Raw genomic sequence first — 576,716 nt, 5'->3', positions numbered from 1 at the left:
GAACACCAGCCTTTACCTCTATCTGCTTCCTGACTCCAGATGCAAAGCGAGCAGTCACCTCCTGCTCCTGCTGCCAGACCCCGGCAGTAATGGACCTCACTCTTAGACCACCCTTTCTTCCTTCATTGTGTTTACCAGGTGTATGCTAGAAGCAATGAGAAAAGTAACCAATCCAAGAATGTTTCCAGCAATTTAGAAGGCGATTTGGTACTATTTAGGAAAGTTGAAATATGCATATCCCATGACCAGCTCAGATCACATACCAAGTTGGAGCTGATAAGATGACAAACAGGAAAACAACTGTCTTAGCGTCTTAGCTTGCATTTGTTGCCGTATTAAGACACGAAACCAAACCACCCGTGGGAGGGAAGGGTTTATTTGGCTGATGGTTTCATCCCATCATGGCAGGAAGCCAAAACAGAAAGTAGGAATCTGGGTGTAGGAACTGAAGCAGAAGCATGGAGAAATGCCATGTATTGGTTTGCTCAGCCTGCTTTCTTTTATACCTCCAGGATACCTGCCTAGGGGTGACACCACCTCCAGGGGGCTTGGCCCTCCCATACCAATCATTATTTAAAAAGATGCCCTCTGGACTTACTACATACAGTCAATTTAATAGAGGCTTTTTTTTTTTTTTTTTTTTTTTTTTTGGCAACCGAGGTTCCTCTACCCAGATGACTCTACTTGTAACAAGTTGCTAAAAAGCCAACCAGGACAGCAACTATGCCAGGGTATGATTATATAAAGCATGGTGGCCTTTCACATGGGAATACTAACAAGAATTACCAGGCATGGTTCAGGTCTACAGAAGCCATTTGCATATAAAACCGAATCATAAACATGTAACCTAAACATATACATAACATATATACATGCATATGCTATGTTATGCTGTGTAATATACATTAACATAGAAACATAAACATTTAATTATAAACGTGTAAAGCACAATACTACACACTATCTACAGATATTTGTAGAATAGCTTAATCAGGTAGAATATGTTGATAATTCAGAGTAGCCGGTCCTCCGGGGAGACAGAGAGGAACTGGAAAGAGATTCGTAAAGACTATCAGTACATCTGTAATATTTTACTTTCTTCCACAAAGATCTGAAGCAAACACAGAAGATAAAGTTAACCTTTGTTCACACTCGCAGTGGGCACACGGGTGTTTGTTATACTGTGAACTGCACTTCTTTATGTATTTGAAATGATTCATAGTGACAATGGTAAGTGTGCGAAGGAAAGACAGAAGCCAGAGTCCTGACTCCACAGGAGTTTACGACGGAAACTGAGCAAGAGTCTGTGGAGGCCTCCTGCACATTCCCCCTATGTTATTGTTTATCTTCTGTGGCAGCCTGTGGAATGGGGTGTTGTCTCTGAGGAAGGTTGAGTGTGACTGCAAACACACCCAGCTGTGTGTGCTGACCTGGGATGGTTGGTCAGACATGTCCCTGCCTCCAGCTTGTCAAATGGGTAAAACTGTGGTGGACCATTGAAATGACTTTGTTTATATTAAGTAAGTTATTTGATAAGTATACAAACACATACACACAGGCATGTACTCACTCACTCACTCACACACTTGTTACTTTCTCTACCCACACATTTATTTCCCTCCCACCTCTACCAACCTTCTCTTCTCCCTACCTGCCTTTCCCCCAGATCCTTGACTAACTTTTGTTGTGCCGTCCCTTTAGGTTAACCTAGGCCTTCTAAGGTGAAACAGATTTACATTATCTATTGGAGCTCTATGGGGTGACCATCAGAGGTGCACAGCTGAAAGCAAAGACTCCCTCCTTCTGTGACTCGCTCCATAGGACATGATTCAATAGGACATGGTTCAGCAATAAGAGAGAGATAGGGTCTTAGAGTCTCTCCTCCACCCTTGCCTGGGTGCTAATGGCCCATTCCCATGCAGAACCTGAGAGTTCATCAGAAAGGCTGTGGACTGCCCAGAAGGTGGCATCTTGCAGCCCTTTTCCCAAACCTTCAAGTTCTTAAAATCTCCCTACGTCCCAATGTTTGCTCTGTTTCCCAAGTTTGGAGGAGATGGTATAGTCCTTGGCTGAGTGTGCAACTGTCACTTCTCAGAACCTTGTGCAGTTGTACTTTCTACCTTTCTTGCAGTTTATTGGAAAGAGAGAAGGCATTTTTGAAAAGGATGTCATCTCTGAGTTCTTTCTGTCTCTAAAATCAAGTAATGATAGGAGTGTTATCCTGTGCTGCCCCCCACCCCACCCCTTTGAGGGGCACCTTAGGACAACTCTGGTTCAGGGTAAGCCTTCTCTGGCTGACTAACTGTGGCTGTGAACATTGTTCCCTCTGAGTGACAGGGAACCATTGGTTGTTCAAATCCTATGACAGATACAACTTGAAATTAAGGCCAAGGAGTATGCGGCTGCTAAATTTCAAGTTGTGATAATGTCACCACCTTCCTTGTTAGATCTGTGACGACTTTGGGAGTTGTGCCTTCAATGAAGACGGCAAGACAGACCATCAGAAATTTGGTAAAACATGGCTGTCTACACTGCCAGACCCTTCTTTCTTGAACCATTCTTATTTTGGGAGATCCCAGTCACTGCTTAAGACAATTTTCTTCCTTCTTGGATTAGTTACTTTACATGTTGCTGTGACCAAATACCTGATGAAAGTAATTCAAGAAGGAAGGGTTGACTGTGGCTCACAGTTTGAGGGCACAGACTATCATGGCGCGGGAGGCATAGCAGGAGGGATATGAGGCAGCTGGTTCCATTCTATCCACAGTCAGGAAGCAGAGAGATGAACACTGATGCTCAGCTTGCTTTATCCCTTTTGTTCAGTCACAAACCCCTGCCTTTGGGATGGCACTGACAATACTTAGGGTAGCTCATCCCTCCTCAGTTAAACCCCTCTGTAAATGCCTCCACAGACATGACTATAAGCATGTATTCTGTGTGATTCTAAATCTCATCGTATCGACAGCAATGTTAGCCATGGCATCGCTTTTCCTGGCCTCCTCCTCCTGGACTGGTTCTCAGTGTTCCTCTTGCTGTATCCTTTCCTGTGTTGGCTCCTCACCAGCTCATGCTTTCTGTGGCTGTAGTTTATTCTTTGTTCTGGCCCAAGTCTCCCACTGATCACTGCCAAGGCAATGTAGCAGCTTCCTTCTGAGTGTATTCTCTTAGAAGTGAGGGGTGTTTGAGCAATGCATCTCTAATTTGCCATTCCCTGGCTTATATAGGTCTAGTAGTTTCCCTCTGTTCTGAAGATGATGCTGTAATCCTTGGCATGGCCTTCCAGTGCTCAGATTAAACTCAACTCAGCAAGGCTGATCACATCCCTCCATAACTCTTCAAGTGATGTTTGGGAGTAAGATCTCTGCCTTGTCCATATCTGAAGACTGCAATACTGAGTAATTGTTATTAATATACTATATAATATACTATTTTGTATAGTTGTATATAATATACATATACAATATACAATATATAATATACAACAATATATAATATACAACTGTTAGTTGTAGTGGCTTCCATTTATTCTTCCTTAGTACGGCCTCCCTCTGAGCTCTCCAGCACAATTAAGCATCCACATTTGTCTCCTGATGTCATCCATGCTCCCAGACTTTCCTAAGACTTCTGTTCCTAATGTCCCACCCTTTGTCCTGTCAATCAGCCCCGTGTGACAGCTGCTTCCTGCTGGCTGCAGGGTGTTTCGTGGCCTCTTTGAATGGCTATTTTACTAACTCCCAGGATTCATGAGAAATCCTCTTTCCCCATAAGCAAGTCACCCAGTGCTGCAGCCAGCCTGGGGGACACAGCAAGGCACAGCCCAGACCCCACCTTTGGGTCCAGGTCTTTTTAAGATCACCTCTCTGGAGGCCTTTTGTGTTTATCTACATCTTTTCTTTTCTTTTATGTTCTGCATTTAATGTCCCCCCATTCTCCCTTCAGTGGGTAACCTCACATCCTGACCGTTTGTGTGTCACTCATAGACTTTTGCATGGAGCCAGCTGTCTGTTTCTCCTGTAAGATGTCCCTTCAACTGCTTAGTTTCATTCTGTGGCAGAAACCGATTGCTTTCTGCCACCAACCATCTATCAATCATCATTTTGGGAAACTAAAGCCCTATCTTTTTATTTTCTACGTATGGGGGTGGAGCTTCCACCTCTCACTCTGATCAAGCTTTTATGGGTACTGGTCCTATGCTTAGATCCGGGTCCAAACTAACAAGCAAATCTCACTCTGTTGGCCTTAGTAATTGGTTTATGGTGAGAAACATAACTTATTAGGGTCAATGGGAGTCAGGTTCTGACTTTTGTTGCAATGTTTAAGTGAGGAGTTCTCTCTCACAGGAAAAAATCTTGTTTGCGATAGATCAAGTAGCAAGTCTAGCCTAAAAAACAAACAAACAACCCAAACAACAAAACTGGCTAAATCAGATATTAGCAATATAGGGAAAGGATGACACATCATGACCAAGTGGGATTTGCTGTAGGAATGCAAGGTTAGTTCAATACAAGGAAAGCAACCAGGGTCGCACAGCATACCAGTAAGACAGAGGCCTACCGAGAAAGGACAAAAACTCAAGATGGTCTTGATAGATTAAAAAAGTCCAACATTAAAGAACAAGAAATAATCAGCAGATGAGAAACACAAGGGGGCTTTTCGTGCCTCCATGAGAACATGACAGCTAATGTAAACATGGTGGTTAAAGACGAAAGCTAACCCTAAGGTCTAGACCAGCGGTTCTCAACCTTCCTAGTGATGGGGCCCGTTAAAGAGTTCTTCACATTGTGATGACCCACAACTGTAAAATGATCTTATTGTTAAATCATAACTATAGTTTTGATACTGTTATGAATTGTAATGTAAGTATCTGATATGCAGCATATTTGATAAGCAACCCCCGTGAAAAGCTCATGTGACCCCTGAAGGATCGCAGCTGATAGGTTAAAAACCACTGGTCTAGAACAAGAAAAGACTATTCTTCCCCACTTATCACCACTGTACTGGAAATTGTCTTCATGAAAATTGGCCAAGAAAAGGAATCATCCAGATAAAACAAACAAACAAACAAACAAACAAACAAACAAACAAAATCCCAGTAGAACGATTTGAAGGTGACAGGACCTTAGGTATGCAAAGTCCTAGGTAATACATGGGAAACCATCTTAATCTGATAGATGAGCTAGTAAGGTAACCAGATAACGATCAAAACATAAATGCCAATTGTGTTTCTGGAGCCTTGCAGTGAATGTTCCGAGAATGAAATACAGCAAACGATCCCATCCAGAACAGCATCGAGACGAACAAAATGACTAAGGGGAAGTTTAACAGTGAAGCCCACACACACATTGCAGAAGTCAAAGGCCTTAAAATGGAAAGACACCCTGGATCCATGGGATAGAGGATTTAATATTAAGACCCTCAAGTCATTTTACATATTTAACAAAACTTATATTAAAATTCCAGTTGTCTCTTTTTGAGTAAAAATTGATAACCTAAGCCTGAAATTAGCATAGTAATATAAAATTCTGGGAAACCTAGATAACCTTGAAAAAGCAAGCATGTTGGAGAACTCATACTTTCCAAATTAAAAGCTCACTGCATTGCTGCAGTTATCAACACTGTGGGGTCTGGGATAAAGATAGACACAGTGGTCAGAGGAGAGGAACTGAGTGTCTGGAACCCATACAACTGTGGTCACTTGGCCTTTGACAAGCATCAGGGCAACAAGGTAGGGAAAGAGGTTATTTTCTAAAAATGGCACTGGGCTCACTAAATAACCACATTGAGGGAAAAAAAAAAAGAAGTTTGAGCTCTTGTTTCACAGTGCAAATGAAGCATTAACAAATGGATAAAAAAAATGTGAGAAACCAAACCACAAAGTCCCTAGAGGAAAACACAGATATAATCTCCAGGACCCAGGGTGAACCATTATTTCCCAAACAACGAAGGAAGAGTGTGTAAGCTGGGCTTTTTCAAGATAAAAATACCTGTGCAGCTGAAGATACCATCAAGGATGTGGAAAGACAACTCATGGAGTGAAATAAGGCTTTCCAAATCATCTATTTTATAAGAAATGCTTTGGTAGACTATGTAAAGAACTCATACAACTCAAGAATTAACAGTCAGCTCAAAGAAACCATAGGCAAAGGATTTGAATACCCACGGCTCCCAAAGTGGTATCAATGGCCAATAGTACATTAAAAGTCACCCAGCAATATTGACCACTAGAGGAATGCAAGCCCAAACTATAATTGTGTGTAGTTAGAGCACACAATAACAAATCCTTTCAAGGATGTGAAGAAATTGGAACCCTACTCATAGAGGTGGAATTGGGAAAGGGCAGAGCCATTTGGAGAATAGTTTTTTTTTTTTTTTTTTTTTTTTTTTTTTAATTTCTTTCTTCAAAAAGTAAAACATGTATCTACCAAATGACTCTGCAGTTCCAAATGAATTGTAAATATATCTTTGCATGAAAATCCACACACAAATAGCAGCATTACTCATAGTTGTCTTGGTTACGAATGATTCCCGAATGTCCATCACTTTAGGAGTAAACAGAACTCAGCATCACCATACCATGGATTATCCTTCTGGTAGAACATGGAACAGAGTTCCGGTGCCACAACCTGCACGCACAGTTCGAGCACTGTCTCAGGTGGAAAGAACCCAGTCACAAAACACACTGCATAATCCCCTCTGTAGAAAATATCCAAGATGTGCAGAAGCAAAGAGGTCGTGTTAGATTCGTGCTTGGGGCTAGAGGAATGAGGGCGTGACTTTGTATGCACATGGTTTTTGGAGTGATGATGAAATTATTTTAAATTAGTGAACTAGCAGTGATAGAGAAATGACCTTGGGAAACAGGTTATTTTTTCAACTGTGGAAAAAAAATCAGTAATTAAGATGATAAATACAAAAGGCTTTAAAAATATGGAACACTGCTGAAGCTCTCTGAGAATGAGGTCTCCCCGGGCGGGTCATCAAAACAGGACTTGTGGAATGAGATGAAGCTCTTCCATTACTTCCTGAGCCTCTATACCCAGTTCTTCGGAAATTCAGGCGGCATTAAAAAAAAAAGTTTCAGTTAAGGAACCCAACACCTTATATCAGGGAGGAGAGGAACAAACACTCGGTTGCCCCTGTGGGCAGCACCGTCTCCTCTCCCATTTCCAACCCTATCATTTACTGGCTCCCCTTGTTCTTTCACTTTCCCAAAGAGTGGCCAAGGATGCCTGTCCTTGCCCATTATTTCTGTTTCCACACCATCCCTCTCCTTTCTCCCCCTCCCCTACTGTCCTTGCCCCACATTCCCGGGGCCCTCTATTGCCCCCTAGTGGCTAAATTTAGATTACATCCATGGGCTCCCTGCTCCTGGTCCTCCATGTGGCAGGAGACAGGTTAGGGTTAGGGTTAGCTCCACATGGCTACATCCTTAACGCAACGTGGCTGAGCTCTTCGGGTGTCCCTTGGCTTTCCAGTAGGCCTTGTTTGCTCTATTGACCCACTGACCCTTGTCCTCTGGTCTTGCTCTTCTTTACACAGTGGGTTGGTAGTCTGATTTCTAAGATTGGGGCTTTAGGTTGCTCCCTCTGTCCTCCTTTCTTTTAGAAGTACTCTACCGACACAGTTACTCATGTTTACAATGCCTTTCTCTCCCCGTTTGTTATCTTTCCATATAGTCACGCTAAGACCCCTCTTCAACATCCCCAACATCACCTTCTGCACCTCTTTCACGATTGTCTCCTGTGTTCTCCCCACCCCTGCTTCACCACTGTAATTACACTTGGGCTTGAAACGCCGATTTGAGTGTGTCACTCATGATTACACCAATGAGGGATCCAGCTGAAGTCCTTAGAAGAAACCACTGGGCCACCCGGCGCTCTTTCCCAATTGCTTCTCAGACACATTTCCCATTTCCCTTGCTCATGCATATTCCCCTAAGCCAGGGTGGCTTGCTGGTTGCCATGGAGTCTCAGCTGGCACACATATCTTTCCACCCCAAACAGATCTCTTCTTACTTTAAGACTGAATCAGGTCTTGGTGTTCTTTTCTAGACACCCAATTCTATGTCCATGGTCTCTGTCCAGGTCAGGCCACATGCTAGTCATCTGCTTTCCGTAACTTTTGGGATGCTCTTTGTGACTCTTCTTAAAGGACTCTGCAAGCCGGGTGTTGCTTGGGAGGGAGGGCAAGGCTGTGTGTATGACTGGCATAGAGTTTAGCCCATACCAGCGGATCGGTTCTTGCTCATGAATGAACAGGTGAGCCACAGTGGTTAGCAGCCACAGGTCACTTGCTTTATGCCAGGCCCCACTCTAAGACCTCTTCAAATATTAATCCACATAGGTCCCAACAACAGCATTTATAAAGCATGCATCATAATTTGGCCCCATTTCACAGGTGAGGACAGGGAGGCAGATGTCCTAGTAACTTGTTCAAGTTTATGCAGCTGGATTCAAGCCCAGCTCTAGAAGCCTGGTGCACAGCAACCACACTGCAGTGTGCTTCTGTGGATCTGCCACACCCAAGGCTGGCACATGTTCAAGCATCCTTTTCCAATGGCCAGCTCCAAGTGAGCCCTTTGGAAGTGCCATTCATCAGAAATAAGAGTCTTGTCTTCAAAGCTCATTTCGATCCCAACAAAACAGAGTTATCTACCCTCCACTAATGGGCCACTATGAAATACTACTATTGATATACATGTCTGTGGAAATGATTCGCGTGTGTGTGTGTGTGTGTGTGTGTACATGCATGCATGTTTGTGTTTATGTGTGCATGCATACTTGTGTTTAATTTCGTATATGATATATATGTGCATGCATGTGTGCTTGTATTTGTATGTAGTCTATGCCTGCAGATCGGGGCATATTGTTTAAAGGGAAAGGAGATGTTTTACCATCTTTCATTTATTTGCTGTAATTACTGTATTTGCACAGGACCCCTTCTTTGTCCTATATTCTATTTCCCCTTTTCTATGACGTGTTTGCAACAGATTTCATTTTATAGATGAGAAAACTGAATGTTGACAGCAGGAAGGTACCCCACAGCTCATTAGGATCCAGGCTTGTATGCGGATTACCTGTATTGGCTTGGGGTGTTTAAACACCATGTGGTCACATTCAGCTGAAGGGGTGGTTGGGAAACTGAAGCAGCCTTCTGCTGAGAAGCCTCTGCAGCAGGACTGCTGTCCTTACCATGGTGTGACAGACTGCTGCCACACAGGCGAGCAAAATCGCTCATAGACCATCCTATCATTCTATCTCACCAACACGGTAATGCTTTTTCCTCCTTTATCAATGAATATACGTACTGTTGGGGGCTGAAATGCGTCCCCTTTCAGTTCACATTTTGAAGTCTTAAGCCTCTAGTGTCTTAGAGTATGACTTTCTTTGGAAATAATCTTTATTGTATTAAGTTAATGTGAGGTCGCAAGAGTGGGTCATTTATATTGTCAAGTCCATGCAAGAAACAGCCATTGAGGAACGGATGTGTCATTGTGGAGTGAAGTCACTCCTTGGGCTGTGGACCTGTGTGTACTCATATATGGAGGAGGAAGCACTATGGACAGTCTGAGCATTTTTGTCAAGGGACTGTTTCTCTGAGTCTTTGGGGGTAAGTCAGCTTGGCCTTCACCTCTGCATGGGATCTGGGAAAAGAATTGGACGTTATCAAACCTTACTTTCTTGAGTATCACGCGACTTCAAATCTTCTAGCTTAAAACTGCTATCATCACCCAAGGGGCATCTCTGGCTTCATGACCTGGGGAGGCTAATATATACCTTAAAGGTATATATTAGCCTCCATCACCAATCTTTTCCCATTGAAATGCAGAAGGCTTTGGTGCATTTGTGGGATTCAGAATTCAGAGACAATGATTAAAGAAATCCCAAAAAGCAAGGGACTGCCCATGGATGGAGGAGACGCTGTAATTTTACATGGACGTCCATGGATGGAGGAGACGCTGTAATTTTACATGGACGTCCATGGATGGAGGAGATGCTGTAATTTTACATGGACGTCCATGGATGGAGGAGATGCTGTAATTTCACATGGACGTCCATGGATGGAGGAGACGCTGTAATTTTACATGGACGTCCATGGATGGAGGAGATGCTGTAATTTCACATGGACGTCCATGGATGGAGGAGATGCTGTAATTTTACATGGACGCCCATGGATGGAGGAGATGCTGTAATTTTACATGGACGCCCATGGATGGAGGAGATGCTGTAATTTTACATGGACGCCCATGGATGGAGGAGATGCTGTAATTTTACATGGACGCCCATGGATGGAGGAGATGCTGTAATTTTACATGGACGTCCATGGATGGAGGAGACGCTGTAATTTTACATGGACGTCCATGGATGGAGGAGATGCTGTAATTTTACATGGACGTCCATGGGTGCCTTTGAAACTCTCTGCTATTCAGGTCTGCTTAGTGCTCTCTTCTGAAGTCAGCATCTTTCAACTCTGGTGTCCTAATTCTCCCCTCTTGCCCTGGAGGTTGAGCCCAGAGGAGCTTTACACAAGATAGTGGCACTTGTTAGTGAAGTCACGGGACAGGTGGCACTCAGGACATGTAGGAGCGGGCCTGAAGTAGGACACGTCTCAAGGGCTGGAAAGGACCCAAAGTGGGGGGAGTGGACCCTCGCTCAGACCTCTTGTTCTGTGAGGGGTCAGCAGATTTGAGAGAGCCGAGAAAGCAAGCCTTTTGAGGTAGATGCCCTGAAAGAAAACCAGCGGGAGAACGGAACTGGCCTCCCCTTTTGCTGAAGAGATAGCTTGTCACTTTGCTCTGTGGCACTTTGTAAACTGTGAACTGAGGGACTGATACACTGTACCTTCAGGTGATCCGTGAACATGTGAGCCACAGGAACACTGGCCCGAGGACAGATGGGTTAGCCAGGGACTGTTGAAGGTCAGCTAAGGTAGGGCATCTTAACCAAGGCACACCAGAGAGTCCACCAGCCCCATGAAAAATAGTAAGGAAATGTGTGGCCCCCTCTTACAAAGTTGAGAGACAGAGCCACCATTAGATTCTCAGATAATCTGGCCTCAATAATGTAAAGAAGGCCCAACATGGGGTAAAATGGTCAAAGAGAGATTGTCGAGTTCCCCTAGAGATGGGACCGTGACAAGGCTGTGATGGGAGGCAGCAAAGTCTAGCAGGATAACTCCTTGGAGTATATCCATCCCATTGGAAGGGTGGGGAGAGTAAGGGAACTGGGATTGTTGTGGTTTCTGGACAGTACAACACTTTTTCTCAAGACTAACATGCACTCAAATTGGTATAGCTGTTATGATTTGTCTATGTGGCAAATGCTTCAGACATATGACCTCAGTCCAGTCTCACAGTAACTCCAGGTTTCATGGCCTCACCTTACATTAGAAGAAACTGAGGCTTGAAATAAGAAAAGTGTCTAGAGCCAACCAGCACAGACAGATCTCCCAGGATCTGCCATGCCAGAGGTCACAACTGCCGTAGGCACACTCTTGGAGGAATTTAGAGGCTCACCTGGCCTCTTCCTCCTGTTCTTCAACCAGACAGCATCCTGTGCTCTGAGAACATGGGCCAAATGGCTCAGCCTCTGTGAGCGAGTCCTTCGCATGAGGCCACAGCATGCTCCAGCCCATGACACCTGATAAATGGGCCAGTCAAAGCATCAGCTGCTTTCTCTTAATTGCAGGCCAGAAGGATCTGTTCCCTCGTTCTGCTGCCTTCTGAGCGCCCCTGGAGAATTGAGTTCTGAGTCACCGAATCCTCTCCAAGGGCTTTTCATCGAAAACATAGAGCACCGAGAAATGAACCTGTGGTGGTATTGAGAGCAGTTCAAATTAGATGCCAGGAAGAGCAAATTCACACTAAGAGCTGCAAATCACATTAGCTGGACCTCCCTGCCCTGCTGGCTAACAGCAAAACCTCTCGAAATGAAGAGGTTAGTTTTGGACTTGGAAGTAGCCAGAGACGTAGTAAGGTGAGCTGAGCCTGAAGGTTGTCTCTTCTGACTTTTTAACTTTCTATCAGGAACACTATTGTTGTATACCAATAGAACTTATGTTATACAAAAGTTTACAGGTTTACCATGAGATCGATTAGCAAAGATACACTGAGTGTTTTGCATCACAAGTGGCAGGGGCAGTGGATATTCTCAGCTCCTGGAAGAGAGAAAAGAGCCAGGAGAGATGCTCTACTGTTTAAGGGTGTGCATCTTGCAGAGGACATGAGTTTTGTCCCCAGCACCCACATCAGGTGGACTATAACTGCCTGTAACTCCAGTTCCTGGGAGTCTAATGCCCTCTCTTGGCCTCCATGAGTACCAACCCTTATGTGCAGTCTTACCCATAATTAAGAATAAAATCTTAAAAAGAATAAGAAATTAGAGACGACACATGTGTGCCATGAATGGGGTGTTATCATGTGCCTTGCTAAAGCAAAGACGCCTTCGATGGTTTGCGACTCTGGCACGTAATTAAAGTATTAAAATTACATTTTAATATTTTAAATCCACATACTTGAAGAAAGTCATCTTGCATCTAATTCTGTGAATGTGAAGGTTGCTAAGAGATTATTCATATTTGTACACAATTTCAGAACAGGAAAAAAAAGAAGCCCTGAGAGATTGAACACCCTCATTTGCTGTTGAGAACACTCGGTTGTGACTTGTTCAAGGTCAGGCAGTTATATCCTTTAGGAACAGCCTAGATCTCTTACATAAAAGCCAGAATTGTAAGAGAGGGAATACCAATCTTTTCTAAGTTTGAGAATTGTTATTAACCCAGACTTCATCAGTTCAGTGACAAATGATAGAAAAGCCAACCATAGCAGTTATGTCAAAATTACACACACACACACACACACACACACACACACACACACACACACACACCAATTTATCTAAGTGTAAGATGTAGGGTGCTGGCTTCAGATAAGGGGCTCAAATGATGTAATTGGGATGTAGTTTGTCTCTTGTTCTGCCTGTATCTTTCTAACGTTGCTTCCTTGTCAGAAAAAGGCTCTTCTCAGAAATTACCAACAAAGTCCCAGTGACTACCCAAAGTCTCACGTCTTCCTGGATTTAGCAGATAAAGAATCCAGTTTCCCTCCCAATACCAATTCATTCACTTTGTTAGTGGTTGGGGTTCATCTGCCTATATATAAATCAATGAGGGAGATGCACTGGTTAGACCGAAGCCACATGCTTATCTGTGGATCGTGGGTCCTGTCAACTCCTCCATAGTCCACGTTGCCTCAGGCAAGATGGGTGCTGTTAACAAAAGCTGGAGTAGACTGTGGTAGGCAGATAACAGATGTGTGCTAGAGGTTTCCTGATCACAGATGGGTCTGGCATTTCCCTTTCTCATTTGGATTTTCTCATAGAAGGAGATCTGTGTTAACTGATCCAGGAGGAAGTGTGAAGAACATCTATTGGCTCCAGGGAAGAGTCAGTTGATCTCTGTATTTATCAGAGGTTGGAAAGAAGTTCCTGGGGGAGGAAACAGGCTGCCTACAAGAGTTTTAGCTTCAAAAAGGACACACTTCTAGGGACTCTGAGCAGTTCTTTCACTTGCTAAAGATCTCATGGGATCATAGTCAACTCTCTGTAGTCCCTGGGGCATCTTATCCCCTGTGGCCTACTGTCTTGTCTTGGCCCATTTTGCTTTTGTTCCTAAGCAGTGGGGACCATGATGCCTTGGTCTGAGTATGTGGTTCAGGAGCTAGGAACACTCTCTCAGCTCTTCTTTCTCTGGTGTCCAAACCAGACTTTCCTTTTCATGATTTCTAGGGTTCACTGGTCAGGTCATTTTACATGGGGAAATGACCTGAAGAATTGGCTCTTTCTTTACTCCCTTCTTCTAGTGCCTAGTCAACTGTTTTTGAGATAGGTTTTTCCCATGCAGGTCCATGCTGACCACCAACTTAACCATTCCCCTGCCTCAATTCAGTACTGGGATTATGCACCACAGTGCCTGGCTGCTACCTCAAGAGTCCTTTCTTTTCCAGTCATCTGCAGGCTTAGGTCCGGCCAACGAAATGAATTAATTCCTAGAATGATAGAAAACTCCCTCACATTTAACACATGATTTGTAAAACAGGAAGTCTGGGGGCAAAATGAGCTGAGCGTGGTTCAGTGAAGCCAAGATTGGTTTCCCTGCCCCTTTGATCACTTGCAGTACCTTATCTTCAGGCAGACCTCAGCTGTGCACATAAGACGGCCTCTGGCATCATTAGTGATGGCAGGGACCCCTGTTAATTTTCAGCAAGACATTAAAGAGACTTTTCTTATACTCACAGATGAAGAGATGCTTCTCAGGCTAACTGAACCAACTCAGGTCTCCTGTATTCATGGACCTCAAGAGTTCAGAGGAACACCAGGTGACAACATTATCCCTGAGCATGGTACTGACAAGAGATGTGCCAATCACTATGGACCTACTAATCATGACCTTCCCTGGGTCTAGGGCTGGCCCCTGAGGTCACATGATCTGAGTAGGGGAAAGGAAATCAGATGCTGGGTAGACCTTAGACTATGTTTAATTGGGTTGTACATGTTTTATGTGTTCTAATAGGAATGTTTTTTCCTAAAAGACAGACTTACCAACATCTTGTGGGTTAAGTAGTCCTTTGTGAGTCAAAACCATACTGTAAACATTACGTATAAAATCTCCAGAATGGAGAAAATTCATAGCTTCCTGCCAAACAGCTTATTTATAAATGTGTTTATACCAATTTAAACGATGCCAAGAAACAACAAGTGACATCATTAAGTTTGGGGAACTGTGATCATCAGAACACACTCATAGCCATGAGTAACAACATAGAGAATGATTCACTGTTGAGCAGCCTCTGTGGGGTGTTTTTCATAGCTGTGTGTGTGTGTGTGTGTGTGTGTGTGTGTGTGTGTGTGTGTGTGTGTGTGTGGTGTATTCTCATCTATTTTTAACCTTTACCCTTTATCTCAGAGTCTGGGCATAGACATGTGGTCTCTGGCTCTGAATATTGATTCTGAGCTGTGCTTGGAATAAGATAACACGAGGCTGCATCTCTAGAGGGCTGTCTTTAGTTCTTTAGCTCTTTCTGAAAACTGTTCCTGGGCTGAGGATGCTGCTTAGTTGGTAAAATGTTTGCTGGTTTGATCACAGCACCGTGAAAAACAAGTCTGGTGGTTGGCTCCTGTAATCTCAGCACAGTGGAGGTATGGGATGGAGGGTCAGAAATTCAAGGTCATCCTTGGCTATGTGGTGAGACTTTCCTGGTTTGGTAGAGCCAAGGGGGAAGAGCCTGGCTGATAGGTGCCTTGGCCTTGTCTTAGCCGTGCCTTCCATGTCCTGGCTGGGTCGCTGGAGCAGAGGGTTCCTCTCTGGTTTCTGCCACAGATTTTCCTACAGAGCACATAGGCTCAGAAACCTGCAGCCTAGACATTAGAGAACAGAAGTCAGAAGTCAGAAGTCAGAAAAGGAAATGGATTTATTCAGAGGTTGGCTAAATCGGGCACCATGATATCTAGCTTTCTTTCGGCTTTGTATTTTTTTTTTTTTTTTTTTTTTTTTTTTTTTTTTGTATCAGTGCTATCGTTTTGTAGAATAGACAAAACAAAAGCCAAGGAATGTGCATATGTTAATTTAACTATGAAAGATGCTTCCAGAACAATGTGAAATCTCTTCCTAGGAGGCAAGATTTCACCCTTCTCTCTCTTCCTCCCGGGGGGGGGGGATTCACTCTTTGAGGCACATTGTTTAGAAAGGCTGATGAGCAGAGAGGGACACAAATGTCACACTTTAGGACAGTGGATCTCTACCTGTGGGTTGTGATCCCACAGGTGTCCCTAATCAGATACCTAGACTATCAGATACTGACATTATCATTCACAGCAGTAGTAAAATAACAGTCATGAAGTACCAATGCAATAATTTTATGGCTGGGGGTATCACCACAATATGAGAAAACGTCTTAAGGGGCTCAGCACTAGCAAGTGGTTCTAAACGAACCACCGCCCTGGGGCTTCCACACAGGGGCAGGACAGCAGGGCAGGCTTGTGCTGGTGACTGTGTGATGGGTTAAAGCATGATTTTGGCTGGAGTGGGCTTCTGTGTCCTCATGGGTCAGGGAGGGACAGTGCTCGGTCATGCGCTGAGACTCATTCTGTGCCAAACTCTGGGCTGCTAATGTTACTGTACCACTAACGTCTCAAAAGCCCTAGGTTAGCCAGCTTGCTCAAGGTCAGCGAGCAGCCTGCAGTGGGGCTAAGGCTTCCACCAGGATCCATCTGTTGAAACTATGAGCAGCCATGTGCTCCTGGGTCTGTAAGGGTGGTAAATGACCTGCCTCAGTGGCCATCCAGGAATGGCGGTCCTGCTGCTGCCATGGCCCTCTACTGAAAATACAGGTTCAAGAGTCCCTAAAAGGACAGCCAGCCCTGCTGAGTCTGAAGTTGGCCCCTATCTCCCTGAAAACTTGTTTATTGGTCTTGTGGCTGTCAGAAGAAAGAGCTGTCTGTTCTCTCTCAACTTCTGAAGCCTCCAAAGGTAGGCTCAAGTTACTGAGCACATACACACCTGCTGTCCTGTGCTGGGCAGGCTGGAAAGCTCAAAAGTGGGAACACACTCCTGACCTGGGCTGGGGTCAGCAGTGTCCTTGGCAGGCATGGTCTTAATCTGTCAAGAGCTTCTAGCTGGCAGGGAATTCGGGTCTGTTCTGGGCCTTCAAGGTTCCCTTATCTCACCCTGACTTCGTCAGTACCCACACCAGATTGAGCACAAAGGCTTCACCTAGGGATAGCCTCTAGTCTGAGAAAACAGTAACATTTAGAAACATCTAACTGCAGGGGTTTCTAAAAGTTTTCTCAGGCACAGGAGGGGAGCACCTTTCTGGTCCCCTTCTCCTGTGAGCTTTACCACACTCCTATGAATCGAAGCAATGCCAGAGACACACCATGATGGGAATGGCATGAGAGAAAATGGTTAGTTTGCCTGACCACATGCAGCAAGCACGGTGAGATCAAGTGCGCATGTTCCTTCAGCCATGACACTGCAGGGCCTTCCCCCAGTGCCAGTGATGGAGGGAGGAGCAACTCATCTAATCTCTTTTCAGCAGACTTAAGAGCAACGACACATATCAGCGAAGGGGTCATTGTATTGTTCCTCTGCCTACCTCCAAGCTTCATAACAGTCCTGTTGCCAGCAAAGAGGGGACCCAGCTCTGCACTATTACCCATAGCAGCTTGAAGAGGTCCCCTATATTTTTAGGGAACTTGACTCAGGACAAACTGGGGTTTGTGGCTTGGACACTGAAAAGAATGTTAGAACTGACTGGCATAGTGAACGAGTTGGGGATTTAATTAAAGATAGGCTTTTGAAGGTAGCACTTTTTTATTTTATGAGTACGGATGTTTTGCCTGTGTGTATGCAGGCAAAGAGGCATGCAGAGGCCAGAGGAAGCAATGAGAGGTTCCCTGGGGACTGGAGTCACAGATGGTTGTGCGGTGCCACGTGGATACTGGGAACTGAACCTGGGTCGTCTGCAAATTGTAAATGTTGCTAACCAATGAGCCATCTCTCTACCCCGTTATTAAAGATATGTTAGCATAGATTTAACCTGAGGGTCAAGAGAAGAGGAGGTGCTGAGAAGAAACAAAGGTACAACCTAAGAGAGTAGATACGAGTATGTCCTCCCCAAGGGAGAGCCATGGAAATCGAGATAGATCAGGCCTGGACACTGACTCCTTATAGGAAAGTCACAATAACTGCCTTAGTGTTAGCCATAAATACTTTTTTTGTTTTGGTGGCTTGCATGTCACATCTCAAAAAGTTGCTAAGTTACTTTTCCCTCCCCCTTCTTTCTCTTTCCTTTAATGAGAAAGTTCAGTTATCTTTTGGGTTCAGAAGTACTTAAGATGGAATTAGAATCTGATGAATTGTACCAGGAACTGCCAAAGTTGAACAAGGGGTTCAATACATGCCTTTCCATGTGACCGAGTTTTCTGGTAAGATTATTAGAATATTGCTGGTGTGCGTGGAGAAAGACCTTAAGTGGTTATTGGTTGTATGGATTCTTCCTTCTCTGCTGGCAAAAGGCTCTAACTGATTTCAGGATGAGGGGCTCCCCTCACATTTTCCTTGCCTCCTATCATTCTTCACTGTGAGCTATAGCTCAGAGAGGGTAAGTGATTTACTCTAGGCCACACAGCTAGCTCTTGGCATTTTTGTTGTACAAGTTTAGTGGCCAGGAAAATGCAGCCTGGATCAAAAGGCACAGGGGAACACATTTGCCGACACTCTCTTAACGTGGCTCCTTGTTCCTCAAAATTCTCAAAACCACTTTGTTTGAGCCTCTGGAAAACATGTGGAGTCACTCTAATTTAAACCCAGCAAGCCAAGAGGTGACACCTGCGTGAGTTGATCATGTCACCCCTGCCTGAAGAGCTGCCATCATCTGCCTCGTTGCTCGAGGATTTTTCTCATGCATCTGTCTCTGAAAGAGCACGGTGCTACATGTGTGTCAGCTTCTCTGGCTCAAGAAGGAGTTTGTAATAACAGAGAACCACTGTAACCATAGTGAGCACGGTATGCCAGAAATGTAGATAGACACATTTGTGTCTTTCCACAATGTCACAACTTATTGAATGACAATAAATTTATCAGGTGCTGCATTTTCAGTAGCAACACATTGCCAGGGACCTCGGTAATCTAGTTGAGGCAAAGGTAGAGTCTTGTAACTGAATGTTATTAATATTAACTCTCATATCATGCATTCATTACCTATATCTCTATATACGGATCCATGTAAGTTACAGGGTGATACACAAACTAAGAAGGCTATAGAAGCGGTAAAGAGGTTTTAGAAGTAGGCCAATAGAAATGTAAAGAGAGTGAGTTGATCAGACAATAAACCCCGACCAGCCATAGGGAAGGTGTTACAGATATTGAGAGTAAAGAAATAACAGATATAGTCATTGGTAGAGCCTTAGACATCCCAACCACACGTGTCCTTATTGAGATAGATAAGAGTGAATCCAATCTTCTTTAAGGGCCATGGTTAGATGGCTAGATATTAAGCACCACTAAGTACCCTTGAGAATTCTGTGATAGGCTTTTATTGCAAGCATCTTTAATGTCCATTCCCCAAGTAAGCTAAGCTGCTAGGAATGCCTGTCAGGCTCCTTGAATAATATCTGATAAACCTTTAACTTGTGTCTAACAGCCTTCAGTGGGGGACCTGTTGGACAAGCAAACCTCCTTTGGCACTTTGAACACTCCATACTTAATCTGAAGAAGCTACACTCCAGTTGTGGGTTATTGGAGCTATAGCTGCTGTTGAAGTTATGACTCCCACTTTAGAGAACTTTCTGAAGTCATGACATCTCCATGCAGCTTGCATTTACTTTGGAAGACTCCACTTTGGACAAGACAAGACATATCTCTGTGGACTCAAAATGTCACTGCTTCCCTTGCAGCTATATTTTAAAAAAAACAAAAGAAGTAGAACATCTCTTCTGTGATTCAGCAAAAAGCCTATGATTGGTCCTTAGCTTGTAGTTGTTCCTTATGTAAATAAAGCTTGTAATTGGTGAATTTGGAAGTCATGCATATAAAAGGCTAAGACTGGTGAAATTATAATCTAGCTACAAGCGTACCTCATCCCCCTTCTAGTTATATGAGGTGGCAGGTTGCCACTTTTTTTTTTTTAAGATATATTTCCTGGGTACTATGTTCCAGTGTTATGACAATAAAATAAAAAAAAAAAGCTTTTCTTGAATGAAAGTTTTGTCTGGCTATGTTCTTTGTCATGGGTAGAGAAGGTTGGGCTCATTACACCCAGCAGGCAAGACCCCGAGTCTTTCAGCTTGGCAATGACAGTAGTGGTAGTGAGGTAACTAAGAGTTCTAAAAAGCCACTAAAGCGAAGGGCCCTAATACCCCGAGATCTGGGCTGTAACATTAGTAGGCAGCTGAAGAGTTCCAGAGAGCAACCCAGGGCAGAATCTGAGGTGCTAAGACTATAAAAGATGGCAGAGAAACTGGGGTTGGAGAAGATGAGTGGCTGTCAAGAGCTGGGGGTGGGAGCCCAAACTACAAGGACCGAAAAGCTCTGAGCACAAGAAGAGCTTGAGAGAGCTGCCAAGACTTGGAGAGCTGAGGATCCTGACAACTACAGCTCAGAACAGTAACCCTAGCTGCTGGCCACTAGTACTCTAAGCCCAGTACAATTAGCCTGTCTTGAGCACCTAGAACAATAAATAGCTATGAAATCTTAGAGCCATGTGCCTCTAGTGTTTAGGCATAGAGCCACAAGCTTCTGGGTGTGGAAGCTCGGCTTGTGAATCTCTGAAACTCAGGGTTTCAGATGCTAAGGGAGCTACCTCTGTGACTTTGCTTATTCGTTAATTCTGTCTACATAAATCAGGCAGAACCATAGCCACCCATAGGTAAGAGTAGGCTCAGAGGTAGTGGAGCCATGATCCTGGCTACTGAGCCATGATCTTCTGTAGCTGTTTCAGGCTTCACAACAACCTTTCTGACATCTATAGCTCATGACAAAGGCCTTCTGCCTAGGGGATATTAGCGCTCACTTCCAAGTATTGAGCTGTTGAACTCACAGAGGTGTGGTCTTGCTCAGAAACCAAAACGTTGCTTGGTGATAGTTGTGGACCACAGGGATCTGTAGTTCACATATGATGGCCTTTGTGGGATGATCCCTTGGTTCCCTTGTATTCAATACCAGTACCTCTTCACTTTTTCTCTTTGTATTCTTCTCTATTCCTCCTCCCAACCCTCAAGCATATTTTCTTTGGCTTATTATGACTTCTTTCTTCTATTCTGCAGCCAATATAACATGCGAGAGATGCTAAGATAAAAGAAAAGATGTGTGGGGTGGAATGAATAGACGATAACAGAGGGAGGTGGGAGAAAAAAAGAATTCCAGAGAGCAACTGAGTTACACCAATGGTAGGATCCAAAAAGAGCACTTTATAAACTGTATAACATTTTTTTTTTCAATAAGGAAAAATAAAGTATTGTTTTTAATGAATGCAAATGAATGATTTTAAGTAAAATGCACATTTGTAGGAATTTGTAAGATTTTGTTATTAGGTCCGAAGAGAATTTAAATCATATATATATATCAAGACCAGGAATTTTGACATAATGAACAGATGGAGGCAGAACCTGACATCTCCACAGAGAGGGAGGAAGTTAATTGCTTGATGGAGTTTTTGCATGTGTATGGGCAGAAATTATTTTGTATTTTCTTTAGTTATATATAATCTATAAAATTATAAACCAGCTCAATAAGAGGCTAGGATCAGGTGAAAAGGAGGGGTATGTCATAGACCATTCAGGGTCTTCCCCAAAGCATACATTTTCCATGATATCATTCTGTATCCCTCCTCTTTGTCTGAATAGTTAGTGATTATCCTTTATGGCTCATCTCAAGCATGAAATGACCACATTTCTAAACTTCTCAACGCATCGTGGAATACTTCTGTGAAGAGAAATTTCTAGGAAAAAAATCAGTAAATATAAACAATATATAAGCTTAAAGTCTTGTCTTCAGCTCGGCAGATGTCAAGTTGCTGTAGGAGTTTCTAAATTTGCTCTTATTTCTGTCCTCACATCCACTGTAGCTCATGCTGACGAGTTCCCTGGTGGGAGCTGCATTGCTAGCCACGCTTTGAGTGTTATAGCAATAAGACACTGACATATGCAGAAAACTCACAGGTACTCACATGTGTATCCGTGCTCCCCAACCACCCCCCACCCCACCGCTGCACCAACGCATACATGCTGCTGCAGAGGGTCCTGGAGGTGCTACTTCCTGATGCCTGGATCTGTACATACTCTTGGTCTTTGTTCTATTTTTTAATTTCTCAAAGATCCTATGCTTAAACTCCCTAACGCCCCTCTCTTCCCTAATCTAGTTTAGGACAGTGGATCTCTGTTCTCAGCTTCCTTTTAAATGCCTACAAATTGTTGATAATGCCAAAGGGCTTTAAAACATTCAATCTAAAGGGACTGGAGAAATGGCTCATTGGACTAGAGCAGTGCCCGGGCTTCCAGAGGTTCGATTCCCTCACCCATATATGATGGCCAATGAGTGTCTGCAACTGCAGTCCTAGATCTGGCCCCTACAGGTACTGCGAGCACTTGGTGCATGGATATACATGCAGGCAAACATAAAATGAAAAAATGCTATATCTAGCTTATTAATATTATTATATTAGAGATGAAGGACAAGAAAATACTGTAAAATGACTTATAATTTCATTAAAAATAACATTGTAATAAGTCAATACAAGTTAATGGATTTTAAATGAAAATACCTATTTTCTAAATCGGGATCAAAAAGGAAGAAGAGCAAGATTATTTTACGGATATTAAAAACCTCTCTGGTGTTTGGCGTCTTTCTTTAGGTTATACCGTTCACTTCCTTTTCCTTGAGGAGCTGAAGGCAGCCAGACCCTATTTCTACCTGCAGAGTCTGCCTGCTGAGTGCTCACGGGCCATAGTGTCTCAGGGGAACTCCTTTGTGTAACAGTGCAAGAGATGTGTGAAATGCATGAATAAATCAGGTCATTCGAAAAATAGTCTGACCTTACAGCCTCTAGAATGGGCTTTGGAGACCAGTGGAGGAGGTCTGGGCAATGACAGCTTATTTAATAACTCCTCATGCTGGCCTGTAAACACCTAGAGTGACTACCCCACCCCCAACCCCAGTTTGTTTGGAACTGTCTTGGTTTTCTTCCGGTACTGAGGACTGAACCTGGGGCCTCACACACACTAGGCGCTCTATCACTGAGCTACGTCCCAGCTCCGGTCTGAGTTTTAACACTGGAAGTCCTGCATCCTCAGCAAACTGACTGCTGCTCATCACAAGAGGCACACGGGCTCTCAGCTGAGCTGGGCTTCCTGATGCTCACCTCTCCCTTCTCTACACCTCTCTTCCTCATTCTCCTTTTCCCTTTCAGTCATTTCCCAGACCCTCTGACAAACATGGGTGGAGGCAAGGGCTGTTATGGAGACGCCCGGTAGAGACAGCCAACTGCCCACGGTGTCCTTTCTCTTCATCCAAAGTCACAGGAATCTTATTTTACTTTGTCGATAATGTTACCAGAAAAAAAAAACAACAATATCTCCAGGCCATGTACGGATTAGACGGTCATACGACATAGTTTTGAGCAGTAAGATGTTCGAGAAATTTGTTGAGTGGGGATTTTAAGGACCACTCATTTTTAAAAGAATACGAAGGATCTGAAGAGGAGGCTCAGCGGGTAACAGTGTGTGCTGTACAAGAATGAGCTCTGCTTCTAGCACCCGGGTAAAGAGCTGTGTGTGCCTGAACTCCGGTTCCACGTAGGACATAGACAGAAGGGTCACTGAAGCTTGCTGGCCACCAGATTAACTGTAGTGTCAATGAAACTCTAGTGCCAAAGAAACAAAGATAATGACACAAGATATCCCACATCCTTCTTTGGCCTCCGAGTTTGCTTGGTGTGTGCACTTGAATGAATGGGTGTGTGTATGCATGTGCGCACAACACACACACACACATACATTCCTCCCTCCCACACACAGAAACACCCTACTTGTTCTAATGACATTCTATTTCTGTTGTTAAACATTCTCTCTAAAGAGCACCTGAGGGCAGGAAGGAATGTGTGAGTTACAATCCTAGGCTACAAGTCCATTATTAAGGGAGGTCAAGGTAGAGACTTATCCCACCCACAGTCTGGAGCCGTGAGAAGGACGAGTGCTCCCATGATGCCTGCTCACAGGGTTCCAGCTTTCACCACCTTTTATAGAGTCCAGGGCCCAGTTCTTGCAAATGGTGCCACTCACATTTAGGGTGCGGCCTTCCCACACTAATGCACAACCAAGACACACCCACAGGCCAATATGAGAGCTAGACAATCCCTCATTAAGATCCTATTTTCACATGATTCTAGGTTATGTCAAGTTGGCAGTTAAAACTAACCAGCATAACACACACACACACACACACACACACACACACACACACAGAGAGAGAGAGAGAGAGAGAGAGAGAGAGAGAGAGAGAGATAAAATAACAGTGCATAGGGGTAATGGTTTAGCTCAATGGTCCAGTGCTTGCTGTACACCATGCACAATGCCCAGGGTTCAGTCTCTAGGACCACAACAAATAAACCAGAGCAGGTCTGCAGTACACAGGGTTTTTGCCCTTTGCTTATTTATTTATTTGTTTATTTTATATCTATCTATCTATCTATCTATCTACTTATTTATTTATTTGTCTTGCTCTCTGGAGTTCACCTGGGATAGATGGATTTTCAGAGACATACTGTAGACACATAGACCAGGGCTAGGCCTGGAGGGAAATAAACAAGCCTGAGGGCCAGAAGGGCACTGGCTCCCCACTGGCTTAGCAGGGCTGCCCAAAAAGTCTTCGGTGAATTAATTATTTCTAGATTTCTTCTGTCAGTAAACGGATGGAAATAGATTTTAAAATCTCCACCGCGCGCTGCTTCCCAGGGTTCTGTTGGCAAACTTCATTCGAGATCAATGGAAGATGTGTTTCTTTAGTGCACAGAAAGTTTGTGTAGAGAGGATGACAGGCCGTAAACAAACGTGGCTTCATTTATGGCTGTTGTCTAACTACAATAAGGACTCATATATTCCCAGGAGGCAGGAGCCTCTGCAGCGGAATGATTCTTTCACCATCGGCCGGATTAAATGACCGCCCAGCTCTGCCCGCACTCTTAGAACTGTCATCACGGAAGAACTCAGAGAACCAGCACACGAGGCGTGCAGAGAAAGCTGTCTTCCACGCTTTCTGGGAATTGTTGCTTTATTGCCCAGAATCCTGGACTGACATCGGGGGGTCTGGTGGTGAGGTCAGAATCTATTTTCTCTTAGCGGCATGTCAGAGGTGGTCCCCCATCGATTGCCACTCACTGTGTGGTGTGCCTGTAGTTACACCTCAGGCTGGAGTGTTCGAGTGCTCAGACTCTAGGCTAGAGAGCAAGGGAGTTAGGCTGGAGTGTTGCCGTATCCGTTGGCACATGGGCAGTTGTCTTCACTCAGAAGCTAGCCTTCCCTACTGGTCCCACTGTCTTCTTGAACCACTACAGAAAGTAAATCTTTCAGTGTCCGGGCCTCTGAGAGGACTCTTTGTCATGGCAAGGTTTCATGGTGGAAACTTCACTGCACCGATCACAGTTCTACAGATGGGCAAGGATGTCACCCCTGGACACCATGATACACCCATATGCTGCCCTGCTGCCTCAGGAACCCATTGTGCAGGCACCCTGACCCTGAAGTCCTTAGTCTGCTTTCCTCTTTGCTACAATGAAAATAAATCTTAGGTTTAAAATGACATTAATGTTCAAACAATGAGGTTGGGAACACCGAGAAAGGTAGTACAGGGCTTTCAACTTAGAATGCAATAGCCAATATGACTAGATAAGATTTTAAAGAAAGGGCGCTGGGAAAAACAATAAAACGGGTCTCCACGGGCTCTGAGTGGGCTCCCAGCATCTGCGGGGGAGCATCGCAAAGCACTCTTTAGTACACTGTCGCCGGAAAGCATGCGCAAAGCACTCTTTAGTACACTGTCGCCGGAAAGCATGCGCAAAGCACTCTTTCCCTTTAGTAAATTTGTCAACTCCACAGGCAGCTATAATTTTATACAAATACTTGCACCCATTGTATCTAGTAGTAGCAGAATAACCGAGGGTAAAGAGAACTTTCGAGAAAGTCTCTGCCTATACCTGGAATGGGATGATCCCGCGGGTGGGCAAAGGGAACAGAATGGTAGAGTGACTCCTTTAAATCTAGATGGAAGCAGGTTGGCCAGCCCTCCACTCCGGAGGTGTACTGTCTTCAGTCTCACCTGCTAGAAGAAACCTTGACCACTTGCTTGCTCTGCCTGTGCCTGGTGTGTCCGTTCTCTTCTTCAAGGAACACAAGAATAGAAGTGGCTGCCATGGTGGGGATGGGGGTTATGTGAAAGGGGGCACCTCCTTATCTACAGTATCCTGCCTGTGGGAACTAGTTCTTGGAGATCACAGCCTGCTCAGAAAACTCAATGTTATTCTCTGAACCCTAGTCTTGAGCTAGGGAATCCGCACCCTAGAATCTCTGAACAGGGGCTCTACCCAAACTTCTTGTTTATTCTCTTTGTCTACCAAGAGTCCCAGAGTGCTTGTCCATGCATGGATAATTGCTACAGACAAGGGCCATGGAGAAGTGTGGCTGTCCACCAGTTCTCTGGGCCCAGACAGTCTTGAGTCAGCTCTTATGTGGCTGTTACTTCTTCAGCTCTTTCTTAAAGACTCTTCTTTCAAGAGCTCCTGGAGTGTGGTTTTGTTTTGCTTTCCTTTCAAATATCTAAGCCCCTATCTTTCTTTCTTTCTTTCTTTCTTCCTTTCTTCCTTCTTTCTTTCTTTCTTTCTTTCTTTCTTTCTTTCTTTCTTTCTTTCTTTCTTTTCTTCTACAGGGCCCTACTGGGTTCTGGTACCTTACAATCTTTGTAAGAAAACAAAATTGTTCGTATTATATATGTTAAATCAGTATTTTCTGAGGCTCATCACTTGTAAAAAGCCAAGAATCTGCTGTGTGGGTGTGTATGCAGAAGTGAAAATACATATATGTGTGCTTGTGTGTTCATGGGCACATTTAAGGGAGAGGAGGGAGTTTGGGTGACAGCAGAGACAAGGATACAGGGAAGGATGGTACAGTGGGCTTTTCCAAAGATGCCAGCCAGATGTCACAGGCCCAGATAGAGCAAAAAGCTCTGGGTCAGCCTGCTGGGACCTGCCTGAGCTGTAAGGGGTGGGGGGTAGAAGGCACTGGGCGCTATGCTCCAGGTGTCCCTGCAGAGTCAAAAAGCCACTAATGGAAATAGCCACCAGGGCATGATTTTTCATGCCCTGATTCCAATCACAGACCTGTCATCCAAGAAGAATATCGAAGGGGAAATCCCATTTCGTTTTAAACCAAACACTCCCCCCACAGAAGCCAAAGCCAGTGGAAACAAAGCCGATTGGAAAGATTGATCATGCACTGTTCTGACTCCTCCAGTGAGAGTGGGCAACGCTCATTGTTTACTGAAAGCTGACTTTGCTGAAAGGGGGACCTGGCCATACACAGCAATGACCTTTCATGCTTTCTCGGACCAGACACTTGGCTCATAAGAGAACATGCGGCCCATCTGGTCTTTGTGAGCAGGCAGATGTGGGTCCTGGCTGGTGTTAACTCCATCGTATGAACGACTGTGGTGAGGAAGGCAGTGGAGGCACTGCACAGCAGGGACTTGCAGAAGGTTTCCAGGGAGTGCCAGGGGGAAAGATAGGGCTCTGGATCTCTCTTAGAGATGGGCACAATGCCAGAATATGAGCGCTTCTGTGTCTAAAGGTCATCCACACATGGGAAACTTCTTGAATGGCAGAAAAACAAAGAAGGCTGTGGGGACAACCGTTTGAACACTCTAGGAAGGGAGAGGCAGTATAGGTTTCCTTGTGACCTGTCATATGGCATGTGTCATTTAAGAACACTGGGGGTTGGTAGTCAAGAATTTTAAATGCTTGTGTGCGGTGGTTCTAAGAATCCCCAAAGTGACCCAGAGATATGCGTCTAGTGGAGTCTTCTTTCACTGGTGGAAACCAAAGCTCAGAGATGGTGGGTAAGACATGGCCAGTCGGTGTCCTAAGCTCTTTGTCACCTTTTATGCAAGTCATCCAGACCTTGTCAGACCTTGGCTTCTAGGCTACACATCTCCTAGGATAATTATAAACATGAGTTATGATGCAGTGTCTAAAGGTTGGACACATCTGGTGTAAGACAACCACCTGGATAGGTTTTAGAGACCCAGGAGGTCCTGTGGTATAGGTGAGATTTGTTTGCTTGGACAACCTTAATGATGACTGGGAAAGCCTGTCTCTAAGGTGACATAGGGACTCACTGCTGTGGGCAGTGTCTCATTCACTCTTTCAGTTTTCGTCAGTGTTGGGCACCTTCTGTTGCTTGTGCTTTTCCTGACTGGGGTGAAAGAAATCACAGTCATGGTACCAACAGTACCCAGAGTTGGTGAAGATCAGCCCTTCAGTGTAGAGTCTTGGGGCTCTTGGATAAAAGTCAGTATAATAGGAAACTATAACACCTGTCAGGGCTCGGGACAAGACCAACATCTCGTGCTATTCCAGACTACAGGAGGCACATGGGGGTCCAGTTCCTAGCTGCTTCTTCTTCTTGTTCTTCTTCTTGTTTCTTCTTCTACTTCTTCTTCTTCTTCTTCTTCTTCTTCTTCTTCTTCTTCTTCTTCTTCTTCTTCTTCTTGTTTTTCTTCTTCTTCTTCTTCTACTACTACTACTACTACTACTACTACTACTACTACTACTACTTAAATAGTTTTTGTTTTATTTTGTTTTAAATATCCTTAAATTAAAAAAAAAAGACTGAAAATTTAAGCCTTGGTCTCAAGCTGGCCCCAGACTCTGCAGCAGAAACAGACAGGCCTGATGCTCTTGCCTCTTCCTCTTGAGAACTGGGAGAATTGGCATGCACCACTGTACCAGTTACCTTGATTTTTGTGAATCAGGAGGACTCCATGCCCTGTGTAGAATGTTTGAGAAATGCATACAGAATATAAAAGAGTTATCATCTAATGCCCCAGTGGTGTGCTTCTTTCTTTTATAAAGGTGTATGCATGTGCACATGCATGCACGTGAGTGTGCACACGAGGGCATTGCACGTGGGAAATGGGTAACATTTGTTCTCTAAACAACAGCATTTGGAAGTTGTGCAATGCGCTATTTCTTATGTGCATTTAACATACTTTACCCACTTGCTTTCTATTACACTGGCTCACTGTGTGATGATTTCCTTAAGATGGATGTTGGGAAGTCGAGTTCTAGAAATAAAAGCCAAGGCCACCACTAACCTCATCAACCTGTGTCGTTCAAACACCAGCCTAGCTTCAAGAGGCTTTGCCACAATGGTACACATCCAGCATGAGTGGTAGGTCCATAGAACAGTTTTCCCGAGGAATGCTGAGAGTGGGAACTCTTTCTTCTGAAAAGGAGGACCTGTGAGTGCAGCAGCTGTCTTCCTGTTTAAAGAACTCTCCTATGAGGAAGAAAGTGGAATTTTAACAGAATTCTCCATACGGCAAAAGAGCACTTGGGAGAGTGGGAGAGACTCAAATGCTGATCTGAGTAGGGTCTAACTTAATATAACGAACAGTGTGTGTGTGTGTGTGTGTGTGTGTGTGTGTGTGTGTGTGTGTGTGTGTGAGAGAGAGAGAGAGAGAGAGAGAGAGAGAGAGAGAGAGAGAGAGAGAGAGAATGAAGTTTATCGTGGGACAAAGAACTTGACTCAACATTTCATGATAAAACTCTCAGTTGTTTTGATAGCAAGTCATATATGGTATTTGCAGAACATATTGTTTAAGGCTATGTGCTTTACTGAAAGAGGAATGCAGTTGGGCTGTGTATAGGTTATATTATAGAATCATACATAAGAAGGAGGGCTGAGGAGATGAATCCGTAGATAAAGTATTTACCATGAAGGTGTGATGGCAGGAATTCCTACATTAAGAGACAAAAAAACCTGAGTGGGTGTGGTGAATCCCCTGGGCAAGCTGGCTGTCTCTGGTGAGTGAGAGACCCTTTCTCAATAAATAGAGGAGAGATTGAAGAAGACACTCAAATGCTGGCTTCCATGTGCAGGCACGTTTGTGTGTGCTCCTATATGGGTGAACATGCATTCACACATGCATACACCCCTCCCACACATATATCCACAACAATAGAAAGGCAATCAAGCCAAAGGTCTGGGGAAAGAGGCATATCCTAGAATGCTAACCACACCACATAGTTATTACATACCTGCTTTGAAAGTGTATTTTCTAGTGCTTATGCTCCATAATTGTGCTGTTTTATAATTCACACATGTGTATGCAAACACACAATGCATACATGTCTACATATGGGTGTACATACATGCACACATGGGCACAGTGCATACTCATGAACACACATAAGTATACACCCACACACCCTACTGAAACTAAGTCTAATGAGCCTCTGTTTAAAGACTTCCATTTGCTTCTTTTAATAATGCTTATAGAACCCCCCACTCACACTTCTTGGTTGAGCTTATAAGCGCTCTAATACTTCCCAGTGTGAGTGATCTGATTTTTCTTCTCATATCTTCATTGTTTTTACAAAGCTGTAATAGAACCCTACAACAAACTTAGCTATTCAAACGCTTGAGAGGAGCATTTGATGGAGTTTTTGAGATCGGACTTCCTGAAGGGTGGTGGGTGGGGCCACAGAGCTGATGCAGCCAGAACTTGTCCAGGTACAGGGAATTGTCAGCATGGGTGTGCTGTCCTGTACAGGCTGTGTGCTGAAATTGTGAACACATGGGAAGATGCCCCTCCATTTTGATTTGTCATAGCAGAGATGGCATACTTCCCCATGTTTTTCTCTTTGGTGGCCTTAGCAGGATTTGTTTGAAAGCCATAAAACTGTGCACTTGTGTCCCTATGCCCAGAGATGAGTTTATGGAAGTCAGATTAGGGAACTAACATGTTAAAGTCATCAATACAAAGTTAGCGTGAGGTAGAGGTAATGTTGGGGCTCTTACCACCTCCACTACAAGATCAACGGGTCTTGGAGACCAGCTCTCAACCTTTGGGATAGTTGAATATGGTGGGTGCCTGCAGCTGAGTCCAAAAAGTTCTCCAGGGCCAGAAGGGTTAAGCACCATGTAGCTCTTTCCTCACGGAGTAAGAGTCTGGTAAAGTGCATTCCACTTGCTTCTCTGGCATCTTAGTGAAGGGAGTAAGATTTGAGGGAAAGCCAAGGCTGCCTTTGAGTGTATGGCATCTCCTACTCCCTTAAATACAAGGCCATTTTCTGTGGAGATGGAGTCAGGAGGCCAAGGATGTGACCTTTACTGGGCCTTCTGCAGCTACTGCTAGAAGAAGAGAGCAGGGTTTCTGGGCTGGACTGTGAGGTCCTAGGGAAAAGGATAACTTCCTGCAGAAACAGGAAGTGGCCTGGCCTAGAGTTTGGAATGGGACAGGATTGGGTTGGGCAATATGGAAACTCAGACATACTTCTATGGACTTTCTGGGCTGAGGGGTGAGGATGAAGACTCAGGACAGTATCCTGATGGTGAATGCTTTTGCCATAGCTTCCGAGCCAAGAGCCCCTCCTGTCTTCCCCTTACTGTTCTAGCCTTCCTTCTGTCTTCCTCCCTGTCTGTCTCCCTACTGTCTGCCTTCCTTGTTGGGTCTCCTAACTATCCAGTGTCAGGATGAGCCTAATCCAGCACCTCCTGTCCTCTCTATAATCATTCTCCTGCAGCGAGCCCATCTTCAGCTGTGGCTCTAGGCAAAGCTCTATATTTGAGAGCCATGAGTGTGACTCTGACCTCCATTTTGACTATATCCACGAGCTGCCAATCTGCAAGGCCGGTAGCTTCCTGTGGCTTACCAATAGATGATTCAACTGTGACTAATCCGATAGAAAACACCTCCAGACTGATCCTACCCAGGATGTCTCTGTTTACCCCACTATTATCTATCTCAGGGAAGGACACAAGAATCTGCCAGGTCAAGGCTAGTGATCCAAAGGAGGCCAGGTGCTGTCAAGAACACCATAAATGGAGAGTCATCCTCCAGTGCTGTGGGTAGAAAGAGGGCCTAACCTACAATAGCCCTCACTTGCTGGCACCCTCCCTGCACCTGTGTGACATCAAAAACAATGATCTCCCTAGATTCCATGCCCAGGTGGGTAGTTTATCACTCCCTATGCCCTTTCTGGCTGTTCCAGTAATCTGCCTCAAAAACATTTTTTTCTCCTTTTTTCTCCCCTGCCTGTATACAATTCTTCAGGAAGTCACGTTGAATCTGTCTCCAAAACTTTGCAAACACATCCATTCCTCAGCACTACTGTTCCTCTGTCCCCTGTCTCCAGGACCACTTGATGGGCTGCCCTGATACCATTCTTGCCCATCTCCAACCTATTCTCCACACAGCAGCCAGAGATTCAATTTTTATTTTTATAAAAGGAACACATGGACATAGTTTAAAAAGACAAATGGTTCTATACAGCTTATAATGAAAACAGCAGGCTCCTGTCCCATCTCTCCTCAGTCACAATTCACGCTTCCCGGAGGTGAATGCGTTCAACACTTTGGCAATTCCCACCATCCTTACTTACCCTGCTAACATTTGATTTTTAGGTTCTTAGTTATTTTCTCCTGAATTGAAGCTACAGGGTGAGATTTCTCTTGTCACCATGCCACACCATCCAGACATCTCCCACGAACACCTCTTCAATACAATCATGCTGAAGTCAGATGAAGCCCCCGGTTCTGGGACAGTTGCTTGCTGGTGTGGCAAGGGAGGGGCTCAGAACTGAAAACATTCTTCCTGGAGGGAGGTTTAAGACTCAGGAAGTAAAACTCAGGAGGGTGTGTTTCATGATTTATGAGACTCTTCTTCAAGGTTAGAGACCAGGTAACAACAGTGGGGGCAGGATAACAGTCTAGCTTCCTGGAAGTTGTCCAGGGATGTGGATCCTGTGAGTGGTTTCATCTGCACTTGGTGGGCCTTCTGATGATGCACCTGCCTTTGAACTCATATGTGCTCCTGTAACTAAGCCCTGGCTCATGTCTCTGTTGCTTACCCCAGTATGCTCACTGGGGTGCTAACCTGGTTTTAGGTAGAATCATTTCTCTGGTCTGCCACTGGTGTCTTATCTGGGGTGAGCATATGTTTGTTTAAATCGTTTAAGGAAAACTTATACAACAGGCATAGGGCCAGGAAGGGCATGGACATCTTTACATCTCTTTATCTTTCTGGCACTCCTTCTCCCACCTCACTGTGCCTTGTCCCCTCCGCTACAGTCTCCCATTGATATGGTTCCTGGTTCTGCAGCAGAATCTGGCTTTCTTCCTGGGTCTTCTCCCTTTAGAGATGCATTGGCCATTTTTGGCTGGTCTGCCAGTATGTCTGCTCCTTGTCTACTTTCTATATCACCTTAGTTGCGTCTTATCCAAAGTGGTCTTCTTTGGTTATGTTTTGTGTATGTGATATAGCTTTGAACTCCTGGTCTCCCTGTCCCCACCTTCTGGATATCTCAGATAGGGCAAAATTGACCAGGGGAAATGACAATAATACATTTATCCTGTTCGTGGTTAAGAACAGTTTCTTTCTGTGTGGAACCACTTCCTACCAAAGTACTAATTTACCTATTCTTTAAACTTCACATAGCTCCCAGTAGCCAACCTCTGATGACTCTTTCATCATCAGACATCAGGGCTGAGGATGCTGTGCAGGTCATTTCTCTTGCTCGGCACTGGGAGTACCCAGTGTGGGAGGATTTATTACCGCTCTTTCCCAGTATCAGAGCGTGGCTAAGGGGGCTTTCTGATAGTCCAGACAAGAATGCACAACATATTGTTGTACTCCAGGGCCAGATAGATTATTTGGCAGCCATGACCTTCCAGAACTGAAGGGGAGTTGATCTTCTAACTACTAAAACATGGGGTAGAGATGATGGCTCTTTCTAGAGAGAAAAAAGAGAATGTTGTTTGTATACCTACTAATCAAGAATAGAGATATGAACCAAGCATGTTTCTCAAGTCCACCAACAAGTTGCAGAGACGGGGCTCTTGGTATAAAATGTGGCCTTGGGCATCCTCTTGCTTCCCTTCACAGGGTCTGTATAAATGCTCTTCTGAGTCCTGTCATTTGAGCATTGTTTACTGAGTTTACTAATGAACTTGTTTTTTCTCACCTAGAGTTGCTCCAGAAGGTCATGCAGATGGAATGATGTATACAATGGTGTGGTGTATAGAAGCCACCCTTCCAGCCCTTGACTTTTTTTTTACCAGGGACCCCTCAATGAGCCTCTGAAGGAACTCTGATTTCTGCCTCTCAGTGACACCTCTGTTCAGCCTGAATCAGCCAGAGTGGTTGTCACCCCTGTCCTGATGGTAGTTAGGACTTTTTCCTGAAGTATGGCAATGGTAGTGATGATGGGAACCAGTGAGAGCCTGGGGTGGAATGGGTGTTGTTCCCTGCAGCTAGGAACAAATGCTAAAAATGTGTTGGGTTTTACCCTACTCTTCTGGTTCACTTTTCCAGCTTCTGTTGAAATAACAAAAGAGGGTGCAGGAGGAGCTGGGGCAGAGGGCCTAATTGAGAGTTTGCCCCCATTTGGGCTGACGTTCCATTTATCTACTGCTCGGTCCTTAGTCTTCACTTCATGTGCATACACACAGGCAATCAGAGTTTTCTTGAGTCTATATAAACCTCAGGACACAACCTTTTCTTTAACTCCTTTGGCTGTCAGCCTGAGCCTCACTCTTTCTTGGGGGCCTGCTTCCCAGATGCCTCTGATGTTTAGAAGCAGACTCCACACTGGTATATTCTCTCCAAGTCATCAGTGGAAGGCATGCTCTTTGGGGAAAGAAGATAAAGTATCTGTAGATTGACCTGCTTTTCAATGGAAGACTTTGGAGAGACTCTCGGAAGACTCTTCTGCCTTCAGCAGAAGGTTCTCTTGCCCTTAGAGGACAGACTTTTCAGAAGGCAACTTACTCCTGTTCTTCATTGATGGACCAGCTCTTGGTGGGAATCTCATGGCCAGGAGAACTTAGAATTGTCACTTTCACTTTTGTACCCTCTTGGTTTTCATCCCGTGGCCACCAAGAGCTTAAAGAGATCACATCCATTGTAAATAGACTCCCTGCTTCACTCACCCTTCGGTGGGTGTCATCGTCTTCATTTCTCTAGAGTGCTGAGACCCATCTGACTGACAGAAAAGACAATCCTGCTGTACCACTGTGGCTGCACATACACAGTATCATCCTTATCCTTCTTAATGTGGCGCTGGCACTGAACCTAGAGTTTTGCGCTTGCCAAGTCAGTAGTCTACCAGCCCTGAAACATCCATGGCATATATTTTGAAAAAAAAAAATTCAAAGATCTAAAACTGTTCAAAGATTGAGTACCGACTATATTCTGAATACTTCTTTAGGTGTTTGACGTAAAGAGAACCACGTACACAAAATGCCAACTTTCATGAGGCTCCATCCTGCTTGTTTCATGGTTAACAATGTCCTAGCACGTGCTGAATTATAAAACGAGTTAGAAGGTGATAGTTTTATGAAAGATGAAAAGTAAGGCAGGTTGAGGGAGATCCAGAGTGTCAGGAGATGGGGAAGTTTATGTCATCCAATAGGTAAACAGGGAAGGCCTCGCTGGGAGGTGGTCTGTAAGCAGATAATTTCTGTAAAGCAGTGGCTCTCAACCTTCCTAATGCTGTGACCCTTTAATACAGTTTCTCTTGTTGTGATAGCCCCCTAATTATTTTTGCTGCTACTTCATAACTGTAGTATCGCTACTGTTAAGAATCCTAATGTAAATATCTGGGTTTTCCACAGGTCTTGGGCAACCTCTGTGGAAGGGTCTCTTGCCTTCCAGTAGTGCCATGAGCCACAGGTTGAGAACCACTGCTCTAAAGGATGGAGAAAGAGCTGTGAGCTGCATGGAAGGACAGCATTGTACAAGGAAGGAAGTCAGTCACGCAAGGCCCCAGTGCACCACACTGGTCTTAAAGAGGTCACTGCTGTGGAGATGGAATTGGGAGAGAAGTGTCACATTGGCATGTGTCTCAAGGTCTTATAAACTCTTGTGTGAACTTGAGTGGTGAGCTCAAGGAACTGAGCATCTAGATGACTGATGGAGGCTGACATGGTCAACTGAGAGCTCACTTTAAGTAGCCAACAGTTTGTAGGTGGCATGTGGAGAAGCAGACATTGGTAGTATCACAGGCACGATATGACAGTGGCTCAGCAGACAGGGACAGCAGTGGAGTTGGTGAAAATTGGTTGGATACTGAACATGTATACAAGGCGGACCCCAGAGAATCTCCTCAAGGCTCCCAAGAACAGTGCAAGAGAATAAGAGGAATTCGGGGTGGGTCCAATAGTCTTGGCCTGAGTCTTTTAGTAAAGTCTAGTAATTTTGGATGTTTGGCAAAGTCTGGGAGAAGAATGAGTAGGGTTCATGAGTATCTACAGATTGGATGGTTTAAAAAAAATGGCCTCCATAGGCCCATAGGGAGTGACACTATTAGGAGGTGTGGCTTTGCTGGAGTAGGCATGGCTTCGTTGGAGGAGGTGTGTCACTAGGGTTGCGCTTTGAGATCTTGGAAGCTCAAGCTTGGCCAGTGTGTCACTTCCCCTTTCTGTTGCCTGTGGATCCAGATGTAGAACTCTCATCTTTCCGGCACCACATCTGCCTGCATGTTGCCATGCTTCCTGCCATGGTGATAGTGAACTAAAGCTCTGAAAGCCCATCCAGTTAGATGTTTTCTTCTATAAGAGTTGCTGTGTTCACAGTGTCTCTTCACAACAATAGAATCCTAACTAAGAGAGAAGTCATGAGGGGGCTGGGCAGATGGCTTGGTGGTTAAGAGCACTGACTGCTCTTCCAGAGGTCCTGAGTTCAATTCCCAGCAACCACATGGTGGCTCATAATCACCTGTAATGAGATCTGATGCCCTCTTCTGGTGTGTCTGAAGATAGCTACCGTGTACTCATGTAAATAAAATAAATAAGTAATTTAAAAAAGATAGAAGTCATGAAATCAAGGTCAAAGATAGCAGGAAACAGAGGGATTTTTTTCTGGTTGAAATCTCCAATAGCTATCTGGATGCAGAACATTTCAGGCAAAGGGGAGAGCCAAGCAATTATCCCAAGCAGTGAACAAGCTTAGCAGAAGGTTAGTGTGTCTGGAGCAGTGGATGATGGGAGATTATCAGACAATAGGAAGGAGGGATGGGAATGGGTGGACAGAAACCAGATCATGCAAGTTTTCATTATGATATGGAATTTTGAGTTATTTTATGGACCCCCCTCTATGTGTGTGTGTGTGTGTGTGTGTGTGTGTGTGTGTGTGTGTGTGTAGATCAGAAGTCAACATGTCAACATGGAGATTTTTCTTGATCCCTCTCCACCTTACTTTGAGAGATTGGGTCACTAACAAAATCCAGAGCTCCCCATTATGAGGCCAGCCAGCCTCTGAGCTCTAAGGATCTGCAGGCCTTCCTCTGAGCACAAGAGCTCAGATGTGTGCCCCCACACCCAGGCTTTACATGGTGCTAGGGATCCAAATTCGGATTCTCAAGCTTGTGTGACAGGCACTTGGCCAACTGAGCTGTCTCCCCAGCCAGAGCCCTGGACTCGGAGGGATGAGAACTGGTCCATTGCCAAAGAATGAGAGTGATTCTCCTGTTGAAGAGTCTTCTCCCCAAAGAGGGAGAGTCTGTCACTAGACAGGAGTGAGTTCATAGTGTAATGGAGAAGCTGCACAATCTGGCTTCTGCCCACCCTGCCCACCAGTTGTCTAACAATCTCCCAGCATGCACTGCTCCAGACACACTAGCTAGCCTTCTGCTAAATTTGTTCCCTGATTGGGATATTTGCCCAGCTCTTCCCCATGCCTGAAATATTCTGCCTGCAGCTTCTGCACAGCTACCTCCTTCTTACCCAGGACTTGGTTTAAAGGTTACCAGCTGCAGATGTCTCTATGACAGTGCAGATCTCTAGCTTCTGTCACACCGTCTTGCTTTGATGTCATTACAGTTCTTCCTTCAAAAGGATGTTTTCTTTTATGTGTGTTTGTTATGTATAAACCCGCAGACACATCCGAGCTATTTTAGAGGGCTGTCACACTGTGCAAAGTTCCTTGTCTGTCTTGTTTATTGAGGTGTCCTTGGAACTAGTAGGGTATCTGGCACATGTAGGAGGGTCTAGGCTGCTGAACAAATGACCATCATTACATGGAGCCTTGTCTGTGAATCCAAACCCACCTCTGCCCCAGGTCCCTGTTCATCTTTAAGGTAAACTGTCTAAATAAAGATGAGCTGATGTTAAGAACTTCCTGTGAGCTGGAAACCAGTGACTCCCTGGAAGGTTTTTGAAGGTAGAGCCTTTGCCAAGGCTCTCGGGATCACTCACAGACAAGACATTCAACAGGGTCGCCTGCTTCCTATGCAAGGAAAAGCTAGCCTGGGAGACACTGGACCGTATAAGAGATGCCACTTAATCCCCCGACGTGCAATCTCTAATGAGTCGAAGTTCTAGTAAAACTCCACTCACTTTTAGTTTGTCCTTGTTCATTAGACAAAGTCTTCCTGAGGTTTTGCTTAAGAGCCTCAGATGGTTCTCTTTCCTCAGCTGTGAACATCTTAATCCCTCTTATCAATGGCAGCCCCAATACTCCCCATTGCCTGCCTTTTGTGTGACTCATGGTTAAGAATGGTTTTGACAAATGAATATTCATAATCAATTTCTCGGTAGTAAATACTAACAGAATCCACATAACTCAAAATGTCTTGTTCCCAAATGCTTTCTCTCCTAAGTAGACCTGCATCACAAAAAAAATATATTCAACTAATATTGTATTTTAAATTTAGTACAAAATACCTGTGGGAATTCATTCTATCTTTTGTTAAGCTACTTTATAATATTTTATTTTCCTTGTTTATTTATAGAGACTATAAGAATTATTGTCTTTTCCCGTCACTGTGATAAACTACTCTGAGGTCATGAAAATGGTTCAGCAGGAGCTTCTGACCTGAGTTCGAGTCCTGGGACTCCCATGGAAGGAGAGGGCTAACTCCCATGGCTTTGCCTCTGACCCCCACAGATGTTATGGCAAGCCTGTGCATGCACACACAGGTACATGCACACAATAAACAAATCTAATTAAATTTTTACTTAAATATTTTAAAAGTATCCTGACAAAAGCAACCAAATAGAGGAAGGTGGTATTTTGGGCCCATAGCTCCAGGCGATAGTCCAGCAGGGAGAGGACCTGACCGAGGTAGGAACAGGAGGCAGCTGGTTACATTGTAGCCACAACCAGGAAGCAGAGAATGATGCTAGCGCTCAGCTCCAGGTTTTATGCAGCTCAGCACCCATGACCAGAGAAGGATGCTTCAGGGGTTCAGGATGGGTTTTTCCACTTCAGTTTACCTAACTAGATGACCCCTTCCACAGGCATTCCCAGAGACTAAACAAATTGAGATTAAGCCCTCACAGGTGTAGCTTGGGGTTCATCTCTTTGGTGATTCGAGATCCTATCAAATTGACAATCAAAGAAATCAGCGCGTTTGCCTGCCCCTTTCCATGTGAAGCTTATTGACCTTTGTTGTGTCAGACAAGATCGGACCAGGGGATCAGAACTCCTGATCAAGACTAAGGAAATCTGCTGGAATTAGATCATCTGCATGTGTGGAGAGGACATCTGTGGAAGCCTCTTGTTCTGGTATCTATTGATTAGGCCTGAGGTCCCTATAGATCGATGCAGTAACTGGTGCCTAATTATATTTTCCAAGCCTCATACGAACTTACCTTGTGACCACTCTCAACTAAATAGGGAAGAAGAGTCTAAGAAAGACACCTGCACCTTAGCAACATTAACTGAACGCCATTGTTCTTTTGAATTTAGATTTCAGTTTTCCTCCTGGTTATGGTCCCAAATATGTCAGCTGTGCAGAGCGACACCAGCATGGGTTTGTCACAGCCTCTGTCTGACAGACAGAGATGTTTTCCTTCAGTTCTGATGGTCAGTTTTTGGTGTTGCCCCTTGGGATGAGCCACCATTATCATCCTAGTTTCCTTGGTGTTTCTATTGTGAAGCCAGCCCCCATGAGGCCTTGAAAATCTTTCCTGCTCTCTTTCCCCAGTCAGTGCCCTCTGCCTGGACAAAGCCTGTGTCCTGAACTGGCAGGAGCTCCCAAGGGGGGAGGGGGGTAGGAAAAGCCCAGCGAGCATCTCTCACAGGTGATGTTCCTTCTCTGGACAGCTAGTTTATTCACGAGATGCCATGTTTCCACCAACCCCCTTGATACTTTTGTGTCTCTGTGACCCCAAATTCTTGACAACCACTTAAAGGAGAGCAGGCTTATTAAATAAAGCTCACAGTTTTAGAGGGTGGTCCATTCCTCCCAGCTGGGAAGGTACAGTGCCTGTGGTCATTTGTCACATGGTGTGGGCAGGAATGGAGAATCAGAACCAGGTGCAGGTGTGACCCTAGTGAGCTGCTTTGGCCAGTTAGGTCAAAAGAATCTTAGATCTTCGCCAACTTCAAGATGATGTCATAGGCTTGGGACTAAATACCCCAGACTGAGAGACTTTTCAGAGTCAAACCATGACAACAGATCTACTTTTAAAAATACGATTCCTGTCCTTACCACTAATTTTCATTTTTATGTGTATGGGTATTGTGCACCACTTGCTTTGATGCCTGTGGAGGCCAGAAAAGGGTGTTGGATCCCTTAGAATTGGAGTTATAGTTAGTTGTGAGCCAATCTGTGATTCTATTACCGGGAATCAAACCTGGGTCCTCTAGAAGACTCTAGAAGCCATTCTCTTCAGCCCGCCTCATCCCTAATTTTACCCTTTCATTCCTAGTTGTTGGAGCATGAACACAAGCCTTCCTCAGCCCTCTGTGTTCCTTCCTGGCTACAGAGGTAAATCTTGTCAAAGTTACTCTCTTATTCAAACAGTATTTTCCATCCTGTCTAGACTGGTCTCTCTTTGGCCTCATGACCCACCCATTGTGTTTCAGCACCTGCACCTCAGCCTAGAAGGCAGTCATTGTCAGCTTTCCATAGTCTCATATGGACTCAGCGTATTCTCCCACATCTGTCTGGTTCTTATATCTTAGAAGATTTTCATTAATTAATTCGGTGTGTGTGTGTGTGCGCGCGCGCACGCGCGCGCGCGCGTGTGCGCACTCTCGTGCGTCTTTTTGTTGTTGTTGTTTTCTTTTTTGTGAAGGTTTCTCTGGGTAGCCCTAGCTGTGTTGGAACTCAACCTATAGACCAAGTTGCCCTGGAACACAGAGACCTGCCTATCTCTTCCTCCCTAGTGCTGGGATTAAAAGTATGTGCCACCAGCAACACCCAGCTGTGTCTTGTTTCTCTTGAAGATACAAATGTATGCTCTCCGTCTTTCTTCTCACAGGCCCAGGAGATGGTGGATCTTTTTCATGTCTTCCCAGCACCTGGGATGATTAGCCAGATCCAGCAGAGTACCAGACAGAGGACAAAAGCAAGAAGGGGGAAGACATACAAAATCCCCACACTAGAAAAAGGAAAAGAGAGGGAGAAGATGATGGAAACCCATTTGTAATGCGCATCGAGGTTAAATCCACGACTGAGTATGAGGAGGAATGCTTCCAACCCCAAGCTGGCCGTGAGGAGAAGCTGGAACAGCAATCTCTCTCCTGGAGCCAGGGCCAGCCTGTGCCTGCTGTTTGCAGACCCAGGGCAGTGTCTGTCCTCTGAAAACCAACAAGCCCACATGGCACCCAGGTGCTTTATTTGGACTCTGGGCAAGCGTGGACTTGCTCATGCTCTGGAAACTTCTACAAATAGTGTGCAGGTCCCAGAATGGAAGAGTCAGGCCTTGCTGGAGAGGCGGGGCCTGGCAGAAGTTTATGAGCTCGAGGTGGAATAGGAACGACGACTCTAAGCTTGCCGGACTCCCTGAAGCACAATAGAATTAGCTCATCTTGCCTTTAACACTCTCAGTATCATTTCCAAAATCCAAGTTCCTAAAGCCTCCTGCACTGTCTGCCTTACCATTTAGAACTCTGCATCCAGGATGCTTCAGCAAGCATATCGGCAGCCCTGGGAGAGCCAAGTCAAACCAAAATAGCCAGCAGGAGGAGGCTCAGGGCTGCTCAGACCCTTTTTGTGTCTACTTTGAGCTCTAAATGCGCAGCGACTCAAAACAGCTTCAGCTTATCTTCACGGTTGGGGTTCCCTCTCTTCACTTTGTGGGTACCTGGTTAGATCCTGGTGGCTGCCACCTATACCTGAACCATTGGTAGTTCTTTCTAGCCACATGCCAATGGCTGCCATTGCCCCATGGGGCTTTTAGTGTGGCTGGCCAAGGAAGCGAATGTAAATAGGAGTTCAGAGAACCTTCTAGAAGTCTCCTAGCTTTTCTAAGTCCATTTGTTTCTACCATATCTTAAAAAGCTGGATGTGGTCATGGAGGCCTTTGGCAAGCTCATGTTGGCTTACTAGGGACTAAGGGGAACAATTTGACCTTTGAGGACCTTTCTAGAACTAAAAGTCAACAACAAACTATAGTCTTGGGCACTCAGCTGGTTTTATTTCTTAGGACAAGTCATTTTATGGACATAGGTCTTAGTTTGTCTCCTTACAGAATGGGTAAGTTTGAGCTTAGAGGTCCTTTAGCTTCAACGCTAGAGAGAAGTGGTGTTTCCAAGTGGGCTGTGAGCTCTACTGTAGTTTTGGAGGCATCAGTGGAGCTCTTAAGAGTAGTGCTTAGCACTGAGATACTTGAAGAGCATTTATTTTATGTGCATGGTTTTTGCCTACCGGTATGCTGGTTTCACTAGCCGGCAGTACCCAAAGAGGCCAGAAGAGGGAGCACTTGCGTGCGTGCGTGTGCCTGTGCGTGTGCGTGTGTGTGTGTGTGTGTGTGTGTGTGTGTGTGTGCCTGTTCGTGTGCGTGTGTGTGTGTGTGTGTGTGTGTGTGTGTGTGTGTGTGTGTAAATACAGACACACATGTACCTCAGCATGGGTGTGGAGGTCAGAGGACAGCTTCGGGTGCTGGTCGTCACTTCCTGCCTTGTTTGAGACAGTCTCTTGTTAACTACTCCATGTACCAGGGGAGCGGCCTCCAAGCTGCTGAGGACTCTCCTGTCCCTACACGCTGTCTCACTGCAGGAGTGTTGGGGTCACAGACGCATCCTGTGCAGCAGGTGCTTTAGCTCAGTGGAGAGCCATCTCCCTAGACCTCTGGGAAGTCATTTCTAAGTCGGCCTTATTTCCTGCTATAACAAAGCGCCACAGACTTGGCTTAAAACAATAGAAATTTATTGTCACACAGACCTGCAGGTGAGACCCCAGATATCAGTGTGGTGGAAGTGGATCATTCTAGAATTCTGAGGGAGACTGCTCCCTCCCTCCCTCCCTTTCCCTACGACCCCGGGTATTCCTCGGCTGGAAACACACTAGATCAGTGGGCCCAGCTGCTCTGTTTTAACTCTTTGCTTTCTCTTATAAAACCACTGGATTTAGGGGTCACCTCAGTCTACGATGACCTTGCTCCGAGAACCTTACCTTATACCTACGGAGACCCTATTTCCAAATAAAGCGGTACCTCGATGTGTTCTTTTGGGGGGTTACGGCTCAACATTGTAGTCCAAACTCCACTATTCACACCACAGCCACCACTACAACAACAGAACAACGAATCTGACTTCTTACACCAGGAACTACCGTGGGTCCCGTTTCACTCCGATTCTACACTGATGGTATCCACAGTCTAGCTGCCATGTTGGAGATGTGCAGAGCTTGGCTTGGGAGTTCAAGCTGGCCAAACTCAGGCAAGCAGGGAGGCTCACACAGCCACCAAGAGCCCAAGGGCCTGGGGACCAGAGAGCTGCATACCTCAGACTTAAGCATCTTCTGCCTGTCTTTCTTGGCCTCAAGTGCCCTCTGTGTGCTGAATTCTCCTCCCGTTCAGGTCTACTCTACTGTGATCTCTTGCCCTTCCCTGCACGGGGGAGGATAAAGTCAGTGTGGCCTGAACCTTCTGCTGGAGCTCAGCAGCACATCCTCCTCCCATGTAGCACAGCAGAACAACCGTGGTGTGAAGACATTCCTGTGTTCTTCTGTCTTTTCCCTTCTCTTGAGGAATGATGCGTCTTGTTGCGGCCCGGGACTGATAACTGCTCTGTCCTCCTCTCTGGAGCTCCAAGTGCCCTCTGCTATGCGCTACTGAGGCCAGGGCTTCCTGGCACTAGGAAAGGGCTGCTCTCAAAAGGGTTCCATATGTATCTTTCAGAGCTCAAGGTTTGTTGATTGACATGTGGCCATGCCAAAATGCCACTATGCACCCAGTGATGGAGAGAGGTGAACCTAAGAGCACTTTTAATGCTGCTGTCCCTAAAGTCCCTGGAGTTTAGACATTGCAGATCAATCTTGGTGCTCTTGCTTGCTGATCTAAGCTCTGGCCACAGTCTTTCCTAAATGAGCACTTTAGGCAGCCCCAACCAATAAATCATGGTTGCAAGCCCGAATGAAATCCATTTGGCATCTTTGCATTAATCTTTTATCAGAGATTAATTTGTCCGATTAGTCAAGGATCTCTAACAACAATAAAGCTTTGCCTGGCAGAGACCGGAGTCTCAAGGGACCATCCTGTAGAGTGGGGGGAGTTTCATTATCTTGATGGGTCACTGAGGGAATGAGCAAGGATTTGAAAATTTACAGAACCAGCTATGAAGGGCCAGTCCGCCTGGTCTGTCTGGACTGGGAATGGCTGAACTACTTTCCCGCTGTGCCCATCTAACTGGTTGAAGGGAGATTTTAATAGTTTTAACCTCCCCCCCCCCCATCACGGCACACACACAGCTCTCCATATTTATTCTCTATCCATATCCCATATCCATGTTCTCACAGTTCACATTCTGTTGCACAGTTAGCAGTTCATAGATAGTTATATTTCTCCAAGTTGTAGGGCTTTCCTCTGAGTCACACGAAGCAGTTAGGGAGTGGGGCAGTTGACTTCCTTCCCTGTTTGATCCTCTGGTGAGAAGCTTTGAATGTACTGCATGTTGACCAGGGAAGGCGGGCCAGCAGAATGCTTGGGGGGGGGGGGTGGTAATGGTGCAGATTCTCTCTTTGCACATACACTCAAATCTGTGTTCCAGGCAGCATCAACCATGTCAGTGTGTGTTGGAGAGACTGGCAGGGGTGGGAGAGCATGTTTCATAGTGGGTGTAAGGAGAAGTCACATAGAAGGTTCACGGGTAAAACCCCTGTCTTCATGAGGTTGTCATGAGGATCTGCTCCAGGATTATGTCCCATGGACACATTAAGGGAAAGGAGAATTTTCAGTGCAGACCTTGGCAATCTTGGATATAAGAGGAACCTTGCTTTGACTACAGGTGATCGAGGTCTCATAGGTGGGAGGGGAGCAGATAAGGTTCATAGCAGTGTGACTTCTGTCAAGCAGGGACCCGGGAGCCATTACTCCATTTTGCAGAGCAATGGGCAGGGCTATGGGGCTGAAGGTGGTACATGGTATGGATGGATAAACCGAACAGTGGGGTGTATGGAGAGCCAAGCACACACATCTGGGGTGTATGGAGAGCCAAGCTCGTGGATCTGGGAAGATGGAGCGAAGGAGGCAGCTAATGACTGCTGCTATACAGCTAGTCATGGGAGATGCTCAAAGACACTTGAGAGAAGCCTGAGGACCCTGGGAAATGACTGGAATGGATGCTCAGTTGCGATTTTGAGAGCAATAGTGATTTGCTCTGGTGTCCTCCCCCAACATGCAACCTATACCCTCTTTAAGGATAGAGACTTCTCCCAAAGGAGGTGCTACATCATAAAACCTTGAGTTAACAAGTAAACCCTTGTGTGGTGCCATACTTATTCATAAATATCCTCTCAGTGAAGCTTTGCAGCCTCCTGGGAATAAGATACATCCTTCTACATTTATAGAGATGGTCTGGAAAGAATCCAGGCTTTGGGTCCGCAGGCTGAGTTAGCAGCTATTACCTATGCTGCTAAAATGGAACCACTTAATGTCTTGATTAAGAGAAGGAATCTGGCATTGCCGGACTATGTAGAGATCAAGAGACAGCCGAGAAACTAATCATCTGTGATTATATAGCTGGTGAGCACTGGGCACAGATTGAATGGAAGCCCTTTCTAGTGTTAATACAGGTTTTTTGTTCGGTTGGTTGGTTTGGTTTGGTTTTGCTTTTCATGCTGGCCTCAAACTGCTATGTAGCTGAAGATGACACAGACCCTCTTGGGTCTCCTTCCTGAGTGCTGGGATTACTGACATGTGCCTGCTTTCGTGCCTGATTTATCCAGTGCCGGGGACTGAATCAGGGACTTCATGCACATTAGCCAAGCCCTCTACCAACTAAGTCCCACCCCTAAGCCTTAGAATTCAGTTTTTCTTCCCCATACTCTGCCACTCTCACTATGGTTGTGAGAGATGGGCAAGAAGCAGGGACTCTAGCAAATGTCTGTGGGAGCAGCTGTGAGAGGGCCTGGGGCTGGATCTGGGGCGGGAACCCTTGATTCAGTCCCCCATGAGCCTGGCTCGCACCTGGTCTGGGCTGACATTCTAAAGGCCAGTGTGGTTCCAGGGTCAGGGTGCTGTGTCTAAGTATTATCCCCAGCTTCTCAGAAGAACAGAGAGCCCGGCGTTGTTGGTCTCAGAGGCATAGGGATGTCAAATTGCAGCTTTGAGGCCAGCCAGGATAATGGCTCGCTGGTCTCTCCCAAGGGACCTGTAACCCTCTGGTCATGTTTGTTGAAACGAAGAGTTCGGAAGCAGCTGAGGGGAGACAGGTACTGTTTCCGAGAAGTGGAGCCATGTGCTCACAGTAGAATCTCTCAGGCCAAGTGAGAGTAATTTCCATCTTCAAAAATAAAATGGACTTGGTTTAATAATTCAAACAGTCTCATTTTGTTTGGGCTGATGATGGCCAGGAGTTGCTCCCCCGCCCACTTCATTCCCTCCCACTTCTGGTACCAATCCCTAGGGGGCCTGTCACCTGCTTCTCCTGCTCCATTCCTCAATTACACAATTGTACTTCAATTTCCTAATCTTCTACTTTTAGATATTATCTATTGAAGTTTTATCCCAAGGTTTGGATTTAGCTTTTACATGCGTGCACCCAAGCATGCGTGAACGCGTGCGTGCACGCACACACACACACACACACCCACACACACACACACACACACACACACTCACACTCGACTCCATTTCTACTCTCAGTCTGTTGATCTCACAAGATTTGATTAAACCAACATGCGGCATTCACAGGAGAGGGACTATAAATATAATTGACAACTGAACAACCTATTGTTTTCTGATTATATTTCCTTTCTTTGACATGGTTTTCTGGTGGGTGGGAAATGCGTATGACTACCTTGTTTTTCATTTGTTTTTACTTCCCGTCTCTATCCCTAGCACTCCCAGCTCTTCATGTGCAGGCTACCTGTCACATTCCTGTGCTCCTGGGATGTCACCCTGGACTCTCCCAGGCCTTAGGCGCATCTGCTGTTTCTCCCATCTGTGTGGTCCTAGCATCCCCATCCCCAGAATCCCATGCTTTCCTGTCTCTTCTGTAACTTCTGTTGTTTGCTGACTGGACTTACTGGGGCTTCCCGGGAAAGGGCAGGGAGCTTCGGGGGCTCCAATATTTACAAATGTCTCTGCTGCCACCAGAATTCAAATATCAATTCCAGTTTCTTGTCATTTGGAAGGCACCATGCTGTTCTTTGTCGGGTGCTTCTGATCAGAACCGTCCGGGGCCATCGCTGCTTTCATTTGTATCAATTCCTGGCTGTCATTGCTGTGGTTTGTGTCTCTCCAAACACATCCTGTGTATGTGTACAATACTGCCCCCCCCCCAATGCTTTCTACAAGTTTGTACAGTAAACTTTCTACAGGGCTGATTGACTGATTGGATCTTTGATGACTGTAGAGAGTTCAAATGCTTCAGGCTAAGGCCAAATTATCTGGAGCTGCCTTAAACCTCATTGCCCACCTCTGCACGACACAAAATCCTTTCGGAATGTACAGACTTGTAGATCCCATCAACCCAAAGGACCGAAGGTTGTCACTAGATAATGTCCTAGCCCTTACTGCAGAGACGTCTGGCTCTTCTGTAACTGCCTATCCACCAGTATACTTGCCTTGGTTTACAGCTGGCTTTCTTTATCCTGTTACTATAAAAACTTCAGAAACTGTTAGCTTGTTGGAACATGATATTTGGGGTGACCTGAACGTGTGTCTCTGCAGTCATTTCAGGAAAAAAACTTTCTCTTATTCCCTGGGAGGTGAGATAACCTCAGCTGCAAACGTCATAATCAAGACCTTTAGCTGGATGTGCCTGTTGTTGCTGTTGCTGTTGTTGTTTGATTAGGTTTTGTCCATTTAGTGGGATCTAGATGAATCTTTTCCATCTGAAAACTCACCCTCCATCCTAAAATTTCCTCATATTCTTTCTTTGATGATCATTCCTTTTTTTTCTGTTATACTTTCTCAAGCTGCTGGTGTTCAAACATAGACTCCCCCTGAACTGATAATTTTACATGTCTTGAACTTGCATGCTTTTTCTAAAAAAAAAAATATTTTTATTTTATTTTAAAATTTAGATTTTTATAAATTCCTCAAAACCAATAACCTCTCTTTTTTTTAAAAATGACACTTTATTTGAATATGAAATATTTTTTTATCTAAGGATTTATTTATTTATTTTTGAGACAAGGTTCCATACAGTCCAAGGTGGCCTTGAAATTGCTCTGTAACTGGTCCTTGAACTTCTGATCTCTTCAGAGTCCCAGAGCCAGGATGAGGCCAAGCAGAGGCCAATCAGAAAGAAAACAACATTCTCCCAACAGAAATAGGGAGAGGAATCTTAATAAACTGGAATTCACCACAGGTCTCTGAATGTCACCTCCTTTAGTTAGTGGGTGTGTCACCGTGGCGGGGGCACATAAAACAGAACTTCCTGGGTCCCATCCATCCCCAAATTTCTGTTTCAATAGACCAGGGTGGGCTTGCAAATTTACATTTCTAGAATGTTCCTGGGTGTTGCTGGTCCTCTGTGTCTGATTTTGTGCACATCTGCACGCTCACATGCATACACCACACTGACACAAAGTTAATTAATTAATCAATTAATTAAAAAAGATCCTAAAGTTAAAAAGTTGTTAAACCCCACCTGTAAAGCTTCCTCTTATCTTTTCATAATGAATATGAAGTCCCACCACATTGTCTCACAGTGGTCCTTGATATCCAAGTCACAGTTATGTCTTTGATGTGTGTGTGTGTGTGTGTGTGTGTCCTCTCTCTCTAGCACGGGCACAAAAAGGGACTTCATCCTTCACTAAGGTCCAGCTGTATGGAGAGGTGACCAACAAGGATGTTGTTGACATTCATTGATACTCCTGATGTGTATCTGTCATCCTCACACACTATCCCTGTCACCCTGTAGCCAGTATCTAGCTCCCCATAGCCTACTGCTCAGCTGAACAGCCAGGAGCCACGGTTGTCCATAACCACCATAGTGTCTGTCTCTGAAGGCTGACTCCCCTCCTAGGAAACCATTCTTTTGGTTGGTCACTTATTTAGCCAATTTTATTGTGCTTAGTCCCATGTAGGGAGGTGGCAGTGAACAGGACACACTCCAGTGGGCTCTCATGCTGGTGAAATGGTTATAAGACCACAGGCGAGCCGTCCAGAGAAAGCATAATCTAGGAACACATCCCAGTGCTGTAAACCCAGAAGAAGGAGGAGAGGGACATTCATAGAAGTCCCCACCTGCTTTGCTGCTGGGATCTCCGTCTCTGGCTGTTGGGGTCACCCTGACTCTTCTTAGGTCATGGCTGCTTCTTGTGACTTTCACACACCCCTCTTGTCCGGCTGTCTAGACACAGCTGCCCATCCCCTCTCCATACAGACCCATCATGGTTAGCTGCAGCCTTTTATGAAGGAGCAAACATGGCCGAGGGATAATTGGAAGACCTGTAGGAGCTGTTACTAAGTACCCGCACCGCTCTCTTCTAGCACGTTTGTGTCCAGTGAGCATGGCAGTGCACTCGTTTGTGAGGTTGGAGTTGATCCAGGAGGACTTTGCAGCCAGAGAAAGGGGTTTCTCTTTATTTAGTGAGATGGCAGACCGACAGAGCGGGAGTCTCACATCGTGGAGAGCATCACCACACTGATGCATCCTGTGAGCCTGGGAATGATGCTGGGCCAAGTCTGGAAAGGAGGGATGGAAGTAAGCCCGAAAAAGATGCTCTCCCCTTTTATGAGGATGTTGGTTCTTGAGTTCTCTGATCACACTCGACCCCTTTGTTCAAGAGCTGTCTTCCCGTGACTAGATACGACCCACCAATTTATCAGCATCATTATATTTAATTAAATTGCTGTCTTTCTGTTTAATATTTTCAATTAAGCTCCTAAAACCAGATCTTTCTTATAGATCTAAGTAGTTTCTTTCAAAGGCTTTGTCATGGGAGCCCTTTTTTATTACTGCTAATCCCCCATAATAAATAACATAAACTCGGGCAATGCTACATCGCACGCTTTCTCCCAAATTCCATCTCTTTCCACATTTATTATTGACTCAATTTATGTTCTTTAAATCGGTTTCCAACTGGGTGGCAATTCTCTAATTCACCAAGTGATCAATTTGAATTCGTTTTTATAAGATTCCATTAATTACTGTGTCTGCTTCTTTGCAGTGCCTGGAAGCAGTGGTTCCCTTAGCATGTCCTCCGAGGCTGTGCATGTCCACAGGAGTGCTGTCATTAGGTTAGGCTGGCACTGTGTAAGAAGCTATGTCAGTTTTGCTGTCAAATTTGTGTTTTTCCAGATCCTTGACTTCGTAGGTTTGTTTCCCAGTGAATCCCCTGGGAAGAAGATGTCATGTTTTTAAAGGAGGTATTAGTTTCTGAGAAGGGTCACATGGAGGCTCATATGCCCTTTTAATTATGCAGTTTTGGGGTTCCTATTCTATTCAGACTGAGGGACATCTAGCCCTTCCTGGGTAGCCCATCCTCACAGACATGACTGTCTCCCTCCCACTGGCTTCTGGTCCAACATACTCGTACTCTGGTTCATTTCTTCTATTAACTAAAAACAAGACTCTCTCCTTCCTTTTTTCCTTCCTCCATCCCTTCCTTCTTTCTTTCCTCCCTCCCTTCCTCCCTCCATTTTCTTCTTTCTTTCTTTCTTTCTTTCTTTCTTTCTTTCTTCCTTCCTTCCTTCCTCCTTCCCCCCTCCCTCCTTCCCTTCCTTCCTTCTTTCCATTCTTCTCCTTTTCCCCTTCCCCTCCCAACCCTCCCCTCTTCTCTTCCTATGTCTCCTTTTTCCTCTGTTGTAAGTATAGTTGTCTCAACACTATTTAAAAGGGATCGGGTCCTTTTTACCAATGGACTTGGCACCTCTGCCAAATTTGACTGACCATAAATGTTCTGAACTCTCAATTCTGCCTGACTGAGCTCTGTGGCCTGTCCTTCTCGAATTTCATCAATTCTTATTTTGAAAGACTTTTTTTGGGCCTATTTTAGGTCTCTAAAGTTTTTCACATGAGCATAACTTCAGAAGATTACCTTGGACAAGTAAGGCCACTGGACAACTAAGACATAAGTAATGATTTGCAAGTTCTAGGCAGTGTCACTAACCCAGCTAGTTAATGGCACTGACATGAAGGACACTGCAACAGTCTGGCACTGGTCCCAAGGGCCAACTGAATGTGACAAACCTCGATCTTGTATGTTCTCAGCCTCTTTATTATTCATTTAAGAAAGCCAGGAAGGGCTTTTTTCCACACACAGAGACAACCAAGAGACCATCAGAGCATGAACTTCAGGCCCCTCCATTGCTAGATTATTTTTGAGATGTTAGGGAGGGTCTAGATACTGTGTTTGCTTAACCCCTTTAAATCATGCAAAGATGAGTGGTTAACTAATCACGGGGCCTCGGCCACTGCCTGGTCATGTCCAGCTGCCCTTTGGGCCAATGTTAGAAAACCAAGGGCTTTCCTGGTATCTACCAAAAGGGTCTTAGCTGGGATGTGTATAATTTTCAGTCAGTGGTATATATTTCTGTCATCCATCACTCCCCAGTACAAGCCATTGCTGGTCTTGATGGTGTAGGGATGGTTTCCAGAAAGACTGTTGCTGTTCTTCTTGCAAACTCACAACATGAACACGTTCATGGTACCAGCTTTGGGAAGCTCAGGGGCTGAGGTATTCTGGGAAATAAGCCGTCAGTGATGGATTCTGTTCTCATGAATCCCTCATCAAAACAGAAGTTCAATTACATAGAATGTTCGGGTTTAATTGAGACTTAGCCCCCGCCCCCTTTTGATGGGGTAAATGAACAAGCAGAGTTGACTAGAACACTAACCCTGCAGACATGGCCCCTGTGACACATCAGACCACAGGTACAGCTGCAACTGCTCAGATTTGGAGCAAATCTGCTAATCATGTCCCTAAATCTGACAATAATGCTACAAATAAAATGATATTGCCAATAGCAAGCAGTGAAGCCAAAAGAAACTTTTCTAAACTATCAATAATTTAAAACCAACTCCAACCAGACAATCTAGAGGGAAAAATGATTTTTTTATCTATTTCCCCAGAGAACATATTATAAAATCATTTGCCTGTGGAGACTTAATCAAATATGGCCCCAAATATAGAAAAGAAAAAAAACCCATTAAGAAGCATGTTGTGTAGTGAGGCATTACTTTTCCAAATGATGTTAACATTTTGGACTTGGAGATATGCATAGATTTATCTTATTGTAATTTGTAACGCTATTGATATTTGTCATTCAAATTGTAAATTTGTTTTTAATTTCAGAAATTAAAATATAATTATATCATTTCTCCCTTTCTCTTCCTCTCTCCAAATGTTCCTATGTTTCTCTTCCCTTGTCTACTCTCAAATTTGTGGCCTTTTTTACTTTGTTATCGTGACACACACACACACACACACACACACACACACACACAGCCTGCTCAGTTCATTTGCTGTTCTGTGTATATATCTGGTTTCAGGGCTGACCATTTAGTATCGAATAACCATTGAGGAGCCCTTCACTGAGGAAGACTATTTATCTGTCCTAATCTCTTGGTTGCTGTTGTTCTTTGTTTAGGGGTGTGACTCTGAGAGTTCCCCTATCACATTAGCTTTTCTATTGGTGTGGTAGTTGTTTGGATCCTGTTTAGGTTGACACGTTGTTGAGGTATCATGGAGGAAGCTTCCCCGTCACTTCTCAGAAATAATCTCACAGCAGATTTCCTGGTCCTCTGGCTCCTATGATCTTTCCACCTCCTTCTTCATGATGCTGTAGTTTGCATGAGTTGTGTTGTAGATGGCTCAACAGGGGCAGAGCCTACCGAGATCAGTTCTCTGCATTTTGACCAGCTGTGGTTTTCTGTACTGGTCTCTATCTGCTGCAAAGGGAAGCTTCTTTGATGATGAGCGAGAGCTACACTTAGCTGTGGGTCTAGGATAAGTATTTAGATTTCGGGTAGAAATTGTGCAGGTTTAGTGACAGAATGGGTTCTCTTCCAAAATCCATGACCTAACAGGCTCTTGTCTAGGTTTGCAGGCATCCAGGTATCTTGGTATCTCTCCTGTGGAGTAGACCTTAAGTCCAATTAGACAGCTGTTGGTTATTGACAAGGTATGTGTGCTACTGTTTGTACCCTCAAGATATCCTGCCATGGTGGTCACTATCGTAGCTCACAAATGTCATGGCTGGGTAGTTCTACTGCCTCCCTTCCTTGGGTAATTTGCATATACCTCAGAGAGGAAACTTGCAGATCAGATCCAACTCTAATCCTCTAAGTCCTGTGTGTGAGGTGCATGGTGCCCTTCTCTTGTCCTCTTGAGCCAGGGAGTACTCAAGCACAGTATTGAAGGGGAGCGGACATAGTGGATAGCCATGTCATGGTTCTGATTACAAAGGGGTGGCTTCAAGTTTTCTACATTTAGGATGGTGTTGGATGTGGGCTTGTCATATGTAGCTTTTATTATGCTGAAGTGTGTCCCCTGTAGTCCTACTCTCACTGGTACTCTATCATGAAGGTGTATTGGACAACTGGGCTCAAGTTGTCAGTTTCTAAAGTTTCTTCCAAAAACGTGTTTGATTTTTGTTTGTGTGTGTGCATGCCTGTGCGTGCGCTCTTGTGTGTGTATGTGTGCATGTAGCTTCAACGAGTCAGTTCTTTCTGCCCACTTTGTTGAGTGCACTCTTTCATTGTCTCTGTGGTGATTCTCCTTCCTTTGCCTCCCATCTCCCTGAAAGCGAGGTAAGATTACAGAGGCAACACCACAACACTCAGAGTTTTATGTGGATTCTTGAAGCTGAACCCAGTTCACTAACTAGGCGTGCGTAGCTCTGCCTCACCCTGCTAAGCTATCTCCCCAGCTCCAATTTTTCTGCAGACTTTTTTCCCCTTGTAAATCAATATTTGTCTTGCTCCCAACCTGCTGCTTTGATTTAAATATCTTTGCCAGAGCCTACACTGACATTTCATCGCCATGGTGAAGTAGTAAGGAGTGGGGCCTTTAAGAGACAGTTAGGTCATGGAATTCTTACCTTGATCAATATACTAATCTCCTCATGTATTTCTGGAATCAGAGGTGACTTGATTGTCTGGAAAGGGAGTTTGTTGTACCAGCCAGTTTGGCTCAGATACCTTTTGTAGCCACTTACCCTGTGACATCTTTCAGTGCTTCCAGAAAGAGCATGTTCACTAGATTTGGCCTCTTAGCCTCCAAAAGTATAAAAAGCAATTTTCTTTAAAAACTAAATGGCCTGGACTATAATATTCTGTTATAGCAATAGAAAACAAACTAAGCCAATTTGCACATGTAAGTATTAATCTATATAGAAGTATTCATAAATGTGCCCCTCCCAATTGTATAGATTTTAGAGCTAGTCTGGGGGGCAGGTAGTATCTTCCCCAGAGAACCCCCAGTATCATCCTGAGAGCCCTCTGGATGTTAGGACAGGCTCATCTGGCTCCCGTTGAGAGATAACAGGTGGGTGAGACAGAGACACAGAGAAAGAGGTTGCATGTATGTGTTCATGGGTACACAGATGCATCTGTGAGTGCAGGTGAGCAATCACGTAGAGGTCAGAGGGCAACCTTGGTGAAACCATGGCACATTGGATTTTTCAGTTAAGGTCTTATGCAGTTAAGAAGGCTGGACAGTGAGCCCCTGAAATCTCCCTGTCTCTGCCTGCTGGGTTCTGGGATTGTACATAGCATGTGATCACAAATTTTTGTTTGTTTGTTTTTAAATGAGGGTTCTGAAGATGAGGGTTCTAAAGATGCAATTCAGGTGCTTGCACTTCAAGGCGAGTCACTTTATTCTGAGCCCTTAAGCCAGCCTGGGTTTCTAATTAAAGGGAACTGTTGACTTCTACTCCTAAGCTTTGAATGTTGGTTCATACAGATTCTTTGGGCTCATACTTAGTGTCTTCTCTGGATATAACTTTTTAAAAAACTCTACTTGTGAAGCAGTAAGTAGTCAAGAAGTCCCAGAAATCGTTTCTTTTGCCTTGGCCCACATGGTGACTCTGGTCAGCTGAGACCTTGCAGCAGAAATCCGGATCTGTGAAGCTGCCGGGATCTTGGCAGCTTCACGCTCCAGCATCTCCCTCTTGCAGGATTCCCCCTCCCTGGACATTTGTGCAAATGACCAAAGGCTGAACATATCGTCAGAAGGCTGTTCCAGGCCAAGAGAGTCCTGGAGACTCACAGGGGAAAGAACCTTAGAGGGTGTGGTCACCTGTGCCCAGACTGTGTCCTCTGTGGCCCTAAAGGGCAGTAGTCTGAGGAAGGACAAGGGAAATTGCAAGAGTTAATGTGATAATATCTGTTGATTATTTTAAGATTCGAGAGGGAAAAATATATTATAAATAGCAAGGGCCACACCAGAGTCAAAGGGTAAGTGTGTTGGTGGCCTTTTCCTCTTCCTAAGATTTCTGATGTTTCAAAACAAGATTATTTTGGGAGCGCATCTATTTTAATTCAAAAGATTCTTCTGGAAACACGTTTCGTGGCTAGAGAGCCTGTCTCCTTCTTGTTCTCCCCTGGCTTTTTCCACGGAAAGACAGAGCTCTGGTTTCACTCACCTCGTGCCGGCCTTGAGCCTTTCAAAACCTTTCGGGGCACCATCTGGCTCCAGTGCACATTATCGAAGGCCCAGCTTTGGGTTGGCCTCACCATTTTAATCCCCCAGAATTCTCTGTGTTTACCACCTGACAGCTGGTTTCATTTTGGAACAAGGCTCTCTATAACTTGCAGCTTGACATAGATGAACTTGTGCGCACATGTGTGTATGTATGTACATGCAGTCAGAATATACCCTGATGTTATTGGGTAAAGGCTGCACAATCTCCCCCACCCCTCCCATTTTCCCTGTCCAATTCTCACAAACCCAGGTCAGGATTTACTGAAGCATTGGCAGAAAGTAAAAGTTTGACCTGAATGCAAATGCTGGTTAATAAAGGGTATTGAAACTTTTTTTTTTTTTTTTTGAGAAAGCTTAGGATCAGGACCATAGTTGGTCCTGCTCTTTGACATGATGGTATTTCTTCACCCGCAGGACAGAGAGCTTCTCCACATCCGCAGCCTGGTTACCAAGCCAGATGCTGAAGTCAGGCAGGAGGCTCAGATTCCTGGGGCTCCAATTGCTCTCACTGGGATTAGCACAGAGACCAGCCTGCTGGAGCAGTGGGCTGAAGTGGCCTTCTCCTCTTCCAGCCTGGCTGTGGTTATGTCTTTGCAAGCACTTGCTTTTTAAAAACCACTCTCGCTGTCTTGCAGACATGCCTTGCTCTGGTCTCTCCCTCCCTGCCCCCTTTTTTCCTGCTCTGCCTGCCAGCAGTTTGCATGGGCAAAGCAGCCTTCGACTGAGCTTTGAAGAAATAAAGGCGTTGCCACCATCTTGGTGATTCCAGGCAGCAAAGGGAGGGGAGGATGACAACAGCCCCAGGATGACAAAAGAATCCCAGACTGAGAGAGAGAGGGAGAGAGAGAGAAAGAGAGAGAGAGAGAGAGAGAGAGAGAGAGAGAGAGAGAGAGAGGAAGAGAATAAAAGCTCTTTTCCATTCTCCACAGGAAATTCAAGCTACCTTGTAATGAAGACAAATTAAGATTTAACAGTGTTAATGCTGTTGAATTATGGGTTTGATTAAAGTGCCGGATCATTCAGCAAACACGGGCCTCGGAGACTCATTGTTTATGAGCTCAGCAAACGGACTCTTCTCTCCCTTGGATCTGGGTGACTTTGACAAGGCCTTGGCCACTCAATGTCCCAAGTATATGGCTACAATCTTTTACCAGTCAGCCAGGGAGTGCCGGCTGGTGGTCCGGAAAGAAAAGGGCAAAACCACATTTTAGATCAACAAAGCTGAAATGGTGATGAAGGAGAGAGAGGGCTCTGAGAAGCTGTGAAGAAACCTGCCATTGTAATAACTGGAGTTTCTTACAGATGTGCTTAGGAAACAATTTCGCTGCACCCTGGCTGTTCCTTAAGTGCTGCAGTGTCTAAGAATTTTCTAAACTGTCTTAGCAACAAGGTAAAACAGACCCAAACCCAGAGACAAATCGTATCTGTATGTGTTCGGTAAAGAAAAAAACGGGTAAAACAAGGTTAGAAGCCAGGCCTGGTGGTATAGCTGCTGGTACAGCTGTGTAATCCTAGCTACACAGGGTGCAGGAAGGTAAAGAGGGCTTCTGCCAAGGTCAGGCTGGGCAACTTGGCAAGACTCTGTAACACAGTGAATAGTTTAAAAGGGGTCGGGGGCTATCGCTTAATGGTAACATGCTTGCCTAAGATTTGTGAGGGGGGGGATCTCCACTCTGTGACTGCCACCACCACCACGACAAAACCATCACGACAAAACCATGGTTGGATAGCCAATGGTTAGAACTGTCAAAACTGGGCAACAGAGGTCGGTTCCTTTCTATTGTACGTGTTGGAAAAATTCCACAATATAATTTTATTTTTCTTCACAACTTAAAACAATTCCACAGTGACAACCAGGTAAAGGGAGAGCCCATCATGAAACTCAGAACAAGACAGAAATTCGAAAGAAAAACACCAGGAAACAGACAGATGCATAATTACGTTTCTAGTAAAAAAGAGAAAAAAAAAAAAAAACCCACACATCTCTTAAGACTGGAAAACATCTATAACCCTTTTAAAGTAACTAAGTGAAAGCAATTGGACTTTCCGTCCCCCTAACCTTAAAAAAGAGAACCAGCCATTTATACACGTTTCTCGGGTACCACATGATATTTAATATATGTGTATGTGTCTCCTTAATGTCCGTTATTTCTTTGTGGTAAAAATATTAACAAAACATTCAAAATCCCTTTCCCTTGGCTTTTTAAACATACAGAAGATATTTTCTGTCTAAAGTGACCACAAAACACCAGAACTTTATCTCTTCTATGTAATTACAATTTGCTGCCTGCTGAGGGGCCTCTCCAATTTCCCCCTCTTCTACTAGTCTCGGGTGACTACTCTTCTCTCTTCAGTTGGAATGAGACCAACTGGGTTGGGTGGCCTACATGATCATGTCATACTTGCCTTCCTGTGTTCTGGTTTATTGGGCCCTGCTGTTTTTTACAGTCAAGGAATGAGGACCAGAAGTTTCTATAAGGGGGCTTTGGTCCCAAGGTTCTCTGCTCAGCTGCTAAGAGTGCAGACCAGGACAACATCTTGGAAGGCAAATTAGCAATGCGATTTCAACAAGCCAGGGTTTTTTGTTTTTTCCTATCCAGGGAGCCAGTGATTCCACATCTAGGAATTTTGCCTAAGAAAACCAGTGAAGACGGGCTCAGCAATTGGTGATTTATGCGGACGATGACTTTGCAGACACTGTTTAGAGGACTGAGCCACTGGAGATGACCCAAACTGCCGACTGAAAGCTACTAGTTACATAACATTCAGATAATTGGTGTGTCCATTCCATAGTCATCTGTCAAGATTCCTCCAGGCACAGGGGACATCACGATGCATCAGACATTGTCCCACACTCCAAGGAGTTGGCAGAGTGTGGGGACATGAACAGATCACAGTTGGCAAAAGCTATTTATATGATGGGCTGTAATGCAGAGGTTAAAGACAGCAGCTGTAAGGGGTGGCTTTGCTTTAAGGTGTGTATAGAGTGCAACATTGGACATATTGCCTTCTATAAAATGAATATGCAAAAGCATGAATGATTAATAAACAAAATGAAAAATATGCATAGACATCTCTGGTTGATGGGCTAACAAGTGACCGCAATCTCTTGAGGGTTTCTCTCTTACTCTGAAATTTTCTCTAATCAAAAGACATAATTTCGTAATTAGAAAAGATAACCACAAAAAGAGAATTAGGTTTCATTTAATTAGTGCTTATTATAAATTTTATGGACACTTGTTATTACCGATGCTCAAATCAATATACACAACACACATACTATAAACACAGGCTTCTTATTTACCTCACAACAGTATAAGAAAAACTACAGTGAGTTGATTATTATTATTATTATTATTATTATTATTATTATTATTATTATTATTATTATTATTATTGTGTTTGTGTGTTTTGAGACAGTGTTTTTCTCTGCAGCCCTGGCTGTCCAGACTCGTTTTAAACTCAGAGATTCTACTGCCTCCTATTTTATTTTATTTTTAAATTTTGAGATAGGGTCTCTCTCTCTCTCTCTCTCTCTCTCTCTCTCTGGAGCCTGGCTGGCCTGGAACTCACAGAGAAAGACCAGGATGAGCTCAAATTGATTGATCTGCTTCCCTCTACCTTTGGACTACTGGGAGTAAAGGCATGGTCTACCATGCCTGGCTTCATATTTATTTTGGAAAAAAAAAAATTTCATCTTTTAATTTCTATTTTTACGACAACACGGCTTCAAGTGGTCCTGAAATCCAAACAATCTAAAATTGATAAAAAAATTTTAGATTAAAAAATCTAAAATGATAAAAATCAATCCTGTCTCCACCTCTGCTCTGAACATCTGTGCTTGTCCACCATCTTTCTGCATCCTCACACGAGATTTAGCCCCTGTCACTTTAAGACAAACAAAATATAGTCTCACAATTCTCTTTTGTGTATGGCAAACGCAAGACCTTATGCTTACCCTTTAATACTTTCGTTTCTTACCAAAATATTCTCTACCCCTCAGAGTTGTGTGGATCAAAGCGCCTGCTCATTTTTAATACCCACTTGATATTCTACTCGATACAGGTGCCATGATTTAATTCTGTTGCAGATGAGGTTTGCAAAGGGTTTTGTTTTTTTTTTTTACGTGATCTATTGTGTTCTAAAAAGATAATATCTGCATCAAATATGTACCTGGAAAAACTTCCCACACTGGTTGACTTGACTCTTACTCGACTATACATCCTGTTTTGCAAACTAAGTAAAGAAATCTTAGAGAAATTCTGAGCTGGCCACTGCCGCACAGCTTGTGAAGAATAGATCTAGATCTCAAAGCCCAGCATGACAGGGGCCTGGGATGTTCTTTTTCCATTAGGGTTGTAGGGGAAGATGAGCATCTCAGACTTAATGAAGCACGAACAAAGAACTTAGGATTTGTTCAATGTGGGGGGATTGTTAGCTTGTTATAATTAATCTGAGATTGAAGAGGAAGAAACGGAGAGCCCTGGATAATTGTGAGCAGGAAGATTCATGGCCAAGGATTAGACAGGGGATGGGATGATCAAAGACCCAGGGGACCTCAGCCACGATTCACATCCTTGGGCATCAGGGATTTGAAGCCTTTAGCAGCTTTTTTCTTAGCTCAAGGGAAAGGTAGTGCCTCCCCATGATCCTTCTACGGGAGTTTTTCTAACCTAGTCCAACTTGTGAAGTCTCACCTTGGTAAAGTGTTTGGTAAGGAAGGCAAGGATGAGTTGCACTGGAGTTGCTGGCAAGGGTCTGGGGGGAGTGTTGGGATGTTGGTCTATTAGCCTGCAAGCCATAGTGAAGTGGCATCCTGATTCTCTTCAACAAACTCGAAGGAGTCCTTTAGATGAAGTTGGAGATACGGAGTGTGTGTCCAGGTGAAGCCTGTGTGCCAACATCTCAGGTTCAGGAGAAAGGTCAGGAGCTTAGGAGATCCTATCCCTTCCCACCATAATGGATGTATGAGGCTGACCCACCAGAAAGGGTTAGCAGATGATGTATGGACACTCAGTCACACCTGAGGCGAACATAACCAACACGTGACCTTAGCACATCATGCAATGTTTTAATTTGCTAAACAAGACTACCGGAGGGGCTGGGACCAGGCATCCCTGACAGCATGAATTCTTTTACTGTAACTAGTTATTCTTCACAGGTGGAAATATTTCAGGAAGACAGAGGTGGGTCCTGACAGGCACCTGACCACTCCCCAAGTTGTTTTGGGTCACGATGTTTTATCACAACCATAGAGACTCTAAGACAATCGGCAGCTTGGAGGTTGCGTATCTCATCCCCATGCAGTAAGTGAGAAACTAGACAATAAAAGCAAACTAGCTGCTGCAAAGCTCTGGGCTTGTGGCTAGGAGGAGCTTAAGAAAGTCCGTGAGAGGAGAAATGAACAGAGCAAGAGTAAACCAAGCACAATCACTTTCAGAAAAAGAAGGTCTGATGGGAAATGTCAAAGTGCCCTACGAACAGAGGTTCTGTGTCTCTGTAGCTCATGTCAGCTCCAGCTGCTGGAAAAAATGGCTTTAAGACAATAGGACTCAACTGGCAGCTTCAGAAAGACACATAGACTCCAGGGGACAGTAAGACAGATTGGGATTGTCTCTGTTTGCTCTCTACTGTTGTGATAAAACACTATGAACAAAAGGCAACTTGGGGAGGAAAGAGTTTATTACATTTTATATCTTGTAGGCAGTCCATCTAGAAGGGAATTTAGAACAGGAACTGTAGGCAGGAACCTGGAGGCAGGAACTGAAGCAGAGACCATAGCAGAACACTGCTTACTGGCTTACTCATCTTGATTGAGAATTACCTACCTTGGGATAACACAAACCACACTGAGCTAGACACAACCCCCATCAATCACTATTCAAAATATGTCCCCATGGGTCTCCCTATAGGCCAATCTAAGTTGGGACATGTTCTCCATTGAGGGCCCTTCTTTCAAAATGACCCTGGCTTGCTTAAAGTTGACAAAAGTCTAACCTCAGCAGGAATGAATAATGTCCCTTAGTGATGTGGCAGTAGAGGTAAAGGGGCTAATTAGAGAGGAAAGACACAGACCTAGGGTAAGAAAGGGTTAAGAGAGAACAGTGCTTCCCAGGCCCCTAATTACTATCCACAGAGAAAGCAGGTGATAGCAGAGAGAAGAAGGAAGTCACCAACCACAGTCCCCTGCACATTATCTACAGGGCTAGGGGAAGGGTGTGAGCAAAGCTCAGCTACATCCACATACCACTGTTAGCTGTGGCAATTGTCCTCTAACCAACACTCAAAGGACTGGAAACTTACAATGCAGTGTTCCAATCCACATTAGCAAGTGTCTGGAGTTTAGAAACAAACAAATCAAAAGCAACTAGACCAATGTATTTATTTATATGTATGCTTATTTATATAAGTAAGTAAAACTGAAACCCAGAAATGTACATAAAATAGGAGAACAAATGTAGTGGGAACTAAGCAAACTCAGGAAAAAACAGGAGACAGATTTCAGAAGTGAAGCTGGTATTACAAGAAGCTGAAGAAGAGACACATTGAAATAGAATTTTAAACAGAGGGCCAAAGAAAGCCGGAAAAGGACCACCATTACCACCACCACCTCCACCACTCCTGCAACCATCACCACCAACAGAAACCAAACCAAACCAAATCAAAATGAAACAAAACAAAAACCAGCTAAAATAGTGAAAGCAAAATAAGGAACTGAAATTGTTCTAAGAGAAAACAGTTGACATGAAAGACCAGACAAGAAGTTTCTGCTATGTATAAGTGAAACAGAAGAAAAAAAAATCACAACAATAAATATTTAAAATTCTATCCAAGAAAACATTCTGTATGTATGTAGAAATCAACAATATTAAAAGGGACCATCATGTCAAGAACTGTGATGGGCCTTATGCGTCTTCCAACTTACAGGTCACTTAGCTCACTACAGCTTGACAGGTACCAGTGTAAAAATTGTTAGGTAGAGCAAAAGCCGTGTCCAAAGTCTTGCTATTTTATACTGCTCTTTCAAACCCCAATAATCACAGGGTAATATAAAGAGGTTCAGCTGATATCTATGCACAGAGCATTCCAGAAAACAAATCTGTACTTTGGGACATGGGTCTTTTATAATAGATAGGAATATGCTTCTCTCTCTCTCTCTCTCTCTCTCTCTCTCTCTCTCTCTCTCTCTCTCTCTCTCACACACACACACACACACACACACACCAGGCATCAAGCATGTCTTGCCCTTGCTCTAGAGGGAGATGCTGACTCCCTTAGGAACTGTCTGATGGAAAAGTATTCTGGTGCCTCCTTGTAATATGTAGGGGAACATGAACAGCCCACGGAGGGCTGTCTTCTTACACATGTACTTAGAAGATTGTTCTGGAATGATTAAATCTCAAATATGAAATCTATATTAATAAAACTGCAGGCATTACAGACAAAAAAATCCTCAGAGCTTCCAGGCAGAACTATCAAATTACTTAAATGGTTAAGAAATTAAGCTTTTGCCAATGTCCCGTAGAAAAGACCAAAAGGACAGAAGCCAAGGAATGACTTCATTTGGTAATGAACCGGTGCAGATATGAGGTCACTCTGGAGCTGGCTGAGTCCGTAATCCAATGTGACCAGTGTGCTGAGAGGAAAAAAAGACACAGGAAATGTCCTACTTAGCTTCAGTTGTCACTTGACACACCTGGGAAGAGGAGCCTGAACTGAGAAGTCGCCTCTGGATGAGCCTGCAGGCTTGTCTGTGGGCAGTTTTTGACTGATGGTTGATGTGACAGAGCTCTGCTCACTGTGGGCGGTACCATGCCTGGGCAGGGGTTCTGGGTTGTAGAAGAAAGCAGGTTGAGAGGCCACAGAGAACAGGCTAGTGAGTAGCATTCATCCATGGCTGCTGCTTCAGCTCCCTCAGGTTCCTGCCTTGGGCTCCTGCCCTGTCTTTCTCCATAAGCCCTAATCTGTCAGTGGAAGTAAACCCCTCTCCTCCATAAGTTGGTTTTGATTAGTGTTTTGTCTCAGCATCAGAGAGAGCAAACTAGGCCATGAGACAAGGATATGATGTGACCAAGGATGCTGAAACTGAAAAAATGAAGTAGCTAAGTAAGCAATGTTAAGGTTCACCTACAAGACAGCTGGAGGCAAGGAGAGGTGGAGACTCTCCCCGAAGGCTTCAAGGAGAATGGTTATGCCTACATCTTGGTTTTCTGCTTCCAGCCCTTAGGAACATGCTATTTCTTAAAGTCACAGTTTGTGGTATTTAAGCCAGCCTCAGGAGACTAATCAAGCGAGTTAGATCCTTAGCATGGTCACATTTGTGAACCTCAAACCCAAAGGCCAGAATCTTACTTGGATAGGGAAATGTTGGAGGTCTTCCCACCAAGGCAAAGGTGCCACTGTCTTTAATATGACTAAGCATTATTCTTGATGTCCTGGCCAGTGTAACTAGATATGAATGGCCATTTAGAGCCAGAAGAGTTAAGCAGGGAAAAGAAATCACAAGACTTAAGTAGCTCTGTACACTAAGACTCACAATCCAATAACTGGGCACTTATGTCAGAGAAATGCCAACTTATTCACAAACCTGCAGCCGATGTTAATGGTAGCATTGTTTACAATACCCCAAAGTATTATAAGACATAATTATAATATTTATAATACCCTAAAGTATACCAAGACATATCCCCATAGCTCAGTAGCCACTCTTCACAACAAGAACAGGATATCAGCACATTAAACAACATGAATGGACTGTAACGGTACCTCAAATGGCAATTTTTTTCAATAAGAAAATCAATTTTGAGATTTTAGATACTGTGCAGTTAATGTGTATGTGTGCATTCATTATCTTCCAGATTTATTCATTTATTTTGTGTGTGTGAGTGCTTTGCCTGCAAGCATGTCCCATGTGTGCAGTGCCTGTGGAGCCCACAAGAGGGCGTCAGATCCTCTGGAACTGCAGTTAATGGCTGGTTGGGAGCTGCCCCGTGAATTCTGGGAACCGAGCCCAGGTCCTCTGGAAGCGCACCAAGTGATCAGAACCATTGAGTCGTGTCTCCAGTCCCTGTTTATAATTTGTTTTGAGACAGGGTTCCCTTCTGTTCTATTTACCTAGAATCCCATACGCAGACTAGTCTCATCTTCCATTTCCGGGATGTTCTAGCTGAATGGGATTAACATTCTTCTGTCCTGCGTGAATGAAAATCTCCTTTGGCTTTCTTTCAGCCCCCTACCAATGCTGTCAGCTTTGCCTTTAACCCCCACTACCACCTCATCACCTCACAACTCCACAGGTTCAGTGGCTTTCGTCCTTTTCTGTAGGCTCATCTCTTGTGGTAGACACTCCTCAGCGTTTTCCAGAGGAGTTTCATCTACAGGTCAGCAGTCTCCTCTTCTTTCCTAAAGGTACTGAATTATTGATCCATTAACAGACAACCACAATATAACTCAAGCCTGAAGTAAGTTGAACTGATGGACATGCTTCCTCTAGAAAGCACATGACAACGTGGCTACATTCAGGAATTCTTCGTAGCCTTCTAAGCCCTCTGTGCTTGGGGCATTTTAAGCAGAAAATTCATTAACAGAAGCCCCCAAATGTGAAAGATGTGGCACTCAATAGGTTATGAAAAAGATCACAGTTCCCAGCATGCATCAAAGTGAGAAGGCAGAACACTGCCTCTGTAACATGGGACATATGTGCTGAGCAATACAGGCTTTTCACATTGTATGCATATCCACACATAGCCACATGTAAGTCACAGGTGTTTGACTTGGGGATTTTTCATCTTTTCCATGAGTAGGCAAATCTGCAGAGACAGAATTCATAAATTATGAGGTTCGGTCGTACTTGAATCAGTAATTTGGATTCTGTGGACAAAAAAAAAAAAAAAAAAAAAACCACAGAAATCGAAGAGCTCTTATGTGTCTGTATACGTTGTCAGACTTTTGAATGGTACCAACTGCACCAGAGACCAGCAAGGGCGAGCTCTAACACATTCGACAAGATTGGTATTTCCTTAATACTAGACAAGAGGAGGGGATAATGCAAGGGAAAAAAAAAACCCTGTAAATCAATTTAATAATGTTAACCAAAACCACTAGAGATCTGAATGTAAAACCAGGAAGAAAACAGAACACAACATGATCAAATTAACATTGCCCCTGCCCTGCATGGCTGGCTTTGGAATAACACTGAAGTATTCTGTGGTTACAGATGAAGGGAGGAGCACGTGTTATCGTCATGAATGTATTTTTAAAACCCACAAAGATCAAAGAATTTGTGTGGATGCTCACAGCAAGCTCTGGAGACGCCGTGTCATTTGGTGGGAGTTTTAGAAGCGATGCATTTAAAATTGGGGGAAAGAAAAGAACAAGCCTTCCAGACACCACTTTTATTCAGCATCTTACAGAAGATTTTGGCTCGCACAGCAAGGTCCAGAAAAAGAAACCAAAGATAAAATAATTGTTAAGAAGGAATAAAGCACCATTGCCATTCGGCAGTGATGTGATCATCTACCTAGAAACACTAAAATCAGAATGATGGATGGTTCTTAGATAGAAGGTCAATATACAAAAATGAAATGCATCACTATTAACCATCAGTGAATAGTCAGAAAAAAATACAGTTAAAATGCTATTTGCATTAGCAACAACAAAAATGTAAGGCACAAAAGAATAAATCTAAGACCAAATGCTCATGACCTTTTCAAAGAAATTATTAAACTTCATTCAGAGACATTGAGAGGTTCCTAAACAAATGGAGTAATATATCACATCTATGGACAAGAAAGCTCAGTACTATAAATAGGAATTTTCTCTACAGCATTCTATAAATCAAATGCTTTATAGGGTTTACCCTGGAATTTGCCAACCCAATTCAAAAATTTACATGGAAGAATATTTATCCCAGATAATAAGACTAAGCTGAAGTAGGCAGGATAATTTTTTTTTAAAAGAACAAGCAAAGATGACCCACATTATTGGATAACAGTGTTTCTGGAAACGTTATAATTTTAGAAATGTGTGTCATCTGTATAGGACTGAGGAAAGAGCCCAGAGCCCAGAAAGAGACCCATACATGTGTGTTTAATTTATGTATACAATATATGCATGTATAACTACCATATCTACATATGTATGAAGCTTGCTTTGTGACAGAGGTGAACTTATTATGAATGGAGAAGAGACCATTCAATTATAATCCTGGGCCAACTGCTGTTTACATGGAAACAAAACAAAATTGAATTCCTGCCTGTTAGTATAAGCAAAGACTATTTCAGATGGATTTAAAATAAAAATGAAAAAGCTCAGCATTAAATATTCCAGAAGGAGGCAGAGATAAATGTTTGTGGCCTTAGGATAGGGAAGGATTTCTGAAACAAAACACCAGAAGTACAAATCCACGCAACGGGAAATATTGGTGAATTCATCTGTATCATAATTAAAATCTCACTACTATCACAAGATTATACAAAGTTGAATGGAAAGCCACAGATGATAAATTATGATACATTCAACCAAGAATGGATTCATGTCTGTACTGTATAAATAACTTTGGTTAAGCCAAAAGCAGAAGACAATACCGTAAAAAAAAAGAAATAAAGGATGTAAATGATTTCCCGAAGAGAAAATCGAATAGTCAGTAAGCCTATGGAAGACGTTCAGCCTTACTAATTAAGTCATTCAGCCACCTCATTGCCTAATAAAGTTCATGAAACTTGGTGGCCTCAGAAACAGATGCTAAAATAATAAACTGTTTTCCAATGTTCAAGCTTAGAAAGTTGGAAGGGACCCAGTGAGGACAGCTCATCCTGGTCTCACATGGCACATGTTGGATCTGGAGGTGTGGTACGGTTTCCTTGGTCCCCCCTCTGGCCTTTGGCCTAGCTGTTAGTAGTGGGGTGCCACTGAAGTGACTTGGGGGTTATGTATCTCTCTGGGCTTGAACCCTCTGATCTTAGGGCCACCGTTTCTCTGTGTGACCTCTCGATGTCTGTCTGCATGTGGAAATTGTACACACTGACTCCAGGCTCCCGAGTACATTGAAGGATTTTGAGGTTTCTGGCCAGCTCTGGCCCTGCTTCCCCGTTACTGCACACTGTTGGGCAAATACAGTTCACAGGGACAGTCCGGACTCAGGAGGAGGAGTTGATAGAAAAGCCACAGTGCTGACATGTGTGTCACTGAAGGACACCAAGTTAACAGTGTAACACGTAGTAGAAATGGAGCATAACACTATGATGAAATTTCATACCCCTCAGGCTGGCAAAAATTAAAAAGGACACGAGGAATCACATGGACTCATGGAACTTTAAACAGAGTTTCTGGGAGCGTTCGACAGGCATGTCTGTGTCACAGTGGTATGAACACTGTGACCCGTCTATTAAAAAAAAACACAGAGCATTCCTGAAACCCTCATCATAGTGGGAGGCTAGAAACATTCACAGGAGCATTATTGACAGTGTAAATGCTGTTTATGTCGACATTCACTGAAAAATGATAAGACCAGATGAACTAATCGCACATACCAACAGGAACAAGACTCCAAACGTTAGGTTGTGTAAAGAAAGCAAGTTGCAAGACATAGGTTCCCATCACCCCACCACTATTATTATTACTGTTGTTGTTGTTGTTGTTGTTACAACACTACTCTCATGTTGCTTGACACAGTAGGACTGAACCTATGACCCCACAAATGCTAAGCAAATACTCTATCTCAGAGCTATAGCTCCAGACCTTTACTATTTTCTTTAAAGGTTCCATTAAGTGGCCCAGGCTGGCTTTTAACTCACTCTACAGCCCAGGCAGACCTTGGATTTATGATCTTCCTACCCCAGTCTCCTGAGCAGGATCAAATGTAAAAAGCAGGGCAAAGGGACTGTTTTGTTAATGGATCGTGAGATTGAATTGTGGGAACACTGTATCTAAGATTTAGGTTATGGGTATTGAGTAAGAACTGACAATTAAAGAATTGAGAAAGTAGTAGACAATGGACAGATGGATGGACCGACACACACACACACACACACACATACACACACACACACACACACACTCACACAGGGGAAGTTGCAAGGAACATAGAATAGGATGAAAAAAGAATGAGGCAAGCAGGGATCACCCATCTGGAAGCCAGAGAGAGACACTAAGGACCAGAGCTTCCTGCACCAGTCACTGTGCTGGAGGGAAGGGAGCTCGTGATCGACATAACTGTGGTAAGGTCTGCCATCTTGTGTTACTCATATGTTTCCTACCAGCCCCCATAGAACTTGAGGCTGGTGTTAGAGAGATGGGATGCTTATAAGCCAGAGATGGCTCCCTGAGCTGAACGGCACTTCATCATACCCTGTGCAATCCACAGCCCCCTCGCTGCATCTCACAGTCCCCTAAATGCCACAGCCTCCTACATCCCACAACCCCTGCATCCTACAACAAAACCACACCCCACAGCCTCTTGCATTTCATAGTTCCCTGCAGCCCCCACGTCCCACAGACACCCTGTATCTCCCAGCCCCCCTGTATCTCACAGCTCCCTGCATCTTAAGCCCCCTGCATCCCACCCTAAACCCCAGAGCCTCCTGCATCCCACCTCCCCCACATTCCACAGCATCTAGCACTCTGGTCCGAATCCCCACAAGCATCCCCTCACCAGCACTCTCAGTGTGAACGCTTCAGAAAGCAGCTTTATCTAAGACCGGGACAGATATTAAATGGCGAGATCAGGTATGATGGGGAGAAAGTCTCTCACTGGGCTCATTGCCTGCTGACCAGTGTCCCCGTAGGTATCTTCTGGAGGAGCAGCCCCACAGAGGTCATCCCCAGCTCCTCACCCAGAGCAACTATGGATCAGCAGTTCTCAACCTGCGGGTCGAGACCCCCACAGGGATCGCGTTAGACATCCTTCATATCGGATATTCATATTAAAATTTATGGCAGTAGCAAAATTATAGTTATGAATTGGTGATGGAATAATTTTATGGTTGGGGGGGTCACCACAGCAAAGTAACTGTGCTAAAGGGGTCACAGCATTAGAAAGGTTGAGAACCACTGGTGTGCATAAACCCAGCCTTGCACAGCAACATCCCTGGACTTTCTCTTCCAGCAGGTCACAAGATAGGCCTTTAGCTTTTAGAACTGGCTATGATCACATCTGTTCTGAGTCTCTGGGTAGCTAGTTCCACCGCAGTGCTGGTGCGTAGATGGCATACGGGGACCCAAGCTACGGTAGAGGGACAGAAGCCTCCCCATGGAGGAGGAGGGGGCTGAGGGAGTGAGGGGATCCTACAAACTGTATACCTGCCCTCTCTGGTCCACGAAACTCCCCACTGTGTGTCTCTCTGCTTAGATGTACTGAGTGTTTCAAAGCTGGTAATACAAGGGCTCTGCACTCAAGGTGACAGGTCTCCGAGAATGGGCTCCTCAAATTCAAACACTTGCACATTTATTATGCCCATAAGCCTGTGCCATCACCACCTCTTCTAAATTCTGAAACACTCCCGTCACTGTAAGATAAAGTCCTGCGTCCATTCAAGGTCCCTTCTCATCCTCCCTCTCCCCATTGCATGGCTGGCATCAATGTATTTTCAGAAGCAGCTCCTGACTTTGGATATTTCTTATAAATGCAATACATCATATGTGACAGCTTTGCTCAGATTTCCTTTCAGTGTGACGATTTCAAGCTATAGGGTGTAGCATACATTCTGTTCTTTTTATGGATAAATAATATTCTGACATGTGTATGTGTGTGTATATATGTATGTATGTATGTGGAAGATATTCATTCATCCACTCATGGACATTTAGACACCACCTCTCTGCTAGTGTGACTTGCTGTTAGGAGTATTTGCATGCAAACTTGTTTGAGGACCCATGAGTCATTTGGGTTGTATACCTTTGTGACTTTTCTATTGCCATGACAAAACAAATATGTCTTCCCAGAGTAATATAAGTTAGAACGGATTTATTTTGGGTCACGATTCCATGGCAAAGGACATCATGTCAGGGAAAACACGGCATGTTTTCGGGGGAGGGTGTTGATCACTTTGCATCCGCAGAAGAAAGTTGATAGAGATAAATGCTTCTATCCGGTCTCTTGTCTCTTCTTTCATTCAGTTCACAAACCACCCATGGAATGGTATGTCCTCATTTCAATCCATCTCAATTTGCACAATCAAGGAGATTTCCCTCACAGGCACACCCAGAAGTCCTTTCCCTAGGTTCTGTCCAATGAACCACGTCAACACCCATAAACTGTGAGCACCATGTGCTCATTGGCTGTTTAGCTTTTAAGGGACCCACACGCTTGTAGTTTGCTGGGGGTTTTTATACCTCTGTGTGATCTGCTGGGGTACTCAGGATACCTTAACTGTTTAAGTGTGGGTGAGATATGGCTCTGGGTTACGGCTCAGGCAATGGGGCAAAGGAACAAACCGTAGTACAGTTGCTGTGGTCAGGGGTGCATCTGTTGGATTTGAGGTGCCCATTATATACCCACGTGGCTGGGAAGGATTGGCTCTGATTGCTTGAGACCACAGGAAAAGCCTGGGACATAGACCAAGGGGGGCCTCAAATACCCAGTCATTCGTGTCTTACTACACTGAAGATCTCTCAGGCACTGTTTCCTACAGATTCCACTACTGAACCATTCCAATGACTATACAACCTCACGAAAGAAGGTTTCAGGGGGACAGAGGCCACATCAGATGTGTCGTCACCTCTGCCAGACTGTGCCTGGGGGCAGTGTGCATGCAGAACTTACAAACTGTGTGGGTGAGGTATAATGGCTTCCTGTCCAGCAAAAGGGCTAACTGGGCTGAGCATCTCTTTGCCTGAGTCTGGCTTCATCACATCTCCCTTCCTCCATCCATGTACCACAGTGATGGATGGTAGCCATTTCCTCCTGCAGGTGCAAGGCTCAGGGATGTGCGTGATTATCCATGAAGATGGCACATTCATGTATTTCTCTTAGAAAGAATTAATTACATCTACCTAACGAAGACAGGAAGAATTTCGAGGACCCACCCCACTGGAGCAGAGTGGGCATAACCAGGACCAGAGAGAGGTCCAGGTTCCTTGAGCACAGAAGTTATAGAAGAAAAACACTTTTTCCAGGGAGAAAATGACTTGAGGTCTCATTAATACCATTAAGATTCAGGGCTGACAAGTGAAGGCTGCTTGGTAATTGACTGTGGCCGTGCTGGGGAATCAGCCTTTGAAGCAACCCCGGTTCCTCTTCCTGCCTCTGCCGGTCGCTGACCTGCTTTGCCACTCCGGTCCACTCATCCTCTGCTGCCTGGCAGAAGTGCGGCTGCTTGGAGGGACCGGCCTTTGCAGAGTCCAGGCACGTAGTGGGCACAAAGGTCATAGACAGATGGGCGTTTCTGTCAGCACTCTCTTTCCTCTGTCCTCAGCCAGCTGTGAGTGTCTGTACAGTCAAGACCTCCATCTTGGGAGAATGGTTAGTCTCTGCACGCTGGGCCCGCCTGCCCCGTCCACTGCCTGCCCCGCCCACTGCCTGCCCCGCCCACTGCCTGCCCCGCCCACTGCCTGCCCCGCCCACTGCCTGCCCCGCCCACCTGCCAGCCCTCCAGGCAGGTCTCTGGCGGGTTGGCCCCCCATGGACTTGCAAAGTTGACTATGTACAGACCATCTCTGTGCTTGCTCTCTATCTCTCACCACTTTATTTAGTTTTCTTTCTCCTTGTTAAGCCCAGCTCTCTCCCTCTCATTGCTGATGTGGTCAGTGTCTACCTCTGCTGGAATCAATCTATCATTGGCTCTTGATCCTTCTTGGAGCAGACAGGTTTATAATACCTAAACTGTCCCTCTGAGAGTTCACATGCTTCCATTCCTTGACAGTCAGTGGTGGGCTAAGGATCCTCACTTCACATGGAGCCATGGAGTTGGAAAAGTAACTTAAAGGCAACAGTAGCAGCCAGGGTCAGGGCCAGGGCTAGGGCCTATCACTGAGGGCAGGAGCCAGTGCGCCTGGTTCCTAGCACACCTTGCCACCCAGATCTTCCTGGGATCTACTTTGCAGGGGTGGTCAAGGGTCAGACACAGATCTTGGGCTGGGGCAATATGGGTCTTTCTCAGTCCTCCTCAGAAAGTATCCTGGGTATGAATAGTTTCTGCACACAGACTTTTACAAATGGGCAAATAAAGGCTCAGAGATTGAGAGTAATTTCCCGGGGACACAGGGCTAGGTGGCGAGTGCATGCTTCGCTTGGCATTTCTGACTCCACTGCAGTGCAAGGCTGTCTTAGGGCGCTGTTCTGTGGGACAGGAATATATGCAAGCCACACGTTGGTATTGTGGGTATCTGTGAAGCTTGTGTGTGTGTTGGGGGGGGTGTGGGTATTGGGAGAGGATGTCTAGGTATGTGTTGGTTGCTACAGTATGCTAAGATCTGGATTTCCTTTTTAGGGAATTCCTTTAGGCAAAATGAAGTGCTGCTGTTAAGTCTTCTGAAAACATGACCGAATACAAATAGTATTCTTGAGCTCAAAGGACCAGCTAATTGTAAAACAAGGCCTAGTAAAGCCCATATCTGTGCCTGCCAGGCCTAGCTTGCATGCACACACACACACACACACACCACAACATGAGCTGCCATCCAAACAAAATATACTTGAAACTGCCAACAAAGTGTAAAACATAACTTCACGCTGGGGTTGAGCAAGTTCCCAAAAGCGCTCAGTCAGTGGCTATTCCAAACTCCCCTGCCCACCCTAATTGTCACACTGTCTCATGCTTCCCAGAAAGAGCTAACCCTAGTGCCTTTGTATAAGCATGTGTGTCTGTCTGTCTGTATGTATGTCTCTGTCTCTCCCCGTGTGTGTGTGTGTGTGTATGTGTGTATGTGTGTGTGTGTGTGTGTGTGTGTGTGTATCTGTGCTGTAGAGTATGGAAAGACATGCTGGGGATGTGGGGACAAGGGACCTTAAAATGGTACAAGGAGATCTGCAGCCTAACACATGAGCATGCACAGGGCACAGCCTTAGGGCTCAGTGGAGGTCAATGAGTCTGGTGCCATAGGAGTCACTGGGTCTGTAGAGCACAGAACTGGAGAGAGGCTCGGACGAGTACTAAACCTTCTGTGACCCTCTGTGGAGGTGGGAAGACAAAGAGCAGGGGAGCAGCAAGGAAGAAAGATAGATGGGACTTGGGACAGTGGGACAATTCCTGAAACAAGGTTGGGAAGGGAAGTTTCCTTGCAAAGCGTGTCCCAAAGCCTAACAGGTTCCCAGCCAGGCAGAAGGGCAAGGGTAACCCTAAGCCGTTGTCGCCCTCTTGAGGGGAGGTAGCTCTGCAGGACATCATTAGCAGTCTGTGGTGTGGCATGGGAGGGGGCGGTGCTGACATAAAGATGCTTGCTGTGACAGTGAAGGTTGGAGGGGCCACCATGCAGGACCAAGGAGAACACAATGTAATGGAGGGAACCTCAGGGAGAACGAGAGGGTGGAGTTTGGGGTGAAGAAGCAGCAGGCTAGAGCAGGAGTGTTGGCAGAGACAAAGCAATGAACTCTAGGGCTCTCTTCCAGCCTCTTTTATAAAACTGCACAATCTGCTCAACATTTCTTGGCCTTCGCCACCTCTGCCTCCTCCCCAGCTTACTCCTCTCTCTGCTTTCTTCCCCTTGGTATCTTATTGAGTCTTCTGGGCAGGTTCCCCCTTCCCATGAAGTCATGGCTCCTGCTGACATGTATCAAAAATTTCTTCCAAAAAAGGATAGCATGTTCTACCAGAAGAATTTCACTGAATCAATTTTTCAGCAGTCACTTATTATTCATGCCCTGGGTTAGCTTTATTTTAAGCAGCACTAGAGTTATGCACTGAACTCTGATCACATCCGTCACCTCCTCTACCACTCATGGGCCTGGGTGACTTTGGGTCATACAGTCATGTGATTGTAGTGCCCACACCGGGGCTACAGTAATATGTCTTGTGCAGAGGAAAAGCACTGGACTGGGGAGAAGGAGCAGGTCTGCAGCCATGGATGTCCCTTTGGCCAGCTATACACTGTGGGAGGGATGGGACTTCTTTAAGTTAAGCTTGGTTAGTGAGTCTGGAGAGGCTGGTTCCATGCAGCGGAGTCTGGCTATTGGCATCCCAGGGGCTGAACTAGCCTCAATAACCACTCTGCAGAGGATGCTGAGCCCACTTAACAAGGTCTTACTTATTCCATTTTACCCTCCTGGACAATTCCTCTGCAACTGCATCTTTTTCATACGTATAGCTCTACTGCGGACTTAGGGCATCTTGTCCTCCCGATGTATGCATGAACATTTTCACTTTGTTCTATATCTCTCCAGCCATGGGTCTTCCTAATCAAAGACAGGCAGCCCCATCTCCCTGGCTGAATCACCTACACTGAAGCCCAGAGACCCCTGGGATACATGTTGTCTGGAACATTCAAGAATTGTTCCTTCTGATGAGACTCAGGTTCAGCTGTAGGACTCGGGAGCTCTGGGGCCTTCTAGGTGACAAGGCCAAGACTATATGTTGTGCCTCAGATGCCAAGGAAATACCTATTTACCAACTTCCTTATTCAGCAACTATATACCGAATATCTGTTATCTGGAATGTCTGGGATCAAAAGAGTTACCAATTCCATACTGTTTCATGCTTTGGAATAATTAACTACATTTTATTGCTGGGGCATCCTAGATGAGAGGGCTAAAAGTCTGCAATGTTCCTAAACTTGAACAGTTTTGAGTACTATACCAGCTTTCAGAGCATTTGAATTTTGTATTTTAGCATTAGGAATGCTCAAACTGAACTTCCGTAGTAAGTTGGAAGGTGGCCCCTCCTAAATCTAGATTCTACCCTATGTTACCTATTTATGTTACCTTATTTGATGCAAAGGTTGCTTTATTTTCCAGAAGTATCCATATTAAGGGTATTGATGACTTATAATGTGTATTGTGCACATACACACACATACATGTGTGTCATGCATGCATGTAAGAGTGCGGAGGGGGTGCCTGAGCATATTCATGCACAGAGGCTGGAGAAAGATGCTGGCTCTTTCCATCCATCTTTCTCTGACTTATTTCCTTGGGACAGAGTCTCTTTCTGAGACTGAGGAAGCTGCCAGGATCGATCTAACACTGCATCTCCCCCAATTCTAGGGTCATAGGCACGGGTAGTCGTGCCTGGCTTTTTTTTCATGTGGATGCTGGGAATCCAAACTCTGGTCCTCATGCTTGACCAGCAAGTGCTCTTGCCTCCTGAACAAGAGCCATCTTCCCAGATGTTTACCTCAAGGACTCTGTGACAAGGCAAAGTCCCAAGAAGGAGACAAGAAAGCCACAGGGAGAGGAAGCAGAAGTTGGAGTTCTATTACCACAGGCAAAGACTCACCGCCTTCACAGCCGGAAATGGTAAGGAAGGATTCTCTCTTAGGCTGCGTGGAAGAGGTTTAGCCCTGTTCACACCTCGGGTTCAGACTTAGAGTCTGAAGGACTGTGAAAGAACACTTGCTTTCCCAACTAAGTTTGTGGTAGCTTATTCTGACAGCCACAGAAAATTAGCACAATTCCCCGAGGGCGACCCTTGTGTTAGACATTGTACTGCAGCTGCTGAATCAAGATGTCTCTGCCATGGAGAAGCTCAGAGCTGACAGATTACTCCAAGATGAGTTGTTTCCTCTGTTCAATAAAGATCTCCTGGCACGTTTCCTACATGCCATAGGGACTGAGCATGACACACCAGGCCCCTGGTTTTCTAGTGCTGACAACTAGAGTTGATGTGGTCATGGTAGTTAGATTAGGGGTCTATGATCATGGTGTTTACCAGCCTTGCATCAAGTCTGCTACAAAAGTAACCGAGGCATACGACAGACATGACAATGATTATTAACTCTTCTAGGCACATCGATGTACTGTTCTGATTTCAGAAGCAGCAGCTGGATTTGGGCAAGAGCATTGTCGTTTGCATAGTGCTATCTCTGTGTTCTCCTCACAAGACGGGTCTGAAAACTCAGGAAGGTATATGAGGAGTAGAGGTCTCCAATTCACCCAAGTGAGAACTATGATGGTTAACCATCGGCTTGACCAGATCAGGAAGTTGAGGCACACTGTTGAGTATCTTCATGAGGACGTTTCCAGAGATGATTAACCGAGGGGGTAAGACCCTCAGCACCTTCCTATAACATGAGGGTTAGGACTGAATAGAAGCCAGGAAAAAGCAAGCCACCTGAGCTCTAGCAAGTATCTCTCCCGCTTTCCTATCTACCTGGATGTGAGCAAGCAGCCTCATGCTTCTGTTGCCAAACCTTCCTTGTGTTGATGGACTGTGAGCCTTCAACATGTAAGCCAAAAATAAGTCCCTGCTCCATGAAATTGCTTTCTGTTGGGAATTTCATTATAGCAATGAGAAAACCAACTAATAAAAAACTAAGTAAGACACAGGTGGGGAAGTTCGGTCATTAGTCACGTAAGGTTTTACAATATTTATATATAAGTATACCCTGTTCTGGGGTTTTATAGTATTTACTGAGTATACCCTCTTCTGAGGTTTTTACAGTATTTACTAAGTATATATATACCCTGTTCTGGGGTTTCTGAATCTTGGGTTCAGGGATGTTTTTCAAACTCCCACATGTTGGCTATCATACAAGTAAACAGCATTTCAAAGTGTTGTCTCAGGATCCCACCTTGATGTTCACAGATTGCCCTAGGCAATTTTAGATGAGGTCTGTGAGTATCCAGGATTAGTCCATGTGGAAGACTGACTAATGGCTTCTTTAAGATATTGAATCCTGATGCTTGCACGGATGCCCTAGTTAAATGGGACTTTGCAGGTGTGATAATTATGATCTTGAAATGGGGGAGATTGTATTAGACTATTCTGGATAGTCCACTGTGACAACAGGCATCTTAGGAAAGCAGTGTAAGAAAGTCACATGTTGGCTTTGAAAGTGCAAGAAGAGGTCAAATCCAAGGCAAGACAGAAGGGAGAAGTGTCAAGGACGCAATTCTGTCTTCGAAACTCCATGAGGTGTGTGGACATGTCTTCATGCTGACACTGGGCTTCTGGATTAATTGCTTGCTTTTCTGTTGCTATGATAAAATACCCTGATGAATTAAGGAAGAGGGTTTATCCTGGCTCACTGTCCAGCATGGCAGGGGAGGCAATGGCAGCTGGAGCTCATCCTGACAGCCAGAAAGCAGGCTGATCACATTTCAGCTGCACAAGTAAGTGGAGAGAGCAAAGAGGAAGTGAGTCTAGGCTGTAAATTATTAAAAGTTTTCCCCATTGACATACTTCCTCCATCAAGGTCCCTGTTAGGGTTTTACTGCTGTGAACAGATACCATGACCAAGACAAGTCTTATAGAGAACAACATTTAATCGGAGTTGGCTTATAGGTTCATAGGTTTAGTCCATTATATTCAAGGTGGGAGCATGGCAGCATCCAGGCAGACATAGTACAGGAGGAGCTGAGAGCTCTACATCTTCATCTGAAGGCTGCTGGTAGAAGACTGGCTTCCAGGCAGCTTGGAAGACGGTTTTTAAGCCCACACTCACAGTGACACACCTACTTCAACAAAGCTACACCTACTCCAACAGAGCCACATCATCTAATAGTGGCACTCCCTGGGCCAAGCATATACAAACCTTCACAGCCCTATATCCTAAAGACTCCTTAACCTTCCCAAACAGCACCACTGTCTTAGGATTTTTATTGCTGTAATAAAACACCATAATCAAAAGTAACTTGTAGAGGAAAGAAAAAAGTATGTTTCAGCTTACAGTTTCACATCTCAGTCCATCACCATAAAGTAGGCAGAGCAGGAACTCAGTGCAGGAACCAGAGGCAGGAACTGATGAAGATGCCAAGTTTACTGATTTGCTCAGCCTGCTTTATTAAAGAACTCAGGACCATCAGCCCAAGGATGACTTCACCCACAATGGGTTGGGCTCTTCCCCATCAATCACTAATTAGGAAAATGCACAGCAGACCTGCGTACAGTTCAGTCTTATGGAAGCATTTTCTTAATTGAGAGTCCATATTCTCAATGACTCTTGCTTGTGTCAAGTTGAAATAAAACTAACCAGTACAACCCACCAAGTAGAAACCAAGTATTTGAATAGATGGGGGTGAAAGGGATGGTATTTTTCAAATCAGAACAGCTTCTGGACTCCAGTATGATGATATCGTGTATCTGTATTGTTTTGCTGGCTACATCTATAGCAATCTACTGATACAACAATGGAAAACTAAATCGATCAGGGCTGGAGAGATGGCTCAGTGGTTAAGAGCACTGACTACTCTTCCAGAAGACCTGAGTTCAATTCCCAGCAACCACATGGTGGCTCACAACCATCAGTACACTGGGATCTGATGCCCTATTCTGGTGTGTCTGAAGACAGCAACAGTGTACTCATACAAATAAAATAAGTAAATCTTAAAAAAAAAAAAAAAAAAAGAGTGACTTTAAGGTTGGGACTTGTCTCTTCTTACCAAGTTCTTTATAACAACAAGTCACCAGAGCCACTGCATCAACAAGTCCTGTTCAGGGCTCATGTCTTTTTCTTTAGCACCATCACTCACTGGAATTTTCTGGCAAGAGAAATGATATCTTCCATTTGCTTTACCAATGGAATATACTGGAATACAAAACTCATTGACCAGAAAAGGGGCAGGACCTGAATTTAAGGTTGCCTGGCAGAACAGGGAAGAATCATCATGTGCACTACTGTGGTGGTAATGGCAACAGTGACTGTACTAATTAAGGGAGGACATCGAATAATACCTGTTGTGTTGGCAGTGTGCCTCACGACCTGGCATTTCTGCTCACACGTTTAAGTCTTCACAGGAGCCCGGAAGGGGTCTGCTTTGCTTATACCTGTTATGGAGCATGAGAAGCTAAAGGAATTGTTTCAAATGCAGAAGTAGAACCCTCAGTCAGACAAGGCTGACATGAGGGTGTGCTCTTGACTCAACTATAAGCATTTTGATCCGTGTTATCATAGATACCTCACTCCCACTGCTCGGGTAAGGAAGATAAAATCAGCAGATCCAAGAAAAAGCCAGACATCTCTGTTAAATGCTCCTGCATGATGTAACCACGGGCACAGTTCTAGACTAGCATTATGGGGAAGTGAATGCCATATGAGAGAGGAATGGCTTCTACAGAACAGTGACTCTACACCGTCCAAGGAGGGAGTTAGTGAGTGATCATTGCTTACTCCTCATAACAATGACATGAGGTGACACCACCGGATTGGCTAAGGGACTTGTCTTAGGCTCCACAGCTTATAAGAGTGGACAGCCATGTCAGGGCAAGAGTGGCTCCTACTGTAGGCCTCAGAGGGTTTCAGAGTTTACTGTACACAGCTTCCTTGCCACCTCCCTGCAGATGTTCATGAGGTGGACCTGTAGGACCTCTGGCTTGGAGGGCCTCTCTGCTTAGTCCTCCAGTGTCTGCAGGGTACTTGCTCTGCACTATTGCTGAATTCTCCTGCCAGGAACCACCCCAGACACCTCAGGTATTGGAGGTTTTAATTTTCTAGAATGAACCAACTAAATTCTCAAAGGGCTGTTGATTCATCCTCATCATCGTTGTCATCATCATTGTCATCTCATCGTTATCATCATCATCATTACCACCACCACCATCATCATCACTACCACCACCACCATCATCATCACCACCACCACTACCACCACCATCACCATCATCATCACCATCACCACCACCACCACCACCACCACCACCATCATCATCATTACCACCACCACCATCATCATCACTACCACCAACACCATCATCATCACCACCACAACCATCATCATCACCACCACCACCACCATCATCATCACCACCACCACTACCACCACCATCACCATCATCATCATCATCACCACCACCACCATCATCATCACTACCACCACCATCATCATCATCATCAACAACAACAAAATACTGAGATTTCTTTCTGCAGTTAGAAGACAGATTTTGTGGAAATGAAATGTGCTTCTGCTCTGTCTGTGAAAGACCTGGAACAGCTTCTGTTGTTTCTAGGTGACTCTTCTGAACACGGACGCCCACCATTTCCCTACTCAGACACCTTACTTCCAGCCCACAAACCCCTCTTGGGCAGCTACCAAATTCTGCCCATTGGTTCTTTCAACACTGTTTCCTAATGAAATCTTCAGGACTTTTAGTGATCACAAGCATGGACTGAAACATGAAGAAGCCTGGGAGAGGACCAGCTATAGCTAGAAGGGAAGGTCAGACCTTGGACTTCCTTTGGGGTGAAAGCACACAGCTATAGAGTCCATGTCATTAAATGGCTCTTGGGTTGGGCCATCAGTGAGAATGACCTGAGAAGGGGTTCCTTAGTTGATTTTAAAGTCGAGTTAAGAAAAACTCACTTTATCAAAAGACCAAGTCACACAACAGGCGTGACATTTTGCTTTGATTAAAGCAGGCACCATGGCAGGCATCTTGTCTGCTCTGGGCAATGAATGAGAAGGGAGGATACAGAGGCTCTTTGCTATGACTCCCATGTGGCACTGGTGACCAGCTCCAAAGAGCATGCATAAAGACATTCAGAACAGAATCAACAAAGAGATGCCTCTGTTTGACCTCCATTTGATCTCCGAGAAGGAGAGCCCCTCGCTTTTCTACCTGTCTCCAAGGTAAGGAAGCTGCTGGGAGGACTCTGTAAAGCCCCAGATATTGAGCTCCAAGGCAAGAGGAACCTGGGGGGATTTTCCCTTTGTGATTTTTTTTTCTACTCAAAGTACTAAACTTTGTTTGACTCTCTACCTGCTGATTGTCCTTCCATCCAAAGCAAAGTCTTCCAGCAGTTCTTAGCCTGAAACTGAACAGTTCTGAAATGTTTTGTAGCTTGCTGGGCACAACTGAGAGGTGAGAAACCTAACATTGATCCTGAGGCTATATATAGTGTGCATTGTGAAAGGGGACACACCAGTGTCACTGTCAGCACAGAGAGGAGGACCTTGTCTACTGTTCAGTAGTAAGTTTATGAAGACAGGCCTGCTTGTATGCCCAGATCTCTAAAACACTGGCAACTGAAGAAAAATATAATGAGAGAGGAAACACATACCTTCCTAGGGACCCTCTCTATCCATAGCATGGATACCCTATGAAGGCGGGAAACGTCTTACATCCTAGGTAGAAACAGGCCATTTCTGGCAGAGGTGTGCCAAGTAAATATTACTTTTCTCACCCTAGTTTGCAAGACTGTATGAGAGTGTGAATGAGAGATGCTTGGGTTGAATTCTGCCCACCCCCACAATTCATATGCTAATGTTCTACTTCCCAGCAATCTAGAAATTGACCATACCCTTGCATAGGGTTTTTTGCAAAGGTAGTCAAGTTAAAATGATGTCTTTAGAGAGGACGATAATTCAAGATGGCTGGTGTTTATGTGAGACCAGGGAAATGGCTCAGTCAATAGTGTGCTTGTCTTAAGAGCACCAGGACCTATTTCGAGCCCCAGAATCCACGTGAAAAGCCAGAAATGATAGCACATGCCTATTGTCCTAGCACGAGGTGGTAGAGACAGGAAGACCTTGGGGCCTGCTGGCTAATCTGTCTGGACTAAGTATGTTCCAGGCCATGTAAGCCTTACTCAAAAAACCAATGTAGACAGCACCTGGGGGTAACATTTAAAGTTACCCTGGCCTCCACATGCTCTCTGATGCATGTGCACGTACCTGTTCATGAATTCACACACACACACACACACACACACACACACACACACACACACACACACACACACAGAGAGAGAGAGAGAGAGAGAGAGAGAGAGAGAGAGAGAGAGAGAGAGAGAGAGGTATAAGAAAGCAGGCTGAGTAAGCCAGTAAGCAGCACCCCTCCATAGCTCCTGACTCTGATTGAGTTCCTGCTCTGATTTCCCAGAGTGATAGACTGTAACTGGAAGGATAAGCTGAAATAAGCCCTTTTCTTCCCAAATTGCTTTTGATTATGGTGTTTTATCACAGCAATCGTGACCCTAACTACAACAGATAATTTGAGACCCCATTCTTGCAAATTAATAGGATTTCTTAAGGTGGAATAAAATAATCCTACAAACAACATGAAGTGAACCAAACCAAAACCTGAAACAGAATACCACCCCTGCCCCCACCCTTACTGGCTAGCATACAGAAATGCTGTGGCTAGCTAAAATTCAGGCCCTGGAGAATAAACAAGACTTTCCAAAGAGCACTATGAAGCTGCCTGGGCCCATGCTGGTGACCTTTCTCACTGACCTTTCTTTGCTTGCAGAAAGCAAAGATAGTTTGCCAAACTCAATTAGAAGACAAGAACGGTTTCTTCATTAATTTTTAAAAGTAATCTCCAAGGCTTATTAAAAACTGTGTCATGCCTGTAGTTCAGGGGTATGTTCTGGAGTCCCATGCCTGCCTTCCTGATGGGAGGGAGGATTCAGACAGGCTAAGACTGCATTATCCACAAGGCGTGGAAACCCAGTACCCACATAGCACTTACGTCTATGAAAGATAACTTATTTTCCCTAAGTCTCCAAATCCCGCCTGATAGATGCCTTTCAACTTCATGGGTATTGGTAGTGTTTATGTGGTTATGTGTTCATACATATTTGTATGTCTATACACGTGTATGTGCACATGCATGTGGAGGTCACAGGTGTTGACCTGTTTGTTGGGTGCCTACTCCAATCACTCTCCACTTTATTTTTGGACACATGATTCCTCACTGAACCAGTTGCTGACTGATTCAGTTCTGTGGGCTTGTCGGCAAGTGCCAGGAATCCTCCTATCGCTAAGCCCTTTCTGTTGGAATATTAGTGATAACTCTAAAGTTTAAGTTGGATTTGATCTTTCTAAGAGCCCAGGGGAGCTCTTGCTCTCTCTGACCTGGACACCAGATTCTGCTGCTTTTGTCCCGGCAACATTTAACTTCTTGTCCCACTACCCAACTCTTCCGGTTGCACTCCTGTGTCAGCCCCTCCTCTGCAGAGCTGAGATCCCTGCACTGACTTTTTGCTCTTGCTCTCAGACCATTCTCCCAGAAAGGGGCAGTCCAAGGGATCAGGATGAGCCATGATCCAGTGAGCTTAATCAGAGATCAGAATCTCCCCTGCAACTCAAGTTCGAAAATGGACCTCCAACTAATCTAGTTCCCACTGCTGCTTTTCAACTTAGCCTTCAAATTATTCATCGGGAAGAGTTATTGTCCTCTACTGAAGCAGTAACACCCCCACCCCCAAGGCTACAGCTGTGTCTAATATAATAGTTTGGAGAATCAACTTCGCTGAGCTCCTCTGAGGGCTTAGGTCCCCAGGAAGACCCATCATCCCGAGCATCCAGTCAGCACTCAGTACTCACAGACTGTTGACTCTGCCAACACTGTAGCCCCTCTCATTTCCAGAATACTCTGATATTTTTCCTCTTGCAGGGATGCATTGTTTGACTGTGCAGTGGTTCTCAAACGCCGAAGGACAACAGAACCACCTGGAAGGTTCATTTAAACTAGGCTTCTGGCTCGACTCCTAGAGTTTCCGACTGTATGGTCCCGAGTATGAGACCTTGAATATCTGGGAATGTTGTAGGTAGTGCTTATGCTGCTGGCCCAAGAATCACATTTTTAGAATCAGTGTAACAACATAAGGATATTAACAGTCTGACTAATCTGAATGTAGGCTACCATTACATTAAATTGACAATTATGTTCATGTTGTTTATTCATTCAACAAATAGTCACTGGTCACCTATAGGCCACCAACCCTTGGAGATTGTCCTTTATGCTTTGGCTTGATGTCAGCTTTGTCAGATATCTGTATGGCTACTTATACTTGCTTCTGGGTTCTATTTGCTTAGGACCTGCTTTTCAACTCACTTCACTTTCAGTTTGGGTGTGTCTTTGCCTGAGAGCTGTGTTTCTTGCAGGCAGCAAACTGTTAGATATCGAATTTAAATCAATCAGCCAGTCTGCACCTTTTAACTAGAGAATTAGGCTATTTACATTCAAGGCCACAGTGGAAACATATGGAGGAATTTCTGGCATTTTGTTATACTGATGTTAGCATCTTTATTGATTCTCTTTTGCTTTTCTGTAACAGTGGATTCTTATGATGTATGTTCTCATGGTTTTGCCTACCTTCCTTTGCTACCTACATGCAGGGTCCCTTTATGCAGCATTTGTATTACTGTCTCAATCGTCAGAAAACACTTCTATTCATGCTTTTTTTGGAAGCTCTTTATTTTTCCTTCAGTTCTGCAGGAAAACTGCTATAATTTCAGAAGACTGCTGTTTTCTTCCAGGACTAGAAATGCATCGTTCCTTGACCTCCCTGCTTCCAGAGTGTCTGTTGAAAAATCTATTATTCTAATGGATTTGTCATTAGGAGCAAGTTGGCACTTCTCTTTTGCAGTTCCCAATGGATTTCTTTGTTCTGTCATAATGGCGTTTTAACTTAATTTGATGTGGATTTCTGGACATGTCCGTTTGAGATTTTAAATGCCTCCTATTCTTGGATCTCCAACATTACTTCAGGATTTGGGGGCATCCTATTGTTATTTTACTGAATAGATTTTAATTTGGGCCTTGGTATCTTCTCTGTCAAAAATAGATGTATCTGTCCCAGAGACTCATATATTCTGTATACAATTTCTTATTTTTACTATTTTATGGATGTTTTAATGAATGACCCTTACATTCAAGCCTCAGATGTTTTCAATTGAGCTTTTTTTAAAAAAATTAATTTAACTTATTTTAACTTCCAAGATTTCTGTGATTCTTCAGAAAGTCTACTTCTTCACTAAACTTCTAACTTATGGCCTTTATTATTTGTTTATTTGGTTAGTTTTTGTATTGTCTTGTAATTCATCTCTGAAAGCAATCTCTTGAGCTGTCTGGTGTCTTACCTACTTCCATATGCCCAAGGTTGGTTGTTGAGAACCTCAAACTTTGGGAGAAGCCACGTTGCTTTGTTCTTTCATATTGCCTGTGCTTTTTTATTGTTGTTATAAAAGTGTTTTTTTTTTTTTTATTTGAAATCAAAGTACCAAGCAGATACTTGCTAAAAAGCATACAAACTAGAACTCGAAGAACTCAGACTTGCCCTTCTATGTGCCTCCTGGGCAGGCAAGGAAAGGAACTTGCAACCCTCTCCTCTTTATTCTCAGAAAACCAAACTGAAAGTAGCCACAAGCACCCATGTTTCCATGTGGAGGGGAAAGACCTTCCTTTCTGGGTCCTGAATGGCCCAACAAGCAGGGAACACAGAAATAGGAGTCAGTAGGAACCAGAGGGGCAGGTATAAACACGCGATGGGGCTGTGATCACACTTCCTCTCCCGGAACTGAGGGCTTCATGCTGACGGGACTATTGGACCTTCATTGTCCTGCTAGAAACTGCCTTGGAGAATGGGCTCTGAGGACACTGGGAAGAAGTGGTATGAACTAATTCTGAATCTGATTTGAGAATTATTTTCGTATGCTTCTGAAATAAACTTTACCTTCCAGCACCTCCATGCTCTAAGGGGCAAAGGCCAAAAATGTTTCAACCTTGCTCTTTTGAAGAAAGGAAACTGGCTCACATTCCCCCAAAACAAATGACATCTGGGGCTTGTGCCAGGGAAAGGCTCCTGGTTCCTAGGGCAGGAGGGTTTTATTTGTGACATCAATCTAGTCTGAGCTTGTAGAGGAGGGACTTCAAGGAAGTACCCACCCTGTGGGTCTTCCTAATGTCCCTAGAGTCACGCAGTTGCGTATAACAGAACTAGTAACTCACAAAAAAAAAAAAAGTTTTAAAAACAGGAGTATTTACATAAACATCTGCCAAAACCAGCTGATTCATAGCCACAGTGAACAGTGTTGGAACAGAGGGAAAACAAGAACTTCAGTAGCTTGGCATGGGGTGGGGGGAGGGGATGAGGGTGACAGTTAAGGGCCCGGTCACAGCAGTGGTGTTAAAGGAATGTGGGCACTGAGCGGGGCATGGATGGAAGCACAAGGTGACCTTCAAAGCAGTGAAATGGGACAGTGGCCCCTTCCTGCTGTGGGCCCTTGAAAGGAAAGCCTTCAGCTGACAGAGCAGGAGATCCAGGGGGCACCTTAGGACTATCCCAGGACATCCTTTACCAAGAGACCAAAACTTCTTCCCTGAAATTGTTTGGTTTCAAGAACTTTGGCCTAGGTAGCCCCTAGCATGGGCCCAAACGTAGACCTGTTAAAACTGCCCGAAGACAGTCTACCATGGAACATTCTGGACCCTGTCTTCCAGCTGACCAGCCCATAACTCTAAACAGCTTTACATACCCTGGAGCTCACAGGATAGACCCTGAGTGTTGGCCAGAGATCGCCTGTGTTTCTGTGTTGAGATCTGAGCATCTGTTTGGATGCATAGTTTTCTACTGTTATGCCTGGGCTGTTTTAGGAACCATCTCCTCTTGTCAGTGGGGTTTTTGGCTGTGGGTTGTTTGGAAGTATCGAATACATTCCTGTTGGGTTTTGTCATTAGGTTTTCCTGTTGTTTCATTGATGGTAATTTGTGTATTTGAACAGAGTCACAGTCCATCCTGTGTTGAAGCCTGGGGAGGTCTTTCATTCCCTGTGGGTGTCACAGAGTGGGGTACTTCCAGGCAATCAGGCAGACACATTGTAGGCAGTGGAGTAGATAGAGTACCCTCTGTGCTTACTCATCAATCCTGCTGAGAGTATGTTGTCTTCGAACAGGAGGGCCTGTGCTGCAGTCTCTCCCAGGTATGGTGTCCACGGTACTTTATGGTTTCTCTCTGCTGAGGCTCTGTGGGTGAAAGTGCAGGAATAGGTCTTCACCATCATCCTTCCATAGCTAGACCTTCTGGATCCCTATGGTTGGCTGTTCTCTGAAACTCTCTCCTGTTCTTTGAGTTCAGGTCCCACCGAAGTTTGAGTAAGGTGGTTGTGTGTAGTATCTGCTAATCTTTGTAAGGGCTGAGAGCAAAACTCAGAGCAGAGCATCCACGCAGTGTACTTGAAGCCATCTTTGATCCCCAGCAACAGGTAGAAAGGAGAAAACAGCAGTGGCTATCACACATAGGAATGAACACATAAAGAAGGAGAAGAGAAACCAGGCACAAAGTATAACATCCGTAACTCTGAGTGTAGGGACTCCAGCCAGCAATCATGGCTCTGTCAGGCCTTGCCCTTCTCCTCCATTCCTTCTGCCTAGTTAAAATCCATTAGAATGCATTTCTAGCCACCAAGATTTGTCTCCTTATTTGGCTACTTCCTCCTCCAAGCTGACTACCAAAGGTCCAACTATCAAAGTAGTGAAGTCCAGAAATCAAAATCTCGCTTTAGCTCACCTAACTAACATACCCAGTTAAAATGAAACACCTCATCCTAACACAGGGTTTCCCATTTGCCCTTCGCAAATCATGGCAGTCCTCCATCCTTGAGACAAATGCCCTTAACCCCTCTGCCTGGTTTCCTTTCCCTCCTCCCTCGTCCTCTATCTCCTGTCTTTGTTTCTTATTTCCTGTCCTTGTCCCAATGGGGCAAACACATCTCTTTTGTGTTTAGAACTTGGTCTTGGGATGTCTTGAGCTGATGCTGTCTCTTTCAGGGATGACAGCAGGATAGAGCCCAAACAGTAGAGATCAACACACTTCAACTACCAGCCAAAGACCCAAAGTGTTTGCTGCCAAGCAAGAGGACCCAAGGTTCAAGTCCAAGGCTCATATGGTGGAAAGAGGGAATTGACTCCCACAAGCTGACCTCTGACCTCCTGGCACCAAATAAGGAATATAAGGGGGGAAAAAGAAATTTTAGAGAGAAGAAAATTAGAAATATTAACATAAAAAGGGGGATATTTCAAGAAGAGAAAGAGATATGGGAAGTGAGGTTCATAACAGGATGAGAAAGACTGAGAGAATATAAAATAACCAGATAATTTTAGGGATTTTTGCTTCAGTGGAGTAAAACCAGGGTCATTCTGGGTTACAAGGTAGAGGCTGTCTGGGACAGTATAGGAGACCTCTTATGGATTCTAGGGGAAAGGAAAATGTAGAGACGCAGGTTTCCCAAAGCAGCAAGCCCAGGCTTGACCCTCCCACGAAGGTTCCTTGTCATAGCTCCAGGTTTTTGCACTGAGAAATGCACAGCCCCTTTCAAGCGCAAATGGGTCATATGCTAAGCAGTCCAGGCCACTTTGTTCTGCACATCTCAATGACAACATTCTCAGCTTGTCTCTCCCTCTTCCCCGTTAGTCCACACCCCTGCTACACCATGAAGCTGCTGTTGACTTGGCATCCTTTCTCTGCCTTCCATTCCAATAACCAGCATCTTTGAGTCTCTCCATCTCTGTCTGTCCAATATTGAACTTCAGTACGTTTCTTTAGTTGTGGACTTTCCTGAGAAGATGGTTTCTGGATGTTTTGCTTGGGAGTCCCAGAGAAGCTGGAATGTTCTTTTTGCTTCTAATCCACCCTCTTGCCTAAGAAATTGTTATTTATAAGCCCGTGTTCCAAACATCCATGCTATGAGTTCAGAAGGCTCTTCAGTGAGGAGAGGAGAGACAGGCACAGAACTCATTCCTCACATGTAGAGGCATCCACTCTGGCTTAGCCATGGAGAAGAGCCTTCCAGGAGGGGACCCGAGTGGGGTAGCAAATAATGGCAAAGTAGCCAAGTAAAGTGGAGAGAAAGAATTCTAGGCTAAGGAGAGGTCAGAGCTGAGGTCACTGAGTGTTGTCATGTGTTCAGGGAGCTGCAGACACTTGGGAAGGATGTTAGAGCCTACAGAGTTTGAAGATGAGGCTGGGGGAGTCTGCACCATAGGTTCTTTCTGTATCCAAGAGAAGCAGGATCTTAGGCACCATGATAGTTAATCTTGAATGTTATGTGTTTTAAACTTAGGGCCATCGAGGAGACACGCCTCTGGTCATGACTCTGGGGGGGGGGGGGCGTTCCAGAAAGTTCTTACATTCAGTCCACCCTGGGTGTGGAATGCACCTGACCTGAGATCCTGGACTACATGAAAAGGAGACAGTGAGATGGCCACCAACATTCATTCCTCTCTGCTTACTGATGGCACACGCGATGGGACCACGGTCTCATGCTCCTGCCTCCACACTTGCCATCCCGGTGCCCCGTATCCCTCTTAAATGATGAATCCAAACACCCTTCTCCTTCCTTAAGTTGCACCTGCCAGGCACTTTGTCATAGGAAATAGGAAAGTGTAACTAATACAGGCATCCAATGGGAAGCTCCTGAGGCCTCAGAAATAAGGATGTCAGGAGATTTGCATTTTCTCTGGGCGATGGCTGTAGGCAATGGATTAGGGGCAGGCAGGCAGCACAGTACTTGTAGCAATCAATACCCGTGGTTGCATATTATGGTTAGCTGAGGGGTAGGACTTACCTGCAGCAGTGAAACAGCCTACATATTTTGCTTGCTGTCTTGGATTTATGAAGCCCTGCCTTTGGCCGCCAATCACAGGCTTGTTCAGCCCTCACGAAGTTATTTTATTGACTAACCATCTGAGCTGCCATTCCTTAAAGGGAAAGCAGTCAAGTTTCTCCTCCTCCGCTCTATTCTGTGTCACCCTCCCTGAAGGACTGCATGGGTTTTCAGTGAGTTTGCTTCAGTGTAGTCAAGCCAGGGCCACTCTGGGCTGCAAGTTAGATGTTCTAATTAAGGGTGATTCCTGGAGCTCTAATTAAGACAACAAAAGGCTTTAACGGTGATCAGAGGTGCTTGTTTTCTCCAGGTCCACAGGGCTGAAAGACCCTGAGAACCTTTCTTTCTTCCAGCCAGTATTGGCACCTCTTCCTAATGCTTGGCTGGTCCAGGTGTGGGAAGACCCGAGATCACAGATGTCCAGATGCCTGCGGCTGACATCATCTTGAGTATGTCTCTAAACGGCTACCCCTAGGAGAGTGCTGCTAAGCAGGAGGAGTGTAATGTTAGGTAGATATCTAATGATGTCCCTCAAAGCTCTGCCCCCTAGTTACTCACTCAGAGGTTCACCAAGGCACCACTGAGGGTACTCTGGAAATGCAATTAGAGTTGTTAATTAGCAGGTCCCTAGCTAGGGAGATGAGCCTGGGTTGTCCAGGTAGGGCAAATATAGTTCAGGAAAAGGCAGGGGCTGGAGAACTGCAAGCAGACAGGTTTGATGATGTGCGTCTACTAACCACAAACAAGGACCAAAGAGAAGTTTCTGGAAGTCAAGAGCACCCCAGCTCTGAGTAAGAATCAGAGAACCTCACCCATACAACCCTAAAGGAATTAAGAGTCTGACAACAGCCTGAATTATCTAATTGTAGGTGCAGTTCTTTATTTTGAGTCCCCATAAAAAAAACAAAGCCTTCTGTCTTTCCCCCATCTGTCCCCCTCTCTACCTCAAGTCAAAGCCAGTCAGAGGGCTCAGGGGCCAAAGCTTACAAAGTAGAGTCTTTGTTCCCTATGATTTGGATGAGGTTGATACCCCAATGCCCACTGAGAGATAAGCAAGAACTTCCTTCCATCTGGCAGGAGGTTTCCTGAGAGGCAAACTTCGGTCACTCAGTGGTTCTGACTGTGGTCCTGTGCATCACCTTGGAACGGATAGGATAGCGAAGTGAGTCCTTGAGCTCCCTCTCAGACCTGCTAAATCAGAGAATGACGGGGATAGGCGTCAGAGGAGGCAGAAGCTATGTTTTCATAAGTCCCCTGAGTGATTCCGATGCCCAGTCACCTTTGGAGGCCACTGACGGACCTCTGTCATGATGAGTGTCAACTTTAGGAACCCTGGGAAGCTCTAAAAGTTGTAGCCGTCAGAATCGTACGTGTAACCAATTTACCCAGCGTTTCTAGGCCTGGAATGCGTATGGGTGTTGCTACGAACAAGTCTGCCACTTGATGAGCAGCTCTTAACTGGATGAATGTTCATTATTCCTCCACAAAGCCCCCGGTTTTAGTCATTACCTCCCGTCTCAGTCAGGGTTTCCATTCCTACACAAACATCATGACCAGGAAGCAAGTTGGGGAGGAAAGGGTTTATTCAGCTTACACTTCCACGTTGCTGTTCATCACCAGAGGAAGTCAGGACTGGAACTCAAGCAGGTCAGGAAGCAGGAGCTGATGCAGCGGCCATGGAGGGATGTTACTTACTGGCTTGCTTCCCCTGGCTTGCTCAGCCTGCTTTCTTATAGAACCCAGGTCTACCAGCCCAGGGATGGCACCACCCACAATGGGCTGGGCCAGGGGTGGCACCACCCACAATGGGCTGGGCCAGGGATGGCTCCACCCACAATGGGCTGGGCCCTCCCCACTTGATCTCTAATTGAGAAAATGCCTTACAGCTGGATCTCATGGAGGAATTTCCTCAACGGAGGCTCCTTTCTCTGTGACAACTCCAGCTTGTGTCAAGTTGACCCAAAACCAGCCAGTACACCTCCTATCCCAATAACTCCCAAACCTGGCTCTGGCCCTGTAAGGTTTCAGAGTATTCTTTGTGTTGGGGGGGTAATGGGGGGGGGTTGAGACTGTACCTGGACACAGAATGTTTTCTCATTTGCTTTGCAGCTTTTTTTTTTTTTTTTTTTTTTTTTTTTTTTTTTTTTTGAGACAGGGTCTCTCACAGAGACTTGGAGCTCACCGATAGGGGTGGTGTGCCTAGATGTAAGCTTCAGAGATCTGCTTCTCCCTCCCAAGGACCGAGACATGCGTCATCACACCAGGTTTTTTACGTGGGTGCTCAAATCAGAACTCAGGTCCTGATGCCTGTATGACAAGCAGTTTACCAGCTGGGCCAGCTCCCCAGATGGCTTGCTGACTTTTGAGAGATGTCAGCTTCGGTCCAAGTACGTTTCAAAAAGAAATCTCTAATCTGGCCTATTTATGGTTCTTGGAAAGGGACAGAGGAAATACGAGGATGGGAATGCACAGTAGTAATGGTTGCCGTGTGCGAGAATGTTCCTGCTTTCAGCCCCAGCCTGTGGGAGGGAAGGGAGTCCTTCCTGAGACATGGGAATATCCCACTGCCTAACTTTCTCCCCATCATTCCCGGGCTGGGCAGAGCTGACACATCCATCCAGGCTACTTTTCTTCTCTTAGTGATGCTTCCTGCATTCAGGTAAGCTGCCAGCTGCTGCGTGGTGGGCGGGGTCTCTGCTTTCTTAATAGAAGCAGCCAGGCTTCCTCGGGAGATGAATAACAGACACAGTAGATCACAAACCTTTAGCTGCCCTATCCCCAAATCAGGCCATGTCCCCTCCCTCAGTCTCTCATTAAACAACCAGCAGGCCCCCTTCAGAAGCTTGTCAGAGTACAGGGATCTCAGTGGGGGAAGAAAAGCCAGCAAGCCCGGTGCACCCCCCTTGCAGCTTCAGGAGAGGTTTATGCTCTGTGCCTCTTGGCATTTGGACCGGTCAGATTAAATCACATGGTGTGAACCTTGGCACTACCCTCTGAAATCCTATGTGAGGATGGGATGTCCTTTGTTTCCCAGGGCCTGCCTCTACTTTCAGGATCCGTCTCTCCTGGTCCTCTCCATGTGCATCTGTCATAATGCAACTCCTCTTGTGTTTTGAAAAGGAGTCTTGTGTTTTGAAAGGAAGGTGTTCTCCTTGCACACCCCCCACCCTTTTTCATTCTCCCCTTTCAAGGCCCTCTCCTGCTGCTGTCTCTGGTATGATGTGCTGGCTAATTTTGTGTCAATCTGACACAAGTTAAAGTTATCTGAAAGGAGGGAGCCTCAGTTTGAGAAAATGACTCCATAAGATCAGGTGGTAGGCAAGCCTGTAGGGCATCTTCTTAATTAGTGATTAGTGGGGAGAGCCCAGTCCATTGTGAGTGGTGCCATCCCTGGGGTGGTAATCCTGGGTTCTCTAAGAAAGCAGGCTGAGCAAGCCATGGGGGAGTAAGCTAGTAAGCAGCATCCCTGCCTGGCCTCTGCATCAGCTTCTGCCTCCAGGTTCCTGCCTCTGACATTTGAGTTCCTGTCCTGACTTCCTTCAGTGATGAACAATAATTCGGAAGCATAAGGTAAATAAACCCTTTCCTCCCAACTCTTGGTTTCATCACAGGGACAGTACAGTAACCCTAAGTACGACCGAAGCTGATATCGAGTGTAGCATTACTTTGACAGACCTGATCATGATGTGTTTTTGAGAGGACTGTGGAAGACGTTGAAACTTTGGGCTAGAGGAGTCATGAAGTTTTTAAAGCTTAATGAGCTGTTCTGTGGGAGACTTGGAAGAAAAGAATGTTGGGAGAATTGCTGGGGATAAAGGTCTGGTTTGTGAGTTTCAAAGGGAAGGGAGACTCTACTAGGCCATTTCTGTGAAGAATCTATGGTGTCACACCAGCTGGAGCCACAATTAATAAGAGACCAGCATCACTGAAGTGAATCCTTCCTGTTATTGGGACAATTGATTGATGCTGTTCAGCTGAGAAATTAGCGGTGGTTAATAAGGGACAAGCATCCTTGAGGCAAAACCTATTGGAAAATGTTTTCTCAGAATCGGCATACAGAAGCTGTGTTTCAGAGGCAGCCAAGGTTGTACCCCACACTGGCAGCTGGACATGGCAGTATACCAGTTACCCAGGTGATACTGGTTTTAAAGGCATAAAGGGATCAAGGAGAGTAGCTGAGGGAGGCTTGGTACTGTGAGAGGCCAGGAGAGGCCACTTGGGAAGGTGCAGCCTCAGTGGAACTCAAAGGCCCGGGATTAATGGGCCATGTAGAGAAGTTGACACCTTGGAGAGAGCCCAGTAGAGGCTACTGGTGAAAGTTCAGCCTAGTTGCAATAGAGGGGCCCAGTGTTTAGAGATGCCAGTACCACGGGATAACCACCAAGAACAACAGCCATGGTGAAGTGGTGCTGGCTGAGCTTAGAAAACAGAGGACATAGCAAAGTGACCCAAGCTCCTTGGAGGAGCCCAGAGGATCATGAGTGTGTCCCCAGACACTGGACACAGAGTTATTTACACAGTTGGGGTTTGGTTCTGCTCCAGATTGGTTGGTTCCAACTGTGACTGTGTCCTGGTTATTCCTTCTTGAAGTAAGAAAGTATTTAACTTATTTTTGATTTTATGGAAGCACACAGTTGAGAGACTTTAAACTCTGAAATAAGAGATTTTTGGATTTTAAAAGATGTTTGGGTATTTATAAAGAGATGCATTTTTAAAGTGTTTTAGTTTCTAAGAGTATGGGTTTTTTTTCACAAAATATTTTATATTGTGCTATCTTTATCTTTCCTTTTTTAATTGAAAATAGATTTTATACCCATACAATATATCCTGATTACAGTTTCTCCTTTGTCTACTCCTTCATGTTCCTCCTACCTCCTCTCCCACCATGATCTACACCCAATGATGTCTTTATTAAGATGTGATCTTGGGGATGAACAACAAAGGAAAGGTTGTGGCTTGCCAGTGGTGTGTGTGTGTGTGTGTGTGTGTGTGTGTGTGTGTGTGTGTGTGTGTGTGAAGTTGCCATGGAGTCAGATGGGCTGTCGAGTACTATGTCAAGTTGACACAAGCTAAAGTTATCTGAGAGGAGGAAATTCAATTGAGAAAACGCCTCCATGAGATTGGGCTAAAGGCATCACAGGAAGCATGTTCTTAATTATTGATTAATTAAGAGGGCCCAGCCCATTGTGGGTAGTGTCACCCTTTGGGCCAAGGGTCCTGGATTCTACAATAAAGCAGACGGAGCAAGCCAATAAGCAGCATCCCTCCATGGCCTCTGCATCAGCTCCTGCTTCCAGGTTTCCTCCATGTTTGAATTCCTGTCCTAAATTCCTTCAGTGATGATCAATGCTATGGAAGCATAAGACAAACTTTTCCCTCCCTGATTCCTTCTGGGTGTTTTATCACAGCGATCATAACTTTAAGTAGGACGGATGTGACATCTCCTGTAACTGCTCTCCCACTCCTGATCATGACCCTATTCCCATGCTCAGGGGCCTTTCTCCTAACAAAAGCTCGTCCTAAAGGGTACTTTAGTGCCATCCCCTTTCCAGCAAAACCGCTGTTCTTGCTCGCCTCTTTTCTGACTTATACAAAGACCCAGGAGGCAATTCTCAGATTGAGATACCCACTGAGATGCTCTGGAAGGGACTGGTTACAATTTATTTCACCGGAGTTTCCAAGTAGACCCACTAACTGAATGCTCATAAATGGAGCCAGTCCACAGGTCTGTGGAAGTCACTGTATCCCAACATTCAGTTTTCACAAGGGATGCTATTTCTAGAAGAAAACTTGTCTGGAAGTTGTTAGACTCCAGGGAGCATTACTAAAGGATTGCAGAAAGGCAAACGGTTTGCAACTGTTCCTGTCTCCCTCTTACTAATTTGAGTCCATTCTCAAATTCTGGCTGTTTCTGTTACCTCTGGCCACTGATTTCATAATTCACCTGCTTTCCTCTTGTGGCTTTGAGACATTTCATCTAGCTTGTTACCAAGTGCTATTGGAACTGCTTTTCTTCCTTTCCAGCTCCTAGTTGCAGCCATTAGTTGACTGCACCCCAGTTCATGAGGGGGTGACTCATTGCAAATCTCTGTTTTCCAGGATGTTTTCGATCTCTCCTGTGCTCTCAAGTGGTGGAGGAACCCTAAACAAACTAGAGTAATGTGACTAATGTGACAGTCCCCTTGTGCCTGCTTTGCTTAACTCACCAGTCCATATGCTAATTAGCTTCGAAGTCTCTCAGAGTTACAGCTTGTGTTGATGCTAATTTGGAAAACAATGATAAAATTTACACACCAAATACCCCCTCTCCCCCAATTCCCTTAGCAACCATCTCCAAATCTGATCCCAAATTTCATTCCACTTCGGGCAGAAGGTAAACTTGAAGAATCCATTGGAACAGATGCTAACAAAGCCAGACAACATCCTCTCTTCCATTCCTGGCACTGAGCTGCTCCCTGGGGTAAAGTCCTCAGGGCAGGACAACCTAGCCTTCTGCTCCAGTCAACCAACTAAGAGTCTTTTCTGTCCCTTCTCCAGCACGGAAGAACAGACAGAGGACTAGTAAAAAGAAATCCATGCCCCTCTCTACCCAAAGAAAGCATGAATTCCACCAGGAGCCTTTGGTTTATTGATTCTTGAGAAATGTTAGAATATTCTTGAAGGGGATTTGTAATGCTTCGTGCATTCCAAAGCTTGGACTTAAAGGGCACATTGCCTGGTGTGATGTTACCTGCCAACAGGCTGGTAGGTTCAAGCTGCAGGCAGATCGTCACGATGAACAGTGAATCCAGCTTTGTAGGGTGAAGGGGGTTCAAATTTATACAGGCACCCTAAGCAGGAAGTGTCCCAGCCAGGCCTGTCTGAAACACTGGCCCTGGATGCCCCACCATCTTTTCTCCTGGAGACAGTGTGGGCCTTGTCTCCCCACTTGTTGTTAGGAGAGGTGGTGGATGGGAGAAACCTGACCTTTTAATGCCAGACACCCAGCTCAATGATGTAGGACTGGATTATCCTCCCTGACTTGAATGGTCTCAGGCTCTGATCACAACAGCATCAAGAAGATCTCTTTCTCTTAGCTGGCCATGGTGGGGGTCTAGAATGACTACAAGGGAGAGACTTGGCTTGTGGACCCCTTGTGTGGGTGGCAATGGCTGGGGCAATGCAGGCGAAATTCCAGGCGTCACTTTTTTTTTTTTTTCTCCCTCTTCTTCATCTCCATCCCCCTCCATTTTCTAGTCTCTATTACTTCTCTCTCGATCTAGTATGTTCTGTGCAGAGCCTCCTGATTTTGGATGTAGGAGATTCTCCTGAGATGCTCTCTGCTGACTTGGTCAGTGGCACACAGGAACTGAGCCTCTGCAGCACTAGGGGTAGGGGTGGGGCTTCCAATATTTCTCTAATTACCTCCCAAGATAATTTAAAGAAAGCCATGAGACTTTCCTACAGGAGTTTGTCTACTTACAAGAGAAAGCAGAGAGCGTGGTAAACACAGGAGTGGAAGTGTGGCTCCCAGAAGTTCAGTTTAACTAGGATACCATTTATATACTCCTGTATCCTTTTGGGCAAGGGGATAGAGAATTTGGATTTTTGTAGGTAGGGCAGGCCTCTAGGCTGCTTTTACAAGGGACTTTGTCAGCAAGCCCCTCCTGGGAGGTAATTATTGAATCTAAAGCAGGAAGGCCATAGTACCTTGTATATTTCTACAAGTCTGCTGGCCAGCCCCAGCCCCACATTGTGGGAAGCTGCCACAATGTGGGAAGGCATTATAAACTGGTTGGGCAACGAATAACTATAGCTGTTTCCTGGCTCTTCTAAGGCTGCAAGAGATTGCTTCTGTTTGTTAGCAGGCGTTTGCTTGAACCTGGGGCTTGAGCTCACTTACACATGTACATCCTGTGGGCTCCCATCTTGGAGAAGTCATCCCTCTTGGAAGGTTGAGTTTATTTTAAAAGCATATCTGGGAAGGACCTTGGACAGTCACTGAAGCCAATCCCAGAGCTCAGGCAAAGTGGTACCCAGAGATGTCAAATCTCCTTAGACTAGTAAGTACCAGGCACTGCTGTTGCTTGGCCATAGGAGAAGAATCAAGTACACAGTGCCTTGTAGGTCCATCCTAGGTATATTGCTCAGAGCGGACAGTCTCCATGAACCTGATACTGAGAATCAGAGTTCTGATGAAGGAGAATTGCACATAACTGAGCCCTGTCATTCGTCCAACTCATGTCCAATATTTATCCTTCTCTTCGCCTTCAGTTTCACTGCTCTTCTCTGGCGTTAACACTTACTTCTGCAAGCCCCGAATGGGATGCTAACTTCTCCAAGTGGGTAAGGTTGTGTCCCATCTCACCAACTAGCCATTCTTTTTATCATAGCCTTGGTTGGCCTGGTCTGAAATAATCTAACTGTTGTTGTTGGCTTAGTTCTCTCAGGGACAGGCTGTCTTTTCCACTAGACTCTAACACCGCAAGAACAGAAAACCTGTCTGTTTAGCTTTGACACTATTTCCCCAGTGTCCAGCGTGCGACAGATACTCAATAAACATATGCTGAAGAAGTCCGTGCGAACGGCGGAGACAGCCTTGGCTCACCTGTGAAGGCTTTGCTAAGGATGATAAGCGGGTCTTTCTCAGTGAGAGGCAAGGCAACGGCTTGTATTGACATGCCTCTGGGCATCGTTTAGTTGACCCCCTTCTTGATGAGGATGTTGTCAGTTGGCTCTTGTACCCTCCGCAGCATCCTTCGGAGTTCTGATGGCTTCATTCATGCTCTGTCCCTTGAATGGAGGCACAGCCAAGAAGCAATCTGCTCTCCAGTGTAGCACACGGGCTTAAAACCTTGAGTTTTAAAAAATTCTTCTCTTATATGTTACACACTGATCACAGTTTCAACTCCCTCCGCTCTTCCTAGTTCTCCCCCTCCCCCTCCCCCTTCACTCCTCTGTTTTCCTTCAGAAAAGGGAAGGCCTCCTAGGCATATCAACCAAACAAGGCATATCAAGTTGCAATAAGTCTTAGGCAACCCCCTCACGTTAAGTTTGGACAAGGCAACCCAGTAGGAGGAAAAGGGTCCCAAAAGCAGACAAAAGAGTCAGAGACATCCCCTGGTCTGACTGTTAGGTGTTCCACGAGAACAGGAAGCCATCCACACAACCACAGCACATATGTAGAGGATCAGTCCCAGAGAGGCCCTGAGAGCCCTGGGTAATTGATTCTGTTGGGCTGTGAAACCTGATTCTCAGCTTTAGGCAGACATTTGCAATAGTGTAGGCTATCCATCTCTTCTGGGAGGTTTTGTACCATCATTCAGCAGTGTGGGGCCATAACCCATGCCTAGTTCTTGCTATTCTTTGTCCTCAGCCCATTGTCTTTGTAGCTGATTCCCGTGGCAGTTCCTGTTCATTAGGAATATAAGGCAAAACATATTAGTAATCAATAGGAATATATAGCAAAACATATTAGTAATGAAATGAAATGGTGTGAGAAGGAGGAAGAATCCATTTTCACAATAGACTTTAACTCCATATATCCCAGTGTTATCATTTCGACATAAAAATAACCAGTAACCCCTAGTCAGATGTCACAAAGTGATGCTTTGGTGGAAAGGGAATCATGCATGATGGTGGTCATAAGATTATAGTTTTTTATCAATTCTTTTTTTTATTCATTTTACATCGAAAGATCAGCCTCCCCCCCCAAGTCCCCCTTCTCACACTCTCAGCCCCCTCTACTGCCTCTACTTCTCCTCTGAGAAGGGAGAGCACACCAGGTATTACTTTACCCTGTCACATTGAGTCACATGTTAGTTTGGGTAAGTACACGCTCTGATTTTCTGCAATGATGAAATCTGCTAACTACATGCTTCAGAGTTTTCCATATTGCTAATGCTTGATTGTATTTTATGGTTTTTGGTATTATCAAGTGCTTTATAGCTGGTGTGTGTTCTACACTACTGGTATATGGCATGTTAACTACTTGCATGTTTTGTGGTTGGTAGCCACATGTAGTTGATGACCAACAAACTGGGAAGCTCAGTTCTAGGATCTCTAGTAAACCTGGTTTTGTTGCAATGGTTTGACCATGAAATCAGGTTGTGTTAGGAACCAAGTAAATCCAAGAGTACCTGCTATTCTTGATAGTGTGGGGCAGTTGGGTTGGGGGCTGAGAACAAAGATTTCTGAGGTAGCTGAAGGGAAAGATGGGTAAGGATGTTGGAAGGCATGAAGGTCCTGATGGAGGATTGTTTAATGTCTTTGAAACCATCTTTGATACTGGCAGGGATGGGCAAGCTGTTAGGCTCAGGATAGAGTTCTGTGGGTAGCCATGACCCCTTCCATTGTAGCCAGAGGTGCCCATCTGTGGCTCACTGCTGAATAATTACAGAAGCTAACTAGTTGCAATTCCAACTTTGGAACATTAAGATTTTAAAAGTTAAGAAGTGACAAGCATGACTTCTAGAGTGTGCCTCTTCTCGAGTTACTGAGTCCTCTGCGAAGGTGTGAAGAAAGGCACCCATTTCGCAGCGACCTCTTTGAAGAGTGCTTGTGGATTTTATGTCTTAGCCCCCTTTGCTTCTCACACTCCAATTAGCTATGTGATCACCTAACAGTGTTTTGATCCAGACTGTATTTTCGGTTTTAATGACAAGCATTTCGTACCTTAGACTCTTTGTGAAAAGTGAAATAAATTACCTCCATTTCTTCCTGTTGATCAGTTACACACAGGTCCTGCAGAGGAAACAATCAAAGTTTCCTCTTCCAGACGCCTATTACCTCAATTTTGATCAAAATGTTGTTACTCACTTGCTTCTCAGATAGGTAAACTAAGATCTTGAGCAATTACCGAACTTGTCCAGCTGACTAACTTAAATAAAATGAGGACTTTTTTTAAGTGAAAAATATATGGTTCTACTGAATACTGTGGTTGTTAAAATTCATTTGTGATGGGATTAGGTCTATGAAATGAGCAAATTCTGTAAGGATTTGCTTTGTTGTTAAGTCTCAACTATATCCTGTACACTGATATGTTACATATATTTATAGTTTGAGTTTTGTTACTATGACAAAATGTCCAACATAAACAACAACAAAAAGGAGAATTATTTACCTGGCTTACTAGTTCAGAGGGTTTGCTTCATAGTCTTTGGTTCTGTTGCTTCTGGGCCCACAGTAAGGCAGAGAGGGTATTATGGTGGACGTGTGTGGCTCATTTAATGGTAATCAGGAAACAGAGAGGGGGGAGAGGGAAAGGAGGGAGAGGGAGGGAGGGATGGAGGGAGAGAGAGAGAAGACAGAAGAGTAAGACGGGAAACAGACAGACAGAATGCCCATTCAAGTCCACTCTCTCCTTTTCTTTTTATTCCTCTGGACCCCCAGCCCTCAGAATGGGCTGCCACACTCAGGGCTTGTCTGTCCCCAATTGGTGAGTCTTTGTAGACCTCCCCCACAGACTTACCCATAAATGTGCTTCCTTCCCAGTCTAGTCAAGTTCATTATAAAGAGTGTCACCATGCTACTGTTACTACTGCCACTATCCTTGCTGCCATTGTTTTCCCTCACTGGGGACTAAACCTTGTGCACACAGGCAAGCACTCTACCAGTGAGCAACATCCCTAGACCTAGAACTATTTTCTAATAAATGAATATGCTGTCTCATCTTATCATTTCATTTTATTTAGATGTGAAATTGCTTTGGGAGATTAGAAATGCTTTTAATCTTAATATCAAAAAAATTCTCATTTTAGGCATTCCAAAAACAGCAAGATATTTTGGAGACAATTCAGAACAAATGGGAACCCCTCTCTCTCTACCTCCCTCCCGGCTCTGTGTGTGTGTGTGTCTGTCTGTCTCTCAGTCTCTCTTCCTTACACACAAACACACACACACACACACACACACACACACACACACACTTCTTCTGCCATTGTCCCTGTAAATTTTAGACATTAACTCAGGTTCACATCATCCATCCCACCCTTTTTACCCTTATGTCCTGGTGGTGAGGTTGGGAGCATTCTGGAGCTAGTTGGTACCTTACTGGCATATAGGCCTAGCTGTTCTGGGATGCGCTGTGGAGCTCCCATGCCTGTGGCTGCAAGACCTTCCACTGCTACTTCTCTAGTACGGTGCTGAGCCTTGAATTTTCAGCTCATAGAAATGTCCAATTTAAGTTTTTTCCAACATTGCCAAAAGACTTTAGAGTAAAGCCACAATTCATACTTCGCTACCCATCTGTCCACATCTTGCCTACATCAGATCATCACAAACATTTGCTTTATCAGCCTATCGGGTGAAAATTATTCTTATTTTATTTTGGAGAGGTAAACACAATAAATTATTATTGTAAACATATGCAAAATAATGAATCTTATATGTACCCATGGACATAATTTGAATACTAATGATACGACCTAGCATTCAGTTGCATATGAATAGTCTCCTGTGGACACTGCCTGTGGCCTTTTCCCATTGTGTCTCAGTGTTTGGTCATTTTTTTACTACAGAAGTGAGTATGCTATGATTTATTTTTCTGTTCCAAAGTGATGAGCATTTGGGCAGTTTCTTCTTTCCTCATAACACTATGGTCTGTAATCTCGCTTGCATATGTATGTTTCTTGGTACCCAGGAGAGTTGCAAGGTAAATGCAGCCATGAGTCTTGGGATATAGCAGAAAGTTTCACGTGCCTATGGAGGTGTCATCAGGGTACAGCAGACTCCTAGTCACCCATCAGAATATCTTCCTGCCTCTCCCTACACTTCCCAGGCTCTGTTTTGGCTGGCAACCCCTAACAGCATCCAATCAGAGCCCAAGACAGAGAGGACACTCCATGTTCTCTCCCAAATGCGCTCATAGGTCCACCAGCTTCAGCTTTGCAGAAGAAGCCTCGGAAAGAACTGCATCCCTGAAAGACGCCAAGGACCAGAGTCACCCCAGCAACCCAGACTGTGAGCTTCAGAAGTGAGGTGCGTGAGAAAAACAAACTTCTTTACCTCAGAGCCCCATGTTTTGTTCTTTTTCTTGCTGTGGCAGCCGGAGCTGTAATTAAAGCAGTGGAAAGCACCTTTCCAGAGCTTCAGGGAATGATGGCCTCCTCCTTTCCAAAGCATTTGAACCGCCTAACACTCCCACGGGCACCTTGTGACAGCTCCCCGTTGCTGCTGGTCTCACCAGCTCCCCTTATTCCTCAGTTGGTTATTCCTGCCCTGCGGTAGGTGAGAAGTCTCATAGTGGTGTTGTTTCGTTTACAGACATCTCTCTGGATACTGCTAGGACATTTGTATTTTATCTGGAGTGTCTGTCTGAATCTGTTGCTCCCCCTTTAATATCTTCTTTTGTTGCGGTCACACCTTATAATCGTGCAGACGCTGAATCGGAATCGTTTTAGGTGTAGAATTCATCACCATTAATTACATGCACGGTGTTATGCAGCCGTCAGCACCGCCTTTTTTACAAAAAAATTTTTCCCCACCCCACGTAGACACGATGTACTCACGCTCTAAGCTCTCCAGCCCGGTCGCCCCTCCCCTCAGTCCCTGGCGAGCCCTCATTGGCTCGCAGTGTACTCACGATTGCCAACTTGAAGTATTTCATATCTGTGGAATCATAAAATGTTTTCTTCTTTTGGATGTGGCTTGAAAACATGAAAGGTGTCACAAGTTTGCACGCTATCTTAAGGACAGGAATCATGCTGATTTCTACCTGGTTTGAATTTTAGGGGGCGAGCTGCCAAGCAAACACTTGGACAGTTTTAAACAAATTATTTGTTATTGGTCCATAGATACTCTTCAGATATTGTGGATGATAGTACTTTTTTTTTCTTTTTTTAAATTAGGGTATAAGTATTTTCTTCTGTTTTCCATCCATTTTCCCTTTTTCCTAGCTAAACATAGCTGTACTCTCCTTTTGGTCTCTGCGTTTGGTACCTTTAGGAAATCGGCCCCACCCCATCTTTGCCTCATTAATGTATTCTACATTCAAAAGTATTTTAACATTTTCACATTGTAAACATTTGTCTTCAATATATCTGAAATTGATTACATTTGGTGTGAGAGAAGAAACTCAGTTGTGGTTTCCGACAGCTCTCAGCAACATTTATTGGCAGCTTTATCTGGCCTTGATATATTCGTTTTGGTTCCTTTGATGATGAGTTTTCTACACATGCATTGGTGTTAAATGGCCATGAGAATTCTGTATTTTTTTAATTATGGAATCTGTAACTTTTGAAAACTGGTAGAAGCTTTTCATTTTTGGGTTATTTCTGTTTGTCATGCTTTTGCCTTTGAACTTTCTCATTAAATTGCCAAATTCCTCAAAACTAAAAAAATATATATAGGATGAGTATATTCAACACTTGAACTAAATTTCCAGGTAAAATTATGGAGAATGGCTATGAAATCTCTCTTTTGAGACTAGTCTGGCTCCCCAGTTTATTTAAAACATTTTAATAAAGTTTTTATGGTGTGTCCACATAGGCCTTCTGAAACTTTCTAAAGAAAGCACTGTTCCCCAGTAAAGAACATACATGGGTTGGACCTAGGCCCCACTACACATATGTAGCAGATGTGCAGCTTGGTCTTCATGCAGGTCCCCCAACAACTGGAGTGGGGCCTGTCCCTGGCTCTGTTGTCTGCCTCCAGATCCTATTCCCCTAACTGGGCTACCTTGTCTGGCCTCAGTGGGAGAGGATGTGCCTAATTCTGCAGGGACGTGATGTACCAGGGTAGGTTGGTATCTGTGGGGGCCTCCCCTTCAGAGGAGAAAAGGAGGAGGGATGTGGCAAGGGGTTATGTGAGGGGGGACTGGGAGGAAAGTAGGGGTTGTGATAGGGAAGCAAAGTGAATAAATAAATAAATAGAAGAAATAATAATAATGATAATGATGATGATGATGATGATGATGATGAAAGCATTGTTCCAAAGACACTTGCTTTGGAAATTGACATTAAAATGCTATATTGCTAAAACAATTCAGTTTTGATCCTGAATACAAGCAATTGGTTTTTATATACTGATTTTGCAACCAGCAATACTGCAGATGACTTGTGCGGTCTGATGGTTCATCTGCCCAGCCTGGTGAGTTTATGAATCACCTCACTGCCGCTCAAGGTGGTCCTCCTCCCTCTTCTATGTCATCTGCTTCTCTTCCGAATGATCACGTGACTGGTGAGGACCTAGAGTAGGGTGCTGAGCAGTGCTCAAGACAGGAAGCATCATTCCTTCCTACCCATAGAGGGCACACTGGTGACTTACTGTGTAATGTGATATTTGGTCTGGAGCTTCCCGTGTGTTCTATGCTAAGGAACTTTTTACTTTTCTCCTTTCCTTTATTAAGGTGCTGTGGGTTGAACTCAGGGCCTCATATGTACTAGGCAAACGCCCTACTACTGAGTTCTATTCCCGGCTCTTGGGTTCAATATTTTTAAAGTGCATTCTGCATCTTTAACAAAGTTTGGTCACAAGCTCTTGAGATGGCCATATGTGTTTTGTCTTCTAGTCAGTCAATGAAGTGTATATATATTCCTCTAAACTTGGACCATTCTTTCTGTCCCAGGACAAGCCCAACCTGTGTTACATCCCAGCCTCCTGCAAGGTTTGGGAGTGGAGTGTTTGGAGTGTTCAGTGTTTGGAGTGGGATTCACAAGCAAAAACGCTTAGACTTAATGTTGTTTCCTTTTTGGGAGCCTGGTAGATTTAAATTGCTGATTCAAATTCTTTCACGGTAAACCAGTCTGCTCCACTATTTTCTTTTCTTTTTTCTTTTTCTTTTTTTGGTATGTGAATCAGATTTGATACTCCGTATTTTCTTCTCGGGAAACATTACTATTTCATTCAAGTGCCTCGTAGAATTTTCAAAGTTTTCTTTGCATGTGCATTCCCCTTTCATCCCTAATGTTTATTTTTGTTGTGTCTCATGGCATGCCTTACTCCTGACAAACTAGATCAATCTTGTTGTTAGGAAGCCCCGTCTCAAAAATAAAACAGAATAAAATAAAATAAAACAAGACAAATAAAATAAATAAAGGCTGTGAGAAGCAGAATTTTACTCTGTAACCTGGTATAACTTTGAACCCCATATCTTCCACCCTCTATCCTGAGTTCTGGGATCAAAGCCACACAGTGGTGCACAGCAGGACACAGCTCAAAAGACTTTTAAAAAAAAGGCTTCTCTTCTTTAGGGTGAACTTAGAAATATGAGGATCTTGTTAATTATTCATTTCCTATCCCTGTAATTTTGTGTGCTGACCCTCACGTTCCCTTTGTTTCTATAGAGTTAATAGCCTTCTTGCTTTTACCAGGTTCCCCTAGGGAGCTGCGTACACATCCTGGTTGGTTCCCATGTTCCAGCATACGCATGATGTTGGCCTGTGGTTGCTTCTTTAGATGGATAAAGTTAGTTTGAGATATCTGGGTTCATCACCATCTAACTTTGCGCCATCTTTTCCGTTCCCATCATGACTCCTCTTGACTTTCGTCTGTTACTGATTGCTAATTAGGTGGTTTGGAGGTCATGTGATGTCAGCCATGTAGAGAGTTATTTGGTGTTTGTTGCACTTTGGGATTTCATAGCTTCACAATGTATCAATAATTAAAAAAGCATATTAAAACCTTGAAAACCTGCCTTTGTTTTTTGTTTGTTTGTTTGTTTCTTTTTTTTCATTTGTTCTTTTTGAGGCTATAACTTAGCCACATCAAAATTCAGATTCCTGTGTCTTTCTCAAACAGTTATTTCTTTATCATTATGTAGTGACCTTCATTATTATTCATGATGTCTTTTCCTTGATATTTATTCTGTTTAGTATTAATCTAGTGGCCCAAGCTTTAAAATAATATTTGCCTATTGTATATTTCTCTTATCCATTTACTTTGAATACACGTTGAGTCATTATTGCTTCAGGTGCGATTTCTTTTAAACGGTAGGTAATGGATTTCTTTGGAGACCATCTGATGCTTGTCCTCTAGGATGAGGAGCTCAGTGCACAGTGTTTCTTCACATTGCTAGTGTGTTTGGACTGAATTCTGTTATCTTTTCTTATGCTTTATATCTGCCCACCCCACCTCCACCTTCCTCCTCTCTACACTATTGATTAGCTTTCATCATCTTTTTTTCTCCCACTGTTTATTTGGAAAGGGACACCATTAATACTCAGGCATGGCTGATTTACAACATGCAACACTATTCAATATTTCTGCATGGTCTCGGAATGGTTCTACTGTCTACAAACTCTGGCTCTTTAACTCTTATATCAAATTGGTTTATTTTTCTCCTTGCATTTTTTTAAAGATTTATTTATTTTATGTGTGTGAGTGTACTGTAGCTGTCTTTAGACACACTAGAAGAGGGCATTGGATCCCATTACAGATGGTTGTGAGCCACCATGTGGTGTTGGGAATTGAACTCAGGACCTCTGGAAGAGCAGTCAGTGCTCTTAACTGCTGAGCTCTCCCCCTACCTTTTAATGATGTCTCGCCATTATCAATCCAAATCCTTCATCTACTCAATGGTTCCTGTGCTCATTTTTCTTTTTCTTCTGATTTAGGTATTCTTCATTTACTTTCTCTTACAAAGTCATGATTTATTATTTATGTGTGTGGATATTTTGACTGCATATATGTCTGTGTACCATGTGCATGCAGTTCCCACAGAGGCCAGAAGAAGGCATTGTATCCCTTGAGACTGGAGTGACAGATGGCTGTGAGCCACCATGTGGTTTCTGGTTGTTGAACCTGGGTCCTCTGGAAGAGCAGCCAATGCCCTTAACCACTGAACCATCTCTTCAGCCCTTCACTGCTTTCTTATTCTTTGAATATTAGATTTCTTCCAGACAGTATCCTGGTGGCAAGTTTCTTCAATCTTGCTTGAAAATTCTTCTTTTCACTCTTAGTTGAAAAATCAAAATTCAGATGAATCTAGGATTTTAGGGCATACATATTAAAGTGTAAAATTATATATATATATATATATATATATATGTATGTATGTATATATATATGTAATTTTATTTTCTGTCTGCATTTACATTTTGCTGCCGGAAGCCTGTCATTTCTGCATATCTTCTAGTCAAGATTTGATTCATTCACATTTGTTATTGGAAGTGTTTCTGAATTTCTTATAAAATTTTATTGCTCAAATGGAAACTTTCTCTTGGTTGATTTATGCTTTTGTTCAATTCTTCTTTTAACAGAAGGGTGATGTTTTGATTTTTATCATTTCCAATCTTTTCAAAAGTGTTTCTATATTTCTTTAAGGTATATTTGTAAAAACCTTTCGCAAACCATGTTTAAATTTTAAACAATGTCTTTCTATTTTTTTTAAGAATCTCAGTGTTTGCAGGATACTCAAACAGAAGCATTTGTGTTACTCTGGAGTGTGACAGGGACCTCAGGTTGCTTGCTCCAGCTCTTCCCCTCCACTCTGGTCTTGATTCATGAAAACAAAACACACAGAGTTAGGTATCAGTAATTAGAATTTTAAGAATATGCATTTTTCCCTTTGAGACATTTTATTTCAGCTTAAGAGGACACAAAAATCAACAAAACGATCAGTTGGTGTTTCTTCAGACTGATAGCAACCAACCTGGAAAATAAATCAAGAAAAGACTCCCATTAACAATTCTAAGAAGAATAAAACTTTTGGGAATAAATTCAACTCTAGAGATGAAAGATCTCTACACTAAAGACTATAAAATGCTAATAAAAGAAACTGAAGAAGACACAAATATATGGGAAATAGCCCATATTCACAGATTGAGAGAATGGATAATGTTGCAATATACATAATACCAAAGTAATATATAGCTGCACCATACGCTCTGTCACAATCCCACCCCAGCTCCATCATGGAAACGGGGGGTGGGGGGAGATTCTTAAATGTGCACAGAAGCACAGAAGATTCCAAATATCTGAAGCAGTCTTTAGAAGGAAATCACGAGCACCACATTTCCTGGTTTCAAATTGCCTGGCGGTTTACAGTGATTGAAACAGTGTTCCGTAGAACTAGCTTGTGCTTAGGGTATTAATGCACACACAGAGACCGACAAAACAGAACATGACATCTGTACACAAGTCCCTGGGAGCATGGGCCATTCGGTGTTGACAGGGACACTAAGAAAAGCACCTCTTCTATGTGACAAGCACCTCTTCAATAAGGGGTGCTGGGAAAGTTGGTCCTACCCATGTGTCTCCATGAATGGGGGAACTTTCTTTACACCACATAAAATTCAACTCAAAATGAATTCATGTCCCAAATGTAGCCCTGGAACTCTAAAGAAAACAGGACCAGAGACTCCTCAGCAGTAAGGATCTTGGCAACGCACTCCCCAGTCAACTGAAGCAAAAGCAAATGTCTGGAGTGAGCATGATCAAAAGGGTTTTGCTCAGAAAAGGAAATAATGGAATGAAAAGGTGGCCCAGGAATTGGAAGAAGATATCCACGAACTGAGTGTTAACTAGATGGTTACTATCCAAAATATGTGAGGAGCTTACCTAACTCAGTAGCAAACAGAACAAAAAGAAACACCCCCAACTGAAGAGTGGGGGCATGACTTGAATTGTTGTAACTTCAGAGAAGATGTAAGAATGGCCAGGAAGACCTGGGAAGATGGTTCAATTGGCGAAGTGTTTAAGAGTATGGCGAGTTTGATCTACAGCAACAACAACTCAGCGTCCAGGAGTATGTACCGCTATTGCCAGCACAGGGAGGCAAGCAGAGATCCTTGGGGCTTTCTGGGCAGTCAGCAAAAATAATTCAGAGAGCTCCAGGTTCAATGGGAAAGCCTGTATCTCTCATCTACTCAAAAAGAAAAGATGAAAAAAAAAAAAGATGGAGAGTACCTGTACACAAGTACACACAACTGCACACGCATCCTCACAAACATGACCCCACCCCACAAATGGCCAGTGTGTGTGTGTGTGTGTGTGTGTGTGTGTGTGTGTGTGTGTGTATGTGAAAGGATGCTCACATTACCAGTAGGAAAATGAGAATCAAATTCACAAGAGAAGGCGGTGAGGTCTCACACTGGAATGGGTACCATCCAAAAGAAGGATGAGAGACAGTAACTGACAGCAGGGACAGCACAAAGGAGGCTCCTCAGCTGTCTAGAAAGAAAGCTACCATATCAGCCAGAATCTCTCTTCTGGTTTTATTCTCAGGGGGTGGAGTTATGACAATGACAACTTACAGAGATGTCTGTACTCCAGTGTTCATGCAGCATTCGTCACGATAAAATGTATTAAAACAACTCATGCCCATCACCTGATAAATAATGAAATTATATAATTTCATAAATGTAAGTATATAATGGGTTAGTATTTGGTTTTGAAGAAAGAAGATTTGGTTTTAGAATATACAAACCCAGATCACATTAAGTGTAAAAAGAAAGCAGACAGGAAACTAGGATACTGCATGATCTTGCCTGTATATGGAAGAGAAACTTTAAAAAAATACATAGGAACAGTGAAAACAATGGAGGAGAGGGAAAGAGATTTGGGTCAAAGGGTAGAATATTGCAGTTTTAGGGAAGAAATGAAAATTAAAGTCAGTTTATGAGCCCATTTCTAAACGATTTTAATGTAAAATACAGAAATTTATCTCTTTATCAGCTGAAATAAATCTTCAAACTTTTTTTCTAAGCAGTTATACATTTTCTAACACCTGAAACAAACTAAAAAGTGTTCATTGCTTTAAGCTTGCTGAGTACAATCTTTCTGTAACACCAATTTTCACTCCTAATACTCTACACTAAAACAAAACAACACAACCTCAATCACCCAAATGCTCAATTTTCTTTGAATTTACTAGTTTGAAATTAGTATTTATGCTACTGTAGGTAATGGATATGCTTTTCTACATCTTCTAAACAATCAGTCGGATTGTGGTGTTGTGTGTGTGTGTGTGTGTGTTCTTGGGTAGATGTAAGATTTATTTATAATAGCTATAAATCAGAGAATAAGGTACTGTTTACCAGGGCTGACAACCTGAGTTCTGTCTCCAGAACCTACATTGTGAGAGAAGAGAACAACTGTTCTTTGACCTCCATACACAGGCTATGACGGGTTCTTTCCCCTAAATAAGTAAGTGTGTAAATAAAGAAAAATTTTAATTAAGTACCTACATGTCTCGAAAACCAGTATCTGGATTTGACTGTCATTGTTACTCAGCAACAAAAAGTTGTATTCTTTTATACCTTTGCCATCTTTCATGGCTTTTGCATGGGTGCCTCTTTTAGGGACTCTCAGTTGTTCTGGGAATTGTTCCAGGGTCCTGGATGCTCTTCATCCCCTTGTGAGCAGCTAGTGCAATGTCACCTGTGTTGGCTTTCCATGTTCTGGTCTCTGTGTGTTTTGTATTCTCTCTTAACATTACCCCTTCCCATGTTTTTGTCTGTTCGTCTGTGTTTTGGGGGTATTCTTGGGAAGACACCTCCACATCATCCAGTCAATGCTGAGCAGCGGCTCACCTGCTCTGAATGTCACACCCACGTGGAAGCCAATGTCATCAGCTAAATTCTGTTTCTTTAAAACCTGTCTCCATCTCTTGACCTATTTCTTGATCAGAGGAGCTCCCTTGCTGGCTCTGTTGCCTTTCTGGTTCATGTTCTTCTCTTGCCTTTGGAGCTTACGTCTTCAGACTGTTAAGTTCCCTGGAAGTTTCTCTGGAGTTTATAGAGTGTCTATTTTAGTGGATGTTCCTACTTGGGGTTTAAGGCTCTGTTCCTGTGTTCTCATCCTTTCTGGTGTCATCCTCACCCCTCTTCCTATCTTTCAAGAGAGTGTCACTACTTTGGAATGGATTTTGTGAGTGGGTTGGCCTCTAATCCTTGGTTGGTCTACCTACGCACTTGATATAAGCTTGTGGTTGGAGGGCCGGCAGTGTCCATGTGTCAGCTACTTTGCAGAGAGTATGCTCTACTGAGCTTCCTCCACCCAGCATCCCACCTCTCTGGTAGGTAAAGCCAGTTAATAAGACGAATATTTATTACTACTGTGTCTACTCCAGGCAGATGACTGTTTTTCAGCCCTGAAATGAGCTGTGTTCCTGGGCTAGTCCACCTGCCCAGTTTTCTCCCTTTCTTTTTAGTTTTTTTCTTGGAATAAGAAGATACTGGGTATTCATCTATGGCCATAACAATGCTATAAGGAGTAAGTTTAAATACTATGTCAATTATGAAAATAATGGGAATAGGTTTTGTCCTAGGGCATATGACGTGGCTAGTTATAGGTTCTTCACTGGAGCCAAGTATGGGTTTTATAGAAGGAGAATGGTTAGTAATTCCCACGATGCTTGTGACACCACTACACCAGTGGGTTGGTGGATGACCAGAAGTAAACAATGTCTTCTGGACACAACAAAGCAGCAGCACTCATGGAATCACAGCAGTTATGACAGCATGTTCGAGACCTGCACAAGCCCAAGTTAGACCAAATCCTAGGAAAGGGGAAGGGAGGTGAGCACAAAGTTTCACCTGTAGCTGAGGAGTTACTGACAGTTTAACAGCTGCTGAGAGAAGGGCAACTAGTTCTCTTGGAGCGTGTGGCCCTTGATTGGTTGGCCATACCCTAGTTGAAGGTCACATCTGAGATTCTATGGGCAGCACAAATTGAACTTGATGGGTTAAACAAATATTGGTTGATGTTTTAAAATAAATAAAAATAATGACACAAAGTTGGGTGGATAGGGAAGGAGAGAGGGAAAAGGTATACATGATCAAAACACATTGTATGTAATTCTCAAAGAACACACACACACACACACACACACACACACACACACACACACACACACACACCTTTAAAGCAGCTTGCTTTTGAGGAAGAGGCTTTGGCATATGGCATTCGTGGGCTTGATTGTTTTTTTCCTCAGTCCCACTTCATCTACCTTGAAAGTGTTGTCAGTTCCTTTCATATCCTGGCAATGAGGTTGACTGTCAGTGTTTGCTACCTTGTTATGTAAATCTCCATATGCACCTGCATCTGCTGGGAAATTTGCCCCAAGACAGAAGAAGCAGCTCGTTGAAAGCCCCTGTCCAGAGGCCATCGTGGATAGCAAGTGTGAAGTTGATGGCTGATGGTAGGAATCCTAAAGAAGGAGAGCAGATTACAGACAGCACAGGATCTCTCCAGAACTCTACAAGAAACTGGCGAAGAATTGCTGCTGAGAGAGTGCAGAAAGGACAAATGGGGCAGGGGACGTTTTCCACTGATGGTCATCCACTCAAATGACGTAAGAGTCCGAATGCGTCTCGGAAAAGAATTAATGAGGAATGTGTCTCAAAGCTTAAGAATCTCATTAAAGGTAGCCCCGGAGACAACGTATGTAACAAAAGCATTGTTTTATGAGGCAACTATATTTTAAAAGGAAAAGACAGGATGTGGAGGCAACGCTGTCTTCTCACAGACAAGTGGTCTCTCTCCAGGTTGCTGACGTTGTCCATCTCTAAGCCAACAGGTTGAATGGAGGCATGTGTTGAGTATAACATGAAAAGTGTATAAATTGGGCACAGATCAAGAACTTTCTAGCCAGGTAACTTTGAGATGAAAAAAAATCACCATTTGCTTTCACCAGAAAAACTGTAGAACCACCATGAGACATCAGACTGTTTCGTTGTAGGCAGTGAACCGTTAACTTCTTCCAAGCCAGAAGGGCCTCGGAGTCTCGGGGAAAGGTTCAGTCCCTTCTTGGGTGCCCGAGAGCCCTCAGCTGCAGGCCTTGGCAGTGTACATATGTCACTCTGAAGGAGTGATTTAGTGATATCAAATAGCTCAGAGATTAATTAAGAGAACAACTGAGCATTTGACATCAGAGAAGAAAAAAAATAGCCAAGGAAGGTGTGGCAGTGGGGTAAGCCTGTGTCCCCAGGCTTGTCCCACACCAGCCATGCTGTTTGGGGTATTTGAGGTAAGACTCATTTCATGAGAAAGGTCAATACACTCTACAGGAAAACAAAACAAAACCCTAAAAATTAAAAACCAAAGCAACTTTCACCCCCCCCCCAAAAAAAAACCCACTCCCAAATTCCCCAAGAAAAACCAACAACAGTGATTAACATGTTCAGGAAACGTCCATTTCTGCAGTTATAAGAGAAATTAACAGGCAGCCCCAAGCTGAGGTCCTTCTCACTGAAAGTATAGGCACGTTCTAGAAGTCACAGAGACTGTCACCATGGTCCTTGGATATTGCCATGGATATTGCCAACTGTGGCAATCCAGCCATCAATTAATTGCCTGTCCCGCCTTCCTCCTTCCATGTAGAAATTAGACTCTTTCTTTCTAATAGGAAGACATGTCCAGTGCAGGCACCACATAAAACAGATCACAAGCGATAAGAACCTCGGGCCGTTATGGTGTATCACCTCCAAGCTGTCCCTAGAGGCAGCTCTAGAGCAATTTGAAACAGTTAGACCAAGCTTTCCTAAGTAAAGGGAGGCAGGGCTAGCAGACCACACTGGAGGGTCTGTGGATTTCCCCAAGTTCCCTACTGATTTAAACCCAGCAGGGGTGGGACCTGGAGACCCGTGTTTTCTGGAGAGCTCAGCTGGTGATTCCTCAACAAGATGAAAGACCCAACAGGGCTCTTTCTGGATATCTGTACTTGGTGTGTTCCAAGGAACCTCCGAAGTGTGACATTTTCATGGGTAGATAATGTCCACTTCTATCTGCAGCTGGTTCAGGGAGATTGACAGAGCACACGGAGAAGTGGCTAGGAGAGATGGGCCAGAGGGACAGCACTAAAGGCTCCTTGATGGGGTTAGGTAGAAAGAAAATGCAGGAAATTGGCTTTATTTTGGTTCTGTAAATAAAGCACCCTACATGGCGCTCAACATACCAACGCGCTGTTTCTGTCCTGCCCAGCCCACGGCAGCTTCCCTGTTCAGTTGTCCTCAAGTCCTCTGACAGCCCAGCACACCACCGCCTACTTCCTTATGTCACTCCTCTATCATGTAATAAGTCCCCTGTCCATCATGTCTCCGGTCTGATCCACTGTGTGCCTGGTGCGTCATAAGTACCCGGTGAATGTTTCCCGAATACGTGGGTGAATGGGGGACAGGCCGAGGTGGGGTACGAGGCACTGAGGAGTCAGGTATTGGGTGAGAAAACACTTCTGGGAATCCTGTACTGCAATCTGAAGGCCATGTCAGAATGGCCTGTCTTTCTTCAGGAGACAGCGAGGAGCCACTGGGTTGAAAAGCTATGAAGAGATAAGACCAAGATTAGCTTAGGAAAGGTTAAGTTGGTGCAGCCCTCAGCAGGGTTACAGAGGACAGAAACTTGGTGGCCGGTCACAGGAAGGCGGGGTGACACAGAGCTGAGACAGATGTATGGACCTAAAACAAAGGCATAAGGAAGAGGAAGTGGGAGAGAGCTTTGGCTTGGGTGTGTGCTTGGTGGAGTGGAGGGAGGGAAAGAGCCTGCAAACTGCCTGCTTGTACCCACCATCCATCTGCTATTATATACCCATCCATCCATCCATCCATCCATCCATCCATCCATCCATCCATTCATCTGCCTGTCATCCATTCATTCAACCATCTATTCATCTGCCTGTCATCCATCCATCCATCCATCCATCTGTTTTCCATCCATCATCTACCCATAATCCATGCAGGCTGTAGGTGCTAAGCAGTGCAGGGAGTGCAGGGAGTGGGGCGGCTTCAAGCTAAGTGCTTTGGGGATCCAACTCTTAGGAGCTGGAGGGTTGGAGGAAGAACAAGCCACAGTAAGGCAGGTAGGCAGAGAGATGGGGCTGTGGAGAGTGCCACCAAAGCTGCAGAAGACCCAGTAGTCACTCATGTCAGAGCGGGGCATCTCTTAAGAGACTTTAAAACACGGTTGGTGCTGTGGAGGGGCAGAGGATGCTGAGGGAAGATTAAGTGGAAGTCAGCTATCTTTTTAAGTTCTGAGGCTGGGTGAGTGATGGTAGGAAAGACACAAACAAGGACCTGTCAGAATCTGGGGACATGAGTGTGGCTAGGGTTGAGAAGGACCAGGCGGTGCCTGTGAAAGATATCAATGTATCAATGTAACTAAGTCACAAAAGGAGACTGGCCAGATGCTAACCTCTTTAAAATTCCTGGAAAAGGTTTGGGGGGAGGGCTGAAGCCCCTCCCACATGAGTCATCCAGGAGCATCCCTAACCCTGTGGGAAGTCTGATGAGGGAGGAGGTGAGGACCTTCTGCCACACCAACTTCTGACAAGCCTCAAGGCCAGCGCCTGATCTGAAACAGCCTGACTCCCGCTCACCAGACAGCAAAATGAAGCATTATCATCAGAGCTGATTGTGGGAAACCGCTCCTATTTCTGGAGCCCAGTTTTTCTGTGGTTGCAGAGCTCAGTCCTTCCCACCCACCTCCAGGCCTGGTTCAAAACAATGTTTTCCTGCGGCTCCATATCCAGTTTACCTAAGTTGTCAGCCTTTCTGCCGTTTCTTCATAGCTAGCCCTAAGACTCCGGGTCTTCTGAGGGCAGGCCCTACAGTGGAAGCTCAGAGACACACCTGGGAAGAGACTTTTGGAGATATGCAGCTGAGGATATGATAGAAAGCCCGCCAGGTGTGTCCCAATGACTACTGAGCAGCAGTAGCAGCAGGCCACAAGGCTTGAACCCACACTCACTCCACAGAGGCATGCCAAGAATGAGGCACTGTTAAGGTTCCAGGGATTCTGAGTGAACAAAATCAGACAAATCTCAAAAACAAACAAATTTGATCAGCAAAGTGCTATAGGAAGGAGGCGTAATGCATAGGGATAGTCAGGAGTAGCTGTGGGGTGTCTGTAAGCATAAGGGACCTCAATTGACTTCTTGGCTGAGTCCCTTCCTTTCCACCCTGGGGAAGCGAGCGTGCGAGGCTGCAGTTCTCCGAAATGACCACGAGAGGGAGCGCGATCCCCTCTTAGCGCCTTCTCAACCCTCCCACACAGCCTTGCAAGCAAAAGTTTTTCTTAAACTAACAATGCCAGTGTAAGGAGGTGCTCGCGCCTGATTGGATGAGGGAATTTTGCAGGTTTGATTCCTTGATTGGACAGGAGGTGTTAGGGGTGGAGAGAGAGCTGATGGTGGGGGATCCCGCTCCCTCCCCCGTCAGTCTGGCCCACTCTGTCCTCCCGTAGGCTCCGCTGTAGCTCGCAATGTGACACCAGGACGCACACGCTCTCGCGCGCTCTCCCAGGCTCGCTCTCCCTCACCCTCTCTCACACACGCACGCACACACCCACCTCTCCCATAAACACACACACACACATGCACACCCACATCCACGCGCGCCCGCACCGCCCCACGCGCGCACACTCCCGCCCACGCCCACGCCGCGCTCCGGGGAGTCCGGTCCCGGCCAGAGCGCGAAAGGACACGGAGAAGCCACCCGCCGGGAGCGCAGCGGCGCCCTGGGACGCGGCGCGTCTCCGCTGGGGCTCGGCCTGGGGGCCGCTGGCCGGCGATGGCCCTGGATTGCCTGCTGCTATTCCTCCTGGCATCTGCAGTGGCCGCGATGGAAGGTAACGTACCCTTCGCGGAGCAACTTGGTGGCTGCCGGCTGCCAGTTCCTGGGTGCCACGCGCTTCGCAGGGCTCCTTTGACTGTTCGGCGTAGCGGGGCATCCTGGTACCGGAGGGCGAGGATGTTCCCGAGCCTGGGCAGAGATGGGGCACCGGGTTGGGGCGGTACCCACAGGCATGCCCTGTGCCCTGGGAGCCACAGCAGGTTCGCACGCAGAGTCTCCTGGCTCCTGCGCTCCGGTGCTCCCAGGCAGCACGATCCCCGGACATCTCCCGGCTTAGAGAGCCTGGATCCCGCTGCATTGCGGTGCAAGCTCTTTAGCTCTGGGCGAAGCTGGTCTGGGAAGCGACACCTCGGGCCACTGGGCTCTTAGAGTCGGCACCTCCGGCTCTTTCTATCCCGGGCCTGGATGCGCTGGCTGGCGAGCGGGTAGCTTGCTGTCTCCCTTTCCCAGTCCCGAGGTTTCCAGACTCTGGGCTCGGCAGGAAAAAGCTGCCTGGGAGAATCACAGAAGCTCCTACTGGTATCCCAGCAAGTGGCTGCCTAGCGAGAGGGGCCAAATCCATTGACCGCACCCTGGGGGGGATCAATCCTAGAAGCTGCCAGGTTGCAGTCTTCCAGGGACAGCAAGAGCGAGATGGACGCTCGCTTTTTTAGCTTTGGAACAGGGGTGGGCTCGGGTGAGTGCTGGCAGTGCTTAAACTCGTCCGGCAGTTAAAAGAGACTGCGTGGCTGCGAGCCCACAAGCCAAGACACCTATCCCTGCTGGCTCACCGTGGTTGTGCCTCCCGCTGGTAGCCAGCCAAGCCCGCTCAGCGGACCCCTTACTCGGCGCACCCGGGAGCCCGGGCGCTCAGGGCTCCCGCGAATCCCGTGGGAAATCCCTGCTCGCCTCCCCGCCTCCCGCCCCCTTCCCCGCCCCCAACCTTCCCTGCGGAGCCGCGGCGGCCGCCACCTCCAGGGACGCGTCTCAGTAGAGGAACAGTTGAGAGTTATCTCGAACGGAGCAACTCTGGGGTGAGGCGCCGCCGCCACGCCACCCCTGCTGGAAGCCCCACTTCCGGATGGATGATGTCTCTGGCCAGGTGGACTCCACCCGGACGGACATTCCTCGTGGAAGGGTCTCAGCTCTCGGTTTCCCCCGCTGTGTTCCCATCTGAGAGCTTGCTCGGCTGGATTGCAGGTTCCAGGTGAAACTGACTTGCTTAGTGGAAACTCCAGACCGACATCGGTCCAGCGTCTCCAAGCCTTCCAGAGAGCACTGCCCATTTCCAAGAGAAACTGGCATACCCCCATGCCCCACCCGGTCATAGCAGGGAAGATAGCTTAGCCGTGGCCCAGACCGCCGCTGCCCAGTCTCTGTGGAGATGGTGAAGCGAGGAAGCAGCAATTACTGCACAGAAAGCCCCCGCTTGTTTCTTGAAGGTGGCTTTTTGTTTGCTCTTCACCTCCTGCTGCCTTGCGAGGCTGCTGGTCTTTGTGTGTGTGTGTGTGTGTGTGTGTGTGTGTGTGTGTGTGTGTGTGTGTGTGTGTGTGTGTGTGTGTGTGACTTTTGGAATGTGCAGGGTTTACACTAACATAGTGTGTTCAGCACCCAGCAGAGGCTTGAGGTTGATTCATCCCGAGACACGTGCAGAAGCGGTCGAAATAGAGAAGGATAGGTACCAAACGGCAACAAAGCCGGGTGAGAAAGGTTGCAAGGTGGGGGTGACCTACAGGGCTGTGAGCTGGGGGTGGCTTCAAGTCTTCAGCCTGGGGCTGCGCTGGTCTGGTCTGAAGGGTCAGGGATTCGGTCTCAGGGAGCCCGAATGTCTCTGATGTACACTTTAGGAAGTGCGCTTTTGGCCTCGAGTCTCAGTAGATGACGGCGGTATAGGTGAAATAGTTTTGCAGAGTAATTCGTGGAAACAAATCTGGCACCAGGGCACACTCCTCCTGAAACACTTGGTTTGTTTGTTTGTTTGTTTGTTTGTTCTCTCTGACGTGTCTTTGTGTATGCTCACTCTGGTGTACAGGGCCACGTCGTCACCTAGGCCTGCTGGCGTCTACTTCAGAGCTGTGGCCCTTCTTGGTGTAGGGGTCGCGGGGAGGGGGCGCTTTCTCCCTCGCTTGGCAGCCTTATTCTGGGGATTGGAGGGTCTCTGAAAGGGTTAAAAGAAACATCACATTCAGCAGAATATTAAAGCAGCCTCCTGTCCCCGCTCAGCTCACGCAGAGCACACCATTCCCTCCCTCCTTTTCTCCAATGACAACAGGCAGGTTCATTTTCTCCTCTCCCGGCACGGCACGGAGCCCGCAGCCGCTTCCCGCCTGCCTGGCTGGGTTGGGGCCAGCCTCATTTGGTTGGTGATGAGCACAGAGTAATTCTCAGAGGAGCGGATCAATGAGCCGCCTACACAGACAGCAGGGCCCTCCCCAAACTCAGCTCTGGGGAGGCAGTGTTCTCTGTGGTCCCAGCCACTTGCGTGTCTTGCCTTCTTCCCGGGATCTCTGGGGTGGATTTCAGGCAGGTCCTCGGTGTAAGCTGGGGCAGGTACAAAAGAAGAGTGTCTGTCACTTGTGGTCCAGATGGGGAGATGTGGGTGGAGGAAGACCGGTCCTTATGTGACCTGTGTCTGGATGAAGGAAGGAAGGTAAAAAAGAGAAAAGGGAGGGTGGGTGGGGGAAGGAGGGAGGGAGGAAGGGAAGGAAGGAGGGAGGGAGGGAGGGAGGGAGGGAGGGAGGGGGAAAATAGTGGGTGTGTTCTGGGCTCTACACTAGCTGGTCTAACTGAGGGCAGGGGTGGGGGTAGAGGGACTCAAATTCACGTGCCATCAGACAGGAAGCTGGTTGTGTGGGGAAAGACAGAAAGAGAGCACCTCCTTCCTTCTGCCCTCCTGCCTGTCTCCCTTGAGCAGTCAGCTCTGTGAGGTGTTAGCAGAAGCAGAGCAGGAGAAAGGCTCGCTGGGCCTCCTGGGTTGACTTTCAGAGGGGATCAAGACAGATGGTGAAAGGCGCTGATGTCCTCTGGGCTTTGGGACACAAAGTCTCCCCACTGACACCCTACTTCTCCAAACCTTTGTGTTCTCATTTCAGTCAGGGCCCCCAAACCAGAGCATGGCCTCTGGCTTTTTTATCTCTAACTCTGTCACTTGGAGACTCTCACCCAGACCACCCACCCCCAGTACTTTCACTATCTAGTGGATTTAGGGCCCACCCATTAGATACTGGGACCAGTGGTACGATTCTGAGTATATACTTTGTACTATGTTAAAGGGAGATGGGGCTGCAATTGAACAGACACTTGTATAATTTTTAAGTTGATAAAAAAAATTCTATAGCTAGTCTGAAAGAGCTCTGTGGAACGTGAGGACTCAAAAAAGCCATGCTATTGTAGCATGGGAAAGAGGGAGAAACCCCATAGAGGGGACAACTATAGTGGCCAGGGGTTCTCAGATGTCTGGAAGCCTCTATGTGCCTGGGAAGCTTGCTGTAGGCTCTTGGCTCCAAGTTCAGCAAGTGCACTTTCTGTGGAAGATTCTGATACAGGTGCCCCCTGGAGACACTGTCAAGAGAATGGTTCATGTTAGACTGCAGTCCAAAATTTGGGGAGGTTTCATTTCAGTCAGCTAACTGAGTTGGAATGACTTGGGCATCCACAGTTTTTGCAAAGTGCTGGACGACCGAGAGACAGGCAGCCTAGTACTGGTAGATTTTGAAACTGCTGGGGAGAAGTATTCCGATGTGCACATACACATGCACACAACACACGCACATGCGCATGCATATGAACACACACACACACATGCACACACTCACACATGCACGCACACACATGCACACATAGCCCTCTGTCAGTCTTTACAACATTCTTATTATCAAGCCTGGTCCCATTTTTCAGATGAGAAGCCTGAGATACACTGGTTATACTTAATATTTGACAAAGATAACTTCCTGGAAAGGGGTCGAGCCAGAATTTGAACTCAGGCAGTCAGGATGTAGAGTCTGCGTTCTTAGCCACACCTCCTCATTCCACCTCCAGCTTACACGGAACTGGTTTTGGCCGCCATTAACAGGTGCCAGCTCAGCTAGTGACTGTTGGGGTCTTCACGGACCATTCGGACTTCCAGGTTTCCATGGTCTTGGAGAAGAGAAATGACTCCACATTGACAATAAAAAGACAATTCTCGAAAAGCTCCCCTAGGTTTCTCCCTCCTGCCTCCACCCTGGACACATGAAGAAGTGTCTCATGGAGATGGCCCAGGCCCTTACCTGCCACCATAGGTCTGGAGCATTCCTACCACCTGGATTTCAGGAGCCTGCTCCTTGGAGAAGATCCTTCTATCTCTCCTTCTGCACTAACCACTTAGGGAACCCGAATATTTCTATTAAATTTCCCTGTCTTCTAAGATGGTGGAGAAACAGAGCATTGGATGTCTGCCCTTCTGAGGAAATTACTATAATAATAAAGTAATGCCTTGGGAGAGATTTCATATTTAAAAGAAAAATTTTGCATGCGAAATGCCTCGGCTCTGTCTGCAGATTCCGTTTTGGTTGCAGCTATAGGTGGAGCCCCTGGGCTGGAGTGTTCAACCACACGCACTGAAAGGGGATACTGCCTAAATGCTCAGGACATCAGCACCAGCAAAAAGAAAAAAAAAAATCCCTGATGTTTTAGGACCACCATGCTGGTTTGTTGGCCACATCTCTGCAGGTTAAATTATAAAGAACGAATATTCGAAGGAGACCTAAAGGACAGTGGATGGATGGCTCCTTTGTTTGTGGGAATCTACTTTTCATTGGAACCAAATGCTCAGGAGTCAGTCAGATGCACAGTCACCCTACCGCTTCCCGTGACTCAGTTTCCTCAATGTTGAGTCAGACTGGGAGCGAGGACCATGCAGAGAGAATAGCAGAAACTTGGAGCTGGGCATATTCTCGACTTGAAGTGGCGGGCAGATGAACAATTGCAAATGAAGTCCTGTGAGGGGCAAGGCAACCCCTGGGAGATTGAGACTAGTGCATGGACCCTCACAGCGGGTTCTCACAACTATGTGAAGATTCTTTTGAGGTCCTCTGAGGCATTCAATGTCCAGTTATTCTAGACTAATGAGGAGGAAGGCTTGGTGCACATCAAGAAGGGCCTTGGCCCGGCACTCATATGGGGCAGACTATGCTGTAGGAATGCCTACTGGCTAACAGCACATTTAGGCACATGTGGGCAGTGCAGACAATGTGGTAGCCTGGTCCCCATTGGCACCATGTAGAATTGTGTGCCAGGTGCCTCTCACTGACATTAGATATCTTTGTCTCTGATTCCTTTAGTGAGTTTCATCTCTACCCTAGCCTGGCAAATGGGTCCTGAGTTACCTTCTGTGATGCGGTGACAGAAACAAACAAAACAGCTGTGACAGACAACTTAGAGCAGGGGCCATTTATTTTACCCATGGTTTGGAAGGACTCAGTCACCTTTAGGGGCAGGCTTGCGGAGCAGTCCGAATCATGATGGAGGAAGAGAGCAGAGAGGGAGAACTCTGGCGTTGGGCTAGCCTCCTCCTTTCCCCTCCCTTCTCCTCTCCTCAGCCTATAGTGCCGCCCACATTCAGTGTGGACTCCCCCCTCAGTTAACAGTCTCTGGAGAAACAGACGCTCCCCTGTCTCACAAATCCCATAGCGGCTGTGTGCTTGACTCTGCCATGGCGTTCAGCTCCCAAAGCATCTCCCTCACCTGCCTGCCCTCTTACTTTCGAGCAAGTGTGGATGGAGGGTTAACTCCGGAAAGATCAGGAGACCTTCGCTGCACTCCAATAACCCTGCTGGCAGCTAGTGCCACCTGATGACACACCCGCTAAAGGGAGCGAGGCCTGGAGGAGCAGGCCCTGCCTCTCTCTGTCACCAGTACAGATGTTTCCCTAGGTCAGGTGAAATCTCTGCGGCTGCAGATGACACCATTATCAGCTGCTTAAGGAGGCCGCTCATAGGAGTCTCCCCCAGCATTCTCTGTGGCAGAACTGGGCCAACGTGAAAACATCTAGGAGATTTCCCGAGAATTACCAGGACTCATTTCTGCCCACAGACTGCACCTGAGGCCCCTCATGTCTCTCATCTCTCCCCTTCTGCTTTCTGGCAGCAAGTGACAAAATGACTGATTTGAATTTAACCTCCTTGCTCTTCTTCTCCACCTCCTAGTGGAGGTGATAATGAGCAGAGAAATGGGCAGAGGTGGGTGGTCAGGAGGGGAGTGGGCAAGCCGAGGGGAGAGAAGCCCTGACACTGGCTTGCAGGGTCTCTGCACTTCAGAGCCAGACACTCCATGGTCTGCTTAAGAGGCGGAAGAAGCTCCAGAGAGCACACAGCAGGCCTGTCTCCTCTGCCATCTCAACACATGCAACAGAACAGGAGACAAGATTTAGACAGGCTGTCTAGGAACCACTCAGGTACTGCTAGCGTCAGAACTGGACTGTGCTTCCCACCCACTTGTGGAAGGTTCACCCCATGCATGAATGTCCAGGACTTCAGTGGCATCTGTTCTGGGGTACAGATGAGGGAGCTGAGGCCTGTATGGGCCTTAACTGCCCCACAGCTAAGACCCAAAATAGTTTGCCAGACCCTCAGCTCAGCACTTTTGATACTAATCCTTGCTTATGTGTGTGTTAAAACTGGGAGCTTTTACTTCTAGACCATGATATGAACCTTACCCCTTGTCCTGCCTGATGTCATTCAAGGTCCCAGGTGGCCATTCTTTCTGTGTCTGATCTCGGGTCTCTTCTAGTTGTGTAGAGCTGCCTCAGCTGTTCTGAAAACTGGAGGGAAACCTCAGGGTCTTCCATTTGCACACTCCTTCTAAGCGCCTCCCCTTGCTTCTGGGGTCACGGATTGCTTCCTTTCACCACAAGTCCTCTGGGTCTTGTACTCGTTGGGTTCTGGAGTTCAAATGCTTGCAGAGTGGAATCTGGCTATCCTTGCTGCTGAGGAAGTAGTCAGGTATGGTGTGTGTGTGTGTGTGTGTGTGTGTGTGTATGTAGGGTGTGGTGAAGAGATTAGTGTACTGGGCAGTTCTGGGTCTCTGTCCATAGTCTTACCTGCTAGAAATAGGGCTTGAGGCTGATGGGTAACTCTGTTTCTTCCCTGGGGCCCTGTCCTACCTGTCTCAGCCTGGGCCCTGCTGTTTCCCGATTGACCAACTACTTACTCCCTTTCCTCTGGCCAGCTGCAGACTGAACAGCTTCAGAGGAAAACACTGGGCTGAACCTCAGTGCTGGGCAGTTTCCTAGGCTGGGAACTATTTCAGCTTCTCAGTCTCTGGGCAATGGCTTGCCCTCTGGGGTTCATGACCATGATAGGACCCAGCAGGAAGTTGGCCTTCGGTAGCCAAGAGTTGGCCTTATCTGAGAGCCACAGCTTGGCACTGTGGTCAACTGTCCTCTGCTTTCCCTGTGCTGTGTTTCTATCACAGTAGCATGGAACCCTTGCTTTGTCTATCTCATTAATGCCAGGGACACTCAGAGCTGGGAGGTGAGCTGGAGGAGAGGGAAGGCGTCCCAAGTGTTCTCATACCCATTTCTGCCCCTCAACTCTGCTGCTGCTTCTGAATGTCTGCCGTGGTCTTCACGGGACTGGAAGCCCCTTCCAGGGTGTCTCCACTTCTCTGAGGATGAGCACACTGCAGAAATAGGAATGATCAGAAAGCTTGGAGGGGAACAATGGGGTATCGGTATCACCAGAAAATTCATTGTTTGGGGGAAGAACAGAGAGGCCACTGCTTAGAACACACTTTGGGTGTGAAGCCATGACATGGTACGTGGTATCTTTCTCATGTTCATACCACGTGTCTGAGTCCCTTGCTGGTTCCTTGATGCTTGCAGGACCCAAGAAAGACACTTTGCCATCCCAACTCTTCCTTCCTCACCTCCCTGCTGTGTCCCACTGCTGTCCTCTCCAACTCCATACAGGCAAACGTGGGTACACACGTCTGACAGGCCCTGAATATCTTCACCCCCTGAGAGATCATCTGACCCTGTGCTGTATGTAGTGTTACCTCCCGGATTCCAGATGGATTTGTTGAGTTTCCCTTTGATCTTTTTCAGCTCCAGACAAAGTTTGGGGTTTACCCCAGTGGACACCTCTGCTTGTGAGCATGCCTTGCTCCAGGGTCTGATCACAGAAAGAAAAGGAATGTTTAAAGCTGAATCATGAATATTGTATCCATCTGCTGTGGTCATAAAAGACCATAAAAAGCCAGTTCCTCCCTCCCTCCCCCGCCCCTCTCCCTCCCTCCCTCCCTCCCCTCCCTTCCCCCTTTTTCTTATCTGAGCTGCCATATTGTCAAAGAAACTCGGGTGGCAGAGGGAGGTCACAGGGATATCCCGTGCATGTATGTCCCCAGCTCATGTTCCAGTCCATAATCAGCTTCTGATGCTGGACAGCAATGAGCCTTCAGGGGGCTACCACTCCATTTTTTTCTCACCACTGCTTTCCCTGAGTGGGGAGGGACAGGCCTTCTTCGAGAGCTTTGTCTGAACTGCAGGTTCAAGAACAAAATAGATGCCACCATTACTTAAAGACACTGGGTTTGGAATGAGCATGTAACAGTTGATAACTGGAATTTCCTGGAAATCCTAGAAGAAAAATGGCAGAGAGAATTAGAAAGCCATGCGGGAGAAGGCTGGGGTGGTGGAGGAGATACTGTGTTTCATCCATGTATGTTTTACAAACATCTGCCCACCTCCTACAATGTGTAGAGTCCTGGTGCTCCATCTTCAGGAGTGGGCTGGCTACTGTGGCGTAGTTGGGCACCAGGAAGACAAACAACATAATTTCAGATACAGATGGGATGTGACTTTGAGTGCTGAGAACAGGGTTGGGCAAATTAAGGTTGGAGGCAAGAAGTTTTCTTTCTGTTTGAAGGGGAAGCCGGCATGCTCATCATGGGGGATACGTTTTGATTTGGCCGGAATTCTGTCTGGTCCAACTGAACCGGGATAGAAGATGCCTTACTCAGCAGGTAAAGCAGCCTCGTCTCTGAGTATCACATAAGGGCCGAGCCACTCCCAGATTGGAGAGTCCAGATTCAGTAAGGGGCAACTCGGGTAAGAGATGCAGGGCAAGCATTTGCATGCAGTCTGTGTTCACCTAGAGCACTTTTGTTGAGCATTTGTGTGAGGAAGGCTACACTGAGAACCAGCACTACTAAGATAAAGAACACAGCCTTTCCTTCAAGGAGCTCACTAAATAGCAGACTGGTGGGGGAGACAGAGGCTCGGAAACTACAGGCTACTCTGGAAAGGATGTTGGAAGGATGCAGGTGGGTGTGTGGATGGTTCATCACTGGGAGATGAGGACAGGGCCATGCTTCAAGCCAGAAAGGTTGAGGAAGAAGTGTGTGTGTGTGTGTGTGTGTGTGTGTGTGTAAGAGAGACTGCGTGTATGAGTGTGTGTGAGATAGCCTGCATATGTGTGTGAGATAAAGACCAGCCATGTGTGTTGGGGGAATGGGTTTTCTTGGAGGAGGGACAGGGCCTCGTCAGAGGTGGGGGTGGGTAGAACGAGAGATCCAGGTGGTTCTCATCCTTTTTCTCACGAAGGTGGACACCCAGAGTTTTCCACCAAAGGCTTTAGGCTTTGCCCACCAACCATATGTTTTGTTTGTAGTGACAGATGCTCAACTCAGGCTGGAGAAAAAAACAGAATAGGGACACTCGTTATTGCTAGACCGTTTGAGCCTGAAATTATGACTGTTCTCCAGGACAGCATGCTGTCTCTGGACCCTTTATTCCTTAGTTCCTGTCCGTGTCAGCCAGGGTCCTGAGAGAAAACAGACAGCAGTGTTGAAGGGTTAACTTAGGAAACTCTTTACAGAAATATGCAAAGAGTTAACTGGACCCAGTGAGGATCGGGATGGAGCAAGATCACAGCGGTGCCGGGTCATTATGTACCCTAGGGCTATCAGGACCTGGCCAGAGTGTTCCTTAAAAGGAGCTTCCTGAGAAGGGACAGACACAGGTAGGAATGTAGCCGTTGCCCAGACTGCACAGAATAAGGTTGAGGCTGTCTCCTTTCACGTCTTCCTTTACTCTGTCTCTTGCCAGCAACTCATATTGGATGAACTCAACAAGAAGGCAGGAGCTCTGTGGGGAGACTGCGGCACAGTTGCAAGGCCCTGAGTTCAGATCACCAGTGCTGTGTGAAAGACAGGTCCAGCAGCATGTCTGCACCCTGTGCCGGAGAGGTTAAGACAGAATGACCCATGGGTCTTGCTGGCCTGCTCACCTAGCCAATCAGTGAGCTCCGGGTTCAGTGAGAGATCCTGTCTTAAGGAGAGCTGTTTAGTAAGGTGCCCAGTGTTCTCTGGCACACACAGCACACAGGCATGAATGCATACACTCCCTGAGACAAAGGGCATTGGGGTTGGCTCAATCCATGGAGGTGGCTCCTCTAAGGCATAGAAAACTGTAGAGTAGATATGGTAGACCTAACAGAGAAAAAGATGCAGTCATTCTGTGGACTCCATCCTGTCTTGTGTGCTGGTCACATGGCTGTTGGCAGTGTCAAACTCATGGCCTCTTGAACTATCAATAGAAATATAAATTCTTAACCTTCTGCCCCCCCAAGCACCCTTATTTTTGTCCCCTCCATAAATCCCTAGCCTCTCAGTAAACCAGGCTCTGTCACAGGAGGAACATTATTATTGGCCAGGCCAGGTCACATGATCTGGAGCTAGGTGGGTTGGAGAAATTATCTCTGACCTACCCCAGTTGCTTAGCTTGAGGTGTGAAAGGACAAGTTCCTTACAAAAATGTCAACATACAGTTGCTAGTGGAAGCAGACACAAATGTAAGACTGGTAGTCATTTACCACACCAGTTCTGTGTTCCTAGTTGACTGGATAATGGAGCAAGAACCATCACATGCACAGGAAGGGGAAGGGTGTGCTGTGGAGGCCAGAAAGCGGAGACTAGGACTCAACAGTCTCATTGGAGACATGGTGAAAGCTAGAAATGGACAGGACTGGAAGGCTAGAGGCAGCTGGGCAGGCAGCTTCTGTCCTGGTGAGGATGCTCTCTCTAGAGTAATGGAGTGCACTGGCACTGGGTGAAAGGCCAAGTGGTTTTAAGGCTCTGGTGACTCCCCTTGAGTCAGAAGGAAGAGTTCTTACAGTGGAGCTCTTTGTCAAAGCACAAGAGTATTGGCTTCCTTCATACTGTGACACTCGGGGTCCCTCTGTAGACACCGGTGCGTCTAAACTTAACCTCACATGGAAGCTGAAAGCTCAGTGAAAAGCAAGAATAAAGGAAAGGCACCCAGGAGGGCCAGTGAGGTGCTCCTTCTCCTCTTTCCAGCCATTGCCAGTCCTAGTTTAGCTACACCCTTCTGTTTCCCACCAGCAAAGTACTGATTCATAGTTTCCAACATACATTCTCAATTCTTTTTTTCCTCTAGGTTTTGAAACTTGTTCAAGATGGCAGAATACCCCCCAAACACCATTTATGTGTGTCTGAGTGTCTATGTATGTCTATGTATGTTGTGCATATGTCTCTGTGTGTGTCTGAGTGTGTGTATGTTTATATGTGTGTGTCTGTATATGTCTGTTTATGTTGTGTGTGTCTGAGTGTGTGTGTCTGAGTGTGTGTGTTTATGTATGTCTGTGTTGTGTGTGTGTCTGTCTGTGTATGTTTGTGTGTCTGAGTGTGTGTGTTGTGTGTGTATATGTCTGTGTGTGTCTGAGTGCATGAGTATCTGTGTATGTGTGTATGTGTGTGTGTTGTGTATGTGTGTGTGTGTGTGTGTGTGTGTGTGTGGTAGTGGTGGTAGTGAGGGTGTGCCCCTGTGTGAAGACAGAGGAAGCTAAGGATATTGGCTGTCTTGTCCACATACAGTCCACCATATTCCATTGACACAGGATCCCCAGCTGAATCCATTTCAAGCTCCAGCAGCCCCCCTGTCTGTACACAGGTAGCCAAGCCTTTTTAAAACCTTGGGTGCAAGGGACTGGGGCAGGGCCTCCTGCTTGGACAGAAGGTGCTTGTAGGCACCGCCTCTTTCATACTTGAAGTAACCCTTCTCAATGGAAAGAAAAGTATTTAAAGTCTGCCTAGAGCTCATCAGGGGAGACCTTTGTTCTTCCCAGACTCCCTGCTCTAGGTTCCAACTTTCCTCTACTCCCAGCCAAGTGGAAAAGAGCAGGGTTTTTTGTTTTGTTTTGTTTTTTTAAACTCTATAGCACAGTGTTGCAGCTCCACAGGAAAACCGGTGATTCCTTCCCCAATCAGGAAAAAATACTTTTCCTATTTTCCTTCCACTCACCTGACTAGTTAAAAGCATCCCCTCCCCTCTCTATTCTGGGATCTTGCTGTTAAGTATTTACCAACTTGTTTGCATCTCAATAGTTTCTTAGCAACTATCAAGACCTAGGGATCAGTTACAAAGCTGCTCCCTGACACTGCCTGCCAGGTCTCTCTGTTGCTCTCTTTCACGGTAGGTACAAACGCTCTGCAGACAGATCCCCTGATCAGACTCAAGGAGCATTTTCTCACAGCATCTTTTGGGTTTCACCCCCAGCCTGACCCAAAACGCAAAGTCCTCTACAACTTGTGCATCTAGATATGCGCAGAAAATCTATTGGGTCCCGACGAAGTCTGTTCTGTAAAGTATGTCTACAGGAAGAGAATACTATAGTATTCAGTGAGTAGACAGGAGTTGAGTCCATTGCATAGATTTGTCAGCTGAGGCTCAAGAGATGTGGCATGCCTGAGGAACTCTCCTTGGGTTTTGGACACTAGTACCAAGTTCTTACTTTTCACTCACAGACATGTCACTTGCCACCTATGGAGATCTATCAGAATACATTCAAACTAGCATCTGTGTGGGGGGATAGAGGTTGAGAGGTAATGTGTGTGATGTGTGTGTGTGAGTGTGTGTTTGTAGGTGTATGAATATGCATGCATGAAAGAGGTCAAAGAATGATGTGGGGTCTCCTACTCTATCATTCTCTCCCTTGGGGTCTCTTATGATCCTGCAGCTAGGCTGGCTAGCCTGCCCCTAAGCATTGGGGTTAATGTTGAATAAACAGCTATGCTAAGATATTTACATCTGTGCTGGGGATTTGAACTCAGGTCCTCATCCTTGCACAGCAAGTGCATTGACCGACTAGTTCATCTCCCTTTGTCCCAGAGTCAAGTTTTAGCCTAGGTTTGAAACACTCTTCATGGAAAGTCTTAGAATTTCTTTGTCATTTACCAGATAGGAGTGCTGTTGTCCCCGGGAGAAGACAAAAGCATCTGTTACCTGAGTCTTGTAGACTTGACAGTTGCTGCTGTTTCCATTCATAAGTTTAGAGTGAGTTGCTTGGGAGGAGAGAGAGAAGCAGAGAGGGAGAGGGAGAGGGAGAAACAGGGAGAGAGAATGCACATGCATGTGTATGTGCATGTGTATACGTGTGCCTGTGCTGTGTGTCTGCCTATGCTCTTGTGCATTCCTGTGCGTGTACTCACGAGCTTGCCTATGAGGGTATTGATGCAGTTGATGCGGGTAGACGGTGGTCCAAGACCATTTAGCAAATTAGGACATTCTGCCCTGAGTAGGTGGCACGGCTTCTTTTAAACAGCACCAGGCCTGGCTGCTGAGACGCACGAGCACGGAGCAGCCTGGCAAATGGAAGCCACCATTCAGAAAGGGACAATAAGAACAATGCTTGTTCTACAGTGCGGCTGACCTTTGCGACTCCCACTTCACGTTGTTATGAAATATCGGGGAAAGACTGAAAGAACAATTACGGCTTTGTCATAATGTATCAGGCACAGAGCGGGTGCTCTGAGGAGGCGCTGGCTTGGCTGAGCCTGACAATGCGGGGACTGCGCTCCAGCACTTAATTTCCTCTCATTTGGAAGTTGTCTTCATTACTTTACACCCGCTGGAAACAGCGAACGGATATGCTGTGTGTGCCTCTGCCACAAGGACAGAGACATACGATTGTGGGGAGGAGAGAGGCCATCTTGGGAGGGCTTCCCTTAGTCCCTCTGTGGACACCAGTGTGCTGGCCCTGTTAAAGCCTTCTTTGTACAGATGCAGTTCTGGCTTAGTATCGTAGTAATGTCAGATATCTTAGCCACCCTTCTGTGGCTGGGACAAAATGTTCTTACAAAAGCAACCTAAGGAAGGGAGAGTATATTTCAGCTTACAGATATGGTTCATCAAGAGGTGGAAGTCAGGGCAGGTGGAATCCTGAAACATCTGGTCACAGTGTGTCGTCAGTTCAAAGTAGAGAGCAGTGAATACAAACAGCGGCTCAACTCTCTTTCTTCATTTGTGAAGTCTGCCATTCCAACCAGGAATGGTGCCACACACTGTGGGTGGCTTCCCACTCCAATGTATGTGATCAGGATAGCCCCTCAGGTGATTCTGGGTTCCTCAGGTTGACAGCACTAGCCATCGGACCAGATAAACTCATGTTGGTGCTAAACTGAGGGAGAGTGAAGGGGTGTCTCTGTACTCGAGGGGTACCCTGTGAGGGAAGCTCTCAAGAGCCTGTGCGGCTGTAATTCTTTTACATCATACCGTGTTTCCTGTCCCAGTCTCACCATGTGGACACTGCTGATCGTTGTCTCAGTGGATATCCCATGTGGGAATGCCTACCATCTGGGCTGGGACTGGCGTCATTACTTTCTGTCATATGATTCCTGCACATAAACCAGTGTCTCTCAGCCTCTTTCTGGTTGATATTTATTATTCCCTTCCTTCTGATCCCTTGAAGCTACCTTTCTTAAGTTGCATGCTGGGAAATGTTCTGCCACAGATAGCTAGGATACAGGATCCACACTGAGGCCTTTGGCAGGCCAAGAACCATTCTGTAATTCAAGTTGCTTTGACTTTCCTTCCTGATGGAGAATTAGGCTCCCTCCCTGTGGAGAATGAGCTGTCTAAAGAAGTGGGCCCGGTGGTAGGCTTAGCTCATCTTCAGCTGAGTTAGAGTAGGCTATAAACCATTTCTTTTCCTATCACTTGGTGTGGAGCCAAGTGTAACTGACTTACAAGGTCTCTGCTAGACAGGTATTACTTGGTCCTTTCGCTGTTGGAGAGGTACCAGGGCCCAGAAAAGAGCTGGGACATGGGGATAACTCAGAGGCTCAGGCTGTGGGAACTGATGGTCAGGGCAGAGGTGGTCTTGTGTTCTAACATGCTCAGTCATGCTGGCATGAACATGCAGAACCCCAGCCCTGACTCCAAGCAAGTGAGGGTAGCTTCTTGAGTCCAGGTCTGGTCTTTGTAAACATGAATCTTTCTCGAAATACGATTCCCAGACAGTGGACTTTGGACTGTACCATTTGAGTCCAAGGACTCAACACACAGTGATCGACACGTTGCCGCCACACAAACACTATTTAGAACACACCCACAGCATCCCCTTTTTCCTTTGTTGTAACTTTCCTCTCTTTATCCATGGCCTCTGGCAACCACCGGTCTGGTTTCTCTGTTGTTTTGCTTTTTCCAGGTGCTCATGTAATTGCTACTTTCTTCATCTTCATTTGGCTTTTTTCACTTAGCAAATATACCCGAGAGTCTTCTTTGTTGCTGAATCAGTCCTTTTTATTGCTGAGTACTATTCCATTGCAGAAGTAAATCTAAACTGCCTTATCTACTTATCAGCGGATAGACTAGTGTTTCTAGTTTCTAGTGTTTAGTTGTTTACCAGCAAAGCTACAATAAACAAGCACATGTCTGTGAGATACAGAATGAAAAAAAAAATCCATGTTCATTTCTTTCGGATAAATACTGAAAGGTAGAAGCACTGCTTACTACGGCAAATGTATGCTTACCTTTGTAAGAGACTGTCAGTCTGTGTCCCACAGTGACTGTGCCATTGTGCACACACTGGCATGCATGAGGCACACACTGGCAGTGCGTGAGGCTCCAGGTTGCTTCTTATCCTCCCAAACAATTGGTATTGTCAATCTTTTCAAAGGTAATCATTCCGGTGGGCGTATGATGGCGTGACATTGTTGAGTTCCATTCTCATTTACCTAATAGCTGATGACGGGGTTTCTGTGCACTTCTCACTGTTCACAGACATTGTTGGATGAAATAGATGTTCAGATCGTTTGCCCCTGCTCTTTAGATCACGATACGAGAACCTTTTCAACATGGATGACTGTTTGGAAGCATCAGAATTGAAGTCACCCACCATTTGCCCAACAAGCTACTTTGCCCTGTGTACTTGGGAGACCATATATTGTCTCTAGATAAGACGATATCTTCTGGTCTCATTCCTAGGGGTGAGGATGGACTGGGCTGTCTTCTCTACAAAGACAAGTAAAGAAGCACATAGCTAGATGGGTGGCAGTCAGGACTTAGGAAGCGGGTTTCTATCATGAGACTGGGGGCCCCTCAGCAGGAGTCCACAGTCCAGATTACCTGGTATTGTGTTTCTCTGCTTATACCCATGTGTCATATGTCACTCCTGGTTCTGTCCTTTATTGTGTGCCTCTGTGTGTGAGACAGGCACACTGCAGCAGTTGCCCCACCTACACGGTGATGGATGCAGGAGGCTGGAGAGCTCCACAGACTTCTTCTCTAGGCCTTCTTGCTGCAGCTGAGGGGCCTTCCTTCCTCCCTCCCCTTTTCTTCCCTTTGTGCAGCACAGGAGCACACGTATGTGTGTACGTGTGTGTGTGTGTGTGTGTGTGTGTGTGTGTGTGTGTGTGAGCAGGTATGTGTGGAGGTTGGAAGTTGACATTAGGAATCTCCCACTATCACTCTCTGCCTTACTAAATTCTCCAGCAGGATCTTTCATTGAACCCAGAGTCCACCAGATGCCAAGACTAACTGGTCAGTGAGCCCATGGCTAATTTAACCATCTTCCTATCTCTACTCCCAGTTCAAGAGTTACAGACACATGTGACCACCCCGGGCTCTTCACATGCATGTTGAGGATCTAGACTCAGCTGTTCATGCTTACGCTGCAGACACTTTGTTGACTGAACTGTGATCCCTGCCCCTTGGGGTTTTCTTTGAATGGAGAAAGGTATGATTCCTCTTCACAGAGTGTCCTGCAGAAGGGGGTGAGAAGGTGCACCGGAAGCATCCCCATGCGCACCACAGACTCTCTCACCAGTGGGCCCAATTGATAAGGAGCTCTGTACGCTTCCAGCTGTTCCGGCTTGGAACACATCTGAGCTATGGCCTCATCTATGTCTCGCTTCTGAGCTTTACAAGATGGACCTAGGTTTCTACACTGTCTAGCAGAACAGAGGCTTCACCCATATATATATATGTATGATATATATTATATGTAAACTTGAGATAGAAAAAAATTTGCCCTAGTGCAGACTTGGACAATTGATGATTTGGAATCTTAGCTTCTAAAATTAGAGTATCTACATAGATGAATTAAATATAACAAAAATGTTCAATTCCCCAAATTTGATAATAGCATTATGGTCAGATATGAAGATATCCTTTTTCTTAAGAAAAAAAATATTCAAGAATTAATCGGCAAAAGACCAGAAAGTTCTCAAGCCCTTGGGTGTACTCTTGGAGGAGTCATCAATGAAAACTAATGTGTGTATAATATAATATACTATGCACAATGCCAAAAGCCATACATACATGTTATGATATATTTCTTAAAGTATGTGGAGGGAGGAAGAATGGGCAGACAAATGTAGAATAAAGGTTGGAAATTGGTGGAATAAAGGTGGAAGGTATTTGGAAGAATGAGCCCTTTAACTTTCCTGTGTGATCGATATCATTTCAAAATAGGAAGTTTAAGGGGGAACTTGGCTTGTTTGAAAGTCTGATAGATGTTGCCAGCTGCCCTCCAAAAAGGCTAAACCAATTTATATTCCCCCGACACGATGAGAAGGTTGGCACAGCTGTTTGATGTAGCTATTTTTACTTTGCTATTTTGATGCCAGGGACTTTTTTCTTTCTTTCTTTCTTTCTTTTTTTTTTTTTTTTTTTTTTTTTTTTTCTTTTTGATGGGGTCATACATCATCTTTGACCTCGGGACATTTTTCTGTTTCCCAATTTTTTTTTAATGAATATTTCCCAAAGTTAAAAACCCTGTCTGTGGTGTGGCGGAGGGAGTGGCCTAGCCTCCCACAGGAAGGTCACGGAACTGCAGAAAGTAAACGATGGAGTCCCAGCCTGTGCTCCTGGCTCTGAGTCCTGCTCCTGCCTCCAAGATTTTCCTGTCTTGTTTTCTCAGGATACCTCTTCTCACACACTTCGGCACGGTGTGGGAGTCAGGCAGACTGCTTAGTGCTCTGTTAGTGCCTCAGCTTACCCTCTTGCTGACTGCTATGACTGTCATTTCTTCTATCTATTACTTTTCATGTTGGGCAGAACTCCAGCTGCCTGTTCTAGGAAGGTCCCAGGTCTCCCCTCTGTCTGCCGATTGGGTACCTTGGTAGGAAAGGATTTCTTTTGTGAGATTGGCACTTCCCCATTATTAATTAATTTAGTGCATGTGTATGTGTAACACCCACACCCGTCCCTCCCTCCCTTCTTTTTCTCTTCTTCTCTTTTTCTCTTTCCCTCCTCTCCCTCCTCCTTTTCCTCCCTCCTCCCCTTTCTCTTCCCCTCCCTTCTTTCTTTTCCTTCCAGCATTTAAAGACCTTTGGACCAGAAGCTGAATGCTTTTATACAAAGACTAGGACAAGATGTGTTACAATTCAGGGATGGAAGCTGGGCCCTTTAATCACAGGCAAAAATACATTCAGACAAGCAACCAGAAAACCTGGTGCCCAAGTGATTCTGGAACAGCAAGTTCTCTACTGCAATGGTTTCTTTATTTATGTTTATCTGAGATGCTTGAATATGTCCTCAGCAGCCTCAGCTGCTTCCTCTTTTCCTGGAAAGTTTGGAGCCTCCTCCTGACTCAGAGAATTTACACCTCCATTCCCACTTTGGCTTGACAACAACAACACCAGAAATCAGATGAAAGAGACAATCTGTAGTGGGCAGGTTGTTCCAGAGAGACCTTGGGTTTATTCATTTCCTTGTTGGAAAGTTCACTGGGTGGATCAACTCTGGGGATGACAGTGGCAAGAAAGGTCTCGAGGTCTTCAGGATAGACTGTGGAACTGGAGACTCGGGAGGGCTGAAGATGCATGCGGTACAGGCTGCTCTTGATGGTCTGGGGAGGAGGGCTGGAAGTTCATGCATAACCCTCATCCAGCAGGTTGAAGACCTGGAGAGAATAAGGTAGTGGATCTTTTCCTGTGTAAAGGGGGATTACTTCTGTGCTGTGGGGGTATAGTGTTCTCTGTGGATTCTCGGGTGGGAAAAGTTCCTCTGCCTATGTCAGTGTGCCTGGGAATGGAAACCGGGGAGTCTGGACCAGCTGTTTGCCACAAACCAGGGCCCAGCCTTTCTAAACTTTTATTTTTCTAACCTGGGTTTGGTACAGGGGTAGGCCAAAGCAAGTGGGGAAGTCCGTGCTTGGGCCCACGCACCAAGTAGGTCAGCCACATTGGCTAAATGTGGGAAGTAGAAAGCACTGTTGAAATAGGGGATGGTAGGAGGGAGGGAGGGGGACCCCTTACCTCAGCTTACCTAACCCCACTTTACCCTTCTGCATGGAAGCCAGCTTTTCTGGCCTGTGGCTTTTGATCTTCATCTACCATGCACCATTTACATTGTAGACTCTAGGTTGCCCTCTGTGTTGCTATGAATGAGAGGTAACTCAGCCCAAGTCCCTACAAACCATCTCACTATACTGTAGGCTCCAGGCTCTGTGTGTCTATGCATAAGGAATAGCCCAACACAGTAGGTATAGTACAGACTCCTCACACCCACGATTCCTGTGTCCCTGGTCTCTTCTGGTTTCCATGATCAACTATTGTTGGATGGTGAGTGGACAGAAGTTGGTGGAGTGTGTGGAGCGGTGGTGGGCACTAAGCAATATATACATATTTCTCCTTCATTTCATTTGCAAAGGGGGGGGGTTTACTCCCCAAGGCCAGCACGTTGCCTGCACACTTCCAGGAATGCCCGTGATTTTATTCAATGTGACATTTAAAGAGGCAGAGAATAATCCTGTGCCATTTGTGAGCAGGGCCACTCCAACCTCTCCTTGGAGAGCTTTGCTCTCTCCAAAAATGCTTTCTGTTTCTATCTTGCCTCATTCAGCAGAGACACAGATCTGAGTTATACCAGAGACCTTTCGATTTTAAAATAGCCTGCTTTTGCTCTTAAGGAATTTACGCCCAGCTACCTGGCAGGAGGTTTGTGTCCTTCTCAGAAGTGCTGGGGTGGTTCATGGGAGTTGGAGGAATAGATTGTTGCTGCAGATGGACTGAAACGAGGGACAGCCCTGTGGGGGTCATACCTGATTTCCCATCAACACCTGTACCCTTGCCTCAGATCCAGGAAGCAGCTATAGAACAAGGACTGCTCACCTTCCTCATTCCCTCCCCAGGCACTGGGGTTAAAGCACCCCTGCCCTTACCCCACCTTTTATCTCACCCTACCCCCTGCTTTCCCCTGGACCTGTAGCTTCTCAGACAATTGCCTTAGGTTAAAGGTTGTTTTGAAGAGTGTTTGGATTGGAACAGAGATATACTTGTCTCTTCATGGAAAAGAGTCAGTTCAGAGAGAAGCTCTCCCTATCAGAGCTGCATGGGAGATCTCAGATGTGGACTACGAGAACAGAAATGAATAGAGAGAAGGGGACATCACCTTGTGGCAGGACTGGTACTCTCAAGGTCCCCTTAGAAGCCCGGAATTTCCAGCTCACCTTTCCATCCTGAAATGCCCCTGGGGTTTCTGGCTCTCTGAAATGGGCCACACAATCTCTTTAGGTTCTGGGAGTCCAGGAGAACAGAGGTCTGCCTGTTGAACATGGGTCTTGTCTTAGGTTCTACCACAGAGGAATTATTTGTGTGCTCTCACAAGAACATTAAGAGCTAAACATCATCATCTTCATTTTGCATATGGGAAAGCTAAAGCCCAGCTTGGCCAAGGGTCCTGTCAGGACCCTTCTGGGCCCAAGTCAGTCTCCTATTCCCATGAGACAGTTTATGACAGGCAGCTCAGGAAACAGTCAGGAAACTAGTGTGACTCTCATTGAGCTTCATACACACGAGGATCCATGCTGATGTCCTCTGTTAATACGAGGACATTTCACCACTCAAAGTCAGGTGTCTGCAATAGCACCTTTCCCATGGCAAAAGGCCATGGCATTATAAAGAGATGCCTGCAGTGGCAGAATGACAAGAAGGAGAGACGTGGAGAACCAAGATGGGGGGATTTAAAATGTGATCTAGCTAGTAGATGATTAAAGTCCCCAGCTGCCTTCTCCCCACCCCCTCCCCCCCAGCTTCTTCGGGCTTCAGAGGAAAGCACACCGCCGTCAGAACTATGGGCTTTGTGAGTGAATGCCCTATGCACACTTACAAGACATCAAAAGCAAATACGATTTCCCCGTGAGTTTCCTTTGAATATTTTCAGGAGGGTTCACACTTCTATCTTTTTAAATCTGGGCTCCTGCAAGTGACCTAGGGCTGGGTGGCTTCTTGTGTGTCCAATAAGGCGGGGCTGTCAAAACTCCCGTTGACTCGAACATCAGAATGGAGATGAGAAAGAGGCAGGAATGGTTGAGAGTCAAAAGTTTGGGAGATGTGGGAGTCAGTTCCTGAAAGGGCAGAAGGTAGGTGGGGAAATCGTCTAGGGGTGGTGGCCTTTGCCTACAGAGAGTTTAATGACCTGGGTCTGAAGATTCTGGGAGGTGACACATTGCAGTTGACATCGATGATGGTGTTCTTTCTCATCCTTGTTAGGTGTCATTAAATCTGTGGTCTGTCAGACCCCTCAAAGATAGTTAAAGCAGCATTCCCATGTAGCGTGCTCTCTATAATGCGACCTAGTCAGAGTGGTGTCCAGTTTTCTTCATTTTGCTTCTGGACTGTCCTAATGACTATTGACGGGTGACATGTGGCAAAGCTATCGGTAACTTCTAAAGTTAGGTGTTTATCATGTGGTTTTCATTTTCATCCCTGGAGACTCTAGCTTGAACATGGTCTGGAAACCTGCTTACCACCTGTAAGCCTCCTGTGCCACTTAGAATGACGTCTGTAAGTGCTTCAGTTGACAGCCCCCAGGTGATAGCCTGGCCTAGCTGGAAATCCAGCCATTCCCAGCCACATGAGTGAGCCATATTGGCTTTGAGCTTAGCGGAGGCTTCAAAGAACCACAAGCCCTGCCAACATCTGAATGCCACCTCCTGATTTGCCCAAGTGAGAACTGTCCAGTGGAGTCCGTCCAGCCTTCAGAATTTTCAGAGATAATAAAACGATATTGTTTCAAGCCACCATATTTGGGGGAGGGGGTGCAATTTGTTACAGTCAATAAGCAGAGGTTATGCAAGCGATCAAGTGAATTTGTTGTATAAGACAAGACTAGACAGGTGTGACATCGGCAGCCGTGTGACCGAGGGTCAGCATAACCAGGAAGAGATGTCCAAGACAGGTCTGCCTGTTGGGAGTCTGCCTCAAATGAGGGCTGACTGGTGACGTTGGGAATGTGTGCCCATTGTGCCCAAATGCTTGGCTGCTGGCGTGCAGCTTGGCAGCATTGTTGCCAGTCGACAGATCTACTATCACTCTGGTGGGATGGCTTTGAACCTAAGCGTGCAGAACTGTCCATTTCAGCTGGTTGGTTTTGGCTAAGCATTCAAGTAGTCAAGATTGGATAAGCATTTCTCGCATGTTTTTATTTAAGCCTTGATAACGATGCCAAGAAGGCAAAGCTTGTGATATCCCACGGGAGAAGCTGCTTCTGGTGACCCCTCTTTGGGTACCACTATTCTGCCAGCTATGAATCCATCAATTTGTACTTGTCCTGGCCCACAGATCTCCATCTGGTCTGTCATCCCGTCAAGTGCTTCTCTGCGCTCCAGATGCAACATGATCTAGAGACCCAGGGGAGGGGTTTCAAGAAGCAGAGCCACTGGGTTTGGCCAGGTTTATCCCTCCTCTACTCAAGAGTCTCTGGATCTGCTTCCTCTGTGTGCTAATACTCTCCAGCGTAGAAATCTGCTCTTCCTCTGAGCCCCATGCTCCCAGAAATAAGACTCAGGCTCAAAATACACAAATACTTTGGCCATATAACTAGGTTCTTCTCTGACTGGGTCGTAATTTAAAATAACCCATTTATTTTAATCTATATTCTGCCACATGGCTGATTATCTGTGTTCAGGCATGTGTAACAAGGCATCTGTCATGTTACATCTTCCCATGTGAAGCTTTCGCGCCTCTCACGATTTCCCAGAATCCTCTCTTCCTGCCAGTGTCCCACTTCTTATTTCCTGCCTGAGCTCATTGGCCATAGCAGGTTTTTGTTGTCATTTGTCTTTGTTTTTTGTTTGTTTGTTTTTGACAGGTGATGCTTATAAGAGACTCTTGACACTCCAGTCTCCGGTAGAGAGTGTGTATTATATTAATATGGCTTTCCTTCTGAAAGACCATGTGTGCCCCTTAGTCATCCTTTATCACTCCCGAAGATGTTTTCTTTAACTACTTATGTTATATTAGTGCAGAAAGGATGATATCAGCCCTTAGATGTTGTACTAAGAACCAATATATGCTCAAGTAATGCTTTCTGTCATCTGCCACATGTCCAGCCAAATGGCCTAACTACAGTGTCATCTATCCCATTACTTTAAAAAAAGATGCTTTTTTAGCATACACTAGTTACATGTAACAACAGGTTTCATTTCCATTCCCTGTTCACACACATTTACAGTGTGCTTCCATCATATTCACACTATAATCCCCCATTCTTACTGATTTCTTTCTTTTTCCCAATGAATCCCCATTCTACTTTCATTGGGGGGAGGGGAGCAATGAGTTAATTGGAGTCACTTATAGGATCACAGGGAACGTATCAGTGGGTACACCACTGAAGAAATGCCTCTCAGCATCCTCTCCCAGTTCTTCCTCCCCTGACTGGATGAGGAAAGGACCGCCCCTCCGTGGAGCTGCTCCACACGCACGTAATGGATGGCTTTCCGTGCCCTTCATCTGCCTTCTTTGGCTGTAGATAAATAACCCCAGTTTCTTTAACATCTCTTCACCATGCCTGGTTTTTAAAGTCCTCATCAGTTTTATTTCATTTACTATAAATGATGTGAAAGCCCCCTTGGAAATATGAAGGTTGTCTAAATAATAAATCATCATTTTGACAAATGATATGGAGGCATTTAGAGAGATAAAATTAATCACCCCTCCCCCTTGTAGCTATATAACAACTTTCCCCTGGGGAGTACAAAGTAGCTCACAGAGCCCAGAGTTAATTCTCCTCCCAGGCCTGGAGGGAGAAGGTGGAGTCATTCCGTTTGTGTAACAGGCACCGAAGGCCATGAGGTATAGGTGACTTCCCTTTCTCTCCATCTCCATGAGCACAACTGAGTCTCTGGTGTGAAATCCTGTTTCTACTCTTCTGATGCTGGGCCCATAAGTTTGACATCGCTTTTCCTCCTGGAGAGCACATGGCTGTGGATCCCTGGGCTGGGCAGGGCACTGATTGCTTACACCAGGCCCCGTGGAAGGTCCATTGGTGTGATTGTTCTGCTTGGGATGCTGCCGTCTCCCACTGTGTCCAGTACCATGCAGCAGATCCTGCCAGGGTTGAAAGAGCCTGAACGTCCATAGATTTCAGCCCACGGATTCTTATGTATGTTTGATGGGTGAGGAAATGGAGGTTGTGAAAGATAAGTGGTTTCATCAAGCTCTTAGAGCTGTTAGTGGGTGAGCCAGGAGCTGAGACCGTCTCATTGGGGCTCTTTCTCTTCTCCAACCTGCACTGTTAGTATTGGGTTTTGAGTGATGACAAACAACACACACACACACACACACACACACATGCACATACACACCTACATCATTGGCCTGTGTTAGCCGGAGTATTAATATAACTCTGACTCCATACATGGCTGGCATCAGGATGCTCTTAGGGATTTGGTTTTGTGGACTTGTAATCCTACCCGCTGAATACCATCTAGCCCCCATTGTGTCACCAGGCCCTTTCGTGTGACCACAGCAGAAACAAGGCTGTTCGCTCTGGTAGTTTCTAACAGTCCTGGAGCTCATTCTGATTGGTCAATAGTCCACCTGAACTCATCACCATGCTCAGAGGCTGGGTTCACTGATTGGCCTAGATTTCCCTGGGCTCAGATTTGGTCTCTCTAAAGGCAGAGACAGAGACTGATATTGGGAGTGGGTGAATGAAATATGAGACACAGACCCACATCCTCAGAGTAGTAGGGCTGAGTGGGTTCTGGCCAGTAGAAAGCAAACCATCTTCACAGCCCTTCATCTGTGCCCAGACCAGCATCCTCACGCTGACTTCCCCTCTGATGGGTGGACTTCTGTCCGGGTGTCTCTCTGATGGTGTTTCCTTTGCCTGTGCCTGGTGTTCACACTTTCCATCTGGATCCTCACTCGTACCCTCCGGTCTCCTTCAAAACCAAGGGGATCAAGAAAAAAGAAGCCTTTTTTCCCTCAAGATCCCATGGAATGGATTCCTGTTTTCCCTTCAGTGAGTCCCCCATGGAGAAAAGGCATCTGCTTGGCACACAGGACAGCTCCCAGGAAAAGAGCTTATGTTCACATTGGAATAAATGTGGAAATTACATTTCTGGAGACGTGGGGATTCTGGTGAAGAGTCATTGCAGTGAAGGAGACAAGACCAACCACATATAAGGGAACAGCAAAGATCCTGGGGTCTTAACAGACCAGTGATAAACCTGAATCTGAATATAGTGCTGTGTCCAAGATTAAAATGGAACACTTTAGGCTGAGCTCTGGTTCTGCTCCTTTCTGGATCCTAGTTTTTGGGTCGGGCTGCTGTACTTAAAACCCTGTGTTAATTTCCAGTGTCCATGGAAGTGTAGTCGTTACAGACCAGGAGTGAGAAAGGCTAAGGCTCTGACTTACTCCCCAAAGGGATCTGTGTGGGTTAGAGGTGTAGCCAGCAGCAGACATGACCGTGCATCTAGTCTACAGCTTTTTCTACCTTCTGTGCTTGTCCAGGAGGCCCAGGCTAGATAGAGGATAACTCCATGCAAGATATGAGGGATACAAAGTTGTCTTTGACCCAAGGAAGGCTGAGGGCTATGGAAGGGGTCCGGGAATGTTTTTGGGGGGTTTCTGCACAATCCTGGACCCACATTAGTACTGAGTCAGTATATAGATGCCTGGATTGGCTTTCCTATATGTCCTAAATACAGAAGATTTCTAACTATGAAGATGCTGCCCATATTCCTGTGTCCTTAGGGCCCAACCCCCCAGGCTTCAGAAAGTCAGAGCTGTGTAGAACCAGGACTGGTGGGGCCTTCTGTTTGCTGTCTTTTTGGAGCATCTGCTAACCCCGTGTCCCCTTCTTCCTGTGAATGGAAGAGCTTCTGTTGAAACACACCATTTCTCAACCACGATTCGAATAAAAGGAAGACTCTCATAAGGAGTGTGCTATTTTTAAGAGATACTAGTTAAGAAATAAAATTCTATGAAACACACAATTATTTAGCTGTCTTTGTTTAGCAACATTCTTCTAATTAACCACTGCGAAAATCTATTGAGATGCTGGGCATGTTCGGCCTGCTACAAGCTTGTCTGTGAAGGAAAAATATTCACACCCTCAAGCAAGATCATGAGCATCTTCCCGCTAAGGAAAGTCCCCCTCACCCACCCCCAGAGCAGCAGCACAGGGCTAGTGGGCTCTGTGGGAAGGTTACCTTTCTCAAATACCTACCAAAAGATGCTTGTTGGTGGAACCCTCTTCTCCCCAGCACACCATCCCTCAGTTCTCGAACTTTCATGTTGAAAAACATAAACGTCTTAATTCTAAAATCATTTTAGATTTACAGTGAATTAGAAAGAACAGTACTATGCCCAGATCATGGCTCCTCAGAAAAGAGTTGGAAGTTCTCACATTGGGAACCTCTGCATTTGGCCCTACTTGGAAAGAGAGTCTTTGTGAGTGTAATTCATGAAGTGAAGATGAGATCCTACCAGAATAGGGTGGGCCCTCAATCCTACATGACTAGTGTCCTTATGAAAAGGAACATTTAGGCATAGGCACTTGGAGCATAGCAAGTGGTAAGAAGGCAGAGATCTGTCTCATTCTCTGCCAAAACACATCAAGGATGGCCAGGAAACTACTGGAAACAAGGAGAGTGAGACCCAGAGCAGAATGTCATCCAGCCCCAGAGGAAACCCATGGTCCCAGCACATGATTTTGGGACAGTGTCTACCGTGCATGGCTTCAGTACTACTGCAGCTTCTTATCCAGTCTAGACAACTTCACATTTTCGCTCATTTCCATACTATTCAATTTTATTGTAGAAGGGCATCTTTCCTATCCCTTTCCTCTTTTAAAAATATATCTAAGGGAAATTTTATTTACCCTACCCATCCATCCATCCATCCATCCATCCATCCATCCATCCATCCATCCATCCATCTATCTATCTATCTATCTATCTATCTATCTATCTATCTATCTATCTATCTGACTGTTCTTCCTGTATTCCATGCTGGCTTTGAACTCTGTATGTAGCCATTGGTGATCTTAAACCTCTGTCCCCCCCCCCCCCCGTTTCTACCTCCTGGGTGCTGGATCACAGGTATGGACCTTGGTTTATACAGGGCTGGATACTGAACCCAGGGCTGTTGTACGTGGTAGGCAAGCACTCTACCAACTTTGGTACATCCATAGCCTCAAATTTAAGTTTTTATCAACCTAAGTGCATATTGTCCTGAGGATAGAAGGGCAGTTTTTAGAGAGTTTGGATTTTAGGGAGTTTGGCCTGACTGGAGTGGGTTGGGATTCGGACACTAGGGAAGTGGTAGGTGGGCTACAAGCAGGAATAAAGGTTGCCTGGCTGATACCACTAGAACAGGCAATGTAATGTACCTGTCTGGTTAGGTGCTTTCTGGCCCTGCCTCAAAAAGAAATGTGTAAGGAAGGGTTCTGAGAGCCCTTGGCAGGGATGAGCATGCTTAGGTACTCCTACTCACCTGACTTTGAGCCCTGACACATCTCTTCCCTTTGAACAGGCATCTGGTGAGATACAGAAATCTAGAGAGTCTTTTCCATTAAACCATTGAGAACTTCCTACCATTTTCCTCTCCCCATAAAGGACAAAGGTGTCCTGTTTAGAGCAAGTGCTATAGATCAGTGAAGACAGTATAGATATTTTGGAAGAGTCAGGTCAGGGAAGGCAGCAAGTACTTTAGAAGAACAGACTCTCACCTCACCTTCTTGGCCTCTTCCGCTCTCTTGAAGTAGACAGTGGTTTTCTAGACTTGAGTAAAATAGAGATTGCCTCAGCCCTATAGTTTGAGTCCACTATTTTTCTTAGGAACATGGCTCCCCAGGACTCTAAGAACATTTCCCTCAGATCTTTCTAAGAGGTGACTAGGGTAACAGGACCCTCATCCCCCTGTTATTGGCCTCCTCCTTGACCCCATAGTTAGGTGGACTTGGTGTTTGTACCTTCTTGTCTTTTTCATTCCCACTTTCTCTAACTTCCATTCCCCAAGTTCACCAATGGTTCATGTTCTCTGTCCCCTGTTTAAAAGAAAATGAGCATCAGAAGCTTGCTTGCACTTTGGACATGCCTCTGCTGCCTTTGCCCTCCCGTGTACCATCATCATTGGTGGTTCTCGCCAGCAGCCGGTAGGTACTTCTGTAAAGACTTTCCAAAATACAACCTGGGGCATGCCCTGACAAACTGCATGTGATGTTCAGCACAGACTTATCCTACAGGTATTATGTATTCTTTATCAGGAATTCAGGAATGACTGGATGTCGTTAATTGTCGCTTTGCTGAACTTTACAATCCAACAGCAATGTGTAAGATAGGTTTAGGTTTGTTGCTGAGAGGTTCATCAGAGCTGAACAGAGACAGTGATGAGACTCACTAAATGTTTAAGGGGCCAGCACTTGGCTGGGGGGCAGAACCAAGAAGAAAGCTGTGGCAGACCTTGAGCCAATGCAATGTCCAAGCTTTCATGACCTGTCATGACACTCCTCTAAGATTTGCTGAAAAGGGACCCCCTTCCATGTTCCAGTTTCAGCTATCTGAAAATCATTGCTGTGGTTTGCTGCTTATCCACCCAGCAACTGTGCTATATTACATATAGTGCACACGTAACCTACTTTTCAGCACCATAGCTTGAACCCAGTCTTATGGTTCATACTTAGCTACATACTACAAGCCATTTTGGGGTCTTACTGGACTCTCACACTCCCCCTACCACATGAGTGAGCACAAAGCAAACCAAAGTGGACTCTTCTTTCTTAAACTACCAGGGCTCTTACACTGACCTGGGGAGAAAGCCTGCCTATAAAAGAGCATGTTAGAAGAAATGACTTTCATGTCATTGTGACAGTGACTCAGGTGAGCTGTGTTTCCAGTAGGCTAGGAAGAACTTGGAACATGTTTTTCCCCATGGAAACAGTACACGAAAGGATGGTTAGATTTTTAACTATCATGCTTGGTTCAGGATAGTAAACTTTCATTGAACACCTAATATGTTCAAAGATTGTGCTGGGACTAAGAGATGCATAAAGCACTATTTCAGGCTAAATCAAGTTCATTCTGTGGGAAAGGTGGACAGAGAGGGAATGAGTGCTGTGAAGGGTGGTAGGACAAAAGGAGACAGAATCCTGGGGGGGTCCAGCTAAGGAGCCCAGCCTTATCTCTGGAGCCCCTGCCTAGAAAGTTGAGTGTTGAATTATCAAGAGAGATTTACCAAGAGAATAAGGAAAATCTAGAAGAGTGGTTTTCACCCTTCCTCATGCTGTGACCCTTTAATACAGTTCCTCATGTTGTGGTGACATTACCCCAACCCCAGCAACCATAAATGATTTCTGTTGCTACTTCATAACTGTAACTTTGCCACTGTTATGAATTACAATGTAAATATCTATATTTAAATGTCTGTCTTTTTTGATGATCTTAAGTGACCCGTGTGAAAAGGTCATTTGACCCCAACTAGGATCTCGAACCATAGGTTGAGAACATTTGCTCTAGGCTAGGTATGGCCTATGCATGATCAGTGAGGATGTGGAGTTTTGGCTCTTGAGAAGATTGTGTTGACCATTTTTCTGCTAAAGTATCCTGTGCTCTAAGAGGGGTGCGGGTGGTAGGCCAGGGAAGGGAAAGTACTGGGCTCTCAACTTTTAGCTGGTGTCTGCTGAAGGGTTTTAGTCTAATTTACTTTTAAGAAAATTGTTGGGGTGCTAGGGAGATGGATGGTTCAGTGGCTAAAGTTCCTGTCAGATAGGCAGGAGGACTTGGGCTTAGCTCTTCAGAATGGATTTAACATCTGGGTGTAATAGTTTAATCTGTAAACCCAGGGCTGGGGAAGAAGAGACAGGTAAGTTTTTGAAGTTCATTGGCCAGCCAGCCTAGCCGAATCAGTTAGCATGAAGCTTAGTGAGAATTCCTGTTATAAACCATAAAGATGGAGAGTGATTGAGGAAAGATGCTTGACATTGACATCTGGCCTTCGTGCACATGAGTGTGTTCCTGAATGCATATGTATACAGTATATATGCACATCGTAACAGATATTCCACCACCTTCAACAACAAAAAGCTTCAGTGGCACTTTGTGGGTGGTAACCAGAAGGCTAATATTCTCAGACTGTTTCTAGCTATTGTATACAAATAACTGAGGTTGGGAAATTTACAAAGAGGCTTATATAGTTTTGGAGGTCTGAGAGCATAGTACTGGTATCAGTTTTGCTTTGGGTAGAGGATCTCCTTCCTTGTAGAAGCACAATGTGAACTTCTGGAGAGGAGGGGATACCGATGAGCCTACTTTCTTTCTAACACCAGTCTCAGGCTCACAAGAACTCTGAGTTGCTTTATGATGAGGGCAGGGGAACTTTTATGGCCTGATTGCTTCACAAGTTTGAAGCACCTCCCAGTACCAGAAGTGACATTTCTACATGAGTTTTGACAGAGACAAACTACATCCACATCTTGAGAGTCATGGAGATGGGGCAGAAGACCAAGTAAAGGCCTTCTGGATTATTCTAGAGACATAGGATGAGAAGACCTAGACTAGAAAGCTCATGAAAGTCCCTAGAACACAAGCCCAGTTGACAAAAGGGGTAAGACACACCTCAAATGTTTAGGATAGACCTTGGTAACTGTGAGACATTGTTGACTGTGTAGGAGAGCAGATGGAGGGGTGGAGTTGAACCTTGTAGGGATGAAATGCATATTTGCTTTTTCAGTCCGTCTCCTCTAGTAAACTCCAGAGCAAAGAACCGCCCACCTTCCCCACCCCTTGCCATTGAAAACAAACTCTTGATTCTTTTGGAATGTGACTGTTGACTGTTGATTGTATGGACCTGGGATGCCATCCCTGGGGGTAGGGGTCATTCTCAGGTTTGCTCTAATGCCTTATGTTGGCTAGTTCAACTTCTTGCTTGGTCCTTTGCAAAGACAAGATGGTGCCTTGCCTTTTTATGGGTGTTCAGAACAGGTCACCTAAAACATGCTTCTCAGGAGTGACTCTGTGAGCCTTGTCACTACAGAAGTACCAGGTAGTCACCCCAGACCTTAATTGGAGGTTGCTTTGTGATGTATGAGTTGAGGAGACCCAGGAAGAGGTCTCCTGGCCATCAGAGCATCACTGGATGTCCCTAGTAGAGGAACATGTGCAACTATCCTATCAAATCTGTGATTAATGGACATAATCTCTACCACAGCATTAATTTCAGGCATAATCAAAGTGTGCTGAATTATTTCAGTGTCAAACCTTGACAGAGAAGTCAGCCTGGGATTAGCATTTTGATTTAAAGTTCAACGGGTGGTATTTATCTTTATTTCTGTCACATACAAATGATTGACTGTCTATCCTGGAAAATAAAAACAAATGCTACTTCCCCAGTGAAGTGAACAGGGGGTAATTTGGAGACATGCTATCACGGTTGACTGCCCCGTGGTACCAGGGGTTGGCAGCCTTTCTTTCTTGGAAATCCACAGGGAGTCTAGGATTCAGGTTGCCAGTGCTGTCAGCAGCCAGGGAGGAGAGAGGCAGTGTTAACACTGGAGGAGGTGTGCCATTCCTGATGGCGGTGCCTCAGTTGACCTGTGGCCTGGGATGAGAGTGGCTGCCCTGCCACTCTAGAGGGATGTTCTAGAGGAATGAGGCTCACCCCAGTGTGATTGGGGTGGAGACTTGAGAGAGTCTATCTCTTCTTCAGCAGCACACATTTAGTGGAAATGTGCATTCTGGGCTCTGGCCTGTGTAATAACCACTTTTCATCCCTATAGAGACTTTGGAATAGAGTAATAATCCACCAATACCTCAGTGAGCCTGGCCTTATATTTTAGTTACTCAGCTAGGATCTATGTCTGCACAGCCTACAATCAGAACCATAAACCTACTCACCAGTTTACCCTGAAGCCCAGAGAGGCCAGATGGATTGCCTAAGGTCAGTGGAAATGGCAGAAGCCAAGGTGGTACCCACATCAACCAGGCATCAAAGCCTGTGTTCTTTTTACTCCAGATCCTGCTTCATTAAGCTAGGTAAAAAAAGATAGGGGTTAGTGTGAAGTGGCCACCCTGTTCTGTGACTTGAGGGTTCCTCTGTGAAGGGATGTTTCTGACTAAGGAACAAGGGAAGAGAGGGAGGAAGCATGAAATGGGAATCAAGATTTCCTGGGTTCTCCAGAATACCATAACATCACCTCTGCATTGAAAGTTGGAGGCACCCATTTCTCTCGCCTTGGACTCTTTAGGCTACAAGTTGGAGGCTCCTGTCATGAGTAATGTTTTGGTTCAAACACCAGACACACTATGAGCTCTCAACAGCAAGGCTCTACATAATGAAGTTTTTGTAAAAGACTGTTCCAGTCAGCAGTTTGAACATTCTGTGGATACTTGGTTTGAAGAAACATGTCAACAAAGGACATCTGGACATAGTAAGGATTGAGCCTTCGTCTTGGAGAGCTGTCCTTGGGTACCACAGCCTTCCAGTCTCCTGTGCTCCATGGGATACACTGAGCAGACATCTAAGACACAGAAAGAGTCCTTTCCACTTAGTAGGATTTGACACAATAGAAGATGTGAGGTATGATTTAAACACCCATTACACTGAGCTTTCTCAATTAAAGAGTACATTTTAATAATGGTTTTTTATCACCTTGTTTTTCATAAATCAGATATGCATTGGGTTTTAAAAGGTGCATTTAAAAGAATTATCTCATTTATCTTGTTTTAATTTTACATCTAAAAAATAACAACCCTTTAGGAACTTCAGTTATTAATACAAATTGAAGTAGATACTTGCAAATTAAGAGGCAAACCATCTCCAGCCTAACAGATTTGTGATAGAGATTTTGGCAGAAGTTAAAAAAAAAAAACTGTTCTATTAGGCAAATAAAATATAACAGAAAGAGACATTCAGACTCTTCTTAGAAAAGCTACCTGTTTATGAATTGTGAGTCTTCATGTTCAAGATCCAGTACTGAACTGTTATTATGCTGGTTATAAATATGACTTTTAAAACCAACAAATGTAAAACAGCATGACTTTAGTTAAGATAAGAAACATAAGGTTGTCCACAGTGCAGACTCATAGTTTCCACCTTCTTTAGTTAATTCATTGGCCAGAAACAAAATAGAAGTTCTGTGGCTTTTCCTGGTCTCAGGTAATTAATCTGGAAGGAGTTTGTCAACAAGAAAGAAGACATTGTTTCTCCACCCACAAAAAAGGCCACTATCATTGAGGGTCTGGCTGATCATTGTATCATTCTGATAAGTTTGGATAAGTGACTTTAATTGGCTTGAATGGTATATTGAAAATTATGTGTTAGCAAATACCTGTCTCTAATGTGTTCACCCGAAGCTTTGACAGGCAGAATTGATACTGTAAAGGAATGATGGTTAGGTATTGATATGGCTGGTTCTGAAATGTCTGGTCCCTGCAGTGAAAGACAGGCCCTGGCTGAGCTCTGGGGTGCAATGGAAACAGAACCTTCATTCAAATACCCAATGGACAAGAGGAATAGTCTGTGGCCTTGTCCTTGAACTTTATATTTGGTTAAAAATATCAAAGCGATAGTTCTAAAATGGAGTTAGTTAGGAATGATACTAGTTTTTGATTTACCTATATTTATCTATGTGTTTTTTGTATGTGTTTGGTGCCTTCTGACATGGTACATGTGTGGAGGTCAGAGGATAACCATGGGTATCAATTTTTTCCTTCTACCAGGTGGGTCCTGAAAATCAAACTTAGGTTTTCAGGCTTGGAGGCAAGTGTCTTTACCTGCCGAACCATCAGGCCCTAAGAATTCAATTTTTTTTTTTTTTTTTTTGGAGATTACAATATAATTACATCATTTCCTTTTCCCCCTTTTCTTTCTCCAAACCAAGGGGTAACTTAGTCCCTCCTCTCTTTAGCATTGGTGAATCTGAGTTCTGAAAACTAAGCTGATCTAGTAGAGTTTCCTGTTGTGTCAGGGGCAGGGTCAAGCGGGAATCCTGGCTTCCTAGGTGCCTGTCCCTCCAAGCTGTTGACTTTTGGGGGTGCCTCCCAAATGTCTTCTCTGGAGCCTCTTAGCAGTTTATACTAAAGTTTTGCCAGCCTGTTGGTGAACTCTGTTCTTCCTATTATCTGTCATCCGTGATGCACAAATTTAAACCCTCAGCCCCTTGTGCTGTGCTCAGAAGTCACGGAGAGTAATTGCTCAGCGCCCTCCTCTCAAAGATCCTTCACTTAATAGAACTATAAAATCAATCACATGGAGCCTTTCTTACTCTCTGAAAATTAATATCTGGAAAATTCACGGTTGTAGCTGGATCCAAGACAAATCATGCCTCCCAGTTTGATGATGAGCCCAAAGCAACTACGGCCATGTGAAGGCAGCTCAATGACAGACACATGGAAAGAGCGAGCAGGCTCCTCTCTATGAAACTTGTAGGCTAGAAACAAAGGTGTACTTTCTACTCCTGGGAAAATTCGAATAGAGTCATCAGGAACAAAACATGTACGGGTGATTCAGGGTGTGCCTAACTAAATGACTTCTTTTTCTACTCTGGATTGATATATACATATTTATCAATAACAGTCGGGCAGAAGAACGGTATTATTTTTTGTAGGCCCTACCTTGTGTCAAGCATTGCGAATTAAATCCTTTGTTTGTGTTATTTTAGCAGATTTGCAGTGTACAACTCAATAGTATCATTTCTGTTTACAGAGGCAGGGAGGCTCATAGTCCAACCGAGAGCCAGGATGTAAAACCAACTTGACGCTCTTACCACACTGCTTCCTGTTTCTGGTTGTGGTACCAATGCTTTGCAAACACATCCCTGACTTTATCATGCTTGTCATTGGATAGTGCCTAGCTCTGTAATGCTCATGGCATGTATCACCTGGTTTTTGAGCTGGCCCTTTGTTGTCTTTGATGCTGACTATGCTACCGATAGGAAGAGTGGCTCTTGGATACAAACACAGGGGTTGGAGCTGTCAATAACTTCCTCTGCCCTCAGGCTTCCAGAAGATTCTACTATACCAGGACTCACCCTAAGCCCCAGAGCATCTAACCTGGTCACCACCTTCCACATTGTTTCAGGAAGAAAGAAGGGAATGCCCTGGGAGAGTGGCTGGCACAGGGCAGGGCTGGCAAGCTTTGGGAAACAGAACTCAGCCACACTTGTTGGCTATGTTCCAAGTCCCACCCCCAGGGATTACCCTAAAAGGAGTCAGGTGTGGTGACCTGTTGGATAAGCGGAGGAGGGTAGAAATTAGTGAGATTATGCTGTTAGGTTTGGGATATAACAAGTTATTGGTTCAATGTGCACAGGATGGACAGAGACTGGACCCAGGGGCATCCCACCATCCTGGAACAGGAGCAGGGAAGCAGCTACATCCTTCCCCACCTCTCTGTAAGAAATCTCTTTCTCCACATTCTAACACTGACATCCTCTTTAACGTCAAAATTGCAGCCTTTAATTTTACCAGGAAGCCTGTGTCACTGAGGCACAAGCATCAGACCTCACCCGTCTTCTCTTAGGGCCCAGCACAGAGTCTTGTGTGTAGCAGGCTCTGTTAACATCTGTGGTTGATCTAAAGCAGGTGTCCCAGACCCATTTAGCTACATGGGTACGGGCTGATGTTGTGAATTTTTTTCTGTATTTAAAGCAACAACAACTCAATTTTAAAATATTGATTAAGCTTACAATTACTTCTCTTTTTGCCCCCATACCCTGACCAGATAAAGTGATGCTGGTTCTCGTAGGCAGTAAACACTGGAAATGAAAGCATGCCAAATAGCCTGTCTATGCTCTAATTTTCAAGATGTTTTTCAGTGGGGCTGAGGAGATGAATGTATTGGCAAAGTGTTTTCAGAGGATCTGAGTTTGATGTTCAGCACTCATGCAAAAAGAAAAAAAAAAATCTGGGTGTGGTGGTATAGCCTTGTAATCCCAGTGCTGAGGAGGTAGGCAGGCGAGGATGTACAGGGGCTAACCTTGTAGGCCAGGGAAAGGACCTGTCTTGAGAGGAAGGTTGATGGTTCCTTAGGAAGGGTACTTGAAGTTGATGAAGATAATGAAGCCAAAGGATACTTGGCTTTCATGTACAACCACTACACATATGCATGGGCATGCGTACACACACACACACACACACACACACACACACACACACACCCCACATAAATAGTGTCTCTATGCTCATCCCAAGTTAAATAGACCTTAGCAAGAAGTCCCTGACTTTCCAAGGAGTGGGGAAATATGAACACCCACTTCATAGGACAGAAAATTTTATGAAGTTGTTTGAGTCAGAATCATAACAATACCCATAAAATGTATTTTATGAAGTTGGTGAGGACGCTGCAATCTGGGTGCCGTTTTACAACGTGTGGCAGTGGTGCATGCCATAAATGCAAGGTCCCTGACTGCCACTCGGCCTGTCCTTCAGTGACAGATGTGGCAGCCTTTAAGGGTCCCCATGCAACCTGCAGCATAGGGTAAGATTTAGTGACCCTGACTGGAAATTGCCAGTGACTCACTTCCAGAATGCTTGCTATTCTTGTGGTAAGCAGCTACCCACTGTTCCTCATTTCTCCATAGAAATGCCTATTTGTGGTTTTGTTTATTTTTTTTTTGAGAAAGGGTATCCATCTGTAGATCAGGCTGGCCTTGAACTCATGCCTCTGCTTCTCAGGTGCAGGGAATATAGTCATACCTGAGCCCTCAAAAACTCCCATTAATGCATATGATCTTAAGAAGTGTGACTTTTGCACTGAGAGGTGCTGTCCTATCTTGGGCTCTTTCAAACCATTGACTCCTTCCAGAGCCTGCCCCCCTCTCAATGCTGCCCCTTTTCTGGCTTCATCTCCCTGCATCCTTTAAGAAACCTTGGGGTGACCCTGTAGCTTTGTGGGTGGCAACGTATGTCCTTCCCCTGTCATGGACTTTCATGGTTTCTAGGCGGGGCTCTGATGTGGGCATTCAGACAGTGGCTGAGACATTTTTACATTAGATGCTCTGCCACTTTGGCTATAGAGGAGCCAGACTTCTAGGTACCAAGAACCTGTTCTGCCTGCCCAACTTTGTCTCTGAGGCACGTCATGGCAGGGCAGGAGGTGGTAGATTGTTTACCACTGAGTAGATCTGAGTCCAGGTTCCTTCTAGGGAACCTTTGTGGGTCTGGAACAGTGGGATGGAAGCTCTTGACAGGAGGTGGGGTGGGCTCACACTTCTAAGGTCCTCTGTTTACTTTCCTGTTCTGTTAGTGTCTCCTCCTGTTCTCAATCAGACTGTGAGCTGATGCTACGAGGAGTAGGATGTACAATTGTACAATCCACCTGTGAGCTTGAGAACCTTGCTCTGCACCTTTGGTACTCTTTGTGCTCAAGCTTAAGTTAGAGGTCTTGACATGCCGACCCATCAAAGTAGCTGGTATTGTGTGGCTTGATTCAAATTATATCTCTCTCTCTGTTTCTCTCTGTCTCTCTCCATTTCTCTGTCTGTCTCTGTCTCTGTCTCTCTCTCTCATGTTTATACCTGTGTGAGTTCATCCACAGGGACTTTGAGAGCTGCACAGAAGATAAGACATCTTTATAAACATCACTACAGGACACTGCGGTTGTACTATGAGCTGACTGTGGGTGGGTCATCTGAGTTAATAAATAGAGATATTAACCCCCAAAAGAGATAACATTAGCAGATGGGACCTCTGGCAGGAGACTGGATGCAGAGCCTTTGCAAGAAGGCAGGTGCTGACTAGCAAGACTCTGGACCCGTTGGAATGTTGATCTTGGACTTCCATTGTTACTAAGCCCAGTTCTGTTGCCTGCATACTTTCTTGTTCTCTCTGATTGGACAGAGTGGTCCTGTCTCTTCAGGTCAGTTATCCATGAATTTCTTTGTTTGCTCCTGGCTTCCACTTCTACCCCTAAGCCCACATGCTTACCTCTCACACCTACTTTTCCTCAAGACTTCCCTGTGTCTGCACCTTCAGTGGAATCTTCCTCTCTGCCTGGAGTGCCTTTCTCCCATCTCTATCTCTGAACACATCCTTCATGACCTGGTTAAAGTGGCTTCACTTCTATGAGGTCCCTGGATCCCTTCCTTGTGTTCTATGCAACTCACTGACATGGTTGGGGTTGTTATCATATTTTTTAGCCTTTTAATGAAGTTAAGAGACAATGTTAATTCTCATGAATAAATCCCTATATTTACCATTTCTAAATCTTTAATTTCCTCTTATGCTTTCTAGTTACCTTCTAGTGCTCTTTATTTTCATCCTAAATGCCATCCTCCTACCCCCCAGTATTTTTACGTTAGAAGCAGGCTTGGTCACATAGAGTCTCTTGGTCCTGGGTCATTCAAGAATGTCTTTGTTGTTTTGTCCTCGTGTTTGTAGAATCCTTTGCTGGATGTAGAATTTTCCTTTATACTTAGGATACCACTCTGTTGCCTTTTGTGTCCCTTGCTTCAGAAGCCAGGTGTTCAGCACATCCCATGTTCTTTTGTGTGTGTTCAATGTTTTTCTTGCCTCATTCAAATGTTCTGGCTTGGCTGTGGCATGTGCAGGTGTGACTCTTTTTATGTTTCTCTTGCAGTGTTTGTAGGTTTTCAGTATAGATTGTTGTTTCCCATTAAACTTGAACCTTGATTTTTTTTTTTAATAAAAATTTTCTCTTTTCCTTTCCCCTTTAATAGTTTCTGTCACATTTATATGAATCAGCTTGATGCTAGAAGATGGCTTTCTGAGTCCCTTTCGCATTTTCAACTCCATTCGTCAGCCATAATAATTTTCCTTGCTCTGTCTTCAAGTTAGCTGATTCTCCTTTCTGTTCCTGTGGCAGCCTATCTGTTGAGCTCCTCCAGTGAGGGTTTCCTTCCCACGGTTTATTTTTCAAGTCTAGAATTTTTTTTTTTTTGTTTTAAATGAAGAATAACAACCAGCTCTGAGAAGATGATCTGTTTGTTCATTGCTATATTTTTCTTGATTATTTCTACATGGTTTCCTGCATATTTTCGACATATTCACAGTACCACTTTGAGGAGTGTGGAATCCAGCTGTGGGAGACTCAGCAGTTTCTGCTGACTGTTATCTGTCTTGAGCATGGGTCAGACTTTCCTGTTTCTTTGGCTGTATCATATGTTTTGGTGCTGAAAATGTGATACCTTATGTTATATAGTGTACCATCTCTGGAGTCTTTACTTGCATATATGTTGATGTGTGTGTGTTGTCAGAAAACAACTTTTTGGAACCAGTTGTGGGGAATAGGTGTGTGTCTGTGTGTATGTGTGTGTGTGTGTGTGTGTGTGTGTGTGTGTGTGTGTGTGTGTGTGATGGTTTATTATATGCTTAACCCAGGGAGTGGCACTATTTAGAGGTGTGGCTTTGGTTGTAGTGTGTCATTGTAGGTGTAGGCTTAAGACCCTCACCCAACTGGAAGCCAGTCTTCATCTAGCAGCCTTCAGATGAAGATGTAAAACTCTCAGCTCCTCCTGTACCATGCCTGCCTGGATGCTGCTATGTTCCCATCCTGATGATGATAATGAACTGAGCCTCTGAACCTGTAAGCCAGCCCCAATTAAACGTTTTTCTTATAAGACTTGCCTTAGTCATGGTGTCTGTTCACAGCAGTAAAACCCTAACTAAGACAGTACGTGTGTGTGTGCATGCACAGGCACACATGCCAGTGTGTTGGTGGAAGCCAGATGTTGAGTCTGTGTGTCTTTCTTCATCACCCCACCTTAGCTTTTAGGATAGTGTCTCTAACTAAACCCAGTTCTCACAGATTTGGTAAGGCTGGTGTCCACCAAGCCCCAGGATCCTCCTCTTACTGTGCTCATAAATTGGCTAAGCTAGTGGACTAGATCCACTAATCTTTTTTATGCCAGTGCTGAAGTTACAAATATATGCTGCTTTTAGTCATGGGGATCCAGACTCAGGTCCTCATGCTTGTGGTGTAAGCGCATACCTACTGAACTACCTCCCCAGTGCAAGAGGTTCTTATTTTCCTATCCCCCAAAGAACTTCCCTCCTAATTTATGTAGTGACTTACTTGGGCTAATTAGTGATATACAGCTGCCCAGTGCTTTGTGTTTTCTGATGTTTTCATCAGTGTTTCTACATTTAACTCTGTGTTATCATGGGTATTTGTTGGAATGCTAGCATGTCAATTTATGAAAATAAAAAAAAAAAAAGAAGGGAACATTTTGTTTGTCTCATGGTATTGGAGGTTTCAGCCCATGATGTCTCTATTGGCCTGTAGTGTAGCATATTATGGTAGGTGTATATGGCATAGAAAAAAAGTTCACCCTGTGGCTGGGATTGAGAGAGAGAGAGAAAGAGGAAGGAGATGGCATCTAGCTTTCCCAGTCATCTCCAGTGACTGGAAGTTCTTCCACTAAGCCATCTTTTAATGGTCCATCACCTCCTAATAACACTATGCTGACTGTCTTTAACACATGGGAGGCTTATCCTGTGTCCACACTACAGCAACCTCGCTTCCTCTCTGCAGCCCTTCCAGTGTGTAGGTTGGAGGTCTGCCTACTCATACTTATCAAGTCACTAAGCCTTCTGTCTTCTGTCTGGAGCTTTTTTTAGGGGATGGCAGATAGATACACATCCAGAGAGCAGGCTTCTTCGGGATCTACTCTGGCTGTGAATTTCCAGCGGACCTTGAAGACCTCTTATGAGGAAGTGCAGGCTACAAGCTATGAGGATGAGCTGGGCATCTTGGTCCTCTCTAGCCTTCAATTGTTAGATGAGAAGATGCTTGCTCCGACCGTGCCACAGTCTCCCCTGATGAGATTGACACATCTATCAATGATGCTAGAACATGCATCCCAGTCATTCCTCATCCACTGAGTCACATTTGATGTCAGAGCTCTCATGGCCTCACATTTGTTGCTCTCCCAGAGCTGTGTGTGTGTGTGTGTGTGTGTGTGTGTGTGTGTGTGTGTGTGTGGTTCAGTCCCAGGCAAGTATGCCATGGATGCCCAGTGTTTTCATGCAAAGTTCGGTCTTTGAAACATACATGCTTCTTCTTGTTGAGTGTCTTGGTCTGTTCCCAGGATGCTGAGAAGTGATTCTGTTACTTTTATATGGCTTTGTGGTTGTTGATGTTTAAAAAAGAAAAGAAAAAAAAAAGGGTGTTCTTTCTGCCTCTTCCCTCTGTGCTATTTCTAATCTCTCCCAGCGTGTCTGTGGTTAGATGTAACTAGCTTTTTCCTGTTTGTGGTCACTGAAGAACCCATGATTCTTCCCTAATTACACAGTGAGGAGCTGTGCCATCTAATCTTGCTGCTGCAAGTTTACCTTTGAATCTTCCATGTGTGACATCACTCCTGGCACCTGGCAGGTGCCCAACAAACATTTGCTGTACTCATGACTTGAAGGTATATAGTGTGAGTCTCCTGAGTACTAGATGTGGAGTCCTCCATAGACCCGACCTTGGGGTGAGAACACAAGGCTTTTCCCTTTTCTTAAATTCCCAAGTGAGACTCATTGAAGTAGCTGTGTGAGTTAAATAGAGCACAGGGATATCTAGAACAATACCCAATGTGGAGTAGCCTTTTGTTATGTGTTGTTGATCAAGATAATATACTTTGGGCAAACTTTCCCATCTACCTATCTATCCACCTATCCATCCATCCATCCATCCATCCATCCATCCATCCATCCATCCATCCATCCATCTTGCTAAAGAAACTAAGATAAATGAGATAGCTGGTTGGATGCTCAGGAGAAGTGTGTTTAGTGGGAAAGACACAACCATAAACAATAGCTCATGGAGCTAATTGGCATGAATGAAGAGGTACGGGTGCAGAAAGAGGTTGAAGGATTGTTAGGATTGGAGGTCTGACATCTGTGATTCTCTGCTGTAGCTTTGGGACTCTGTAGTAAGCGTTAGGGGGAGGGTTAGTAGACCATAAACCACAGAGCCATTTTCTCACCTCCCAAAGTCTGGACTTGCTGGTTGAATATGCAGTTGACCTCAGATGCTAGAAGTCATAAGAAGGTCACACTGTCTTCCTAGGACAATTTAATTATTCCCATCAAGACCAGATCACCTTTTATTCTCTGCTTGTCTGCAAGTGCTCACAGGTCAGGTTTTCAGTGCAGTGGGGGGATTACCGTGCAAGATCCCATTGTGTTTTCACAAAGGAAGCAGTCTGTCTGTTGTTGGGTAATTAAATCTATGCCTCTATGCTTAGCTCCCATCGTGCTGATGGTAGAGGAATGTGTGTCCAGGCTAAGAGAAAAGGTCCTTCTGTGGTGATTTCTGTTTTGCAGAGGATCTTCTAATGTGACATTGCACCCTCAAGAAAATGGGGTGTCACCCTGTATAGGCATTACTTGTTACTTTGGGGGTTCTTTCTTTTACCTTTCTCTACCCCTTTTTCATCCTTTCAGCCCCCTAACACTAGAGAGAAGAGAAAAGAGGATAGAAAGGAAAGAGGGTGAGGTTATGTTATCCTTGGATTATTTCCCGTTGATTGGGGTGTTGAGTTCCTTAGGGCAAATTTGATCTTTGCCCATCAGGTATCTAATTGCTAGTTACTTCTTCTTCTTCTCCTCCTCCACGTCCTCCTCCTTTTCCTCTTCCTCCTTTTTCTTCTTCCCCTCCTCCTCCTCATTCTTCTTTCCCTCCTTCTTCTCCTCCTCCTTCTCCTTCTCCTCCTTCTTCCTCCTTTTCCTCCCCTCTTGCTCCTCCTTCCTCTCCTCCTCCCCTTCTTTCTGTTCCTCCCCCCTTCTCCTCTTCCTCCTCACACAGCTGCTTAACAAACCAAGATCAATTAACAACCCACACCAAGCAACCACACTCCTCTTGGGGCCCCAGCATTTACTTACCCTCTGAAAAGTCCCCAGATTCCAAACATCACACAATCTTGGAAACTATCTGCAGCTAGAAAAATCATGCCCCTGATAGAGCACTAGGCAAATCATAGTCGGTTGCTGTATACAATCCGAAACAGCCCATACTCCATACCTGGGATTAAAAGAAAAACACATTCCCATTTCAGTGTTTTTTATGAAAAACAAAATTCTCACAACAACCCTATCCTTTGGAGTTACCTTTTCACTCCATCACAGTAGTGTCCAATTTTTTGGGGGCTGTTACCCCTTCCCAGAGGCCAAGAGACAGAAGAGCATGGGGCAGCCATTGCTACTCCTACTCTAGTTTACCATGTACGAGGCACTGGTTTTGTGTTAAGCCTGGAGCAATTTTTCTTTGCAAATTCAGAAGTTGAGTGCTCTGGGTTGTGGCTGAACAGAAGCTCGTTATGAAGTGGTTCATTGCTTCACATCGACAGCTGCCAGGGCAGGGCCCTGAAGCCCCATTTGGGGGATCGTTAGCTCAGCCCAGTGGAACCCAGGTTGCCCATAATGCTGCCTTCGCCATAGCTCCCAAGCCCCACATTGCTCCCTCCGTGCACATCAACTGAAGCATATCCCTGGTGCTCCTCTGCCAGCCCTGGGAACTTTATAGCTCATATTTACTATTCATTATTGTTTCCAAAGTACATCTTGTGTGACACCTCTTCAGTGGTAAAATGGCTTCTTTCTACCGTTTTCCCGCAGTTACCACAAAACCTCTTAGCTGGGGGTAGAGAGGGGCGCTTTTGATGGAAGTCTGTGAAGAGAGGGCAAGGGGTGGGGGAGCCCACTCACCTTTGCACAGGAAGTTTTTTAGGAAGGAAAGACGAGGGAAAAGATCAGAGCTAAGGTGGGTGCTCAGGAGCTCCAGCCCCACCCCCAGTCAATTTCCCTGGGTTGAAACTGAAACCTCTGGGTATTTATCCCAAAGTCACCTGAATGAGGAAGGAGGGGTCATGTGATGGGAGCCAAGGCAAAAACAAAAGAATCCATTTATTATCCTGGCAGGAAATTTGTTCTTTGGATTCTGTAGCTGCAGATGTAATGATTTCATTTCCTCTGGTGGCGTGAGATGAATGGCCCTCACCCCTGGGCTTGAACTGTTTCCTCCGTTTCCCCAAGTGTGGTCAGCTTCAATGCCAGTTCCTTCCAGTGGGGTCAGAGGGTGGGCTCCGGTTCACACTGACTAACAAAATGTGATCTTCCCTGTGGAGGCTCCAGGATACCTGTGGATAAGTCCAGCTTAAAGCACACATCATGGAAAAAAACATCCCGCACCGACAGGCTGATATGGGGTCCCTGGGGCTGGCAACAGCAGCAGAGAGGCCTGGGTGTGCTTCCTGCTTTAGAAGGAGGCCCTTACTTGTGGCCCAAGCCAGTGCTAGTGTAGAAGGCAGCTGTTATTAGGGCTGCCACCAGGCTCTTGGCCTGGTGACTTACTTGGGGTCCTTACCTGCACTAAACTTCAGTTCCCCAGTCTATGAATGCCGAATCTGCTTAATCCGAGAGACTTTGCACCAAAGACCTTTAAGCCAAGCTTTCTTTAGGAATGGTGGCATTCTTATGGCCTCCTCTAAACTCCTGGTAGTTATAGGGAGGGCAGTTTCTGGTGCCCTGTCAACCTGTTTTTGTGTGCATGCATCACACACATGTATGTGTATATATATGTGTGTGTATATGTGTGTGTGTGTGTGTGTGTGTGTGTGTGTGTGTGTGTGTGTGTGTGTGTGTGTGGAAGTACACATGCACACATGTACGTATGCATGTGGAGGCCAGAGGCAACTTTGGACTTTGCCCCTCAGCTACTGTCTATCTTTGTGAGATCAGATCCCTCACTAGCTGGGAATTCGTCAAGAGACTAGGCTAATGATCCCAGGTATCTGCCAGTTTCTACCTCCCCAGCATAGACACATGACATTAGCCCTGGCTTTTTTTTAGTGCAGGTTCTTGGAACTGGGTTCAGGTCCTCATGCCTGAGGCAGGTCTTTTCTTTATTGACTGAGCTCTTCCAGTCTTACCTCATTTTGGAACCCAGCGACAATGGAGTGCTGGTCTACCCCAAGTTGTGTAGTTCGGGAAGGAAGATAGAAACAGAGACCAGAAGATCTTAGGAGGCTGCTTTGGAACCAGTGAGGGCCCTGTCCACCTGGGTCTAGGCTTCTGTGCACTTCATGGACAAGCATCTCATACGGCGAGTTAGACTCCATGTTTGAATAAGGATTAGTGTTCTGTAAAAAATTTTAAAAAAGCCAGACTCAGACAATTTTCTCACCCTGGCTCAAAACATGCATCTGGTGTCCTGCCTAGAGTCAGCTCCTGGGTGTGTGTGGCACGGTATGTGCCCCAGGCCTGGCATAAACCAGGTCCACGATGGCTGTTTATTCATGGAATAAAATTTTTTATTCCAGAAGGCTGTGAATATGCCTTATGTGAAGACCTTTTTGTGTTTTTCTGTGCCTCAGTTTCCCAACTGTGTCTTTTCTACCCCAACAACTCCTTAGTATGGTGTGAATCTTTTATGCTCAAAGATATTTTTGGTCACATGAAATGCAGTTAAGCAGGACCGAGTCTACAGAACATACAAGCTGGAACCAGGACCAGGGTTGTCTGCTTCCAGGGACTTGGAGCCAGGATGAGTCTCCCAGCAGGGAGGGCTGGATTCATTTGAGAATGTGGAAGCCTTTCTGGAGGCATGGGTGTGTCTTACTGAAGTACCACATCTCTGCAAAAGAAGTTAAATACCGATAACAGAGCAATTTTAATAAACATTTTACTTTTAATATGTTTATAGTGCTGTTAATTATCTCTCTAAGTGGGGAAAATAGAAATTGTAGCACACCGAACAAAGATTGCTGATTACGATAATAAAATGGAAATTTTAATCAAGACGGTAACTTAAGTCAGAGGGGGTTTTCTCCTTGGCTGTTGGAGCCTTCATCTTTATTCAACGCCCCGTTTATCATCACCACCCCATTCATTGCAGGCATTAGATTAATATTGACAATTTAAACCAGAAGTAACTTCTCTTTGCCATTGTGGTGCTGGTACACTAATGGCGTTGCAGAGCTGGAAGAAGCCACTGAGCCAGCAAGCTCGCTCCCTGCTTCGGTGGACCCAGTTCTACTCAATTCTCTCGGGCTTCTCTGTGACACCTCAAACAATAGTACAGTCTCAGGTGTTCTTTGTGTGCCTGCGTATGTCTGTGTTGTATGATATACATGTGTGTGCACATACTCATGGAATAGCCAGAGGCTGGCGTCACCTTGATTTGTTTCCCCTGACCTACGTTTTGACGCACAATCTCTTACTGAACTTGAAGCTCAGTGGTGTGCTGAGACTGGCTAGCCAGGAAGCCCTGGAGATCCATCTGTCTTTACCTCCCCGGCGCCGGGATTACAGGAAAACACTGACATAGTCAGCTTTTTGTGTATGTGCTGGGGATCCAAACACAGTTGCTCATGCTTGCACAGCAAACACTTCCTAAGTCGTCTTCCCAGCCCTCATGCAAAGTGCCTTCGGTGTCTCGAAACCGTTTCTTCAGTGATGGACCAGTGTTCAGGGCTTGTGAGCCTCTATTTCTAGGATATAGACTGACTGTCCACAAGGTACTGTGTGGACGCTGGCAGAGGTGAGATTCACGTGTGCTGGGGAAGCCATATGTGTGCATGAGGTGTGGTGTGTAAATCCCAAAGGAATGGTAGCAATCACAGCATGGTAGCCGTTTAGAGCAGGGTCTCGGAGTGGCATGCCCAGACCCACAGTGCCAGCAGACACAGCATGGGTGGATGAGAGTCTCTGCCCTTCGGAAGTGGTTCTCAAACCACCTGAAGGGCCTGCTGGCACCAGCTGTGGGGCTGTAGCTCTGGGTGCAGCCAGAAGGACAGTGTTTGGAAGAAGTTTCCAGATCCTGCTGCCGACTTTGCAGAGACTCCTGAGAGGAGCAAGATCAGACTTACAGGGAAGAGGCTTCTGGTCCTTCCAGAGAGGATCTCACCTGCGCAGGAGAACGTGGGACCAGGAAGTGGGTGGGGCCTGGATGAGAAAAGGAAGTTGTGCCTTGCTCTGGACAGAGAGGTGTTTGGCTTAAGAGTCGGGCAAAGTTGGGTGTGTGGCTTTTAGTGCCAGCTGCTGATGCGTGGCTACATGGTCTTGGGTCAGAAGCTCATGTGGACTGCCCTAAGATCCAGCCCAGCCTGGACACTGTAATGACCCCTTCTGGGGTCTATCTGTCCATCTTTGCCCTGGGGATTAATCGTCTTTAATGGGGGAGAGAGAGAATAAGCCATGGTAGGGGAGAAGGGGCACAGCATGGATGCCTGTCCTCTGGGTCTGGCTCAAGAAGCCTCTATTTTGAGAGAGGGGGTCGTTATCTCCCACTGTATCACTTCTGCTGGTCCACTTCTGGGCTCACTCAGCAGCAGAGTTCCAATGTCTGCTGGCTGTTCCTTGAAGCCGCTTCCATGCTTGTGACTCTGGGGAGAGCCAAGGCTGCAGACTCCAGCCCTGATCCTCTTTGTCGCAGTTTTACCCTTCATTCTCCCTTCCTCCTCTTCCCCAATCCTCTGGGGCCCCATAAATGTGCCACTTGGTTTCTTAAAAAAGGCCCCTTTCTTCTCTTTGATCATAAAATTGCCAAGGAACAATGGCTGTCATTTAAAACATCAGCGGCAAAGCTCCTTTCCCACCACTCAGTGACGTTGTCATCTGTGCTCCACATCAAAACAAGCTGGGAGCTCCTCCCGGGAGGAGCTGAGCCTCACTGTGAGCTAGCCTGAGGGGCACTGCCACTGTGCCACACCTGGGAACTGAAGTTGACCACCAACTTTGTCCCTGGGGAGATGGGCTCCACTCGTAATTAGAGGAGGGCTCAGGGAAGGGTCTGCACCACTAGGCACACTGAAGTACAGGTAGGGATAGGGAGTGTGATCGGGGACACTTGGGGTCTGACTTAGAAATCTTGGCATAGGCAGTGAGGCCAGCCTCCCTGAACTTTTCCTCCCAGAGCCCTAGAGAGCTTCTATTGGTTCTGTGTTCTCACACTGGCTGCAGTTGTCAACTCTGTCATACCCACTGCATCCTCATTCCCTGGGAACCTGGTGACTCGAGGGCACGAGGGGAGTGCAGTCGGAGCCCCCAAAGAGCAGAGTCAGCTGCAGCGGTTGGTTCTGGGCCAGGACAGTGTTGATCTGCTTTACCCTTGGGGCCAGCACCACAGAGGCAGCTGGAAGGGAAATAGCATCACAATAGGAGGATGGGCTTTGGCCACCAGCCTGGACCAGGAACAGCCTTCCTCCCCCTTCCCTGTTAGGCCATTGCCTTGTTTCCTTCAGGCTTGAAGATCTGACTGTGTTTGGGGTAGCAGGGAATGTAGGTTCTGGATCCTTCCCCTGTCTCAGTCTGTCATGGGAGAGAAAGGATGCTTGGGGTCCCCAAGGCCTGTAGGCCATGTCCAGAGGAGAGAATGAATTCAGGCTTCAGGGAGGCAGAAAACAGCAGGGTGACTATGTTTGCTTCTTGTGATCCTCCTTGGGGACAAGTGTCCCAGGTGCTTAGGTCTCATTCTGTGGATTTCCTCTGGGGTTTCCTCCACTGCCAGGTCCTCCTGTGATTTTCCTCCCATGGTCCCAGGCCCTGTGTTCTGTCCCGCCCCCACCCCCATTCTTCTGTCAGCTCTTCTTTAGCTTCCCTTCCTGTTTCCCTCTCTCCCTGTTTCCCTCCTCTCTCCCTGTTTCCCTCCTCTCTCCCTGTTTTCTTCCTCTCTCCCTGTTTCCCTCCTCTCTCCCTGGCTTCCCCTGCCTGTTCCTTCTTGAAACTCCTCTTTTATATGCAGTGTCCCTGATGTACTTTGGTTAGTTTACGTGGGAGGCACACATAGCTGTCTTGGCTTCTACAGTCTTGGTTCACCTTGGGCTTTTGGTAGTTTACCATGAGGCAAACCTTTGGGCATCCCGACTTCTCCTTGTACAATAAAGAAGAGGATTGTTTTTCTCCCCCTCTTCCTCCTCTTCCTCTTCTTTCTCCTCTTTTCCTTCCTCCCTATCTTCCTCCTCTTCCTCCACTTTCTCTTTCTTCTCCTCCTTCTCTTCCTCCTCCTCCCCATCTTCTTTCTCTTCTTCCTCCTCTTCCTTTTCCTCTTCCTTTTCTTCCTCCTCCTCCTCCTCTTCCTCCTTTCTCCTCCTCTCCCTTCTCCCCCTCTTTCTCCTCCCCCTTTCTCCTCTTCCTCCTCCTCCTCTTCTTCCCCCTTTCTCCTCTTCCTCCTCTTCCTCCTCTTCCCCCTCCTCCTTCCCCTTTCTCCGCCCCCTTTCTCCTCTTCCTCCTCTTCCTCTTCTTCCCCCCTCCTCCTCCTCTTCTTCCTCTTCCCCCTCCTCTTCCCCCCTTTCCTCCTCTTCCTCCTCCTCCTCCTTCTCCTCCCCTTACCCCCTTCTCCTCCTGTTCTTTTGTCAAGTTTTTAAAAGAAGAAAGCATAACTGCCAAATTCCCTGTGTTACATACATATTTACATTAGCTGAAAAGAATAAAGGAAATTGCAAAATCATGATGGTATGGAAAACATATTGTGAGGTGTTTACCTTCCAGTACCCTTGTCCATGCTCAGAGCTGCACTGTGGCCATTTTCTAGACTTTAAAGGCCTAGTGGGCTCCCTTGGACCTTCAAAAGAGCCTTGGATCCCAAACTATCTTTTGCTCCAGGTCTATCTTGAATCTCTACCGCCAAGTAGATTAGCAGCAGGACCCTAGGCCACAAAGTCTGTCCAAGTTCAGATTACCTGTCCCACCTCCCTCTTGGTAGTCACTGTGCACTTGACTACACTGAGAGCATATTCCTCCATGTTTTCAGTGGTCACCACAGGAAAGACAGCACCATTGTGGTGCTAATTTACTGGCGGATCCTCATGCTTCTATCCACCCCAAGGGTACCCTCCTTTCTACTGTTCTCCCTTCTGGCATGGTGCCTCGACCCTCAATCTGTAGCCACAGTGCACCCTGCCACTCCCACCCTGGCAAGCTATGTTCTCACAGACGGCTCTGTTAAATCTGGGCGGGCTCCGAAGATGTTATTGGATTTCTACAGCCCTCTTATGCCAAGACCATATGGGGCTGCAGGAGAGGAGGGCAGAGGGTCAGCCATTCCCTCCTGCCTGCCCCTGTTTCATTTGAGATCTTCTGCGTGGTATTTTGGTGAGTTGCATTGGAGTGAGAAGATAGGACCAAGAAGAGGAGTTTGGTAGCTGTGTTTAGCTAAGGCAGAAACATCTGTCTCACTAGGATGGAGCCCAGGGGCCCCAGAAGTAACATCTGGAGAAAGTGAAGCCCCATGGCCAAGTGTTCCCTGTGCTTTCTGTTTCCTATTGCAGCCCCAGCCATGTTTCCAGGCCCCATCTTCCTCTGTTCAGGTGAGGCTTTCATCCTGGAAGCATCAGAAAGCTTCCTCTTGACAGTTTTGCTTGCTCTAAGACACCGAGGGCAGATGCCAGTGCATGTGGACATTTGTGTATATATGAGGAGGAAAAAAAGGAGAGAGAGAGATGGGGGGGGGCAAAGGCAGAGAAAAGGGAGAGAGGGATAGAAACCTAGTTAGGAAGAGATAGAAACACGATTCACAGAGATAAACAGAGGCAGGAAGAGAGAGAGAGAGAGAGAGAGAGAGAGAGAGAGAGAGAGAGAGAGAGAGAGACCGGGAGAGACTCCTCCAGGCAGATGCATACCCAGCCATTCTATGGGCTTTGCACAAAGAATGACTGTCCCTGTCTTTAGCTAACAGAGGGCCACTGTCATAAGGGTCATTGGGCAAAGAAAAGTAGGGAAACAAAGAGCTGTGAATGGAGCAGGGTGCTGGTCTCGGACCTGGAACCAAGGCCCAGATCCTGCTGTTCTGAGTTGCTTTTAGCATGCTGAGTGTCCATCACACTTTCCATCTGCAGAGGTCAGGTGAGGGCTCTGTGCTGCGAGATGATTGCCTCGGCTGAGGAAGAAGAAAGTGGAGCTGGTCTGGGGAGGGAGAAGAAGAGAGAGATGAGGGAGGAACACATGAGAGAAACAGAGGAAGGAGGGAGGAGGAGTGAGGTGGAGGGGGAGAGAGAGAGAAAGGGAGGAAGAGAGAGAGAGAGAGAACAAGAATGAGCCAAAGAGAAGTTGCTGGCTGGTTTTATGTCAAATTGGTACAAGCTAGAGTCATCTGGGAAACTCAATTTAGAAAAACACCTCCATCAGATTGTGCTGTAGGCAAGTCTGCAGTACGTTTTCTTGGTTAACGATTGATAATGGGAGGGCTCAGCCCTCCGTGGGTGAAGTCACCCCTGGGACAAATGGTCCTGGGTTGTATAAGAAAGCAAATGGAGAAAGTCACGGGGAACAAACTAGTAAGAGATGTTCCTCTGTAGTCTGCGCTTCCGTTCCTGCCTCTAGGTTTCTGCCTTTAGCTCCTGTCCTGGGTTTCCTTAGTGACGGAGTGGAAAGTATAGAAATGCACCCTTTCATCCCCTAGGTTGGTTGCCCTTGACCGTGGTGGTCATGACAGCGACAGAGAGCAAGCTGGGACACAGGACCAAAACAGAACAGACAGGAAAACAGAGGAGAGGAGGGCAGATCGCTTCTCCCTGCACTGCTCCCGGATGCGATGCTCTCGCCTGGGCTGCAGAACTTGGAGAAGAGCAGCCCCACAAGGCTCCCGGGGCTGTTGGCTGTGAGGTGCAGCTGACAGTGTTCACTGCATCACACAGCGAGCTCTCAGTGGGGACCCAGGGGAAGCATTGCATTAGGCTTTGATACTAGCAACAGCCAGGCTTTTCTGAGCAATCATTGTGTTTATATCCTATGCACCCCGTGACCCATGCAACTGATCAGATTTTCTTTATCTATTGACTGCTAGAAAACCGAGCTCCGAGCGTGTGGTTTGGCCATGGAAAATGAGCTCTTTTAGGTTCACCATGGGCTTACAAATTTATGTCTTTACTCTTGGTTGAGCTTTTTCGGTCTCAACTATTTTTCTTTGGAGATATTTTCATTGCTTTCCCCCCTCCCCCTTATTATAAAACATATATAGATTCTCTATAGAAAGGTAACAAAATAGAGAAAAATGTAAAGAAAAAGATGAAGTCAATTATAATTCCTCACCTGTTTCTCGTAACAACCTGTTAAATTTTGTTCAGCTTGTCTCTCCTATAATACACCAGCATTCAACACATGCCCACGGGCACACACGTGTACATGTGAAAATACAGATATTCAGAAAAAAATTGAACACATTATACATAGTGGCCAGCGAGTTTTTCAAATTTAGCAGTATACGATACATATTTTAATCTGTTTACATAATATAGCACATAGTATTTTCATAAACTTTATAAGCCACCTTAAATCTTCTAGAATAGAATGGATTATGAATAAAATGTGAGGTTTAATACAGAGGTTTCCAGCCAACACTGGGAATGTAGATTGGGCGACTCCTGTGGCAGCGTTTAGCATAGACACCAAAGTTCTAGAATGAACATTCCTTAGCATAGCTTCTTCCACATCTGGGAAGAGATTTCAGACACACCGGAAGGTCGGAGATACCCACTGATTTTTCTCAGGCAGCCTGGAAGGGACTTGCCCACTGAGCCTCTAGGAGAATGCTTGCTTAACTATGTGGTGGCAGGACTGTGCGCAGGCATGGTTCCTCAGCCCTCCTCCGCACAGAGGTATCAGAAGTCACCTCGATGCAACTGGATAGTACTAGGTGACAGATGGGGCTGGAGCTTAGGTGAGCACACTAGGTGTCGTAGGAGGAACCTTACAGACTGTCCCCCCACATTTCCTTCTATCTCTGTGCTGGTTTCTTTCCCTGACCCTCCCCCAGGGAAACCTCAATTCCAGAGCTCCACTCTAGTACTAACTATTCCTAAAACAACCCTGTGAGATTTTAATATTAGTGTGCCCATTTCCCAGATGGTGAAATAGAGGAAGAAAACACGTCTACCGAGTTATTCAGGTTATATAGCTACTAATGGCTGAAAAATCAGGCTCCCGAGATGCTGGCCTGTCTGTAGACATCTTCCTAATCTCACAAGGCCCTGAGACCCTCATGAGAACCTCATATGGATGCTCTTCTAGTTCCCGGAGGACAGCCAAAGGCAGGAGGGCAAGGCAAGGGAGGAGCAATGACTGACACATGCTAAAGCTCCAGAAGAGTGATGTGAGGGTCGAGATCCAGGGTGCTCACCTTCTTCCTGTACCCCACTTCCCTGTCTGAGTTCCTGAGGCTTGCATGGTCGTCTTTCCTCCTCTCAGAGTGTTTGCTTCTGTCGGCATGTCCGGGACCTGTCTTGCATGCTTCTTGCAACCCAGATGCTGGCCAGTTTTGTACTTGAGGAAATGGTTCCCACTCAATACAGGCGTTCTGGCTGTGTCCCACTCCTTTGGACGGGGGAAGGGGGGAGGGGTGTGATGTTCTTTGAGAACACTGGACAGGCTGCAAACTTGGATGCTTTGGTGGAAAGTTCAGGTCCAGGGACTGGTCTGGAGGAGAGGCTGTATCAGAGATGGGTGTGGTGTCGAGGGCAGAACTTAGAATCCAACACAGCCCCTCTGGCTGGGACAGACAACCTTCCTTGGGTGGACTCCTAACCCAATATGGGTTAGAATAAGAAAAGACAATCTTGGGACCTCATGTCCCTACCAGCAGGTGGCTCAGTCTTTCTGGCACCTTGACTTCACCTCAAAGCTGGTGATAGGAGCAAATGAGCCTGAGTAAATCTGCCCAAAAAAAAAAAAAAAAAAAAAAAAAAAAAGCTCTCTGTAAACTGGAAGAAATGAAATTGCCTTCAACTCCACAAGTTGTTTCTGTCCGCCATCAATAGACCCAGAGGCTGATGTGAAAGAGATCTAATTTGAGGTCTGCTTTATTGAGTACTTTAACCTCCCACCACACATGGTCATCCTGCACTTGAAACACAGCGAGTGTGCCGAGAGATGCCCCGTAAAATCCACTGGTGATTTACAATGGAGAAGGAATAAAACAGCCTATCAGTGTGATCACGTGGACCATGTGCTCACGCTGTGAGACCATAGCATACTGTGATAAAGGAAATACATCATTTCAATTATTTTCACTTAAAAAAGAAATCATGTTCACCGGGCACATGGTGGGACACACCTTTAGTCTCAGCACTCTGGAGTTAGAGGTAAGTTAAGGCCAGCCTGGTCTGCAGAAGAGAGTTTGAAGCTAGCCTGGTTTAAACAATGAGATCTTGTCTCAGGAAAACAACAACAACAAAAACAAAAACAGAAAGAAAAGGAAACCCAAACCTGTAGTCATGGAGTGGCTAAAGACTTTAATGACTCGCGTGGCTTGCCTGGTGTTGTGTGGGACGGCACTGTTTTCGATGAACAAGAGGGTTGTGAACACTAAGAAAAGCTGTACCTTTCTCACTGAAAGAACAGGATTTCTATACAACACATGCACAGAAGGGGTGTATCCTCTGGAGCCGTCATCCGGCGGCTTCTTTCCATCCTGGGGACTGAGACTCTCTCACATGACTGGGGCAGCGTAGCCATAGCTAGGATCGACTAGCAGGTAGCCAGGGGAATCTGAGTGAGGCATCTCCAGAAGGCAGAGGGTGGTCATTGCTGCCAGCGTGGGCTCGGAAGCATCAGGTTCCAAGCAGGAACCTCCAGGGCCGGCTCTGCTGCCCACATCACGGCAGTTTCCCTCCATGGTCATCTCTCCGAGCCTGCTCCTCCAGCTAGCTCCATTTCTGGTCTCAGTAGCTTTCTCTTCCCTTGGGATCCTGGTTCTTCTCAGTGTGTCTCCCTTGATGCCTAAGGTCCTGTTAGTGGCCACATACGCCTAGGAAGTGAGTCACACAGGTACAGGAGTTCTGGTTGACGTGATTCATCATTTTATCCCAAGTTAGACATGGGCCACTGACTGGCCAAGGACATCAGGCCACGGTAAGTGATTAGTGTCTACCCCCTGGCTACCTTGTGGAGCTTCCTATTTGGTGTGTGTGTAGGGGCAGAAAAGCTGGGCCTGTGAGCACTTGGGCGGATCAGGAGTGAGGTTGGCTAGCCATGGGATGGAAGCAAAGGCTCACAATGTCCCCTCCAGCCCTACCTGGGGAGCCACTGTCTGTACACACACCTATCTGAAAGCTGTTACATCCCCAGAGGGGAGGTGACAACAGGGTTCGAGAGAATCTGATGCTATTCAGTGTTGGAATTCCACCGTTGTCTTGGACCAGTTAGATGGTGGGAGTCTGTGTGCTGCTAGTCTACAAGGATCAGGAGCATGCTCACAGTCCAGCATAATCATAAGCAATGCTGGCCATTAGTTTTATACCTCACCCTTTCTGATGGCTGTTAGTGTGTGTCAAATTGTGGGTCTGACTTGGCCTGAAGTGATTTTATGAAGGGTACTACCGTGGTGCTTTCCTGGAGTATATGACAAACTTTGTGACCCTTTCAGTATTATCAGGTGACTGTCACCTTCAGGATGACCCCAGTCCAGGAATCCATCCTACTGAGATTCTCAGTGTTTCTCTGTTCCTGTCTGGTGAAAGTGGTTCATGGTCCTCGTGTGTGTGTGTGTGTGTGTGTGTGTGTGTGTGTGTGCGCGCGCGCATGTGTGCGAGTCTGTTTGAGAGTTGGAGGTGGCACATGGGAGGGTGTGTGAGGCTGCCATCACTGGGTAATTAAAGTTGGAGAAAGTGTCTGATGTCCAGGTAATTACTGCTGAACATCTGCTAAATATGGCCTTTCATTGATGGCGGACGCTGTTAGGCATGGGAGTGATGGTGTGTTTGCTCTCGACATGGCAAGGGATGATTTAAAATCTGTTTCTATCAGCAGCCCACAGCAAGGGCCTCAAGTAGATGAAAGAGCCTGGAGCAGATGTAGCAGGGACCAGAAGCCACTTCCAGGAAGAGGCACAGAGCTCCTGTCTGCTCTGTAATAGCATCATAGAGTGAGAGTCTGGCAAGAGCCCCGGAGAACTTGCTTCAGAGGAAACTGAGGTGTATCCAGGAAAGGCGGTGGTCACAGAGTGGAACCAGGGTCAGTGGGGCAGATGCTAACAGCCAGGACAGTGGTGTGGCTGTTTCTCAAGGCTTGGATTGCTTTGTCAGAGTCTTCTTGTAAGTCCTTTCCCTTGGGTGACAGGAGCCCCTATGGTGGGACTCCAGTTGCTTCTGTACCACAGCCAGTTAGGAGCGTTCTTCTCAGACAGCGGAGTCGTTTCCCACAGGGTGACTGATGCGAACCGAAAGAGAAGCATGGAGGGCAAGAGGAATTAGTGAGACATCTTCTCTGGTGTGGAAGTCCTTCTGCTTGTCCTACTGCCTTGGAGAAGGTCGAGAAACCCTGACCTTCTTTCTCATTCCTCGTTGCCCCTCTTCTCACCAGCAGTTGGCAGTCCCTAGTAGCTGACTCCTGTGGACTTTGACCTGGGATCGTGTGGTACACTGTCTTCTCTGATTGCTCCCTATTAGATCTCCATCTGTGACAGTCACCAACCAGCAGGGAAGGATTCCTCTATAACACAGCTTTGGAGTGGGGCTAATTTGATGGTTTCAGGGACCTCACCTTTGGAGGGAGTAGCATTTTCCTAACCTGGTCAAAACTGTGTAGCACATCTGGACCTTATTTTGGGTCCAGTGGATTTAGACTTGGGCTGCCTAGGGGGTCTGTCCCAGAGTCTTGCTTTATAGAACCTGCTGTCCCTGGGTTCTGGCTGAGACTCACTGAGCCCTCTGCTGGAGCCTGCCATGGCCAGTCATAGGATGACATAAATAGCATCTTCCCTCAGAGTCTGGAGACCTTGCCTTCTGTCCCAGTGAGCCTGCCAGCTGCACTGTTAAGGCTTAGAATTCCCCCTGCCTAAGGGTGATTATTCATCCAATTAACAAGCGTTTATTTTCTAATTCTTTTCCATTTTTAAAATAATGATTTTGGTTATGCGATCACTATATTCACTCTTTGTGACCTCCCTCCATAACTGCATAAATTCCCCTGTGCCTATAGCTCCTCAAATCTGCCTTCGTAATTTAGGCTCTTGTGGTTTTCCTCTTCATCATTTTACTGTTAATATTTCCTTGCTTTACACAATCTCTATAAATTCCATTTTTGATGGCTCCATAATAGTCCACCAAGTAGCTATATAATATTTAACGATTCTCCTGTTTTTTGAAAACAAGGCAATAGCCATACTGTTAAGAAAGTATACTGTTTTGCTGTTGTAAACTCTGAAGAAATGAAATTTTTAGAAAAACCTTCTTGTAGCTGTTAAAAATAATCATATTTAAGTGACCAGAACTCTCTACCAAAACACACACACACACACACAAACACACACACACACACACACACACACACACACACACACACACACACACACACGGAAAGGGGCCCAGGAGGCTGTCAGCCCCTCAGCCAGCCTTTCTCCCACAGGACTCCCTCCCACATTTTGGAAGCCTTTCACCACATCCAGTGTGATCCACGCTGGTGTTAAAGATACACGGTTTTGTGTTCTCTGGCACCTTGGCATTTACCAACTGCTTCATTGGTCCCCAGCCAAAGAAAGAGGCCATCTGTTCCCTGGCTGGTCGGACACATGGAAGGATGACGTGTTGGTCTTCACTATGGTCCCTCCTTCAAGATTTCAGGGGACATTGTGACTATGTCAACCTTCAGATCCCTCTGTCAGAAGACAAGAGCCCCTTCCTCACACTTTCCAAAAAGGCTGTTTGTCACCATTTTTCTTGTGTGTCCCTGTTCCTCCCAGACACCCAGGCTCACACCCAGATTCCATAGTTGAAAAGTAGCATCTCAAGGCTCCCTGTTTAATTTGAACGTGCTTGATGTATAGCTTACATGGCCACGCGTGTTTCCCCATGAAACCTTTGATAATTGTCTGGCGATGGAAGATCCTTTGAGGGAAGCAGAGCTCAGAGAAGGAGGGGCAGTGGGTGGGGTCAGGTGTGCCAGAGCGCCAGAGAGAGGGTGGGGCTGGGTTTCCGGATGCCAGGAAGTGTAGACAGAAGGAAAGTGGCCCTAAAGGCCTAGAGGGGTAGAGGCAAACCTAGGGTCAGGAAAAATAAAATAGTTGACCAGAAAGATGCTAAAACCACTCTAGATATATTCCAGAGTCAGATCATAATAGGAGACAGCAACCTGGTGCAGCTGCCTTGCCTTAGACAACCAAGGAGAGAAAGGGAAAGGCTGGGTGCTTAGACACAATGTGGCTGGCTACCTTTCCTGCAGATTCAGTGGGGGGTTCGAATTCCCACTTAGACTAAGGGTTGGGTAGAGAGACCCAGAGCCTCTGTGTCAGGACCACTTGGCCCAGGCATTCAGTAACTCCAGTTAGAGCACTTGTCAGCAGAAGCAAATGTGTCTCAGAATGAGAGCAGGGGAGCCTCTAGGAAAGGAGGCTAAGGTGGGGTGGGGGTGGGGTGGGGAAGAATAGGGTGGAGGAGGGGAGAGAGATGGGGTGACAGGGCAGGGCCTGTCTAGCAGAACTGGGATGTAAGCATAGCTCACCTGTTATTTTCTCCTTGGACTTGTGCCTTGAGTCTAACCTAGGTATTCATGTTGGGAGCATGATTTAGCAGCCCCCAGGGAGTCCTGGGTTTGGTTTCTGCTCTGCAGGAACCTCTGTCTTAACCTCACCATGTTCCTGATCTCAGGTACCTTTTAAATCCACCCACCTGCTAAGGCATAGTGGGGAACAGGAGACTGTATATAAGTCAAGAAAACTTAGAACCTGGCCTTAGCCTTCCCTTCTCCTGGGGAGCATGTGGCCCACCCAGCACTGAGGATGGGGGGTCCATGGATGAAACCCTCAGCCTCTAGCACTGGGCAAGAGCGTAGAGAAGCCCACCCTGGCTTCATGGAAACAGAAGTGATCTTGCATGGTTGTAGCCCCAGAAGGGTCCATTTGACTTGTAGCTGAAGAGGTCTGGGGTGCTCCAAAACTGTCCTGAGTCTGTCTTCAGAAGACCCTGGATAAGACTATGCAGTCAGCTTCAACCACATTTTTTCTCTGCACCCCGCTGGGGTTTCCGGTCAGTTTGGTCATAGATTTATTTTTAGACAAAGCTATTATTCTTCCGTTTCTCCAAACGTTGCAAGGAAAAAAAAAAAAAAAAAAAAAAAAAAAAACCCACTCAGAATAAAACTTTAATTAAATCGAAGCACCAATTAAAATATATCATCGATTAAAATAAAGCACTAATTAAAGTGCTCCCAACAAGCTGCAACCAATATGGCCCAGGGGCTAAGGGGCACCAACCTTGGTCCTCGGGTGGCTTGGTGTGCCGGGGATATGCTACCCTAGCTATAAGGACCTGATGATTGAGGCAAAGCTGCCCCCGGCCCTGGGAATGGGGCAAGCGTCTTGCTGTGTCTTTTGCCTTCTTGGCACAGTTGAGGTTCATAATTTTGGAATCAAAAGGAGCCTGTAGTCAGCAGGTGAGTGACAGAGCCTGTCCCTTGTGTGTGTTCTTCACAGAGTCCCTTTGACTCACTCAAAGCCATATAAGTATTTGTGGGTGTTGTTTTCTTTCCCCTTGGCCTGATAAGAGTTTGGGGCTGTTATTGGTGATGTAGTTTATTATTGGACCATTCCAGGTGTGATTTAGCTCCAGGGACCCCTAGCTGGACGCTAAGATTCTCTGGCCTGGCATTCAAAGCCACATGCCACCCTCTTGCCACCCGGGCCACCCACCCATCTTCCCTCATCTTTGTGTACACCACTCTGTTCTGTCCCTCTCTCTCCCAGCTAACTTAAAGTGCAGGAAATTAAAAAAAAAAAAATGTTGCTTTCAATTCTTGTCGTTCCTCTATCCAAGACCCCTTTAGGCCAATTTTTGGTCTCCTCTCTTATCTGTCTGCTGGCTTCAGTTGGCTTGCTTCAAACAAGAATCTATCTACTTACATACCTACACAGCCATCTCAGTTTCTGAGGAGGATTTCAGTTTAATAGGCCGGACTGATTTCCAGCTGTTTCTCTTTATAAACATCCTGTTTTTTAAGGGTAGCAATTGACTTTTACTTCTTTTTACATTGACCTCAAAACATTTCGGAAACTAACCATCAGCTCATCAGCTTTAAAATGATACATTTCAGTTCCCTAGGGATGAGTTCTGTCTTGACCCACAGAAGGGTCAGTGTGTGGAAGAGCCCCTGCGGTGGCCTATTAGCACTTCTCTACCCAGGGAGGCTGGGGCCAGGGCCTCCCTACCTGCTTTGAGCTTACTGTATAAACTGAGTTCTTAGGAGAAAATCACTGGGTCTGTGTGCACCTTTGTGTTCTAAACTTGGTGCTTTTAAGCAGCGGCAAGCGCCAGGAACAGGGTGAAAAGGAAAGGAGGTAAAAGAGAAATTGCTGTGGGGTTTTAGAGACTTAACAGTTTGCTTTGCTGCAAGTTCTGAGGAACAGGCTATTACTGTTGGCTGCCAGAGCAAACCTCTGGGAGGCCTTCTCCCTCCCTCCCTTCCTCCTTCCCAGTCTCCCTCCCTTCCTGTCTGTCTTTCTCCTTACACCTCTACCTCTCTTCCTTCCTCTTTCTTCTTCCTCCTCCTTCTTCCTTCTCCTCCCCCTCTCTCCCCCTCCCCTTCTCCCCCTTCTCCCCCTTCTCTCTCTCTCTCTCTCTCTCTCTCTCTCTCTCTCCCTCCCTCCCTCCCTCCCTCCCTCCCTTCCTCCTTCTCTCTCTCTCTCTCTCTCTCTCTCTCTCTCTCTCTCTCTCTTCCTCTCCTCTTTTTCCTCTTTTAATTTCATTCCTCTGCTAAATCACAGACTTAAAAGAGAGATCAGTGAACTTAAAGGAAGGGATTCTTTTCTCTGTGTAAAACCTTTTCCTGTTCTCTTACCTGCAGCTACAGAAAGCAGGTGACATGTCAAGAGAAAACATGGCCTGCTTCTTATTTATTTATTTATTTGTTTATTTGTTTATTTATTTAACGTATGTGAGCACACTGTCATTGTCTTTAGAAGCACCAGAAGGGGGCATCAGATTTCATTACAGATGGTTGTGAGCCACCATGTGATTGCTGGGAATTGAACTCAGGACCTCTAGAAGAGCAGCCAGTGCTCTTAACTGCTGAGCCATCTCTCCAGCTCCTGCCTGCTTCTTTGTTTGGCACCACGGATGTCTTTTGACTACCAACTGTCTGCCAGTTTCTTGGTCAAGAGAACTGAAAACGAGCCCACAGATCTGTCCCCCAGGGGCTCAGCATTTTCACCTCAAACTAGGAATATCTGCATAAATCTTTGAGAGGTTAGAGATCTAAGATGTGACCCAACTCTGGGGTTTCCATAGCTTTTCTCAGATTCTCCAAGGGGCTTAAGAGCTAAGACTGCGGTACACAATTCTTTGATCACGACTTAATGCATTGCAAGCATTAAGTAACTAAGTTCGATCCTCAGATCCCATATAAAATGCTGGGCATGGATAATCCCAAGCTCATCCGCCAGCCAGCCTAGACTAATGTGTGAACTACCGCAAAACTCAAGGCAGATAATTCCGAAGAATGACAGGTTGTCCCCTGGCCTCTATACACAGACACACTGTGTACTTACGTGCATGCATACACATAAATTATTGACTGGGAGCCTATAGTCAAAGACAGATGCTCTTCCACTTCTGCTGGGCTGTATCGCAGCAAGTTTGCGATTAGCTTGTAAACACTGATAAAAATGCATTTAACCCTTGGCATGGGCACACCTGTCATCTCAGTATGCAGAAGGCTGAGACGGGAGGCTAAGGAATCCTTAGCCTAAACTCCACAATGAATTGGAGTCCAGCCTGAACTCTATCCGGCAAACAAACAACCCAATAAACAATATCAGCCAGGGAACACCTGCCTTTAATACATCTGACCCACTAAGCATACTTGTCTAGCTCAGTCTGCCTTTGGTGGGCTTAAAGCACTGACATTAGCTACACTTGGCAAAATCATCTCACTCTAAAGACATTTCTTAGTTAGTGAATAGTTCATACAATGTGATGCATGGGTGTGCCTCTCTCTCTCTCTCTCTCTCTCTCTCTCTCTCTCTCTCTCTGCGTGTGTGTGTGTGTGTGTGTGTGTGTGTGTATGTATCATATTTTACATTTTCATTCTGCTTTTATTCTCATATAAGTTTTCATTAACTATACTAATTGCAACCCATAACTTTGATGTCATGGCCAGCCATGACTCACTACTTTGGAAATTGTGGGTCTGGAAGAACATGTACAAACCACCATTCTGGGGATTCTCATCTGTCATCAGAAGGAGTGTAAATTAGCCCTGATCTTAAGGAGAGCTTTTTGGCAAAATAAAATCAACCAAATTTACCAAAAAAAAAAAAAAAAAAAAAAAACCCAAAAAAACAAAACAAAACAAAAAAAAACCCAAAAAAACAAACAAAAAAAAAAAAAAACCCAAAAAACAATAAAACCATCTCCCCATTGACCCCTGATGTTCCGTTTGTAGGAATTTATCTTACAAATATTCTAACACCTTTGTAAAATGACACCCAAGATGGTTCATCCCAGCTTTGTTTATAATGGCAAAAGATTGGCAAGAAGACAAATGTCTATTCATATGAATCTGGCTTTAGCAGCCAATGGAACATCAACACAATGAAGAATGCTCCAGGGCTGTTGAAGAAACAAAGGGTGGTCTTAGTGACCTGATAGGGAAAGATTGCCAAGATACAGTAAGTCAAACAAGTAAGATGCAGAACAGTCTTAACTACACCCTCTTTTGGATCCTTCAGGGGAGTAATTAGACTTGGGACTTGTATTTTCTTGTTATGGGTTCAGCCATAAAATGTCGCTTATTTTGAAGGTCAGAATGGTTGACTGTTGACAGTCTCATTGCTGAGTGTGTGAAGGAAGGCATCTTAGCTGCTGTCCTCATTGCTGTAGTGAATGGTTAACACAATGTAAAACCAGGTGGTTTGTTTTGGCTCACAGTTTCAGAGATGCCAGTCCTTCATGGTGTGGGGAGTATACTGATATGTGGTGGCCATGAATGAATCAGGAAAAGGGGACTATAGGAAGGAGCCAAGGAAAGAAATGGCCTCTAAAGAGCATGTCTGCAGAAACCAATTCCTCCAACAAGGCCCCATCTTTTTAGCTTTTCCACCTCCTTATCATATAACCCAATTAGGATTCCGGGCAGAGACTAATTCTTCCATTGGGTCAGAGTCCTTACAACCTGAGCCTCTTTAAAAACAGCACCATAGACACACCCAGAGTTGTGCTTTAATAATCATGAGGACATCTTTCAATTAAATCAAAGCAGTGAGTTACCAGGTTATCTGGAAAAGGGTGAGGAGGTCTTCTTAGGGAGACCTGTCTCTGAGCAGGTAGCATATGGGAGAGGAGTGGGGTGTGGCCTGACTTGACAGACCCAAGGACAGCCTCAAGCCAGCATGCACGATGAGCAGGGAATGTGTGCTGATGCCTTCGTACCCATGTTCCAGGGATGGCTAAAGGCTGGACTATGATGGAGCAGCAACTAGAATCCTGCTTCTGTCTGCTTTGCCTGTCTCTTTCTAGATGCCGTGTAATCACCTGACAGTCTGCTCATTTAACTGTTTTCGGACTGCTAGATTTCATCTGCCATTGCTTATGGCAAACAAAGAAAGCATTGTTGGAGGGGTATTGACTGCTGCAGCTGCTCTAGGTGGTACAATAAATAAATGCCTGGAGTCTCTTAAGGGAATGCGTGGCCCAGAAAAGCTGTCTACAGCCAGGGCACACTTCTTTCTCATCCCATACTTGCTGCTATCTGCTGTCCATATGTGATGGTCAAAGTCTGTGTGGTTCCTAGGGTTCTAGATCCTCTGAGAAAATGTTTCAAGGAGTCACTCGGCAAAGGCGGGTCTTGGGGATGAGTTGGGCATAGAGGTGAGGTCTGATCTGCCTACATTTAATGCATGTGCTAATTTTTTAGTTCCTTAAAGACACAGCTGTTCTAAACAGCTGGCCAGGTGCTCCTTAGAACCTCAAAGGATGGCATTTTCTGGGCACTTTACCAGTGTTAATGGCACGGCCTAGGAGGCTTCTGTGTATTGGTGTATAGAGGACAGACCTATCTGACCCTTCAGACAGGGGATCAGTGATAGACTCAGCCGTATTTGTTCCTACATGAGGAAGAGAATGGCCCAAAGGACCAGAGCTGATTGCAGCTGTCTTTCAGTCCAGCCCATCAGGGTAGAAGGCCTTCAGCAAACAGGATTCTGAGGACTGGTGTGATAGCCACCTCTATCCCTAACCCATCCCCAAGTTTCTACTTCATGCTAGTCAGTCGGTGGCAGCAACCCTCAGCTCCACTGTGTAATTTGTTTCCTAGACTGACTCTCCATGGAGAACGTTGGATGCTTGTTGAATTAGAAGCATTGTGGAGGAGGGACACGGCCACACACCTCTGAGACGCTTCTCATTCTTTAGGTTTGGGTTCCAACACATTCATTCTAAACAAACAACCCTTAATTAGTGACCAGAAATCTTAATTCCTTTCTTCCTGCTGATTAATGTCTGCTGGAGCTATGCATTTATTTATTCCAGCCTGAAATTTTAACCCTTTGGAAGTATGACGGCAGGATTCTCAGCCAACCTGCCTAATGAGTTAGCTCATTCACATCTGATTCATTGACCATCATGGTGACTCTTCTATGTCTCCTTCAGACCTCTGTCCCCGACTCTGCCTCCCCAGAGGTTAGATAGACACAAGCTTGGCTCTAACTTCAAGACTTTGAAATTCAAGATTTAAATTTCATAGGTGAAGCATGAAGAGTCGCTGGCATGGATAATAAGTAGACCCGTTCTACAGAGAATGCTGAGGATGTGGGTACGAAGGTCCAGCTCTTCCGGGGGTGCTCACTGTGCTGAAAGGACATGGATGGGGGAGGGCAGGGTTGTTTGCCTCCCTGGCTTCTGAGTGTTGGAACACTCTCTCTTGGGCTCTGTCACCAAGAGTGACTTTAGCTTGTTCTGGAAAGGGAAATGGGTAAGAATTGCAGCCCGCAGAGAATGTATTTTTCAGACCCCAAGTACAGCCATTGTCTTTGAGGTAGAGATCAGGGGAATTGGGAGGCAGATTGGGCTGCAGTCAGAGCGGGAGACGAGGATTAGATGAGTCATGATGGATGAATTAAGGTTTAATGAAAAGATACCCAATTGTCCTTAAGTTCTTATCTTTCTTTTGCCTCTTGTTCTTAAATTATGTATCAGATTTTTGAATGTGGACATGATTAATTCCACTTAGGATCTCAGTCTTGGCTGCTTTAACAAAGAGTTATGTTTTAACTTAAGAAGTATAGCGGAGAGGGGACTTACCATCTTTCATCAGTTAATTGCCAATGCTCAGGGCTCAGATGTTTGGATCCTAAGGCCAGGGCAGACATGCCTAACAAATGGACAGTGCCCCCTTAGCCACTGATGGAGTAGTTGGGGAAGTTACTGCCTCCTAGTGTGGTAGCTATAACATGAAAGCAAGGCTGTTGGGGCAAAGCTGAAGAAGGTGAGAGATAAGGAAGACATCTAGTGTTTATGCTGAGGCCCCTCATTCTCCAAACACACCAGGAGAGTCTATGAGAAACGGAACATTCTGGGAGGCTGAGCGTGGGTCTGACTTGCTTTGTTCTGCTCCTTAGCTCTTTATTGAGCACGTGCTGTGTGTCGGCTTCTGGGACTACAAATGGCAGCAAAACACATCTCTAGTTTTGTGTTGTTTTCTAAATAGCTCTCCAAACCCAGGCTGGTAAATGCTTGGATGTGTTACACTAGTGGCTTATATAATAGTCGATGTTTGTACAAGGCACAAAAGGGACTTCCTGGTGGGAGAATAATGATTCCACAGAGTATGTCTCGCTGTCATGTGGAGCCCACAGGTGTCTTGTGCTACTGAGAAGCCTTTCTGTGTACTTGGAGCTATGGGTCTGCATGGTGCGATAAATGCTTCCTCCAGGGATCAGAAGCTAGGTTAGAATCCTACTCTGTCTCTTATAAATTGGGTGGCTACCTCTGTTCCTGGTCACAGGGTTTTCTTACAGTGGAACTTGCCTTGAAGGGTTAATGACATGGGTTAGACAGCATATGTTGGCTATGATGGTGGTGGTGGTTATAAAGGGGAACAAAGAAGAGAGGAGCAGGAGGGGTATAGAGGAAGAGGAGGAAGAGGAGCAGGAGGAGGAGATGATCATCTGCAAAGCAAGAGAAAAAGGGGAGCTCTCAGAGGTGAGAAAGCCAGGTGGGTGGTGAAAAGTCAGACCCAGTCTTACTTAAATAAACAGAATTCTTATAGATCAGGAAGACAAGACAGTGCCATGATTCACTCTCCTCCTCTGTTGGCTGAGATTTCTGAGCTGATGCCAGTCTTCAAAGACATTCTTTGTGACCCCCACCAAGATGGCAGCCTGTGGCTCCTGGAACCACAACTTTCTGGTGAGATTGAATAGAAAATAGTAGCAAATTGTGTTTCTGTACACTCAGGGACAACCCTTAGATGGTTCCATGGAGGGCGAAGTTTAGGCCCAAGCCACTGTCTGGAGTCAAATGGATGTGTCACCTTGTTTTTATGAGAGCTTGAAGAGATGGTACTCTGGCACCGAAAACACCCACTATGGCTGCATACAATAGAGCAAGACTTTGAAGACTCTAAAGCTGTCTGAATGAAAAAATATTCTGGCTTTTAATGACATTTGTTCATATTCTTTTAGCTTTGTCTCACCCTTCCCAAAGAGGGGCACTGATTTTTGCTTTTAGCAACTTTCAAATATGGTATCTTTGAGAGCATTCATTTCACTGTAACAGGAACAATAGCTGTTGCTTTTCTCATGCATACTTCCGTGGCTTATTAATATTTAACTAAGCATGTCTAATAAACACAGCTGGCAAACAGGTGTGAGCAAAAACACAGCTCACTCTGGGTGAGCGTTCCTCCTAACCGATAGGGCACGAATGCAAGGGATTCTGGGGCCATGACATAGGTTCTGCATATTTATAGATTGTGTTAGAAGAATTAAGCATATCCACCAGCCACATTCATATAAGAGAACTTCTGCTGCTTCTTAACAGCTGGGAAATTGCAGTAGATGTCGGGAGTGAGCCAGGTCCATATGGACCACCAGAAAATGGGGAACCCTGGCCTCTCTGGGGAGAAACAGGAGTGCAAAGAGGTGTAAGGTGCAGCCCATATCCAGACTAGATGAGCAGAGTCTGTAGACAAGTGGTGTGGGAAAGGAAGATAATCAGGACAGGGTCCATGGGGTCAGTGTAGAGATATGGGAAAACACTGCACCTCACCTGGCCCCAGGTGGTAGGCAACACATGGAATAATCCCTGTGGGGTTAACCAAGGAATATTCTGAAAGGTCCATGCATCCATCAGAAAGCCTAGAAGGGAATCGACCCCTTTCCTCAGGGATCCAGGAAGACACGATGTTGTAACTCCTTCTGGATCTTGGACTGAGTCTGGCATTACTAAATGCTGTCCCATCTGTGGCCATGTATTAGGCCAATATAGCCTCAGAAAGCTCCAGGCACAGGCTGACTAGGAGCCAAAAGGATCGGTCACACCAGGTCAGAGCTATCCAAGACATATGACATTGTAAGCAGAAAACAAAGACTTTGAGTTCAGGAGTAAGTAACCGGGGTCATCACCCTCTTACCCATGTCTTCCCAATGTTCAGCGGTAGCAGGGGAGAGAGACTCCTAGGGATAACATGGCTTGCCTTGTTTATAGAACACAAGAGTGGCAGAGCAGAGACCCCACACTTCCTCTTCTCTTCCCAACTCCAGCTTGGTCCATTACACCAGACAGCCTTGCTGGCTCCTCTAATAGCTTGGGAATCCTGGAATGAGCATCCTGTGAGTTCTTCACCAAGGATTCTCATACGGTGAGAAAGGCCTCTGTTTAATAATGTAACAGAGATTAGAAAAGTGCAGGCCAGAGGGAGGCCATAGAAACACCTAGTTGCTAAAACAATATCAGTTAATGACCTTTTAAACCAGCTGCAACTCAGGGAAAGCTGTTTGGAGCTGGGTAATGATTACAGTTCGGGGCCTAAGGAGGAGGGTATCACTTATTCATAACAGTGCGCGCTGCTGTCTTTCCTGTATTGCCCACGTGCCACTGGGTCTAGGCAGGTGGGTTCTTCCGTAAGATGAGCAGTAAATGAGTCAGTTGAAGTTGATTCTGCAGGCTGAAGGGTGGCTGGGATTAGGGAGTGGGGAGATAGGCAGGTGTGGTCGCAGAAGCTGACAATAGAACTGGGGAAGAGGTAGCCAGCTCCGAGACTCACAGAACCCTTTGTCAGAGTGGATCCGGGTCTGAAGGACACATCAAGTTAAGGCTGGATGCTAACCTTTTACATGCCATTATTATGATGCTTCATATATTGATGAGACCATGGTTGTTACTGTTTGTGATGACTACTGGGGCCTTTATTTCCTTCCCCCTTTTTAATGTGTGTGTGTGTGTGTGTGTGTGTGTGTTTGTATGTGGGTGCACATGTGTGTAGCTGAGTGTGCTTATGCATGCGTATGTTGAGGCAAGAAGCTGGCTGGGTAGGCCGATAATCACTTTATTAAGGTGGTGCCTCTTACTGAACTCGGAGCTTGTCATTTAGTATAACCAGCCAGTTTGCCCTGGAGACCCTGTGTCCCCATCATCTGAGAACTGGGATTTCAAGCAGGCTGCCATTGCCACCTGGATTGGTTTATTGGCAAGGCCCGTTAGCTATCCCTTTAGACAAAGCACGTAGAACTTGGGCCTGTTTCTTTTTCATCCTTCACACTACTCTGCCTAGGAGTACGACCCACCCCATTGTTCTAGCCCCGAAACATAGCTCATCTCTCAGGCCCTGCTCTAGCCCACCTACAGACACAGCTTGCACCTGTTCACTTCTTACTGCATCTCCTGGGTCCCAGACCACGGCATCTTTTGCCAAGAGGCAAAACTAATTGGTATTTCACCTCCAGGCTCCTCTTCACCCATGTTGGGCTGAACTCAGATCCTCCCTTCATTCTTCACTTTCTTGGCACTTTCTCAGTGTGCTAAGAACAAAGTTCAAACTTGTTCCCAATGCCCTCAGGCCCCACGTGCTCTGCCCATTGCTCCCTCCACACCCTCAGCCACCAGAGCCTCTGCTCTCAGTACTCTCCAGGCCCTGGTGGCTCCTTGCTGTGTTCTTCCGTGGCAATCATTACACCCATGCCTAGAGTTGTTCTTTTTAGTTGGTACTCATGGGACATAGTCTTCATCAGTCAGGCCCTGCGACCAGCTGAACAGAGATGTCTCTACTGTCCTATAGTTGGGGTGAGACCCCTTGCTGCTCTCCCTCTTTTTGTCTTGCTTTGTTTTTTTAATAGATCACATTTGTGATAAAACCTTTTGGCTGTCTCCCCCCCCCCCCCCCCCAATCTACTGTCTGCATGCACTGAGGGTAGGGTCACTGGCTTCTGCTCTAACTAGATCCAAAAGCTATGTCTGGGACACAGTATGCATTCAGCAAATACTCACTGCATGACTGCATGGTCACATTTACCCCCTCACCTAACAGGAAGGGAACAGGAGGAGTCATCTGCCTTTTATTCGGGGCTGAGGTTTAAAAACCTCAGGATCTTCCCTTAGGTCATCCAAGCTTAGGATGGTGAAGTTGAAGTTCAAGTTCACTATTGTCTTGTTCTAACACTCCTTGGTCTCTACTTATGCTGCTCTCTCAAGACAGACTCACTGGATGCTCCCCGTAAAAGCTGAGTTAAGAGGATCCTTTGAGGAAGTCCACTTTATTGGCTCAGGATCATTCTTCCCTAAAGTCATTGTATATAGACTGGGAAGAGGGGTGCAGTAATCATGATTGTCACCATATCAGGGGTTGCGGGTGGGTGGAGGGGAGTGTTGTTGGGGGTGGGGAGTGGGGTTGTGGTCATCCAGAGAAGGCTGACCTGGAGCCTCGCTTATCTTCACAGAGACCACGGCATGTTGGTGTGACCGTGGTGATGAGCAGCTGACTCAGTTAGGGGAGTTAATTCATCAGTATTAAATGCATCCAAGGGCAACGTTAGCAGAAAATTCTGGAGGGATTGAGTGATGTGTTTTCACATAACAGGGTGGCCAAATTGCCTTCTGTGTCCTGTTTCCTACATGTGTTCTGTGGAGGTGACTCCTTTTCCCTTAAAATCTATGATTTCCTGGTCTTATTACACTTCTCTATTTTTGCTTTGGTCCACTCTGTTTAGAGCCTCCCCTGATGCCTGTGACTGAAAGTTGGTCTATCACAAGTCAGTGGGGTCAGCAGTGGGTTCAGTAAAGCAGACCTGCCTATCTATTAGTGAACTAGTGATCCCACACTCAGGAGTTCCTGGGATATATTCATAGTTACTAGGAATAGAACTCCTGACTTTCCTAAGAACCTCGGAAAGTGAATTTCCAAGTGAGGGAAAAGCCTTTGACTAGCAGTGTCTTAGTCCTTTCTTCCATGGCTGCCTCTATTTCTTATAATTTGGCTCTGGTACAATTAATCAGACTGCACAAGAGTCTGGGAACATTAAGCAGAATTTGCCATTTTCATGCAAAGCTGAAAGACATGGCCATTTCACATGTAGTCATTAGACATTTTTATGGCCAACCTATCACATTACACACCACAGATTCCCAATAAATAAAGCAAAGCTAGACTGGGTGCTGCCAGCCGCGTGACAACCCAAGTAACAATATCGTGGCCAGAACAGTGCTTTCTTGACATCTAATTTACCCAATTACATGAGTAATCATGGCATTCTGTGCTTAAGCTCCTCCAACACCTTTCCATAAATTAAATAAAGAGTGAGTGCTTGAAACCTCACCCGCCATCATCTCCTCATCATAGGGCACCGGCAAAGAACATCATTTCTGTACTCTACTGGGCATCTTGGGTGGCAGGGACCACACCCACTTATCCCTTGTTCAGCACAGGGTGTGGTACCCCGAGAGTTTGCAGCAGAGTGAGAATGAGTGAGACACTGTGGTAAGATAGGATGAGCTGGCTGGAGAGAGCTCATAAATCTCACACAATCCCCCCCCTTCCTTTTGGCCACAACTCACTAGAGGACATTTCTAAATACTTAGCACACAACCTGGAACTTTCTTCTCAGCACAGACTCTTAAAAGAAAGGCAGCCACTAATTTACAACTGTGCTGCTTTCCTTGTCTGCTGTGTAACACTGCTCCCGGGGAGCTGGGAAGAAAGGCTTGTTCACCCCAGGTAGGGAACTGACAACAGGTCAGGGCAAGGATTCCATCTGTCTCAATTAGAGTTTTATTGCTGTGAAGAGACCCCATGACCACAGCAACTCTTATAAGCAAAATATTTCATTGGGCTGGCTTACAAGTACGGAGATTTAGTTCATTATTGTCATGGTGGGAAGCGAGAAAGCACCCAGGCAGATATAATGTTGGAGAGGGAGCTCAGGTTGGCAGGCAGCAGGAAGAGAGAGTGACACAGGGCCTGGCTTGAGCTTCTGAAACTTTAAAGCCCACCTCCAGTGATATGTCTCTTCCAACAAGGGCACACTTCCTAATAGTGTCACCCCTTATGAGCTTATGGGAGCCATTTTCATCCAACCAACACAGCAGCAAATGCAAACTTGGTGAATCAGAGATTAATTAGGGTTATTTGTAGGAATATGGGTGAGTGGTTATGTACAGGAGTAGATGACTTAGACTCAGCTGCATCTCCAGAAGCCTATGTCAGCATAGGAGACAGCTCATGAAAATTGGAACCTAGAGCTCACTGCAAAGCCCTCAGGTAGTTCAATAGGCTGGAGAGTATCTCTTCCAGGCAGCCCAGTTGAGCCTCTTTTAGGCAGCTGGGCTGGTCTCTGCTTCTTTCAGGCAGCTTTTCTGGTCAGCTTGGCTGATCTGCCTCTCTCAGGGAAGTTCAGCTGTTCCTAGAATGTGTCTCTCAATAGGCCTTACTACTAATACAAGCTTGGGGAAAGGGAAAGTCTAGCGTATCTGGTCAGTTTCAGGGACTTCCTGAAGTTGTTGTGTTGTCTAATTCCTTTTTTTAACAAGCGTTTCGCCTCCCCTTAGAACATTCTGCATCTAAAGGAGCTTGCAACCATGTTGGAATGCTTGTCTTTGAGGATATTGCTACACAATGCTGTCCATGCTGTGATAGATATTGAGAAGATTGTGCACCAAGTATAAGGACAGGGAAAAGGAAAAAGAGGAGGAAGAGGAAGGGAAAGGAAGTGGGAGAGAAAGCATGTTCCAGGGTGGGATGAGTACCAAATTCTTTTATTGATTTCTCTGTGGTCTTCCACAACCCCAAACTCTTTGTTTTCCTAATACAATTGTAATTTAGACAGGCTTAGGAGCAAATTTACATCCTTACCTCAAGCAAAATAAGACTCTTCTAGAGTATAATGGACACATTCGAGGCACCCAGAAGGTTTGGAGATTCATCCAGAATTGATTTGATTTCTAATACCTGGCAACAATCTTCTTAGGGAGTCCACATCTCAGCAATAATGGTGTAGGTATTTATTGAAGAAATACGGCTGTGGGAACTTGATGCATGCTGCTGTTCATTTATGAACTGCTGCTCTGAGCTGTGTTTTGTTCCTCAGAGATGATCTTCCCTTTAATTTGATTTATCCCCAAACCCCAGTTGCTGTCCTTCTGGAGAAGCCAGACTTGCACAGTGGTACAATTAACTGGATGGCCCTAGCTATGTGTTCTGAGCCAGCAAGTATATGTCTTCTGTCAGTGTGGATTGAAGAACAAAACTCAATATGAACAAGGAGACAGTCTCCAGTAATTGGTAGAATAAGTCTCAGGAGGAGGTCATGCCATCCAGGCTAGTCCGAGGAGGCAGAGAGGAGCATGGGGAACTGCACTCAGCTGCAGAACCTTGATAGGAGAGGCCCCCTTGGGTTGGCCCTTGGGTAGAACCCAGGTATTAGCTTGGTTGTTCAGGGTTCTTTGACCAGGGAGTATGGGACTTTAGAAGCAAGTATATTCAGATAATAATCACTCTTTAATATGATCTGGAGATCTTTGACTTTCCCGTGAAAGTCTGAATAAACAATAAATAATTAAAATATTAGCAATGCATTAAAAAAAAAGAAGTATAGAATTTTTGCTGTTAAGACTATGGGAAGCATTAGAACCATGGGTAGCTTGGGTCCAGGAGGCAGCAGGCTGGTGTGGGTAACGTGAGGGAGACTCTCGCGTGGCCTGCCTCATGGATATACTGTCTCCCCACTATTCATCCAAAGGTGTGCGAATCACTTTCATTTGTTTCTCATGAGAATTTTCAGAAAGACCAATTTTAGGCTGGGGACTAGGTTCATGACAGTAGCTGCCTAGTGGCTTACATATAATGTGGGTTTCATTGTGGAGCTTCTCCCCCTGTCTGTGTGGTAGGCTCTTACACTGATGCCTGCAGCCTTCTTCCATGCCCCCTGGGGGTGCTTGTCCCCTGTACTGTCTGAGGCCAGACTGTACATCTTCGTGGTTGTTGATGTGGGTAGTCAATAGGCAAAAGCCTTTTCACATGTCTGGGGCACTGCCCAGAGCTGGGCTCTTGGCACCCTTAGGAAGTCATCTCCAGTATGTGAAGTGTGGTTCTGATCTCTTTCCATTTGAATCAGCCAAGAACAGCTGACCAGCCTGCCTGTCTCTCACCGGGGCTTTGTGTTGGCGAGTAGCGGGAGCAAAAGACCAGCTGGGAGGGAGAGTTCAGGCAGATGGAGGCACTGTTGGCAATGGAGACAGGTGCATGCGGGCACTGTGGAGAAGATGAAGCCAGGGTCTCCTGTCGACTGCAGGAGCATCTACGGAACTGCAGAGAAAGAGGGAGAGAGAGGCAGGTAGCTTTTGGGACTCAGGGATCTGGAACAGCAAAGACGCTTCCTCTAGCCTCTGCGTTAGTGGCCAGAGTCGCTCAGTGTCTCTAGTGTAGTCTCCACATCTATGAAATGTGAGTAATAACTGCCTCTCAAGGCAGCAATTAGCTAATGCTTATGGGTAGGCTGGAAACAGGGTAGATCTCTACCTGAGTGAGGTGATTATGTTTAACCCATTCTTACTCCGCCTCTCAAGCAGCTGTTTTCTTCCCAGTTCTTTTTAAGGGCCAATTTTAAAAAGATAGGCCAAATGGGCCAAGCTAGGGAAGTAGTCGCCAGGTCTCCGTTGAGCCTCTGATATCTCGGATAGGACTCCTGCACAATCCTACTCCCAAACATTCTCTACACACTCTCCAGAGGGAGTTTCCTAAACTTCACTACCTCCTCATGGTCTGGTTTCGAACCTTGATCCTGGTTCAGCTTTTGCCCAGGAGATGGACCTTCAGCTCTGAGAGAATTCTGAGAAAATGCTGGCGGCATGGTCCTGTTCTCAGGCATGTGGCTCTAGCTGGCATTCTTGGGTCCCACAGGTGTAGAGTCTCCAGTCTCCTGATCTGTCTCTGTCTGGCCTTCCTTTGCCCTCTCTGCCTGCACTGCTCCTGGATAATCAATGGCCTTTCCTCTGCCAGCATCCCTAATGCCAACCTAATGCACAGCCATTATGATTCAGCCATTGTAAAGTTGTGAGTAATTGAAAAACCAGCTCAAAGTACCTTTTAGGAAAGAGGAATTTGGGCAGGCGCGATGGCTTAGCAGGTAAGACACTTGGCACCTAGTCTGACTACCTGAGCTTGATCTTTGGCACCCACATGGTGGGGGGTGAGAACCAACTAACTTATGGTTTCTTTGGGCATGTAGACACACATGCACACACATACATGCACACATGCATGCACACACATGCACACACATACATATACACATACATGCACACAAATGCACACACACATAAAGAAAGAAAGAAAGAAAGTGTTTTTTTAAAAGAAAGGTAGGGGGATTTATTGATTCACAAAGCTGAAAAAAGACATGTTTTCTGATAGTACTTTATCTGGCATCTCGGGCAGCATAGGACCCTAGACACTCTTATTTCTTGCTTCTGTACTCTTTTCAGTAAGTTTCCTTCTTAGACATGGTGTTGGCTCAGATACCCACTGAAAGGTTCAGACATGACAGGCAGACCACTAATGTGCCCTGTAACAGGACTGAATAACCTGCAGGCTTAAGCTCGGTAGATTGTCTATGTTACAGCCCGTGGTTGTGGCTGGGGGTCACGGAGTAGTAAGGAACCAAGTACTTGGAGCAGGATGGGAAGATTATGACCCTGACCACTGATGCAGGCTCAATGCCAGGTGGTATTTTACTAGAACAGAATCAAGGTGTTCTTACTAAAGAGAAGGGCCACCAATTCCCAGCTGGAAGACATTGCACATTCCAGACTAGCTTCCGAGTCTCCCTGCCATCCCAAGGAGGTCGCATGCTTCCCTTATGCCTTGGTGTTTGTACTGATAGAATGAATTTTCACTAGTGCACTTGCATCTAAATCCCTACCTACCTTGGCTTCCCATGGCTTCTCTGGAGCTGGTGGGGTGGGAAGAGTTGGTCTGCTTGTTATAGCTTAAATTATACTGAAAGTCAGAATAATTTAGACTTTGGCTACAACTCAGTAACCTGAGTTCTTCCCATTTTGAACACCTCGCCCTGACCTCCTGTGACCTTCAGGCTCCACCCTGAACTAGCATCCCATCACCCCTAGGGATCTGTTTAGCATGCATACCCTTAACACCAACTATTTATTACAAAGTCAGACTGCAGAAACAAGGTCCCCATTCGCTGGGAGACTGATTCTGAGATTACTATTGCATAGAACACGGGCTGTGGATAAGCTGACTGTTTTGGCAAATGATAAAGTTTCAAAGTTACTCTTTGCAACAATGTCTCCTTCTGCCTGTTTCCTGTGATTTTTCTCGGTGGGAAAGATGAGGGCGGCTTCAGGTAGCAAGCTGCAGGCTGTGCTGTAACAAGTACCTTTTTGTGTCCATGGTGTAGCTTTGTTGCTTGGAGAGGCTGGGCCAGTCTTATCTGCATCTTTTTTTACCCAGGCAGGGTCAGATGAGACATGCTGCTGTGTTTGACCTTCAGCCGTAGGAGTCTCTCTGAACCTTCAACGTCAACAGTGCTGTCCATCCGGCTTCCAGGGGGAAGTTGGGATGAATCTTCTGCAGCCCCAGGACAGGGGCTTGAGAAGTGGGGACGGCTCCCTCTTTGAGACTGCCCTTCGCCAGACAGTGGCAGGTGCTCCGTGCACAAGTTCATCCAGGATGAATCCTATTTCAGTTTTGGGTGGTCAGTCTGGAACTTCCTTGGAGAACTCCTTGGTCCCAGTCTTCACTGAGATTTCAATAGAATATATAGATCTATCAAGAAAGACTTCTGGCTATTTAAAAAAAAAATTTCTTATGAAATTGGCTCATTATTTAGAAAAAGAGCTCATCTAAACCATCCAATTGCCTTTTTTCAACTTAAAAATTTCCTCTCCCTTAATAAAGGAGCAGACTGTGGGGCAGGGGTATATGGCAAAGGTGCGCTAAAGCTTTTAAAGAGCAAGATGAGGCTGTAAACCCTAGGAATAAATGGTGCCTCTTCTTCACTATGTGGCTTAGGAGAACTGGACACAGAGGCTGGCTGGCTGCCTGGTTCCCTGCTGGAGGGAGGCAAGCTCTATACTGAGTATGGGGTGAGTCTGCCTGCTTCCTCCTGGGAGGAAGTCCTTCTACTGTGGCTTCCCATGGCTTCTCTGGAGCTGGTGGGGTGGGAAGAGTTGGTCTGTTTGTTACAGCTTAAATTGGAGTGACAAGCAGTTTTCTCATCAAGAATCCAGATGCTTAGAAGCAAAGGGGCCTTTGTTAGGAAAAAGATAAAGTGAGTGTGTGTGGTGGGGTATGCTCCGTGGAGCTGCAGTGAGGCATGGGGGCAAGGAGGATGCTTCTGAGGGACCCATGTTGGGGATCCCTTCCCCCTTGGGGACTAGCCACATGACAGAATAGTATAGAATAGAGTTTATTCAAGGACATGGGGAGGGGAGTTAAGAGGGTAGTAAGAACAGAGAGAGAGAGAGAGAGAGAGAGAGAGAGAGAGAGAGAGAGAGACAGAGACAGAGACAGAGACAGAGACAGAGACAGAGAGAAGAGGAGTAGAGAAGTAGAGGCCAGCCATGAACACATGGAGAGAGGCAGGGTGGGGGCAGGAAATGAGGAGAGCAGGAACAAAGGAGGTAAGAGAGGAGGAAGAGTGCAAGAGGAGGGAGCAAGCAGCCCCCTTTATAGTGTCAGGTAACTGGGGCAGAGCATGCCTGGCTGTTGCCAGGTAACTGTGGGGTGGGATATACCTGGCTGTTTCCAGGTAACTGGGGTGGAGTATAGCATGGCTGTTGCCAGGTAACTGTGGGGTGGAGTGTACCTGGCTGTTGCCAGGTAACTGTGGGTGGGGCTTACAGAATCCCAACAGCCTTCAGATCACAGAACCCAGTGTTTTCTGAACTTCCATGGTTTGCATGTCAACCACTTGGATGAATATTTTTGCCACTTGTCTTTGTCATCTGTACTAGCGTTTGTTTATTTTGATCTTTAAAAATGTGCTTCGTTGTAAAAGCAAAGTTTGTCACAGCAGTTTAGAGAAGGCCGGGAGTATGTGATAGAGGAGAATTCTTGAGCTAAGTCAATGATGTAAATGGTAAGTTTCAGCTAAACCTAAAATCAGCTAAATCTTCTTTGGAGATGTTAGAGAAACTCCTCACCCAAATCCAAGCCTCTCTACCTTGAGGTAACCAGAGCATAAAAAAGGAGTTGTTACAGACATGTGCTTCTCCCCAGCACTTTCTTGTGGCATGGTGTTCCTCCAATCTTGATACTTCTGATGCCCCAAGAGCATCTGGGAACTTCGGTAGGGTGGCATCAGGACTGGCATGCATCCCCCCACTCCCAGCAGACGGCACCCGCCAGATGCTATCCACAGGAGGGGCTTTCTGTATGCAAGGCCCCTTGTTACTGAACTGAGGTGTTCTGTAGGTGATGGTGGTGGCCTGTGTTCTTTCCACGAAGAGCTCCTTCCTTGAAATGGTTATTAGGCCCATAGAACCCGGAGATAGCTTCAGCTGGTTCTAAAAGGCATGGTACTAAAGCCAGAGACATGACGGAGATAGACAGGTGTCTGTCACTACAGGGCCAAGATCCATCTTGAAGGCTCCTCTTAGAGCAGCCAGCCAAGGCTCAGGCTGACTGAGGCTTCTATGGATGGCCACCTTGGCTGCAGAGAGCTGGGCTGAGGGTCTGTAACCTGTCTAGGTTTGGCTAGATGGATGCTGATAAGAATTGCAGCACTGTGCTTACAGGAAGCTAGATAGCCTGGAGTTGGCTTCTGGATCCTTCTTTCAAGAGGGAGGAACTGATGGTGAGCTGTGAGAGAAAGGTGTGGTGTGCAAATTACGTGGCCAAGCATTCTGTGACCTGAATGCAGTCAAAGTGAACTATGGTTCTTCTCAGGGGAAGCAGTGACCCTTTTACTCATCCTGGCAGATCAAGGATAACGGAGGACCTTTGGTCAAGATCACTGAGCCTCTGTCCTAGTGAGTGATTCTGGGTAGCCAAGCCTTCCTAGCTGTGGTAAAACCTTCTGTAAGGAATGACCCCCCTCCCCCAGATTTAGTATTGATGTTGCAAAACCAGGAAGGCTCATCTCCCAGCATGGCAGTGGAGCCAAAGGCTCAACAGGAGAGGAAGAGATGTGTGATTATACCACCTAGTGTATAGGATATATGGAGCACAATGCTATAGGAGGTATATGCTTGGCGAGATGGGTATGAAACATGTATGCACACTGAGTCAGGAGACTAGCCAAAATGAGAATTTACCCAGAAGTCATCCCTGGAGTCACTTGATCCGAAGGTACTGTGATGCTTAACTTTACTGTCATGAGGCTGGATTTGCAATCCCTGAGGAGACCACACTTTGGGTGATTTATATGTTCAGGGCTATTTACAGAGAAGTCTAGTTGAATGTGGGAAGAACATCCAGTGGATTGTGGTGGACTGCTTGCATCAGAAACCTTTGTCATAGCCACGAGAAAAGTAACCATTACAGGCATTTAAGCTGATGCCAGAGGAGGTGAACCTTATTAAAGGAGGAGCTTTACTGGCACCCCACCTGGACTCAGGCTGACCCAGGAGCAAAGATCAATGCTCAGTTATATATGGAGCTGGGTCAGGAAAGTCTCTGTCCTGAAGGGATCTTTGTTATAAAAAGGTAAAACCTATGACAGCAAAGGTCCTGGCCAGAGAGCTCTTCAGTGGCTGTCCATCTTGCTTCAGCTGACATCCTCACCAATGTGGCGAACAAGTGTATCCTTGAAATTAGGAAGTAAGTTGCAAAGACAGCCAGTCTCTCAGCACAACGCGGCTCTTGCTTGCAGTTCGTTGAATTCCGACTTTGTAAAGAGAGTTTGGCTTGGCAGGCAGCAGGAGAAGATGTGCGAGCGACCGCTGCCACATTGGACCATGGGTTGGCGTGGTTTCCAGTCAGAGATGGCTGAGAAAATGGAAGTGAGGGTTCACGGAGGGTTAATAAAGCTTTATTGCAAAAACCAAACAAAGAATCTGTGGAATGAGATGATAACGGGGAGATGTCCAACAATATTCTTTGGGATGTATCCAAGGCTGCAATCAGTGTCAAGCTAATTCAGTCCTGATTCCAGGAGAAAAAAAATGGAGAGAAATGGGCAATTAGCAAAGAAAATGGGAACACTAGAGGAATCGTGCAAACATAAATTAGATCCCCGAATACTGACACAGTTAATCACAGCCAGGGGTGAATCAGACCTCATCCCACCAAGAGCTATTTCTCAAAGTATACAGAAGAAGGAGGGACCCAGAGGCAATAACCAGCTATGGCTAACAAAGCCAAAACACTTGTCAGAAATTAACACCCAGAATGTAAGATAGAAATAACATTTTCATTAACCAGTGGGGATGAAAGATACACTCGGAAAACATAACAAACAACACACAAAGCCTTATCGCTTCCTGTTGAAATTACAGTCATAATTTTCAAAACAAAATTTTATATTTTCTTCTCTCAGGACCAGAATGATTCATTGTATATATAAAAAAAGAAAGAAAGAAAGAAAAGAGAGACAAGACCATAGGAAATAACTAAAGCTATAAAAAAAAAATCCCAATTATAAAACACCAGAGTTCAGATGGCTATACCACAGATTTACCCTGGAGAATCAACTTGGGATGGGGGTGGGGTATACTGTGAAATTACAGCGACACAGCTGTAAGGACCCTCATCTTCCCTCCTGCAGCTCAGGCTCTAGAGATGGGAAGGGCCATGCCATCTTCCCTATTTCACTTGGCACAGTGGTACCGTTCCTTCAGATAGAGGAGATGAACCATACTCTTACCACAGGAACGTAGCTGAAGAAATGAAGACAGACAATAGACCTGATACCTTAGAGTAGAGACTTTCAACCGTCCTCATGGTGCTACCCTTTAATACAGTTCTTCATCCTGTGGTGATCCTCAACCTTAAAACTATTTTTGTTGCTCCTTCATAAGTGTGATTTTGCTACTGTTATGAATTGCAGTGTAAATACCTGATATGCAGGTCATCTGGTATGTGACCCCTGTGAAAAGATCATTCGATCCCCCAAACCACAGATTGAGAAACATTGTCTTGAGGCAGCTGTGACTCACATTTAAAAGGGGAGGAGGTTGCTTCCTAGTTCAGAGGAGTTTGGACTGGGTCTCAGCTTTTCGATTCAGGCTATGTGGAAATGCAACATTCTATCATGGTGGGTGGTGCATGCCCAGGGCCCACGTTATGTGAATGCATGCAGGTCTAATCATTCGAAAGCTGGTCATACTGCTTTGGCCAATCCCACATCCCACCCACCATCCTTCAGGCAGACTGCCAGGTGGAGATGCTAACACTTCAGGGCCTAATTCTACTCTGGGTTGTGGCACCAACCACTTGGCAGTATGTTCAGAGAGCAGCCATGTTGTGGAGAGAGGTGGGGATTGCCAAGTTCCCTGTTGGGTAACAAACAGCTGGAAGAATTCTGAGCCCATGAAGGATCACATCCATCACTTCATTAAGCCTCCAAGAAGCCTTTTTATATGCATATGCTTATTATACACAAAATGAGCTCAAATGTTCTTCTAACTCTTTGAAAATATCTGCTTGAAGCCAAAGCTACCTGACTACCATTCCCCGGATTGAGGAGTTCATTTGATCAGAAGGTAGTCTGCTCCTGTTGGAGAGTACGCTGGGCTCTAATTAGTTGAGGTTCAAAGACTGAGGAGCATTAGGCCCAGTTTTGTTAGTTCAACAAAATATCAAAAGTAAGCGTAAACAAGCAACAGAATATGATTTAATAATTCCTTTTCCTTTCAAGAGCTCTTAATGGTCCAGGTCATATTTCCTTGGGCTAATCTGAATGCTTGCATTTTAAAAGGCTAAGGTTCACCGGCACAGTGACCAGGCTGCAGGGAAACTTCTGTTTGCTCTATTGTATGGGTTGAGCCTCTCTCTGCTCACACAGGGAGGCTCCCGACTAATCAGCCGAAATTGAGCATTTCAGCCCGTGAGACCCAGTCTGAACGCCTATGGCCAGCCAATCAGAAAGCAATTATGGAAACCTTATGGGAACTTAGGCATGATGGGGCCAACATCAGCCCCCTCGAGAGGGAACAGAAGGCAGCACACGGTGACCCCATGTTCTTCTGTGGGTCCCAGAGGGTGGCATTGCTTAGAGTTCTTAGGTCATTGGAACATAAAGTTTTGGATTCTGATGGTGTCAAGAGATTTTTTTCTGCAGAAGGGGAAACAGCAGATCCACAGTGTCTAAACAGAAGATCTAGACAGAGACATGAGAAACATCCTAGTCAGGCTCAACAAAGTGTCAGTGCAAAGCTGATGGCACTTGAAGACAGGACACAGAAAGCAGAGCTCCAGGTAAGGTGGCAGGACATCAAAACAACCCCCAAAGAAAACAGAGGTGCCGTGAAGGTGTCAGAACTGTGGACAGATTATTAGTGAACCTGAACCCTGGACACCAAAAATAGCAATAGACCCGTCTGAGTGTGATAAGACATTCAAACAGCAGACATGTTGACATTAGAAAGTAGCACTGTGCAGTTGGAGAATATCGGGGATTCCAGATGAGAGCGGTGCAGTAGAGTCATCTTTCTGGGTCTGTGTTCACATGCCCCTCCCACTCCCAGCATGCCCCCTCCCAGGTTCTACCTTTTTCTGGTTCAGTTAAAAAGACTAATAACTCCCCTGTGAGAGACAGCCTCCACCTCAGGCATGGCTCCACGGGTGGCAGCTTATAATCTTCTGTAGTTTTCACACTCTGGGGACTGGGTCCCATGGCCCCAGAAGTGTGAGAAATCTTGAGGACAGGGAAAGCAGGTGGGCTTTGTTATTGCTGTTACTGTAGGATCTCATTCTGGTGCTGAAAAGCCAGGGAGACTGAGTCCCCAAGGGTGTGTCCCTCCCTGTGGCTGCTGGCGAACCTTTGGGAGATGTTACCTAAGTTTACGGGGTGGGGTCCGGGAGGTTGAGGAAACCTGCTGATCAGGGGGCTAAGAAAGACCCTCGCCTGGGTAATGCTGGGAGGTTAAGTAGGCTCAGTAGGGGAAGTGCCTGGGGCCTCAGCTTAAAGAGTTAGTTAATTAAAACTAAAGGATCCCTGGGGGAGGAGGTGACTCAGCAGCAGTTAACTTAGAGAAAAATCAAGAATGAATCCTGAAGGAGTTAGATCTGCCCCTGGGGTTCAGGAGAAGCAGGAGGACTTGGGGTCCATTCCCTGGAGTGCAGAAGATGTTGGGTTAGAAAGCTCCTTGGTTTATTTATTACCTGTGTGGTCCTGTTCAAATTCCAAGCAGCAGCATCTGACCCAGGGGACTAGACCCTGTTACCAACATTTATTGATGTTGCTCTGCATTTATTATGTAGCTCCGTATGCTTGAGAGGAATTAACTAATTTACATCTCCAAACAATCACTGAAAATAAGTATACATTTTGTCTTCATACTTCACACTTGACGAAAGGGAAAGCACAGAGAGGCGAAGTCATTTACCCCAGGCCGCACAGCCCGTAAATGGTAAAATAAGAGTAAAAAAGCTATTTTGCCATGCTCACTTGACATATTGAAAAGATTTTTTTTTAAAAAAACGTCCAAGGGGACCAATTAAAGTGTTAAGTGTTTTTCCTTCCTCTAAATAATAATAGAGATATTTCTCGAATAAACATTTTACAGTCTTAATAGCATCCATTTCCTTTAGCATTTTATATGTACTGGGAGATATGCCAAACACTTGTTCTTCTTTGTGTGTACATGTAAGGGTGTGTGCTCACACCTCTGTATGTGAGTGAGCCTGTAAGCATATGTGTGCACGTGTGGAGCCCGGAAGTCAGTGTCAAATGGTGTTTCTCGTCCGCTGACACTGGCTCTCTCTGGCTGGGTACTCACCAGTTGCATTAGGTTGTCTGGCCAGGGGATCTCCTGGGCTCTCCTGCCTCTGCCTCCTCAGCTCTGAGCTGAGATACTTTTTCTGTGGTGCTAGGGCTTGAACCCAGGTCCTCAGGTTTGCAAAGGAAACACTTCACTGTTGGAGTCATCTTCCCAGCCCCACACTTAACACATTTTGTCACTACAATTTTGGGGTGTCACTGTGATGATCTGTTTTTTTTTTCTTCAGGTGAGCTATGTACCCAAAGTCACACAGTTACAAGTTGGAGGAGCCCAAGGTGAAACTTAATGTATTAGTTCTTTTTTCTCACCACTGCCTCAAAATACCTTGAAGAAAGCGACTCAAGGCGGGAAGGTTTTATCCTTTCCAAACAGTGAGGTTCCCTGGCCACGGGGAAGGGACTGGGAAGAGCACTGATACGGAGAGGCTAACTAGTGCTGTGCGGCAGCCGTCCCCACAGTGTGGCAGTGTACGGCCTTTAATCCCAGCATGTAGCAGGCAGAGGCAGGAGGGTCTTTGTAAACTCGAGGCCAGCCTGCTCTACACAGTGAGTCCCAGGACAGCCAGAGCTATATATTGAGACCCTTTCCCTAAAAAACACAGATACCACCGCAGTACACTCTTTTGTACCATTTGAAACCATAAATCGGCCAGGGAGCTCATTTGCTGACTCCGCCTGGGCCATGTTCATGTTGTATGTCACTGGAGGATTGGAGGCTCTGCTGACCTGCTTCCCGAGAGTTGTTCTGGGGGGGTGGGGAGAGGGTCTTCGCTCTTCTCCATGTGGCTTCTCGTGCCCTAGTAAAGGCTTGCTGGGCTTCACATGGAGAATTCCCTGAGAATCAGAATGCAGTTCTTACAGATGGGGCGAGCACATGACCTGGTTTTTGTTTTTGTTTTTTTTTTTTTTGTTTTTTTTGTTGTTGTTGTTTTTCCTTAAAGGCATTTGAGTTTCTGTCTGGTGAAGACTCTAATATTGCCAGCATTCTTTCCTCTGGAGGAGCTTTAAATACTTCATGGCTTTGGGCTCCTTAATCTTCAGCTTCTTATGAATTTACCAAAGGCTTCACCCTGCAGAGTTAAAACCACAAAAGCTGGAGTTCCCATCATCACCACTCCCCAGACTACATCTTTCCATTATGCAAGTTCGCAACAAGCTGCCTTTGGTTATGCACCCCACTTTCTTTGGTTATGCACCCCACTTTCTTTGGTTATGCACCCCACTTTCTTTGGTTATGCACCCCACTTTCTACTGTACAGATGCTGTGGTCTTTCCAGTTGCCCTCCATCCCAAACACAGCAAGTGGAAGATGGTTTTCAGAATGGCTCTAGTGACACAATGTCACTGCTGCCCTCAGGACACTATGTCACTGCTGCCCTCAGGACACTTTCTTAAAGTGACACTCGTGCAGGGGTCATGAGCTCATTCTCCCTCACCATTGGGACTATAGGCAGGCTCCCACGTGCACCCAGCTTTTGTGTGGGTTCTGGAGATCTGAACGCCAGTCTTCATGTTACATGGTGACAGTTTTACCCCCTGAGCAATCTCCCCAGCCCATAATCTGTGGAATGACAAGATGCTTTTTTTTTTTAACCTTTCTGCTTACTTTTGCTTGATTTTTTTTGCTCCAATGATTTAGCTTTATCTTAGACCTTTAAAAAAAATACAAGTAACAGCATTTGAAAAAAAATAAAAATGAGTTACAAATACTGATCTATCAGCACCCCTCCCCCACCAGCCCCCCAAACATCCCCAGTGTGAAAAGGGGAGCTCTGACAGCTTTGTTTAGCCCTGTTCTTCCACAGGGATAGCCACAGGATCTCACACTTTGTGTTTCCACAGATTTTAGCCCCATCTAAGGCTTTTGTATGTGGATCAAACAAAGCCAAGGGTTGCTAAATGTCCCTGAAAGTAGTATCACATTTTGCGTGTTCTTCTGATTTGTGTTTAGCCCTCTCAGCTCCCCGCCCCAGTGTTATTCATGAGAGACTCATACAGGTTGAGATACGCTCCTCTCGTCCATGAATGCCACAGCTGTGTTGCATTTGTTGAATAAAAACATCGCAATTTGTTAATTCTCCTGTCGATAAGCATTTAGCTTGTACCCAAATTCCCACCACTATGAGGAACACTTCCAGTGACATTCTTATGTGTCCCCTTTAGAGCAGAGCTGTCTGGGGTCCCTCTGGGTCTCTTGGGCTGGTTCGTAGAGACAGAATTACCAGCTCATCAGCTATGTGCTGGCACAGACCCCTGGCCAGAGCCCATCAAGGCTGCAAAGTGCCCACAAGCTTTTCTGTTTAAACTTCACTTTCCTATTTTTGGTGAGTTCAGTCTGTAGAATCACTAAGAAAGAATTACCGTGTTTGTGGAGCTCTGGGTTCTTTGCTGAGACCCTGGATCTCATTCTTCTCTTTTGACGAACACCTTCAAGTGTCCTGCCTTTTGTTGTGTTGTTACGAAGGACACTTTCCCACTTCCGCATCTTCTCATCCTTCATCTGTTTTGTAATTATAGAAAGTATTGTTTGCTATGTGTTGTTTTAATAACCCGTCCTTTCACTGTTTAGAGCAGATTGCCAGTTGATTATCTTGGGTTTGCCAGGTGTATGATTATATTAGCTACCGATGCTGACTGAGTTTGTTTCCTCCTTTCCAACCCATACACCTAATTTCCGAGGCTAATTGCTTTGCCTGCTGCCCCTCCACGATGTTCAGGAATGGAGGGAAATGTGATGGGTCTGTTCCTGATTCTTATGGGATCTGTTCTAGTGTCTTCCCCGTTATACATTTTTTTTTTTTTTTTTTGGATAGAAAAAGGTGTATTTCACCAAGGCAGAATGTGTGCAACCATTTTTCTTTTATTGTACATTCTTTTCATAAAGCAGAAATTTTAATGTTATTAGTAGCCTTCTCTATTTTAAAAATGTGTGCAAGTTCTATGTGTGTGCATGTGTGCTCATGTATGTTCAGATATCCAAATAATAATGCTAGAGGACAGCTTAGTTGAGTTGGCTTTCTCCCTCCACTTTTATGTGAGTTCCAAGGATTGGCTTCAGCTTACAATATGTGTCCAGTAAGTTACCTGCTGAGACCTATCACAAGCCCACTGATTGCCTTTCAGCATCTATACAACTATAATAGTTTGCATTTGTTAGTACGGATGACGGCTCATGAATATTGAACCATCCTTGCCTTAAAACAAACCCCATTTTATCTCTCAGAGTGTTGTTGAATTATTATTATTATACTACACTTAATATGTAATGTGTTAATAATATATTATCAATATTATATATCACTATATTGATTTTATTGATATATTGAAATATATTATTATATATAATATAAATAATTATATTTTTAAATTATTATTTTGCCGTTGGTAGTTTAGGTCTTTTGTGTTCATGCTCAAAAAACATTGAACTGGGTCCAAGTTCATCTGGAGTCCTTGAGCTTCATCCTATGCATTGAGACACATTACGTCACAGTCTTGTCACTGTGTATTAAGGCGCCTCCGGTAGTCTGTCCAGAGTTGAAAATGAGTGTGAACACAGCCTCCTTTCGTAGCTCATTTCATCTTCTCTTTAGCCAGGCTTTCGTGAGTGGCACAAGTGTGTCTTGACAAGCCATGGTGTGACTTTTCAGTGTCTAACCAGTTCCCTTCTCTGCAGTTCCCGGCTGGCTCCTTTTGCTACGTTTCTTCTTTCTGAGCAGGTTCTTTTTCAGAGTTGATTTTGTAAAGGAGATATTTGAATCTCTGAACAAGCTTTTCCAGACAAAGGGAAACTTCAGAGGTAGCTGAACTATTATTCCTCACCACGTCCTTGAAAGCTAAGTGTGGCTTAGTGTCCTTATCAGAGCTGTGGATGTGTCAGAACTCATCACAGCCACCACCAGCTGCCTTCACTCCTGAGTTCCTTCCCAGAAACCCTCTCGGCTGACCTTGGCTCAGCAAAAGGGCAGCTGCTCCTGGGATCCCTTAGCAGGCCACATATTTGTACAAGGGGTGCCAATAACAGGTTAACTTTGTGTTAGGAAGAGGTCCCACATCTATTTGCATGAAAAAAGAGCGTTTGCGCTGGAGAAAGGACCTGCCCATCAATCACTCCCTAGGTGACCTCTCTGGAGAACAAAGAGGAGTTGGTTTTTTTTAAGTCCAGGGTTTGTAAGTTCCTGATTTTTCAGTACCCGGGATCTCTCTTGGTAGGAGGCTTTTCATTTTTTTTTCTTCCTGATGGACAAATTAGGCTCCCCCCTCCACCCCTTTCTGGCTCTTGGCATCTCTGTGAGTCTCTATTCTTTGCCTTTTCTGTCCCCTTCTTCTTCTCTCCCCTCTCTCCCCCTCCCTCCCTCTGTGCTATCTCTTGGTGTGTAATTTGTTTGCAGTCAGGTTGTCTTTTTGATTTACTGGACCTCTTCTCTGCAGAATTATAATAGATGGATTGCTTTGCTGAGCCCTCGCTAGTTCAACACCATTTGCTCAGACTGGGTCAGGCCCCCTTGCAAACAGAAGATGTGAATAGCCCGTACAGAGGCACACGCTCACGCACACACCATCAGCCTCCTGCATCTTCCGGCCAGAAATAATGAAAAATCTCATGTCATCCATCTGAGAACCAATTAAGTTGTAAGAACAGCATAGGAAGAGCTGACCACCTCCCCACAGTGCAGGCCCGGGGGCTGATGGTCTCAGGGGGATAGAGATTGCCTTGATTACAGACTTAATTAGTTGTATATAATTATCGAACGTAGACCATTGAAACCTTGTTTTGTGTTTGCATCCAGGATATGCAGGATGAATGTAAACCTAGGCTGTGTTAACTGCATGAACAGGTCTGGTTTCTGTCCCCTTTCTGCCTCAGACACATTTTCGCACTGAGATAAAAGTAGGAAGACAAGCCAATATACCAGTGGCCCAAAGATTCACCTGAAGTGGCCTTAAAGGCCCTGCATGTTAGTCTCAGTGCAAGCAGAGACTCTGTACCTCCATCTCCCTCAAGTACCTACCCCCAGAGCATCACTCTTGTTGGGAAGCGTCCAGTCCCTCGGGCCACATGGAGTTTCGAAGCTACACTTTACATCTTCCCAGCACCAGCTCACTTTCCTACATCAGCACCTTTCTAAGCCCCCTTCCAGTTCCAGCCTTAGAGCTATTCTCTTAGAGCCTTCTCTGTGCTAGCAATATCTCTTGATGCCTCCCTCCCATCACCCACATGCCGATGGAGTTCTCTGTGTCTGGGGATGAGTCTGGACCCCTCTTAGTGGGGAATGCCTGCCCGGCTGCCCCTCCAGATTCCGAACTGGATGAGTGAGGTGTGAACTGGTGCCTACTAGATTCTAGATTTCTGTCTGTGGTCCTGATATGAAACCTCACGGACAAGCGCACACTTTGGAGTGCAAGAGAGGGAAGGAAGGAATGCAGAAGGCAGCAGCCTCTCATCCATAAGGTGTGGAGAGGAGTGTTCCTTCTTTTGCTTCCTCTCTCCCATCTTTGTTGCGTCTCTCCCTCATTCCTGCACACGTGATTCACACCCCCCCTCCCTCGTTCTTTCTCTTTGATTAGCTAGTTAAGCAGGAACTGGTGGTTTCTTCCCACCCAAGCAGGAGGCAAGGGGACAAGGGCTGTACTTCTTTCAGATTGGGATTTCCTGGACATTCAATGCACTGAGTGGGCGGCTTCATCCTGAAGTGCCTTGGCATCCAGAGAACCCTGCCTGGGGTCCCCATGTCTGCGCTGCAGTGTTCCCAAAAGGCACAGCTTTGGAAAGCGGAGTTGGACCAACCCTGAAGCTTTAGAATCTTGAGATTTCTATTCTCTTGGGCCTCCCTTTCTTCATTTGGAGCCCCTTCTAATAATATGATTCGAAGGCGCTACAACTGAAGAACAAAGACTGGAACTTCCTAGCTTAGAGACCTTCCAAAAGGTCACCTCCTCTGCCCCATGAGACACGCACCGCTGTGCACACGTCCCTGGGTGCACGTGTTCTTTGCCTTATTGTTTTCTGTCACCAATGGCTGCTTATAATGCCTGGATATAGGGTTGGTTCTTTCCCTGGGTTCTTGCACATGAAAAGAGTGTTCTGGGAGGACAATTGAGATCTCTGCTTGGAGCATGGCCTCTGGTGTGGAACACCAGCTGTTGACTGTTCCCAAAGTCTCTGCAGTAGGCTTTTCAATCCTCAGTCCTTAGTCCAGTGTGTCATGACTACCACAGTGACACAGAGTGGGGTTTTCTCTGCATCCCAGGGTGGTCACCTCTGATCTGTAGAAGTACAGTGAAGAGCTGGCTGCTTTTGTTCCTGGAAAATGTCTCCTTTCGATGGCTTTCTTCTCTCGGCTGTTATTTCTCTCTCTAGTTTCTCATTTTCTTTTCTTCCCTGGGAAGGAAGGAATGATGCCTATTACACTGGCGCCTCATCCCTTCTACTCTGAGGTCACTAAATCTTTGGCATCTGAAGGTAGGTGGCTGGGTCTAGCCTCCAGTTTGTGCAGGAAAAAGGCTCTTGTCTCTCTGTGCTCAGCCAAGTCTTCCCCGTTGATTATCATCCCCAATCTCTTTGGGAGGCTGTAGTCTAATGGCTGCTGGGGGAGGGGAGACATTTTCTTAGCAGTGTAGCCAGTGCTCATGTAAGCAACTGTAATATTGAGCCCTGACAACGGAACGGAGAATAAGGACTCACTGGAAGGAGGGGGGCACAGACACAGGATAAGAATAAGAATATCAGGAAGGAAATATGATACAATTCATTATGTCCATATATAAACATGTCCCAGTGAGGCTGGAAAGATGGCTCAGCAAGTAAGGACACTTGCTATGCAAGCACCAGGTTCTGAGTTCCAATCTTTGGAACCCATATAAAACTCCTGGCAAGGCTGTGTATACTTGTAACCCCGACACTGTGGGAACAGAGACAGGAGGATTGCTGGGGTCTGCTGGCTTGCCAGCCTGGCTCCAGGTTTAGTGAGAAATTGTTATCAAAGGAATAAGGTAGAGAGTGGTTAGAGTATGAAAGCCGATGTCCTCCACTGGTCAACCACAGGTACACATATGTGCTCATACATGTGTACATATAACACTCACGCATACACACACACAGGTTTACATACACAGAATAAAATTGTCAAAATGAAGCCTGTTATGTATAATGAACATACCAGTGGTGTAATTTGAATGAAACTAATGCAAAACTGGGTATGATAGTGCATAACTTTAATCCCAGCACTAGGGAGGCAGAAGCAGGTGAATCTGTGAGTTCAAGGCTCGAGTGGTCTACATAGCAAGTTCCAGGCTAGCCAGCCAGGGCTACACAGAGAGACTCTGTCTCTGTCCTGGGAGAGTACCAGCCCTCCCCTTCACCCATCCTGTTGCACCAGAGGTTGGTGATTATGGCTTTTCCCAATCCAACTTGCCGTGTTTCCTCCCCATTTCCTGGCCCACAGTGCGCCCTGTGAGTGGAAAATATTTCCCAGGCTCAGAGAATCTTAGCGTACAGAGGCACATAAGGGTTCTCAGTACATGAGAGTGTAGGAGAGCCTGTGCCTGTCCCTCTGACATTACTGGAGAGAACCTTGCTTAGGGGAGAATAGGCTCAAACTGTAACCAATGCATTTTTCCACAATGAAAATGAGAATGCTTCAGCTTTGAAGTGGAAATCTTCCAGGCTTGGATGGAGCTGAGAGGTAAAACGTGGTGCTAGGACCTTTTGTGCAGAGACACAAGACCTGGAAACATGTACTTTCTTCATTAAACATGCTCAAAGGTCTCTCTGGTACTCATGTAAGCAAGAGTGAAGCCTCCCTTCATAAGCTCCAAGAGGAAAAGCCATGAATGTTAAACAGGGCAGCCCGAGTTTCCATTCAAGTTAGAATTGCCCGAGAAGGTGGGCTGCTAAAAAGAAGCGTGCAGGGTGTCGGCACTTACAAGGGATGGAGGATTCGGTCCAATTCAAACCGAAGAAAAGAGCATGAGTCCTATTGTAAGACCTCTTGTAGTCCTAAAATCATATCCCCAGGGTTGGGAGAGACAGCTCAGCGGTTAAGAGCACATAGCACTTTTGCGAAGGACCCGAGTTCTGTTTCCAGCACCCAAGTTGAGCAGAACACAACCTATTGTAAGTCCTGCTCCAGGGAATCTAACAGCTTTTCCGGCTTCTGTAGGCACATGTATGTGCTCATGTGTGCTTAGATACCCATTACACCCACCTGGACATACAAGCTACACACACACACACACACACACACACACATATACACACACACACACGTGTGTGTGTATATGTGTGTGTGTGTATGTGTGTGTGTGTGTGCCAACATATACTGCTTTGGCCAATCATCTTTGCAGCTCATAAGAAGGTTTGAGCCTCAGGTAGGGTTTGGGAACAATCAAGAAGCTGGGATAGTCTCTGACTTCAGCATTTTTCCTGAGTCTGATAGCAGAGAATTGTTTCAAGAATTGCTGATAGAGGAGATTCAAGCCTCCTCAGTAGAGTTGCAGGACAGGTTCTTCAGGATGCCTAGGTAAACAGGATGTGCTAAGAGATGCCATCCACATGGCCTTCTCCCCTTGAGCATCTCCACTGGGGACTAAAACTTTAGTTATTCCTTCACTAACTTCAGCTCTGGGAGTCTATGACTGAGCAGAATTTTGTAGGGGTCCCCAGGGCTTGGTCCTGAACACTACTATGCCTAAAACTAGGCCTTCACATTGCTACCTCTGGTATCATCAAACTTTCCGTAGTTTCTAGCAAGTATGCCCAGAGGAGCTAAGGGCCTGCGGCAGCATAGGGGTGAGGCACTGTGTGGTGTCCATATCCTTAGCAGCAGGGCTATGCCAGAGTAGAAGCCTGAGGGTGAAGGAAGAAAGGCATTGGCCCTTCCATGAGACAACTGCACCTTGGACAGTTTTCTTGTTTGTTTTGTTTTGTTTCCCAGAAGCAGGGTCTCACAGGTCACTTGAAGGGGACAGGATCTCCAAGCCTGGGATGCTTTCTCCGCAGCTCATGCAGAGGTTAGAGTGGCTTTTCCTGTGGGCAGCCTCCCCTGACCAACCCTGCTGTAAAGTAGCCGGTCCCCATTATTTCTCTTGCAGTGCTGATTGACACCTTGAACGGATAAATGTTCTTCTTCCTTTGGGAGACTTTGTTCCTCATCACGGGCCCTCCTTTGTCTAGGCTTGGGGACTCTGGGGTAGGCTACAAAGGGAACGTGGGGGCTGATTTGGGGTATTAGTTCTAATTACTGTGACTGTAGTCCCTTACTGGGGAGAAATATTTTTTCTGCTTAGGTAGCTGGAGCTATTTATGCCATGATCAATGGAAGGTCTCCAAAGCTGCGCCAATAGAAGTTTCTTTTCCCACCATCTGCCAAGACAGCATGGACTGAACAAGACAGCCAAGGCTGGACACACTTTGTGCTTTGCCATTAGTCACTAACCCTCCCTTGAGTAGTTATGACTTAGGGACGCAGGTGGATCCTGAAAAGGCAGATTTCTGTTTCTCTTCTGCCAGATGGGATGGTCTGAAGTTGAAGACTATCATAACAGGGTGGCTGGATGTACCCAAGAGTGAACAGAGTAGCTAGATGTGTGCGGAATGGTATGCAGTTCCAGCTAATGAACCTTGTGTTCTTAGCATCCCATCGTTCCAGGTGCTATCCTAGAAACGGGCTTTGTGAACAGGCACAGTTTCAGATGAGAAGAACCACTTGATCACAAAGGCACCGTGTGCTGATAGGGCTGCACTGGACTGGGCTGTGGATACTCTCAGCTGGTTTCCACGGATCCTCTTCCGACTGACCCTGTCATTGAAAATCTGAGCCCCATTTAATGACAGCATTCAGAATCTCTCTCTGCTTGGTGGATGGCCAGTCCTGAATACCACTCCCTTCCCCAGCAAACAACTACAGGGTCTGCCCATGAGCAGGTGATGTGGGCCTTGGCAGGATCTGTAGTTTTGGAATCAGGCTTGTGTTTTCTAGGCACCCATCTGCGAGGGGAGAGAGATGTCTGTGCAGGCTCCATTGCTTATGGAGAAAAACACAGTGGCTTGAGTGTAGATGCCATCTTGGGGTTGTCAGTCTTTTTTCAAAAGTTTCAGGGCTTCTTGGGATGTGAAGCCAACCCTTAGGGTTTCAGAAACTCCTTGATGTCCTTCCTCTTTGTTGGGAGGATGCTCTGTGGTTCCAGTGTGCCGTGTGTGAACATACTACTGCTTGGGACTAGGGGGCATAGTCCTGGATGCTCCTGGTCCTGGCAGCACATGGGCAGGGAGTAAGGGGAAATATGGACAACACGATCTTGACAAGGCCAAGAACCAACTCTAGGATGCCTAACAGTTAAGGAAGATACTCTCATTCGCCAGTCCAGCGAATCTAAAACTTTCCCGTGTGTTAGTCTATAAGACGGAGGGATTGAGGGGGCTCAGAACCTCTTCACAGTACCAAATGGGCTCACAGGGCACTTCCCAGGGTTGGGAGGAGGAATGTATTATCTAAAATTTGAGACACATGAGGTTCATCTTTACCTTTCTTAGCCAGAGGCCCAGGTATCATGGAAATGATTTTTTCTGAGTATTCTAGGCCGTGTGAGGCTGGTCCAGCTGTGGCCACCTTGATATGTTCCTCCATCTGTTGGTCTTTCCAAGTCCTTCCCTGGGTAGCTTGTTCACCATCAAGCTTTGGATCATTTGCTGTTACTATCCCCTGTTCCAGGAATGTCCTTCCCTGTTTATTTGACTGGCACATGTGTTAAGCCCTAGTTAAGCTACTCTGTCTCTTCTCTCCTTTCCACATGGTGGAATAAATACCTTCTGAAGGATAGTATTTGCTACACCCTAAGGGTGATTTCATCCCCATTAAAAGATGCATATGCACATGGTACACATGCCATGATGACCATGTAGAGGTCAGAGCACAGCCTGCGTGGATCACTTCTACCTCAGGGATTCCTGAGAATCAAACTCAGGATGTCAAGCTTGGCAGAAAAGCCTCTTTGCCAGCTGAATCATCTCACTGGCCCCTTCCTTATTCCTAACCACACAGATCATGCCTTTCATGTAGAACTTGGGGAAATGGCCCCTCCATGTGGGAGGCAGCAGAGAATGTTTCAGAATCATGTCTGTGCTAGTTGAGTTTCTGAGGTGATGGTAGACTGATGGACCCGGGTCTTTGTTCTAGACCAAGGAGGACATAGGCTGAGTGGGTCATGGAGGCTGTTGGTATCTAGGAGAATGAACTTTGACTGTAGGCAGGACCATGGCTGGAATTGGGATCTGGTTGTGATAAATTCTGTGGGCTTATTTTCTTGGGCCTCCGTTTTCCCTTCTGTAGAAACCCTCGCAGTGTTCTCTGGTGAAGGTAAAGCCTACAGACCTCCTGGCATCTGGAGTGTTTGGGGAGTTCAGAATGTGGGTCTGGCTTACTTATACACGGCTTTTAGACACGGTGGCCAGAAGGGATGTCATCCTCCTTGAGAAGTTGAGGGAGGCAGCTGTGAGTCTCCCACAGGGTCTAGCCCAGCTCAGGTGCTTACAAGCTTCTCAATGATTACAAGTTGAAGAGAGAGGACATCTTAGGATGGACACGGAGTCAAAAGGAGGCGGGATGAAAGTAGTGGTTAAGGGAGATGTCCCTGCTGGTGGCGTGTCTGCAGGGTGGCCTGAGAGGTGGATGTCTTGCCCATGGTGAATTAGACTTGGAGGCCTGAACAGGTTTGGCTTGGTTCATTTTCCCCGAGGCTGCTAGATTGGCAGCCATCAGGAGCCTGTATGACAGTCACCTTGTATTGATTGAGACACCCTAAGCTAAAGCCACTCAGGAGGAGGAAAGGGCATAGGACAAAGGGCAAAGGGGGAGGGAAAAAAGGTGATACCTCAGGTAAAGGGAGCCATGCTCCAAGGTGAAATTTAGATGTGTGAAGGGATGGGTAGGAGCTGAGGACAGCTTGGGGAAGCTGACCACTTCAGTCAGCAAAGGCTTCTGGGAAGCTGAGGCAGAGATGAGACAGCATGGTGAGAACATGGACAGGACACAGATTCTATCTGTAAAGTGACACGGCCTCTGTTACTTCCTCTTCAGGGGATCAAGGAGATGGAAAGAGTGGGTGTGACACATGTAGTAGTAAAGTGTCCAATATGAGTGGAGCAGTAGATGTCACTAGTAATGTTGACACTGGTGAGGACCGGAAGGGACCAGAAGGGAGCTCCCCTCCCCCAGCCCCCAGCCCCAGACCCATGGGAAGCTTTCAAAAGCCTTTGTGTGAGAGACGGATCTGATCCGATTTTCCTCTTAGGAAGCCTGGCTTATTTATAAGATGGAGAACGGCTTTGGAAGGTATGAGAATGGGGGAGGGGCAACAGGTAGAGGCTGCAGAAGGTATGTGTCAGGAAAGAGCATGGAGTGAGCACACAGATTTAAAGGACGGACAAGGAGAATCAGAGAGGCCAAAAGAGGGGAGCCTGGAGTGCAGGAGTGTACATAGGGTTTTGGGGGGGAGGGGGAGGTCAGCATGAGAATGGTGTTACTCATGGTGGCAGGGACAAGTCTCTGCCTCCAGGACCTCAAAGCAAGCATGAGCTTCAATACCGGTGTACTACTCATGTACTTAGTGAATATTTGCATGTGCTAAGTTTTATAATCTGTCATGTGCATTTTCATATGTGCAGTAAAACAAAATTAAAAATCAGATAAAGATGAAATAAACAATATTTTTAAATATCTTGCTGTGATTAAAATGGCTTCTTAATTTCATTAGCTGGCACGGCGGAGCAAAATACTTGCTTAGGGAGAGGCTCCTCATTAAGGACAGTGTATGTATACCCATATTTCAAATAATCTTCTTGATTATTTGATATATTTTTTTTTTGCCAGCTTCCTGTCACATATGATTAGGCTCTCCCAGCTTTAGCTCTTCGTGTGGCTGATGAAGAGCTATTACCCGAGGCAGGGCAAGTGTCAGCAGCCCTGGGCTTATGAGTTTTACTTAATGCTTTTGGTATCTGAGTCATTTAACTCTCAACTCGATAATCTTTTCTGGGAGTATCTGAAAGTTGCTTATTCCATTAAAACTATGTGTGTTGTGTGTGTGTGGGGGGGGTTGCTGAAGACTGAGTCCAGGGACTGTGCATGCCAGGGAGGGGCTCTGTTGAGCTACAGCCCCAGTCCCTTTACTCCAGACATGTGTTCTTGACTAGGTATTTGCAGTCTTCCGTATGTCACTCTGACAATGAGCTCCTTAGGTCTTCCTGTCACTGCTCACAGGCTTCTCTCAGCACACCTTGTTCACAGGCTGAGGTTAGGGCACAGGGACCATTTATAGATTCAGTATATTCAGTACTGCTAAAAGCTTAATTTTTTTTCTTTCATAATTCTGATGAAGTAAGAAGACGAGGGGGAGCTGGCGAGATGGCTCTGTGGGTAAGAGTGCTTGTGCAGAAGCCTGGCATTCAGTTCTCACCGTCTACACAGTGTGGCTCATGAACATCTGTAACTCCAGGGGATCTGACACTCTCTTCTGGCCTCTACAGGCACCTGTGTGCACACGTGCACACACATGTGCACATAAATAAAAATTTTAGAAAATATGATTCTTTAAAAAAGAAGTAGTGGCACTATCAATAGGGGTGGAGTAGGCATTCCACAGAGAGCTTTGGCCAGAGTCAAGCTGGAGCTGACACGCGCATTGTGGTGGTGATGGTAGGGTGCTAAGATGGGCTGTGAGAAGCTAGCAGGCTCCTGACTCTAGATATTTCTGTAATTCAACGTGTGTGTGTGTGTGTGTGTGTGTGTGTGTGTGTGTGTAAGGATGAGGGATAGGGAAGAGCCGACACTTTCCATTAACCATACAGGACACCCTGACTTCAGAAAGAAGCCCCAGCCTTCCCCAATACTTGAGCACCCATGGACACATTTAGCTGCTTTCTAAGTTATTAAAGACGAATTGGCATGAGGTGAGAAGGGGATCGTTCAGCTGGTAAAGCTCTTGTTCCTGAGTTTGATCCCCGGCACCTGTGTAAGAACTAGATGTGACTGCTACGTTTATAATCTCTGTCCAGGGGACTCAGAAGTCCTGGGGCTTGTTGGTCAGCTAAGTCTAGCAGAATTGATGAGCTCAGGCTCAGTGGGAGATCCTGTCTTAAGTGTGCACATTTGTATAAAATGAAATTGTGTAATGTGTGTTGGTAATACCCCCTTCACAACCCCCAAGAAACCATAGATTATCTAACACATACCATAGCGAGAATCATAGGAAACCTTCCTTTGAAGTTTTGGTCAGGGGGTTCAACAGACCACCAAAATAATATAGGTTATTGCCATTGCGTTGGTTGCCCTACCCCCAGACTCAAGGGTAAGACCCTTCTTCTGAAGACACTGCACACATTAAACACAAGACTTGAGGGAATGAACTAAAATGGACCTGGAAGCCATCTTCCTGAAGACTAACTTTCATAATATCCTAAGAGAGAAAAGCAGCCAATAGTCCTACCCAGCTGGTAAACCTATGGACCACAACAATGACTGGCTTAGCAAGACATCCCCAAGGGCATCATTGCACCACTTATATCTTGGGTGTGATTGACAGCTGTCTAATAGGACCTCAGGCCCAGGCACTATGAGGGAACTCATGCCAGGTACTGTAAACCCAGGTAACTACCCATCGCTCTTAAGCAAAGGCTATGACCACCATTTTCCTGACACCTATTCTTACAGCCACAGGTATGTAGCTCTTTCTTCATTAAAGAAACTCCTTTTTGTAGCATACGGAAGCTACTGTGGAGATCCATAATTGTCTAAATGCTGACAAGAAGGGACAGTGGGTGTCCTGCCCTAATTGACACATTTGCAACACAACTTCTGAACTCAAGGTCCTAGAAACATCATGGAACAATGGGTAGAAAGATTATAAGACATGGCAGGGGTGATGCTTCTGCTAAGTCTCAACAGTATGGTGCCTAAACAACACCTACACAAGGACCACCCGAGTTCACATGCCAACTTAGATGGAGGAAATTCCACAAGGCCCCATCCCTAGATGAAGAACTGCAGGCAGCCAGTGGCTCCTGAGGGTGGGAGGAGGATTACTTTTCTCCAGGGATAATCACCCTGACTGGTATCCAATCTTAGGTGGTCAGACCTAAGCACATGTTCTTGCAAGCAAGACTAAAGAGATTCAGGAGGTTGTAGTTATATATAATTCCAATAAATATGGAAGGAGAGGTCACGAATCTGAGGAGTTTGGGAGAAGGAACATTTGAAGTAGGAGAGGAAGAGATGGAGAGGATATAGATGGGAATGTATTTACATATGAAATCCCCAAAGAAATATAAATAATGTAAGGAAAACACCAGACATTGATCCATGTCTTCCACACGCACACGTGTGTGGGTGCATTGCCACATGTCTATTTGCACACACCTGCACATGGACACACACACACACACACACACATGAATTAGCATGGGAGCCTTCCTGCCTTTTGCAACAAACAGCTTCTCAGAAAGTCCAGGGGTTAGAGTCCCCTCCCATCCAGTTAGCTTGTGTTCTGCAGCACTAGGTGCCCAAATACCCTGCAGAGATGGGAATCAGCTAATAAATGAAGCTGGTAGAGCTGGAAGCGAAGAGGCTCCTGAACTTCTTACAAGTTGCTCGATGCCTTAATCCAAGTATTATTCTCTGGCTGCTAAGCCCAGGATCTGATGATGGACACTCTCCCACCTCTTGGGCTGGACAGTTTTCATGGAGATCCCTGACTGTGCCAGGGAAGGGAAAGACCTACGAGGGTTGTGGATCTCCTTGGTTGTTGCTCTAATGGTCTTGACGGAACATGCTGAGGCCATGCACAGCTATTCCTGAACACAGCGGCAGTTTTTACAGTAGGTAATAGCCCTGTCCCTTTGCACCATCCAGCCCAGCAAGGATGCTGGCTTTGGGTGGGCAAGAGGGGAATGCTCTTGACACACTGAGAGCCCGGTCCATGCAGTGCTTTCTTCCTCTGAGGGATCATTTTCTTTTGGGAACTGGATTCTGCCCTCTGATTATCGCAACTCATGGTCTGTTTGGTTTTTCTCCATTTAACTCCCACACTCATTTTGCGCATGAATGAGCACAATGAAACCAGTTTAATTTGCTGTTAATTCCCTGTTTAAAATATTCTCTTCTGTTTAAGGGACATAGCCCCTTTCATCTCGCTGAGGCAGCTCGTGAAAGAGAGCTGCTGCTAGCGCAGTGCCAGTATTGGGGGATGCTGTAGGTGGGGGTCAGCCTGGGCCAGAGTCGCAGTGGCCCACGGGATGGGAGGGCCTGTGGCAGGTGAACCAGGGCCAGAGGAGGAGGAAGGGCTGCAGTTATTGGGCCTTTGTACCTGCTGAGCCAGGGCTGGATGTCTCTGAGTGGAGAAGGTTCACAAGTGAGGGAGATAGTCTATGAGGATGTTGCCAAAGAGACTTTGCAACCATACCAAGGGTAGCGTCTTATGATTCAAAGGGAGGAAGTCAATTCTGCAGCTGACTCCAGAGTTAGGGAAGAAAAGTCTGACTGCGATTTAGGCAAAGCAAACTTTTAAGGTTGCTTCAAAGCATCCAACTACAGGGTTTATGCAATCTGTTCAAGTTCCTTGGGCGAAAGAGACTTGGGTTGGACAAATAGGTTTGCTTGTTTGGGCCAGTCTTGCCTAGCTCTTTCTCTTAATCAGAGACCAATGGGGGTTGTTGTCCTTGCACCAGATGACAGAGTGCTGGGTCCCAGGTGGGGCTGCATCTTGAGAAACTAATGATCTCTTTGGAAGGAGAGTCTGAAAAATATAAGTAGGGGGCATATCTGCCACCCCCAGCATTGTTTACCACAGCCTCAAGGAGAGAGCAGCCAGATGGGAGGTACTTAGCTCTTACAAGGGTCTGCCTCCCTTTAGTGGCTGAGTCAGTACCTTCCTCTGTTGTAGTGATTTTTTTTTTTCTCCTGTTTTCATAAGTTGGGGTGGAAGAAGGTTGACAGCCATCAGGAGCCTCAGTGTGCCCTAACTTTCCTGCTTGAGCCAGAAAGAGTACTGGATAAAGGAGCCCCAGGAGATTCCACAAAGCTGACACCTCATGCCCCTGAGGGCACAGGCCACCCAGCTTCCTGACTGATGGTGGATTCTGACCACCAGTTGCCTCTCACCTCCACACTTCCCCGCCCCCAGGTATATTAGAGGATGGACAAGATTCATCCATCAGTCGGGAACTTCTTTGGAGAATGCCTGCTGGATAAAGTTGTGTGTGTAGTGACTGAGGTGTGGTGGGCTAATGAATCGGGAGGATCAAAGGCTGGAGGTGCTCCAGTGGCTTCACTGCTGATGGCCGAGTGGCCCAAGGACTTACCACGCTTTTCTTTCCTAGCCATTTTCTGAGCAACATGGGGACAAATCAGAATGGTCTGAGGCTGGCTTCTGGGTCCTACTAGCCCACAGCAGCCTGGCCATGCTGTGACCACACTCAACACAGCCTGCAGCCTGACCCTTTCCTTGGCAGCTAGGACATTTGGCTGGTGAAAGTTCCTGAAGATCGTTCTTGTTCTCAGAAACCCCACATCTCCTCTTCTCTGCCCCCCCCCCAAAACTGTGCATTAAAAACACTGGTTTACTTGTGTTAATTAGCTCTTAACTAATTGGACCACACAAATGATATTCCCTTAAACACATTCATTTCACTGTTTGGGAGACGTGTCTTCAGGCCTCCCATTCCTCTTCTCCCCTCCCCACCCTCACCACTCCCAAGTCCTTCCAATAATTTAAGGCATTGTAGGCCTCCCTTCTGTGGCCATCCCAGGCTTTCCCATTCTCTGCAAGGTCTTGGTGGGTTATACTAGTTAGCTCCAGAGTCCTGTGAAGTCTAAGGCGATGAAAGACTTTCTCAAGGCTCTAGAAAGCCTGGGGTTATAGTTTTCCCAGAGCCTTGATATCTAGACTTGGTCCTCACTGAACTTCCTCAGTCCACTGCCTTGGTGCCCCTGAAATCAGAATGTGGTATGCCCTGCCAGCAAACACTGGAACCCTCAGACCCAATGGCTTAGACATTCCCCTGCCTGCCCTGAGTACATTACCACACCCAGACACCACCTCAGAGGCTTCAAACCATTTGTGCCAGTTCAGCCACTGAGCAAGTCGAGAATAATCATGGTTTGTTTAGGGGTAGGGAATGCAGTGGTTGATCTGTGACCATGACAAGGGAGTGTCCCGAGAGATGCTGTTTAAATGAATAAATGACCACAGATCTGTGAGCTTAAACAGCACAATTTTGTTGTGTCACTATACTATTCTGGAAGCCAAAAGTAAAAAATGAAGGTGTTCCAGGGTAGGCTTTTTTTTTTTTTTTTGGACCTTGGGAGAATAAGTAACTCTAATTCTGGGTATATTTGTTTTAGTTCATCTACGACAAAACACCTGAAAAACCAACTTTAAGAAGGATGGGTTGGGGGCTGGAGAGATGGCTCAGGGGTTAAAAGCATTGGTGGTTTTTCCAGAAGTTCAACCCCCAGTGTCACATTGCAGTTAATACGTGTCCTTCGTAACTCCAGGCCAAGAGGAACCTATGCCCTCTTCTGGTCCCCATGAGGATTACACACATATGGTACACAGACAAGCAGGCAAAACACGCATACACATAAAGAAAATAGACAAAAAACCTTAAAAAAAAGGTTTTACTTACTTTAAAAAATTTTTTTAAGGAGGAGGGGTTTGTTTTGAGTGCTGTTTGAGAGTATAGCCTGTCATGGTGGGGAAGGAACAGTGGCATCCACAGTCAGTAAGCAGAGAGTGATCTATGGTGGTGGTCAGTTTGCATTCTCCTTATTTTTTTCCAGTCTGATTAAACTTTCCCAGACACACTCAGAGTTGTGTTTCCACGATAATGCTACGTATGACCAGGTTAACAATGACTATTTACCGTCATTTCTGCCCTCTTCACTCATGTCTTCCCACTGTATCAAAGCTCTTTCTCCAGGTATTGAAATGTTGGGCCTACCCTGCATCTCAAGATGATCTCTCAAAATCATTCATTATATCTCTCAAGGCTACTAATTAGGTATCAAAAACCTGTTTCTGAATAAAGTCACACTCGTAAGTACGGGAAATGAGATCTTGGAAGTGTTCTTTTGTAGGCACCATTCAACTCATTTCATTGGTCCTTGCTCTCCATCACTGGAGATGTACTTTTAGTCTCATTCAGAAGTTCTGGCCGTCCCCCTCATAACTGCCTTCCATCTTGGCCACGCTTTAGCATGTGTGATATGTGCTGATGATTCAGGCTCTTCCCAACCCCCACCCTAGTGTTTTCTAGTCTTTCTGAACTACACCAGCCAGTCAGATCCTTGCCATTTTCCCCGGTGACTCCCAGGCAGTCCTTGATGTGTCTTGACTAAGCATCTTGTCACCTGCTTCCCTTCTGAAGACTGTGTTGCCGTTCACTGGTCCCTCTTTTGTCACCTGGTTTTTCTATGTTGCGTTTTCTCTTCACAGATCTCCTTCATCATGCATCTGATTGGTGGTTCCCATCACATCAGAGCCCAGGGCTCCTGGCCCTTCTGAGCTCCCCTACAGTGATGCGTTTCCATTGATGTGTGGAGTCTACAGACCCCCAGCTGATCCCCCACGCTAATTACACACATTTCTCTGCAAGTTCATTAGTGGCAAATGAGGCTTGTATTTGGCATGTTTCTCTTGTTGTCCTTTACCCGTCAGGAAGGACTCAAACTCCTTTTGAACCTAGCTGAGATCAGTTAGCCCAAGAGGCTAACATTATAGGCCAAAATTAGGCCAGTCATCTTCTGTGGGCACACTTTGCTCAGATGGCTTACGAATGTGAAATGTATTTAATTCTGTTTTTGTTCATTGAGTATCCCTAGGGTCCTGGTTGGGGACTTTCTGGAGGTCACAAAGACTTCTGTGAAAGTTTATGAGTACAGTGATAGCTGTAAGGGTATTAGATTATCGTACAACAAAATAATGAATTAGTTAATCAAAATTTACAAGGAGAAAACATGAAGTATCATCCATCATATTCTTTCAGCACATTTATCTAGGCCAGAGCCATAGGCTTCCCCGTGTCCTGGCTGCGACAGCAGTAGCAGAGTTCAGCCAGTTATGAGGGAGATGTTACAATTCGTAGAGCCCAAGATACAAAGCTTGTCAGCCACTAGTATAGACCTTATAAGCATGCTTTATAGCACCCGGTGGTTCAGTGGGGCTGCGTGTGTGTGTGTGTGTGTGTGTGTGTGTGTGTGTGTGTTTCTGGTCTGGGATGATGGACTCATCTGGAACTGCCACTATTTCCCTAGCAGTCTAGATGAGCCCCCGTCCAATACATAATATTCTGTCTCATTTGTATGGTGGGATCTCTCATAGTAAGGCCAATAGTCATCTGATGAAAAAAGAAAAAAAGAAAGCACACCTTAATTTTTATTCAACTACATACAGATAAAAGACAGCATTGGCAAACGGTTAATACAGAGGTGGGATGTACGAGAAACGCTTCCCCTAAAGTGTCTCCTTCCCTCGGTGCAGAGCCTCAGGAATCACTCTATTGTATCCATGTAACAGAGGAGAAGCATGGGCTTTAGGGGGGTTGTTTAGGTAGTCCGGGATCTCCAGCAGACGTGAGGACTTGTCCCACCCCGGAGCTGTGTCTTAGCTGTACCATGACTGGCTAAGCAGGGGGTGCCTCTATGAGACGCAGGTGTGTGTGTCTTCTTCTTCTTCCTCGGGTACAGAAAGCTTTTTATCTTTCTTTTTTTCCTTAAAGGAAAGCCAGGCAGGCAGAAGGTGCCTGGTGAAGCATAAAGAAAACATAACTCAGTCGTCGCTGGCAATTCCGAGATGTGGCACCAAAGCTTTGTGTGTTGTGTAGTGAAAGTACATGTCATTTTGCTGAGGTGTGAACTTAACTCACAGCCACATGCCACGGGGGTCAGGCTGGGAGACAGTCACTTTGCCATTTTTTTTCTGCCATGTCAGATGCATACTGCCAAGTGGTTCTCTGGAAAGTGTGGGGAAGGTGAGCCCTCCCAGGCAGGCCTTGCTGGTTCTGCTGATAGAAATTAAGTCAAAGAAAAGAGACCAGACATCTTACAAGACAGGGGAGGGCTTGTTTGTCTAAACCAATTTTTAAAAATTCATGCAAATCCCAGGACATGTTTGTGGTAGACATCACCAGTTGACTCGGCCAGGAAAGAGGCCTAATTGAACAGGTCTTTTCCTTGTCTGCACAGTGCCCTCCAGCCTGCTAGAATGTGGCCTGTCTTCTCCAAACTTCTGACATGTCACTGCTGCCTTTACACCCCAGGTCTCTTGGTAACTAGCAGTCAGCAGCTTTCCAAGGAAGTAGTGGTAATGGGATGCTAGTGGTTGAGAAGCCGTGGCCAGGTGAGAGGCCTCTTCTTTGCTTTCTTAACCCCATCTCTGACTTAGTCACCTAGAAACAGACTCTTGTTTGGGTCAAGTGTGTGGACTTGGAAAGCCTGTGCAGCAGTAAGCTGCAGGTCTCACCCTCCTGTCAGTAAACCTGTTCCCTCAGACTCTTAGTGTGGGGGTCTTCTGTATATGGAGTCATGATCTTGGCCATGATGGCCCTACCATCAATGGTGAGTGCCCAGGGTGGGCTTCTCCAAGCTTCTGTTGCTCCACTCTGTGTCCACCCCGTACCCCTCACCCCCATCCACACACACACATCCTGGAGCTTCGGCTGACAGAAGGGTTGCCTCTTTCTCTTGGCTGCCTTGGGCTCAGTGCCCAGGGCTCCAGCCTTGCTGCCTAGAGGCCCCATGGCTCTGTAAGATCCCACGCAGGCGGTCTGACAGGAAGGGGATTTGTTCCCCATGCCTGTCACTCTGAGCTGCTCAGGGGGCAATGGGGCTTTTGTGAGTTCTGAAGTGAAGCCATTGGCCCATTGTCTGGTCAGGCTTTCCACAGACCGCCCCCAGTTCGGTGAGGGTATGGGTGGGACTGGGAAAGGCCGGATGTATTTCTGGCCAGGCCTGAAAACGCCATTCATCCCAGAAGCACCCTGTTATGCAGCAAAGGGGGAATAAAGAGAAAAAAGGGAGGAGTGGGAAAAAGGAGTGAGGAAGAAAAAGGAGGAGGAGAGAAAGGGGCCAAGGGAAGATACTGGGACCAACAGCAGGGAAAGAACAGATTTGGAGAGACTTCCAGGTCCTGTGGAACCAGTTCTGGGGATGTAAGTTCCACCTGGAGAGAGAGTGGGACACACATTGAGATTTGTAAGGCACCATACAGGGAGGTAAAGAGCAATCATGCCATGGGCATCCCTAGGTACTTAGTTTCCCCGGGATTCATCAGCAGAAGTAGAATGTGCCCATCAGGAAAGTGACAGGCCCCCTCCTCCAGCTGCTAGGATCACAAACTGTTGAGCTCTACAGAGGGTTCTGCCCCATCAGAAGACAGTAGTGGGGACCACAAGGGTAGAGAATAGCAGGAAGAGATTTCAAGAGCTACCTGCCCCTCTGACCCAAGGGTTGTCATGGAATAAATGGTATTTGATTCCAAGTGGGCCCTCTCTTGGGTACAAGGAAAGGGAATTCCATGAAAGCAGACTTTTGGCATCTGGGACCAATTAGCCAGATAGTGTTTGCTGAGATGGTCTTTTTATACAAGAAAGGGTGGAGAGATGAGCTATTGAAGGTGCTATTCGGGGCTTCAAGCTTAGGGCAGAGGCCACTGGAGGCCTCTATACTATGAGATGTTCTGAAGTAAGTAAGCTAGGGCCTGAATGGGCAGACAGAAAGGGAGCAGAAATGGCAGATGAGCTGTCCCCTCTGGAAGACACACAGATTCCAAAGCCACTGAACTTCATGGGTTTTTGTATTGTTTTGTCTTTTCTGTTTAGGACAAATGGGTTTGTAGATGTTTTTTTTCCCAAAGCCTGGCCTTTGAGAAGCTAAGCATTTCTCTTGAGTCTGTAGTTTGAAAGAGTCAGAAGCAAACCTGGTGCCCTTCTCATATACTGTTGGGAGACCTTTTAAGGTATAAATTGCAGACCCCAGTGTAGAAGGACAGCCCCACCTGTCAGCCCTTGGGGATACTGGGCAGAGGGATGTCCAGCGTGGTCAACTGATTTCTCATTCCATTTTTCTGACAAATCAAGATGCAGAAACCCTTATCTCCCCAAGTCTTCTTTATCTACTTGCTCAATGACAACGAGTTCACAAGATATCTAGCAGACTCAAGAGTGCGATACTAACTCCAGGGCATCCTGATTGTGACATGGATATTAGACTTCTTTGTCCCCAACCTGAAGTCACTGCAGGACTATTTAAAAGCTACGTTCACCAGGAGGCTCTGGGCTGGGACTTCGCCCAACCCTCTCTTGCTCCTCCAGGGGACACACCTGATGTCTCCAGCTAGACTAGAGCAAGTGGGCAAGAGGATTCTGTGGCCTGCCTGTGCCCAGCTGTAGAAATCTGTAGGACACCCTAAGGCCAGTTAGTGAGTTTTCCCGGGACCTTTAAATTCCTCTGGGGACATTTCTGTACAAAGGTGAGCGCTGTTAAAGATGTGTGAGCCTCATGGGAAGGACATTTATGGCACTGTGACCGTGTGGGAAGCTCAGCAAATGCTGGATGCCAGGAGCCGGTCAATGACATCAATCAGAAAACACAAACAGAAGCCTTTCCAGGCCTTTTTTTTTTTTTTTTTTTTTTTTTTGCCTGAGATCTTGGTGATAATAGAGAGGCTTTGGGAGTGTGATTGACAGGAAGGACTAGACGTGCTTTCCCTGACAAGGAGGGGTGAATTGGCCAAAGGTCTCTTCCTGAGACTGGGGGCACTGCAGAATCAGAAATGATACTTGTGGGAACCCCTGGGAACCTGCGCTCATGAGCCCCTAGAATGCACAGCAATCCAGGACCATAATCTCATAGCCAAAGTTGGGCCCCACTCCATTGGTTTTGCTCATGAATCTGCTAACAGCAGCCCATTAATCCCATCACTCCTTCCCCTCAAGCTCCTGTACTGATGACAGTGATCGTGTGGAATATGCAAGGGACAGGGCTAGAACTCAGACAGGTAGGTCATTACAAGCCTTTCAGATCTAACCCCATGGACCAGGGAACTGTGAAAAACAGCAAGGCAATGGGCACCTAGACAGCGCAGTGACACTATAGAGACCGAAATGGGATGCCTTAGTGATGACCTCCAGAAACCCTGGGATGTTTGAGCCCTTGGGTGTGGTTCCTGCATCAGGGATCTACTGCTAGACTGGTCATTACTGGAGGGTACAGCGCTGTGAATATATAGAGGGCCATTGTATGTGTGTGGGAGAGGTGATTACAGATCCTAACATCATTGTCTTCAAGTCTTTCTGCAACCTGAGCAGGAGACCACGCAGAACGAGATGTGGGGCACAGTTATAGTAGTGTGGGCTATATCTCCAGAGCACAGAAGGCCAAGGCTGGGTATTCAGGCAAACTTCCCAGAGGAAGAAAGAGGCAATCACTGGGCCTGAGGGGGATTGGTTGGACCAGCCTGGGGGGTCTGAAGATAGGGTGGTTGAGACTTTGAAGTGCAGGGGACAGTGAAACAGGTCACAAACACCGTCTTCAAGGAGAGCTGTGCTGTGGGATAACGGGTGGAGTGGCAGTGCTGGTAGCAGTAAACACTAAGGGAGGATCAAGGGCCAGTGTGGGCTCCTTGGCAAGAGCAGCTCTGAGTGGCTCTCTCTCCACTCCGATGGCCCCTGGGATCTCCACAGTGGCGTGTGGGATGTGTCCAGCCTGTGTTTCCTCTGGCTGAGTTGGCATTCAGATACCACATCCACAACACTCCAGCTCAAGGCTTGCCCTGCTACTACTGCTGCTGCTAGTACACGCAGGGGCTCTAGGATGCAGCCAGGAGTCAGTCCCACATGAGGGCTACCGAACCACACGGATCACTCAGGGTTGAGGGCAGGGAGAGACCGAAGGCAGCAGTGCTGTTGATTAACGGGCCCAGGACACCATCCGCTGCCACCTTCATTAGGGCCCCGAAGAATTATTTTGCATGTGCACACGGACTCTCCTTCTCAGTCCCCCCCCCCCCATCCCCCGAGGTGATGGATTCTCACTGGGTGACTGCATCCTGAGAGGAGTGAGAGCCTTTCCCCTACTGAAGACCTGGAGGGGCAGGAGCAGCAAGCTGATTGTGCATAGTCTTCTGGCACAAACTCACGGGTCTGGCAGGGTGGCTAGGGTAGACGGATTTCATCTCTCTTAGAACTCATGGGACCAGAAGCCTGGAAAATACCAGGCTCCTATGTTTTAATGGGTTTTTGACACTCCTCACAAAAATGTCAGTGGGTAAACAAATAGCAGTGGGCTTTGGGCCAGGTCTCTTCAACTTGCTGGATATTCATCTGGATAGTCCCCTGGCCTAGAATCCCTGGGGTCCTGTTTCCTCTTTATACCCATGGTGACTGGATTGGCAGAGAGATAGGACTTGAAGTAACTTGAGGGGCGTAAATATGGTTCAATGCACCTAATGTCTGGGACTGTATGTGGGTATCCAGGCTTCTGAGGCCTACCAGCCTCTGCCTATTGACATGCTATGGCCAGATGTTTGATGCTAGAAAGGCCTAAAGACCCACTGTGTGGTTCTTGGGCTGTGACATGCCTTCAGACATTAGAAAGATGTGTCTAAATTTGAGAGGCTGTCTTATCCTCTTAGAGAAGAGAATACAGAGAACAAATTGGAAAGGGAGCTAAGATAGAAATGAAAAAGGACCAGTGGACCATGGGCCTTTGGGAGATTTGTGCCCCAAACAGCTTTTTTTTTTTTTTTTTTTTTTTTTTTTTTTTTTTTGAGCTTGCTCTGATATTTTTGTAGGAGAGAAGCTATTGATTCTTGAATTGACAGGGCTGTCCCTCCTGTATCTACAAATCTCATGGAGGTGGGAAGTTATGCTATGCGTGGGCAGGTCACAGGAGGGAGAGTCAGGCACCTTCTGTGGAGGGGAGCACACCAGATGAGCAGGCTCTGCCTGGGAGGGGAGGCTGGGTCCCAGTCTATTGAGAGAACAGTCTTCTATGGCTGGATGCTGCACTGGGGTTCTATCTAAGAGGATTGATTTCCTTGTGAGGATAGCATTGCCAGGGAAGATTGGCAGTTCGTATCTAGGAAGACACCAGAGAAGGCAAGGAATGCCTCTGCCTTAATAGGTTTAGAGGAAGTGTGGCCCTCCGTACAGCTTACTTCAAGAATTCTGACCTCCAAAACTGGGAGACGATACCTTTCTGTTGTTTTAAATCAGTTGTGTTGTGTTGTTATAGGATCTCTAGCAAACCTTTCCTAGTTAGCTCCATAACTTCCTAGTGAAGCTCCTGTACCAATACTAGTTAACACATTCTCATACCACCAGGGGTATGTGACTGTGGATACAGAGGTCACCCCGGGACAGTGGCCCCCTTTCATTGTCTGCTATGTTTCTTATATATCAGAGCTTGGAGCTATGAGAGACCCTCTGAGCCAGAGAGAAAGCAATCCTTGTAAGTCATACACCTGTCCAAGGCTGGGTTGGGCAGAGAACTGAGTCCTTTTAAGGTACGTTAGTACTTCCTAGTATCCCACCTGTGCCCTGGCTGGGAGGGCTTCTGGTGGGAGGAGCATCAGAACTACACCAAGACCTTCCTATCCCTGAGCCTCTGTGTGAACCAGTGCTAGGTCTGGAGCTTACCCCAACCCTTGAGTCGCTGCACTGTGACCCAGTAAGCTGTGGTTTCTTTTATTTACCATAATTAATTGTACCTTGGAACATGAAAGAGACAGAAGGAGAAAGGCGTTGTGGGGAGGACTGTGCAGATCTGTATGTCCTTTAAAAGAGCAAATTTCACAGTTTGTATTTCCAATTTGAATGCCCATTCAGACTCATTCAGTACGTCAGTCAGTCAACAGATGGGTTGGATTGGCTCATTCAGTTTACTCAAACTTGTTTCTCTTCCTTGCTGGCCATTACCACCCATCAATCAGTGGGGACGAACATAATAATAGCTTCCATTTACCTAAGGTTTGCACTTGGCAAAGCTAGCAAATAAGTGTTAGTCAAATGAGTGTACTTGATGCAGAGCTTCCTTCTGGATGAGATCCTATTGGCTGGGGGGCGGGGCAGGGGTGGGGCTCTGTGCTCTGTCAGAGATGAGGCCTTTGACACCTAGCTGGGTTGTGGTTTGCTCACTGCTGGGAATGGAACCTGTATCTGTAGGGTTTATTGACTTCTTATGGTGGAGGAAGCAGTCATGACATGAGTCTCAGAACCAAAGTCACAGCCCTACCCTCCTCTCTTGGTGCTCAAACACAATAGCTTAGACCAGCCATTGAGGAAGTGAGAGTTACTCAGAGCAAAGTGGGCCTCCATGGGCAGACCCAAGGCAAACCTACCATTTCAGTGGATGACAAGAACCAAGAGACTACCCCAGGGAGGTAGTATGGCAGGAGTGACAGGAATTGGGACAAGGGTTTGTTTGGGGAGATCCATTTGGAGGAGGTATTTCTGGATCAGAGGGATCTTAGAAGGGCAGACATTAGTAACGTTAGTTCTGTCAGCCGAGAATCTTAAAATCAGAAAGGAGGGAGGGAGGGAGGGTGTGGTGAAAGAGGTGTTTCTAGAAGGCAATGTGAAATGCCTGCTTCTGAATTTTGGTATTGTCAAACAACATAATGACACAGGAGTCCTAAGTGTGGGGAGTGCTCCTAGCCAGCAGAGTGAACTTCTTGTCACTCTGTCCTGCATCAGTACGCCTCCCGGTTGAAGCAGCCTTTCAATTGCATCCTCGAGGCATGCCAGCTATTTTCTGATATGTGTTTGGGGACCTACATTCGCATGTAAAACACTGTGCTGGTGTATGTATGAGGACAGGTTACTGTCCTTGTTGGCATTTTGTCTAGGCTCTGCCCCACAGTTACCTGGCAAAAGCCAGGTGTGCCTGACTCACCATAATAGGGGCTGCTTCCCCCTTTCACTCTCTTCCTCTGCCCTCTTGCTTCTGCTCCCCCTCCCTCCTCATTCCCTTCCCCCCTCTTTCCATGTGCTCATGGCATGCCTCTCTACTCCTCTACTTCCTCCCTCCCACCCTCCCTTCTCCCCCCCCCCCCCCCCCGCATTTCTCTGTCTCTATTCCCTCAACTCCTCTCCTCATGCCCTAAACAAACTCTACTCTATTCTATATCATGGCGTGGCTGGTCCCTCAGGGGGAAGGGATGCCTCAGCATGGGCCAGCAGAGGCACCCCCTTCCCCCACACCTGACTACACAGCTACCAAACATATTCCTTCTCTTCCTTATCTTTTCAATAAAACAACAACTGTAGTCTCAACTGTAGACAATGACAAACATATTCTTTGGTAGTTATTTCCTCTGAATAAACCCTTCACCATAGGGTCTGATGTTGGATAAAACATGGATGGAGATGCATGGAGGCCCATACAAATGCAGAGCGACTTAGAAGGGGTGGTCCCATAGGTGGAGGTGTTACATGGAAATGTATGTGTGGAGAATGTTCTTACTCCAGCCTTCTGCAGCTGTACTGGGCCCAGGCTCCAGACCAGCCAGAATACAGCCCCTATTAAGTGCCTGGTTGGTGCGGTACACTTAATGGTTGACAGTCACCCAACCCTATCCCCAAACTCAGATCTAACAAAGCCTCTTCCTGGATTCATTTTGAGCCAATACAGAGAAACGGGGACCAGATCACGGCTGGCCAGTCAGTACTGCTGCAGGGAGGCTTGAACGTGCTAGGAAATTAGGCTTGGTTATCTTTGGTGATGAGACTCTGTTTCGGGAGCTGAGGATCCAGGGGACCATGGAACATCTGAAGGGGTAGGCAGATGCCATTCAGGAGCTAACAAGTCTGGCTTGCCCAGTGTGTAGGGTTGAGACTGACATGCCCAGTGTTCAGGCCTGGGTCTTGGGTAGCATGGAGGGCCCCAGAAAAGGCAGAAAGCTCACTTGTGACTCCTGGCACACAGTGGGGTTGCAGATCCACCTTATTAAACCTGCTAGCTCAGGCTAGTCTTAGGGCTGTGTGTGTGAGTATGCACACATGTGCAGGCACCATGTGTGTATGTGTGCATGTGTGTGTGTCTGTGCATGTCTCTGTGCCTTCTTTTGTTCTGTGTGTGTGTCTGTCTCTGTCTCTCTCTTGCTCTCTCTTCCTCCCTGTGTGTGTGTGTGTGTGTGTGTGTGTGTGTGTGTATGTGTAAGGGGGTGGAGGGAGGGAAGGAGGGAGGGAGGGAGGGAGGGAGGGAGAGAGAGAGAGAGAGAGAGAGAGAGAGAGAGAGAGAGAGAGAGACACTAGAGTAGTCATTGTTGTCCTTGTCATCATCTGTGTCCCTGTGCTTTCAAGAGCCAAGAGCTGGGAATGGAAGGAAACAAATGGCGGCTGCCTGCCAGGGCGTCGATGTGCTTACCATGACCCCACCCTTTCTAAACCCATTGTTCACACGTGTCCCTGAGTGTGACCACCTTCCTGTCATTCACTGAGGAGAGAATTAAAGATTTACTTGCATGAACATTGGGTTAGCTTGTTTCCCGATTGGCTGCAAGCCCCAGAAGGACTGCCGCGTATGGCAGCTCTCATTTTATTTCTGGAGTCTGCACTGGGCTCCACCCCCACATACTCCTCAGAAACTTTTGCACAAGGATACTTGACCCCCGGCCCCCTTGCCACCATTTCCTAGTCTCCTTCTGTGATTCCACGCAAAGGCAAGTTAAGGCTGCTTAAGCCATGTCTGCCACAGGACAAGACTTTCAGGTTCTCGTGTCCAGGGGACAGGAGCCTGGTTTGGGAAGCACTCGGTGCTGTGGCTCCCAGATTCCAGACTCTCGTGGGCTGACGTGGGGCACCATTCTGTGCTCGGTGAGCTTGTCTTGTCAAATGCACATCTCCTCAGAAACAACCGGAAGCTGCTGTTCCCCCATCCTTCTATGCCTGTGTGTATTGTTACCACCATGGAAAGGACATTGTAAATCAACCGAATGTCTAATCTATGTCTCTCTAAAAAAGAATGGCTGGCCCGAACAAAGAGAGCTTATTTATCTCTCTTTTATCACGACAGGTATCTAATTCCCCCTCAAATATCAATATATCCACAGATGCCAATGGAGACAGAAAGAGAAACTGCTGGCAGAGCCGGGCGGCAGCTGCCTTTTCCTTCCCACAGAGACAGCCTAGATGTGGCCTCGTCACCTAGACTCCTAGCTGTGTCTTCAGTCTCTCTTTCTGCCTTAGTTTCCTTCAACCTGCCTTTGCCTCTCCCAGGGTTGGTCTGAAAGTCACTCCCCAGTTCCCGTTGAAAGGGCTGGTGGATTGGTAAATGGTCACTATTGTTCCCTTCTCCCAAGCTGCCTTCACCTAATCAAGATCAGCCGTGCTCACGGAGACAGACACACTCGTGCCCCTGTGCAGAGAACCCTTGCACAAGGCCTTGCGCTCTCTAGCGTGCAGCTGGGACGGGGAGCCGGTATCACTGCTTCCTGTCCGTAAGCTCATCCGGCACACGCATCCTCATCTAGCACTGTATCCTCAGTGCAGATCACCGACTCCTCCTCCTCTTCTTTCAGTAATGCAAGGAAGAGGGCAGTGAGGGGTGGGGGGTCAGGATGGAAATGTGTCATTCCCTTTCTAGAAATACCTTCTGAGCACCTTGTATGTACCAGCGCTTCCAACTGTCACCATAGACCGGAAGCATAAGCTGGGATAACACTTGCTTTGTCTCCCCTTTACCCACCATCTTACCTATGACACCCCATCCTTCGGAGAAGGTGGTGGTGGGTGAGATCTGGTCCTGGACCAATCTTCCCAAACCCAGTATGTGCTGTTCCCCCCCCCACACACACACATTCTACATGAGCTCCCAGAGGGGCGGAGCCTGGGAGGTGATGGGCATGGGTCCCAGAGCCCTGTCCCTTGCAGGCATCTTTGGATCTGACAGTAACACATGCCCTTCCAGCTGGTCTGGTCCCCGTGCCACTGTTTGAGAGCAGAAGTGACGGTAAATATTTAATTGTGCTTCCACCATAACTTTCTGCCAGAACTCTCAATATGCTTTATAAATGCAAATGAGCACTCGCTTCCTCTCCAGGGAGATGTAAACCTCCCCAAATCACTTTTATTCAGCGCCCCCCCCACCAGAGCAGAAAGCTGTAATCAGGAGCACCCCATTCCAGAAGAGCCACTAACCTTCATCACACAGAGGGGGTGTCTTCTTTTTCCACACTGGACAGGACATAAGGAGATGAATGTCACTTGCTGCAACTTCTGTCCAGTAGGCTGCAGGGAAAATACTATTTATAAGCAGATTCAATTACAGCCCAAGCGGGTGCCTCTGACTGTTATGGAGGTGGGGGCTATATTTATGGAATTAACAGAACAAAGGCGTCCCTGGAAGGTTTGGAAATGAAATCCCCTTCTTAGTTTTGATTCTGGACTCCATTTCCTCCGTCACCATTATTCCCAGACAACTCAGCACTTTTCCAGTGAAATTCTATAGTTGGCAGCAATGTGCATTCTGTGGGTTGTGTGTGTGTGTGTGGGGGGGGGGCTTTGTGGCCCAAAGAGAAAGCAGCACTGGACTCTTTCCTCAGTCCCAAAGCTGCTCAATCAGGAAGCTTCCAGATCTGCCTGGTGGGAGGACTTGAGCTGGGATTGGAGGCTACCCATGTCAGGGTGGGAAGCTGTGTGACTTTTCAGAGAGTAGCATCCCTCTCTGCGCTATGGTTTCCTGTTCGGTTACATAGGTACTTTTGTTCCTGCTTCAGACCCACCTGGCAGAGATATTTTAATGATCACGGAGATGAGCTTCTACAGGGGCTCCTGGAGTACCTTCTGAGCAGTGTATTATGTAAATGTGGTATGTCATTATGAGCCTTATTAGGCCTGTGAAGTGGAGATGGGGAGAGAAGGGAAGCTTGCTCTTCGCAAGGACTCCAGCTGTCGGGAGTCGGCAGGGAAAACAAACTCAAGATGCTCTGGTGGTGTTGCTTGTGATAGCACCAGGCTCAACCCTAACTGAGGCCCAAAGAGGGTGAGAGCATGTAGCCTTTCCCTCTCCCAGGCAGAGCCATCAATTCCACTATGGGCAGAGAGGATAGCTGTTCTCCAGGCATAGTACCCACAGTAACCAAGCTGCAGGGGGAGGCTCTCTGTGGGCCTGTTGGTCCTGGCCCTAAAGATATCCACATGGTATGCATTCTGTGCAGGCTCCTAGGAGCTGCTTGGCCCTTGTTTGTGGTCCATGAAGATCCTTCTTGGTAGTCCTTCATCAGACTTGCCCAGGCCTTCATTCAGGCTTCTTGAAGGATCCTCTAGTGGCCATTAGCAGTCAAGGCCACTTGCTGACTGTGGTTTTACTTGCTGGGATGAAAGATGCCCAGGGCCCTGTGTCTGAAACTCTGTCTTGGGCTCTGGTGTAGGCAGATTTCTGGAGTAGCACTGTCCAAAGAGTGTGTTAAGAACTTCTCCTCCTCCTCCTTCCCCTTCCTCCTTCTCCTCCTCTCTCTTTCTCTGTCTGTCTGTCTCTGTGTGCAGCAGTGTGTGCACATGCACACATGTGTGTAGTTGAACATTACACATGTGTGAAGGTCAGAGGTCTATGTTGTGTGACTTCTGCTATTCACCTTATTGAGACATCGTTTCTTACTGGTCATGGAGTTTACCCCTTTGGCCAGGCAGGCTGGCCATCAAGTCACCAGGATCCTCCAGTTGAAGTTCTGAGATGATAGACCTGCTTTTACGTAGCTGCTGAGAATCTGAACTGTGTCATCTTGCTTGTGTAGTAAGCCCTTTGCGCACCGAAGTGTCCCAGTGCTGACACAGTCATCAGTGTGTCTCTCCGCTCCATTTCCACGCTCCACCTCCAGTGTCTCTTTAAACCTTTAGTTTCTGCCACAAGTCTTGGTTCCCTTAAATACAAAGATTTTGTAACTCACCTTTCTGTCTTCATATCTTTTCCCCGAAGCAGCCAGTATGGAATGGCTGTTCACATGGGGTAGGGGAGGCAGTGGGAGGCCAGCAGGAACCAAAGTTCCATCTTTATCACCCCCGTGAGCTCTGCATCTCTGCAGCTGGGTTGTGGTGTGCTGTTCTGTTGCTATGTATGTACCCTGGGAATGTGGATGCAGAAGACACCTCCACCAGCATGTGTGGATTGTCACATTACTCAAGTGGGGGAGGGGCTGGGCCACACACCTGTCATCTCAGCTGCTCAGAAGGCTGAGGCAGGAGACTCACTTGAGCTCAGGAATTCTGGACAGCCCGGGCAACAGAGCAAGCTTGTGTAATAGGGGAAACTTACCCCTTCGGAACAATTTGATGAGCATATAGAAAAAGAATATATTGGCCTATCATTTCTATGATATCCTAAAAACTTCAACTCAAAAGGAATCATAAAAGTATTTGGTGAAAAATCATTGAACCTTTGGGCCGGGTATTGAACTCTCAGATAGGGTAGTGGAGTATGAAAGAGAAACTTGATGAGCTGGGCTTTGTCAAAACCAAAGCCTTGTGCTCTTGAGAAGAAAAAGGCAAGCACCCAAATAGAGGTAAATATTTACAAGGTGTATCTCTGTAAAAGCACCCAGTTCTGGGACATTAAAAGAAACCCTCTGAGGAGACCCCAGAGTGTCTGAATATGAGTAGAGAGTGCTTGCCCCTCCCCTACCAGGAACCCCAGAGAAGTGGAAACCCAGGGGACTGAAAAAGCCCTGTGAGAGGGAGAGAGCTGGGATGACTGTCCAGAGAGGTTGAAGAACAGCAGGAACCAGCACCCTGGATCCCTGTTAGGGAGATGATTATTGGGAGTCAGGGGAATGGTCAATAGAACAGCCCCAGCAGTGCTCCATTTCCAGAGATAGCTGAAGCCCAGTGGCAAGGGAGTTCCATGGTCATGGCAGGCTGGGCCAAGTAGAGATTGCTGCCTGGAGTGTGCATCACAGTGTTGCTCAGAGAAGGAGTCTACACTGTCTTCCTTCTTCTCCCACCTCCTCTACCTCCCTCTTCCATCGACTATCAGAGGGATGGAAGCCGCACCCTCTTAAGGGTTGAGGAATTCATCTGCCTTTCCCCACTGAGGATGCAAACTTCTGCCTATGCCCATCCTGGGTGCCTCGCAGACATCCTCCCAAAGTCACACAAAACATGAGAGCTTCATGGCCCCAACTAGACCCAGCAGTACAACTGTGTCTCCAGCACCGAAACCCATGCATGTCCCTTTACAACAGGGACACGTGCTTCAACACAGCATGTGGTGCTAGCTCTAAGGCCCCAGGAAACAAAGCCTTTGCCTTATGGGACCTGGGTCTGCCTCATGCCTCCCTCCCTGCCATTTGCTACTGTTACCAGCATACACCACTACTGCCTCTTATGGTTTCCCAAAGATGTGCCTTTCAGTGGATCTCAGCTATCAACAATGTTCATGACCAAACAGCGTGTAGGGACACATTTCCCCATAGTTTCCATGTCCCTAGTGCTACCAGTGCTATTATAGGAGACTACCAGTGACAGAGGTGCTTGTCCCAGCAGGACCTAAGGAATCAATCACTCCGTTTTGCATGCCTGGGATTGCCATTGTCATCACCAGAGTGTCTATGTAGTTCTTGGCTGCTCTATGCACCAATCACTGCATCCACGTGGCTGCTAGACTGTCCCTGCTCCCACACCATCTGAAATCAGATGGGCCCTACTGTCACATGCACCATTTTAAAAGCTATTGATTCCAGCCAAAGAATCTATATAGAGACTGTATTGCGGCACTTACCTGGAAGTAAATCCAACTTAGTCTACCAGACAACTACACTAAGAAACATCTTCAGCTGAAAGATGTTCATATGAAGGTTGCCCTTCAATTGAAGGAGACACATAATCTTTGGGATGTGCAAACATCGATGGAGAGATGCAGTAAATATCAAGAAGCACAGAGACACAATGCCTCCCAAGGAGTTCACTACTCTCTAGCAAAAGACCCTGAAGAAAAGGAAAGCAATAAGAAGCCGACATGTGATTCAGAATAATGATTCCAGGGACCCTCGCTGAGATAAAAGAGAATACTAACAGATGAGTCAGTGAAATTTTAAGAGATCAACTCACAATATGAATGAGGAATACATACAGTGGAGGGACAGAGATGGTGGGGAAGAGTCAAACAAAGGCTAGAGCTGAAGAACTTGGCAAATCAAATGTAAAACTGAGTTAAGAGCCCCACCGATAGACTACATCAGTAAGAAGAAAGGAGTTCTGAACTGGAAGCCGAGTCTTTTGAAACATTTCAGGTCAGAAAAGGGGGGAGAGGGGTGCTTTGAGAGTTAGGTGTTTTGGAGGCCCATTGTCCAAATTATATTTGGAATTATCAGTGTTCAAGAAAGTGAAGGGATGGAAAAGACACAGGAAAGTGTTCAAGGATAATAGAGATATGGACATCCAGATCCAGGAAGCCCAAAAGACCTCAAGTAGATTTGATCTACAAAGGTCTTCTCCATGGTGCTCAGACTCGAACTGTGAAAATTACAAGACAGAATTCTAAAAACAGTGAGAAGTGTCAGGTCACATTTAAGAGGATCTGTCCCCACCCCTTGTGGCAGACGAACAACAGCGTTTCCTTTGCAGAAACCTTACAGGCTAAGAGGGAATGATATGGTACATTCAAAGTTCAGAAAGACAAAAACAGTCTGCCAGACAAGAATATTATACCCAGCGATATTTACCCTTGGAAGTGAAGGAAAGAAAAAAAAGATGTCGCCAGCCAAGCAAAACCGGTGATATTCACAGCCTCACTAGACTGCCCCTTCCAAAAGCATTGTGGAAATCTCTGCATCATAAGAAACAGGAAGACAACTCCTGCTCAGAAATTAGGAGAATATAACACTTTTGTCAAAACGCCCATTCTACTCTATGTAATTCACAAACTCAGTGTAGTTGGTTTTCCTCAAATGTCAATGACATTCTTTACAGAGTTAGAAAAGACACAAGATTTGCATGGAAAAACACAAGGTTGAGGATACCTAAAAGTAATGCTGTGCAGAAAGAGCAAAGTGATTATTATCATAATGCATCTAATGAGCATGGTTTTAAAGAAAAGCCTTTTAGACATGTGAAAATAGCTTAGTCAGGATCCCCAGTACACCCAAGGCCATGCCCGACAACCAGAACTCATGGACACCACTCGTTCTGACTAACCAGGCACAGTCCTAGAACCTCACGGTGCCCACTGGACAGTATATAAGTAGAAACCAAGAACAGTGCTGAACTATGCAGAGAACTGGAGAGTAGTGTATTCCTTGGGAGGCATTGTGTCTCTGTGCCGAACTGGAGAGAGACTACCTTGATCTGCCCTGTGGCTGGACACTCTCAAAGATGTCTGTGAAAGACTGGACCTCACCTTCAGTTAAGACACATTGAACAAGTGAGAAACTTTGAGGAGACAGGCTTAGGACAGTAGTTAGGAATTTAGAGTGGGAACCTTGTGTGATGACCCTCAGCATAATAAAACGTAACTTTCATCATAATAACTATATGTATCTACTTTTTTGTCCTCAACAATGATTGCCTTTAAAACACACCACAAAGCTATAGTGATCAAAACAGCACAGTATATGACAGATGCAGACAAATGGAATAGAAAGAAAATCCCTGAAAGAGTAAACTCTTTATTACAGCCAGCTAACCTTTGACAAATGCCTCAAGAGCATTTGTTGAAGAAAGAACAGTCTCTTCAATAAATGGATGAGCAAAGTTGGGCATACATCTGCATAAGAATGAAGCTAAATTCCAACTTCTCAGAATATACAAAAACCAACTAAAATTAATATATAAGGCCCTGAAACCATGAAGCTCCTGGAGGAACTATTTCAATGACTTGACATAGGTAAAGATATTTTATATATGAGAGGAAAGCACCAAAAGCAGAGGAAACAAAAGCAAAAATAGACAAATGGAATTCTGTCCAACGAAGAAGTCTCCACACAGTAAGGGAGCAATCAATAGAGTGGAGGAAGAGAAAGAGATTACAGAGTGGGGAAAACAATCACAAATTATTCTTCTATGAATGTTTAATATCTAGAATGTCTAAGGAACTCAACCAACTCACCCCAGCAAAGTCTAGTTAATAATATGCAGACATAATGAATAAACATATCTCATGTCAAGATACAAAAATTAACAGCAGCACATATAAAAAGCATGATGATTGGGGAGATGGCTCAGTGGGTAAGTCATTTACCACACAAGCACGAGGAATTGGAATCCCACATAGACACACATGCACACGTGCACACACATGTGCACACACACACACACACAGGCACACACATGCACATGTGCATCCACACACGTGTAGAGACTCATAATTCACACACACACATGTGCTCAGCCTCATTGATCCTCAGGAAAATGCAGATGAAAACCACATGGCAGACACTGGTGAAAAGGAAAGACAAGCAGTATTATTTATTTCTGCTATCGAGAATCTAATTGAGTAAGATCACTATGAAAAATAGAAGGGATGGCTCTCAAAACAAGCAAGCGATGGCTGCCATATTGTTCAGCCACCCCGTGTCTGAGTATGTTTTAAAGGAGGAGTGGGATCATTGCATTAAAGAGAATCATGCAGCTGTTTATTCCAGCATTGTTTACAATAGCCAAAAATGTGGGAACCACCAACACACCCACTGATAGATTAGAGGAGTAGAGAAGTGTGACTTGGGGGTTGGAGGGAGGGAGGGAGAGAGAGAGAGGGAGAGGTAAATGGAGGGAACACAATCGCACCATGAAGACACAGTCCGAAAAGTCTGCAGTGTTGAAGGTTTGGAATGAGTAGAATTCTCCTGCTCTCACCAACATCCCTGATTTGGAAGAGAATAATCACATGTAAAAGTTGAAGTGCATTCATAAAACAGGATTGCACTCAGCAATGAGAAAGAGTGAAGCTGGCTTTGGTGATACAAGCATGTTCTTCAAGAGCAGGAGTGGGGAAGATTGTGAGCTCAAGGACAACTTGGACAACAACACAAGACCCCAGCTCAAAAAAGTGTCTTCTCCCAAATACCAGCAGGAACAATAACACAGGGAAAACTATAATAGTCTCAAAATATGAGTTTTTCTTAAAACTATTATCTTGAAAACAGCCAGAAAAAAGCAGTACTATATAATTAAAGACAATGGCTTTTACTTTTAATAACAGTGGATCAGCCAGTTCCTGGGAGGCAAGGATAGCAAGCCAGGAGCTGGAGGCCAAGACCAAAGGGAGATAAAGAAATGTTTATGTGTATTGGTACTGGGTTGAAGCTGCATTCATGTTTTGGATCTGCCCTTTGTCAAATTTTCTAAGCCTCTGTCAGGTTACTGGGGGAGAGGGTGGGTCTGACCCAGGGGCAAAGAGACTTGTGGGAATGTCAATATTTAGGGAAGCAGTTGGTATTTGAGAACTTTTAAGGACTTCAACAGGGACACCTTGGTGGAGGCAGGGGAATTTGTGAGAAAAGAAAGAAGTGAGGCTGGAGAAGCAGGTGCTGAGGGAGAGGACACACAGAGCTCAGTAAGGCTAGAGAAAGGCTTATAATTTGGTTACCAGGTCGGCATGGCCCTGAGAAAGCCCTTGGTAGAGTAATACAATGTGGGTAAATGCTGGATACGGGAGATAAAGATGTGAGTGCCAAGATAGGTCAAGTCATAGGTAAGTCCTGGAGAGAAGAACATGAGGTCTGCAAGGGGTCTCAGCAGACTCTGCCCCCTCACTGCGTCTTGGTCATCACAAAGGAGCCTGCATGTGAAGTTATCCAAGTCTGTTTCTGCTACCAGCTACTATACATAGCTTCATGCTCCATTCTCTTTCTGATTTGCAGAAACATTGATGGACACAAGGACTGCCACTGCAGAGTTGGGATGGACAGCCAACCCTGCCTCTGGGGTAAGTATCACACCAGCATCCTTCAGTCCTGCAGGAGAGGTCCTGCTTCCATAAGGTGGATGGGAGGTGCAGGGCTTTCCTAGTGTCATACGTGTGGGTAGCAGTGCATAGAGCAAATGTGGGGGTACACTATCTAGAAAGCAGCACCATAGGGTCTCAGACCCGAGATGCTCCTTTATGTGTGGTGTAGAACATCTCTTGACCCAGTCCTTCCAGACAGCAAGCTCCAAGGCAACACAAATCAGAAAGGGGATGTTAGAACTAATGCCTTCCTAGCATATCAGAGATCAGCAGTGCCCACAGGCTGCAGAGATGTCAATGGCATGAGAAAGAGGCCGTCTTTTACCTGGAGCTCTCCTTAGAAACACATTTCTTCATTTGGTCAGTGTACGTACCTGGCTAGACCCTGTAGCTATGATGAACTTTACTATGATGTAGCTTTACAATGCTCATGGTCTCCTGTGAGAACCAACCACATCCATGGATGAGTTAGGGCACATCTCTTCTCTGTGATACTGGAGATATCAGTAGACTCATGTGACACAGAGCTGGCAGTGAGGTACTGGAGGGGACAAAAAGTCTAAATGAAGAATGTTCATGTGAGTGGCCTTTAGGGGAGCGAATAGAAGTTTGATAGGTATGGCATGGGGGCTTGGGGAGATGCTCCAGGTAAGAGGGATATCTGGTCAAAGGGTTGGTCATGAAAAGACAGGAGGCACAGTCTATGCTTAGAACACGGCAGGGTGGAGAGTGTCAGGATGATCTGGGGCATATTAGAACACAGCTCAGTCAGATGGTCCTTAGTTATTTAATCTTCCAGGAGATGGAGAGATCTGGGCAACAGTAAAACGGTCACCCTGTTGCTAGGAGAACTGCTGGGAGAAAGGGATGGAAGAGGCTCCTTCAGCTACCTTGGGTGTATCCAAAGAATCAGATTAAAATGCTCTTCTCACAGAGCCCTTTGAGAGGCGTGAAGGAGGGTGGTCAGAAATGCTGGACCACAGTGGGATGGAGGGGATAGAGAGGATGCTCACATGTCCTGCACAGTGATTGGCTGGCTCTGGTCTTAATGATAAAGGGAGAGAGAGAGAGAGTACAGAGGGATGCATAGGTTTTTCTTTCCATGCAAGGAGAGAATTCATGTAGTGGAAGGTGATCCTAGGCTTCTTTACCTCCCCTTGACTTTCTGTGCTTGGTTAAGTAGCATCCACAGGGGACTTTCAGCACAACAGGGCTTACCTTATCCTAAGAGTTCCTCAGGTGGTATATCCATGGTACCCTCGGTTTGTACTCTTCAGAGCTCTCATTTCCAGATCTGAGCCCCAACTCCTGTGCTTGCAAGTTGCACTACCAGGCGTAGTGCCATGCCTTGAGCCGTGATGAAACTAGCAGTCCCCAGAACAGTGAGTTAGGACCTAGCAAAGGCTTTTTTCTTCCTGGGTAGGTCCAAATACTGCTAGAAACACTGTGGGCAACCAGGGGAAAACAGCCTGCTTGAACTGGGACTTCATGTAAAGCTGATGAGATGACCGGTCTATGATCCCTGCATATACAAAGCCTGTTCCCCTTTACAAATCACATTGTTGGCTTGCTTATATATCTTGTCATACACACACACACACACACACACACACACACAAACACACACACACACACATATACATGTATATATATACACACACATATATATACACACACATATATGTATACATACACACACACACATATATACATATATATATACACACACATATATACATACACACACACATATATATACACACACACATATATGTATATACACACACACACACATATATACACATACACATATATATATATATACACACACACACATACACACACACACACACACACACAAACACATACATAATTTGTAGACTTACTTTCCTTTTTGCACATAACGCCTATTTCCTTAAACGTTCAGGCTTTCCCAAGGAAGGTTTTCCTTGAGGGAGTTATTCAAGTGTTATCCTCTCAGGAGGGCAGCTGCCTAGGCTGTTCACATTCTTACTCCCCTCCCCTCTTTTTCTTAGCATGACACAACTATCTCCAGTGCATTTCTTACAATCAGAGAAGTCATCATCAGCTCATGCTCCAAGAACCTCTTGAGTCTGTCCCTCTTACAGCGGCCAGTGGGATGGTCGGGCTGGTACTTGACCTGGGTTGTGCGGGATAGCTTCCACCCTGTGTTCATTTCCCTACTCTCTGTTGTTATCCTGAGTGGAGGCTGCATATGCTAGAAACACACCCGTGGTACCTGTATCCAACTTCACAACTTGCTTCGGATGCTCAGGGGCTTGTCTGTCTCAGTACAGCACAAGGAAAACTTGCCCTTTCTCCCTTTCTCGCCATGAACTTAGGTTTACGACCACCTTAGTCCACAGCACAGGCTGAGATTAGGAGCAATTTCTGAATCTTTTACCATCTCCAGACCTTTCTGTTCACTTGGCCCATGCTCAGGGACAGCTTCTTTGCATCCCATCTCGGTTGGGCCCTTCCCTGTTCCGTCACAGGTCTTGTGGGTGTCAGGGAAATTCTGCAGCAGTGCCCTACACTGTTGCGGTGTTTACACCTCCCTGTGTTAGCATTTGATTCCCTGATACCTCATCATTTGCTTCTAGCCATATCATGGTCTCCAGGCTACAGAACCTGTGTATCTGCCACCATCAAGAACTGCATCTGCTTCACAAGCTGATCTAATGTACGTTTGTTTGTAGTTTTCTGATTACACACACATTGATGGAGGAGGCAAGAGTGGCAAAGGATGCTGGGTATGGACTTACCACAATGTTGAACCCCAAGGACCCTGTTGGTAACCTACATGGGTGCTTTCAGAGGGCTCCAGGGTAGGGGCTGGGAGCAGTACTCGGTAGTGCCAGTCAGTAGGAAGTAAAGTGAGGGAGACTGTGGAAATGAAGAAAGGTAGAGACAGTGCAGAACATGGGGGACTGTGGGAATGGGGACACATCTGCTGAGGACAGAGATCAAGGTGTCTGGAAAGATCAGTGTGATCTAGGTCAGCAAAGGGTGCCATGAAATGGGATCTATCCTAACTCAGACCTTCTCTCTGAGATAGGGATTGAAGTTTTAGACAGTGAAGTTGGGGAGTCTTGAGGCATCCAACTTTAGGAGGTGGAAGACATTTATCCCAACTATTACTGACTATGAGAGGCCAGATAAGATCAGAAGGAATGTGGCTGAGCTACGGCCACGTTGTAAGTGAAGGCTGCCCATGCATATTCGTTGGGCCTGTCTACATACAAAAGTCTTTCACCTGCTTGAGTCCAGTAGGAGTTGTGGCAGCGGGTGTACCCAGAGTTACAGATGTAGTGGTGGGATTGAATATGGAGGTGCCAAGGGCAGCAAGAGTCTGTTGACATCTTATAGATTGACTGTTGTAACCAAGGGAGCTTGAGTGAGGCGGTAGAACAGGTATATAGGCACACCTAAGACCAGAGTAGAGCAGGAAGCTGTGGCCTTATGTCAGGGGTAAGATTTGAGATGCAGCCTGTCTAGGTGAAGAGAAGCCCAGTTTATGGCTGGGGCAGAAGATAAACTTTAGACCCAGAGCAGCTTACGCCATTTGAGAAGTTAAAAAGCTATATATGAGGTGGTTCATATCTACTTAGGACCCAGCGGAAAAGTTAGCGGACATAGGCCACTTGAATTATCTCTCTATAGTTAGTAAGCCGTTAGTGAATTAGGCTGGAGAAGACCAACTGGGCGGTGTCATTATATGATCCTGGAGGGAACTTTTGGTGAGGTATGTCTTGCCCTGAGAAGGGATCACTCTGTCTTTCCCAAGAGGGGAGGCAGCTGCACTGCGGTGAATGCTGTTCATACTACATGGCAGCCCTTTGGGCTGGATAGAGAGGGATCCTAAGAGACCTTTGGTTTGTGTGGCTGTCTGTGTCTCTCTGCTTCTTGAGAACTGCCTGATCTGGGCTTGGCTCACCACCCACACCTAGCTCCTAAGCCAGCTTAGTTCTGTTGTTAGAAAGCTAACTGTGATATCACATGTCAAAATCAGAGCATATTTATACCTGAATTCAAAGTACTGCTTGGTAATGAAGCAGCCCACCTTGAATATAAGTCTCTTGGCTTAATCAAAATCACATGCTACCTGGTTAACAGAGGGAAAAAGCAAAATTCCTATTATAAGTAGATAATGCCAGGGGGTATTGGGTTCCGTCTAAAGGACAGTGGTTATTTGAAGACACCCCAATGAGGTTCTCCAGAACCCCCTTTCTTGTCTGGATAGACCCTTGTTCTCTTAGCTCTCCACAGTATGAGACCTCTGGGTAGTGGTGAGTTCAGAGAATTTAAAGTAATCACTACCTTGTGATTAAATAGTAAATGGTGACTTTTATGATACATGGTTCTCCATAGTCAGTCCTGTTTTTAGATGCTGACTGTCCTCTTCCACTTTTCCCTTCATCCATGACCTTGTGCCCTAAATGTGTCAGCTCTGTTCTGTCCCCTTTGAGATCCTCCTGGGTGTTCCTCCATCTAGATGCTCCTCCATCTGTGCCTCAGTGGTCACAGCACTGGCCTCTCACAGACTACCACATAGAAAGGATGTGGCCATGTTTTCAAGACCCAGAGGGTGAATCTGTTTTAGGTCTGTGTCCCTGGTGCCAACCTAGCAGGGTACGGTCACCAGGAATGTTTGTCAGCTGAATAAGTGATACTTCTTTGCATCTATAAGCCAGGGCTTCACACTAAGAGATGCCCAGGCCAGGTTCATTGTAGTCCAACAAAGAGTTAGTTATAGGCCTTGCAATATCCAACTGGCAATAAAGGGCTAGTTAGCAATGCAAATATCACTACCTGTGACGTTTTTAAGCCCTGACTCTAATGGGTTAGAGGCATGTCCATGTGTCCCCTGAGAATCAGGCGTATGCAATTTCCTTGTTGGAAACCCAAGCCCCAAGTCCCTTTACTCTCAAAGAGCTTGGGCAGAACTCAGCTACTATTGTACCTGAGCCATAGATGGCCTTCTTTTGTGTCAGTTCCTGTGTCTGTGATGTGAGTCTGGAGAGTGAATATCTATTTAAGCTCTCATCTTCAAAGACTTCTCTGTGGGCTTCCAGACTCGATGTGTATCTGTGTTGCCTCTTGGAAATCACCTTCACAGCCAGTGGCATGTGGGTTTGACTATTTTAATGCTAGCCATTCTTCACCAAGGCTTGATAGAGGAAAATTGGAAAGGGATCCAGATTCAAGCCTGGCAAGCCCAGTTTGAGTAAACTGGGCTCTTGTGCACTCTCTGTGTCTAAGCAGTATATGTATATGTACATGTATATGATGTATATGTATGTGTATGCATATGTTCATATACGCATATATTTATATATGTGTGTGTTTGTATATGTCTATGTACCTATATGTGTCTATGTTTAGGCATATATTTATACATGTATAAGTGTGTTTTGTATGTTTATATATGTGCGTATATGTGAATATATCTATGCATGTATATTTATGTATATGTGCATATTTATGTGTATGTGTAATGTTATATACATTGGTATACCTTTACATTTCTGCATATGTATCAGTGTATATATGTGGTGTGTGTGCATGTATCTGAATACACAAACATATTTATGTATATATGTATATGCCTGTATATATGTGCATGTGTGTTTACGTGTCTGTGTATGGACAGATAAAGGAGTTTTACCAAGGCCTCTCTAGGAAGTTCTGGGTTGTGGTGGGAGGATTATTGAACTGACCATGCTGCTGAGGGAAAGACTCTCATTTGAAAGTCTATGCTTAGCCATTAACTCCCCACACAAGCTTCAGGCTCCTGCCGGGCTTTCCCCTGTCCCCACTATATGGCTCTCCAGGTGTGTGGACTGTCTGGGCCACTTGGCATCCTGGCTCTGTCCTCCATCCTCAAGTGTTCGAGGCGCTCTTGCCAGCTGCCTCTCATGGGAATGAGGAAATTACACTCAGGAGAGAAAGCCACTCTAGTAACTGCCTGTCTCTCCCAAGGCCAACAAAATCAATTCCGATTTTTCTGGGCTGGAAAATGACACAGGTATCGAGCAGCAGCCTAGGCCCCAGCTCGTGACATCAAATCTCTGCTCACATTCCCCATTGGCTGATCCCTGCCTACATAACCAGGGCCTGCCGTTTAAACTCCCTCACCTCCTCTTTTCCGTTGGGTAACAGCCTCACACAGGACAAGGGTAGGTAAAGTTTTCTTTGGCACATACTTTGGGAACACTATCCTATTATCAGCCCTCTGGAGGGCTGATTTTCTCCTTTTCTTCCTTTGATGACTCAATCCTGCTAATTAGGATAGAAACCGTCTGAGCTGAGTTAGGGGCAGATCCAAGTGAAATTTAGCTGTGGGTGAGAGAGAGGGTTTTGTGAATGGAACGGCCCCTGTTTGATTTTGGAGGTATGCCAGGAGCAGGAGGGCAGAGGGTGTGGCCGGCTGTGCTTTTTCCATACTGTGTGTTGGTCTGAGAGCATGTGGCCTGGTGACTAAGTCACATCATCTCCCGTCAACACTCACATGTCCTCAGTCAGGGCTTTTGGCGACCAGTGACAGAAAAGTGCAAAGCGGCCTTTGAGGACAGAGCTGAGCTCACAACACAGATGCTCCAGATATGGGCTGTGACTTGGGCCAGTCTAGACCACGGTGGTGAGCTGACTCCCCTTCGATACCCCATCCCACACCTGTTTCTTATTCTTTTCGGTCTCGGTCTCTTCTCACTCCTTCTTGCTCGTCTCCCACAGTATAGGGTATTGGTCAGATGTGACAGTTCCTCTGTCTCACGTCTGCAGCAGCTCTTGCCCTTGAGCCTCTTCCATCTTTATGCTGGGAAAAAAAAAACAAAAAACAAAAAACTGCTGTCAGCCCCTCCCTCGAGCAGAAGCCTTGGCATCTGGGCCTAACTGGCTTGTCTTGGATTCTGTACCCACCCTCAAATAGAGGACTTGTTGCTCATGTTTGGAGTTGAGCTAGGCCCAGTGAAACCTTAGGGACCCTAGGGAAGGGGGGCACACTGTAACTCTCTCAGGGTATGACTTCCAGAAAGTTCTTAGATAGCAAATAAGACAGATTAAAAATAACAACAGACCTAACACAACCGAAGAGGCCTGCGTGAACCAACGACGGGGCTTTCCCAGGCTCCATCTTACTTCGAAGGAAACAAGAAAAACGAGGAACAGCCAGCAGATGAGTCACCTTAGATCCCCTGGTTCAACAGTGTCTCTGTTGCCCTTTAACCCCTGGTAGGCGGATCCTCTACTAGGGCACAACGAATGAGTTGCGTGCTTATGACAAACCACAGCTGTGAATTGTGGAAGACTCAAGCCGTGAGATCCAGGAATTCAGGCCCACTGTATCAAAGGTTGTCTTTTTCTCACAGTACCAGCTGTGAATTGAATCCTTTCCTTAGCTGTTACCCAGGAATTAGTTTAGCTTTCTCAGCCAAGAGAGGCCAGGCCCCTGCTGCTGACCTCTGCCCCCCTGATCTCTCCCTCCTCCTCTCTCCTCCCCTTCCCTCCTCAGGTAAACCACTGAGCTAAGTCAGGCCTCTCCACCCTGTGTCTCCCACCCACTCTTTATCTTTTTCTCTCTCTACCAAAAGGCCTGTAATTAGGAAACATTAGCAGGCTCAAAACAGCTTTCATACCTGAAACATCCTCCCTAATTGCACTCCGCCGAGCTCTTCCCTGGCTATTAATGTCACTTTTATGAAGCAATGAGGAGCAAAACACCCGAGGCACTTAAAACATTTTTTATATAATATGCGTCTTTTAGGAATGGAAGTTTAAAATCACCTGCCTGACAGAGACAGTGATAGACAAAGGCAAGGGGGGGGGGCGCTCAGGACTAGAGCTGGGAGGTGGGGCCTCCTCCAGGAGATGGAGGGTGGTCCAGAAGATTCAGAATCTATTCTCAGAAGGAAGAGGCCAAAAGGTCTGCCTGGTGAGGTAGGAGGATGGGTGGGCACAAGACGGAGCCTCAGGGGAGGAGAGTTGTGCTAGGAACTCATGTACATATGTGTGTGCATGCGTGCAAGTTAAAAAATATGGGGTGAAGGTGTTCTTATTTCTAGTTTACTGGATTAAGGGACGTTGGAAATTGTGGTTTTCCAGAATCTTGATGTCACACTAATTTTCTTTCTTGCCCTTGGAAGTGCCTGACATGATTCATCAGCTTATTTGGTCTATCCAGACCCACTTCTCCCCTTTTGGAGATGTGGCCCCAGAAAGCAGCAATTGTCTTAGTGGCTCACCCATGACAGTCAGGTTCCAACTCAGCTTGGAGTACACAGGCAGGTGGGGATGTATGGGCCCTTTTCCTAGGCCAGACCTGGCTTGTTTGCACCCTAACAGGCTTAACTCAGGTTGACTGGAACAGATAGAGAGGTGCCCTTTCCCATCTCTCAAGCCCTCTATGGGACAGTTGTTTCAGCACTGAAACTCTCCTCAAAAGGGGAGTTAGTCTGAGGAACAATTGATGGCTCTTCCTGACTTGAAAGACAAGGGGCTTTTAGGACCTCAAGAGAGCAGGGTTCTTGAATGAAGGAGAGCGGATCTGCTCTTCCAGTCTGAACTCAGCTCTACTCAGATAAGAAACCCAAGGGCAGAGCATTAGAAGCAAGGTTATGCTGAATTAGGAATTCAGAAGGGGTCGACGAGATGGCTCAGTTTACAGTTCCAGATGCACAAGCATGAAGATATGAGTTTGGATATCTAACACCCATGCAGAAAGTTAGACTTGACATACACCTGTAATCCCAGAGCACGAAGGTAGAGACAAGAGGTACCCACAGGGCTTGCTGGCCAACTAATCCAGCCAATTAGTGAGCTCTGTACTCTGAGAGGGATCCTGTCTCAATAGATAAGATGGAGAACAATTGAGTAAGACAGGTAGTAGTATCAACCTCTGGCTTCTACACGTATGTACATACATTGACATATGCATATATACACACAAGCATGTATATATACATAAACCACACACACAGAGACACACATACAAGAGAAAAATGATTAATGGAATGACAAAGAAAAATAAAGACTCTGCCTGATTCTAGGAAGGATGAACTCCTGCAGAAACAGGGCAGCTCTCTGATGAAGCTTTAATTTCATTATCACTCACTGTATTTCTAAAGGAGCAAGCCTATGATATGGAAGCTGATGTTCTGGGATTATATCCATTTCCTGCTAAGGTCTTTAACTACCTGTGGCTCATATTCTGCATTTATAACATGAGCAATGTAAACGTTTATTTGAGGAGTGACAGGGAGGATTTAATTTTGTTTACTTTTTTTTTTTTTTAACCATCAAGTTCAGGGTGATGCTGCTTGCTTTGACTAGTACCTGTATCAGCACTGAGTACCGTCTCTTGTTAGAGGAGCTTAGATCTGGTAGTGGGAACAAGACAAACATTTTAGCATTTCCATTAGGTTGTTTTTCTCAAATGAAGGCCATGGAATACAGCCTGTTTTGATAGCAGAATTTTTCATTAACTGCAGCCACTACTGGTCACCATCAGTTAAATACTGGCCGGTGTACCAGGTTCCAGATGGCATGTATCACCTCACTGACTCACCCAGGACACCCAATGCAGGTGACAGCTCTTCCATTTTTCAATGGTGTCCTTAAATCTCAGAGTCGTTAACGCTACTCAAAGTCACAGCACCGAGACTGACCCCAGGCCTGTCTGACCACAGAGTTCATTCTTGATCCACGGGCTGTGGAGGAGTGTGAAGAGGGGACCAAGGGGTCATAGGTGCTTGAGGAACCAGAGGGCAGGTAGACAATGAGCAGAGGCCAGTGTTTCCCAATACTCTACAATAGGAAACATGAGAGTTGCACCCATAGCCCAGAGTGGTGCTTGTAAGGAGTGCCTAAAGAGTCAGTCTTTTCTTATTTAAAATCATATCTGAAAGGGACAACAGGAGCAGGTGATCTGTGATCACCTAGGGGCAGAAGACATTAAGTCGAAGTAGGCATGAAGCATGCGAAGCCCTACCCACAGGTCCCATGAACACTGGCCAGAAATCCAGAAGAGACAGTGGTATCTGACGATGGTAGGGCCAGTTCTCATCCCCAAAGCCTTGGTCATCACTCAGAAGTGAGGACACTTCAAAGGGGAGAGTTGTGAGGGGACCTTAGTGAGCTGCGTTGTTCTGTCTGGTGGCCTCAGAGTTAGTTCTGTTGAGTTAGTTCCTCTTGCAATTGAATTGTGTGTATATGTGCATGCTTGCCTGCATGTATGCATTTGTGTGTGTGTATGTGTGTGACACACTGCATCTTCACCTCAATGCACTTGGCTCTGATTCATCATGATTGTAGAACAAGTCTAAGCTATGTCCCAGTGTCACAGAGGACAGAGCAGTCAGTGTGATGTCAGAGTAAGGGTTCAGACTTATCTTGCTGACTGAGATCTCTGCTTTGAATATTGCATGCCCGCTGATAATGGATTGTGTTTGCATGTAGATACAGACAATTAATTCATTATGCAACGGTGAGCCAGAGGTGACACACTGGGCCATCTTGGAGGTTTCTGGGACCAGTTTGTGGCTAGCCACATCTGCACAGAGCTGCAAGTGGAGAAAAGGCCAGGCTGGTGGTAGATATTTAGAGGGGGCTAAGTGCAAGCCGCTGATGAAGATACTGGTGTCTCACTGCCATCTCAGGTAATGGGCTCAACTCCAGAACTGAATTTTCAAAGAGACGCTGGAAAAGGTAGAGTGTGGTTAGTGGGTACTGATGGCTGACTAATCTTGTCATTTAAGGAATGCTCATTGATCAAGGCACCTCAGTGTAGAAATAATCCAAGAAGCAAAGGAATGAGATGATTTTTTTCAGTGGGCATCAGACTCCTCCACAGGTATCCTAGCAGCAGTTCCAGGCAAAAGGTAGTCCCCCAAAGCTGGTTATATGCTGTGGCCACATTTTCATCCAGTTGTAGGAGGGGAACAGCAGACTGGAGGAGAGGCATCCATCTTCCCAGGCCAGATTTAGTTCACTTGTACTCTGAGGATGGTAAGGAAGCCAAGATTCCCTCCTTCCTCCCAGGGCCAGCTGACTCTGGCCCCATGAGCTATGAGCTCACAGAATGAGAAGCCCATTTTTGCAGCCTGTGAGCCAGTGGGATGGACCAGCTTCAGACTGGCCTCTGCTAGGCATTTAGAGCAGCAATCCCTCCAAACCAAAGGAAAATGCCACTGGTCTCTCGGGGGCTAACTCTGTGCCCTCCATTGGTAGCATTAGGGGCTAAGCCAAGTTCTATTAGGCAGCTGGGGCCTGCGGCTCCCGCCCCTGCCTTGTCGAACAAGGCCTTGTTGGGCAGCAGTGCAAACCACATTCAATAGACAGCTTAAGATAATCACATGTGTGAGGTACTGGGATAATAGTAGCTGAATACCCTGCCACCGTTGCCATAGTGACCAGCCAAGCACTGGCTCCCCTCCCCCCCTTCTTTCTTGTTTCCTGGACCTTCTCGTTATCGGGCTGGATGGTGGCGTGGGGGGTGAGTTTGGGAAATGGGAAAGAGGAGGGAAGGGGGAGGGTAGACCCTGGAGGGCCAGGCCATTATATTCTCTTTAAATCCCTCAGCTGGAGGTATTTTAAATCTCAACAGAGACAGAGAGAAACAGTGTCTTAATCCCCAGCTCCCTGTGAATTATTTAAAAGGATCCTGTCAGAAGGATGAATTTGTCACTGTTGCAGTGTCAACAGCAGCAGCAGCTGTCATAATGGCTAGGGACCCCACTCCAGGCAGGGCCTGGTACTCCATGTTGTTGCCTGGTGGAGCTGCCAGTGGCATGGGGGTGTGTGGACCAGATGCTTGTCTCCAAGGCACTGGCCTGCCCTGTCCCAGTTCTTCCTGATGTGCTGGTGGATCCTGGGGTCTGAAATGTGTCAGGATACATAAAGATGCCTGTCTGCTAGACCTCAAGCCTTCCAGTAACGGCACTCCCAACTGTATGTGCACCTAAGGTTCACACACACACACACACACACACACACACACACACAAACACACACAGAGTGATGAAGAAGCTGATGAGAGAAAGCTTCAGATTGTTGAGAGAGCACCAAGCCCACCAAACCTGTCTCACCAGAGGGCTTGTATCTATCTCTCCATCTATTCTGAAACTCCCCAAAGACTATGTCTTGAGTTTTTAGGTACATATTTCAGGTATACATTCTGTCTAATCCTCACATCCATCACGAATACTGCATACTTTCAGCATATCTGTGTTGCAAAGGAGAAAACTAATTTGGACAGGTTTAAAGAGGTACTTCTGGTCAACCAGCTGGGTCTGGCTGAGCCCAGAGCTGGTGAGTTTTCCCCCTGTGCTAACACCATGATCTGGGTTGGCCAGGACTGCAGAAGAAGGTCTCACTTGGCCCTGGCCATTGCCCAGCTTCATCTCCTTTCAGCCTTTCTGAGTCTTTGATCTTGTAGCCATGCTGGTATCCTGGTTTCCTCGGTACCACAAAGTACTTGCTGTGGGGGATTTGCTGTTGTTCCCTTTTGGGCAGAACCTCTTAACTCTTAAGCTTGTTTATGAAGCACAGATGCCCCTCTTAGTATCAGGTGTACTCATCTGGGACCTTCTTTCTCACTTGCTCATATCTATATCATCCAGCAGTGGGGTGACACAGATACCTTCGAGCCCCCCACATTTCTTCTACACCTGTAAGTCCACTCATTGGTCCACCGAGCTGGCCTTGGATAAAATCGATTATTTGATCCATGGTTAGTGATCCAACTGTGGTAAAGAGACATTTGTTCGTATCTCCCTCAGGGAAAGTCATAAGGCAAGGTCACACAGCATTGTTATTAGAGAGCTCATGAGGAGACAGAGGTAGGGGCAGCTGGGAGTGGAGGCAGGGCAGCTACTTCAAATGGATCCTGTGGAGTTCTGCTTTTAGAGGCTGTAGTGGGTGTCCTGATGTACATGTACTTTCTCCATACTCTAATTAGGGCTCTTCACTCCTTTGCTCTTATGCACTCCAAAGAGCGTATTCATGCTACGACTCTGGAGTTTGGAGAATTCTGTTTTGTGCCATACAGCGGGCAACATGAAGTCCTTTCAAGATGCTAGCCATAAAGAAACAACGTTCTGTGAGCTACCTGTCTCTTCAGTATGCTGTGTGGACTTCGTGATGCATGATGGGGGCCATTCATAGTCTCCCAGCCCAGCACATCTGGGAGGTAAATTAAGCATATTGGGAGGTGATCTGGAAGCTCAGGCCCTCTTGGGAGCCATTGAGGAAATGTTGTCTTGGTTGGTTGGTGTCCTAAATGATAGGTCCCTCTGGACATGTAGGAGTTTATGCCCCAAGGACCACATTTTACGTTCTCATTAGCCCTCTAGCTTGTCTAATCTCCTAGCTCTTTCAGGCTTAACCTACTGTTTATACCGGAGCTTCTTTCTCGGAGTCCGCGCTGATTGGTGAGAGGCTAGAAGGTTGTGTCTCTGACCTATCTGCTGCCCTAATGAATCTGTGGGTTCCTCTGTGCTTGATGAAGTTGAATACTGCTGGCAGCATGCTCAGAGAGGCAACCATCTCCCCTGAATGGGCAAGACCATCGTATTTCCATTATTGTCCTACAGAGCACAGGGGTAACCATTTCTACTGACATAGCAGCTTCCCTTGACAGCAGGTGATGTCCAATTACAGACTGCAGCCCCAGGGCCTCTAAGCTGGGTTGGGTTTTGTTTCCTGTGATCTGAGCTGGTGGAAGACTGGGTCCTACTGAAAGCTGTACGGAAAGAAGATGGTCTACACTGAAGTCGGAAGGAAGGAAAGAAGAAGGAAGCCTGGGAACTTGCGGGCAAAGAGAAGGGCTGCTGGTTGTTTCCCTGGGTCTGTACAGAGAGGAAATTCAGATCTTAAGTCCTTACATTCTGCTGAGCACAGGGCAGGATAACTTATCTAGGATCAAGATGGCTTCCACACCCCGTTGACTCAGCTAGGGGCAGGTCTTGAGGTTAACACAGTAATGATGGCTGTCACACTGGTGACTGTAATTGCTGGTAGTCAGCAAGTGGTAGTTGCCGAGGACTCTACAGGAGTTACTTCCACAACCTTTGAGGCCTCACCACACCCTGCAAGGAAAATAGTATTTTGCGTGTGGAGAGACTGAAACTCAAAAGTTGTCTGTGGTCACCAGACTACAGCTAGCAGAGGTGAGAGGCTTCTTGCCATTGGCCACTTCCCAGTCAGTCTTATGGCCACACTGGTGTCCTGGTTATCTTGACATATGCCAGGCTACTTGTTCAGGGGATTTGTTCTTGTGTCTGGAATGGACTCCCAGCCTGGCTGGTAGGTAGCATTCAAATTTCAGAAGCCCTTCCCAGCCACCCGATTCACTGGCAGCCATTGGCTTGTTTTTCCAGGTGCTCTCTCACACTGTGTAACATTGTGTTACTTTGTTGAGTAACTTCCCACAAACAAACAAACAAACCCAAACTATTCATCCCAGGTAGGACACCAATAACAGACCTAAAACACAATTTCACTTCACACATTTACAGAGATCACTTATAAGAAAAGGAACATGAAGTTCTAGGAGAATTAGTAGCAGGTGTGTCATTAAAAGCGCCTTTCACCATGGATGGTGACTCACCAAAGCTATACCTCTGGAGCTCCATCCAGCCTGTAGGCAGTTCCACTTGAGTCTCTTCTCCCCTGCAGTCTGTTATCACTTATATAACACTGGGAAGGGGCCTCATGAGTCTTGTAACTTTCTGAGCTTCCTGAGTTCTAAACTTCCTTAGCATCCTGGGTCTTATGAGCCTTTCTCCTCCCTCCAGGAGGGAGTGTTTCAATTTAGAAGTAGCTACACAGGTACCTTCACATTTGTCTTGTTTGTTTACTGACTGGTTTGCTGTGAATATTAGGTCCACAGAGGCTGCAGATTTGTATGTTTTCTGCTGGGTCACCAACACACAAGCACTGTTTAGAGAATGAGTGGATTCTTCCGTCTTATCCAATCTTGATTTAAGAAATGAGTTCATGGAGCTGGGCGTGGTAGTGGTTAGAACAGCTAGAATCTTGTCAGGTTAACAGGCAGAAAAGCTGATCTAAGAATTGGGTGTGCATGTGTTTACGTGAGTAAGTGGTCATATGAATGTATAAGCATGTAGGTGTCCGTGTGTGTGTGTGTGTGTGTGTGTGTGTGCAGGTATGTGGAAGCCCGTGGCGAATATCAGGTGTTTTGAGACAGGGTCTTTTGTCAAAGCTGGGAATTCATGTTTTCAGCTAGACTGGCTGGCCAATGAGCTCCAGGTATCTTCCTATCCCTGCCTCCCCAGCTCTGGATTAGACATAACTGACTTTTTTTCCTATGAATGGTAAGGATGCAAACTCAGATACATAGGCTGTGCAGCAAGCACTTTACAAAACTGAGCCTTCTCCCAAGCCCAAATTTCAATTGTTTCTTGACCAACCCTATCTTAAGTAAAAGTGTTTAGAGGAGGTGAGCCTTCCCTGCAAGCCTAGTCAACGTGGTTTGTGAAGGTTGCTAGCTTGTGGCATCCTGGTGGTTAGTGAGAATTCTGGGAGTGAAGAAAGGCATTATAATACTTAAAAGAAGGGCTAATTATCAAGTTCTAGAACTCCCCATGCATTCTGCTTGGGGAGTGGAAATGGTCCAGGTCTCTTAAATTCATGTCTGACTAAAAAATAATACCTGCTTAGTCTGGTTATCAACCTCAATAGTTAAAATCAACTACATTCTAGAAGGAAATATAGGAAGAATGGCGGGAATAACTCATGACAGTGGCTTTGAAAGGGGAGAGGTTCATATACATGAATGAGTGCACCACACACACACACACACACACACACACACACACACACACACACACACCCCGGCCTAATAGCAAATAGTTAATATTCATAGTTCAAGTGTCTGTAGATACCTGGGAGCCCCTCCAGAGCAATAGACTAGCTCTGAGTTCCAGTAAGCAAGTCCAGGGAACACTGAGCTTGCTGGTAGCTAAGGGTGTCATTCCCATTCATCAAAGTCCTAGTCTGAAAGCCTGAGCAAGTATTTTCTAATGGGTGTCATTGTTTTCTTTATTATGCTTATCTCAAGGACAGATGGGCCATTTGCATCAATAATAGTGCCCTTTGAAAGACAATTACTAGTCTCTGTGATGTGCAAGGTGGATTGTTTCTTCTCCAAGTTTAGCTCTGTGGTCTTTCACAGTAAGGAAAAGTGGCCTAGAACTGTAGGGCCTCACTCTTTGCCTCTGGCTTCCAGAAGTTTTTAAAATAATTCTTCAATTGTTTGAGATTATAATAAGATGACCTCATTTCCTTCTCAGAACCCTCTTGTGCACTTACCCTCTTGTTCTCTTTCAAATGCACGCCCTCTTTTCTTGAATTGTTCATCTGTTCAGTAGCTCAGATATCCAATGTTACTACATAAGTAGGTGTTTTTTCAGGGCTGACCATTAGATATTGTGTAACCAGTTGCTGTGCTCTTCCATGGGGTTGACTATTTCTCTGGCTTTCAGCTTTCCTTAGTTGACTGTAGTTCTTTGTGTAGGGCTGAGATCTTCCCTCTTCTACATTAGTGGGTCTTCCTTGTTCAAACGTGTATAGGCAGATACGTTGGTGAGATTTATGTAATTTCTGACATTTCTAGGAGACACAGTATCCAAAGAAACTCCCTATTGTTCTGGCTCTTGCAGCCTTTCTGCCTTGTCTTCCACAGTGATCAGAGTGTTGGGTGCTGGAGTAGTAAATATGCCACTTGGGACTGGGCTCCACAACTCTGCCTTTTGATTGGTTGTAGTTTTCTGTCGTGGTCTCCCTCTGTGGTAAAAGAAGTTTTCTTAATGAAGGGTGAGGACTACACTTATCTCTGGGTATAAAGTAGATATTTAGAGAGTAGTTAGGGATTATGCTGGTATAGTAAAGTAGTAGTTGCAGGCTCTCCTTCAAGATCCATGACTTTATTTACCCTGGGTAGTTGGCTAGGTTTCTAGTACCAGGCATATTTCCCTCTTGCTGAGCTGAGCTATTAGTTCAATTAGAAAGCTCTTGGTTCTTGCCAAGGTGTGAATACCACTACTGAACCTTTAGGGTCATCATGCCAGGCTGGTCATTGCTGTGATTCCTAGGTTCTACACATGCATAAGACTGTTGGTTGCTTCCTTCCTTTGGTAACTCTTATAGCACCTCCTGATACCAGGAAATCTAGTATTTTCTGAGAGCGAGGCACTAGTAGTACAGTGAGGCCCTCAACACTGTTCCTACCCTTCATAGGTATGATCACGGAGAAGATGGATTTACAGGATCATAGGGTTAGAAGAGTTAAAAGAGTGGCTGGGATGTCATTGGGAGGGGAGAGAAGAGTCAGCGGCCTGCCGAGAGGGGAAAGGAAGAGAACACAGGATAGAGGCATCACAAAGGAGAGGATGGAAGAAAGATTTGGTAGCTAGTTCACTGTGGTTAGCAGGAATGACGTCCATGGAGAAAGAAGAGCACGGAGTTCTTCCTAGGCATATAGGATTCGTCACTGTGTGGACACGGTGTTGCAAAGAGCAAGGCGAATTCCAGGTATCTGTAGGTAATATCCAGCAAACAGCCTCTTATGAAAGTCTGAGCACCAGGGAGCTGTAAAATTGGTGATGTACTCTATGGTAACCAATCCTTGCATGTGGGTGAGGTCTTGTAGGATACAAAATGAGTGTCCTAGACATTCCCGGATAAAATTCTGTTGCGTGGCAGCAGTGGCGTGATGCTTCTTGCATAGAACGATGTTACTTGTCGAAATGAACTAACCAATTAGGCAAAACATAATCTCCTGTTCTCAAGGAGCCCACGGCTTAGTAGTCACATATGCAAAGCAATTAAAGAGTAGTTGTGAAGAATGTATTACCAAATGTTAAATTGTTTGGAATAAACTTACCCATGCGGGAAGCATTCTAAAAACTGATCACCATCCCGGCTTAAGCTGGGGACATCATCATGGAGTCAGTGAGGCCTGAGACTCCCTGCTCAGTACCAGCATGACTTTCGAGCAACTGTTACAGAATCTCCTTAGTCCTTAGTTTGTCCACTTGTTAAAAGATCTTGTTCCTCTTGAATGGTGTCCAGCCAGGTCTGCCATTTTTTGGCTTTGTGTGGTAGAGATCAGATGATTTTAAAGAAAGCAGAAGAGGTGAAGGCCTTAGGGTCTGTCAGAACTTCAGCAACACTTGCAGCCTCTCTAGGTGCTGCCTTTGCTTCTGTTTTACTGTCGTTTGTCCATCGGGAAACAAGACAGACTGAAGGAACAGTTACCACTTGGATCAGAATAGAGTTTTGTGGACTTCTGCTTACAACACTGTTTGCCCTAGAAAAGTTTATGTAATCTTGCGTACAAAGGCCTAAAAATTAGGTTTGCAGACCAAACTTGCTGAGAGTTAATCTCTCTCTCTCTCTCTCTCTCTCTCTCTCTCTCTCTCTCACACACACACACACACACACTATTTAAAGTAACTCTCATTTATACCATCTTAGCATTTATTCAAGACAAATATATACTATTTATTAGGAAGAAATTCACATACTAATGAGGTGGGTATCCTTGCATATTTTATAGATGAAGAATTAACTTTTGACTAAATACTGGATACTGCAGGTCATGCAGCATCTTCAATATTTCAAGGTTATCAATATTTTGCCTTTTATGGGTTGTATCAATGCTGAGAACACTGGTTTGCTTAAATTCAGAGTACCAAGTTGTAGATATATGTTTAGGGACATTTCAGAAGTTGTAGTAAATTCTGCCCCAATCACAAGTCCAAGTTTACCTAGTGACTATTAAAAAATGAAACTCAAGTCAGCAACTCAAATAAATAGTGATTTTAAAAATTAAACATCCTAACACAATAGAATCCGAAGATATACTGAAGCATGCTGAGGAGAGGCGGTAGGAAAATATTAAGTCCCTGTTTTCTGTAACTAAACCATCTGCTTTAATTAATACAGTGCATAACACTAGCATGTACAATAAAAACAGTGTTCAGAGAATGGGATTGGCTCAAATCTCAGCTGAGGTGTTTCAATTCATTAGCCTCGGGTGGTGTGACATGTGCCGAACGAAGTGTGCATATTGTGTGTACAAAATCAAAGCAGCTGAGAAGCCATGTGCCACAGTATGTTGAGCACTGCCAGAGACAATTTGGATTCATTACATGTTAATTTTGTGTTAATTTTTGGTCCCTGTATACCTAGAAACTTTAACTACAATTTGTGTGTGTGTGTGTGTTTGTGTAGAGAGAGAAAGACAGACAGAGAGAGAGACAGACAGAGAGAGACAGAGAGAGAGACAGAGAGGCAGAGAGGCAGAGACACAGAGAGAGACAGACAGAGAGAGACAGACACACACACACACACACACAGAGGTAGAGGAAGAGAGAGAGAGTCATTCTGGGTATGGCGAGAACAGACATGGGCTGCTATGAGTGTGGATGGTATTTGTAACTCTCAGCCCAACCCGAGTCCATATTGTTGAGCTAAGGTATCAGTTGCACAAGAGAATAAAGTTTGTTTTTTGCAGTAGTGATGTATTTATTCATATCCTATAGATGTGCTCATGTGAGGCATATAATTGCATTACTTTAGCAAATTTTCTAAGTTTTTGATCATTTTAACCCCATCTCAGAACATTCCCATCAACCCAGTAAAGAAGATTTATTTTTAGTTTATGTGTTTGCCCAAATATATGTATGTGCACCAGTGTGCCAGTGCACAGGGGGGGGGGGTAGCAGAAGAGAGCATTAAATTTCCTAGAACCAGAGTTATGGATGGTTTGTGAGTTGCCATGTTGGTTCTGGGAATTGAGTCCTGATTTTCAGAGTAGAGTAAGGGCTCTCAACTGTTGATCAATTCCTCCTACCTAAGGATCATAATTTTTATTTCCAATATCATTGCAAATATAATATCTTCAAACTTTTATTCTTTAACCACCACCAACAAAAGGGTCAATACATGACCCAAACCATTTTTACGATGTTGACCAGCAGGGCCATATCCTGTCATATGATATGATCCTCTCTCCGCATCTCAGTGAGCTGCTTGTTTATACTCTTTGCCTGTATATGTAGTTTTTGTTCTTTTTTCTATGTTTTTATACATTAGGGGGAATTAATGTATTACTATGACATATTAATATTTTTGAGGGTTTTTCATCAAGTTTGCTCTATTTCTTTTCTATTTGCTTATAACGGTTTCTACATTGCCCATTTAACCAAGTGAGAACATTGAAAAAGTGAGAAAACTGATGAAATTGAATTTACCTGGCCTCGTGAGTTTTGTGTCATGATCAGTGTAGAAAAATTGCCTCTGTGTTCTTTTTTTCATATCTTATGGTTTTGCTTTTAATGTTTAACTCTGACTTATTGGGAATTTTATTCTGGAGTAACAATGGAGGATGGGTGAGCTAGGTTTTTTTCCAGACGGTTACATAGTTATCTGAAATTTTGAAAAAAAAAATTAATGTAGCCTCTTTCCACTGATTTGACTTTAGGTTAACATTGTAATACTGAGAGAAGCAACTGCATCAAATTAAATAAGATGTTGTCAGTTTCCACTTCCTGGTGTCTTCTCAGCCACTTCCTATCCAAGACTTGGCCCTGGATCTCTTTAATGCCAGTCTGGCAAGCCCACCATAGTGCTTTGCTGCTGATTAGTGGGAGAAGAAAAAAAAAAAAAACAAAAAAACGGGAAAACATAGGAGGGGCTCAGAAATGGAGGCCTGGAAGTAGTCACTCAACAGAAAAGGTTTGTAAATCTGCCCTTGGGCAGTACAGGTTTGTGATAACAAAAACTGGTCCTGAAAAGGTAATTGAGTATCTCTTCAGCCAGACTACCCAAGATCTACAGAAGCCTCAGGCTTTTTAAAGGGAAGGCAAAGAAAAACCAGAATTTCTAAAGACCTGAGACTCTCAAAAATAGTGTGAAAAGATGTTCATGGGGCACATGAACCCTTGGGTCTTGTCCATTCACTGTCAGCGAGAGTCTCCCCAAAATATCTCTTCCATCTCTGCAGGTCTCCTCCTTGAACCCATCTTCTTTCATATGTGGATGTCAGTGATCTCCAGTTGTTTCTCCCGTACCTACTCTTAAGTCTCTCTCCAATCTCTTTCCTACTTTGAGATAGCTTCTAAACATTGAGTTTTGGTCCCCTGTGTGTTTCCTCTTTAGACTCATCTATGGTTTCTGGAGTCAGGTTAAAACCCAAACTTCTCACCGTGTCCTGACTTCCTTTTCTTTTATCTCTGCCACTTCTACTGTTTCCATGAACTTCATCCCTGGATGACAGCGGCTTGCTGTATCCCCGGTGCCTAATGAAATGCGTGGCATAAAGCTGGTGTTTAGAAAGTTTCCCCTGATGAATGAGTAAGGTTTTGCAATAAAGCTATGAGACTGATACTGTGTATCATTAACAAATAACAATGTTTGTCCCTCCCTGCTGGGAATGCCAGCCCATCCTAGTCTGTCTCCATGAACCAAAATCTTCTCTTTCTTTCAGGCCCTCCCCATCATAATTGCTACTTACCCTCAAAGGCATTTGTCTCTCTTTTAGCCCAGTCTTCTCTCTTCCATTCCCCACCCCCACAGCAGGAGCAGACAGGAGAAGAATGGAAATGAATGCCCGGCTCTGTAGTCGTTGTCTCCTTTCCCCCCAAACCACAGGAAGCTGGTTTCCTTTCTCTCCATTTCTTCCTACTTTTTTTCTTTTGAATATACAGCTCTGTCCTCTCTAATTTGATTTGATTGCTCCCCCAGGAGCTGTCAGGGAATCAATTAGATCTGTAGAATTTTACAACTTGAGGTCACCCAGTATGATTCCTCATTTTACAGATGAGAAAACTGAGGCCCGGAGAGGTTAATGTCTGAAACGATTACCTCTGTTGGGTCTTACAACACTAATCAGTGTCATTTTCGAAGATGAATGTTCTCAGTGTCCCAGCTCTGCTGAGTGAAATCCTCTTTCTGTTTATCACAGGACATTCAGTGGCCATGGCCTAGTCGCGCAGGTGAGCCTGGTTGGTTGGACTTCCTTTACCAGTCAGAGCTTCATTAGTGTTGCGTGGCCAGAGGCTCTGGATAGGAGCAACTCTCTGCTCTGAATGGAGTCCTGTGCTTCACCTGGGCATCAACCATGGGACCCCAGCATTATTGCTGAAACTCTGCTAAAACAATGGATCTTGAGACCTGCTGGGTTTAAACAATTACAGAACACCAAAAGAAAGCTAGCTTTTTTTTTTTTTTTTTTTTTTTTTCCTAAAGTCATGTCAGGACAGCAGGGGAAATGTTTCAGAATGGCACTGGGAAGGGAGGGAGGCCTGAAAGCCATCTGAAATGCTGTCAGCCATGTCTCCCTCCTCTATTTGTTTTCTGGTTTCCAACACCCAGTCAAGCGGAACCAAACTTCCACAAACACATTTAAATAGAACATAACAGTCTTTAAGAAGGTGGAAAAATGAGGGCTCCTCTACATCCAGAGATCAATAAGAAATTAAGCAAAACCCAGGTGAGGTTTGACAGCATGGATTTATACTGCACTTGAGCTATGGAGCAGAGCTTTTGCTCAGCTGGTGGCCCTGACACTGGACATGAGAATAGGCATATATCCTCATCTGTGTACAATACCTGTTGTGATGCTGTGTCCAGGGGCTACGTCCCTTACATGTTATGGTTCTTTAGGGGCCCACCGATCACTGGTGGTGTTAGATGCTTCAGTGTCAGTGTGTCTAAGTTCATATAGATGGAGAAAGAGTGGGGCAAGTGCCAGGATGGTGCATTCTATCCAGTCTGGGTGTATCAGCTGGAAGCTGTGGGGGTATTTCAGAGTTAACTCCAGCAAAGACCAGAAAGGCATCTTAGGTCAAATGCATAGCCTATGGATGGAGCTTGGAGGTAAAAACTACTTGCAACTTTAGCAATGTTAAATAAAGTCTTGGCATTACAAGTTGAGCAAGAAGAGGTGCTGGGGGTCATAAGAGTAATTGTAACAAGCTGGGGATGTGGTTCAGTTAGCAGAGTGCTTGCCTAGCATGCAGAAAGGCCAACATTTGACCTCCGGCACTGCATAAACCTTGGTGGTAGGTCCTGTGATACCTTTGGGGAGGTAGCAGCAAGAATAACTACACAGCAAGTTGAAGATCAGTCTAAACACTGAGAGAGGAAAAAGAGAGGGAGAGAGAAGGTTGGTATAATCATGTAACAGATGGGGCACCGAGCCTTTATTTAGGCAGCACATCAAGATGGACCTTTGGTCCTCAAGGGCTTCTAGAAGGAACTCACCAGAGACTCTAGCTGGGGCAGGAGTTATAGTACTCTGGAGGAGGGCTAAGAGAGCCCAGTAAGCCTGGATATATAGGTCAGCTTTCTAGATATGCTCCTTTTGTCCCCTTCACCCTTGACACCACATGTCTTCTTTTGTAGCCCAAAGGGAAAAAGACTCCTTCATTTATCAAGTCCCTTGTTGCAAAAATTGCCTTGTAGAAGGTTTAGGCTTTCCAAAGGACTGTCCCTCCCATACACCTCCTCCTCTAGCCATGGACTTGGAGGAACTGCATGATGTCTTATTAGCCAAGAATTGGAGATAACTAAACAGAGTTAGGTAAAGTGGTGTTCCCTGCTCTTTCTCTGATGTATAAAGATTCTGAAATATAAATTCTCTCTTCCAGTATGATCACAGCAGACTCTTCTGGAGTAAGCAATGGTCTTTCCTTCCTAAGTAACGTTACTTCCAACATTTCTCAGGCATCACATCTCAGCTTGAATTTTTCATAATACTGAGCTGAATTGACTTCGTAAAGAGTATCTCTTAGCAGCCTCCATACAGTTTTATAGTCTAGTTCTTTCAAAGAGGTTTCTTTCTAAAACAAAAGGTTCTGAGATTCTAAATTTATTAAGAAACAAGCAAAAAGCCAAACTAAACAAAAATCAAACATTTCTCTTCACATGCCTTAAAGAGATATATAAATGAATTTTGACACAATAAGGATATTAGGCTCACAGATGGAGATGTCTGTTGTAGAATCTTCTTATAACCGGATCTCTAATTCATAGAGAAGCCATTGGCAGTGAAGAGTGTGGTGTCTGTTATCAATGAGGCACAATAAAAGATAGCCATGGCATGAAATTTCCAGGTTTGAAGAGGGAGTGGTTTTTGTAATTAAATGTATTGTATTTGGTGGATGGTAGAAAAGTATGACTCTGAATATCAGGAAATCTTTGAAGTGCAAACATGGTTATATGAGCTCAGTTGCTAAGTGGGAGCAGTGGGATTGGTGAGCTCTTAAAGCCCCCTCCAAGGTGCTGATATTCTCTTTTGTATTAACTATTGTCTTATCACTTTCTCCTTTCTGATTTTGCATGTGTGTGCCCGTGACCTACTTGGGATAGTGGGAAGAAGTCAGTGGCTACGATGAAAACCTGAACACCATCCGGACTTACCAAGTGTGCAATGTCTTCGAACCCAACCAGAACAACTGGCTGCTTACTACCTTTATCAACAGACGGGGTGCCCATCGAATCTATACAGAGATGCGCTTCACTGTTAGGGACTGCAGCAGCCTTCCAAATGTCCCAGGCTCCTGCAAGGAGACCTTCAACTTGTATTATTATGAGACTGACTCTGTCATTGCCACCAAGAAATCAGCCTTCTGGTCTGAAGCCCCCTACCTCAAAGTCGACACCATTGCTGCAGATGAGAGCTTCTCCCAGGTGGATTTTGGGGGAAGGTTGATGAAGGTCAACACAGAAGTCAGGAGCTTTGGGCCTCTTACTAGGAATGGTTTTTACCTTGCTTTCCAGGATTATGGCGCCTGTATGTCTCTCCTTTCTGTCCGTGTCTTCTTCAAAAAGTGTCCCAGCATTGTGCAAAATTTTGCAGTGTTCCCAGAAACCATGACAGGAGCAGAGAGCACATCTCTGGTGATTGCTCGGGGCACATGCATCCCTAATGCAGAAGAAGTGGATGTGCCCATAAAACTCTATTGCAATGGGGATGGAGAGTGGATGGTGCCCATTGGGCGCTGCACCTGTAAGCCTGGCTATGAACCTGAGAACAGCGTGGCCTGCAAGGGTAAGCCTGGGGCTCCTTGAGTGTCTGCTTCCAACCATTGGGGGATCCAAGTTTATAACCTTCCTACTTCTAGTTCTGGGTCACTCAGGAAAAGAGAGAACCTACTGGCCTATTATAAATCTCAGAAGAACCTCTGTCCCCAAATTATTCAGTAATCACTTGCTTATATTTACTTTGGGAAAACATTCTCTTTCTCTCTCTTACACACACACACACACACACACACACACACACACACACATACACACAATGTATCTTTCATCAGCCTCAAGCTCTGGGGAGGCATGGAGTATTTGGGTTGTCATGGACAGTTCACTCAAGGGTAATTGAGAAGTGACTGAATTTGGAAAATATTTTAGTTCATTTCAGTCCAGCTCGGACAGCATTGAACTTGGTACTGAAGCCATGTAGCTCATTAGCTCAAAGCCCTCTGGTTTGGCTCTTTCTCCACGGGCTCAATGCCAGGCCCTGGAAGGAGATAAAGCTACTAGGACAAGGATGGGAAAGTTCCGTGTGTGGAGGAACCTTTGTTTCTGAGTGGGGCAAACTGATGGAAACTTTGCATGTGGCTGGCTTAGGGTTTCATACACTCACAGTAGATCTCTGAGCCCTACATTTCCTTTGTTCCGTATGTGGTAACAAATTGGCTAAACTGGCTCCAGTTTGGTCTTGTCTGAGCCTATATTGGAGCTCAATGTAGGCTGATCCGGAAGCAGTGGCGAGTTCCATTATTACATCTCGCTGATGACCTTCAAAAGTTTGGATTATTTAAAGAATGCCCGGAGGTGATCTTAATTGTAACGTAACTCAAGGGTCGTCCCCTCCCTTTTGTAGTTTGGGAGAAAAATGAGCTCCTTCACTCATTTTTCTTCACAAGTTTCCTGAAAGCCCCCTCCTTCCTGGTTGCCCCCTGGCACTGCTGCAGCACCAGGCCAGCCCCTGTCTGTTTCCTTCCTTCCTTCCCCAAACACCTGCCTGCGAAATGCCTGGCAAGGGATTTTGAAAGCCTATCCACACGCGCGATCCCATGGATTCAGCTAATTGCCTGGGCTGGGGCCTTCACACAGCCTTTCTGGGGCCTGCTGGGAACACAGAGCTGTGCCTTTGTGTCTTTATTGGATTTCTTGGTTCTGGGACCCATGATGGATGGCATGGAAACAGAGGGGAGAGCACGCCAGATCCAGTGATGAATCAACGCAGACAGTTTTAGGACCAGCAGGGTCTGGTCCCACAGAGCTCCTCTGTGTCCCACAGGTTGGGGGTGGGGCGGGGGCACCCTCTTTGGCATTCCACAGGATCTGAGTGGCGACCAAGACACTGTCTTAAAGGTACAGGTGCAGCAGCAACTGGGCTTGCTCACACCACCATGCTGAGTGCATTTCTCTGGCTTCAAAGGGCTGCCACACCAAAGTTGCTGGCTGGGCCCCTCTCATTTTTCTCATTATTTCCTGAGCAGAATGGCAAGGATGGGAGCAAGCATTGATTGGTTCTGATTTAATTGGGACTCTGGGAAACAGGCTCTTGTTTCTTTGGACTAATTGGAACGTTACTCTTTGGGGGGGGGGGGGCTCTACTGTCCGCACTGCTTGTCAGTCACCTCTCATGGTTGTTCTGCGAGGGCTCATGGGGACAAATATGTAAATGCAAGTCGTTTCTTTTCATTCTTCCTGCCTGGCCCAAACCGCCCTTGTGGGCTTCTGTGAATGTTACTAATCTCTGACTGTTGTGAACATGGCTAGATTTTACATGTAACCACTTATTGTAAACTCACTGGAGGATGGACCTCCCCACCCCCCCACACACACAGGCGACTACATTGTGGCAACATCTCTGAAAGTGTAGAGTGATTAGTCGGGTAATAGCATGATTTCTTTGGCTCCACATCCTGGCTAAGCCTTGGAGACCCTTCACCCGCCCGGGGAGCTTGAAATTTGCATCCCCTCAATTGCTGGTATCAGAACTCTGATGGCTGAGCCAAATCTCTCTGTTCAGGATTTACAGAGGGCTGTCTGGGAAATGAGGGGGCCCAAACCCTGTGTGGATGGAGATTTTGGAAGGATACTGTACCCTTGGGATAGGAAGTGTGTGTAGAGACTTGAGGTTGGTCCCTGTTTTGTGTTTTCAAGGGGAGGTCTTTAGCTGCCTTATGTGAGCATACTATGTTATCAGGAAGACACAGGAGTCCTTCATATCAACCTCAAACTCTCAGTACTCATGAAAACAGGATGGGGAGAATGGTAAATGGCGAAGACTGTAGGTGAAAAGCAATGAAGGCCCAACAGCTGCTCTGACCTGACGTAGCCTGGGAATTCTTGTTGCTTGAATCTCACTGGGACGTGGGGGGAGTCTGATAGCAATGTGGTTCTCACCATGTACCATCCTCCCATATCTGCATCTGAGACTTTGAATATGTAGAATCTATTGTGGTTGTAGAAACATCCGTTCTGCTTTCTGGTCCCCTCCCCCCTCCCCTTTTTATAGGAGTTACGATGGGCAAGGGACCATATTCTCTTGCTTTCACTTCCCATCTGCTAAAGCCAAGTATCTGTCAGATTGTTGGTGACCAGTCTGCATTGTGCAGAGGTACCTGGAGACCAATTAGGTAGCCCAGTCAGCCAAGAGCGGTCCTGGCCTGGAGCTGTTCCTGTTGTGGAGAGGGAGAACGTGAGACCGGGACAATGAGGACAGCAGGCAGAGGCGGGGTGGTAGAACTTGTATGTTAGCATGTGACTCACAGACTTTCTCAACCTGGGGATTGAATGACCCTTTTACCAGGGTCACCTCAGACCATGGAAAACCAAATGTTTACACTGCTGTTCACAACAACAACAAAATTACAGTTATGAAGTAACAACAAAAATAATTTTATGGCTGGGGGGTGTTTCACCACAACTTGAAGAACTATGTTAAAGGGTCTCAGATTAGGAAACTTGAGAACCACAGTTCTGAAGGGTTCTGTGGCTGAAGGCCTGCCTCTGACTCATCCTTTCTGTATGCACACAGGTTAAGCCCATCATACAGAAGTGCATGGGCATGTTGGTTTCCCCAACCCCCATCGACTCTGACTTCATCATATGTCAGTCAATAGACATTAATTACTTGGAAGATGGCTTGTTTCTTTCAACTGTAGGTCATGTGCTCATAGCTTAGGGATTTGACAAGAAGGCATAGTTCTTTGTATCACATTCCTCCTGCTAAAGTTAGTGGTGAAGTGAGTCTCTGTGTGGGCCCCACGCAGACTAGCTATTCCTGTGCCAGGCAGGCCATGAGCTGGTGCTGATCAAGCCCTTAAAATGCTATATTGGCTAAGGTTAACCTGATGGGAAGGTGTCAGGGCTGTGTCTTAGTTGGGGTTCTTGATGCTGTCATAGAACACCATGACCAAAATCAACTTACAGGCATTGTATCTGAGCGTACAACTCCCAGTTATAGTCCATCACTGGGGGAAGTCAAGGTAGGAATTAAACAGGGCAGAAATGTGGAGGCAAAAACCAAAGCAGAGGTCATGGTGGGATGCTGGTTATTGGCTTTTCCCCCATGACTCACTCAGCCTGTATTCTTAGGCCACCGACCTATTCAGGGATGGCTCATCCCTCGTTGAGCTGGGACCTCCCATGTCCATAATTAAAGAAGAAAATTCCCTTACGGACTTGCCTACAGGCTAGTCTGGTGGAGGCCATTCCTCATTTGAGATTCTGCCTTCTCAGATGTGACCAGGTTGTATCAAAGTTGGCAAAAACTAACCAGCACGGGGCTGGAACTGACAATCTTTCTTAAAGGCCCAGTAGGAGCAGACTCCTTATTTTCCTGTCAAAGCATCAGGCTGAGACATATCCTCTGGGTGTCCATGGTTCCACACAGCAGGCCCCAGTTGGGAACTATGTTCCACCCTAGAGAAATCTCTGAAGAATTGACTTTGCAAACATTCCCTAAAGCTTCCAGAAAGGTCTGTCTTATAAGCTTCTTTTCAGGCTCGGGGCATTAGGTTTTGGTGGTAGAGTATGTCTCAGAAATTAAGGGGCACAGCCCTGCCCATCATTTCTTTTTGCCTATGTTCCTATCTGTCCCAGGTACCTTGACCTATGGCAAAAGGTAGTGAGCTATGGTATCCAGAGAAGGATTCTAACTTTTGTAGATGGGGCTACAGGCCAGAGGGTAATCGACTAGGTGTACTAGCTGTTCGGAAGCCCCTAGTTGAGAGGGGGGCAGGAAGCTGGTTGCCCAGAAGTTACAGCAAAGAATAAATGTTCCTGCAGAGGGCTACCACCAGCTACTTGCTACCAGAACTTCCAAGAATCCTAGGGAGTGGCTGGCACTGCCCCTGGCAACAGACAGGGCCATGCCTTTAGAACCCTCATTTCTTTCTCAGGCTTGAAACCAGTTTTGATGCTCAGCAGTACCTGGGAAGCTTTGCAGCTTTTGCAGGGAACTCTCAAGTCCAACCATCGTCATTTCAGACACAGATGCAGACAGGGTTTTGGAAAGTCTTAGAGAACAGAGCGATTCTCTGTTCCACGCATCCCTAGCTTCCCTCTTCCCTATGGAAGCTGTGCCTTGGAGTTGGCAACCCTACCTGTGCTGACGCTTGCCTGACATCTCCCAAAGGGTCTCCTTTCCTAGGTTGGTTGCATCTTTACCCCCACTACTCGAAACAAGGGAGGGGGGCCTTTTTTTTTTTTTTTTGTAATTTTCTACCTACATATCATGCATTGAGACCCAAGGGACACTTTGAACCTTTCAACAGTTCTGATGCCTTTGTTAACGTGAACAGCTAAGATGAGCCACTTTATAAGCCTAGGGGAGTTGAGATGAAAAAAAAATCTGCAGGATTTGAAGGTAGAGAAAAATGTTTCTAATTTAGTTCAAGGGGTTTCCAGGGCCTATTCCCCTTCCACTTAGGGTTGTTGGTCTTGGGGCTTTCTGCCAGTTCCTACTGAGGTACCACAGAAGACTGGCCCCGGAGAACATGTTGGAGTGCATATATGTTCCCATGTTTGTGCACATGAGTCAGGCCACTATGCTGACAGCCATACCGAAAGGTCGCTGAATTCAAGGCCACCAAGTAGCACTACCACTCCCCCTGGCCTGGCAGCAGTCAGCTGGTGAGAGGAAGTCCACAGCCCAGATGGCCTTTCCTCAAGCTCCAGGGAGACTCTCTATTCTCAGGGCCAAGGGAGGCCAAGGTTATTAACACCACAGCCCTGTAAGATGAGCTTCATAATCGGATTTCCCAATAGGCGACTTCATTGAGAAACCACCCGGGGGTCTTCCCTGCTTCCTGCGGTGGCCCTGCCCAGTGCCCTCCAGAGAGGACTCATAAGTAATTGGCTGGATGTAATGGGCTGTGACTCTATGAACAGCCGTAAGTGGGGCTGGAAGGACGCCCCTTTGCTGCACAGCCTCCAACATGCTGGGCTCCAAAAGCAGCACAGGATGCAGATGTCAGGGTCCAAATCCCCTAAGGCTCTACGCTTCGGCACCGAGAAAACCCCACACCCACTGCTGTTGACCAGACCGTCCTGACTGTCTTCAGGCAGGGGAGCAGTCTAGGAAGAAAGCCTGCATTCCGCTTTAAGGCTGGTCATCTGTGACTTTAAATAGGCATTAGGATGCGAGTAGAGGAAATAGCTCTGGGCTGAGAGGCCAGCAGGGGCCTGTACTGCCATTTGGTCATGAAAATCTACAGGGTCTGGAGCTGAGTGAACAAGTGGATGGGTGGGAACTGACCGTAGAGAGGACTAGCCAGTTCACACTTAGGTCTTGAGATGCTACCATCTGCCTCTGGTTCTGAGGCTAGATGAGGCTGAAGCTAACCATTCTTTAGAAGATATGTTTTCAGGAATATTGAACCTTTCAACTGACCTATGGTTCTTAGATGTCCTTACACAATTTTGCACCATGAATCTGCCCAGGATTTTTTTTTTTTTTTTTTTTTTTTTTTTTTTTTTGTTGGTTGCCATCATCTGGCTGGACCCAGCCCCCCTTTTTTCCAGAGACCCCTTTGCAAACCATTTAAGTAGCACATAGGTTGAGGAAGGTGACCTCAGCTTCCTTGCCTAAGGCTTTGTTTTAGAGAAAGAGGGGAGAGTAGGTAGGAAAGTCTGGATGAGACTTTCTAGTCAGCATCAAGGACTCCTCAGGGGCTGTGCTCCAGCTCAGCCACACTAATTTCCTTGTCCACTGGGTCTTCTCTAGCAGAATGCCGCAGCAGATGTGGTGCTTTATAATGGCCTGAAGCTCACTTCCTACACTTTTGGAGGTAAGGAAGCGCAGCCCAAGTCTTTGGCAGGTTTAGTTCTAGAGCTCTCTGGTGCTGGTAAGACCCTTTCTGCAGGCTCTGAGCACAAACTTCCTTGGATATATGGGGAGTCATGGAGAAAAAACTCTCTCTGAATTCAAGCCTACCCATGTTCATCCATTCTGGGCCCCATGGAACTCAGTCTGTTTCCTTTTACTTCCTGTTACCATTGACACCCGAGATGACTGAACCCTGATGCTCTTAGATCTTCCTCATTGTTGTGGGATGAAGACAATTGAAAAGCCATAGTAGGGTATTGGCAGATGACACTGGCAAGCCATCCAGAGCAAATCCTACCTTGCTGTTCGGGGTTTGAAATGACCATTGAGAAGAGTAAGCTTGACCTTTCCCTAGAGACAGCTCTTGACCTTCAGGTGACCTTGTATATATATATTCTCCTTGCTGTCTGAAATAACAACCAGAGTATCTGGTAGCGAAAGATGTTGACACTTCTCTTTAACAGCCATGTGATGATATGGGGCAGATAGTTCCTTCAGAGATGTAATTTGATTCAGAAGAACACTGGCAGGGTTTGCTCTGGGTTCTAGAAGCCACCAGTTACCAGAGAACCTTTTGCTTCCTGGGTACTTATTCAGCCTGATGAAGACTTTGTTTGTCCGTGTACCAGCAAGTGGACCAGGCTCATCTCTGCATGCAGGGCTGGGGAGGAAGGAAATGAAGTCACCTGAGGCTGGCTTCGGAAGTTGGAGGGTCTATAGATCACCCCAGGAGCTTCTTGGAATGACAGAAATTCAGGACCTAGGATAGTGCTGAGGCTTTCATTAGAAGGTGGACAGGAAACCAGCCTTCTGGTTTCTAGTTGATCCTGATATGTTGCAGGAAACTCACTGACCCAGGGCTCCTGGTCTGAGCTGAGTCAGACCCTCTTCAAGTGCATGCCCCGCTTCTGTCATCTGCAGGCCTACGGGGTTTCCGGGCTTCCTCAAAGTCAAAGGGGCTGGGTCATCTTCATGACCATATTGTTTTCAGAAACCCACTGGGTGCTGGTGGTGGCTGGGCCTTTCCTTCATTCTTATATCTTTAGATTTATCAGGTTTAATTCCAGAGCCTCAATGGCCAGGGTGTCTTGTGGCCACAGGTGGAGTGTTGGTCTGGAGAAATATGTAGATAGGAATCCTTCTTGGCTAGGTCAGGGCTGCCATCTTAACAGTTCCTACCCATTCCATCTCATTCCCTCTGTGAACAGAACTCTCATAGTCCCCAGGACATCCTGGTTCATCTTCGCTCTTTTCTTTCTTGGGGTAGAACTTTCATCCAGATCTCTTTCAGTTTACCTGTTTTGGGTTATTAGAAAACATTCAAAATACATACATTTCCTTTTATGCCGCATCCCCGCCGCAGGACCTACCACCTCTCTTGCAGAGGAGGCCTGAGATTTGTTCACTCAGGATGCAGGTAAACAAACCCTTGTCTCCCCTACCCCATGACAGCGCAATTGACAGAGGCCCTTGTATCTGGTCTCCCCAGTTCACTTCCTGCTTCCCAGTGAAAGTTAAAAGTGGTTTGTGCTGATTGTTATTATTTCATGGCATTTTATTTGTTCAACTGGTTCATTTATATGTATTTAGTCACCCCCCCATCTCTCACTATTTCTGAAAAACCCTGGGATAGATACCCTTGCGTATTAATCTTCGAACTAATATGTGAGAACATCGGCAAGATAAATTCATTAATTAATTTGCTCAATGAATATTTATCGAGGCCTTTCTTTGTGCCAAGCACTTTTCTAGGAGCTAAGAATGCAACAAACTCTCTGAAGTAAAAGTTGCTGAGTCAGAGCATATACATATTTAATTTTGATAGATATTACCAAATTGTGTTCCCTCAAAAACACATATTCTTTTTTCTTTTGTACCCGCAGCAGTGATTTAGTTCTTGTTCCCTACACCTCTGCCAAGATTATAAAATATCATTTTTATCTTTGCCAATCTGGTAGGTAAAGCAACAGTGTCCCACCCCAATGTCAATTTGCATGTCTCCATGTGAGGGGGTTGTTAAACCTTGGGAGGTTCAATAAGTTCCCAAGGCCCTGGCTTGCTGCTAGAACACAGCATGGAATTGGGTAAACTTGGATGATACACAGTCTGGAGTCTGCTCCCTCCTGGTCCTTCTTCTTCTGCATGGCTTCCTGTATGTGCTCACTGCCAGTCTTCTGTGTCCCTTGCATTTGACACATGCCACACACATACACACACACACACACAAACACACACATATACACACATATATAAACACATACACACACACACACACACATACACAAATACACACATATACACACACATACTTACACATACACACATACACACACATACACACATACACACGTACACACATGTACACACACATACACACATACACACACATACACACATACACACACATACACACACATACACACACATACACACATACACACACATACACACACATACACACACATACACACATACACACACATACACACATACACACACATACACACACATACACATACATACACACATACACATATATACACACATATACACACACACACATACACACACATATACACACACATACCCACACATACACACACATACACACATATACACATACATACATATACACAGACATACACACACATACACACACATATACACACATATACCCACACATACACACATACACACGTACACACACATACACACACGTACACACACATACACACACATACACACATACACACACATACCCACACATACATACACACATACACACATACACACAGATACACACACATACTCACACATACACACACACATATACACACATACCAACACATACATACACACATACACGTACACACACATATACACACATATATACACATACACACATACATACACACATATACACACACATACACATACACACACACACACACACACACACACACACACACACACACCAAAGTTGGCATTTACTGGACAATGGATGTCTGAAGAAGGGACAGGGCAGGGGCAGGTGCTCAATGCTGGAGGACTGTGATGTAGTTTGAAGAAAGCCATACCCATTCTGATAGAGACACTTTTAATTTTTCCCTCCCTTCGCCTCCTGTCTTTGAACTAGGTTTGGGATTTTCTACTCTCTTCTGTGGATCTTTCAGCTCTGACTCTCCTGGCTCAGCCCCTCCTCCACCCTACTTTCTTTAACATAGTAACTTACCTCAGGGGGCTTCCAGCCTCTGCTCACCCTGGTGACACATCCTCTGCAAGTCAGCTTTCAGCCTTCACCTCCTCCAGGTTCCCTCCCATTTTACCAACCCTTCCTTTCTAGACTTTACATCCCTTTCCTTCTTTTCCCTTCCCTTTGTCTTCCCTCCCTTTCCCTTCTCTGGTAACTTGGAATCACACTCACCTCTCCTCTGACAAGCTCTTTACCCTAGGCTTGGCATTCATCATCCCACTGTGATGAAGTCCTGGTACCGCTTCTGTCCTGGCCTGGGATGCTGCTCAGTGCTACCTGGACCATCTTTTGGACTTTCTCCTCTAGCTCTGTGGTATCCTTCTGCATCGTGGACATTCCTGCCTCACAGGCTCTTGATTCAGTCTCCCTCCTTCTTCCCCTGCCTCCCCTTCCTTCTCACTTCTATTGTCCTTCCCTCTTTCCTCCTCTTTCTCAACATACTTTTTTTTTTTAAGTAAATGTACTTATGTTTTAAAGTAAACACATTATTGTTGTAGAGAAGAACAATAGATGAAAATAATAAAGCAAAACCCCAGCAAGGGGCCAGCAATAACAGCAGAGCTCAGCAGGTTTATAAAAAATGTAGGCTGAAGGACCTTTGTTTAATCCTCTAATCCCGTGGGGAAAGGAGAGAGAGAGAGACTTCAGGAAGTTGTTTCTGACCTTCATTCATACACCCAGGCACTCACACACAATAAAAGTAAGTAAGATAAAGATGAATGCATTAATGTTATATGCTTGAAAGGCCACCTGGCTATCTAGTTCACCTGACTTGGTGGGGGGGGGGTCAGTATACAAACTCATTTCAGTATTGCCTTCCATTTTGATTCTGCTGGCTTTGACTTGGTTTTGCAGCACGCTTTTCTGGGTAGACTCTGCTGAAACGCTACCATAGTGTGGCTGTGTTGTGGACCCAGGACAGTGAGCTTTGACTTTATCTTGTAGATCCTTAGTTGTTCTGTGGGATGCATGGGATAGTGACACAGGGAGACAGAACTCAGTAGCTCTCCCGAGGTCATGTATAGCACATGGCTCTAGGCACTATTGGCTTCTGATAGGAGCTTCCACTCAGGTACCCAGAGTCTGATCTGTACCTGGGGACTTCCTGGAAAATGTTTCTTTCTTGAGGGCCAGAAATGGACCAGGAAGTCTACAGAGTGACCACATTCACTACTCAGAGTGAACAGCCATATACCTCTGCCCGACTCAGTTTCACCCTGTCCTTGAAAGCTCTAATAGGCAATGGCCATCTGTCAAGTGAAAGCAAAACACATCCAAAGCAAAATGTGTAAAGGGAGGGTGCAGGCTAAAGAGGAGGCAGGGACCTTCATTGAGAGAATACCTAAGAGAGTATCTCAACCTCAGTGAACAGTGGGGACACGGAAGAACCTAGAACAGGGCCCGAGGCAGGCATTTTTGGAGCCAGAGATGGCAGAGGCAGATGGAGAAAGTTACCAGTGATGGCAGAGACCTTGTCTGTCTGTTGTCCAATACAGCGACACGTTGCACAAACATGCAGAACAAACCCAGCCGAACGGCCGCAAGCGCATCCGTTATGAATGCCTTTCCCTAGAAGCTGGCAATGACATATCAGCCTGACAGAGGACATAAGGTCAGTGTAACGTGTGCATTTCAAGTAGAAAATGACAGTCTGCTCTCTGTGAGAGACGGATGGAGCACTGTGTGGAATTTGTGTGGAATATGTGAGGACTGCCAACTCATGAGCTTGGCAAACTTTCCCTGTTCTGGGAGTTAGGCAATTTGGGGGCCTGCATTTGGTTTCCGGGTCTGTCACACACATGCCTTCACTCCTCTCAGTGTGGAGGCCCCTGTGACTTGGAGCTGTTTCGCTCCTCACTGGCTCTGTTTGCCTTTCCCCTTGCTAACTGCAGCCAAATCTGTTTGCCCAGCTTTCTTTCCATTTCTTTTCTTTATTCTGATCTCTCGCCTGTCTTCTTTGTAGATTGATTCTAAAGAGAGAACAGAGAAAGCTTCTCGTTGGTAGAGTTTTCATAAACCAATTTCTATCTCTGTTCCTTGTTTTATTATTGCCCCCTCTGGGACACTGTTCAGATTTGAATTTCCATTTACAAAATTAATTCCTTAACACAGTGAAATATAGGAAATCAATGTCTATCATCAAAATCAATTGCGAATATTACAAGAATGATTTTGTCATCAAAATAATTAATATATTACACACATGTTCATAATAATATCATTAATTAGATTTCTTACTTTTTTTTAACTTTGAAAAGCATCTCTCTGGAAGACCCTGGTACTCTATTCTGATTTATTTTTCTGGCTCACATGTTGTTTTTATCGGCTGCTCTAACCCCATTTCTGATTTGTCTTGACTGATAAGGATTCTTCTCTCTATTGCTTTTTTAAAAATATTTTGGCCACAAGTTCAGAACCAGTATGTAAGCCTTTGGTTGTTGTATATGACACACATGGTTGGGAGTCCCTGATTTTGCATGTCAGTGCTGCCCTTCTCCCATGGCATTTCTGCATGCCAACCCAGCTTCCCAGCTTCCCTAAGAGTTATCCCTGATAAAGCCCTGGTTTGGGAGTGTTTTATCTGTGGTGACTGGCCTTCTTGGTTTCTCTCTCTCTGATTTCATCAACACATGCTGATTTCCTCTGATCCTTTTTTTTTTTATAATCACAAAACAAGGTCTACTATGTAGCCCAGGGTGGCTTCAAGCTTTCAATCCTCCTGCCTCAGTCTTATGACCACTGAATGGCCCTTCTTGCCCATCAAGTACTGAGTGGCCCAACAGAGCAGTACTCCCACCTGTGATGTGTTATAGACCTGGGGCTGACAGGTTTGCCACACAAGGGGGTTGATAGCAACTGTCTTTGGGCCACAGGCACTAGTGTGTACATCGTACACGGAAGCAGCTGTCTCTGAGTCCTCTGTTTTTCCAGTATCCAGGTCTCCTTAAGCCTTCCTCTCTTCCAGTCTCCTCTCCTGCCTGTAACTGCATGCCGGTACCTCCTCCTAAACCACAAAAGGCTCTATAGACAGACATTGTACGCTGTTTGCCAACATGGGCGCCTGGGCACACAGAAGGGTTAGAGAGAGGCCGTCTGCTCTCCCCTTTCACACAGACCTCTGCTTTCCCTTCCATTCTCTTGGTCTTTGAGAACACATACAAAAATTAAAGAAAAGCAGTTGCTAATTAGAGCCAGAGAATGTGAGCCTGGAAAAGAGACACCCCCCCCCCACACACACCATTGCAAATCAGTCTGTTCTTTAGAGCCAGTGTAGAAAAGGGCAGGAGGAGGGACAGCCCCTGAAGGGACCGGGGAGGGATATTTTGACAAAATAAACAGCAAAGCTTCTTCAGAGTGGCAAAGAGGGCTTTGTCTTACTTTCCTCTCATAAGAGGGGAGAAAACCAGAAGTGACAGTTTCATGTGACCGCCCCTCCCCTCTGCAGCCTCACCCCCATCCCAGGTCTTCTCATCTTTTTTTTTTTTTTAGTCTCCCAGTTAACAATAGCCTCTCTTTGGTGGACAGTTAAGTGTATCTTTTTATTGATAACGGTTTTTCTGGCTGCTGGAAAGTGAATAGTCAGAGCCTCATCTTCCCAGGCAGGCCTGGGCTAAACCCCCACAGGAGCAGCTGGAGCACCAGGGAGATTCAGCTTGGGAACTGGCTCTGGGGGAAAAAAAAAATCAAGATGTTCTTTCACACATAGTCCCGGACTGGCTCTATCTCGTGATTGGCTCTAGGTGGGGCTCCCCATTTGTGCCAGGTCACCAAGTTTACCCAGAGCAGCTGTGTTATATGGTGTTGGAGTGCTGGCTAGTGTGTGTGACCTTGGAAGTAGCAGCCAGTGTGAGGCCAGGCCTCGCTCTTACCCACTCATCCCAGAGCAAACATGACTGGATGTCCCACGGAGCTGGGCTAACACTGTAAGCCTAGATGGTAGACAGGATGACTAACTTTGCAGAGAAGGGCTCTGCTTATTAACTTAATGTATTCTGAGTGTATCTTTGAGTATCTATTGGAAAAGCAAAGAGGAGGTTCCGGAGACCTCCTGGCTGCAGAGAGAGAAGGAAGGCCCAGTAGCTACTAATGATAATAGTTCCAAGGCCAGTCATCAGATGTGAGCCTGGCCTCCTGCCTCACAAGCTCATCAGGCAAAACAGGTTTGCTTAAGCTAAAGACACCCCCCAGCTTTTTCTCTACCAACCGCCCACCATATTGTCAGGGGCTAATAAGAACTTAAGCAATTAAACCTTTTTTCCCTTTCAGTCTTAAAAGTATTTGCTCCCTGAAATTTAAGCTTTATCCTCCTCTTTCCTCTCTTACACCTCTTGAAAGAAAGTGCTGTAATGTCCTGGGAAAATGATCTCAAGTTCCAGTCAGCCCTCCATCCTGGGTGTTAGAGGGACTTGGGATGAGGTTGGGGGCCGGGCAGAGAGGCAAGGCCGAGGAGGGCAGTTGCTCAGCAGGCAAAGCCAGCTAGAATGGTGGCTTTCACCTGGCCCAGTAGCACTTTGGTGCCAGGGAGAGGGCTTAACTTATCAAGGGGGAGGCCCAGGCAATCTGAGAAGTAAACTGAAAAGAGACAGGGAGAGAATTAGGGATGGTTAAGCAAGCTGGAGTAGGGACTTAGTTGCTTCCTGTTCCCTATTTTGGGGAAATAGAGGTGGGGGCTTACTTTATAGGTGACATGACTCTCTGCCCAAGATGTTTTCAGTTGCATGTGAAGTGGATGCCTGAGATTGTCCCCCTGGAATTTACGAAGGGATCAGGGGAATTTGTCTATTGCATAGGTAGGGATGGATCTGGCAGGCCACCTGCAGGGTATGTTTGTGCAGTAAGCCCAGTGTTCTTAAAGGATGGGTTCACAGGAAAAGCGGGGATGGAAGAGGAGGCCACTGTACTGTAGACAGGCCCTGGCTGGTGAGACTTCCCCAGTCCTCTTTTTCCTCTAGTCGTGGCCCCCAAAATACTGCCTTATAAGTCTCGTGGGTTCTGAAACACTACTCTTCACTTTGTCCACCTACAAATTGCCAAGGCTCCTGATCTGTTTCTTTCCATAAAAGCAAACCACAGTGTATTGCATTGCTGTCTTTTTTTTTTTTTTCTTTTCTCCCACCACTGGATGGACCAAGTCAGCTAACTTTCTTTTTGATGAATGTGTTTCAGTTCAGTGGGAGGAGCCACTGAGATCCACAGAGATGAGGCGAATCCAGCTCTGTAATACTTCTTCAATTATACTTCTATGGACTTCCTTTGTGAACACTTGAAGTGATTCTAAAAGAAAAAAAAAATATGCAGGCTAAGCTGTTAAATGTCTTCCTCTATTGGTTACCGACCAGCTGAACAAGAGGCCATTTAAATACAAATGAGAAATAGGAACTTGCAGCCTAGCATGGCGTTGCCCTGGTGTGGACCAGAACCTGTTGGCATGCCTGTTCCTGATCCGCCTGGGGAAAGCTTCCTCTTCTTATCTGCCTGGCTCTCCATCCTCTCCCTTGCTCTCTCTGCACCAGCCCTGCGTGCAGGCTGAACAGCATGTGGGCATCTTTGTGTCTCCCTCTGAGACTATGCATATGTATTTTCAGAGATAATATAGAAATGGGGTCACAGAACTTACTACCTGTTTTAAAGGTTTGCATTCAGCAAATAAATGCTTGAAGCACAGTAATTGCAGTACGTTAAGAGAGCAGGCTTGGCCATCTCGGTGGGTAATATGTCACAGGGTGGTGCTGTGGCTGCAGTTCTCATGATCTGTGAGGGGATTCTTCTGCATGTGACTCTGAGGTCTTACCTGGATGGGAGGGACTAACATGTCCCCTCTTACAGTGTCTCTGAGAGCCTTGCTTGGCCCTCAATGTATGTACACAAACTGAGAAGGCTGACACTCACTGAGCTGAGTGTTGGCAGTTATTTTTCATGTTTGGGTTGGGACAAATATCAGAGCCCCAGTCTTAATAGCTCTGTGGTCTAAGGGTGTCTGGGGACATCTGGGTGACTAGGTACCCAAGTCTGCGGCTCATGTGACGGACAGGTACATACAGAAGAACCAACATTTTACCCCACTGCATCCCGTGCCTTCCTAGGAGTGAGACAGCAGGAGAGCCTTGCTTTTGAGGGGAAAGGTCTAAAGTGAATTCCTTGATCATCCTGGCTGGGGATGGGGGTGTCTTCCTAATGCCTGGGCTGTGGCTCAGTGGCAGAACCCTAGGCTCTGTCCCTAACACTTTCAGACATTTTTTTAAAAAAAGGCTCTTTGCTGTTTTATTATCGAGGAGCCAACAGTAGGTTCGGCAGTCAGGGTGGGGAGGGGGACAAAGGAGTAGAAGCTTTTCTTGTCTGTCTCCTGCTCTTTCAAACCAGCCATCTGAGCAGAATAAAAATGTCCAGGGGTGTCAGGGGCAGGACCCACTGGGGGTACTCAAAGAGCCTGGATAGAAAAAAAATTAGAGACTCTTCAAACCCAGGGGCTAACTGCAGCCTCAGGCTCTGAGGGCTGAACTAGGACTTTATCACTTCAGAGCGCACTGAGAAGTCTCCTCTGACCTGCCACAGCGAGGGGAGCATGTCTTAGTGAGGGATGACCCAAAGGTCAGTGGAACCAGTGACTCTGCTGGAGGGACAGCCGTCAGAGAGTGCTATATGGTGGCTTCTGGTTTCTGTGAGTCATCCTGCTGCCGGTGGCAGTGGCCTCAACCAAACCCTTGTCCATCTGTCTCCAGATTTATCTGCCCAAGTCCCAGAATGAGCCAGTCACACCCTATGCCCGAATCTCTCCAAATTCCTCACTGCCTCAGTCTAAAATTGGGCACATTTTTAGACAAGCATTCAAGAGCTCTCTCTCTCTCTTTCTCTCTCTCTCTCTCTCTCTCATACACACACACACACACACACACACACACACACACACACACTCCCCCTCCCCTTCCCCCACACATACCCCATCACAGACACAAAACCCAGTTTGATTTAGAGTGTGACCCCTAGTAGACTACATCCCCTTTCTATGCCTCATTTTTTCCCAACTGCAAAATGAGCATAACCAGAGTGTGCTTACCAGGTTAGTTGTGAGTGCTGAGTAACGAATGCTTGCAACGTGCTTTGTGCACTGCCGGCCCCACTGTGTATCCACTGCTCTGATTGACAGCTCTCATACGGGTCATGCTACCTTTCCATCTCTAATCCCCTCTGCCCTCCCACAGCAGCCGAGTCCAAAATTTAAATGTCATCAACCCTTCAAGACCTACCGTAACCTTTTAGGTCTTTTATCAGGAGTTTTTAGGGGCACAGAGTCAGAAGGATCAGGAGTCAAGGACATGTCCTGCTACCCAGAGATTCAGATCCCAGGCTACATGAAACTCTGTCATCCCCACACCCCAAAATTTGGTTTATGTTAGTGCCTGCCTCCCAGTATAGTGTCTTCTCTGTCATCCTGTGTCCTCTTTGTCCTGCTCTCAAATTTCTAAGGTTGGAGGATGGCTTTGGAGGGAGTGGGCAGTCCTCAGACCTCATTCTCAGATCTAGTCAGCGTCCCTTTTCCCCTGGGACGAGCCCTTCTAGCATGGCTACCAGCCCTGTGCTCCCGCCTCGGCCTTCCTGTCTCCTCTCCTCCCCTGGCCACCAGAGTTCTAGCTCTGCTTCTGTATCCTCCCCTTTCTCCACCTCTTCCCTTTGAATCTCCCTGTTTCTTTGACCTCCTCCACCTCTCTCTTAATGAGAACTTTCACACATCATATTGATTCAGAGTTTTAAAAAAGGCAGCATTGATTTTTTTTTTTTCTGGGGGACTTTTCATGATCTTATTTTTAAATGTAGGAAGAAGGCAGTCTCCAAAGCTGTTGGCTTTGTTCTATTGAGTAAGGGAGTCGATGGTGGAAAGTCTTTTCTGGAGACTCAGAGAGCTCAGGGACCTCAGATGCCACAGCTAATGAGCTGGGGGTCAGGACCGTCCTCTCATTTGTAGTCCTGAGCTGGGTAGCAGAGCATTTTGGGCAGGAGCAGGCCTTGTTCTACAGGCCTGGATTTGAAGGGAAGACTCATGAGAGCATGCTCAGAGAGGGAGCACAAGCTTTCTCGGCGTGAAGGGTGGGCTCAGCTAGGAGAATGGGTGGGGATGGACCCAAGTTCTCCCACGTAGCCCTTATCAGTCCAATGCCTGATGTGTATCCCCAGTCTTATTTAATTGTTCCAATAACCTCAGGAGATAGTCACTGTGGGTATGAACAAGGCAGGCATAAAGTTAGTAAAGGAGGGATGATTGGTAGTGAGAAAATACCAGAAAAACCAAATTGGTTAAAGTGAGCAGAAGACATTCTTACCTACGGTAAGGTGTTCATGTGTGCCCCCTTGCAGTCTGTATGAACTCTATTGAGTATAAGTATGCACAAATGATCCAATAGGATCATGTGACTAGATGGGGTTGTTGGAAGAAGGGGTGGAAGTCAAAGCAGGGGAATTCAATGAGGTAGGGCAGAAAGTACTGATGTCATGGTTAGAGGTGGCCTACTTGAGCCAGTTGGCTGTCAACAAGTCTGACCTGCTCTCAAGTGTCCATCCGTGGCTACTACAGCCATAAACTGGGAGCAGCTCATTCATTCCTCCAGTTCAAAGATGCTGGGGGTTAGACAGGTAAGCAGAAATCCCAGGGCTCCTCTGTCTCCTGGACAAGAGCCGAGGGGAAGAGCCAAGGCAGACCTAGATGGAGTAAGAGGCTATCCTGGGCTCCGGAGCCTGGCAATCCCCAGCTTTGTGGGAGATCACCTCCTCTCCTGGTCCAATAAAGGCAGGTCTGGGCGGGGCCAGGGAGGTGATGAAGGATAACGGGGAACCATGGCCACCTTGCCAACTTTCTAACGTGCTTAACAATAAATCTGGTTTTGCCACAGAACCATCTCTCTTGGGTGGCTCAAATGTGTGTGTTGCTTTTCACGTAGCTAGTTTTTATTTTGGGGGGGACTCTCAAGAGTTGCCTATCCAGAAGACACCCCATCTCTCCTTCTGTGCTTTTGTTACACCCATCATGGCTCAGACATTTCTTCTAGAATCACCACACTCATTTCCATCAACGGCCTTTTATACAATGGTGCTTTAGAACAACGCCACTGGAGGCGGGTGGAGGCAAGGATTGTCATTCAGCACCCGCCTGATTTTGTAACCAAAGCCCAAGAGCTATAAGATCCTCATGACAAGGGCAGCCCAGTTGGAGAGACCTCGTTTTTAATGTTTACCTACACTTCTCATCAACCCTGTGGCTTTGACTACTGTGTGCTCCCTTCTTCACGGAAACATGGACCTGGACGTCAGCTGCCTCTCATGGAGATTTATTTTATCAAAATTCAAAATCTGACCATTGAAATTTGCCTGTTGTGTACACACACACACACACACACACACACACACACACACACACTGCAGGAAAGCTGGGGCGAGGTGTCTCAAACTTCCTTGCCAGTGCTTTGTTACTGGGAGGGAGGAATGTGGCTGGAGCTTCTTCATCCGTATCCCCACCTTTGTAGATCATCAGAGTGGAAGACTAGAGGTCCTTGAAGCTACTGTCTCAGCTACAATTTACACTGGAGGAGGCCCTTGGGCAGAGTTTCAGTGTGTGCTTCATGCTTCGTAAGCCCTGGTGACTGTTGCTGAAGCAGCTAGTGGGCTGCGGTGCAGCAAAGAAGGAGGCTTCAGAAAAATCCCAGCTCCCAGTCTGGTTCTTCCTGCAAATGGGTGTGGAGGAAGGAAGGGCCCTCAGAAAACATGGCTTCATCTGCCCTCCTCTTCCCCAGACTTCCTGGAGTACCCATTCTCTCATTTTCTTGTTTCTTGGGCAGGCAAGTCCCTGAACATTGCTTACAGAGCAACCCCGGTGAGAGAGCAAGACATGCTCTTCCATTTTCCCCTCCACTTTGTCTTCCCATCTTCCTTCTATCTTGACAGCATTTCAGTCTTTACTCCCAGAGTCATGCTTCATCCTTGAGCTCCCACTTTACCACCAGAGGAGACACACTCTGGTTTGGGGATTTCACTATTATGTGGTACCTCTATACTTTCCCTAGAAAGCCTTTTTCCTCTCTGTCTTTTTTCTCTCCTCACTGTCAGAAGGATGAAATTTTCTCTTCCCCTAGGATGTCTATTTAGCCCTGAGCCCAGTTATCCACAGAGATAGAGACATAAGAGTAGATACTGGGCATTGAGGAGACTCTGGGCATTGAGGAGACACTGGGCATTGAGGAGACTCTGGGCATTGAGGAGACACTGGGCATTGAGTAGACACTGGGCATTGAGGAGACACTGGGCATTGAGGAGACTCTGGGCATTGAGGAGACACTGGGCATTGAGGAGACACTGGGCATTGAGGAGACACTGGGCATTGAGGAGACACTGGGCATTGAGGAGACTCTGGGCATTGAGGAGACACTGGGCATTGAGGAGACACTGGGCATTGAGGAGACACTGGGCATTGAGGAGGCACTGGGCATTGAGGAGACTCTGGGCATTGAGGAGACTCTGGGCATTGAGGAGACACTGGGCATTGAGGAGACACTGGGCATTGAGGAGACACTGGGCATTGAGGAGGCACTGGGCATTGAGGAGACTCTGGGCATTGAGGAGACTCTGGGCATTGAGGAGACTCTGAGCATTGAGGAGACTCTGGGCATTGAGGAGACACTGGGCATTGAGGAGACACTGGGCATTGAGGAGACACTGGGCATTGAGGAGACACTGGGCATTGAGGAGGCACTGGGCATTGAGGAGACTCTGGGCATTGAGGAGACTCTGGGCATTGAGGAGACTCTGAGCATTGAGGAGACTCTGGGCACTGAGGAGACTCTGGGCACTGAGGAGACTCTGGGCACTGAGGAGACTCTGGGCATTGAGGAGACTCTGGGCATTGAGGAGACAGCTCAGTTGGCGAAGTGCATGCCTTGTACCTACAAATGCGTGTGTTTGGTTACCAGAGCTCATATGGAAAATCATACTGAAACAAAGGAATAAACACAGCCAACAATAATTAACATGGGTAGATACTGTAATCTCAGCTCTGTGGAGGCAGATCCCTGTCTTACTTGGTGAGTTTCAGGCCAATGAAAGACCTTCTTCAAAACAAGACCTGAGGAGCAACAGAGATTGTCCTCTGACATCTATTCGAGGGACGGAGACAGTCTTCCACTGGTGTGGTCCTGCATATGTCTGTGTAAGAGACCCTTACCCAGAGCCTCTTTTTTCTTGTTCCTTGCCTCTTGTGTCCAGGCACATTGGAAGGAGTCCAGATGATGGAGTCCACAATAAAGATGCTGGCATTTTCCAATGAACTCACTCATCAGCCTCTGGCTCAATCATCTCACAGTGGGCAGCAGATAATATTTGTGAAAACGAGGGGTGTATGTACCAGGTTTTCCTTATTACCTTTATTGAACCTTCCCCTCTTTCCCCAATCCATCAATATAACAAGTCTGCAGATTCCACTGTTGAAGAACCCTGGGGGCTTCTACCTCTCTCCCTTGATTACTCTAAAGCTGTTGTGGGTAGTCCTCTGATCACCTTGGCTCTTGTCCTGGCCACAGAATATTTTCCACAACTGTTCCTGGGATGCTTCACCCAAACACATCTGGTCCTGTCCATTTGTGGGCCTTCTGTCACACTTCGATCATGTCTGAACAGCCTACGTTCTTGCTGCACAGTACTAAGGGGATCTCTGAACCAAGTCTTCCCTCTGATACCTTCTTGTCCTATAGGCACCAACCCCTGAATTTCCTCCATCTTTTCCTTGAACTGGTACCACCTTAGGACTATAGGTCCAGATGACTCCTGTATGAGGTCCAGGTGGAGGTATTGCCAGGCATCCAGAAGAGATGTTTAATGAATGAAGGAGGGAAGAAGGGATCAGACTCCAGAAAGGAAAAAAGAGGCCACCACTGCTGCCATCTGGCCTTGAAAGAGTAAAACAGAACCTGACTTTCTGTTTGTCCTTCTCCTTGCTGTCCTCACAGAGGGTGGTTGCATGGCTTTGGTCCTGGCATCTGGAAGCCAGTGATTGCTGGCCTCATGACATGGCTTGCCAGGGTCCCCAAGAAATAAAAATCATTACCTTGGAGTATTTTTTTCCTTAGGGGAAAGCTATATCCTAAACTTATATTTAGAATGGTATACAGTATCTTCTACCCTGTGATTTGACTGACAGGAGAAGTATATTTAAGCTATTTTTAACCTAGAAATCTTAAGAAGAAATCCAGTGATTAGATCTGTGGAAGCTATTGTGTGCAATTTTATAACTTTGGTAAGGGAGTGTGTTTAAAAGGGGGGGGGGGGGGCAACCAGATTGAAATGTTTCAGTTCTTCCTGAAACTTTAGACTTTTGTTCCAGATGAATTCTTTGTCTTCAGGAAGAGGTAAGTGTGTGTGTGTGTGTGTGTGTGTGTGTGTGTGTGTGTGTGTGTGACTCTCTCCCTTCTTCATAAATAGCTCATGGTCTTCATGAAAGCATTGGAAGGGGCTCCTTTCACTGTACTGACAACACAAACAAGTGCTCATGCAGGGCTTAGCAAGCCACATGCTCCCATTGTCACCACAATACTCTTTTGAAGAGGTTGTTGCTGTGGGAATTCATACTTTTGCTTTTTTGGAAGGAGAACAAAAAAAAAAAAAAAAAAAAAAAAAAAAAAGGAAACAGAGAGTGATCAACACAGGATTTCCTGGCTATCAGGCTATCAGGTGGCATTTGAAACTTCGGGTATTTGTTGACCTCTTGAGGTCCCAGTGAAACTGGTTTGGGTTACTACCATGTTGCCCTGTTGGAGACCTTACCTGATAGAACTGACCCTTGGTTCCCTGTGGCTACAGTGGCTGAACAGCAAGGGCATCAGTGACTGTATAAGACAGCAGCTGCTTCTCTTATGCATGGTGTTTCTCGGCATCAGGAAATTGGACCTGTGTAACCAGACATCGCCTCCATTGTCTGAGACATCAGCTGTAAGGTTAGAATGGCCAGAAGATAGAATCTTCTAGATGTTTCTTATGAGGAATGACCAGAAGACAATACTTAGCAGATTTAATAGGGTTCCAAAAGAGAATATTCAGAGACAAAGGCAGTTTTCATGACTTTTGTGGCTTGAATGGTTTGAGGATTCTCTGTGTAATGCTTGTAAGCCATAATATTCTATCATCTGGCCTGATCCTAAAACACTGAGAATCTCCAGAAGCCACTGAGCCTGATTCCTGGGGGCTTCAAACCACTTTCCTTCCAAGCTCCAAGAGTTTCTTTATTGAATGGTTCTGTGTCAATTTGACACAAATTAGAGTCACCAGAAAGGAAGGAGCCTCAGTAGAGGAAATGCTTCCATAAGATCCAGCTGTATGGTATTCTCTAAATTAGTTATCAATGGGGGAGGGCTGACCCTACACCCATCCACTTTAGGTAGTGCCATTCTGGGTTCTATAAGCAAGCAAGCTGAACAAGTGAGGGGAAGCAATCCAGTAAACATCACTCCTCCATGTTCTCTGCATCAATTCCTGCCTCCAGGTTCCTGCCCTGTTTGAGTTCCTGTCCTGACTTCCTTTGGTGATGAACAGCAATGTGGAAGTCTAAGGTGAATAAATCCCTTTCTCCCCAACTTGATTTTTGGTCATGCTTTTTTTTTTTTTTTTTTTTTTTTTTTTTAAATCATAGCAATAGAAACCTTAACTAAGGTCGTTCCTCTCCTTGAAGGCAACACCAGAAAGATGAGCAGAGCCCAATATAGAGTATCAGACTGTGTTGGTCTTCCTTGTTGTACTGTGCTATTTCAGATGTGCTGGGATCTCTTGAAGCACGTGCTGTCAGAGACTTCTTTGCTGATAATGGAGTGACTCCTACTTCATTTCCTACATAATACTTCTCTCACCACAACTTCAGCCTATGCTAGATTTTTTATTATGTTTTACCCAGCCACTGTAGGTTTATCAGTCAGCATAGGTGAAGATTTGGTGCAGTAACAAATATTGTTTCAAAATGTAGCACCTTAATTCACAGCAGGGTTGTGTATCCCTCATTTTATACCTTCAGAGTCAGTTCTCTGTTGACATTCTTCTGGGAGGCAGAGGGAGAAGGGGAAGGGGAGGGGAGGGGAAGGGGAGGGGTGGGGGAGAGAAGGGAGAGCTGGTGGTTGTTGCATTCAATATTACAAGCACTAGTTTTAAGTGATACACAATGCTTTAAGTGATACACCTATGTGTATCAGACAATCTTGGGTGGCTGACAAAGCCCCAAGATAGCTTCTAAGAAGGAAAAGTTTATTCTAGCTCACAGTTTCAAGGTTTCAGTCTATGACTAGTTGGTAACAGTTCTCAGGCTTGTGGCAGTGTATCACAGTGAGAGTCTATGACTGAGCAAAGCTGTGTATCTCATGTGAACAGGAAGCAGGAGAGAGGGGACAAGACCGTGACTTTAATGTCCCCTCTGAGGGCACACAGTTAACAATCTAATTGTCTTCAATTAAGTTTCACCTCTTAAAGGTTCTACCACTATTCTGCGTTGCCACAGCCCAGAGACCAAGTCTTTAGTGGGTGTCCTATAAGGGGACATTTAAAATCCCTATCCATAGGGTTGAGGCTATGACTTGGCTGGTTTAGCATCTTATAAGCATGAAAACATAAATCTCATCTCTAGAACCCACATTAAAAGATAAAAAGGTAAGGCATGGTTGCACTGGGGCAACAGGCAGATTCCTGATGCTCACAGACAGGCTAGGCACCCTGGAGAGTTCTGAGCCTGTGAATGACCCTGCCTTAAAAACTTGGTGGACAGTGCTGGAGGAGGAACTGTGACTGCCACAGAGGAATGCACACACTTGTGCACTTGCAAACATAAACATGACTGTCTTAGGGTTTTACTGATGTGAACAGACACCATGACCAAGGCAACTCTTCTAAGGACAGCATTTAATTGGGGCTGGCTTATAGGTTCAGTTCATTATCATCAAGGTAGGAACATGGTAGTACCCAGCCAGGCATGGTGCAGGAGGAACTGAGACTTCTCCATCTTCATCTGAAGGCTGCTAAGAGATAATTGACTTCCAGAGGGTCTTAAAGGTCACACCCACAATGACACACCTACTCCAAAAAGACCACACCTTCTAATAGTGCCATTCCCTGGGCCAAGCATAAACAAAGTATCACAATAACCAAACAAAAAAATAGCTATGTAAAAAAATAAATAAAATCCAAATCATAACAACATCTCATTGGCTAGAACTATGTGGCTACATTTAGTTGTTGAATGACTATTACTGGTTTTACTTGAAAAGTTTTTTTTTCTTCTTTTTGTTGCCAATTGCCTTCATGCACACATACCTGCTTATGTCACTGTGTCCTACCCTTCCCTGTTGGGTAGTTAGTGAGCATCTGCCCTGTAGCCAGACACAGTTCTCAATGTCAAGAATAACAGCTATGGAGACATTTTTGAGAAAAGGTCACAATGTTATTAGAGTTGTTCAGATTCTGTTCCCTGTTTTTTTCAGGTTTTAGATCCTGTCAAGAAAACAGTGTTCCTGGCTTTGTCAATAATGTATCACTGATAGTGCTATGTAATAGTAACTATCATTTAATTATTATTATCCTTATGACAATCTAGACACTTGGCTCAGAATGGCAGGCTGTGTGTTGCTATTCGTGAATGAGTAGGTGTATTCTTACCAGTGGTTAAGTTAATTGTCCAAGAGTCACACAGCTACCAAGTAGCTGAGTGAAATTCAAAATTAGTATTGAGTCTAAGTCTTCATTCTTTAAAGTCACTGTGATATTGTGTTCTGATTATTTTGTTTCTAGACAGAGCCCAGGCTGGCCTTCAACTCCTGATCCTCCTACCTTTGCTTCCTGGGTGCTAGGATTATATCTATGAACCATCAGACCTAGCAATTTCAACCTCAACAAATAGACCTTGGGACAATAAACAGACCAAGATGATTTCTCTGTAGTTCACCAAGTGCTTAGCAAGCAGGGGCAACATAGATATTTCTCAGTGTATAATCCTTTTAAGTGAATGAATGGGAGGAATTGAGAAGGAGGGAGCAAAAGGAGGGAGGGAAGAAGGAAGGAGAAAAGAGAAAGGAAAAATCAAGAAAGGAATGAAGGGTGTGGAGATCTCACTTTAGAAAGGAAGTGTCACTGCTTGCTTGTGCGGTTCTTGGGGGAAGGCAGGCAAATGTTCACCTCCTAAGTAGGGTGTCTACTGAGCCCTCAACTGTTCTAACTGCTCATCACCCCTTCCTCCATCTACCAGTGTGTGCCTCAACAGGTCTCATTACTGCTGAAGAGGCTCTTCAGGCTACCACATCTGAATAGATTACAATTAAACACGCAGATGTATTCCTCCTCACTCGGGTGCTGCAAAGGAAATATTTTTGAAAAAACATGAGAACTTGGTATCACAGCTCAAAGAAGCTGGAGGGAGGAAGAAAAGCCTACAAAGGAAGAGCTGGGGGTTAATTCTTAGAGGTCATTCTCTGAGTTTGCGTGTGACTTTCCAAAGCAGTGTCTTGAAATGAAAACCCAAACTGTGAATATACCAATTACAGTGAGCCTCTGTCCTGCGCAGCTGAATAATAGTTTACAACGGGATCAACAACAGGCGACTAGGCCTGAAAGCACAGGCCTTTTCTGCAGGCTGGCCTTGTGTACTGAGGGCCAATTTGTCTTTCACTATTGCTCAGTCTTTATCAAAAGGACAATCTGCAATCTTGTGCTGTTCTTATCTGTGCTTGAGCCTTAGATGTTGTCCTATATATTGACATAAAGCTGGGTGTAGCCAAGATTTTTCTCATGTGGCGTCTCAGTTTTAACAAGTAGGTTCCTGACTGCCTTAGCATCTTCGGTCTGTAATCTCGGGGGTCAGATGGTTTTGTTCTATGTTCACTGTTTTGTTGATGAGTATGCACACGTTCCTTGTGTACTTGTGTGAATGCATGTGCACATGACCATGCCCTCCCTGGTGACGCCTGGGTTGGCAACTTTGGTCCTGGAGATCATGTGTAAGTGCCTAATTGCATTTGCTATTTAGTAATTAACCACTTGCAGGTGCAACTGGTTGTGAGCACGGTTCTGCATGTGTGACTAATTGCAGGTGTAAAGTAGTTGCCTCTTCAGTTCCCTTCATGGCTCGGTGGGGCTCAATGCTAATTCTCCTGCACCATCTGCGATTATACTCATCAGCTGCCCAGAGTGGCTGTCAGGAGAGCATCCATGAGTGTGGCTTGCGGGGGTGGCAGAGGTATACTCTTTCAGAGCAAAAGGGGAAACAGAGGTGAAGGGGAGCAGGGCTGTGTTCCAGGGTGACTGCAGGAAGTCAGAGCTCAGCTGGAGTGGTACTTCCCTACCAGGCTGCCTCAGATGGCAGAACACTCCCTAGGTCTTTGAGCTCCCATCAGGGCCTGACTGACATCTCATGGAAAGCCACTGATGGGGCCCTAGCCCTGAAAATGAGCCTCTACCCTAGGACTGTTTCAGTAGTGACCCAAAATCTCAGACACAAAGGTGTTTGATGGATTCCATTAGGAAGTTGGGGTTCTTTCTGCTGTATTTGTCCTCTCCAAGATGAGACAGCCACACCCACCATGCAAGCTCTATAACTTTGATTTCAGCAATTTATCTGTGAAGTCTCTCTCTCCCTCCCCCCCTCTCTCTTTGTATGTGTTGGGGGGTGTACCTCATCTGTTTCCTGAAATCCCTTGGTTTCCCTGAGGGCTTGATAAATGTGACTTCAGTTGGGGACTTGCCTGAAGATCAAACAAATGCCATGTCTTGTAAGTGACCAGAGTGATGCTTGGGTGACAGAGAGAGTCTTCACTCAGGCACAGAAATTACCACCAAACCCAAAGGTTGGAAAAGAAGCAAGGGGGTGACTTTTCACTCTGACCTTCACTTCCACACAGGAGCCTCCCCCCACCCCACGCCATATGAGTATCAGATGAGGGCCCGTGAGTACCTTGGGGTGACCCCCCCTTCATGTGTATATTCTTCTAGGTGGCCAGTGGCCCCCAGAGTGGTTTTCCTTCTAGCCTGGTTTTCCTTTCCTTCTACCAAGCCACAATATCTGGATAAACAGTGTGGACAGTGACCTTGACAAGAGCTTTCTTGACAAGAGCCTTATCCACAGTGAAGCTTCAATGGGATGACCCTCGGGGAGGGGAGGATGGAGGATGAGTGTAGGATGGGACCCAAAGGAAGAACAAAGGCCAGTGTACACTCATGGCTGGGGCAGCATATGGCGGTGTGCAGGCAATGAACTAGAACATTATTCTTTCCAAGACGCCTCTCCAGAAGAGCTGAGGAACTCAGTACTTCCAGACCGTGAGAGGGAAAGACCCTCACCCACCCACAGTTTTTGGAGCTCCAGCTTGCAATGGGCCATACTTACCACACTGAAGATGAGTGTAGATCCAAGCAGGTGCTTCTGGGAAATGAAGAATGGAGAAGTGGAGTGAGGAGCAAACCATCAAAAGAGAAAGCTTCCTATACTGAGTGGGATGGGCAAGGTAGAAGGGGAGTAAAGATGCTGTTGTTGACCGACCGCAGAGGAAGCATGAGGGTGTAGAGAGTTGGGATGTGGCAGAGCTAGGTTAGGTCACACTTGACCTCATGATTAGAGTTAGTGTGTATTCTTAGAATGAGTTTAGGTGTCCTCAACATGGAACAGTGGATGGACAAAAGTTTAGGCAACGGGAACACTTTTGGTCAGTTCATTCTTGTTACAGTATTGAATTCCTTGGTTTTAACTCTAGCCCCCTTTGATAGCTCATCCTACATTTTTTTAGCTCATTGCCCCAGCCTTTGTTCTGCCCCTTGATGTTTTCTTGTTAGCATCACAGTGAGCTGGCCTTTATGCCTCATTTCACCACCATAAATGGAATGGTAGTGAAGATTCACTATAGATCCAAATACTCTTTGCAAGTTATTCCATATCCTGCTACTCATGCCTCAGACTTTTTACCCATAATCCCATTCCATAGGCTGTAGCAAGGACACAGATGAGTAAAATCTCACATGCATCACCTAAGACAGTGCCAACCATGAGTATTTACTATGATATTTTTATTACTATGCATTGTTTGAAAGAAGATCTTTCTATGTCGTCCATGCTGATTTCGGATCTACTTTCTGTCTCCCAACTATGAAGGTTGCAGGCATACCCCATCATGTCTGGCTTTGTACTGGTTTTGTTTTTTTTCTTCTTGCTTTTAATTTCACTGAACCGTGTCTCTTCCACAAACACCTGTCTCTCACCCAGTCTGACTTGTTCAGTGTTCAGTGTTTCCTTTAGGACTAGTATACAAGGTTGCCCTGATGCTTAGATGAATTGAGTGCAAGATAGCAAATGGCTTTGAGGCCTAGGAAGCCCCTGCTCAGGATCACACATGTCAGCCTAGGGCAGGTATGTGAGAGAATGGCGGTCACAGACACATTGTACTCATATACACATATACATTATAACATACACATATGCATTATAACAATTTAGGGGTAAAATACATGATGTCTGTATGTCATTTACTGTCTTAAGGTACACATTCAGGGTGAACACATGTCAGGGTGTGATAATTCAGAAGCCAAGTCATCAGCCTTATTCTATGCTCACAGGGAGAGACTGTTCCCCAGGCTTAGAAAATTTGAGTCTCAGGAAGGATCATTCATGATTTTCTCATGAAGCCATCCTTTTGATTTGGAAATCATAAAAGTATATTCAGTAAATTTATCAGCATTAGACCAGTTCTGTGTATTATGTCTTATTATATGATGCCTCTGAAGTCATCCCTCTCAGATGGAATGCAGCCTAAATGAGGCTTTCTTAATTGCCCATCCTCTGGAATCAATAAATGTGTCTGTCTGTCTGTCTGTGTGTGTGTGTGTGTGTGTGTGTGTGTGTCAGTGAACACACCAGCAGTGTGGAAGAGGAGGGTTCCTGGTGTTAGTCTGAAGGCAGACTATTCAACAACAGCCAGTGCACTTAGAGAAGCCAGTAGAGGTCTGGGAGAGAACCCAAATGTTCCAAATCCTTTTAGAATTCAGTTAAGCCCACAGACTTAAATTGGTCCCTAATATCACTGTGATATTGTAAGTTTTCACTTAAGAATAATAATTCACAGCACACACATACACATGCACACACACACATGCACACAAGAGAACTACTTTCAATGACAGATGCATCATTTCTTAAAGGAAGATTGGTTTATCTCTCTCTCTCTCTCTCTCTCTCTCTCTCTCTCTCTCTCTCTCTCTCTCTCTCTCGCTCTCTCTCGCTCGCTCACACACACACACACACACACACACACACAGAGAGAGAGAGAGAGAGAGAGAGAGAGAGAGAGAGATGCAGGGAAGGAGGGAGGGAAAGGGAGAGGGAGGGAGGGAGAGAGTGAGAAGGAAGAATGAAGTCTTTGTGAGAATTGTGAGGGTTTAGTTGCTGTGAAGAACCTACTGTATCACATTTTACTCTTGTGTGCACATGGCCTTTCACCTCTGGTAAATCTATTTGTGGGACTGACCTCAGGATGAAGGGCTGTCTCATCCTTTCCCACAGACTCACTGAGGTACTTATCCAGGGGAGAGCACTTATTCATGCACTTTATGCGTGAGATACTGGGCACTCACTCTTCTCCAGTGGTGCTTGCCAGGCCTGGGTGAGTTTGACAGAAGCAGTAAACATAACTGATAACATTTATTGGACATACAATAGACAGACAGTGTCTTAAGGACACTTTATACATTAAATTATCTAACCATGACAGGTGTCATGGGCTGACTTACGGTTTCCCAAAAGTCCTTTGTTGAGGTTCTAACCCTCAAAGTAATGATATTTAGAGATAGGGCTTTAAGAAAGATAAAGACTAAATTAGGTCAAAAGGGTCAGACCTTCTCCAACAGATTGATATCTTATTCCAAAGAAAAGACCCCAGAGCTTGCACCCTGAATTCATACAGACAGAAGATGATGTGAGGTCAAAGCAAGATGTCATCTTTAAGCCATGAGAATCATCTCTCAACCCTGCCATTACCTTGATCTAGGATTATATCCTCCATGTCTTTGAAGTTTCTGTTGGCTTAGCTACCCATGTGATTGTTTTGTTAAAGCAGCTTAGGCAAACTAATATAACGTAACAGAATATATACCTTTATGGGCTCTGTTTTGCTAGGAGAACCTTGGATCACAGAGCTTGTCTAAGGTTGAGTAGAAGCCACAAAGGTTAGCTATGTTCCAGGTTAGTCAGTGCTCTTGACATTTCGAGGAAAGTGACATCAAGTCCTTGCCCTTCAGTTGGACCTAGGAGCACTATTTCTCTGAGCCACCATACATGGCTGTGCCTTGTGGGATTCCTACCAGTACATTGAGGCTGTAGGATGGACAGTGAATGTAGTGTCTTAGTCTGAAAGCAGGGCATGGGCTGGAGGGAAGCTGGAGTGTTGCAAATGAACTCAGCTGAACAAATTAATACATAGTACTGGCTTTGGCATCAATGTTTTTGCCATTATCTGTAGTCATGGTCCACTCCAACTTATTTTTTCAAAGAAGGAAATGAAGGCTAATCAAATGAGTAAACACGGGCAGGACTAATCTTCGTTCTGCTCTATAAATTGTGTCTTGAAGTGTTAACCACCCTAATAAGAGCATTCACTGTAAATGATGTGCCATTAGATTGAAGCAGGGCCGCCAACACCAAAAGATGCCTATTCTTCTTCCTTCTTGTATATTAAAGTTAGAGTAGCCATGGTGATACATGATGCAAGTCTTTGGGTACCATATCAATGTGCCTTTTACTTACATCATTCTCACTGATTTGTAGTACGGCAATCCCTCCCAACAACGGATTCTCTTTATATGAAATTCTGGTATCCTTGGATTTATTTCTATATGCTTGGTGAGCTTCTGTTTCAAGACATCCTGGTTTTGAGTCACTGCCTTAAGGGATAATTTAGGAATAGAGAAACTGAGGGTATAGAAGTCAGAAAGCCTATTGTAGAAAGGGGACTGAGATGTGTGAGGTCTTCCACCAAAGTCTGAGAACAGGCTCTGTTGTGTTTTAAGGGGGCTGAGGACTTAAACACCCCCTTTACTCTTCTAAAATATGTTAATGATTCCTAGCAATTGTATCAACGTTTCCAATTATGATGTGTCCCTGGCATCTTGGTAGAAGGAAGCAGAGAGGCCTAGTCTAGTGTGGGTAATGTCAGAACAGCTATGAAGATTTGATTGGAGGGCAAGATGAATTTGTGTGGCCATTGACTACACCAGAGGAAGAAAATTATAAATAACTATTGAACTCATTGAGAGGGAGATTCTGGAAACACATTAGCAAAGAGAGACTAGCAGGTAGAAATTACTACCATGGAGACCATAATTATTATATTAATATATTTAAAATGCTACTGATGCTCTTCATTATGCGTGACATTCCTATTTCAGAATAGAGACTTTTGTATTTATTAAAATTAGACACTTCTATCAACATCTCAGAAATGGATATATGTGTATATATAATATGTGAAAAATGGGGAAGTGTACAAAAGTACAAGTTAATGAAGAACTTGTCAATGTTAAGTTTAAGTCATCATCAATTTATATGTTTGTCTATGATTTGTTAGTCTTCATTATAGTTAGAAAAATATGTCATAAAGAACTTTAGAATGATATAGTTTTTCTGTATGTGTGTATGTACGTTTGTGTGTATGTACATACACACTGTAGGGACTTTTTAATTTGCAATGACATCCTCCCAGATAACTCAGATTATGAAACTCATAATCCTGTCTTTCTGTGTCTATGGCCTAAATGCTGGGAATTAAAAAGTGTGTACTCCCAAACATACCCTACTTTATACATAAGGATATTCTAAAAATACTGAACCTATTGTTTTGCAGTAGTTTTCCCCACCTCCCTCTCTTCTTTCTCTCCCTGCCTCCCTGAAGTCTCTCTAAGTAACTCAAGCTGGCTTTGAACTTCAGCTCCTCCTCCCTCGGTTTCCAGAGAGCTGGGGTTACATGCCTCTATCCCATGCTTGATCTAAGCTTCATATTTCAGCAATACCAAACAAATCGTAGCTAGCAAAGGACAACAGTCCATACATGTTTCTTTGCTTCCCATTTCTAGTCCTTGCTAATTTAAAGGGGGAAATGTATTTGTCTCACAGTTTCTACCAGCTTTGATGTATTTAACTTTATTCCTGTATTTAAAATAATGTGATCACTCACATAACTTTACCACATTCTCTCTACATTCATTATAGTCATTAACTTGACTTTTTCTCTCAGTTGACTGAATTTCATTCCTAAATAATCCCCTTATCCACACCTAAAATAGTTAAATAAACAAGAACCCTCAAAGATACTTGAATACCTGCGGTTCTGCATTCATTCACTCACAGGAGGACCTTCCTGGGAACGTGGCTAAAGGGAGACCCAAGGCTAGCCTGTGTGGTCCCAAAACGTGACACTTGTCCTCTTTGCTAGCTGTATAACTCATTGTAACTAAAGCTTGATTGCTAACCAGGCTTTGCCTCTGACCCTGGTTCTTCCCTCTTTCTTATTTCATTGTACATGTTTATTTTCTAACTTACTTATTAATTTATCCATGTGTGTATGTATTTATGCATGCATGTTTTGTATATGTGATTGTATGTGTGAGGCCAGAGGCTGACATAGACATCAGACATCATTCTCAGTTGCTCTGCACCTTAGTTTTTGAGACAGGGAGCCACCTCACTGGCATCTCCCAGTCTTGGGTATCAAGTCCTGAAGGATGCTCTTGTCTCCTCTTCCCAGTGCTGGGATTACAAGAACGTGTCACCTGTGTCCCTATGCCTGGTACTCCACATGGGTGGTGCTGGGATCTGACTCACACTGGTGTGAAAGGCATTTTACTGAGCCTGGGGCTGTTCCTCTAAGCTTGCTCGGGCTGGCCTTCCCTCAGGTAACAGCAGTCACACATTTTTCCTTTACTGGTGACTCACTTTTCACTTATTTCCTCTACGTCAGGTCGGTAATTCAGTTCTATAGTCATTTCTACCTTATTAGTTTTATAATATTGCCGTTTGCTCTAAAATTTGTTTCCTTAACTCTGAGATCTCGTTTTTAAATTTTATTCGGTTGTTTTATTTTCTAGTTCTTTGAGCTTTTGTACTCTTGCATTTTGAAAATAAGCCCTTATGGATATATATATATATATATATATATATATATATATTTTTTTTTTTTTTTTTTTTTTTTTTTCTATTTCGGGTGCCATTTCGGGTGCCATATTTTTTCTAGCCCGTGGTCTTTTCTGTCTCCTCCGTGCTACATATCCGTATTTCTCCCTGACTTTCATGCACAAGCTGGCCTCATTGCCCTGGCGGTTATTCCCCTACTTGCACGCTTAGCAAGGCCGGCACTGTGCAGACTCCTGTGGGCTCTGCTATGGCGCTGGGTCCCTTCTCTTCCTCTGTCTGCTGCCCAGGTTACCCAGGGCCCGGATGTCTTCACACCTCAGCCACAGCTTCATCATCCCGGGGACACACATTTCTCTACCTGGGAAGGGGGGTCCAGGAAGCGAGGCTGGTGTGCCGTCTCTGATACTGACGTGTTCCCTCCTCCCGCTGCCTCCCGTCTACGTATTTGTCTCTGTGTGTTCCCCCACATGCGTGTCTGTCTGTCTGCTTGCCTGCCTGCATGTCTGTCTGTCTGTCTCTGTCCCTTGCAGGTTTCAGAATGCTCCCTACCAGAGCTGGGCCTTCTACACTTTGAGATGGGTTGGGATAAAGCCTTTATATTCTAATGGTTTTTCTAGTGCCAGTCAGCTGAAGGCCTTAAATTTATACTTCCTTCAGCCTATAGATGAGAGGGTCCTCAGGGGACTCTGGGGACCCTGACTCACCTGTCCTGCTAGGGGCCCTTAGATCTGAATGGTGCCTCACCCCAGAGCCCTCTTCCTCCTGCTGGGCTCCCCTGCTGCCCACCGACTTTGTGATCCTTGCCTGCTGCAGTCCTTCCTTCAACCGGAGGCCTTTCTGGTATTGATCTCTCTGCCTAGGTCCTTCTCCTTTCTTTCCTTCCTCCCCTAAGGCAGATCTCAGCGGCTCAAATACCAAGTCCCTGGGGAGTGCCACTGACCTCTCCAGGCATGGGCCAGGCCCTGAATTTGTTATTTGCTATGCGCTGCTCTGCCCCACACTCCGCCCTTTCTCCGCTTTTCAGGACTTCTCACAGTGGCGGAGCTAACAAGCCCTCTGTTTCCAGGGTAGCTTGTTTTGGTGATCTTTCTCTGACTCAGCCTCCACCTTTTCCAGCTGCATTTTAGAAACTTTAATCTCAGGTCACCTGTGAGGACAAACAGGACTTCCCATTTTATTTCTTTAAAGGTCTCTCGGTAAATGAATTGGATGTTGAAGTCTAAAAAGCGACACAGACCCATAGAAGTGATGTTATATGGCCCCAGGGACAATGCTCAAACATGGGCGGAGGGTGCTCAGGGCTGAATGTGAAGCTGGAATCTGCTTCTAGGGCCCGCTTATTCCAGGATGTTGCATGTCAGACTGTATGCTGTGGAAACTTCGCCCTGCCTCTGTGTGCCAGCCGTTCTAGCCGTCTCTGGGCAAAGGAGGGATGCTCAGCTTCTCTCTGGCTCTAGGGCAGTGCTGCCAAGCTTTCATTCAGTGTGGGGAAAGAGAGCTTGTTTGTGCTCTTTCTTCATGAGAAAACAGGTTTAAACAAGATGCGATTCCATAGCTATTCACAGAGCATCTCCTGCATGCCAGGAGCTGCCCTGAGCATCCAGACTTCACAAAATGATCCCTGTACTCTGGAGGGATCTGTCCTAGGGATTTGCACTCAAGTTCTCTGGGGCTGCTGCTATGGCAGAAGCTTCCTGAGGGAAACTGAGTCAGATTGCGACAGACAGGCAATGTTGGGACGAGGCCTCACCCGTTTATACTCATCTCCAAACCGTCGAGGCAACCTGAGGACAAACCTCAGATTTCTGTTTTTAAATTTGTTCCCCAGGAATGCTGGGTCTCATGACCAGGCCACACCGATTTTTCAATGATGGTTCCCAGGCCTGTGATGATGAAGTGTGGTTCTAGTTCTTTCTTTTTTTTCCCAGTTGTGCCCGGAGTTGATTGGCAGACTCCATGCCTCTTCTCATGGCCCTAGGTGGTTTGGAGCGGGAGGGCTGACCCATGGGCTTGTCCTTTGCCATGCAAGAAAAATTTCCTGCTGGTTTGAAGAGGTCTCCTCCCCCTCCCTTTCTGCTGAAGCAGCAGCTCTGGAAACCTTCAGCCTTATTCTGATGCCCAGCCATGAAGATGCGGGGAAAGAGATCTCTGGTACCTCAGAGGTGACAGCTGAATCAGCAGGCAGCACACGATTGGGGGCTTGGGGCTGTGCAGTATTTGTGTGTTATAAGTGCCTGGCACCAGAGAGCCTCCTAAGTCACACCGAGGACAACTTTATGATCCAGAAAGCAAAGAACTGGAACCAGATGAGCTTGCGACAGGGAGCAATTGATCAGGAATGGGCAAGTGTTTGGTCCAAGAGCCCAGAACTCCATAAACCATGGCAGTTCTCCGTGCTTCCCCAAGGAGCGATTCCCACTGAAGCCCAGGAAACTTAAGGGTTTGGAGACTGAGCAGCCTTGGCCTAGAGGACAGGTGTGTAGGACGCCCCTGCTTCTCCGCAGTTCACAGCCCTCAGTCCCTCCCCTTGATTTGCCTGCATTCCATTTTGATGTTGTCTCCCCTGCAGAGTGGCTTCCGTGGCTCACCTTGTCAGTTGCTTATTTTCTTAGCATGATGCTGGGGGCTTGTGATATCCTGGGTTCCATTAACATCCCCCTCACTCACCCCTTACTCACTTTCTGACTCTCTTTCAGCTGTGTTAAAGGCCTGATATTCTAGGACCATAACGTCACTCTTGCCTCTGGTTACTTCGTAAGCTCAGCCTTGAAGCCCGGTCGGAGTAAGAAGACTTGCTTTTTGTCCTGTTAGCCCGAGGGCTGTACTGCAGCCAACATAAGTCTGATGTAAGAGGGAATGGATGAATCCATGATTCGATAAATGACATGGGTAGGGGGCGGAGTCAGATGTTCCTACTCCCAGCTTAGAAGGATGCTTCTGGGGCTCCAGAACGCCCAACTCGGAGGAGGACTCAGATTGCACCCTGTGTCTGTATGTCTGTTCCTTCTGAACCCCTGGAGGAGCAAAACTGCTGACCACACAAAAGTGCTGACACCATGTCTGTCCTCTCTACACTCAAGTGTGCTCTTAGCCCCGTCTCTGTGAGTTTGTTCTCTTATGTCCTCCAGTATTTTAAAACTTTATGTGGAGTTCAGTATAGACGTCTGAAGCTGCCGGAGAGATGGCTCAGTGGTTGAGAAGGCATATTGTTCTTCCAGAGGACCCGAGTTCTGATCCCACACAGGGCAGCTCGCAAGTTCTTGCAATTCCTGATTCTGTGTTCATACCCTGCCAGACCTTACTTGTATAACTGAAATACAACAAAATAGTTTTTATAAAGAAATAATATGAATTCATGTGGTTTGTACTAGTGGTAATCTTGCATAAGTTAGGTGCAATTTCACATCTGGTGATGATGATGATGATGATGATGACGACATTGACAAAATTGATTGTCCATCATAGGTTATCACCAGCTTTTGGGTTGTGTGTGTATGCATGTGCATTTGAGTGTGTGTGTGTGTGTATGTATGTGTTCATGTGTGGATGGGTGCATGGATATAGAGATCAGAGATCGGCCTTGAGTCTTGACCTCTGAAACTGTTCATCCTGTTTTGTGAGACAGGCTCTCCCACTGGGCTGGGGTTCCATGATTAAGCTAGTCCAGCCTGAAGGACCTGCCTCTGCAGTGCTGGGATCAAATATATACCACCACACCCGGCTCGCCCTTTCCTTTCCTTTCCTTTCCTTTCCTTTCCTTTCCTTTCCTTTCCTTTCCTTTCCTTTCCTTTCCTTTCCTTTCCTTTCCTTTTCCTTTCTTTCTTGTCCTATGTGGGTTTTGAATATCAGGACCTCACACTTGTACAATGCGTACCCTACACAGACGAAGCCATTTTCTCAGCCCTAGATTTGTCAGCTGTGTGGAACTGAATGTTTACCATAGAGCAGAAGCTTCAGCATCCCCAGTGATGCTTTTTATATAGCTAGGCCAAATTCTAGTCTTCTTTCTTCCTCATAGCCCAGCAACCAGTTATTTGCCCATCTCTAGAATTGTGTTATTTCAAGGTGCTATATGAATGGAACCACACAGATTGTAGCCTTTAGGAATTGACTTTTTCCTTTTGTTTCACACAATATCATTCCCTAGCGATACACACAAAGGAATGGGTATATATGCTGTGTGTATTAATAGTTTTTCCTTTTTATTGCTCAGTAGTATTCCATTATATGGATGTACTAAAGTTTGTTTAACCATTCATTCAACTTTTAAGGACGTTTTAAGGGCATTTGACTTATTTATAGTTTGGGAGAAGCTATAAATAAGGTACTGTGAACATTTATGTGCATATTTTTATGACTGTGTTTTCGCTTTTGATATATAACCAATAAGCTTGCAGAATGATGTCCAAAATCATCAGTCACTAGGAAAATGCTGATTAAGAGGAAAATGAGGGATCAGGTCCCTCTGCTGAGAATGTGACATGAAAGAGACTAATGAGAAATACTAATGGGGATGTAGAGAAACTGGGAGCTGGTGGGAACAAAAGGCAGCAGGGCACCACTTGGCCACAGGCTCCACATCGGCTCACACAGCTGACCTGCTTCTCCTGTGACTCACCAGTTGTGTTACTGAGCATTTTACTTATCCTGTAAAATTTTAACCATGAGCCAGGGAGATGGGCCCATGGATCAGGACGCTTGCTCTCAAGCCAGACAACCTAAGTATGACCCCTGGGACCCACAAGATGGATAGTAAGAAATGACTCCCAAGAGTTGTCAATGTGCCTGCATGAGCCTGCATGCGCGCGCACACACACACACACACACACACACACACACACACACACACACAAATAAGTGAATTTATGTCTTGGTTGGCATGTGTGTCTCCTTATCAGAAATGGCACCATATGTTTGGTGCACTTTTAAACAACCTGCTACCTCTCTCCAACACATTGCTGACTGATGCCAACCAGTCACGCACACCATTTCACTTTTCATGTCTTGTTGTGAATCATACCCAGTGAGGTCTTTGTGTGTTTTTCAGTAATTTAGTGGATGGTCTATCAAGGTAAATTCAAGAGTTTTGATTCTGGGGTTAAAGTTTCCTCCATTTTTAAGGCTTTTGATAAGCTATGGTGACATGCCATTCAGAAGTTATGTGTCACTGCTGCCCTGTGTCCCAGACAGCTGTGAGAATGGCAGGCTGTTGTTCCCTAGTGTTTCCAACTGCGGTCATTGGGATTGTTCTCAATCTAATCGTTTCTTAGTTTCTAATAATTTCTTAGTCTAACACTTGAAAATGCTGAGTCATATTATTCATTTAAAATGCTATGAATATATCCGTATGCATGTGTTTACATATTCATATCCGTGTATATGCATCTCTGTGGAGGCTACAGGCCAAGCTCAGATGTCCTTCCTCAGGTGCTGTCTACATTGGCTTTTGAGACACGGTCTATCACTGGTCAGGAACTTAGCACATTGTCTAAGGATCCTCCTGTCTCTGCCTCTCCCCAACACTGCTGTTTGAAGCATGTGTCATTGCACCCAACACTTAAAAACAGATTCTGGGGAAACCAAACTATTTTCTTATTCCTCAGTCACTGTTATTTAAAATTTCTAATATATATATATATATATATATATATATATATATATATATATATATATAATATATACACATATACATATATAATGTATATATACATATATATATGGTGTGTGTGTGTGTGTGTGTGTGTGTGTGTATGTGTATGTGGTGTGGTAGAGTGTGTGTTTCCATTACAGACTGTGGACTTCTTTTCTTTTACTACACTAAGGGTCCCAGGGATCAGGTCATCACGTTTGCTGGCAAGCACTTGCAGGAACCAGGCTATCTCTCCCATCCTGAGTGTAGGAAAGTAGGACTGAACGTTTCCATGGGTTTCTCCTATTGTGAATGTCTGTTATATAAACGAATATATGTTACATTCTTAAGTGCATATTATCAATATTTTGCTAAGCGGCTTTGGTGTTTTATACTGCTGCCATATTGGTTTAAGTTTTTCTGACTTGAGGCATGCAGAGTGACAGTTGATGACACTCTCTGCTTCATCTTGTGTGCTTGTGCCTTATGTCCCTTCTGTCGAGGCTCTTAACTTTCTGACGTTACCTAAACCTTTACCCCAGTGTCTGTCGTCCACTGCACAATCTTCCACAGCGGGGCCTTTACTTGGATGGTTGGTACAAAATAGGCTGCCACTTAATTTTTCAGGAGCTAAGTTGCATCGCGGCCTCCTTCCCTAGCAGAGCTCTCTCATGTCCTCCCCGGAGAGGTCCTGCCTTCATTAACAACGTTGCTTCATCAGCTGTCAGATGACTCTGTGTCCCCAACATCTGAAGGAACCTTATCTCATGTCCAAATGCATTCATTCATTCATTCATCCATTCATTCACTCATTCATATTCTCTTTCTCTCTCCTCTCCCTTTCTGACATTGTTCTTATTTTCCAGTGTGTGTCTTGGCTTGGCTCTCCTTTGCCTGACTGCCTGGTGAGCCCATCTGTCTGCGCACCAAGTCCCTATCTTCAGCTCCACAGTGTTTTATTACATCCTCTCTTCCGTCTCTCTTCTGCTTGATTTGTGGCTGATATTTTAGGAACTCTCATTATCTCCACGCGGTTTTACGTTTTTATTTCCAGATCTCCCACCTTCTGCCCCATAGCCGACCTGTGACTCTGAACTTCAGGGCGGCTCTTTCCTGCAGAAGTGGCTTTGTCTCTGTGTGTGCTATCACTTGCCTGGCGATCCATCCATTTTAAATCTGTCTTCCCTCTCATCTCAGCCTGTTGATCTCCCTTTCTTGTGACTCCTTTGCTCCTCTGACTCAGAGAGGCCATGATGCCTCGGTACTCTTCTAAAATAGTAAACAGCTTGTTGATTTTTTTCCTCAGTCCCACAGTATCTCATTTGTGGCAATGACCCCATTCCTATTTCGGTCAACATCTTCCCCTTTGCTCTGAGCAGGATGGGCTTTGCTGAGACTCACTGAGGCGAGCAGCTTGCCCTGGGACTCCATTTCTGCCCACTCAGAGAGCGCTTTAATTCCCTCACTGTTCTTTTGAAGCAGCCGGGGAGATGGATGTGTTCAGGTGCCAGGCCAATTTCTCATATCTGGATGGTTTTTCACTTGATGTATCTCTGTTCTGCTCAGGTCACATATTCCTTTGACCTACAGCATCTGCTTCTTCGGTTTCTCCAGCTCAGTGCAAAGTGTGAAAAATACAGCTCCTGGCAGAAGCCACTTCCTCCCTCAGTGCTGTTCTTTGTATCCCCACACTGATGGTCCCTGGAGACGGAAGGTTCTCAGAACACATCACTCCCCTCCTGCCGTGTGGCATCTGTGCTTGGTCTGGACATTTTCTGGAAGGGTGTGTGAGGATGAGGGTGGCAGGGATGCTTTCTGGACACACCATGTGGCCAAATTCCCCCTTAGTAGGAGCCCTAGGTCTCCAGGGCTGGGATGTTCCAATGCATGGACATTTGCTGTCTTTCTCATCTCCTTTTCAATATGTTTTTGTTGTTGGTATAGCATCATAGGGGTGCATGTGTCTTACTACCTGGCAGTTTCTCAACTCATCTCTGATTTGACAGTCCTCTTGTCCCATCCTGTCACTGGGTAAGTTGTCAGTGTTCTTTTAAAAGGAGATGGTTGTAAATATTTAACATTTTTCTAATATAGGGAGTACTTTGGGTCTTGTGATTCCCATTTTGGGCCCAGATTTTCTTCATATATTGTGTTGAATCCTGCATCTCTCCCTCTTCTTGCCCGTTTGTCTTTTGGAAAGAACTGTTATCAACCACTGTTATTGTAAGAATAACATTGTTATTAACAATCTAACACAGTATTGGAGTCATGGTGCTTAACTGACACTTCTTTTAAAAAATTGACTTGGTATGTTACTGTTAAAAGAATGAGAGAGGGAGAAAAGGATGGAGGAGAGAAAGATAGATGATAAATAGATAGATGATAGGTAGATGATAGATGATAGATAGGTGATAGGTGGATAAATGATAGCTTGATAGATGATAGATAGATAGGTAGATGATAGATAGATGATAGATAGACAGATAGATAGATAAATAGATAGGTAGATGATAGATAGATGATAGATAGATAGATAGATGATAGATAGATAGATAGATAGATGATAAATAATAGATAGATAGATGATAGATAGGTAGATGATGGATGATAGATGATAGATATATGGATAAATGATAGATAGATAGATGATAGATAGGTAGATGATAGATAGATGATAGATGATAGATAGGTAGATGATAGATAGATGATAGATGATAGATAGATAGATGATAGATGATAGATAGATAGATAGATAGTTGATAGATAGATAGATGATAGATAGATAGATAGATGATAGATGATAGATAGATAGATGATAGATGATAGATAGATAGATGATAGATAGGTAGATGATAGATGATAGATAGATAGATGATAGATAGATAGATAGATAGATAGATGATAGATGATAGATAGATAGATGATAGATAGGTAGATGATGGATGATAGATGATAGATATATGGATAAATGATAGATAGATAGATAGATGATAGATAGATGATAGATGATAGATAGATAGATGATAGATAGATAGATGATAGATAGATAGAGGTAGATAATAGTGCCTCATGGGCTCTGAGGCACTTGCCAACAATAGAAGGAAGAAGTGTGAGGACGAAGCACAGGAGGGCAGAGCAGGACATTTGAGGCAGATAGAGCTGGTGGGTGAAGTAGGCTGGCCCGACAATGTGAGATGAAGCCATGAAGGGTAAGGAGTCAAGTGACTATGATGCCAGCTTCATCTCTGGTGACCCAGTCCGAGAAGCACAGCTGAGAAAATCCGCTCGCGAGTTGTCAGGCTGAGCAGGGTGAAGAAGGGCAAACAGGTAGGAGTGGATTCAGGAAAAAAGGAAGAGAGGAGGTGGGTGGGAGTCTGTCAGGTGCTGGAAGAGAAGCCATGTGCTGGGGGAGGGGGATGCTGGAGGGAAGCAGTGTCAGGAAAACAGCGTGTTGGGGGAGGGAACAGGGAGCCAGCAGGTGGCAGGAGGGGGGAAGGTTGGGAGGCTTTTGTTTGTTTTGTTGATTGTTTGTTGTTGTTTTGGTTGCTCTCTTGCTAGTGTTTAAAAGAGAAGGTTTAGTCAGCTCTGTGTTCCAAGGGAGGTAAAGCATTGCTGTAAGAACAACTAGTCAGAAGGAAGGTCTATCTAAAATGGAGGATGGGTCTGGCCAGCGCAGGATGAGGTGAGGTATGCTGAAAGAAGGGGCAATCTCCAGGCTCCAGCCCACCACTGACTGTGACCGGCCATGTTGCTGGGCAAAGAAAGTTCAGGGCCTTGTGGGGTTGGGAGAGGGATGGCTTGTAATGAAGTATCTAGAGATGTTGGGAGGCATCCTGTGGCTTAGTTGAAGTGGAAGAGCCAGATGCAGGGGATGGCAAAACCTGGGCCCGCAGGCAGTGCAGCCGGTTTCAGTCAGTCAGTGCCTAGTGAGGATTTAGGGGAAAGTGGCTTTGGGAGAGCATCATGGGCACAGGAGGAACACTGCTGCTGGTGGCCTCCAACCTTGCTCCAGGTTCAGTAAGAGACCCTGTTTCAAGGGAATAAGCAGGTGAATAGTAGAACAGGACACTTGACAATCTTCTGTGGCCTCCAGGCATATGGGAACCTGCTTACACACAGACACACACACACACACACACACACACACATAGACACAGACACACACAGATACACACAAACATACACAAAAAAACACACACACACACAGACACACACAAACATACACAGAGACATACACAGACACAAACACATACATTGAGATACACTCAAATATACACTCACAGGCACACACACACACACACACACACACACACAGACAGACACATACACATACATACTCACTCACACACAGACTCATACAGACACAAACACATACACACTCACACACAGACTCACATAGACACAAATACACACACAGACACATAAACATACACACTCACGCACACACAGAATCACACGGACACAAACACATACACATAGACACACACAGATACACATAAACACACACACAGACATACAGACACACACACAGACACTTCAGATATACACACAGAGACACATACAGGCACACATGGACACACACACAGACACACAGACACACACACACAACCACAGGCGCGCACACATGCATACATGCTCGCACACTAAATAAATAAAATGTTTTTAAAACATGGCTTTGACTAAGCCCAGAGTGAAGCTCTCCCACAAGTCCACTCACTCTTCCCTAGCCTTTTGGGTCAGGGATTGTTCCATCCTTCTGTTTCCAGATGTTTAGTATCCAGGGTGCTGATGTCCAGTAAACCTTAAAATTACCCTTGTCCAGGGTCACTAATCCCCGGATAGGCACTCTCCAGAAACTGGCACAGTGCTCTTGAGCCTACACCTACCTCGTTCTGAACTTTGGGGACCCACTTGAACCTGGTAAGAGAGCTGCATGTGGAAGCTCTAGCTCCGAAGCTTCAGCCTATGATGTGCACCTCATGTCTGAGAACGAGGTGTCACTTAATTAACAATTCATTGGTGAATCGATGCAGCACCTTTCGCCAGCCTCTGGGGTGTCAGATATTGACAATGTCAATGCGATGGGATCATCCTGGCTGATGAGAAATGTACCCGTTAATCAATGAAGGGACTCACATCAAGTCCTTTGAGGAAGAAAAGTTTTATTCAAGGGTCTACCAGTCCATTAAAACGAGAGGCAGAGGGATAGATTAGGTAACCTCTGGAACCCTTCCTGGGCAAACACTATCACTGGAAAGCAAGACCTACCCAGTGCCTTTTCCTTCTCAATATTCCTGTTTGCCTTTTCACACAGATAATTAACCATGCAACATTAATGTGGCGTATTCTAGAACTCGATTCCTGTTACTGCTCTCTAAGGTACTTGAACCATGCCCTGGGGTTGGCATTGTTACAGGAAGCTTTTGACAAGAATAATGCTGGATACTGTGCAGTTGTGTGAGCTGGCCCTCCTTGAATGGCTCTGTGTATGCACATCAATTATCCACATTCGGTATAATTTGTCTCCTTAAAATCACACCTTCTATTTCACCCCAAGAAGATAAATGGATCCTGCCTCGATCCCAATTCCATTGATTTTTTTTTTTCTTTTGGTGGTCCTACAGTGAAGCCATTATCAGCACTAATCTCCAACCCTGCTAGGAACCAGGAAGGCCTTGGACTTTAGAGCTACTATTTCAGCAGCTCACACCCTCCTTTTCTTTCCTCTGGCTTTTATTGCTTCTCCCCCTCATCAGCTCATTTTCACACAGGATTCAATTATCATCCTGTGGTGTCTTTCTGCTTAGCTCCAAGCAGACACCTTTTGGACGCATCCAGCCTGGAAGAGGACAGCAGAGGCTGCTCCTGAGGTAGAGTATTGACCTCCAACAGGTCAGGACGATGCCATAGCTTTGAAACTACCCAACACTCAACAGTTTTCCTCTCCAGCAGGCTAGGCACCAACAGGCCTAGTTCCCACACTCCCCTCACCTCCCACCTCTGCACAAGATTTTCCCACTGAACAGAGGAAGAAGTGGCGAGGATTGAGGTAGAGAAGCTTGGCAGCATCCAGGAGGCTGTTGGTTGTGAGCTGTGCTTGAAGAGGTCTCTGGTTGAAGTTACATTTCAGGGCTTGTAGTGACAGAAGTCTTCGGCCTCCACCTCCCAGAGCTGCTAGCACACATCCTCCACCTTTTGCTGAACTCATGACCCATTAGCAGTCTTTGTGTATGTGCACATGTGTTTGAATGTGTGCGCTTTTACATGTAGGTACATGTGTTGTGCATGTGAGTGTTGAGGCCAGAGGTCAACCTCTGGTGTTAATTCAGAGGAGCTGTCCACTTGGTATTTATTTATTTACTTACTTATAGAGACAGGGTTCCTCAGTAGGACATGTGGCTCCCTACCTCCCCATCACTGGGACTAAGTATACACCAGAATACAGTGTTTTTTTTTTTTAAGCTAAAGTCCTCATGCTCGTGTGACAAGCACTTTACCAACTTCGACATCTCCCCGGACTCTACATTCAGGATCTTGAGAGATCACATGGCATAGTGAAATATTTATAAATTTTAAAAGGGCAAATTGTTCAGTTCATTTGAGGATTTTCATCAGTACAAAAAAGCATGTAGCCAAACTGCTAAACCCACACACCAGTGACCTCCCAGGGTACTACACCCACTGGCTCTTGTGGAGCCTTCCACGTTGCGTGCATGAGACGTGCACACATGCTGCAGTGGCCACTGCCTCTCCTCTTCATCTACTCCATTCATGATACTATGATTTATAAATGACCCTATGCCAAGACTCCAACAGCAACTTATTCTAAAGGGAGGCACACTCTTCTAATGTGTGAACACAGCGACTTACTTATTTAGTTACCCACTGATGGTTAGTGTGGCTGTTTCTAATCTTCTTATCTCCAAAATAACTCTGCACACAAGAGCTGACATCAGAAATTCTGATACTGGTCTCAGTGCTTAAAGTGGCAGTACTCTCAGGAGCGGAAAGAACTCTGCCAAGCGCCCATCAAGAGAGGAACACATAAACAAAATGTGGCATGCAAATTCAACAAAACATTATCCAGCCAGAAGAAGGAATGAACTCTTGCTGTGTTCTGCAACAGAGGTAACCCTTGAAAAAACAATGCTAAATAAAAGAAGCCAATCATGGTGGAGTGATATTGCATGATCCAAATTTTATGAAGAACAAGCAAATTCAGTGTGACAGTGGCATTCATGCTACCAAGGACAAAGAGGAGAGAGGCACAGGAGTTATTACTTATAGAGTGGATTTTCATATTGGCGATGATGAAAATATTTGAGTATAAAGATAATGGTAATAACTTCCATAGTGTGAATAAATTTCATGCTGCTAAATTACATACTTACCAGTAGTTAAAATGAGAAATATTATGTACATTTTACAACCACACAATGATAATACAAGGTAGGAATATACTGCTGAAACACAAAGTAAAATGTATGGTGTAGTTCAATAAAACATCCCCCAGGAATGTAGATATACCTGGCATTTTAGGTATGGGAGAGAGTGCACACTGTATCTCTTGACATAGTCACTGAATTTCTTTACAAAATCTTGTGCTATATAATGCTGTGACCCATGAGGACTGAAGGGTATTTGAATCAATGTGTGTGTGTTCATGTGGGTTATGTATGTGCCCATGTGGGTGTGCAGATCCTGGGAAGCCATTGGTGTTTTCCTCACGAGCTTCTCCACCTCATCATTAGAGCTGTGGTTGCTCATCGACCCTGAACCATCTTACTAGGCTGCCCAGGAGCTCGAGGGATCTGCCTGTTCCTCTGCCTTCTCTCACCCACATTTCTGGGATTGCACATGGACTGAAGTGTGCCCAGCTTTTCTGTGGGAGCTGGGGACCGTCAACTTAGGTTCTCGGGTTTGCACAGCAGGCATTTTACTGAGTGAACTGTCTTCCCAGACCCTGCTCACTGATGTTTACCGTCCTGAAATCTAAAACAGGAGGTGTTCCTCGGCTCACTCTACAATTCTTTAGGTGCTATGGCGTGCACATCTGAGTGGAGACTCTATAGACCAAAGTTTCCTTGGGCTCAAGTCGAGATAGGGACAAATGCAAATCAGCTGACAGGCAAAAGGGAGGCTGGCTGGCTGCGGTTGAAAGGATCTCTGACTCAGTTTCCCTGCTCCCTTCTCCACTCTACCTTCTACTCCAAGACACCATGGTCTTCATAGAATTATAGAACACTGCTTGAAAGAGGCTGAGTATCACAGCAGGGCCCTCTACACATTCCTGTTTCCTGCAAAGGGTGTGCTCTATTCATTTACCCCCTAGGTGTATTCTCATCCCTCATTTGAAATATTCTGAAGCACCAGAGGAGATGTAGTTCTCTGTCAGCAGTTCTTAGGCCAGTGACTTGCAAAGATAATGCTTGAGATGAAGGGTAAATGGGTCTCTGAACCCATGAAGGAGCCTGAGACCTATGAATGCTAATCCCTGGCATTCTTATTTCCCAGAAAAGGGTCTTTTGGAACGTTTAGAGTTGGAAGATGAAGGAGTGCTCAGAAATGTCCTCTAGAGAGGACCTGGCCTTTGCACTCATGACCTGAAAGCAGATGTGGGTACTGGATCAGGTGGGAGCCATCAGTGTTGAGTCGAGGTTAGGGGAGGGACTTATGAAGCCACAACCCCTCTTCATGAGATTTTGGCATTCACTGTGTGCTGGGAGTGGGGAGCCACTTTTCTGAGTGATATAGTCATTTGTAAGCTGTTCTTGCTCCCGAAATAACTTCTCACATATTGTTAGGTCTCAGGCCCAGGATAAAGGGCTAACAGGTTTCTTTTTAACATACTCAAGTGGACCTGGTCTCCAGGTTCTCCCAGCATCCTTCAGTACCTACCTGTTTCAGGGTATGGCTGGTATACCCCATGTCTTGCCCTAAACTTCTCCATCCCTTCCCCCAGCTGCCCTTCTTATATAATCCAGCCATTTTGGTTACCTAGGTCCCTTTATCTACCCTTCTGTCTTCTGGTCTCCTGGTCTTCGCCCCTCTCCCTCATCTGCTCCCCCCTGTCCTCACATGGGCAGCTCAAAGTCATGCTCACTCTGGATTCTCCCAGACATCCCTGCTCTGGCTGTTTCCCCAAGAATCCTTTTCCTCCATGTGTGACCTTTTCCCCAATCACATATACCCATGTAAACAACCCTAATTCAACTTGGTGGCTAACAAATAAACAAAATGCATGGAAACAGGAGAGTGCTTGTGTGTGTGTGGGGGGAGGGTTGGCATGAGGTGGGGGGGTCAGCAGAAGTTAGAGGGAAATGAGGGGGTAAAAATGATTAAAATATGTATACTTTTGAAACTGTCAGATAACCATTATTTTTTTTTCCATTTGTTTAAAGAATCCAAATTCTTTCAGAGGAATTCTTTCTAAATTCAGAGGACAATGGGCAGGTCCTTCTGGGTCACAGCCCCTTTCTCACCATAGATTAATTAGAAAGACTTAGGGTCACCTTCATGCCTCACCCTGCTCCCTGTAGTGGGTAGAGCCAGCACCGCCCCTCCAACTGGAAATTTATGTCCATCCTGTGTAAGGAACATCTTCCCTTGGCCCCAGTCCAGAATTCTAGTCCCCAGAGATCAGCGTGGATACGAACTCTCCCCCCAGCATGCTGGTCATTTCTTCCAGTTTTCTGTCATACCCATTTGATATACATCCCATTATGTATTTCATCTCCATCTTATGGATTAAAAAGTTGATTGGGTCAGGACTAAGGGCAGTGCCAGGTGATGCCATCCCATTTCTCAAGACGACAGGATAGTTATTTAACAGAATTATTGCTAATGGGATGGCTGGGGATTTGGCCAGCCTTTGTATCCATGACAAAAATCATCAGGGATTGAGAGGGTCTGTTTAGAATGGGGGCTGTGGAGTATGCTCGGGGAGGACAAAACAAGGAAGGAGAAGTCAGAGTCGGAGTGCCACCTGAGGAGGAACCAGGGGACAGAGTGGCAATAGGGAACATATGAGACAAAGTATGACCTTGGACATGGAACGGAAAGAGGAGAGAAGCTAAATGCATTCAAACAGGTGGTCGAATTTGAGATTATCAGCATACGTGTCCTCTGTGTTAGAAACTGCCCACTGTCTCTGCACACTTACAGTGTAAGCTCCTGTAGATGTCACCCATCTCTGTGAGGGAGTCATGGCAATTGTCCTCAGATGAGAAAAACAAGGGAAGAGAAAGGTGAAATAATTTTCCATGAGTTGTACCAGGTTAGTCCCAGGAAGGCTGCTTCCAGATCTGATGCATTTCCCCATACTACCCCAGTACTAGGACCTTGGGAATACTAGGCAAGCATTCTGCCCCTAAGCTACATTCCCAGCCTGGGGTGTGTGCTCTTAACCAGTCCACTTTGTGGCCTTAGAGAGCTCAACCCTGAGTCCATCCTACTAGGAAGCAGTTTCTAAAGACTCTGATGCTATACACAACTGGCACATGCTTCGGAAGTGGAGTTGGAAAGTGACAGAGATCCAAGATACTGCAACTATATCTCCAGGGCCAATAGCTCTTGAATAATTTCTTCTCAGCAGAGTCAGGAAGATGACTTCCACTATGCAGAGTTATTGAAGAATTCACCTAGGAAAGTGTCTATGTGGTTCTGAATGAGTGCATAATAACATTTCCTGTAAACATGGGGATGGCCAGGGAGCCAACCAAGGGAGAGCTGATCTAGGAAGGTACAAGCCAGTTATTTTATCTGTGATAGCACAGGTTTGGTTTCAAAGCAGCTTGAGTGAAGATGTTCTGCTGGAGAAGTTCACTGTTCCTTGAGATGGGTTTGTCTGGGCTTCTGTATCTTAGGTGCACCCCATGCCTGTGGGCCACTTCCTGGAGAGGTGTAATCATGTGGCATTGACTTGACTTTCCCATCTTACTCTGCTGCTGAGTGGCAGGGACTGGATTGCCTTCTGGGAGAGGCACAGCATAGTCATACCCTTCCTTGGCTGAAGCGCTTTGTCTCAGAAGCAGATAGGAGAGGAGGAACCTGTGCTCGGCAGCTACAGTCATGTCACTTGTCCTCAGCCACCTTGTTCAAGTCCAGAGTCTGATTCAGTTCTTTCCAAATCAACCGTGAGCTGCTAAACAGGGCAGGGCACAGAGCCTCAGAGGGACCCAGAGCCTGGGCGCACACACAACTTAGCAGCCTCCCACAGGGGTGAGTGTAGGAAAGAACAGTCTGAGCCAGTGGTACATCATGTGACTCTGAGGGTCCTTTGGTGCTTTGTTGTATCGTGAATATAATAACATTTGAGGGCTTTTCTGCATGGTTTGTTTGAGGTAACAAGAACCTTTCAAGTAGGCCTTGGTTGGCTCTAGGAAATACCGAGGATCACCACAGCCAAGGCCACAGTCAGGGCCACATGCAATGGGCTTGGGAATCTGTGCTCTGGAGATGTAAGGGTTTGCAACTTCAGCAAAACTTCTGATTTTATTTTTAGTATGTGTTATACACACATGCATGTGTGAGTGTGTATGTGTACATGTGTGTGTATGTACATATATGTACACCATGTACGTTATATGTACACATGGGGAGGCAAGAGGACAACCTTGTTGTGCGTGTCTGTGGGTATATGTGTGTAATCCACATGCCTATCTAGGTACACTTTGGGATGCCAGAGGATACCCTTGGGCGTTATCCTCAGGAACATCATCTGCCTCCTTTGAGACAAGGTTTCTGGCTGGTCTGAAGCTCACTGTAGGACTATGATGGCTTGCTGTCAAGTGTGAGGGATCTGCCTGTCTCAGCCTCCCAAGTGCTGGGGTTGGAAATGCAAGCTTCCATGCTCAGTGGGTTCTGAGGCCTGAACTCAGGTCACTAGACTTGCATAAGGAATAGTTTGCCATCCCCTAAGCCAGCGAGAAGCTCGTTATGGGAAGCTGAGGAGCGTTGCTGGTCCTGCCTCCTGTCCTGATGGGAAAGTGTTTAGTGAGGAGAATGATTACTTTGTTTCCAATTTATCTCTTAATTTGGTTTCTCATATCGTTATTTAAATAGTTTTGTTTTTCAGATTTATGGCTATAATCACTATTTAGAGCATTATTAAGATCTGTTATTAGAAGTGGACCTCTCTGATTATGCGTTTAAGGATTTTTTTTGTGGAAATAATATATGCTATTTGTTTCCTAAATAGTAAGTGCTAGACAAAAGTAAACACGTGCACGCACACACAAGACAAAATTAATCTCAACTGTCTAGAAGAAACCCTTCTCATTTGGTCTGGCTTTCTGATAGAATGATTGCTAATTACATCAATGCCAACAGTCTGGCAAAAATGGAATCATACTATATACATTTTAACTTGAGAGAAGTATGTTGAGTTTGATTAGAATTTAATAGGCAAGAATTAAAACAATACTGCAAAAGAAAAATGTGCTGATCAAGAAATGTCTCCCTTGATTAAAAGCCTACCCTTCTCTCCAAAAAAAAAAAAAAAAAAACTCGCAAAATTTCTTCTTTAACAGGTAGACACGCAACCCCACTCCTATCTTTGAAGTTTTGCAGTGACTGGGGCTCCCCCCACCAACCCCTGCATCTTTTGTTACTGTTTGGGTTTAAGGAGGTTAGGCACTGTTGTCTTCTGTTCCCTGACTCTGTGTTTTTGCTGCTCCCCACTCGGTGACGGTGACCACCTTCCTCTGTGCCTTATCTATTGCAGAGAATGGTTCTGTTCAGAGTTTAAAGTGTGTTTGTGCTTGTATGCATGTGTGTTTTGTCTTGAAGTAAGGATTCTAGTACATCGGATCTGAAGTGGAGCTCTGGGGTCTGTGCTTCCAGAAAGTTCCCTGTGATGTCAGTGCCTCTGCTCTTGAATGGAGAATTGTTATACTGGGTTAATCAGGTTCCATCTGTTACAGTTCTAGTAAGGTTTTGTTGTTGTTGTTTTTTAACCATGATCTGTTCACTTGACACCCCAACTGCAGCCCTTCCTTCTCAGTCTCACCCTCACAAACCACTTCCCCATAAACCCCTTCCCTTCTCAGAGAAGACAAAGCTCACCTTGGGTATGAACTTACCCTGGTGGTAACATCAAGCTACAGCAAGACTAAACACATCCTCTCCCACTGAGGCCAGACAAGGCAGCCCAGCTATAGGAAGGGAATAGAAAGGCAGGCAACAGAGTCAGAGACAACACCCATTCCAATCGCTAGGGACCCACATGAAGATCAAATTGCACATGTGCAACCAATGTGTACAGGGGTCTAGGTTTAGCTCAGGCATGCTCTTTGGTTGGTGGTTCAGTCTCTGTGGACCCCCGTGGGCACAGTTTAGTTGACTCTAGTCTTCTTGTGGTATCTTTGACCTCTATAACTCCCTCAGTCCTAACTCCCGCTCTTTCAAAAGACTTCCCGAGCTCTGCCTAGTGTTTGGCTGCGGGTCTCTACATTTGTTCCCATCTGCTGCTAGATGAAGCCTCTCGGGACACGTTTATGCTAGTCTCCTGTGTACAAAAATAGCAGAGTATCACTAAGTGTCAGGGTTTAACTCTCTCCTATGGGATGGAGCTCAAGTTGGGCCAGCCATTGGTTGACTGTTGCCTCAGGCTTTGCTCCCTCCATCTTTATCCCTGCACATCTTGTAGGCCGGACAGATTTTGGGTTGAAGGTTTTGTGGTTGGGTTGGTGTTCTGCTTTCTCCACTGGAAGTCCTGTCTGTCTGCAGGAGGTGGCAACTTTAGTCTTCATATCCCTAGGTGCTAGGAATGTCAGCTAGAGTCACCCCCATAGACTCATGGAAACCTCCTTCATCCCAAGTCTCAGGCTTGTCCCAGAGATGTTCCCCCAAACAATTACCATTCTGTCTCCCAGCCCTTTACTGACCTCCATACTCCCCCCAGGTCTCTCCACCCCTGACCCCCCACCCCTACTCCCCCTTCACATCCCCTTTCTCACCCAGTTTCTTCCCTCCATCCATCTCTGATGTCTATTTCTTTTTCATTAATATTTATTCTTATTTATTCACTTTACATCCTGATTGCTGCCTTCTTTTCTGGTCACTCCCTCCCACAATCCTCCCCTTCCCTCCTTCTCCTCTGAGAGGGTGGAGGTCCCCTGGGTATCCCCGACTCAGGCACAGCAAGTCTTTGTGGGGCTAACATCATCTTCTCCTACTGAGGCCAGACAAAGCAGCTCAGCTAGAATGTTGTATCCCACAACCAGGCCACAGCTTTTAGGACAGCCCCAGCTCCAGTTGTCAGGACCCACATGAAGACCAAGCTGCACATCTGCTAATATGTTCAGACCCAGGCCCAGCCTCTGTATGCTTTTTTGTTGGCAATCTAGTCTCTGAGAATCCCAAAGGTCCAGGTTAGTCGACTCTGTTGGTCTTCTTGTGGAGTTCCTATCCCCTTTGGGGCTCACATCCTGAAGGGGATTCTGATGCCTATTACATATCCCCTTCTGAGTGACGGTCAAACATTTTGCCTTGGGTCCTTCTTGTCACTTAACTTCTTTGAGTCTGTGGATTATAGAATGGTTATCCTGTACTTTATGGCTAATATCCACTTATGAGTACATACCATGTGTGTCTTTCTGGGCCTGTGTTACCTCACTCAGGGTATTTTCTAGATCTATCCATTTGCCTTCAAATTTCATGATGTCTTTGTTTTTAATAACTAAGTAGTATTCCATTGCATCAATAAATGTGCCACATTTTCTTTCTCCATTTTTTGGTTGAGGGACATCTAGGTAGTTTCCAGTTTCTGGCTACTACCAATAAAGCTGTGATGAACATAGCTGACCAAGTGTCCTTGTGGCACTGTGAACCTGGTTATTTTTTCATCAGCTTGACATAGCTCAAGTCATCTGGGAGGAGGAATGTCCATTGAGAAAATGTACCTGTCAGATTGTCTGTCAGCAAGTTCGTAGGGCCACTTTCTTGAGTGATTGATGTGTGAGAGCCCACGCCCACCTAACTAGGTCATTCTACTACTGAGCATGTGGTTCTGAGTAGCATAAGAAAATGGGCTGAGCAAGCCAGGGGAGCAAGCCAAAAAGCAGCATTCCTCCATGGCCTCTGCCTTCAGGAGTCTCCTGCCTCCAGGTTTTGGCCTCTGGTTTCCATTCAGACATCCCTGGATGATAGACTATAAACTCTGAGCTGAAGTAAACCCTTAGTCCCCGAGTTGATTTCAGGTACAGTGTTTACCACAGCAGTAGAAAGCAAAGTAGGACAGTCATTCTCAGTTCCCTCCTCTTCACCTTCCCACGGCCCACTGCACAGAGCCTCTGACATTTCACTTCTTGGATATTCTTCCCTATTAGGCAATCAGCGCGCGCGCGCACACACACACACGCACACACACACACACATCACACTAGAGTCTTTGCTCAGAATCTGTGGACATGAAGTTGGTCTCTCTGCAGGGTACCAAGCACAGTCTGTCAGATGTTGCTGTGTGTGGTTTGGAGAAATCTTCGTTTTTATTCTTTTTAAGTCATTTGCCTTTTTCCGTCTGGATGTCCCAGGATTCCTCTTTTTTCCCTTGATATTTAGTAATTTTTCCAGGATATGTCTAAAGATGTAGATTTACTTTTCTATGGGGGCATTTTCCAGCCCTGGCATCTTTCGTTTGTCTCTGAAGGCTCTTGTGTGTTTTAGGTGGTCTCTTCTACATGTACTAACATATGCTTCTTGTCATGCTCACGAGGCAGCCTTATGTTGAAGATTCTGTGAGCCCTCTCTCACCGAAGCTATTTCTCTGCAGCTCTTCATGAGTTCTTCTTCATTCTTTTTTGAGGGGAACCAGGGATAGATTGCATCCTTTCTGATACACTGTCAGTAGGCTACATTCTTCTCTTCAGAAGCCCAGCCTTAGCCACAGTCTGAGGCAGTTTATAAAGCATTCAGTGTTCTCCCATATTTAGATACATTTTCTGCTGTGTGGTTTGTGAAAGTTTATTTATTTCCGTTGTCACCTTGATGAGTTCTAGAATCAGAGGGGTGGGGAGACAGGGACCTCTTAGCTCTCTATGAGGGATTATCTTTATTAGGTTAATGGATATGAGAAGGCCTATTTTGATGGTAGGTGGGACTAAACCCTGGGATAGGAAACTCTGTAATTTATAAACAGGAAAGTGAACAGAGGCCAAGCATGCAAGCGTTTGCTCTTCTCTTTCTGATTGTGAAGTCAGTGTGAACAGCTGCTTCAAGCTCCTGCCATCTTGACTCCTTGCCATGATGTACTGTGAGCTAGAATAAATCCTTTCTCCCTTAAGTTGCATTTGTCAGTGTATTTTACCACAGCATGAGGAAAAGAAATGATGGCGGGTACTGTTGGCTGGATCTGTTTCAAAGTGACCACAAACCCCCCTTCTCAAATATACTGTGTGTGTGTGTGTGTGTGTGTGTGTGTGTGTGTGTGTGTGTGTGTGTTATCTTTGTCAGTAAGCTGAATGTATGGAGCACGGTCATTGTTCACCTTGCTTTACTTCCGAATAAGAGTGACATCATCCCATCATCCTTTATGGAGTGTCAAGGGCTTGTGTGAGGGTCAGAGGGTGGCCGCAGTTCAGGGTCAGTGTGTGGCCTGTGCCGACAGTGCTTGCCTTAGGGTTGGTGGATGATGTTCACATGTTTATTGGGACAGTGTGGAATCGGTGTACCCACTAGAGGATAGAACGTGATCAGACTGTGGCAGCCTAGCCACTGTGTCTCTACTGCATTCCCAAGAGTCTGTATGTCACAGGACAGGGATGAGAGAACTGGATATTTAGACAGACACTCTGAGAAGAAATTAAGGAGCAGAAAGGATAGTCAAGCCCTGGGATTCTCATCCCAGGACCAAGGTGTGTTAGAAAAACAGGCCATCTTTGTCTGGTCCTCACCCTCTGCCTCTATGGCCACCACTCTCTGGAACACTCAGCCACATGGTTCAGACTCATTTAGCTTTGGAAGGGTGCCTATCTTATTTCTAGACATCTTCCTCTCCCTAGAAACTGCCCCCAGCTTCCCTGGTAACCAGGAGCTAAACTTACGTTGGCAGCAATATTTCTTCTTGGGTGTGGATTTAGCACATTGTAAACACTAGAAGTTAACATTGACACAACAGCATATCAGGAAGGAGAGTTTACTTCTGCCACCACCCATGCGTGCGTGCATGCGTGATTGTGTGTGTGGTGTATATATGTGTACCTTGGATATGCAAAATATAAGAGGACAACTTTGGGTGCCCTGCTCTGTCAGCCATACTCCTTTGAAACAGGGTCTGTCAGTGAACCTAGAGCTAGGCTGGCAGCCAGCAAGGCCTAGATGTTCTCCCATATCCACACCCACTGTTCATAGATTACAGGCACACATGTGGTCATGCCTGACCTTTTACACAATGTGGGAGATTTGAACTCAGATCCTCATGCTTGCATAGCACGTGCTCCTACCCATGAAGCTCTCCCTCCAGCTCAAAATTCTTCTACTTTTTAGTGGTCTTGTGAGTGGTCTGGGAGTTGAGGGTGGGGTACGTTCCAGTGGGTAGGGGACAGGATGCCCAGAACCAGGGTACCCTTTCTGCTTGAGGATAGAGGTCAGAAAGGAGATGGGGTTAGTGTGAAGGAGTGAAGGTCTGCCATAGGGAAAAATTGGAGCTCTTCTTCTCTTCTGCAAAGCTGGGGTCTGATCTCTGACTTCAGTCCCATTACCTGGAGGCACCTGCTCAACCATCAACTATGTGGTCCAAGAGGAGGAGTGAGACACTGTGGCATCATGAGCTCCCTAAGATGTAACTGAGTCCAGTGATTATGAATAGGGGGCCATAAAGGAGTCAGTGGGGATGGATAACATGGTTCACATGGCCTTGGGTCATGGCTTAAGATCTACAGCCCAGCCTTGAACTTTGGATAGCTATGAAGCTTCCGAAAAGGGAGTCTTCCTGTTCTGTCTTTACTATAACCAGGGATGCTGACAGGTAGTGTTGAATGTTCCTGAAGGAAGAACTGCTTCTGGTAGGAAAGTCTCCCACCTTGGGTGGACTGAGAAATGTCCTGGCACACTCCACAATGACAGCCTGTGTAGGGCCCAGATTTCACATAGGTATAAATCACCCATTCTTTTATAGGTTATTATAACTATTTCTTCCAGGCTTTGCTTTCTGGTTTTATTTTCCTTTCTTTTTATTTAATAGGCCCCAGGAGAGTGGGAATTGCTGGTCACAGTCAATCACCAGGTTTCCAGGTTTACATCTCTGTCTTCAGGGACTGAAGGACCTGGGCTGCTGCAGGTGCATGTGCGAGTGGGTACCCCCTCCAGCCCCACTCCTTTTGTACCTGCTCACCCATGCCCGCCCCTTAGCATTTTGCTTACCAAGCCCCATAGTGTCTTTCTTTGGATTGACAGTGGCTCTGGCTTCTAGGTTCCATGCTAAACTTGGTTGGTAGGGTGCCTGTGCCATCGTATTTCATATAGTTGAGAATCTTGGTCCCTGGGAGCCCAAAGAGTCTCTGGGCCTCACTACTGACCCAGTGGCTTATGACATATACCCCAAAAGGGAAGGCAGCAGTCATGGGAAGGTGGCGCATATTTCCACAGTTGTGAACTTTCATCCTGAATGAACTTGAAAATAGCCTGGAGCCTTTATATTTTATTAGCTTATATTGATTTTTTTCTAAGAGTCTGGCTTCATAATGATATTTTCATATAAGTATATCATATTCTTTGGTCATACTCACCGTCCCACCCACCCTCTGCTTTGTCCATTTCTCCCTACCCCTCTCCTCATAAAGAATGATGGCAAAGAGACTGCTGTAGACTAGAGGTACTTCAGAGAATGATCAAGGAAGAGCTTTATGAAGAGCCAACACCTGACCTGGTCACTTTCAAATGCTCTTGGCTAAGAGTCCATTTTCAATAAAATGCAGATATAAAGAATAAAAGCACAAACTCAGGATGGCAAAGTGGGTTCGGCTCAGACTCTGTCCTGGATAATGTCTTACAATTAAACAGCCATTTTAGAAAACCCAGCATGGCCTGAAGTTTATTCATGGACCAGGGCATCAGTGGCTCAAATGAAGTAATGATACACAGGGTAATGCCCACCACTGCTCTGACTGGGGTGTGCCAAGAGCAATTGGCAATGGATTCAGCTGGAAGGGGACCAAGGCTGAGGAAAGCCACCATCTCTGCTGTGGTACTTAGGGTCTGTAAGAAGCAAGATCAAGCCAGCATCAGGTTGCCTTGCGCATGGCCCAAGGCAGCCCAGTCAGACAGGTACACAGTCATGGCTACCGAGGCTCAGGCCCTATAGCCTCCCATTTCTCAGGAAGATTGTATTTTCCCTTCTTCAAGATAAAAATACGACTTTTACTGCTCCCCCCCCCCCCAGCAAAGTCTCTATTCACTGGTTGGATGCCTCCCTTATAGATGCCTGACAGACTCATTCCTTAGGATGTGTGCCAGGAGGATTCTCTTCCTCCATAGCTTCTCATACTGGCTTCCCACTGGCCTTTGCTTCAGACCCCACTCTTACCCCCAAACAGCATCCTTGCTGTCTCTAAGCATCATCTGGAAATTAACAGGAGAAGAGGAGGAAGAATTGGCAGCCTCCTTCCTCAGGCAGAATGGGAAAGATTGTTTAAATTTAGGCCTCACCCTCCCAGAATGAAAACAAGTTATTTTTATGCGAGTCAGTATTTGTTATTGAATTAAATATAAGTACAGGGCACTTCTCCTAATTTATAACCCAGTGTGGGTGAGGAAGGCCTGCGTCATCCTGCCCGCCTGCGCCGGCCAGGCAGCTTCTCCGCTTCCCACCCCTTGGTGTTCATCTGTCTTGGTTGTCTCTCTCAACTTTGTCAAATGTAATGTGAAAGGAAGGGAAATTAAAGGAATACAAAAGAGATTTTCTTCCAAGTGGCAAAATGAGATTTATCATAAGGTAATTAAATGTGTAAGAACAAAAGATTACAAATAGCATGTGTGTGTGTGTGTGTGTGAGAGAGAGAGAGAGAGAGAGAGAGAGAGAGAGAGAGAGAGAGAGAGAGAGCATGCACACATGTGCATGTGTGTGCATGTGTATAGTGAAACAGAATAAATCATTATTTCCTAGGTAGCCAGAACCCTCTGATGAATCTTAAATTCAGGTGCTTATGTGGCAGAGTAGGGAGGGGAACCATAGGGGGCTTTGTTTGGCTGGGCTTGTTGGCTCTGTGCTCCCAGCTTAGCACCTGTTTTGGAAGCTCATCACTTGTGTGCTGGGGGGTTTGGGGAACAGGGGAAGCCACTCCCTGATGTGACTGGTAGAATTCCATATTATTTTCTGTCTACTCTCTCCTTCCTGCAAAACCCCTACTCCCATCCCACCGTGGTCTTGTGGTGTTGGCAAGGCTCCTGCACCTGAATAGTCACTGGTCTTTTTTATTTTCTGCTCCATCCACTGGAAGCTGAATACACTAGGGTCAAGGACAGTATCTTCATTGTGACATCTCCACACGCTTGCCACAGGGCCTCGTCTGCTTTGTCAGTTCACCGGTGTTTATTAGATGAAATGTTAGAGGAGATTAAAAACAGAGAGATGGAGTGAGGGGCCCAGTAGGCCCTGTTATACATTCATATGCATTTAGGTCCTTTACTGGGCTCTGTCACTACCACTGATGTTAATGCCAAGGATGCAGGTACATTACTCATGGACCCAAAGCATAAGCTGTAAGGCAGATGTCTTAAGAGCCCCAGAGAGGATGGGAAAGCATGAGAAACAGTGAGATAGGAGACACTACTCAGTCGGAGCCATAATTGTGGCCAGTTCTTTGATGTACAGGGGAATGCCCATCTCCTAAGCAGATCCCCAGGGACTTAGATTTCAAAGGGAGCTGACCATCATCCCATTTTTTTATACTCTGGCTCCCAGCCATGGCAGCCAAGCCATTTCAAGGTGCAGTTTTACTGAATGCCCAGGGAAGCATTTTGTACTGTCCTAGGGATGTTGAGCAAGGCCTAACCTCTAGGGTTTTTCCTGGACAGGATGCTCAGGGAAGGCATCTTGCTCCTCCTCCTCTGGGACCTTACTGATGCTGTGACATCATTAAGTTTTGGCCTTTCCCCATCTTTGCCCACCCCTTTAGGATAAGCTCTCACCCTGCCTTCTTTCTCTTCTGGGCCCACAACAATCCCACCCTTCTTTGTGTTTTTGTTGTTTCTCCCTCTTTTTCATCAGCTGACCTAAAAGTTGTTGTATGGCTTAAGCTAGCATTGAAGGTTTGGTGCCGCTTCCGCCTGTCTCCCAAAGGATGAGATTAGGAAGCATAATCATGTTCAGCTCCACTTCTTGAAGGACCCCTGGCTTCTGTGATATCTTTCCAGCTTCACAAAGGCCTCAGACTCCCCCCAACATACTCAGCAGACTCTGATCTGTTAACACCAGTCAGTAACCATGACCCCATGCCGAGGTCCTTCTTTACACACCTCTTCCAATCCAGGAACATCAAGGGACATGGCCAGAATCTTCTTCTCTTGTGACAAACAGCCTGGCTTTGTAGCTGTTGAATGGATACAGGGACCATGTTCTCTGCAGCTCAGTTTAATTACAGGCTGGAGAGAGGCCACAGGAAGAAGGACTAGCAATGGAGGCAGCAGTGGGACGTCTGTGTGAAGGGTATGTGCTTTCACAGTGACCTCTCAGTCAGTGGCTTCATCATCACAGCCAATAAGTGGATTCTTCTCTCCAGCACAGGGGGTGTCCCAGGTGGGTGTGCCCTCTGGAGACATGAAGTCACATCTAACTTTTCTTTCCGTTGGATTCAAGGCAACTTTTCTTTCCATTGGATTCAAGGCAACTTTTCTTTCCATTGGATTCAATTTCAAGAAGCAAGAGTTTTATGGGCTTATAGTTTCCGAGAGTGAACCCATGACTATCATGGTGGGAGGTATGCTAGCAAGTAGACAGTCTTTAGGCTTCAGGTGTTTCTTGTTAATATAATCACCACCTTCAACTCACCTATGTCATCGGCCTTTGTCTTCTTGGGCATGAGAAGCCCTAAATAAGCTGCAGCATTTAGGCATCTGGGATAACTGAGTGAGAAAGGCTTACATGTAGACGTAGGCTTACATTTTTGACTGTTTGGTCCCCAGGGTAGAACTTTTGGGGAAGGATTAAGAGGTATGGTCTTCTTGGAGGAGGTGTGTTACTTTGAGATTTTAAAAGCCATGCTAGGCCCAATCTGTCTCTGTTTCTGTGTGTCTGTTTCCCTCTCCCTCCCTCCCTCCCTCTCCCCCTCCCTCATTGTCTCAACATGTAAACTTTCAATGGCTGCCCCAGCATTATGTCTGTCTACCTGCTAGCACGCCCCCCACCATAACCAACTAGACTCACTCATTGAAACTATAAACCCATGAACTCTTTACTCTGTAAGCTGCCTCAGTCATGGATGGTGCCTTAGCACAACAATAGAGAAATCACTATAGAAGTTCTTGGTAGGGCTTGAACTAGTGGGAGGTTCCCACAGGAGTCGGGAAATGCCTCCCCATGAAAACACTGGTGAGGCTGATACCAGCTTTTCAAAGAACTGTGTTGTCATTATTCATCTTTTCTGGCTAAGATTCATCTTCCTGTTGATGAATATTTCAAGAAAATACAATTTTTCCACTATAGGAATAAAGCAAGCCTGTTGTAAGAAACATGGAAATCATGGGATAGATAAAGCATGGGAACTGCCCGGGAGTGCCACCCTCTGAATCATGTCTGCCAGCCCTCTGGTATATTTCATTTCAGCGCTGTGTGTGCATGAGATCATATTGTCAGTGGTTTTACATTCCTCATTCATTGAGCATTACACTGTGATCACTTTCCCTGCCATTAAATTTATTTGAAAACATCATTTTTAATGGATGCATAATATTCAATCTTGAGACTGATCCATAATTTATTTAGTCATTCCTCCCTTTTTGAGCGTTCCATTTCTTTCTAATTTGTGGGTATTACAAATACTTTCAAATAATGATGGTATGAGCGTCCTCACAGGCTGACGGGTGCTTTGGCTCTCAGGTCTGTAGAACTTCGAATCCTAGAAGTGAATTGGGAAGTATTTGAGAACAACAGCTTCCAAGTTGCTCCCCAGGTTGCACAAATGAAGACTTTGTCGCTAAAAGAGGTGAGAGTGTCCCTGTCCCCACACTTACATCGAGACTACTGTGTCTGTTTTTTTTTTTTTTTGAAAGCTAGTTTATTTCTAAGACTCTGCCACAAAACTTTTAGCAGGTACCAACAGCCACCTGCTATTCGTGCACCAAGTTGTCTGTATAACCAGCAAACAGAGTCTGGCCATCAGCAGACCATGCCAAAGATGTACACTGGGGTGGCTCTGCCTTGCTGCTGGTGCTGATTAACTTCTTCATTTCATCTACAGTGATCTTGCCCTCCAAGTCTCAGATCTTGATCCTGGGGCCAGTGGCAGCACAGAGACAGTAGCAGTTGGGGCTGAAGCACCAGGCATTGATGCTGTCCCCACCATCTAATGTGTAAAGGTGATTGCCTTCATTGAGACCTCACAGCAGAGCCTGGCCATCTTTGCCTCCAGAAGCACAGAGGGATCCCTGGAGAGACAGGCACTGTGTACAGGTAACAGGTGTGGCCAACGGAATTGGTCTTTAGCTTGCAGTTAGCCAGATGCTACACCTTGACCAGCTTGTCCCATCTGAATGCAGGAGATGATATAGGGTTGCTGCTGTTTGGGGAGAAGCAGACACAAGACACCCATTCTTTTTTTTTTTCTTCTTTCTCTCTCTCTATTAGATACTCTGTATTTACATTGGAGATGTTATTTCTTTACCCCCCTCGCTCCGATCCCATCCCCCCTTCCCCTCTAGTTGCCTTCACAAAGGTGCACTCTCTCTTAATCACCATCCCCACCCCATTGCCCTGCCATTCCCCTGCATTGGGACAACTTGCTCTCTCTGGAACAAAAGCCTCTTCTCACATTGATGCCAGACACTGCTCTCTTCAGCTATATATACAACTGGATCAATAGGTCTCTCAGTGTGTGCACAAAGGTTGGTGTTCACCCATTCTTAATGACTCTCACTCTGGACAGTATACGCGCAGACACACAGAGTATGCCATAACTTTATGGTCTTGTCTCAGGACCCAGAGACAATTTGCTGGTTGTTAGAGGACTTAAGACTACTGTGTCTTACTCTTCTGCTAACTCCACAGAGTGAGCCCCTGCTAGCCAGTTGTTGGTCATTTATTGACTTTTGCCTCAATGTTTAATGACATATCAGTATTCCTCCCAGTTGGTCATTTGCCATTAAATTTTCTATAACATTATTGAGAAATAATGCATATGACATATAATTCACCCATCGAAGTGTACAATTCAGTGTGCATTCAACATATGCACAGGGCTGTACAACCATCATTACACTCTACTTTAAAGCAGTTTCGTCCTACCCAGAATGAACTCACACCCATTAATAGTCACCTCTTCTTCCCACTGACCCCTCCCCCACCCCACCTCCATCCCTAAGCATCCGTCAGTCTCCTTTCCATCTAATCCAAAGTAGTGGATTTCCCTTCTCTGGGCAGTGCATATAAGTAGAATCAGGCAATTTAAGATCTTTTTAAGTGGTTTATTTTATTTCAAGCTATCTCATACCTCAGAGCATCAATTTTCCTTTCAATATTGTGTGTGTGTGTGTGTGTGTGTGTGTGTGTGTGTTTGGAGGTATGTGCACATGTATGTATGAATGTGGCCAAGTGTATGCCTTCCATTTTTCTCTCTGCTGCTGCTGCTGCATACACCATGCCAACGGGCCCAAAATCATCCTCCCATGTCTCCCAGTAGGAGTGTTCAGACTACGGATGCCTGCATTACTTCATCCAGCTTTCGAGTGGGTTCTGGAGATTCGAACTCGGAATGTCAGGCTTGCAAGACAAGCCCTTTACCTACTGAGTCATCTCATAGTCCCTCCTGTGATTATTAATAGCAGACGTTTTTGGCATTTTAGGGCCTGCCTGTTTTGAGCGTTCCTTTTGTAATCTACCCCATTCCCTGGGGCTTTTAATGCTCACTGTGCCCTTCAGTTAAATTTATAACTCTATTTTCTGCAGTGCTAGAAAAGAGAAGCCTAATGCTTTGTTAAAACACTGGAATAATTAAGTCACAAAGCCATGCATGGATACAGTCCTATGTGGAATGGCGTTGGCTTTTGCGCTGACTCCTCTACCCACCTGGCATGTGTAGTAAACAGTAGTAGGGTGAGAAGCCGATTCTATTTATTCCCCAGAGCCAATTGTCCTGGCACATTTGCTCTACTGCCTTCTTCGTAATTTATTAAGTTCTTAAATGTGCCTGGGTTCCTTTGGAGACTTCTGTTCCAGTACTTCCTTATCAGTGATCCACACAGGGCCAAGCTTTGAATTGTAACAGCTGCAAAGCAGAAAAGCAGAGCCTTTGCTGAGAAGAGTCTCCCCTCCCTCCCTCCCTCCCTCCCTCCCTCCCTCCCTCCCTCCCTCCCTCCCCCCTTCTTCTGTTTCAGCCCTTGACTGTTCTCTTCACCTGATCTTGGGGTTCATTTGCCTTGTCTCCCTTTATTTATTTGGTTGTTTGTTTATTTTTTAAACACCTTTCTTCTAGTACCAAGTAGCTGATAGTAATTTCACCGTGTGCTTTAAAATAGTATGTTCGTGTGAGAGCTGATCTCATCCTCTCTTCAGTAAAGGCGTCTCGTTTTTGCCAAACCTCATTTTCTGTTGTTTTATTACGTTCTTAACTTTTTTTCATTTCTGCGCCACTGTGTGGGGGCCACTCTGATGCCTTTGATTGCTCCTGATGTCCCTTATTGCTATTGTGAGTGGATTTTAAAAACTAGTTATTTCTGGTCTTACAGAAAGTCCCCTCTCCCCCATAACGGCTCGCTTTTCTGGACTTTGTTTTCTAATTAGAAGGTATTTCCAGGCTGGTCCCTTGCAGTTTCTGCATCTCTAATCATACTGTCTGAAGTGATTTTTCCTTACTTCCTTCCTAATGGCTCCGTCTCTCATTTCTGTTTTATTTTGGATTGCTTTGGTCTGATCTTCCCAAAGAGGGAGAGGTATTAGTGAGAAGGGAAAAAGCTCATTTTCTCTCTGATTTTAAGGAAACTGCCTTTTGCTGTCTCTCCATTAATAATTGTATATGTTTAAAACAGAAAACTTGGGGAAACATATACACTACTTGAACAAATAGGGAAGAAAATCGTATTATGTGTGTTTTGAGATAAACACATTAGTTTCTTGTTGACCAAGTGACAGGAATATAAGTATTTATATTTGGAGAACTATTACTTCAAGTTTAGAGCTGCCTTTAGCTTGTTAGAGTTGATCATTTTGTGTATCATGTTTGTCCCACCACACTTGTGTTTACATGCACACATATATACTCATATGTAAACATTGGCCCTTCTTTAGTCATGTTGACACATTTTGGTATATGATTATGTATTAACTAGAAAATGAGTTAGAGAAAAATTTATATTCTTTACTGTAGCCAACAGTTAATATAGTATGGAGTGATCTGTTATTTAAATGCTTGAAAACCCCCATTTGTAAAGCCTTGGGGTGGTTCTCTGATATATATGGCTTGGTAGGCCTTGTTTTGCCCTCGGAAATGACCTCTCAAGGTTTTTGATTTTTTTCTGTGACACATTTTGACATTTTTCATTTATCCAGAAAACTGTTGACGTGATTGAAAATTTCTCACTATTAGTACAGTCTATGCAATGTCTTTAAACCTGAGAGAGACATATTATGTTTCTGGTTACCCTCCCCTTTCTTGTTAGCTGCTTCTTTCTTACTGGTTATGGTAATAATAGAAAGAATGTTGCATTTACATGGGGGTTACCTCCCACCTCCAGCTGCTCATATTCCTCATGCAGATCCATCACTGCATGGGGTGGAGAGGTCCTTCATACACTGCCTGCTGTGTTGTCAGGGTCCATGCACCTTTTGAAATGTCTTTGTGGCTCCACATTTGGCAGTGTGTTGGTTGAGTGTAAATGTTAGGGCACCATTCTTCTGCAAATGCAGTAGACGCTGTCCAGACTCTTCTCTTTGCACCTGGGTGCTGCATCCATGATCTGAAGGCAGTCTGTCTCTGGTTGTTTATGCCTATCCCCCCCAAGTCAAAACAAAACATGCAAATCAAAACAACAAAGAGCACAAAGGCCAAATCAAAACAAAAATTTTGAGCCAAGGTTAGGAGCTCACTGATTTGGCTAGAGCAGGGGCAGGCCAACAACCCCTGCGATCCTCCTGTCTCTACCTCCCAAGCACTGATTCTAGATATGTGTATTTGATTACTGATGTGCATACTGGATTGCAGATGTGCATAGCCAATTACAGATGTGCACATACAATTACTGATGTGCATACATGATTACATACTTGATGTGCATTCTTGATTACCTGATGTCCATTCCTGTTTATGGATGTGCATACCTGGCTTTGAACATAGGTACTAGGGATCTGAACCCAGGTCCTTAGACTCCCATGTCAAGTACCTAGTGAGACATTTTCCAGTGTCTCATTTTTCTTTTTTCTCTTATCTAGATGCTCACTGATTATTTTTTAGTCCTTAAAACAAAACAGTGTTCAAAGTCAGTATATTACATTTTGTTTCTCTCCCTATCCCCCTCATACCCCCTCTTTCCTTCTGTGTGGGGGGGTAGAGGGAGGCAGAGGCACTAGTTTATTTGGTTATGCAATCTGATGGAGAAACACATTCACACATTCTATATCGTCTAAAATAGAAACTAGATCCTGAGCAATAGACTGGGTTTTCCTATCCTCAGCACTTCTGGGCTTTGGTTTGGAGAAGTCTGGTCTAGATAATGCCCTGCACATCCTAAGATGTCTAACAGTGTCTCAGACCTCTTCCCACTAGATGACACTAACCTTTCTGCCCTCAGATGACAGCCAGATCATCTCCAGACATTCACTGTCAAGTGTTTCCAGGGTAGGGTGAGATTGGAGGAGTTTTGCCCAAATCATCCTTTTCTGAAACTCCACAATGGGAACAAGGTCTGAGGGAGCCTTTTATATATACAGCTGAGACAGCACTGAGTCTTTCCCCTAATTTTGTTTTATGTTTGGGGCCAAGGAAAAAGAAAGGAAGAAAATGAAAGAGGAACAGAAGGAGGAGGTAGAGGAGGAAGAAGAGGAGGGGAGAAGGAGGCAGAAAAGGAGGAGGAAGTAGAGGAGTAGGAGGAAGGAGGAGGAAGAAGAGGAGGAAGAGGAGGAGGAAGAAGAGGAAGGGAGGAGGATGCAGAGGAAGAGGAAGAAGAGGCGATAGTGGAGGAGAAGGAAGAGGAGGAGGAGGAGGAGGAGGAGGAGGAGGAAGGTTTTAGGACAACTGCTCCCTGTGTTTTTGGGATTCTACTCCTGTGGCCTTATAATTGGCAAAATCCCTCAAGGTTTTGGCCTGCACTAAGCTATATGTAGTCTTTGTAGTAGCTTTTGAGTTTTTATTTCCAGTTTTTACTGATGTGTGAGTGGGAATCTGGGAGGCACAGCGTCAGGCATTACTGTATAGCCACCATGTACTATCATTCTCCTTTGTTGTGAATTTTCTCGCCCTGCGCCCTTTTATACTCGGTCTTTAAACGACAATTCCTGTTTCTTTGGGGAACTATTTCTTAACATATCTGTTGTTGTTGCTGGTCATTCTCACAGGCACAGGCCATAACTCAGAATGCCCAGTGAAATGGTTTATGTGGGCTGCCCTGAGTTCACACGGTCAGCACTTCTGGATGCCAAGGTAGGCCATACACTTGCACTCAGCAAGCAGCAAGGTGAGCTAAGCCCTTAGGCGCTGGTATGCCCCTTGTCCACCAGGATCTAACTGGAAATCCTCTGTAAGCACAAAATGTGAAACAGATCCCCTTGGGTGGCCTGGTGGGAAGACCCCGTGTCTGCAATGATCACTTTGTTCAAATTCATCTGAGAGACTTGGGGAAAAATAATCAAAATGGTTCCTTTCCATGGCTGTATATTTTTATTAAAAAGGGCCCTAAAGTGGCTGTGGTTGTACCAACTTTTGCTTCTATTTTAACCCCAAACAGGGATTTTCTAACTAACCCACAAAAACTGCCATCTTTGATAACTTTCCCACTCCATTCTGTAGAAAAGGAAACCGACAGCTATCACCCCTGTACAGGGCAGACGTTGGTGCCCAGCCAGAGCGAAGCAGGCTTCTGGCATTCCCTTTAACCTTCTTCACCTCACGCCAAGGGGCTGCCTAGCACTCTCCTCTTTCATGTTGCAGTGGGACTGCTTGGAGGAATAGGTGCTTTTTCTTTATTAAATTGCTTTTTATTTTTTGTCCTAGAAATAGATTAAATGAATTCAGTAAGGTTCTTTTTTTAAATGAAAAAATAATAGCAACAAAGCAGCTTCTTGTAGCCTTTCCCAGCCCATCCTATTCCTCAACCTTTTATCTGTTCCTTGTGTCTGTAAGATTCAAAATTGTGTGAATGTAATGGGCATCAGTTTCAGTGCTGTTGGCTTCTGACTCCCTTGGTGGTGGCTGAATAGGGTATGACTTGCTTGGTGGTGGCTAAGTAGGGTATGACTCGCTTGGTGGTGGCTGAGTAGGGCATGACTGGCTTGGTGGTGGCTGAGTAGGGTGTGACTCACCTGCTGGTGCTGAGTCGGGTTTTGTTCCCTTATTTTGTCCTCTCCATGTTCTCTCCCTTCTATGACTATCCTTGTATCCATTATCCTTATTTGTTCTGTTATTTATCCATAATATTTTGATTTTTACATATGAGTTTCTGACACTTATGTATGTGTAATACAGAATGTATATTCATTTTGTTTGTCAAATGTGTATAAATGTATATTTATAGATATCTGTAATTAACTTTGTGGTTAAATCCATAATTATCTTTAGATTATCATATTCATGCAACTATTTTTCATTGCGAGTCATATAGAATTATGTGGTTGTTTGCCTTTATATATACTTCCACAGAAATTGAGTTAATCATTTACTACATTTTTTATCCATTTAATTTTCTACCTATTATTATTATTATTATTTTTAATATATACCAGCCCAGTTGGTTCAGGAATAACCAGCATCATCTTCCAAGTGCCTGGATGGTTCAGAAGACTCACCCCAGCTGAACCGTCCCCACCCACATTCACACTTAGGCTCAGATCTTATTTCCTGTCTTACAGTATGTTATAATGTAGGTTGAGATCTGGAGGAAGTGCACTGTTATATGTGCCTCTCCTTTTCTCCCGAGTCTACGTCTTCATCTCTAATGGCTCGTTCCTCTTTTAGCTTGAGTGCATCCTTCAGAGATTTTTTATCGTTAAGTGTGCTTGGAAGGTACAGTCTGTATGTTCACCTGTCTGAAGAGACCATTACTCTGCTCGGAATGAATTCCAAGCTAAAACCCCATTCCTCTGCAATCTGAAGGCACTGTTCTGTTGGTGCTGCTCTTGGGGAGTTCAGGAATACTCTGATTTTCCTGATTTTATGTTCAACTTGGCTTGACTTTCTTCTTTGGAGGATTTTAATTCTCCTTGGTCTAGAAAAAAAATTTTTAAAAAATGTACCGAGGTACTGCATGGATATTTTAGCCTAAGGTTCTTTATCATGATAACATGCATTGTAACACTTTTGGAGAAACTTTGATTCATTTTACCAGTTCTTTCTTTTGTTTTTTAGGTAGGTATGAAAATATTTGGATAGACTAATTTTTAAAAGGAATCTCTCTGGTTTTTATAATTTTCATTTTTCTATTATTATTATTATTAGTAATTATATATTATTATATAACCTAGTCTTTGGACTACATAGCCAGCTAAGAATTCCTATGAATTTATAATTCTTAGATCTTCCCTCAGACGCTTCGTGCTTCCCCGAGTTCTCCAGTGCTGCAGTGATGAAGCATCTCATGCTCTCCTGAAGCACAGGGCGCTGTCTGTGGTCATCCTTCAAAGTCTCTGCCGGCTCTGCTCTTCCATGCACTGAGTCTCCTACCTCTTTTTGCCTGGGAAGACGTTAAAGTTTTTTTTTTTTTTTTTTCAACTTTACACTGTCATCATTCCTGTGAGAGCCCAGCCACAGGAAGTGTGTTTGAATCAGAGATTTGGCTGTAGCTCATACTAATGGCAAATTTTCATCTTCTGCAAGATGGAGGCTGACTCAGTGAGGCAGGGAAGGGGATCCTTCCCTAAGCACAGAAAGAGAATGAGAGTTGACACGCTTTGAGATACGGTGTTTTTCTTCTAATGTGGCATTCAGGGATTAAAGACTCTGAGTTTGACTTGAAGGCAGAGGGGCAGTCTGAAAACTCAAAGCCAAGCTCACCTTGAAGACAGTGTAGCATAGGCAACCAGGAAAGGTCCCCTTTCCTTGGAGCCCATGTCTTCCATTTTTAGAGCCACTGAAACCCCCTCCCCATTGCCTGTCAGTAAAACCCTGCATGCATCATACATCATACAAGGCAGTTGTTCAGGTTCCTATGTTCATTCATGAGTTCTCCATCCTCCAGACTCTAGAGACAAGGTTTTCAGCCTCCTGGGACCTGTGTCTGAGAAGAGCAATGAATATGAGCTTCCCGGGGTGGGGTGGTGTCTAGGAAAGGAATCATCATTGCCTGAGAACCTACTGTGTACCGAGCAGAGCATTAGCCATGCTGGACAAATCCCATCCTTCACTGTGGATTTTAATATCCTCCTAGGAAGACAGAGGCCGAGAGCCATCCTTGAGGATAGCTAGGGAAATATACTGTAAGGGGGGGAGGGGAGGGAGGGAGAGAGGGAGGATGGGAGGAAGGGAGGGATGGAGAGAGGATTAGAGGGAGGGATGGAGGGAGGGAGGGAAGGAAGGAGGGAGAATGGGAGGGAGAGAGTAAGAGAGAGAGAGAGGGGAGAGAAAGAGAAATTGTAGTTTCTGAATACATTGTTTGCAAATGGGTTGAGAGGAGGAATCAGGAAATGAAGACCAATAAATCAACGGTTTCCTGTGGCATCAAGAAGACTCATCCAAGTCCAGTGCTTGTCTGCTCCAGCTCCCCACACACTCAATAATGAGTCACAGATTCAGGGAATGTTGTTGCCCGGGAAGGGGCCCTAGAGGTTCTAGCCCAGCTCCCCATCTTTGCCCCTCCCTGCACATCCTGGTGCAGATGCGCTACTGTGCCCGAATATCCCTCACAGCATCAGTGCCAACCTTCGTCAATATTTAAACATTCATTATTCAGAACGTCCTCTCCCTCCCTCCCTCCCTCCCTCCCTCCCTCCCTCCCTCCCTCCCTCTCTCTCTCTCTCTCTCTCTCTCTCTCTCTCTCTCTCTTTCTCTCTCTCTCTCTCTTAACCCAGAGAAAGAAAAACAGTGTTAGCAACCGTATCCTGTATTCCTGAATTTCTGCTGGAAAGAAATGAGCCACTTCAAAGCCGCGCTGATTTATTGGATAAATATATATTTAGGTATTTGGGGACTTTAAATGTATATGATTTACTAGAGAAATAGGGGCATCTTTCGGACTCCTCTATACAGAGAAATATTGACACAATTTCAACTGTATATTTATATCTTTGATAAGTCAGCCTGCCTCCTTCAGACCTTCATGCTCCATTGGACATAAAATATGCACCTCCTGTCTGGGGAGGGCAAGGGGCAGCGGGCTTAAAAGTCTAGCCAGGTCTATCAAGAGGCTCTCAGAGGGAGGTGCCTATGTGCCTCTGAGGTTGGATCAGGCTACTGTGTGAGCCTGCAGCCTCTGGACTGTGTGTCTCTATGAAGTTTCTGAACGCTGTGAGAGACGTGCGCTGTCAGCTAGGGGTGGGTGTGGGGAAGTTGGGGGTGGGGTGGGGCAGACCAGAGGCTGAAACCCCTGCTTTGAAAACAGCAATTTGGGCAGATGGATCTTAGGGGAACTGATATTCAAGTCATTTTGTACTTTACTGACTAGATAAGATCTCAAGTTGCAGTAGCCACAGGGATCTGGGACAGAGAATCTGCCAAAGCACCTGTTGTGACTCCTCCTGGCAGCCAGTGTTTTATGAGGTCCCGAGAGGGGGGGTCATAAATAAGGGGAGGGGGCACCCACATGTAGCTGACTTGCTAGTATGACATCATGTCACCCAGAAGCTTTGGAGACTCTCTCTCAGGTTAGACCCTTATCCGTAGGGCTTGCTTGGGGCATCATGACCAGAAGGAAGGACAGTCACTGAGCACGGCTGAAGGATGCAGTTTCTCTGTGATATTCCAGCTTGGGAGACAGTCTCAGTGCTTAGCAGCAACTAGGGCTGGAGCAAGTCCCTCCTGGGCTCACCTGTTCCGGCTGCTACACAACCCTGTGTGTTCCTAGAGCCAGATCTGGACTTGCACTCTCTGCTTCTGTATTCTGAGCTCTTTCTTCTCACCCCATTATAGTTTGGAGTCATGCCGCTTTTTACGGGGGGCAGGGAGGGTCTGCAACCCACCTGGAGCAGGCACAGGTTGTTCCAAACAATCCTCCTGCCTTCTGCATTTTTCTCTCTCCTCAGAGAGGCTTGTGGCAACCTGCCATCATCCCTGCTCCAGGCTCTGGGGTGTCCTTTGTCCAGAGGGCTTTGTCTGCTGTCCCTTTCCCCTGAGAGGAGCTGGCTTTTCACCTGCAGAGCTGGAAGTTCACTGCCTAGTGACATAGAAAGGGAAGTCAGGCTTGTAGAGGAAAATAAGAAAATGCTCCTTATTCTAAGCCAGTATTTACAATAATTACATATGATGGTAAATGGAATTGGGAAAAGTGAATTACCTTTAATCAGGGGGTCCTTTATTCTTAGAGAACACCCTAGGAAGTGTGTCCTTGGCTAATTAGAGAAGCTAGCTGAGCCCCAGTGTGCTGTGTGCTTCAGCCTGGAACCCCACTAGTGTCCTGTTCACCAGTGCAGCCCATCCCAAAGGATCTGAATCCTACGGCTGGGAAAGGCCAGCAGCAGGAGACCTGTATTTTATGCCACAGTAGATGTTCTTCCATAATGCATAATCATCAGCCATCTCAAAAAGCCCCTGAGCCTGTGCAGGGTCCAGGCAACCAGCCCATAGAGGTCTCTGTGTATAAGAGACCAGCATTCTGCTTGGCCACCAACTGGAGAAGTCTGGCAGCAGAAGCAGTTGGTTAATGTGGCCCGCCAAAGTATCTATTCTGGCTAGGTTGAAAACACTGAGGGAAAGAGTGTATTCAGTTATACAATTCTCCATCACGATCCCCTCTGCTTCCATCCCTCTTTCTCTTCCTTTCTTCCACTTTTCCATGTATCCACTGTTTTCATAGATGTCTACCAGGTACTTCCCAATAGCTGCCTGAATTTAGGGTAACTATTGAAGACAGAGCCAAGAAGCTACTCCTGACACCCCAAGGGAACGCCTTTGGGTGAAGAAGGCCCCGGAGATCATTGTTACCGGCAGTATGGTGAGGCTGATGAAACTCTCTTAGAAGGACTGGAGCCTCCTGTTCATATTGTAGCTAATAGTTAGTGGATGACGTCAGGGAGAGCAGGCCAGTGGCTGGAGGGAGATGCAGAGGATCTCTGTAACTGTGCAGGCTGAGTAGCAGTCTCAGGACGTTTATCTGTCATTCAGCATTAATACTCTGTACTCAGTTGAACTTGCCATAGGGATATTTGATCAAGGATGATAAGGAACCAGTACGCACGTGTGTCTAAACTGGTCAGGATGGGGGAGGGGTGCAGATCCGGATAGCCACTTGCTGTTGAGCACCATGTTCAGTGGTTTGTGGGCATTCTGCAGTTTGCAGGTTACCATGCCCTGAAGTGCTACTGGATGGGTATCCTCGGGATTACATAGCTCAAGTGTTACTGTCTCCTACATAGGCTAGGCCATCACACACATAGGTTATCCTCACTTGGCTCATATGGCAGTTGATATCTTGGCCCCTCTTTTCCTCAGAATTGCTGCTTAGCCTCGGGGTAGGTCTTCCCACCGCTCTGATCAGTAGAGTTCTATACTGACTTAGAAAACTATAGAATTGTAGGCTCTACTGGCATCATACAGCCAAGGTGAGATACCCAGTCGTGAAGCCATAGGTGGGATTTGGCGAATGCAAGCTTGCCAAAAAGGTGGCCAGTGGGGCTGAAATGTACAGTCATGGCATTGGCCATCAGGGTAGCTTTCTGTTTCCTAGACTGATCTATTCAGACAGATGAATTCAAGCCCACTGGGCAGGAACAGAGCTGAGGGAATGGTAAGTAGACCACAGACAACAGTATGGGTTGATACTTTGTAACTGGACCTTCTGGAGATGGGAGAAGCAGGGAGGGAATGGGGGCATCCTGTCATGGGATGCAGCTACTCTCAGGCCAGGCTCAGCAATTAAAATAAATAAATGCACATGCTGGGGGGGGGGGTGGCAGTTAGAGCAAGAGCTGAGGCCCGGAAGCAAAACAAAGATTTTCAGCAAAGCGAATTGGTCTGAGACTCAATCTCCTTACTCCAGATGCACAGGGAATGAGACATCTATCCCCTGTTTCAAATCTCTACAAGGCAGGAGGGATGCTGGGATCAGACTCTAGCCTCTGGGGGGATTTGATAGACTACTCTATGGTCTTGGCCTCAAAACTTGGCAACAGTTCCAGCCAGCAGGGAGCTGTCCCTCGGGGCCAGATGTTTTGTGGAAAAAAAAATGCAAAAAAGCACTGCCTTTAGGTGTGTAAGAGAGAAAATGACTGTGCATGAGTTTGGCTTTTAAAGGTCATTGGTGTTACTTTTCCAATGTAAAAGATTTAAAAATCATGTAGATCCAAGCTATTTACCATAAGAAAGTGGAGGTCCAGACAGTGTATGTGATCAGTCTTTATGCATTCCTGTACCATCTAGATCTTTCTGTCTAGTGGGTGTTCCCAAAATGGTGAAAAGGGGGTGGTTGGACAAGTCAGAATGCTGTATTGTTTCTGTGGCATACTTGGGCTTGCTGTATTGTGAACCAGCCATAAGGCACACAGGTAAAATATGGATTTCATACTTTCTGGTGTGTGTGTGTGTGTGTGTGTGTGTGTGTGTGTGTGTGTGTGTGTGTGTGTACTCATGAATGAGCCACCTCCCAAGCTCCCAGTCTCAGGAATTCGGAAGTAAAGGTGAGAATGATCGCTCAATGTTCTCCTAGTCAGTCTTCAGGCCCCTTTAGGTGGCAGTCTTTGTTTGGGCTTGTGACAGACTTCTCATATGTCCCCTCCTATAGTCCTGCTTCTCTTATGATCTTCCCAGGGCTGAGGTAGTAGTCATTTGCAACCTCAGTGACTAGTCACCACTTGGTGACATAGCCTGGCCAAGCCATGGTGATAGCTAATCCTGAGGCAGGAGCTACAGGGGCTTAGAGAATAATGTCACAGCCCTAACAGGTCACTGCTCTGCCCAGTCCCAAAGATAATGCAAAGGAGGGCTCTTTCTAAACTGTAAGGCACTCTATCTATATTCAAAAGGCATTCTTTTTAGTGAAGAGGAGAAATCTGCCTGAATCCCCCTGATAACAATTTTACATCTATAATTCCTTCCTCTTCCTATAGCATTGGAATTTGATGGGGATTAGCAGTGGCCAGCTGCAGAATGCCAGAGCCCCTTGGGAAAGACTCAGCCAGGACTTTACTTAATGAATACCTTCATAGGGGATTTTCTTTTGTGACAAAAAAAGAGGGAGGCTGCTGCTAAGAGATGGGTTCCACTGCCTGAGGCCCCTTCCTGGGGCTTCTGGGGTTTAGGCAGATAAGCTGAGTGGAGAAAGGCACACACTCACTTAGCATTTTGAAGTGCTGGGCATGCTTTGTATGGCCAGTAGGGAAATGAATTATGGTACTGAGGTTTATGGTCTTCACTGAAGCTATTTCCTCAGATGCAAATATCCCTCCTGACTCTTTTATAAAGAACCTCATGATGTTACCCACCTCCACTATTCCTGAGCAGGCTCTAGGAAGAGGTTGAGGAGGATCGGACTGTCAAGTTCTGCAGGCAAGAAACCAAACACCTGAAGCATTGTATCTGAGATGCTAAGGTGAGGTTTTCAGATCAAATCCAGGATGTCTAGTTACACTGACATTTTGGAGTTTATTTGTCTCTGCCTCTCAGTCGGCTTCATGCTGCTGGCCCTAACAGAACAGCAGAGACTGGATCAGCTATAGTGAATAGAAATTTATTGGCTCAGAGATCTAGAAGCTGGGACATCTTGGATAGAGGGAGTAGCTACATCTGGCCAAAGCCTTCTTGCTGTGTTTAGTGACTTATATGGGATGAAGGAATGCCAAAGAATCAAACTGCACAATAACACCATAAATCTGATCCAGAGAATAGAGTTCCCCCAAGGCTGAACCATCTCCTTTCAAACTCCTCTGGTCACTTGCATTAGTTCCTAACTCAGGATTTGGAGGTGCAGTCAAATCATGTAAGTCCCAAGTGGATTTCACACAAGGAATACATTTTTTTGTGTGTCTCCCATGCAATATTTGGAGCACACATTAAAAGGGGGGCTCTTTATCGTTTGTCTGAAATTTCCATTAGGCTAAGTCAGTCCCACATTTTTGCCAGTGGGTTATTTATTTATTTATTTTTTGCTGTGCTGGTTCAGAGTCTTGTTCACTGAGCTGCATTTACTTAGTGATTACTTAGCCTTCCCCGGGGTGATTATTTACTCTTAAGCAAGTCACTTGACTTGCACCTAGGTGGGCAAGGTGTCCTCTTGTGCATTTTTTTTTCTTTGTTTTCTGGTTTACCCAAATAGCTAGTGCATCCCCCAAATAATAGAGAGAAGCCTTGTGACCCTGCCCCAAGATTTCTTCTTTAATCCTTTAATCGTTTGGACAGTGTCCCATGGCAAGCAAATGCTAGACTTGTACATTGCATTTGTAAAAGCCCACTGCCTACTTGCAGAATATTTTTTCACTTAAGTCCTTTATTTATACCAAAGGACTATGCAATATTTGACCCCCTAATTAGAGTTGGCTAATTTTTGCAAGCTAGTACATAAGAGTAGGCTAGAGTAGGGCTCTCCACAGTGCCAGTGGCCTCTCTTAGGGTGAGAAGCCCTCTCAGGATGAATGGTGGCCCTGGAGCAGAGGCTTGTTTGAAGACCCACACTCTTCAGCTCTCCTTACTCCCTAGGCTCTCATATACCATCTCTTGATTTAGCCTTCCTATAGGAGTCCTTCCTAATCACCCTGTCTGGGGAGGCACCTCTCTCTATGTCTGCTTTGTGGGTGGCCCGAGGACTCCTTGTTTTGACTGCCCCCCTTCCTTCTCCCATAAAAGGTCCTGTTCCAGCTCCATTCTGCACAGGCATTCTTTGCATGGCTTCTTTTGATGGAAGTCTTTTGTATTCATAGAACTCTATCTTCCTCTGGCTGGATCATGTCTTCATGCTAGCAGGAACATCATACCTTAGAGTGCTCAACAGGTCCTTTCTTGAACTCATGCTGGGGAATGAAGAAGCAGGAAGAAGCAGGTGTACCTCTTCCCTGATGCTCGATGTAAGCAGACAGTGTGGTAGAGGTTCCAGGTCAGGCTATGGTAGCTTCTCAGTGATCTCCACACCCTCCCTGCTCATGGTGTCTTCTGAGCTCTTTATTCAACTATGGTTTAACTATCAAGGATGGGCGCAGGGGAGCAAGTAGCATCGCAACTGATTGACAGGTAGAGTTTGTATAATGCATGTCCAAGCAGTGAATTCATCAGGAAACTGATTCTAATTAAAATGGAATTTGGCTCACTTTCAAATGACTAGGGGGAGGGAGGAGGTGGTGGTGGGAGAGAGAGGGTGGGAAATAGGGAAGGTGGGAGAGAGAGAGAAAGGGAGGGAGGGAGGGAGGGAGGAGAGAGAGAGAGAGAGAGAGAGAGAGAGAGAGAGAGAGAGAGAGAGAGAGAGAGAGAGAGAGAGAGATCTGTTTATTGTGGCTCTCCAGGATGTCAAGGGGAAGGAATTTCTATTTATGTCACAAGCAGAATAGTTTGTGGGGAGTCCATTGTCATCATTGACAACGTAACAAATAAAAGGAAGATGGAACATCTCCTGAATGGTGTGCAAGTGTCACCAAGCTATGCTTTTCTGGAGATGAGCAGCTCTACCTACATCCATCAAGTAACCAGTCCCTATGGATAAAGACAGGATGAGGATAGAGTCTTGGCTCACAGAGCTATCTCAGCATGAACTGCAGGGTGAGCAAGAGTTGGTGTGCAGCAAAGCAGAGGTTAGGAGCACAGTTTCAGGGCTACTGAGATAGTTGGTAACATGCTTGAATCGGGATTTGAATTCAATCCGTAGAACCTCCCTCAGGAAAGTCCTTTATAATGGTGAGTATGCAGTGCCTGTGCTGGGGAGGTGGAGACAGGCAGATCTCTGGGGCTTGCTGGCCAGCCATCCAGCCAGCCAGTCATACTTGGAAGTCCTCTTTCAAAAAGAGAATCAAGGACAGTGGTGTGCTGGTTAGTTTTATTCCACTTGGAATATGCTGGAATCATCACAGAAGGAATCTTAGATGAAAAAAAAATGCCCATAGGCAAGCTGCAGTGCATTTTATCAATTGATGAATGATGGGGAAGGACCCTGGCCACTATGGACAGTGCTGTCCCCTGCCTGTGGTCCAGAGGTGTGTAAAATGGAAACCAAGCAAGCCAAAAGAATCAAACCAGTAATAGTACCCCTCCACGGCCTCTGCTTCACTTCCTACCTCAGGTTCCTGCCTTGAGTTCCAGCCCAGCTTTCTAGTCGGAATGAGCTACCCATGGTAAGCTGAAATAAACAACTTCTTCTCTGTGTAGGTTTTGGTTACAGAGTTTTATCACAGCAGTAGGAACCGAACTAAAAAATGTATTTACTTTTCTATGTCTTTGAACAGGTATTGTAACCAAAACAATTTACAAGAAGAAGCACTTAATTGGGAGTTTGTTTATTGTTTCAGAGGATGAGTCCAGGACCGACCGTCATGGTGGGGAGCATGGCAGCAGGCAGGCAGTCGTAACCTAGGCAGCTTTTAAGAGAAAGCATTTAATTTGGGACTCACAATTTTGGGGTGGGGGAGGAAGGAGAGAGGCAAAAGGGAGAATCTAGAGTGAGAACTATGAGCTTTTAAAATCTCGAAGCCTCTTCCCACAAGGCCACACCCCCTAATCCTTCCCAAACAGTTCTACCAACTGCAGAATGAGTATTCATATATGAGCCTGTGGGGTGAGGCTGGGGGGCATTCTCGTTGATGTTGCTGCAGCTGATGAATGTCACCATACTCTTCCCTCTAGCCTTAACAGATATGCACACATTTGTGTGTATGCACACTCAGCTGCCCCCCCCCCCACGTATCTTCACACACATACACATATAAGTGCAGGTAAACACATGGCTTTCTGGTTGGTAGAACCAAGGTTTCACTCTGCGATCTGCCTCTGTATCCTTCTTGATTAATATGGGCCGCTTTTCCTCACTCCCTCTGCCTCCGAGTCTTTGGAAATTCGGGTAATTGTGCTTGTTTCCTAGGGTTGTTGAAAAGATCAAACAAGATAATGTAGGCAAAGGTCTTCTGCACAATGCCTAGCTCTTCGTGAATGTTTGATAAATGGTACTGATTATTACTAGAAAACATATTAATTAGGTCTGTAATGTCGGAACACATTTGGCTGTTTTTAAAGTGATGCCATTTAAGCTAAATTAAGCTCCCTGTTTAATTCAACTATATTCTTAGCTCGTGCATTACAATACAGAGATGGCTTTGCCTAAATGTATTTTTTCTCCCCGACTCTGACCTTTGTGCTTTTAATATTTTGAGGCATTAAACAAGCTAAGTGGTTGTTCAGGAGCTGCCCGAGGAATGCAGAGGAACGTAATGCTCCTATATCACAGTGCTTATGAGGGACAGCTCCAGGGAAGCACTGGAGAGCCTTTCAGGAGCTCCTGAGGACACTTGGAGAAGCCTTTGCTCATCCCTCTGTGGATGGAGCAGAAAGCACCGAGAGAAAGCTGCTGACTGACCAGGATGTAGTCTCCAGTGGCACCAAAGTGCCTGGGCAGCCACCGTGTCCTCGGCCTTCTGCTCCTCAAATAAGATAAAAATAAGTTCACTTAAGAATTTCTTTAATGAACTGCTTAGAGTTGGTGATTTGATGAAATTCCCATCTCGAAGCCTTTTAATGTTCTGTATGATAAAGCGCTGAATGTTGATAAGGGACTTCACTGCATATTGGAGGGTCCAGGCTGCCTTAAGCTGAGCACTTGAGTTGCAAGGTGAATGAGTCTCTTTGTGTGTGTGTGTGTGTGTGTGTGTGTGTGTGTGTGTGTGTGTGTATCTGTGTCTCTATGTGTACCTGTCTGTCTTTGTGTGTGTGTGTGTGTGTGTGTGTGTGTGTGTGTGTATACCTATGCCTGTACATACATGGGTGGAGGCCAGAGGAAGATGTCAGGTGTCTGTCTTTCTTCAATTATTCCTCTGAGATAGGATTTCTCACCAAACCTGAAGCCATGATGATGGCAGCAAGCCCCAGTAACCTTCCTCTTTCTGCTCCCTTCAGCTCTGGGATTATAGGTAGTCATGTAGCCATATCGGCCCCTTTCATGGGTACGAGGGGTCTGAACTCATGTCTTTCTGGTTGTACCTGCTTTTACCCACTGAGCTATCTCCCTAGCCCCAGAATACTGCCTTTACTTAGAAGAATAATAAAACACAGAATATCCTGATTTACAGATCTTTTCTTGAAAATTAAAGGACTCTTCATTACAAGAGCTGCTACTGATTACCTCCAAGGCTTAAAATAAAAGTTTGTGTTTCAGTTATCCTAACAAGTCCTGTACTGTTTGTGACTGAGTCTTATGTAGCCCATACTGACCTATAACTCTACATAGCCAAGTATGGCCTTGAATTTCTGACCCTCTTGGCCCTACTTCTCAAGTGCCGGGATTAGAGGTGTACCCAGTTTATGCGGTGCTAAGAATCAAACCCTTGACCCAGTGTTTGCTAGGCAGGCACTCTACCAACTGAGCCACATCCCCAACACTATAGTTTTACAATGGTATGTATCAGCATTCAGAAGATCTGCATAACTCAGAGTTCTTGTATTTATAAACCGACATATACAGAATGTGACCAAATCAAACACAAGCAAGAATTCCATCAAAGGTCAAAATGGATGAAGGTTGTTAGAAATGTGGCAATGCAAAGACTTACTAGATTTACTTGGTTAGGCTTAAGATGCCTCCTCCTTCAACTTAACTTACCAAGTTTTGTGGCAACACTGAAGAATATCTGGGGTGATCTTAGACAGCTTCCCAGCACCTTTCTGTTTGCTACCTGCACATCTGTGAGGTAACCTTTCTTCATATAATTCAGTCCTATAATTAATATGTCAGTTTGAGTGCAGAGGTAGTAGATATCCAGCTGCCTTCCACTGATACAGGCATAGCACACTACATGCTTGCTTTTAAAGACAAAATTATGCTCATTAAAGCTGTGTGTGTGTGTGTGTGTGTGTGTGTGTGTGTGTGTGTGTGTGTGTGTGTGTTCCTATGTGATAAATCAACTATTAGGGTTCTCAAAAATTTCAAGGGTCAAAGTAGCCATGGAACTAAAAGTGTGTGAGAACTACTGGGCTATTCCTCTAGGAACAGGCCACCATCTGGTCTAAACTATACATCTTTTGGTACTTCGTTGTCATTCTATATCATAATGTTGAAGGTGTTTCATCTCTAGCTAGCCATATGTGCTCCTTGAAGGTAGCTTCTTCATTTAGTTTGTGTCCTCATAAACAAGGATGTGGCTGGGCAGGCTTGCTTGATGCGTATTTAATGAGTTGGTTGTTAGATTGTCCTTCTGTGTATACAAATTGAGGTCTCTGGCTTACAGGTTCACATCGTAGGTTCTGACACCACAGGTCTGTAGCTCCTGCTCTGCCTCCTAGAGTTTATCATCTGATGATGCCTTGCTTTCTGTTTTAAGGTACTCATAATCTAGGGGAGAAGTGCTCATTTCCTGACACCAGGCTAGACCTTCTGAGTCTGAAACTTTGGTGTAGACTCAACGATCCATGTCTTGACAAGCCCCCAAGTCCCCAAAACTCAAGGACATTAAACTATCTTTTATTCTCCTGTAACGTGAAGACTATCATTCTGAGTCCATGGGCTCCTGACAGGTCATGTAAGACTGCTCTCCAGTGTTTGATAGTGAGGCTTAAACACTTAGGAAGCAATGTGTCCGTCATTTTAAATGGAGGAAGATTTGGTTATGTTCTGTCTACTTGTCTCACCCAACTCTCTCTTTTGCTTATGGGCATAGCCCTTACCATATTCGGTGGCTTTAAGCTCAAGATAATGAATGTGGCTGAACTGGGGGGAGTAAAAAGCCACACAAACGTGGAAGGACAATGCATAACAAAGTCCCCAAGGCTTCTCATTTCCTCTTTCCTCCTTTGTGGAGTCTGTTGACCTTTATTTCTGAAGCTGCACTGACCCATCTTAGTGTAGAGCAGTACACAACAGTCCAGTGAACTCAGGGGTTTGGGCGGGGGGGGGGGGGCCTTGGTGGGGTTGGAGCCGGAAGAAATGAAGTGACAGTTTTGAGAAGGGTCAAGAGAGGAGGGATGCCAGGCAAATTAGAGCAAGTGACCTTTACAGATGGCAGCTGAGGAGACAGAAGGTGAGATCCTGTCATTCCACATTGAGTCTTTGACAAAGAGACCGAATCAGCGCCTTGGCAGACAGGTGCTTGAGCTTCCTGGTGTCATACTCACAGGCCTGGCTTATCAGCAGACCCATTCCGGTGACCCTATTAAAGGTCCACCGGCATTGGCAAATCTTCTTGCTAATTGGAAAAGCGTCAAACTGCACAGCCAGCAAGAGCCATTCAGGGCCTTTGGAGGACTTGCTGACCCAGTAACTAGTTCTTCTGGCATGGAGCACCCAGAGCTGGGGTAGGGTGGGGCGGACAGGGTGCCCATCTCCAATGCTATCATTCATTCCATTCAATTTCTTTTTATCTTCCCTTAAGAAACATCTATTTCTGGGAATGTTTTGATGATCAAAACTGGAAGGTAGGGGATTGGGAGGTAGCTTAATCAGGAAACTGCCTGTCAGACAAACTTAAGAACCCGAGTTTGATTCCCAGTCAAACTCAAAAGTCGAAAATTTGGGCACATCAGCACATGTTCATAATACCCAATCTGAAGAGGTTCGAGAGAGGATCTCTGGGGCTTGTTGGCCAGGCAACCTAGTGGAATCAGTGGACTACGGGTTCAGAGACCCCGTCTCAAGAAAGAAGGTAAAGAGTGATTGAGGAAGATAGTGTTCATCTCTGATGTGTGCACGTGCACATGTGCACGCGTGCGCGCGTGCGCACACACACACACACGCATGTGTACCTGCACACCTGTGTACATGAGTGCCTCCCACAGACACACACATGACAAGAGGGTGCATTGAATAATGATGGGAAGATATGCCCTTGCTCATACTCCACAGTGCAAGGGCATCCCTTCTCTCAAACAAGGCATTCAGCTCTGAATGTCAACAGTGGCAGAGTTGACAATTCCCTCCCCCTCCTCAGCAGGTGCAGTCATATAAAAGGGGGCAGGATGACCACCTTGTCACCACATCTACCACTCTGCTCCACTATGTGGAGATCCAGCCCTATGTGGCATGAAGTGTCACACTGTCTGTCACAGGTCCCAGTAGCTTCTGTTTCTTCCAGCTTTGTGCCTTGCCATCGGAACGTATGTCTTAGGAACAGCTCACATGCTTTCTCCGGAAACTTTATTGCCAAGCACACATTTCTAGCAGCTATGGACCCATAGAGCTCAGCACTCTAGACCTTTGTTTTCATGGGGATGCTGAAGCCAACTCTCTTCTATGACTCTTAAGAAGGCCCTTCTGGTCTCCATGGACCCTGGGACCTTTAGGGTCCAAATGGAGTAGAACCCTGTTTATAATTTGATCTATGCTTCTTCTTGCCTACCAGTGGACAGCGCCCGGGCTCAACAACTAAGATAGATGGGGGTAAAAATCAGATTTTGATTTTGCTAATAGGAAAAGCATTGGCTCTTCTAAACCTATGACTCATATTACAGCTTTAGTCACTTAGTCTGTTTTGATGATCTATAATGAAACACAGGTACTAGTGGGAAGGAGAACCATACCATGATTCTTCACCATGGTTTGCTGGGCTCAGCTCAGCACTTCTTAGTGACTGTCCCTTGCATAATTGCACTCAGATGATTGTTTGAGCTGGGGTAATTGTGGGCATGTCTTCCCTCACAGGTCTGGAAGATTGTCTGGCTATTAGCAAAGAAGTCAACTGGGGCTATGTTCTGGAACATGTCCTCATGTTGTAGGCTTCTATACCGTGGTGGCTGAATCTCAAGAGACAGTAATTGAAAGTAGATGGTTTCTGAAGGCCTTGGCCCAGCAAATAGTTTTAAGATAGAGGCTATCATACAAAATTGTTTTAACAGTCTCCATGTTTAAATGCTAGGAAAGCCCGAGATTCCATTTCTTCATCTGAGGAACATCAGGTACTTGGGGGAGCCATGCTTTGGGAACCCTATACCCTAAACTATGTTCATAAAGGTGTGAGTATTTGTCTGACCATCAGATTGTCCTGGGCCTGGACTTTGACTTAGGCTCCTCTTGAGCACAGAGGTGACTAAGCCAGGCTTCCTACCCATGAGGAATTCACAGTTCATGAACTAACTTTGAGTCTTTGAATTCTGTGTTCTGGGTGCTCTTTCTGCTTGGTAACTTGATAACAGAGGGAGAAGGTTGTTTTGTTCATGCTATGTCTCTCCTGTGAGCTTCCAGTTTAACCCCAGGATAGGACCCCAGGAACCTCACTCTAAGAGTGAAGCTTGCCTCCCTCCTCCCTTTTACTTTGGAGTGAAAATTTCTAGGCAGTTGGATGAGCATTGCTTGTACTCACTTTGATAAGTCATTATCAGGTAGCAAATTAGAGAAGAAAGTACAGAGATCCAAGCCAGCCATCACGGATGTGTGGTAAGGAGCTTTTCATACATGCTTTTGCTTTGGTTACTGATTTGAGAGCCTAACCTAGAGTTAAGAGTTGACTCGCCCTTGAGAGTACAGAAAATATCGAGACTGTGTACAGACAGCCGTGTTCATCTGTAAGGAAAATTACTTAACTCTAGCTCCAGGTATCAAGGACATAATGAACAAAGGAAGTTAAAAATCAACTTGTACTTATTAAAATCATACTGCGCCTTCAGTGTTTTCATCTTGGTATATGGATGTATGTGTGTGTGTGTGTGTGTGTGTGTATCTTTGCACATGTGGTCAGAGGATAACCTCAGCTGTTGTTTATCAAGGTCTACCATATTTGAGACACTACGTATGACAAACTAGCTGGCCTGTGACTTCTGAAGTTCCACTGTGTCTGACTCATCTTGAGGTAGGGCGCCAGGGTCACAGACATGCACCATTGGATCTGGCCTCATGGATACTCAGAATCTAAACTTAGGTCCTCACACCTGTCTGGCCAACACTTTTCCAAATGAACCATTCTCTCAGGCAACATTTTAAGTTCAGAGAGAGTAATTCGGATGTCTGTCCTTCAGTCTTAGCTAAGAATCCATTTGTCCTTGACTCTGGGGGCTTTGCAATCTTTGTTTTGTGAATGGCTGAAAGGAAGGAAAGTAAGAAATCCACTAAGCTCCACGGGCAGGGACATCTCTGTGTGGATTACGCTCACTCTGAGTTGGGGTCCTAGCCACCTTCTAAAAATCTATTCATTTTATTTTATTTTTTTATACATCCAAAGCAACACAAAGGACCCGAAGATGCTATTTCCCAATGATAAATCCCCCCATCCATCCACCTATGATTCTCTTAATGACTTAGTGCCTGGGAGGTTTCTGACCTGAATTTAGGAATGGCTCCAGCGAGCTGTCTGCCTTCCAAATTGTTTCCAATCCTAGCTCCAAGATTGATTAGCACCTCTTCTCCTATTTCTCCCCACCTAAAGGCATCTTTGAGAGCGGCATGCTGGAAAGATGACAAGAGGAAGGACCTACGGAATTCATAAATGGCTTTAACTGTGTGGGCTTTGATGAGGCAATATGGAAAATGATTGCATTAAGCATTGCTATTTATTTACTTGACTTCATGCAGGACAATCAATCTCCCCACGTTCTGGGCCTCCTGTCAGGAAGTTAAACGGCAGAGAAGGCAGTCTGGATGCATCACCTCATTGCTCTAAAAGATGCTGTCACTTCTCAAATCACTTCTGAGTGTTTATAATAAGGCCATCTTTCACTCCCATCCATGGAGAGGGAGGAAATTCTCTCTTCTGGTGGACAGAACACCAGGAAAGGAGAGGTCTGGTCAAGAAGAGATTTCTTTCTTTAACCATATGAACACGGGGTTTCTATATGTTATATATGAATGGTTTCATATGGGCTAACCTCAGGGGCATGCACATGCCATTTGCCAAGACAATGTTAATCTGTCTTAGGAAGAAAGTGTTGGTTCTATTTGTGCATCTGGAAGGAAAACTCCAGATCATTGTAGAGAGAGCCAAACAATATTCAAACCCAGGCATAAGGGAACTCATAATGTTCTTGTATGAAAAGGTCAGAACGTGAAGCAAGCCAGCTGATCAAGCGTACTGGGACAGGCTTGCTTCCCCAGTGTGTGTGGAAAGAGTATTTCCGGGAATGCTGTAGTGCTGGCCATTATGATGGATGTCTTTTTCAATATGGTCTCTGACCTGGGACATTCTCTGGAAACCTCTGGGGGAGAGTAAGTGGGCAAGGAAGAGAACGAGAAACCAAGATCAACCTTTGCTTGCTTCTGATTTAAAGGAAGAAGAGCAGAAAGACAATGGCGTCTAGTCATAGGGCTTGAATTTGAGTGTAGGCTTTGCCAGCTCTAGGACAAAGCAAGAGATTGCCAAAGATCATCTCTCTTTCTCATAAAGAAAGCTTATAAAAATGTAATAGTGGGGTGCTGGCGTATTTTGTGTCACTACGGCAAGTTGCAGGATCTAGATATTCTGGTCAAACAGTATTCTGGATGTTTTCATGAAAATATATTTTATGAGAGAATAATGTAAGTCAGTAGGCATGGATAGAAGCAAGCAATTTCCCAGATTGTGGGTGGGACCTAACCAGTTGTAAGTATCAATTTTATAAAAGCAAGAAACTAGGCTGGAGAGATGACTCTGTGGTAAAGTGATCACTTTGTAATCATGAGGACTCAAGTTCCGTATCTATACACGCATACACACACACACACACACACACACACACACACACACACGTGAACATGCATGCACACATGCTGGCAGGTGCACACACATATACAAACACACATGCACACACACATCCATGCACACACACACTAACACACAACCCATGCATGCACATATACACACATCTACACATGCATTCGCAATGTACATACGCACACATATCGACACATGCATGCACATATACACACATGTGCACACATGCACACACACATATGCACGGGCATGTACACATACATATGCATGCTCACACGTGCAAACATGCATATACACACATGTGTACATGCCAGCATATACACACATATACACATGCACATGCATGTAGGCATGTATGCTCATGGCAGACACATGCACACATGCTGGCATGTGAACATACCTACACATAAACATATGCACACACACAAATACCCACACACACACACACACACACACACACTAGTCGTGGTGACACAAAAGGAGGGCAAGGACAGGTAGCAACCTGGGGCTACTGGACACCCAGCCGTGCTGAATTGGCAAATTGTAGGCCAGTGAAAGGCCTTGTCTTAAGAAAAAGCAGAATTCAAAAAAACTAGTACCCTGAGGAATGACACAGGAGGTTGTCCTCTGGACTGGAGAGACATATGTAACCACGTGTATATTTGTTTGTATACACGTGTACAAGCACACACTCACATGACCGAGTTCCCCACAAAGAAAAAGGAATTCTGCCACCAGGACTTTCTTAAGCTTCTGCTCCTCCTGAGTCTTTGTCCTGCATGACTCCCTGGAAGACTTTGGGATAGCCATCAACTGCAGTGGGGGTGGGCGAGAAGAGGAAGGAGAAAGACAGATGATCCGTTTTCTAAAGCTCTCTTTGAACAATTCAATTCTCTAAACTAATTTTAGAGTGATCCCACTCATCACCGAAGACACAGGGCATCTACACTGGCTATGACCCGACACACGGTTCCTTGAGCTCAGAGAGACAACTCTCACTGCTGGGCGCCAGGTCCCCGAACAAGGTGTAGCATGCAATTTGTTCCTGTTCAGTGACCATTTCTTTTCTTGTTTGAGCCCTAATCCTGGGGCTTAATTCTGTATTCGTTGTGGAGGAATGGGGTTTGACATGGAACTGGAGCAGAACGAGACGGGACAAAGGGATGAGATGCAGCCTCCTAGAGAGCTGGGAAGCCAGGCACAGAGAGGAAAAATTGAGAGTGCTCTGACACATGCCAGGAAGGGGTGCTGCATGCTGGGTCCCCTGCTTCACCGTGCCCACCAGAGCTTCAAAAGTCATTGCACCCCAGCTGGGGAGGGAGGGCAGCTGCCTGGAGCACAGGCAGAGCCCCCAGCCTTGTTGGATGGCCCTGCTTACCTGGAGGCAGCTCAGACCTCTTGGTATGAGCTTGCACAGATGCTACCTCAGAAGATCTTCACAGATTTATTATGAGATTTACATCATATACATATTTATCGCTCCTTTTTTTTCTAGACACAACACACTTTTCATCAACACTGTGTATTCATTCCTCATAAACTCTGATTTATCGCAGGACTCCATTTTCCTCTCTGCATGGGCTTCATCCCATCCGTGGAGGTGCTGTTTCTGAAGACCTGTATTTGTCTTGATATTTCCCTCTCCCCTTAGCCCCCTTCCGCTTTCATTTTGGCTCAAATACATTAAAATGTTAGTTTGAATGAACAGTTGTCTACTGCCCAAAATTCGAGAAGTTAAACATCATAAAAGAATGGGCAAAAACATAAATGTCCCTAATTCTGTCAGTATTTTGGTCTATTTTCTCTCACTTGTAGACTCTTTGTTTCATTGATGTTAATTTGGACCTAACATTCCCTTTAAAGCATGGTGATATGAAAAACAGAATCCAGAACCTTCTTTTTAATGGCTGCCCGTTTGGCTGCCTACCTTTGGGTATTATTTTACCATTTACTGAACAATTTCTCTAACGTTGGACATTTGGTTTGTATCTGTTTTTTTTTTTCCAAAATGATCATACATAATACTTCCAAGAACATATTGTACCTATATTTCAGCTTGCCTTTTGGGTCGTATATCTGGGAAGTTGGTCAGTCACAGCCCTGACTCACAATTATCGAGTGCTCCCTGAGGTAGCAGAGGCACCTTTCTTTGCATCTACATAGTTGCTTCTGGCTGTGACCTCATGGAGTTGATACCTTCCTGCTCAGTTTCTTCATGTGAGAGTGCTGAGGTACAGCTCAGGCGGCTGTTCACCAAGCCGCCCCGTGAGTGACCAAGCTTGAATAGAGACAGTCTCTTCCCAACACGGTCGTCCATCCACTCTGCTGACAGGCCTGGATATCTCCCATGGCTTCTCATGTAGACTGTCCCATTGCTTTGTAAAAGTAGTCCTGACAATTCCCTGACCTGTGCAGGCCTGTCTTCCTGGGTTCTTGTTTGTCCATGGGTCATGTATGTAAAAACCCAACACAAGCCTGGCATACCTATAGAGGATGCTTCCCCCATGTTTATGGTGCAGACAAGCACCCACTGTTCAGATGGCTGCTGTCTTTGGGTCCATATGTAAGGCTTCTCTACACAGGTCTGAAGAAGCGGTTCTGGTGCAGGCATCCATTGTGGGCAGGACCTGGAGAGGCCTGTCTTCTCTCCTGCATCCAGGGAGACTCTTCTCTTTCCCTAAACTCCTTTCTGAAGCACAGAGGACAGGAGAGTAGTAGCTAGTATCACAGAGTTTCTCTCTGACTCTTTCTGAGGTTCTCCTCCCCACTTTCTGATCTGGGTTGTAAATTTTCACTCTGGCAGCCCTCCGATTGTACAATACCCTCTCAGACGGCTAGTTGTAGTCCTTGTGCCAACAGGCTCAAACACTAGAGGGACATTGAGTTCCTCAGCAGACCCAGTGGCTCAAAGGTCTGGCTCCATCTATTGGGCATGAAGAAAGTAGGGCTCCCTCTGCATCAGGGGACCCAGTCACCCTCCTCTATGGGCATTTGAAATCAGGGATTACCCATTCCAGGTAGAGGGTATAAAACACTTTCTGTTTTACTCGCAAAGCTAAGTGTATCTGCCACCACCAAAGGGCCGGAGCTGGCATGAAGGTGAACTCAGGTCTGCTGACTTTCATCCGGGGCACTGTTGAGCACAAAGAGCCCTGCCCACTCCCAGGCTCCCTGGAGCAGCATCAAAGCCAGCACTGCAGAGAAAGAAGTTGAATTTGTCTTTCTTTTTCTATTCTGGTCTCATTAGATTTCCAATAGATTTCATGCTTTCTAATGCATTTTCCACACAAAGATGCTTGGGGTTTCTTAGAGCCCTCACAGGCACAAATGAGACTGGTGGGCACTGGGAAGTAGATACAAGGTAGGAGGTTTGGCTCTGAAATCAGGGATAATTGCCTTGCGCATAGAGGAGGCAGAGTAGGGTTCAGGCCTCAAGGTCTGCTGCTCTGGGAGAAGATTCCCAGAATGTTTGATCTTCAGGGTCACCTGTCACTTCCCCACTCTGCTCGGTTTCCACCTATGTGACCAGGGGTGGGGGGACCCCTCTTAGAGCTTAGAGACAGCACCCCCCCCCCATAAGCATAGCATCTGTGCTTATACCCTCACATTTCATACCAGGATACTGGGATGAAGTCTGAAAAGAGGAGGGAGCTGGAGCAAAGGAGGGGAATGGGAAGAGGAAGGGTTCAGGGCAGAGGAGGGGCAAGGGAACAGGAGGGGCCAGGGCAGAGGAGGGGGCTAGCACAGGTTCCTAGACAGGTGCAAAGGTGAACTCCATGTGCTGTTCAGGATAACTTTGTAAAGTGTCCATCCTCAGCAGAAGACCCTTCCTGAGGGCTCTTTATAGGAAAGGGGCCAAAGGAAGCAGAACAGAAGCCAGAGGCTAGAGGAAAGCTGCGGCAGGAGCCTCCATGGGAGGCAGAGGATGACCTGAGCCTCCAGGGCGCACCCCACTCTACACAGCACGGGATTCTCATTTCTCCTCTGTCCTTTTCTCCTTCTGTCTCTAGGATTTTCTCCTTTCAGCAGTTTCTAGCTATACCTCAATAGTCCCAGTTATCAAGTCCCCAGGTCTCTGGTGCCTGAACTTCTAGTTTCTCATGCTCCTTAGACCCCTCTGATAACCCAGTGAAAAAGTGACATTATGCCTGTGTCTTGGATTTGTTCTGTCCTCATCTTCTCTTCTTTCTTCTCTCTCTCCCTCCTCCTCCTGTGAGTTAGAGATAGATGTGTAAGGTGAGAGGGAAAATGGTGTGTGTGTGTGTGTGTGTGTAAAAGATAGATAGAAAGAGAGAGAGAGAGAGAGAGAGAGAGAGAGGAAGGGAGGGAGGGATGCCCTGACATGTGTGCACCGTGTTATGCTTGCGTATGTCTACACATGTATTATATGCGTCACAGGTATACAAAAGCATGTCCTTTTATGTAACATCCCAGAAAATGGAGCTCCTACCTGCTTGGACCATGGTAGGAATCCTTTGTCTCTTAGGTTATTGGCTTCCATTTAACTTTTTTTTTTTAAGTGAATTTATTTTTCTCTCTCAACTGGAAAATCACATTTGATCAGCTGTAGAGAGCAATCATACACTGAAATATTGGATTTTGCCCACAATGTGCCCCATCCAAAGGCAGTGGTTCTCTGGAGTGAGACCAGACATGGGGTTGGTAGAGGGGTAGGCCAAGTGAGAAATGTCAGCTGGACCACAAACAGATGGATTGGGAGACAGAGGAATGGATCTTCAAAAGGCCAGGTAGTGCTGAGCACTGGAGCCCGAGCTTCTGGGCTGGGGCTGGTGCCTCTGTCTTCATTCTTCCTCGGTCTTCTGGTGTTAATTTCACCTGATGGATGTGGCAGAAGGTGAATGAAGGGCCTTCATCACAATCCAGATGTCTGACCCCTGTACTGACTGAGCTGTACTGGTATGGGAATGGAAATGGTGGCCTGGTGGCCTTCCTGGCAGACACTGGGCTCTGCCCACCATTCTTCTGTCTCTCCCTTGATGCCAATGAGAGTCTTCATGCCCCATGCAAGAGGGCCAGGCAGCACTAGGGGCTCTCATGCTAGGTTATTTTTATTTCTTTTACCACCATTGCAGTTCTGGGTAGGGAGGAGGATATCCTGGGCTTTCTATCCTGGAGGGCATTTATGTCATCTGAAAAGCATCTCTTGGTCTTTCCTCATGTTAATGCCTTGAGGTAGGTATCACTTTATCTCTGTGAAGGTTCTCCCACCTTGTCTTCCCATCTTTACCCATCTGGGTAAAGGCAGAGATTCCAAGAACATTTTGCCTGGGTCTGCTGCTCACTGAGCCCCAGTGTCAGAGGCTGAGCATCCTTCTTCAGCACCAGCTTCACTGCCTCATCCCATCCACCTCCCTCTTACAGGACTCTGTTACAGCATCCACAGAGCTCAGGCTCCCAGTAGGTCTGTGGGCTTTTCAGAGGGGAGCTTTAATCAGCCTGACTCAGGATGCAGGATGCGGGATGCGGGATGCAGGATGCGGGATGCGGGATGCAGGATGCAGGATGCAAGATGCAATCACCTGCACAATTCAGAACTTGCATAGCCCAATGTGCTTTTCAGCTTCCAGTAGAGTTTGGTGGCGAGACACTAGTGACAGTGACTAGCCAAGCTGGCTTTCCACACGATTCAGTGTGACATTTTCCTGGGACTTGTTTGATTACAGGAAGCCTTTCTTCAAGAATACCTAGTGACACCTGAGAAGAATGCAGTCGATAAAAGGCATGTAAGAAAGGTAGTTACCCTCCCTATTCAATCCCACGATAGTCAAGCCATATGGATCCTACGAAACCAGTTGCACCAGCCGGCATTCCTCATGTACCCTGTCTATCAGTCTGGCCCTGTGTTCAGTAGCTTCTTCTTTCCTAATTCTGTTCTATGATAAGAAACAAGGAAACTCATGTCCAGCTTCTCTAGCAGGTTTACACTGGAGGTAGGAAAATTTTCATTACTGAAGGAGCCACCTCTGAGTGTAACCCAATCATTTACTGCTCCACTGCCGCTAAGCTGACATTTAGAATTCCGGTGTCACTGTGAGTACCCGAGAACCACATTTCCCAGGATATTGTGACATGGGTCAATTTTCTCCAGCAGGACTGCTTCCTGGCAGCTCTCACTATTGCAAACAGGTCTTCCAATTAGCGACTACCTGAGGAGTGAACTCTGTCTGCTCGGAACAAAAAAAAAAAAAAAAAAAAAAAAAAAAACCCACAGGAATGCAGAAGGAAAGAATGGTGGTGGCAATAGTGATGGTGACAAGAGACAGGAGAGTGAAGCAGGCAGCTCCTTACATCCGCTGGGACTTAGGTGTGGTGGTTACATAACCTGTCAGACTGTGTCCAGTATGTGTCTGTGTGTGTTGGGGGGAGGATGTGGGGCTGGACCTGTGTTAGGTATGACAGATATGTGCTTTCTAATGGGTTTGATGAAGGTGGGATATAGTCATAAAATGGCAGGCCAGGGTCTTACGTCACTAGAGGAGCTAAACGAGCCTTTCGACATAATGAAATTTGGAGCTATACACTCTGTGCCTGCCTCTGTCACCACGTGACCTTGATCATCATGTGACCTTGATTATGTCTCTGTGGTATTAGTATGTCCATATATGTCAGATGCAGTGTCCATAGGCTGTTACTTGCTGGTCCAAGGCCTTCAGAAACTGTCTGATTTTGATTTCTGTCTCCTGAGACCCTGCCACCATGGTATAGAAGCCCAGGGCACAAAGGACGTAGCTCCAGTTGACTTATTCACTTAAGGCTGTGAATGTGTGTGTGTGTGTGTGTGTGTGTGTGTGTTCTAGAATATGCTCCCATGTTTACCCCAGCTCAAGCAATCATCTGAGTGCATTTGTACAAGGGACAGTCAACAAGAAGTGCTGAGCCCTTAGCAATCAGAGGTAGGAGTGCCAGGGTGTTGTTCATGCAAGTCCACAAGCCTCCTGTGGTGAAGTTTGGTTCATAAATAGAGGGGGAAAACCCTTTATAAGGTTTTCATAAACTCATGCAACCATCTTCACTATCTTATTTCAAAATATTTCTTCATTCAAAAGAAGCCCGAACACATCCATCTTCCTAGTACTCAGTACTCTTAACCCCTGGCAGCCGAGACCCCCATCTGTCTCTGCAGATTTGCCCACGCTGAGCATTCCGTATCAATGAAACTGCATATACATGGCCTTCTGTGAGTGGCTTTGTTCACTTAGCACATGTTAAAGCTCTCCGGGCAGTGGCAAGGGACTTCATTCTTCTACGACCGAATCATATCCCATCATGTAGGGGGAACACTTCTTGTTCATCTGTTTATCCGCAGATGAATGTTTATTTCTGTTTTTTGACTACTCCGAATAATGCTGGTGTTGACATCGGAGTGCAAGTTTTTGTGAGGATGTAACTTTTCTGTTTTCTTGAGTTATAATGTCTGGGATCAGAGTTTCTGGGTCACACATATTCTTGGCTTCTAGAACTGATAAACTCCCTTTACAGTGCTGAAGCATCCCCACCAACAGTGTAAGTTTCTCCACATCCTTGAAACTTCTATTGCCTGTCTCGCTTATTGTGGCCAGCATCCTGAATGCAAAGTAGTATCTCATTGAGGCTTTGATTTGTATTTCCCTAATGATGTCAAATGTATTTTTATGTGTTTATTGGGACTATTGGGATATCTTCAGAGATGTTTAGGCTATACTTTTGCCTATTCTTAAATTGGGCTATTTTTCTTTTTATTGTTGAATTGTAAGAGTTCTTTGCATACCCCTATTGGTACAGTCTTATCAGATATATAATTTACATTTTTTCCCCTATTCTGTGGTTTGTCTTTTTACTTTCTTGATAGTGTCTTTTGAAGCATGAAAGTTTTTGATTTCGATGAAATCCAATTTACCTATTATTTCTCTCTGTTTCCATGCTTTGGTGTCGTAGCTGAGAAACTCATTATCCAACCCAAGGACATGAAGATTTATGCCTACATTTTTCTTCAAAGAATTTTTGCAGTTGTAGCTTTTTAAATTTGGGTCTTTCGTCCATTCTGAATCAATCTTTATAGTGTGCTCTTATATGGTAATCAATTCAATTAAAAACAGAAAGGACCTCAGAATCGGGCCTTTGCAAACCGTTCCTTGGGTCACTAGTTGTGCAAGCTTAGAGAGGGTTTCCGGTTGATGATGTTCTTTCAGGCTGCTATCCTTGCCAAAGAGTGTGGGGTCCCTAAGAACCAAGGAAAGGGGGTTTGGAAGAAGAGTTCCAGCAAAGTAGTGGCCAGTGAGAGCTATCCAAGGGCCCTGAGCATGTTTGGAAGCTTTTTTGGGGGAGGGAATGGTGAGCAAACACCTTTGAGCATTCACCTCCTCCAGAACCAAGGAGGCCACTTTGCCATCTTCCCTTCGACACTATTATTTGGCTTTGCCATAGCTCATGGCTTTGGCATGATCTTCAACAGTTCAGAAAGATTTCTGACGAAACTACAAGGGAACCCAGGCTCCAAGCACTTGTTTTCTTCAGCTGGAGGCAGAGATGAGGTCAGATTTGTCTTCAGTCTTTTGGGGATGACTAGTAGGTCCAGGAAGCCACTGCATTTGCCGAGGAACCATAGAACATGAAGCTCAGATTCACTGTTGGGAACCCAGAGGAAGGAAGGGTCATTTATAACTAGACTGAGACATGTGAAGGCTCATAGGAATAAAATACTCTTAAAGAAGATAAGATTTGTATATGCTAAGTGAAAGAAAGAATTTATGTGGCCTCTTCCTAGCATTCATAAAGGAAAGCTACAGTTCCAAGGTGAGCTGTGGTATTGTACATGTGGATAAGTTCTATACCTTGGGCTTTGGAGGTTGAACATTAAAAGCAGTTTGACACCGCCTTCTGTTCCAACAGCACTTCCTTGGAGGTTCTGGAGGACCTGCTCTTGTGCGTGAGTTTGGAAATGAGTGGGAAAGCTCATCACTCTAAATGCCATCTGTATGCTAATGTCTTGATAATTCACATCTCAAGACCAGCCTAGAGTCATATATCCATCCACCCGTGGAACTGACAACTCCCCCAATAGCTACTAGGCATCTCACACTCGGTGGACCACACAGAACTCTGGGCTTTTCTCCTCCTCGTCTTTACTCTTACCCAGTTCACCTCCTACCACAGGTCCAGTCTGGAATCCAGGAAGACTTAGGGTCATTTTGATTCCTTTCTTTAACAGCTTCCTCACCCCATTTCTAAATAAACTGCAAACTCTAGGGCCCTGTCTCCAGAGAAATAAGTAATTAATCTGAGCCTAGCTCCACCTCTAGCTTCTCCCCTTGTCTCTGCAAAGGTCCACTGCTTGTACCCATTAGATGCTGGCCTCAGAAAACCAATGAGATCCACTACTCTGACCTTTAAAGCAGTCTTCTCCCATACTGTCTTCTGACAGATTCTGCCCATGCCCTGCCCCCTAACCTACTACCACCTCATCCTTCCTGCTGTTCTGGAACATCCTGTGGTCATGTGCACCTCAGGACCTTTGCACTTGCCACAGCTTCCATGAGACAAGTCTCTCTCTCTCTCTCTCTCTCTCTCTCTCTCTCTCTCTCTCTCTCTCTCTCTCTCTGTGTGTGTGTGTGTGTGTGTGTGTGTGTGTGTACATACATGTGTGGATACTCCATGTGTAGAAGCCAGGAGGGCATTGATTGCCCTACTCTGTCACTTCCTGTCTCATTCTTTTGAGACAAAGTTCTTCAGCAAACCTGGAGCAAGGCCTCCAGGTCAGCAAGCCCCAGCAATCCTGCCTTCCTCCCCCACAGTGCTGGGTTTATAGGCTGAGGAGACCAGGCCTGGTTTTTTATGTAGATTTTAAGGATTTGAACAGTAAGCAAGCCTGCTCACCCACTCAGCCAATACCCTTATCCTTGGTAGGTCCTTTGTGTGACTACTTCTGACCGTCCCTGACCCTACAGTCTAAAGGACTGGGATTTGGCACTCCTTACATCCACCTTACTTCAGTTAGCTCTGTTTTCATTTGTATATGCATGTGCATAGGGGTGGGGTTTGTGTACACACAGCTGCCATGTATATGTTCGGAGGTCAGAGGTCAGCTGATGGGAGGAACATCTCTCCTTCCACCATAGGTTACAAGGATCTTGTTGGGTTATCGGGCTTGATGACAATTGACAAGAGCCAACTCTAGCTCAGCTCTGTTTTATTTTCAATAGAGAAAAATCACCTTATAGAATTTTCTTGCTTGCTTATTCAGTCCTTAGGCATCTTCTCTCTTCTTATCCCTCACAGCCATGGAGACTCCATGAGAAGGCTGGTTCTTCCTCACCCGCCATCTGGAGTTGTAGGGCATCCTCATGACTTCTCACCTAGTGAGATAACTTTTGGATACGGTCATAATGGAAAATCTAAAACACGCAGAAAAGCAGAGAACCCACTTCCCTCTCGTCATTCAGCCACAGCAATTATTAACCCAAGGCCAATCCATTTCTGTCTTGTCCTTATGCAGAAGCACATCCAATATATCATTTTATCAGTAAATATTTCAGAGTGTATCTCTAAAAGATAAGGGCTCTTTAGAGAAAATCACCACTAGGCCATTATCATATCTAAGAAAATTTACAAGCATCCCTGGCTGCCATCAGATATGCAGGGAGCCTTCAGAATTCCCTAAATACCCCATCTTTCCATTTTCATCTGCTCGCATCTGCTACCTAAAAAGGTCCTTAAATTGAAATTGGCTTGTTGTACCTTATGAGTATTTTTTAATCCGTATTCTCACTGTGACTCCATTAGATTTTCCTCATATCTGTCCCTCGAAGATACCAGGCTCTGGGTCCCAGGAAGTACCTCCTGGCCTGGGTGGCCAACAGCAATGTTGTCTAGTGTGTTTATTAGGCCTCCTCTCTCCTGTAAAGAGGAAGTCTTGGGCCTGATGGGGTCCTGGCTGTTTTTTTTTTTTTTTTTGGAAGAAGCCCTTGAGCCTAATTTTCTTTCATGGAGCCATAATGCATCTGCCTGTCCATCTGAGATGTGGAGGCCTTGATTCTTACAGCCTAGCATCCAGGATTTCCTCGGTGTTTGCAAGTTGTGAATGTTCCCTGCTGCCTGCCATTTCTTCCTTCTGCAGTAATGGGAATATCTTCATTTTTAAACTTATTCATGTATGTATCATGTGTCTTTTGTATGTGTGTGCACATATTTGTGTGTGCATATGTATGTGTGGATGTCAGAGGCCAAGATTGGATATCTTCTTAAGCACCCTCTTTCCTTTTTTTTTTGAGACAAAGTCTTACTGAACCCAGACCTCCCCAATTTGTTCATACTAACAGTCAGCAAGGTTCATGGGTCCTCCTGTCTCTCCCTCCCTTCCCAAAGCAGGGGCTGCAGAAGCCAGGGGCTGCATAAAGGCCAGAGAGCCCAGCTCTGATCTTATGCCTGCGTGACATGCACTTTATCCATTGAGACATCTCCCCAGCCCTTAACTGGAATATTTTTTTAAAAGAAGAATGAAAAGAGTGAACACATGCAACTTCAGAACTTTCCACAGATTGCTAGTCTTTTTTTTTTTTTCTCCAAATTTTTATATGCAAAACCCTTGAGTGATTTTGTTTTAGGGTTAATTCCATTCCTTTAAATATTTCCTTAGTACTCTGGGGTTTTATTGAGTAAATACAACCCAGTCCCTGCTGTTAGGAATACTCTTACCCATCTGCTACTGAACACAACAGCTTCAATTAGATCTTGACTTATTTCACTATTGAAAGCAACTGATGGCTGTGTCCCAGGGAGACCCTGGTCACCAGTTCAGAGTCGGTCCTGCTGACTTAGGTGTCCCAGAATCCTCTGCCGTGTTCTTCGTGTTCTTGCTTCTGTTCTTTTTCCTCTTCCTCTTCCTTTTCCTCTTCTTCTTCTTCTTCTTCTTCTTCTGATGATGATGATGATGATGATGATGATGATGATGATGTGTGTGTGTGTGTGTGTATGTGTTGGCATGTGTGTTGGTGTGGCAGGCACATGCCATATGTGTGGAGGCCAGAGGTAGACAGTGAATGTCTTCCTTGACCAGGCTCAACTTTACTTTCTGAGACTCTCTCTTACCCAAACAAGAGCTTACTGGTTTGATTTGACCAGATAGGCTGGCCAAGAAGCCCCAGGGATATTCCTGCCTTTGTCTTTCCCCGAGTCCTGGTTTACAGATATGTACCTGGCTCTTTGCTTTACTTTGAGTGCTGGGGATCTAAACTCATGTTCTCAAGCTTGTGTGGCAATGTTTCACCAACTGGACGATTGTCTGAGTCCTGGTTTTTAGGTTTTGTTTGCTTTTTGTTTGTTTGTTTGAGACAGAGTCTCCTACTGGAGCCAGCACTGGTTGGAATTTTCTGTGTGTCCAAGCTGCCCATGAAACCCATGGCAACTACCTGCTTCAGCATTCTTCCAAGTACTAGGATTACAAATGTGAACCATTATGTCAGGTTTGTTCAGTGGCTATGGGCGCCTCTCCTTCCCTCTGATCCTGTTTCCCCACTTGAAGGGAAAGAGATGACACTAGATCATATCAGGTCCTTTCTGAACTTCACACATTGGAGTCCAGTGTCTCCTTCCTTCCTACTGTATGTTACCTGCAAAGGTCACATGGGTAATGTTAAAGGGTCAAGCAAGATAGAGAAGCAGGGTATGCAAAAGGAAGACGGAATGATACCCTCGAGACAACCCACCACGTAATTCCAGGCAGCTACTCAAAGAAGCCATGGTGGAAAATGCTTGCAGTTCTTTATGCGTTTTCCTTAATGTACTCCTGGGCTCCAGGGAAAACTGAAGTGGCCCACTAGATTAGAAAAAATTTGTAGGGGTGTCTGATGGCCTCTGAAAGAGGTCTAGGAATCGGGTCTAGGAAGTTGTTTGGAAGTCTGTGCTCACAGCCGATACCACTCTCCATGGGGCCAGGAAATCCCCTTAGGACTCTAACACCTCCAGTAACCACCCACATGCCATCACTGCCCTCCCCGGAGGCTGGGGAAGCTTTGCCAGTGCCCTGGCAGCACGAGAGTCTGGGAATTCAGACATCTAGACTGCCAGAGTCTGCTGGCATTTTCTTTTTGTCTGCCAGGGTTAGATTGCCCCGGAAAGGATACCAGCACTCCCTGAGCCTCCTGATGAGCAGGCTTGCTGCTGAGCGGTTGTCTGCGCTCTGCCCTCCAGTTTCATAGCCCTGATTTTCCCATTTCTGTCAGCATGTGGCTCCAGTCCCCGGGGAGAAAATCCGTTTATCTGATGCTTTCACGAACCTGATGAGGTTCTGAGGGGAGAGAGGGGCTTTTTCCCTGCCCCTGCCTCTCCTCTTCCAGTGGCTAGAGCAGAGGGAGTCTGTGTTCCCTTTGGGACAGGGACTTGACAACCAATGGGGTGTGGTGGCTTCTAGGACATTATCCACTCCTCTTAGACTCGAGGTTGGAAGAGAGATGCAGCTTAGCAGGAAGCTGCTGTTCTGCTTCTTTCTCATCAACCTCCCATCTTCCCATCCTCTCACTTGGCTCTTCATTCCTGATGAGTATGAACAATGGTGGGGCAGGCCACACCAAGGGTGGGGTGTGTGTGTGTGTTCTGTATCTGCAAGGCCCTCACATGGCATGGAACCCCCAGACTGTTCTCTTTGGAACCTGTAGGTGCTCTCTCCTGTTTGAGGCGGCTGGTGATGGCTAAGAAATTCGTCATGTAAAGGGTTGGAAATAATCCAGTGACAGACCCCTTGCGGAGAAGGGAAAATATGGGGTTATACATATGCAAGAGAAACAGCCTGAGACCCCTACCTCACACAACACACAAATATTCATGCAAAGGGATCATAGCCAAACAGAATCAGGAAAGCTTAAAATTTCTATGAGGGCTGTTGACTCAGCAGAAAGAGTACCTGCGATGCAAGACTGACAACCAGAGTTTTATTCCTAGATCACGTATAAAGGTGGGAGGGGAGAAAAAAAGTCCAAGAAATTGTCTTCTGAACCATATAAGCACACTACAGCACGCACGGGCATACACACACACACACACACACACACACACACAATAATATTGGATCTTATACAAGAGGAATACATGATCTTAACTGTTATGTCATTTCTCCAGCAATAATAATAATAATAATAATATACATTAAAAAGTTTTGTGAAAAAATTGTAACATTGGAAATTATAACTACTTAGCTATGACTCCAAATGTGCAGTGCAAAAGCAAAACTTGATAAATTAGATCCCATCAAAGGGAAATTTGGGTTTTTCCAAAAACACCATTAAGAAAATTAGGAGACATTGCCCAGACATGAGAGAATCTATTTGCACAGAATATGTCTGATATGGAACTTGTGGTTAAAACAGACAAAGACACTTAAATGCAAGAACAAGAAATCAAACAATTCACTTTTAAAATGAGCCAAAGACATTTCTGCAAAGACAGATGATTAATATGACCATGGAAAAGTGCTAAACATCATTAGTCTGCAGGAAAGTAGAGTCAATACAACAGCACACCCCTCCATTGGAATGCAGACAACTTCTGAATTCGAAAGACTCAAAGTCTTAGATAATCCTAGTGTGAATGTAAGGCTGCACAGCCTCTTTGGGAAAATAGTTTGACAGTCTTTTAAAGTTAAACATAAATTTATTACAGAACCCAACAATTCTGCCTCCTCTTGCTACTCAAGATATCAAAACACTTGTTCAAATGATTTGTATGCAAATGTTCACAGCAGCATTATTTATAATAGGCAAGAAAGCAGGGCTAATATAGCTGCTTACTAAGTGAACATTAGCTGTTCACTAATGAATGAAGAAGGAGATTGTGGTATATCCATTCAAGTAATAAATGGATAAGGAGATTGTGGTATATTAATTCACAGGAATATTGTGCATCAGTAAAATGAAACTATGTTATGAAGAAACCTTAACTATATGAGATAGGTGAGAAACTGCTGTAAAAAGCAGAATTTATTTTAAAAAAATCCAGAAAAAGTAATTCTTTGGAAAACAGAAAGTAGGATAGGTATGCTTGAAGCTTATATTTGTTTCAGATGGCAAAACCACCTTTTAGAGGTGACTGAAGTTTTCTAAAATGGTATCACAGTAGTTGTACAACTCCACAAAGTTACTAAAGTCCTCACACTATACATTTACATTAAATTTTATGATATGCTAATTCCTCTATAATGCTGTTTAAGAAAGATGGAATTAGAGCGAAGGGGAAACTAGTCCCAGAACTCTTTAGGGCAAGTCTCAGCCTCCTAGTGGTGGCTTCCTCTCCAGTGTAAAGCCCGAGATAAATGTGGAGACCTGCCACCCCATCTCTACAGGAATGGCAACAAGATGCAGCTTTCAGGTTCACCATCAGCCTTACCAGTGGCTCACGGCACTCTTCCCAGGCTGCTTCTGTCTCTGTTACTCACACAGCAGAAGTGCACCCCCCCACTGTCTCCTTCAGCCACTGTGAACTAGCTTCTGTCCCAGCATCCATGTCTTCACTCTCAGCTTTCATGTTAGTCCTCTCCTTCATTGTTTAGGAGCCTGTTTCCAGAGATGGGAATATCTGCTTTCTAGTATACACCTCTAGGCCATGGGCTGGTTGGGCTGGTTGAGAAATCGCTTCAGAGTGAGAGAAGGGTGCTAGGAGAAGCTGACAGGCAGACTGTGTGATGAAGAGACAAGCTTAAGAAGGTTAGATGGGGTAGTCATTAAGACTTTGACAGGTGACACATTCCTGGTACCCCATGGAGGGACCTTGGCAGATTGTGAGGCCCCATCTGAGGGCTCTACCAATAACGACAGGAGGAGGCTTTGGAGAAGTAGAGGCCTTTTGTATTTGACTTGGTGGATTTTGAGAATAGAGACACTGCTGCATTCATCTGAAGGCTGACCGTTGCCGTCTGTTCAGTCATCTGCTTCTGAGTTTTGACCATCCCCTCAGAGTCCTGACACCAATTTTGGAGTCTTTTTATGTGGTGGGCTCTATAGGAAGCATGCTGTGGTGTCAGTTCCTTTAATCCTCACAAAGTCTTGGAAGTAGGCACTATCCATTGCCTCTCCATTTTGCAGACAGTGGAACTGAGGCCCAGAAGGTAAAGCCAGGTATCCAGGGCCTGAAAAGCAATTATCTCTAAGCCAGGATGGAAGCCCAAGCACTCACTGTTTCCAGGTTTCTTCTTAGAGTTCATTTGAATGGCTCAGCGTAAGTTTTCATGACAGACTCAGCCACTGTGCCTAACTAGGGGAGGAAATAAAAAAAGTCAGAGACACAGGCACGCTCTAATGGCACTGTGTTGTCAGAACTCTGAAGCTGCCTGTCTTCTGGAACTAATCCCGTGTCTTCATTGTGCAGTAGTAGACAGCTGAGACCAGCAGCTAGGTCTGGCTTCTTGGGCCCCTCTGTCCTGAGAGCCCTACCAAGCTAATACCTGCTTCCACCATAACCAAGTAGAGACTTTTGAAAGGGTCACCATGAGACCAGTGTGGTGATGGACAAGTGGACAGAGGAAGGTTTTACCAGTACCACCTGTGTGAGAGAGGCAGAGCAAGGCAGGAGCCAGCTTGAGATGTCCCCTAGGCAAAGATGGCCACACACATGTGCAAGGCCCTTGTGATGGCAGTAAATGGGCCTGAAAAGATCTGGTGAAGGAAAGCTCCTCAAGAGCAAAGAAAGTTACCTTTTGAATTTGGCTTCAAAGATAATCCATACCTGTAATGGCAGTACTCAGGAGCCAGAGACATGGGGATTGCTGACAGTTCAAGACCAGCCTGGTCTACATTACTAGTTAAGGGCCAGCCAGAGCTCTGTAGTGTGACCAAAGAAATAAAACAATTCAACTTAACCTTCGCTCTTTGCTTGGTTTTATATGGCGGCTTTCCTGTTGATTTTGGTGATCATCCTTCTGCTCTGTATCCTCGCTCCTTTTCTCTAGTTCCTACAGACAGAAAAGGTTCTTGTGCTAAGAGGTCTTGGAATCAGAAGCCATGTTGCTTTAGAATATAGCACTCGATGTCTCAGTGCTGAACTGCAGGTCGTGGCAGTGTTAGAACAACAGTATCAACCCCCACCCCCTCCAGCTCCCAGGGGCTAAACCGCCAACCAAAGAGTACACATGGAGGGACCCATGGCTCCAGCTGTGTATGTAGCAGAGGATGGCCTTGTCAGGCATCAGTGGGAGGAGAGGCCCGTAGTCCTGGGAAGGCTCAATGTCTTAGTGTGGGGGAATGCTAGGATGGGGAGGCAGGAGTGAGTGGTTGGGTGGGGGAGCACCTCATAGAAGCAGGGGGAGGGGGAATGCAATAGAGGGGAAACCAGTAAAGGGGCTGACATTTAAAATGTAAGTAAATAAAATATCCAATTAAAAAAATGAGACTTAAGTAAAAGCAATTGAGAGTGCCAGTGAGCTGTCCCCAGTGAGCTGTCCCCAGTGAACTGTCCCCAGTGAGCTGTCCCCAGTGAGCTGTCCCCAGTGAACTGTCCCCAGTGAGCTGCCCCCAGAGAGCTGCCCTCAATGAGCTGTCCCCAGTGAGCTGCCCCCAGTGAGCTGCCCCCAGTGAGCTGCCCTCAATGAGCTGTCCCCAGTGAGCTGCTCCCAGTGAGCTGCCTCCAGTGAGCTGTCCCCAGTGAGCTGTCCCCAGTGAACTGTCCCCAGTGAGCTGCTCCCAGTGAGCTACCCTCAATGAGCTGTCCCCAGTGAGCTGCCCTCAATGAGCTGTCCCCAGTGAGCTGTCCCCAGTGAGCTGTCCCCAGTGAACTGTCCCCAGTGAGATGTCCCCAGTGAGCTGTCCCCAGTGAGCTGTCCCCAGTGAACTGTCCCCAGTGAGCTGCCCTCAATGAGCTGTCCCCAGTGAACTGTCCCCAGTGAGATGTCCCCAGTGAGCTGTCCCCAGTGAGCTGTCCCCAGGGAGCTGTCCCCAGGGAGCTGTCCCCAGTGAGCTGTCCCCAGTGAGCTGCCCCCTCTAGTCTTGTTAGAGAATTGGTGCTCAGAAGGCTGACCACTGTGCTGACTATAGAACTCTGAGCCTGCAGAGCTGTGGTACCTTCTGGTTCTGCGCTTCCAAGTGAATGGCATCCCTGGATGTATTTCAAGGAAGACTCCTGCCTCTATGATGGGACTTGTAACCCCATCATATAAAATCCATGCCTCCATCTAAAAGGACCATGTTTCTATCCAGTAAAGAACCCATGGTCCCCAGAACCATGCCTACATGGAGCTGGTGCTGTGTGTAGCCTTTTACACGTCTCTGCTGCCTCAGATTCCCTCGCCCCATTAGAATAGGCACTCTGAGTGGCTGTGCTCTGAAGCCCCACAGCGAGGAGAGCTCACTCAGTGTTCTGCCTCTTGGAGACCTGATGTTCTTTTCCATGTGGTCCTGGAGAGCTGGTCCTGGGACTCAGCAACACTGTTCTGAGCTCCCTCGGGGAGGGCCTTAGCTCTTCTTTTTCCCTCAGCCTCATTATTATTCCAAAGCCCTCGTTATGGAAATTACAAAATAATGGTTCTGCAATTTGTGCTTGTGTGGCTACGTGTACGCTAATTACTGTTTCGAGGTACTGTGATGGGATCTGGATGTAATGCACCTGTCACTGAAGGCTTGCCTTCCTTCTCCCCAAACCCTTGTTCTATCTCCTGCCATTCAGATATGTCCTTTCTCCAAGTTGTAGGAATAGTCCATGTTGACTGAGCAGAAATGGCCCCTCCAAGCCTGCCCACATATGCAGGACACAAAGAGGATACAGAAGTGGTCCAAGAGGAAGAGTCAGGGTGGAACCCCTGAGAGTCCATTGGAAGTGACTTTTCGGAGCTGCTGAGCTGAGTGGTGGACTTAGGTCACATTATGTCCCATGAGTGTCCTTCTGCCTGGCTTAGGCACTTCTCTAGACTTAGGAAATCCTGTGTAAAATGGGGAAAGGGAGGGAGGGAGGGAGGGAGGGAGGGAGGGAGGGAGGGAGAGACAGAGAGAGAGAGAGAGAGAGAGAGAGAGAGAGAGAGAGAGAGAGAGAGGAGGTTCATCGAAGTGTGTGGGGCGGTGTGTACCAGGAAAGCCTGCTGGAGATGTGGTGCTGTAAGCAGGGTGAAATCCTGGGCTCGGAGAGCGGAGTGGGAGAGCGTTCAGGAGGGGGGAAGAGTGACAGAAAGCCAGAAGTCCTGAGAGCTGGGGAAGTCTGGGATAAGATGGAGGAGTCAGAGGGACTGAGAGTAGCATCTCCTGTCCTGATCAAAACAAAACCCCTGCACTTCCAGCAAGGCTAATCAGACTTCAGTGAGAGGAATGCTTTCTCGGGCAAGCTAAGCCTGCCTGAGGCTGGATAATCGAAGGTGAGTTAATGACATCATCTCTGGGAATGGGTAGGGTGAGGTTGAGGCAGAGGATGTAGGAGCTCCTGTCTGGACAGTCTCAGGAGAGTATGTTTTTGAGAAAGGGAGAATCAGAGTGTGAGAGCTGGGGGCAGAACAAACACCAGTGACAGGCCATTAGGGTGACTCCTGCTTCCGAGGCTGGTAGGAGACAAACCACAGTGTAGCTGGCCTTGAGCATAATCTTCTCCCTGAGGGAGTCTTGGCCTCTGACCGTAATTTGCTAATGTTACTGTGAGAGGTCAGTGTTTTCTTTCAGACCAAGTGCTCTGATGTATCATCTCTGTGTATTGGGTGCCCACTGTTGCTTTATCAGGCCTCTTCCAGTTCAGACCGGTAGACCCTGTGAATCACAGGAAGGAGAGATGGGGTTCCTCTGTGCTCCCACCCCTATCTTCACCAGAACAATGGAGTCTTTGCAACATTTTGCAATCAGTGAGTGCTACTTCCAGACTCTCGGAAAGTGAGGCTCGAGTCTGGGGAAATGTTTAAAGATCTATTTTTAGAAGAAAACCTGTTTGCTGCGTCTCTGGGGGTGAGAGGAGAGAGCAAAAGGGATTTTAGTAAACTATTCCAGGTTATTTTAAGTGAAAGTGTGTGTGTGTGTGTGTGTGTGTGTGTGTGTGTGTGTGTGTAAGAATTAAGATGCTTGCAAAAGTTCTAGTGTCTGGGATCAAACCCAGAGGGTTCAAAAATGCTAACCATGGGACTAGAGAGATGGCCAAGACAGGGCTCAGCAGTTAAGAGCTCTCGATGTTCTTCCTGAGGACTTGGACTATATTTCCAGCTCTCATCTGGTAGCTTACGAATGTCTGTAATTCTAGACTCCAGTGACCTCTTATTTCTTCTGTAGGCACCTGGCATGCATTGTGATGTGCAATCATATGCAGGCAAAACACTAACACACATAAAATAAAGATAAATAGTTAAAAATGTCCCAGGCAATGCAATGTTACTTACCACTGAGCTAAGTAGTGTACAGAGTTGTTTTAGGTGAAGTCTCTACTCGCTGGAGTTCAGTCAGAAATGCCAAAATGGTGATGGTAGTGGTAATGGTGGAGGTAGATGATAGTGGTGATGATGATGGTGATGGTGGTGGAGATGGTAGTGGTGATGGTAGTGGTGATGGTGGTGATAGAGGTAGATGATGATGATGATGGTGATAATGGTGGTGGTGGTGATGGTTGAGGTAGATGATGATGGTGGTGTTGATGGTGGTGGTGATGGTGGTGTTGATGGTGGTGGTGATGGTGATGATGGTGGTGATGATGGTGGTGGTGATGGTGGTGGTGATGGTGGTGGTAGAGGTAGATGATGATGATGATGGTAATAATGGTGGTGGTGGTGATGGTTGAGGTAGATGATGATGGTGGTGTTGATGGTGGTGGTGATGGTGGTGTTGATGGTGGTGGTGATGGTGATGATGGTGGTGATGATGGTGGTGGTGATGGTGGTGGTGATGGTGGTGGTAGAGATAGATGATGATGATGGTGATGATGGTGGTGGTGGTGATGGTTGAGGTAGATGATGATGATGGTGGTGATGGTGGTGGTGGTGATGGTTGAGGTAGATGATGATGATGGTGATGATGGTGGTGGTGGTGATGGTTGAGGTAGATGATGATGGTGGTGATAATGATGGAACTAGAATCTGAGTTGTACTGATCACTTGATTTATCACCATCCATATTCAGCAGCCATATGAAGTTGGCACCTCTATTAATTGATATTTATAGGTGGGGAGCTCGAGGCTTCCAAAAGTTAAGGACTTTCCCACAGCCATTTCCCATTCTCCCAAACTCCACATTTTATATGCCTCTGGGGGGGGTATTCTAGAAGATGTTCTTGCCAGCTGGGAGCTGGGGACATATTCACAGAAAGGGTGGGGCTGGGGGAAGCTATGGTGAGTAGAATACATCTCAGGGTTATTGATGGCAGTGAAGGCACTCTAGACAGTAGGCTGTGTATGAAGGAAAAAAAACTTAGGTCCTAAGAGTCATATAGCAGGGAAAGTTAAAAACAAAACAAACACCCCTCCCCAAATACATGTCAGCTCTTAAAATGTCATGTGTCCCGGTTGTTTCTTTATTCCATGGGAGTCTGCAAACACTGCTTAGGGACTGACAAAAAGAGATGCACAAGGTATTCCCAGCAGATGGATGGAGAGGGGCGGAGCTGGCAGGTAAGCAGGCAGTGATACCCATACCTAGGGCGGGGTAGTCTGTGGTTGAGGCATGCAGATGCCTGTGGCTGGCACAGAGCAGAATGTGTTTCAAGAAAGAGAGCCTTGGGCAGTTTCCATTCCTTGGATTACCTGATGTGTGGGAAGAGGAAGCAGAAAGCCTGTCCAAGCACATCCCCAGGGATTCAGTGCCCCCTTTACAGTGAGCTTTGGGCAGTGATGAGGAAACTAGGAGACTGAGGAGCCACATAAGTGAATGGGGCCCTTTCATATCAAGGGGCAGCAAAAATCCAAGTCAGGGCTCTGGGCTCTACTGTTGGGAGGGGCCACAAAAGCATTTAGACAGGAGAGGGTGTGCAATCTCTCTGGCAGGCACAGAGGGGCTGAGTTTTGGCTGGGAAAAGGAGAGAGCTAACATAAAGATGAATTTCTGACCAAGGCTGGGGTAGGAAGTGGGGAAATTGGACTGTGGCCCAGAAGGTAGGAGGCAGGGTGTGACGGTGTTTGGCTTGGAAGGAGAGAAGTTCGGAGAGGCTGCAGGCTTTGGGGCAGGTGTTGTGAGCCATCCAGAGGACAGAGGTTGAAAACACAGGAGAGCCTGACATCGTGCTGAATGCCTACAGTTCCAGCATGCAGTGCAGGAGGTGGCATCAAGGGAGTCAGGAAGTCAAGTGTATCCCTGACCACAAAGGAAGTCCAGAGACTGGTCGGGATCATTCGAAACCCTCTTCTGAAAACCAGGAAAGGGAAAGAGAGGAGGAAAGTTAGACCAGATAGGAAGGAGGTTGTAAACATCAAGACAGAAATGCTAGGCAATAGAGTAGAGGCAGTCCCATCGGGTGCATACCTCTCCTGTGGCTGGAAGGACAGGTATAGGCAATGGGGCTCCCACGTGCTGTTCTCATACACTTCCAGCAAGGGACTTAATTAGGTGTGTCGTAGACAGGAGTCAGTGTCGGGTTAATTAAAAGCCTACACATTAAAAACAATAATAATACAGGCAAATGAATCCTTTGAGTGCTGGGCCTCGCCTACTCCATCCGCTGGTGCACAGAGAGCCCATGGTTGATCTGTCCTGGGATCTTTCTTTCCCCACAGCAGATGCAGAGGCAGCATCATGGGTGTCCTTGTGGCAACGTTCACGAGGAGCTGTTCTTGATACTAGCTGTTTCTCCCTCGGCCTGATTTTCTCTCTTTTTCTTTTTGGGAAGGATTTTTCTTTCAGCTCAGAGATATGCCTAAAATATGAAATAAATGTAAGGAACAAGAGAGACCAAATTGTCTTTAGTTTGAATGGCTTTTTCCCCATGCGAAAAAGCAACCGTTTATTGCAAAATATTTATCTTCATTATGCTTGGCCTCATTATTGATGGAGAAGCCCTGCAGACTAATGGGGAAATCTCTCCGGGAGGCCTGACTCTGGATGATGAGCTAAGTCTCTATTTGCCTCTATTGTTCTGGGTTGCATCTACCCTTGGATTTCTGGGGACCTGAACTCACCTAGCCCAGAAGAAGGTGGCATTCATATCTCAATTTGAGTCACAGCAGAAGGGATGGGTTCCTTTGTGGCAGGAACTGCAGTAGCTGGCCTTGGTGGCATTGACTCCGGGACCAGTGATTGACAGAGAGCAACCATGTGTTCAGAGAGCATCAGATCCATGAGTCTAGTCTAAGTACTCACCCCACCTTAGAAACAGGAGTAGCCCAGAGATTGCAAATCATACCTGGATACTGCAGTGCCCACCCGTGGTTCCACTCTGTCATTTCCAGGGACCTCTGTGTGGTTCTACCTGGCCACTCTGTCCCCTTCCTTATAGGTATTATGGAAGATAATTGAGAATGTGCACCCTTGCTATTTATAAGAAAACCTTGCCAAAAAAAAAAAAAAAATCTCATCATCTTTCTGATGATGGGTGTTGGAGGGGCCTTGGGGACCATAATTAACATCAGCATCATGCTTTGTACCGGCTTACCAGTACACAAGCTGCGGAGCTATTCTTGCCCACTTTTGTCCCATTTCCAGACAAGCCCAAGGTTCAGATTGGCTATATCAAACCTTCCCTGATTGCAAGGCTTAGAAACAGCTTCACCAACACACCATGTCTTCCTTCGGATGATGCTGAAGGTGAAGCCAGTGGTCCCACTGTTGCCTCCTGTGACCTTCTGACACTTAGTGCTTTCACTTGGTCCCGCCTGCATCTGCACACCCACAGGCAGGCTTGGTTCCGGCTCCCCTGTGCTGGCTACTGCTGTCAGTTGTGGAACCTCACGAGGTATCGAGAACAGCGCCGACATTGAGGAATTCCTGGAAGAGGGGTTCAGTTCCTCTTTGGAAGCTCATTACTGGTCTCGGAACTTTATAGCCACACCTCATAAATTGGTACAGTGTGACATTTGGCTGTGCCCTGAGGAGATGTCAGGGGTGATTTAGAACCCCTGTTCGTGAATTTCCGGTCTGTGTCAACACGTGGAAAGCAGTGAGTGGGCGGGTGCTTTTATGAGCCGGCTCCTTCCTCTCCGTTGAGATCACCCACATTCAGGCCCGCAGCCTAGGCAAAGATAGGATCGGGAAGGTCCTATGTGGGTGGCTCCGCACTCTAAGATCCAGTGTGTCAGCATCGGCAGGTATAGATGGGCACACACACAGCCTGGAGCCTCCAGCATCCGGCCCAGCCTCCGTCTTCCCAGGTGACTGGCATCTCTTGCCACGACTCCATCTCCGTGTATTATTAACACTTCCCTCTGTCTCAAACCACTTCCCTTCCCCCAGGGAGTGCTGTGGGTTGGAAATGATGGTCTTTAATCATTTCTTAAGTGACCAGCCCTGAAATCATTTCTTAGAGCCATACACACAAATTAAATCATAAATCCACAGTGGGCCCTGTGAAGGTCTGAAGTGTAGCCCTGATTAAGAGCAGAGAGCAGCTCTCTCCAGAAAGAAGGCATCCCCTGAGCACGGGAGAAGGCCAGCCTCGGAGAGAAGGAGAGAATAGAGCTCTTTGGCCTTCTTTGAAGAAGGAAGGTGGTACCTGGAAGGTGGGCCCCTTTGCACCTGGCTGGTTTTGCTCAGGACTAAGGAGGTGCAGAGATTGAGGGAGGCACGAGAGAGGCCCCACTGCAGGGCTAGGAAGGCTGCGAACCCCAGACAGGCCTGAGCCTTCAATGCTTCCAGAGTCAAACAGTCTCACGGGGTCTTTGCTCCATGTCTGCACATTAGGAAGCAGAGGAGTGGAAAGGGTTAAACCACAGTCGGGAGACGGCCTGGGGGTGTCCTGACCCTCCAGAACCTTGTTTTTCTCCAGCTTCCATTCAGGATTCTTCTGTGTTCAAGACTTTCCAGTCTGTCTGGGATGCCAGGCATTAGTCCACCCGTCAGAATCTCTGCCTGGTGGGCGGTGGGCTATCAGCGAGGCAGCTAGCCAGCTGCCGTGTTTCTTTGCTCTGTTTCGCTGTCTTTGCACACTGTCCACGGCATTTCCTTTGCCTGGAATGTATTTTATTTTATTTGCCAACTAAATTCCCTTTCGTTTTCCACATCATACGTCTCCCAACACCTCCTTCAGGAAGCCCTCCTCTCAATTATTCACTTGTTCATCCTCCACCTCTATATATGCTTCTAGCAGCTGTTAACCATTTTAGCGTATATTAACTTTTAGTTGGTTTTTTTTCCCCTCTAGGACTCAGAGAACCTAAGTTGGCCTCCATCTTGCCTTCAGCCTGCCTCAGTTTCCTGAGTCCTTGTTGGTGGGGGCGTTGGGGGGGGGCGTGCAGTGTTCTTCTTACTCCAGAACCCATGAAGAGGCTACGAGTTTTGTGGGGCAGGGATGCGTCAATACCCATTGTCTCCTTGAGAAATTCTGTGTAATATCAGGTATTGATATTGCAGCTTTGACCCGATTCCCAAATGGCGAGAGCCGGCCCAGAAATGTGCTCAGCTTGATGAACGGGTTGCATTTCAAGCCCCTGCTGATGAATTCAGGAGTTGAATAGCTGTCATTATGACATAATTGACATGTCTTGGTGAGTCGCCTTTGTTCCCCTGATGAAATTCTGGATCCTTATTGAGAATGGAGATACAGCCCTGTTACTCGCGAGCAATATTGTTTCACGATCCTTTATCCTGGCCATTAACAAATGAGCATTGTGTGTAGAAATGGGAGAAGGAGGATTCCGCCATGGTGTTTAGTAGAGTTACAATGATCATTAGGCTGGCTGTGGTGACGTCCATGTTCAAAGGCACACAGCTCACCTGGCATTCTGTGTTAGCATCCTCTCAGACAGACAGCAGGCTGGCTACTTCGGAATCTACCGTCCCGTCTTGAAGAGGGCATAAACTGAGACATGATCTGGGTACCCAGACTGGGTTTCGGATAATAATAACTCTGTGCACCACGTGTTACACAAACAGCAATGCCTCATTCTCAAGGCTTCGGCTGGTACCCATTAAAGTGTCCCCAGCTGGTTCTGTGAACGCTCCATCCCTTTCACTGCCTGGCTGTTTAAGCATTCCTCGGTGACGAAAGCTTTCTCCTTCACTTCCTGTGCTTCCTGAGCTTCTTGCCCTTCCTCCTTCTTTTGTCCCAGAAGCCTCTGGGAGAATGGATTTCCATTCCAGAGCAGGCCTCTGCAGACTTCCTGGTGACTACATCCATGCATCATGATTTCATACCTGGTCAGGAATCCAGGCCAACAGGCCTCAGAGGGAGCAGGAGCAACATATGACTTAGGTTATAGGAACTGTGTGTGTGTGTGTGTGTGTGTGTGTGTCCTTCTCAAGGCAAAGAAAGGAGGGCAAGATGCCCTTGGTGATTAGAAAGAGATGCCTCTGTGCCCATGTGGACCCAGATGCACTTGAACGGGGGCATTTTTCAAGTCTTTCTCCACATATGCATGAATACAGAAAGCCCACAGACCACACAGATGGACTTCTCAAAGCAAATAACTGGAATGGCCATGAGTTTGGGTGTCAGGCAGACCCGGCTTTGAATTTTGATTCTCTGATGGATGATCTTGTCAACTCAGCCTCCACGACTTCCCCTCCCAGTTCCTGACTGAGAATGCAGATGATCAACCACTTTACTCCCACCATGGTGGACTGTATCTTGCAAACTGTGAATCCAAATAAGACCATCCTCCTGAAGTTGCTTCTTGTCAGGTACTGGTCACAACAACTAGAAAAGTAACCAATCTCTATCTGAGATTAGCTGGGAAGACTGAGCAATTTTACCTCTCCAAGCCTCAAATGTCATTGTTAGCAAAACGTGCCCGCCCTTCTCGGTCTTCTACAGCCTAGATGAAAGAAGCAGTATGTTAGTTAGATTTGCCCATGAGAAGCAACAAGAAATAGAACAAGATGATGGTGGTCAAAGATTTAGCTCCCAAAACAACATAATTGCTTAACAAGGCACAGATCTCTAGAAATAAATAACCAATAATTACCCGGCCTTAGGTTTTAATGTCTTGTGGGTTTGGTCTCTAGCAAAACATCCCCCCCAAAACACACACACACACACACACACACACACAAACGAAGAGAGAGAGGGAGAAAGAGAGAGAGAGAATATGAGAACATTAGGTGGGACCTGGAAAAAGTTACTAAATGTATCTGAGCCTACGTTTTCTGTTTTGGAATAGTACAACCAATGTACCTTAAGGCTACTGGGATGTGGCCTTGATGTCATTATGTGCAAGTGACCTGCCCATGTGAGAGCTGGCCACTGTTCCTTGTGAGCTGTTGTTATTGTGTGAGATGGATCTTATGGAGTTTATGCTGGCCTCCAAAGCCCCGTGCATCTGAGGACAACTTTAAACTCCCAATCTTTCTGACTCCGTCTCCCAGGTGTGTGCCATGTCTGGCTCATTGTTACTTTATTTTGCTTGTATGTGTTTGTGGCACTTGTATTTGTCAGTATGAGTGCACACATGGAGGTGGAGGCCTGGGAATGGCATATGTGGATGTCTTGATCATTTTCCACTTTTATTTTTTATCCCCCGTGTGTGTGTGTGTGTGTGTGTGTGTGTGTGTGTGTGTGTGTGTGTGTGTTCATGTGTTCAAGGTTTGACTGTGGCTATATATGGGCCAAAATGTACACGTGGAGGTCATTGGATAGCCTTGGGTACATTTTAATTAAGGCAGAGTGTCTATGCCAGGCTAGCTCCTTAAGCTTCCAGGAATTCTCTGCCTCCTGTCTTGCTGTAGCAGCACCGTAGTTGACATGGACTGTGGTGTCTGACTTCTTTGTGCAAGTCTTTCTTCTTGTGTGGGAAGTGCTTCACCCATTGTGCCATCTACCCAGACCACCATCTGTAGTATTTTAGGCTCTCCCACTGAGCCCAGCACTCATTGATTCTGCTAGGCTGGCTTGTTTGCTTGGCTTCAGGGTCTCCACTAATGCTTGTCTCCTGCCTCCCAGCACCGTGGTTACAAGCATGCTCCCCCATGCCTGACTTATTACGTGGTTGCTGAGCATCTGCACCCAGACCCACTCTCCAGCCTGTTGCTACAGTGAACAAAACCACACTTGCTAGTATCAAGGCAGTTTTAGATCTGATTCCCACAGGTGCTGACTAGTTTAGGACAGATCTAGCACCCTACTCTCCGCCTGTGGAAGATGTCAGTTTTCTATTGATAAACTGGCTCCAAAAGCTATCTAAAGGAAAAACAGGCTCTTTGCTTAACAACAGAGGGGAATCTACCAGTCTGTCTGGGTGTCAGTCACTCTTTTAGCTCTGATCTTGTAACCCCTGTTTGCTTTGGCTAGATCCTTTCTGAACTCATAGCCACTCGAGTCCTGTTCTCCATCTCCCACTGGCCCTCCTCTCCTGCACAGTCTTATACAGGCCCTGTGGAGTTGAATGGCTTCCCTAAGTGCACAGCAGGTCAAAGTCTGCAAGTGCATCCTAACACTACTTCTGATCTTTGGTATAGGAACCTCCCTTAGTAACACTGAACTGGTGCCCTTGAAGGTGATAAGATGTCCGTCCAGGAAGCTGCAGATGGGGAGACCATGGGCTTGCTGGAAATTAGCTCTCAGCACCTGGAGATAAATGGTCAATCCGAGAGCGTAGCCACCCAGCTCTTCCTGTCTCAATCAACCTACTTAGGCTGCCATGGTCTGAGATCACCATTGCTCCTTTTACAGCCCCCAGAACTAATAAGCTAAGAGTTGGCACTACTCAGAAGAATGGGGGTGACTTTTCCACTCAACACCTGCAAGTGTCGTTTCTTTAGTTCACAGGCCCAGCGTAAGCTGTGTGGTGTTGAACAGCTTTTGCTTCCCTAAGGGCACACTCGTTCACATCTAAGCTTCCAAGTGCACCCTTAATGCTTTTGATCCTAGCTGTAGGTGCCTCCCTTAATAACACTTAAGCGGTGGCCCTGGGAGGCAGTAGGTGACAACAACCCTTTGGGTTGGCAATGTCTAGAGTAACACTCATGGGTCAGGAAAATGACACTGGCCAAAATCCCCTGCCTTCAGCCTCTGGATGAAGCTCAGGCTGGTGTGATGTGCTCTCTGCAGTTGAATCCGAGTACTGTGGTGCTTGGGTGTGTATCATTTTATTATCTTAGCACCAGTCTGGCTCCTGGGCCGTCCCACTTTCTCAGAGAGACTTTGAGATCTCCAGTGAGTTCCATTTTATCATCCCTGTGTTTGAGGACCCGAGACATTGCCTAACTGACACCCATCTGAGGTGTTTGGCAGAGTCAGCTGGACTTGAGTTCTGTGCCTGCCCAGGCCTGCTTGCCCTGAAAGCTCTTCTTCTCTGGCATTCTGCTAAGTGGGTCCACAGCCATGTCGCACAAGGAAGGTTGGCCGCTCTCTTGTCCCTTATCTGTCCGGGCAGCTTTGACGACTCAGCATGAGTATTTCAGCTTCTGCTCTACCATTAGCACCGAGTAAAAGTCATTTATTTTATCTGCCTGTCCCCCTCGAATACTGTATAATATCATTGGCAGATTTATATGTTTGTAGCTTGGTGACCTGGGGAGAAGCTGTAGACTCTGTGGTGCCTGCTTTTTTACTCCTGGGTTTTTGTAAAGGGCACAGCAAAATTATTTCATCAAGTACACCACAGAAGGGGGGGAAATCTTAATCTTCCATTTTACTTATGTGGCACTCGACCTTCACTGGAGAGCGGCCCTTCTTAGCACACTCACTTTTACATGACGTCTCTCTCACCGATGCACACACCGAGAGCATAATTAGGTGCCTGGCTTTTCAGTCGGAAAGGAGGCTGTGTCATGGGGATGACCTCAGAGAGGAGAGAGAGAAAGGGTAGAGTGAAGTGGGGTGGAGGTCTGGGTTAGGCCTGGGAGCTGTGTTAGATCCATCCCAATGACAAGGCCATGTAGTCAGAAACTGACACCAGCATTTTCTGATGCTCTTCTGACTACCTACCTCCGGCCCTCCCACTGCCTTCTTTTCCCTGCCCCAGGTCTGGGATGTAGCACACGTCTTTGAGGAACAGTGGCTGCCTTGCTCACCTTGGCATTGTGTTAAAAGTTCCAGAGCTTATCCGGGCGTGGTGGTATATGCCATAGATTCCAGCATCTCCATGAGTTCAGAACCTGCCTCAAAATTAAATAAATAAAATAAACTAAGAAATAAAAGTAAAAATGAAGGTCCAGAGTTCTGCTCTACATTGGTCAGGAATGGATACAATGGCTGATTAGTGATGTCTGCTGTGGCTGTCAGGGCTGGGGGCACAGAGTTCCGTTACTGCATGTTGGCTAACCTGATCTAGGGTATTGTGAGCTCGCTGAAGCTTCACGGAGAGGAATCCTGTGCCTGAGACCTGGGCAGGAGCAAGCAGCCATGTCCAACACATAGAGACATAATGAGGATTCACATTCATCTATCAGAAGAACTTGTTTAGACATTATTTGAGTCCATTAAGGTGTTTGTCAGGAGAAGTGCTTAAAAAACAAGGCTTTTTTCCCCTCTGAGGGTAAACACTGCAGTTTGAAAACATAGGAAGCTGTCTGATGGCCAGCATATGTCCCATTTGTCCATGGTGGGCACAGAGCCACCAGACTGATGGCATTTTTAGAACATTGACAGCTGGGCTCTACTGGGGAGGGGCTTGGGGTACACAGAGCTAAAGAGGGGGTGGCTAGTGATTCCCTTGCCATTTCTGATAGTGGGAGGCTTAGGATGGCTTTGGGGGGGACATAACGAAAAATGACTGATTGTGGTTGGAGCATGGAGAACTCTGTTTTGGGTTATATGACCATTGGCCACATCCCTATATGGGGAGTGTGGTCACACATTCCAGGCCAGAAATCTTGGTAGGGAGCAGGGAATTGCCTATTGTCCTCAGATGGGTGCCTGGGTGCTGGAGTCTCTGAACCCACTCAACCTCACTATGTTTCCTGGCACAGTCCACTGCCTCACAGACAACCTGGGCCCATTACAATGGCCAAACCTCATCTTTATCTGTCTTGAATACTAGGGGCTGACAGGGAAGCAGGGGAGGATGCTATCCCCTTCAAAGAGGCCTCTATCCTACAGAACATCAGTTCCTTCACTCCCCAGCATGGTTCGTCTTTTTCGTGTGCTTGCCTGCCTGGCTTGTAGCATCACCTCCTCAAGAACTCTGCACTGTGTGTGTATGTGTGTGCATGTGTGTGTGTGTGTGTGTGTGTGTGTGTGTGTGTGCACAAGCATACATATGTGTATACAAGCAAGCATGTATATGTATGCACAAATGTGCATGTGTGTATGTTCAGGCACATACATGCCAAGGTATGTCCTCCACTTCTACCTTCCTTAGACAACAGAGTCTCTTGTTTGTCTCATACTACCATGTCCTTCTTGGTGTGGGTTCTGGGGACCTGACCTCTGGTCCATATGTTCTCATGACATCCATGGAATTACCATCTGAGAATTCACCATCTGAATGAATCTCCAGCAGGTGTCTCACACAGACTCTCTGCAGAGCATCCATGTAGCCAGTGTAAAGACGATGACGTATAGGAAGGGGTGTACCAAATAAATGGCAATGTATATGAAGGAAAAGGGAACTGTTCCTGCAAAGTGGATTTGGGGGACACTGACAGTAGCTAAAGAGCTAGAGTTAAAGACACGGACATGCAGGGGTACATGAGTAACTAGGTTAAGCGAGGGTGTCCTGTGCCAACCTGTAGGCCACCCACACTCCATTTCCCACCTTATACTCTACTTCCCACAAAATCTGCTTTGCCCTGCCCTCTCTGCCCTTGATTAGAATGGCTTTCGGACATTCTGCTACTTGAGGAAAATATTTGTCTCTATTAAAAAAGTAATATAAGTTTACTGCGGAAAATGAGGAAATGTAAATCAGAAGATCTCTACCATTCCTTCCCGTGTTCTACCTTTCCCTTCCATCCAGAGGCAGGCTGTAGCAAAGGTCTCAGCTCCCCTGGTCCAAGTGTGCACAGTCCTTCCTAGCTCAGCCCTCCTACGTCCCTGATCCCCCCTTTCCCTGCTGTGTTTGTCTTCCTGGGTGCTCTAGCCCCACCCCCACCCCTTGGCCTGGGCTGGGATAAAACCAGTCTGTCCCTTGAGGCTTTGGGGAAAGACCTACTAGTGCTGCATGTGTTGGAACAGTGGCTTCCTCTCCAGAGCCTTTTCCCTGTGACACCCTAGAGTCCTCAAGGTCCCCCTGCCACTCTGAGGATGCGTGAGTCTCAAGAACAGTCTGCTGGTTAGGGGATAGGTCTGGGATAAAGACAGAGTCAGCCACAAGAGGAGCCAGTTCAGTCCTGGCTTCCAAGTGAACCCCGCTCTGACTTCCCTGCTCTGGATCCTTTCCTACCATGACCTCTGTCCCTGTCAAAACCACAGGGATAGCGAGCCTCTTATGTGATCACCAGTGACATTAGAAAAACAGCTTCTCATCTTATGGGCTGAGCTCTCCCAGTACCATGTCCATCTCCAGGTGTGTGAAGGACAGTCAGCAAAGCGCTCAGCCAGGCTCCTTGCAGAGAACAGCTTGTTGATATTCCATAAGGCAATACTTTGTTCTAGGACTTTTATAAACATCACACAAATCTCTCCAGTAGCTGGAGGGAGGTGGGGCATGTAATTCTGTGCCCTTTGTTACAGACAGAGGTTCCAGAGTTTAGAGAAGCCAGCGGCTTGCTCGTGTGCGCACTCCAGCTACCAGTAGCTTTCCCTGACCCAAGACTCAGTGGTTTTGTTTTCCCACACTTTGTCAGCATGGGTATGAGGACTTGGCAGTGGGACGCCTGAGCTAACTAGTCTGCATCAGGGCCTAAGATCCTTTGTGTCTGCAATCCCAGGTGCTGGTAATTCCCCTTAGTCAGCTCTGCTCGGCTGTTCATCGCAGAAAGTGAGCTACTCAAGCACCAGACATTCATTTCTCACTGTTCTGGAAGCTGGGCTGTCCAAGATCAAGTTGCCTGTGCACAGCATCTGGTGAGGGCCTGCTTCCTGCTTTGCAGATGGCGCTTTCTTGTGTGTTCACATGGTAGAGAACAGAGAGAAAACAGGCTGCCTCCCTGCTCTCTTGTAAGAGCACAAAGAGGCCCCATCTCCAGGATCTAATCAGCTCCCCGAGGCTCCATTGATTTTAGGGGACACAGGCCTCCAGTCTGCTGCATTAACACAGAGCACTAGAAAACACCCCCAGTGTCCTGGATCCAGGGTTTCGGGTCAGTCTTATACTTGCTTCTGACAGAGTTTAATGTGCTTGGCTACCTCAGGGCCTGTTCCTCCTCCTTGAGACCTTATTGGGACCAATTCCCCTTTTGGCCTTGACTTGTGGTTTCTCCTTTGCTTTGAGGCAAAGCCTTTCACCCCCACTCCATGCCACCTCTTCAGCATCTTCCATGCTAATGAGTTCCCTGGCTTGCTACCCCAGCAGCTGTGTTAGCAGCTTAATGGCACTGTGACTTACAGTCTGTGTCAAGATGCCTGCAGAACACATCAATTTCAGCAAGTGTCATCATGAGTGACATGAGTGTATGACACAACAAAGTATCCCAACTGCACAGGCCATTACAGCTGGCACTGGGCCTAGGGACGGAAGACCGAGAAGATCTGTTGGCTTCACAGGCACTGGGGAATGTAGTATGCTCCCTGGCCCACTTCCTCCAGAGAACACCCGTAACTATTCTGTCTCTAAGCTTTCCCAGGCAAGCAGGTTTCTGCTCTGTGAATCCCAGTCCATTCTTTTCTCTCTGCCCCATCTTCTCATCTCTACATCTGCTTTAACCCCTCCTCTAAAGGTCTGCCCAGGTCCTGACTCCTCTGAGCCCCAGCCTCAGCTCCTACTTTCTCCCAACTTCCTGCTGAGAGAGCAAGGCACCTACCTCTACCTCCATGACAGAGCTTTATCCAGATCACTTTATCCTGCCTTCCCCAGTGATCCCCAGGATCAGAGCTTGGATCCATACTTCAGTGTCCTTGGGGGGGCATTAAATGCAATGAATAAATGTCCTTTTGTTACCAAAGTATGTGTATATCACAAAATACTGATAAACTATCCAAGGTAATAATTACTAGCAATGCAGACTCCAGTTTTTCATTTTAGTTAGTATTATATGTATAATATATATATATATATATATATATATATATATATATATATATATGAATGAAGTTCATAGTCTTTATATAGTTTCACTTCTAAAGTATTTTCTAAAACACAATGGTAATGACTGGGTTATATTTCACTACATGAATGTTCCCTATTAACTTGGTCAATATTTTCCTATTAGAATTTTAAGTCCCTTCTCCTTCCCTTCATTCCATTCTTCGTTTTTCCCTTCTCTCGTTCTCCTTTCCTTCTTCCCTTCCATCCTTTCCTCCTCCCTTCCCTCCTCCTTTCTTTTCTTCTATTCCCCCGTCTTCATTTTTTTCTTCTGCCTTAGAAACAACACTACGGATGAAGGTCTACGAACAAGTCTTTACCCATTTTTTTTCTGGTTTTTCTTTGGAAGTCTTTACCTTTGAGTAAAGGCTTTGAATATTTTGAAATCTTTGTCTAAATGAGAAACCCCACTGTATGGTGCTGCCCTCAACCCCTTCCCTCCCACATGGGATCATTTGTTGCAGTTTTCCTCATGGCTGTGATCTTTGGGGCATTATTGCAGCAGGCCTTTAGGGAGCATCCATTTTAACCAGCCATAATATGTGTCATGCATAGAAGAAAGGAAAACACAAACATGAAAGGTCTTAGAGTCAGATTTCAGAGAACATTCAAACTACTGCCGTGGATGGGTAGAGGGATGAGTCGGTAAATGAGTCATTGTTTGGATGTATGATTTGATGGATGAGTGGGTAGTGAATGGATGGATGGATGGATAGATGGATGGGTAGGTGGGTGGGAGGATGGATGGATGAATGGATGGGTGGGTAGATGATAGATGGATGGATGGATGGATAGATGGATGGATAGAAGAAAAGACGGTGGGTAGATGGATGGATTGATAAGTAGGTAGATGGATAAGTGAATGGGTAGGTAGGGAGCTGGATTGTAGGTAGGGGGGATGAATGGGTGGAAGGATTGGATGAGTAAAATTATTGATGAATGAGTAGCTGGTTTAATGTATATGTGAGTGAGCAGACTGCCTGGTGGATGAGTAGGTAGATAGGTGTTGGGTGGATGGGTAGGTGGAGTCAGCACTCATGGTGACTGTGGAAGGAGCTATGCAGAGCCATGCCTGTCTCTCACTTCCACCTTGCAGTTCTGAGCAGCTGCAGAGAGACCCCTTGTATAGTGTGTATTGCACAAGCAAGCCATAGAGGTAACGGTGTGATGCTCTGAGCCTCTTTCTTCTTCCTGAGCAGGAATGTGCTCAGCTCCTTATTGTGACCCCACGAGGCAGGCAGACCTCCCTGAACCAGCTGCTGAGTTAGACCTGCCTTGAGAAAGAGGTGCTGGATCTTAAGCAGGAGATGAATATTCATTGGCATGAACCTTTGCAAACTCATTTGGGGAAAAAAAATTAGATCAAGAGAAGTAATCAGATTATTAAAAAGTGCAAGGACAGAAGGCGGTGGTAGAGAGAAAAAAACCTGCATTTAAAATGCAAAGAGAGAGTCTCTTCCTGCGGAGTAGCGCTGACCTCCTGGACTATGCACCAAGAATAGTTAAGCTCTCCCCCACTTCTGCTGCATAAAAATGTTTTCCGAAGCCTCCATTGAGAAAGGAGGGGACCGAGGCAGTGGGCACCCCTCCACCTTTGGGGAAAAAATTATCAAATAATATTTTGAGGTTTCCGTCTTATCTTCCTTAGATATTGGGAAAAATTGCGGGAGCTAAAGAGGCTCTGGTGAGTGGTGAGTGACAGGTTAAAGGGCTCCAATAAAGATTAGATGGTCCACTATCTCCTGAGGAAATTGCATAAAAGTGGTTATTCCCTCTTGCTTCTATTAATTTCCTCTTCCTGGCTGCTTGGAGAAGCTTCCTAACCTGATGCTGCAGACAGGGGACGAGAGGAGCGTTCCATTATCTCAATCACTGCGCTGTTTATGAGACACTTAATCTGTTTCTTTATAAAGTAATAGTACTGTAGGTGATGGATTCCATGTCACTGGAAGGCTTCGTGCAGGAACGGGAGGAGAGGGGCGTTCTCGAGAGCATTCTAAGCAGCGGGGCAATTTGTCACAGCTTTGAGGTGCTGAGACTGGGGGGGGGGGTGGTGATAGCATTCCAAGGTGACCTTCTGCTAGAGATGACACATGCCAGCCTCCTTGTGTTGCTCATAGGGGGAGGGAATGTGTGTTTTCCTTGGTGGATGGGAGGTATGTGTGTGCTTAGGAGTAGAGCACTCAGGTCTCTCCCCCCCAACCCCCTGCTCAAGTCAGGAAGAGGGAGACATGTATATGTCTCTGTTCTGCCATTTACCCTTTGTCTGAACCTGGTCACTTACAATGCAGGTAGGAGCCTCCCCCCTTTTAAAGAAATAAAGACACCTGTGGTCCCATCCTGTGTCAGAAATGCATCCTTATGTTGTGGTGTCTTGTTATGGTCCAGGAATACACAGGGATGTGCAAGTAGCTTCCCAACCACCCTTATAATCCTGCTCAGATGATTCTTGTCCAACTCTTCTCTGCACGTGTCCCACCTCTTTAATTCCTGCTCTGTCACCATCTCTACTTCTGAATCTTTTGTTGTTGTCTTTGTTGTTGTTGGAAACTGTCTCCTGTAGTCCACACTATCTCTGAGCTAAGGATGACTTTGAACTTCTAGTCCTCATGCCTTGACCTCCCATGCGTTGAGATGACAGACAGGTACCACTCTGTCTGGCTTATACAGGGCTGAGGATGTAGCCAACAGCTTTATCTGTGCTAGGCAAGCAAGCACACTACTGACTGAATCTCCTCACTAAGGCTCCCTTTCTGAAACTTATCTTCTAGGAAGATGCTTCATGAGGTACTCATCTTATAAGGCTGGATTCCCCAAATGAGTGTGTCTGGCTGACTGGGCCCTAAGCATAGTTCTGCTTTAGAGCAGCGTTCTAGTCTGTTTCACCCCATCAGAAAGGGAGCCCCCAAAGCCCAAAACTCTCTTTGGCACACACAGTGCTGTTCCTCTTAACAAGTCTCCTGGCTTCCAGTGGGTCCTCAGCAAACAGTGGTTGAATGGAGATGCTCATCATGATAGTGGTGAAGGGACTGTAATTCTCTATAAGGAAAGAAAACTAGATTTTGAAAATATTAAGCCAAAGAATTGTTATATACCTCAAAAGTGTTTGCATGTGGCTAACAATATTTAACTTTTCTTTTTTTCTGTAAATCAGTCCTCTCTCTCTCTCTCTCTCTCTCTCTCTCTCTCTCTCTCTCTCTCTCTCTCTATCTGAGTGTGTATGCACATGTTCATATGAGGGCCACACACATGCCATGATACTCATGTGAAAGTCAGAGGGTCATGAGATAACCTAAACTATTAGTCCTCATCATCTACCTCATTCAAGGCAGAGTTTCTTACTGTTTTCCCACTGCATTTGGCAGGATGTCTGGCCTGTGGGATCCTGGGAATTCTCCTGTTTCTGCCTATATAGTATCCCACTGTAGGAGTACTGTAATTCTGTCCTGGCATCCCAAGCTTAGGTCCTCACACTTGCACAAGGAGCCCTTCACATTCATTTCTTTGATCCATAGGTCTATATATTCTTTGCCAGAATTGACTTAAATGCTCAATTATCACTTCTAATTAAAGCTATTATTTTTCTCAAGGGAAGTATGCCCTTCTTTCTTATTTTTCTTAGTAAGAAACAACAGTGTCAGCATCTATTTCTGATTAGTGGAATCTGATACAAGATGAGCTTAAAAGGTTTTGCAGACTAGCCTGCCACTTTAACTGTTATTTAAAGCATAAACTATATGAAAAAACATTGTGCTGGTGCGATTACGCATTACAGTCTCCAAGTTCAGACTAGGAATTTTAGAAAAGGCCGTCCTTACAAGTTACAGACTGTCTGGACACAGATTTCATTAAAATATTAACATATGGAATGTGACTATATCGCAATTATAGGTAAAATGTCAGCCATCTAGACAGAAATAGTCTAAACAGAAACACATTTTTCCAATTGTTTCTAAGACTAATGCCTTCTTTGGGACTCCAGTGTCTATTCCGACTTTAAATGGTAAAGTCATCTCAAAGAAAACTTGACTTTCTAAAAGGGTGCGCAAACTGGGTTGAGGGGAGCTGTCCTGGTGTGGTACAAGTGCAGGTTACATCACATGTTCGGGTTTATTCAGTACTGCTGACCTGTGGGCTGTTAGAAGGATAGGTAAATATGTTATATAACAAACAAACTGAGGCTCTGAGTGGTGCTGTCATCCACAGATGTTCACCGTGGTGGGAATCAGCAAGTGCGATGCTCATTTCCTTGGGGACTGCAGAGTCAGACCTCTCTCTCTTCAGACTGTTTCTGGGTCCCTCTCTAAGGTCCACCTTCTGAGGTTCTGGGGAGAGAGTAAAGAAAGTGCTTGCTGTGTAGGCATGAGTACTGAGCTCAGATTCTCAGAAGCTGCCTAATGAATAAATAAAGCAGGGCACAGTGTTACATGTCTATAACCTCAGTGATATGGGCACATGTAGAGGCAGGGGGATTGCTAGAGCTCATAGGCTGACCAGCCTAGAAAAATTGGAGAGCTCCGAGTTCAGCAACCTGTGTCAAAAAACAAGGTGGACAAGTGACTGAGGAAAATACCCAGTTTTGACTTCTGAACTCCACATGCAGGCGTGTGCACATTAATGTCCAAATGCTGCATTTGTACCTGTATTCACACACACACACACAAACACACACACAAACACACACACACATAAACACACACAAACACACACACACACACACACACACACACACACACACAGAGAGAGAGAGACGGGGAGAGAGAGAGAGAGAGAGAGAGGATATACCCATAATAAACAAGACATAGTTTAGCTTGTAGTTCCTCTCCTTGGAGACCCAGTCACCCAGAACAGAGACCGCCCCAATCCCTTCATCAAAAATCTCAGAGAAAGTTGTCTTCAAAGCCCACTTTTACATATGGGTATCAGGATGACTGTTTATGCCGTTAACTTATTAAATGTAATGTGAGGTGGCTTTTAAGTGCTGGGAAGAAAGTGAAAACACTTTGTTCTTCTTGAATCAGTACATTAAGAAAATTACAGAGTGGCAGGGACTGAATATGAATGCATGAGTAGCCACCAGCTTCCCTCTCCTTGCCAGGGAGGTATCCTGCTGAATGGAAGCAGCAGAACCAGGCAGGGTAGGGATGCTGGAGACTCAGTGCAAAGGGGTCTTCTCCAAAAGAGAAGAGCAAGATGTAGAGAGAGGAAAGGGCCAAGACAGAGGAGAGAGCCCTGAGTAATGGGCTCAGAAAGGTAGGTTAGGGAGCCAGATTTGAGACTGCCCTATGTGTGACAGTTGATGCTTTCTGCTTAGGGTTTTATTGATTGATTCTTTTGTTTGAAAATTCAAACTTATTCTTTTTCTTGCTACAGAGATTTTCTATTGTTTTCTTTTGAATGTGTTAACATGGGTCAGTGAGTGGCCTATTTCTGATGTGTGTTACAACAGCAGTTATGGTTTGCCTAATAGTTCTAAAATGACAGTGTACCCAGTGTGTTTCAGGGAATGTGAGTCTCAGGAGATTCACTGCAGGAGAGGCCTTTTGGGGGGAAAAGAAAAGGGGGTGGGGAAACAAATGCTGACATTTAAGACCTTGCTTTTTGAAGTTCTGAGACATTCTGTGGTAAACAATGAACTTTATTCTTTATTTTTAGGCCCATATTTTCTGTAAGTAATGAGCATAGAACACGCAAAGAATTTGTACTCCTTGTGATGCAATTGGCTTACACCATTCCAGAATTTTCCATATTACGGAGTTTCCCTCTAATCTGCAATGGGCTCCCATCCAGGGCACATCCAGGGTAACTTTACACTGTCTCCTCACTCAAGTGAGCAGCGGGTGGAGGAATCGCAGTGTAGGAGACGATTCCTTTTTCTTGTCTTGGCAGGGACGTGGTAGATGTTTTGAAAATAGCTTACGTGTATCTCATCACCATCGTCTCTCCCACCAAGGGATCCTAGGAATGTTTTTAACCTCTCCATGTCCCAACTTCCTCATTAGCAAGATGGAGATAATAATGGCCACCCCGAAAACACATAAGGGAGGTAACAGATGGTGGTACTGCTATTATTAAAGAATCCACCACACACGTTCAAGGGGGAACGACATATTTGAGAAGATGAGCTTCTTCTAAGTGGAAGCCTTTACAACAGGCGACAATCACACCACACTATAATAGTGTCCTGGCTGGTTTTATGTCAACTTGACACAAGCTAGAATCATCAGAGAGGAACGAGCTTCAGTGGAGAAACTGTCTATAAGATAGGGCTGTTGTTGGGGCTGGGTTCTATAGGAACGCAGACCAGCGGTTTCTCAATTAGTGATTGATGGGGGAGGGCCTAGCCTAGTGTGGGAGGGGCTACCCTTGAGCAGGTGGTCCTGGGTTCTATAAGAATGCAGATTGAGCAAGCCATGGAGAACAGGACAGGAAGCAGCTCTCCTCCTGATCACTGCATCAGCTCCAGTGTGAGCTCCTGCCCTCACTGCTTTTAATGATCCATTGTTATATAGAACGGAGAGCCAAATAAACTCTTTCCTTCTCAAATCGATTTTGGTCATAGTGTTTTATCTCAGTAATAGTAATCCTAACTAAGACAAATAGTGTGGCCACAATAGATCCAAAACTCCCCAATGGCAGTTTGTAACCCTTGTGGCAGGGTCTCAAAAGGTGGACTGGAAATATTTGTTGAATGGATTACTGAAGTTTGTAGGGAGCCCAAACAAGTTGACTGGGCCGTAAGTTTTACCCAATCTTAAGGAAAAATTAATCAGAGTTGGTTTTAGGGGAATAGGAAGAAGCAGGAAAGGGGGTGTTAAAAACAGCCTTTAGGGAGAGAGGAAAGAAGGGATTATAGTTCTGGGGGCTGCAAGGATGAGGTCACATATCTTAGGTCTCAGTAGATGAGACCTGGCCATAGCTTGTGGAACACTATGGAGACAAACATTCCGGAACATGATTCTTGATAGCCTGGCTCTCCAAGACATCAGGAGAGGTACCCATAAGTGAGCACACCCAGAGTAAGCACCAGGTTACACCAGCTCTTCCCAGGCTTTCCCACTGTGTGTGCATGAAAGGTGACTCAAAGTTGCCTGTAGAGCCCCATCGTTTTTCTTGCCCCGCCCTTGAAAGCATATCAAGATGCAATTAAGGTAGACTGGTGCTTTCAAGGCAGTGACCTTAAAATCACTTTAGTTTTTTGGTAAAGAATTGCTGTAAACTCTAGTACGTTAACCATCATTCATAGCGAGTTGCTAATGAGCACATGTCAGCGTCCTTTGTGTTTGTTGCATTATGACATTTAAGAATCAGAAGTCTGGTCATTGCCAACAAGACCCCCTTTTATCCGAGACTGTAGGCTGCGTTCCTTTATCAAGGGCTCAGGGAAAGGCCATGATTGTTAAGGTAGGAGGAAGAAATAGATATTTGTGTAGCAAGTGCCCAGTTATACAATTAGACTCACCTTACTGATAAAATCTGTTGACAAGCCTGAGAGTGGAAAAATCACTTTTTACATTGTTCAAACGAGAAGGGCCATTGTCAAGATGTTTGAAGAACTGAAATATTAATCAGGATTCTCTCCTTCTGAGATGCTCACTCTGTGAATCTTGGTGTGAGGAGGGAACTCGACATCCTTTTGTTTTAGGGTGGCAACCTTCATTTTCTATTCCCAGGGATACCGTTCTTCTATTAACACTCACATGGTCTTTGTGTTGTAGCCTGTCCTGCGGGGACCTTCAAAGCCAGCCAGGAAGCTGAAGGCTGCTCCCACTGCCCCTCCAACAGCCGCTCTCCTTCAGAGGCGTCTCCCATCTGCACCTGCCGGACGGGCTACTACCGAGCAGACTTTGATCCCCCAGAAGTGGCGTGCACTAGTAAGTGTCTAGTAAGGGCTGTGGGCTGGGCAGTCTGGTTCTTTGATTGTGCAAATGGTGGACATGGAGGGAGGGAGAGGCCAGGTCACACCCGCCTGGGAAATGCTAAGTGGGGGCGCTGGCCATGGTGCTGAAAGAGAGGGCTTTCTGTTCCCAGCATCAAACTGTTGGTTAAGATTGTCTTCTTTCATACCCCTCTTTCCAGATGGGAGGATCCTCATCTCACATACACCCAGGGCAACTTCTGCCTACCACATTTTAACACTGCTCATCTAAAGAGTTGTTGGTGTGTGAAATCAAGATCTACTCATACATTGCAGTAACTAGTAACTCTCGCATTTCTTTCCTCCAAGATGCCCCCCTCTCTGGTCCCTGAAGTTGAAAATAATTCTTCAGAGAACCTCCCCATATGTTTGCTTCCCTTGAAGTTCTCATATTTACCATCTATTCACTCTGTAATTGCCTTAGCTACTAAATGAAAGTCCTTGTGTATCAAATCTCTATATTTATCTCCTGTGTCCCTTGTAGTGTCCAACATCTGGTCTCCTGCCAAATGACAAGACTAGAAGCCTGACTACAGTGTTCATATGAGTGTTTCATATTCTAGAGTTTGAGGGTTAAGGGATCAGCTATATTCAGTCTTCCATCATCTGAGGTGAAAGAAAAGCAGCCATTCTTCTGAAATCAGAGGAACAGCTGTACTCTCCGGGAAGGGAAAGGGTAATTTCTCCTGGTCTTCTTTCCCATAAGAATGGAAAGCAGAGACCATGGTTCTCCCTGAGCAGCACTTTATACAACTTTTCCTTCTCTAAATGTTAAAGCCCCGAAGCAGGGATGCTCTCTCCTCTCAGTATTCCCATTGCATTCTGGGATCAATACTTCAGGTTAGCCTGTAACCAGACTAGAACCTTCTTCTGCACTAGATGCTCTGGTGTGGCTCACTGTGAGCATACACTGTCCCATAGCTAGTTCCCTCTCAGTCCGGGGAAGAGGGCTTCAGAGGTATATTTCATACACACAATTTGATAGACAGAAAAAAATAAACTGTTCTGGGTAGAAGAATTTCTCAGTCCTGGCCTTGTAGCATATATAACCTTTGCTAGGTGCAGAGGGGAAATGAAAGCATCTCCTAGATCAAGGTCCTGTGCTCGATCGATGCTTATAGATTTGAGCTGAGGAAAAGCTCATCGCCTTGTAAACTGATTTTCCTGGCCTTCCTTTTCAGGTGGGCGGAGATTGACAGAAATGATTCCTCTCTTGCTACCCAGAGTCCTCGTCTTTCTGTGGTGTTGTCTCTTCTTATAATTTCTAAGGGCCTCCTGGATGGCAGTCTTCCACGAGCCAATATTGCCTAAAAAGCAATATTGAAGATACTTTAGATTCCATTAAAGATGCTAAATCACTACCTGGGTGTTCAGACCAAACACCAGCCTGCACAGCAGGCAAAGAAAGCATCCACTCAGCCTCTGGCCCTTGTACTTCTGCTCACAGCCTCTGGCCAGGCTCCATCTGCAGACTAGCTCATCCGTATACAGGCCCTTAGCTTCCCACTTCATGGGCCCAAATTGTCAACTCACCTAGCCTCATGCTAAGGTTACCTGGAAGAAGTCAGTCCAATGGCCAGAGGTCAAGAATGCAGACGAGCTTCTATTTTATGGCATTTATTTAACAATATTCCAGCCCTCCTCCCTGATATCAGTTGTTGGGGAAAATATGAATATTCCAATGCCTCTGGTTTGAGCATGAAAACCCCACACTATCCATATCCTGAGACCAGCTTTAAATTAGACCACACAGCTTTCCCTTCCCACCTCTGATCCAGCTGGCCCTGGAATACTCACCAATGGGGTTCCACTATACTCTCCCTTCTAATCTTGACGGGAAGGAAGTCTGCCACCCTGGATAATGCACCTTTGCACACACCCATCTCTTACACATCTAGATTAGAAGGAAAGATCAGACTAGAAACTGCTAAATCAAAGCATACTTGACTTTTTCAGGCAGGACCAGTAATAGCTCCTGAACTCATTGTCCCTTATCCTGGAGGGGGCAAGCACTTGGTGAGGAGACTCAGGGGGCAGGACATGGGTACAACACAATTTTAGGCAAAACATGCGTAAATAAAGCTACTATTTCCTTGAGCCTCATTATGTATTTGATTTATTGTGTGCCAGGGAAGTACTGTATGAAAAAGTCAATTTGTTGGCTTTTATATTCTCATTAGGGTTTCCTTTAAAAGCATTCTAATTGGAGGTGCCATCTGTTCTCTTAAAAAGGCACGGCACATCACCACAGTAAATAATTTTTCAGATTCAAGGAGAATATATAGAGCTGTTGAGGAAAGGCACAGCCCCGCGTGGTGGCCCCGGGGCTCCTGACTAGTCCTGCGAGTCAGTCTATCGAGACAAGTGTGCAAGGGTGTGAGCCCAGCCTGAGGGACTGGTGAAGGCCTGGAGCTGGGAGAACTGGTTCACCTTGTGAAATTAAGGCTTTGTCCTGCCAGGAAGCAAATGTAGGCCGCCTGGGCATTGAAGACGAAGAAGATCTATATTAATAAATGTATGGGGATAGTGAGCATCTGTCATCTCCTGTGCTGTGAACCAGAGGACAGAGCAAACAGGAGAGTCCAAGAACACGACGAGGCCTCCAGTGTCAGAGGACCTTGGGTCTAGCTTCTGGCCACTGTATTGTGTTCAAGTGAGATTACATCAGCAGTCTACTTCCCTTAAAACATTTTATAAATACACTTACAAAAACTTTATAGATATAAAACATGCCTTCTGCATGGTTATACCTATGCTATACTAAGAATTATTAGTATGTTTTTCAGTACTAAGGATGAAGCCTATGGTCTTTTTCTTACTAAACCGATTACCTCTGAACTAACATCTCAGATCATGCTCCCTGATCCTCCTTTTTATTTAATTTAATTTTTTTTTAAACTTAGGTCTCACTAAGTTGCCAAAGGAAACCTGTGGTAACACTTTTGCTTCAGCCTTCTTAGTAGTTAGGGTCACAGGCCTGCACCATTGGGCCTGGGAAAACCAAATATTTCTAATGCATCCTGTTCATCTTTGGAGGCGTCATGTGTGTGGTGTATCTTTGTAATGTTAACATGTTTTTGTAGGGCTGGAATGAGAGCTTTGTTGGTAAAACACTGATGATCTGAGTCTAATCCTAGAACCCACAGAATAAAACTGGATGTGATGCTCACATGCCAGTGCTGGGGGCAAGCAGAGCCAAGGCTCAGTGGCCATTCAGCTAACTTACTTGGTAAGGTGTTGGTGTGTGTGTGTGCAGGTGTGCACACACACACACACACACACACATACACACACACAAACATACACACACTATGCATGCATTAATGCATGCACACACAAAGGAGTATGTATGCACACCTACACACATGGGACCATGTGCACATAAAATTTTTCATTTATCCCGTCTAAACATTGACAATGAGAAATTCTGTAGCCCCGTTTGGGCATATCTGTATTTTCTTTTTCTTCTTGTTTCTTACATTTGTTAATTTATTTATTCACTTACATCCCACTATCAGCCTGGCCCCTCTTTCCTCTTAGTGTGCCCCCCCTTGAAATTCCTCCCCTTCTCCTATGAGAAGGGGGAGCCCCCCACCTGCAAGTCAACCCCCTACACACACACACACACACACACACACACACACACACACACACACACACCAGTCACTTCAGGACGAGTCTCATCCGATCTCATTGAGGCTAGACAAGGTGTCCCAGTTAAGAGAACAAGATCCACAGGCAGGCAACAAATTCAGGGATAGCCCCTGCTTCAGTTGTTGGGGGACCCACATGAAGTCCAAGCTGCACATCTGCTACGTATGTGTGGGAGCAGGGTGCATTTTTTTTTTAAATCTACTAGTAGTGCTAGAAATTCCCTTGATGTCTGAGAGGCCCTGGAAGCCTTGCCTGTCCAGCCCATCTTTGAGGCTCATCAATGAACTCAGTGAGATATAGGTGTATCCCAAGGCAGGATTAAAGGGGAAATGGAGAATCTAGTAACCTTAGGGACACAGGCAGAAGTGGCTGTTTATTCCTACAGAATCTGAATTCATATGACTTCTTTTGGCCTTCTTTTCCCCTCTCTTTCTTCTTTCCTTCCTTCCCTCCTTCCTTTTTTCTTTCTTTCCATCCTTTCTCCCCCTCTGTTTTTATTTTCTTTGGCTCAGGGTTACACAGTTATATCTCTGGCACTGGAGGGCGTGGCCAATGGATCCTTGGTGAGCTCTGGCCCAATACTTTTCCACACACTCCCAGGTGACTTTATCCTCTCAACTTCAGCCATGCACAGGATGAAGTGGAAACTTGGGGAACAGTTAAAGGTGGGCTTCAGCTGACCCCTTATCCCTTCCTGACAGTGAAACTTCAGAGGAAGACTGGTGATCTGGGCACTGTACTTCACCATCAGTGAGGGTGTTCCAAAGGATCATATTCAGTAGGAGGCCTGAGACAGAAGGGGAGACCAAAGGGGTATCAGGGACAGTGTTGTTCCACAAGCAAGGAGGGAGTTCTAGGAAGGTGCTGAGGAGGCAGATCTGAGATTTGAGCTTGCTGTGATTCAGTAAATGTGGTTTTTGCATCCCCATCTTGCCTGTAGGAGACAACAACCAAACATATTATTTTTTTCTGCCTCTACAATGCACTCAACACTGAAGGTTTCTAGAGGCCCTACAGGTTTGGACATTTCTCCCCACCGGCAACAAGTAATCCTGCCTCAGTGGGTATCATCCATAAATTCTTTAATTCATCTGCGGTCTCAAGCCATCTACCCATCTATCTACAGGAAATGCTTGATTCTACAAGGCTACTCCTCAGCATCAGATACTAATCAGAAGCCCCAGTGCTTGAACCTGTGCTTCTGAACAGCCAACGATGTAAATTCAGGTTCCCATAAATCCCAGTTTGACTGAAGTACCCAAGCAGTTCCCAAGACTATGAAGGACATTGTTCCCAGCTCACTATAAAGAATATCACAAAGGGGATGGGTACATGAATGTACAGGTGAAGCCAAAAGTGGAGCTACCACACCAAAAGAAGCCCATAGAGGTATCTAGAAGTCCTCTGAACCCAGTGTTTTGGGGATTTTGTGGTTATGAAACTCAGTTACACACCCCTGGTTGTTTACTTTCTTGGCCATTGGTGATCAACTTAATCATCAGCCCATCTCTTCTCTCCAAGATCAGGTGCTTGGACAGCTCTACACTCTAATCCTGCCTTGGTAACCAGTCCACATCTTGAAACTTCTTGCATTTAGATGTCTGCTTACTATGGAAATGCTAAGGACTTTAAGGGCTGTATACTAGGAAAGATGCAAAGACCAAAGACTAAACACATCTTTACAGCATCTCAGTTTTCTCCTGCTGTTCACATGGTGCATTGCCCGGACTCCCCAGAACCTGAGGAGTCCTGGAGTGGCTTAAGATACCCTAATCTTAAGAAGGTCTTGAGGAAGCAAACAGACTCAGCTTTTACCCATAGTGTTTCAAAGATGGACTTGGGTCATTCATTTGCATCTTGACCTTCTTCTGCCTTCTTTGTGAACTTGGTCTCATTTCCTCACTGTTCCCCATCCCCCATTTCTTCCCACACTCTCATTCTGTTCTGTGCCTCTCTGGGTTGTTATGAGGATTAAGCAAAATCATATTATAGCATCTTTGGCCCCGTGCCTGGTTCATAGTAAACTCTCAATCGATGTTAGAACTTGCTTTGGTTATATCCCTGAAAAGTGTGAAGTGTGTAGAAGATAGTGAAGTTTCTAGCAAAATCGGATGTTGGAGATCTGAAAGTAAAATCGATGTGTTTGGAGTGGGGGTGGTAGTGGCAAGTTTTGGTTCAGTCCTGAGAAGAGCCCATTGGCTGCCCATAAACCACATGGTCACCATGACCTGAAGACCCCTGATGACAAAATAGCAGTTGATCTCCTGTACTTAGGCATGCTATGGGGAGGGAAGGGCATAAGTAAAGCACAGCTAAGTCACTCAGGGCTGTTGGAGCCAGAAACTCAGCAGGAGTGATGGCACACAAAGCTGGACTTCAGTTCTTTTGTAAAGGTGGGGTTCTCAAGTTAGCTAGGCTGGCCTTGAACTCACTATGTAGCTAAGGATGACCTTTGATTCTTGATTCTATTGCTGATGCCTTCCAACTGCTGAGATTGCAGGTGTGTGCCACCTTGCCTGGCTCAGCCTTCAGTTCTGAGGGAGCTGGGACAAACTGTCTTCTCCAAATGACAAGAGAAGGTCAAGATGGTAAGGGGACCACGGCAGAGGCAGCCAGAGGGAGCAGACAGGAAGAGAGGAGGAAGGGCACAGCCAAGTGAAACCAAGCATCAGGGTGCACGACTTCATTTTAAATAATTCCTAGTTTACTGGGGGATGGAATGGCAAGGAGGAATTTATGAAGCAAACGAAAATAGATAATTATGCCTTATAAAATTGCTGTCTGTGAAAGACCATGCAGAAGGACTGGTGTGAAAATAATTACCTTGTTACATTTCTGACCGCAAAAACCCTTCTTTCTGTCACCCACACGGGAGAAATTTTGATGGATCACAGAGGCAAGCTGGAGCTTGTCCTGTTTCTTTCATTCCTTCTTCAAGTGCATTGAGGTGTCCCTTGGCGGCTTTGGATGGAGAAATAGAATGAATGGGGGCTTCAAGGTGACTCGGAAAAGAAGGTACAAGGGGTGGGGCAACCCTTTAAGGCTGGATCCCTGGAGGCTGTTCCTGATCTTCTTTTTGACCCGTAGAGAGGCAGGGAAGCTGAGTGGCAGGAGTGAGGGGCTCTGAGTCTGGCTCCAGTACTGTGAAATAGGATAGGTTGTGGAGCCTTCTAGGACATCACACTTCCTCATTGGAAAAATTGGCAAAGATGAAACTCACACCACAGGATGAAAACTCAGGCCTCACTTAGCCAATGCCACCCTGTCTGAGAGCAATGTAGGGGAAGCTCACAGGGAGGGTGGTGGCAGTCTTCAGCTGTGTTCCCAGTTGAAGGGTCAAGATCCTCTCTCTCTCTCTCTCTCTCTCTCTCTCTCTCTCTCTCTCTCTCTCTCTCTCTCTCTCTCTCTCTCTTTCTCTCTCCCTCTCTTTCTCTCTCTCTCTCCATCTCCCCCCCCCCATACAGGGAAGGAGTCTTAGAGCAGGTAGGGCAGGAAAGTTCTGTATCCTATCAAGACTCTTCACCTAGGACAGGAAGCTTTATCAGTTGGGAACTGCTTGCTGTTTGGATGCTGTGCATTGAAGATGCTTTCAAATATTTCCAAAAGTCAATCTTTTCTTCCGAATTTGTCTGTTAAGATAGGGTTGTCAGCAAACTCAGAGGAGGCTGCTCCCTTCGTCATTAGCTCACATTTTGCTGACCAGGGGTTTAGTGAAGGAATCTCCATATGTCTCAATGTACTTACTGCAAGAGGGAGGTTTGATGTCACATTGATGGATGCATCTGTGTCGTACCTTTGAAATACCACGATTTTCAAAAGTTTAACAACTTTTATGTTTATACATTTACATGTGTTTACATATGTATCCATGTTCATATGGAGGCCAGAGGTCAGCATCAGCGTCTTCCACCTTATATTATGAGATATGATCATCATGGTACCTGGTATTCATCAATTTGACTTGACTGGCTAGAAATCCACTGGTCAATCCCAGCACTGGTGTTACAGGTGTGCACCGCTGTGTCCGATTTTACACACATGCAGGGGAACTGAACTTAGTTCCCTTTGCTTGCACAGCAAACTCTTCACCCACTGATCCATCTCTAGCCCCCATTTTCGTTTTTGACTAGGAGAGAGCTGCTTTCTGTTTGTTTTGTTTTTTTGAGGAAAATCCAAGCAAAGGTCATAAGTGAACAAGAGTCAGGGCAGGATGCTTTCTGAACCCCTGGTCTGGGCTCACACCCTGTACCAGCTTGGGAGATGGTTTATAGATATGGATGGAGAGTGGAAAGAAGGTGGCTGCAAGCTGCAGGCTATTTAGAACTGTCACCCTGTTTTGAGAAGGGTCAGCATCGCCTGTCTTGTCACGGGTGCTTGGCCAGAATAGGTCTAACCCTTATGAAGCCCTGTACAGCTTGAACTTCTAAGCTAATAGCCAAAGACTCTTGCTGACCATACTTCAGGTTTTGTGGTAAGAGCAATCAGAGTAGTGGATTGCCAACATCTGGAACAGCAACAACAGGGCCTGTGTCCCAAACTTCTCCATGCATGTTTTCTTTCTCTGGCAACCCTGAGAAAGAGTTCTCCCTCTTCAATTAAAAAAATAATTGTGTTGATGGAGAGCTCAGACATGGTGCTAGATGACCTTTTCCAATGCAAGCCCCCATCACCCACCATTGAAGGGGAACACCCCCAGGCCTTGGGTTGGGGCCTCCTCCCACACTTTGACATTGTATTGACCTTTGGTTGATCAATGAGAACCAATGTTTATGTTTAGTGGGTTCCATGTTTAAGGAAAATGGATCTTTTGTTATTGTTCTATAATCACCTTCATTAACTAAATATTATTTTAATCTTGCTCCTCACACAAAGAATTTCCTGCAATCCTTAATCCCTGTCACTCCTCTGACACCTAATGTCTCAGGGCTTCTTTTTTTGTGGTTGTTTTGTTGTTGTTGGTTTTTGTCCATATACAGGTTTGTTCACTACTGCATGCTGTGTGGAGGTCAGGGAATAACTTCGGGCTTCTTCTTCTTTCACCTCGTGTGTGTGTGTGTGTGTGTGTGTGTGTGTGTGTGTGTGTGTGAGAGAGAGAGAGAGAGAGAGAGAGAGAGAGAGAGAGAAAGAGAGAGATGTATGTTTGTGTTGTGTGCATACAAACATGTGTGTATATGATATGTTATTTGTAGTGGTTTGTGTGATGTGTGTATGTATGTGTGTATGTATGTGTATATGGTTTGTGTGCATATGTGTATGTAATATATATGTGTGTTTTGTGCATATATATATACATATATATATACTCACACACACATATATATTATGATATAGTGTATTGTGTGATATTTGTATGTGTGTGGTGTATGCACACAAGTGTGAATGCCTCTGCATGTCTGTACAGTCTAGGGAAGGACAGGCACTGGGTGTCATCCTCTGTCACTCTCTGCTTTAGTGCCTTGATATTCAAGGCACTTGCTTCCCAGCTAGACCAGCTAGTGAAGTATTGGGATCCATTTGTCTCTGCCCCTACTCCTCAATGCTTGTTTGTTAGCATGGGCAACCATACCTGGCTTTTTTATGTGGGTGCTGGTGATTCACATTCAGGTGGTCCCAGTTATGAACTAAGCACTCTTACCACTGTGCCACATCCCCAGCCTCTTACCCTTATTTTTGAGACAGGGTCTGGAGCAGAAGAACTGTCACCAGATACATGGATTTGGGTCTCTTCTGTAGGAGTCATTATGACCCTGTTTCCATAGGCCACTGCACTTTAGGAGAAACAGCACTGGCTGCCCGGACTTATACTTTCCTGCAGACTCTTACTCTTTCTTTGAGACTCAGGCACTGATTTAAGTGTAAAGCTCCAGAGATAGGAGGGGATTGGTGTAAAATGTCTAATTTCCTTCCCCCCCTATTTTAAAAATAAGCCTAAAGCAGTCCTTCTTGCCAATGGTGGGTCCTTTCTTTACATGAATGTTCTTCTGCAGTCTTGGACAGTGGCCCTGATGTGACATTTTGGGTTCCAGTCACCAGAAGGAAGGATGGATAAGGGAAGAATGCCGGGACTTGGTGGCAGCTAAAGCCAAAGGTTCTTAGATGTTTGCTTCACTTCATCCCAGAGGCTGTCAGTCAAGCGTGTGCACCTCTGTACCTGTCCCGTGCCAGGCTCCGCATTCCTTGGGAAGTAGATGCTCCACTTCTCACAGGGAATGTTCTGTAGCAGTTGCCCAGCATACACTTACTTTTCCACTGGACTAGAAACTCTCGAGGCACAGATCTCATTTTCTCCCGTTCTGAATTTGATTCAGTAAGAGCTCATCCCAGCTTATTGATAAGATTCCTGCTGTTGATGTGATGCAAACCACAGTTACCTCCTGATTCCATCTTCTTCTCAATAGTTTTGTTCCTTTTCTAAGAACAATGGGAATATTGGCTTTTTAAAAAATTATGCTTACTTAAATAATGCGTGCAAAACACCCCTTTAATGTTGGACATATTTCACATGCCCAGTCAATTGTGTTTACTTTGTTTTTTTTTTATAAAGAACAAGAAACAAGCTTTAGACCTCTACATTATTCAACACAAAACAAGACAATAATAAGTGAATGGAAGGCACCAGAACACTTTGGATCAAATGATCCAGGAGAGCCCTTCTAGCTTGGCAAGATGTTGATGTTATCTTGCCTTTCTGAATCTGCCTGAATCTTCTTGATCTCCAGCTCTTTAATGGGATCCCAGCTCACTTCCTAGATCGCTATCCAGGTTTGCTCCATACAGGATTCTGGTCCAAATCAGCCAAACACCAAACCCATGTTTCTGTGTGAAGTATAAGACAACTATTGCTGGGCCTGGGGAACTTTCCTGGGTCACCATTGTTGGTATTGAATCACTGTACCCCTGTGGTTGACTGTTGCCCCTGCCAGGGATCCAGATTCAGAATCTACCCTTAATTCTCTTAGACTGGTTATGGCTGTGGTTCAGTCTCAGCTGCTGTCATTACTCTGCTCAAAGTCTATTGTAACATATGAATGTTATCATCCACAGTAATCAATGTATGACCAGTACAGTCATCCCCCTGTGATTGAATACAGGTCTATCCATTTTTTAAAAAATATAAACAGCGATCCTGTGGCAGAAATGCACAAGCAAGCCTTAGGGAGCACATATTTACCTCAAGGTAGAATTGCTGAATTATAGGTACTTAGCAAGTCAGTGGATGCTCCCAGCATGCTTTCCCAAAGGACTCGACCAGTTTTTACCCATCTAGTTGACTATGCATCTCATTTCCCCATGTGGCTCAGGATGTTAGTGAGACTTTTAATCTGTGCCAGTTTAACTGACCCCTCATTGTTTTGCGTATATGCGAGTGAATATTTTTTAATACACTTGTCAGGCAGTTTATTCTGTCTGTGTAGAACCCTTGCCTTTTCTATTTTTAAGCTGACTTTCAAAAACCCACTAATTACTTGCAGCATCTTTCTTTCTAGTTTCTTTTTATCTGTAACTCTATTATAGGTACATTTCCTGTCATATCTATGTATTCTAATTTTTAAACTCAGACCTAACCACCTATTTCTTTCTGGCATTGGGGTTTTGACTGATGACTTTGTGTCTGGGCATAAAAATCCTGTCTGGGAAAGGGTTTGTGTTTCATCCATCCATGTATCTGGACTGTATCCTTGTGTAGTATGTGGTACTGACATTTATGTTCATTTTATGAAAACGCAACAGGCCACCAGCCCCATCAGAACTACACACATATTAGTCATGAGCTCCCTTCACTATAGAGTGAACACACATGCCAAGTTGTCTGTACTCTTTCTCTTTGATCACCTGGGCTGTTCTGATACCAGCTTTAAAGATGGTATCCTTATGATATATCTTAATGGCTGATGAACTAACCCTCTGCATAGCATTCATTTCTCAAAAACATCTTGTCACTTACTAAAAGATGTTTCTTTTGAAGATGGGCCTTAGGACTAGTTGGGCCCATTTCATATGCAATCCTGTTTAATGGGAATTGGATAACACTGGGTATACAGATCACTTGGAAGTTACTGTCTTCTCTATGATGTTGAACCTTTTTATCTGAGGACAATGAAGTCAAGTTTCCTTTTATGACCTTCAGTAAGGTTTTATAGTTGTATTACAAAGGCTTTGTGAGATTTGATCCTAGGTATTTTATTGATTCTGTGACTTACTGTGAATAGATACTTTTTTTTCATTATTTTTTAAAATGAACAATCATGGGTAATAGATGCTTTGGTAACTAGGAGAGTACTGAGCCTCCTTCTACTGGCAGAATCCATCAGAGGCTAACCACCAGGATAGGAAGTAGAGGGGTATTTGCCACCTGGGACACACTAATTTCTAAGATTACTGTCCACTCTAACAACTAGAGTATGTAGGAAGTGTCAGAATCAAGACTTGACCCTGAATAATATATGGCTTCCTGAGATTCCTGCCTATCCCTTTCAGATTCTTTATGTTTTAATTTTTTTGAGGGGGGGGGCAGGTGGTAGCAGGACAATCAGAAGTTCATGCACTGGAGCTGGGTCATCTACATAGTGAGTTTGAGGCCAGCCTGGACTCCATGAAATCTTGTTTCAAAATGAAATAGTATAGATCAGAAAAGAATAGAAAGAAATAAATTATACTTTGGTTAGTTCATGCCTTGCTTCATTGATGGCGTATCCCTGAGACTTTACAGTGCATTGGGTACCATGAAAGCCCTGGTTGGCTCTGTACTCTGGGAAACTGGTTCTAGAGGAGCCACATTGCCTTTCATTTGTGATCTTTGACCCTGTCATATCTTGGTGCAGAGTTGCCAAGTCTTAAGATTCACAGTATCCATTGCCATTGATCCAGTTTTCAAATTTGCCTTTGGTTTTTACATTTGTACCAGCATAATAACAGTCAGTAAGCTCTGGATGAAGCAAGTTAATTTTAAAGAAAGTTAACAATTCCAAGTGGTTCAGATCCCAAGTGCATCAGTTAGGAATGACAGCCGGAAGGAGAGCTCCATGGAGATCTTACCCAAGTAAGATCTAGCTTCCTACAGTACAGGAAATGAAGTGTTTACAAAGTTTTATGACAGTTCAAGACTCAGACAGGCTAATTCTGCTATTTCCCATCACAGAGAACTCCTTGGAGCTTGTATCAGCGGGGCATGGTCTAACATATTGTCTGCATAGCAGAAGATCATGAAGAAGAAGAAATGATGTTCCCTGACAGGAACTTAACCTGGGATTCCATGACCATAACCTGCCTCATTTTTCAAGGCTTCTAGCAAAAAACTTCTGAAGGTTGTATCTTTTAAAAAACGACCCAATATAGATCTCTCTTTGGATTGTAAGGTATTTGTGGATTCTGAGTGGTATGACATCAAAGCGTTCCCTCTCTACTTCCTCATTTGTGTTATCTGTGCTCTTGGATGGACAGTGACCAGAGGCTGGCTATGAGAACACTCTACTGAGGTCTGTTACCCCTGGCTAAAGGTCTTCATCAATCCTCCATAAGTTTCTGTAGCCCTCCTGTCACCCAGCTCCAGTGTAGAGTCGAGAGAGGAACTGTCTCTTTTCCTGGGAAGTAGAACACATCCCTCTCTCCCTGGCAATTAGCTCTATTAAATTCGTCAGGGAAAACAAGAACTTCTCTGTACAAACACTGGTACGTGGTGAGGTATGTGACACCAGGCTACTTGATGCTCCTGAAATCCCTCTCAGCAGGGTCTCTCGTTGTTTTGACTAATCATCTCTTTCCTATTACTAACTGTTATGATTTGGAGAATTGCCTGTGTATAGGCCCAATATGTCAGAGACTCCAATGAGCAGTGCGTGCAGACTTATTTTCATAACCCTGGAACCACAGTGGGTGGGTTCTCCTGCCCCTAAAGAAAAAGAGCTGAAATGATCCTGAATCAGAGTTTGCCATCAGCATGTGAGTTCTGCCTTCTGCCCCCATATACCCCAGATTCTGTTGTATTTTACCTGTGCCTTGCGCACTTAGGGACCAGGACTGCAGCCAAGTCTCTGTGCTGGCACCTCTCAAACAGCTCCATCACTTCACTCAAATGGTTTATTTCCTCATTCTCATGCTGAAGACAATGGGTCTACCTTCCAGTTTGTTAGGAAGATCAGTTTTACTAAGTGGTGCACAAAATGCTAAATACACAGAACTCTGTTGAATGTTGACTAACACCATTCCTCTTTTCTTTTAACTAGTCTCTGCAAAAATCAATTCTAGGGAACAAACAATATTAGTTTCCTATGGAATCAGTGCCAGGTTAAGAGGTAACCAGTAGACAAACAATTTGTCTCATTACCATGTATCCACTCACTGGGAGGAGAGAGGTGACAGGTGTATATATCCTTGTAGCAGACCCACCTTGACCTTGACACATTTTTGATTACGGACAAGCCATATGACCTCTCTGAACCTCAAGTTTTTTCATCATGAAGATAGGGATAATAAACACTCAGGTGTGGATCAAAACTGGTGATAATGTCTATAGAAAGAATATTACAACAATTTGATACTCTTTCTCTGTTGGTCCTTAATCCTGGCCCAAGTCACTCTGTCTCTCATCTGCATGGCTACTGTAGTGCTATCCAATTACATTAAACAGTATTGCATAATAAAATGAGCCCAACTATCCCTAAGGCCTGTCTTCAAAAGAAACATCTTTTAGTAAGTGACAAGATGTTTTTGAGAAATGAATGCTATTCAGAGGGTTGGTTTGTCAGCCGTTAAAATATGTCAGAAGGATACCATCTTTAAAGCTGGTATCAGAACAGCCCAGGTGATCAAAGAGAAAGAGTACAGACAAGTTGGCATGTGTGTTCACTCTGTAGTGAAGTGAGTTCATGACTAAGATGTGTGTAGTTCTGATGGGGCTGATGGCCTGTTGCATTTTCATAAAATGAACACAAATGTCAGTACCAAATACTACATAAGGATACATTCCAGATACAATGGATGGATGAAACACAAACCCTTTCCCAGACAGTATTTTAATGCCCAGACACAAACTCCTAAAGTCACACATAGCTGCTCATCAGACTCTTTCTTATAAGACATTTATGGTTCCTGTCTGAGCTCTTCTTGGACTTCTGTACCTAGTGTGTTCAGTGTGGGAGAGGAGTCAGGGGATGAGGGCAGGGGAGAGAAGGAGAGCTGAGCTCAGGTTGTAAAGTGTCACAGTGACACATGGCAGCTAGAAGAGGGTAAAGAAATCATTTGTCTTTCCTTGTTTCGTTTGGTTTTGACTTTGCTTTAGAATAAGCAGTTACCAAAGAAGGAAACTCAAAGGAATGTAGAGCCACATTCATGCTTATTTGATTGCAGTCACACATCTCTGACAGTTGTGGGCATGTCCTCTGCCAGGTTATGTCACCTTCCAGCCAAGCTTGCTTTCATCCCTATGTTCTACATTTAGTGCAAGGCATAATAACAATGTAGCTGATTACATTTTTGACATAGTTTGCACCCATAGAAAACATCTACCTCTGTATTTCCCATCTGCTACTGCCTCCTGGGTGATATCCATTTTTCTATAGACTCTCAAGGACTTTTCCACCTTCTCTCAGGAGCCTCCCAATCACTTAGTTGTAGCTCCTTTAATTAGCTCTGCCACGGTGAGCAAGGGGGATGGAGATGCTCTGACAGAACCCTCATTTTGGAGATCTAACATTGAGTCTATACTGAGCACACCACCCAGTGTTTTCCCAAGCGCTCATACCTTACTCTCTCTCATCATCTTTACCCCAATGTCATCTTCCCTTCCTCCTCTCCACTGCCTCTCAACCTTCAGCGTATACTTAAGCTTGTAGTCATTTTATCCGAACTACAACCGTGACTCCTTTCAGCCATGAGAATGTTATATTTTCAATGTTCTTGACTGACAGCTCTCAGGGGTCTTGAGCATTAAACATCCCTTTGGCTCATTCCCAAACCCTACCTCAACCCTTTCTTCTAAAGAGAAATAGAGGAGAGGGCATCACTTCCTGCATGAATAAGAAGGGGTTTCCTTGCCTGTATGTCAAAGAGGAATGTGAAGACCACCATTCAGGAGACCAGAAAACATAGGTAAAAGTACACACAGAGATCACAAGTTTAGAAAGTGTCGAGATCTAGACTTTTCTGGATATGCAGTCCCATGTTTAAGACTAGTCCTTCTTGGGTGTTCTTTCTGGAGCTAAGTAGTCTGGAATATACAGAGCTGGACAGAAACAATCTCCAAAATATTTTTCCATAAGAGTTGACCCAACCTCAAGAATAGGATCTCTACATCATATCTAAAAATATGGGTTTATATCATCTGCAATACTTTTCAATCTGTTTTCTTTATTTCTAATTGTTTGGATTCACAATTCTCAGATGTGGGTTTTTTTTTGCACCTGAGTTCCCCAACAAAGCTCCACCTCTTTAGGTCTAGTATAGTGCTTATCATAATCCTGGTAGCAGAGTCTGTGCCCCTGGAGAGAATGGTTATATGGGATGAGTCTTAACTAGATGGGCAGATAAGGCTTTCTGATAACCCAGTAATGACAATGATGGCAGTCCTAGCCTCCGATACACTCAGTTCTTCCACATACCAGCTTCATTGTCACAGTCTCATCTCTTGGCTGAGACAATCAAGGCTTACACATTTGTTTTTCATGGCTGTCCAAGTTGATTGGTATAAATATCCAGGGGATTTATGGTCAGATTTGGAAGACTGGGAGTTCACTCACTGTGTGAATAGTCATGTACTGGGCACATGCTCACCTTTCTGCAGGAAAACACAGTTGCTTTAGCAGGTTCTACCAGGATCATGCATTGAGTGGCCGGGACCCTTTCTGTCCTGATGCAGGGAGGCTCATGCTAGGTTGCATGTGGGATCTCAAGGGCAGTGTCATCTCACTCCTTGCATCCTCAGGAAACCTCGTGGGGAGATATCTAAAGATGCAGACCAGCTACAACAGTGTACATTACTGAGACCTAGCTTCTTTATTCCTTGTATGAGCCTGGAATTCATTTTAAAGTTCTGAGACTAGGAGGTTATTAAGATTCCTGATAAAGGAACTGGCTTTCGGCCTTACCTGTCTTCAGCACATTTTCCTTTTGATTACTCAAGTGTACTCTCATTTCCAGCTTGATGGCTACAAATAAACTCACTTGCTTTCTGCCACCCACATTGGCTTTTCATTCTTAAACAAATAAAGACCAAAATCACAATAAGAAACAGGGAGAATCTGTCGCAAAATTACAACACTTTGGCTGGTCTGGTGACTCTAGAAGGACCCAGTTTAACTCTTTTAGGTCCCCATGACACCCGTGTTCCATGTGGCTCAGCCAATTCCTTGGGCACATCCTGTAAGACATTAGAGACCCAACCTCATAACTCAGGACCCACCATGCTCTTTTCTTACCCAAGTAGAAAAATCACAGCTCAACACTTTTCCTATTCTTTCCAATGACTGAATTCCCCTAGCCTTTTAAACAGAATATGTTCATCAGTAGTAACCGTGGCAACAGATCAGACAGGCTTCAGAAAGCCTGTCTGTATGTAATTAAGAAAAACGAGGGAGCAGCCGTGAGAGCAGGGAACTCAGACAGGGAGACTGTGTTGCTGAGCCTGGCCAGGCAGTTATTGGGGAGATTTTGCTGATGGAGATAGCAGACTTTCTTCCTCTCTTTTTACCCCCCTTTCTGCTCCCCTTTACAACATTTAGGTTTCTTTCCTGGGTATGCTGCTGGTAGCTTAAATTCTGAAAGAATAGTCCTGGCAAAGAATAGCCTCCCCCCCACCCCGAATCCAAGAGGAACACCTAAATGGTTACAAAATGGTCCCTGTACCTTCCTCCAGCGAGATTTTCTCCATCGGTCTAGATCTGCCCTGGCACGAGAGCCTGGGCAGCCTGTCTTCAGGAATGCGCTTGTCTCCTTAAGATGCCAGAGCTCAGGCACCTGCCATCACTCTTGTTTAACGACCAAGCCCTGAAAGCACTAGCTCACCAGACCCCACCCCAGAGCAGACCTCATGGGAATAAAGGGCAGAGCTCAGCCTTGTCCTGGGGAGCTGAGCCCCAGGGCTGTTTTATTTCACAAGACTTATTCTTATCTGAAACCATTCCATTTATCCCCAGGTTTACTTCTATCCTGTCAGATTTCCCTCTCCAGAGATAAATACCAGTTCCATCAGAGCAGACGTCTGTGTCTGCCTGCTTTGTCTCTTACTTTTCCCGGCCTCCTAAGTGGCTGGACTTTTTTTTTTTTTTCAACAATAGTAAAAGAATGAATGGGTGGATGAATAATGAATGTATTCCCAGCCACTCTTGTGGCCTAAACTTGATCCATCTTCATAAGAATGCATTCTGTAAAATAAAGGAGACATACTCCAGTGAAGGGGCTGGGGAAGGATTTACATCAGACATGCTGGCTTCTCCTGGATCTCAATACACCACTCTCAGGAAAGGCCCTGGGTGTCTGGTAAAGGTTACTTAGAGAAAATAATCAGGTTTATTCAATTCTGAACTCAATAACCATGGCTTCCTCCTGCTATATCCGTGCCCCACTGGGATGATCACTGTGAAGCACACATGACTCAGAGTGGGGTAGCCATATCTCAAGCGAAAGTTGTTCCTAAATAAATGTGGGAGAAAATTCCTTCTTGAGGGTAGCCTTTCTGAGCAGCTAGGAGCAACGGGGAGTAGCATCCACTAAGGCAAGTCTCCTGAGCTGCCCCAGATGAGGCAGGACTGTCCAAGCCAACTCTTCACTCCCCACTTTATGGCTACCTGTATGGGGGTCTTGACTGCTGCTGTAGAGTGAAGGTCTGTCTGAGGTCTCTTTGTCTGCCACAGAAAGGTGTCTGAGTAGAGCAGACGTTCTCAGGCTTCCTAATGCTGCAACCCTTTAATACAGTTCCTTGTGTTGTGGTGACCCCCCTCCACCCCCCCAACCATAAAATTATCCCGTTGTTAATTCATAGCTAATCTTGCTGCTGTTATGAATCAGAATGTAAACATCTGACATGCACTAGGGGGAAGCTGACCAGGTGAGACCTTTGGTCATTCACAGAGAAAACAGAAAGGGAACCCAAGTGAGAAGAGAGTACATGGCTGATGGATCCTGGAGAGAGATAGAGCCATTGCTATGTGGTCTTGGCTATTACAGACACACCGGGAACAGTCTCATCAGGAGGCTGCAGTATGGCGAGGATGGTACAGAGCAATTGTCACGGTGCAATGGTACAGTCTGGGTTCGGTGCTTTAAAAAAAAAAAAATCTATGGGAGACCAGGTAGGGACTGCATGACGGACAGGCCTTGGGGAAACTTCAAGAAACAGACTCTGGGGCCCTAGGGATGAACTGGAGTTTCCAAAGTAGATAGGAGGGGAAAAAACTTCCAGAAGAACAAAGAACACCATGTCCAGTCTCAGGAGGGCAAAGACATTTTAGGGCACACAGGAAATTGTAGAAACATTCCAAAAGGCTCTGCTGTGTGAGGGTAAATTGTCTGAGGAGATGGGATACTCAGAAGGCCGTAGGGAACGGGCTTGTGCGATGTGGAAAGCAGAGTGACCATTTTGGGCAGAGTACTTTGAGCAAGGAACACTATGACCTGGTGTGCATTTTAGATTTTATACTCTGGTAGAAGTGGATAAAAGAGGTGAAGAAGAAATGTGGGAGAATTGAGAGGCCCTCGCAGTGAGCCGGGTAAAGCAATGAGGTCTGGAGAGAGAACAGAAAGGAGGAAGTGGCCCTGACTGGCTCCAATAAGGACTCCAAAGATGTGGTTTCTAGGGCTTGGCTGGTGACTAATCAAGGTGTCAAGGAAGCAAGGAACTCTAGGACTGAGCTGTAATCCCATAATTTGTTAAGCAAAGGAAAAAGGGAGCTCAGTCATAGGAGGGATAGGGAAGTAGCTAGAGAGCTGAGAGAGAGGGGGAGGGGGGAGGAGGGGAAGGGGATGGGGAGAGGGAGAGAGGGAGGGAGGGAGAGGGATAGGGATACGGAGAGGTGTATTTTGGAAAGGCTTGGCTAGAGCAGTATTGCATGATGTTGGGGTATAAGGTTTGGTTTGCAGGTAGCAAAGACATCCAGAAGCTGGAGTCAGAAGACAGGATGAAGCTAAAGTTCAAACGGAAGAGGTTATCTCTACATGAGAGAGATTCCAAAGTGTGAGGGCTAGATGGTTGCTCTCTTGATCAAGCCTCTGCCTTTTTACCCGAGGCTGCTTTCTGGAAGACAGCCTTGGAACCACCTGGGATGCCCCAGCATGACATCTTTTGAAAAGATTTACTCCATCCTTTGCATAGAGCACCCACTCACAGGATGCATTTATGGAGCGGCAGCTGAGGCGAGTCGGCTTGCTCTAAAAGTGGGGTGAGCGGTAGTGGCATTGATCAATGGGAGCTTGTGGACTGAGCCTCCCTGGCCTGAAGCAAACAAAGGTGTTTAAGACGGGCATGGACCAAACTGGGCTTTCACAGATTGTATGCTGCGGCAAGGCTGTACTGGCTCAGTAAGAGCACATCTGAGACAGGACCGGGTGATCTACCTGTGCTGTGTGCCAGCTCGTGGAGAATGGATGTGTATCCCTGGAGAGATGGGTGGAGAATTCTTAAACATCATTTGCAAGGCTTCAGTAAAAAGGCTTCATGAATTCTACCCTGTCACAAATGTGCAAGAGCACCATGCTTTAGCTCAGGCCTAATGGGCTTTATATAGTACAGTACTGATTTTCTTTCATGTTTTAATAGAATCTGGTTTACTATTTGCTTTCCGCTCTAGCTGCTAGCTGTTGACTGATTCAACACGGAATCCTTCCCTGGTGCCCTCCGACCTTGTTGTTATTCCCTCATTTTGTGTGCTGGCAATTGATTCCTGTCTCTAGCATGAACCACTCTACACATGTCTTCTTTCAGCCGGCGATGGTCACGTGTGTGGATTCTGAATGCATTACTGCCAGGAGCTGCTGCTCCAGCCGACCTGCTCTTCAGAAGGGGGGCTTCCAGGCAGGATTCATTTCCATTCGTTAAACATTGAGAATATGCAAGACTCAGGCTTGTGTACTTGAGGCTATGATCAATCCTGTTGGTGGGAAGTAGGTTCTCCAACATAATCTAAAAGTGCTGGCACTGTGGCCATTAATTCAGCAACATTTGCTTTCCTACAGGGCTTAGGTTTTCCAGAGTTATATAGCAAGGCATTCCCATGTTTTGGATCATGGATAGTCATACTTGGTTTGGGGGAAGCAGGTGCTAAGAGCATGGTTCTGCTTAGGAACATGAAATAGGTAAGTTTGGGCCTCCACTCTGACTTCGGTTTCTGCAGACCACATGACCAATGGCTAACTTCTCTGGAAGCATTAGTCTCCCTAAGCATTTGGGATGATTACTGCATCATCCTGGTTGGTTCCTTGGAGAGAGGCAGGTAATAACGTGGTACATGTAAAGCAGCTAGCTAACTGCTCCAAAGCACACCCTTAGGCTTTTTTGGGTCATTGGGTCAAAGATGGTGGCTCTATAAACCTCTCCTACCCAGATTTACTGCCTTTTGTCTACAGTTATCAATTTGGTACAGTGTGACTACTCATATCTGCAGCTTCTCTGGCAGCCTATCCTATAGAGAAACGGCCTTGAACCACATGCATGTACTAAGATCTGTGGCATTTTGTATAGGATTCCATGACCTGTAGGAATTTGGGGAGGATTTGATTATATATCATTGAACTCTATTCCAAAGAAGAAAAGGTAAGAAATTTCATTAGCTGTCTTTAGATACACAAATTAACTATACATGTTCACGTTTTATTTTAGATACACAAATTAACTATAAATGTACATGCTTCTCTCCTTTGGCATACCCAATCAAAAGAAAGCAAGGCAGAGTAGGAATAAAGAAAAGGGGAGCTGGGGACAGGTCACCATCTTGTTCTACCTTGTATTACCTCTATGATAGATTTAAACATGGGACATTGTGCTTGAGGAACAGGGTGTTTAAGTTGAGGTTTGGTAGGCACCAGAGGTAGCCTAGAGAGTTTGTCGATCAAGGATCTCTCTCTCAGCCTCACTGAACTTTTCTTTGTCTCTATGCAGGTGTACCATCAGGTCCTCGAAACGTCATCTCCATTGTGAATGAGACATCTATCATTCTAGAGTGGCACCCTCCAAGAGAGACCGGTGGGCGAGACGATGTGACCTACAACATCATCTGCAAGAAGTGCCGAGCAGACCGCCGGAGCTGCTCCCGCTGCGATGACAATGTGGAGTTTGTACCCAGGCAGCTGGGCTTGACTGAATGTCGTGTCTCTATCAGTAGCCTATGGGCCCACACCCCGTACACTTTTGACATCCAGGCCATCAATGGAGTCTCTAGCAAGAGTCCCTTTCCCCCACAACATGTCTCCGTCAACATCACCACAAATCAAGCTGGTGAGTCTGGAGGTTTTTATGTGTCTGTCTGTCTCTGTGGTAGGGTCATAACCAAAGCCACACCCATCATACCATACCAACCTGCCTTTAAGCCTTCATCTATGAGTAGAGGTGTCAGGGAATGGATGGTTATGGCTGCTGAGGAAACATGGCCCCTCTCAACTTTGTGAGTGAGATGGAAACTAGGTAATTTTCTTGCATCCAGCATCAAAGCAATATGTGTGTCTAAGCTGGAGGGGGACCTGGTATTCTGCATCCAGCCAGGCCTCCATAAGTGCTACTGGAGAAATGGACCAAGGGATGCTGATTAGATAGATGTGTGTATGGATTCGTGAATGGAAAGAGAATGGATGGCTGGGTGAGTTAGATGCAGGAACAGATAGAAAGATGGGTGGGTGGGTAGAGAGAGGGGTGAGTGGTAATGGTGTTACAAATGTTTGAGAACAAGAATAACAATGGTGACTTCATAGAAAACCCCATGAAACAAACTTCGTTTTCAGTTAAGCTCTGTTTCTCAAGATTTTAGCCTTCCCAGATGCATGTTGTAGTGCCACAGAGTTCTAGGACAGGCAATCACAGAAGGTGCCTAGGACCCTGCGTATCTCCGCAGTGAGCATAGATCAGAACACACCTTTCTGTCTCTGTGTTCATTTCTCACACTTCCCATCTTTCCCCATTACTGCCTTTTACACCTCGTAGAGCAATCCATTTCCTTTTATATCCGTTTAAACAGTCCATTCATGCGCTAACTCATTCATTTGCTCATTCATTATTAAGAGACAGTTATTTAGTATCCACTCTATACCGTGCTGTAGATCGGATGCTAGGAGATATACAGTGATACTTGGCTACAATTGCTCCTCCCATGAAACTCATTAATGGAAGTATTTACAGGGAACAAACCTAAAGCGCAGAGCCCTAGCCATAGTGTGCTTTACACTGGCAGTAAATAATACGTAATTAAAGAGAAAGAAATGCTTGTCCTCTGTGTGAGTGAGCAAGACTCAGAGGGATGGAATATCACATTCACAGGTGATGCGAGTCATCTGAGTGGACTAGGATCTTATTTGCAATTATAGGTCTTTTAATAAAAAAAAATCTATTAGGATAACTCGCTAACAGAAAAGCAGAAACTGAGTATCTTTCCTAGCTTGCTTTCCTGTTCTGTTTCCCCCTTTTGACCTTCTTCTTTCTCCATCCTTTCCTGCTCTAAACATCCCAATCTCAGACTTGTTCCGCCTCTTTTAATATCAGGCACTTTTGATGGCAGATGATTCTTGGGTTAAAGCTGTCAGAACTGAGAAGAAAAAAAAAGTGTTACGGGAAAACATGGCTGTCCAGATGGCTGTGCTGTCACTGTGTGTGTGTGTGTGTGTGTGTGTGTGTCTGTGTGTGTGTGTGCAGGTTCGTGTGGTATGTTTGTATGTATGTGCCTGATCACGTGTTTACATGCATCCCTGTATAGTGAGAAAATAAGAGTGGAAGTGTAGAATCCTCCAGCTGGTGACCACAGCCCGGTGCCATGGAGATAAAGGTTGTTGAAGAGTCTGTCTAACCCAAAGAAAATAGAATGGCAATTCTTGCATTCTGTTGCGCATGTAACATGGGCAGTCTTTGTTAGCAAGTGTTTCCCTTGGAGAGTTAAGGCAGAAAACTGGCTGAAATATTTTAGTGTCCCAGCTTCTGGGAATAACAATTCTGCCAGGCTGTCATGTTACTCTGGGCTTGGCTGTCTTTTCTCCCTCTCTAAGCATGTGCGAACAAACCTGCCACTTTTATCAGCTTTCATTTCTTCCCCTCCCTCCCTTTACTCTGCTATTCCCGAACCTGCCCATCTGCTCGTATTGCCATCTGCACCTTCCAAGGCTTCAGTGAGCAGAGGGACCAGGGCTTCTCAAAGCCACCCTGCATCCCCAACACTCAAAATATTTACTTTTACCCACACTTGTTTGCACCTGTGCAAACGCATTTCTCACGCCCTTGGTTCTCTCACGGATCCTCTATTCCTAACCTTCTCATTGTTTTAGACTCCATGATAGCCTTCCACTGTATAATTCTTCTCTGATAATTATGAAACTTTGCTATCACAAAGTTTATAATTGGCCAGAGAGCAATACAATAGCTTCTTGGCAGTATGTGGTTCTTATAAAGTAAATATCAAGTTGGCTAGTGGCACCTTGTCTGTGGGTTGTGGGATACCGAGGAATAGTGTTTGTAACACTAAGTTAGTGATCACACATATGAGTTCAAGTCATTGTTGGTCAACAGCATTGTTTTCTCTCTTTTTTTTTTATATATTTTTTTAAAATATGAGAATGACCAAAACAAACACTCGAGCTCATGCTTTTGTGAGAACAGTTTAGAAATGTGAACAAAAGCTATGCATTTCAGCATAGTTAAGAAACTAAACAGTAGGTATTCTGAAAAGTCCGACGTCAGGAATGAAGTGGGGAGAGCAGTGTGTAACCGGAAGTCATGGCATGTCAACTTTTCTCAGGACATCATTGAGCTCTTACAGTGCTGGAGATTGGCAGGTTAGCCTTCCTCCCCTGACTTCATGGTGTCATTCATGTGTCTGTGGCCACCACTGTCCTAAGCAGATGACAGGATGAAATTCTGACCAAGAGAAGTCCTGAAATCAATCAGTAACTTAATCTCTAATTATTACCTGAACCAGCAATTACTTGAACTGTGGTCTCTGCATACTATTGGCTGGGCCCTCATGGAGAAGCAAAGTAAAGGTTACCATGGACACCCCATGTGTGTACTTTTTTTCACGTTCACAAAGAATGGAGAAATGTGTAGCCGCATTTAATCCTCATAATTATGCAATAATAACCCACCTTTAAGATAAGGAAGCAGGGGGTTGTAGGGATTTGGAGAATTTAAGATAGAAAGGTATATTGGGACTTACCAAGACCTTACCTCTTGGTTTCAACCTTCCTACATCTTATCCTAACAGGATACAGCTCCTTTGGTCTTCCCATTTAATGGTTCACAAACAGTAGAGTTTTGTGGTTCCCAAGGAATGAAATTATATAATCATCTTATGCACCACCGAGTGTAGGACCTGTATTTCTCCCCTTAGACACAGGGCAACCATAATTCAGTCTTTGTCTTCCATTAAAATCCTAATCATGACATTCCAGGACCTTGCTTCCCTTGACTAATATCAGGAGGTGACTGTCACCCAGGATGCAGTCAGAAGCAAAAATGTTCTGCTACCTCTGAGCACCCTTAGAAAGCTCTCTGCAGAGGTGTGGCTCAGATGAAGAAACTGGGTTTGGAGTGTTCTTGAATTTTCTCAACATCTATCTACCAGAAAATAGTGTTCACAAATTTCAAACTCAGGTTTGTGACCATTTTAATCCTCAAACCCATGAAAAATCACATTATGGTGGGACATGTAACCTATAAACTCTCTCTAAGCTATTGCCATATAGCTGGCCACTTTAGCTGTCAGAAAATGTCCATCATCTTTGGTCAGTGTTGGTCATGAATTATGCAAGCTCAGATTTATGTGAGGCCTGGAGGAATGTACCCTCTCACTGAATATAGCTGCTGTGACTTTAAAGTAGACTGGGTCAGGCAAAACTCTCTCTGTTCTCATGGCCAAACAATCTGCAGTGAGGCTGTTATCATCACAAACCCCACAGTCACTTTCTGGCCCCTGACCTCAGATTTTTCCCATGGCTGGATTATCTGCCTGTCATTGAGAATTAAGGGAATGATAAACTTCATGTCTCCTTCTGCTGGCTAGACCCAGAGCATCAGAATCAGGGAAAGGAGCCGCAGAGATCTTGAAAGTGGGGAGATGACTCTCACCAAGGCCTGATTGGAGCTTTTCCAAGCCTGAAAACCAGAGAATAGAGGAGAAAATTCAGCTGGGGTAGGTGAAGGGAAGTCTGGACTGGTGGAGACTTCAGGGAACTTCAGGACACAGATAAAGCCATCACCCTGTTCCAGCAAGTGTTGACTTTCCTGACCCTGTCTGATTTTATAAGCCCGAAATATGGATCTAAAATGTTGACAACTGATTAGAAAGCAAATCCAATTCTGGATTTGGCCTACTGGCTATGGCTGATATCCTCTCATTCTGGAGGCAAATCTGATTTAGCAAAGCCTTACCATGAGCTATGTTGTTGAGTTTCCATCTTCCTTACCTTCTGGGTTCACGGAACTGGGTCCTGGGTTGGATTCCTTCTCTGCACCTCATGATTCATGCAAATTCATCTTACAGTCAATACCCCTCGGCTTTCACCTGTGAAATGAAAACCAGGATTACCTGCTTCCTAGTGCCTAGTGATAAGCAAATGAGACAGAAGACTGAAAATCCCCTCTAAATCCCACCAGGGGCTGGGAGATTAGCATCATTTCTGGGAATATGTCCTGATCAAATTGCTGGATGTTCCTTCCTCACATGTTTCCTTCTGAGGCTTCTGAGTCTCTTGGTTTGGGATTGATGCAGTCTGTATCCATCTACCCATGGCGTAGATTGGGTGCCCTGGGTTGACTAGAATAAGCATCAGAAAGGAAGGGACCAAGTCTGCATCAGTGAACTGATAATGGGGGAGGGGAGACTCATCCGTGCCCAGCTCAGGACTGACTTGCCTCTCAGAAGCACCCTTTGCCCTTTTGTTTTTTTTTTTTTTTTTGTTTGTTTGTTTGTTTTATACAAACTATGCGTATGGAGAAGAGACACTGCCTTCCTTACTCAGGTGATCCTATCAGCTGGACTTGTAGGCGACATTTCTATTGCGTACAATTCATGTATGGTCTGCTGGGATGCTGCATGTGAAATTCCATTCAACAACACAGACACAATCTATTATTTAGAGTGGTGTAAAGTGCTGTTTCTGTTAACAGTCATAAGCCCCTACAGTTTGTCCATTTTCAAGGCATCTTTGAAGTTTGTGGGCAATTAAAATCACTCAGAAGCACCGATTTTCCTACAAAAGAATTACCTAGAACATCAATGCCTCTGACTCTATCACCTAATTTACATTATTCCTTGGTTAAATATAGTATTTGCATGTATAAGGAATAATCTTTGAATATGAAAAGGAATTTATGATATTGCAATATATCGAGCTCTTTGGAGGAAAGATATTATGTAAATCTCAAAATTAAATATTAAAACAATATTACACGCTGCCTGTGAAAATGTAGAGCACTAAGATCCCATATGCTGGAATCAGTTCATTTTTAAAGGCTGGTCTCATTGGGAAAGAGTGGATGAGAATTGCTCTAGAGTGGAGAAAAGATTGAGTCGGGGCTTTAAAAACACCGGAATGACTTTAAAGAAAACCTTGAAAGAAGTAAATAAAGGAAAAGTTTTTTTTTTAACTTAACCAAAACCAAATTTTCACTGTTCTTAATTCAATTTTGTAGTTCATTTTATTGCTGTTGTTGTTGTTGTTGTTGTTGTTGTTGTTGCTGCTGCTGCTGCTGCTGCTGCTGCTGACTCCAGGAACAGTCCGATTGTTTCTTAAGTCCTGCCATTGAGTAGAAACTTGCAGTTGGCCTGGGAAAGCGGTTGACCTCACAAAGGCCAGTGGCAGACACTGGCCTGTTGTCAGTGGGGGGTCAGGTCAGCAGGCGGCCCAGCTAGTTGACCCAGGTTGTGGGTGTTCACCTTCTGCAGCTTTGGGGTTTTCCTCTGCATAGAGAGCTCTGAGGAAAACTAGGCTTTCTCACCTACTACCAACTTCCTTGGAAAAGAGCCACAGAGTACTAGGCACATGAGCTTTGGCTTTAGTCCCCACAGAGAACAACTCACACATGTGTTAGGCTGGAGTGGGAAAGCAACTGGATGTGTCTTGGAAGTTTGTCTAGATCAGCCAGATGACCAGGTATCTTTCTTTACTGTGGCTCCTAAAAGAACCTAGAAAAATTGAGGCTTAGGATAATGCTGTGACCAGAAGGACAGAAGGAGATTCAGCCTCCTGTCCAAGGGGGCTGGTTGGTCTATTTGAACACGTGACCTTTGGAAATATAATCGCTTAACAGACTTTGTGACAGTTACCTGGTGTTGGCTCAATACTCACTCAGGTCTTACCCATTCTCCACCATTCATTCCTCAGCAACTGCGCTGATGCCCTCTGTCGATCATGCACCATCTAGACACATGGAACATAGCAGGAAAGTAAACAGGCAAAGATCCATGTCTTCATGGAGCTTGTAGGAGTCCACATCACCCACGAAGACCAGTCTGAGAGGCCTGGGACAACCAGAAGTAGATTGGTGGTTCTGCTGTAACTTGAGGGTCTGAGCTCCTCAACTGGGTTCTCGGTCCCTGCTTGAGAGTTAGGATATAAAAACATGCAAATTCCAGAAAGCACTTCAGTTTCTGGTTACAGTAGCTCTCCAGTGACCCTGCTGGATGGGATATTTTACGGTTTGTTGGCTTACTGGAATAGTTTGATCTCCATGCTGAGTAGGCCACTCAAAGACTAGGTGTCAGAAATCTTTATTTCTGGTACTGAGTTGTAGCCAGTGGTGCTGAGGGCTGAGAATGGTTCCACTGTGGATCACTGCTCAGTGACTAGGGTGTCACGAGAAACCTGGGGACTTGTCTGTTCATCTTTCTCCATTTTGGGATCAAGTGCTGTGACTGTATGGCTTGGGTGGTGATAGCGGTGCCGTTGACAGTGTGATGGTGCAAAGTCCACGTGAGATTGTTAGAATCCTCAGCTGCAGAAGAAATAGAAGATGGTGTATAAAACAGCTACTATTGGCATTGTGATCTTAGTGAAGAAAGGCAGAAGCGTGGAGAGAGCTCCCCATACAAGTCCACATAACTTCTGCCTGGCTTTTCTATAGTTTGAAGCAATACCATAACCAAGGCAACTTACAAAAGAAATTGTTTAATGGGGGCACAGAATTCCAGAAAGTTGGGACCTCCTGATCATCGCAGCAGGGAACATGACAGCTGACAGGCAGGAAAGGTCCCGGATTAGTAGTTGAGAGATTGCATCCTGATCTACAAGCACTAGGCAGAGAGAGAGCTACCTGGGAATGTAATGGGTTGTTAAAAGACTCCAAGCCCATCCCCAAGTTACATATCTCCTCCAATGAGGCCATACCTCCTAATCCTTCTCAACAATTTCACCAACCAGGGATCAAACATTCAAATCTATAAGCCTGCTGGGGGTGGGAGGTGGGGGCGTTCTCATCCAAAGCACCACACCATTCCAGTGGAAAGCCCCGCCATGAGCTAACTTTCCTGAAGAGCACAGCCTGGACCTTATCGTATGGACTCCTGAAGCTTGTGTCTAACTTGATGCTTAAAACACAGACAGCATCCCACAAATGCCAATAGATTAATGAACACTTCAGTCCTCCAAAATCACTTTCTGACATCACCAAGTCTTAGCTTCAGCTCTTTCAGTGGTTTCTTTATAAGGCATTTTATTCATAATTAAGTTTATAATTCCTCCAAGTACTGATGAGGTGTGGGGCTTCTTATGTACTGTAGCCTGCCAAAGTGACCCCGTGGGAGCCCCTTGACTATGACCTGGCCTGTTCACCCTGCTCCCCACTGGCTGGGAACCACTGGCAGGCACGATGGTGTCTAGCTGGGCTAGCATTCCAGTGCTGTTGTCTGTCCACCTGCGTCCCTGCCCCCTGCCTGTCATTTTCACAGCGCCATCCATGTTAAGCAGGCAGGAGCACGAGGGGTTTTTGAATGCAGCAATTAACAAAACAGTAATCAAGCTAAGTGTTTAATTTCAGAAAATTAACATCTTCTCAGAGCGGATGTGAAAGACAGGGGGAAAAGGCACAGCAAGTGTTCTGGGTAAATAAAGGGGAAGCTGGACCACAAATATTTTGTAGGGAAATGGGGGGATCTGTCAGCACCCCAGGCTATGGGATCAGTGTCTGCTTAACTGCAGGATGGTAGCTATAACATTGATCCCTAAAGTTTTGAAGCATGCATTTTCCTTTCTCCCCTTTTTTTCTTTCTTTTCTTCTAGGACATAAGGACAAAGCAAGGGTCCAATTATACTCTCTGTGATGTATCTGCCCCATAAAAAATCCTAGTGTGACTTAGTCCTTCCTTAAACTTTGCTAGCCACATGGAAGGCATAATGAGTCCTTGGATGAATAATAAAAGATGTGTGTGTGTGTGTGTGTGTGGTTTAGTTAGTGCGCGCGCACACACACACACACACACACAGAATGAGAGAGAGAGAGAGAGAGAGAGAGAGAGAGAGAGAGAGAGAGAGAGAGAGTTAATATTCTCCTGGTGGGTTCTGTAGGACTTTCCCATCCCTCCAGGCAACTCCCATATCTCAGCACTGTGTCTTCAGTCTCCTGAGCGGCCTTCTATCACATCCACAGACACTGTCGCATAAGCCAATGGCACTGTTCTTTACAGGATGTGAACCAGGGATGCTTGTAAAGAAGTCATCATGCACAGAGCTGGGTGGAGACAGGGGGACAGCAAAGTTCTCTTGGTGTCTGTTCCCTCATCTGGTAGGTGGGAACAAGTGCTGAGATTAAAGATGGGGACAGCAAGGGAAGTATCTATGAGGAAGGCTGTGAGGTCTGGGGTAGGCTTGAATCTTTGTGATGAAACGCCACAGTTAACAGGGAGATCAGAGCTCTCAGGGCTAACACTGAGCTCAGCACTGCCTGTAGAAGCCCCTCAAACGGTGTACTCACAGGCTGCAGGTCCTTGGGAGGAGAATTTAATCTGAGTTAATTAGCAGCTTTCCTTGAGGGGTCTCACAGGCAGCTGACATTGAGAACAAAGAAAGCAAAGCCAGAGAATGAGAATGGCTGGAAACTACCTAGGAGAGATCCCAGGGGCTTCCAGAAGCCTTCAGGGACAGCATCTAGAGAAGATAGGTTCAGTCCTACACCGAGAAAATTGTGAAGGATTTGAGCACCTGTTCAAAGCATTGTTTATGCAATTGGATATTCAGACTTCGGTTTTCTCTCTTAAGTGGGAAATAAGGTTGGCTGCCAAGAGCGCGGGGGATAGTATTGGGCCTGAAGAGTTGAGGAGAGGAGGACTGTCTGGTGAACAATTACAGAGAATGGGGGATGGACTAACCAGAGAACTCTGGGTTTCTAGAACTCAGTGAGAGCTCATTTGAGGCAGATAATCATGTATTTACAAAGATGCTCTGCCACCCCCTGCCTGCCTGGTCCTTTTGCATGGTCTTCCTGGCAGCACACTTCCTGGACATCAGAACCTACAAGGAGACCATGTATCTATGTCTGGTTGAGTACTGACAGCTGTTTCCTACCATAGTAGGAAAAGAGAAAGACTCCCATGCCGGAGGGCATGAGTACCTCAAATCTAACTGCTGAAAAGACAGCAGCTAAGCAGAATAATAATCTATATGAATCAGAAGAGGGCTGGCTTCATGGGTGCAACTGGTACCATCAGGGCAGATGAAGGCAGGAAGAATTACAGTGGGTCATCAGAGATGGTGCTGAGGAAGTACACTACTTAGTGTATAATTTTGAAAATGGAATAACTTCCGGGTGAAATAAAGTCCAAGTGCACACATGGGAGAGGTGTAGAGATGAGGGGATGAAGACCAAGTTACTTAAGAGGACATTGGGATGATTGTCTGGCGAGCAAGGCTCCTCGTGGTGGAGTAGAAGACAGAAACAGCCGTGAATGGGGATGTGATAGAGGGAAAGACAGAAGTACATGAATATCTCAAGACCTGCACAATTGTGGTCTAGATGTGTGGCACTTCTACTGAGGATGTAGGGTATTCTGAGAAGTATATAAGAGAGGCAGGAAGGATACACCCTATGTCCTGCCCCTGAGGGGTGTATGGTTGTCAGGCATAAAATCACCAAGTACTAACACTGAGAGAGCTATAGGGGAGAGGTGCCTCTGAAGAGACCTTTTCCTTAACATGGGTATAGGAAGAACATTGTCAGTTCTATAGGTAGTGGGGGCTGGAGACCTTCCTGGTTTCTGAGCAGCCCCTTTGGAGTGTCCAGTGGGAATGTGATCCTTGGTAGGATGGAAAAGTCAGGGTTGAGGGAAAAGAGACTGGGACTTTGTGGGGATGGTGAACACAAGGAGAAGCTTATGGAGTGTGCTGTAAGAGGGCAGCCAGTCACAGCAAGCCACTCCAATGAGGAAAGGTGGTGGCAAAGGGGTCCCAGCCACTATGTGGGGCTCTGCTGAATGTATCTGAGTGAGAGCTAGGGGGAATCATGACATACAACCCACTGTAATGAATCTTTTGTTGTCTTCAGGGCCAGCAAGGCCCACCAGGGTGGGTGGTGGACTTCCTGGTGAAACTTTCTGGGGTCAGAAAAGGCAGGCAGTCCTCCAGGAGTCAGCTGAACAGAGCATGTCAGCTAACCTTAGGTCTGGATGGTCCCTCTGTGCCTTGGCAGTGACCCTGATGCCTGCTGAGGACCAGCAACTCCCCACCCCGACCATGACACACACAATTCCACAGCCTCCCATGCCTCAAGGGCCACACAACTCATTTGCTGTCATTTCTACAGAAGATTCTCCTTTTTCTGAGGTACCTTCTAGGTCCTTTGGTAGAGAAAGAAAGAGATGTGGAGGAATGGTAATCTGGGGGCACCAGGAGCAGAATGAGTGGCAGGATCATTGATCCCTGCTTTCAGAAGCTATGTTTCCCATACATGGACAGAAGGAGTTGCAGGGAGTCCAGTCTCTCTGAGAACATAAGGGTTTCTGAAGACAGTGGGTGATCGGAGCCTAGCTGCCTCCTAGCCTGGGGCAAGGCATTCTCTAGGGATAGTGGAATTGCTGAGCCTCCTGAGTGTAGGGACGGGATAGAGGGCCAGCTAGCATCTCCTGGAAAGGAGGCCAGGCTATTTCTGGCTCTGCATTAACTTGCTGAGGACTTAAGGAAGTCGCTGTCTCTCTCCTGCCTTCAGCCAGCTAATCTGTAAATTCTAGGAGTTGACAGAAAATTGAATGACCTGGATGTCCTCTCAGAGCTTAACGTTTCTGATTTCCAGATTTGTAGATAAGCAGTTTCCAAACCTGAGCACGCATCGGATTCGTGTGAAGGTCTGGAAGGGTCCTTAAACCCAGATTACTGGGTCCTGGCTCAGCCAGGGTGGGAATCAAATGTCCGCAGTTATTATCAGATCCCAGGTGATGCTGATCTGGGACCACAGTCTGAGAACTCTCAGAGTTAGGTGGATGGTTTCAGTGAAGAATCTCTCTCACATGCATGAGACAGAGAAGAAGACATGAGATTTCTGCATTTAACCCATTTTTTTTAAAAAAGACTCTGTCCACAGGTTCCAGATGTGTTCATGAGTGTGCGTGTACACACACACACACACACACACACACACACAAACTTCGGCTTGGAACCAAACCTTTAATGGAAGGAAGAGCCTCTGACTCTGTCTCTGGGTAAGAAGCTCACTGAGCTCTGAAGCCCCCTCTTTTCCCCATGGAGTCCTACCTACTCCCTGGCTCAGCCAATATCTCACAACAGGGAAGGAAGGCTACACACCCACGGCGACCTCTGACACAAGGTAATTCCAGGTTAGAGAGGGAATTCAAAAGAAGTGTCAGGGTTAACTCCCAGAATAAAACATGAAGCCAGTGCTCACAATAGGAGAGAACAGTGAGAGAAATAATTAATTCTGCTTTTATATTCATACCCAGGCTCCAGACTAATTGCTTATTTGTTTAATCTACTTTGACCAGAAGTATTACTGCAGCAAAAGTATTTAATGAGTCAGGCTTCCTAATGTAAAATTCAGGCATATTTGCGCAGTGGGATAAGTTTTCATAAACAGAGGAAGAGCCTGTTCTCCAGACAGGACCCTCTGAGCTGAGTTTCTTCCTAGAATGGAAATGTCGCTGGAAACACAAGTCATTAGGGTGGAAACCATTTTTTGACATCGGTACCAAGGTGCCTGGACTCTTTAACTGACATCTCAAATACGGGGTTGGGTTTTTTGCCCTTCTGTGGATGTGTTTTCCATGAAGGAGAAGCCAGCCATCCCCTCCCAATGGGCCTCTTCCTCTCTCAGTCTTCATACCTTTCTAGGAACTCACAGAACTTAACCCAAGGCTCCCAGGGTGCTCACAGAGGTTCCCAGCAGCTTAGTTCCCCTGAGATGAGGACTGACTTAGCCCCCTGAGTTTCTTCATCAAAACCACAGAATCTTCACAATCAAAACAGCAACAGCCCTGATAAGAGTCTTCAAATTTTCCCTCTGAAATTTCACAAGCCAGGCCTCCATCTTCTGCACTGTTCTCAACATTATCTTCCAAGCTTCTACAGAACATTCCACAGAGCTCCTAACATCCCAATGGTCCTTCTAGCTCAAAGTTCCAAAATCTTTCCACACTCCTCCCCAAAACATAGTCAGGTTGTCACAGAAATACCCCACTATTTGTGTAAGTCAGTGTTTCTATTCTGGTACAAGCATCATGACCAAGAAGCAAGTTGGGAGGGAAGAGTTTATTCATCTTACACTTCCACATTGCTGTTCGTCACCAGAGGAAGTCAGGACTGGAACTCAAGCAGGTCAGGAAGCAGGAGCTGATGCAGAGGCCATGGAAGGATTTCCCTTACTGGCTTGTTTCCCTGGCTTGCTCAGCCTGCTTTCTTATACTCAGCCCTGGAATGGCACCACCCACAATGGTCTGGGTCCTCCCCTCTTGATCACTAGTTGAGAAAATGCCTTACAGCCAGATCTCATGGAGGCATTTCCTCAACTGAGGCTCCTTTCTCTGTGATGACTCCAGCTTGTGTCAAGTTGACACAAAACCAGCCAGTTTCAATCTCTCTCTCTCTCTCTCTCTCTCTCTCTCTCTCTCTCTCTCTCTGTCTCTCTCTCTCTCACACACACACACACACACACACACACACTTTTTGGAGAAGATCCTTAACCATTGCAGTGAGAACAAGTGGTTAAGTGGAGAGTGGCTAAAACCACATCTCCTACCCCAAAGACCTTACTTCAATGACTGAGATCAGGGAAGTTAAATAACAGCGACCTTATGCCCAGGCCTAGCACATTTCTAATGGCTTGTTGAACAGTGAGGGCTTTGAAATGGGCGAAGGCACTCAGGGGCAGTGCTTTCGAAGGCTAGCAGTATACAATGAAGACAGGTCACGGTTAGACATGAGAAGCAGGTTTCTGAGCCCGCAGTGATCAGTGCCTGTCATACCTGTAAATGTGAGGGAATTAGGACTTTTTCCAGTGGAGAGGTATCGAAGGTTTGCAGGTATTAGGGTAATAGGTGAAGTCAAGCTTCCGGAAGGCTAGTCTTGCTGTACTGCAGTTTGAAGTAACAGGGGTCAGAGGTAGATATGAATTTGGGACAGTATATGGATATATACTGTCATAAGGAGAGTAGCAAGGTCTGTGGAAAGGCCATGGTTTTGCCTCTGGAACACTCGGGTCATGTTGCTGGGTGAATTAAGTATGGCTCTCTGCGGAGAGTTACAGGTTATCTTATTCTCGGGAATCAGGCAATCGCTCCACCTGCGGTCCTGGGATCCCGGCTGACTGACTCCGGGTTTCACAGGGAAATCATTCCTCTTCCCGAATGTGTCTCTTCCACATCTGGAAAGCCCCTGTCCCGGCCCCCTCTGTGCCTTTCCTGGATCCAAGTCTCTTCTTGCCTAGTCCCTCCTCCCAGACATGGTTGATATGCCTAGTTATTGTCTCAAAGGTATTTATGAAACAAATGCCAAGGCCACCACTGGGTCGCGTCTCTCCCATTTATCTTGGGGAGCTATGCCCAGGGATTGATTTGGACGTGTGAGCAGCAGTAGTCCCTGGAAGACAGTTGTAGGTGGTTGCCAAATGCTCAGCCTGATGGGAGTAGTAGACCACACATGGTACAGCCTCAGAACATTCAGAAAATTCATAATGTGAGGCTGAGGCCTCGGGTTAATTCAGGAAGGCCAAGCTAGAGGAGGAGCCTGTCCCTCAGCAGCATTAAAGGGTCCTATGTACAGCCCTTCTTCATTTCTGTTCATTTCTGATGCACTGGGCAGGGCCCCGGGCTGTTTTTATTCCTCATTTCATCTGTCTTCACAGCTGTGTTCTGTAGAATACAAGGAAAGCTCTAGGACCATCGGGGTGGGAGTCTAAGGACCGTTGGCTACCCTCAGCCTCCCAAATATTCTTCCCATTGGGCTGGGCGATGCTATTCTAGACAGAGGATAGCATGCTGGTATCCCTGAGTGCTCCAGCAATTCAGTCCTAGGTTTATCCTCAAGAGAAAGCAAGCATATGCCACACAGAAACTGGTATATGAATATCCACAGAATCATTATTCTTTGTGTGTGTGTGTGTGTGTGTGTGTGTGTGTGTGTATGTATGTGTATGTGTGTGTATGTGTGTGTATGTATGTGTATGTATGTATGTATGTGTGTGTATGTGTATGTATGTGTGTATGTATGTGTGTGTATGTATGTGTGTGTATGTGTATGTGTGTGTGTATGTATGTGTGTGTATGTGTGTATGTGTGTGTGTATGTATGTGTGTGTGTATGTGTGTGTGTATGTATGTGTGTGTGTATGTACGTGTGTGTGTGTGTGTGTGTGTGTAGGTGTAGCTTTACCTTCTGCATAGTCTGTATACCTGGCCATCTCACATCAATATGGCGGTATTTCAGAGCATTATTCTCCTCTCTCCAGCTCTTAGGAATCTTTCTGACTTCCTTTCTACATTCCCTGGGCCTTGGATGGTAGTGTTCTAGTCCCAGTTAGAGCTGAACACTCAACACTCACTTTTTTCAGTATTTTTGTCCAGTTATGAGTCTCTGCATTAACTGTCGCCCTGCCAAAAACATGCCTGAGCAGGCCGAGAGCAGCGTTTGTCTATGGGTAGAAACAGAAACACTTAGAAGTCAGTTCTGGCTAAAACAACTTTAGCAAATCATCAGTACTATACTCTCCCTAGGGTCTGACCTCCCCGTGCATAGGCTTTCATTTCGGCCCTTTACAGTGGCAGGTGTATGTTCCCACCTGAAGAGTGGCCTTCAATTCCAACTGGAAAGTGGTTGGTTACCTCCGTCCTCCAAATATTCTTGCCACTGTCACAGTACTGTACTTCCTGCCTGTCCAGAACCAGAGCACAAAGAACCCACAGCTGGGAAAGACAACTCTCCTTTCAGCCTACAGTACCTTCTGGTGCTATGGGCTCCAGCCAGCAGGAAGAATGCAGACAGCTCAGTGCCAGCATTACCTTAACACCATCAGTGTGGAAACCATTCCAAAAGGAATGCTTACATTAAAGTGGTTAGCAGGTCTTGAGTTTACATAGTTTGTGCTGAGACAGAGGTATCTCTAGGGGGGAATGATCACTGTGAGGGCCATCTATGTAAGAACCAAGGAAACTGACCCTACTGTGTCCATCGTGGGTTGTTGTGATATTAGGATCCTCTCCTTAAGAGGCTTCTCATATGAACGCCTTCAGACTGAAGAGACCGTTCACCCTTCAGGAGGCTTTGAGACCATCCTCAGCTGAGTTACAGGGGATTCAGTCATGACCTGCAGAATCTGAGTTGAAAGATGGAAACAGGCCCTCCCTGGTAGGACTCCCAGCTGTTCAAACAATGTTGCTTTCTTCTTAGAAAAGGTTTGGAGACCTGCAAAAATCCCAGCTCTCTTATTGTCATAACTTCTTCAAACACCGTACTTCAACAGAACAATTTAATTCAGAGTGCATTTACAGTTTGCTGTGAATTTTCCTTAAAACTACATGTAAATATTTCTGATGTCTAAAAAACTGTATTAACATCGTAAACTTGTATCAGCTGTTAGATTCCCAAAGTGGATTATGGATAAACCTCTTGAAGGAATTACTTTGACCCAAAAATCAATTAAGAGATTATGAGGTAATTTCTAATAAGCAAAGATAATGCTTCAAACTTAATGATAACCATAGGAAAAGAAGCATTTTTAATTTTTCTTATATTTTAGAATCAAAATTGATTATCTGTTGGGGGACACATCCCTATTGAATTAGAGAATCAAAGTGAGTAAGAAAAGAAAGTTGAATTTGTAGCTAAATTTAGGGTGTCAGGGCACATACCATCTGGGTGACACTATCAAAGTTTCCACACGGCTGTACTCCAGGGTCCACATATGGAAGGATGGACTTTTGAGATAGATTCATGGCAACATCTCAGCCTCCATAGAGCCATAAGCCTTATGGCCTTCTTTGGAGCCTTTTGTAAAAACAGAAGCCTGGCTATTGCTGTTTGATGCCCATCTCTCGTACTGTTGGACATGACCAGTGACTGATGTTGGGCTGGCACTTGTCCTACATTGCGACTGCCATCCTTTTCAACTTGCCTTGGGGCCATCTTATCTACAGTTTATCCACCCCCTGTTAGAACAGGCAAGCAGACTCTGTGCACTTGCTATTTGGCATGGATGTTATCTCTTGGGTTTGTCTGCTACTGAAGCAACTGGGGAGAAAGATCTCCCAAAAGGTTTCAGTGGCACAAACCGAGACAAAGGATGTCTCTCCCTTGGCCTGACCTTGGCTTTTCTCCATCCTGGAGTCATTTGAAGCTGCTTTTAAGTTCTTTTCTGATTCTGATTTCCTTAAAGGCACTCTTGATCCTTTCCGCAGGCTCCCCTAGTATATACTCTTGGCTCTAACTTTGCTTAAAACCCAGTTAGATTTTGTACTGGGGACAGAAGGGACCTTCTTTGTTTCTTGCTATCTTTATGATCCTGTTAGGGTAGCATCTGTGTTTGGGGGACAGTTTTGTTCCTGTTTTAATATTTTTCTAAGCACCTCCTTTTAAGGCCATAGATCTTTACTGACATATCAGGATTTTCTTTCCAAATAATCCCCGAACTGAATTTTTCTTACCTTTTCTTTTAAAAAAGTCTGTCTGTCTGTCTGTCTGTCTGTCTGTCTGTCTGTCTCTCTCTCTCTCTCTCTCTCTCTCTCTCTCTCTCTGTCTGTCTGTCTGTCTCTCTCTCTCTCTCTCTCTCTCTCTCTCTCTCTCTCTCTCTCTCTCTCTCTCTGTGTGTGTGTGTGTGTGTGTGTGTGTGTATCTTGTGAACTCTTCATTTTCATTATCTCAGCAGAATGTTTAATTTACTCAAAAGCAAAGCTTTGGGCGTCCTCACAAAACAGATTCTTTCAAGTATTCAGTCAAACCATTTTTTTTTCCCTTGAGGATTAAGTAAAAAACACTGTCCAGAACTGATGGTTGAAATCAATGTTTTTGTGGGGGTGTGTGGTGGAAGGGTCACAGGGGTTGCCTTGTGGAATTAATCTTCGTATCTGCTCTGGTTTTTCTAGAATTTGGTGTTTGGATGAACATCCAAGCTTCTTTTTATTTTCCATTTGTCTGATGGTTTCATAGCACATAAAAGATCAGCTTTAGAGGTGACGTTTGTCCTTGAAAAGGACAACCCAGTCTATCATTGTAGATGCTGCTGATGGCAGAGCTGAGCTGTCAGCTGCCCCGTCTTCTATGCAGGGGCTAAAGAAATGCTCTCTTGATTCTTCCATGGTCCATACCCCATCACAATTAAAGTAGAAGACATCCAGAGTTCCTTGTGTGGGACACACAGTTTAAGCAAAGGCTTTGTGACTATCAGGACATCACTGCTAATCTAAGAAACGTTAATGGGGATCAGCACCACTCCCTTCTTCTGGATCTGTGAACTGCTAGGTGGCTATTGGGGTGGCCTATGCCATCTCTAGAAACAAGGGCTTTTACGATTTGGGATGCTGCTTGTTTCAGGGTCTCTCTGCCATGCTAGTGATTATCTTTATGATCTGAGTTTAACGGAGACTGAACTCCAAGAACCTCAAGGGTAAGGTTGTGATCTCATACCTCAGTGACCAGAGCAGGCATGCCTTCATGTTTGACAGACAGATGAAGTTTTGAATGAAAGTTTTCTAAAGATTAGTGGTAAAGAGAAGAATCAAGCTCATGTTTAGCCTTAGGCTACTAGGGTTAACCTTTGCAAAACTTAGTTCTGAGAATTATGTAAAACAATGGCATTTATTGTTATATATTTATGCACGAATGTACGACACTTTGATCACATTTATTCTCCAATTATCCCTCTTAAATTTTATTTCCTTTCCCCCGGTCCTGTTCTTCTACAGTTCTTTCTTCTGTTTTCATGACTATCTCTGATCCCAGCACCACATATGAGGAAAAAATATGTGAATTTTGTCTTTTCAAATCTGGGGCTGAGTTGTTATTTTTTAATTAATTAATTAGTTTTATGTATTGATGCTCTATCTGCATGTACATCTGTAGGTCAGAGGAGGGTATCAGATCACTTTATAGATGGCCATTAGCCACCATGTGGTTACTGGAAATTGAACTCAGGACCTCTGGAAAAGCAAGTAGTGCTCTTAACCATTGAGCCATCTTTCCAGCCCTAGGCCTGGTTTTCTTAGCATGACAATCACCAATTAAATCTATTTCCCTGCAAATGATATGATTCTGATCTTCTTTGTGGCTGAATACTACTCCACTGTGCATTAATAAGGGGGTGGGTGGGTAGAGAGACACACGGAGAGAGTTATTTACTGACTATTGCAGTATATATTAAAAAATAAAAATAGTTTATCTCTCTATTGGCCCTGAGGTCTCACTCCTCAGGCCCAGTATTAGTTCGGAGCTGCATGCACCTCTGTTGCCCTGTCTGAGCCGCCCTCACGGCCCAAGCCTGTCTGCACAATTCCCTTCCCTGCCGGTTTTCTATCGCCTATTCTCCACCTCTGTTCCGGGGTGTTTCTCTACCCCAAAATCCCACATAAATACAACACTACAGCCCGATAGCTTTTCATACAGGTTTCTATATTCAATTCTCAATCCATAAACCCTCTACACAACAAGATTACATCAAATAGACAAAGATACAAACTGCCCTTCCAGATGAGTTATTAGACCTATAAAACCCTTAATGTTCATAGCTATTTAATGCCAATCAATCCCACCTCGGTCTAGCTGGTCCTTGGGAAAGTCCATGTTGCCACGACCTTCACCCTCTGTCCTCTGACCTCTTGTCCTCTTAGACCTCCCTTCTCTCCACCTTCGTCACCCTACCCAGTCACTGGCTTTCCTTTATTTTACTAATTAAAATGGGAAGGTTCAGTTGGAGTTATATGACTAGGCAGCCCATCTTGGGGAAGTGAAATTAACATTAAAATATAAACAGCTTCAGGACAATCTACAACTGACTTTGATGCCTTTAGGTATATACTCATATACTCAGGAGTGGTAATATGGGTTATATTGTTTTGATTGTAGTTTATGGAGGAATTTGTAAAATACCTGCACGTTTACCCACCAACAGTGTGTAAACCTTCTTCTCCCACATCATCCCTTCTGAGCTGTTATTGTTTTTGCTGACCACCATAGCCATTCTGACTAGGATGAGAGTTGCAATCTCATTGTACATGTGATTTGCATTTCCCCCATTAGCCAAGCATATCAAACAGTTTTCATATATTTATTGGTCGTCTGTGTATTGACTTTTAAAAGGTATCTGTTGAGTTCAGTTGTCCATTTATTGGTTGAATTATTTGCTCATTCAGTGCTGACCTTGTGGAGTTTTGTTTTGTTCTTTTCTTTCCTTTGACTGGATATTACCCATCAGATGAAAGGTTGACAAGGATTTTCTACCATTCTGCAGCTGCCTCTTCATTCTTCGGTTGTTTCTGGTGATATACAGAAGCTTTACAATTGGATGAACCGCACTTGTCAGCCCTTGCTTTCTCTTCTAAGCTATACAGGCCTTATTCTGGAAGTCATTGCCTATGCCTGCATCATAAATATTTCTGCTATGTTTTCCTCTAGACGTTTCAAATTTTAGGTCTTAAATTCATAGAGCTTTGGGGTAACTTTTGTGCAGAGTGAGAGGCGGGGCTCTAACGTCAGCCATCTACATATGGATGCCCCATTTCCCCAACACCATTTTTTAAAGATGGTACCTTTTCCCTAACTTTTATATTTTTCTCCATCTATGTGAAAAAATAATCTGATTCTATGGCCTTGGGTTTATTTCTGGTTATTTCTTCCCTCTCATTGTCTCAGCTCTATTTCGTTCCCATTCTTTGCTGTTTTATTACTATGGCTCTGTGGTGTAATATGAAATGGAGTATTTGATGCCTTCCAGTGTTTCTGTTTTGCTCGGGATTGTCTGGGATACTTGTGGTCTTTTATACCTCCTTATGAACTTAAGGGATTTTTTTTTCCCCTTTCTAGTTCTGTGAAGACTATCATTAGAATGGTGGTAAGGATTATACTGAATCTTTGAATCACTTTCAGCCATATGGCTATTTTCCAGGACCAGTTCATGTAGGGCTTTCAGTTTTTGCCCATCGTCTGGTGCCTTCTGTCTTTTCTGGGTTTTAGAGTTTTCATTACAAAAGATTTTCATTTCCTTGGTTAACTTTACTTATAGATTCCGTTGGTGTTATTATTAATGCAATTGTTTCCCCGATTTTTTTTTTTGTGAGTTTATTTCTGGTGTTTAGAGAATCTACTGATTTTCAAGGACTGACTTTGTCTTCTGCCACTCTCGTAAGTTTTAAAATCAAATTTATAATCTTGCTGTGGAGTCTCTTAGAGGCTTTGACTTCTTGTTTTTCCCAATGTCTCCCCGGATTTCTTCAATGATATATTTTTCAGTTTCTCTGTATTTGTGAAAGTTTCTATGTATTTCAGTCTCTCTGTATTTGTGTAGTTTGTGTGGTAAACTGGTAAGATATAAGCAAATATTTCATTATTTTTACATTTGCCAAACCTCACTGCATATCTTTAAAATGACAAGTCTGGGGGACAGTTCAATAAGCTTCTATAGATGTGTGCTGATTTCATTTGATCCACAGTGCAGCTGATCTCTAGTGTTTCACTGTTGAGCTTTGGTATGGGTAGCCCAGTGGCGGGGAGAATAGAATAGTAGTCACTTAGAGTGTTAACTAGCCTTTTAGCTACCATAAAGATGTCTCAGAAAAATTTCTTAAAGGAGGAAAGGTTTACTCCTACACAGAGTTTTACAGGTTCCCATTCATGCTTGGTTTCCTTCTTAGTCAAACATGTGGTGAAGCAGGGTATCATAGCAACAGAAAGGCATAGTAGAACAAAGCTGTTCACCTTCTGAAGACCAAGAACAGAGACAGGAAGGTGCGCCACAGACACTATATTCCTTTCAAAGGTACACCCCCAGTGTTCTCCTCTGACTAGGCCCTACCTCCTAGTGTTTGTCACATGCCAATAATGCCATCAGGTTATGACTCCATCAGTGGGTTAACCTGTTAATGACTGAAGAACCTTGATGCTTTTCCACACCTCAGTATCATTCGCCTGGACAAAGCTTCAAATATACTAGCCTTCAAGAAAAATTTAATAAGACAAACCACATTGTATTGATTTTTATTTATATTTTTATGGATACATTTTATGCATTTTACCATGAATCGAGTCATACTGATATTAGTATGTATATATATTTATATTCATTGTATCTTCTTAATATGATGTCTCTTTTGTCAATACATACCAAATTTTTATAGTTTTAGGTCGAGGTCTGCTTTGTTGGATATAGGACAGCTACTTTACCTGCTTTCACATTCTGTTTGTTGGGAATACAACATTTTATCCATTCACTTTCAGTTTATGTATTTCTTTGCCACTGTGCTGAGTTTCCTGCAGGCAGCAAGTAGTTGGATTTTGTTTTATCATCTAAGAGACTATACTTCTTTGCCTTTTAACTGAAAAATTATAACCATTTACGATAAGGATTACTATTAAAAAACATGTTCTACTTCCTGCCACAGTGTTGCCTTTTCTAGGGTCTGATTCCCCCCCACATCTCATTTGCTCATCTGGTCTTAGTATATTTATTCTTCCCTATGCTATTTTGGTTATGTTTATCTTTCTTTTCTGTGTGGAGGACTTTTAATTATCTCCTGTAATTCTGACATAATGTCATGAATTGCTTTAGTTCATGCTTAGCTTGAGGGTCTTTGTATCTCTTTCTGTTCTGGATACTAAAAAGAAAAGATGAAACATGAAATAAAGGAACAACAAATGAGAGGGAAAATCAAATCAAAGACTTTAAAATGGAAAAGAGCAAAGAGAAAAATGAGAAAAAGAAAATATTCCAGTGAATTCTCTCTCTCTCTCTCTCTCTCTCTCTCTCTGTCTCTGTCTCTCTGTCTCTGTCTCTGTCTCTGTCTCTCTCTCTCCCTCCCTCCCTCCCTCCCTCCCTCCCTCCTTTTTTTTTTTTTTTTTGGAGACAGGGCCTGTAACTCAGCCTGGCCTTGAACTCACTAAGTAGGGGAAGATGAACAAACTAGCCTGGAACTACAGGTCTTTCTGCCTCTTCCTCCTGAGTCAGAATTACAGAGTTGTACCATCACATCCAGTTTTATGGGATTCTGGAGAGTGAACCCGTGGTAGGTGAGCACTCTACCAACTGAAATACAGCTATAGTTTAAGAATTAAACATTAAAAGGGGGCAGGGAGATGCACGTATAAATTTCAATTTCAGCAGGTGTGGCCAAAAACATTCTAATCAAAAGCCCACAAAACCCCCTCAAGTTTCTGTTCTCAAAGGACCGTTCTGTAGACTCAAAGGAAAGTTCTGTGCAGGTTTTGGAGAAAGCATAGGCTGTATACTGTCTGCCTATCTTTGTTTTTCTTTTGTTCAACCAATAAGAAGGAATGGTTTGTGGACAGAACCAATTGTAACTCTTGGTGACAGAACCACTTGTAACTCCTGGGATACATGATCTCCAGAGTCACTCAGATTTCATGTTCTACACTCATTCCAGTGGCTGGCCCATCACTGGCTGCTGATGCAGATCCAGGTCCAGGTCCATGTTTGGATGGCAGGGAAACTGTATAGAGTTGCAACAATCAGCTCTGAAGCAGGGACAGCATGGATCCTGTCCTAAACTGGTATCCATCTCTGTAATAAAACACTAACCAGAACCAACTTGAAAATAAAGAGGTTCACTTTAGCTTACATGTCTAGGCAACGGTTTCTGACTGAAAGAAGTCAGGGTAGGAGCTCAAGGCAGGAACATGGAGACAGGAACTAAAACAAAGACCACCCTGGTGGGGGGGAATGCTGCTCCCCAGCTTTCTCTCCATGGCTTCCATAGCTTGCTCTGTTGTAGAACCGAGGACCACCTGCAACATGTGTGCCACCACTCACAGTGGACTAGGTCCTTCTACATTAAGCATTTATAAATAAAATGTCCCCCAGATTTGCTCAGAGGCCAATCCAGTAGGATTCCTCAATTGTATGACTCTATTTCTGGACCATTTTAGTTTGTGTCACATTTATATAAACTAAGCCACACAGATCTGGTGACCATCCCCTTAGCTCTGGTGTTCAGAAACATGTAAGCAGTTATCTGCAGGCAAGACTCACCTCATCACCTCAGTGTTTGCACCTTCCCACTCTCTTGGGCTCAGCCTGGTGTGGCTTTCCATTTCATGAGCTCTTCTTCTTCTTCTTCTACTTTTTCTTCTTCTTCTTCTTCTTCTTCTTCTTCTTCTTCTTCTTCTTCTTCTTCTTCTTCTTCTTCTTCTTCTTCTTCTTCTTCTCCTCCTCCTCCTCCTCCTCCTCCTCCTCCTCCTCCTCCTCCTCATCCTCCTCCTCCTCTTCCTCCTCCTCCTCCTCTTCCTCCTCCTCCTCTCCCTCCCCTCCTTTCCTCCTCCTCCTCCTCCTCTTCTTCCTCCTCCTCCTCCTCCTTCTCTCTTCTTCCCTCTTCCTCTTCCTCCTCTTCCTTCTTTTTGTCCTCTACCTCCTCCTTCCTCTTTCTCCTTTTTCTCCTCCTCCTTCCTCTTCCTCTTCCCTCCTCATCCTTCTCCTTCTTCTTTGATTTAATTATTACTATTAATAGTTTTGGAAGGTTCCACTGAACAGGTCTTTTCTGACTGATCTGAACCCCACCATGTAGGCCCAGGCTGTCCTAAAACTGGCAGCAACCCTCCTGCTTTGCTCTTTTGAGGTTTGGGACTTCAAATGTGAGACTCTTGCCTGGCTATTCCAGCTTTTGGGTCAGAGTGTTTTTTATGGTTTCCAGACTGGCTCTCTGGCCAGCACTAGTGTCAGCTCATGGCTTCATTCCCAGACTCTCCCATCTGTAAGCCCAGGCAAGACCTTATCAAAATGACTTTTCAACTATACATTGTGAAGCCAAGAAAGCTCCCATGTGCCCCTCTTCTGTTTGGGTTCTGGTTGCTCCACCTACTCTGCTGGACCTCTGCATGGTGCCAGGCCCGAGACTGCATCTCCTTAGCTTCCTCACCCTCCTTTCTCCTCTGTCTCTATGGTCTGCACACAGCTGCTAGCCCTGAAGAGTAGTCTTCAAAGTGGAACACCTGGGTCTCCCTTCCCAGTGGCTGCTGTTGACGTCTCTCCTCTCATTCAATGGCAACCTTGCCCTTTGGCTGTTCCAAACAAAAACAGTGTAGTCATTTTTTATTCTTTTTTTTCTATATCTATGGAGATATCCTCAATGCTACCATTTCTTGATTTGTGAAGGGTTACATCCTCTGGACACTGTCATGGTTGGAAAGACAATAAATCAAAATTAAATTGTTTATGATTTTTCCAGGAGGGACAACTCTCTAATCACCCTAGATTGCTACCCACAACAAACCAGAGGAGTAAACACACTCAAATCTAGTTTACTGCATCAATGACTCTGCTGGGGTTACTAATGGGAGCATGGGTGACTCAAATCCTGCTGCATCACTGAGGATCCTGTCCCAATATCCAGGACAATTGCAGATGCAAGCTACCATCTCAGACACTCCCTGCACACTGCATAGGCAGCTCCACCAGAGAGAGTCTCAGAAATTGTTTTTGCTTGTATAAACCTGGGAAAGGGCCTTGTGAATCTTGTCATTTTCTGAGCATCCTGGGGCTTTTAAGTTTTATGAGCTTTCTGAGTCCTATGAATCTCCCTCTTCTCTCCAGGAGGGAATAATCTTATTAGGAAGAAATAGCTACACCACAGCACTCACTGAACCTAACACGAAGTTTAGGCCAACGTAACTTAAATGTGCTCAAAACAGTAGTCTATACTTCGGAAGAATTATATAATGTAGAACCTAGTTTATAACTGTGTATCAAACATCTCATATAAGGCAATAAAAACAGCTATGTCCCAAACCAAATATAACTCTCTCTCACACACACACACACACACACACACACACACACACACACACACACACACGATATAATAAGTGTGGATGACGGGCTGGGGTCTCTGTATGTTTGTAATGTGCCTTGAGGCTGCTGCTGAATCAGAATCATTTCTTTTTAACATGGTAGAGTTGAAGAAGCAAGGTCAAAGCATTGTTGCGTAGGAGACTGTTTCTGTATAGATCTGACCATTTTGTGGTTGGAACCTGACTTCACAAGAGTGGCTTTAGGATAGGACCTTCCGTTTGCAGCACAGAAGAAGACAATATTGTCAGCACACACATCAGAGTGTCATTGTTTGGTTCTCATCTTCCCTTTCACTCCCCTGGTCACCTGGAGTAGAAGCCCAAGGTCCTCCCCCTTGACTATGATTCTTTCAAGCCAGACCCTTTGCTCCAGCTGTTTCTTCTTTACTGCTGCTCCAGCTGTTCTCCAACCTATTCCTCTGTGCCTGCAACTCAGGGAAGTCTTTGCTGACCACAGCCACATGCCTCCTACTGGTGTCTACCTCTGATTTCCATACTTAGTTTCCCCCATTTTGCCTACTATCACTTATATATTCTGTTATTTATTTTTCATGTCCAGACTCCAAATCCCTTCAGTTGGCAGTGGGTTCCATGAGGACAAGAAACTTTACTTTGCTCATGAGAACCTAGAAGAGCAACTCCATGGCACATGTGCAATACATGTTTAATTAATTAACAAAGCTGGCCCATAATACCAAGGTAGGAGACAGAAAAGTTCATTAGACAGTTGAATGAAGATAAAATGTTCTTTCAACTTATTAGTTTAGTAGATAAAAATTTGACATCATAAAAGCAAAGAGGGATTAAGAATCTCCACAACGAAAATCCAACTCTACAGACATGGTGAGAGAGAACATACCTCAGGGAAATCTCCATGTTATATGTAACTCTAACTTCAGGATTAAACAACAAAAGCATGCTTTTGATTGAAAGACTAATAGTCTCCTTAATAGAATACACAAAACATGGGAGATACCAGGGTTAAATTTAACTCATAGTACACAGAGTGGAGGAGAATTGGACTGGTACCTCTAGGTTGTGCCTGCAGAGATTGGGACAACATAGGCCCAATTGCTAAGGGTACTGTAGGCAGCAGTGTGTCCTGCTATGGCAGAAATAGGTACCATCTGGCCATTCTTTTCTTACATTTATTTTATCATTTTACACCCTGATCACAGTCCCACTGCCAGTCTCACCTTTACAAATCCCTCCCCCAACTACCCACTCTCCTCAGAGAAGGAGAAGCCCACCTTGGGTACCAATCTACCATGAGACCTCCAGTCTCAGCAGGACCAAGAGCAGCCTCTCATGAGTTAATAGAAGGGGATCCAATGTCAGGCAACAGAGTCAGAGACAACCCCTCTCCCTGCTCCAATTGTCCGGTGTCTCACATGAAGACCAAGCTGCATGCCTGCTATAAATGTATAGGGGGCCTAGGTCTAGCTCCTGCATGTTACTAAGTATATTCTTAGTAAACACACAGTGTTAACCTTCCCATTATAAACCCCAAAGTATGCAGCTGGCCATTCTTTATAGCAAGGAAAGCTCAAGTACAATCTGACATCTTTCTTTATTATCTCTATTCTGTGCAACAGGCAACATTGTAGATTACTTTAGTTGGGAGAGGTAAAACCAAGAAGAAGACATTTCAGATATGGATAAGGGAGATTCATAAGTAGTGGGAGTTACAGAAGCCAAGGGCAGGGTACCCCACACAAAACAGGAATGTGGCAGTAAGTATTTGATAGGGACATTGTAGGGGGAGCCAGACCATAACGGTCATGGCTTCCCAGGGAACATGAGAAGGAGGGAAGGAAGGAAGAAGAACTGGGCTGGAAGAATTTTAAACAGCTGTACTATTTCATTGTTGAATCTCTGGTTTGAAGTTCCTCTTGGAGGGACCCATGTTTTGCAGGGAGGCGCTGGCTATTCAGTGATCAGCTGGAGTCCAGAAGGAGGCAAGCTTCTGTGGGAATACAACAGTATAGCATCTGAGGCCCTTAGTCAGTTACACCCCTAGGAGGAGGAGCTCCGAGAGATGCACTGTCATCTCTAGTAGGCTTTGTGACCTCCAAAGTCCCGGAGGACGCTGATGCTAAGGTGTTATGGTAACATTTTCCACCCTTCTCACTCTGTGAGAAAACGGGGAGCATCTGTAGAATGTATACTCTGCCTCCCTCCCCATGGCACAGGCTGATATTAGTAGGTGCTACATTCCATCGGACTGTAGGCAAGTCCACGTCTCCCCCCTTGCATGACCTGTTCGCTGTGATTCTGCAATTTTGGGTCTTGGAGGGAATCTATTACCTTAAATTGAGGATGGTAAATGTCACACAGCCACGGTCCCCAGAGAAACCCTTGTAAAGTGGAGTTCAAGTGAGGGAACGACCTTCATCACTACACAAGCTCCTGAGCTGGGCACAGACTGAGCCTCATCCATTCCCCGCCTCCTCCCTCAGGAAGACAGCCCTCGTTTATTACCTCCAGACTGTTTTCGTTTTACTTACATGGTGTGAAAAAAAAATGTTGAATTGGGAAATAAATATTATTTCCAAACAGAAATTTCATAATCGTCTTTGCTGATCTTGGAGTTATTACCCCTGTTTCCAAACGTTTGCTTTGTGTCTCATTTCTTCGTTTGTGCTTATGAGTTCCTCATTGTGAATGTTCTCATTTGGAGATTTCTGACGGGGCCTCTGTGACGGCTCTGTGTTCTTGTCTTCATGAGGGATGCTACCTCCTTGCTTTTTGAAGCACATTAAAACCGTACACGCAGTACCAGAAAGAAATATTTGCTGGGATGTTCCTTTCTATTGCATGGTTCCTTTTCACTGATCAGTTCTTCTCCCGGTATTCTCTTACCCCCTGTAGCTCAACCCATCAACCCATTACTGCAGCATCTGGCTCTTCCTCCTGTTCTAGTTCTCTCTGATTTTGGAGTGCACTTTTTCAAAAATAAAAAGTATGTGGGGGGAGGGGTGTATAACATAGTGCACATGTGAAGGTTAGAGTGCAAGTCCATGGGGGTCAGTTCCCTTATTCCACTTTTATGCTGGTTTTAGGGATTGAACTCAGGTTGCCATGTTTTCACAGCAAGCCCCTTTACCTGCTGAACCATCTCACCAGCCCTTCTGTAAGGTGTTTTCTTTTGCACCACAAACATACCACATCTATCCCAGCCCTGCCCGCATGTGCTTTCCTCTGTCATTTCAACTCCATTCAGCCTACAAAACCTACAGGGAGTTACGCAGATCCAGTTCAGCTAATGAGAAAGCACCAGAGTCTCTCCTTACTTATCTCCAAATGATCGCACTTCTCCTATATCGAACATCTGTCTTTTCCTCTCTCCACAGCCCCCTCCACTGTTCCTATCATGCACCAGGTCAGCGCCACCATGAGGAGCATCACTTTGTCATGGCCTCAGCCAGAGCAGCCCAATGGCATCATTCTGGACTATGAGATCCGGTACTATGAGAAGGTAAGCCAGCTTTGACCTCAGGCTTCTAAGGCCAGGTCAACACTGTTCTGTGAGTGTGGCCAGTGGAGGGCATAAGGAGGAAGCCAATAGGGAGAAAGAATTGGATGCTGATGGCTAGGGGCTCCCTGGGGAGAAAGCTGGGTCTGCCCTTCCTGGGCTCTCTCTGCACTGACTTGGGACAGAGCCTTCAGACTCATCACCTGACAGTCTGGACTGTTCAAATGGTTCCCCTTCCTACAACCATGCAAGTGCTGGCCAAAGAGGATACAATGAAACTTCCTGGTGCCTCTGAGCCTCCAGAGGATTTCAGAGTCTTATAAATGAGTGTGGTTCTCAAAGTTTTTGATCCCGTGCCTCTAACTCAAGCTTATTTATAAATATATGCATGTGTCATAACACTAATGTAGAGGTTAAGGAACGTGTAATTGGATGTTTCTAAGGGTGAGATTTAAAAAAAAATGAATTGAAATAAAAACCCGTGTGTCGCATTCCCCGAGGAGTCAGCTGCTGCTGCTGAGGGCTGCATGGGGCATATGTTGCCAAGAAAAGAGAAACAATGCCCTGTGGGGTTTGGTCCCAGACCAGTTCATCATCCAGGGAAACAGGACATCCTCCACAGTGGTGAACTGCAGCGTTCGCAAAAAGCTTTAAAGAGCAGTGTGCTTCCAACACACTGTTTGGAAAAGCACCAGATGCCTTTTTTTTTTTTTTTTTTTTTTTTTTTTTTTTTTTTTTTTTTTTGATCAGTCGAAAAGCCTGATCACTCTACTGTTTGGTGGGTTCTATTCTAGGATGTATTAGTGAACAAAAGAGTTCTGCCATCGGGAGCCTGGCTTCCCAAAAGAGGCAGACAGTCTGAACAATGAACATACAAATTATGAAAATGATTAGAATGTTAAAAATAACAGCATTAAGAAAAGATCCTCAGAGGGCAAAGGTGTTTTGTGAGCAAGCCTGGTGACCTTTGCTATCTCAAAAGCAAATAAAGGTCAGAAGAAAGAACCAGCTGCCACGAGTTTGTTCTCTGGTCTCCCCACACATGTGTAGTGGTACGCAAACATGCCCCCATCATATATGCACACAGAGAGGCACAAAAACAATACACTTTTAAAAATTGAAAGAAAAATAAAACAGAAAAGATGGATGGATTCATAAAAGCCAGACAGGGGTAAGTCACAGACTTAAAGAAGATGGTCAGAGTTGGCCTCTTGGAGAAGATGAGGCCTCTTTCAGTATCTGAAGAAAGTAAATGTATAAGGCCGTTATCTCTGCAAGGAGAGAATGGTAGATCCTGCAAAGCCACTGCAGCTGCAGCCACTCCTGCACGGGAGCAGGAAGCAGATGAGAACTCCTGGATTGCAGGGGCAGCAGGGGAACAGCACATGTGTGAGAGAGCTCATAACCAGGGAAGTCTGCAGGCTGAGCTGTAATGAATCATGCTTTACTACTGAGTAAGGCAGGAAGCCACCACAGGTCTAAGAGCAGAAGAGAGACAGGATGTGACTTATATTCTGAACATCATTCAGGCTGTAAATAGTCCTGCTAGATCCATAATCATCTGTCAGGAAGATAGATATTTGAATTGGAGCATCAGCTACGAGCTGTTGAAATTAGCTGGCTCCTGTATCTACGGTGCACACTACAGGTAGAGCTAACAGGATGTCTAAGTTGGATGGGATGTGGATGAGCTTTAGAGAGATCACTCCCAGCCCCTCAGAGTGATGTGAGCATCATCATCAGAGGAGAAGATCTTGGTGGGTGATGGATATTGGGGTGGAAGCATCTGTGGCTAAAACACCTGTAAGAAAAACAGGCAGAGGTGTGGAATAAAAAAAAACCCGGGACCTTGGCCAGAAGATAATTCCTGATTTGGAATTAGGAGAGGGGATAGGTTAATGATGCCTATGTGTGGGTTGTTGGGATGTACACAGTATAAAATCCTTTGTCTAGGCAAGGTCATCTGCTGGGTGGATGGGCTGGAGAGAATCAGGGATAAAGATCACAGCCCTGCAGAGAGGCCAGATATAATAGCCAAGCAGCAGTGCATTAGAAACTAAGCCTCAATTTCCAGCCCCCGACAAGCTGCTGTGGTCCTATGACTTAACCGTTGTAGCGCACACAGCTTGCACAGGTGGGATGGTCACAGTTTTACATTCCTGGAAGGAGAGGTGCAGACAGGTTGCCAGTCTTGCCTGTGGGGAGATATGCTCCTCAGCATTAAGGCAACACCTGCCAGTGAGGAGAATAAGATAGCATTCTGCTCTCTGTCTAGAAGATACTGGCCTCTGTAGACAGTTGAGTCAGAAAACTCAACAAATTAAGGGTGATTTTAAACTGTTTGTCCTAGTTAGGGTTATCACTGCAGAAACATGAAACACCATGATCAAAAGCAAGTTGGGGAGGAAAGAGTTTATTTGGCTCACACTTCCAAGTCATAGTCCATCACTGAAGGAAGTCAGAACAGAAACTCAAGCAGTGCTGGAACCTGGAGGCAGGAGCTGATGCAGAGGCCATGGAGGGGCGCTGCTTACAGTCTTGCTCCTCATGGCCTGCTCAGTCTGCTTCCTTATAGAACACAGGACCACCAGCCCAAGGATGACTCTATCCACCAATAATCTGGGCCCTTCTTCCATTACTAGTTAAGAAAATGCCCTACAGCTGGATCTTATGGAGGCATTTCTTAATTGAGGTTCCCTCCTTTAAGATGACTTTAGCTTGTGTTAAGTTGACATAAAACTTAACAAGCACACCATTATACCCAGTTCATTTCTAAGTTAGGGATCTATTTGTGTAAAAATATATTTTGGGAAGTTAATAAGGTTAAGGGGTTGATCTGCCAAGCTGTTTGGAGCCATTGATCTCACCTTGTACCAAAGTTGACATACAAGTCCCAACAAGTTACACTTATCAGTGTACTGTGCAGTATACTGAGTCATTCCCTGGGGTCCACTCAATCCCTTTTACTACACCCGTGATCTTGCAGCACTGTTGACATTATATTTCATCAGGGAAGAACAATTTTCATAAGGTGTGACAATTTGGTGTCTGGACATACTTTGTAAGATTTAAGCTTCCTCCCATACTTCACTATCAATAGAATAGCTTTGGACAAAGAATCATAGTTTTTTAAAAAAGTAAACAAAAATACTAGTGTAGGTCAATCATATTTGAGAACCCCTTTTACCCTGCAGCAGGTGTTAGCAAGGGGCTGAGTGTTTTGGTGCCATCTGCTCTGCCTCTGCCTCACCTGTGGTGGTCAGGGAAGTCACTTGAGTGGGCAGCAGAGAGAAGGTCACGTGCTTGACCTAATGTGGCACCACAGCCATGTGACTCATGCCTGTGTGCCTTGGCTTCCTGTTCCCCTGCTCAGCTCAACTCAGCTCAGCTCAGCTCAACCTCTGCCACTGTCTTTGCATTTCCATTCAAACCTCCTGCCTTGCAACACTGTAATTAACCTTAGCTTCTTGGGCTATGAAGGACATTTGTCTCCCTTTTTAGGCCACCCCCTTGTTTCTCATTAATTCATACTAATTATTAACACACACGTACACATAGCACTCAATGCCTGAGGCACCTTGCACATCTCAGTGGAGCTTATTAGTGCCCTTCCTGGAGAGGATGGGATGCTTTTCTTGGGAAGATGGAGGATTCTTTGCCTAGTCACTGGCTACACTTGAGCATATGAAAGTAGACCTCTCTGTTGCTTACAAAGTGCTCCAGTGTGAAATCCATTATATTGCCTTGACCATTTCCAATCTGACTAAAGAAAAAGGCATTAGCCACGAGAGCATTTTGAAATAATAACCAAAATGGTAATTCATCATATATTGAGTGCCTATTATGTTCCAAATACACACAGATATATTAGTTCTGATCTTTGAAAGAAATACACTCATAAGCCACATATAATCAGTTATAGATGATGGAACTAAATCACATAAAGGCTAAGAAAGGACAACCCTGACCACACAGGTCACATATAGGGAATCACAGAAGCAAATTACCAACTTTTTATTATGTTTCAGTGCTGGAAATTTCTGGGATGGTATAAAATCATCCTCTCTTCTCAGGGTCTCTGCATCAGAGTGACTCCTGAAATAAGATACTGGGTTTTAATATTAAATTCGAGGGCACATAAGCAAAATGAATGATCTTCATGTCTGCTTTACCAACACAAATGGAATCCAGCCCAGTAGATGTCTTGGATTTGGTCCAAAGGAACAAAATTCCCCTTTTTCCCATCCTGTACCCCCTCTTCTCCCTATGGAAGTCCCATTCCTTTTATCTAACAAGAGTCATTAGAGCCACAGGAGATGGGCGTGGCTGTGTGCAATAGCACTTTATTTATAAGGCAAGTGGCTGGCCCTTTGGTGGTAGCCTTGTAACCTCTGGCATCTCCCCTTTGGCTCTCCTGCCCAACAGGACTCTCAGTCTGTTCTGGGGACACTTTTCAACATCATTTTTGTGGATAGAATCGGTGGGGCTCTGCCTTCCCCCAACAGCTCATTAATAGAAAGCTCAGAGCAGAGAACTGAGGACGTTCCCAGAGCCTTTGCCACGTTCATCTCCTTCCCATCTCAATATATTCCCATTCATCATTCTCTCTCACTTACTGTCTTGTAGCTCGTTTCTCTCCTGGTGTCCCCACATGTAGGCAAACCATGGGAGGAGAGGCCACATCTGCCCTCAGCTGTCTCAATGATGAAATGTTTACATCTCTCCAGCACTTCATAATAACTGTCTAAGCTAGGGCCAGTTGGTTTAGGTTGGGGGGATTTCTACTCTTCAGATTTCAAGATCTCAGAGACACACTTCCAGACCTCAGCGATATCTTGGGCTCAGTGGATGGTAAGCGAGCTGCTTGCTCAGCCCCTTGGTGCTGAGTTGTGGCGTGCCCAGGCTGTGAGGGGGTTGGGATGCTGGGGGTGAAGAGACAATGGAGACACAACCACCAGCCTCTCGTAGCCATGTCCTCTGTCTTCGAATACTTATAATCAAAGGAGTCATAAGCAGCCTTGCTCATTGCTCCTGCTCATTTGTCTGGAGTTGATTAATGACTTGGCAAAGAACAAGAGCCGATGCCCATTTTAATCACTGAACCGCTTCAAGAGTGCGTGGACTGAAAAGTGATTATGGGCTAATGTTTGGTGCTCACCATCCAAATGCCAATATATCAAAACACTTTCTTTTTCTTTTTTTTTTTTTACCCCAGTAAGAGCTGCTGGTCAGGGTTTTACTTACCTCAAGCAGAGCATGATTCCAACTGATTCCAGACAACTTGGGGAAGTTGGGCAGCTGCTTGCGTTTTGTTTTCTTCTTCTTTACAACATGATGAGGTGATGCTCATAGTGTCTGATCCCATGTCTTCGGTGTGTCGAAATAATTAGTGATTTCCAGAAGGGAAGGCACCCCTTCTACAGGGAATGGTCTTCCATCTCCTCACTAGGGTGTCTAGGCCTCTGGGGAAACCCTCTCTACTGTCCAAGTAGTCCCTTTCCACACAACTTCCCCAGGGTTCAATGGATAACCCTGCATTGGGGCCTTTTTGTAACTTATCAGTTGGAGCTAGCCTTGAACCCACGACTTCTTAAGCCAAATCTTTTCATTCCTACCTCTGTGCCACGTGCACTTTACTGTGTTCCTCATCTCTTTATTAGGGTTTCTACTGATGCATTGAAATACTATGACCAAAAGGCAAGTTGTAGATGGAAGGCTTTATTTGGATTACACTTCCACATCACTGGTCATCATCAAAAGAAGTTGGGGCAGGATCTCAGACAAGGCAAGAACCTGGAGACAGGAGCTAATGCAGAAGCTCTAGAGGGATCCTGCTTACTGACTTGCTCCCCATGGCTTGAATCATTGACTTTCTTATAGAACCCAGAACTACCAGCCTAAGGATGGCACCACCCATCAGTCAGTCACCAATCAAGAGCATGTCCTACAGGTCTGCCTGCAGCCCCAATTTATGGAGTCGTTTTCTTAATTGAGGTTCCCTCCTCTCCGATGAGTCTAGGTTATGTCAAGTTGATGCAGAACTATCCTGTGCGCCTTGTACGCTCCTCATTCCCCCTGGGCCTTCTTTTGAACGGTTTATTCTGTTCTTGGTCTCTGGTTATCAATGCATTGTGGTTAATTGCTTACAGCTTTATGAGTGTATGCTGTGCTTCCTGATTCCCTCTGCATGGATCTCTCCCCAAATATGGGCTTGTTTCCCTGGGATACTTCCCCACAGCCTCTCTCCCATGACTAGTTTCCCATAGCACACAAGCAACACCACTGTCATCTGCGTGATTCTCCAGTTCTTTCTACAAGGTGTTGTTTCTCCAGAAGAAAGAGACCAACCACACTTTTGACCTACAGCCAATGTCACACACCTGTATATAAATATCATACACGGTGTAACCTCAATTAAGAAAATGTCTTCATAAATCGGACCTGTAGGCAGACCTGTATATACACATGCATATATGTATTCATACTGGTTGACTGACTAGATGAAAGAAGCCAGCAGAGTTCTACATATTTTCAGAAAGCTGGGATGATTTTTTTTTTTTTTTGTGTGTGTGTGTGTGTGTGTTAACAGTTTGCTTTTCCATGTTTTCCTTCTGGGGTTTGGAAGAGCACGCCAGTTGCACAATCTCCTCATCCACCTTTTCTCACTTGTTTCCTTGACTCTTGAACCACTGTGCCTAAAACTCAACAGTTCCCTAGGAGTGTATAGGAGGTTGGAGGATTAATCTCTCTTTAGTGATGCAGCCTCTTTGTTTTCAATGAAGTCATCTTGCTTCAGCATTCACTCTGCATAGAGAGGAAAGCCCAGAGTCTAAAATTGTGTTCCTGTACATTTGGAGGTAGCTCAGGATCCTTGCAGAGAAAAGATATCTTCACATGGACACAGAGACCAGGCTGATGTATAAGGTGCTAGGAGTGAGCCATAAACAGCAAGGACAGCAATAAAGAGCCTATGTGCTGTGGAAATGAAATAGGACTCCCTGGAGAAGAAGCTCTTGGGGTTGTGAGCTTAAATATCCTGAAGGAGGCAGGATCCCTTCAGACTGCAGGGATAGCCTCGAACTATTCGAAATGAGAGAGATTAGAACTGATTTTATTATGAAGTGCATGGTTGTCTAACTTAAGTTTGGTGTCCATCGGATGACTGTTAAAGCAGGGGCCGTTTAAGATGAGAATGTTGTCCGTGGACAAACATCAGATGAATGGGAAGCACCATGGAGGGACTGGAAGATTACAAAAGTCCAGCACCCAATCTGACGTTAAACAAGATCAGCAACAAGAAGATGAAGGGATGTTTCAAAAGTAGTCATGACAAGAAGAGTCAGGGTAGAAACAAACAAACAATCAACCAAAGAGCACACACGGAGGGACCCATGGCTGCAGCCGCATATATAGCAGAGGATGGCGTTGTCTGGCATCAATAGGAGGAGAATCCCTTGGTTATGTGAAAGCTCATTTCCCCAGTGTAGGGGATGCCAGGGTGGTGAGTTAGGAGTGGGTAGTTGGGAGGGGGAGCATCCTCATAGAATCGTGGGGGGGGGGGAGAAACCAGAAAAGGGGATAGTATTTAAAATATTACTACATAAAATAGCCAATAAAAAAAGAAAAAAAACCCATCAATTCAAGCAAGTCTGTGTCCATCAGAGATGGGGGCAGACAGGTAAGACTGTAGAGGACAAGGTGGCAGATATCAGAGAAAGACACACACACACACACACACACACACACACACACACACACACACACACACACACAAAGGTGGGTTGATTCCTGGAGTTGGTGGAAGGGTTAAGGACCCAGGGAGGGGGGACATGATTTCCCAGGATATGTCAGTGGGGAATTGGAACATGGATACCCAGAGAAGACAGACACAGGTGTGAGAGGCAGTCTGGAATGACCTCAATCACTTCAGCAGAACGGAGGCAAAGCCCTTCACCCAGCCCTTGGAGGAATTTCAAAAGTCCTCTAGAGCAGCAATCGGGCAGCATAGATGGCCAGCAGATCTCAGCAGGGAGGGAGTGCACTGGACCTTAGCAGAAGCAAACAGAGACAGAGGAGCAGCCCATGGAGGCTGCAAAGCTTGACTCTGTTGAGGTCAGAGATGTGATGGGATTTGCAAAGCTGATGGCAACTGGTATCTTTTACCTCTGAACTCTGAAGAGGCCTGGCACACTGGCAGAAAATGTCTATGAGCTCCGTGTCAGGCTGAGAGCTCAATTGTTCCCTGAGATTCCTTTTCCAAAGTGCCGCCACCCTGTGGCACAAAGCTGGCTCTTCATTCCCTTGGCCCAGGCTGTCCTCATTCAGAGGAAGACAACTTCTACCAAAGGTATAAGACCAAGAAGAGATGGGACTAAGTACCTTCACAGAGCTGACTGTGGTTACAGTGCTCAGGAGCTGGCTGATGGACCTTTTTTCTTCTCTTGTCTTTTCTTTAGGAGCACAATGAGTTCAACTCTTCCATGGCCAGGAGCCAGACCAACACGGCACGTATTGATGGGCTACGGCCTGGCATGGTGTATGTGGTCCAGGTGCGAGCTCGAACTGTGGCTGGCTATGGCAAGTTCAGTGGCAAGATGTGCTTTCAGACTCTGACAGATGGTAAGGCGTGTGTGTGTGTGTGTGTGTGTGTTGGTGGTGGTAATAAGTGTTTTGGGTAAAAATGACACAGGCATGGAATAGGCAGTAGTGAAAGAAAAGCAACCCCATAGAAACTTCGATGATACCCAGGGCTCACTAGACTAGTGGGACTCTTCTGGTACATGCCAACCCTCTGAAGTCTAGTCTGTCTGTCTGTCTGTCTATCTGTCTGTCTGTCTGTCTATCTATCTATCTATCTATCTATCTATCTATCTATCTATCTATCTATCTATCTATCTATCTCTTCCAACATCTGACTGGATTTGCCTTGGAAGGGTACCCCCATGTGGTTGTACACCGTGTGTGGATCTGCATCTATATAATAGTGAGATTCCCATATGTCTCAGAGGTGCCTCCTGGTCTCTTTAAGAGGCTCCAGGGACCCGTACTGTTCCCTCCTCACCCATCTCACACCTCTGTGCTTAGGCTCTGGACCTGAGCTTACCACCTATAGAACACCTATAAGTTCACCTGTGACCTGCTCATGTATTTTCAGAGAGAGAGAGACAGAGACAGAGACAGAGACAGATGGAGACAGAGAGACAGAGACAGAGAGAGAAATAAGTGGTTTTTAGTACCAGAAAACCCATCCTTCTGAATAACTTTTCTCACTGTGACAAGATACCATATACCTGTGAGAAGCAATAGAAAGAAGAGTTCATTTGGCTCACAGTTTGAGGGGCACGTAGTTTGAACTCATAGAGGCAGGAATCAGAGGCAGCTACTCACAGTTTCCACAGTCAGAAAACACAGAGATAGATGGTGGTACCCAGCCCCTTTCCTCTTTTTATCTAATCTAGGACCTCAGCCCATGGGCTGGTGCCACTTACTTAGGGTGTGTCTTCCCATCTCAATTAGCCCTAGATAGAAACTCCCTCACCAACATGCTCAGAGGCTTGTCTCCTGGAACAGTTTAGATCCTTCCAGGTTGCCTGTGTATATGAACTATTGCAGGCATACCCTTAAATATGTTTATTCGGGAACTTCTTTGTGCCCTCTTTTAACTTTGTGTCCTAGTCCTCAGGCAACACCTCCATCACTATTTTAAAGAATCTGACTTTCCTATAGCCTCAGCCTATGCAGGAACAGGGCTGTCTCTCCACCCACACCTCGTTTCCCTAGCCCACCATCTACCAAAGTTTGTGCATTCCTGTGTCTTTCTGCCTGTTTGTATTGGCTCATCCATGAGTGGTTTCTATAGACCTTCCCAAGTGTCAGCCTAGCCTACAACCCATCAATTGAAAGCCTTTCATGTTTTCTTGGCTAGTTAACATATATTCGACGCATCTTTCTCCACAAAGCATGCTATTTTAGGCTGACACTCTTAGGCTGGGTGCTTGATAAGACTTAAGTTTTTTTTAATCTTGACACACATATTTTAAAGCAATTTCTATACTAATTGGGAATATTTAAAACTCCAATTATTTTATCTAAAAATTTCTCGTGGGAAAAAAAATGATGAGAAGCCAGGACTGGGTGTTCTCATGTGAGGAGAGAGATTAAGGGGAGTAACAGTTACCCCAGATGGTGCCCACCATCTCCATCCCCCCCACTTCGAAGCAACACAGCTGGATGCTTTACATGAGCTGTCTGGTCCCTAGGAGACTAGAGTAGAGCCTGTGTTGAGTTTATGCCAGGTGAATTTTCTCTCATGTTTTAGGGCTGTTGAGATGGGATAGAAAGGTGAGCCCGTTCATTGAGATTAATAACACTGCTGGGATGAGAAGAACTCAAACCATCTGCTTCTCCCTTAAGGACTCTGCTCCCCCGTTTTGCACCTCACTTAACATCTAGATTTATAGGCACTTTGGCATCAGGAGGTACCCAGGATTAAAAGCCCCATACTCCGAATGCTCCGAGCACTAGTCTCTTGGCAATTCCACTAGACAAATCAAGAAGTAACGAATTTCCCCCAAGAAGGCCATTCTTTTTACATTTGGCAGTTAAGTTTTGTGGACCCAAGAGAGGAGAGATGTATGAGGGTTCTGGTAAGTGGCCAAATTTGAGAGAATTTATCTTAACGATGGGGCTTGTTTATTGGGGATGATGCTCATGGAAGCTGCAAGCTGGTGTGCAGCAGAGAGTGAGTCGGGAGGGTGATCCCGGGTAGGGCCATCGAGGCAGGTGGACCTGTGGGATCCTTGTAGGTAAGTGGCTATCTTGGGCAGGTGGTGGCCATATGGAGCCCTTGTTATACTTAGCTACTGTGTGCTAACCATTGACTTAGTGTCTTAACACCACCACCACCACCACCACCATCACCACCACCACCACCACCACCACTACCACCACCATCACCACCACCACTACCACCACCACCACCACCACCACCTCCACCATCACTACCACTACCACCACCACCACCACCACCACCACCTCTACCATCACCACCACCACCACCACCACCATCACCACCACCACCATCACCACCACCACCACCACCACCACCACCACCATCACCACCACCACCATCACTACCACCACCACCACCATCACCACCACCACTACCACCACCATCACCACCACCACCACCACCACCACCACCACCACCATCACCACCACCACCATCACTACCACCACCACCACCATCACCACCACCACTACCACCACCACCACCACCACTACCACCACCATCACCACCACCACCATCACCACCACCACTACCACCACCACCACCACCACCTCTATCATCACTACCACCACCACCACCACCACCACCACCACCACCACTTCTACCATCACCACCACCACCATCACCACCACCACCACCTCTACCATCACCACCACCACCATCACCACCACCACCACCACCACCACCACCATCACCACCACCACCACCATCACCACCACCACCACCACCATCACCACCATCACCACCACCATCACCACCACCACCACCACCACCACCACCACCTCCACCATCACTACCACCACCACCATCACCATCACCACCACCATCACCACCACTACCACCACCATCACCACCACCATCACTACCACCACCACCTTCACCATCACCACCACCATCACCATCACCACCACCATCACCACCACCACCACCTCCACCACCATCACTACCATCATCATCATCACTTTTGGATTTTATGTTCTATGAAGACTTGGTTTATTAAGATGTTGTCAAAGACTCTTCCTTGTGGTTTCCTGTATTTTATTTCCTGCCAACTTTCTTTTCTAAATGCATATTAAAAAAAATACTCCCAGGTGGAGCTGAAGAGATGGCTCAGCATTAAGAATATTGCTCTTCCCAAGCTCAGTTCCCAGGATTCCCTTCAGAAGGGGGCTTGTGATCACTGTAACTCCAGTTCCAGGGGATCCAGCACCTATACTCACATTGCATAAAACCACACTTGGACACACACTGATACACATATGAAGATGAACAAACAAAACCCTCTGCTGAGGGGAACCAGATTTCCACCTCCAGTCTATTTACTTGCCTTCTATAGGCTATAAGACGGAGGGCGTGGGGTAGGGTAAGAGCTAACATCAGTCTGGGCAGATAGCTGAGTTGTAATGTGCTTGCCATACACGTTCCAGCATCACCATCCATGGTTACAAAAAAAAAAAAAAAAAAAAAAAAAAAAAAAAAAAAAAACAAAAAAAAACAATGTCAAGGTTTGTATTCCCAATGCTGGGTGAGCAGAAATGGGTGGATCCCCAAGGCTAGGCAGCTAGGCAATTTAGCCTAATTCATGAGTCTCAGTGAGAGATCTTATCTCCAAAGACAAAGTGGTTACTGTCAGTAAAGTCTTCGCTGTCCACATGTGGGGCCTGAGTTCAGATTTCTAGCACTAAGCTAGTTAGAGCAGTCTGTGTCTGTGATCCCAGGACTGGGGAGACGACGAGACGGGAGGATCTTAGAGCTTGATGGCCAGCCAGTCCGTCTGGATCATTAACCTCCAAGTTCTGTGATGACTGTGTCTTTCAACAAATGGAGAAATGACTGTGGAGTGTACTTGATGCTGACCTTTGACCTGTATAAACTTACACAACACACACACACACACACACACACACACACACACACACACACACATACACACATACACACCAAAACGAGAATGGCTCCTGAAAAATGATATCCAAATTTGTCTTTGGCCTCAATTCCCATGCATGTGCACATGCTCACTCATGTGCAATTTTACGTGCACTCACACACACACACACACACACACACACACACACACACACACACACACAAAGCCAATAGCCTTGTCCCTAGAAGTAGCTTGCTTTTTTTTGCCCAGATGGATGAAAGATGGTTCACAAATACTGGGGAGCACAGACCTTGTTGCAGCATTAGTGAAACACACAGACACCCTGATCTTCACCAGCAGATTTGAGGAGGGGTTCAGAGATAGTGGTGCTTAACAGCTGTGCTAGGAGATCCTGGCAAGGCTCATAGGGGTGCCCTTATTGTGCTGATCTGTGTCATTGGGGTTGCCAGGTAATATATGGGGAGATCAGTTTAATTTGAATTCCAGATATAGTGTTTAAGGGATAAATATCTCTTATGCAATATTTGGTGCATGTGTATTCTAAAATATCATTATTTATCAGAAGTACAGGTTGTGGTTCTGTTTGCTATATCTGAGAACTGTAATCATAATATAATATAAACAGTCTGACCTGTATATCTGGGTATGAAGCTGTAGATAATGACTTCTTAGTCCCATCCAGGGATGAACCCACTGCTACCACAAAAGAGAGAGCTAGCTGAATTGTGTAGCTGGTGAGCATTCAGGGAGAGAGGGGCAGAATTTGGGTAGATCTGTGATGTAGGGGAAACACTGTGAATGGTTTGCATGCTTTGACCTTTCATCAACAGGCAAGAGGGCTGAGAGTCATAGGGGTGAAATAATTCCCCCAAGATCACAAACAACCCACAGGCCAACACCAGAGTTTGCAGCATCTCTGTCCACCTCTATGACCCTTGGGTGTTCCACCCCACCTGTAATGCAGCATGGTTTTAACACTTGGCACCGACCTCGGCCCTTAACTTGTCAAGTGGGAGCTCAGGATGCTTGGCGATTTCTCTGGCATCTCTTCATCCTCCACAGCTCCTGCTGCAGAGCTGGCTGACTGCAGATAAACTGTAAAAATCTGCTCAATGAATCTGTTGACAAGCTGCATTTCAACAGCTTAAGCTGTTTCAGCAACGGCTTTCATTTCCCCTCTACTGGATTTACTCTTTACACGGCAGACAGGACTTAGAGAAACCTTCAGAGCTGGGTGGTGGAAATTTGGAGTCCCCTTTTTCTTGGGAGACAATCATTATCATCCCCGAGTTCTCAGAGTTGTCCTGATTTTTTTTCTATCACTGCTTCTCCCTCTGGAACACTGGAAGCTAGGGTCCACACATATGCATAATATCTGATGTCCTTGGTGTCATGCGTGGAGTCCAGCTATGTGCATGGGGCACATGGAGAGGAGTCTAATTCTTTTCTTTCTTACCTAGATGATTACAAGTCGGAGCTGAGAGAGCAGCTACCCCTGATTGCTGGCTCTGCAGCAGCTGGGGTTGTATTTGTTGTGTCTCTGGTGGCCATCTCTATTGTCTGCAGCAGGTAGGTCCTCTACTCTCTTCTCCCTGACTCCAGGAAGCCCCAGTCTAGGAACCATTACCCAAAGCTGGGCAGCCTGGACAAGTCCTTTAACTAGCAACCTAAAGATCTCAAGATTATTGATTTTTTTCCTCTGTGCCTAGGATAAAAACTTGCTATGGGAACTGGGCAAGACTATAAGTAAACAGCATCCGTCCACCATCCTCATTTTAGCCAAGACTTTGAGCCCTGCATGCACGAGGACTTTTCAGAGTGACAGTTGCAAAATTGCCTTTGACCCTCTGGAGCATCACAGCTGTGCACAAGCAGTCTTCTGCTCAGAGAGCTCAGGCCCTGGGCAGCCTGCAAAAGGCAGGCGGGCAGAAGAGGGGCAAGGAAGAGGCAGGGGAAGCTGAGCTCTGCACACTGGCCTGAAGGCCTTGTGAATTTTTAATACTGTTTGCTGCTGCCTTTCGTGTTAGCCCAGATATTGTCGGCAAAGCCCTGTTGTTGGTTCCCACTGAACAGTTCTGCAGTTCACTGCCACGGATGGGGTGGGGGTGGGGAGGTTCTCATCACCACTGCCCTCTTGGTAGATGCCCACAGCCTTTCCCAGGTCCTGTAAGTTTTGGTCTTGAGAGCTCAACTCTGCCCAAGGGAATGTGTGTTGGTCAGGCAGAGTACGGCAAGGCAGAAATGAAACCTTAAAGTGAGAGTCTCCCAGTTTCCAGTCCCAGGAGCTGTCTAGGGTGAGTTCTGTGTCTGGGCATGAGATCTCGATATGACCCTGCTAAGGAAGTCCCTCTTCTCTGTGTCTGCAGGAAACGAGCTTACAGCAAAGAAGCTGTGTACAGTGATAAACTCCAGCATTACAGCACAGGCCGAGGTGAGTAGAAAACACACCCACCGTCTGACCTGGGTCCTTAGAGCCAGATACTGAGGGTCAAACGTAACAGCAAACATGTCCGACAAGCCTGCAGTACCCAAGTGGTCCCTCTCTCTGCAAGTCCCTGGAGACCATGGGCCGTCCACTGCATGCCCTTTGTGGGCAGTGACTGGACCCCTGGTGGAAGATAACTTTCTGCGCTGATAAGCCATATTTGAGACAGGGGAAGACAGGGTTTAGCAAGTCAATGAATCCTGAAAATCGCTCTCAGTGGGGAAAGATGGAGGGTTCTCTATTAACGTCTTCTGCCTTATCTTATCCAATTGAGCGGCTGGGGAATGTGTTAACCAAATTCACAGATAAGCTATAGAACATGAATGCAGGGAATTAAGAAGATAACAGAGCCCAGAAAGCTGAAGTGCTGGGGTATCTCCTAAGCCTTTTCTTTCAAGCAGTACCTCCAAAGTTTTTCTCACTCATTATCTTAACCCTGCCTCTTTTAAGCCTATGTATAAATAATTTTGCATATGCAATTTCCCTTGCCAAAATACATATAATTCTATATCAGAATTATGTATGGCTCCTTCCTCCAAATGACTGCAGCACTGCGGTCCAAGACCTGTTCACTGCAGGGATAGGTAGGCCACTTCCCTGCTTCCAGAAGAGCCCTGCAGAAGATAACTGTTTCTAAATGGCTCTTTTGGAAGTCCACACATGACCCAAGAAATCTGTCCCAGCACCCCTATAAGCCAACCACACCTCTGTCCTCTGCTTTTGTCCTAAGCCAGTTTTGTCCTGAACACTCATCAGTGAGCAGATACCACCCACATGCTCCCGCCATGATAATCGACTAGATGTCCACTTCGGATCATGAACTTTTTGGGTAAAACATTTATGGACGGTCATGTTTGACCAGCCGAAGACTTGGGACCACACGGGTACATATGATTGGGTTCAAAACATGCAATCTTGTTTTGAAGTCTAGAGATTTCTGACAGTGCCCCAGGGTGACTCACTGAAGATTTCTCGGGGTGTAGCAACCCTCAGGTGGGGCACAGAGGATCCCCCAGGCATCCCAGGTAGACTGACAATGCTCTTTATACTAACTTCAGCCTGACACTTGGCTGTTCTTATGTTGAAGGGTGGCTCTGCCAGGCTACTTGGTCTACAAAGATGAGTTTCTAAAATGCTCATGGCTCCCTGCATGGGAGCCGGGGGGCGGGGGCTCCATCATTTATATAGCCACAGAGGGAGGTGACTCTGCTACCTAGGCCCTATAAAAATATATACTCCCAAGTCTTCGGCCATAGAACCCTTGCTACCTCGAGTGAGCATGGCTGGAGTCAGTGTTTGTGAGCTTCATTCATTATGGCTGGGTGGATGTAGAGTTCTTAGAGTAGGCTTGGTTTCTTTCTTAGGCTACTTTGCGTGTACATGCCATTTCTAAATAAGTATAAATGTCCTTCTTCCTTGTGCCTAACTATTCTCTTTTAATCCAGCCCCTGACACCTACCCCTGTACCTCCAAGCCAACCCAACACACACACACACACACACACACACACACACACATCTGTGTTCTCTAAGCTCACCCTCTCATGCACTAGAGTTTCATCTGTGCATTTTTGAAGCAATTGCTAGTGGAGGATCAGGATCAAAGGGCCATGCAGCTAGAGGAAAGCCCAGCACAGCAGGAGCCAAGGAGAAAAGCAAAGCTCTGGTAAAGGAGGAGCCTGGCTGGGAGGGAGGGGCAGACAGGTAGAGGTGGGAGGCATGGCTATGGAAGGTTTCCTCCGTATCTATACTGGAAACCTTACTCTAGTAGCTTGCCTTGTCTCAAGGAGACAGATGCTAGTCCAGGGGACAGTTGGCTTTCTTTAGGGATAAAGCTTGAGGGTTGAAGATGTAGACCTTAGGCTCTCTCCATGTTGCAGAGGCCCAGTGTGCCTGGTCTTGGATGCAGCTCTATGTCTAATCCCAAGATGCAATTCTTTGTGAAACCCAGGTTGGTAGTTTGTGAGCTCTCAACTCTGGGTTCCCTTCTAATAGTCAGGAGGCTCAAATGCACCTGGTTGTGAATGCAGACATAAAACGTTGCCTGGAGCCCTCACATAAATACCCTCTGTGGAGTGTAGACAGCTTCTGAGCTCTGAGGGCTTCCTGGTCTAAGACTGACAGAATATCTGCAGCAGCTGCCCAGCTCTGTTCACTAGTGCCTCCCTTGGCTTCTCCAGGGAAAACTACAACCGAGTTAGTGGCTCTTGTCTTCCAGCCCTCCCTTTTAAACTGATGCAGAGGCAGAAAGAGACAGAACAGAAACTTTTGCAACAGAGTCCTCTTCCTAGTGAGTCAAAGGACGGCAGATTTGGTGACTGAAAACAAAACATCCCTTTGCTTTCAAGCACTGGCTCCTATTTTATCTCTGACCCTAGATCAGTAGTTCTCAACCTTTGATGCCGTGACACTTTCGTACAGTGCCTCATATAGTGACCTGCCAACCATACAGTTATTTCTGTGTTGCTACTTCATAGCTGTAAATTTGCCACTGTTAGGAATTGTGATGTAAACATAGGATATGCAGTACATCTGATACGGGACTCCGAAAAGGGGTTGAAACCCACAGGTTGAGAACCACTGCCCTAGAAATTAGTGAGCAGAGATGTAAAGGGGAATTCAGATTGGTGGAAAGACACTTGCTGGAGGCTTGTCTGGCAAGAGAATGTGCTGCATGTGTTACCAGTCTGTCTGATGAAGAGTTACTGATTCATGTTCCAGGGTAGGTAGAAAGGAGCACAGGCTTCTCATACTCAGGAATGGGAAGACAGCATTGTCATGGTTCTTGGTCCAATTCTCAGAAGTTGTTGGCAGTTTGATCCAGGTAGAGCAGGGAGCCTTAGGAAGCTAACTTCAGGATGTAGGTGTCAGGGATTGGATTAAAAGAGAATAGTTGTGCACAGAAGAGAATAGTTTGCATTTGGGAAAATGCAAACAGGTGTCCAGGGAACTTAGGCCTTTTCTAATTTCTGAGCTTGGTGAGGCCAAGAGGATGGAGATAAAGGGAGATTGGGGCTTGTGAATGGATTAAAGGCTTTAGGAGATCATTTCTAAAACTACCTCTAAGTAGAAGATATAAATTAGAGTCTCTAATTGCATGATTTGAAAAAGCATAAATGAGTTATGGACCTGTATTTGTCAGGGTTCTCCAGAGGAACAGAACCAATGGGATGAATAATCACACACACACACACACGCACACACACACACACACACACAAATGTGTGCACACATACAGAGGTACAGAGAAAGAGAGAGAGAGAGAGAGAGAGAGAGAGAGAGAGAGAGAGAGAGAGAGAGAGAGATTATCACACAGACAGACAGACAGACAGACGACAGAATAATACCTGAAAGCTGAGAACCTGGTAACTACTCTGTCCTTGAGGCTGGAACCCTCAGCAGTCTCAATCTGGCACCAGAGCTCTGAAGGTTCCTGGAGAATTGCTGGTCCCTAGTGCTGAAGAAAACCTGGGCACACCGGTTCTATCATTAGCATAAGAATCAGCAGCAGCTGCAGTGGCTGGACAGATTAACTGTATGGCAAATTGGAAGCCAGGCAAGCAAAAGGCAGGTGAGAGAAATGTACCCTGCCACACCCTCCCCCAGTACCAAAAGGTAACGCCCATCTCCATATTAGTCAAAGCAACCAGGATGCTTTCCAAGTGAGGATCCTTAGTCAGGTGATTCTGATATGTGGCAAGTAGACATTAAAACTAACTATAATACTTGAGAGTGGTAAACACACTAATCTTCTGACAAAGCAAAGGGGCAGAGTGGGGGAATAGGCAAGAGTCCAGGCCCAGAGAGATGCCCCCACATGGGTCATGGGAGCATGAACTTAAATTCTGTCATCATTAGGAACAGACAAGAAGTGATTAAAAAATTATTATAGGTCTCTTTTAATTAGACCATATGTTTAGTAAATTCAAGAATCATGGGTGGTGAGTTATGGTCTCCTAACTGGAGGCATTGCCAACTAGATACAGACTGTCTTCTGTGGAGAGAGCATGACTTAGTGACTGTCTTTCCCTTAGAAGAGAGGTTTTTGGCTTTATTCTTGTCCTATTCAATCTATGCCTGTTTGATAGCTTTTTAAACTTCGAGAGTCAGACACGGGCGTGGAGATGCTGATGGAGTTTGCAGGTAACAGTTGGGAAGCAGAACTAACACCATAAAAGACAGAATCAAAATTCAGAGCTACCCAACAGCTTTGGATGCTAATTTGAAATCTGCAAGACAAAAATGTTAGCGGGATAAATCGGGAACCCAGTGTTTAGGTTGGAACAGAACGGAAGCAGCGTGCATACGAGACACCACCCCACTTCACTGTTTATTTGTGTGAGAGAAAAAAAAAGCTAGCTGATCACACGCTTACTCTCAGTGGCACTACCGATGGGGATACTAATAACACTCATTTTGAGCACTTGCTGCATTAAATGTTTACACCGACTCTACTCTTTGTGCTGGTAAGAACCCACTCAGAGTCACGGACTCTGTCCTAGAGACCTGGTATCAAGGGATAATTCTGCAAAGCACCTGGGCAGAGGAGAGCAGCCTGTCTGGTTGGGCGTGGCAAATGTCTCACTGATGGTATTTTGCCAGATTCACAGGAGCTGTCCGTTAAGAAGTCCCTCTAGCATGAGGCTAGGGCTTGAGAACTTGTAGCCATGAAGTATGTCTAAGTTATTGCATTCTGGTGGTTGATGCAAAGATACCACCCAGCCCTCCCCCCTCCAAGGAATCACCTGAGACCCAATACACAAGACAAGAGGACCCTGGAAGAAAGAGACTTATGAGGGTCTTAAGAATGGCCTGTGGGCACGCAAGGAGAGACTCCTTGGTACAAAAGAAGCCGAGTTTACAGTCAGCGTTTATTAAATGTCAAATAAATCGAACAATCTAGAGTCACCCATGTGTATGCTGTTGGCTCCTAGCCAACTGGTAACTGCAGTAGTTCCAAGATCATTAGCTGCTGCCCCTGGGTTCCCAGTAGGTCTTCCAGAGTCCAGCAGCAGCGATCCTCGCCCAGGAGAACTTGTCTGTCCTGGTCATGGGTACCCACAAGGCATGGAGGTGTTGTGCGATTTCTCGGGAGTATTTGCCATTGTCTCTGCTGTTGTTCACCATCCAGCTTGTTGGCTGCACAAACTGCCTTCTTCCATCTTAAGTAATGACTGGGAGCACTTCATGACCATTTTCCCCAGCCTACAGTCTCTTCATTAGCCAACCCCCCCCCCCAATGCCCTGCCTTCAGTGTCCCTCTCCACAGTGGTCAGCTCTGTGTGTCCACTGACATTCATTCTCACACCTGGGGACCCAGGGCTTGTCTGTCAATCTTGCTGCCTGTTTCAAGCTGGTCTGTCTCCTCCCCTTCCTACACACCCGGTGCCACACCTCCCTCCAAACATTCCAAACTTCTCCTGTTGTCCTTCCTCTTCTTGGAGTCTGACCTTGAAGAGTGGCATCCATGACCTTCTGTCTACTTCAGTCTCTGTAGTTGACAGTCCACTCCCCGAGTGTGGTCTCCTGATTCCACCCTGTCCAGCTTTGTTCTTCTTCATGTCCTCTTTCACTTCTCAATCATGTGAAGAACCCCGAGAACTTGGCTTTTCTGTAGATACCACAGTGTCCAATGGATGTATAGCTGTGTGGAGGAAAAGGAAAGATGCTCGCTCTGCATTCTGAGGCACAGTATCAGAGATAGTCCCCTAAGGACTGTGCATGTTTTCTAAGGAGCTCTGCTTTCATGCTCCAATACTTGGATGAGGTTGGATGAGTCACAGAGGTGACAAGATCTCTCTTGGATCCAGAATGAGGTACAAACAGGCAAACTTCCCCATCTCCTTATGACACCATTAAAGTCTGCTGGGACACAAGTGTATTAATGATTGAAAACAACCGAGTTTACACCTTCTCTGATGGTACCCTGTGGGACTCTAGCAGACCTCTCTCAGCTGGCTTTTTCTGGAACCTCTGATGCTCTAGGATCAGTTGTCACAACTGGCCCACAGATGTGCTTGCGACTACTATTCTAAACTCAGAATGAGCACCAAGCCTGGACAAGGGCAGTGGGTTTCTCTTCAGCTCTTAGTCCAGGCATGTCACATGATATTACAACTGTGAGCCCTCTGTTTTGCCCTGCACATCTAGCACTTGTAAATGTCTCCATAGCCTTTCAAATACCCCCACGTAAGACATCTAGTGTCCCTGGAGCTCACTTCAGCCACTCCAGGTTGGTACAGAGCCTTGGACTATAGGAAGGAAAGTATGTCTTCTGCTTCCAGACTGGTGTCACATGAAAAGGCACCAGACAACAGTGAAGCCATGCTCCCTGTGAACATGTTTACAAATTAGATCTTTATTGGGGACTTGTGAACTAGGGGATGAGAAAGCTGGGGGCATGCTTACTAATAAAGCACTAACAATCAGACATTTAAATCCACACATGCCCCTTTTATGCCAAAGATGCAACTCCGTGAAGAATGGAAACTCAAACATGGCTAACACTTTAAAAGTGTTCCCATTAATAACAGTGTTGCGAGAGCCACACCAATCACTATAAAACGCCATCTATTATGGGGGTCTATTAATCTAATATTGTCATCATCGCCTCTAAAAATATTTCCCAACATTCACAATCAGAGAACATCTTCTGAGCCCAGTCTCCCAGTGTTTGGCTGTGCCTGACTCTGTTGCTGACTTGCTTCCCTGTTCACTGTCTGGTGATTCATTGCACTAAATATCATTTTCCTGATAATTAAAAACTGCTCACTGGCAAGCGAGAGCAGGAACAGGCTGATGCTGGATTTATGCAGCAACACAAAATGAGCCGAAAGACAAATGACCCGTTCCGCCTAGTGAAAGGCATTTTTTTCTCCTCCTCATCTTCTGGGATTTGAGAAAGGTAGGCAAGAGCTTGGGAGCATGGCCTGGGGAGATCTGTCATCGGGTGAAGAGGTGTTTGCAAGGGGATCCTTCGTATTCATATGCTTAGCCAAATCACTCTGTTCATTTAGAACACACAGACCCCTGCCTGCAGCAGGAGGACCTGGGTCAGGGACATCTTTCCCTCCTGTCTTATTGGACACTTAACAGGCTGTGGCTAAAGGAAAGGCTCTGGAGTTTGAGCCGTTTCTTAGACCTTGACTGAGCTTCCCAGTTTCCTAGTTTCCTTTCTCCATATAACAAGTCTTTCACTCAATGTCACAAAAAACAAAACAAAACAAAACAAAAAAAACAAAAACAAAAAAGGAAGTGATCCCTAAGGAAGCATTAGATGCAGGATTTAGGACATTCATTTTGGTTAGACATTCCTGGGCTTCAGGCAGCGTTCCTGGCTCCTGCAAAATGCCTCAGTGAGAGCCACAGCCCTCAGACACAGCACAGCAGCTATGGTGTTACATGCACGTTCGCGTGAGTGCAAATGCACTCACAGATGTATCCACCTTCTCAGTGCCTCAGATCTCTCTTGGGAAGTTAAGAGTGTGCCTCATCACAGGGCAGACACTTCCCACCTGAGTGCACTTTGTGGCACATTACTGGCCTAAAGCATAGAGCATAGAGCCTCTGTCAGGAGACGAGCCTTCTCCCTTCTGGGAATAGCTTCTTCCCCAAACTGGCGAGGACCAATATCTGTAAAGCTCATTAACTCAGAATCCTTCCCCATTCATCCTCATATATGCCTTTACTTACAAACCATTCATTACAGCCCATTCTCAATTGTTTAATTAGTTTCCATGGAAGAACTCCTTCAGGACAGCTTAGCATACATCTTTAAAAGCCCTTGATCTAAAATAACAAGGTAGTTATTTTGAAAGTAGCTAATATAACCCTAAGTGGCTTCTATTCCCCCACTGCCCACCATGCCTCACTTCCTTTTTTACCTCCCTGAACACATCCAAGAAAAAAAATTGTTGATAACAGTAATGACTCTATTAGTCAGGGAGCCTTCCCAGTACATGGGCCACTGTGCTGGGCCAGCCACTCATCACAGGGACTTTATTCTCACAGGCAAGCTGAAAGGAAAGTCACATTTCCCCTACTGGTGGAGAAGCTGTTATAAGAGATAAGTCTGAACTTGTTGTATTATGCAGGATTAATAAAGTATTTTTGGGTTCTAATGTCAGCCACATATATCAGCACTAGGGCTTGTACAGAGTTAGAAAAGAAGTCACAGCATAGTGACCTACCCTGGTATCCTTTTACCCTCTTTTTTTTTCATCTCTGGTGTTCCTGTGTTGTTTTATCTGTCTCCTTCATCCTCCCATGAGTGATGTCTGACCCCCATCAGCAGCATCTGTTATTTGTTTGCCTGACTGTTTTCTCTGGCCCTAGAGCCTCCCTCTTCCCTATGTAACTGGCGTTTTGACTATGCCAGTCATGATGGAAATACCCCGGCTCTCTTTCCTAGGGAGGGTCCATTCTGAAACTGTGATCACCCATCCAAGCTCACAGAGTGGAGATGAAGCCAGGGGTCCTAAGCCATAATAGTTAATGACTTAAGGACATACCTTATACCTTCCACCTCCTGCTCCCTATTTAATTTCCTTTTTTCTTTCATGTACTTCTTGGCATATCCCAGATAAGCCATTTGCTTTTGTATCATGGCCTTTGCGGAAGTTTCTAGGGGAACCCCCAAAAGGTCTGGTGCTTAGGAAGACGCTGCCCTGGGTGTCTCATAAGCTCACAGTCTGGCCAATTGCATTTTCTCTTCATGTGTCCCACACAGCAGGTGGGAAAATAGCAATAACCCATCTCTGCTTTGCCTTTAGTTCATCCCTACTAAAGAGTTTAGTCCACCATTAGTAAAGAGCTCGCTCACTCTTGCACATGCGCATACAAACTGCTATCCCCTGGGGAGTGAGATGGTTCAGGTGTACCACAGGCCTCCTTCATCCGAGAGTGGCTCTAAATATGACCCAAGACAAAATCATACACTCACTTAAATCATGATGAGATTTTGCTTTGTTTTTATAATTTTTTTAACTCCACTGCATGGCTCTCAGGCATGAAGTTTGTTGTTAATGTTTTGTGGTGTCAGCTGACTAGCCACAGACAGGGGTAAGAACCTCTACTTGCTTTGTCCGGATTTTAGTGTGTGTATTCCAAAGCCAAAGTCATCATCAGACTTTTGTAAAGCTTTTCATGTATGTACGTGTTGTTGTTCCTTGTGTGTTGATCAACCTTGTTTTGTTTGGCTTTTTGGGGTATTTTTTGTTTTGTTTTGGTGTTTGGTTTTTTGAGACAAGATTTCTCATTGGAACCTTGCTATTTCAGGCCAGGCTAGTTGAATGGCAAGCCCTGGAAATGTACCTGTCTCTACCTCCCCAGCACTAGGACTACAAGTCTATGTTATACATTCAGTATTTTACATGGATGTGATCGCTCAGTCTCAGGTCCTCAGGTTTTCATGAATAAGCATTTTACTGACTAAGCGGTCTCGCTAACCTCTCAATTCCACCACTAGAAGCCTTCCAGCGTGTGTTTGTCTACTTCCAAACAAGCAGTCTGGAATACCAGGAGCAGTATTGCTAAAGTACAGAAGAACCTATCTTCTGGGAAAATCAGTTTTGTTTTGTTTTGTTTTTTTCCCCATCTCTTAGCTTTCTTTGGCTTAACTCCTCTTTCACCCCTGTTCTTCAGTGTCTTTTTCTTACTTCTCTTTCTTACTTTTATACACTAGGATTTTTGAGTCCTCTCTTGAAGGAGGATGTGATCAAGACATTCAGAGAGGCATTGGGGTTTTTTTTTTTTTTCTTTTCTGGTGGAAAAGGACAGAATTGGAACATGGATGGAAGGCTCAGAGGCAGCAGGGAATAAGGTGTGTATGAGGTACTGGGTTTTTTAAGCCCAGCCTTGGCCTGGATTCCAGCCACCACACATAGAGACCCAGCCCATGCTCATTTGACTCTGTTATAGCTACACCGCAGCAGGCAGCAGGGATAAGACGGTAGATCATACAGCCGGTCTTTTGGAGGCCCCGCCTTTCACCATCCCAGAACTCTGGAAACAATTTCTACACTTAATGACACAAGGAACAAGTTGAAAAATTGCATCTCAAATGAATCCATTTGTTCCTGGGTTCCAGTTGCTTTTTTAGTTCCCTGTCCTCTACTCTTTGAAAGTAGTTTTTCTGCAATGACGATTCTCTATTTTGTCCCTAAGCACACCTATCTATCTTGCACTGTATACATCAGTGACAAGGTCTATATTCTTTTATGTATTTCTCATCTACCATTTTATTCATTTTTTCATACTTCAGTGTGTCTGAAGGCATGAAGGGTTCGATTACCATTTTTCTTTCATTCCACCCCATTTTTCCTGTGTAGACGTTGTTCTTTCTTGTATTAATATTTCCTAAGCTTTCGCCTTACATTTTCTCTTCTGGTAGACTGTGTTGGTACTTCTGTCTTGAGGGTTTTCTAATAGTGATTTCTTCCTGTTTTTTTTTTTTTTTTTTTTTAAAAAAAAAAAACCAAACTCCATCCTCATCCCTCTCATGGCCATGGACCACAGCCGTCAGCTGTAACCTTAACAGTGGCCTCCACTCAGGAAAGTTGTCAAGTTGATAAATATTGATATCTACCCTACCATTTGACCACCACTTTTCTGCTAATGCATTTGGTTGGCATCAATCAGCTTCTTTGCCTTCTGTGAGTGCCTGGCGCGGGAACTGGTCCCGATCTGTCACTTATAAGTAATCTGTCCCGCATTTCATCAAGAACAGAGAAAGGGGGAAAGTATGGGAGGGACATAGAGGGCAGAGAACTGGAGTAGTCCAGAGGAAGAGAGATGGGCAGCCACCTGGTAGAGAGAAGGGTCCCTCCCAGAAGTGTCCTTGGTCCTGGGGGTATCTTTGGTAGTGGTGAATATATCCTCTCTGGAATGTTAACCTTCTTATCTCATCCAAGGCTCCCCAGGGATGAAGATCTACATTGACCCGTTCACTTATGAGGACCCCAATGAAGCTGTCCGGGAGTTTGCCAAGGAGATTGATGTGTCTTTTGTGAAAATTGAAGAGGTCATCGGAGCAGGTATGGCTCTCCCTAAGCCCCTTGTCTCTGTCTTCTTGTTGTCCACGCACCCATCTTCTTACCGCTCTCGATGCCTTGCCCTCTCCTCAGAAGATGATTATTGATCACCTAGAATGCTCATCTAGGTCAGAGCAAGAATGTTGCTTGGAATCTTTGGGGACCTTGGTCACACTGGCTAAGTTTGCCTGAGAAAGCACAGACTGGACGTCGGCTCCAGTTTTTGAGGACTCTGGAGTAGCTTTGGAAACAGATCAGAAAACCCAGAATAGGAGAGAGATGTAGGGAACTTAGTTGTGAAGATAGAAGGAAACACTTTAAAAAGCTGATCTAGTGTCCTGCTTGCTGGTGTCTCAATGACTTTGGGACAATACTTTTCCCCCCATGACTCCCCCTTTTCCTGTGTTTTGACACTTGCATTCAGACCAGGAATCAGATTAGAATCCCAGTGTAGATTGGAACTCACTACTGAGGGGCCCCCAGGAAATCACAACAAAAGACTGATGTAGAAAATTCATCTTTCTCTAACAGATTGTGGTTAATCTGTCTATATACCCAGCCTGATTAATATAGGGTGGATGAGAAATATAGGTGGATATGAAATAAACAAAACAAAAATAACCAAAACAACAAAACAATACAAAACCCCAAACAAAACAAACAAACAAATAAACAAAACCAAACATCCCAGACATCATTATTTTGTTAAGTAACCTCTTCACACCTTTGATTTGGGTCTCCTTCCAGACTTCATTTCCTTCTGCAGTCACTTTTCTTCTTCAGTTCTTATGGGTCTCTGCTCAGGCTGTCTTTATCGCTGTTCCCGGCACCAAAGTACTTGACTCATGTCACTGGACAGGTATGGAGCGACATCTCTTAGTAATGTTTTAACTCCATAGAGCACGTTTAAGCCGAGTCCTGCAGGCAGCCACTTCATTTATTATCTTTAGAGGAAATGTCACAATCCTTCCACTCACCACTTCTCTCTGTGCACTGAGGGGTCAACAAGCCACATATGACATTGGGAGCCACACTGGAAAGCACACCCCATTAGGCCACCATCTCTATGCTTTGGGTTCTTCATAAGCTCCGCCTCCTTGCCCCTCCTCTGGCCACACAGTGGAAGGCCCTGGGACTCTCCCTTTCCCAACACACTTCCACCCACCACCAACCCCTCAGAAGTTCCAGCTGGCTGACTAGAATCTTATCCATCAGGGTCTCTACGTATTTCCCATTGACTGTCATTAAATATTTCACTGAACCACGACTCTCACTTCTGTGTCGATTATTTTCCCTTCCTCTTTAGACGCTGACATATTTAAGGATCATGCGTTGGAAGGTTGGGTACCAGATAAATTGGACTGCTCTCACAGGCTTTGATTTCTCCAGGAAACTTAAGAGTGTTGAGGAGGCGGGCCTGCTGTCCTGCATTCTGTTTGCCCGCATTATTAATTGTTGTTATGGCTTGCTGTAATGGCACTAGTGATTTTAATGTTGTTATTTATGTCATGTGCTTAGAGTGATGTGTTCTGGACTGCATTTCATCCCAGACAGCACACATCAACACCCCTCCTGCCTTTGTCAAGGGACGAGTAAAGAGCCTTCTCGCTTTGTGATTCTGCCAGGGAGCTACAATTTGGGGTGAGCTCACCAACTGCTGGATCCCCATAAAGGGACAATTGATGGTCCCAGTCTATCCTTCACCTTCCATTTGTGTATAGCACTTGCCAGTGCCGCGGTGTTTGTGCATTCTGCTCAGAGGAGGTTCAGTGATTTTCATGTGGCTCACCTGGTATTGAGAGGGATGCACTTAACAGATTACATGATGCTCAGCAACGTAGCATTAAGAATTTTGCCTGGTCCCTCCTGACCACTCTCTACCAAGGCTCATCTCCTTGTGACTCAGAAGCATCCCAGGACTGATCCCTATGGGTATTAACTTGCTATTTACAACCGGATGTGATTTTAATACAAGACACTCTACAAACACACTCATCTCCCCCACACACTGCCTCACTGAGACTGGCTACCTCTTTGCTGATCGAGAGATCACTTCGTAGCCAAACAAAAGGGGGAACACAACCACACAATGTAATTGACAATGTTTCTCTTAACCATCCAGAGGAATTAGGGCAGAAGGGAAAAACTGGTTTGAAAAATTGGGGATGGGGGAGTAAAAGCTACACAGGAAAAATAGTCAACTAATCCCTTCCTTTCCTCCACCTCTCCCTCCTTCCCCTTTCTCCCTCTCCCCCTCCTTCCTTCCTTTTCTCCTTCCCTCCTTTCCTCCCTCCCTCCTCAGTCCCTCCCTTTCTCCTTCCTTTCAGTATTCCCTCCCTCCCCTTTTTCCTCCTCTTCTTTGTCTCCCTACATCAAAAAGCTTTTAATGGATACTTTCTATACACTGAAGTGGATTTCCTAAGAAGAATAAATGGCTCCTGTGCTCTAAAGTCTGACAGACTTACTGGAAGTGAGCAGTATTCTCAGACAGCTACTTTATACCATTATCGTGCAGGCACAGGGAAACTACAGGGCCCTTCTTTGCAGGCTCTGTATAGCCCCATGGGCTGGGGATGCTTGGGATCAGGAGGACTCCTCTATTCCTTTTATTTTTTTCTTTTTTGTGACCAAATAGTTGACTAGAAGCATCTTAAGGCAGGAAGGGTTTACTCTGGCTTATGGTTTAAAAGGGGACATGATACATCAAGGAGGGACAGCAGCAGGAGCCTGAAGTACCTGGTTAGAATGCAAAAAGCAGATGGGAAGCAAACCTCACAGCTTATCTCTGGAGATCCACTCCTTCATCAAGGCTCCACCTCTTAAAGGTACCACAACTATTATTCCCTCTTCCAAATGTATTTGTTTTATTTTCCATGTGAGAATTTTGCTTACACATATGGGCACAATGGATATGCTTAGTGTCCACAGAAGTCAGAAGAAGGGCATAAGATCTCCTAGAAGTGGAGCTATGGATGACTATGAAGTACCATATGGGACTGGGAATTGAATGTGGGTCCTCTACAAGAGCAGCACATGCTCTTAACCACTAAGCCATCTCTGCAGCCCCTGACCCCAAACTCTTAAAGTATCACCAGTAGCAGAAGACCAAGTATTCAAGTAAATGAACCTATAGGAGGCAGTTTACATTCTAACCACAACAACTCCATCAAAGAAGTAACCTTCAGAGCTAAAAACTATTAGGGAAAAGGTACCGTTTTGTGAAACACCTTAGAGCAGTGGTTCTCAACCTGTAGGTCACAACCCTTTTGGGGGTAAAATGGCCTTTGCACGGGGGTCACCTAAGGCCATTGGAAAGCACAGAAAATGAGATTACAATTCGTAGAACAGTGGCAGAATTAGAGTCATGAAGTAGCAATGAGAAAAATTTCCAGTTGTTTGGTCACCACAACATGAGGAACGATATAAAAGGGATGCGGCACCAGGAAGGTTGGGAAATGTTGTATTAGAGAGAGACAGTGACAGAAAAGGAATGCCATGTGATGCAAGGAGAAAAATGAGCATTATGTTTCAACTCCGGCAGGCTGGAATCTGCCTGCACTAGCTCGCATGAGCCAACTTTGGGTACCTCTTCCCAGCCCCACATACAATACCATTGGTGTTCACCATTGGCCATTGTGGGCATATTTACACCCTGGAAATTAGCAAACACTGCTAGCCATGAACATGTGTTTCTCCCTGATACTTGGTTTTTTGAGAGAGCTGGTAGTTGGACACATAACCACCTTACATCTTGGAGTGTATAAGTAATGCCGACCCATAGCCTATGTGGGGTTCTTTTAAATAAGACTATGAAGCCTTTGTCTACCAAATATGGAACCAGAGAAGAGGGCTGTGCTTCCTACAAGAGGGGCTGTTTTAGTATTCAGGAAGAAACTTCATCAATTAAGCCTGAAACTGTAGTTGATGCTGGTCGGGAAACGGACTCAATGTTTTGCAGTCCCTGCCATGGGAAATTATTTTCTAGCCCAAAACACAGTACCACACTCCTGGAAAGGAAAGAAGAGGTTGTGTGATGGATGATGGGTTGGGGTGACCACAGGGAGGATGTAGTCTTATAGATATTTGGAGAGCCTTGCTGTCAGGGAGGACTTGGGGAAGAGACACCTAAGTGAACACTGAGGTGGATAAGTCAACTTAGGTGGAGCAAGAACAGAGACAGCGCTGCTGAAAAGGCTCTTTTTTTGTAGATTGGTCTAGATCATCAGGCTAGCCTAGAGATGAAAAATCTGGACTTGAGAGATCCTCTCCTCCCAGGGGTCAAATGAAATTCTGAGCAGGTTGAACAATAGGATAGTATTGAGACTGTGGACTATGGTAACTGCTGTAGGTCTGATGGGAGGGAGATTATGGTAGAGAACAGAAGAGCCTTCTGAGGCCTACAGACAAGCTACTGGGGCTTTGTCTAGCTATGGGAAGAAGACTTGAGAGGGCTGATGTTGGGATAAAAGGTGGGATGGGGGATGCCATTGAAACAACTAGATATCCAAACTAGAATAGTGTAGCAAATGGATCTACTATGATGCTGAGGGACTGGAGTTGATGGGGGCAGTTGGCACGGTGGTTGGGCCCAGAAATGAAGACCATTAAGTACCAAGAAGGCAGAGTAAGGCTTCTTGGTACCCAGGGAGTGACAATGTTGGTTATCTGAGGGAAGAGGTCAATGGATAGAATCTGGAAACTATGAGACAGACATATCACAGTAACTTCAAAGTATCTTTTAAACCTGTATAGGATGCTGAACTAAGAAATAAAAAGTAACCACTATACAGCCAGGTATAACATCACTCAAGAAGATTAATATGTCATTAATTCTTAGTTGTTTTATGTCAGCCTTTCCTCATGAGGCTCAACGCTATATTAGAGAGACAGAATACATGTTCTTTCACTAACCTGGGACTTGACCTAGTATGTGGGCATTTTGTTGTACGACTAAATGTTTCTCATATGTGCTGATGACAGTTTTGTAGAACAACACATGGCAGGGGTAAAAATTTTGAGAGCTAAACAATTTGAGGGAATGAAAGAAAGAGACTAGAGAGATGGAATATGGTCAGTGCGTATTGGACACTCCAAAGATGGCTCACTGGAGTGAGGGAAAACCAATCTATCTCCTTCCCTGTGTGGACAGTGGCATCGGCTGACATCTCTGGGGAGGAGGCATTCCACTCCTCTGGTCTTCATGGAGACTATCAGCTTACGGTTACCATAGGTGTGACCAATAGGTGTCACCTCGCTGGTCAGTTTCAGATCTCTGGTGTCTTTTGATTGGTAGGACTTATCTAGAGAACCAATCAGGGCCACCATATACATTCCTAACCGAACGAAACACTCCTGTGTTCAGTTTGCAACCTGTGCAACTATGCAGCAGGCCGAGCATATGGCTGTTAAGAGCATGAAATTGTAGGTAGGGGTGTCATTAGAGGTGATATCCAGGGGAAAGCATGCCGACTGTATTTTAGTGAATAAACTCTCATTGCTAGCAGCTACTCATAAAGCCCTTCTACCATAGCAAGAAGGATGCTTGCAGGGAGGGGTGTGTTGGGTAAGCAAATGGGTGCTCTGTTCAGATGAATGTGTGCTCACTGTGTGGGGTTGTTATCTTTGGATGAATTCCTGTAGAGAAAGGTTCCCTGCTAACCTGACACTCTCAGCATCATTGAGCACAAGGAGGGCCACATCAGGGTTGCAGGAATGGTTCTAGAAGAGGAGCCCAAGGGAATGTCTCCAGGAACTATCATCAAAGAGTGCTAGCATGTGTGGTGTGGTGTGCTGGCACTACCCTGCACATTTCACAAGTGCTGTGCATTTAATCCTTGTAGCAGCCCGTGAGTCAGAGATGATGTTTACGTGTGCATGGGTTTTCTAGACGGGTGAGGAAATCAACATGCAGAGGATGGCTTGCTGCAGGGCTGTGCTGCCCTTGAGTTAATGATGTGGCTACAATTTAAACTCAGATGTGGCTGATCCAGAGCTGGTAAATGAAACCCCTGCACTCTCTGCCACTTTTGTTGCTGTGGAAAAAAAAAGCAACTAAAGACACAGTCATTGCTTCTGATGGTAAACTCTGCCTAGCAGTTAGAGTACCCAGCCCCTTTTTGCGGGGAATTACAATACTGCCTTCCAATTCATTGTTCCTTATGGTAGTGCTATGAAGACTATCCAGTAGTCCCTGGAAAAAGCATGTCCTTCGTAGGACACATCCTATCTCTGTTCACATTCTAAGCATGCCCTAAGAAGGACAACAGGGGCCCAAATGTGTTTTATTTATACTTCTATACTCTTAATTATGTCGTGAAAATTATATAGATGTATGTATGATATATGTAATGTCATGCATGAATACACAATATAAACACATGTGATACAGAAGCACATTGTCTAACAACCACAAAGAATTACAGAAAAGGAGCCGTCGTTTGGCCTCTACCATCTCATTATTACATTCTGTGAATTCTGTGACCATGAAACAAGTCTGTCTCATGCACTAAGGGTATGCAGCAGCCTGGATAATGGACATCAGAGGAACTCTGCAAAAAGGATGAAAACAGCTGTGCTCTATTAATAATGTCTGTCCTCTGTGCATGGTCAGGAGATGGTTGGATGTGAGCCTTACCAGTCTTGTGTTTAGTTACAATCTATTTAGCTTGCACAGGTGATTGTGTTGAAACTTGGCTTGAAACCATTCTTTCAAACCTAGCTTAAACTTATTCTTTAAAAGTTTCATATCGAATGGATGCCTGAATTAGTATCTAGGATTTCTGCTTTCCATTTTCCCCCCAAGGCAATTTGAGACTTTAAAATGCTGCTGGAAGCAGGGAGGGTGCAATTGTGGGTATAGATTCCTGCTGCACACAGCCAATAGCTGCTGCTTGAAATACCTGCCGGCTGGCACACTGGATGTTTCAAAAATTGAAAATTCTCCCCTTCTGATTTTATATATAATAGTTGAGGTATTTGACGCTGTTGAAACACTGTTTCTCTCTTGCTCGTTTTGTCAAGGAAGGTAGGAAAGAGGCTCTGGCAAGGCTGCACTTGTAAGGAATAGATTCCCCCAGCTGTCTGGGAGGACTGTCAGAAGAACTAGCTAGAAGGCATGCGTGGACAGCCCTAAGGGAAGTACTTTCCAAAGGAGAGCCAGACATCTGAATCACATGGAAATGGGCTAACATCCAGATTCCAAGGTTCCGCTCACCAAGTCTCTGATCTAATAGAGCTTCTGGTCTCTGGGAATTTGTATCTTCTAATAAGTTCCAGATACAGAAGCTGGATGAGTCACACTGAGAGCCACTGAGTGTCCTTGGCCTCCATGCTGGCTTCATGCAGGAGCTGGGCCCCCAGTAAATAGATGTGAGGCTCTGAGAGAGAACCCAGGACATTAGCAGAGATGTGTGCCTATTGAAGTCTACCCTGACTAAGATTAGGCTGGCTACACTTAGTGTACATAAGTCTTCTTAAAGAATAACCAACCACAAACATTATCAAACCAAACCAGTTTCTATTCCAACCTTGATGTGCTAAAATGATTTTATTAAGATTCTCATGTGGGGCACATGGCACAGAAAAGTCTTGACGATTTCAGGCCTGCACACAACAAGGCACTATCGAGTTCTGTTCTAAGGCAGGAAAAGTATCTGAAAGCTGAAAAACAGATGTCTGCATTGTGTCACTTGGCTTAATCACTTGGGCTTGCTCACTTGGTTTTTGAGACCAAGTCTTACTGCACAGTCCAGTCTGGTCGCAATCTATGTTTCCCTGTCTTCGGTGTACCACAACACCCAGGCAAATGCAGTTTTCAAAATTAGTGCATGGATCAAAAGTTAAAGAATACATGCACATAATGCTTTCTTAGATTGTAAACAGCACAAGTACTGAGTTGTCCTTGTTATTAATAAATAATGACTATAAGGTCATTGGTTCCCACATCCCTGAGACCATTTTGCTTGTCTGGGAATATCCTTTATACTGGAGTTCCTGGCAACATCCCACTGCCTCAGACACCTGTTTTCACCTGTAGGTCTTGCAAAGCTACCCACGTGTCTTCCCTGTTTCTTGACCTTAACATCCCACAAATACATTCTTTCCTCACTTCTATCTCTTTGTTTTTCACTCACCACCCACATGTGTCCTTACCTGTCTGACATCTAGTGACCCCTCTCTCAACTCCCAGGGTGGAAGGTTAGGCAGCCTCCTACTTCTTTCTTTTATGTAGGGATGAGAATGTTGAATACCAGAGACACCAAACCAGTACCCATTGCTTTCAGGCTGCAGTGGACTTGAAGATCCCTCCTCCACCTGCCTCATTATATTTAGGGAACCCTTAATTGTGGGGCACCTCTGAGGAGGGTCTTGATACTGAGTGACTTATTTTTGCAGTTGGTGTTTTGAAAACCTCCTTGTTCAGAGACTAGTAAGTCTCTCTCCTCTCCCTTTTCCCCTCTCTCTTCCTCTTCCCTCACCATCTTCCTCTCCCTTTCTCTCCCCCTCCTCCCTCCCTCCCTCTCTCAAACTGGAAAGGAAAGGGACAATTTCCCAGAGTCCCCATTCTTAATGCCACTGCAGAACAGATTTCTGAGCACCGAAGTCACCAGCAACATTACCGGAGAACACGCTTTTATTTTCTGATTCTCAGAGAATAAGATGAGGCCCTGCAGAAGATAGAATCTGAAGCTTCAGTCTTAGAGGCACTGATTTGTGAAGCAGTTAGCCATAAGGATCAAACAGCAAGGTGACGCTTGTCAATCAGAGATGTAATCTCATCTACTATGTCCTAGGGGAGACAGCTTCTCAATACCATGCTTTCTTGTTTTCCCTCCACCATTTCTTCCTTCTACACACACACACACACACACACACACACACACACACACACACACACACACACACACACCCTGGTAAAGACTACTTTGTGTTCCCAGCTGTGTGCAGTGTGAGGACAGCATGTGTGCAAGCTCAAAGGAGTCAAATATGTTCCCAGGCTTCTGGGCTTTGGAGTTCACTAATCTGTGTGCAGGATTCTGGGGGTTAAAGCACAGTTCTCAGCCATGGCCACACTGTAGGAGCACCTGTGCTGCCAGGGCTGAGACATTATAGCTAAAAACAGAGTTTTATATTCAGAGAGGGTTCCACTTCAGTTTTATGTTCCCCTGTCACCATCTTGAAATCCTTCATAATTTTTGAGCAAGGAGTCCTATATTTTAATTTTCTGCCGGCACTAGAATTATATAGCCAATCCTGTAGGCAGCTATTAAATATAGAAATTTCCAGGCTGCACCCAGACCAATTACTTAGAATCTTGAGACGAAACCCAAGTCTCTGTACTTTAATTGCAGGGCCAACAGACATGGAACAGAATTTCTGAACTGGGGTATTGATGTGTGTGTTTGGAGGCACATTAGGTTCACCTGGTGTGTTTTTTCCAAATTGCACACACAGGCTGATAAATATTCTGATTCTAAGTCCCAGGCAAGAGTCTTGGATGAATGGCATCCACTTATGGAATTATTCCCAGATAGGCAGTGGCACGAGCTTGTAAAACTAGTACCCAGGATGCTGAAACAGGAAGATTGCTACCAGCTGGAGGATGCCCTGGGCTACAGACCTTGTCTCAGAAGGAAGATAATGAGGAGAATAGGAGAAAGAGGATAGGAAGGAAGACAAGGAAGAAACTCCACTTCCAAGCTCTTTGTAAAATATAGACTTGCTGGTATAGTCACTGAGAAGGACAAGGCCTTGAAGCTACAAGACTGGCCATGGTGCTCTCTGAATTGTAACTTTTTATCCAGTGGCAAATGGTAAGAAATGAAGTCAGTGTTGTCAGAGCCCTGACTGACATTCAGTTGTCTGGTTTAGGAACAAGCTTTTGATGTCTCCTTGCTAATTTGCTTGTTAGTAAAATGGATATTTTATTTGCAAGAATGTCATGGTGATTTGACAGAATGCCATAGTAAGTGGCCAATAGATACTTATCTGTGGGCTATCTCCATCCAGAAGAAATCGTTGGATATCCTTCGCCTAAACTCTCAATTTTATCTTTCTCCTAAGGGAAAATAAAACTCATTATGGCAACAAGAAGAAATACTAACCAATATTATTCAATTAGCATATTTATCGAACATATTATTTGTATTCATAGTTATTAATATTAGGTTATCAGGAAGGATAGATTCTACTATATATGCACATTACACATAAATGTATACATTTATACATATATGATAGATAGACACATATATGGGGCAGGTTAAATTTTTGGCATTTTAACTACTCAAATTGTGCTTATTATAGCAACTCAACATAAAATTAATGAAACTCAGTTTACTAATCTCTACTCCCATGTCCCATCTCCATCCTTCCCTTAGAACCATTTTTAGAAGTAAGTTGATGTTAAAAATACAGTTGATATGTATTTTTCATCATTTCTATTTTGTATTGACATGCATCCCATATGGGCACACACAGCAAGTGACGTTCTGTGACTTGCTTCACTTAATATATGTGAACATCTTCCAGTCAACACATATCACTCATCTATTACTTTCAATATTTCTAGGCATTCCCTGAGATGGATATGGAGTTTTCCAAGCATTCCTTGACATAGGCATTCAGTATTCATTTACAGCAGTGGCAAACATTCTTATTTGTGTGGGGCCTACCTATCTGTATAAGTTGGTGTGTGTGTGTTCACTTTTATGTATGATTCTGGAAATCAGAGATTCAGGATGAATATCTTTATTGACTGTTGTCCCTTACATTTTGAGACAGGGTCTCTGTGAACCTGTAGCTTACCAATTCAACAAGAGTAGGTGGCCAGTGATCTTCAGGGAATCCTCCTGTCTCCAAATTCCCAGTACTCCTGCAGGCATGTGCCACCACGGCATTTTTTTTTTTAAATGTATATACTGGTGATCTGAACAAAGATCCTTAAATGTGAGTGACAGACACTTTACCAGCTGGGCCATCTTGTCAGCCTCCATGAGCATCCCTTTATGTACAACTTTAAGTGTCAGCACTTTGGCTTCTTTTGGGCAATGGGGTGACAGGGTCTTAATATTTTATAACCTGAGTGTGGGCAAGGCAAAGTCCAAACAAATAATAATACATATGACACACTGATTTTATAGGCATGCCAACCAAATGCCAGGCACTCCAATGGGTGTGCAAGCTCCAAACATGAGAGAGCCTCAATCTGACCTCAAGCAATTCACCAAAGCAGCACATGATTCAATCTCAAAGCCAATGCTACAAACAACAGCTATCTGAGTATTAGGGCTGGGATGAAATCTTCTTAATGGTGCTTAGGGCCAGCCTCTCCTCCAGCTCCACATTCTGTCATGCTCAGTAGAATTCAGAGCAGTATTGCATAGAAGTCCTGTTGTATAGCTTTCTTCCAGTGTTTTCTGTAGCAGAAAGCAAAAGGAAGTCCAGACCGGAGCACAGAAGCATGCTGGTAAAGTCTTTCCCGTGTGGCCAGTGGTTCATTTGATTGTTCACAGTTTGCTCTATCATTTTCTTTTAAAAGCTTAAGGTGAAGAAAAACACAAGTTTGCCCACCAGAAGCCCCTGTGTCTCCTGACAGGCCTTTGACATGCATTTCAGTGAAGCCCTTGCAAGGAGACACTTAACTACCTCCCATGAAAAAAACTAGAAGTCACAAAACCAAGAGAAATCACCAAATAACTTTTGAAAGCACATTAAGCAGGACTCAACAGACATTTTTTTCTTTTAGACAGCTATGAAACGGTGTCATCAAAATTGTTTTTACTCTTAGTGAATTTTTTGCAAAAAAAAAAAAAAAAAAAAAAAAGTTGAAATCCTACTGTACACCTGTGGAGACGTTTTGCCTGTGCCTACTTGGGGAAATATGTTACTGTCCAGCTGCCAGGCTTCAAGCTGGAGCAGTCCCTGGATCTGACCCCACTTTCCTGTAGAGGCATAGCTCCTCTAGGTGGCCCCCAGGCAGTGGCCGACCCTGGTGGGGATCTTAGGGGCTAACTATTTTGAGAACAGGGACTCTTGCAGGGCTGGCTGAGACTTTGTCAACTTGGGATGTGTTTGCTGTGATCTGGGACTCTCCATGTTCTGATCCTGTTTCCTCCCCCTTTTATCTCTCAGGGATAAACCTGATCCTTTCCTACTTTTTCAGGGCCTGCTTTCTGGGGGGGCAGACTAGCCACTGGTACATTCACTTTGACGTGGGAGCATCAACTAGAGTACCCACATAGCCTCCGTCCCCAGACACTTGGCCACCAGGCTTTGCTAAAAATGAACCACGACTCTGTCAAAGTGAAGCTGGACATTTTAATTATTCAGGCGGAGCACACACACAAAATATTAAGGGTGGGACAAAACTCAAACTTGGATAGGTTTTGAAATTCTGCTTCAATTACTCAAACTATTTCTAAGGAGGGACTTGAAGAGCGTTCTTTAGTATTCCTTCTGTGTATCCTATGAACTGATTACAGCCCAGACATCACAATTGCATAGAACAAACCCAATTTCCACGTTTTCACTCAAATCGCAATCCTACCTTGAGCACCATTTTGCTCTTAATAAGATGCCTCCCCGTGTGGTTCCAAAGGTTGAGAAGGATGAGGAGCCTAATTGCATACTTAATGTTTCAGGGGAGTTTGGAGAAGTGTACAAAGGCCGTTTGAAGCTGCCAGGCAAGAGGGAAATCTATGTGGCCATCAAGACCCTGAAGGCTGGGTACTCAGAGAAACAACGTCGGGATTTTCTGAGCGAGGCGAGCATCATGGGCCAGTTTGACCATCCCAACATCATTCGCCTGGAGGGTGTCGTCACCAAGAGCCGGCCTGTGATGATCATTACGGAGTTCATGGAGAATGGCGCTTTAGATTCTTTCCTCCGGGTAGGAGCAATGGGAGTAGGGGGTGGGGGTGTTAATACTGCTGGATGGAGCGGAAAGGGTCTGGGTAGAAGTGTCCTGTGAGGATAGTCTTCCTTCAGGACTGGCTGGTCACATGTGGGCAGGTTTTAACCTTGGCAAGGTTAGCAGAGGATTGTTGTTAAAAGGAAAGAACAGCTAAGCACTGGGTAACCAATCAGGAGGCCTCATTCCTGGGAAAGGCCAATCCTCGATCCTGGCTCTCAATGTAGGGGTGAAACGCCCTCACTGCCTCCATGAGACATTTCCTCTTCCTTGTTAGCATATATCCTGTTGTTGGTGTGTGTGTGTGTGTGTGTGTGTGTGTGTGTGTGTGTGCGCGCGTGCATGTCTTATTTATCCAGTCATTTCTACGAGAGTCAGTCTCACGGCAGATTTTCTGGTATTTAGGTTCATACACTCTTTCTGTTCATCAGTTCTTCCAAGATGTTCTCTTGGAAGCCATAGATCCAAGAGCTTGAAGACGAATAAGAAATGGAGTAGAGGGGTGATATACTTACATTGTAATTAAAGCATATTTAAGATTTTTAAATATACTTTTAAAAAAGAAAAGAACAAAGCATAATCTGAGGTCTCCTCAGAGCAAGGGAGATATGGGGAAGTGGCCTCAGTAAATGCTTATGGGTTGAATAAGCTGGCAGAAGCAAATGGTCACAGATATCTCCATGAATTACTGAGACTAAAGAGATTGTCTGTGGCCATTGCTGCCTTTCACCAACATAGCCAACCTCCCAGACTGTTCTCTTCAGCTGGCTAGTTAGAAAGGAAACAGGCTGCCATCTTCTAGAAAAACCCTGAGCCTCCTGCCATTTAAAGAGGCACCTGAAAGACGTCACAGGCACCAAGAAATCTTTCCTGGCGTCTGTGCAGAGCTGTGACCCCCAGTCCAACCTGCAGCAGATGTGGCTGTACCTGGATGCATTCTAGTTGAGTGAGCAATGAGCGAACCCTGTCAGAACTCAGGCTCATGAGGTCATGCTCACAATGGAACCATTCTCTTACAGGAGATCACGGATACCTATGGAGAATGGATGGTAGCCAAACCTAGGCTGCGAGTCAGACCTGACCAAGAGTCTCAGGGAGGGAACATCTAGTGACTCCGAGAGCAGAGAGTCTGGGGACAGCATCAAAGAATGGCCATAGCCTTCTAAATGAGGACTTTGGGCAAGCAGGCTATGCATGTCCGTATACTCAGTGAGCAGCTTTGGTTGCTGATCAAACACCATCCTTCATACTGAAATATCAGCCGGTTGACTGCTCTGGCAAAGCATACACTGAGTACTGGGCCTGTGCAATAGAAGAAATACAGCCCTAATGCTTTATAACTAATCACCCCAACACCCTACTGACTTAGCATAGCAGCATGGTTTATAACTCTCATGAGTCTGCAACTGAGGCAAGGGTATAGGACAGAGCATCTAGTTTCTGGTGGAGTTATATGAAACATCTCAGGGCAAGGCTTGAAAGTGTCTGATCTTCTTCAATATTGTGTTAACATGGAGTTTAAATGTGATATCGCTGTCTCTTTTTCAGTGGCCCATTTGAGCATCTTTAGAACAAGCTGGGACCAAAAACAAGCATCCTTCAAGGAGATAGTGGAGGCTGGACCATTTGTATGTTTGGGCAATCACACAGTGTCACTTTCACTGCAGTGAAGGGTCCATCTGGATCCAAGGAAATGGATCCCTTGTTTTAGGGACAACAATAACTTTACTTCTAATTTAGTCTCAAGTGGCTAGGGACCTGGCTGAGCCTGAGTTCAGATTCCCAGTACTCATATAAGCAGATACCTTGGCAAATATCTGTAACAACAGTACTGGGCTTGAGGTGGGGAACAGGAGACATGTAGATCTTAAGGGATCTCTGACTAGTTAGTATAACCGAAACACTGAGCTCAATGAGAGACCCTGCCTCAAAAAGTAAGACAGAAATGGATTATGGGAAACACTCGGTTTTGGTTTCTGGGTCCTCCATAGGCAGAAAAGGCAGCTGTGCTCACACACACACACACACACACACACACACACACACACACACACACACAGATAGAATGTCTCCATTGGGGAATTTGCAGACAGCATGAAGGGGAATGGTAACTGGGATGTGCAGAAGTTAAAGTAAGTGTGGACTATTTCACAGTCTACAGCAGCTTCAAGTTTGCTCCCCCTCCCAGGAGCAGAGAGGGTCTGGCCATGGGATTTGATTACAAGTCACACTTTCATACTAACAAAGCTGCCTTTGCAAGGCAGTACATGCTTGCTGCCTTAGCTACGTATTGGGGAGGTGTTTGAAGAAGTGGGGATGAAGAAATTGCTGTAGATTGTGGGTTCATACCCATGCCTCCTTGAGGGAATGGAGGTAGCTCTACTTTGAAACTCTAGCACCTGCCACTGGAACCCATGTTAGATGTTGACTGCAAACCATGCGCAATTATTTCTAGAGAGTGGCAGAGAGTTCAGGCAATGCTGTGTGGCCATGGCATCTCATTTGCTGTCTTTGTAGACACAGAAAAGTGAAGGCAAGCGTTTATGATCAGAAATCTTGCAAAGGAAATGAAGGTGACCAGAAGGCAAGCGTCATCTGGGCCAGCCTAAGGACCATTTCTGGACTCATTTCCTTTGTGTTGCTTGATTCTATCTCAGAGAAAGTCACTACATGGTTGGGAGAGTGTAATCAGAGTCTGTCCTCAGGTCACCTATAGGACAGGGAGATTCATCCTCCAGGAGACCCTGAAAATCAAAGACTCACCCTGCTACTCCACCCAGACAGAACATTTTCCACCTGGGGCCTGTGACACATAGACTTGGGGTTCATTCATCATAATGAGGCTGTATATATGCACAGTGGGAGGAAACCTAGGGGCAAGAGAGGAACTCAGAAAAACAGAGACAAGGGCACAGCTAGAAAGGGTGGCAAGAGCAGGCAGAGCCAAGAGCACCAGGGAAACGAAGCGTTTCTGACTGCTTGCACCTCGTGAAGGCAGGTAATCTATAAATCTAATTTCAGCCTTACTACTGAACCCTGGAGCATAGCAACATTAATTGATGTATCTGCTGCTTGATAAAATTGAAAAAATAGGTCATCAGTTCAATTCTACAAGGTCCATCTTCTGGGAAGGGGGATAATTTTAGGACCACCATTCAAAAACGAAAGGAAAAGAGTTAGTTCTTAAACCGTACAACTGGTCCCTTTCTGACAAACCTAGACCTAGCAGCTTCAAGAGGCCGTTCCGCTCACTCTGGGTCAGGGCCTCAGAGACCCACATCTCCTTTCTCTCCATTCCTGTTTTTCCAGGACTTGGAATTCCTGTCTTCTGAGAGGATTGGAAACACCCAGGAGGTGGTTCCTTGTTGCTAATTGTTTTAAATGGAAGTTTTGGATTGACTGATTAATTATTGAATATTTCTTCTTGATACCAAGAACTAATGGCACCCATCCAGTGGCTCTTTCCTAATCTTCAAAACCATCCTGAAGCTCAGATCCATGTCTGGTCAAAAGCTTCTCATGGTCATTGTTGGTTCATTCACAGATGATTATTTCTTATTTCGGTAAGACTCTTGGAAGTCGAGGATTGGTGTCAAATGGAACAGTTCTCATTGGGAGAGCTCACTCATGATTTTAAGCTGGAAGGAAGCAACTAGGGTGAGAATATCAGATTGGAAGCCCCTGAGACTGAGTCCCTACCTTGGCTCCGGCTATGAGTCACCCTGTGGCCTGGAGTGAGTCCCGTTAACTCAATTTTCCAATCTATAAACTAAAGGCATTGAGCTGGGTGAGCTGGAAAGTTCTCTTTTAGTTAAAAAAAATCTATGATTCATTCTCTTCAAACAAATCAAATAAGGGTTTCATTTCCTGAAGTGGATTTGTCAATGAAAGTGGAAATACCTAAATCCTCCCTGTCTGATATGAGGGCCGCCAAGTGGCTCCATGCATTTGCTGGAAAGCAATTTCAGTAGAAAGCACTTAAGAACGAGAAGAAAGTTTTAAATCACCCTATCCAGTTCCTCACTAGACCATGTTTGTTCCCATGGGCTCAGCATGGAGTCGGTTTGCTTCTCAAAGTCGCCTAGAGAAACCAGGTGGTGGTCACTCTGTTTTGCTTATTTTCTATGCTGGTGTTCTTATCTCTGCAATTACAAAGCCTGTGGACAGCCATCCTATATAATTTAAGGGATAATGCTTGTCTCTCAAAACAATTTCCAGGCCTGTGAGATGGCTCAGTGGGTAAAGGAGCTTGCCACCAGCCTGACCACTTGAGTTCAAGCCCTATAAACCACATAGTGGAGAGAATCAAGTTGTTCTTTGAACCCCATACAGGCACCATACCCGTGGATTGAGCAAGAAGCAGTTGAACACATCAGGGGAAATGTAGCATGTTTATATCCTTAGGTTTTCACCAAGATAGTAAATGCAGCAGTAAGGACCCTTCCTGCAGAGAGATGCTTATCCTGCAGCAAGCACCTAAGGAAACTGTTGCCCATTGCGGAGTCAGCATATTCCAGGGGACGAGGCACAGGACAGGAGTTCAAAGACCAGATAACATCAGCATCATTAGTCACAGGTAGTTTTTCCTCCCCATGAAGCCTATGCAGCGGTCTCCTCCGCACACCACAGAAGGCAGCCATTACCAGAGGATCAGAGATGGAATGTCAGCAGAGAAGTAATTTGCCACACCGGATGTAGGCTTGTGTTATAACTCAAACCCACACAGAGTGATTTAAGGCTGATCACTTAGATCCTCTGGACTTTCTTTATCTTCACTATGAAAACAACACAATATTGTCTGCCTTTTCTTCTGTCCAGGGACAGTTTGAAGGCTCTGATCATATTCTGGGAAGTATTATTTTTCCATTTGAAAGTCAAGTAATTGAAGGCACTGGTGTTCATGAATTCTCATTTTAAGCGTCTTTCATCAGGTTTCCTTCATTCACTATTATCAGTTGGTAGGCGACTTTACCTTTACCATATTGACCTATTCTACAGTGAACTCAGAACACCCATTGGGCTGGGCTTTCTGGCAGCAATGACCTTAGAGTGTCTTTCACACATTCAAAAAAAAAAAAAATGAGGAGCCCAGAACTGGACCCTAGACACCCTCAAAGGAGCACTTGGGGACCATATAGGAGGTGACTGGGAGGAACAACCTGGCTTTCGTGTACCATGACCACTGATAACATCAAAACAGCACAAGACCCTAAAGAATGCTTCAGACCTTCAATCTCATTGAACCCCAACAGAGTCCAGGAAGGGAGGACACTGGGCTCTTAAGATTTAGCTGCAGGAAATCACCACTCTATAGGTTAAATCACTTGCTCAGGCCAATAACAGCAGAGCCTGTGTCTACTTGGATCCATTCACCAAGTGTTTAACCATTTTTGGCCTCTGTTCACTCCAGAAACTATAGTGATGTCTGGTCTAAATTGTAAACACAAGGCAAAACCAGGAGTACCACCTTGAATTTAAGCAAAAATGCAGACATTACTATATATGCTTTTCCACACCCTTCTCATTGTGGGTAGTCACCCTGCCCCTCTCCAGCATGAAGTCTTTAATGAGATACCATTCTTTTTCATTATACTGTCATCTACATGTATGAAGAAGAAATAAGAAAAATGGAATTTGAATAACCACGCAGCCTGTTTGACATGAAGCTAGGGTGCAGCTTTAAAATCTACAGAAGTTGCATTGGACGTTTTGAGGAGGCAAATCTCCCATAGAAATGCTTAGAGAACGGGCTGGGTGCTCCCGAGAGACCTGCTAGCTTCAGTAGAAGGTGCTGATGGACGTTCAGTCTGGAGGAGGATTTGAATCTTCCCCAGCACATTCATCCTTCACAGATGGGTATATCACTCAGTCTTTCCACAAACCAACGTGGCACTTTTATTTTAGGCCCTTAGAAGAAAATGCCATAGAAAAAGCATTCTTGGCAGGTTGGGAGTGGGTTAGGAATCGAGTCAGGAGCAGCCTGGCCCATGGGGTGTGTCTTGCTTGGCTTCTCCATTGCTGGGCTAACACACTGACCAAAAGCAACTTAGGGAGGAAGGGCTTGTTTCATCTACAGTATCACAGTCCTTCATAGAGGGAAGCCAGGCAGGAGCAGAGGCAGGAACCCTGGAGGAATGATGCTTCTTGGCTTGCTCCCAATGGCTTTCTCAGCATCCTTTTTTCTCCTACCCAGGGCCATCTGTCCAGTGGTGACACAACCCACAGTGGGCTGGGCCCTCCCACATTAATTATTAATCAAGAAAATATCTCACAGTCATGCCCACAGATCAATCTGATGAAGGCAATTCATCAGTTGAGATTCCCTCGTGTCTAGGTTTGTATCAAGTTGACAATGCCAATCAAATGCTTCTCCATGGCATCACTGGTTACTGATGGATTCTGGCGGAGGGACAGTCCTTGTAGCACATGCAAAAATGGCACACCTGTCCGTGTTGAAAGGAGATAACATATGTGGGTGTGTTATATAATCTATTCAGTGGATGTTCAATAAAAGGGGGGCTCCTCAGACTGCTTATGCCCTGTGTATTTTCCATGTGGACTTCTGAGGCAGAGAATGTGGCTTGCCAGTACCTGTGTCCAACAATAACTAGACTAGATCTTGGGCACTCTGAGACCTTTTGCTTTTCCTCCAGGTGCAACATTTCAGTGTTTAGGGTGTGCTCTAATTAGTATAGAATACAACTCACCACCCTTTGGGGAAGCACCAAGACCTTAACTATATGGTAAGGGAAGTTTCTGACAGCATGGCTCAGGGCCCACTGATTTAACCACTGTCTGCAGAGGCAAGATGCTGAGGTTGTATGTGGCAAAAGAAAGCGTATTCTATTTGATGAAAATCTAATGGGAAGGGCATTTGTGCTTGGAACTGAGTCTACCAGTGACTCTGGGAGAAGAAAGCAATAATGTAGCCTGGCACAGTGAGGGTCACCAGCAGGCTTCCAGGGACCAGACACTGTGTGAGCTTCAGCCCCCACTGACCCCTGTGATGGGAACATGGTAACACCGAGCAAAACTTGACAGCTCAGAAAATTGAAAGGTGCCTGAGAGTTTGGGAAATAGCAAGATATGTGGTTCATTCAACAGCTTGTGATTTTTAAGGTGTTGATGCCCCCCTCTCCTATTTTCTGTTAAAGTTTTTATCACTTAACATGTTATGGGGACCTCTAGAGATGGGGGGGGGGTCTTGTGCTCAGAGTTGGAGTCAAATAGAGTCACAAGGTTAGACTCTACACACAGTCACCAAGTTCAAAGTTGTGATATAAGAGGCAATATATATTTGAAAACAGTGTTCAGAGAGTGCTAATGGTATTGGAGGGAGGGGATCATGAGGGCACCATCCTTGAGGAAGGGAATTTAAGCAGAAAACAAAGGGTGCGTATGTGTGGGCCTAGAGAGAAAGGAACAGAAGCAATGGTACTTACGGACTTCTGGGGCATGTTGGACTTGCCTTGGAAGGGACATTGAGTTCTTTAGTCCTGGTGGCTTTATTTAGCTTGAGTGTGTGATTCTAGAGTCTAAGGCAAGGCCATAGCTGGTCCTTAGGGTCTCCTGAGCTGTACTGAGGAGTCGAGAGATTTTTCCTTAATGCAATGGGAAGCTATTAGAGAGTTTAAGGCAGGGAGTGACGTGGCCTGATTTATGTCTGGAAAAGATGGCCCCGGCTGCCATGGGGAGGATGGATTGTAGGGGTGCAGGTGCAGAAGGCTGTTACAGGTGATGGATGGCCATGACTTGTTTGGAATGGTGGCCGTGGAAAGGCAAAGGAGTGGACGGCTTTGAGATGTGATTCGGAGATGAAATCGACAGGGCTTGGCAAGGAGAGAGCAGAGCATTCAAGGAAAGAGATGAGGAGGAGGGAGGAGCAGGAAGAGGCAGTGGAGGGCTGGATGCTGGATGCTGACAGAGAGCTGACAGGCCGCCGGCCATGCTGTCTAGGCTCCTGTTTAGCCACTGAAGCCCATCTTGATCCTGATCTCCTTTTTGTCTTATCACAGCAAAATGATGGACAGTTCACCGTGATCCAGCTCGTGGGGATGCTGAGGGGCATTGCTGCTGGTATGAAGTACCTATCTGAGATGAATTATGTGCACCGGGACCTGGCTGCTAGGAACATTCTGGTCAACAGCAACCTGGTGTGCAAAGTGTCTGACTTTGGCCTGTCTCGATACCTCCAGGATGACACCTCAGACCCCACCTACACCAGCTCCTTGGTGAGTCTTTAGTCCACGCAGGGAAATCATGGCATGAGTCAATGATGGCCGAAGACCTGTAGCTGAGCTTCTTCTCTACTTAGGGAGTCAGATGCTGGGCACCCCATCCATCCAGGAGGAATAACAGCACTCGGTGTCCAGGCAAAGACTTGACCACAGCTTGTCAGAAGGAGTTGGTGTCTACTTGGAAGCCTTAGCTAGTGGCAAGAGCAGTTTGGAACAGATGAATTTGGAGAATCCAAATGGGGAGAGTCGCAGCAGCAACATCTTTTTTGTTTGTTTGTTTGTTTTTATAAAGGAAGGAGCTCCAGGCAAAGCCTCAGCTTCTGGTCCCCAGTTGAACTGGTCACTTCGTCATCAGAATCCAGTTCATTTTCCTGTCTTGCTTCCAGGGGACTTTAAGTACCAGTTCCATTCTGAGTGCTGAAACTTGATCTTCTCTCAGCCTCCCCCTCCACATCCTGAGCAGCTCTAATCTCTATCCCACTGCCTCCTTCACACAATCCCTCTTGGAACCATAGTAACATTCAAAATAGAGTTCCAGCTTTCCTCTCCAGTATAGCCGCCCCATCTCGCCATCTCCGTAGTTGGCACCATTTGACTAGAGACTGAAATAGAAGAGTCACCATTGATTTCTCCCTGTGCCTCAACATCCTGATCATTGGTGACTCAACCTATCCCCACTCTTCCTCCACTGCCCCCTGACCTTACAAGGCTGCATTCTCTTTGGCCTAGACTGCTATAGTGGTTGTCTAGCTAGCTTCTTCATTTTCCACTTACATTCATGGCCCAACAATATCTTTCACTGCCTCCCTATCTGCTTTAAACTACAAAAAAATTGAAATGTACAAATTAAAATAACACAGAGAAGCAAGTGCATCAAATATTTAGTGAATGGCAGTTCCCCCAGGGTAGAAGTCTGTAAACTTTTCATTAAAGAGTCATCTGGCTAGTATTTTAGGCTCTGTTGGCCAAGAGGCAAAATGGAGAATTACGTAAAGAATTATGTAACCTTTTGCAGCATAGCCCTTTGAAAAATGATCGACACTGTTCTGAGCTCCTAGGCTACAAACACAAGACCAGCTGGATTTGAAATTCAGGGCAAAGTGTCCAGCCACTGCCTGGAAGCACATTTGTTAAATTAGATGTGTCTTGTTTCACGTTTCTCTTTGACCACACTATATTCATTTCTCTGAGTTCATGTGCTCCACACAGGATATTTTAATTTCTATTTCCAGATTGGTTTTCCAATGCTTAGTGAATATTCATACTCTCATGGGAGTGTGTCTGACACTTAGCATCCTCAGCAGCAATGGAGGTCACCAATCTTTGAAATTATGCTAATTCAATGGCAAATTATGAGCACCTCATGTTATCTAAATTTGCATTTTTATATAATTGCCAGAACTTATTTTTCTCTTTTTCATTGTATCTTTACCTAATTTTTCCCCATGGGGTTGCTGTTTGGTGTTTATGCTGAGACTGTTAACCCCTGATGGCCTATGGTAGAGTTAGGTTCCCACCTGTTATAAGTCTAATTGATGGCAGTGTTGTTAGGCTTGTAACATCATTGAGATTTCAGTCAAAAATATCTATTGTTTCGTCTACATTTTCTTGGGATTCTTACTTGCTTTTAAAGTTCCCACACAAAATTAGGAAATGTATTTTGGAGTCTTAACTACCATTGCATTATGTTTATGTTTGTCCGATATGTAAATACTTAACACACCTGAGATTACTTTTCCACAAGTTTATTTCAGAAAAAAATTCAGACATAACTTAGAGCTTTAAGTGCTTTGACCAAGAATAGTCATCTATACTCCAGAAGGAGTATCTTGATTTGTGTGTGTCTCCATTTAACTCTGGCCTAGTCCTCTTTCTCGATATCATTTTGGTTCACATGTACCTTTTGTTTCTGCACACGGTGGCATGCAGCTATGAAGGGTACACTTGGAATTTCAACAGGTGTATAAAGCTGTGTCACTCGAACTTCCAGCAAGATAAAAAACCTAGTCACCACCCCAGGAGGCTTCTCCATGTGACTCCCTTCTCTAGTCAATCCCCACATGCCAAACACACTCAGATACAACCACTGCTCAAGGGTTTTTTTTTTTTTGTTTGTTTGTTTTTTGTTTTTGAATGTTCACATGTTTATGCATGTATGCATGTATTTATCAGGTCTTTATAGTCAATCTAGGTCTTCACAAAAATGGTTCTTTTTCCTTGTATCATGTTAGAGAGTCACTCTTCTTGGTATGTGCAGTAGGACCTTATTCTATGGGGCCTGTTGTTTATTTTTCCAATATCTTGACAGATGCCAGGAATATTCTGGAACATGTTTTTAAATATAGATAGGAAGGTCACTTGTTACTTAGTTTTGTCAAGGTAAATAATTATGCCGACTTGTTCAATATATAATTTATTTCTAGAGTACTATGCCATCCTTGACATTGAACTCTTTCTACCAACCATTTGATTCTGTTGATCTGTTTATTCAGTGTCTCTTTCTATTGACATAGTCATAATGACTTGAGCAAATATCATATAACAGCATTTTAATGAAAGTCTTACTATTCAGGAGGAATAAGTTATCTTCCATTTTTGTCTTCAAAACATTTTTTGACTAGTCTTAGGTCCCTTTTTAAGTGAAATTTAAAATCTCCTTGTGTCTAGGTTCAAACACACACACACACACACACACACACACACACACACACACACACACACATTTGTATTCACAGCTGGACTTGGAGTGGACTAGTCACTTAAGTAGAGATGGAGTCAAATATAAAAAAAATGCATCTACTTTATAGTGTATCTCACAGTAAGTTTCTTAGGGAAAACTTCCCATATCATTTTGCTGTATATATTGTTTATATTATCTGCTGTGATTGTATAAATGCTTCCTCTATATGATAAGCCTGTTGACTCTGGACCTTGGAGTCTACAGTAGTATCAGTTATACAGTCATGCGACTCTTCACATTTCACATTCCATTTCTTCTGTTCGCCTTTTTCTAGAAATAGAAAGAATGAACCTATTTGCTGATTAAATAGATTATGCCTTTGAAATACAAAGAATTTATTCAAATGATAAACATTTACTGAACATCTTCTATGTGTTGATACTATAGCACATAAGAATATAATCAGGATCAAAATAGGTATTACTGCTTCTCAATGCACAGAATTGAGTGACAACATGGGTTCATCAGACATACTCAGTGAAATCGATCAACAACACAATGAGCCCTGATATAATCTAGGGGGATTAATCCAGAGGAGGAGATGATGATGTATCAACAGATCTGAAGAGTAAGTCAGCTTTAGTCAACATAGGCTGCTGAGGTGAGATGCCCCCAGCCAGAAAGCTTAAACAGCAAACATTCATTCCTCCTGGTTCTAGAAAAAGCTAGTGTCTGAGGTCAAGGTAATATTATGCTCAGCCTCTTGGTGATGACCCTTTTCGTCTCCACAGTTCATATGGGTGTTAATCCACCCTGGGGTCTGCATCCTCATGGTCTAATTCTAAACATATGTATCTTCAGAAAGCATGCCTCTCAGTATCTTCCCACTGGAGATTAGGACTTTAACACGTTGCTTTGGAAGCACACAAACAGAGTCTAGCATTCATCTCCCCCAAAGAACCGTGTCACACCAGGCCATACAAACAGAGGAGCAGGGCTTCCACAGCACTGTGGCAAGAGGGACAATTAAGTAAGTTAGAGAAGAAACCACCATTTCTGGTTACAGAAAAGGCAAAAAATGCCCAAGAGCTCAAATAGTGGTAGTCTCTCAGACATCTCTAATAGAATTAATAGGATGACGGGGACCCATTCAAGGGGTAGAAAGTGTGTGTGTGTGTGTGTGTGTGTGTGTGTGTGTGTGTGTGTGTGCACATGTATATGTATCATGGTCTCGTCCAAAGGTGTAGATTTGCCTTTGAGGAAAATAGCCTGGCTCCCCTCCTCCACTTGCTTTTTCTATGGATTTCTTTCATCCCTCTATTTTCACATATTAAGAAACAAATTCCAAACTTTTCCTCGGCTTCCTCTATACATTCTTTCACCCAAACACCCCTTGACTGGCCCAGCAAAGGTAGATATCATAAGCTGGTGGAGGCCAGCAGCCATGTGTGATTGCCGCTCCCATGGGTGATTCAGAAGTCCACTAGATGTGGTAAGAGCTGTTGGGAGAGGAAAGTATGAAAGCTGCAATGCGTTGGTGCTGAGCTTGGGTGACTGTGTTTGTGTGAACTTGGGAGACAGACAAGTAAATGGGGCTGGGGGTGCTTGGAAGCAGCTGCATGCCCGCAGCAAGAGGACACCTGGCTCTCGGATCTCGACTATTTTTATCTACCCCAATTCAAGCAACCAGGACTCATTAGAGACATAGCCCCTTCCAGAGCCTCCGCGGGGAAAATGAGGCGAGTCAGCACACCTTTCCCTGTGTGTGTCAAAAAGTGAGAAAGCACTCAAATAATGATGAGGGTATGCCAAAAAAAAAAAAAAAATTCAAAATACTCAGCTTGAAGTACCTTCTAATGTCTAAATCTCAGGTGATTTGAACCTTAAAATATACAATACAAAATGACAGCAACAGATTATAACTTGTCTAGTAAGATAAATAGGATAGGGCTCTGGAGTTCACACTTATAGAACAAGAGAATGGTTCTTTATACTGGGGAAAAAAGCATTATTGAACTATTATTAAAGAGCTACTAATTAGCAAGTATCAATTGATGGGTTATTTCCTATAGAAAGCATCAGCAGATACTAAAATCTGAGGAGAACCTGGGGAGAGGAGCAGATTTTTACCTAGTTTCAAGTTGTTTCTTTCCAAATACTAGTTTAGGGGCTGGGGAGATGGCTCTGTTGCTAATGGACTTTCTGAGCACACAGAAAGACTTGGGTCTGCTTACCAGCACTCAAGTAAAAGCTGTGTGTGTGTGTGCAGACACTCAAACCCCAGTGCTGGGGAAGAATGACCAACCAGAGCATTCTGGACATCCAGGCTACAGAATCAGAGGTCCTCCTCGTAAGAACAAAAACCTAAGCAGAGAGAGTGATTGAGGGAGATGCTTGCAGCCAGCCTCTGACCTCACATATGGGCATATTTGTGCATATAGGCAGACACACAGAAACCCAGTACTCACTTAATAGAAAAGCAACAAAGTTACTGTGTAGAGAAGGTTGGGAATCGTGTAACTGATGTTTGATGACAAGATTGTATACTATGAGTCATATCAAGAGTAGATATTAGGTACATATTATTAAATGACTGGTCTGGGATCTGAGATTCATACAAACAGGGTAGGGGAGGGAGATAGGGAGGGAGGGAGGGAGGGAAGGAGGGGAGGAAGAAGGGAGAGAGAGATTGTGTACTGTATTTCTCTGATGTCCAAGCATGCTCCATAATGTTTGGTTTCCTAACCCTCACTAAGAGGTACCTAGGAATGTTTCCTCCTTCCTCCAAAATTTATCCCAATTAAGGTTTCTAAGTTTCTTGAATCTGTACATCTGTGCTTTTCACATATTCAGAAAGTTTTCCACCATATTTCTACAAAATTCCTTTCTTCTTTTCCCTTGCTAGAGCCAGACTTTTCAAATTCTGTAAACTTTAGTGCTACAGTGCCTAAATAATTTGTTTCTGTACTTTGTAATTATTGGTTAAGGTCTTTCATCTTTTGAGTCGCTAAAGGAATTTTCCTTTACATCACTGAACATGGCTACAATAGTTTCTTTGAAGTCTTTCTTTCTCTCACACTCTGTTTGGATTTCCTTCATTGTCTTTTCCTGTGAAAATGAGCCACATTTCCCTGGCTCTCTGTGCATCTAGAAATCTGGGATGATAAACATTATGAATTTTATGCTGTTGGCACTAGTTTCTATTACAAGATCTAGAGAGTCGCTATATTTAATTGAGTAGGAAAAATAATAACTGGTTGTAGCTGAACTGCAAATTGTATCTGCAACTCAGCTCTCAGTTCCTGATTCAGAGAGCACTTAGGGGTCAGCTAGAGAATCAGGCCCCTTCCTCTCCAGCAATCCTGATGGCCTACTCTGCTTGCCCTCTATTGGTTCTTTTAATCAGAAAGTTGGTGAGATTTTCCACTAGAATTTTAGCATTTAGCAGGCTTCCAAGGTTGAGTTTATCTATAGGCAAAACTGCAAAACATATAGCTTTATGCTGTTTGGTTTTCAGAACGTTCACAGAATCTTCCCTTCCTTCCCTCCTTTCCCTATCTCCTCTCCTCCCATCCTTCCTCCCTTCCTCCCTCCTACCCTCTCTTCCTCCATTCCTTCTCTTCTCTTCCCCATTTGTTTCTGACTTCAGTTATACTTCTTACTGTTTCTTGGAGGGTTAATTTATTAGAAGCATATCCACCCCCATATTAAAAATGGAGCTTGCCCCTAATTTCGGTTCTGCACGACAGTATTCTCAACGCTAACCCCCCCTTCACACTGCTTTTCCAAAGCCCCCTTTAGCATCATCATCTTCTAATTCACCTGGTGTTTCTTTGTAAGTGAAGACCTCATTAATAGCTATTAGAGTTCTCTAGTCTTTCCTCCTAGGCCCTCATCCTTCATCTGGCTCTCTGACACACTTCTCCACCCTACCGCTTTTCTCTGGGTGTTTGTTCTCCACTTTAAATTGCCATTTCTAGCCCCAGGAGCATTTTCTTCCCAACAGGCTCCCACAATAATGAACAGATAAAATTTGTTCCTTTGCGTTTCCTTATGACTGCAATAAATTCACTAACCTAGGAAAGAGTTCCAAACAGGTACTGATATTCCTGCCTGTTACGATGAAAAGAAAAAACAAGATAGTCTGGGCTCTGAACACCTGGATGGTCTACACATGCTATTTCTTGGCAGGTGTATATCTGCATACTGTGATGTGTGTCCCAACAAATATTCCTGTGCACTGTTAAAGGCCAGTTCTCAGTGTCTAACATCACAGATCATAGGCTCATGATACTTTGTTTGTTTCATGTTACCATATTAGAAAACAGCCCACACATCCCAGGAAAGTTGTCACACAGTGTTTTGCATTTCGAGTCTCGTACACTCTCCAAAATCTGATTTCTGCCTTTTTAGCAGCTGACATTGGTGTGCAGAATTCCAACAAGGATCCCAGAGACTTCTCAGTAGGGGCTTTTATACCAAGAGAGCCAAAGGCTTTGTCCTATCCGGCATCATTTCTTTTCTTCAGATGTGTGGGAAAAGGCTCTACCTGTCCCATAATGACCACGGTCTTCCTCCTTAGTATTCAGGTGGGTTTCTTCTGCTAAAGTGGTGTCAGTGTTCCTGTCCTATAGCACTCCTCCTGGGCTGCCCCTCTAAGAAGTCTCCAGTCAGGTTCCTGCCTTCTGCAGGTCCCACTCCCTCGGGGCTTTCCTGTTTCATCATGAATTGCACAAAGTCTTCAAAGTGCGTCTGAGCTCTCTCTGTCCTTCGCCTTTGCTCTCCTTCCTCTGGTCTCCAGCAGCTGCTCTGCCCACACTCTACGTTTCTGTCACATCTAAAACTTGCCTCCTTCCAAGCCTGTGCCTTCCTTCTCCTGCTCCTTGACTTCTTATGTCAGCAGATGTCTTCTCTGTCCCTGTCTCCATCTGTGAACGTCAAGAAGAGCTGTTCCCAGGGCATCTGTTCCCAGGGCAAGAGGCAGAAACTGTCATCTGCACGGTCTTCCCACTGCTCTTATCCTTTCATGATCCCTGCCCCTCTTTTGGTGCTTTCTCGGGTACCCCCTTGCCCTGTGGCTGCCCCTCTTTTCCTGTACTGACTGCCTGGATAGCTCACATGTTACACCTGCTCCAGGGTCTGCATCTGCATCAGACTCACGCCCTGCACTAGATGGGCACGAAGTACAAGAGTCCCTCTTCCCTATGGAACCGAGGACACCTGTTGTCATAGCACAACCCAAACATGCTTTGCAGATGCCCTTGCTCCTCTGTGATGCTCATCCAGTTACAGTGTGGTCAGCAGCAGTGTCTCACTATTGCCCCTGCATTATCCAGTATTCCTGTGAATTATTGTCTCAGTTGTCACCTTCATCTTTGTGGTTGTTAATTGTGGTGTCAACATACCTGAGACCCAGGCTGGCAAGATAGATCCGTGGGTAATTATCTTAAGATCTGAATTAAATCCCCAGAGCCTACATGGCAGAAAGAACCAGCTTTCACAAGCTGTGCTCTGATTTCTATTATGAACATGCACACACACACACACACACACACACACACACACACACACACACATGTACACATGCACACACATGCACACACACATGACACTAGATAAATAAACAAATAAAGGTTAAAGCTAAAATCTACTCTTTCTAAGAAGTGAGTTTGCTTACTCTAGTAGTTGGTCTCAAGGAGTTTTTTTTTTTCCCCTCATAATATATTTAACACTCATAAGGCATAGAAAAAAAATCAGAAAATTATCTCAAAAGTAATTGTTTCTGCAAGCTTTTCAGGAGAGCTCTCCATCTGTTTGCACTTTATTGTAGCTCTTAAAGAGGTTGTTTCTGGCCTAGAATATTGGCATTTACCTTTAATTCCCACACTGGGGACACTGCAGAGACTGAGGCAAGCAAAGCACAGGTTCAAGGTCACCCTGGGTTACAAAGGAAGATTACAGAACCTGGGCCATGACCAGCATCCTTCAGGAAGAGCCGTGTCTGTGGCTTTGGGTCCAGTGGTCCAGGCTCAGGCATCAATCCTTCCTGTTTCCGGTGGTTTTACATCTACATCACACTTCTCCTCCCTTTCTGATCCGTGGCCTCCCTCAGGAGTCCTCTTTCTGAGTGATTTCCGGCACTCCTTTCAATCACCATCTCTCCTGGGTAGGTGGGAAAATGGAGAGGAAGGACAGTGAGCAACGAAAAAGACGGGAAGACCCTTTAATTGCAGGCAGAATCAACCTGAGTCCTGGTCCCCTGGAAGTTCTTCTCTAGCATTAATTAATCGGAGGGAAGAATAATTCAAATGTCATTCTGCCCCATGCTCTGTCACTCAAATCATTCTTCCCTGGGCAGTTCTTGCCTCTTCCTTCTTCAGATCTCTCCCTGGGTCACTCTGTCAGCAGATGCTCATATAGGGACAGCAGAACCTGACTGGAATGCTCTTTTGAGATATACTCAGCATCATTTTTAGCAGGACCTGTATATTATTAACTGGGGCAAGATCAGTATGGAATTTCAGAGCCTGAGCCAGCCAGTACCCAGGGGCTAGTAAGGTTTCTCATTCAGAGCCCCATCTCTGCTCTGGGCCAGTGGGTATACATATATATATATCGTATGCAAAACCTGGTGTGCAGAGCTATGACCTCATGGGCATCTGATCACATGGGAGTACCTCATCTCCCAGTCAATCTCCAATTAATGAGTGCACCGACTAACATATTCAAGCCTAAAAGGTAACACAGTTCTGACACAGGCCCTCAAGTACCACTCTAAGCCAAAGGATGGGGTGGGGGCAGGAGAATGGTTCAGGCAGAGAGCACTTGTCTCACAAATGTGAGGACCTGAGTTCGACTCCCAGAACCCATGTAAAAAGGCTGAATAAGTTGACATACATCTGTAATCCCATTTCTGGGGAGAGAGAGACAGGAAGATCTCCACGGCTCAGTTTCCTGACATTCTTGTCTAGTTCATGTCAAAATACATAGATGGTATTCTTAAGAATGGCACTCAGAGTTGTTCCCTGGCTTGCACACAGGCAGGTACATGTATCAATACATGAATCAGCATGAAATGCACACACACATTCACACATACTCACCTGTGTACAAAACAGACATAAAATAACTATATGATTCATAACATAATTATAACTGTTTTATATGATTATGGAGACATATCAAGCATATATCACTAAATCCTGAAAGAGGAATCTCTGGGCCAAAACCCAAAGGTGAGGAGTAACTAGGGCTCCATCTAGAAGTGGATATTCGTCTTGTTCAGCAGATGTATGTGGGAGAGAGGATTGAAGAGCCTTTGTGCAAGTACCAATGGGCAGAAACAGCTGCCCCACATAAAGAGGCAAAGGGAACTCTGGGAGAAATGGATGCTGATGAATCAGTGTGGATCTGGGAACACTGTGTGGACAGCCCGAAGTGGGCCATTGGACTCTGGAGTCATGCTAAGCTATGAAAAGCTACATATAGAGCCCAAAAGGCCAATCTGAAGGGACTGGTCTGGGAGAAATAAAGGGAGGATGAGGTATCACTCTCAGAAAAGAGACTTCATCTTCTAAGTGAATGTCTCACAGAGAGTCAGCCGATAAGTCAATGGACCAATCAATCAAGAATCATTTACTCCTCAAAAGTAGTGAGGACTTTTACTAGAGAAGGTATTTAACTATTATATTTAGCATGTCGATCGACAATAGTATGAATCTATCATGTCTTTTCCCAGTTGGATGTTTAATATGAATTTAGAGCCCCGAGAATACAAAAGAGAGATCACATCTAGCTGCCAAAAGAGAAACATGAAGTGGATCCTAGAGTAGAAATGAGCATATGAAAGACATTTTTTTCCTCACACATCTCAGCAGATGGTTGGAAATATGGACTCACTGATAGTGGTTCCGGGACTGAAGGTTTTTTAGAAAGGGAAGACGGTCTGGTCAGATAAAGTTAGACAGCGACTATGTGTGTTCACTGGGTGATGAATGACTAGTTCACTGAAGTTCTAGAGTCTGAGTGAGGCTGAATCAGCCTTTCAGCTGGGGGGAGGGGGAGCTTTTTTATCAGAATTGTGCCTCTTCCAGAAGAAATAGGAGAGTCCTTACCCTATACCATACCTAGACTTCATCCTCATTTAGATATTGGACTTTTATGGGTACTATCAAGTGATGGCAAAATCAAATTGGGATCTGGCAGCAAAGGAGATCCTTAGAGACATACAGGGAGAGTGTGACAGAGGAGCAGAGAGTGAGTTGACATGTCTATAAACCAAGGAGTGTCAAGCATTGCTGGTCAACACTGGAAACTAGAAGAGGCACCGTTTTGGAAGCAGCAAGACCAACTGACGCTTTCATTCCAGACTTCCAGCTTGCAGGACTGTGAGACAATAAATTCTCCTGTTTTGAGCCACCCGGTTTGGAGGAACTGTGTTAGAACAGCCAGGTTAAATCATTAAAGGCTTAGGAGAGGAACTCTGTCCCCTTACAGGTGTGCAGTGAGTGAGTGGTTGGACTAAAGAGTCGGAGATGGAGTACTCTATGTGGAGGTTCTCGGAATCCCATCTGGAATTCATCCAGGAAAAGTGGGCATGAGTTGTTTTACTCTCCCTTCTGTTGCTGTGATAAAATACCCTGGGGGGGGGGGGGAAACAAACAACTTCGGAGAAAAAGTTTATTTCAGCTTATGATTTGCCGGTTATAGTCCATTGTTACTGGAGAGTCAAGGCAGGAACTTCAAAGAGCTGGTCACATCACACACACCCACAGTCAAGAGCATATATTCACGATCAGTTGCTTGAGTTCTCAGCTCAGTTTCTCCCCTCTCAAATAAAAGTTTAGTTCATTCTTGCTTAGGGAACGGTGTTACTCACAATGGGTTGGGTCTTACCATATCAGTAAACCTAAGTAAGACAATGAATGGCCTACAGACATGACATGCCTACAGGGCCAACCCAATGTAGACAATTTCTCATTAAGATTCTTTTCCCAAGGGCTGTGCCAAGTTGATAATTTAAGCTAAACATCATAGGGGGACTGAGCATCCTTTATAGCTTCAGATATAAAGGTGTGTGTGTGTGTGTGTGTGTGTGTGTGTGTGTGTGTGTGTGTGTGTATCTAAAGGTATCCTTGCAGGACATGGTTTCTAAAGTGCTATGTCCCAGTATGGAAACAATTAGAGGACTTCTCATATTTGGAAAGCTCTACTCAGCCTTGGAGAATGGGGAAGCAACCGTATCTTGCTCTGCAGCAGATCTGAGCATGATTGCTGGTATTAATGCAGAAGATAGGCTCCTTGTTCTAAGCATCCAGCCTAGGAAGGGCCTCCAGGACCAGACAGAGCTTGGTCTATGGGCATTCCCATAGCAGAACCCCTTCACCAAGGAAATCTTGTGAGTGCCTTGAGTCTTAAGGCACAGTATTTATCCAAGAGAAGGAAACTGGGTTCTTGGAGAGACTATTTTAAAAATACAGAGGCAAGACTTTTCTTTTTTTTTCCTAAAGGCCTTGGTAGTTCAAAGCCAGCACTATTCAGGCTGAGCATAGTTCCTTTCCTCTGGGAATGCAGAATTCAAATACCTGAAGACAGAGAGTGGATACTTTCAGCCAGCAAGGTTAACAGATGCTGAGGTAAAAGGGAGAGTCTGGGTACAAGCTAGTGGAGACAGAGGAGAGAGGGAGGGAAAACCAGGAGAGCTGATCAAAGGCTGCTCTGCAAACATTGCTGGTGCTCCAGCTGCAGGGGGGTACGCAAAAGGATTTGAGAAGTGAAGACTTCACTGTAATCCTCCCAGAAGCACTGGGGTAAAGCCTTTCCTGGAGAAGAGGCAGTAAAACAGAAAAGGAGTCTCTGGCGAAAGTATCCGCATAGACTTCTGCTAATTCTGCTCACTTAGAGAAGACATTCCGTCTGGGTATTTGATAAAAAGGGGAAAAGAGGCGTGGAGAGAAGTTTGGGTTCAAAACCACCGCTGCAGGGGCAAGCTGCTCATACTTGGCTCACGTCTTTGTTGGCGGCAGTCTTCACCCCCAGCTTTTTACACAGTTAGCAACAGCTATTTTTTTTTCAAAGTACTCTGTAAAATCACTTTACTCTTGTGGCAAGGAGCCAAGAAGTATAGAGAAGGGAGTGGGGAAGAGGGGACCCAAGTGATAAGGGCCATGTGACCTACTCATGAACTATCTGGGAGTTTTCTATTAAAATACAAAGCCTAGGTCCTTGGATGTCTGGAGCTGACCCCAGCAGCTCCACACACTGCTGTTTCCTGCTGGAAGGAACAGTGATACCTTCCTCAGTCCTCACAGATATTCCTGTCTAGGAAAAGTGCATGTTTTGGATATAAACCACAGGGTTCTGGCCCACACCTCAGCTGGAACTGGTCCTAAAGCCCTTACTGTGGGTCTCAGCTTCTGAAGACTTCTCCCTGGGAGCCTAGTTTGGCTGTTTTACGTGCTACAGTTCTATTTTCTTTAAATAAGAGTTACTTATGAAGTCCCCAGTCTATAACAATTATCACAATCCTAAGATTATTTTAGTAAAAGAATAGGCTCAATCGTTTAAAATGTATCACTCAATCTTCGCCTTTGCTGTTATTGTTTTTTTTATTAACTTTTGCTACTTGTTACCCTGAACATTATCTTCAGTAATGAAGACCTTAGCTCATTTTTTTTTCATTTTGTTTTTTAATAACATTTCAAGTCATGTAGTGTAGCAAATCGCAACACTGAAGGGGAGACAATCCATGGTGAATCTAAGAACATGTAACTCTGAGAGGGATATGGGGGTCCCTCGGAAGTTCTAAGAGCAATGTGGTTTGAGTGCCAGGCCTCTCCCTGGTCATTGGAGTGAAGCTCCACTAAGTCACCAAGACTCTTCTCCATTATCTATCTAAAGGAAATAACATATTATGCCTGGTCTGTATCACACAATCATTGTAAGGAAGAAAGGAGAAGCTGGAAGCTTTCATGACCCTCTAAAGTCCTGTAAAAATGTTTTAAGAAGTGTTTATAAAAGCAGATGAGCCAGGATCATTAGTAAAGGACATCTGGTTTCAGTTAAAATGTTCCACCTGATTTGGGGACAAAGTCAGCTCTGACAGTGTCTGACACACTAAGTAAAAATTATCAACACATGCGATTGCTCCAGCATAATGAGAAGGCCTAAAGAAAAGAGCTAGAAACTGAAAGATCTTTATTTAGGGTAAAGGGTGGCAAGGTTAGTGGGTACCAGTCATATCATCGTCCATTTCTTCCTCTAGTGAGGCAGAGGAAACTGAGCGCATATCCATTTGTGTTACTTAAGGAGCCTATAACCTTGGTTGGATTTTTCCTTTGGACCAAACCAGTGCCTATGAGATGTTCATATCCAAGGGACCTATATTTCCAAGGAGAGGCACAAAACTGAGGAGCTTAAGGCTACAAAGTCTCCCTGGATTGATGTGCTGGGTGCACAGGAGTCTGGTAATTATTTCCTGTGCTACTGCAGTGAGGCTGGGAGTCTTCATTATACCCTGAGTGTTATTTTCCAAATGTACTTCCTCCCCATAGCTTCCATTTTCTCACTGGATGGTTATGCAGAAAATGGGGTTTATGTGTACATGACAGTCTAGCAGAAATGCCCGTAGCAGGGAATTAGAGTCGGTCCAGTCACCTTCAGAAAGCTCACAGTCTGCCTCACCATATTATAGTTGCACGATCATCATCATCTGAAGCAGGGAAAACTTAGCTTTCAGTAAGACTGAATCTAAATGGTTATGTTGAAACATCTATCTGGGTAAAAAGTACAGGAAACATGGGCTCTTATGTGTATTTGAGTCTGTTCCTGTGTGAGCGGTGGCCAGTGTTCTCTCCACGTGTTAGCCTTTTACAGAATGGAACAGGGCAATGTTAGCGGTACCAAGACCTAACCTGAGAGTAACAGACCCCCATACCCCTACCCCTGCTTCCACACTCAACTACAACCCCCCCCACACATAACTGCTGTTGTTAACATGTCTTCACTGTAGGTGTCTTTCAAACAAGGCTTTTGCTGCTGTAGTAAGTCCCTTTCTAAAGGTGACATTTCTGTCCCTGGTCAGGCTTTTGCTGGGCCTAGAAGAGACTCCAGAGACCACGTTCAGTATTGGCTTGTTTTTAAAGCTGAGTCCCGGGAGCACTTTCCCCTTAACTTTAGGAGCTTCAAAGAAGATGGTGCACACTGCATAGTGTATGTATATCCTCTACATCTGAAGCCATGGAATTGTCTTGGGGATATCTTCCTTGACTTCTTTACAAACACAACTCCAAAGGAAATGTCACTGTTTGGTAAAACCACTCCTTAAGATACCTCATCAGTTGGCAAGGGAATTTTTAGAAAAATTTTTTGTTTGGATCCAATTATTTTTTATGACTAAGAAATCCATGTCATGGACAGGTCTTTAATTCTTTTGGACCCCCCGCCCCTGCCACTAGAAGTAAATAGCCCCCTAAACCTGCTATCTAACAGGGGTTGCTTTTCATTTTCATGTCTCTTTAGCCTTTTCTAATCTGAACTATTTCCTGTGTTTCTCTGTCTTTGGTGACATTGACTTTTTTTTTTTTTTCAGTACATGCTCCCTTTTTTTTCTGACCTCTCTCATGTTTCATGAGTTCATTTCCGAGTCTGTGTTCTTGGCCACGGTTCTATTCAGTAATGTTGCACTCTCCGTCCACTGCTGTATCTGGAGACGTGTGATATGCATCTGCCCTTGATCGGTGTGATTAACTGATCACCTTCTCAAGAGTTTTGTCGATGCTCTAATGTTCGGTTCATACTGTTTATGCTACACTTCCCCTGTGAGGAAATATTGGGCCACACCAGGACCGTGCCGCTCATCAAAAGTTCTCCCCGTTTTAGAATCCATTAATGAGTCTCATTGGAACCAATCTTGGATATTGTGACTGAGCATTATTTACAAGCAAAACAAAACAAACAAGAGCAAAAGCAGCCACCACAGAACCATTCAGGACCTGTCATTGCAAGAGGACATTTGGATAGTTCAATATACGACATTCTGAAGGTCATAGTCTTGGTTTTTTGTTTGTTTGTTTGTTTGGTTTGTTTTTGTGCTTTTTTTGGTTTTTTTTTTTGTTTCATTTATTTTATTTTATTATTATTATTTTTTTTTTTTTTTTGGTTTTTTTTTTTTGCTTGGGAAATTTTGAAAATACTCTTGGTCAACACCATAAAGATTCTCGCATGTTCTCATGCTTCTGATCCTTGGCCTGAGGTCTGGTTTTTAAGACATTATCCCTTTCTTTATACCCTGTCCTCAGCTTTTGAGCATGAATGTCTATCCGTTGGTGGCTCACCTGGGGCTTGCTTCTCTGTGCCACAAATTTCTGGCTCCACACCTCCTGTTCCTCCTTTTTTAAGCTGCACCATCCAGAGCTGGGATGCCCTGTCCCCTTTCTGTCCTCATGTCCTTCGTCCTTTGTAACAGGCAGTAGAACACAGCCCTTAAAGACACAGGCAAACGTGTCGATCTTGAATGATTCTGTGCCATTATTTACATCCCCACCCCCACACCCAGTACTGGGGATGGAAGTGGTTGGCAGAGGTCGGGATCAGCCCATTTCTCACTCCCCTTCCTCACACGGAGTATCATTGATCCTCTTCACTAATCTCCAACCTGCACATTGAGCCTCCTGTGCTTTATGAAGGAGGAGTGGGGAGGGAGGGTGTGAAAGATCAAGACGAGATCAAGATCAAGCAGTATGAGGATAAAATGCAGAACCCCCTCTTGTTCCTTCACATGTGGGGAGAAAGGTGCTGCTGGCTTTCCACACACGGGGACACACTTCTCCATTTATCTTCCCTTCTTTTCCATTATCCAATGGCAAGGAAACATAGTGTAAGATGGGGTTTTTAGTAGCCCCACCACCTTTCACAGGTATGTACCCTGGGTAGCTCTATTTCCAGGGTCTATAAATCAAGATTCGAAACACCAGATCCATCCATTCACACTACTGGTGGGAAAGACATCCAGGAAGAAGCTGGCCTCTCTAGGTGGCCTTTGGGCACATCTCCAGCCTTTTCTCCCTAGCCGTTACTCACTGCCTCTAGAGGGAGACAGGAGCAGCTGAGAGCAGGGGTCCTGCTGGGTGGCAGGTGGAGCAGCCTCACTAGCACACTTGCACACTCCGCCAGCATTAGCTAACAGCTCCTCGTGCACCCCTCTGAGATAATTAACCATTATTATCCCCATTGGCAGGTGGAGACAGTAAGACAGAGTGGTTAAGTGACTGCTGGGTTTGTTGGAGGGAGAAGCCGTGCCAAGAAGGGAGTGCTGTTCAGGAGGCCAGAAGAGGCTGAGCTATTTAGTGTGAACTTGAGCGATTGCTTCAGAATAGCTTTTAGAGATGGGAATAAGAAAGGAGATTCGAGGCGTGGTGAGTGGACATTGGTAAGGTGTCAGAGAATACAGGGTAAGTAAGAAGAAACCTGTGAGTTATTGTCAGTGACCCTCAGATGCTGATACGCCACTACTAGGAGGAAAAATACCAGAGACCATAGTAGCCTTGGCGAGGTTGTCAGATCAGACACCACAGTTGTCTTTCAAGGCTGGGCAGAAGTCTCCAGACTGAGAGAACAGAGACCAGTCTGCATCTGAGATCCCCCCACTTTATCTAGAGCGGTGGTTCTCAACCTTCCTAATGCTGTGTCCCTTTAATTCACAGTCCCTCATGCTGTGGTGACCCCAAACCATAAAATTATTTTCTCTGTTACTCCATAACTGTAATTTGCTACTGTTGTGAATCATAATGTAAATGCCTGATATGTAGGATATCTTATATGAAGCACCCACCACTACTGCCGCCACCACTGTCGCTGCCAACACCCCCACTTTCACAAGGGGTCAAAACCCACCGATTGAAAGATACTGATCTAGAGCAACCTTTTCTGCTCACTGTCAGAGCCCTGGCCGGTGCATGGCTGTAGGAGGGCCACTCCTTTGACAGGCAGCAGAAAGACCCAGTGCCCTGCATGCACAGAAGTAGAAATGGATTAGATTGGGGGAGGGGGTTACAGGTGTAATGGAGTGGGGGAAAGCACAGGGATAGAGGCAAGAGTGCCCAAGGAATTGTGGGTAAGTTGAGGCACTGAGATGTAGCAACTGAACTGTCTAGAAATGGGGCCGGGCTGGGGTATGGGCTGCCGTTGCCTAGAGTGGGCCGGGGCTGAAGAGGAGGGCAGCAGAAAGCAATAGGGTTAGATAAGTTCCAGGGGGAACCTCAGTTTGTGTAGGGTTCTGGGACACATGGGATGACACAGTGCTGTGGTCCCAGGATGGAAGAATGGCATCTGGGTAAACCATGAGCCTCTTTTCAACCTTGCCTATTCCCTGCTCCCTGGCCTTTCATGCCCACCTGTCATCTGGAGACCCTAGAGGCTCATAGTCCCTAAGCCCAAACCCGTTCACTAGACCCCTGATGGCTGGCTGGAACCGTCCCTGGGTTAGCGGTGGTCAGTCTGTCTGCTAAGACAAGATGCACAGAGAATCTATTCCTCCCGTTCCTTCATTTGATCCAACCCCTCTGTCCAAGATGGCTCTTCAGAAGCACTGATAGTGGGGTGCAACTTTGGGGACCCAGTAGGAGAGAACCTGCCTACACCTCCGTGACTCGGTCTATGACACTGCTAGCTTCTCTGCAGAAGTCCTGTTAGCTTCTTCCGTGGCACTGATCCAGGCCAGCAGGAAGGTTACCTCCCAGGTACTTGTCAAGTGAATGAAGGCAGCTTTGGAATCATTTACCCCCATCTAGCTATTCTTTCTCATTGTAAACTTCAGAGGTGCAGAACGATGGCAGGTAATAATGATGGAGCGGCAGGGGCTGTTTCAGGTGTGGGTAGTAAAAGCCAGCTGTTTTTCTGTCGGTGCTGCACAGAGAAACGACTTCTGTTTCATCTGTTTGCTTCAGAACTGGGATTTTCTTCCCCCCAATCGGAAACGTCACCAAGTGGCCTTTCTGTTCTTCGCACGTGAAATACACACCACCACCCGCATATTTTTAGTTAATTTATGTCCAAATAGGTCTTTCTCTAGCTGCTGGGAAATGATGTTTGGGCTGCAATTACCTTTGGCAGCATCTTGCAGGAGGGTTTCGGCACACACAAAGCTCAGGGGAGAGGCAGCCGGGAGCCCACTGACTGTAAATCTTTTCATTTGTAGTTATTCAAATCACATATTTTATTACTTGTACGAAATACATTGTGTCATTCACTTTGCAGGCGCGGCTAATGCTTCAAGAAAAGCTTTGAAAAAGAGTCTGTTTAGAAACAATCTCCTCTGCAGTCACCAAGGCTGGGTGTCTTTTTCTGGCTTGTCTTTTTCTCCTAGCCCTCTCCTGGGTAGCATGTGTGTGTTATTTGCAAGACAAATGAGATCACTCTCTCAGAAGCTCACCTGTCCCAGCAGCCAACCAAAGGCTCAGAGTCCTTCTCCTCTGTTCCATGGATCATAATCCTTAGCAAGGGAATAAACTGCAGTGTCTCTTACAAGAGCTTGGCCAATGGAAGGCAGCCAGCAGCAGGGCCAGATGAACTCTTTCCAAAGGTGGAGAGACCATTCCTGCAATTTCCTGACATCCTAGGAAGCAGCTCTTTGTTACATAGGTTCAGTTACAATCCAGCTGCCAGAAGGAACCCTTTTCACTGGCTGTTAGGAGCCGGGAGGGTGCAGGCAAAAACTTGACCGATTCTAGTGTTATCTAGGAAAAAAAAATCACTTTCCCTATTAGTTTGAGGACAATGGGTTGGTAAGCTTGTCAGCACCTTTGATACCAGCCACTCATTCTGAAATACTTGTCTCATTTAGCACTTGGGCCCACTTCTGACTTTTTTGGTCCAAAGTAGCAGCCAGTGACTGAGAAACAGAAAGCGGAGGAGCGTATCACATAGATGTGCTCGGAAGACAGGGCCCACCTGCGCCCCAACTTGTTTACCCAGCACTGCAACAGAGCTGCTTTCATGGGTGAAGGCCTCACCCAGGCTGCTCAACACAGGCTGGATGCTCACTGCCTCCAGGGCTGTGTCCAATCTGCCCACTCCAGACTGACGTGCAAAGCAAACTTGCCCTCTGTTCCCTTTTCATCATCTTAAGATCTTGTTAGATTGAGCAGGGTATTGACAAATACTTGTCACCAATGCACAGCCACCTACTAACTCACCTACTGCAGACAATGTTCACCGGGGCTCACACCCCCTTCTCCGGTCTCGGGGACAATTCATGTTGACATATTAGAGCCACATACCAGTGATTCTAATCTAATTCAGATTCCTGTTAAACTTACTAACCTTGAGTATCACTCCCAGAAACTGTACATAATTGAGAGTATCAGTGATTGTCAGTACAATAAAGATGTCTCCTGAGTGACAGCGGTGGGCAGACAAGCTTGAGTCCTATTGGGCTGGGCCACCTGGATATGCAGAGTATAATTTGCTTTTAGTGTTGGGTTAATCTAGTGTGGCTGTCTTTGCTGAAGTTGCCACCTAGATCTTAGGACTCTGCAACATGCCAGGAAAGAGCCCTCCATGGTGTGGACTGTGGCTGCGGTCTGATAAACAACACTGAATAAATATTATTGGGGCCCAAGATTAATTAAGAGGCTTTGATATAAGACGTCGGCAGCACCCCTCACAACCAAGTGGTACCACTCTCTAGTAGCAATACCTCATTAGAGTTTACCGCCTAAGAGCTTGGAGCCATGATGTTAAATAGCTGCTTAATACTGCTATATGTAGTCTATGCATTAGCCTCCTGTAGTTGTTGCAAAGAAAGTAAAATAATCCAGCTTTATCATCATCATCATCTTAATATTATTATTATTATCTTATATATTACATCCTGACTGTAGTTTCCCCCCACTCTTCTCACCCCAGCCTTTCCTTCCTACTTCCCATCTCCTCTGGATCCAACCCCCTTTTGCTTCTCTTTAGAAAAGAGCAGGCCTTCCAGAGACATCAATTAAACATAGCATAACAAACTACAATAAGACAAGGTACATGCTGTCACATCAAGGTTGAAGGAGGGAACTCAGTAGGAGGAAAAGGGTCCCACAAGTGTGCAAAAGAGTTAGGGATAGCTACTGCTCCCAATTTAGGATTCCCACAAGAAAACCAAGCTACTCACTCATAACATATATGTAGAGGACCTAGGTCAGACCCTCAAAGACTCCCTGATCTCTACAAGTTCCTATGAGTCCCTCTCAGTTGGTTTTGTGGGCTGTAATGTGGCTTTAAATACCATGAACTCAGTTTCTCAATTCTGGAGGCTATGATCCAGAGGTTCCTCTCTAGTTAAGGCCACAGAGCAGAATCTCTTGTTTCTCGTTCCTAGAAGCCACCTGTCTGTAATGTAGATTCCTCACTTGTATCTCTGCCTCACATCTTCGGAGAATGGCTACCCCTTTGTGATGTCATAGCTGAACATGACCCTCTTACAAAAAGGCCAGCATTACATTTAGGGCCATTTTCCAATACAGGAAGACCTCATCTTCATTGATTATATCCTCCAGAATCCAGGTCAGAAGATGGATGTGTCGTCTTGTGGATGACATAGTCCAACTTGTAGCTCTTACCAGATCTTTCTTTGATGGTAACAATAGCGTACTTGATGAGTTATATGCCTGGCCCATGAAAATTCTGACATTCTCTAGATTATAAACCTTCTGGAGAAGTGAGCTTATGAAATTCAGATCCACTGTGTGACACTCTTAGTCATAAACCTATCACTTGCAAACGTTAAGAGATACCTGCACCATGATTCTGGTATTTTGTGAATAAGTCTAGAGTTACTGAAGTCAGTATTGTTTAGTGCCTGGATTCCTGCATAATCCCACAGAGACGTTGTCTCACAGAATGTGTTGGAGAGAGACATCATGACCATGCCCGTCACATGGAGGCTCCTCTAAAATGTGTATTCAGCAGAGGACTATGTCCTGAGACCAGTGCTTGGTCTAGGAAAGCTACCCTTCTTCATAGGGCAAATAGGAGCAGAAGAGTGTGTGTTGTATCCATCCTCATCATGACAAGACAGTGTACTGACTGGGTGGCTGCAGAGATAAACCTTTCTTCTTGAGGTAGGAGTGGAGTCTCATTGCTGCTATGTCCACAGTACCCTGCTGGGGGCAGAATGGGTACTACATAGAGGACTATTCTGTGGGGCCCAGTTGGAGGAACTTGTTCCCTGGAAGTTGTTTCTTACCCTGGCCCCTTCCTGGGTGCCTCTGTGTTTCCTGCTGGCCATGATATGAATTGTTCGGCTCAACCTTTCACCACCAGGATGGATTACCACCTCTGAAACTGCAAGCCAAAAGAAAGGATTCTTCTGGGAACCTGTGTCTGTCAGGCTTTTGATCACAGCAAAGATTCGTAGGAGTAATAAATCATTGCCTGCAGAAAGCAGACCTGTGCCCTCAGCATCTCTGGGTTTGCAATACAGGATGCTGTGCAAAGCCTGGTCCAGAAGCAAGGGTCTCTTCAGTCTTTCTCTGTTCACAAGAATGTTGATTTCTTTCTACTAAATCTCCTCATTCTTCAGCACACCAAGAATTCTTCTTTTCTGTTCCCTACCACCAAACAGAGCAAGTCTCTGTTTCTCTGTACCTCTTCATAATGCCTACATTGGAAAGTAAGAAACCCTTACGACACTTTGCAGACATGTAGATATAAATCTGACCTTGGCTTCAGGTCCAAATTTCCTCTTCTAACAGCAAGACCTTCCTGGCTTGTGGAGGCCTTGTCTGCTGCAGTGTCATTTGCTTCCTGTTGTTCCTGTGACCCCCTCATGGGGCTGGTCAGCATCCTCTAATCTAATAGATTTCCTGTCATATAAGTGGAGACAAATAATCAAGACCGTCACTGTAATTGCCACTGAGCACGAGAAGACAACACCACCTGTGTGGTCCAAAAGAAACAGAAGAGAAATTTAAAATCCTTGGGAGGGAAGGCACCTACCCCATGCTCCCCTGACTGTGTTTCCCTTTGTTCTGCCCCAGAGGCCAGTGTGGCCCTTTGCTTCTCAACCAAGAGCTGGCCATGACAAGTTGTCACTTCTTTGCCCAGGGTGGTTCTTCTGGAAGTCCCAGCCACCTGCCGAGATGGAGGGAATGGTGGTGACAGGCCAAGCTCCATGTTCAGCGAGGCCCAACAGTACAAGGTGGCAGAAGGGCTCGAGGCTGCCCGCCAGTGGGCCTGGCACTGTCACTTTACATGCAAGAGGGAGCAGCTCAGCAGCTGTCGCTGACAGCCCCTGGGGTCTGCTCCAGACTTGGCAGAGGAGGGCACTTCCAGACTCCCAAATCATCTCTTTGAAATTCAGAACTATACCTCCATCCCTCTCCCCTCTGCAACACACACACACACACACACACACACACACACACACACACACAAGATAAGCAAGTCAGTCCCTTTACTTATGGACTTTCTCTACCTAGGCTCCTATGTCTCCTAGTCTTGCACACATATGCTGATAAGTTCTCACTCACATGAATCTCTGTTTTGTGTGTGTGTGTGTGTGTGTGTGTGTGTGTGTGTGTGTGTACACATATACCATGTAGGTTAGGCTGGATGACCATGAGCCCCAGGCATATATATACATTGGGATTACAAATATAGGGCACCACATCTGGCCTTCTTTATATTGTTTCTGGGGATCAAACTTGGGTCCCCATGGTTGCAAGGCAAGCACTTTACTGACTGAGCCATCTCCCCGACCCAACTCAAGTATTTTGAAAGAGCAAAAGCTCTTTCCCTTTGGTGAAGTCTGTCTATCTCAGATATGACAACAGTCTCTCTTTCAAGTACAACACAGAGCAAGGCCCTCTGAGCTGTCACCCACGGACATTTATGTGTTTGGCAGTTACTGGTTAATCCGATGGTTGCACCTCTCTTCTCAGCCATGGTACCATATTGCTAAAGCTAGTGAACGCATCTGTGCTCTGGGGGATGTGAGGACAGAGCAGGGCAGCCTAAGCCTCCAGGTATTTGTCATGTTTCTGGCATTTGAGCTGAGGACATCTCCCACCACAAAAGCCTGCCAGGGTCCACAGGGGAAATCAGGACTGTCTTCTTTGCAGAAAGTTGGACATGTTCCGGGGGAGGCCTGGGCCAGGTGGCCTTTATTTCTCCCAGCCTTGGAGAGTACACCAGATAGAAATACACTTTGCTGCTTACTGTTGCTCCCCCCATCCTGTGATGCTTACTGTTGCTCCCCCCATCCTGTGCTGCTTACTGTTGCGCCCCCCATCCTGTGATGCTTACTGTTGCTTCCCCCCCATCCTGTGATGCTTACTGTTGCTCCCCCTCCCCCCCCGTCCTGTAGATTTACCACTTATACACTCAACAGGCATGTTTTGCTGAACTCCACTGTAGGTGTTGGTGATGTGAATGGATTGTGAGAGTGTTCCATATAAAAAAGTTAGCCTCCTAGCACCTAAGCAGGAGTCTTAGGAGGAAAGAAGGTAGGGTAGGGTCTGTTGCCCCTTCATGTAGCTTCCATTGTCTGGGTCCCTTAGTTTCAGGGATTGTGGAGTGAATCCCTGTCCAGGCACAGAACAGTACTATGTGATGACATATGGTATTTAGCACGATGGGTAGAAAAAAAAAAAAGCCACACGTGTCCTAAAGAGTGATGTGTTTGGGTGGCAACATTGACATGGATCACATTAACTTTTAAAGTCAGTGCAGATATGTGTGCAGGACAACCCAAACTGCCTTGCTTTCTATCTCACACTTACCAGTCTCTGGTTCCTTCTGAGGAATCACTGGCCTCAGCTAGGCTGAACTGCTTTAGCTCTTTACTGCAATGTCTGGATTTCCCTTTGACAGCAAGTTGAGCACAGTAGAAACAGTAGTTAGCACACAGTGAGAAACGTAGTTAATACACAGGCAGTATGCCATCAGATTAGCACACAGTGAGAAAAGTAGTTAATACACAGGCAGTATGTCATCAGATTAGAACACAGTGAGAAAAGTAGTTACTACACAGGCAGTATGCCATCAGATTAGCACACAGTGAGAAAAGTAGTTAATACACAGGCAGTATGCCATCAGATTAGAACACAGTGAGAAAAGTAGTTATTACACAGGCAGTATGCCATCAGATTAGAACACAGTGAGAAAAGTAGTTAATACACAGGCAGTATGCCATCAGATTAGAACACAGTGAGAAAAGTAGTTACTACACAGGCAGTATGCCATCAGATTAGCACACAGTGAGAAAAGTAGTTAATACACAGGCAGTATGCCATCAGATTAGCACACAGTGAGAAAAGTAGTTAATACACAGGCAGTATGCCATCAGATGTCCATGAACAGTAGCCCCTTACTCAGGACACAGGATGACCAGGCTGTCCAGCTAATAATCAGGATTCCATAGGGATTGGCTACTTTCTGTGGTCCCATAGGTAGGAAAGGCCAGCACTTGTGTCAAAACTAGTGCCTCATTTTTTTAGACCCACCCCAGCTAACCTCTGTCCTTACCCCCTTCCTTTTTCAAGTGCATTAACTACATTTTGAGTTTGTTTCCTGGTATGCCTCCCCATTATTTCATAAACATTGAGAGAAGTTTGTAGCCTCACTGGGTGGGCTCTTCTCTGAGACCCCAGATCCTCCTCTAACAAGGCCCAGCAGATGCAGGTGTGGTTCGCTCATTCACTGACTAAGTATTGCTTAAGATGATTTTGGCTCTTAGGCTAGCAGTGCTGGCCAGGTCTAGAAGCCATATAAGGGCCATGCAGGGACATATTCAATATGGCACTCAAGACAAAATGAAGAAAACAAAAAAATAAAACAAAGCAAAAAAACAGACAAGCAAAACCAGATCAGCCCTTTGGAAACAGGATCTCTAATCTCCTAGATCCTGGACTCTTCTGAAAGGCATCTGGGGTGCCCACCATACAGACAGGCCAAGGGCTCCTCCTATGCCGTGTAACCCATGGCTATAAGTAGGACAAGAACATGGAGCTAGGAAAAAAACCTTTCCTCAGAAATGGAGCACAGTATGAGCAGTAAGAGAGGTGTAGCTGGTGTGACTTTTCAGGGTCCCCAGTATGCCCTGTGGAACCTTAGGGTTCATTGCATTTCTATGGGAAATCGTGTCAATTAGAGAGAGACCATACTGGAGTATGTCCAATCAAGATGTAAATAGCAGTCACCTCTAATTGATATGAATGCCCATCCAAGTATACCTCCTGCCATCAATACCAAGGCTTCTGTTTAACTTGAATACCTCTAGCAGCAAACCTGTGGTGTCTGCATAGACTTGAGACAATGACAACCATAGCTTGCATCTCTGACAGCCAATCTGTTGTGGTTCTAGTGAATCTAGGATGCTTGTACTCTCTCTTCCCACCCCTTACCAGCAAAGATGGTGAAATCAATGCGGAGTATGAGGGTGGGATGGTGAAATCTCATCACTGCCATCCCCTTGCTGTGTGGAATCTCCTTGCTGGTCCCCCATAGCTCCTCTAAGTAGACTACTGTCAACGTTTATTGCTTGTGGGTCAAGCAGTTTGTGGTGGTCCTGATATACAGGCTGGGGCAGTGCAGGGTATAGTGTAGAATAAGACGAATGCCTGTTTCTTTTGACTTTTACGAACCGACTCGGTTTGGTTTTACCTTCTTCTAGGGAGGGAAGATCCCTGTGAGATGGACAGCTCCAGAGGCCATTGCTTACCGCAAGTTTACTTCAGCCAGCGATGTCTGGAGCTACGGGATTGTCATGTGGGAAGTAATGTCATTTGGAGAGAGACCCTACTGGGATATGTCCAATCAAGATGTAAGTATCAGCCTCATCTAATTGATGTGAACACCCTCTAAGTATACCTCATGCCCATGAATGCAAGTCCTCCTTATAACCCTAAAGTTGAAATCAGTCAGGGATGCAGAGACACATTTGTCATGGATGTCTAAATTGTGTTCCAGAGAACCCTGCGTGGAACACACCAGGGTCACAAACCACAAAGTCTATAAAGGTAGCAGAATTTTTCTGATTAGCCATGAGCCATAACAAGACCCTACCTAAACCAAGCAAGGAACTCTTCAGCAATTCCTAGCCAATGTTTCTTTCACACGTATGTGATAGGGATCAGAGGGGGAGGAGGGGCTGGTCTGAAAGTCATGGCCTGAGTCCACATCTTGCTGGGCCTATGAGGGTTGTGTTGCTCTAAGTAAGGTGCAGTTCCCAAGGCATTGCCATCAGCTTAAAGAGAGGAAAGATAAGGAGCCTTTCTTTCCCAAGAACCAAGCCTTAGTGAATCTGTGCTAATATTAGCAAAGAGGGCACTAAGAAAGCTTCCCAAAGGTGGTCAACTTCAGACTGGCTGCAGGAACAGGACTCTGTCTATGGGTGGTAAGGAGGCCATCAATCTCCCCTCCAGGTAGACCTCCCTGAGGAGGATGAGAATGGGAAGGAAGAAACCATTAAAGATGCTATAAGTAGAGGCATTTTTTTTTTTTTTGGAGATGTTCTTTCTGGATGAGAAGTTGCTTCATAGTAAAGAGTAACAAAAGCTTTGGGATCATTTGGATCTGCTAAGATGACCATCAGAACCCTTGCCTGGATTCCAATACTGCCTTTGCCCTAGGGTATCCTCTTAGACTGACCACTCTTCTTTGTTTTGAATGGCCACTTTCACCCTTGGTGCTCAGAGGCTTGCAAAACCCATATACATGTGTCTCTTGTTTCCTCTTCCTATCTTCACTGGGGCAGTTCTTATCTTCTCAAGGTTCTTCACTGGAAGAGACAGTCTTCTCTGAAGACTGAGAAAGGTGGCAGTTTTCCAGTGAAATTAGGAGAAGAGGATCTGGGGTGACTGTGGGACAGTACTTGGTGCTGGTGTGTGTCGGGTGCTGTAGTTCAGAGCAGATGAGATGACTGCATCCTTAACCAGGTCCTGATGGCAACCATGTGGTATCCAGGTCCTCTATTATCTGTGATTAGCCACGCCTCGCCTCTGCTCCTGTAGTGTGTCCAATCAGTAAGTGATGGAGCCGACAGCAACTCGACTGCTTTTATGAAATCGGCTGCACACATCTTCCATCTATAGCATCTAAGTGAGAAATGCTAGCCAGACAATGCAGGCCCATCTTGTCCCCACCCAGAGACCCTAATCCGATAAAGAACAATTCAGCTCACATAGAATGGATTACAAAACAGACAGGCGAGATTTGACACTTAAGATATTCGCAGGCAAGGCTTTCACTTGTGCTGAGAGCAAATAGAATTTCTGACACTGGGTTTCAAGAATTCCCAAAACATCCATTCAACACAGTCAACTTGTGCTAATGGTGACTAAGCTTTTCACTGGTTGATTTCATTCTTGAGGGGTTTACAGTCCAGTGGCATATACTGAGGGTTTGGGGAGCATTTAGGAGGAGGGAGGAGACTTCCTGGATATTTGATGTTTGAGTGCAGACTCAGAGGAAATGTGAACATCTGCACAATAGTCGATAATTCTCTCTTTTTTGTTGTTGTTGTATTTTTTCCAAAATAGAGTCCCTAAGCCTTGTCCCAAGTGCAGTTCTCTTCCTAATGGGAACAGGAGGTGACATCATGCTCATTTAGAAATCTCCTGGGACCTGGCCTGGGAGAGAGACAGGAGGGGCTCCCAACAGCCGGGCTGCAGTCACACTCATCAGAAAGCAAAGAGGTGGTGACTGTGAAGGATTTTACAGATGACAATTGAAAAGGCTTTAAGGAAGAGAATTGCAGAGGCAAGTCGGAGTGCTGGTAATTGGGCTTCTGGAGCCCAGGAAGGTCTTTGAACATGTACAGAGAGTTTGTCAGCCAGAGAGAACAACTTGGAACTTGTGCTGCTTGGATCTGATTGACAGAGATAATGAGAGTCGCAGTGTCTGTGGAGAGGAGCTGAGGCTTCATTGAAACATCAGAGCTCAACTTAACCCTCTCTGCCCTGGTTCCTCCAGTGCTCTGCGCTCCTCCACTTCACTCTTCCCAGTTCAGGGTCGAGTAGGTACCACCTGCCTCCAGCTCACTAATGGGAAATATGCATGCAGCCAAGAACTCAACTCAGAATTTGAGGGAGGGACTTTGCTCACTTTCCAGAGATGCTACAGTGACTTCCTATAATACCTAAAAATACTAAGGATTTTCTACAGGCTCCTGGGTCCAATCCAGCCACCCCCTGCTGCCATCTCTGAGCCCCCTGCTGCCATCTCTGGGCTCATATGAGCACAAGGAGTCACTATCTCGCATTTTGGGTTTTTTGCCCAAGGATGTTTACTTATACTAGACTTTGCAGGGTTTTCAAAAGAGTTATAGCAGCCTATGCAGCAAGCTCAGGTTGAGTTGCCTGGATTACTTCTCATATCTACCAAAACACCTCCCTCTTCCTTTCTCTTGTTCATTCGCTCTTTCTTTCTTCTTTCTTTCTTTCTTTCTTTTTCTTTCTTTTTTCTTTTTTCTTCTTCCTTCCTCCCTCCCTCCCTCCCTCCCTCTCTTCTTCCTTCTTTCCTGTCTTTCTTTCTTTCCATCTTTCTTTTTTCTTTCTTTTTTCTTCTTCCTTCCTTCCTCCTTCCCTCCCTCCCTCTCTTCTTCCTTCCTTCCTTCCTTCCTTTCTGTCTTTCTTTCTTTCCTTCCTTCCTTCTTTCTTTCTTTCTTTCTTTCTTTCCTTCCTTTTTAAATTTAGAAGCAGAGTTTCTCTGTGTAGCCCTGGCTATCCCAGAACTGGCTTTGTACACCAGGCTGACCTCAAATGCCACTCTTGATATTAATAAACTTCACCCTGCTATGAATCAAGAAAGGGCCCTAGAACTCCTCCCAGCTGATATTCACTCCTGCTAGACAGAAACTGTAAGGGGTTTTGTTTTTTGTTTTGTTTCATTTTTTTAAGATGTCATTCCCAGTTGGCTGACTTCATGGCTTCCAGGACTCTGTGGGCCATCAAGGTGGTGGGGCTTGTGGCTGATGAAGATGTTTGTCAACTAGCAGGGTCAGGAAACAAAAAGGAAAGGGAAAAGAAGGCAGGTTGCCAATACCACATTCAAAAGCATGGCTTCAGTGATGTTCTCTTTCTCAAGCTAGTTCACACTTCCTGAAGGTTACACCACCTCCTTCTAGCACCATAGGCTACTGAACAAGCCTTGAACACATGCCCTTTGCAGACATATCTAAATCATAAGAGTGCTACGGTTTGAGTGTGAAATCCCCATCATAGGTTCATGTGTCTTCACACTTGGTTTCCAGCTGGAGATGCTGTTTTCGGAGAATGTGGAACCTTTAAGAGCTGAGTCCTAGCTAGAGGGTGCAGCTCACTGGCAAACAGGCATTGAGGATTATAGGCAACATCCCTTCTGGCCTAAGCTCTCTGCTTCCTGGGTGGCACTGTGTAAGAAGTAACAGCTGACCTTGACCTCTGCCATGCCTTCCCAACCACCATAGGCTGTGAGCTCCATGAAGCTGTGAGCCAAAACAGTTCATCCCTGCCTTAAGTTGCTTCTGTCCCCTCTTAGCCATAAGAAATGTAACTACTACAAAGGATAAAGACTTTAGAAGTCTCAGTGCTTGGGTATCAGCTTGAATAATAGCAATAGGGTCATCTAGAAATAATAGCTGATGGAATAAATTCTCTCCCATTTTTAAATATGAATGTGAGACGAGTTCTCATGGTTGTCCTTCATAGAAAAAAGGTGAGAAATGGGATATGGTCACCATGTGTCCTTACTGTGGACTTGATGATCTCAAACGCTACCTTTCCCCTCTTTTCAAATGGCAGTAGCAGCTTCCTACTTAAAGGAAAGTTACCCACTAGAGAAGAGGTTTAGTAATAACTCCCTCCACACAATGAGGACTTCTCTCTCAGTTATTTATGTAGCACTGAGCATGCACCCCTTCATTGTGTCATCGGGTCTTTCCAGAAACCCACTGTGCAGTTTATGGTCCATTGACCATCCTTAGAGTTCATAGATTAAAAACAAGGAAAATTTGAACCAGGATCCACTAGCCCACACCTCCAATCCTTATGTAGGTACTGTCACCAACACAGCCACTACGGCTGATGTTTCTGGAGAGCAAGAGCTAGTGACATTTTGATATCCTCTTCGAAAGATTAGCATGCGAAACAGATAGAGGAAATACCAAAGCAAACAAACAGTAGGGCAGTTATCAACAAGGGGGTATTGCTTAGGTGGAAAGCTCATAGGCAGAAGAGTTGGCATATATGTGGGTGGCCCCCATCTTCTTGCTGCCCCATCTAGGGTGCTTGGGTCCCCAGTGTAAGTGTAGTGCTCCTGCACCAGTGCTGCTCAGTTCCTCTGAGACAGGGAAGGGGGTTGATTTGCTTATGGGGAGAATTAGTTTGTATAGCAGTTTCAAGAGTTTAGGGGGGACACTAAGGTCTTCTGCTGCCTTGCACAGAGGACTTTAGAATCCCCAGACCCCATGAGACTGGGGACCTGGACTCTAGCCCCTCCTGCTGGCCTTATTGAGCTTGGCCTTAAGTGACCCAGACAAAGCTCCTCTGAGCACTAGGTGGACTTGTCTCCCTGTTTGGAGATTCCATGCCCCTCAGTCTGCTTGCTTAGAAGGAGTTAGAAAAGGGCAGGTGTCAATGAGTCATCTTAATGAGACCAATACCCAGTTGCTGGTTCCCATAGATTCCTCCACCCTGCTTCAGCCTATAAATACCACGAGGGCTCTTGCTGAGTGCTGTGGCCTCTAGGGTTAGATTACAACAGCTGTCTCTCAGACATCTCAAAGGCTGGTAGCCTGTGTGTTTTAGCCACAGCCTATTACCATAGGTCTCAGGCACAGTATTTCATTGATTATCTCTTCATTTTCATCATGGGAAAAAATATGGCCACAATGTCCTCCAGAGAGGATAGAAGAGAATTTAACTGACAGCCCTCTGAAGGGGTTGAAAATTAGTCAGTGCCATATACTCTTCAAAGGAGCCTGTCCTAGTCACTCAGTTACTATTATTTCATACCCTATTGACCATTCACACAAATTGCAAAAATATAAGCTGATTGAGGATGGTCACTTTTTTGACCAGTTTACAAGGTTAGAAAGAAAAGAATAATCAGTTGAAATGAATCTGAATTTTTTTTTTTTTTTTGTAAGTCGAGGTTAAAAATACCAGAAAATTACAGAACTGCAGATAATTTTCTTTGTTGTTTGAGGTGCTTCACCTGTTTAATATAAAATCAATTCACAATTATTACAGACAATAGAATACAAACAAGCAAGAAGAAAAACATAAGGAGCATCCATGTTCCTCCCTGTCCAGAGGTGACCGTAATTTGCCCCATAGTGTATCCAACCAAGGTGTGTGTGTGTGTATGTGTGTGTGTGTGTGTGTGTGTGTGTGTGTGTGTGTGTGTGCTTGGCTCTGTTTTGCTATGACATTTTTATGAAAGCAAGACTATGCTGTACAGTGACACAGTTCACCCTTGTGCCTGCCTGACTAGTGTGTGTGAGCTTATTTCCACTTCAGTGGTGACAACACTTTGAAGGCTGGTTAGAGTCCAGCTTTCTGTTGTTCTGTGAGTATCATATGCTTAGAACTTGGACTGTTTATGGTTTTTTTCTAATACAAAAAATGAAGAAAAGACACAATTGACTTACATGATTTGAGAACTAAGAATTACAGTTTTGGGGCTGGAGAGATGGCTCAGCAGTTAAGAGCACTGGCTGCTCTGCCAGAGGTCCTGAGTTCAATTCCCAGCAACCACATGGTGGCTCACAACCATCTAGACGGGGATCTGATGCCCTCTTCTGACATGTGGATGTATATGCAGCAGAGCACTCATACATAAAATAATTATTTTTAAAAAATCAGTGTGAAAATACACATAAATCCAAATAGTAAGCCACTGAAAGGTTCTTAAAACATTTGCAAAGTTTTTTTTTCCAGCAGAGGTAGTGAAAACCACCCATACTGGATTAGAGATGCTAACTTACTCTGTGACCCCCATCTTGCTCTGAGGGCTGTTGTTGCTGCACAGAAGACTTTCTTGACCTTGGTCTCCAGTCCTTTTAAGGCTGCATCTTAGGAGGCTGAGGGCAGCCTCACACTGGAAGCATCTGAAGGGTCCCAGCATGGAGTGGAGCTTGCTGATTCATCTTCTCCCTTTCTTTTCCCTCAGGAATGAAAGAGGCCATCTCAGGCTTTTGGGACAACCTTTATAAATAGCCAGGTTTCCACCTAACATCTGCCACTGTTGTGATTTGATCTCCTCCATGCCTTCTGTTTTCTTTTGTTTGCAAAAAGTCTTTTAAACTAGCCCAGGCTAGCCCAGAACTCAGACTCCTTCTACCTCAGCCTCTAAAGTGCTAGATTTACTAAAGTCTGCATACCATGCTTAGCTCCTATGTCATTTGTGTGTGTGTGTGTGTGTGTGTGTGTGTGTGTGTGTGCATGTGTGCACACATGGCAGTGCTAGTACCCTCAGAGGCCAGAAACATTGAATCTCTCTAGAGCTGGAGTTCTGGAGTTACAGGTCACTATGAGCTGTACACTGTTTGAGCTGTGCAGTCCACACTCTTTACCACCAAGGCATATCTCTAGCTCCACCTACTCATTCTCAAAACCTACTTATGTTTTTATTTGTATTTATGTCTGTTTGTCTATATGTGCACCCCGGGGCAGGTAGTAGCAGAAGAGTCTAGAAGAGGAATAAGATCCCACAGGACTGGAATTGGAAAATGTTATGAGCTGCCTGATGTGGGCACTGGCAACCAATCCCGGGTCTTCTGCAAGAGCAGCAAGTGCTCTTAACCAATGACCTATCTCCCCAGTCTGCTGACCCTCTTATTCTTAAATAAATATTTACAGAGACCAGTTGTATCAGACCCTACACCAAGTACAGGAGACCCAAAGGGTCTCTGGTATTTACTTCCTAGGTAGGAAAACCAAGATCTCAGAAGATCCTATGACAGGAAATATGTGGTGACCCATGAAAGCACTTGCGTCAACCTGGCTGGAGAACATCCCATCTTTGGGGCTAATATTCTAATGACTAGCTAGTAGGACAGTTCCTAGTCATAGTGATCCTTTTGTACCGATACAGGTCATCAATGCCATTGAGCAGGACTACCGGCTGCCCCCTCCTATGGACTGCCCAGCTGCCCTGCACCAGCTCATGCTGGACTGTTGGCAGAAGGATCGCAATAGCCGGCCCCGTTTTGCAGAGATCGTCAACACCCTGGACAAGATGATCCGGAACCCAGCTAGTCTCAAGACTGTGGCAACCATCACCGCTGTGTGAGTCTAGTGGAGCGGGGCAAAGCCTAGATGTGGTGGTTCTCATTGCCAGGGGCATGGCTGGCAGCCTTTGCTCTGTCTAGGACAAAGTTGGAGTGGCACAGATTGTTCACCAATAAAAGACATTCCCAGATTGTTGCCTTCTTTGTATCTTCCCCATCTGTAAAATATATGCTGTGTCCATTGTGGACGGATAGGCAGAGACCTGGTCTGGTTTCCACCATCTCTTGGCAGACAGTGGACTCAGCACTGGGCTCTGCATTAGTGGACTGTATCTAATATGATCCGTGACACACTATTTCTAGATGATTTTGTTTCTAAGGAGGCATCTCTTTGTTAACTGCATTAGCTATCTAGGCTTGGGGTTTGGACAACAGCTAGATAGGCTAAGGCTCTGTCTGATTCCTGCGGGACAAAGAAATACAACGCAGAGTCGCTTGATATGAATGGATGCACAAAATAGCTGTCAGCTACATCTGCTGTAATTTCCTTAGATACGTTTGCTTTAATTCTTTTTTTTTTTTAAATTTCTCTTTCCAACCAAAATGTAGTAGGTGAACCAGTCTCCATACCCAGTGCTGGTACTGGTAGAATGTAGGTCTTGCCACTGTGGAGTTTAAAATGATGTAGGAACAGATGATGACCATTATTAGATTGGTTGACCATTTCTCCAAAAGTGAGATTGAGATCCTAGTGGCTGACATGGTATAGTCCTGTGCAGAACGCCTAGAGTCCGTACATCTGATTGCAGCAGAGAAGTATCTGGTGGTACCATTGCAGATGAGACACGAAGGGCCAGAGCACAGTGACTAGATGACCATAGAGATGGAAGCCTGTGAAGAGTCAGAGGCTTAGGGTCAGCCAGTCACTAAACAGAAGTTGTGGAAACTGGAGAAACAGCATCACTCAGCATCCACTGGGCGTATCAGGCATGATCTTGATTTTTTTTTTTTCAGAACAGTGAGCACCTGCCGAAGGGCTTGTTGTGTGTTAGGGTTGAAGAGAGGGCTTTGGGTATGATATGCATACCTGGGTACAGAGTGGGCCTTATGAAGGAGAACGAAAGGATCCCCGAAGGAAAGAAGTGTCTTAAAGCGGGCCATGGGCCTGCCAAGATACATGGTGTAAACTCTCACGGCCCAGAGGGAAGTTGGATGTGGAGCTGGAGTGACATCGAGATGGCTGGTGTGAAGGTGGCTGGTTCAGTCATCTGCACCTCTACCATGAGTCTGTTCAGAAAAAGGATAGTCCTTGCTGGGTGGCTATTTCACTCCATTCTTTGTGGGTAGCAGGGAAAAGAAAACGGTTGCCAGTAGAATTGTCAAGGTTGTGGTAAATCATATGTATCTTTAACAGATCCACATCTTCGAGTCCACAAATTTGGGTGATTTCAGTTGATAAAGGAGCCACTGTCTCCCCACCCCCCTCAACCGAATACCAATACCAACCAGTGTGTGTTGTTGACTGAGCTGTGACAATACCCTGAAATAAAGGACTGGCCCCTCAGCTTTGGAGACAGTGCCAGGAGGGATGGGAAGGGTCAGCCTGGCGTGTCACCTCTCTGCAGCTGTGGGGTCACCTGTTCTTCTGTCTCACCAGGCCTTCCCAACCCCTGCTTGACCGCTCTATCCCAGACTTCACGGCCTTTACCACCGTGGATGACTGGCTAAGTGCCATCAAAATGGTCCAGTACAGGGACAGCTTCCTCGCCGCTGGCTTCACCTCCCTCCAGCTGGTCACCCAGATGACATCAGAGTAAGTGATGAGACTCTCCTTTGTCCAGCCCAGAGCTAGGGGTTAAGGCCCTTTACCTGCTACCGAAGATGATGTGGGTGAACGAGCCTTCTCTGTGTAGAACCAGCCGTATGGGGCTGTACTTTGGTAAGATGAAGTCGGGAGATAGAGGTGCACTGAGGGTGCTGCCCAAGCTCTATTCTGGACTCCAGATGAGAGTTCCTAATAGTCCTAGCCATATGTGATTTGTCTAATAATGGAGGCTCTCCCCCCATTTAAAGTTATAGCCTCGGCCCATCAAAGAGAGCGTCCAGATGGGAAGGAGGAACAGCAGCAGCCAGCCCTTGCAACTGAGTTACAAGCAGGGTACTGCGCTGATTCAGCAACTGCTGAGCCGTGTGGAGTGTCATCCTCACACTTGGACAACTCTTGTAAATATGTACACCATCCCCCGCGCGTTATTTACCAGTCTGCCCCCCCCTGCAAGAGTGTTGAGGAATACACAGAGTAAAATTATTCAAATAAGATGAAAGCTAGTCAGTTTCCTAAAGGTCCACGTGGTTCATTATTCCCTCTACAGTGATCTGAGCAGCATTAGCTGTGGGAAATGTTAATAGGTTCTCCTTGGGAAAAAAAAAGGTCCCACGGTCAAATAAATTTGGGAAATACTGCACACTTCATCACCCTTGTGGAGATTCACTGTTCATATTAGCATTATAAAGGCCATGAGAAATCCTGAAAGAAAGAATCCCATTTCAAATTATTAAATACCATAGAAACATAGTTTTGAGGGACAGGTTTTTATGGAACTGCAGTTTGGGAAATATTTATCTAGTTCCAATCTTTCTATTCGGCAGATTTTGAAACAGTATGACACATGAGGCAAGATGGGACACAAAACTGCTTTTCTGGCTGCTGGTCCAGTTTCCATCTACCTCAGGGCCAAGGGGGGGGGGGGTCCCAGCCTTTGCTGGTCACTGAAGTAGTCTGGGCATTTTTAAGAAGCACTGAAGCCTTCACCCGGGGATGAGGCTCTGCCATTACACTGCTTGCCCATCAGGCATCAAGCCTGGGGTTCATCCTTCAGCATTGTATAAACTGGAGATGGTGGCACAGGCTTGCAGTCGGGAGGTAGGGGGATCAGAAATTCAAGGTTATCTTCAGGTAGCATAGCAAGTTTAAGGCTAGCCTGGGCTACAAAATACCAAAGTGCTGATGCCACCTGCAGGCTTCTGGTTAATCGCTGAGTCAGAAAACCAGGTATTGGATGCTTGGGTGATTCTGATGTATGTCAGAAATGAAGAAACACAGGAAAGACCAGGTTCAGATTTTGCTTTTGCCTTCTGTACTTAAAGAAGTTCAAATAATCCAAGCCAGGAGATCAAACCTTCCTTACACACACACACACACACACACACACACACACACCCCAGTATGTTTGTTCTAACAGCATCAGATTAGATTCTGGTGACCTGTGACAGGACCCATCAGTCCAGCAGGCAGCTGACAAATGTTAACTGATCACCTGTTATGTCTTAGGCACAAGTGCTGAACTTGGGTTTTTTGGTAGTCAGGCCACTTTGCTTCATCCGGGAGAAAAGGGTGGAGACCCAGTCCTAGCTTCTCTCCACAATGCAGGCAGACAGATTCCAGACACTGACTGCTTCCAGCCTATGCCCGGAGTCGCGCTCTATCACTGTGAGGTTTACTCTTATCATAAATGGTAGTCTGGGGTTTTCTCGTGGTTTCAGTGTGCATCTTGAAGTGCATCCAAATGGCAGTACGTGTTTTTATAAAGTCCCATTTCCTGTCCTAAAAAAGACAGCCCTACGCATTTTGAATGATCGCCAAATGTACCGCACAAAACTTAAAGAAATAAAGTTTAAAATGAACTCGTCACCCCATCCTGTAGAGAGCAGAAGGATGCTGGTGATCAGAGGGCCTAAGTGTGTATTTATGAAGTCAGGGCCGCTCTAGTCTGCCGCTGTCATCTGCCAGAGACTTTTTATTTTTTTTTTTTTTTAGCATATTTCTCCTCCTTTCCTTCATAACCGAGTCAAATAAAGTTGTTCCTCCAGTCTGGGGAAACGTCTCAGAAAAAGGAACAAGGAGAAGATTAAAAGGAAAGTTAAACTGAAAATGAAGGGATTTAGTTCAAAGGAAAACACAGCCCCACAGTACTGGAGCAATTCAGTTTGTTTCTTGAGGGAAGAGCAATGGGATAAGAAAGAAAATGAGCAGCTTGATAGAAGATGGTAGGGGAAATTTGTGAATTCGAAATCCACGCATGCTTCCCCTAAGTATTTGCTGTGAAAGACGTGGGCAATTTGCCTATCTCAAGCAGCTGCAGCCTTGGGAAGATTAACTACAGGTAAAGTGGGCAGGGGAAGCAGGCATGACCGCTAAGGCATTGTGCACATAGACCCAGCCAAGGGTCTATAAGGATGTTCAGTGTACAAAGGGTCAGGGAGCTTGGAAATAAGACCACAGAAGAGTTTGAAAGGAGGCCCACTAGGGAGGCTGGGAACCAGGTGCTCTTGTGTTTAAATCCCACTCTTCTCTGCTCACTTGCTCCGTGATACCCAGTGCATTACTTCTTTGAATGACACTAGTCTGAGAATGCACATGTAAGAATGCACGTGTGTCATTGGCTTGTCCAGAGACAAATGGAGCAGTGTGTGCTAACAACCATGCCTTTGGCCCGTCACCTACCCATAGGAAAACTGATTGCTGTTAGACTTAATATTCGTGACTCTGCAGTATTCTCGGTGATTAAGAAACACATCCCCATAGGATAGTATACAGCTGATCACTTTATACTGTTATCAGCTAAGGAAAGATGCGTGCGTCTCCTTGAGGTCAAGTTTCAGCCGTGAACTTGTTCAGATTAATTCTCACAGCTCACAGATGAATCCAATCAGAACCTCTATCCCAGCCATATCTTCTGCCTTCCTACTTGGGCAGATATCTCAAAGTTATTTTAAGATCACTCTTCTTTAAAAATGCATGGCATTAAAATTCAAACAGAGTCAGAGATTGGAAGCTCAGAGGGAAACATCAGAAGACCAGGCAAGCCCCACAGCTTTTCAACCTCAGTGGGTGTTCACTAATTTAGGCAGAAAACTCCACAGAATAACCAAAGCACCATAGAGTGTGCATTTGGAGAGTCAGACGCAGAGGAGAGGAGAATTCCAGTCCACCCAAGGGTCATGGCCACTAGGAAGGGGCTTCTGGATTCTCGGGTGAGGAATAAGGCAGATTGTGGTGAGCAGGAGGGATGAGGGCCACTGCACAGTTTGAGCAAGGTAATATCATAAGTGAGTGTTGGGGAGATGGAACTGCGCTTTCTGTGTAAGTACTAAGATCCGGGCTTATCTCCAGATCACTGTGAAAGATGCTGCGTAAGGTGGCATTGACTTATAACCTTAGTGCTGGAGAGGTGGAGACAGGTTGATCTCTTAGGCTCATTGGCCAGCCAGACAGTCATAATTGGCATGACCCAGGTCATCGAGAAATAATGTCACAAAATATACAAAAAAAAAAAAACAAAGTATATATGTTAACTAAGGAATAACACTCAAAGCTGGCCTCTGGTCTCTGGCCTGCATATACATGCATATATGTGTGTACATGACATGCTCGCTAGAGACTTACACACATTCAGACATATACAAAGCAAATGACAATATGTAACCACATTATTCATAAATATTTGGGCTAATTTAATTTAAGATTCGGGAGTTTTTAGTGCATTTTTCTGCCTACCCAACTGTTTTCAGGAGCATGTCCTTTGATAAGTTGGAAGTGTGAAAAGGTGCCCTAACTCTCACATTGCCTTCTTTTTCTTTTCTAGAGACCTCCTGAGAATAGGGGTCACCTTGGCAGGCCATCAGAAGAAGATTCTGAGCAGCATCCACTCAATGAGGGTCCAGATGAACCAGTCACCATCGGTAATGGCATGAGAACTCGGTGTTCACAGGGGAGGAGAGGAATGAAAAGGACCAGGGTCAAAGGGGAACAAGAGGTGGACCACTGTGGAATGTACCAGAAAGATCAGCTTCTTAGCTGAGAAACAACTTCCTATCCGTGAAGAATGAACTGGACCTGTTGCCCGTAGGCAACTGCCATCTCTAGGCAACAGAAGTGCGTAGACGCCGTGGGAAGCCAAACATGTAAAGATAAAGACAAAAAAGTGATGCTAAACAGGAGTGAAGCTGAAACCATATGCATTGGGAACCAAGGTGAACTCAGCTCCCATCGGAGGGGGACTGGAGTTACCTGTCGGCAGGAAGAAAGGAAGGAGGTTGAGGGAAGAGACAGAAGCCCCGGGCTGTGCCATGCTCTCCCTCACCAATGACATTCTTTTCTTTTCTCCTCTCCTTACTTCTCCCTCAGAGCCCCTCCTCCCTCCCCCACATCCATTGCCCTTTGAACATGACTCATGTAGGGAAGTTTCTTCAAATAAAACCCAGCTCCTGAGTCTCCAGATGTCGTCTGTCAGTTGCCAAAGGACTTTGCTGACCACTACTGCATGGGGATCCAACCAATTCAATTAATGTCTTCATATTGAAGAAGAGATGTACCTTCAATTGAAAACCTTGTTTTTCTTTTGTTTGCATTTTCTGCAAAAAGGAAAAAAAAAAGAAACCACGAATTGGGGAAAAAAATAACAAAACAAATAGAAAAACCTGTTTCCGTGTGCAAATGCACACATGTGTGTCTGCGTTATAAAATGACTGTGCTTGTCCGTGACAGATGCAAACAAGAAAAAAGAATTGGGAAAGATTTTGGCCCTGGGAGGCCTCAAGGGGCTGGAATATGCTGTTGGCCTGGCTTTCTGCTTGGGCAACTGGGAAGAGGAAAGGGGGAGGGAACGTATATTAAAGAAAAAAAAGTCTCAGAAGAGTTTGCAAATTAAGACAGGAAACAGGTGAGTGGTTTGAATTGGATGCAGTGTGGGCCGTTCTAGAATGATGCTGACTGAAATATTCTCTGATAAGACCCGAAAAGAAGAGGGAAAGCATTTCTGGAAAATGTTCTTCCATATCCCCAGAACCAGCGATTTGAGAGGTGGCGAGGGAGAACTCGTTCTTGCCTAGCCTGTGGACTGGCTGAAGCACCGTGGCATGGAGGAATGTTCCTGTCCTGTCTGTGTTTCTCTTTGCATTCTTTCCTGTACCTCAGTGTTCACTGTTTGATTCACTTTTGTAAATTCCACCTAACGCTTAAATATTTTTAATTTCTCCTTTTACCTTAATCTCCTTGCTAATTTTATCTGTCTAATTAAAAAGAGCGGAAGCATGTCTGGGTTTACATAAGATGTTGTCAGAGTGTGTCCCTGGACCTTGGTCTCAGCTCGCACACTGTACTAAGAAGTTTACGTGCAAGCGTTAGACTGTTCGCTATTGTTACCTCTGTAAATGTGCAGCTAGAGAGATGTGCGGTCTTAGCAGGAACCTTGCTTCCAGAATTGATACATAACTTAGGGCGCTGAGAGCGTTTTCCTCTAGGTCTGGTTAACTGAGTTGGGAGTATCTTAGTTTCATCTCTGTGGTTTGTGATCAAATTACAGTGGCAAAAGCAGCCCAAGGGAGAAGAGGTTTCCTTGACTCACAGTTCCAGGTGGTAATCTACAATGGCAAACAAGACAAAACATCAGGAACCTGAGGCATCTAGTCACATGTCATCCACAGTTGAGAGCAGAGAGAGATAGACTGCATGCACGCTCACTTGTGCTCAGCACCCTTGCTACTCTCTACAGTCCAGGCCAAGGTAGGGAATGGTGCTGCCCACAGTGGGCTGAGCCTTCCAATGTCAATTAAAGTAATCAAGACAATTCTCTCCACAAACCTGATCTTTGTAAACATTTTTGAAACTCTTATCTTTGGAGATTCTAGGTTGTTCCAAGTTCACAATTAAAATGACTATCAGAGGAGTTCTGACCTTGAGTTAACAGCCCCAGACTTCGATAGCAGGAAGCTTGGAAATGAAGCTATAACCCAGGAGAGCTTACCTCAAAGCATGACTATGAAGCTGACCATGGAGGGTGATAGAAACTGGGGACAGAGAGCACCCTTCAGCAAATTCCCATGTGCTCTGCAGAGGACTTCTTCAGTCAGGAGGGTGGAAGACAAAATCTCCTCTGCTTAGTTGATTAACAATTACATGCACATTTTACTAATTATTCTCAAAGTCCATGAATGTCTTCCAAGCCTAAGCCATATGATCAATCTATTGTTAGTTTTCCCAGGAATGAGTTTTTATTTGTTGCCCTGTTCTTTAGACAGTGCCTCTTTCTTACCTGAGGTCTTCTCTGTAGAACTACCAACATCATCCCCAACCCCCACCTTCTTGCTGAAGTTCATGCCAGACCCTTCGGTATGGCGTTCCATGAGTTTCTAGAAAGGACAGAGAGAACACACAGCACACAGAAGAAAACAGGAAATGCCAGCTAAGCCCAGGAAGTAGACATAGTCTCAGTTTCATAGGCATAAACAAACAGTCAACAACTTCAGGCCCTGCAGGTCCTGGTGTCCCAGTCAAAGCTGCCTAAGTTCACCTGTAGATCAACAGAGAGCAAGACAGGAAAACTATGGAGTACCACTAGCAAGCAGCCAAGACAGGCATTTGGGTTTTTGCATATGTTACATATCTGAGTTCTTTTTCTCACTGTAGACATGTGAAGACAGAAGATTCTGCCTTGTTCCCACTCTCAGAATCTCAGGAACAAAGAACCTTCCTGGGTCACACAGTGGACTGAGCACTTAAGATGGGTGTTTGGCTCTTACTCCTCACCATTGCCCTAGTGGGATGTTATACCAAAGTGGGGTTCGACATCACCGGGGAGGTTACAAACACAGGGCACAGGACCCACTTTTAAGTTTCTAATTTGGCAGGCCTGAAGTGGAACCCAGAACTTACAAAGGGTGCTGAGCTGCTGGCCAGGGACCACTCTGTGGAAACCTCTGCACTACATTAACCTTCCTTGCTGAGAATTTATGCTGTTCCATGTGAAGACACTGGCTCAGAAAATGGTAGTTGCTGGGGTGATGAGGTTCCCTGATATAGAGGCATGAACCCTTACATTTTGGGGCATGAAGTGATCGGAGAGACTGGCATGCAGAGTCTGCTGCAGAGAAGTGACCCTGTACGTTGGTTTCAGGGGACTTCCTTCTCCACTTTCTAAGAGCTCCCTTGGGAGGATGCTCACTAGCAGTACAGCCTCTTCCTCCATATTTCACTTGTGTGTACTGCTTCACCGTCCTCTAACTTAGACATTTGTGTGTGTGTGGGGGAGGGGGGTCATTGGTGGTGGAGCTCAGGACAAGCACTCCATCAACAGAGTGACATTCTTAGTTAAGAGCTTTACTTTTTAAAATAATCATTCACTATTTGAGATCTCATACATGTATATAATGTATTTTGTGAATAGTCATCTCTTACTTTCCAACTCACCCTGGGAGCTCCCACATCCCCTCCCAGATTTTGTTCTTTTTATTTTTTTATAACCCATTGAGTTTAGGTAGTGCTGCATATAAGTATAGAGCCATCCACTGGTCCTTAGGCAACTTAACAGTGGTCACATCCTTGAAGAAAAACCAAACTGCAAATAGCTACCCAGCTATGGGTGGGGGCTTACAAGGCCCTCCTTCAATTGTGCTAGGATATTGACTGGCTTGGTCCTATTTAGGCCACCTCATAGCTTCTGAGGACATCCAGAACTTAAAACATATGTAGTAGCTTGTGGGCTAACAAGCCAAACTGGATGCAATCCACAACCTTTCGGTGCCATGCAGGGTGTGGTTCAAACAAAGGAGACCACCAAGAGTAGGTGTGGTCTGATTGGCAGGTGGGTCAGGGGTTATGAGAATGGAGACAGCGTCCGTAAGGAAGCCTTAGAGATATCCTCCTCCTGTTCTCTCTCTGCCACCCAACACTCACAGGGAAGAATGGAGACTTATGAAGAGGATACAGAGGGGGCAGACAAGAGGGGCAAACTATACTGTTCAATAAGAAATGCAAAGTCCAGATAGCTCTGAGGACCTTTGTGAAGTCACCTGGGAATGTCATCATCATTTAAAAATAATGTCTCTGTCACCAACTGGCTGAGGATACATAAGTCCCTTGCAAAAGGGAAGGCTGCAGTGGAGACCAGCAGCACATGGTCCCAATACTCAAAGAGATCTGAAGATTCACAGCAGGCTGAGCTCTGCAGTCACCGTGTCATACCCTACCGAGAGAACTCACGGGGTCACTTTCCAAAACAGATTTGTGTCTTTCCAGAAGTCAGTGTGGCTCTAGAGTCCTCAGAGTCACAGGGTCCAGGGTGGTTATGTGGTGGAGAGAGTGTGTGCGTCATGTTGGAAGATCATTCAAGGATCGATACAAATGGTGACTGTTCACCATTACGAAGTCTTCCAGGAAGAGAAACAAGGACAAACCCAGGCCCCAGCAGAGCACAGGACTCAGAGCAAGGGCCATGCAGATGAACGGTGGGAAATGAGCCTCCACTGCACATCTGGGGAAGGGATCACCCACCACCCAGCATCCCTCTGGGCTTACCTTGTTATCAAGGGCCCTGGAAGCAGGGGGTTGAGGTCCAAGCTGTTGAGAGTCACAACTCAGTACATCACAATTCCTGGCAATTATCGAGTGAAAGAGGACACAGAATGTCTTCCTTGCCTCTGCGCTCATGTCAGCGCATTGCCTGGCTGGTAGAAGGTACTAGAATTTTTGGTGACTGAAATAAGTTTAAACTGAGTTATTGCTTCACCTCTAGACATCTGTGACCTTAGGCAGCATGCTTTAAAATAAGTTAATCCCCAGGTATTTCATTGGGATCTTCAGTAATTACTCTTAACTGCTATCAGTCCCAGCTTACCCTAATTTTAGATTTGTGATGTTTAAAACGCTCCCTTTCAACCCTGTCTGAATCTTTAACACAATGTCAGAGTCTTCCCTAGAGCAGCAGCCAGGGCACAGCCATTTCCCAGGGTGTGTTAGTCACCTCACAAAGGCCCCAAGAGGCAGGAACTAACTTACCTTGTTCCTGGCACAGCAGAGGCAAATCCAAAGGGCAGGGGGCAGCAGGCCCCGAGGGCAACCTGTCCTGAGAGGAACTCAGACTGTATCCTGAACCTGGAGACTGTATACATACCACTAAGTAGATTTGTCAGGCTGTGGGGGCTGCTGGGGCCTCTTCTGACCAGGGAAATTTGACTGGTACATGACTTATATCTTCTTTTGGGAGGAGCTAGAGACAGAGCTTTGTGCTGCCTGGGCTGGCTTCCAACTGGTTATAGACTTAAGACACCTGTGATGATCCTCTTGCCTCTACCTCCCAAGAGCTGAGATCTAAGACTATGCTCATTGTACATTTTGTTGAGATGCAAGCTCAGGATCCCATGCATGCAGGCAAGGCCTCAATTGACTGAGCCACAACACCAGACCTCCACCAATGTTTTAACAGTGCTTCTACACTAACAATTTCTTCTGCTTCCAAGATTTATTTAATCTCCCAGAAGACACCCTCACTCAGAATTCTGCAGCCTCCTGTTCACCAGAAGGAATACAACTTAAAACACTCAAACAAAACAAATGTATGGGCAAACAAGCTTCCTCTAAGCTCCTGAGCCCATGGCATTCTGTTCTCTTGGAAGAAAAGCTGCCATATACTCTTCTGTGTGAACAACTGCTAAGCTATGGAAACGGCCTTCTGCCATGAATGTAAAGACAAGTTCAAGACATTGACTTCATAAATGATTTGATGGATAGATGAGTAGTGTCTTGGGAGAACCATCACTGTCCAGAGCAGTCAATGACTGTGGTTCCCTAGGCTCTGCTCAACTGGAACTGGAGTGGAAGGAGTTACCAAGCTGAGGTCTGGGTGAGCAGTAGAGGAAACAGCTTGTGTTTGTTCAAGTTTCAGGAGTCAGATGTCATGTCTGTGAGATCATAGGTTGTTCTTTGCAGCCAAAGAATAAAGGGCTGGCTGTGGATAGCTGGAGGAATAGGCAGGGCCTGTACTGTGAATGGCCTTATATGAGAGAATAAGGGACCTGGAGGTTAGTCTGAAGATGAGCCTGGAAAGTGAACTAATGCAAGAAATGTCCACTTCATATAAGATGGTGGCCACCAGATGGAAAATGGAAAGGCAGGTGTTAAGCTCAATTTGAAAAGGCTAATCCAGAAGCTGATAATCAAGACAGAAGGCCACATTGGTCTTGGGGGTGTATTTGTAGAAGGAGCAGGAGGGATGAAGAAACACAAAGTAGACAGGTCTCGGCAGAGGAGGAGGTGGATTGTCTGCCAGGAGTCAGCAAGGAAAGGGCCAAGATCATATCCCTCACTCATCTTGTTCAGGTACCTAGGTGGGTTTTGATACATCAGCTGAGATTGGGACTATTAAGGAAGGAAGAAGAAAGAAGACACAGTATCTGAGCTGCCCATAGGCATTTGGTACAAAAGTCAAGAAAAGAAATCTGGGCTGCTAATATATTCTGTGGAGGCATCCTCTGCCTGATATAAATCAAGTCATGGAAGCAGAAGTTAGTGCATTGGTATGTGAAGGTGAAGAGAGAAGTGGGCTTGATACACAGCCTATTTATCAGCCGTCTGGACAAATGAAGATTCGCAGAGGAGGGCAAGGAGAGCTTCCACAGGGGGAAGGGAAGCGCAGGATCTTGTGGTGTTCATGCAGAGGAACACACGTTAGAGAAGGAACTACCATCCCAAGGTCCAGTGCTTCCAAGAGGACTGACGTGAGGTGAGCATTAAATAAAAGAGCATGGAAACAGCCCTGCTATCAAACACCTATGATCCCAGAACTTGAGAGGTAGAGGCAGGAGGATGAGGACTTCATGGTGAGCTTTGGGTCAGCCTGGACTATATGAGATGTCTGGGACACATGGAACCAACTGTAGTGACCCATTCCTATAATCCCAGCATTTGGAAGGCTGAGGAGGGTTGCTATGAGTCCTGTGCCAGCCTGGGCTACATAGAGGCCTTCTCCAAGAGGTGGAGGGAATGCCGGTGAGTTTATCTACGGGAAGGCATGGCTGACCTTCTTAAGGGCAAGTTAGCCAGACAGGTGGTAGCAGAAGATAAAGGCTAAATAGAGGGAAAAGAAGACCATAAACTTTCAAATGCATTGGCCGTGAGTGGAGAAGAAATGCACAGAGACAGCTGGAGGAGGCTCCTTTTGCTTGTTGCTATTTTGCTACTTCTTAATGGGAAGGGCTTGGGCATGTTTAAAAGCTAATGAAAGAGAATGTGTGTGGAGAGCAGCAGAGAAGGAAGCTAATTGAGAGGGTCAGGCCCCACGAAGGCTGGGAGGGCAGGTGGGAAGGATGCGCCACTCCAAGCAGAAGCGATTCTAATTTGGTCTGGAAGATGAATGGAAGGAGAACTGACTCGTGTTCCTAGCAGAACTCAAGCTCCCGCTTCCAATTTCCTCACAATCTAATCACTTAGCTCCTGTGGCCTCCTACTCGGAAGCCCCATGATTGAACTCTCAGGCCTCCTGAACTTGGCCCTGCTAAAATGACAAGGCAGGCACGCTGCTGCTGATGAAGTAGGTGAGTGAGTGGACGGGGGAAAAATAGGCCGCTGAGGAAAGAATGAGATGTCATCACAGGCTCCTGTCCTGCTCAGAGACCCATTATGACTACACATCACTGATGAGATGACATCCAAATTCCTCATCATGCACTAGAGGTCCAATACTACCTTCCAAGCTCGATCTCCAATAAGGCAAGTCCAACTGTTTGACCCAGCCCATTTCAAGCCTAGTGACTGCTCTCTCAGATCACTTCTCTAGAACTAGAGTTCCCTCCATTCTCCAGCATCATAGGGCATAGTGCCAGCTCCAGTGTGTCTTGTGAAGGTGACCCTGTCTTTGGCCAGTCATCTTTGTCTCTGCCTTCTACATGATCATTCTTTTACAACTCAACTTAGTTCGTTCACCTAGCCGGTTAACTTTTGTGTGGTGGGGATAAGACCATATTCATTTTTTAAAAAAACTTTTTACACCCAGCGCAAACATGTTTATAGAAGAGGTGACATAGTCAGGTCAAGAAAGACTCAGCCCCAGATGACAGAGTGACCTAGAACATTGGCAGTCTTCTAGGACTAGGAGTAGAGAGAGCCCCAGATACAAATGATGGCAGGTGTGCTCAGAGGCCCCCATAAAGATCTAAATCTCTATGTGGAATGGTAAACACTGGACAATAAAGGGGACATTTTGAGTCATCCTATTGGATGCAAGGGCCTGACAGTAGGAGCAGCTAGGGGAGTCTGTGGGGTTGGGCCAACTACTCATCAGGATTAGAGTCTTACCTTTCACAATGGACCCACCCACAGCCCCTAGTATCCCAGGAACTTGGGTTGGGGGATAGAAAATGGAACCTGGTAAGAGCAAATCAGGGCTTCAAGTCCTGGAAGGATATTCACTGGGCCATTTCTGAGCTCCAAGGGTTTTGTAAGATGCTGGGTATATGTCATAAAGGCCAGATTGGTTGGTCACTCCAGTCTCTGCTCCATCTTTGTGCCTGCACTTTTTGAAGTTTGTGTGGGTGGGTTGGTGTTCTTTTCCCTCCACTGGGAGTCCTGCCTGACCACAGAAGGCTGCTACTTCAGTCTCCATATCCCCATGGCTAGAAGTCTCACCCTCAAAGACTCCCTGGTGAGGTAGGTTGGTAACCAGGGGCCTCCCCCTCAATAAGAGGAGAAGAGGAGAGGCATGAGGGAGGAACTTTTTGAGGGAGGACTGAAAAGGAGAGGGGGGATGGGCGGAAAGGTAGGACTATGATCTGGATGTAAGTGAATAAATTAATTAACTAATTGAAAAATTAATGGCATAGCATTAATTCAGTGTTGCCCTCCAAGTAAAGTCACAGCCTGACAGGGGAGTCTAAGCCTGCTTAGAGGTTAAATCTTCAGCCTAGAGATAGAGTTAGCCAGCCTGGCCTCTGACGGTGGTATGCCAACAAGAAAGCAGACAAGGAGGCCGCATGGTCCACAAACAGATAGCTCAGGAAAGCAGAGAAATTGCTTTTACAAGCACATGTGGTGTGTGATTAGACCGGTTGCCATCTTCCTTGAAACTGTCTTCCTAGTATTCACAGAAGAAAGAGCTAAACCAAATGCAACTGGGATGCTGGGTTGCAAGAGCCCCAGGTGGGTACCACAAGCTACCTGATCAGATACTGAGGAATCTGCAGAATGTTCAGGTGAACAGGTACATGAGAGTCAGTTTGGGACTTACCTGTACATATCAGGTTGGCTGCACAGGAAATGAAGGCCTTAGACACTGCCCTGTATCTACTTACATGGACAGACCAGGCTCTTGCACATTTCAGAAAGGGGTTTACCTTTTGATGATTTTCCGTGGTTCTGTGTTGACTCCCTAAGATGGTATGCCTCTATCTCTGCATGGGCTAGGAAAAGTCTGGATGCAGGAATCTGAGCATCCAAGTACCCGACTCCAATAGCCCAGAAGGAATTCTCCTATTTGATCACAAACATCTGAAGGATCTCTGACCATAGTCAGAGATGTTCAGGGAAGGATGAGCCGATTACAGTTCCCATTGCAGACTTAGGTATGAGAGTATCAGCTACAAGTGTTCTACATTTAGAATTTAAAGTAAGACTTTCCAGCAGCTAATTAGAGGAGGCACTCCTGGGGTGGGTACTGAAATTACAACCACTTGAGAAGTTCTTCAAAATAATAATCACAAATTCAATAATAGACTTGATGATAGCAATTGTAATTTTTTTTATTTTTTATTTTTTTAGCATGCTTACGACAAAGCTAGGCAAACTGATTACTACTCAGCTGCTATTCTGGAGCCCATTTGGGGAAGGACTTTGCTAAGCAGCTCACAGAAGCTCAGGCCAGCTTGTAAAAATCTCGATTATGCTGAAGAGGTAGATTTGAATTAAGATTATCTATCTGAAGTGTGGTCTTTGAGTATTTGAGTAATTCCATTACCCAAGTTAGATGCTGTCTAAGAGTAGCCTACAAGCCTCACAAGTCTACTGTGAAACACAGTGATTTATGCACACTGTGTAGTGATATATCTGGGAATAGGGATGGATTTATCTGTCACAGTGAAGTAAGGAGGCCACATATAAACCACATATTAATAACATAAGGTCACATAACTCAGCTCTTGGTTTTTGGAGCATGTTCAAAATCTGACAGCAAGTGTGAGTTATCTTATTCCATGTCTACGAATTTTGGAATAAAATCTAAAAATAAAAAAAAAAGAAAAGAATCAGGCCTGGGGTTTGTTGTAAAAGTCTCCCCACTATCTGATAAAGGTCAACCCTTAATCTCTGCAGACTTGGGGGTTTGGCAAAGTTCACTGTTGCATGATGTGTTATCCGAACCATGGCTGCTCCTCACTTTGCCTGTGTGCCGAGGCTGGTCTCAAGCTTTACCTTGTTCCCAGGTGGCTCCTCAGGCTGCCTGTCAGATTGGACCAATGGCTGAATTTGAGACATTTTTTTTTTTTTTTCAGGATGTTGCATCAACATGTGGCTTGCTCATTCAAACAGGCCAGTGACCTTTCTTCCTGGTACTAAATGAAATCCTTTGATTAAAGCCCAATTTCTGGGCTTGTCAGTCAACATGAAGAGCTTTCTTTAGCTAAATAACTGTCCACAGACTTTCTTTGACTACAGTGCCATCCTCAGGGGTCAACCTGCTTGATAGGTTTCCGTGGCGTGTTGAGTAAACTGTCAAACGGCAGAATATTTTTTAGGATGTATGCGTCCAAACTCTTTCAAATTGTTATACATTTACTGTATACATATTTAAGAAAACTATGTTTAATATAAAAACTATGCACTATCTAGCAGAAATTGTGAAGCATTCTTTTGAAATAAGGTATTCCAGTAAAACTGTGTCTTGCTTCTCCTTGGACATCTTTAGACTCTCAGCTCCACCCAAAGGAATCCCCAAATCCTGTACCTGATTTAATCACTGAATCCAGGTACCTTTGCCTTCATTCACCACACACTGAAGAAACAAAGGATCACTCTTACCTACTGGTTATGCTTTTTGTTGTGCATGCTAGGCAAGCACTCTACCATGGGAGCTACATCCCCAGGCTACCCTGATTCTGGGTGAAGTCACACCTCCCAGGCTCAGGATTGAGCCATGCTTACTACAGCTCTCTAGGCCCCTGTGAATGCCAGCTTAGTCACATGCTTTCATCTATGGAGAGCAATGAAAGTACCACAGCTGAGCACGGCACCTGGTGATGGGTCTCCCTGAAGGATGCAGCAGATGGCACCAACTTTGCATTCACTTTTCCCAGTGGGAGCAGGCTTCTCTGCTTCACAGCGACCTCCAGTCTTAATCACAGCCCGATGTTTTTCAAATGCAATGTCTACTTCAACTTTGAAAGATATTCTTTCTGACATCCAATTTAACAATTAACAATGGTTTCTGTTGTTGTTGTTGTTTTGGTTTTTATTGTTTTTATACCCACCATGGGGTTTAGCTCCTGCTGGGATGTTTCAGAGACAGGGGCAGTTTGCCAAGCATTAACTTGTCTGACCCAGGGGGCATTACTGTACAGCTGATTTCATATGAGTGAACATCATTCCTTTGGTCTTATTTGCAAACTGTCACATGGTGCTGAGAGCTAGTTAACCATTTGTGGTTCTGAGTTCTAGGGCTAGTAGGAAACTCGGCATGGAAATGAACAACAAAGCCAAACTTTCTTGTAGATTCAGTGCAGCAGGGGATGACAAACTATTTTTTGTTCCTGTAAAAAAGAAAAAACAGATGCTAAATATTTTAGATCATGTGATCTCTGTTGCAACAATTCAACTTTCTTCATTGTACTGTGAAAATATTTGCAGATAGTATTTGGATTAATGGGTCTGGCCATGTTTCAATAAAACTTTATTTACCAAAACAGGTGGAGGGTTGTTTAGGTTATATGGGTATAGTCATTGCTGAGTTTTGGTCTCACTTATTGGTAAGAACTCCTGTTCTGGGAGGTCAACTTGGACATGATCTACATATGGTAGCCTAAAGGGGCATGTTGGGAGTCAGAGAGGTGGGAAAAGCAGGAAATTGAAATATTGATAAAAGTCTTATCAACTAAATCTGGACCCTGTTCTAATGACCCTTGCCAAGTAATTTTTATTTGAAAGTGAGTTATAGATACTTGCACTTTATTCTAACATAGCTTGTTATCACAGAGAAGTAGAGTCAAAACAAGCCCCTGGGATACTTTCTGAGTGTTCAAAAAGTAGAAGTCCTCTTGTCAGTGCTAAAAGGACAGGGAGTGACCCTGGACCTGGCACCAGGAAAAGAAACAGCCAGTACCATAAAGTCCATGTCTGAAAATTGCACTTCCTGTCTGGGGAGGTTGAGCAGAGTGAGCCAGCAGTTAAAGGCTTGAGAGGAGTCTCCAGAAAGTCCAAGTGTTCATTCTTTTCTTGGTTCAAGCATCTCCAGTAAATGACTACAGAATCTCTGGGCCCTCCCAGCCATCTTTCTCTAAGGGAGCTCACAATCTAATAGAGCAATGTCTTACTTTGGGTTCTATTGCTGTGAAGAGGCACCATGACCACATTTACTCTTAAAAAGGGAAGCACTTAACAGAGGCTGGCTTATGTTTCAGAGGTTCAGCCCAGTATCATTATGTCACAAAAGCACAGTGACACACAGGCCAATGTAGTATTCCAGAGGTAGCTGACAACTCTACATCTGTAGCAGCAGGCAGCAGGAAGAGAGAACAGCACCAAGCCTGGCTTGATCATTTAAAGCCTTAAAGCCTACACCCAGTGACACACTCTCCCCAGCATTTACTCCAACAAGGTCACACCTCCCATTAGTGCCATTCTCTATGAGACTATGGGGTCATTTTCACTCAAGCCAGCACAGGCAGGAAATTAAAGAGTTAAAACGTAGAGATATCCAAGTGTGGTGGCATTGTCTATAATCCCAGTCCTTGGGAAGAAGGCCTGGGAAGATCAGGAATTCAAGGACATCTTCAGTGCTAGGAGTTTGAGGCCAGCCAGGGCTATAAGAGATCTTGCCTACAGCTCCACAGATGGTATGAGACACGCCAGTGAATGAGACCCAGCCGCTGGTTAGGAAGCTTGGGTCTCCTGTAGGAAGCTGCCAGGCAGTGGCATGTCATTTTCATACAGTCCCCCACCCCCACAACAAGTGAGGACATTGGTTTTGACCAGGGAGGAACTGGCTCAGCAGACGTTTCCATGGGCCTTGATGGGACCTTTTCGCTGTGTTATTTACCCGTCTCTGTGGCTTCTCAGCTCCCAGAGTTTTCTTCTGAGCTGAGCTATGCTCCACCCACCATGGGGAAATCCTTTCCTCTTTCCAGCCCAAGCTAAAAAAGCATGTGTAATTGGCTCTGTACACATGTAATTAGAAGAAGCAGCAAGAGAAGTCCCAAATGACTTTTTTTTTTTAAAGGAAGAATAAACCTCAGAGAACACATTGTGTCCTCTTTCTTGCCCATCCCAACTATAGAAGGGACTCAAGGTCACTTCACAGCAGATGGGTCCCCCTATTCCAGACCAGAAAGCTGATCATCCCATGACTTGGTGTACAGGAACTCCCCCAGGCCCTGGTGCACTTTTGTAGATGCTGAGACTTCTCCTGGTCACATTCTTTACTCAGCCCTGCTCCTACAGGCATAATTCAAAACGCGGGGCCATGACAAGAAGATCCACGTGATTGTACTCTAAATGCACTCAGTGTGACTGCCCATTGGTCAGCTCTGACTCATGCAGGCTCGCCCCCACCCAGGCCCCTTTCCTTCTCCTCTTCTTTGCTTCCTGAGATGCTTTTCAGCTGTCAGTCCCATTTCTAGATTTCTATGGCAACCGCAACCCCCAGCCTCACTACCTTCTCCCCTTCCCCCTTCATCCTTTTGCAAGTAGGAATGGGAAGGAGGCTGCTGGCAGGCTGGGCTTCTAGCAATTTCCCTCGTGGAACAAACTGAAAAGAGAAAGTCAAGGCGATGCAGAGGGACTAAGGGATGCCACCAGGTGACAGAGACTTAAGTAAGAGCAGTATTATATACAGATAAAGGGTAGGTCCTGTTGGCAGCCCTGCAGAACCACATCCCCGGGGCTTGCAGAGGAGATTGAGTTGTGGAAAGCCGCAGATAGAACCAACTTCGAGAATTGGCTGGTGATCATCTGAGCGACATGGCGGGGGATTTGCGAGGGATGGGGGCATGCCATGCTCCAGCGGGGAGGCATGCCTACTTGACTGGCAAGACTCACACCTAGGCACTGAGGACTCCAGCTGCAGCCACAGGACAATCCTTCCCAAACATCCCCATTACCAAGGCAAGAGTCTCTGAACCCATCAGCGCAGAACTGCTAGAGGCGCCTTTTCCATGGAAGACAGGACCATTTCACCAATTCTAATGTCCCTGTACGTCATCCTAGTCTAGTGCGAGTCAGTGGTTCCTCTGGGTATCGGAGGCCTCCAGGCAGGTGTCAGTCACAGGGCAGGTGCAGGGAAGTGAAGGCCAAAAGAGGGCACACTGTCAGGGCCAAGGTGAGGTAGGAGGCTTTACTCTGGAGGGGGGAAGCTCACAAGAGCCAGGGATCAGGGTAAATTTAAATAGCCTTATTACGTGCCGTTTTTATAAATACAAGGAATATGTTTTGGGCTGCTAATGACCTTCAAATTAGCAGCTTTTTCAGTGAACACTTATGTATTTTTAATTCCAAACGTTGCTGAGTGTCGGTTGCTTGCAGAAACTATGAAAAGCAGCAGGGCATCTGGATGGTTTTAAATAAGAGGAAACCCAGATCATTATTTTTGAAACTGTCAGCTTTATCCGCCCCTTAATGGATTCACTTTCTACCATCTCTCCCCCTACCTTTGTGGTCTTTGAAGATTTGCAGGCATTCTCCATGGGGGAGAGCAGGGGCCCAGCCAGTCCTAAGGAGGGACCTGGGGCTTCTGTTCCCACCTTGTCTATAAGTGCATCACACTCAGCAGCAGGGAAGCTGCACAAAGGCCTTCAGAAGTGCACTGGAGAGAAGAGAGTTCTCTCGCCTGAGATACAGTATACCAGCTGATGGGGCTTGGGGCTTCCTCCTCTGATCCTCTCTGATTCCAAGTTACAAAAAGAGAAATTACTGACCTTATGAAAATATATGTTTTCAGTTATATCACACACACACACACACACACACACACTTGTGTGTATTTGGATAGGTAGGTAGATAGATGATGATGAAGATAGATGTGTGTGTGTGTGTGTGTGTGTGTGTGTGAGTGTGTGTGGATGCACACCCGAGTGTACATCTGTGCTTTTGTATGTATGCATTCATCTTGCATGGGTGTGTAAGAAGGCATAAGGGGAGGGGTGGGGCATGAAAGAGAAGGATCACAGAGAAGTAGATAAAGAAATACAGCAAGTGGTTGCCTATGAGAAGTGATTCTCAAGAAGTGGGCCCAGTGCCACCATCACCACCACAACAGCATCAGCATCATCACCTGAGAAGGTTAGAAGACATCTTCCCACCAGGCATGATTGTACACACCTGCCATCCTGACACTGGACAGGCTGGAGCCGGAGAATCACGAATTCTAGAGCAGCTTAGCATACAGAGAAAACAGGAATTGGCACTCTGGGGCCCCAACCCAGTGCACTAGATCAACAATTCGGAGAGAAGGCAACTACTAGGTTTTCATAAATCTAGTATTATAGATGCTTACAGGGGTGGGGGCCATGGGCACCCAACAGTAGAGGAGTCAGTGTACAGAAAGGAAAAGAATGGTAGTGAAGAAGAGGAAAGGATAACCAAGGGGGAGGAGCACAAAGGAGAAGAGCAATGTGGAAGTGAGTCTTAAGACTAGATTCCTGTCCTTCTACTTATGCACCTGTGTTGTTTTCCAATAATCAGCCCTCAGGTATCACTTCCATGGGCCCATAGCCTGTCCTTAGCAACAGATAGGTAGGTTTGTGAGCAGATGTGACCTCTGCATGACCATCCTGAGCATCTTCTGGTTTATCAGGGAGCCCTTGGTGTCTTAGTGGGGGTTTCTGCTGTTGTGATGAAACACTATGACCAAAGCAACTTGGGGAAGAATGGGTTTGATTTACACATTCAAATCACAGTCCACTGAGGAAGCCAAGGCAGGAACCTGGGGACAGAAGCTGATGGAGAGGCCATGGTTGCTGCTAAATGTCTTGCATCCCAACACTTGCTCAGTCTGCTTTCTTATAGAACCTAGGACAATCAGGCCATGGTGGCACCACCTACAAATGACCTTGGCCCTCCCACATCAATCACTAATTAAGAAAAGACCCCACAGTCTTGTTTCCAGCCTGATCTTATGAAGGCATTTTCTCAAATAAGGCTCCTTTGTCTCCAGTGATACCAGCTTGTGTCAAGTTGACATAAAACTAGCCAGCATGAGAGCTAACCCTATGATCAAAATTACCAAACACAAGTCATCATTAAATCCAGCCTAGATGCCATCTGCAGACTCTCACAGTCCACCAGTAATCAAATGACAGAACCACACCCTCAGTAGGGTCTTGCCAGGGAAGCCAGAGAACTAGCATTGAACAAGATGTCTAAATTATTGAATGTCTTTGAAATATAAAAAATCCTGTAGAACAAAGAGAGTAGAAAGGGAGTGTTTTTGGATTCTAATTAAGGAAAGGTGAGTAGAAGCTTACAAGGGACTAAGCAGTCAGGATGGAAGACTTTCAGGCAAAATCCACTGGACCTATAACTTTGTATGTTTGAAAAAAATGGCCCGGAGAATTTAAAGATCTGAAATATACTTTCCACACATCTTCTCATTTAAGTGTCAGCTTTCCCCGAAGCACTAGGCATCAGTGTTAGCATTGTCCAAGTGTGGAACTGAGGCTGAGGAATGCAGGTAGTGAGATTTTAATTCTAATCTTGATGAAATCGATCTTAAAATGCATGGTTTTCTGAAGCATGCCTTACTGCTCAGCAAGGAGGATCTCTGCAATTTACATTTTATTATAGAGACAGGGCTCCTCATTTTTACTACACTTCTTAATTTATTTTTAACAATTGTCCAACTTACTGAGAAGTGTTGTAACTGAGTAGTATTTGACGTGCAGATGCTGACCTAGTTTCCAGAGAGACAAGGAAGACGTCATGGCTGGTTTGTACAACAGTGAGTATCTCATCAGCTATGTTTCTCAGCCCACGTGATGGGGGAAGGTATATCTCTGCCAAGGGGAAAGAGTTCATCCCAGAAGAGGTAAAACTTATGGCTAAGAGAGAGTGTAAGTTCCAGATGAGAACAGGAGAAACAGGAGGAAGCAGGGAGCTTACTTACTTAAAAATAATCTCCTGGCCCAGAGGATGGCTGCTAAGAAAGTGGGACAGTCTGGGTACTCAGTGCTGGGGACAGGGGAAGCAATCTGCAAAATATGTGTATCTATATCAAGGAAGGCTATGTGCTCCAGACAAAGGATGACTATATTTCCATATGGAAACCTTCTTGGATTTTAATATCAAGGAACTGAGTGAGCAAAGAAAGAGAAGGGAAGATGTAGAATACAAGCATTTTATAAGACTACATCTAAGCAAGAGGTTCTCACTGAACACAGCAGAAGGATGTTTATGACTGTGGAGGAGGTGGGTAATCTAGCTAGTTGCCATTTAACTTTATTTGCTACCTTTAAAGCAGACATACATACACTGTGTGTGTGTGTGTGTGTGTGTGTGTGTGTGTGTATGTGTTTGTGCATGGGCATGTGCGGACGTCAGAGCGGCTTCATTAGTCTGCCAGCTCCTATTCCAGGGCAGCACTATCTTAATTATTGCAGCCTCATTGCACATTTTAATAGGTAAACCATGATTCATCCATCCTTATTCACTTTCATAATTCTCATAACGATTTTCACCTGTATATTTTTCCAGGTGCATTATGAGATAAATTTGTGAAATTCCCAAAGACATGTGGTAAAGCTAGAAACATTAAATTCATGACAGAGAATATACATCTACAGCAGACCCTTCTTATAGTTAGAAATAGGATGTTTCTCTTTATTTCAAGCAGTTTTTTTTAGAATCTCCTATAGTGTTGAACCTTGGTTACAAAGGGCATTTATTCCTTGTTTAAACTCCCTGTAACTTATTTTGCTATGATTATCAGACTCCTCCTTTTCACTATTAAAAAAAGTATTTAAAATTTTATTCTAAGTTATGTGTGTATGTTGGTGGGTTTGTATATGCACAGGAGTAAAGGTGCTTGTGGAAGTCAGAAGTGTCAGATGCCCTGGAGTTGGGGCTACAAGTGATTGTGAGCCACCAGATGTCAAATTTGGGAAAAGAACTCAGGGCCTCTGCAAGATGAGTATATGTTGTTAACTACTGAGGCATTTCTTCAGCTCTTTCCTTTTTTTGTTATTCTTTTCCATTGTTTTGAAATACAAGTTTTTATAATTATTCAACTTGCTTAAAAGTAGTATTGGCTGTTGCTGTAAAGTACGTTTTAGATAAAGGAACTTGTCTGTTTTATTTCAATTTATAAATGCAAATGGATTCTTTACTTTTCCCAAACTTTTATAGAAAAGATAATCCATGAAATCAGATCTGAATTCCAGAAATCATGGCATGTTTCTCTTTTGATCTAGTGAAGAGTTTAATATGCTAGAAATTGGTGTTGGATTCATGGTTCTTTACCACCCAGGGCTAGCACACAGCTTTTTTGTTTGTGGCCCTGCCTTAGCCTTCACAGTATTTTATTAGTAACAGTCCTAATTTTGTCATAGTACTTTTGATTAAAGTATAATAGATACAGAGAAATTTACCCAAATGCCGCCTCGACAGCTTGATGAATTTTCATAAAGCAAAGTCACACACACAGCTGCCACCAGATTAGAAAGTCAGCAAGCCACTGGCATCAAGATTCCTTCCCATCTCTGCGCCTCCAGACTGTTTGGAATTATTTTGAATTTCAATTCAAATGGAATAACACAGTGCCCATTATTCTGTGATTGATTTTTTTTGCTCAAATCATATTTCTGAAATCCATTGATATTCTTATAATAGTAATCCACTCATTTAATGACATATAATATTCCTTCATATGAATACAGTGCAATTTGTTTATTTTCTTTATTGTTAGCTTAAGCTTGTGCTAGTCCCAGTTTTTTTACTACAGTGAACAATTGGAAAATGAATATTCTTGTGCATGTCATTTGATGTACATGAGCTTTTGTACATGCATGTATGTGCACCCATTCCTATTCAAAGGTGAAATTGCCAAACCATAACCTATCTGTGTCACTGTTTTAACAGGTACTTTACCACACTCTTCTTGAGTGGTAGAATGAGGAATAAACTTCCTCTGAAAGGGAGAATAACTGGCAATTATTCGTCAGCATGCAATCAGTTGTTGGAGCCAACCTAGCTGAATCTTTAAATAACAGTATTTTCCCTTGACAATTGATACTTGTGGACCACTTTACAACTAGTTATTAGTGTTGTGTCTTTAGCTGATACTCTATAAAATGAAAATATCAATCCTAGGAAGGAACAAGACTTCTTAGATCAGTCACACTAACAAGTGCAAATGCATATTTTTTGAAGAGGATCTACTAGAGCCTGGAGAAGCTACTCACAAAGCCCAGGGAAGTCCTTTTGATATTGTTCTGTTGTTTGTTTTAGTTTGGTTGCTATTTATTTTTTTCCTTTTATTAGACATTGGTTCTTTTTTGTACAATTTAACATAAATACAACCCCCCCCTCCTAGTGTTTCCCACTGTTCCATCCAGTTCCATCCCCCTTCTGTCTCATTAGAAAAGGACTGGCTTGTAAGAGATAACAACAAAATAAAACAAAATAAATCATAATGAAGTAAGACAAAAGCCATCATATATATCTTAATCTGGATTTTACTGCTGTGAACAGACACCATGACCAAGGCAACTCTTATAAGGACAACATTTAATTGGGACTGGCTTACAGGTTCAGAGATTTAGTTCATTATCATCAAGGCAAGAAGCATGGCAGCATCCAGACAGACATGGTGAATGCAGGAGGAGCTGAGAGTTCTACATCTTCATCTGAAGGCTGCTAGCAGAATACTGACTTCTAGGCAGCTAGGATGAGGGTCATAAAGCCCATGCTCACAGTTTTACACCTATTCCAAAAAGGCCACACCCACTCAAAGAAGGCCACATCTTCTAAAGTGCCATTCCCTGGGCTAAACATATACAAAACAGGAAAAAAAAGTGCCCAAAGAAAAGGCACAAGAATCAGATACCCACTTGTAGAAGAAGAGGGAGAAGAAGAGTTGCACTGTAGTTTACCAGATGCTTCCTGCTTCCAGCAATGTGATCACTCTACAGCCAGAGCCATGGGGTTCAGCTTTCTAACATTACTTTGAATAGAGTAAAGGCTTTGGATATCAACGTGACAAGAGACTCATGTCAAAATCTAGCTTATATGAAAGATATACTACTATAAAGCTATAGTTAACCAACGCATAAACCACTGAAATGCAATAGAGATACTAGGAAGGAATCCATATGTTTAGAGCCAACCAATATATTTAAGAATTCATGAATCCATACATTGGTAGAGAGAGAGTTTTTTTTCTATAAATGATCTTGGAGAAACTGGAAATTTCTATGCAGAAGATTAAAACTTGAGCCCCATTTCTCAGCCTGTGCAAAAATTAACTCAAAATGCTTTAAAGAATTAAATGTAAAAGAATATACTACAAGCCTACTAAAAGAAAAATAAGAGGAAATATTTATGGCAGTGGGGTTGTTATCAGATTTAGGGATCACAACCAGTGCCTTGGTCAGGTCTTAGCCACCCATCCCAAATAAGCCAATAAAAAGATCCAACTAATTGTCAAACACAGATAAAAGAGATTTATTCACTGTAGCCACACTGGAAAGAGGAATAAAAAGATTCAGCAAATGCCTCAAGTCTTTCTTAGGGTCTGGAGTGACATCAAAGTTGATAAACAAAACCAACCAACCAACCAAGCAAATAAAAAAACTGGCCAACGAAGTGCAGAGTTAAGTGTTCCAGGTCAAAGTGAGGTCACACCCACCTCTGACCTTTGGGGTCCATTGTTTGCATAGTCTAATAGACAGATTGAGAAATACAAATGTCTCTAGAAAGTCTTCATTTCTACCAAGATGATCACAATCACAAGGCCAAATGGATAAGTTAGGTTAGAACAAGTTGAACAGTTTCTATTCAGCAAAGCAAACAATCAACAGACCACAGAGAGAACTCACAATCTGAGAGAAAAGAATTATACATGTTTCATCTAATGAATGTTTATTATCCAGAATATATAAGGGTTTAAAGAAACTTAAGATGCACTAAAGAAGATAAACAGATATGACTAGATATATTTCCAAAGAAGAAATTCAAATAACCAGCAAATACCATAATTATGCACACAAGGAAGAAAGTGTTGGATGTAGTATTATTCATTACTGTCCATGACTGCAAATGTCCAGTGGGAGTCTTGGGACATAACTCATTAAATGAGGGGCTCTTTTGTTTCTTTGACATATTCAGCAGTGGAACCCACAATAACTGGACATTTGATTGACCTAAAATATTCCACCCCCAGAATATGCTACCATATTCTATCACATCATTCTTAACCTTGCTCATATTCCAGTAGCTGAGTCCAGGAAATGAGGAGGATGAGTAATTAGGCACCTGCTCCCAGCACTGCCTTCTCTAACAAGCTCAGACAGATGCATATTGCCTTTGGTGCTTATGCAAGGAAGTCCTTGAGCCCATCTTGAATCATCATTGTCTTAATGTAGCCAAGGTTGGGAAGAGGGAGTAGAAGGATCTAGGGTATTAGAGAAAGCTGCTCTCATACCAGTAGACAAGACACACCTTCCAGGTTGCTCTCAACACAGGCAAGTGAATGAACTCAAATTACTTTCAGCCAACCTGATGTCCTATTGAGTTGGAACTCTGTGACTCAGCAGCCACAATCACACTGGTTTGTAGCTCGAGTCCTGGTGTCTATGGCTTTTGACTGGCTTGGGCTTGATGTGTTAGCCTCCTTGGAGGAGTCTGCATTAACCTGAAAAATCATTCCTCATTTACTACCTTAATACTTCCTACATCTTCATTTGGTTTGCACATATAAACGGAGGGAATTTTCCAAGGTGGCAGAGCTGACAGCTAACATTTGTCTAGATTTCAGGGGACCCATTTTTCATTCTGTTGAGGGTCATGTACATCATTATTGTGAACACAATCCAAGCCTGTAAGACTCTGGGTCCTAATAAATGATTCACTTATGGTTTTCCATGGAAGCTTCTCTGGCTTAGGGAAACATTCCTTATATTACTCAGTGACTACTGTAAACAACCAGCAAAACGAAAATGAAATCTGTCTCAAAGGGACAGAGTGCGGCAGGGTTGACCAGGAAGACAATAGCTCTTCAGTTCTTACTTAACTGGATTTAGATAACCCAATTCTTCGGGTCCCCAGCCAACCAGCTAAAGTTCTGTCAATCTTCCTGGTTTATGTGTATTTTGATGACAAGCCTCCATCTTTTTTGTGCTAAGTGAAGATGTGGGTTTTAGCAAAAGTTACCTAATAAGAGATGACTCAGGTTCCTGTTTCCAGGAAAATATCTTTATTTTACACCACAATGGGGTAAACTTGGAACCACAAATCTGCATTGAAATACTCACAGCTAAGGAGTTAGAGCAGACTAAGATTTATTTTAGAATTAGCTATCTCTGAAATTATTTTCTATTATGACCTGTAACCCCCTTCATAGTACCTTCTCACTGAGAGACAACAAAGTGGAGGGCAATGTGTCACTCAGTTGAACACACATTTTAATCAGTATGTTTGCTTTGCTTGAGTCACATTAATCAGCTGACTAAGTGTTCATCCTTTTCTTCTAGAAAAATCCCATCTCTGACAGCCTCTTTTGTCATTACTGAAAGTGTCTGAACTAAAATGCTCAAAAAGATCTTAAATATTGGAAATAGGTAAATACAGATGACATGAACGAGCAAAGGGGATGGAAGTTTAAGTGGGAAGAAGAATGGGAAGGTAGGGCAGAGGCCAAGCAAAGGGCAGAGGGAGAGAGAGAGAGAGAACTAACATTTGAAATAGCAACATGGAAACCCACCATAAATAGACTCTGACTCTCTCTCTCTCTCTCTCTCTCTCTCTCTCTCTCTCTCTCTCTCTCTCTCTCTCTCTCTCTCTCTGTGTGTGTGTGTGTGTGTGTGTGTGTGTTACCCTTTTCAGAAACCACAGGTTGCTAAATAAAAAGACAGGCATAAAATATCTATCTCCAGTGAAGTTACTGGTCAGGGACCCCTAATGGAATACAGAAACTACCATTGCTTTTGGTTGCTTATCAGAACTAGATGGTAAGACCCTATACACTCTGGTCCGGAGACATAGTCAATCAAGTTGATATTGACTAGCTAAGGGAGTAAAGTCATTCACAGTCTTACTTTGCTGACAACCCTGTGAGCTATAATAATGGCTAACAACTGGTATGACTGATACGTCAATTGGGGTAAGCAATTTGTCTATTGGATTTAAGGTTGCTCCACAGGAAGATTATACTAATTGTCATCATAGTAATAATATTAATTTAGGAATAAGTTTAATCAAGGAAGCAAAGGGTTTCAACACTCCTATAAGATACAAATTAAGATTTATTTATTATTTTTGCATTTTTATTAAATATTTTATGTATTTACATTTCCAATGTTATCCCCTTTCCTGGTTCCTCCCTCTCCCATCCTTCCTACCCCTAATTCTATGAGGATACTCTCCCTCCCCCTACCCACTCCCACCTTACCACCCTGGCATTCCCCTACACTGGGGTATCAAGCCTTCACAGGACCAATGGCTTCTCCTACTATTGATGCCAGACAATGCTATTCTCTGCTACATATGCTGCTGGAGCCATGGGTCTCTCCATATGTAACCTTTGGTTGGTTATTTATACCATGGGAGCTCTGGGGGATCTGGTTGGTTCTGTTTTCAGACACAGCAGAAGAGGGCATCAGATTTCATCACAGATGGTTGTGAGACACCACGTGGTTGTTGGGAATTGAACTCAGGACCCTGGAAGAACAGACAGTGCTCTTAACTGTGGACCCATAACTCCAGCCCCAAGATATGAATTAAAAGAATAGAGGAAGATATAAATGAAGTTGAGAGTATTGTATGCTCATGGACTGGAGATATTGATACCATTAAGATGCCCATATTACTTTAAACAATATAAACATTTGACATACTCTCTTTCAGAATTCTATTATTAAAAATTAAAACAGAAACACTTATTCTAAAATGTGTATAGTGTCATAAAAGGCAAGGGGTCACCAAAATAATCTTTAAGAAAACAAACCAATGTGAGAGTATATACTTTCTGATTTCAAATCATGTTATAGAGCAATAGTAACCAAAATGGCATGGCAATAGACCAAAGGTCGATATATAGGCCAAAGGAAACCATAGACTATTAAGTTTTGACATGGCTACCAAAAAAAAAAAAAATGGGGAAAAACCTATAAATCCACATGAAGAAGAATAGACTCTTATATCATATACTAAAATTAACACAATTATATAGAAGACTTGAAACAACAAATACCTTCATGAGCATTTTTTTATTATCTCACCAAAGCCAGAGGCAACAGGAACAAATCCAAGCAAACAATACTGCATCAAACCAAGACCTTCTAACAGCAAAAAAAGATTCCTATGCACTGGGGAGAAATACCTTCCCTCTGTTATTCTTGGCAGACATTTCCTTCTGGGATGGCTTCCCTTTATATTTTGTTAAGACTCAAAAGTGAAAAGGTTTTTGATTTAATTAAATGATCTTTAAAGTGTTTAGCTTCTTTTATATTTTCAAAAAGTATCATTTCCCTAAATTAAAAAAAAAACCTCTACCTTTAGTCTTTATGTTTAGCCTGTGATTCTCATTATTTTTCATATATGATATATGTTGATAAATAATGATGATAGTCATTATATATAATGTAAAATATTGTCTTGAATGTACTTAGTTAGTGTCTGTTTGTTTCTTTTCATGGGAATATACAGCTAGTTCATCAATATTTCCCAAGGTTTCTCTCGTACTGAATTCCATGGATCTGTCACTGGAAAATGATGAATTATAAATGTGTATTTCTGCTATTTCTATTGTATTATATTTACCAGAAGGTATAATCATTTACAAATATTACATTGTTTTAATTAGTGCAGCTTTTCACTTTTCTCAAAATTAGGATCAGTTGTTTTTTATGTGTTTATAAAAATGTCCAGGTTATGCTAATACCCTTACTTTTTTTCCACATAGATTTTACAATCACTTTCTGATCTCTAAAAAGGCCTGCTGGTACTTTCAATGGGGGGGGGGGGTTCCATTGAATTTATAGATCTGCAGATGTATCTCTGCATTTATTTAGGACTTCCTTGATAGCTTTCATTAATGTTTTATCACCACAGCATACAAATCCTGGGAATGGTTTTCTTAGTGAGTCATGTTGACGATGTAGTAAGTGGAGCCTTTTAATTTATATTTTCAAGTGTTCTTCTATAGTAGGAAGAAATATCATTTTCAAAATTAAATTTCTAAATTCATTAATATAATTCTAGTAGCATTTTTGTACATCCTTTGGGATTTCTTCCTGGACATCCAAATGCTAATTCAGTTTCCTTCTATTTTTTTCTGCTTTGAATATCCCCCTCTGTTTCTGTCCTCTCTGCCCCTCTCTCTACCTCTCCTCTCTTTTTCTTCCCCTCCCTTCCTCTCCCTTCCCTTTCTTTCCCTCCCCTCTCTCCCCTCCACTCATCTCCCTTCCTATTCTTTCCTTTCCTTTCTTCCCCATCATTTCTCCGGATGGGAACCTTCAGTGCAAAGCAGTCAAACAGTGTTGAGGACGTGTGACTTGTCTTTGTCCCTGATCCTAGTGGTAAAAGAACTAACATTCTTTCCTCAGCTGCGGACTTCCTTCTTTAAATGTTTAGAGTAATTCCCCATGGATGCACAAGGATTTTGTGGTTCTTCTGTAGTTTATGGTGATGTGCATGTCTTCTGTATCTTTAATAATTTTCTATCGATTTGTTCTGTAACTATCAAAAGGAGAGATAAGAAATTACCAGCACAGGTAGGCATGAATTCACTTAGACTTTTATTTTTAATAGTTCTATTCAGCTTCTAATGCTGTTATTGTGAAATACATATTTGAACTTATGTTCTCTGGATGTGTTAAGATCTTAACCACCGGAATGACATCTTTACCCTGACATGCTTTTCCCTCCCTTGATCCACAAACACATTCTGTATTGTTTAACATCCTTTTGTTCCTGATATATTTGTATCTTTACATATACAGTGCATTTCCTGTTGGCAGTGGATAGAGGCTTTATTTTTTACTCAGGCTGACAATTCAGCTTTGTGATGAGTATGATTAGATCATTTTTACTTAATATACTGAATAGCATTATTGTGAAAATAACTTTAAAGTACTATTGGGAGACCCAAATTAAGTTTTTAATAATGCACAGGCTATTGTATTATTGGACTGGAAAATTCAATATTATATGGAAGACAGTTATTCTTAGTGTGCTATCTAATTTGGTCCTTAGAAAACAAAATCATTATTTTAAAATAGATAAATTGGAGTAGCTTTTTAAATATAATTTTAAGTACATGTGTTGACATGGAAAGGAAATATGATATGAAAACAATAACGACCTTGAAATATCTACAAAAGTGGAAAAGTAGCAATACTGAAGGGAAAACGCTCAAATAGATACTCAGACATACTACAAATGAAAGGTAATTAAATGGTGTTCTGCTATCATCACACAAGAGAACACATCAGGAAAAGAGGTAATGGAGGGATGGACTCAGTCTTCAATCTTCACCCCACGCTCATATGTGAGAAGGGTGGCATTTGGAACCCATGTAGCAATGATGGAGTTTGAAGACACGTACGTGGTGTTCAGGCTACTCAGAAACTCTCAGATGATAGTTTATTGGATATTTTGTTTACATTCAACATTGAAGTAATCAAAGTAAGATAAACGTGTAAACATACAATACCAAGCAAAACCATGATAACATTTTTTAACATAGCCTTGTAAACTTCAGGCTTTTATATACAAAACACCAAATGATGCTTTAAGCATAATCAACAGTTTTGGAGACATGAGAAAATAGACTAGAGATGCAGCCAGGCATTTGCTGAAAATGATACAAAAGCACTAGGCACTTGATGCAGAATGGAGCTCACAGATAGATGGGCTGGCAAATTCTACCTGCACGTGCCAAAAAGAAGGGAACACCTCCTCCATAGAAAGCATACCAAAAATGAATCATGGGCTTAAGTATAAAGTGCAAAATTATGAAATGTCTCAGACAAATAAAACCTATATAATGTAGGTTTTCTATATAAATATATAAATATATTCTATATAAGTATATATAACAAGTAGAAATGTATTCATATAGATATATAGAATATATAAAAGATAATCCTTAATAATATTGATATATTGGAATTTATTAAAATTAAAAATATTTCGCCCCAGAGACATAGTTTAGGTGAATGAAAGCAAGTCATATACTGGCAGAAAACAGTTACAAGCACATATTCGATGAATTCAAAGTATGTGAAGGATTCGTAAAACTCAGACAGGGATACATTCAGCACAACTAATAAAGAAGCCAAGGATCTGAAGTTTACTGTACAAGATATGGCAGTGGAAAGCAAGCAAGAGGAAAGATACTCCCTGTCACTCACACAGGGAGATGGAGAGGCACAGTGATGTAAGCTGTCAGGATGACCTCACCCAGAACAGCTGATGAGAGTACTTCCTGATAAATACCTCCATTAGGATCTCAAGGTCAACCAAAGCAGCCAGAACGTTCTTTTTAAATAAAAAATACAAGTTTCTCCTCTTTATCTTTGAGATATTTGATACACTTATACAGTGCAGTGTGATTACTTTCACCCCCATCACTGTTTCTTGTCCTCTGCTTTCCTCTCTGAAGAACATTTCTTCTTTCTAACTAGTTCCCCTTCTACCTTCATGAATTTTTATTTTTTGATCCAGTGAGTTTCATCAGGTTTGCTGCCTTTTGCACGGATGGGGCCTATTTACTGAAGAACAGGCAACTCACCAGTGGCTATATCCCTGGAGAAAATGTCACCATCTCCGGATGCAGCCAATTAGCTGTCAGTAGCTCCGCTGGAAGAACTGAGACCTCATGAGTTTCTCTCCCATCCATGATGAGATGTCAAAGATTCCAGGCTTGAACATTCCTGGCACAACTAAGCAGTTTCTGGATGTTCACAACTACAATGGTCATGTCTCTGGCTCATATCTGGATGACAATATTTCATAGCTTTCCTCACCATCTTCTGGCTCTTTATGTTTAAACAATATGTTTTGGGCCTAGTAGAAGATAATAAAGAAGCCCCTTTTATAGATGAGCATTCATTAATGGTGATAGCAATGTGAAATTGTGCAAACACTTAGGAAGGCAGATTAGCGACTCTTTATCAAGTCAAGCACGCTTCCTGGTATCTTACTACCTGATTCTAAACCTTATTTATACACGCACGGACATTTCCACACAAAGACTTAGTATCCTTTATTTATATTTACTCCAAACCAGAGCACTTAAATTATTTTTGAGTAGACAAGCACACGTCAACATACGTATGACTCTAGACAAAGATAGAAAGAGAGAGAGAGTAAACAACTCAACAAAGCAAATGAATATGAAATCTACACTTCTTCGAGAAAGAAGAGAGCCTGAACATTCTAACCCGGACATTCATGTCAGGGGTAGAGGATCAATACATAAAGTTGAGGGAATTCTTGGCTGGTGAGACTATTTTGTCTGATATGATAATGGTGGCTACTTTCTGCTGCAGAATTGTCAGAACCCATCTATATGATAAATATGGCACAGTGTCTGAGAGTTTTTTTCTTAAGAAAATTTTATTGGAAAATATTTGTTGGAAAATTGAGAGATTCCAGGATAGAAATTAGTATGTGGCCAAATATCTAATGATGTCACAAATGCATAAGGTTAGCCTTGCTGAAGGGCGTGAGAAGTGGTGTCGATCTAAGTAAGTCAGCCTAAGAACAAAAGACTTAACTTTAAGTATTGTACTCTGCTTAACAACATTGCTTCCAATGGGATAAAGCTGAGCAGTTGTGCACACTTATACTGTAATAAAACAATTAAATAAATGAATGAAAGATGCTAGGGGACAGGTTCCTTCTCATTAAAGTGGGATTTTGCAGATTAGCAAGAAGGATTCCATGGTACTGAACTGTAGTTGAAGGCATGTTATGAGCTCATGTTTAGCTTAATGTAGTTGATGACTACACATAGGTATCTGTACACACACACACACACACACACACACACACACACACACACATGTTATCAGCTGAGAAAGGGCCTAGGAGCAATGATGTTCTAATAGGAATGAACACATCTGGAAATCGGACCTTGGCTTTTCCAATGAGAAAGGAGGGCTCCTTAGAGAAATCATTGAACTTAGGACTGAGGTAAGATAAATAGACGAAGATATAAGCCTGGAGCATCTTAATATAAGTAGAAAATGAAGAAATACTTATAAAGCAAGCAAACTCGCACTGTCAGGGATATAGAGAAGGGACACAGAAGCCAACTGAAAGAGTTCCCAAAGGCCCAGTATATCCAACTGTACCAAAACCCTCCTCTATCTAGTAGAGGACTTTATTAGCTGGAACAACAGAATAAGCAAAGTTGTGTTAGATGACAAACAAAAAGCATAGCATAAATGTTCACACATCCACATCATTGATTAAATAAACATTTGCATAAATGGGGGAGAATTGACAAGCTAAGTGTGTAGGAGAATTCCCAGTAAGTCATAAAGAACCTTCATCTTCAAACACAGGGGCTAAAAATCCAATTTCTAGATGTGGACTACAAGTAGTAATTTCTTCTAAAAAACCAACTAAGGTGGAAGCAGAGTCATTGTTTGATGGAAGAACCTGGACACCTCTGATAGGTGCTAGATTCCCAATGTCAACATCAGCAATAGTAACTCACCTTTTCAGTGAGTCGGCTCCATAGGACATCCTGAAAATGGCACTTAGTATCTGCAATCTTCCAGGTCTAACTATGAGAAATATATCCAACAAGCCCCAACTTGAAGGACAGGATATAAGGTATCTAACCATTTTTATTTCCTGAAATTTGTCAAGGTCATCCAAGAAGAAAGTCTAGGAACCTGTCACATCACTACAGAGGCATGACTGAATGTAATGTGGAAGAGTCATGGAACAGAATAGTTTCTATGTAGAAACCAAGGGAGTCTATATAAATTAGACTACAGTAATTGGATCACAATAATTTAGTATTAATAAAGCCAAAGCAAAATAATATATTAATAGTGGGGAACACTAGCATGGGTAGAGGTAGGGACCTGATTCTTTATTCACTTTTCCTTAAAAATTTAAAATTGTTCCAATTTGAAAAGTCTATTAAGAATTTAAGATGTTAAATTTCATACTAAAAATAAACGCCTTTAACACCCTGAAAGTGAAGATTAATTTCTTTAACACTGAAAGAATTCCTGTAAACATTAATAACTTAATTGAAATGGAGTCTCGGAGTAACTACTTAACATAAATGTAAATTGCAAAGAACTTTTGAACACATAAAATTTTGATCAATATTATTCATAATAAGAGAAATGTAAATTGAGCCACCCTGTGACACCATTTCTCACTGATTGTGTGAGTCCAATAGCTTACTTCATTGGGGAATCAGGAAAGAAGTGGAAGTCTTATCTTATTCTAGGGGAACAAAAACAGATACACATTAAGTGGATAAAGAATTGAGCATGCATATCCACATTAGTAACACAGACACACATACACACACACACACACACCCCTTCTGTGCTAGCTAGTTAACATAAGCAAGATTCATTTTGAAAGAGGGAACCTCAATTGAGATTTCTTTATTATATTGGCTTCTAGGCAACCCTGTGGTGAGTTTTCTTTACTGAGGATTGATATAGGAGTGCCCAGATCGATGTAAGCAGTGCCACCCCTGGGCTTGTGGTCTTGGTGCTATAAGAAAGTAGGCTGAGAAAGCCATGAGGAGCAAGTAAGGAAGCAGCACCCTTTTATGATCTCTCCTTTAGTTCTTGTCTCCAAGTTTTTGCCTTGTGTTCCTACCCTGACTTCCCTTGTTGATGATCTACAAACTATAAGATGAAATAAATTATTTTCTACCCATGTTGCTTCTGGTCATGATGTTTTGTCCCAACAAAAACTCTAAAACCACTAAACTAGCAATTTGTATATCTGGAAATATTGCTTATTGAAATATTAATGTATATGTATAAACAAAGATACCACACAGGAAGAATCATTGTGGCATTATTCATAAATTTCCAATTATTTTTAAAAGTCAGCTATCAGCTATGCAGAGCCTTGTTAAAAAATGGTGCATATGTGAAATAGAAAACAAAATATGATATAACTATTAAAATAATTAGGGTGAACCCCAGGGTTCTGATATAACAATTGTCAAGACAAAATGTTAGGCAACAGAGAAGTTCAGGATATTATGTACCTAATAATAATTCTTCTTAGTACATACAACAATTGAATGGAAAATTGTATCCTTAGAAGAACTGGATAATTTAGAAGGCACAATCAGAAAACAAAAGGTGTTCTTAGTAATCAAACATGATTGCAGAAGCACAAAACAGAATTGCGTTTTGAATAACAAGAACAAGGCTGGAGCCAGAGCTGGTCTCTGATAATGTTATGTCTCTGCATATAAGACAAAATTAAAACTGAAATTGAAAGCTAAGTATTCAAAAGGACATGGTGGTGGGTCTGATACATAGGAGAGTGTTAAAAGAAACATTGGAGAAGGCAAATGGAGTGAGAATAATAGCCAACAAAGGAAAGAAGTAAGGCCCGGGACTGAGGAAGGGATACTGGTTGACAAGCTCTACTGAAGGCATTGGGTATGGAGGGCAAAAGTTCTCACTGAGAGGAGGTTTAGTGACATTTCCGAGCTCCCAAAAAGAAGAGAACGTCCCAAACTTCCTAGACAAAAAGGAAGTCATGAACTTCCCAGAGACTAATAAAGAACACCTATCAAATGGACCTAGATGTCCAAAGTCCACCAATGGATTCTAAAAACACAAGGGAGAAAACGCTAGGGTGCTTTGATCTGGAAAATCTCCGTTGACTGAAGGCTTGAGTCAGTGTGAAGATGATATCCAGGACAATCCAGAAAATGTGTGCTACACTCAGAAATGCCCAGGACTGTGTCCCAACACCCCTTTCTTCCCCAGAAAGAAAGAAAAACGAAAACACAGACTCTCAAAATGAGAGATCTGCTGTAGTGCCATCCTATAGGACAGTTACAGAAAAATAGGACAGCACATTTCCACAGAGAGCTCTCTCCGTGGGTAAAGGGAGTTTCACTCAATCAACAGACTGAGCAGAGTAGTTCACGATAGCCTATTAGTCAGACATGAAAAGGGGCTGAGGACACCTGGGGAGAAATAGAACGCTGCCCAAGAAAAACATGGTCCTATCATGAGAAGCAAATTGGAAATGAAGCATGCTCATGCCACAGTCTGGAGGGGGTGTGCCAGAGGGAATGGTGAAGATAGGGTACACAGTCTTGTTTTTGTCCTGAGCAGTCTTCCTAAATAACAAAGGGGAAGGTTTTTTGTTTTTGTTTTGTTTGTTTGTTTGTTTGTTTGTTTTGTTTTGTTTTGTTTTTTGAGGTGAAAAACACTCTACAGTATTGGGATCTCTAAGTTTCAATATTTATATATTCATAATATACTGAATGCTGTTCACTTGCTTTTGAGTCAGCATATGGATAATTGCTATCACAAATAAATTATAGGTACGGGATAAGAAAATAAATTTGATTGTATGAAAATGCAAGCAAGAGAGAAATAAATACTTATTTCTCCTCTCTATATTGATGGGGGCAGTTAATGTTTACAGTTGGAAGTAATAAAATAGAAATTTGATTATTTTATTAAGGGTGAGTTTTTTTAGACTAAAATTAATATTATCTGATTGGGGCCTAAAAAACTAAAAGTGTCTGACCTTGGGGTATGTACCATTAGAAATGCTAAAGGCAAGAGAGCAGTGAGTGTCTGGGTTAACCCAAGGAAGAAAAGCTTCTATACTTGGGGCTAAGGGGTACAATTCAGGTGCCACCCTCTGTACTGTCCCTACTGCACAGTGTGAAATTTCATAGCCATGTATGTTTTATGTAATAACACAAATGATGCTATATATGTGTGTTAATTGAAGGTCACAGAACTATTAGACAGTCGGTTGTAATTAGATAAGTTAGAGTTGTTATAAATCCTCACCCCACCCTTATACCTAAAGCTGAAAGAAAAAAAAACCTGGATTCTGCTCTCAGTCTTGATAACACCTCCTTTTGGCCAACACATTTCCTCTCTTTGACCTCAGGTAAAAGTCAAAGGGATGCCTGAGATGGACCAGATGCTTTATTTTGGTTTGAGGTGAGGACTCATATATTTCAGACTGGCATTGAATCCACTGTGTAAATGAAGATGATCTTTAAGTCTGATCTCCTGTCTCTACTTCCCAAGTGCTGGAACTACAGGCATGTACCACCACACCCAGTTTTATGCAGTACTAGGGATCAAACCTATGGCTTTTATATAAATATATATCTCACTTTACCACTGAATTACATTCCTAGTCAGAAGTAGGTAATCTTTAAAAGCTTCTCAGCTCCAGCTTTCTAATATACTTATTGAATTTCACTTATTTTATATTTTAATGAAATTTCTATCCTAGTAAAGGAACCATGCCCCATAGGTCTCTATGGTTTTTGTGTTATGAAGGCATTTGCACATGGACTGCCTTTCATGATTACTTGTGCGGTAAGACATAGCTCAGTATGCTGGAAGATAATTCCACTTCTGGGTGAGCACTCATTTCTGATGGATAAGGTGTGGACTTAGGTCCTTAGGGTGGAAGACAGTGAGTGGGGCCTGCAACTCTCATGACTGAGTGCAGAAAGGTTCTTAAGACTCCCATCATTAGTACTTCAGAAAGTCAGTCACAGGAAGCACAACAAAAAGCAATGTAGAATAGATCTGGGTTCTATCTATCACGTTCTTTGAATGATAGGCATGAGCAAGGGTGGATACAGACTTTCTGGACAGAGATATCTCTTACCATGTGGGGAGAAGATTCAGCCTAAAGATTCCATTCCTGTGGGAAGGAATTCCTGAGCTGTCCTAACAGAAGTGCTCAACAGGAGTCCTGAAAGAGCAGAAATGGTCCTTTGTCCTGTGCCTCTGGGATTAGCTTCTGGAGCTACTGCAGCAGACAGCCAAAAACTGTGGGGCTTGTGGACCAGGAAATCAGCCTCTTGTAGTTCTAGAAGCTGAGAGTGGGAGGTGGAGAAATGACAGAGTGTCTTCTGAGGCTTGGAGGAAAACAGTCTTCCATGGTACTCAGAGCTCATGGTGGCACTCTTTGGTGTTCTTTGTCTTGTAGCATCCCCTGATCATGGCTTTCAGGTTCCCACAGTGTTCCTGCAACTGTATCCAACTTCCCCACGGCATAATGATTTCAGTCATTCGGGGTTAGTAGTCCACCCTACTCTTCTATACCTAAAGAAGCCACAGTTCCTAATGGGAACACATTCTGGGATACCAGGGGTTAGTACATTCCATATAGGAAGTTGGGGAAACAGAAATTAATCATTATTAAGCTGAAGGCTAGAGTTTTTCCTCCTCTAAAGAACATGGACTTTTGGAGAAAAGAGTATTAGACTCAGAAAGCATGGCTTCAACTTTATGACCTATCGTGTAGAAAATAGTATGAAGCAGGTGATTGAAGGGAAGGGACAGGTGAACACAGCTGAAGTAGCCAGTGATGAAGCCCATAGCAAAGCTGGGGTTCCAACCAACTGACATACCAGTCAGCTGAATGGTTGACCCTCCCTTACTCCTAGTTAGGACTATATCAATACTATATAAAATGCTCCCAATTTTATATTTATTTTTCTCACTCTAGGCTCTGTCAGTTGATTCTGGAAGCAGCCTCTTGTTCTCAGACTAAATTCCCACACACAACAAGGCCTCCCAGGTCTGGGATCTGAATCATCTGCTCTGCTCACATCACAGGGATAGTTAGTTCTTCATGGGCCTGAGAGGATCTCCTTAATCAAAGTGAATTTTCGTACAGCAGAGATGCATGGGAGATAACCCAGCTTTGCAGACACAGGAATGGATAGAACCTTGTTCAGGCATGGAGTAGAGAGAAACAATACCCAATCTGTAACATTTTGGCTTTTGCTTTTCTTTTTTAAATACAAAATTAAATCTTTCTCAGAATCTTGAGATGCTCACATTCTAGTGTGTTCCTTTACTGTGCTTACACTGACTCCCTCTCTCCAGAAGCCACCTCTGCCCTCCACCCTGAAGCTAAGTTACTCTCTTCAAGCCAGCAAAACCAAGGCATGCTTATTAGACTTGAGAAAGAAGGCTTTCTGTGATTTTTGAATCAGAAGTTAAAAATAAAGAAAGATTCAGTTCAGTGGAATACAAGAATGCAACCAGCTACATGAAACTCAATATGACGACACAAAATATCCTACATTTAGGTGAGAAAAAAAAAACTGCACAAGATGGGGAGATGAAAACTTAATAACACTCCATGTGAGAAAATCTGGGTGTTCCAACTTATCATAAATAAAACAGAAGCCAATCACGAGACAGCTTTCACAGTATCCAAGCTAAGCCTGTAACGTGTATCATATTATACATGTACCTCTGTGCGTTCCTTATTTTAAACTCAGGGCATATTTTTGTTCAAGAAGCTGCTAATGGTGGTTATAGCAAAGTGGAAAGTGGGGGAAGGGAGGGGCTCTCTACTCTTCATTATGTCTTTTCATATATATGATTTATTTTTACTATGAGTCTGTATTATTTTTATGTTATAAACATTGTTTAAATTGAAAGAGAGCATAAGCAAGGTGATAGAAATCCTGCTGTGTCCGGATCAAACTGTCATCTGTCTGGGGTGTACTGTGTTATTATTTTTATTACAATAACACAATATGACACCACAGCAGAATGTTCAAAATGCATCCTCAGAGCTGCCGTCACAGCAAAGACACAATTCTGTGACTGGCTTTATATTTTGACTAAAGCAGTGCTAGGCTCATTGGCTCTGAAATCAAATTATTTAGGCTCTAGCTCCGAGATCACATGGAATTACCCACCCTCCCTTAGCCCGGTTCACCACGATGGAAATTGTGGTGGAGATATTATGGTGATTCAAAGAGGGAATCGTGAATAGGCCTTGAGTAGAGTCCAGGGTATAGTTAGTGTTCTCTGCAAATGTCAGTTGTTAGCAGATAACACTCAGCTTGTTACTAGCACATCCCCAGGTATCCATGATGGTCGTCATTCCTGTGATAATGCATTATGCCCCATAACTCAACAAATCAACTTCCTGTTGTTTGGTATAAAGTTTATGTAGTTTTGCTCTCTGTCTCTGTGTTTCTCTGTCTCTTTTTCTGTCTCTCTCTGTCTCTGTCTCTGTCTCTCTCTCTCCCTCCCTCTGTGTGTGTGTGTGTGTGTGTGTGTGTGTGTGTGTGTGTGTGTGTGTGTGTGATAGTTACTTTTCTAATATTTATGAGAAAATACAGAACTTAAAGTTGGATTCATCTTATCTAATGGTTTCAGGAGGTCTATTCCCTGGTTATTTGGCTTCAATGCCCAACACAGATCATCAAGACAGTGGAGGGTGTTCACCTCATGGCTCATAGGAAGCAGGGGAAAGGAAGGGGATAGACACCGGGTGTTTATGTTCAGAATATTCCATCTTTCCTTAGTGATATGCTTCATCCAGCTAGAAACCTCCCACTGCTACCTTACAGGATGCTGCCACCAACTGAAACACAGACCTGTAAGGAGCTCAAATAAAAACACTATTTGTGAATTACCATAGAGTTGGCTTAAAGCACTGTTTCATGGGACTGACTGTGTGTGAAATCACCCAGGGGTTTTGTTTGAATGAATGTTCCAATTCAGGATGTGTAACGTCGCATCAGGGACCCTGAATTCTGGAAGTCTCCAGATGATGTTATGCCACAGGTCATATACTGCACTTCAAGGAAGGACTTATAAACATCTGCTAAACACAGAAGGATTGATTGGAGCTTAAAAACATTCATCGGAGAAACAAAGTGATTGTTCCAGATATTATGAGATGTTGTATTTCTCAATACCTTCAGTTCTCAGAATTCCTTCACATAAAGCCCAATTCGGAGAACTTCAGAATTCGAACTAATAGATTGGAAAAGTTGGAATTACCCTTCTTTTCTCACAGGTCCTGTTTTTAGCTACAGTCCTGCGAGCTGGCACCATTAGCTTGGACAGCCATCATAGCACAGAGTTCTGTCCCTTTAGCAAAGCAAAGGAATGTGCAATTAAATGTCCCCAGCATACAGTGGTGGCTTGAAATGAATTTTCTAAGTACATCAAGAGGAAACAGCTTCCTGAGTGTTGCCAAGGAGAGGTCCTTGAGCTTCCATGGTATTCTTCATGCCCATCTTGGACTTTATTGTGTGTTCTTCACATAGAAGGTCCAATGAGAGCCTGCCTGGTGCTGAACCACCCTGCCCATGGGTTCTTCCCAGTGCCAGATTCTTGCAGTCTGCCTACAGCCACACAGCTTTCTAACTCTAGCTTCTTGGCTCCTGGTCTCTCTGAACTTGCAGCACGTTGACTGCCAAGGCAGCAGACTTCACTGACAGATTTTTGCTCACCACGTGGCCAGGAAGGATCTGGGCATGTCCTTCAATGGGATATAGCATCCTGTCCTGCTGGCAGAAATCAGTGGCACCTAAGTTTGTTCCTCTCCCGAAGTGGCGGGCCTGGCTCTCCACCCGCCGAGCAGGAACAGCTGTGGATCTGTGGGAAAGGAAGAGTGCTGATTTCCTGTCCCAGTTTTGCTTGGAAGCTGAGTGGCACCGGGGTCCTTAGGTAGCTTCTGAAGGGCAAAGAAAAGAAGGAAGGCACACGAGGGGATATAACAGGGCTTCTGGGGTGATGCAGGTTCTCAATTGGGCAAGTGCTCATGCAAACAGCAGGGGAAGAGGCACTATGATCACTGAAGTTTCTGGCTGGACTACAGGAGTGAGTTGCTAGCCACCGATGTCAACCTTATCCTGAGAAACAATTCTTACACCAATGCCAGAACCATCTTGTTCATTCTCAGCCCAAGACAAAAAACTATCAGGCACAGCCTTTTCTGTTGTTGTTGTTTTCTTTTGTTTGTTTTGTTTTGCTATGAACAAAAAGGTAGGTACAAGATTGAACTGATGTCATTCACAGTAGTGCTGACTCCAAGTGTAGACAGCGGAAACATCAGAGTCCAGTTCTCCATTTGAGGGTGCCGTCTCAGCAACCCATAATACAACGCGTTCCTCCTCCCAGCTACCCAGAGTTTGCACAGATTGCATGGATTAAGGACTGAGTCCCACAAAACCATCTCATAGAGTCAGTTCCCCATAATCAAATGTGGATTTGGGAGGGTGGAAGGGCATGTAGAGGACAGAGAGAAGACAGGCGCAGCCAAGTAGAGCTCTGTAGACCATGCTCTGGCATACAGTAAGGACCAACCATTTCTTGTGGCTATAAACAGCTTCATGGGGGTAAGGGTAGTTTTATTTCATTGTGAAAAAATGTTATCTTTCTCCATGTAGTATCAAAGCATAAGGAGGTGTACAAAGACAAAGCAAATCAGTGGAAGGGGGTGCTTGGTCACACACTGTCTTCTTCCAGCAATCCTGATACTGTGCTCAGTGGTTCTATAGCCCTAAACTGAAAGCCCTCATCTTGATGGTGGGGGATAAAAACAGTTTAATGAATGCATGAGAGATGTGAGGAAAACAATGAGAATAACATGAATCCCTTCTCTTCCGTTCATCTGTACCCGGAGAAGGAGAAAGACGTGAGGAAATAAGATGAAGAGCAGTGATCTGCAGCTGATATCTAATCACACAGCCCGGCAGGATGTGGAGCTGAATCTGTGTGCTGATCCTGATGCCTGCTGGCAGGGGGAACTCTAGCCCAGGTCTTGGTGGTGGCTACACATAGGTCACTGATGGTAGGATGAGGAGAGGTCATACTGATATTTCACTTCATGTCCCTTTCCTTGGATGCTTCATCCTTACTCTATCTTTGCCTGGTCCCCTTTTGGTGACACTCTTATCAGTCAGTTAAGTGCTTAGTTTGTGTAGAAGAAGAGGGCATGTGCAAATGATGGTGTATATGCATGTCTAATAGTACTGAGTGGGATAGGCTATATAGCGCTCTACTCAATCGCAGAAAGAGAATAAAGCTATGACTCCATACTGAGCTCTGAAGTATCAGTCTGACCCATCTACAGTCTGTCTGGAGATGTGTTTTATTGAGTGTCCTTACTCGCTTTTACACATGGGCTCATTTGTTTTTATTAACAGAAAGTTAGCACAGCCTTGTAGTTCACATGGTTTCTCTGAAAGGTTTGAAATCCTTATCAAATATCCTTAAGGATTTGCAGATCACGAAAGGCAAAGTCTTGCACACAGTGTGTCTGCTTTGATTTGTGGCACCTTCTGAAAGATTCTAGTGGGTGAAGGGTAATGCCAGACAATGGTCATTCATGAGATCGGCCAGTCCCAGGGCTCTGGGAAAGAGATCATTTCAGAACCAATCAATTACAATGACCACGGGGGAAATAAAAAGGACACTGCCTTCATTCTTAATGAACACAAAACTTGGTCACCCGAGTTTGCAATGGATTAAATTAATGGATATCATCTGCTGAAAATTAATTGTATTCCAAGCTACCATTCTAAGTGGCTTATATACATCATCTGAAGTAATTTCCTAGCAGTCTTCTGATGTAAGTAATGGAGTCTCTACTTCTTAAGTGGGGAAACTAAAGGGTAGCTATGAAGTTCCTCTGTAACCCGAGTCTGTCTTTTCCAACACTGTGTCCTCTGGTAAACTTGTAGGGAGTTTTTGGGAGACTTCCCTAGTTATCATCTTATGTCTACGCATAATTGGTGTGTGCATGATTAAAATCAGATACATGTGGGAAATGGAGTAAGAAAAATAAATACATGGCTTAATCAATCAACCAAAATGAGAACCAACCAGGAGTGACAGTTCTTTCTTCTCTTGAGTCCCATCAAAGGAAGTCCCAAACAATGACCAGGGGCCTTGAGTATTCTCAATCATGTGACCCACGAACAATCTTCACACTGTATCTCTCTCAGATCTGAGCTATTGCTTTACTGTGAATAAACTTATCTTAATTCTCTCACAAATCTGTGTGAACAATTCATTTCAGAATTCAAGAACCTAAAAACACCTGGCCCAGACCCCAGCACCAAGAACAAGCATCTGCTTATAACCACACTGTCACATGAAGCCTCCAGAGTATGAACTTCTAAGCACTGAGAAACAACGGAGCAAGTCCATTAAGATTCTATCCCCAAGGCTCTGTCTCCTTTGGGAACTGAATAATGGCTTTGACACCTCTATTGGATGGCTATAGGTAACCTAACTTCCTGTTTCACTGTGAAACCCATACAGATTTCTTGTATCTATAACCAGGCATGGTGCTAGAACAGACTTTATTTGGTACTCAGGATGTCATTACACCCATCTCTACAGCTATGATTGTCTTGTTTGCCTTTAATTCTCTATGTGTCTTAACAATGTTTATGACATGGTACTTGGTAATCAATTATAAAACAGACTCAACATTTGAAACTTGTCTCAACCTTCCTTCTGGCTAGTAGATGCCTCTGAAAATACCCCTTATACACCAAAAGCACACACTTAAGATTTTTAGCTTAAACTCTGGTTTCTGTCCTTCAGACAGGCAAATGTCCTCTCTCAAATGGACCTATAAAAGGTTGACATTTGTGTGACTGTAATAAGCCACAATCTTACTCTTCTTAGGAGACAGGTCCAGCATTAAGCACAGGGCACAGCCCAAGCCCTTTAGGTCACTGAGTTGATACAGGCAGCAAGATGTGAGAAGAGTTCTTGACAATTTCTCCAGGGAGGTAGGACAGATAGAAGAACTGAGGAGGCAGCACTGACTCCAATAGATGTAATCTTAGAATCCCCAAGGATAAACGAAATAAGCTCAGTGAGTTCGGCATGCCAAGATATAGACAAACAGCCATTGACAATAAGGCTGGGCTGGGGCATGAGGTTTTCAGTATAAAGCCAAGGTACTACATAAAGCCATACTACATTTGGGCTAGGGCTGGGTCTAGGGGTAGGATAGGACATGCAATTGTAGGCTACCAGGGAGGGGAGTACAAACACCGAGATCAAGATAAAAATGTGAGCAGTGTCAGGACTCCAGACACAGACATGGGCACAGTTAATAATTGAGGATTTGATGTCAACATGAGCTTCCCATAGCTCAGAAGTAAATAGAACCCAAACTTAGGGTTTTAGTATGGGCTGAAGGAAAAGACTAAGGGGCCAAATGGTGCAAGGAGAACCCTGATCTATAAAAGGGAGTATCTTTTTTCAATTCAGGACACTTGAGACCAAACTATACCTAAGTGATTAATCATGAGCCACCAACTGTAGATCTCAGCTCCTTATACAGTTGCTGCTTAGAAGTGGCTGTGTCCCTGAGGCTGGTCAGGTTGTACATGTCTGTAAGCTCAGCTACAGGGAAAAGCTGAGAACCAGGATGCAAGCAAGCAGCCTATCCCACCCTTCTTTTATCTGGTGTGATATCAACCAAAGATCAGCCATCTGTGGAAATCCAATAGACATATAATATGGGCATGCCAAGTAAATCAATCTCCAATTGACCTGAACCAGCCATCTCTTCTTCCTGCCTGAGTGAATGCCACTCAGGATTTGACAGCACAAACCACAATGTCATGACCTTCCACCAGTCAACCTGGATTCCACACTCTTTGTGACAGACTCTTTCCCCTGAACTGGTGCAGGTTTGGGGATATGCATAGTCTGGCAGCAGTAAGAGCCCCTCCACAAAACATTCAGGACACAGTCCAAGCCAAGCCATGTCAGTATCCTTATTGAGGTTAGGAATACTTGCTCTTCTTTCAAGAGGGAACAATCCAAGACTTGATCCTCAGAGTCTGATATGAATCTGAAAATACTGTCCTTCAATGGCTTTTCAGAGCTTCCCACACCCTTGTCAGAAAGCTGGAAGCTAAAGCCTGAACCACAAGCACAGGTCTTGAGGGTGCCCTTTCCCATTGGCTTTGGGATAATGGCACACCACACACACAGGCAGAGAGAACAACAAACTCCTGCTGGACATGGATTGGTCACGGTGTCATTTCCAAAGGAACTGACTCCTTTCCAATGAGTGTGGCTCGGGAGGGCAATGGCAGGAGTAGTGAGTGAATGAATCGAGTGAGGAATAGAAACACCACCAAAATAGGGGTTTTCTTATTCCTGCCAGCTGAAGGGACATGTCCACAAAGAGTCTTTGCTGCAACCATGCAGACTTTCGTAGAATAGGGGCATGTCCTGATGGCATAATGGTTGGTAGTATTTATAAGCTACTGTTACAAAATTATTGTGAAACCATTGCCCTTCCTGTAAGCATTTCCTTTAACCGATAAAATCAACCAACCAACCAACCAACCAACCAACCAACCAACCAACCAACCAGCCAACCAACCAGTGTTGACTAAGTGAGATTTAAGTCCTTGTTATTTCTGGCCATGAGACAACAGGAGTCATGACTACAACATGACGTCACTTGGTCACAGAGGTCGAGGGGCTCAGGGCCTCAGGGAGAATATGATTGATTAACTACAGCTAGCTGTGGCCACCAACAGGGCCATCCACAGAGCACCGGCTGCCATACTCATTTACCATCATGAGAGCCACACTGGCAGCGTGGCCTATTTTGACTCGGTGGGTGTCATCTACAATGTTCTTGGCCCACAGGGGAATGCCAGTGGAGCATTTTTCAAGCTTCTGGCATTTTCTTTACTATCCTCAAGTCAGTGGAAATAGGAATCTGTTTAAGCCTTTTCAATGGAAACAGCCAGCATGTGGGCCTTTGAAATTTTGTCTCCTCATTTCTTAAGTGCATTCTCGCTTTTTGGTGTCATATAGCATGGGACAGTTCATCAGAAATTTTTATTAATGCATGTGTCAGATTGTGGGGATTTAGCTTTATGTCCAAGTAGGTACAGTGTCTGATGGAGATGCTCATAACAATGAGTCTGACTCATTTAAGGTTATACCGTGACCTCATTATTTCTCAAAATGCATGCTCCCTACATTTCCCCAGACAATGGACCTGCAATTATTTCCAGGGTAACTTTCACATCCTTATTCTGATTATTCATTTTGCCCCCCGGGCCATGTAGAGTTCAAATCTGGCTTTTTCAGGGAACATAGACAAGAGGGAAACAGTCAGCATGTCTTCTGTAGGACACAGAGATTAGGGAAGTATTTCAGAAGGGCTTAGATACCAGTGCTCTCAACATCACAAGCCCCACCCACCCATGTCTAAGGCTCTAAATAATTAGCAGGAAATCACAAGCAATGAAAGATTATGTATGCTATGGGAACATTTGAGGGAGGGGAGTCATCTGCTTTAGGCGGTGTCAGGTGTTTCCTTCCTCTTGCTCCATTCCTTCCTTCCTTTTGTAGTGCATGGCTGTAGTTTCAAGGCTGTCCTCTCACTGAGGTAGTGTCACCTCAGGTAAACACAATACAGAACTGCTGTATC

At 45.2% G+C, this 576,716-nt stretch overlaps 1 protein-coding gene across 2 annotated transcripts; it reads left to right on the top strand.

Annotated features, from left to right (window-relative positions):
- Positions 1-117,649: 117,649 nt before the first annotated feature.
- Positions 117,650-533,410, top strand: EPHB1 (EPH receptor B1; the record flags this gene model as incomplete). Of its 2 annotated transcripts, XM_080934567.1 has the most annotated exons (16): positions 117,650-117,707; positions 240,293-240,357; positions 264,796-265,477; positions 394,908-395,063; positions 416,847-417,182; positions 445,728-445,852; positions 454,306-454,468; positions 459,987-460,095; positions 460,893-460,957; positions 471,921-472,043; positions 484,682-484,929; positions 492,966-493,181; positions 519,524-519,673; positions 526,927-527,120; positions 528,720-528,875; positions 532,708-533,410. In XM_080934567.1, the coding sequence occupies 16 exons, from the start codon at positions 117,650-117,652 to the stop codon at positions 532,814-532,816; spliced, it is 2,955 nt and encodes a 984-aa protein (XP_080790693.1). In that variant the 3' UTR covers positions 532,817-533,410. The 2 variants fall into 2 exon arrangements, with proteins under 2 accessions (XP_080790693.1, XP_080790694.1); XM_080934568.1 differs by lacking the exon at positions 471,921-472,043.
- Between the last annotated feature and the right edge of the window lie 43,306 nt (positions 533,411-576,716).

Source organism: Micromys minutus (assembly GCF_963924665.1).
Source record: "Micromys minutus genome assembly, chromosome: 21".
NCBI lineage: Eukaryota > Metazoa > Chordata > Mammalia > Rodentia > Muridae > Micromys > Micromys minutus.
Note: the sequence above shows the minus strand (reverse complement) of the source record. Positions and strands in the feature narration are given on the sequence as shown.